Here is a 576,716-nt window from a genome sequence, read left to right as displayed (position 1 = left end):
CTATAAGTGTTGTTCTCTCTGCATGGCCCTTGCATTTTAATACAGCTACTTCAGATGGGAATTTAACAGCTTCTATCAATTCAGTCATTTCTTTGAGATGTTTAATAGGTTGTCCAGTGCTGGTTATGAATCCCTTACGCATCCAATGAGGGGCATCAATGTGTATTTCATGTGTTACATAAGCAGAATCAGAATATATATTTGCTGTTTGATCTTTAGCTAATTGCAATGCTCTGGTTAAAGCTATTACTTCTGCAAATTGTGCTGAAGCCCCTGGCATAAGTATCTCTTTAGCTTCCATGATTTCAAACTTTTGTCCAGTAGCTTTCACTATTGCATATGATGTTCTAATTTTCCCTGTGTTATCTCTATAGCTACATCCATCACAAAACAGCATTAGTTGTGGGTTCTGCAGTGGTTCTGCATACAATGTTGGTACTAGAGTCATGTCTAGTTGCACTATGTCAGCGCAGTTGTGCGGTGTCCCTGTCCCTAGATCATTTGCCATATTGATGGTTGTGCCTTCAAATGCAATATGTGGCTGATCTAGTATTTGTTTGATTTTTTCTGTGCGTCGTTCTGAGAGTGTAAAAGCTACTGATTGTAAGTAGGCTGCTACTCCATGTTGTGTATGTATGATTAGAGGATGACATTTCACTATGTGTGCTGTTTTAATTATGGCCATAGATATAGCTGCTACATGTTGCGTGCATGGTGGATGTCCTTTTTCTATATTGTCTAATTTAGCACTATGATACATCAGCACTTTACGTTGACCTGCCACACCGTCCCCCTTTTTCTGATAAAGTATTGCATTGCCAACTCCATTTTTCTCATACACATCTAGGTGAAAAGGTATGGTATAATCTGGTACAGCCAAGTCACATGAATGTGCCATTTGTTGTTTTAAGGAAATAAATGCTTCCTCTGCCTCAATATTCCAGTTTAATTGAGCAGTAAGGTTAGTTGGTCCTGCCTCAGTTATCAGTGCTCTTAATGGGGCTAGTAGTAAAGTATACTATTTCCAAACTTTTGTTTCTAATTTTGTTAACTGTGGCCATTTTGAATGTCGTTTCAAATATGTTGCATATGCATTATGTAGAAGCCCCAGTGCAACAGCTCTGATGTACAATGAAAAGAAATAGCCTAAATAATGTTATATTGGTAAATGATTATTTTCAGGAATGGAGCAAAAATGTTTCAATTAAATGAATACACTTCTAAATTTTGTAATTGGGTTAAAAACAAAATATTTGACTATGTGGATCTGAGAACAGGCTCCAGTCATGAGTGCCCAGGCAAACACAGCCCAAACGCAGCAGCAGAGACAGTTTTATGGGGCCTTTAGAGGAGCAGCAGAGCACTTGAAGGTTTTGATTCAGTTCATTCATTTGTCATGTGACCAGTAGTGGAGGCGCCCAGTCCACAGACGAGTTTCAGAGCCAGCAGGACTTTCTTTGGTTTTAGTTCAGTTCATGTTTCTCAGTGACGCAGCAGCCATGTTTAGACAGCAGAGCCAGTCCAGGTCATGTGACCTTTCAGTTCAGAGCTGGAGCGATGCACCCAGAGAGCCACTGCACTCGGACCATGCCCACCCAGACACAACAGGCCAAAGACCCATCTCAAATCCACTTCAGTCAAAACTAAAATCTATTTAAAGTCTATTCCAACTTGCATGGACAAGTTGTTCATTTTCACCTCAAAAAATGTGTGAACAGTTTGCATAAGAAATCTGTATCTATATTTACAATATCCTAAAGTTAAAGTGAGGAATTTTCAATAATTATAAAGACATGGTTTGAATTGTTTACTTAAATTTCAGCATGATCTAATTAAACAAAAAATATTCTAAAGTTTATGTGAATGCTCAAATAAATCATTACTGTCAGATGAGTTTAAAACATACTGCTCTTTCTTTTTATATGCATACTTCTGATGAGTAAACTGTTCAGGGAGTGCAGGATTCTGAGAGTATGGTGATCTCTCATGCCTGACCCATGTAGGAGGGGTCAAAAGGTCAGTTGGAACTCTATCATAACCTGTGTTTGGTAGATCACTAATATATAAACCTTTTGGCCTTGTAGATTTAGGTTTAATATCAGTTGTAAATGAAGTCTCATACAATGGTTTATCTATTTTTGTTTTTTATTTTACTAGACACCTTTTCTAGTGTAGAACTTTGAGAATGCTTACCATCACTTCCAAATTGTATTGTTTTTCTTATTGATTCAGTAGGTGTAGGAGTTCTTGAGCCTTTAGTGTTAATGCCCTTCACATTAACAAATTTCAGTGTTTTAACATCATCTGGGTCAATCAGTTGCCCTGCCATAGATGTTGCTCCTGCTGCACTGTCATCACTGATTGCTTCTGTATTTTCATCAAGCATTGTGTTTACTACTTTAATAGCTTCAATTGTGGTAGGTTCTTCTACTATGTCTACTAATCCTGCTTTAACTAATACCAATGGACATTGTAGTGTCGTGGTGTTAGAGTCATTAGTTATCAGTGGGGGTGTAACAGCCCAAGTTTGTGAATTAGTAGCTTGAGTTAGTAATTTATGGGCCTCGCTATAAGGTGAAAGGAGGAGGGAGAAATGCATCTTCCCCCTTCTTATCTAAGGTCATTTCCCTTTCAGTTTTAGATTGCACCACTTGTATTTGTGGCGTCACTGTGGTGTATGTTATGTTAAAACCTGCCCCCCTCATTAAGTGGGGGAGGTATGCATTGCAAAGAACTTTATTTTTTCTGGCTATATCCACTCTCTTTTTAAACTCCCCTATACATTTTTTGCCATTTCGCAGTGAACTCACAAGCAGCATGGACAACCGTTTGAATATTCAGCAATTGTTCTTTTCTAGGATTTGGAGATGTGTCCTGTCCTATCAAACCTCTCATTTGCAAGTCTTTTACCCATATCTCAAACTTTTCTGTCTCTTTCTTCTTTTTCCTATCCTCTGTCCCAAACAAAAGTATATCTAAGGCATTAGTACACGCTTCTTTCGTCGTAGCAGGAGTAAACTTCGTCCCTGTATCGTCCATTGTCTAGTGGTGGAAAAGGTTCTCAATTTGACCTTCAGTTGAGAGGGAAACAGGCTAATGCTGAAGGGAGATAGTGGGGGTAGGGTTGAAGAAAGGAGGGGATGTATAGCTGAGTAAGGGAGTATGATAGGCAGGAGAGATAAGACTCACCCTAAAGGAACTATTCACTTAGAATTTATTTGAGAGCAAATAGTCAGAATTCTAATTGAGTAAACCCGCAACTGCTTTTCCACCACAGTCAGTCAGTCTGTTTGTCACTAAGTCTGTTTTACACACCTGTAATTTGGTCTATTGGGAATGAAAATGTTAATAAAACCTGTTTACATAAGCCTAATGTATGGATCCAAACCTTTCACCACAGAGATCCCTTTAGATCTACCCTTATCACCCATCCTTCTACGCAGAGGCCGAAGCGTCTGTGCGGGGTGGGGGTTCTAGCAGGATATGTGATTTTAGTTTTAAAGACCCGACACTCCTACACCCCGGGCTGTTTGCCTTTATTTTCTCCACCCCCAAATGCAGCCTACGCAGTCTCTACTCCAGCCAATACTCTATGTGATAAAGGCTAAAAATGAGGAGTCAGAGACCCAAGCCACCCACAGTGACCCAAAAAGAAGAAGAAGAAGTTCTGTCCCTACCGGTTTATTCAATCGTGCTCAGCTGAGTGGGTCCCGGACCCAGGGCTCCACACCCCACTTACACGGTCCAACCGTGCCTTGGTCATAGGGCGCTCAACACCCTCAGAGTCCAACTCTGGCCAACAATAGAACCTAGTCTATTGTCAGACGACCGGGCCTAATGCCACCTGGTCCCGGACCAGGATTTTCCCCCTAACACGGTCCCAGCCGTCTTGGTTACAAGGGCTTCGTGCGTTTCTTAGCAGTGACTACGTTCAATAGACTCTCGTCAGATTCTATTCCAAGAGGTAATTTGATTAAGAATTTAACTAGTTGCCCTCAGGGTCCAGCCCTGGCTTTCCAGTAGAACCTGGTCTGCTGGCAGTCTCTCAACCGGGCCTAGCGCCACCTGGTCCCGGACCAGGATTTCTAATACCGGCTCATTGATCTGTCCCTATGTGTTAGTAAATGTGCTTCATGTAACTTTACATGTGAAAGAACAAACTGGACTAGATAGCCCACCCAATTATATTCTAAATTTGCAAGACAAAGAATTACAGATTCATGTGACAGTGACAACCCTAATAAAGAATAAACTAACCTATGCAGAAATTTTATTAAAAAGGTTTTCTGCTTACCTTATTTTGGGGCACCCTGGTTGTCACCGACTCAGTCATCAGACTTCACCTTGATATGTCCAAAGGTCCTCCAGATCACTTGACACCAATCACGTCAGGGTCACCAAATTGATAGAAATGTTCGTTTCTGATGCAAGCGTCAAAGAGGAGAAAGAGACTGAAATATAAGTCAGAAGGGTTTAATGAGTTCATCACAGGTAAAGTTAACAATGGAGCACCGGACTCTCAGGAAAGGATAGGAAGAGAGTCCTGAGATGTTTGTCTTTCCAGCTTTTATAGGCCTCCCAGTGTGTGAGGCGGGTCTTCCTCTCGGCAGCATGTGATTACACATTAAAAACCTTTTTGGCAAAATCCCTGAATGTGCGTTTTTAAGTCAATCAATCTTATTGTTTTATGACCCTCACAGGATGGGGGCACTCAGACCTTGGTGAACAGGGCCACAGATAAGAAGTGGCCCTGGTCCTAGGTGTTATCTTCTTGGCCCCAGTGCTGTAGATTGCTTTACGACCCTCTCAGGGTGGGGGTCTTTGGTGAGTAGGGCTACAGGCATCTGAGGGTAGCATTACATTGTTAAAAAAAATACCTTACAACCCATATGAACTAGCACCACTGTTGGAGCACCACATTCTGTAAATGGTTCTTGCTTTCCTGCATCACTCTTACCGATTTGCCGTTTTGTCTCGTGCAAACTGTAATTCAGATGTTGCCTCCAAACAGTTCATTTAGTAGCCTAGTATTTCTGCCAATTGCTTTTTACCCTTTCTTTCTACAACTATTTGAGTAATTTAGTTTTAATGAATTCATTTGTTGAGCTAATTCATTCTCTTCAGTTTAGCAAATATAACCTACCTCAGAATGACTGCATACAAACCTTCTGTATCCTGATCATATTTATTCCACTGTGGGACATGTGTCTGCACAGGTGTCCACAGCACTACAGGACATCAGATCAGGTGTCTGCACAGCTGTCAGCTGGGCCTACTGGAGCAAAGTACAATCTGTCAGTAGGCTATTTACAGGGAATTTAGTTAGATCATCTTTATTTGGGAAAAAAAAAAAAAAAAAAAAGGATCAACAGGCCATATTAAAAATCTGACACATTTATTAATTTCGCCTGGATATTTTAGGTTAGTGGACTTTGAACAGAGGGGCATTCAGCAAATTGTCACAGAGAGTCTGCTGTCCCGACATCGAGACGGGTTGGCCTATGATGCTGCGTCAGTAAAAAGAGCTATAGATCATATTTAACAGGCTGTGGGTTATATACACTGATGGAACATAACAGAGTAAAAGTAGTAAAGTAAAGTACTTTTAGGTATCTACTTTATTTAAGTAAAGTTTAAAGTAGATACTTTTTACTTTTATTTCACTTTATTTGAGAGCAGTATCTGTACTTTCTACTCCACTACATTTTTGAACTGGGCTGAAAAGTAAAAGTATTATTTTTATAATAATAATAATAATAATAATTATTATTATTATTATTATTATTAGAGACCTGCTGAAAAGGCTGAGGGTTTTTTTTACACTCGTTCCTAGTTTGAGCAAACAAAGATATACAAATAAAAACAGCTAGATTCAGTCGTTTCCATTAAACAAAATTCAGCACAAATCTTTATCAATCAAAATCAATACATTTGAAGCAACATTGCTTCTTACTCTAAGTACATCTTAAACAGGTACTTTCTTTGCTCCTCTATGTGGACTTTTACTTAATTAACAAAACTGAGTATTTCATCCACCCCTGGTTATAGGTTACGTCAGCGCGCACGTGCGTAGTGTAGTTGTTGTTGTTGTTGCTAAGTGCATCTTTCAAACGCCTCATTGCAAACTTTGGCTGTGCCAAAAATTGCATCTGTGAACTTCATCTGACGATTTCTTCGGAAAAGAGACAGAACTTTGGGACCCACACTTCACCCAGACTTCTACTGACCCTCCCTGACTCAGACTACGAGACTTTTGTGAGGAAAAAACGTGAGGTATGTGACTTTCCATGTTGACTTAGTCCTTATGGGGTATTACACAGAAAACAACCAATATATCAAAATTACATTTTAACAAAACCCAGATCATGTTTACAGTGAGTTTATTCAAATTATTATTTATTATTAGCTTCTCTATGCGCCCACGTGTCAGGTTGTCAGTCAGGCCGTATCTGTGTGGGATGCATATAATCCTGATCATATTTATTCCATTTTGGGGCATGTGTCTGCGCCACTGTCACCTGGGCCTACTGGAGCAAAGTGCAGTAGTGTGGAAGTGGTCAGACAGGCTAGCAGCAGTTATCATAGGATTACTGTTGCTGCTATTTACAGGTCATCTTAGTTTGATTGAAAAAAACAAAAAAGCTAAATGGCTATGATCATATTTTATAGGCTGTGGATTATAGGCCACGTAAAGACACGTGCGTGCGGCGTGCGTGCTTACGTCAGCGCGCACGTGCGTCCTGTAGTTGTTGTTGTTGCTAAGCGCATCTTTCAAACGCCTCATTGCAAACTTTGCAAACTTTGGCTGCGCCTAAAACCTGCATTTGTGAACATTATTCGACGTTTTCTTCGGAAAAGAGACATAACTTTGGGACATTTTGACCCAGACTTCTACTGACCGCTCCCTGACTCAAACAACGAGACTTTTGTGAGGAAAAAACGTGAGGTTTGTGACTTTCCATGTTGACTTAGTCCTTAAGGGGTATTATACAGAATACAACCAATATATCAAAATTACATTTTAACAAAACCCCAGATCATGTTTACAGTGAGTTTATTCAAAGAAATATACACTTTTGTGTGTTTATGATTTCCTTTTCATACTAAATGAAAATGATCAGGCTGTGTGTATAGGCCACAGAAGCTGACAGTACTCAGTAACCAAATACAGCAGACTACTGTATTTACTCTAGTAACTTTTTAAAGACATTTTTGTTATTTCACAGTGCTTTTCTACCAGCATACTTTTACTTGAGTAATCGCTTATTATTGAAGTAACAGTACTCTTACTTGAGTAAAAGTTTCTCACAGTGAGTAAGATTACAAGCTTTTGTTGGCAATGCAGTACTACATTGTTTGAACATTTGTCTTTCTTGCAATACTCCTTCAAATGTGATTTTGTTTCATTTGAAAATACCAGATTTTATGGATTCAAAATTTTGTCCTTTCAAAAAAAACTATTAACCTTCTGGACTTAACCTTAGACTCCCAGGAGACCATATGTTTTCACCTGCTGCTTTTTGCATTGTTGCCTTTCAGTGGCTGAGAATAAAGTGTTGCACAGGACACTTTTGAGGCCCACACAGTGTGTCAAATGAATGTGTATGTTGAAATAGAGATGCAATCACTAATTGGGTACCTCTGTGCATAAAAGCATTGTAACATGTGTAACATGTCTTCGCTCTACAAATATAGTTGACCTTAAAACATGACAAATTCACTTTATTAGTTCAGAGTAATACATAAGTTAGATAAATCAATCAAAATACTGTTGATCAAAACCACTGTTGATCTAGTACTGCAGACACTGTGAGGCCAAGCATATATATATATATAGTGAGGCAAATAAGTATTTGAACACCTTGTGATTTTGCAAGTTCTCCCACTTAGAAATCATGGGGGGGTCGGAATTTTTCATGTTAGGTGCATGTCCACTGTGAGAGACAATCAAAAAAAAAAAAAAAAAAAAATCTGGAAATCACATTGTATGATTTTTAAAATAATTTATTTGTATGTTACTGCTGCAAATAAGTATTTGAACACCTAAGAAAATCAATGTTAATATTTGGTACAGTAGCCTTTGTTTGCAATTAGAGGTCAAACGTTTCCTGTAGTTTTTCACCACCACACTGCAGGAGGGATTTTGGCCCACTCCTCCACACAGATCTTCTCTAGATCAGTAAAGTTTCTGGGCTGTCGCTGAGAAACGCGGAGTGTGAGCTCCCTCCAAAGATTTCCTATTGGGTTTAGGTCTGGAGACTGGCTAGGCCACTCCAGAACCTTGATATGCTTCTTACGGAGCCACTCCTTGGTTATCCTGGCTGTGTGCTTTGGGTCATTGTCATGTTGGAAGACCTAGCCACGACCCATCTTCAAAGCTCTAACTGAGGGGAGGAGGTCGTTCCACAAAATCTCGCAATACATGGCCCTGGTCATCCTCTCCTTAATACAATGCAGTCGTCCTGTCCCATGTGCAGAAAAACACCCCCAAAGCATGATGCTACCACCCCCATGCTTCACAGTAGGGATGGTGTTCTTTGGATGGTACTCATTCTTCTTCCTCCAAATACGGCGAGTGGAATTAAGACCAAAAAGTTCTATTTTGGTTTCATCTGACCACATGACTTTGACTCCTCTGGATCATCCAAATGGTCATTGGCAAACTTAAGACGGGCCTGGACATGTGCTGGTTTAAGCAGGGGAACCTTCTGTGCCATGCATGATTTTAAACCATGACGTCTTAGTGTATTACTAACAGTAACCTTGTAAACGGTGGTCCCAGCTCTTTTCAGATAATTGACCAGCTCCTCCCGTGTAGTTCTGGGTTGATTCCTCACCTTTTTTAGGATCACTGAGACCCCCCGAGGTGAAATCTTGCATGGAGCCCCAGTCCGAGGGAGATTGTTTAGCGGAGTCATGTTTAGCTTCTTCCATTTTCTAATAATTGCTCCAACAGTGGATCTTTTTTCACCAAGCTGCTTGGCAATTGCCCTGGAGCCCTTTCCAGCCTTGTGGAGGTCTACAATTTTGTCTCTTGTGCATTTTGACAATTCTTTGTCTTGACCATGTTAGTAGTTGGAGTCTTACTGATTGTATGGGGTGGACAGGTGTCTTTATGCAGCCAATGACCTCAAACAGGAGCTTCTACTTTAGGATAATAAGTGGAGTGGAGGTGGACTTTTTAACGGTGGACTAACAGGTCTTTGAGGGTCAGAATTATAGCTGATAGACAGGTGTTCAAATACTTATTTGCAGCAGTAACATACAAATACATTATTTTAAAAAATCATACAATGTGATTTCCAGATTTTTTTTGATTATGTCTCTCACAGTGGACATGCACCTAAGATGAACATTTCAGACCCCTCCATTTGCTGTATTCTTGTATGTGAGCCCTGTTTGCAGCATCAATGTCTGACACAAATGTTTCTCTCCACAGATCTGTGTGAGCCAAAACCCAGACCTCCTGCTCACGTCCAGACCTCCTGCTCAGGTCCAGACCTCCTGCACAGGTCCAGACCTCCTGTACAGGTCCAGACCTCCTGCACACGTCCAGACCTCCTGCACAGGTCCAGACCTCCTGCTCACGTCCAGACCTCCTGCACAGGTCCAGACCTCCTGCGCACGTCCAGACCTCCTGCACAGGTCCAGACCTCCTGCTCACGTCCAGACCTCCTGCACAGGTCCAGACCTCCTGCACAGGTTCAGACCTCCTGCTCACGTCCAGACCTCCTGCACAGGTCCAGACCTCCTGCACAGGTCCAGACCTCCTGCACAGGTCCATACCTCCTGCACAGGTCCTCATATCTGGAGCTAAGTCCTCACACACTCATGGACACACTCGTATACACATTTAGGCAAACATACACCTACATAAGCACACAGACATACACTCACCCACTCATGCAAACACACACACTGCCTCCTTCTTTCACTGCTCCTGCTATGCCCACCTTTGCTGCTCCTTCTGTGCCTCTCCCTCCTGCCATCCCCCTCGCTGCTCCTGCTACCCCCATCCCTGCTCCTCCTGCTAGCCCCCTCCCTGCTGCGCCCCTCCCTGCTGCTCCTTCTATGCCTCTCCCTGCTGCCCCTGCTATGCCCCTCCCTGCTCCTCCTGCTAGCCCCCTCCCTGCTGCGCCCCTCCCTGCTGCTCCTTCTATGCCTCTCCCTGCTGCTCCTGCTATTCCCCTCCCTGCTCCTTGTGCTATGCCCCTCCCTGCTACTCCTGCTATCCCCCTCCCTGCTGCTCCTGCTATGCCTCTCCCTGCTCCTCCTGCTAAGCGCCGCAATGTTCCTCTTCTTGTCCCTGCTCGTCTTGCCAAGGCCCGCCCTGTTCCCTTTGCTAAGCCCTGCGTTGCTCCTCCTGCTACTACTGCTGTGCCCCGCCCTGTTCCTCTTGCTAAGCCTCTCCCTACTGCTCCTGCTCTGCCCACCTCTGCTGCTCCTGCTATGCCACTCCTTACTTCTCATTCTCTCTCCGACCCTGCTCCTCCTGCTTTGCCCTACTCTGCTCCTCGTTGGCGGCTCAGGCTCCCTCCTGCTCCTCCAACTAGGAGACCAAAGTACCCCTCTCCTGCTCGACCTAAGCTCATCATTCCTACTCGTGTAAATTCTCTCGCTGCTCCTCTTGTTGAGTTCCTCACTCCTCCTCCTCCTCCTCCTCCTCTTAAGCCTTTCTTGGATCCTCTTCCTATGCCCCTCTTTCCCTCTATCGCTAGGCGTGCAAAGCTACCCTCTGCTCCTCCTACTGTGTCCCTCTTTGCTCCTTCTGCTAAGTCCCGCCCTGCTCCTCTTGCTAAGCCCCGCCCTGCTCCTCTTGCTAAGCCCTGCCCTGCTCCTCTTGCTAAGCCCCACCCTGTTCCTTTTGCTAAACCCCGCTTTGCTCCTCCTGCTAAGTCCCTCTTTGCTCCTTTTGCTGCTGCTATTGCCAGGGCCTTCAGACCATTCATCTCCCATGTTCTATCATTTCTGCCCTGGCACTCCACAGATCCGAACTAACTATGACACACATTATATTGTACATAGGTGTGGGGGGGAAAAAAAAAAAAAATCTGTAGTTTGTTGTAAATAGTGTGGTTCTTGAAAAAAAAAAAAATATATATATAAAAAAAAATATGACAGATGTTAAGTATAGTGTTGTGTGTTTTAGTTATCATTGTGTTATTTCTGTTGTAAATCGATTGTAAATAGTGTGATTCTTGTGTTTTAGTGTGAAACAAAAAAAACAAAAAAACTCAAAAAAAAAATATTTTTTTTAGAAATCTGCCAAAATATGACAGATGTTTAGTATAGTGTTGTGTGTTTTAGTTATCATTGTGTTATTTCTGTTGTAAATCGATTGTAAATAGTGTGATTGTTGTGTTTTAGTGTGAAACAAAAAAACAAAAAAAACACACAAAAAAACCCTTTTTTTTTTTTATCTGCCAAAATATGACAGATGTTTAGTATAGTGCTGTGTGTTTTAGTTATCATTGTGTTATTTCTGTTGTAAATAGTGTGGTTCTTGTGCTTTAGTGTTAAACAAACAAAAAAACAACATAAATAAGATGTTAAGGATCAGATATTGTGTTTTCTGCTCCTCCTCTTCTTGTGTTTGTTCTTACAGAGCTGGTGGTGACGAGGGCTCCTCCTGCAGCAGACCAGACCAAGCTCCCCCATGCAGAGATGGAGAAAGACGGATGGCCCAAAACAAAAAAACAAAAAAAAAAGAAATATCGATCAACTTACAACAAAAAATTACTTTAATAACATTGTTTTTTAATCTGTAACAGAAAATACGTAAAACGCATCAATTTCCCTAAAATTCATAAACAATATAATCCTCATTTAAACTATAGATATTTTTTAACCAACTGATTATCGATACTGAAAAAATATATATAATAAAATTAAATAAATATCAAAATAATACATTTAAATTAAATATCAAGCTAAAACATTCAAATTAAATAAATGTCAAAATATTACATTAAAATTAAATATCAAGCTAAAACATTCAAATTAAATAAATATCAAAATAATACATTTAAATTAAATATCAAGCTAAAACATTCAAATTAAATAAATATCAAAATAATACATTTAAATTAAATATCAAGCTAAAACATTCAAATTAAATAAATGTCAAAAAAATACATTAAAATCAATAAACTTTTAAATTAAATTAAATTGTTTTTGTTTTTTGTGAGTTTTGCCAAATGCCATTTGAGAGAATAAATAAAGTTACTTAAAATAAAGTTCACAGTTTTTGTCCTTTGTGTTCAATGCACTTTATTTATATTTCTTGTGAAATATATAGAAAAGTTACAAGTTTCATTAATAAATTAACTTCCATTACCTGATTTTCCTGATTTAGGGGTCACTGTTGTATCATTTGTGTACACTGCACATAGGGCCTTTATGTGTGGAGTTTGCATGTTTCTCTGTGTCTCAGTGGGTTTCAATGAGCAACACACTAAACTTTGAGGTGAAAGGAGCTGTTAACTTGAAAACTAACTAACTAAGATGGAACAGAACACTTTGAGCTTTGGAGATATAGACAGACTAATAATAAGTTACTCAAACGTGTGAGGGAAACGAAACACAACTCCAGGTATGTTTTTGAGGAGTTAACACATTATAACATGACTAAACGCATCAAAAGAGTCAAGTTTGCGTAACATAGGACCTCAGCAGAACAGGTTTAGGTCACACACAAAAGGCTACTGTCACATTATGTACTGTTGTGTATTGGTGTCTGCAGTGCACTCTAACAGCTACTCTTCCTGGGCTTGTGTGATCTTACCACAAAATACTCACAGTGTGCATCCATTCACATAAACACAATTACACCACCTACACAGAAGAGCTCAAGATTTGTGTTGAGACATACAGGACCAGAAAATGAAATGACATCATTATTTCACATGTTAATTATCGCCTTAAACCAAAGCGAGTTCACACATGCCACATTCATCACCTTCATAGATTCATACATTTGTTGGGTAATTGTTTGTTATAATAATACAATGTCTTTTCAGTAGAAGCTAATTTTTTTTTAACTATTATCATTATTCCCATTCTCTTGATTGTAATAAACTCACAAACTGTTCATCTTTTTCCTCTGAGTCTGTATCTTTGATCCCCTAGACGTTACGACACAGACTAATAATAAAGAATCACTCAAACCTGTGAACGGAAAAACAAAACACTCCAGGTATGCTTCTGAGGAGGTAAAAGCATTATGATGTGGTTTAAAGTTCACATGAGTACATTTTGCGTATTATAGAACCTTTAACACATTCATAATTTGAGCAAACAAAACTATAACACATAAACGAATTAAAACAGCTGGAATAAAAATATCGCTTCAGTTGTTTTCAGCCAAATCTTTATCAAAATCTCTACATCTGAAGCTTTATAAGAAACTCAAACTGCGTGAAATACTTAAAAATGGTTAAAACTGTACTCTATCAGCTGAGGGGGGAGAATGTGCACCTGTTCATTTAACACTGGCTAGACAAGACGTACTGGTGTTTTATTGTTATGGTTTACTGTCATATTTTCTGTTTATCTGTTTTTGTTGACTTTTGCGTGAAGAACTTTAAGCTTAAGTTGTATTTTAAATGTGCTATAGAAATAAATAAAAAAAACATTGATTTGATGTCCTTGTCCTGTCATTACCCAAACCTCTTGACCATAGGTGAGAGTAAAATGTAGATTGACCCGTAAATCAAGAGCTTTGCCTTTGGACTCAGCTCCGTCTTCACCACAACAGTCTGACACAGAGACCACATCACTACAGATTATTTTGGTTACAAGAGGAAAGACATTAAGGCCAGTGGCTGCGGGGTCAGACTCAAACCCACTGTTCCAGCCCTGATGCCGCACACAGAGAGGGGCGGAGCTGCTCTTGGTTGGAGGGCTGTGGTAATAGTGTAAGGAATTCACTCAATACTCAATACAATTACACAATGAAGATTAAAATGTTATTTTATTGGTAATAGGGTGTAAGGTTTTATACATAAATCTCCTCTGGTTTATCAGGTTGCTGTGTACAGTTTTGTATCATGTTTTTGTGTATTTATGGAGAATTGTCGTGGAGGGGCATGGGTGACGTAGGCTTGTGGGCGGAGCCTTGGTCAGAATCTTGCAGTGAACCATAAGGACAGCTCATAAGGATGTAGCAGGAGGAGCAGGGATGGTGTTGCTAAGCGCCTGTTCTGTGGGGAAAGGGGCATTATCTTCAACAGCCTCGCTCCAGATCAGCACTTTGGTTGCTATGATACTCGTAGTCAAATTTCCAAATATGTAACTCGACTCCAAATTCACCCCTATAACTGTGTGTGACATGGCACTCACTTACAGTAGTCCTCGTCTTTCTACAGTCTATGACCTGAACCTGTGACCTCCCAAACAGCTCATTCCACTCTACTGAAGGTCTAAATAAAACTGTTCTCATAGTTAGAATTTTAGACAATTGAACCACCAGAGCCGACCTGCTGAGAGACGTGTTTGTGACAATACACACTGTGTGAAAAAGAAAACACACATTTACTTGCAAACTGTTTAAAAATATAGCTAAACATACAAAGGGAATGAAAAGCATTGTTGTGAACAGAGTGCTGGCTCAGATCTGCACCTGTTCTGCCACCTGCGCTGTGGGGACTCATTATTCTTATGTTTAAAAATACCACACAGAAGGCCTTATGTGGGCCATCCTCTTTTCTACAGGGCTATCTTCTAAATGAAAGCTCCATTATTTTACCTAATACAGGCTTTTTAATACAGCTGATGTTTTCAGGTCGATACAACATTATGATAAGAAATGGAAAGTTAAATAAGACATTTTGTGCTTGTGCCTGCTCTGTAGTTCTAAACTGTGACTCGTGGATCGTTATGTTAGAATTTGGATGTTTTAAATTGCACCGTTCATCTAAAACGACTTAATAGAAGACACGTGAGCCACTGGAAACTATATTTCAAATAGTTGAATCTCACAGTTGGATTTATTGCAGTGTCTAGTCACTGAAGGTGAGGGACTATGGAGAGACTGCTCAATTGTCATTTTAAAGCCTCAGTATGTAATTTTTGCCAAAATTAGACTACAATAAAAGCATGTTTTGGTTTTTTTTTCTTCCATTATGGTTGTGTTTTTTGCACTGAAAACAGAAAAAAAACATGCATCATTACTGTGAGCGGGCTTGACTCTCCACAAACCTGACTCTTGTTTGGCCTAGAGGAGGACCTCCTCCTGCTAGTTTCCATGGAAATGCTGTTTCTTTGGCTGTAATAAAAGCTCTCCATCTCCATGGACAATGTTCCAAAGAATGATTTTAACGGTTTTTCCATGGAATCATACAGGTGACTTTCCACCACCATAAAGTTCCAACCTGAGGCTTTAACGCAGGCAAAACTCACACGCAGAAATGAAAAGTTATTTTCCAGCTGAATATTTGACCATATTTCAGACTAAAATAAATTCTAACTTATTTTATCATTTAATGTAGAACCAAAACACAATACATTTAAATGATAATAGGGCTAAGAACGCTGAGAGACAAATGTCAGGAGCCGGATGTCAGGAGCCGGATGTCAGTGCTAAGTGGCAAAGGGAAAAGTGAAAGTGAGTGGCTCTGCTAAAAGTGTCTGGGTCTTTAGTTGCTCCACCTCAATGAGGCATTAATAAGGGCTACAAAGATCATCACTATGGAAACCTATAGTCTATTTAAACCCTTTAAACATTGTATTTTCTGGCCTTGTTTTATATTATTTTTTATTCAAATTTTGCTCTTCCTCAACTCAAGATGGCTGTTGCCAGTCTGCACGAACATTTCAGGCGTAATGTAATGTCTGTGAGGTTTTTTGCCTCCAGTTGCGCTAAAGTCAATAAATCCAGATAGATCAGGCAGCGGACAGAGAGCTGACAACATGTTAAACACCTGCAAATCGAAGTACTGAAATACCTGGCAGAGCCAAACATAGACAGAAGGGCCCAATGCAGTACTGGAGAAAGCAAAACAATAAGTTTCCAAATGTATTCACACTGGCTGTCATGAACCTTTGCACTCCAGCTTCATCTGTGCCTTGTGAGAGGATTTTTTCCAAAGCAGGAGAAATCCTCATAAAAAAGCGGAACCGCCTTAGTCCTGACTCTTTAGAGAAACTACTTTTTTTGAATAAAAAACAATGAAAAATATTGGGGTTTAATTCTCTTTATTTAATTAAAAGCACTGCTATAAGTAACACAAGTGCATCACTAGTAACAAGTGAGGATTTGATAAGCCTGGATTGGCCAAATAAACCAGGCTTTGTCTTAATCTCACTTTATAGAATGCCCCCTTTGAAGTAACTGCACTTCTGATGGGTAGTGTAAGCAGACGGCTGGGTCCAGACTGGACTGGCTCACGTCTCTTCAGAGATCTGTAATCTCCAAACAGAAGTGACACTGCCACTGCTCTCATCTATTCAATTCAATTCAATTCATTTATTTTTGTAACGCCCAAAATCACAACAACAGTTGTCTCGAAGGGCGTTCATGTTTTGGTTGATGGGGGAAACCGGAGTACCCGAAGGAAACCCATCCAGACACGGGGAGAAACATGAAAAACTCCACACAGAAAGGCCTGGTGACCCGGGGATCGAACCAACCTTCTTGCTGTGAGACATGAGTGATGGCACTCAGTCAACGTGCCGCCAAGACACAAAAAACAAAACAACAGGAAGAATCAGACACAACAAGAAAAATCAGACACAACAGGAAAAATCAGACACAACAGGAAAAATCAGACACAACAGGAAAAATCAGACAACATAAGAAATCGGCCAGGAGACCAGACGAGGAGGAGGAGAGCCGGGCGAGGAGGAGGAGAGCCAGGCAAGGAGGAGGTCCAACTGTCATCGGGGCATCTGAAAGAGATACACTCCACAGGGGGAGTGGGACAGGGGACAACATGTGAATAGCATTGCTGATGAGAAAATAGGGCAAAGTAGAGGATAGTGCTCAGGTTGCCATACTTCCCCCAGCTAGTTACTCCTACTGCAGCTTATCTTATCCCGGGTTTTAATAACCCTAACTCCCTCACTAAGTAACCTGGTCATACGCTATACCGAAGAGGAAGGTTTTAAGCCTGGTCTTAAATACAGAGACTGTGGGGGCCTGTTTAACATCAGCAGGGAGTTGATTCCATAGCACAGGAGCTTGGTAACTGAATGCTCTCCCTCCCACAGTACTTTTGGACACTCTAGGAACCACAAATAGTCCTGCATTCTGAGAGCGGAGTGCTCTGTTTGGCTGGTACGGGACAATAGCATCTTGCAGATAGGATGGGGCCATACCGTTTAGGGCTTTGTATGTCAGGAGGAGGACTTTGAATTTGATTCTAAGCTCGACAGGAAGCCAGTGCAGATATTTTAGTACAGGACTGATGTGGTCTCTTCTTTTAGTTCCTGTTAGGACTCTGGCCGCTGCATTTTGGACCAACTGGAGGCTCCTTATAGTACTTTTGGGGCAGGCGGCAAGCAGGGAATTACAGTAATCAAGTCTGGAAGTAACAAATGCATGGATGAGTTTTTCAGCATCGTTTTTAGGTAAAATATTTCTAATTTTAGTTATATTTCGCAGGTGAAAGTATGCGGTTTTACAAGCTAGGTTTATATGGGCTGTGAATGAGAGATTTTGATCAAATAGGACTCCAAGATTTTTTACAGTAGGGCTAGAAGCTATATTCACATTGTCGAGTGAGATTATCTGGTCTGACAGAGAATCTCTTTGACCTTTGGGACCAACGACAATGACCTCTGTTTTTTCAGGAGGATCTGTTTGTTCTGCATCATAAAGAGTTCCCAATAACAAAATAGATCCTTAAATCCACCTGTATGCTGCACATTTCCTCTTGGATAGATGGAGCAGATGCAAAACCACTAAATCAACAGAGTCTGATCTGTCCTCTCTGCTGTGACTCACAGAAAAAGACCGAGTCCATTTACATTGACAGTAACTATACCGGCTTTAGAGTTACTGTCAAAGAGTCATCAATTAGATTACTCGTTACTAATATAAAATAACTGTTCGTGAAGGTGTTATACTTAAGCATCATTCCCTAATATTAGCTTTGGCTTCGTTCCGGTCTCTAGGGACATATGTAAAATCATTTCCGCTCTAATGTAATCTCTTTGAGGTTTTTGCAGAGTTGCACTAAATTCATTAAATACTGAAGGATCATGTAGCTCGGCAAATTAGCAGCTTTCTGGTCCAAAAAGCCCAAATCTGAGTTTGTGCTGGTGAGTTTGAAGTGTGGACACCTGTTAGGCCAATCACAATGTTCCTTATACCCCCTTCCACCCTCACTCTCTTCTTTTAGATCTCCAGGTGCTGCTCAGTTTAGCAGCTCTCTCCACTGCAGTCTAGTGGAGGGGCTGTCTCCTCTTGCGACCTCCTGTAGATCCTACGGAGTCCTCTGAGACTCTGAGATCATCACACTGAGGCTGTCTGTGAAGAAAAAGTTTCATATTGCCATTAGTCATATTACATAGTCAGCATATCTTATTGAATATACAGGGTTTGTGTGATGCAGTGTTCAGTTCCACTTTAACAACCTTTTCATCACTAAACTGTGTAGATGGGGTTTAAATATCATTATCCACTGTTCCTAGTCCTTTTGGGCAGTTTTAGTGCAAACTAGATATATTTGTACCTTTGTGGTAAATCATGTATAAAAATAGTTGTGTCCTGGCTCCAGTAGCCACTTACAGCCAGGTGTTTCTGATTACAAACACCTGGCTGTGGGGGCGGAGTTTGTGTGGATATAATTAGACCAGTCACACTGTCACATGTCCAGAACTCCAGTTTTTTTTTTTTGATGAGGAAACAAACAACAAACAGCAAAAAACAGTACATTTTATTTATTTATATATATATATATATATATATATATATATATATATATATATATATATATATATATATATATATATATATATATATATATATATATATATATATATATATATATATATATATATATATATATATATATATATATATATTTTATTTTTATTTTTTTTTTTTTTTTTTTATTATTACATTATAAGATAAGATAAGATATGCCTTTATTAGTCCCACAGTGGGGAAATTCCAGTATTGCACCACACAGTTCAAGAACAGCAGGAAAATGGTACATGCAATAAAACAAGATAATAGATAATAGCTTACAATAATTGAAAAATAAACCAAAAATAGACTCTAATGTAACACACTGTTTCTTATTATGTACAATAAGAGTAACAGTGCAGCATATAAACAGAATAAATCTGAGTAAAGTGACTTCAGTAGATTTACATGGTATTCAGTATTGCACATGGGTATAGTTGAATGACACATGTTCAGTGTTAACAGTGTTCATTGTACAGTCTGACAGCAGCAGGAAGGAAATATATATACATATATATATACAACAACAAAAGTATCAGCCTGTTGGCTCCTCAGTTAAGGTCAAACTGGTTCACACAGCTTACACAGACTGCTCCCTAGACATTCAAATATATTTATGTAGAAAACAAATGAGATGTAACGCCACCACCGGGCCGGATCAATTGGTACCGGGCCACCGGCCGTCCAAGAAATAATTAATTATTTCTGTTGTATTTATTATCTGAATCTGAACAATCGTTTATTTTGAAAAAGACATCATTGCTGTGTAAAGGCAAGTGGGCAGAATTTATCTGCTGTGTTTGGGATACAAGTTTACATTCAGTTAAGCATATTTTCTGAAGTCTTGAATGTCTTTTGCATACTTTCTAAAACTATTCATTAAAGGACTTGGACTCGAGTCAGACTTGAGTCAGAATTTTAAGTACTTTAGATAAAATGGACTTCTTCTTAAAAAAGTTTTTAGAAAATTCATTTCAGTGCAGACAGCATGAAGAAACAACTGTGATTAAATACATTTTAATCTGAATTCTTGATTATTACAGTAATGATTCTCACCAAGTACTTGTCAAGGCATTTAAAAAGGAGTAGTAGTAGTAGTAGTAAAGTAGTAGTATATTCTGTTTGCCTCTCCAGTCTCCAAAATATCGCAATACTTGAGGTTTGGATCTTGTTACATCCTTTTTTGTTACCATGACTTTTTTGAGTAGAATAGTTAATATATATATATATATATATATATATATATATATATATATATATATATATATATATATATATATATATATATATATATATATATATATATATATATATATATATATATATATATATATATATATATATATATATATATATATATATATATATATATATATATATATATATATATATATATATATATATATATATATGATATATGCAAAAACAGTTATATTTGTATGTATTTGGTACTTAAATATTAAGACTTGACTCGACTTGAACTGGCTTGTCTTTGACTTGATTTGGGACTTGACTTGAGGCCAGATACTTGAGATTTGCACAACAGAGGCTTGGTCCCACCAAATACGACATTCATACTACAAACTTAATGCTAAAAATATAAACACAATCATCAGATTTATAAAATTGTATTTCTACAAAACATCCAAAATTGATCAATCATCTTTCATAAGCAAGTTTTGCCATCAAAACATTTTGGAAATAAAACTGTAAAAAAAGTAATTCATTACAATGAAAATAAAGTTTTAATTAAAAGCTCAATGCTGAGTCCTGTGCATATGCGAGCACACGTGATGCTCAATAGAGTGAACAAGCAGGCTGCGGAGTTGCTATAATGAATTCTTGTAATCAAACATAGTACCTTTAACCTCTTCCTATATTTGGCAGCGAGTAAATGAGTCACCCCAGACAGCAGTGACATTCGTGCTGGATCCATAACTGACCTAAGGAACATTTGGATTGTTTGGGGCGCCACCAGAACAGATCCGCACCAGGACCACAAAAAATCCAATACATTTGTCCAGTTTCAGGACAGATGTACAATATGGTACATATTAAATTAAGGTAAGGTAAACTTGATTGTCCCCTAGAGGAAATTGGTCCTGGGCCCTTGACACCTGCTGCATGATATAAAATTCAACACAACCAAACACAATACACAGATACATTAAATCTAGCTCAATACAATATCCGCTGTCTTGTTACAAACTGTACAAATCTACAGTTCATAATCCCCGTCACAGCCATCAAAACTATACAATACAAAGAAGTTTAATAAGAAACAGCCATAAATATTAATCATTTTAATAAGTTTAAGTTATAAACAATTCATCATAGAGATTATATTAAAAGCTATGCCCACATGCAAGGAAACTTAAAAAGTCGATTTATTGTTCAATAGCTATCAAACAGTCAAACACTTAAGCTATAAATATGTATTTTATCATTTAGGTTACAAAGGTCTGTATGCTTAAATCTACACCAATGATCACTATGAGTGTTTGTTATACCACTGTTGGGACAAAAGTGAACCTGTAGCAGTTTGTTTTGTATTTTATGGCTCTGACTTATCTGCCTGAAGATAAGTGATCAAATTGTTGGGGAAAAAAAGTTCTGGGTTGTTGGAGATCCTCCTCACGAGCCACAGGGTACTTTCCTCAAAATTAGTTTGCAGAGATTGTTTATCATTACACCCAATAATTGTCATTGCTACATTGATGAATTTATGAAGTTTTGTTTTGTCCTTTACAGTTAATGCAGCAAACCAGGCTACCGTGACATACTTCACCAGGCTTTCCAACGGTGTATTTTAAAAAGTGATCATTCTTTTTGAGCTGACACCAAACAACCTCATCCTCCACAAGAAGTAAGGGCCAGTTTCTCACAAAGACCCTCCATTTGGACTGGTTCAAGTACAGTGGGGCAAACATTGCCAACATTGTGCAAGTTTTCCCACTTAAAAACACGAGAGAGGCCTGTAATTTTCATCGTAGGTTCACTTCAACTATGAGAGACAGAATGAGAAAAAAATCCAGAAAATCAGAGTGTCTAATTTTTTAAGAATTTATTTGCAAATTATGGTGGAAAATAAGTATTTGGTCAACAACAAAAGTTCATCTCAATAATTTGTTATATACCCTTTGTTGGCAATGACAGATGTCAAACATTTTCTGTAAGTCTCCACAAGGTTTTCACACACTGTTGCTGGTAGTTTGGCCCATTCCTCTGCAGATTTCCTCTAGAGCAGTGATGTTTTGGGGCTGTCGCTGGACAACACGGACTTTCAACTACCTCCAAAGAATTTTCTATGGGGTTGAGATCTGGAGACTGGCTAGGGATCATTATCAAGCTGAAAGACCCAGCCATGTTTTAATGAAGTTCACTGCTTCAATCTGTTTGCTGTCAGTTGAAAGAGGATCATGCTTAGTTACATTCTTAGCTTTATGATGTCTTGTTTTTTCAGGCTTTAGAAGCAGCTGATGATCCTCGTGCAAAGATTGAAATTTGCTCACCTCATCAAAGTAGACTGATCAGCTGTCTGCTGCAGATACTAGACTTAATAATTGTCTCATCTGAAAAGTTTCCAATTCGGTTGGCAATTGTTAGTGTAAAGCAGGAGTCGCACGCAGGCCGGTTTTAAAAATAGCCCACTAATGAGCTTAAAGTAAAATTGTATTTTATTCTGTTGCTATTTTTTAATCACCCTTGCATTTATATAGATTTTAAAATGACAATGTCTTAAAAATATGTTCATTGTACTTGAAGTTTAGATAAGTTATGGTGAAGTCTGACCTACTCAGTTCAAAGGTTAGTATTGTGCTTGTGACAAAACCAGCACTCGAGCTGAATGCAGTTTTATGTCTGTAAATGACACCTGCGTGTGTCTTATCTACAGGGCGACTGTGGCAGCAGCAAAGCGGCACAATGTGGAGAGACACTTCACTATGTGTCACAAAAGCCCCAGGCTAACTACCCACAGGGACGGGCAGAAAAAGCCCATGAGCTAAAGGCAGCTTTGGGCAAACAAGAGTCTTTTTTCACAAGACCGGTGAAAAAGTCACAAAAAGCAACTGAGGTTTATTTAAAAATATGTAAGTTTCTTTAACATTACATAATTGATAACTGTTTGAAACATGGTGCAACATAGTTTATGTTTTGTTAAAAAGGTTTGTTGGTGGCTGGTGAAAATGGGACAGTTACTTTAATTAACTAATAAAGGTAAAGTGCTGAATACTGGTATCTGTTTCTCACCTTGCTTATTGTTAATAATTGTGAGAAATCATTAACGTGATCAGCGTCTTCACATAAATGATTATCATTCATCTTTATTAATAATGTATAACTAAAGGCAAACTGAGCAAATCTTATTTCAGAAGAGTGTATCAAACCGTTTGCCCTTTGTATGACTCAGTGCCCATGAAGTAGTTCTCAGTTTCAAAAAGTTTCGTGACCCCTGGTGTAAAGAGAATGGCCAAGCTGTCTGCCCCTGGTGACACTCCAGTGTTACAAGATTTTGCCTTAGAAAGAATGCCATTTAGCCTGACTTGTGGTGTCTTATCTGTCAAATTGATCCCAAACCTACATCACCCTTACCTGCAAAATAATTTTTTGTGATTTTTGTGAGTTCTCTTGAAAATCTATCTTGTTAGGCTCCAGTTAAAGCATTCCCTTGTAATAGGTCCCACAAAACTGAGCAATCACAAGACAAAATAAACAGGGTGCCTCCAGGTCTTCCCAACAAGTATTATTTTATTAATATTAATAACAATCATGATTACAATATCTGTAAAAATCAAAAGTAAAATTTGTCAACTGAACAAAAAGTTGTAGAAGTGAAGACGTTCCATCCAAGCAGCTTCTTCAGTTCTGGTCAGATTACTGGTGTCCATTGCTTTATATCAGTTTGAAGGGAGGGGCTAACTACACTGAAACTGTAAACAGCTATTGTTTACAGTTTCTGGTTGTAGGCTAAAGAGAACCATAGAAATACCCAGGTTGCCAATAGGTGTGAAAAACACCCATTGGTGCTCAATAGAACTAGCCTACATACAGAAACTAAACAGTAGTTGTTTCCAGTTTCACTGTAGTTAGCTCCTCCCTTCAGACAGATATAAGGCAGTGTTCAGCAGTAAGCTGACCAGAACTGAAGAAGTGGCTTGGATGATCAGCAAAAGGTCTTCACTCCCACAACTGTTTGTCCAGATGACAGATTTTACTTTTGGCTTTTACTATGGATCAGACCAGGACGACCGAGGGATTACACAGACATTAGAACATATGATTTGACAAAAAGTACATGTCACTTGCCTATTTCTAATATTTCTATGTATGTAATTTAGGTGGAATTTTCCACTTGACATTAAAATCAGTAAGTCCCATGTTCCCAAGCTGTCCTTGGATCTGAAAAAAAAGAATAAATTGAAGAATGAATTATTGTAAATTAAGGTTGTTTTCACACCTAATAGTCCAGTAGACTCGGTTCGATTCGGGACCAAAATTGAAACATTGTTAACATTTTCAACTGGAGCGGTTTGCTTTCACACTGCTTTTTGTCAAACGAACCAAACCTTTTGAGAAGCTTGTCTAATCCTTCACATGTGGTGGCGCTGTATCAAAAACCATGGAAGGAAACGAGACAAAAAACCATGAAGAAGAAACGCCGCTCGTCTATTGGTCAATACAACGCAACTTCTTTTCCGCAGGGAAATGTAAACAAAATTACTTTTGTCCGACACTGCGCTACAGTGCGGGGGAATCCTACTGCTTTCATTTTTTCACTTATTAATTTATAAACCTCGTTGTTTTTGTGCGTGGTCACGAGTAACTGACATATATTTTCGTCAGACCATATTTCTATGAGGGCTTTTACCTCCTCTTCACTCCACGTCTGACCACGAGCCATTTCTCCGCCCCGCTAGCTTTGCACCCGTGTTTGTTTTGGTTTTATTTACCCAGAATGCTCTGCATGTAATCCGCTTCCTGTCTTTGGAGCGGCCTGTGGTCCGCTTGGCGTTTACATATGCATTCGAACCGTACCAGAGTTCACTTCAACCGGACCGAGACCTAGGTTTTTTGGCAGACCAGAATTCGCTTTTTTGGACCGTATCAGAGTTCGATTGCGCATTCATACCTGACCAAATGAACCAGACTTTGTGGCCAAAAGAACTAGAGTTTGATTAAAGCGTACTAACCGGTGCTAGTGTGAATACGACCTAAATGTCCCTGATAGTAACTGGTTTAATATGGAGATAGAAGGGTCAGAGAGATCAACAGCAGCCTGAAGCATGATCTTAACCAGTTTCCTCTCTTTAGCTGCAGACAAACAATATACACAGCTGTTATGTGTGTGTGTGTGTGGGTGGGGGTGTGGGTGTGTGTGTGTGGGGGGGGGGGTGTATATATATATATATATATATACAATAACATAATAAATATGTCGTTAGAAAATGGCTACATTCCTCAGTCCTTTAAGTATGCTGTGATTAAACCCCTTTTGAAAAAAAACTAACCTAAATCCTGATGAACTAGCCAACTATAGACCTATCTCTAATCTTCCATTCCTCTCAAAAATTCTAGAACGAGTGGTGGTGAAACAACTCTGCCGCCACCTGTAGGACAATAATATATTTGAAAAATTTCAATCTGGATTCAGAGCTCACCACAGCACAGAGACTGCACTGCTTAAAGTAACAAATGACTTACTACTAGCTGCTGATAACGGGCTGGCTTCAGTCCTGGTCCTACTGGACCTCAGTGCAGCGTTCGACACCATTGATCACAACATTCTACTGCAGAGGTTAGAATGTGACATTGGAATCAGAGGGACAGCCCTCAAATGGTTTAAATCCTATCTATCAGATAGGTACCAGTTTGTTAGTATAAACCAGAGCACCTCTCCCTGTTCTAAAGTAGCCTGTGGTGTTCCACAAGGATCTGTGCTTGGTCCAATCCTATTTACTCTGTATATGTTGCCATTGGGTAACATTATCAGAAAACATGGCATTAATTTTCACTGCTATGCTGATGACACTCAGCTGTACTTATCAATGAAACCAAATCAGACTGATCAAATAGATAAACTCAGTGCCTGTGTGAAGGACATCAAAACCTGGATGACCTTGAATTACCTGCTCTTAAATCCTGAAAAAACAGCGGTCATTGTCATTGGTCCCAAAGGTCAAAGAGATTCTCTGTCGGACCAGATAATCTCACTCGACAATGTGAGTATTGCTTCTAGCCCTACTGTAAAAAAATCTTGGAGTCCTATTTGATCAAAATCTCTCATTCACAGCCCATATAAACATAGCTTGTAAAACCGCATACTTTCACCTGCGAAATATAACTAAACTTAGAAATATTTTACCTAAAAACGATGCTGAAAAACTCATCCATGCATTTGTTATTTCCAGACTTGATTACTGTAATTCTCTGCTCGCCGCCTGCCCCAAAAGTACTATAAGGAGCCTCCAGTTGGTCTAAAATGCAGCGGCCAGAGTCCTAACAGGAACTAAAAGAAGAGACCACATCAGTGCTTTACTAAAATATCTGCACTGGCTTCCTGTCGAGCTTAGAATCAAATTCAAAGTCCTCCTCCTGACATACAAAACCCTAAACGGTATGGCCCCATCCTATCTGCAAGATGCTATTGTCCCATAACAGCCAAACAGAACACTCCGCTCTCAGAATGCAGGACTATTTGTGGTTCCTAGAGTGTCCAAAAGTACAGTGGGAGGGAGAGCATTCAGTTACCAAGCTCCTGTGCTATGGAATCAACTCCCTGCTGATGTTAAACAGGCCCCAACAGTCTCTGTATTTAAGACCAGGCTTAAAACCTTCCTCTTCGGTATAGCTTATGACCAGGTTACTTAGTGAGGGAGTTAGGGAGTGACATTAAAACCCGGGACAAGATAGGCTGCAGTAGGAGATAACTAGCTGGGGGAAGTCTGGCAACCTGAGCACTATCCTCTGCTTTGTCCTATTTTCTCATCAGCAATGCTATTCACATGTTGTCCCCTGTCCCACTCTCCCTGTGGAGTGTAACTCTTTCAGATGCCCCGATGACAGCTGGACCGTCTCCTCCTTCCCGCCTGGCCCTCCTCCACCCGCCTCCTTCTCCTTCTCGCCTGGCTCTCATCCTCCTCCCCCGGCTCTCCTTCTCCTCGCCTGGTCTTCCTCCTCCTCGCCTGGCCCTCCTCCGCCCCCCCTCCCTCCTCCTTGCCTGGCCGATTTTTCTTGTTTCATCTGATTTTTCCTGTTGTTTGATTTTCCTGTTTGTTTTTGTGTGTAGGCAGCACGGTGGCTGAGTGGCAACACTCATGCCTCACAGCAAGAAGGTTTGGTTCGATCCCCGGGTCGCCCAGGCCTTTGTGTGTGGAGTTTTGCATGTTTCTCCCTGTGTCTGGATGGGTTTCCCCCATCAACCAAAACATGAACGCCCTTCGAGACAACTGTTGTTGTGATTTTGGGCGTTACAAAAATAAAATGAAATTAAATTAATTACCCATAAACCCTTTCCATGAAGCAGGGTCATTGAAGATTCCGATCCAGGTGTCTTTGGTGTATGTACTGGGCTTCTTCAGTCTGCTCATATCCTCCATTGATGAAATAGTGGCCAGATCAGTGTAGTTCTCTCTGCAGTACTGCTGGGCATCAGACCAGCTCAGCTGTATGTTGATAAAGTAATAATCCATATAAACCTCATGGAAGCCCAACACCACCCTAAATGCTGTAGATTAAATAGTAATAAAACTTTGAATAATGTGAGAAGTGAGAGTAATGTCTAAATATATGTGGCATTTTACCATAGAGTGAGAAAAAGACAAAAGAATCCATTGGCACTTTGTCGCTATGAATGCTGAGTCTTCAGTAAAAAAACACCACAAAATGATAATCTTGTGTTCGGTCAACTGAGGAAAATTATAAATTAAATTAAACTTGCATATACTGTATGAATATAATGTCCTTATACATAATATATTGGTTTAAAGAATATCAAAAGTATTAAAAATACATACTCACAAATGTTGAATACAGCCTCTTGGTTCCTCAGTCAAACTGGTTCATGCAGCTTACACTGCTCGCTAGACATTCAAATATATTTATATACAAAACAAATGAGATGCTCCAATGCCCATCAAACATTTAAAGACATGTTGTGTATAGGTACGTGGATATAATTTTATCTGCTTGTTGGAGAATAAAAAACAAAAAAAAATGTTTTTTTTTGTTTTACTATTCACACAAAACAGGATGCTACAAATTGCTGTGACAAAGTTTATGGTTAAAATATGAACAGTCAGATTTATAAACCTACCTAACTGTCATCAAGACAATCGAGAGAATTCAGAGAAAAACTAGTTATAGTTATTCTATAGGTGTCTAACTAGAGTTAGAGCTCTACAGAAAGAGAATCACATGGTTTCTGTTGGTTTGAAGGTGTGGCATATGCTGTAGAAATTTGCAAAATCTGTCCTTTTTAACAATTTGTACATGAACTGAGTCAGACTTGGATCTTTAAGTCTCTGAGTGGCAACCTGGTTCACACAGGTTTGTAGTACAGAAGTACTTCTATGTCTGTCTAAAATATCTTCATATTGTGATTCTTGTGTTTTGTTTTGTCTTTTGTGTCTCGTGTCTTTTGTGTTTTGTGTACAGAAAAAGACACAGAGGCAAGGTCTTTTAAAAAAATAATAATAATATGATAAATAATTGCATATGTGGAGCTATGTTTTTGAGGGCCACCCATGGCAAACATAATGAGTAAACGACCAAGTCCAGTTACGTCACCAGGACTGGCATTGACAGGGCCCCACCCTGGAGCCAGGCCTGGGGTGGGTACTCGCTAGCGAGCGCCTGGTGGCCAGGTCTTTCCCCAGAGGGCCTGGCTGGCTCAGCCCAAAGAAGTGATGTGCGGTCCTCTTCGGGTCGGGGACAGTTCTCTCACTGTTGTGGCAGTCTATCAGTGCACGTAGCACCAGGACACCCTAGGTCAGAGGTCGATGATTGACTTTGATGTTGTCTCATCTGATCTCCGGCTGCGTGTCTTGGACACTCGGATGAAGAGATGGGGTCTGCTGGGAACGTTTGGTGGAGCCTTCTGTCAGGGCGGGGGGCTACAACTCACACTTCCGGAAGAGCTTCTCCCAGATACCAGGGAAGGCTGGGGAAATTGATTTCGAGTGGGCCATGTTCTCTGTCTCTATTGCCAGCATGGTCGTAACGTCTGCAGTGCGTGTCGCGGTGGCAGCCTCCGAACCCGGTGGTGGACACCGGAAGTAAAAGATGCCGTCAGGCTGAAGAAGGAGTCCTATTGAGCCTTGTTGGCTTGTGGGACTCCTGAGGCAGCTGATGAGTACCGGCGAGCCCAGCGTGCCGTGGCTCGAGCTGTCGTGGTGGCAAAACATTGGGCTTAACAGGTTGGGCCCATGTGAATGGGTCAAAAGATGAACAAGGCAAACTCTTTCAGTCAATGGCCCACATTTACAAGGGCAGCTCCTAGGAGTCATATCTAGAAATAAAAAAGGAAGCTACAGCTAATCCTAAGCTAAACTAGCAACAAAGATCTGTAGTTCCAACATACAATTTTTGTCTCACAGGAATGTGCATTGCAGGGCTTTGACAGCAGTACCACAACTACCTTGGATGAGCCATCACGTATACAAAGCACAACATGAGGCGCTAGGTCACAGGCCACATCACTAAAAAAAACAATCGTGTTAGGATCAAACTAAGTTATTAAAATGAATTAACAAACACATGGATAATACCGGAGAGCGGAGGATGTAGAGGAACTTCAGGAAGTGTATAAGTCAGAGGATGAGTGACAGAAAGGAAGCGCTATTTGTTGATTTACAGCTATCACGATTAGCCAATGGGTACAGTCTTTTAAACTGGCAAGGCTCGCATGCAGGCCACATTGCCACAATTATGTTTTAGGCATTGAAGCAAGTCAAATCAAAGTTAAGGGTTGAAGATGATATAATGCTGTACAAACATGAACTGAGTTTCCTCCCTGAGTGACAGATTTTGAAATCTGTGCAGACTGACTTTAATGTTAAAGCGAGTGAAATACATTTATTTCAACTCCTCAAACAAAATTCCAAATAGAATACTGTCAAACTTTGGTCATGTGTCCGTATATGCTCATTCATGTGACACCACAGCTCAGAATCCTTACCTGTGCAGAGAACTCCGATCAACAAACCCTTGTTCCAGTCTACAGCAGGTTATAAGATGTTCAGGGGGGTCTAGTAATTTAGCATTGGCACTAAAGCTTTACAAATATAACTGCGAATAAAAGGGCCATCATGCGTAGAACCACACTTTTGACAGAAAGAGATAATCAAGATCTCATTTATGTCTCATTTGATTTTCAGACATGCTTCAAACTGTGTTACTCACTTGAAGCTCCAGTAGGTTTTGTTTTCAATTGTAACGTAGCGGACCAAAACAATAATCACTGCTGATCTGAAATGAGTGAGTAAACGTCCAAACACATGTCTAATATTTGCTGCTTTTACCTCATGCAGTTGAATACCTCTCCTAGTTAATGCTTGATGTAAACCGGACACATCAGTTTCTCCAGATGTTTTATTGGGATCTTTGACATTTCTTTCACAACACCTCAAACGCACCTGGTTTACATGCATTTTGATAAATCGGTTTAAATTGGACTGGGCCAGTCACTGGTGTAGTCTGCCATTGGGGTCCAAACTTTTTACAAAGAGGGCCAGATTTGGTGAGGTGAAAGTGTTTGGGGGGCCGACCATTCGGTCTGATCATTCTTTGAACCATTAATATTAACTGCAAATTAATTATTTAATTTTTTTTTTTTCTTTTTATTGCAAATGGCTTTTACCTTTCAAAAACAAAATTAATGTAAAAAGTAAACATTTAAACTGTGGTTTAGATAATCACAATAAAATAAATTCACTGAGATTTTAGGATTTATTCACCTCAGAAGGAGAACAAATAACTTGCGCTAATGTGAAGGGTGAAACTGAGATCTGGAGTGTAGTAAATAAACCAGGTCTGCCTGAAAGACAGTGGCTTTGATGCGCAAAGTGTCACACAGGTGAGAGTCAGTTAGATTTGTCCTCACACAGTTCTTGTTAAAGCTCATAACCAAGAATGTCTTCTCACACAAATATAACCAAACAAACTCAGCATTTTCTTAGCAAAGGTTTGAATTTCTTTGAACTTGTCTTTATCCAGTTGGCGATAAAAATCAGCGAGCTTGAACATATGTATTTTACACTGGTCAACAGGGCTGATGGGCCACACATAATTATTTTTATTCCAGATGCTGAGGGCCAGTGAAAATTTGTACACGGGCCGCAATTGGCCCCCGGACTTTGGGTATGCCCGCTTTACACAATGAATCTGGGGCTGTGTTCTTGTCCAAAACCAGTCAATATATGCCATGTATTTATAAACAGTTTATAAAAATTGTACTAAATGTATTTTTCAGTATTTTGTCAAACACAGAAAAATGTCAGAATAGCAGATACATCAACACAAATTTTGCAATACCTGAGCTGTGTCCCAATTCATCAGCTGCATCTTTCGAGGGTTTCATTTGCAGGTCAGTTCTGTCACAATTGGCGTGACAGGGCTATCCCATTTCACACAGCCCACGAACACACTTTTACCTTTATGAAATCATCAAATCAATCACTGTTGTTTTAAAATAATGACATAGCAGCTACAAATCTCTCAAAGAAGTTTGTTTTTAACTTTGTGTGAGTCTGTGATTTGAGCTGAGAGTTTGGCTACTGATCTGAAGCTAACACTGTGAAAAGTCCACTCAAACTTTCATAACTAGATAGATTTCCATCAAACACTAATTATGATTTTACTCTTAGGGGAAGAGAATGTAATGAAGAGATGTAGATACTAGATACATGTGTCTATCTGTTTTGCCTATCACACCTAATAGTATAATAATTAAAAAAACTGTTTGAAATGTTTCATATTCATTTTACTTTCTCATCTGTAGCCTCCTGTATGAGGACAGGACACACTGCTGGGGTCACAGAAATGTGGGTGGTAAGATGCAAATGATTCTTGATTCATTTACATCATGCAAACTATTTCATGAATCATCTCATGAATCATGCAATCATGATTCATGAAGTCATCGGGAAGTCAAATGCAGATGACACTAAAGTGACCCTAACACTGTGCTGGAGGGGTGCTGACCTGCTACTTCTCCAAAGAAACAAAACTACTGCTACTAATTAAGTATGAAGCATGTTGTATTGCCCATTGAAACCTTTAGTAATAATGAGGCCTGCAAAATGAATCACAATTTAAATTGTGAAAATAAGCATACCTCTAATGTGTGGGAAATGTGTATTCATTTAGCTAATTTAGCCTATGGATCTGAATGTAATTAAGACATGCAATGTGAACCTAATTTTCAGGTCAACCTTCAATAGTTTTATAACTTTCTTAATATGTAGATAATTACAGGCATTGGCTCTCCAGGACAGGACTTTCAACCAACCAGAAATAAGGAGTTAAGTTGTGTTAAGTCAGTGTTCTGTAAGAAGATTCATAATCTTGACTTGGTGCAAGAGATGCATCATAATGAGTGGACTAAGTACATTCTGTCATGTCTCCACTGTCCCCTGAGTCGCTGGGGAGGTGGTGGTGAAGACTGCAGAGGAGCTGTGGGGCATCTATGGTTGGATCAAGCCATCCTCGTACATGTGCTGTTTGCTGCTGTCCCTAATGTGTCTGTCAGCTTTTCCCGGAGGCACACCGCAAACAAAAGTCCAGTAGGCTCAAGTAGATCCATAAACCAGGTTCTTTATTTCGGCACAGGCATCATTCAAACTGATTCAACATCATGATCTCTTCATCTCCTAATTTTACATCTCCAGAGTGGGCTCTATATACTAGTAGCACACGTCACATTCTCTTAATGATTAGCTTAGAATATACAGACATGTACATGTTATCTGGGTTCAATGAAGACAAAGTCAGCATGCTGATCTGGTCTTTCTTAAGAAACACACGTCTTGCACGTTTTGGTACAAAAATGCACATAGCACTTCCACGTCCATGTATGTTCCAAGTACATTATGACATCATCGTGCCACACTGGCACCCACAAAAACATACAGGTCAAAGTATAATATATCAAGTATAATAATATCATGTTACATGAAACATTAATCTCACAATCCCCCCTTTTGATCACATTAAAAACATGTGATCACACCAAAATTAAAAACAAAACACTACTTTCACATAATAATGCATTCAACTTAAAGTTCCCCTAATGAGTAAAATATTAGCATTAGCTTTAGTCACTGCATTATAACACATCCCAGCCCTTAGGCTAACATAACACATAAATTAACACATGACTCTCGGACAGCAAATAAGAAACAAGGAGCACTTACTAGGATTCAGAATTTGGATTTTATATCTTTTAAAACAAATGATCAATCTACATAGTTTTGACCAAACTTAGTCAATTGGTTCAGGACATGAGAATTGAGACCTTACGGAGAATAACGAAATTTGTGACGAGGGAACTTCTTCATTAGGACAGTGGCCCTGCACATGTCTTCGATCTCTACCAGCAATCTAAGACATGGCATGACACAACATCCAATTATGACTAAGATAACAAACATTTTGTAGAGCCAATTTGACCAAGTGTTTTCAGATGCGCCAGGATTTTAGCAAATTCCATGGACAAAGACTTAAGGTGGTTCAGAGCCTTTGTAATACTCCCATCAGGAGAGGTATTATTTAGTATATAAGTACAGCATTCTGCTTCAAACTTGATACATATTTATTATTCTTTGGCAAGTAACATATCTAAGGCAATCCTTTGGGTTTGGGTTTAGATTGATAAGACAACGACCTCTTAAATGCATGATTATTTCTTGAGTTAACTCTGTATGACAATTTAATTTGTTTCAAATTTAGTGAATTTGCTACACCTTATAGTGAATAGAATAATTAACATAATTGATGCACAAACACCTGACCATGTTTTTGATAGAATGGCATACAAACGTAAATTTGCACATAACCACCAAATATCTGCACAAGCAGTAGTGTGTTCAGTTAAAAGCAAATTCTCCATAATTATCAGAAGATAAAGTCTAATAACAGAAATCGTTAGTAAAACTTTCCATTTCATTTTTATCATTACTTCTTGTGTCTATATGTATAACTGCATCTTTAAGGACACAAGTAGCCATTCCCATAGTCCAAGATGGTACATCTTTTAAAGCTACTGCTGGTAATTTATTATGTAAGTGATAGCATTCAGTTTTATCAAATTATTTTTTAGTGAAGAGGTTAAGTATACAGGTCAGGTCTTTTTCATTAGAATATGGTATTGATGTAGTATATTTGAGCAGTATACTGTACCCATTTTAGCCAAGTATTTTCATTCATGACATATTTCAGTTTTGTTTGTTTCAATTTTATTTCTCTGGTTAAATCATTTTCTGGAACAGGTTTATTAGGTTCAAAATTGTTGTTTAGATGTAGCCTTCAAAATTTAACTTTATTTTTCTATTGCAGGTACAGTATCAAATTTGGAACACTGGAATCCCATGGAATATTCCAGAGTCATAAAATGTAGGATTTTTGATAGATAATATTAAAGGATTGCATCGTTGAGTAATTGATTTGCGCCCTCTACAATGTTTTAGGTTCGTTTGATAAGAAGCATAATTTTCCTATTTTTTTTTAAAGTAATTCTCTGTTGTAAGTCAGTTTCAAAATTATCTTTCTCTTTATTATATTGTCCATTGGTGCTGGTTATAACTCTGGCGATCTCTATAACTTTATCATCGTAAACATTATTTTTGTCAGACATGTGTCCTTACAGACAACTTGTACATTTATTGCATGATCTATAGCGGGTACATCTCGCACACAGTCTAGCACTTCACATACTGTAGATTGAATAGTATGTTGCAAGTTTGTCCCTTATAACAATATTTTACAAGTTTTGGTGTCCTTCTCTTTACTCTTTTCAGTGCCCATTGTCTCTTACCTGTATTATTGGTTGTCAGCTTGGTTTAATCGAGGCTTGCCATTTTGATTGTTGGCTGTCCGAGGCCATTCTCAACACTTCAATGAATAAGGGGAACGTACAACACTAGAACAACAGAAATTAGCATAATTAGCATAATCAAGAATACACATGGAAAATTTTCAAAACATTTTTCAAAAAATATGGCCTATACTCTCCTTTTCCTTCGTCTTCTTCTCTTTTCCTTCGTCTTCTTCTCCCCCTTTTCTCCTCCTTCTCTGGAGCCCTAGTGGTAGCAGGTGGTCGGGGTTGCTCCTCAGAGTCACCGTGTCCAGTGATGTCCGGATTTGGTCGACTTTCTTCATCCTTCACAAGTGTTCTCTTGACAGTGGCATTTATTCGTTCACAACTCCTTGACTTATGCCTTGTGGAATTCCAAATTGTGGAAAAACATCAGCAGTTAGGTGTTTGACTGCTTTCTTCTTTAAGTTCAGTTTGGTATTTTTGCAATTGCAACTTCACAGTAGTTAGTCCCCACTTTTTCTGTTCTTCAGTCTCCTTCTTTGTGTGTTGGTAGTAATGTTTGTTTAGGCTCCTCACTGAAGCAAGGGAGGGGCAGCTCAATCTCCAGGCAGCCAGTGCTGGCTTTCACATATCTCTGAGCCTCCTCAGACACTTGTTGCACAGTGCTGTGCACAGTCACATTGAACTGGTCGATGACGTAAATAAACATATCTACAACAGACTCAAAGACAGGGTTCAGCTGTTCCATATCCAGGGTGGACACTCGGTCTGCAATGTCCTTCACAGCAGTCACAACTCATCTGTATGCTGTGTTCACATTGGCCAAAAGACCATCCAGATAGTCAGAGTTGATGGAAAACGACAAACTCTTGAGTTTTGTCTACAACCGCTTTCAGGGTCTCGCTGATCTTGACCAGCGTAGTATCCAGGCTCTCCATGTTGTTCACGAAGTCCACATTTGGTCAGAGATGCCTTTGCCAGTTATTTCGACATTGTCGATGATTTGACTAAAAGGTCATCACATCTCCGATTGGCATGCGCAGCTCCACGGTGCTAAAAGTGTCCACAAAAGCATTGTAGTAGTACTCCATGTTGTCATAGACAACTTGGATGGTGGTGCGAAGAACAGTAGCAATGCTGGTGGTCATATCCTTCAGAACAACAGGCAGGGTGGTCATCTCCTCAGAGCCAGGAAGACGGAACTGGGTCTCCCTGAGCACCTTGATGGCAGCATCCAGAAAAGCTTGGACATTTTTCTGGAACTCAACAATGAAGTTGCGGAAAAAGATGAAGAGCTGGCTGAGCTGGACGTCGTAGTTAATGTCAGTGTTGTAGGCCTCATTGATTCTGGCCACAATAGTGTCTCTCCACTCCAGCACATTGCTTATCAGTAGGTTGTTATCAGTGAAGCTTTACAGAGAGGACAGGACAGCGGGGGACTTGAACTCAAACAGCATAGCTTTGGGGCCTCCATGTTGTAGGCCACCTGAAGAGTCATCCTATCACTGTCTTTGGGAGTGGAACACAGTACCAGGATGTCAACATCAGCATCTGTGTTGTCTTTATTCCAGCTTCATGACCTTTGCTTTTCTTTGATGTTTTACTGCTAGTTCTTTCTTCAAGAGTTGGATATATTCCCACAACAGGTTCTCTCAGAAGTTCTTCCTTTAAGATCACCCCTTCTCCTTGTAGTAGTAATCACTTCTTGATTATGTCTTGAATGATGGACTGGTTTTCTCGAGCCTTCTTTGGATTCTGTTTCTTCGTGAAGTGCCTTATTTTCCAGAGCTCTATTAATTGGTTTAATGTGATTTAATTGGGACATTGTGATATTTTAGTATTTTGTTAAATTACCTTCTCAGCTGCTGTATAACAATTTGGATATTGCTTTGATTGTATTCAAGACGTAGAGTCTATGATTTTTATAGAATGAGTCACTATTTAATAAACGGTTTACTTAGATAGCGTGCGAAATCTATCTAGGAGCCAGCATTGCCTTATTATAGTTCTTAATTGAGATTATTTATTTTATTTATTTAAGTTTTTTTTATTATTATTATTTTTTTAACAATCTTAATATTTTCTTAATTTTATTTATGCATTATTATTTATTTTATAAATTTAACAAGCTTAGTATTTTCTTAATAACAGTTTTATTTCACATTTATTAAGCATTTATCTATATCTTCTAATAACATCTAATGATATCAACTGTTTTCTAAATTCTTATTTATTTAGTCAATTTATTTATATGAATAACACTTTATAAGAACTATACCCCATCTGGCCACAACAAGATACAGTCACTAATAAATGCCATCCAATTTTATCCTAATTTAATCATTTCAACTGTCTTCTCTATTTTGTGTTTCAACATCCCAACTCGAGGTAGAGGCTGAAACAGGAGGATTTAAGGTCATGACCTTAGCGTTCCCTGCCAAACGCAAACACAACAATATAGCCATGACCAATATGGATCCTAAAGTTTAAAAGATAGCAATAAATGCAGCCAAAGTGTAAATAACACTTCCCTTCTTCTTTTAGATCTTTTAATATTTTAGTGATATTTGCTAAATTTGACGGACACTGTTTTAATTTTACAGTGGCAAGATAATTCATGTCCATTCTGGGTGTAACTCATTTGGACAGGTTCGTTTCCTTGTGATCTTATCATGTTGATAAAAATTGCTGCTAGCGTTACATATAGTTTTTTGGGTACCACATTTTTATGTAAACTTGATTAAAAGTTTTGTTTTCTTTTTAGTGTAAAGTTTAACCACTAAGTGTATTTTTTATAAAACTTGCTTTTTTTCTCTCTTCGTGTTAAGCCATAAACACGGAAATGATTAACTTTTTTCTAATCACACTTTACCTGATCAAAGTCTAAACTTGCTACTTATTATTAATTCCAGTGCTTTTTTTCTCTCTTCGTGCTAAGCCATAAACACGGAAATGATTAAATTTGTTTCTAATTACACTTTACCTAATCTAAGTGTAAACTTGCTACTTATTATTAATTCTAGTGCTTTTTTTATCTCTTCGTGCTAAGCCATAAACACGGAAATAATTACAAATTTTACATAGTATTAAAGTTATAACTTAATTAATTTCACACAACGTCCCAAAAAAAAAAACCATCACATTAATTTAGCATTAAACCAATTGACAGAAATTCTATGAAAAAAGGCCTCTGTCGTACCGTCTTTCTGGAGAGCTCGTTTTTGCGATGTCTTTCTCAGGCGTTCTGTGGAGGAGATGATTTGCCTGTGCCTCCAGGATTATCACGTCGGGGGTCACCAAACTGTCAGCTTTTCCCGGAGGCACACCGCAAACAAAAGTCCAGTAGGCTCAAGTAGATCCATAAACCAGGTTCTTTATTTCGGCACAGGCATCATTCAAACTGATTCAACATCATGATCTCTTCATCTCCTAACATGTACATGTTATCTGGGTTCAATGAAGACAAAGTCAGCATGCTGATCTGGTCTTTCTTAAGAAACACACGTCTTGCACGTTTTGGTACAAAAATGCACATAGCACTTCCACGTCCATGTATGTTCCAAGTACATTATGACATCATCGTGCCACACTGGCACCCACAAAAACATACAGGTCAAAGTATAATATATCAAGTATAATAATATCATGTTACATGAAACATTAATCTCACATGTCCTAACAGTGCTGTGTCCATAAAGTTTAACTTCTAATTTCTTGCAATAATAATCTACAGCTGTCTCAAACCTAGAATAATGGCAGGTGAAGATGCTCTGAATAGCTTTATTATTGAGGAAGTGTAATATGATAAATTTGGGCTTTATATGATTTTAACAAGTGCTTGAGACAAAACTAAAAACTTTAAAAGTCCAACATAGAATGTGCTTATACTGAGTTTGTCTTAATAATATTTTTTTCAGTTTGTACTGACATTTGATTTATGGTGAAATGTGCCAGTTATTTTATGTCTCTTTTGATTATAACTAATTACATGTACTATAAGAATGTACTGCAGTTAAGCAGTAGTAATCCACCTGACCACATTTTGCAAAAATAATGAGTTTGTTTTAGATTGTCACATGTTTCTGTAAAAAGGTAATGCAATTTTAGAGTACACTGACATACAGCTGTTTGTTATGTGAACAATATACAAATATATTACAGTATGTTCTGTTTCCCACGAGACGGTGTCATTTCTTACTCTCAGACATAATGTTACATTTTGGCCAAGGCCACATTTCTCATTTCTTCATAATAGTTTCATTGATACAGAACGAGTGACACCCACCCTGAGATGATTAAAAACACTGATGTAATCGCAAATTGTGAGACTCTGCATTTGATGTTACATGGACTTTGCATCTGATTCTGCTGTACGCTGCCTTTAACCCGGCTGTAAAATAAAAATCTACAGAACAATTCCCGAGCCTCTGCGCCTGTTCTTCTGACAACAGAACAGAAACCGACAGTTACCAACCTCATAATGTGTTTTCTGTTTGTAAACGTTTTAACTATGAACACTGCCAAAATATTTCCAGAAGTTCCTTCTGATTCTATAATTTTTTTATTTTTTTTTTTCAAAGGAGAGATCTTTTTCTATAAACTGCATTAAATGCATACCCACATTCTGCTGTGTTCTCAATATGGTGTTGCCCACCAGAGGAACCAGGATGGTCTTCAGTTGTTTCCCTACATTGTACATGATGGAGTCTGTGCTACATACCATGGGTCTGAGGGGTACTCCCTGTTTGTGGATTTTTGGGAGGCCATAGGTGCAAGTCTGTAATACAGCTGTCTATCAATGACTTACTCCTTTTCCAGCTTCTGTGAGCAGAATAAGATCTTCTTGTGCTCACTAGGGTCTTGTTTCAGCAATTCATAGGTGGCAGTGTCACTGAGGAGGCTGTTCACCTCAGCCTCGTAATCCGCTGAGTTCAGGATCACAGTGCATCTCCCTTTGTCAGCTGGCAAAATGTTGATGCTGTGGCCCTTTTCTAGAGTAGCATCTAGACTTCCTTCCTCTGATGTTATCTGAGAGGCAGGAGGATTGGAGCTGCTCAGTGCAGCTGTTACTTTCATTCTAAGGTCTCCAGCTTCTGTCTCTGTAAGTTTATTGTTTCTAATGGCTGTTTCTGCTGCTGTAATGTGGATTTTGACCCAGTATTCTCTGTTCACAGGATGGCCGAGTCCATCCCATTTCCTCCTGTCTCTCTGATTCCTTTGTTTTTAGAGTTTCATAAACTTCCTTATGGGACGTTTTTTGGTTTACTTGTGTCTTTTCAGCTGCCCTATGGCTATGAAATTGCTAATCCTTTGAGCTATTTCTTCTGGGATTAAAGTGGCTACCTTGTTTTTTTAAGATTTCTATATAAAAGGCCAAGCATTTTCCTAAGGTAACGCTGAGTTAAGATGACTGCAGTAGGTTTTTATAATTTTCTGTTTTAATGGACATTTTGTGATGATTATTTGTGATTATTTATATTTTGATTTGTGTGATTTTAATGTCTTTCTTATTCTGTAAAGCACTTTGAATTACTTTGTGTACAAATGCTATACAAATAAACTTGTCTTGCCTCTATTCCCTGGTTCAGGTGCCTTCTTCTGTGATACCTCGGGTATTAACTGATTATGTCGACATCTGAGGTTAAACTGTAAGGGATTCTTTTTTCTGCATTTCTTGGCAATATTTTCCAGCTCTCTTACCAGTTTGAAGGTGGTAGGCCTGCAGTTCTTGAGAAGATGTGTGTGATCCCTCAGTCGTCCAGGTCTGATCCATAGCAAAAATCGAAGTTTAATCTGTCAATTGGATAAATCGTTGTAGGAGTGAAGACGTTTTCTGCTCATCCAATCCGCTTCTCCGGTTCTAGTCAGATTGCGTTGCCTCATATTCCATACTTAAGTTGTCTCGGGTTGCTAGGGAAGAGGAGCGACTCCGTAGTCTAGGCCTGTCCCATTTTGGCACAGCCTTTGTGGCCCACGAAAGCTACACAGAAGTGCAATCAGACCACACCTTTACATTGGATATACATAAAGTGCCTAAGACAGGTTAGTCTACTCTTTTTACACAATTAAGATGATCATATTTAAGATTTTTACAAAAAGCATTCACACTTGTTTCCCTATTTGGCCATTTTTTTAGTTTTTACTTGCCAGTTGGAAATTGTGACGTCACACTGGGGAATTCTATAACTGTTCCCTGGCAAAACTCCTCTAATGTACACTGAAATCATCTGAAACAAATAGAAGAAAATGCCTTTATTTTGTTGAAATCATGTTTAAGGTATCAGAAAAAATGTGTTTAACTTTTGGATAGAATTCTCCCTAGTGTGATGTCATCAGTATGGTATGTGTTATAACTCTCTACTTCCTGTAAATTTAAACATCATATTTCAAACTTTTCTTTGCAAATTGCTTATTGATTGGTGTTAAACTATCATGCATATGTATAATAGCTCTAATCAAACCAAATTAAGTCAAAATTTGAAAATCATATAAATCTGTCCTGCGCACTTTAATATGGGATGTCTCTATTTTGTACAGTCTGTACCTTCTGCCTGTTTGATTCATGAGTGAAATCCTTTGTTTTTAGATTTTGGGTGCTCATAAATTGTATTTTTTTTCCTGTTATATATTGAATATCTATATTGAAAGTGACAGAGTTTAGTCCAGTGTCATGTGTGAACAGACAAACTGTAATTAGTAAATTACCAGATAAGGAAAATACATCCACCAGATGGTGACTCAACATCACTGAAAGAGCCTCATCAGGAGAGTGGATAGCCTTTCTGGAGATAAACACACTCCTAAGACACACACATCTGTGTTCTCGGGAAGTGGCAGTTTTGAGAATAATCATCATTTCATGATCATCACCGACAAAAGTAAAGAACTAATATTTAACAAAAAATTTATCAGTTAGAAATATTAAATTCAAACAAAGAACATTTTCAAAATGAAACTACAAGTTTACATACACTTTTCTCACTGTCTGACATGAAATCAGACTGAACATTTCCTGTTTTAGGTCAGTTAGGATTACCAAAATGATTTTCATTTTCTAAATGCCATCCATCTCTCATTATTCTGGAATTTAGCAAATAAAAATAATTTTGCCAATCCTAATTTACCTTAAATAGGAAAAGTTTAGTCTGATTTCATGTCAGAAAGTGTTATCTTTAGTGTGTGGCAACTTCTGGTTTTGGTAAATGGTCACATTTTTCTATAGCGCTTTTCTACCTTCAAGGCACTCAAAGCACTTTACAACAAGGAACCACTCACCCATTCACACACACACATTCACACACCAGTGTACGCAGACACTGAGGGCAAGGTGGGTTAAGTGTCTTGCCCAAGGACACAACGACAGCATTCATCTGTGTGAGTTAGAATCACACCGCCAACCTATGGATCAGTGGATCTGACTGCTCAACCAATGATGTTTATGTCGAGAGCGGGATTTGAACTGCCAACCTTTGAATCAGTGGACAAACACTCTACCACTCTACTGAGCTACTGTCACTAGCTTTACATCAAATAAGTGGCTCCAATATTCAATTCATTTTATTTTTCTAACGCCCAAAATCACAACAACATTTGTCTCGAAGGGCGTTCATGGGGGTAAGATTCTGGCAAACCGTCCGACGCCTCAGGAGGGGGAAGCAGTGCTTCACCAACACTGTTTACAGTGCGGGTGGAGAGCTGCTGACCTCGACTGGGGATGTTGTCGGGCGGTGGAAGGAATACTTTGAGGATCTCCTCAATCCCACTGTCACGTCTTCCGAGGAGGAAGCAGAAACTGGGGACCCAGAGGCGGACTCGTCCATCACCCTGGCTGAAGTCACTGAGGTGGTTGGCAAGCTCCTCGGTGGCAAGGCTCCGGGGGTGGACGAGATCCGTCCTGAGTACCTCAAGTCTCTGGATGTTGTGGGGCTGTCTTGGCTGACACGTCTCTGCAACATCGCGTGGCGGTCGGGGACAGTACCTGTGGAATGGCAGACCGGGGTGGTGGTCCCTCTGTATAAGAAGGGGGACCGGAGGGTGTGTTCCAATTACAGGGGAATCACACTCCTCAGCCTTCCCGGTAAAGTCTATTCCAGGGTACTGGAGAGGAGAATCCGACCGATAGTCGAACCTCGGATTCAGGAGGAGCAGTGTGGTTTTCGTCCTGGTCGTGGAACACTGGACCAGCTCTATACTCTTCATCGGGTCCTCGAGGGCTCATGGGAGTATGCCCAACCAGTCCACATGTGTTTTGTGGATCTGGAGAAGGCATTCGACCGTGTCCCTCGTGGTGCCCTTTGGGGGGTGCTCTGGGAGTATGGGGTCCGGGGCTCTTTGCTAAGGGCTGTCCGGTCCCTGTATGACCGGAGCAGGAGCTGTGTTCGCATTGCCGGCAGTAAGTCAGACCTGTTCCCGGTGCATGTTGGACTCCGCCAGGGCTGCCCTTTGTCACCGGTTCTGTTCATTATATTTATGGACAGAATTTCTAGGCGCAGTCAGGGGCCGGAGGGGGCCTGGTTTGGGAACCACAGGATTTCATCTCTGCTGTTTGCAGATGATGTTGTCCTGATGGCTTCTTCGAGCCAGGACCTGCAGCAGGCACTGGGGCGGTTTGCAGACGAGTGTGAAGTGGCTGGGATGAGAATCAGTTCCTCCAAATCCGAGGCCATGGTTCTCGACCGGAAAAAGGTGGTTTGCTCTCTCCGGGTGGGCGGTGAGTCTCTGCCCCAAATGGAGGAGTTCAAGTATCTCGGGGTCTTGTTCACGAGTGAGGGAAGGATGGAGCGGGAGATTGACAGGCGGATCGGTGCAGCGTCTGCAGTGATGCGGTCGCTGTATCGGTCCGTTGTGGTAAAGAAGGAGCTGAGCCGGAAGGCGAAGCTCTCGATTTATCGGTCAATCTACGTTCCTACCCTCACCTATGGTCATGAGCTCTGGGTAATGACCGAAAGGACAAGATCGCGGATACAAACGGCTGAAATGAGAGTGGCCGGGCGCACCCTTAGGGATAGGGTGAGGAGCTCGGTCACACGGGAGGAGCTCAGAGTAGAGCCGCTGCTCCTACACGTTGAGAGGAACCAGTTGAGGTGGCTCGGGCATCTGCTCAGGATGCCTCCTGGACGCCTCCCTAGGGAGGTGTTCTGGGCATGTCCCACCGGGAGGAGGCCCCGGGGAAGACCCAGGACAAGCTGGAGGGACTATGTCTCTCGGCTGGCCTGGGAACGCCTTGGGGTCCCACCGGAGGAGCTGGAGGACGTGTCCGGGGTGAGGGAAGTCTGGGAGTCCCTGCTTAGACTGCTGCCCCCGCGACCCGGCCCCGGATAAGCGGAAGAAAATGGATGGATGGATGGCGTTCATGTTTTGGTTGATGGGGGAAACCGGAGTACCCGGAGGAAACCCATCCAGACACGGGGAGAAACATGCAAAACTCCACACAGAAAGGCCTGGGTGACCTGGGGATCGAACCAAACCTTCTTGCTGTGAGGCATGAGTGATATATATATATATATATATATATAATATAAATGAATCAATGTATGTACAGTACATAGACTACTCAAAATAGCTGAAATAGTGTATAAATACATGCCATGACAATAACAGACAGGTACAAATCCTGCAGATACATATTCATTCCATAAAAATCTCACTCTACCACAGCTTACTACAAATCTCAATTAAAGTGCCCAATAATAAATCTCCAGGTCCTGATGTCTTCCCTTCCCTCTTTTTGCTGTAGCCCATTTCAGTTTTTTTTTCCTTTTAATCAACGAGTTCCATGTTCAGAGGGCGTTCTTGTATCTGAAAAGAAAGCATGAATGAAATTAGTAATGCATTACTGAGAGAACTAAGAGATGTGAGACAAGAGATGGGGGTGCATCAATGGGTCTTTCAATTCATTTTTTTTCAAGCCCTAGATGATAAACTTAGCTATTTAGTAGGACTGGATCTTATCTTCTCACAGGGCATGTGAACTAAATGTCTCTGATTGGACAGGCTAACTGTTCTTCTGTTCTACGTGGTGTAACTGTAGATGTGTGCTAGCTGTCAGTGATAACAGCCCTGGGGGAATGCAGTGAAGGACGAGCAGGGGTGAGTTTGGGTGAGGGACCAGGTGAGGGGCATACTTCAGGAGGGCTGTTCATTCTCTGCATTTGACCCATCCTTCAATGCTGCTGGGACAATCTGTCAGGAGCAGTGTGCAGTGCTCAGGACCCAACTGCAGCTCTGGAGCCAGTCTCAGTCAGGACCACCTTGCTTGAAAATGTTGTATGCATTTTATAGGTTGATTTTATAGGTCCTCCCAAAGGAAACCCACCCATATATAGAACATGCAAACTCTGCACAGAACTATCAGATTGCTTTTTTATTCCTTCGTTGTGGAAGTATTGTGTCTTATATTTGAGTATTTCAGTGTTTGTTTTTAAATGTCCTTGCATCTTTGGTATTTTCTGTTCTAACGTGCTCTAAAATAAAGTTTGATTGATTGGTTTTAAGTTAGATAGACATTTTATGGAAAACTATGGTGAATTGTTTTGTTGTTGTTGTTTTTTTTCTTATTAAAGTAGCTGTTAGTAAGAAATCACTGGAACATATTACCCCTGTTCAGTCCAAGCTCATTCAAATATGCTGTATTTGAATGGCTGTATTAGCAATTCAAAACAGTTATATTAGCAAAAGAAGTTCAAGGTTTACCGACTACACAAATCCGACAATACAAAGCTGGGTACCTAACCAAGTTTTTAATAACATCTCTTGATGTAATTTTTTCATTAGTGGGATGGTGGTTTTTCAGTCTTCAATAATTAGCAACCCACTGCATTTGTACCTCTCTTTATTGTCCCTGCTATATTGTCCTCAGATGCCTCATGGTAATGCTGAGGCAGGTTTGGGTATAAGACTGCTACACTGCACTGAATGATAATGACAGATCCCTCATGGTCCCTCGTTTATCGCAGAGGTTACATTCTAAAAAAAAACACAATAGGTGAAATCAACAAAGTAGTCAGCTTTGATTTTTACATTTATTCTATATGTTTTGCAGCTGTAAAGCCCCTCACCACACACTTTATACACTTTTCTCACATAGACATTAACATTTTCTCACATTTCTCTCTTGTTTAAACACTCTCAAAGTTCAAACCTTCGCAGGTGTCTTTGTCGGTGCAGAACATTTCATCGACATTGTGGGTTTTGTCGGGGAGAAAACTTGCAAGCATACAGCACTTCAGAGTCACACTGCGATCCAACATTTATGTAAATTTGTCTGAACATTCTGTACTGTACAGGAGACATGGCATGGAGGAGACTGATGGACAATGGTCTACAGTCCCTTAGCCAATCAGGACGCAGAACACAATGCACGTTCATATGCTGTAAAAAAGCATGCAAAATTGCACCAAAAAAAATCCACGAAACAGCGAGGCCGTGAAGGGTGAACTGCGATATAGTGAGGGACAAACTGTACAGCACTTTCACATAATTCATACGGTAAGTGAGGACTGAGTTACTTTGTCATGATTTTTAAGAAGGCATGAAAACCGTTTGTTCCCCATCTTTGCAAGATGGATACTCCATTTTTGTAGGTAACTCTAGTCTGTCTTTCATGCAGGTACCATGGAAATGCAGTGTTTTCCACCATAATTCCACCAATAGGCTACTATCCTTCAAAAACACATTGGTGTGGGCATGTTTCTTTCACTAGTATGCTTTAATTGTTTACAGTATAAGATATATTGCCTTAAAAATGTAAAAAAAAAAAAATTAATTAAAAAAATTCAACTTTTCTGATCAGCGTGTCTGCCATCTACTTGTCTTAGTGAAGATGTAATTGCTATGCCAGCAATTTTGCACAATATGGCATTAAACTGGTCTATAACCATAAAGACAAGCTGGTGAGGTCAACAGGCCAAGTTACAGGTCAGATCTGTGGACATTCTAGAAGAAGAAGAATTCCTTTTTTTTTCCTTTTCTTTTTTGAGTTATTTGTGTTAAATTGTATTTTGTTGCAATTGAAATAGCTGTCAGTTAATAAATATACGTTTAATGCCATACAATGAAACATTTCTGGCAAAGTATTAACATCTCCATGGAGACATACAGGCGGCAGAGTATGGCTACAAGCTTTATCCATCTATATCTGCATATTCCTGTGTCTCACTTGAAGAAATTAACCATTTGTACACTTACTTTTCCACAATATTAAAATTGCTGTGATCCTGTAGTTTCCATCTAAACTTCAATAGTAATATTTGTCTGTAAACCGGGTTTGACTGTGGCTTTGTGTGACAACACACAAAAATTGAATATATTCATATGTATTATGATCATAAGTTAGACCAGGGTGGGCCAAATTTCTGACACACGGGACAGAGTGGGTTCTAAAATGTGACAAAGGGGCTGGGCCAGGATATATCGATGTATTTATTACAGTAGAGATTTGGTCTGTAACATGTAGCAAAGCATGAATATACAAGGCTCATTGTACAAATTGTTTTCCAAGTTAATGAATTAAATTAATAATTAATTTATTAAATAAACACAGCAGACCCTTACCTATTATAATATAATTTGGTCACGTTCGGCAGGCCGGATTAATAAGCCCAAAGGACCATGTGTGGCCCCTGGGCCATAGTTTGCCCATGTCTGCTGTTGTTAATAATGTTGTAAGAAGGGACTCGCTCACCAGATGAGGTCAGGGTGGTTTGCAAATATTTGTCTATACAAATCACTTCGTTGAAGCTTAAGCAGAGCATCTGTTGTATCCCCCCCACAAACGCAAAATACAGAAGTACAGTAATCTGACCAGAACTGCAGAGGCTTGGATGAGCAGCAAAAGGTCTTCACTCCTACAAAGTTTTTTGTTTTTTGTTTTTTTTTTCCAGTTGACAGACTTTATGTTTTTCTTTTGCTATAGTTCTCATTACAATTGTAGCACAGGAACATATTATCCTTTCAGCCCAAGCACATTCAAATGTACTGTATTTGAATGTGCATTAGCATTTCAAACCAGTTGTCTAAGTGAAAGGAGTTCAAAGGTTATACAAACCAGACCAAGGAGTTGCCAATTAAACCAAATGTATTTCACACACATTACTATGCAAATAGCTATATTATTTCAGAAGCTATAAATAGGGGCCTCAAGTCTAAAACAGATTTTTGTGATTTGCCATCTGGTAAGGTTTAAAGGCAGTGTATTAAACTTTTATGGGGTAACACATAACACACAATTTTAATTAGTTTCAGTTTTCTTTTTCACACAGTTGCTTTGCTACATGCTGTTCTGTGAATGGACAGGTGAGAAGAGAGGGGCCATGTGGTGGGAGCGCTGCAGAAGGATTTCTGGTTACGTAGGCTTAAGGACTGAATGTTAGAAAACCACTTCAGGCATGTTTTGGTGAGGGAAGACCATTATAATATGAAAAAAGCTGCAAAAAGTTGCACTGGTATCGAATTCAAACAGTCCAAAAGCCTTGTGGATTTTAGCCTATGTCAAGACCTGGGGGTAGCTTTTCATCAAATCAACCTCAACCAGGTGAAGAGTCACAATATTTACATGCATGTCTGGAAAACTGAATGGCTGTATTTGGACTCAGATTGCTGCTGCATGGATTGACCTTATTCAAGAAGTTGCCATGTGTTCCGCCATTAATTGTACCCTCCATTTGGTTATGTAATTTTGCATAGGGTTGCTGATCTTGATAGCAAATGAGGTCTATACATGGCATCACAGTGGCTGAGTGGTTAGCACTCACACTTCATATCAAGACTCCGGGTTCAATCCCCGGGTCACGCTGGCCTTTCTCTGTGGAATGGATGTTTCTCTGTGTGCACTCTGGTTTCTCTCATCAACCCAAAACATGGACCAAAGGTCAACACTGCAACAAGTGGACACACTCTGGACCTGCTTATTACAAAAGGAGTAAATATTTCAAATGTTAATGTGGTGGATGTTGCTCTGTCTGATCATTTCTGTGTCTTCTTTGATCCGTCTGTTTTTCCTCCAGTTGTTTGAATGAGACACATGATGACACACATGACACGATGACAACACAAATGCACTGCTCATGGAAATGATACACTTTGAAAAAGCCTCAAGCCACAACTCTGCAGATGACGCTCAGATCTGTGTCTCACTGCAGCAGGTGAATATGGACCAGTGGATTCACTCTGCCACTGCATCCAAAAGATCAGTGTGTGGATGCAAAACAACTTTCTCCAGCACTTACTGTCAGAACCAGACAGAGAAACTATTGTAACGTCCTGCTCACTGGCCTCTCCAAATGAGCCTTAAGACAGTTGCATTACAGCCAGAACACTGTTGCTTGGGTCCTGACTAGAACCAGGAAGACTTCCTGAAGATGTGACACAGGCTTCTACTTGGACAATGTTTAAATCCAGGCTCCAAATGGTTCTGTTTAGCTGTGCATATGACTGAAAGGTTTTTATTCTACATTCTGTTTTAATGTTAATTTTATGATGATTATTTGTGATCTTTTGATTTGTGTGTTTTTAATGGGGGTTTTTTATTCTGCAAAGCAGAATAAAAAAATGTATGAATTGTGCTATACAAATAAACTTGCCTTGCCAAGTGCTCACTGTGCCTGAGGAGATGTTGCATTGAAGGATGGGTCAAATGCAAAGGGAAAATTTCTTTACAGGGGCAATAACGTGTACAAAACCATTTTCAATCCACCCAGAGAAAGTGTGCATTGTCAGAATCCAAGATGTTGAAATAACAAAGTACGTGTCAGTAGCTGTTAACCCAGGGCATGACAAATAGGTAAAGCTCTTTTAGCTAAGCTCACAATTGTGTATTTCAAGTATTTTTTTTATTTTTTTATTTCAAGGATTTAAAAGTTCACCTAAAGTGATTTGCGGATCTGGAGAAAGTTTTCAACTGTGAAAACTAGTGCTCTGAAGGGGGAGTGAGCAATGTGAGGGGACTTAGAGCATCAAAACTGACATGAAACTTATTCCACAACATGACAATGGCAATGATATATATATATCATATATATATATATATATATATATATATATATATATATATATATATATACATTTTCAAAGAAATTAGCTAAATAACACTTGTATTGATAAGGCCATTGTTTGGACTGGACACTGGTCAGTCCTCTAATTTGACTGTATTAATGTTTATTTGAATATGTTTGAGTGAGATAAGATAACAAGCACTCGCAGCCACAAAAACTCAGTGTCAGACTTTTCCCGTTTACTGATCATCTAAAGCTTTTAATTGGGATGTCATTTATCATGTTTTTGATTTTCCTGATCTATGGTAAGGGCCAATGCTTTTGTCAAGTTTTGTTGTCATTTAATTAATATACCTATAAATTAGGCTTAGTACACGTGTACGTCAGATGAGATGGTAATTACAGACACACTGAGTAATTCTGAAGTTAAATATTCCTAGTGAAATATAGGAATTTCTTTGTTGTGATGTGATATTATGTGATATTGGGTTTGATCCCATTTATTAGACAATTGGTTAAGTTTGCTCGGTCACACGGGAGGAGCTCGGAGTAGAGCCGCTGCTCCTACACGTTGAGAGGAACCAGCTGAGGTGGCTCGGGCATCTACTCAGGATGCCTCCTGGACGCCTCCCTAGGGAGGTGTTCTGGGCATGTCCCACCGGGAGGAGGCCCCGGGGAAGACCCAGGACACGCTGGAGGGACTATGTCTCTCGGCTGGCCTGGGAACGCCTTGGGGTCCCACCGGAGGAGCTGGAGGACGTGTCCGGGGTGAGGGAAGTCTGGGAGTCCCTGCTTAGACTGCTGCCCCCGCGACCCGGCCCCGGATAAGCGGAAGAAAATGGATGGATGGTTAAGTTTGCAAAGGGCACTTTGCTCCACAATTTAAAAAGTAATCTCATGGTAACAAAGAACTATTCAATATTTTGGAGAATTACCAATAAATTGCATTTCCATATGTAATATTCAGATGTATAACAGTTATTAAATACATGTACTTTTTCACCAGATTGAAGATTGCAATTGGTGTGCAGTTTGCCTTAATCTAAACTAATGTTTGTATTAACCAGGTTTTACTGTGGCTTCATGCTACCACACAGTGATCTACATGTATCACTTCATCGACGTGGCAATGACCTGGACTGAAGCTCAACAGTACTGCAGACAGCACTACACTGACCTGGCCACCATCCATAACACAGAGGACCTGGATAAACTAACCAGACCCAGCACATACACTGGAGATGCCTGGATCGGACTGTTCGATGACGTGGCTTCATGGAAAGGAGTCATGGGTAATGACTCCAACTCCTGGACATGGTCTGTTACTGGGACCACCAGCACCAGTCAGTACCAAAACTGGGCATCGGGTCAACCCGACTACAACAGTGCAGTTGAAAAATGCTTGTACATGAATTCTGGCCTGTGGTTTGATGGCAACTGTGCAGATCGTCTTTACGTTGTTTGTTTCACAGGTGAGATTTTTTATTTTTTTATGACTGGGTCATGTTTTAAACAGAATGTTGATGAGAAGAAATAATTGCATTAGACTTTAGTCTAAAAAATGCATGAGGTACATGGTATTTGTGTTTGTAGGTTTAACTGAACCTGGCTTTAAGAACTACACTTATGTCCCCACCCTCATGACCTGGGAGGATGCTCAGAAATACTGCAGACAGCACCACACAGACCTGGCCATGATAGAAAATCAGACTGAAAACATGGCAGTGGCCTCCATCACATTAGGAAAGGCTTGGCTTGGCCTGTACAGAAAGCCCTGGAGGTGGTCTGATGGCAGCACCAGCAATGTTACAAGCTGGGAAAACAGTCGACCCAACAACTACGGAGAAGTCCAGCATTGTGTTTTGGAAAATAGTTATCACGATTGGAATGATTTTTCATGTTCCAGCTTGTATCCATTCTTCTGTCACAGAGGTGAGGAAAATGTTGTAAATGTAAATATATGTATACTTGTACATATATTTACTCTGATGCATCTCATATTTCACTCCTGCTGCAGCTGTTAATGGGAAAAGACTACTGATGCCAATGAAACTTCAGAGTGGGGCAGACCTGTCACATCCAGATATGTGGAGTGAACTGTTAGACAAGGTAATTCAACACATTTCAGTTACAGTGGTACAGTTACAGGTACAGTTGAAGATCTACACACCTGATTCTGCTTTTAGATCGAAGAGGAACTGCTGAGGATGGGCTCATCACACCTGAAGGTTAGGTGGAAGAATACACCAAAAATGACCATTTATGGACTTTAGTAACACTGTTTAAAATGTATTGCTAAATTTGCTTATTTATCTTGTAACGTTTTGGGGTTTTTTTGTTCTGGAAAAGCTCCTTTGTGTGCCTTATTAAGTATTAGCAATGCATCAGTGACTATTGTTAAAGTAGTGAACATAGTGCATTTAACTGATTGTTTTCGCATCACAATCCTCTACTTTTAGTTATAAACACGTTGTTGAAAATATCATTCCAACTGAGATCATCTGAAATCAAGGGCAGCAAACCACTTCTCACAAGATTTTGCTATCTCCATCTATGGTTACAAAGACACTCACTCTTCTCTCTTTTCCTCCTTTAAGCACATTTAGGACACTCTTACCAAAAACTAACTCACTGCATGTGTAAAAAACAACTGTATATTAGTCCTGCCCTCAAAGGGAGGAGTTATAGCCTCAAACTGCTTTGTCTTTGTGTGACCAAAGGTACAGATGATCAAATCATAAAAACTACTGAAAATACCCAGGACACAGATAAGTTTGTAATAATGTAGAAATAAACCAATAAGGACAACCTGAGAGGGGATAGCCCCATCCAAAAACAAAATGTAAAATGCTGCCACACAGTCACAGCAATAAGGCTTAAAAACTCAAGGTGCAAACTGAATATGGGCTAAACCTCTCCCAAGGACGACCCAGGAACATAAATGTTACCTACAGTAAAGCTGAAAGCCCAGGGACAGCAACTATTAAAAACAACACATTTATTTGTGGTGCAGTAGAGCTAATAGTCAACTAAAAAGCAATAAATAACTTTACCCATTTGTTTAGTTATTTATGGGTTTCCATGTGTTCATGTGCAGTTTTGTGTGTATATGTGATGTGAGCCAGAGCTTATGTTATATTTGATGTGTTTGTTCTACGGTGTGAACAGTAATGAAGAAGTAAGACCACAGTAAACATCAGAGAAAATAACTCTCGTGTCTCTCGTGTTTGTATATGTTACGTTAGCGTAGCGTGTCTGATTAACTGTTAATATCTTACGTACACATACCAGACACATATGTGGGTTCTATATGTTACCTTAGCGTGCTGTACTGCTATTCAGCCTGTTGTTCTCTTTTTTATTGATATTATTATAACTTGCCTTTAAAGATAAAATCTCTGCTCTTGGTCTCGGATTTTGTCAAATAAATTTCACCAAAAAATGCAAGTTATAGTCCATGAATGCGAGTTATAATCTATGATTTTTTCTTCATTATTATGCTTTTTTTTACTTTTACTTCAGAATGACATATAGTCCGGAAAATGCAGTATATAAGGAGAACCTGGGACATACTAAATAGGGCAATTAGACATGGATCAACAAAAGCTAAGTATCCATCCATCCATTTTCTTCCGCTCATCCGGGGCCAGGTCGCGGGGGCAGCAGTCTAAGCAGGGACTCCCAGACTTCCCTCACCCCGGACACGTCCTCCAGCTCCTCCGGTGGGACCCCAAGGCGTTCCCAGGCCAGCCGAGAGACATAGTCCCTCCAGCGTGTCCTGGGTCTTCCCCGGGGCCTCCTCCCGGTGGGACATGCCCAGAACACCTCCCTAGGGAGGCGTCCAGGAGGCATCCTGAGCAGATGCCCGAGCCACCTCAGCTGGTTCCTCTCAACGTGTAGGAGCAGCGGCTCTACTCCGAGCTCCTCCCGTGTGACCGAGCTCCTCACCCTATCCCTAAGGGTGCGCCCGGCCACTCTGCGGAGGAAGCCCATTTCAGCCGCTTGTATCCGCGATCTTGTCCTTTCGGTCATTACCCAAAGCTCATGACCATAGGTGAGGGTAGGAACGTAGATTGACCGGTAAATCGAGAGCTTCGCCTTCCGGCTCAGCTCCTTCTTTACCACAACGGACCGATACAGCGACCGCATCACTGCAGACGCTGCACCGATCCGCCTGTCAATCTCCCGCTCCATCCTTCCCTCACTCGTGAACAAGACCCCGAGATACTTGAACTCCTCCACTTGGGGCAGAGACTCACCACCCACCCGGAGAGAGCAAACCACCTTTTTCCAGTCGAGAACCATGGCCTCGGATTTGGAGGAGCTGATTCTCATCCCAGCCGCTTCACACTCGGCTGCAAACCGCCCCAGTGCCTGCTGCAGGTCCTGGCTCGAAGAAGCCATCAGGACAACATCATCTGCAAACAGCAGAGATGAAATCCTGCGGTTCCCAAACCACGCCCCCTCCGGCCCCTGGCTGCGCCTAGAAATTCTGTCCATAAATATAATGAACAGAACCGGTGACAAAGGGCAGCCCTGGCGGAGTCCAACATGCACCGGGAACAGGTCTGACTTACTGCCGGCAATGCGAACACAGCTCCTGCTCCGGTCATACAGGGACCGGACAGCCCTTAGCAAAGAGCCCCGGACCCCATACTCCCAGAGCACCCCCCAAAGGACACCACGAGGGACACGGTCGAATGCCTTCTCCAGATCCACAAAACACATGTGGACTGGTTGGGCATACTCCCATGAGCCCTCGAGGACCCGATGGAGAGTATAGAGCTGGTCCAGTGTTCCATGACCAGGACGAAAACCACACTGCTCCTCCTGGATCCGAGGTTCGACTATCGGTCGGATTCTCCTCTCCAGTACCCTGGAATAGACCTTACCGGGAAGGCTGAGGAGTGTGATTCCCCTGTAATTGGAACACACCCTCCGGTCCCCCTTCTTATACAGAGGGACCACCACCCCGGTCTGCCATTCCACAGGTACTGTCCCCGACCGCCACGCGATGTTGCAGAGACGTGTCAGCCAAGACAGTCCCACAACATCCAGAGACTTGAGGTACTCAGGACGGATCTCGTCCACCCCCGGAGCCTTGCCACCGAGGAGCTTGCCAACCACCTCAGTGACTTCAGCCAGGGTGATGGACGAGTCCGCCTCTGGGTCCCCAGTTTCTGCTTCCTCCTCGGAAGACGTGACAGTGGGATTGAGGAGATCCTCAAAGTATTCCTTCCACCGCCCGACAACATCCCCAGTCGAAGTCAGCAGCTCTCCACCCGCACTGTAAACAGTGTTGGTGAAGCACTGCTTTCCCCTCCTGAGGCGTCGGACGGTTTGCCAGAATCTCTTTGAGGCCATCCGATAGTCCTCCTCCATGGCCTCCCCGAACTCCTCCCAACCCCGAGTTTTTGCCTCTGTGACTGCCCGAGCCGTGGCACGCTTGGCCCGCCGGTACTCATCAGCTGCCTCAGGAGTCCAACGAGCCAACAAGGCTTGATAGGACTCCTTCTTCAGCTTGACGGCATCCCTTACTTCCGGTGTCCACCACCGGGTTCGGGGATTGCCGCCGCAACAAGCACCACAGACCTTACGACCACAGCTACGAGCAGCCGCATCGACAATAGAGGTGGAGAACATGGCCCACTCGGAGTCCATGTCTCCAACCTCCCCCGGGATCAGGGAGAAGCTCTCCCGGAGGTGAGAGTTGAAGACCCCCCTGACAGAGGGCTCTGCCAGACGATCCCAGCAGACCCTCACAATGCGCTTGGGCCTGCCAGGTCTGTCCGGCTTCCTCCTCCGCCAGCGGATCCAACTCACCACCAGATGGTGATCAGTTGACAGCTCAGCCCCTCTCTTCACCCGAGTGTCCAAGACACGTGGTCGAAGGTCAGATGACACGACAATAAAGTCGATCATCGACCTCCGACCTAGAGTGTCCTGGTGCCATGTGCACCGATGGACACCCTTGTGCTCGAACATGGTGTTTGTTATGGACAAGCTGTGACTAGCACAGAAGTCCAATAACAAAACACCGCTCGGGTTCAGATCGGGGAGGCCGTTCCTCCCAATCACGCCCCTCCAAGTGTCACTGTCGTTACCCACATGGGCGTTGAAGTCCCCCAGGAGAACAACGGAGTCCCCTGTTGGTGCACTGTCTAGTACCCCTCCCAGGGACTCCAAGAAGGCCGGGTACTCTGCACTGCTGTTAGGCCCGTAGGCCGACACAACAGTGAGAGACCTGTCCCCGACCCGAAGGCGCAGGGACGCGACCCTCTTGTTCACCGGAGTGAACCCCAACACGCAGCGGCTGAGCTGTGGGGCAATGAGCAAGCCCACACCAGCTCGCCGCCGCTCCCCGCGGGCAACGCCAGAGAAATGGAGAGTCCAACCCCTCTCAAGAAGTTGGGTTCCAGAGCCCAAGCTGTGCGTGGAGGTGAGGCCGACTATATCTAGCCGGTAACGCTCAACCTCCCGCACAAGCTCAGGCTCCTTCCCCCCCAGCGAGGTGACATTCCATGTCCCCAGAGCTAGTCTCCATGTCCGGAGATCCGGTCGTCGAGGTCCCCGCCTTCGACTGCTGCCCGGATCTCTCCGCACCCGCCCCTCATGGCTCCTCCCGCAGGTGGTGGGTCCACGGGAGGACGGCCCCACGTCGTTTCTTCGGGCTGGGCCCGACCGGGCCCCGTGGGGAAAGGCCCAGCCACCAGGCGCTCGCTGCCGAGCACCCACCCCAGGCCTGGCTCCAGGGTGGGGCCCCGGTAACGCCAGTCCGGGCGACGTAACTGGCCTCGTTGTTACTCTATTCATGATGGGCTTCTGAACCGCTCTTAGTCAGACCCGTCTCCGAGGACCTGTTTGCCATGGGTGACCCTACCAGGGGCATAAAGCCCCCGACAACATAGCTCTCAGGATCATTCGGGTACTCAAACCCCTCCACCACGTTAAGGTGGCGGTTCGGGGAGGGGAAAAAAAGCTAAGTATCCCAACTATTTACATGATATAAATGGTGATAAATACAATATGAAAAATACAGTTAAACATTTTTTTGTACATATTGGCCCAGAACTGCTGAAGTCCCAGGCCAAGCTAAAACTCAATGTAGTGAAACAATAATGAGGAACCCTCACTAAATTTTTCTCTCAGCAACCAATGAACAAGAAGTCAAACATGTAGTTTAAAAATGTAAAAATAAATTTTCCACAGACTTTCATGATATTGACATGTCATTGGTTTAAAAAGTTATAGATGACATTGTAAAACCTCTAATCCATACTTCTAATGTATCTCTTCAGTCTAACTGTTTACCAAGCAAAATAAAAATTGCAAACATGATACCACTATTCAAAAATGGAAATAAACACTGTTTTACAAATTATAGACCAATCTCACTACTTCCTTAAAAAATTCTAGAAAAATAATTAATTTCTTGACTAGAAAAGTTTGTTAATAAACATCAAATAATAAATGAGCCAATACGGCTTCAGAGCAAAAAGAACGACTTCCATGGCAATAATTGAAGCAGTAGAAGAAATCACCAATGCACTGAATCAAAAAAAGCATGCTGTTTGTATCTTTATTGATCTGAAAAAAGCATTTGACACAATGAATCATTCAGTCCTGCTAAACAAACTTAAATAATATGTGCTTTTCGGTCTCTATATAAATAACATGATTTGATGTATCAAAATCATTAAAACTAATTCTCTTTGCTGATGACACATGTTTTATAGTAGTTTAGATTACAATGAGCTGATAGACACAGTACATGTGGAATTAAATAAAATAAAACAATGTATGCATACAAATAAATTGTCATTAAATCTAAACAAAACCAAAGTAATGACCTTAGAAAACCATAAAACCAACCCAGAATAACCAATAAATACTGAGGGTATATAAATTGAAAATGTATTTGAGAATAAATTCCTAGGAGGACCCAATCCTCCATCGGGTCTTATACTCTCCATTGGGTCCTTGAGGGTTCATGGGAGTGTGCCCAACCAGTCCACATGTCTTTTGTGGATCTGGAGAAGGCATTCGACCGTGTCCCTCGTGGTGTCCTTTGGGGGGTGCTCCGGGAGTATGGGGTCCCGGGCTCTTTGTTAAGGGCTGTCCAGTCCCTGTATGACTGGAGCAGGAGCTGTGTTCACATTGCCCGCAGTAAGTCAGACCTGTTCCCGGTGCATGTTGGACTTCGCCAAGGCTGCCCTTTGTCACCGGTTCTGTTCATTATATTTATGGACAGAATTTCTAGGTGCAGCCAGGGGCCAGAGGGGGTCTGGTTCGGGAACCACGGGATCTTATCTCTGCTGTTTGCAGATGCAGGGATGCCTGGACCTGCAGTAACTCTTACTCCTGGAGATGGTCTCTTACTGGGGCCACCAGAACCTGTCAGTACCTGACTGGGCATTGGGTGAACCCAGTCAGTTGAAGAATATTTTTTTCCATGCATTCTGGGCTGTAGTTAGACTGGAACTGTGCAGTTGGTCTTCCACCTGCTTCACAGGTGAGCAGTCCCGGCCCAGCCTATAAGTAGATTAAGCAGTTGCTTAGGGCCCCAAGGCCACTAGAGGGCCCCCAAGAGCCCATACATTTATATTAAAAATAATGACTGGGATTGTGTTTTTTTCTAAAAAAAACTAAATGGCACTCGGGTGTTTATACTAGTCTACATTTCTATCAATTAGATGTGTTTTATTTCCAGTAGCAAGATATGTGCTGCCTACATTTTTTGAATGGGAAGTTGGTCTGAACAGCTACATGTTTACACAGGTGTGAAGAACCCCTCACCCAGTTGAGTCCATTTATTACACTGACTGTTTTTGGTTGTGGCTCATCTTTTTGTCTCTAAACATCAGATGATGTGAGTGTAGTTAAAGCAGATCACTGCTCCTGTGTCAGATTAACAACGTTGATTATGGCAGAAACATCTGTTACATCTGCTGGACGAAAGAACGACCTGTGAACGATTCCTGAATGCTGTGAAGGTTCATAAAGGGACGCACCGATACCACTTTATGCAAAACGAGTACTTTATTTTGAGTACTCACCGATGCTGAGTAAAAATACAGTGAGGCAAATAAGTATTTGAACCCCTTGTGATTTTGCAAGTTCTCCCACTTAGAAATCATGGAGAGGTCTGAAATTTTCACCTTAGGTCAGTGGTTCTTAACCTTGTTGGAGGTACTGAACCCCACCAGTTTCATATGCACATTCACCGAACCCTTCTTTATTGAAAAATAAAATATATTTTTTTCAAATTCAAGACATATGAATGTTTTACTGGTGCACAAAATGAACCATGCATTAACATCACTGTGTTCAAAGAATAAAACCAATACAATGCATGAACTCACAAATTACATACATACCTTTTTATAAAGACATGACTTTTTTTTAATACTACCACACTGAAATTATTTTAATTTTTAACCTTATGTATTCCAATAATCAACTTATTGTATTTATGCTATTTATAATTTTTAACATTTTAACACACACCCATCAAGTAATTTCCATCAGGCTAGAATAATAATGAATATTTACTGGAAATCATTGTGACTTCTGCTGTTGCCTTTGAGAGACCAGTTCAGAAATGCATGGCTTCACCTTGGCCACCCTCATGTTATTTTCACAGCAAAGTCTGTTCCTTTTCTTCATTTTTATGTCATTTTTATGTCGTGCATTTGTCGAATTGGGACACGGCCAGCGTCTGGAGACGTTCGCAGTCCATGAATCATATGAGTCGGGTGCGTGTCTTGACCTCCACCGAACCCCTAGGGTTCGATCGAACCCAAGTTAAGAACCACTGCCTTAGGTGCATGTCCACTGTGAGGGACATAATCTAAAAAGAAAATCTGGAAATCACATTGTATGATTTTTAAAATACTTTATTTGTATGTTACTGCTGCAAATAAGTATTTGAACATCTGAGAAAATCAATGTTAATATTTGGTACAGTAGCCTTTGTTTGTAATTACAGAGAGAATAATGTCACACAGTGCAAAAATAATTGATAACATCTTTACTAATATTATGGGAAACCAAACACCTAATGGCTTGTTAATATGTGACATCACTGATCACTTACCTGGGTTTACCCTCTATGACTGAATAAAAAAAAAAAAATCTAAGAGGACAAGAAGGTGACTTATAAACATATGAGAACTGAAGAGATCATGAATGCTTTTGACAATAGTTTAAAGGAACAGGACTGGACCTCAATTTTTACAAAACAAATGTAGACCGACACTTCTTTAACACATTTGTATCTCTATATAATAATTACTGTCCAGTCAAAAAATGTGAAAACAATAAACCAACAAAGAGCCCTTAGCTTACCAAAGGAATATTAAAGATAAGTGGAAAGCGCCATGGAGGAATGATGGTCAGGGCATGAAAAAGGGAGTGCTGGAAGGCCGAGCGGGAATGGTGCAAGTCAAAGCTCCAGGTTCATTATGAGATTTAGAGAGAAAAGATCCACATGTACAACCACAGTTTATGTAGAGCAATGAGAGGTATTTTTTGGACATTACTAGACTCATGTTCCATTTGCAACAGTAACAACAGATTAACAGATTAACAAACCCTCTAGCTCCACTGCTCCACTGCAAACTCTGAGTTTGCAGAATTCTTTAATGACGAGATTCAGGGCATTAAAAATGTCATCAGTTCCACAACACAAATAACACCCCTGCAGCCAGAGCTCTCTCTCTCTCTCCCTCTCTCTCTTTCTCTCTCTCTAGGAAATATGAGCACATAAGTCCAGTTCTCAGGTCTCTGGCTCCCTCTTGCTCAGAGAATAGACTTGAAAGCAGCTCTGCTTGTGAATAATTCTCTCCATGGCCCAGCACCAAAGTACATCTCCCACATGTTAGAGCAACATGAACCATCTCTGAGGACTTCAGGGACCGGCCTCCTGCTTGTGCCCAGAGTCAGGACTAAACATGGGGAATCAGCGTTTCAGTTTTATGCAGCTAAAACCTGGAACAGTCTTTCTGAAAATGTGAGACAGGCCTCTACTTTGACAATGTTTAAATCCACACTCAAAATAGTTCTGTTTAGCTGTGCACATGAGTGAATGATTTTTATTCTGCACTCTTTTCTTTTAATGTGAATTTTATGATGATTATTTGTGATTATGTATGTTTTGATTTGTTGTATTGTGATTTTAATGTCTTTCTTATTCTGTAAATCACTTTGAATAAACATTATGCTATACAAAAAAAGCATAATAAACTTACTTTGCCTTGCCTTCACGCACACCTGAGAACTAAGACTACTATAATAACTTGGCTTGGGGGTTCTTAGGTTATTTGACTTAGAAGCTATTGAAAAAAAATCACAGATTTTCTATGAAAAAAAAATACATAAAATCCCACAAAGAGTTAATTCTGGAAACCAAAATGTTTGCGTGATTCCTGACAACAAAGATTACTATAATAACTTGGTTTGGGGTTCCTGGGCCACCTGCCTGAGAAGCCTATTGAAAAAAAACATAACTGATTTTCTATTAAAGAAATTCTTAAAAAGGACACAAAGGGTAAATGGATTTGTAAGATATGGTTTGCGCATATTTGTGTTGATTTGAATGTCTGTGAAGTGGTGCTCAGAGCAGCAAGCTTAATGTTGATGCTGTTGACTTGACATAATAGTCAATAGTATCTATGGAAGATTTATGTTGATATGACTGTGATTTTCCTGCTCAAGGGTAAGACTTTCATAGTATTATAAATTTGTAGGGTAAATCATAATTGGGGTTCCACCAGCTTGTCAGGATGGGCCAACTGAAAGTCTCTGACCAAATCAGGGTCCAGAATATGAGCCCTGGGCACACAACTAGGCTCCTTGGGACCATTTCCACCTATTCCCAGTCCACCAGGTACTGCAACCCCCTGCCCCGCCGATGAACGTCAATGAGTCGCCGGACTGAGAAAGCCGGGTGCTAATCCTTAAACAAGGAGGCGGTTCGGCTGGAGAGCACAGATCCCTGGAGTGAACAGGTTTGAGTTGTGACAGGTCAAAAGTGAGGTGGATGCGAAGGGAAGGAGGCAACTGAAGGCGAACAGCAGATGGGCTTATGACCTTGGTGATTTTGAAAGGTCCGAAAAAGTGAGGAAAGAGCTTCTGTGAGTCAGTCTTAAGTGGAATGTTTCTTGAGGATAACCAGACTGACTGACCTGGCTGATGTTGAGGAGTTGTGAGTATTACAGTGTTACCTCGAGATGGAGGGAGGCCGGTTCCGAACTGCGATGTGTGACTAAGGGAGTTTTGGAACAGGCAACGGTTGGAGCAGACCAGAGGGCAGCGAGTGGGAGGCTTTGCCCCTGGCACAAACTTGGCAGGCTAAAACATAGGCTCTAGTGCCTTTGTCGATGGTTGGCCACCAGAAGTAGCGATGGCAGGTGAATTGATGGACCCATTCCAGTACCTTAGAGCAGGCAGCATCTGGAACAGGAGTCGGCAACCTTTAACACCCAAAGAGCCATTTGGACCCGGTTTCCACGGAAAAAAAAAACACTGGGAGCTGCAAATATTTTTCGACATCTAAAATGAAGGTAACACTGTATATATTGTTTTGTTTTTTTACTTTTACGCTCTGTGTAAACAACTATAGTGTGCTTATGACAGTGGTCCCCAACCTTTTTTGCACCATGGACCAGAATAATATAAGTTTTATTTTCACAGACCAGCCTTCTACGCATGGCAGATAAATATGGCAAAAATAAGTTAAGTGCATTAAAAATACAACTCACTATACTGCTGAATCAGTGGGAGCCCTGCGCTTGTTGCTTTGCGATGAGTTGGTCCCATCTAAAAGTGATGGGAGACAATGATTCCCGCATTGTGTTTCTTATGTCCAGTCTGCTCCGCAATTTCTTTCCAAAAACTCTAAAGGCTTATCTTTTAATCCCGGGTGCTTACTCTCCATGTGCCAAAGTAGTTTTGAAGGTTTCATTGCCTCATTTGCTTTTCCCGCATATGACACAGAGCGGACTCGGCGCGTGAGACTCGGCGCGTGAGACTCGGCGCGTGAGACTCGGCGCGTGAGACTCGGCGCGTGAGACTCGGCGCGTGAGACTCACTTATAGCGACAAACCCATATTTTAAGCAGGACTCCTGGTATTGTCTGTTAAATTTATCTTTCTTTTTCTTGGAGGGCATAGTCTCCTCTTCTGGCTCCTCAGTTGGCCTTTTCCCCTCTGCAAACAACTTCTCCAAAGACTTTTGTTTTTGCTCATTTTCACTGGCTTGTGGCTCTACTTTTGTGCGACGTGTCTGATGTGTTATACATGATACGTCATTGCGGAGACAAGAGCAGATCTAGCACAGATATAATATACTCGCCATTATATTAAATGGATTCCTGTGGTGATTTCTTCTCAGGATTTTCATTATATATCTGCGGACAAGCTTATTAGTGTGTCATGAGGGATGGGAAAAAGTTACTTCGGGGAAGATCCTCCTGCTCCTGACCCTCTGCACAGCGTCTGAAAATCGGGGCTGTGTCTTTACGCAGGACTGTGAGCTGTGTCTGTGAGGCATAACGTTTTTCTGCAAGTGTCACGCTTATATTTCAAGATCACAATAATCTTCAAATTTAAACTACAATAAAAAAGAACTAACACAAATAAAATACACTTCAATTAAATACTTTTTATTTATTATCCCAAGCCACAGAGATCCGCAGTATAAGGATGAAAGAGCCGCATGCGGCTCCAAAGCCGGGTTGCCGACCCCTGATCTGGAATAAAAAGAGAAGCTCGGAGATGTGGGGCATTACCTGGGTCAGGCTGAGTGTGTTGAACCTCCCACACCAGATTTTCAATGTCCCAGCTTACAGCAGCGACCACAGAAGTAGAAGTAGGAGTGTCTTCCTGGGAGAACTGGCGTGAGAGCACATCAGGCTTTACATTATGGGACCCTGGACGATAAGTGAGGATAAAGTTAAATCTGCTGAAAAAAAAGTGACCAGCAAGCTTCCTGTGAGTTCAGATGTTTAGTGGACTGTGTATAATCCAAATTTTTATGGTCTGTCCAAACCAGGAAAGGATGCACAGCCCCCTCCAATCAGAGGTGTCATTCCTCCAGGGGGAGGTTTCAATAACAATTCTCGGTCCCCCACATTGTAATTAACCTCAGGAGGTGCAGTCATGACATCGTGAGAAAAAGGCACAAGGGTACAAATGATTGTGTTGGTCAAACCTTTGAGAGAGTATTGCCCCAACTCCCGTCTCTGAAGCATCCTTCTCCATGACAAACTAGAGAGAGGGATTGGGCTGGTGCAGGACTAGAACAGAAGTAAACATGTCTTTCAGCTGGGTGAAGGCAGACTGAGGTTCTGGGGTCTAACAAAACTGTTTAGTCACGTTATGGCATCCCTGACTAAACTTACCTCTCCTCTCTAAATCGGTAAAAGTTTGCTTATCCAATAAACTTCTGTAACTGCTTTCTGCTGCTGGGCATCGGCCAATCAGTCACCGCTTTTGCTTTCTCCGGATCAGCCTTAACCTGTCCACTCCCAACAATAAAGCCCAAAAAAGTGACCTTATTGGAGTGGAATTCGCATTTCTGTGCTTTCGCATAGAGCTTGTTCTCGAGGAGTCTCTGAAGGACCTGGTGCACATGTTCCTGGTGTTCCTGTGGGGTCTTAGAAAAAATAAGAATATCGTCCAAATACACAAAGACAAAACGATTAAGAAAATCTGGTAGCACATCACTAATAAGAGCTTGGCAAAAGGCCTGAGCGTTGGTTAAACCAAAAGGCATGACTAAGTACTCAAAGTGTCCCAGTGGAGTTTTAAAAGCTGTTTTCCATTCATCCCTTTCCCCTATGCATACCAAATGATAAGCATTTCTGAGATCCAGTTTTGTAAAGATAGTGGACCCATGGAACGGTGTGAAAGCAGAGTCAAAGAGTGGCAATGGACAGTTATATTTTTGAGGCCCCTATAGTCCATGCATGGTCTTAAGGTATTTTCATTGTTCTGGCTTACTACATCATCTCAGGTGATGCTCTTGCATCTCGTCTCTAGCTAACTCCTGCTAGCTCATGCGATGACATTGTTGTCTCACATATTCTGTGTTGGCTCTCGTGTCATGTGAGCTCATGCTGTCTCTGCACTTGTTGCTTCCTTGGCTCTTTCTCTACCACTCTAGTACAGCTCTTGCTTATCATGCTCATTTCATCTCATCACACTCATGCCATTCATGTCTCATGCCACCCTTCCTGCTCATCGCGTTAACATCCTCATTTTCAGGATTTGCTATAATTCAAAAATTCGGGATGTGCCTCCTCCAACTGCAGCACCAATACCAACTTCTTTACTCCAGTATTGGTCCCACCTCCATCAAAGGAGAAAACCCTCGACAATAGTTTCTCTGCATCACAATCTCACACACGCACAAAATGGTTTATACTTTGTGAGCCCTGAGCAGACATTGTGTAATTTTATAATTACTACATAAGACAAACCTTGTTAGGAGTAATCAAGTCAAAGTACTCCCAAACGGGAGAAAACTTTCTGTTTTTCACTGGTTCCATCTTTTATATCCAAATCATAACCAAACACCAAACACAATATGTGTGTGTCGACTCTGTTGCGTTTTGCTGTGCCTTTATATTTAAAATGACACGCAGTTCACGCGCCAAACCAGCAAACCACTTCCTGAATGGAAGTCACGTGGTGCAGTGCTTCAGGAAGATTCGAACGTCATCGCTTACATCATCAAACCACACTCCGAACCACACCTCGCCTGAATTTTTACTGATTACTCGACACACACTTCAAAGCCTCGACAGAGACAGTGACTAACTAGGAGTCTCGGAATCAAGGGTGGAGCCCAAAGGGATGCTTTCAAGGGCAGCAGGGGAAAATAGATAACCCCACTCACTACATTATCAAAAAAAAATGCTGCGGTTATTTCTGAAGAGTTTGATTTGATAGAATATTAGCTGTTAGCTCCGATGCTAGCACCACTTGAGCAGTCACTAACTCGGCCAGTCCGGCTCTGGTCCAGGCAAAGTGGTGACAGCAACAGTACAGGCTCTGCTGATTGCCACTGAGCACCACCATGCCCGTCGGTGCCTGGAAGTGAGGGAAAAGGCATAATCCAACACAGATATCCACTCCAGTTGTAGCAGACTCTCGCTGTGGTCCGCACCATGTTGCATAGTTTGACACCTGTCCATCACCAGTCCAGAGCCCACACAACACACTCACAGCCCCGCTCTGCCAGTCCTCCGGGAACTGACCACTCTGTTGCAGTTTTTAGTTTTTTGCTTATGGGTGGAGTCGGCTCTGGCACAGGTGTTTATTTGGCCTTTCAATGGTTTGCAGTGGTTCAAAGTTATTTCTCACTTGTTTTATGATGCAATGAGTCTATAAGTGCTTTTCACAACTCTCAGACACCAGTGGGGCGTTTTGTTCTCACAGTAAAGCTAAGAGCAATCAGCATGCTAACTTCCTGATTATCTGACAATAAAATGCTTTATAATTAGAGGCAGGCACCATGCAACTGATGTATTCTGACCTGAAGAGCTGCTTCTACAATATATCTGTACTGGGGTAAGACACAGTTTGCTAAAATACATGGAAAAAATGGTGTATAGGACCTTTAAGACATTATAATAACAGTAATAATCATTTTGTAAAGATTAATAAACGATGCTGGGGCAATTTCATATTATTCAAATTATATTGTTTTTTATAAAAACAGTAACTGTCATTTATAGTGGGCAAAATTTTTAAAAGTGTAATAAATAAAAACAAAAACAGGTTGATCAACTCCGATGAAATGTCCCTCCGGTTGTGTTCATGTTTTAGAATTTGTCAGATGGAGGGAAAAGGCCTATATAACTCTTTGTGAGATTAACTGAAAGAAATATCCAAATGTATGATCCACATGATGTTGAACCCTACAGATCTAAATCTATGCTAGTGCAGCCTCTGCAGCTCAGTGAGTGACTTATTCCACATTATTATCACATGAAGAATGGCCTGTTGATTTACTGAGAATGTGATTGTCATTACTGGTACTTTTTTCAACCAGTAAGAGAGCAGGCTACATACTATCCCTTTAAAAGGATTACAATTAATTCATAGTTAATTAACAGCAAAATGAAATTATACTAGTTATATTACTGGGTCATTTTCTGATGTGTGCTAAATATCTCTATTATGAACATATGTCATAGATGACTTGTCTACAGTGTTGGTTAAGCGTGTTAGTAGAATATCCCTGACAACGTCAACACTATTTGCAAGACTTTTAGTCAATGGTAAGTTGATTTGTGTTTATTTGAATATGACAAGGATCTTTTGCCTGTTGTCTTGAAAACAGCTGTGAGTATTGACAGCAGATTTATCGTACACCTACTTTGAAGTAAAGTAAAATGTGACTTGTTTGGTACTTGTACCAGGTGACTTTTTTGTTATGATTGGGATTTTTCTGTTCTACGGTAAGACCTTTGTAGTTCTTTTCATTATATTCATCCAGGAGCTTCTACATTAGTTAATGTTTTAGTTATGTTTAAAATGATTTAGCCCAAATCATCTTCTAAACATGCATTTAACGAAAATAGATGCTGTTTTACACATGATTTAAATTGCTGTGCGTCTATAGTTTGGCTTTAGCCTGACTTTAATAGTAATATTTTTCTGTAAACCAGGTTTCACTGTGGCTTCGTGCTACCACACAGTGATCTACACGTATCACTTCATTGACGTGGCAATGACCTGGACTGAAGCTCAACAGTACTGCAGACAGCACTACACTGACCTGGCCACCATCCACAACACAGAGGACCTGGACAAACTAACCAGACCCAGCACATACACTGGAGATGCCTGGATCGGACTGTTCGATGACGTGGCCTCATGGAAAGGAGTCATGGGTAATGACTCCAACTCCTGGAGATGGTCTGTTACTGGGACCACCAGCACCAGTCAGTACCAGAACTGGGCATCGGGTCAACCCGACTACAACAGTGCAGTTGAAAAATGCTTGTACATGAATTCTGGCCTGTGGTTTGATGGCAACTGTGCAGTTCATCTTTACTTTGTTTCTTTCACAGGTGAGATTTTTCTTGTATTTTTTTATGACTGGGTCATAACCTTTAGCAGCTTACGTCATGACTTATAAATAAAAGATCCATTTGTTAATTCTATTTTTGGAGCATTAATTTAAAAATAATGTTTTACATATAAAAAGTAACAGAATTATTATAATCTTCAGTAAGACTAATGGTGGGTGCATGGCAGCGGCACAGCTGGTCCAATGTATGGCTATGTTTGTAGTACTCACTACAGATGAAATATTTATTTAGAGGATAAGCCCCTTGAGACAGGCCATCTCGCACACCACTGTGTTCCCATGTATTTAGCCTACTTGACTAAAGGGCCACATTTGCACTTTTGAGAACTACTCATATTTGCTCATTGGGCTTTATGCATGAAGCATTCTTACAAACACATTTTTTACAAAGATTATTGACATTCACACACATTTTAGAATATTAATATATCAAGTTCATAATGCACCTAAAAAGCAGACAGAGGTCTTGCTGATAATAAACTGATCCAAACTGCATTGTTAGACAAACGTTTCAAACAGAAGATTTGCATTATGTATTCATACAAAAATACGTGATGCAAGAGCTTTTCTACCCAGACCGTCTGTTTTCTGTCACTTTCACATTGCATGCCATCCCCATATGGGATTTTCAAGGGCATTTGTTAACAAGTGCATATGGTTTGTTTTTTTATGGAAACAAACATGTAAATGAGTGGCGTAGTGTTTGTACTTGGCGTTGGGTTAGTGAATTAGTTGTAACTTTCAAGTACTTTGTCTGAAAACATGGACATCTTTTCTATTTTAGTATGTTCTACACTGAGGAACATTGTATTTGTGTTTGTAGGTTTAACTGAACCTGGCTTTAAGAACTACACTTTTGTCCTCACCTCAATGACCTGGGAGGATGCTCAGAAATACTGCAGACAGCACCACACAGACCTGGCCATGATAGAAAATCAGGCTGAAAACATTGCAGTGGCCTCCATCGCTTCAGGAAATGTTTGGCTTGGCCTGTACAGAAAGCCCTGGAGGTGGTCTGATGGCAGCACCAATGATTTTGCAAGCTGGGCAACCAATCGACCCAACAACTATGGAAGAGTCCAGCATTGTGCTTGGGAAAATAGTTATCACGATTGGAATGATTTTTCATGTTCCAGCTTGTATCCATTCTTCTGTCACAGAGGTGAGGAAAATGTTGTAAATGTACCGTAAATATATGTATACTTGTACATATATTTACTCTGATGCATCTCATATTTCACTCCTGCTGAAGCTGTTAATGGGAAAAGACTACTGATGCCGATGAAACTCCAGAGTGGGGCAGACCTGTCACATCCAGATATGTGGAGTGAACTGTTAGACAAGGTAATTCAACACATTTCAGTTACAGTGGTAGGCCGTTTCTAGTTGAAGATCTACACACCTGATTCTGCTTTTAGATCGAAGAGGAACTGCTGAGGATGGGCTCATCACACCTGAAGGTTAGGTGGAAGAATACACCAAAAATGACCATTTATGGACTTTAGTAACACTGTTTAAAATGTATTGCTAAATTTGCTTATTTATCTTGTAACGTTTTGGGGTTTTTTTTTTGTTCTGGAAAAGCTCCTTTGTGTGCCTTATTAAGTATTAGCAATGCATCAGTGACTATTGTTAAAGTAGTGAACATAGTGCATTTAACTGATTGTTTTCCCATCACAATCCTCTACTTTTAGTTATAAACACGTGGTTGAAAATATCATTCCAACTGAGATCATCTGAAATCAAGGGCAGCAAACCACTTCTCACAAGATTTTGCTATCTCCATCTATGGTTACAAAGACACTCACTCTTCTCTCTTTTCCTCCTTTAAGCACATTTAGGACACTCTTACCAAAAACTAACTCACTGCATGTGTAAAAAACAACTGTATATTAGTCCTGCCCTCAAAGGGAGGAGTTATAGCCTCAAACTGTTTTGTCTTTGTGTGACCAAAGGTACAGATGATAAAATCATAAAAACTGCTGAAAATACCCAGGACACAGATAAGTTTGTAAAAATGTAGAAATAAACCAACAAGGACGACCTGAGAGGGGATAGCCCCACCCAAGAACAAAACGTAAAATGCTGCCACACAGTCACAGCAATAAGGCTTAAAAACTCAAAGTGCAAACTGAATATGGGCTAAACCTCTCCCAAGGACAACCCAGGAACATAAATGTTACCTACAGTAAAGCTGAAAGCCCAGGGACAGCAACTATTAAAAACAACACATTTATTTGTGGTGCAGTAGAGCTAATAGTCAACTAAAAAGCAATAAATAACTTTACCCATTTGTTTAGTTATTTATGGGTTTCCATGTGTTCATGTGCAGTTTTGTGTGTATATGTGATGTGAGCCAGAGCTTATGTTATATTTGATGTGTTTGTTCTACGGTGTGAACAGTGATGAAGAAGTAAGACCACAGTAAACATCAGAGAAAATAACTCTCGTGTCTCTCATGTTTGTGGACAAGGCGCATATGTTACGTTAGCGTAGCATGTCTGATTAACTGTTAATATCTTACGTAAAAACAGACACGTATTAAGTTTGTTCTATATGTTACGTTTGCGTGCTGTACTGCTATTCAGCCTGTTGTTCTCTATTTTATTGTTATTATAACTTGCCTTTAAAGATAAAATCTCTGCTCTTGGTCTCGGATTTTGTCAAATAAATTTCACCAAAAAATGCAAGTTATAGTCCATGAATGTGAGTTATAGTCTATGTTTTTTTCTTCATTATTATGCATTTTTTTGACTTTTACTTCAGAATGACATATAGTCCGGAAAATGCAGTATATAAGGAGAACCTGGGACATACTAAATAGTGTAATTAGACATTGATCAACAAAAGCTATCCCAAGTATCCCAACTATTTACATGATATAAATGGTGATAAACACAATATGAAAAATACAGTTAAACATTTTTTTTGTACATATTGGCCCAGAGCTGCTGAAGTCCCAGGCGAAGCTAAAACTCAATGTAGCGAAACAATGATGAGGAACCCTCACTCAATTTTTCTCTCAGCAACCAATGAACAAGAAGTCAAACATGTAGTTCAAAAATGTAAAAAATAATTCTCCACAGACTTTCATGATATTGACGTGTCATTGTTTTAAAAATGTATAGATGACATTGTAAAACCTCTAATCCATACTTCTAATTTATCTCTTCAGTCTAACTGTTTTCCAAGCAAAATAAAAATTGCAAACATGATACCACTATTCAAAAATGTAAATAAACACTGTTTTACAAATTATAGACCAATCTCACTACTTCCTTTAAAAATTCTAGAAAAATAATTCATTTCTGGACTAGACTTCAGAGCAAAAAGAACGACTTCCATGGCAATAATTGAAGCAGTAGAAGAAATCACCAATGCACTGAATCAAAAAAAGCATGCTGTTTGTATCTTTATTGATCTGAAAAAAGCATTTGACACAATGAATCATTCAGTCCTGCTAAACAAACTTAAAAGATATGTGCTTTTCGGTCTCTATATAAATAACATATTTGATGTATCAAAATCATTAAAACTAATTCTCTTTGCTGATGACACATGTTTTATAGTAGTTTAGATTACAATGAGCTGGTAGACACAGTACATGTGGAAATAAATAAAATAAAACAATGTATGCATACAAATAAATTGTCATTAAATCTAAACAAAACCAAAGTAATGACCTTAGAAAACCATAAAACCAACCCAGAATAACCAATAAAAACAGAGGGTATATAAATTGAAAATGTATTTGAGAATAAATTCCTAGGAGGACCCAATCCTCCATTGGGTCCTATACTCTCCATTGGGTCCTTGAGGGTTCATGGGAGTGTGCCCAACCAGTCCACATGTGTTTTGTGGATCTGGAGAAGGCATTCGACCGTGTCCCTCGTGGTGTCCTTTGGGGGGTGCTCCGGGAGTATGGGGTCTCGGGCTCTTTGTTCTGGGCTTTCCAGTCCCTGTATGACCGGAGCAGGAGCTGTGTTCACATTGCCGGCAGTAAGTCAAACCTGTTCCCGGTGCATGTTGGACTCCGCCAAGGCTGCCCTTTGTCACTGGTTCTGTTCATTATATTTATGGACAGAATTTCTAGGCGCAGCCAGGGGCCGGAGGGGGTCTGGTTCGGGAACCACAGGATCTCATCTCTGCTGTTTACAGATGATGTTGTCCTGATGGCTTCGTCGAGCCAGGACCTGCAGCAGGCACTGGGGCGGTTTGCAGCCGAAAGTGAAGTGGCTGGGATGAAAATCAGCTCCTCCAAAACCGAGGCCATGGTTCTTGACTGGAAAAAGGTGGTTTGCCATCTCCAGGTGGGTGCATGTCACTGACTAAAATAATCCACTTTATACAGTGGAATGGCCTGGATGGGACTGTTCAATGGCATTGCTTCATGGAAAGGAGTCATGGGCAGTAACTCCAACTCCTGGAGATGGTCTCTTACTGGGGCCACCAGCACCTGTCAGTACCTGACTGGGCATTGGGTGAACCCAGTCAGTTGAAGAATATTTTTACATGCAATCTGGGCTGTAGTTAGACTGGAACTGTGCAGTTGGTCTTCCACCTGCTTCACAGGTGAGCAGTCCCAGCCCAGCCTATAAGTAGATTAAGCAGTTGCTTAGGGCCCCAAGGCCACTAGAGGGCCCCCAAGAGTCCATACATTTATATTGAAAATAATGACTGGGATTGTGATTTTTTCTAAAAACTAAATGGCACTCGGGTGTTTATACTAGTCTACATTTCTATCAGTTAGATGTGTTTTATTTCCAGTAGCAAGATATGTGCTGCCTACATTTTTTAAATGAGAAGTTGGTTTGAACAGCTACATGTTTACACAGGTGTGAAGAACCCCTCACCCAGTTGAGTCTGTTTATTACACTGACTGTTTTTGGTTGTGGCTCATCTTTTTGTCTCTAAACATCAGATGATGTGAGTGTAGTTAAAGCAGGTCACTGCTCCTGTGTCAGATTAACAACATTGATTATGGCAGAAACGTCTGTTACATCTGCTGGACGAAAGAACGACCTGTGAACGACTCCTGAATGCTGTGAAGGTTCATATAGGGACGCACCGATACCACTTTATGCAAAACGAGTACTTCATTTTGAGTACTCACCGATACTGAGTAAAAATACAGTCAGGCAAACAAGTATTTGAACCCCTTGTGATTTTGCAAGTTATCCCACTTAGAAATCATGGAGGGGTCTGAAATTTTCATCTTAGGTGCATGTCCACTGTGAGAGACATAATCTAAAAAGAAAATCTGGAAATCACATTGTATGATTTTTAAAATAATTTATTTGTATGTTACTGGTGCAAATAAGTATTTGAACATCTGAGAAAATCAATGTTAATATTTGGTACAGTAGCCTTTGTTTGCAATTACACAGGTCAAACGTTTCCTGTAGTTTTTCACCAGGTTTGCACACACTGCAGGGGGGATTTTGGCCCACTCCTCTACACAGATCTTTTCTAGATCAGTCAGGTTTCTGGGCTGTCGCTGAGAAACACGGAGTTTGAGCTCCCTCCAAAGATTTACTATTGGGTTTAGGCCTGGAGACTGGCTAGGCCACTCCAGAACCTTGATATGCTTCTTACAGAGCCACTCCTTGGTTATCCTGGCTGTGTGCTTCGGGTCATTGTCATGTTGGAAGACCCAGCCACAACCCATCTTCAATGCTCTAACTGAGGGAAGGAGGTTGTTCCCCAAAATCTCGCAATACATGGCCCCGGTCATCCTCTCAGTGCAATACAGTGCAATCATCCTGTCCCATGTGCAGAAAAACACCCCCAAAGCATAACGTTTCCACCCCCATGCTTCACAGTAGGGATAGTGTTCTTTGGATTGTACTGTCTATCGTCTTCCTCCAAACACGGCAAGTGGAATTAAAACCAAAAAGTTCTATTTTGGTCTCATCTGACCACATGACTTTCTCCCATGACTCCTCTGGATCATCCAAATGGTCATTGGCAAACTTAAGATGGGCCTGGACATGGGCTGGTTTATGCAGGGGAACCTTCCACATGCATGATTTTAAACCATGACGTCTTAGAGTATTACTAACAGTAACCTTGGAAACGGTGGTCCCAGCTCTTTTCAGGTCATTGACCAGCTCCTCCCATGTAGTTCTGGGTTGATTCCTCACCTTTCCAAAAACTGCAACAACTCAACATTTCCACCAGACTCATCCATCTCATCCACAACTTCCTGAGCAACAGACATCAGGTAGTACGGCTGGGCCTGACCACATCCTCTGTCCTCACCATAAACACCGGTGCACCACAGGGATGTGTGCTGAGCCCTTTTCTCTACACACTATACACAAACGACAATACAAGCCCAACCTCAAACATCACATATCTCAAATACTCTGATGACACTGCTGTCCTGGCCCTGCTCAGTGACAACACCTCTGTACTGGATTACATGGACACACTCACTCACTTCACCCAGTGGTGCGCTGATAACCATCTGCACCTCAATGTCAGTAAAACAAAGGAACTGATCCCCCCCCCCCTTTCCCTCCCCCCTCCCCAAGTACCTTGGGGTTACAATTGACAACTCACTTACATTTGAACATCACATCACGGACATTCATAAAAGAAGTCAACAAAGACTATCAGTAATAAGAAAACTCAAAGGACTCTGTTTCTCCACATCTGTTATTACTGTTGTATAAATCTATCATTCAGCCCATCCTACTGTACTGTTCCACCTGCTTCTATAACATGCTTACTGTTAAAAACCAGACCAAACTCATAAAAGTAACACACATAGCTGCTAAAATCATAGGACTCTCCACACCCAATCTCACAGATCTAAATAATCGGGCTATTGGACGCTTCGCACTCGCCATAACACAGGACGCCACTCACCCCCTCCAGGACCATCTAATCCCTCTGTCATCAGGACGGAGGTACAGGGCGATCAGGTGAAGGCCCCGCTGAGGCATAATGTCTGTTTTTGTAATGTATGTTTATGTGAGTGTGATGTTTGGTGTTTATCTGTGTATATGTCAGACGTGCTCTGTGTATGTGGAAAGGAATCTCCCCCCGGGGACAATAAAGTAAAATCTAAAGTCTAAAGTCTTTCTCCGGATCATTGAGACCCCACGAGGTGAGATCTTGCATGGAGCCCCAGTCTGAGGGAGATTGACAGTCATGTTTAGCTTCTTCCATTTTCTAATAATTGCTCCAACAGTGGATCTTTTTTCACCAAGCTGCTTAGCAATTGCCCCGTAACCCTTTCCAGCCTTACGGAGGTCTACAATTTAGTCTCTTGTGCATTTTGACATTTGTTTGGTCTTGGCCATGTTAGTAGTTGGAGTCTTACTGATTGTATGGGGTGGATAGGTGTCTTTATGCAGCTAACCACCTCAAACAGGTGCTTCTAATTTAGGATAATAAGTGGAGTGGAGGTGGACTTTTTAAAGGTGGACTAACAGGTCTTTGAGGGTCAGAATTCTCACTGATAGACAGATGTTCAAATACTTATTTGCAGCAGTAACATACAAATAAATTATTTGTGTCTACAATGTGTCTCACAGTGGACATGCACCTAAGATGAACATTTCAGACCCCTCCATGATTTCTAAGTGGAAGAACTTGCAAAATCACAGGGTGTTCAAATACTTATTTGCCTCACTGTACTTTGAAGAAAGTAATGAAAAATTGTCTAAAACATTCTTCTCTCATTATTCTGGCATGTAGCAAATTATTTTTAGATTATGGCTCTCACAGTGGATATGCACCTAAGATGAACATTTCAGACCCCTCCATGATTTCTAAGTGGGAGAACTTGCAACATCACAGGGTGTTCAAATACTTATTGGACTAACTGTACATTTCCAGACATTATTTTTACTGGTGTTTTATTATAGTGGTAAATCTAATTAATTTCATAGGATTTTATAGTATAGCCTGTTTTCAACTTAGAATTCTTATCTTATCTACTGAAATCATTGTAGTTAGAACCTGACTTGAATATTTACCACTTTGTCTTTGTAGACCGCGCTCCCCGCTAACTGCTAACAAGCTAACTGCTAATGAGCTAAGTGCTAACAAGCCACTGTTAACATAACAGTGACTGTTGTGTTATTTTTACCAGGGCCACACTTTGACGAGTATGGACATGCTATACTCTCTTTTCTCTCTTTTAAAAGCTCTGAACCTGCTCTAATCAGTTGCTAAATGTGTTTGTTAATCACAATAAGTTACATTACAGCACAAGCAAATAATCGCCAGAGCTAATTAGCAACGTTAGCATGCTACTATCATAAACACAAGCACTGAGCTGATATCCTCTGAGTCCTAAATATTTGTACATTTCATGTGACAGTCACATGTGATTACAGCTGCCCTTAATGTGCAGAACAGTGAATGTGCAGCTTTATGGCCTCTGAGCAGCACTCTGCAGAGATGAGCTGTGAGCGTCAAACAAGAGGCAGAACAGCTACAGTGGTATCGGCTCTTGGTATCGACAGTGCATTGATGAGTATGAGTACTGGTACCCGATACTGGTATCGGTATCTCTGCATTCCTACTGATTAATATGAGCATTTACGTGGAATCACAACATCCATGCCTAAAATCCTCTTATTTAATGTTCAGTCCTTCCAAATGATTTGATGATTATAAATCTGATGTTATGTCCAGTCTGTTTCTCTTATGCAGCTCTTAACCTGGAGCACTACTTTGTACTTCTTGAGAAATATGATTTTGAAGTAAGTGTACCCTTGCTTAAGTACATCCTTTGGCTACTTTATCCAATTCTGCATTTTATGACACAAAGAATTGATAAATGTAACCCCACTTTAGTCACATTTAAAATGCACCAGAAACCAATAAAAAAATGTCCATTCGCCTTCCTTAAATGTTTTTATACTGATTGTGCTAGTGGTAAAAGTCAGCTAGCATAAGACACTAGCTAATGCTAACATGTCATTTTCTGGAAAAACTTGTTAACACTCGTGTAGTCATGCCCAAACTGTGGCCTGGGGGCCAAATACAGCCCTCAGACCAATTTGTTTTGGCCCTCAACCTTCCAGGTGAATTGGCCCATATTACCTTAAACAGTACTTTTTACTATACATTTCTGAAAATCTACTTTAACAAGCCCATATGAAATATTTAATGTGTCCCATTGAAAATGTAAGCATGAATAAAGGTCTAGTGCAGAGGTGTCAAACACATTTTCACCGAGGGCCACATCAGCAAAATGGCTGCCCTGGAGTCTGTCAGGGTGAGGGGAGGCAGGGGGGCTGTGACTTTCCTGAAGTCCACGATCATCTCCACTGTATTCTGGGCGTTAAGCTCCAGGTTGTTGCTGCTGCGCCAGGACACCAGCCGGTCCACCTCCTTTCTGTAGGCAGACTCATCGGCGTCCAAGATGAGTCCAATGAGGGTGGTGTCATTCGCAAATTTAACTAGTTTGACAGAGTCATGGCTGGAGGTGCAGCAGTTAGTGTACAGAGAGAAGAGCAGGGGAGAAAGTACACAGCCCTGTGGAGATCCTGTGCTGATAGTCCGAGTGTCTGAGACATTCTTTCCCAGCCACATGCGCTGCCTCCTGTCTGTCAGGAAGTCAGTGATCCACCTGCAGGTGGAGTCAGGCACGGTGAGCTAAGCGAGCTTGTCCTGGAGCAGAGCACGGAGGATAGTGTTGAACGCAGAGCTGAAGTCCACAAACAGGATCCTGGCGTAGCAATGTGGCAATTTACCTTGGTATATAACTTATTAAAAGGTTTAGTTGTTTTCATTCCTGACTACTGTTGGACTGCTCACTAGTGGTCTTCCTCAGAGTGGTCATGTGATGTTCCTCTGACGTGTCCGGTCAGCTGTCCGGTGAAGACAGGACAATAGCTCCATCTGCAGTGTGACTTCTTCAGGACAGTATCCCAGGTGTGTGAGAATAAAAAAGCCGTTGATGGATTGCCCATAGGACTTTAAACCAGGACGAGGGGGAACTTTTTACTCTCATACACCTGGAAACACTGTCCTGAAGAAGTCACACTGCAGATGGCGTTGTCATCCTGCCTCCAGAGGTTGGAAGACATCACAGCATCATGTGACCACTCTGAGGAAGACCGCTAGTGAGCAGTTGAAATTGTCATGTATGAATACAAACTAACTTTTTTGTTACACTCCAGTAAAATTTCAGATACATGGACTTTGAGATTTGTTGTTCGAATGTAAAGTGCGTTATAAATAAAATGTATTATTATTATTATTATTAAAACAAATACATAATACATCTATGAACATAATCATAATGCACAAATAGTTCATTCATTATCTTTTAAAGTATAATAATGGGTTTGAACTTAAGGTTTTAAAGGCTAATTAAGCTGTAGTTATTGAAGTGGCACCTATCTATGTGTAGACTATATGAGATCCATGGCACTGGCAGGAGTGGGCAGTGAATGTGCAGTTGGATGCTGTCCCAAAATGTATATTATCTTTCACTGTGGTGGACACTAAAATCATAGTCTCACACACAGAATATATTTGAGTGACAGCAGTGGAGCACTTTATTGCTGGATGTTATTGCTGCAGTTTTGATTAAAGCAGAGACTTGGACACTTTTGTCATCTCTTTTTGCCAACTTCCACCATCCTGTATTTAAACCCAACCAGGCCCCTAGAATATACCAATTTATTGTATTTTTCTTAAAAATGTTGAGAGTTGAAATGTTTATTTACTCAATCTCAGACCAAACAGAAGGTCAAAGGGTGGTCTGCACATTAAAGGTTTTGTATTGTGTTTCTGGGTTTTTGGTCAATTGAACTGCCAACCTTCAGATCAGTATTAACTTTTCTTTTTAAACTGAATCTCTTCCAGCAAACTCCTCCATAGTGAATCCCCAGCTAGTGACCCTCAGCCCTGTAGCTCTGTGCACAGTACTCCTTACCTTCTAAACATATTGTATTTTATTAGGTGCAGGTCAAGCAGGTGAATTTTTTCTGACCGAAAAGCGTTGTAAAGCCATTTCCCTGTTTGGTTCAAACAGGAAGAGATGTACAGTATATACAGAGGGGAAATGTACAAAGGAAAAGTGTAGGCTGACATGATTTCAAATTTATTAATGCAATGATTTAAAAAATGCAGAATTAAAAAAGTATTTAAAAATGGCTATAAAACTTATTGTTAAATTTGAATTGTCATATTGTCTAAAAAAGTAATTTAAGTAAAATCATTGCTCAAAACGGTATAAAACTAGAAGCTTATGGTGGACAGTATCTGGACGGACAGTACCTAAGGGACGACGGATGAAAAATAGCCTTTGGCTAATTCTGGCATATTTACAAAAATGTTGATTAATATGCACTGTCCCTGAAATAAATAAATATGTCTCCACTTGTTTAGATGAGCCAAGGGTGGCGCAGAAGTTCCTCAAATGAGGGCCTGTCATTAGGGTTTTCGGCCAGGCAGGATTTAAGGAAATGCAGACATTCTGGAACACAAAAAAGGGAAAAGTTTAGAAAATAAATATAAACCTAGTTTTTCATCTCAAAACATTCAACACATGACATGTTTATGTTGTAATATGTAAATGTAATAACCTACTCTCTGACAGGCCCCACTTGATACATTGTATGTTTGTGTTACAGTCTGCTCTGTGGCTGGCAGGGGAACAGTATTTGTAACAAATGTTCATTTCTTTGAGGATTGCTTTTCTCTCATCTAGAGTCTTGGCTCTGAAACCACGACACTTGCGAAGGGAGTGTGGTTTGTTGTGGGCATTGGTTGCCTGGGTCGACCACCTTGTTGGGGAGGTCGCAACTGCTGTCTGGAGTAGTCGTGTCAGTTTTGCAGACAGACACTGCAGGTTTGAATTTTGCCTTCTTCAGTCTCCCTGGCTTAGAAACATTTGGACCACTAGTAAAGAGTAGGGAGGCAAAGCTTGAGTCATTGAGTGTTTTGGCTTTGTCACACGCAAACTTTACAAAGACTGGGAATGGAGGATAAGTAGTTTTGTATTGCTCTTTGTAGTGGGATGCTGCAGTGATCCATCTTTCTTGGAGATGATATGGGAGTTTTTGAAAAATAGGGGTAATGCCGCGGGATGTGTCAAGATAACTGAGACCAGGTAAGAACCCATCTAGGCGGGCTGTGTCAAGTTCAATGAGGAGGTCACCTAGCTCTCTTAGTTTGTGATTTTCTCTGTTTGTGATTTTAGGAAAATCCTCAAGCTTTTTCAGCAAGGCATTCTCTATTGCTTCAGGGGACCCATAGCTGTCCTCCAGTCTTTGCTACAACACTCTGACACCACCTGTGGCATCATGGATATGCACGGCCCAAATGTGTTTTGCCAGCTCTGATGATTTGGGGCCTAACCATTTACAGAAAAGGTCTCTCCTCTCTTGGTGTGAGACTTCAGACTTCAGTGTGAGTTCTTCAGTGGCATTATGGAAAGATGCGTTTCAGGCCCAGTAATTTTCAGGATTGTCTTCAAACATTAGGACTCCTGAGCTGACTAATTCTCTGTGAATTAGGTATTTGGCTGATGCAGGAGAGGAACCGGACTCACTGGCACTAAGGACAGGTGACTGCTTGGGCTGGATTTTCATGGGTGACTGTCTGTTATCGAGTGGATGGAATCTTTTGTCATAAGTAGCAGAGTCCGTATAGTGTGGTTGTGTCATGAATCTGGCATTTTCAAATGATCTTCGGGCATGGGAGTAGTCTGCTACATTGTTTGAGTTGTATTTTGGAGATTTTTCTATTGGTAACTCTTTGAACTCATATTCACTGACCTCACTGACTGGTGTGTTGTATTCTTTAGCTTCATTTTGAGCAAACTCACCACTGTCTTTTGTTTGCTGGCGTGCTGGTGGAGCTTGTGGGACATGAGCATTAGCAAGTTGGTAACCAACTGGTGGATCAGTTACCAGGTGCTGCATGGCTTCTTTGGTTGGAAAACAGATGTCACCAGTTTCATCCTCAGCAGCAGCTTCCAGTACCTCAGCTTCGGCGATGGCTGCTGCAGCTGCACCTTTTAGTCATAGTGTATGGAGGGTAGCACAGCTTCAGCTTCAATGTGCGCTTGTTCCTTAATCATCTCTGCTTCTTTTTCAGCAGATGATGCTTGTGCTCCTGCTGCTTCTGCTTTGGTGCGAGCTTTTGTTGTGAGAGCACTTGCATTGGAACTCTGGCTGGACCATGAAGCACTGGCACAATGTGATCTGGTTTCCCATCGTTCGTCCATGTTCCTTTCTTGTGTTGCAGTGTTGTCTTGCGGCGTGAAGATGGAAGTAGCATGCGTGGTCCTTTGACTTCCCGTCGTGCATGTCTTTTTACTATTCTGCCTCCACCTGTGTTTATGAACTAGTTCCACAGATAGCGAACAATTTCTCCAATAACGCCCAGGAAGCCTCTTGCTGTATTGCACATTTAATGGAGTGGATTTTTGTAAAAGACAGATATTTACACGGGGTCAAACGACAATCCTCGAACACAGTGAAGAATAATTGAACTGTTGAAGTTTGAAACAAAATGGCAGCTACAGAAGCTCTGAACGGACAAAACACATCAACTCAAAACAGAAAATATTTTATCCACTGGGGGCAGAACAGTCACTGTAACCACAAAATTCAAACAAGATTGTGTAGCAATGTTTATTGATTTGACTAAACTTAACTAACTTTTTTTTATTGAGTAAATCATAAAATCCCCTCGAAGCATCTGAAAGATATTAGATTTCTGAATTATCTTTCAAACAGAACACACTGCAGTAGTAGCCAATGGCCCAAATCAAATTTTGTTACTTTAAGCAAAGGAGTGGTCCAAGGCTCAAGTTTGGGCCCGCTACTTTTTTACCATATTTAATAATGCCATTGGTTGGAATTAAAGAGAAAGCCTCGTACATTTATATGCAGATGATGCATTTTCAAACTGCAGCAAGATTTTTATTAAATCCATTGAATGCAAAATATATGATGTTTCTAAAAAACATTCAAGTGATGTGTAAGCTACAAATCTTTATACACTAAATACATTGATTGAAAGAGTCATGTCATTGTATGTTTCAACACCAGTAATATTTTATGTATACATTTAACTAATCTGAGAAAGGAATACAACAGACAGATGAGTTTGTCTTGTGCATCATCCATCTGCCTGTTTTATTCTGCAGCTTTACTTCCTCTTCGTGTTTGAACTCCTCTCACTGTATCTCATTTTTTCATCTTGTATATTCTGTACTAAACATTCCTGGTGTTATTGTGACATTTTAGAGCAAACTTGTTTTAATATGGACTTAAGGGTCTAAAATGGCGCCTGTACCGACTCTCTGACATTTCTGTAGACAGCACATATGAATTTTGCTGTTGAAAGGTTGCATCTATCTCACACAATTTTGACCAAGACGATGTCACAGCTTTGGAGGGGAAGGACGGCCACTAGCAAACACGACTACACCTTACCTGTGGTAGTTTTGATGATCCCTCTTCAGTTCCCAGTGTGGACTCAACAGCTTTGCTAAGGGAAGACACTATATGTGCTAAAAGCTAAATGATTTCACTGACATGACTCGTTAGAGAAAGGCTATTTGATGGAAAATATATGGTAAACTGCTTCTTTGATAAAGGTTGTGTTACCGTTACTACATTGAGAGAGACATAAATCTTATTTTACCGATTGAACTGGGAAAGAAACCGTAGTGTTCGGTGCCGTCTAATGTTACACTTGATAAGGTCCGCAGAACACTTCAGCACTATTCACTATAAAGCTGCAGCCCGGAGGCTCAAACACTGCTCCTGGGACTGTGGGCTCTATCGCTCTCTGGGCTATAATGCTGTGCCATCCTCCACTGGGTTTGGGCTGGAGAAAGCGATTGCAGGACCACAAAACTTTTTTACATGGAGCTGTCATGTCCTACCAGGAGAAGCCTTGGGGAAGACGCAGGACACACTGGAGGGACTATGTCTCTCTGCTGGCCTGGGAACGCCTCAGGATCTACCCGGAAATGAAATGTGTGTGGTAAGGGAAGTCTGGGCTTCCCTGCTCAGGGAGGATAGATGTGATAAATGTTTTGTTGAATTGTCAAATCAATAAATTTATTCTTGTTTGAAGCTTGGGTTTTACAATAACTGTTTATGTGATACTAAATTATGATTTGTAGAAGTCAGGGAGTTGTTATGAAAAAAATGCTGCGGTTATTTCTGAAGAGTTTGATTTGATAGAATATTAGCTGTTAGCTCCGATGCTAGCACCACTTGAGCAGTCACTAACTCGGCCAGTCCGGCTCTGGTCCAGGCAAAGCGCTGACAGCAACAGTACAGGCTCTGCTGATTGCCACTGAGCACCACCATGCCCGTCGGTGCCTGGAAGTGAGGGAAAAGGCATAATCCAACACAGATATCCACTCCAGTTGTAGCAGACTCTCGCTGTGGTCCGCACCATGTTGCATAGTTTGACACCTGTCCATCACCAGTCCAGAGCCCACACAACACACTCACAGCCCCGCTCTGTCAGTCCTCCGGGAACTGACCACTCTGTTGCAGTTTTTAGGAATTTGCTTATGGGTGGAGTCGGCTCTGGCACAGTTGTTTTTTTTTTGGCCTTTCAACGGTTTGCAGTGGTTTAAAGTTATTTCTCACTTGTTTTATGATGCAATGAGTCTATAAGTGCTTTTCATAACTCTCAGACACCAGTGGGGCGTTTTGCCCCAAAACGCAATCAGCATGCTAATGTGTGATCCACAGACTGTTGCACCCTACAGATCTAAATCTATGCTAGTGCAGCCTCTGCAGCTCAGTGAGTGACTTATTCCACATTATTTCACATGAAGAATGGCCTGTTGATTTACTCAGAATGTGATTGTCATTACCGGTACTTTTTTCAACCAGAGAGAGAGCAGGCTACATACTATGCCTTTAAAAGGATTACATTTAATTTATAGTTAATTAACAGCAAAATGGAATTATACTAGTTATATTACTGGGTTATTTTCTGATGTGTGCTAAGTATCTGTATTATGGACATATATCATAGATTACTTGTCTACAGTGTTGGTTAAGCGTGTTAGTAGAATATCCCTGACAACGTCAACACTATTTGCAAGACTTTTAGTCAATGGTAAGTTGATTTGTGTTTATTTGAATATTACAAGGATCTTTTATGTTCTCGCAGCAGACCTACAATAGAGTATTGACAGCAGATTTATCGTACACCTACTTTGAGAAATGTGACTTGTTTGGTACTTGTAGCAGGTGACGTTTTTGTTATGATTGGGATTTTTCTGTTCTACGGTAAGACCTTTGTAGTTCTTTTCATTATATTCATCCAGCAGCTTCCACATTAGTTTATGTTTTAGTTATGTTTAATATGTATATACACTATATATAGCCTGATTTGATCGTAATATTTTTCTGTAAACCAGGTTTTACTGTGGCTTCGTGCTACCACACAGTGATCTACATGTATCACTTCATCGACGTGGCAATGACCTGGACTGAAGCTCAACAGTACTGCAGACAGCACTACACTGACCTGGCCACCATCCACAACACAGAGGACTTGGACAAACTAACCAGACCCAGCACATACACTGGAGCTGCCTGGATCGGACTGTTCGATGACGTTGCTTCATGGAAAGGAGTCATGGGTAATGACTCCAACTCCTGGAGATGGTCTGTTACTGGGACCACCAGCATGGGTCAGTTCCAAAACTGGTACGGTGGTGAACCCAACAACATCGGTGGAAATCAAGAATGTGTGTTCATGTACGCAGGACTTTGGTTAGATGCCCGCTGTTTGCTCCATTTACCATTTGTTTGCTTTACAGGTAAGACTTTTTTTTACTGTTGTTTTAATATCATAGAGAGCCATTGTATCTGAGGTAAATTATCAATAAAGTAGCACTTTATAATACACTTTAACAACGTGAACAAACACTTAATTCATAATGAACAAATAGTTTATTAAGAATAACTCAGGCTTAGTACCTACTTAAAGAGGGGGTATTATGCTAAATCAACTTTTTGGAGCATTTTACATTGTTATACCATTCTCTCATTAAGAGTATTTTTTAATCATTCATGCATGTTTCAGTGATCTTGTGGCCTCTCCTAGGCACTAACCACACAATGCCACATCACTTGTCTAGGGCTCCACCCACATATCCAGGAAGTTCTCTGCAGGACTCCTCACAGTCCCACCACACAGCCCCTCCTGCTCAGCCATCCCCTCACAAAACAGAGCGGCAGAGACAGACCGTCAAATGCTACTCTGAATTAAACTTACTATACATTGTTTTCCAACAAAAGGTATGCTGATCTAAATATGTATTAGTAGTTACTACCCCAAGAAGTGTCATACCCCCTCTGTAATTAAGGGTTATGAGTTAGGGTTGTTAATTATGAATAAAGTTTTCTGGGAACGTAGCCTTCCTGAAGTTGGCACACTGGAGAAGGCTGAAAGTAACAGCAAAACGGAAGCAACTTGATTTGCTGTTGGGTCATGTCAATGATCAGTTCCCTCCGTACTATTCTGGGGAAATTTCCATGCCAGAGTGCAGAAAGTCCAGGCAGTTAAGAAGAGAAGCATATGTGGGAGGAGAACAAGCCATCCATGACTGTGGAGCACACGACCAACAAAAGCTTTTCGGTCCAGTGATGAACATGTGGCAGAGTCAGCTGGTTTCATCCTTTTTCCAAGGGATTTTCCTTGTACTGCACTTTTTTGGATTGAGATCTGTAATGTTTGTCCTAGGGTCTGCTGTAGTCACTCCTCCAATTTAAGGGCCACTGCCCTGACTGCTCTGATGACCACAGGCCTTCACCACCATGGTTCGCCATCACCATTCTGTCAGTCTGTGTCAGGAAGTCCCACATGATCTTTGCTCAATCATTCTCCACTACCTTTGGAGGTGTTTCCCAGTCCGTACTCTGCACAGATGCTTCTGTACACTATGCCCAACACTTGGTTATGCCGCTCCATGTATGGTTTCCCTGCAGCATCTTACACCCTGCAGTTATGTGCTGGATTGTCTCAGGGGCCTCTTCGCACAGCCTACACCTTGGATCTTGTCTGGTGTGGTAGATTCAATTCAATTCATTTTCAATTCATTTATTTTTTGTAACGCCCAAAATCACAACAACAGTTGTCTCGAAGGGCGTTCATGTTTTGGTTGATGGGGGAAACCGGAGTACCCGGAGGAAACCCATCCAGACACGGGGAGAAACATGCAAAACTCCACACAGAAAGGCCTGGGCGACCCGGGGATCGAACCAAACCCTCTTGCTGTGAGGCATGAGTGTTGCCACTCAGCCACCGTGCTGCCTACACACAAAAACAAAACAACAGGAAAAATCAGACAAAAAAGAAAAGAAAAGAAAGAAAAATCAGCCAGGGGAGAAGGAAGACCAGGCGAGGAGGAGGAGAGCCGGGCGAGGAGGATGAGAGCCAGGCGAGGAGGAGGGCCAGGCGGGGAGGAGGAGAGGGTCCAGCTGTCATCGGGGCATTTGAAAGAGTTACACCTCACAGGGGGAGTGGGACAGGGGACAACATGTGAATAGCATTGCTGATGAGAAAATAGGACAAAGCAGAGGATAGTGCTCAGGTTGCCAAACTTCCCCCAGCTAGTTATCTCCTACTGCAGCCTATCTTATCCCAGGTTTTAATGTCCCTAACTCCCTCACTAAGTAACCTGGTCATAAGCTATACCAAAGAGGAAGGTTTTAAGCCTGGTCTTAAATACAGAGACTGTGGGGGCCTGTTTAACATCAGCAGGGAGTTGATTCCATAGCACAGGAGCTTGGTAACTGAATGCTCTCCCTCCCACCGTACTTTTGGACACTCTAGGAACCACTAATAGTCCTGTATTCTGAGAGCGGAGTGCTCTGTTTGGCTGGTACGGGACAATAGCATCTTGCAGATAGGATGGGGCCATACCGTTTAGGGTTTTGTATGTCAGGAGGAGGACTTTGAATGTGTGTATGTGAATGGTCTCTTCTTTTAGTTTCTGTTAGGACTCTGGCCGCTGCATTTTGGACCAACTGGAGGCTCCTTATAGTACTTTTGGGGCAGGCGGCGAGCAGAGAATTACAGTAATCAAGTCTGGAAGTAACAAATGCATGGATGAGTTTTAGATCTGGGTATCTGTCGCTCTGGTGTTCTAGGCTTACTCCTGTGCAGCCAGGATGAGCCTTTGTGCTGTCCTTCAGACAGCTCTCTCAAGTCATATGTGGGATTTCTTGATATCAGCGACTTCAGTTATGTCCCGGTGGTGGATCCCATGTAGGGGCTTGTCCTCCTATGATTGTTGGCCCATGAGATATGTTGGAAGTGTCAAAATGCCACAGATACACTGATGCATGCTTAGTGTGATATGGTTTATGGCCCTACCCTTTGGTGTCCTTGCTATGGATGAAGTTCTAGGGCTGGTTACCATGCGACAAGGTCGCCCAGACTGTGTCTGCTGGGGACAGGTCAGGTGTCATGTCTGGATAAGCTGAGTACTGGACTGGTGATATGTACCCAGGTGATTTTGTCACTGTGGAAGGAGCCAAGGACTCTCATACTCAAGATGTGGAAGGAAAGACCTACTGAGAATGCAACATATGAGAGTATTTTGGTGGGAAGGGTTAATGGTGAGAGGAAGTAATGGGCTGCATTCAAATTTGGCTTCATATGAACAAGAAAATGCTTTTAGGTTTGAAGCTGTATTATTTTTACAGGTTTAACTGAGCCTGGGTCAAAGACCTACACCCTTGTCACCACCCCCATGACCTGGGAGGATGCACAGAGCTACTGCAGACAGCACCACACAGACCTGGCCATGATTCAAGATGAGACTGAAAACACTGCAGTGGCCGCCCTCAATCCAAGCACTAACACGTGGATCGGCCTGTACAGGAGAATGTGGAGATGGTCTGATGGTAGCACCAGCAATTTTACAAACTGGATAGTCGGTCGACCAGACAACAGTCTACAAATCCAGCATTATGTTTGGGAAAATAACAATCATGAGTGGGATGATGCTTCAAGTTCAGACCTGGCTCGAGTCATCTGTCACAAAGGTGAGGGAAATGTATGCTTTCAATAATATTTTTTTTCTTGTTTTAGTTATTTGTAAAGGGACAGCACATAGTCCATATTTACATACTTAAATTTTGTAGCTAAAATGGGTAATTTCTATTTTCAGTCCCTCGACAGGTTGATGTGAAAAAGCAACAATCACACAAAAGCAAATTTAACACACCAGCACACTAGCTACACATACACCCATTTAAAGTTAGAAGTTAAACCAACAACCCCTTATGGTGATATATTTGACCCTTCAACAATCTTTGTTTTGAGCTAAATGCTGTCAGTGTTGTGAGCACCTGTGAACATTCACTGTGCTCCGTATCTGACCTACTCGATGAACCAGATTTGTCCAAAAGCACTTTTTCTGAATCTCTTGAACCTGCTTTTCTCCAATTAGAATTTCTTTTTGTAAACTTCTTTAGAGGAGATGAAAAGCTTCTTATATCAAAATGAAACTGGCATATTGGATTGTGTTGTCTTATTTAAGAAATGTGCATTTGTCAGGTATTCTGCTGTAATGATAATTGGTGGGCTTTAAATTTCACAACTAATATTTGTCCTGTTGAAGCTTATAACAGGAAGACTAGTCTGACAAACACTGAGCTCCAGACTGGGGCAGACCTGTCAAATCCAGCTATATCAAGTCAATTGGAGCAAAAGGTAATTTGACACACCTATATAATTTATAGAGTTTTGTTTGACTTTATTTTTCCATTCCATCTAATTCTGCCATTAGATGAAAGGGGAACTTCAGAAGATGGGCCTGACGGATGTGAATATTAAGTGGAGGAAGATACGGAGTAAAGTTTGACAGAAGTAACTACTGAAGCAACTATATACACATTTAGTGCAAAGAATAATAAAAGTTAAATAAACCTCATTTTTGCTGTCTTAAGAAACCATCCAAACTTATTTATCATCACACATCCTAATTATTAATCACGACAAGTTTATAAGCTCATTTCACAACTTTCAGAGCCCAGTACAATTTTGCCGTCACAGTAAAGCTGACAACAATTAGCATGCTAACAGTGCACTTCCTTGTCATGCGCAATAAAACGTCACACAGCGATCACATTTTGAAGATCTGCTTTTAGAATATAGCTGTATCTGTAAATGTTGTTCAACTAAAAATGGGTACGTCAACTGTAATGGCTATAAGAATAGGGTGACCAGATGTCCCTATTTAACCAGGACAGTCCCAGTTTGTCCCCTGTCCCAGTAGATTTATCCCAATTTTATACAAGACGTGTCCCAACTGTCCCTATTTTTGACCAGTTTGATACCCACCATCAGTAAAGAGGGGAATATATTGTCATATGTTGTTGTTTAAATACAGAAAACTGTGCTTGAAAATTGCCACAAGGCCAAAAAGTGCACTCACTGATAGTCTCTCAGATTATACTCATTGTGAAAAATCCATTTGCAAAACCTGGTGAGTTATTAAATACAAAAAGCTTTATTTTTTGTTACAACGGATAGCTCTGAGCTCTGAGTATTTATACAAGAATATACAAGAATTACAAAGTTACACACATTACAAAAGCAGGGTCACATCTATTCATGTGTTATTCCACTTCTACACTAGAAGACAGGGAGGTCTGGGTCTGACAGATGCATTTACACAAAGATATATGATAAGAATATTTTCTTCACGACATTAATACAGATACATTTCCATCACAAGTGAGTTGAGAATGGACTGAGTGCATAATAATATTCTTAATTAGGCCCTAGACTGCTTTCACAATGTTATTATTACCTTATTATTGTGTCTCAGTGTTTAGTTGTGAATATCTGGTCTCCCTATGTAAGAGTGCTTTGGTAGGCATACTGCTGGACTTGAGTACGACATGTGACACACGGGTCAGTGGTTTCAGTCAATCCTGACACAAATTAAATGCATTGTACTTTTTTATGATGTAACTTATGAGAAATTTGTTTTATGTGTGGTGTATGATGGTCAGCTATAAAGTATGTCAACTTAACAAGGCAATAAAAACAATGGTGCAATGAAACAATGCAAATAAATCGTCACGTCACCCCCTTACATGTTTATTTCAATTAAACATAAAAATTTTATTACTAAAAGGTGATATTCATTTTGTATTTTTTTAAGTGTTAGTGTTAAGTATAAAAGATGCAGCCAGTCTCCAGACAATAAGCTAAAGCTGATTTCATTATTATTCCAGATGAGCAAACATTCAAATAAACTTGAACACTTCATTTCCAATCCAAATGACTTGTCTGAATAGCAGCCTGTCTTTCAAATAGACTGGCATAAAAAGCTTAAAGTTTTTAAAATCAACTCAGGGAAACAAGTTAAACCCTGCAGATTTGACTAATTATTATTTATCATCTTACACTCACACATTACTTTGCATTCAAGAGTTTCAATTTTCTACTTTTACACCCCAATAAACACAAAAACAAAGCAAAAATGTGAGTTTAGTTAAAGTTTTATGTCATTGTCTAAGTAAAAAGACGTTCATTCAGATGGAGAAAGTTTTTGGCTAGTCATTGGTTTATATCAGAGAGGCAGCTGTGGAGAGATTCCAGGCAAGAGGAAACATTGGGGAGTAAAGGCAGGTACAGCTGGATACTGCATACAGGTGAAAGAATACACTTTGTTTTTCAGTAATCAGACTTTAAAACATTAAAAACATGAAAATCTGCAAGTTGAGTTCAGGAATGGCTCTAGGTACAAAGCCTAAAGGTAAAATGCCTGATTTAATTTAAAAAAAAAAACTCCAATTCAAACTAAAGTTTTTACTGAACCCTTTGGAGGATTCCTGTTGAAGCTAGCAAACAATTTCAAATGTGGGTGCAATAGAATGTTAAGTCCCGGGTGAGTTTTTAAGGAGTCCTGAAGGAGTCCAGGATGGCACATGTGGAAGAGCTGGTGGCTGTGGCCTGCAGGAGGAGCCACACAACCACAGTTCAGTAGAGTATTCTTATCCAGATGTTCAATTGTTTTTAGACTATTTAAATAGTTGGGTTTCAGATGATAGCCAAACAATTTATAGACCAAGAATATTTAAAGGTCCTATATTACACAAAATTAATTCTTATGAGCTTTAAACTATGTTCCAATGCTGTTGCGTCCTAAAAACAGATCTGGAATTGTGTTTTGTTTCATTCACACGTGTTTGAGTAACACTTTATTATTAGTCTGTTACTCCAAAGCTCAAAATGCTCTATTCCACCTTCAAGTTAACATTTATCTTTTACCTTTAATGTAGTAGAGATTGGCAGTTTCAAGGTTGAAATCATCCATCTGATTCCAGTGAAGCTGTATAGAGTTTAAACACTGTGGAGCACTTCCTGTATTACTACATGACATCACAAGGTGGAACAATGTGTTTTCTGTTTCAGAGAAGAAGTCTAAATCTGTTAAACATGTGTGAATGAAACAAAACACAACTCCAGTTAACAATCCAAAATGGCTCAGTATATATGCATTTAATATGTTGGTAAAAAAAAACAAAACAAATATACTAATATGCAATGTTGTTTATTAAATTTTTATTGACTAAATATTGATGCCTGCTCACCTACCCATACGCGCTCTGCCAGGAAGTTACCATGACTGTGCTAAAATCAGTCTCTCAAGTTCTATGAAAAAGTACTTTTTACTTTTCAGTTCTGCTAAAAAAAAAAATAAAAAAAGTGAAGTAGAAAGTACAGGCACCTACTCTTAAATGTAGTTAAGTTAAAGTAAAAAGTATCCACTGCACTGAAGTAAAGTACAGTATTTTTCTTAGGGTAAGGGTTAGAGGGTTAAGCGGGAGAGACTTAACATGGGGAGCAAAGGGAGAGGAGACTCAGAGCATCTAAAACTTGAAGTGAAACTTATAAAACATGTTAATACATTGTTTTCTGTGAATATAACATTTCCCAAACAATAAAAGGGAATGTGATGATCTACTTACAGGTTAGCAGTTAATACCCCATAGAAGTAAAATACCCCCTTTTTAAGTTGAGTATTTTGCTTTTTGTACTTCATTACTTTCCAGCCACTGAAAGCAATCATGTCTCTAATGTAAATACTTTGAGTCTTTCACTGTGCATTTGATTAAAATATGTTACAGATGTTTTATTGGTCGTTCTTTTCCTGAGAAGTTTAGGAGTCACAGAACTGTCCCCTGCAGCACACTCAGTGAGTGACAGGTGTTATAGAGTGACAGGTGTTATAGAGTGACTGGTGTTATAGAGTGACTAGTGTTATAGTGACAGGTGTTACAGAGTGACAGGTGTTATAGTGACAGGTGTTATAAAGTTACAGATGTTATAGAGTGACAGGTGTTATAGAGTGACTGGTGTTATAGTGACAGGTGTTATAGTGAGAGGTGTTATAGAGTGACAGGTGTTATAGTGACAGGCATTACAGAGTGACAGGTGTTATAAAGTGACAGGTCTTATAGAGTGACAGGTGTTATAGAGTGACTGGTGTTATAGAGTGACAGGTGTTATAGAGTGACTGGTGTTATAGTGACAGGTGTTACAGAGTGACTGGTGTTATAGTGACAGGTGTTATAGTGACAGGTGTTATAGAGTGACAGGTGTTATAGTGACAGGTGTTACAGAGTGACAGGTGTTATAAAGTGACAGGTCTTATAGAGTGACAGGTGTTATAGAGTGACTGGTGTTATAGTGACAGGTGTTATAGAGTGACTGGTGTTATAGTGACAGGTGTTACAGAGTGACAGGTGTTATAGTGACAGGTGTTATAAAGTGACAGGTGTTATAGAGTGACAGGTGTTATAGAGTGACAGGTGTTATAAAGTGACAGGTGTTATAGAGTGACTGGTGTTATAGTGACAGGTGTTATAGTGTGACAGGTGTTATAGAGTGACTGGTGTTATAGTGACAGGTGTTATAGTGAGAGGTGTTATAGAGTGAGAGGTGTTATAGAGTGACTGGTGTTATAGTGAGAGGTGTTATAGTGACAGGTGTTATAGAGTGACAGGTGTTATAGTGACAGGTGTTATAGAGTGACTGGTGTTATAGTGACAGGTGTTATAGAGTGACAGGTGTTATAGTGAGAGGTGTTATAGAGTGGCAGGTGTTATAGTGACAGGTGTTATAAAGTGACAGGTGTTATAAAGTGACAGGTGTTATAGAGTGACAGGTGTTATAGAGTGACTGGTGTTATAGTGAGAGGTGTTATAGAGTGACAGGTGTTATAGTGACAGGTGTTATAAAGTGACAGGTGTTATAGAGTGACTGGTGTTATAGATTGACAGGTGTTATAGAGTGACAGGTGTTATAGTGACAGGTGTTATAAAGTGACAGGTGTTATAGAGTGACTGGTGTTATAGAGTGACAGGTGTTATAGAGTGACTGGTGTTATAGAGTGACTGGTGTTATAGTGACAGGTGTTATAAAGTGACAGGTGTTATAGAGTGACTGGTGTTATAGAGTGACAGGTGTTATAGAGTGACAGGTGTTATTGAGTGACTGGTGTTATAGTGAAAGGTGTTATAGAGTGACTGGTGTTATAGTGACTGGTGTTATAGTGACAGGTGTTATAGTGACAGGTGTTATAGAGTGACTGGTGTTATAGTGACAGGTGTTATAGAGTGACTGGTGTTATAGAGTGACTGGTGTTATAGTGACAGGTGTTATAGAGTGTTCATGAGTCCAACGGCAGAGGGGAAGAATCTGTTCTTGTGGTAAGAAGTTCTGTAGCCTCCTGCCTGAGTGGAAAGGCTCAAATAGCCCATGTTCAGGGTGAGGAGGGTCAGTTGTGAGCCGACATCCTTGCCCCCAAGTCCTACAGAGATTTAAGTCTCATATTATGGCTTTAAACTCATTACTAGTTTTACATTTATTCAATAACAGGCGTCACTGTTACTCAAAAATACCTCCTAAGACTTTTGTAACTAGTCCTGGTGGCATAACCTTCATGGAGATATAGAGGTTTAATGTCATAATGTGGCTTATTCTGTACATGGTCCCCCTGGGTAGAAAGTGCAATGTCACTTTTAATTGCTTTGCAGTGACCGACAAAGACAGCCGTACCATAATCAAAGCTCCGCAGGACTGTCTCAGGGATCACTGAACTTTAATCAAAATAAAACTGAGATTGTGTTGTTTGTGAAGTAAGTGAAGTAGAAAGTACAGGCACCTACTCTTAAATGTAGTTAAGTTAAAGTAAAAAGTATTCACTGCACTGAAGTAAAGTACAGTATTTTTCTTAGGGTAAGGGTTAGAGGGTTAAGCGGGAGAGACTTAACATGGGGAGCAAAGGGAGAGGAGACTCAGAGCATCTAAAACTTGAAGTGAAACTTATAAAACATGTTAATACATTGTTTTCAGTGAATATAACATTTCCCAAACAATAAAAGGTAATGTGATGATCTACTTACAGGTTAGCAGTTAATACCCCATAGAAGTAAAATACCCCCTTTTTAAGTTGAGTATTTTGCTTTTTGAACTTCATTACTTTCCAACCACTGAAAACAATCATGTCTCTAATGTAAATACTTTGAGTCTTTCACTGTGCATTTGATTAAAATATGTTACAGATGTTTTATTGGTCGTTCTTTTCCTGAGAAGTTTAGGAGTCACAGAACTGTCCCCTGCAGCACACTCAGTGAGTGACAGGTGTTATAGAATGACAGGTGTTATAGGGTGACTGGTGTTATAGAGTGACAGGTGTTATAGAGTGACTGGTGTTATAGTGACAGGTGTTATAGTGAGAGGTGTTATAGAGTGACTGGTGTTATAGTGACAGGTATTACAGAGTGACAGGTGTTATAGTGACAGGTGTTATAAAGTGACAGGTGTTATAGAGTGACAGGTGTTATAGAGTGACTGGTGTTATAGTGACAGGTGTTATAGAGTGACTGGTGTTATAGTGACAGGTGTTATAGAGTGACTGGTGTTATAGTGACAGGTGTTATAGAGTGACAGGTGTTATAGAGTGACTGGTGTTATAGTGACAGGTGTTATAGAGTGACTGGTGTTATAGTGCCAGGTGTTATAGAGTGACAGGTGTTATAGTGAGAGGTGTTATAGAGTGACAGGTGTTATAGTGACAGGTGTTATAGAGTGACAGGTGTTATAAAGTGACAGGTGTTATAGAGTGACTGGTGTTATAGAGTGACAGGTGTTATAGAATGACAGGTGTTATAGAGTGACTGGTGTTATAGATTGACAGGTGTTATAGAGTGACAGGTGTTATAGTGACAGGTGTTATAGAGTGACTGGTGTTATAGTGACAGGTGTTATAGAGTGACAGGTGTTATAGTGAGAGGTGTTATAGAGTGGCAGGTGTTATAGTGACAGGTGTTATAAAGTGACAGGTGTTATAGAGTGACAGGTGTTATAGAGTGACTGGTGTTATAGTGAGAGGTGTTATAGAGTGACAGGTGTTATAGTGACAGGTGTTATAAAGTGACAGGTGTTATAGAGTGACTGGTGTTATAGAGTGACTGGTGTTATAGTGACAGGTGTTATAGAGTGACAGGTGTTAGAGTGAGAGGTGTTATAGAGTGACAGGTGTTATAGTGAGAGGTGTTATAGGGTGACAGGTGTTATAGTGACAGGTGTTATAAAGTGACAGGTGTTATGGAGTGACTGGTGTTATAGTGACAGGTGTTATAGTGACAGGTGTTATAGAGTGACAGGTGTTGTAGTGACAGGTGTTATAGAGTGACAGGTGTTATAAAGTGACAGGTGTTATAGAGTGACTGGTGTTATAGATTGACAGGTGTTATAGAGTGACAGGTGTTATAGTGACAGGTGTTATAAAGTGACAGGTGTTATAGAGTGACTGGTGTTATAGAGTGACAGGTGTTATAGAGTGACTGGTGTTATAGAGTGACTGGTGTTATAGTGACAGGTGTTATAGAGTGACTGGTGTTATAGAGTGACAGGTGTTATAGAGTGACAGGTGTTATTGAGTGACTGGTGTTATAGTGAAAGGTGTTATAGAGTGACTGGTGTTATAGTGACTGGTGTTATAGTGACAGGTGTTATAGTGACAGGTGTTATAGAGTGACTGGTGTTATAGTGACAGGTGTTATAGAGTGACTGGTGTTATAGAGTGACTGGTGTTATAGTGACAGGTGTTATAGAGTGTTCATGAGTCCAACGGCAGAGGGGAAGAATCTGTTCTTGTGGTAAGAAGTTCTGTAGCCTCCTGCCTGAGTGGAAAGGCTCAAATAGCCCATGTTCAGGGTGAGGAGGGTCAGTTGTGAGCCGACATCCTTGCCCCCAAGTCCTACAGAGATTTAAGTCTCATATTATGGCTTTAAACTCATTACTAGTTTTACATTTATTCAATAACAGGCGTCACTGTTACTCAAAAATACCTCCTAAGACTTTTGTAACTAGTCCTGGTGGCATAACCTTCATGGAGATATAGAGGTTTAATGTCATAATGTGGCTTATTCTGTACATGGTCCCCCTGGGTAGAAAGTGCAATGTCACTTTTAATTGCTTTGCAGTGACCGACAAAGACAGCCGTACCATAATCAAAGCTCCGCAGGACTGTCTCAGGGATCACTGAACTTTAATCAAAATAAAACTGAGATTGTGTTGTTTGTGAAGTAAGTGAAGTAGAAAGTACAGGCACCTACTCTTAAATGTAGTTAAGTTAAAGTAAAAAGTATTCACTGCACTGAAGTAAAGTACAGTATTTTTCTTAGGGTAAGGGTTAGAGGGTTAAGCGGGAGAGACTTAACATGGGGAGCAAAGGGAGAGGAGACTCAGAGCATCTAAAACTTGAAGTGAAACTTATAAAACATGTTAATACATTGTTTTCAGTGAATATAACATTTCCCAAACAATAAAAGGTAATGTGATGATCTACTTACAGGTTAGCAGTTAATACCCCATAGAAGTAAAATACCCCCTTTTTAAGTTGAGTATTTTGCTTTTTGAACTTCATTACTTTCCAACCACTGAAAACAATCATGTCTCTAATGTAAATACTTTGAGTCTTTCACTGTGCATTTGATTAAAATATGTTACAGATGTTTTATTGGTCGTTCTTTTCCTGAGAAGTTTAGGAGTCACAGAACTGTCCCCTGCAGCACACTCAGTGAGTGACAGGTGTTATAGAGTGACAGGTGTTATAGAATGACAGGTGTTATAGGGTGACTGGTGTTATAGAGTGACAGGTGTTATAGAGTGACTGGTGTTATAGTGACAGGTGTTATAGTGAGAGGTGTTATAGAGTGACTGGTGTTATAGTGACAGGTATTACAGAGTGACAGGTGTTATAGTGACAGGTGTTATAAAGTGACAGGTGTTATAGAGTGACTGGTGTTATAGTGACAGGTGTTATAGAGTGACTGGTGTTATAGTGACAGGTGTTATAGAGTGACTGGTGTTATAGTGACAGGTGTTATAGAGTGACTGGTGTTATAGTGACAGGTGTTATAGAGTGACAGGTGTTATAGAGTGACTGGTGTTATAGTGACAGGTGTTATAGAGTGACTGGTGTTATAGTGCCAGGTGTTATAGAGTGACAGGTGTTATAGTGAGAGGTGTTATAGAGTGACAGGTGTTATAGTGACAGGTGTTATAGAGTGACAGGTGTTATAAAGTGACAGGTGTTATAGAGTGACTGGTGTTATAGAGTGACAGGTGTTATAGAATGACAGGTGTTATAGAGTTACTGGTGTTATAGATTGACAGGTGTTATAGAGTGACTGGTGTTATAGAGTGACAGGTGTTATAGTGACAGGTGTTATAGAGTGACTGGTGTTATAGTGACAGGTGTTATAGAGTGACAGGTGTTATAGTGAGAGGTGTTATAGAGTGGCAGGTGTTATAGTGACAGGTGTTATAAAGTGACAGGTGTTATAGAGTGACAGGTGTTATAGAGTGACAGGTGTTATAGAGTGACTGGTGTTATAGTGAGAGGTGTTATAGAGTGACAGGTGTTATAGTGACAGGTGTTATAAAGTGACAGGTGTTATAGAGTGACTGGTGTTATAGAGTGACTGGTGTTATAGTGACAGGTGTTATAGAGTGACAGGTGTTAGAGTGAGAGGTGTTATAGAGTGACAGGTGTTATAGTGAGAGGTGTTATAGGGTGACAGGTGTTATAGTGACAGGTGTTATAAAGTGACAGGTGTTATGGAGTGACTGGTGTTATAGTGACAGGTGTTATAGTGACAGGTGTTATAGAGTGACAGGTGTTGTAGTGACAGGTGTTATAGAGTGACAGGTGTTATAAAGTGACAGGTGTTATAGAGTGACTGGTGTTATAGATTGACAGGTGTTATAGAGTGACAGGTGTTATAGTGACAGGTGTTATAAAGTGACAGGTGTTATAGAGTGACTGGTGTTATAGAGTGACAGGTGTTATAGAGTGACTGGTGTTATAGAGTGACTGGTGTTATAGTGACAGGTGTTATAAAGTGACAGGTGTTATAGAGTGACTGGTGTTATAGAGTGACAGGTGTTATAGAGTGACAGGTGTTATTGAGTGACTGGTGTTATAGTGAAAGGTGTTATAGAGTGACTGGTGTTATAGTGACTGGTGTTATAGTGACAGGTGTTATAGTGACAGGTGTTATAGAGTGACTGGTGTTATAGTGACAGGTGTTATAGAGTGACTGGTGTTATAGAGTGACTGGTGTTATAGTGACAGGTGTTATAGGGTGTTCATGAGTCCAACGGCAGAGGGGAAGAATCTGTTCTTGTGGTAAGAAGTTCTGTAGCCTCCTGCCTGAGTGGAAAGGCTCAAATAGCCCATGTTCAGGGTGAGGAGGGTCAGTTGTGAGCCGACATCCTTGCCCCCAAGTCCTACAGAGATTTAAGTCTCATATTATGGCTTTAAACTCATTACTAGTTTTACATTTATTCAATAACAGGCGTCACTGTTACTCAAAAATACCTCCTAAGACTTTTGTAACTAGTCCTGGTGGCATAACCTTCATGGAGATATAGAGGTTTAATGTCATAATGTGGCTTATTCTGTACATGGTCCCCCTGGGTAGAAAGTGCAATGTCACTTTTAATTGCTTTGCAGTGACCGACAAAGACAGCCGTACCATAATCAAAGCTCCGCAGGACTGTCTCAGGGATCACTGAACTTTAATCAAAATAAAACTGAGATTGTGTTGTTTGTGAAGTAAGTGAAGTAGAAAGTACAGGCACCTACTCTTAAATGTAGTTAAGTTAAAGTAAAAAGTATTCACTGCACTGAAGTAAAGTACAGTATTTTTCTTAGGGTAAGGGTTAGAGGGTTAAGCGGGAGAGACTTAACATGGGGAGCAAAGGGAGAGGAGACTCAGAGCATCTAAAACTTGAAGTGAAACTTATAAAACATGTTAATACATTGTTTTCAGTGAATATAACATTTCCCAAACAATAAAAGGTAATGTGATGATCTACTTACAGGTTAGCAGTTAATACCCCATAGAAGTAAAATACCCCCTTTTTAAGTTGAGTATTTTGCTTTTTGAACTTCATTACTTTCCAACCACTGAAAACAATCATGTCTCTAATGTAAATACTTTGAGTCTTTCACTGTGCATTTGATTAAAATATGTTACAGATGTTTTATTGGTCGTTCTTTTCCTGAGAAGTTTAGGAGTCACAGAACTGTCCCCTGCAGCACACTCAGTGAGTGACAGGTGTTATAGAGTGACAGGTGTTATAGAATGACAGGTGTTATAGGGTGACTGGTGTTATAGAGTGACAGGTGTTATAGAGTGACTGGTGTTATAGTGACAGGTGTTATAGTGACAGGTGTTATAGAGTGACTGGTGTTATAGTGACAGGTATTACAGAGTGACAGGTGTTATAGTGACAGGTGTTATAAAGTGACAGGTGTTATAGAGTGACAGGTGTTATAGAGTGACTGGTGTTATAGTGACAGGTGTTATAGAGTGACTGGTGTTATAGTGACAGGTGTTATAGAGTGACTGGTGTTATAGTGACAGGTGTTATAGAGTGACAGGTGTTATAGAGTGACTGGTGTTATAGTGACAGGTGTTATAGAGTGACTGGTGTTATAGTGACAGGTGTTATAGAGTGACAGGTGTTATAGTGAGAGGTGTTATAGAGTGACAGGTGTTATAGTGACAGGTGTTATAGAGTGACAGGTGTTATAAAGTGACAGGTGTTATAGAGTGACTGGTGTTATAGAGTGACAGGTGTTATAGAATGACAGGTGTTATAGAGTGACTGGTGTTATAGATTGACAGGTGTTATAGAGTGACTGGTGTTATAGAGTGACAGGTGTTATAGTGACAGGTGTTATAGAGTGACTGGTGTTATAGTGACAGGTGTTATAGAGTGACAGGTGTTATAGTGAGAGGTGTTATAGAGTGGCAGGTGTTATAGTGACAGGTGTTATAAAGTGACAGGTGTTATAGAGTGACAGGTGTTATAGAGTGACTGGTGTTATAGTGAGAGGTGTTATAGAGTGACAGGTGTTATAGTGACAGGTGTTATAAAGTGACAGGTGTTATAGAGTGACTGGTGTTATAGAGTGACTGGTGTTATAGTGACAGGTGTTATAGAGTGACAGGTGTTAGAGTGAGAGGTGTTATAGAGTGACAGGTGTTATAGTGAGAGGTGTTATAGGGTGACAGGTGTTATAGTGACAGGTGTTATAAAGTGACAGGTGTTATGGAGTGACTGGTGTTATAGTGACAGGTGTTATAGTGACAGGTGTTATAGAGTGACAGGTGTTGTAGTGACAGGTGTTATAGAGTGACAGGTGTTATAAAGTGACAGGTGTTATAGAGTGACTGGTGTTATAGATTGACAGGTGTTATAGAGTGACAGGTGTTATAGTGACAGGTGTTATAAAGTGACAGGTGTTATAGAGTGACTGGTGTTATAGAGTGACAGGTGTTATAGAGTGACTGGTGTTATAGAGTGACTGGTGTTATAGTGACAGGTGTTATAGAGTGACTGGTGTTATAGAGTGACAGGTGTTATAGAGTGACAGGTGTTATTGAGTGACTGGTGTTATAGTGAAAGGTGTTATAGAGTGACTGGTGTTATAGTGACTGGTGTTATAGTGACAGGTGTTATAGTGACAGGTGTTATAGAGTGACTGGTGTTATAGTGACAGGTGTTATAGAGTGACTGGTGTTATAGAGTGACTGGTGTTATAGTGACAGGTGTTATAGAGTGTTCATGAGTCCAACGGCAGAGGGGAAGAATCTGTTCTTGTGGTAAGAAGTTCTGTAGCCTCCTGCCTGAGTGGAAAGGCTCAAATAGCCCATGTTCAGGGTGAGGAGGGTCAGTTGTGAGCCGACATCCTTGCCCCCAAGTCCTACAGAGATTTAAGTCTCATATTATGGCTTTAAACTCATTACTAGTTTTACATTTATTCAATAACAGGCGTCACTGTTACTCAAAAATACCTCCTAAGACTTTTGTAACTAGTCCTGGTGGCATAACCTTCATGGAGATATAGAGGTTTAATGTCATAATGTGGCTTATTCTGTACATGGTCCCCCTGGGTAGAAAGTGCAATGTCACTTTTAATTGCTTTGCAGTGACCGACAAAGACAGCCGTACCATAATCAAAGCTCCGCAGGACTGTCTCAGGGATCACTGAACTTTAATCAAAATAAAACTGAGATTGTGTTGTTTGTGAAGTAAGTGAAGTAGAAAGTACAGGCACCTACTCTTAAATGTAGTTAAGTTAAAGTAAAAAGTATTCACTGCACTGAAGTAAAGTACAGTATTTTTCTTAGGGTAAGGGTTAGAGGGTTAAGCGGGAGAGACTTAACATGGGGAGCAAAGGGAGAGGAGACTCAGAGCATCTAAAACTTGAAGTGAAACTTATAAAACATGTTAATACATTGTTTTCAGTGAATATAACATTTCCCAAACAATAAAAGGTAATGTGATGATCTACTTACAGGTTAGCAGTTAATACCCCATAGAAGTAAAATACCCCCTTTTTAAGTTGAGTATTTTGCTTTTTGAACTTCATTACTTTCCAACCACTGAAAACAATCATGTCTCTAATGTAAATACTTTGAGTCTTTCACTGTGCATTTGATTAAAATATGTTACAGATGTTTTATTGGTCGTTCTTTTCCTGAGAAGTTTAGGAGTCACAGAACTGTCCCCTGCAGCACACTCAGTGAGTGACAGGTGTTATAGAGTGACAGGTGTTATAGAATGACAGGTGTTATAGGGTGACTGGTGTTATAGAGTGACAGGTGTTATAGAGTGACAGGTGTTATAGTGACAGGTGTTATAGTGAGAGGTGTTATAGAGTGACTGGTGTTATAGTGACAGGTGTTATAGAGTGACAGGTGTTATAGTGACAGGTGTTATAAAGTGACAGGTGTTATAGAGTGACAGGTGTTATAGAGTGACTGGTGTTATAGTGACAGGTGTTATAGAGTGACTGGTGTTATAGTGACAGGTGTTATAGAGTGACTGGTGTTATAGTGACAGGTGTTATAGAGTGACAGGTGTTATAGAGTGACTGGTGTTATAGTGACAGGTGTTATAGAGTGACTGGTGTTATAGTGACAGGTGTTATAGAGTGACAGGTGTTATAGTGAGAGGTGTTATAGAGTGACAGGTGTTATAGTGACAGGTGTTATAGAGTGACAGGTGTTATAAAGTGACAGGTGTTATAGAGTGACTGGTGTTATAGAGTGACAGGTGTTATAGAATGACAGGTGTTATAGAGTGACTGGTGTTATAGATTGACAGGTGTTATAGAGTGACTGGTGTTATAGAGTGACAGGTGTTATAGTGACAGGTGTTATAGAGTGACTGGTGTTATAGTGACAGGTGTTATAGAGTGACAGGTGTTATAGTGAGAGGTGTTATAGAGTGGCAGGTGTTATAGTGACAGGTGTTATAAAGTGACAGGTGTTATAGAGTGACAGGTGTTATAGAGTGACTGGTGTTATAGTGAGAGGTGTTATAGAGTGACAGGTGTTATAGTGACAGGTGTTATAAAGTGACAGGTGTTATAGAGTGACTGGTGTTATAGAGTGACTGGTGTTATAGTGACAGGTGTTATAGAGTGACAGGTGTTAGAGTGAGAGGTGTTATAGAGTGACAGGTGTTATAGTGAGAGGTGTTATAGGGTGACAGGTGTTATAGTGACAGGTGTTATAAAGTGACAGGTGTTATGGAGTGACTGGTGTTATAGTGACAGGTGTTATAGTGACAGGTGTTATAGAGTGACAGGTGTTGTAGTGACAGGTGTTATAGAGTGACAGGTGTTATAAAGTGACAGGTGTTATAGAGTGACTGGTGTTATAGATTGACAGGTGTTATAGAGTGACAGGTGTTATAGTGACAGGTGTTATAAAGTGACAGGTGTTATAGAGTGACTGGTGTTATAGAGTGACAGGTGTTATAGAGTGACTGGTGTTATAGAGTGACTGGTGTTATAGTGACAGGTGTTATAAAGTGACAGGTGTTATAGAGTGACTGGTGTTATAGAGTGACAGGTGTTATAGAGTGACAGGTGTTATTGAGTGACTGGTGTTATAGTGAAAGGTGTTATAGAGTGACTGGTGTTATAGTGACTGGTGTTATAGTGACAGGTGTTATAGTGACAGGTGTTATAGAGTGACTGGTGTTATAGTGACAGGTGTTATAGAGTGACTGGTGTTATAGAGTGACTGGTGTTATAGTGACAGGTGTTATAGAGTGTTCATGAGTCCAACGGCAGAGGGGAAGAATCTGTTCTTGTGGTAAGAAGTTCTGTAGCCTCCTGCCTGAGTGGAAAGGCTCAAATAGCCCATGTTCAGGGTGAGGAGGGTCAGTTGTGAGCCGACATCCTTGCCCCCAAGTCCTACAGAGATTTAAGTCTCATGTTATGGCTTTAAACTCATTACTAGTTTTACATTTATTCAATAACAGACGTCACTGTTACTCAAAAATACCTCCTAAGACTTTTGTAACTAGTCCTGGTGGCATAACCTTCATGGAGATATAGAGGTTTAATGTCATAATGTGGCTTATTCTGTACATGGTCCCCCTGGGTAGAAAGTGCAATGTCACTTTTAATTGCTTTGCAGTGACCGACAAAGACAGCCGTACCATAATCAAAGCTCCGCAGGACTGTCTCAGGGATCACTGAACTTTAATCAAAATAAAACTGAGATTGTGTTGTTTGTGAAGTAAGTGAAGTAGAAAGTACAGGCACCTACTCTTAAATGTAGTTAAGTTAAAGTAAAAAGTATTCACTGCACTGAAGTAAAGTACAGTATTTTTCTTAGGGTAAGGGTTAGAGGGTTAAGCGGGAGAGACTTAACATGGGGAGCAAAGGGAGAGGAGACTCAGAGCATCTAAAACTTGAAGTGAAACTTATAAAACATGTTAATACATTGTTTTCAGTGAATATAACATTTCCCAAACAATAAAAGGTAATGTGATGATCTACTTACAGGTTAGCAGTTAATACCCCATAGAAGTAAAATACCCCCTTTTTAAGTTGAGTATTTTGCTTTTTGAACTTCATTACTTTCCAACCACTGAAAACAATCATGTCTCTAATGTAAATACTTTGAGTCTTTCACTGTGCATTTGATTAAAATATGTTACAGATGTTTTATTGGTCGTTCTTTTCCTGAGAAGTTTAGGAGTCACAGAACTGTCCCCTGCAGCACACTCAGTGAGTGACAGGTGTTATAGAGTGACAGGTGTTATAGAATGACAGGTGTTATAGGGTGACTGGTGTTATAGAGTGACAGGTGTTATAGAGTGACTGGTGTTATAGTGACAGGTGTTATAGTGAGAGGTGTTATAGAGTGACTGGTGTTATAGTGACAGGTATTACAGAGTGACAGGTGTTATAGTGACAGGTGTTATAAAGTGACAGGTGTTATAGAGTGACAGGTGTTATAGAGTGACTGGTGTTATAGTGACAGGTGTTATAGAGTGACTGGTGTTATAGTGACAGGTGTTATAGAGTGACTGGTGTTATAGTGACAGGTGTTATAGAGTGACAGGTGTTATAGAGTGACTGGTGTTATAGTGACAGGTGTTATAGAGTGACTGGTGTTATAGTGCCAGGTGTTATAGAGTGACAGGTGTTATAGTGAGAGGTGTTATAGAGTGACAGGTGTTATAGTGACAGGTGTTATAGAGTGACAGGTGTTATAAAGTGACAGGTGTTATAGAGTGACTGGTGTTATAGAGTGACAGGTGTTATAGAATGACAGGTGTTATAGAGTGACTGGTGTTATAGATTGACAGGTGTTATAGAGTGACTGGTGTTATAGAGTGACAGGTGTTATAGTGACAGGTGTTATAGAGTGACAGGTGTTATAGTGACAGGTGTTATAAAGTGACAGGTGTTATAGAGTGACTGGTGTTATAGAGTGACAGGTGTTATAAGAGTGACTGGTGTTATAGTGACAGGTGTTATAGCGAGAGGTGTTATAGAGTGACTGGTGTTATAGTGACAGGTGTTATAGAGTGACAGGTGTTATAGTGACAGGTGCTATAAAGTGACAGGTGTTATAGAGTGACAGGTGTTATACAATGACAGGTGTTATAGAGTGACAGGTGTTATAGTGACAGGTGTTATAGAGTGACATGTGTTATAGTGACTGGTGTTATAGTGACAGGTGTTATAGATTGACAGGTGTTATAAAGTGACAGGTGTTATAGAGTGACAGGTGTTATAGTGACTGGTGTTATAGAGTGACAGGTGTTATATTGACAGGTGTTATTGAGTGACTGGTGTTATAGTGACTTGTGTTATAGTGACAGGTGTTATAGTGACAGGTGTTATACAGTGACTGGTGTTATAGTGACAGGTGTTATAGTGACAGGTGTTATAGAGTGACTGGTGTTATAGTGACTGGTGTTATAGTGACAGGTGTTATACAGTGACTGGTGTTATAGTGACTGGTGTTATAGTGACAGGTGTTATAGAGTGTTCATGAGTCCAACAGCAGAGGGGAAGAATCTGTTCTTGTGGTAAAAAGTTCTGTAGCCTCCTGCCTGAGTGGAAAGGCTCAAATAGCCCATGTTCAGGGTGAGGAGGGTCAGTTGTGAGCCGACATCCTTGCCCCCAAGTCCTACAGAGATTTAAGTCTCATATTATGGCTTTAAACTCATTACTAGTTTTACATTTATTCAATAACAGGCGTCACTGTTACTCAAAAATACCTCCTAAGACTTTTGTAACTAGTCCTGGTGGCATAACCTTCATGGAGATATAGAGGTTTAATGTCATAATGTAGCTTATTCTGTACATGGTCCCCCTGGGTAGAGAGCGCAATGTCACTTTTAATTGCTTTGCAGTGACCGACAAAGACAGCCATACCATAATCAAAGCTCCGCAGGACTGTCTCAGGGATCACTGAACTTTAATCAAAATAAAACTGAGATTGTGTTGGCCAAACTAACCCACTGCTTCGGTATGACTGTGTGATTGGTCGTCTGTCCTCTTATTGTCGCCCTGCAGTGAGGAATATTGGGGTGATCCTAGACTTCAAACTGGACAAGCACATTAGCTGTCTCCAGCATCTTTCAGCTGAGACTCCTTATCCTACCTTCCACATGTAGATTTTGAAAAAGCAATCCACCCAACATTGCATCTGGATTATTGTAATTCTTTATATTTGGGGCTGTACCAGAGCTCCCTGCATCACTTACACAATGTTCAGAACGCTGCAGCTCGTTTGCTGACAAAAACTAAAAGACTGTGCAAAAAGTGCTATGCAACTTGCACTGACTCCCTGTTTAATATCAGGTGCAATTCAAAATGTTACAGATTGTGTTTAAATGTGTGCACTTTATGGGTCCTCTTTATTTGAGGGAGTTACTGGAGCCCTATACTGTATACCACCCAGTGCCCTGAGGTCAGAGGTCAGCTGACCAGCTCCTGCTGCTGTGCCCAAAGCCAGACTCAAGACCAGAGGAGACAGAGCCTTTTCTGTGGCAGCGCCCAGACTATGGAATAGCGCCCTCTGCCCGTCAGATCCTCCCAGGCTTTAACACAGTTTAAGACTAGACTGAAAATCCACCTCTTCTCTCTGGCATTTAATACTTGCTAGACAGGATATCTTGGTATCTTATTGTTCTGTTCCTATGTGTTTTCTATATATTTTTCTATTTTTTATTTATTTATTTATTTTACTTTTATGTGAAGCACTTTGGTCAGTTGAATTTGTTTTAAATGTGCTATACAAATAAACTTGAATAGAACTGAACCTAATAATCTTCATACTCCTAGCAGCAAGAATGTGATAGATTTGAGGATGTGGAATAATATCCCATAAAGAAAATCTGATATCCTTAATAAGTCTGCTTTGTAAAATTAAAGAGATTGCTGAGTTTCAGGTCAAAATATTCTAGTCCAAATATAAATGATCAGGTTCAATAATTGTGTTTTTATCTTTTCGATATTTCATGGCAAAGTATAAGGTATAATGGATAGGAAAATCTGGCTTTTGCCCCTTTACTGTGCATCTCAATATCATCTCATCAGTAGTAGTAGTATGACTTTATTTCTGAATTTATAATTTTCTTTTTATACAAAATTTTGAAACAGCTCAAAGTTCTACAATCTTTAATATCTTCATCTAACCTGTTCCACACATTTACTCCAGTAGCTGAAATACAGTGCTGTTTTACATTTGTTCTAACCCTTGATTTTTTAAATACCTCATGCCCTCGAAGATTATAAACACCATCTCAATTTTTAAACAGATCTTGGATATGAAATGGTAATTGTTTATTCTTAATTTTTTGTACATAAATTGTGTGGTTCTATAATCTACAAGGTCCTTTAATTTCATTGTATTTTTGGATAAAAATGTATTAGTATGAGCCCTGTAAGGGGCTTTATTCACAATTCACATTGCTCATTTTTGGACAGTAGCAATATGAATGGTATTTGTTTGATATGTGTTGCCCTACACCTCCACGTCGTAGATCATATAAGGACATATCGACGAACTGTACAAAATGAAGTTTTTTCATTCAAGCATTCTTTCACTTTCGATATAATTGCTAAAGATTTACATAAATTTGTCTTTATAAATTGTATGTGACTTTTCCAATTTAGCTTGTTTTGGCTTATTATCCCTAAAAAATGTATTAATTTATTTGCTCTATCACTGCATGGAAATAATTACATTCCTGCTCAGATTTTTGGCGATTTGTAAATACTATGAATTTAGTTTTCTTTAGATATAAAATAAATGTATTTGAGTCAAACAGGCTTTTCAGCAATTTTTGTTATTTTTCTACCTCCTCAATTACTGTTTCTAAATCATTACCACAATGTATTATATTTGTATCATCTGCAAATAATATAAGGTGTAAAGCTTTTGGAACCAAACATATATCATTAATATAAAGAATAAAAAGGAAAGGGCTCAACACTGACCCCTGGGGGAGGCCACAGGTCACTGTTTGGAGCTCTGAATCAACTCCATTTATGTGAACATATTGTGATCTATTTTCTATATAACTTTTGATCCGAGAGAAAGTCACATCCCTGATTCCATCAAAGTAGTGTAGTTGCAAAACAGGCTGACATACCCATTTGGTTAGGAAATTTTTGGGAATATTTAAATGTCTTGGGATCACTCACGTTTTGAGGCAACAGACCGACTAGCCTATGTGCTCCTACAGCTACAACAGTGTTCCATCAGACGGGAACACTGCTCCTTCAATCCGCCTCATACTGACCTGCCACGTCCAGTGTCAAGGTTCTACCTCCAGTGTCCAGGCTCTAGTTTCTAGTCCGTCCATACTGATTTTCCGTTAGCTTTTTTGTCTAGGTTAATCCCTGTTGTGTTTGGCTCTATGTTTAGTACCAAATGTTATTAAACTTTAATCTATTTATATTTATTTGTCTTGCCACAATATAGATACAATGAAAAAGCAGCTCTTGAGGTAAAAATAAGACAGGTAGGTTCTGTTTGCATCTAATTATAAAATGTTTTATTGTCCGATAATCAAGAAGGTCACAGTAAGCATGCTAGCTGTTATTAGGTTTACCACTCTAGGGTTAGGGGTTAGTGTTAGTTTTGGGGTTAGAGTTAACTTTGGATCACTGCAAACCATTTACAATGAACAGATTTAGTTTTTCCTGTTTTAAGACCGTAAAAATCAGGTACATCGCCTGTTTTAAGACCGTAAAAATCAGGTACATCGCCTTTAACTGAAATTGTCAATGCATTTTAAGTTCCATTGCACGAGTACAGAAGACCCCTCCCCGAACCGCCACCTTAACGTGGTGGAGGGGTTTGAGCACCCGAATGATCCTGGGAGCTATGTTGTCGGGGGCTTCATGCCCCTGGTAGGGTCACCCATGGCAAACAGGTCCTCGGAGACGGGTCTGACTAAGAGCGGTTCAGAAGCCCGTCATGAATAGAGTAACAACGAGGCCAGTTACGTCGCCCGGACTGGCGTTACCGGGGCCCCACCCTGGAGCCAGGCCTGGGGTGGGTGCTCGGCAGCGAGCGCCTGGTGGCCGGGCCTTTCCCCACGGGGCCCGGTCGGGCCCAGCCCGAAGAAACGACGTGGGGCCGTCCTCCCGTGGACCCACCACCTGCGGGAGGAGCCATGAGGGGCGGGTGCGGAGAGATCCGGGCAGCAGTCGAAGGCGGGGACCTCGACGACCGGATCTCCGGACATGGAGACTAGCTCTGGGGACATGGAATGTCACCTCGCTGGGGGGGAAGGAGCCTGAGCTTGTGCGGGAGGTTGAGCGTTACCGGCTAGATATAGTCGGCCTCACCTCCACGCACAGCTTGGGCTCTGGAACCCAACTTCTTGAGAGGGGTTGGACTCTCCATTTCTCTGGCGTTGCCCGCGGGGAGCGGCGGCGAGCTGGTGTGGGCTTGCTCATTGCCCCACAGCTCAGCCGCTGCGTGTTTGGGTTCACTCCGGTGAACGAGAGGGTCGCGTCCCTGCGCCTTCGGGTCGGGGACAGGTCTCTCACTGTTGTGTCGGCCTACGGGCCAAACAGCAGTGCAGAGTACCCGGCCTTCTTGGAGTCCCTGGGAGGGGTACTAGACAGTGCACCAACCGGGGACTCCGTTGTTCTCCTGGGGGACTTCAATGCCCATGTGGGTAACGACAGTGACACTTGGAGGGGCGTGATTGGGAGGAACGGCCTCCCCGATCTGAACCCGAGCGGTGTTTTGTTATTGGACTTCTGTGCTAGTCACAGCTTGTCCATAACAAACACCATGTTCGAGCACAAGGGTGTCCATCGGTGCACATGGCACCAGGACACTCTAGGTCGGAGGTCGATGATCGACTTTGTTGTCGTGTCATCTGACCTTCGAACCACGTGTCTTGGACACTCGGGTGAAGAGAGGGGCTGAGCTGTCAACTGATCACCATCTGGTGGTGAGTTGGATCCGCTGGCGGAGGAGGAAGCCGGACAGACCTGGCAGGCCCAAGCGCATTGTGAGGGTCTGCTGGGAACGTCTGGCGGAGCCCTCTGTCAGGGGTGTCTTCAACTCCCACCTCCGGGAGAGCTTCTCCCTGATCCCGGGGGAGGTTGGAGACATGGACTCTGAGTGGGCCATGTTCTCCACCTCTATTGTCGATGCGGCTGCTCGTAGCTGTGGTCGTAAGGTCTGTGGTGCTTGTCGCAGCGGCAATCCCCGAACCCGGTGGTGGACACCGGAAGTAAGGGATGCCGTCAAGCTGAAGAAGGAGTCCTATCGAGCCTTGTTGGCTCGTGGGACTCCTGAGGCAGCTGATGAGTACCGGCGGGCCAAGCGTGCTGCGGCTCGGGCAGTCACAGAGGCAAAAACTCGGGGTTGGGAGGAGTTCGGGGAGGCCATGGAGGAGGACTATCGGACGGCCTCAAAGAGATTCTGGCAAACCGTCCGACACCTCAGGAGGGGAAAGCAGTGCTTCACCAACACTGTTTACAGTGCGGGTGGAGGGCTGCTGACTTCGACTGGGGATGTTGTCGGGCGGTGGAAGGAATACTTTGAGGATCTCCTCAATCCCACTGTCACGTCTTCCGAGGAGGAAGCAGAGACTGGGGACCCAGAGGCGGACTCGTCCATCACCCTGGCTGAAGTCACTGAGGTGGTTGGCAAGCTCCTCGGTGGCAAGGCTCCGGGGGTGGACGAGATCCGTCCTGAGTACCTCAAGTCTCTGGATGTTGTGGGACTGTCTTGGCTGACACATCTCTGCAACATCGCGTGGCGGTCGGGGACAGTACCTGTGGAATGGCAGACCGGGGTGGTGGTCCCTCTGTATAAGAAGGGGGACCGGAGGGTGTGTTCCAATTACAGGGGAATCACACTCCTCAGCCTTCCCGGTAAGGTCTATTCCAGGGTACTGGAGAGGAGAATCCGACCGATAGTCGAACCTCGGATTCAGGAGGAGCAGTGTGGTTTTCGTCCTGGTCGTGGAACACTGGACCAGCTCTATACTCTTCATCGGGTCCTCGAGGGTTCATGGGAGTTTGCCCAACCAGTCCACATGTGTTTTGTGGATCTGGAGAAGGCATTCGACCGTGTCCCTCGTGGTGTCCTTTGGGGGGTGCTCTGGGAGTATGGGGTCCGGGGCTCTTTGCTAAGGGCTGTCCGGTCCCTGTATGACCGGAGCAGGAGCTGTGTTCGCATTGCCGGCAGTAAGTCAGACCTGTTCCCGGTGCATGTTGGACTCCGCCAGGGCTGCCCTTTGTCACCGGTTCTGTTCATTATATTTATGGACAGAATTTCTAGGCGCAGCCAGGGGCCGGAGGGAGCCTGGTTTGGGAACCACAGGATTTAATCTCTGCTGTTTGCAGATGATGTTGTCCTGATGGCTTCTTCGAGCCAGGACCTGCAGCAGGCACTGGGGCGATTTGCAGCCGAGTGTGAAGCGGCTGGGATGAGAATTAGCTCCTCCAAATCCGAGGCCATGGTTCTCGACCGGAAAAAGGTGGTTTGCTCTCTCCGGGTGGGCGGTGAGTCTCTGCCCCAAGTGGAGGAGTTCAAGTATCTCGGGGTCTTGTTCACGAGTGAGGGAAGGATGGAGCGGGAGATTGACAGGCGGATCGGTGCAGCGTCTGCAGTGATGCGGTCGCTGTATCGGTCCGTTGTGGTAAAGAAGGAGCTGAGCCGGAAGGCGAAGCTCTCGATTTACCGGTCAATCTACGTTCCTACCCTCACCTATGGTCATGAGCTTTGGGTAATGACCGAAAGGACAAGATCGCGGATACAAGCGGCTGAAATGGGCTTCCTCCGCAGAGTGGCCGGGCGCACCCTTAGGGATAGGGTGAGGAGCTCGGTCACACGGGAGGAGCTCGGAGTAGAGCCGCTGCTCCTACACGTTGAGAGGAACCAGCTGAGGTGGCTCGGGCATCTGCTCAGGATGCCTCCTGGGCGCCTCCCTAGGGAGGTGTTCTGGGCATGTCCCACCGGGAGGAGGCCCCGGGGAAGACCCAGGACACGCTGGAGGGACTATGTCTCTCGGCTGGCCTGGGAACGCCTTGGGGTCCCACCGGAGGAGCTGGAGGACGTGTCCGGGGTGAGGGAAGTCTGGGAGTCCCTGCTTAGACTGCTGCCCCCGCGACCCGGTCCCGGATAAGCGGAAGAAAATGGATGGATGGATGGAGTACAGAAGAACTACACCCTTGTCACTAGTAGAATGACCTGGGAGGTTGCTCGGGCCTGTACAGAGAGCTCGATGGGAGTCAAAGCAATTTCACAAACTGGTACTCTTCCGCTCCTGATAGCAGTGGCAGGAACCAACCCTGTGCTCGGGAGTAGACAACATATTTATGGAACGACATATCCTGCTCTTATAAATTGTCATTCATCTGCCATTGAGGTGAGAGAAACTATTACAAAATTCCATCGGCACATGATTTATACTGTGTAGTTACACCTCCAACTGCATGTTTTTATTTTAAATGATTTTCAGAGATTTGGAATATGGAAAGCATGATTGTGATGAAAACTCACAACCAAATAAAAAAGCAGGTTAATATTGTTCACTTAACTTTCTTTGTAAAGGTAAATTTTTAAACCCGAGTGTGAGATTTGATGTGTTTTGATCAGGAAAAGAACTTGAGCATAGGGGAATCACTGATAAACGCCTCAAATGGAAAAGACCACTGCACATGGATATTAGTTTGCAATCCACTTGAGAAGAATATTATAGCTGGGCCATTTCACTACCTCATTGTGTTATACATTGAGAAAATTGATCACTTCTTCATTCAAAGTCATTCAAAGTTGAAACTCTGCTACAAATCACATGCTTTTACTGGCAGAGGATTGGTTGTAGATCTCTCCAGTAAAAAGACCCAAACTGATCACTGACTATTAGAAATGATTGAATGTTGATGTAAAAAAGAATTAATTGCACAGCTCTATTCTTACTGCATGATATTTGTTAACTGTCATTTTGGTCAGGTTGAACATATTTACTCATGTTGAGTCATGTCTTGGTAGTTCTCAATTCAGAACTGATTTGAATTGGAAATATTATTTGAATGTGTCTCATCAATTGCATCAGTCAAGTGAAGTTCAGAGGTGGGTGGCTGTTGAGTTTGTGGACACTAAAGAGAATAGGACTAAAACTATTATCTTACATTGTCATTTAAAAAAAAGTTGGATGGATATCATTATTTTGACTTTCCTGCTCTATGGTAAGACATTTTACACTTCTGTTGTGGACAGATGAAAATTCTGAAAAAGACGCAAAATTTAAATCAGTCAAGACTTATATATTTATATTTTCTCTTGTCTAAGGTGCCAGAGCAGCTTCATGCTTTCACACTGTTCTCTATGAGTATACCTTAATTAACATTGCATTAAACTGGACTGAAGCTCAGCAGTACTGCAGACAGCACTACACGGACCTGGCCACCTTTTGGAGCCTGGGAGATGTGCATCGGGTGGAGAGACCAAGTGGATATGGAGGGTACGCTTGGTTCGGACTGTTCGATGATCCTGCTTCATGGAAGGGAGTCATGGGTAATGACTCAAACTCCTGGAGGTGGTCTGCCACAGGGAACACCAACCCTGGAAGGTACCAGAACTGGGAATTGGGTCAGCCAGAGTATTATAAAGGGATACATCAGTGTGTAACAGTGCTGAACGGATATTGGTATGACAGTCACTGCATATCTTTGTGCCGAGTTGCTTGTTTCACAGGTAAGAGCACCGACACTTTTTTTTACTATGCAACTTATGTTTTAGCCACATTAGTAGTGGTGTATGAGTTATTAGGTGGAATAAGGCAGCACAGCGAGTTACAAGGCAATGAACAAATGAACAATGTAAAAACAACTCCGCAATGATTTTTTTAAACATGCTATAACAACTGGGGGATCAAAGATGCAGACTCGGGTTAAAAGATGAACGGACAAAAAAATGTAAAGCTTGGTGTTGGGAGCTGGTTGTAGGAAGCTGGGTTGGAGGCTGAGGTGTTCGAACCAGTCATAGTCATAGGGTGCAAGGTGAGTCCAAGAAATGGGATCTGGTGAAAAACGAGAAAAACAAACTAACTGAATAGAACTAAGAAGCAGACCTGCACCACAGAGGATACACTGAAGATACATTGACAATCTGGCCACATGTGTAGCAATCAGCAGGCTCTTTGTACTCCAGAGGTGTAGGATTGATTGCTGAGCATAGACACAGAAGGGAGGAGAGAGACAACACAAACAATCCCTGAGGGACGGCTCCCTAGGACGTCCCAAGGACCCTTAACAGACTCGGGAAGGTGCCCGGAGGAGGGAAAATAGTCCTGAAAACAGGGCCAGGGGACCTCTGAGGCAGAAGAGCGAGGCGAGGAGCGAGGCGAGGAGCGAGGCGAGGAGCGAAGTGAGGAGCGGGGCGAGGAGCGAGGCGGGGAGTGGGGTGGGACGAGAAGGTACATGGATGGAAATCTGTGTCCAGCGGAGCTGCAATCATCGAGGACAAGAGTGAACAGGTTGGGACAGGACAGGTCAGGGCAGGCTGGGAAGTTGGATTGGATTGCTGATCAGCTGCAAATGTGTAGTGGCAGAAAAGACGGGGGAAGACAGCACAGAAAACACAGGAAAAAACTTGAATCCTGACAAAACATTGTAGTTCTGTTTTGTTCAAGTAGCAACCCTATATTTATAGCCCTATTTCAGTTAGTCAGCTCCATACTAACAGTTTCTTCAGAAGTCATTACACTGTGACTCAATACTACACCAGTCCAAGTTATGGCCTCAACTTGTGCCTCACTCAGACTGCATTTGGAGTAGTTGTGATTGCTCCGTTGGAGCAGTACGTTTATTGTGGTGTGACACTCACACAAAGATCTGTTGTGCTGTTGCAGTCACTTTGAAAGCTGCACACATGAGACCATGTGTTCATATGATGTATAACCCCTTAAAATAGGAAAAAGCCAGTGGTAGACTGCACTCTCTGGTCACAATAGACCATAAGGTCTCCGTGAGGACTACCTGAACTCCCTTTGTTACTTGTAAGTATTTGGCATTCTTGTGGCCTCTGCAATGCACTTTCTTCACGTGCAGTTGGATTTAGGAGCCAGCCACTGCTTCAGAACCAAGCTAGATTTTTCATGACTCGGTTTAGTCAATTGATGTTCTTCCATCTTGTGATCTGGGTATCAAGTCCAAGTTGTGGTACAGACTCTGTTAGTTTAATCTATATTTTTGTGTCTTTTGCTTGGCTGTATGTGTAGTATTTTTTGCTCAATTTCTGTGTTTTAATTTTGTAATATGTTATTGAATTATATAATTAAGTGATCTTTACAATAAATTACAGGTTCTGCTTTACCAGGACAGAAGAACTACACCCTTGTCAATATTAGAATGACCTGGGAGGATGCACGGAGCTACTGCAGACAGCACTACACAGACCTGGCCATGATTGAAGATGAGACTGAAGACTCTGCAGTGTCCTCCCTCTATCCAGGTGCTCATGTGTGGATCGGCCTGTACAGAGAGCCCTGGAGGTGGTCTGACGGGAGTCACAGCAATTTCACAAACTGGCAATCGACCTCTCCTGATAGCTATGGCCAGAACCAACACTGTACTCGGGAGCAGACCACTTATTTATGGAATGATGTACCCTGCATTGATAAACTTCCATTCATCTGCCATCGAGGTGAGAGAAACTATTACGAAACTCCATCACCACATGATGTATACTATGCACACAGTTGAGACCAGAAGTTTATGTACACTATATAAAAAGACACATACGCTTTTTTTCCACTGTCTGACATGAAACCAGACTAAACTTTTCCTGTTTTAGGTCAGTTACGATTATCAGGATTATTTATATTGGCTAAATACCAAAAAATAATGAGAGAAGGATTTTTTTTTCTTTAAAATTTTTCATTACTTTCTTCAAAGTCAGAAGTTTACACACATTTCAACAGGAGTCCCAGAATTGACCCCTAGGGCACCACACTGGGCCATTTTTTTCTCAGACACATTTTCCAATTTCAACAAAGTACTCCCTGTTTTCTAGATTTGGCTTGAACCAGTTTAGTGCTGTACCAGAGATGCCTTCCCAGTCCTCTAGTCTCTGTAAGAGGATCCCATGATCCACAGTGTCAAAGGCAACTAACTATCTAAGGGGATCAAGACTGAGACTTTGATTGCATCAGTGTTCAGGCGAATTTCATTTGTCACCTTGATAAGAGCAGTCTCAGTGCTGTGGTGGGGTCTAAAACCTGACTGGAAAACATCAAAGGAGTTGTTCATTTAGAGAAAGTTAATAAGCTGTTGGTAAACAACCTTTTCAATTACTTTGCCTAAAAATGGCAGATTTGAGATTGGTCGGTAATTGTTCAATAAAGACACTGCTCTTCTTGAGGAGAGGCTTGATAACTGCAGTTTTCGAAGCTCTTGAGAATGTTCCAGATTGAAGTGACATATTAACTATAAGAGTGAGTGGTGACAGCAAACTGTTGAGCTCAGACTTTAGAAATTTAGCGGGTAACACATCGAGGCAGCATGTAGATGAACTCAGACTGATGACAATCTCTTGGACAGTTTAGTTACAGGTTTTAACTGAGTCAGCTCTAAGTGTCTAGGTAGTTGCTGAGGTGTTATTTGCATTGTGAAATTGATGGCATTTTCAACACCCTGAACCTTGTCATTAAATAATACTACAAACTCATTGCACTTAGATGTGGAAATTAGTTCTACTGGCAGCGGAGCGGGAGGGTTTGTTAATCCGTTTATTGTTGCAAACAGGACATGGGGATTGTTACTGCAACTTTCAATAATGTCAGAAAAATACCTCTCCCTTGTTCTACATAATCTGTGGTTGTACAAGTCTGTGTAAACCCTCAGTCGCCCAGGTCTGATCCATTGCAAAAGATGAAGTTTAAATCTGTCAACAGGTTTAGGGTTAAATCTGGACAAACCGTTGTAGGAGTGAAGATGTTTCGCTACTCATCCAAGCCGCTTCTTCAGTTCTGGTCAGAATGCTGATGGCCACTGCCTTATATCTATCTGAGGGGAGGGGCTAACTACACTGAAACTATAAACATCTATTGTCTCCAGTTTTAGCTGAAACTACCCTATTCAGCCCTTAACGACCCTGCTATTGTTCTCATTCTTTTGGGTCTGAGGATGGTGTTATAGATGGGGGAGAGATTATGTCTCAGGCCCCCATTTCTGTTTAAGGAAGGATTGTCTTTCCTAACAAAAATAGCTTCTTTAACTCTCCTCTCAAACCATTTCTTTTCTCTGGCTAAGATCTGAACTTTACTATCTTCACAGGAGTGGTTAGTGGCTTTGAGATGGAGATGTATGGCAGATTGGGGTCCAGATGAACTCTCCCGCCGGTGTTGGTACATTCTCTTATGGAGTAGCTGTTTAGTTTCTCCAGTGTAATGCTCACTACACTCTTCACTAGACTGAATGGAGTAGACCACATTTCTTTGTTTATGGCTCGGGGTTTTGTCCTTCAGGTGAACCAGTTTCTGTCTTAAAGTATTTGTGGGTTTGAAAAAGACAGGAATCCCATACTGTCTGAAACTTCTCTGAAGTTTTTTCAGACACACCTGCTGTGTAAGGAATGGTGACATCTCTCCTTCTAGGTTCAGATTCCCTGTTGTCTTGTTTTTTTTTTAGCTTTCTTAGATCTATTGAAGGCAAATTTTGGATATCCACAAGCAGAGAGGGCTTTCTCCACATGGCATTCATCATGGCATTTACATTCATGAAAAAAAAAAAAAATCCTCCTCTCATTATTCTGGCATTTTGCAAATAGAAATAATTTTGGTAATCCTAATTTACCTAAAGCAGGAAAAGTTTTGTCAGATTTTTTGTGTCTTTTTATATGGAGTATAAAAACTACTGATTTTAACTGTGTACCACCAACTGCATGTTCATTTTTATTTTAACTGATTTGCAGCCGTTAGGACTAAAGAAACCATGATTTTGATGAAATTCCTGTCTGCTGCTAACCTTACAGAGCCTGAAACTCACAACCAAATAAAACAGCAGGTAAATATTGTTCACTTAACTTTCTTTGTAAAGATAAATGTTTAAACCTGTGTTTGAGATTTGGTTTTGTTTTGGCCAGGTTGAAGAAGAACTTCAGCTTAGGGGAATCACTGACTTTTGTCTCAAATGGAAGAGTCCACTGCACAGAGTTTGATCACTGGGTCCTGCCTAAATATTAGTTTGTACCACTTGGGAAGAATATTAGAGCTTGGCCATTTCACTACTGTATTGTATGTTGAGGATGTCAGTTTGGTGCTGCTTTGTAGTAATGTGATTAAAAGGAGCTGTACCAGTTTTTTCACGTAAAGTAAAAACAGAGACCACTGTGTGCTGTCTGAATTTAATTCCATAGCATTTTTATTGTCTGGGAACCAGTAAGTAATTGCAGTTGCATTGCTACCATAGTTAGTTTTTGCTAGCATTACGGTGAAAGCAAAATGCAAGGAATGCACTAGGAAAATGATGATGAGGTTTCCAAGTGTAGAGTTAACCAATGAGAGAAATGAAACATGTTCCTTTTTCCTTTGGGACTTCCAAATCCAGTGGCATGACAAACTAAATTAATTAACAGTGACTTTACTATATGTGGTAAAGTTAATGCGGCAGCACATGCTGCCCAGCAGCACAGGCGGGCCTTTATTCATGAAAGTATCCAAATTCCTAAATCACCACTTCTTTTTAGTGATGGGCAGATGAAGCTTCATGAAGCATTGAGGTCTTTCTTCCAATTGGTTCACTCCAGCACAAAGCTTCTTGAAGCTTCATTTGCTCTAGTAGGACATCTACTGGACACAAAAATATCAGTTAGCATGAATTTGAAGTGTGTGACATTTTGTAGAAAGCCTGTGAAACTGTCAACAAAATCAAGAAGTATGTAAAACATATATATTGTAGTCATGGCAGTATACTGTGCATATATATATATTGCTGCGAAATGTTTCAAAGCTTTTTATTGACCATAGTCTTACAGTGTGTGTCATTGGCTCATGGCGTTTCAATGCATTCTGAGCCAATGACAGATTTGCGTGGTTTGGCGCCATACCGGCTATATGAGATGTATCATTATGCTTCAAAATGAGGTTGTGAGGAGATAGAGATTTGGCAAGTTTCATGGAGAGTAACACCAATAAGCGACGTTCTATAGTGTGGGATCATTTTGATCCCATACAACCAAATAAGGTATGATGCAGTTTATGGCATGCATTTTATGTTTTCATGTTTGATTTGTATTATTAATTTTTAAATGGTTCTGAAGATTACAATTGCTTGTAGGTGTGGTGTTTGCTCTGCACATAAGAGTTGTCTTACAGCAACGATACATCATCTATGCTGAGAGTTGCGTGGCAGGTATCAAGACAATCATACCCAGCAAACCAGTGACCCTGTCAATACTAGAAATCCTGACAGTAAGCTAAATATATCCTAATTATAAGTTTTAAAGTCATAATTAGGAAATTAAAACTCGTAATTAGGAGATTAAAACATGTAATTATGAGTTTCTGGGTATATAAACAGGAAGCCCATTCTAAGTATTTACAAAATGGCTTGCGAGTTGGCAGAGAAGTACTTTAGAGATGGCTTTACAGCTAATGAAATGCTGGTCTGGGTCTGTGAGCGCTTGTCTTCCCTGGTCTGAGCAGAGTGCCAGTTTGGTCACACCCCCTGCTAGTTTATTGAGGAAATTATTAAAATATCAAATTAATTTAATCAAAATTGATAAGGTTCACATTTTGTAAATGTTACATTCCCTCTTTTATCAATTATAATTTCTCAGAAGAACAATGGAGATAAAATGTTATCATGACTAATAAACAAATGAGCATTACTTAATTATTAATGTTTTTTTGAGGATCAGTTATATATTTGTTCATTGCTGTTACAACTCATCATTGATGAGCTCTTGTAAACTAATGTAAAGATCAATAGTTTGATACACATCATTTGAAAAAGACAATATGCTCAGACATCAAGTCCACACATGTATTAAACACATCTTCATCACAGGGAAAATCTTTGAAGCTGCACTCCTCAAGGCAGAGTGAGATCTTGTCCATGGTTATGGGATGTAAATAATTTTGACCACCATGTATTTGTGGAACAGCATACAATATATGGGCCTTCCATAAGTGATCTTGCATTGTTTACTGCATGGATGCGATGGTTGTTTCATGAAACAACTGGATCAAGGATTTATCCAGAAATTTGTCCAAAAAATTCTTTAAGTTTGTCAAACAGCTCCATCCAGTATTGAACACACCAACTTCGCAGGGTGAGCCACCATCATTCAATTCGCTGTTTTCCCATGCTAGGACCAAAGGTTACGAGTCCTGGGGTTGTTTCAGCTTGATTTCCAGAGTGATGCAAAAAGTGCTGAAGCTCTGCAATATGTCCATTTTCTGTTCCCAAATCAAGCCTCACTCTTGCAAGTGTGGCAGCACGGGTCACCCCCTTAAGGCCCAAGGGTCACAATCAAATTTACAGTGTAAAAGACAGATAAGATCCTGAATTAAAAGATGAGACATGACAAATGATTAAAATTATTTAAAAAGGTTTTTCTTTCAAATATTCAAAATCAAATTCAAATAAATGACTAAAACAAAATAAAGCTAAGCAGGACAACTAAATTTAGGAAAATGTATTCATTACAACATTAAGTTAAAAAGATAAAAAGTTTTAATTTTATTTCAAAGACAAACTAACAGTTAAGTTGGCATTTCAAATAGGCCTAGGAATAAAACAAACAGTTTAAAATTGCCAAAAGAACCAAAATAAGCTAGCTGGGGCCACCAGTGGTGAGCAGACTATCTTGGGTGTGCCCAGGGGTGCTACCACATACTCACCTCAATGGACACAGCAAACGGCACAACAAAATGAAAAGTGCATAAAACTAAACTCGTGATCCCAGTGCACTAAATCACATGCAAAGGTGGGGGAACCTCACCAATGTGGCTAGCCCAACCACCAGAGGGCACCCAGCGTCGCTGAAACAAAATAAGATAATTAGACTCCAGTTGGGATGCAAGACAATGTACAAAACTGAGTGCAAAAACAGTTTGCAAAACTCCTTACAAAACAGCAGCAGGTTTAGCCTGAAAAACAACAAAATGTTAAAAAGTCTCACCTGTATTACAATCTTCTGCCTTACAACCAACTTACCACCCTTCAAAGCCCAGCAGGAATTAAACCAACCCTGTCGCAGATCTACCATGGTATGACGCCCCCAGACCAACAGTGCAGAGCAGGACTAATGAGAATAAATTAGATTAACTTACAATTTAAACCATATATCAAGAGCTAGTGATGGACGAAATGAAACGGTGCTTCGACACACGCCTCGAGTTTTTCCGGATCCTGGTTCACAAAGCGCGTATCGGAGCGTGTGTTGTTTTCAGCATGTGACGTCATCAGTGGTTCATGAAGCACTAGATGCGAGAGGGGTGTTTGGGTGGTTCAGAAAGTGGTTCGTTTTGGCAGCGCTGTGTTAAACGCAAAGGATCATGATGCACAAGTAGCATTTTGAACTCCATAGTTTATAAAGGCAAGTCTAAGGGTACATTAGAAAAAAATAAGCGTATATTTCAAATTATAGGCCTAGACTTACTTCAACCAATATATTTATTATGTGTGTTTTAATCAAATCGTCGAGCAAATTCAAATAACACAAAAACAACTGAAGTAGGAAAATTAATCACATGACACAACATTCTATAGGCCAATTTAATACATGAAGAGCAACTAAAATTAGTATTGTTTAAATGTATCATTACTTAGTAGTACTAATATTATTGTAATATAGTAATACAACACATTATTGTGTCTAGTCAGTAATAGAAAATTCACCAGATTGTACATTTGTAAAATTACCTTTTACAATAGCTTTTATGCATTCGCTCTCTTTGATTTTCAACCTTTTACAGACCATCTGTTATTATCAGTGGTGGAAGGTAACTCCCCTCCCCGAACCGCCACCTTAACGTGGTGGAGGGGTTTGAGCACCCGAATGATCCTGGGAGCTATGTTGTCGGGGGCTCCATGCCCCTGGTAGGGTCACCCATGGCAAACAGGTTCTTGGAGACGGGTCTGACTAAGAGCGGTTCAGAAGCCCCCATGAAGAGTAAAACAACAAGGCCAGTTACGTCGCCCGGACTAGCGTTACCGGGGCCCCACCCTGGAGCCAGGCCTGGGGTGGGTGCTCGGCAGCGAGCGCCTGGTGGCCAGGCCTTTCCCCACGGGGCCCGGCCGGGCCCAGCCCGAAGGAACGACGTGGGGCCGTCCTCCCATGGACCCACCACCTGCGAGAGGAGCCATGAGGGGCGGGTGCTGAGAGATCTGGGCGGCAGTCGAAGGCGGGGACCTCGACGACCGGATCTGCGGACATGGAGACTAGCTCTGGGGACATGGAATGTCACCTCGCTGGGGGGGAAGGAGCCTGAGCTTGTGCGGGAGGTTGAGCGTTACCGGCTAGATATAGTCGGCCTCATCTCCACGCACAGCTTGGGCTCTGGAATCCAACTCCTTGAGAGGGGTTGGACTCTCCATTTCTCTGGCGTTGCCCGCGGGGAGTGGTGGCGAGCTGGTGTGGGCTTGCTCATTGCCCCACAGCTCAGCCGCCACGTGTTGGAGTTCACTCCGGTGAACGAGAGGGTCGCGTCCCTGCCCCTTCGGGTCGGGGACAGGTCTGTCACTGTTGTGTTGGCCTACGGGCCAAACAGCAGTGCGGAGTACCCGGCCTTCTTGGAGTCCCTGGGAGGGGTACTAGACAGTGCACCAACCGGGGACTCCGTTGTTCTCCTGGGGGACTTCAATGCCCATGTGGGTAATGACAGTGACACCTGACCTGGGGCATGATTGGGAGGAATGGCCTCAACGATCTGAACCCGAGTGGTGTTTTGTTATTGGACTTCTGTGCTAGTCACAGTTTGTCCATAACAAACACCATGTTCAAGCACAAGGGTGTCCATCGGTGCACGTGGCACCAGGACACTCTAGGTCGGAGGTCGATGATCGACTTTGTTGTCGTATCATCTGATCTCCGACCGCGTGTCGTGGACACTCGGGTGAAGAGAGGGGCTGAGCTATCAACTGATCACCACCTGGTGGTGAGTTGGATCCGCTGGCGGAGGAGGAAGCCGGACAGACCTGGCAGGCCCAAGCGCATCGTGAGGGTCTGCTGGGAACGTCTGGACGTCTGCTGGGAACGTCTGGACGTCTGGAGTCCATGTCTCCAACCTCCCCCGGGATCAGGGAGAAGCTCTCCCGGAGGTGGGAGTTGAAGACCCCGAGTGGGCCATGTTCTCCACCTCTATTGCTCGTAGTTGTGGTCGTAAGGTTTGCGGTGCTTGTCGCGGCGGCAATCCCCGAACCCGGTGGTGGACTCCGGAAGTAAGGGATGCTGTCAAGCTGAAGATTTATGGCTGATTTTTATTCAGAAATATCTTTTCCACCGTTTTAGGATTCAGACGGTTTCGTTTTTTACTAACAATTTCCCCAGCCTTTGAAAAAACACGTTCACAAGGAACAGACGAAGCTGGGATACACAAATATTTGAGTGCCAACTCATACAGATGTGGGTGCAGATCCTTGTTTTGTCCCCAGTACAGCAGAGGGTCTTCTGAGCGGGCCACATTTGTTTCGCTCATATATCTTTGCACCTCCACTGTTGCATTGGCTGTGGCACTCCTTACTTTTTTTGAATCCGACACCTGTTGATCCAGTAGATCCCAAAGTCCAGGCCCTGAAACAGAGGCATTACAGTTAATTACATTATTTGTCAAATATAGCGTCCATAATACAATACTACTTAACATACCAGAGGCTGGAGGCAAAGGCGTTGTAGGCACAGATGTAGTTGGCAAAGGTGTTCTGGGGGTAGACAGCACAGATGTACTTTGCACAGGGATTCTAGGAGCAGATGGCACAGGTGTTGTGGGCACTGGTGGTGGGACATGGCTCTTAATTTTTGCTGCACATTCAGCTGTGAGTTTCTTTATAGCATTCTGTGCATTGGTGGGATTGCAGAACCCGATTGTTTTGAATCTTGGATCCAGGAGTGTGGCTAGAGATGTTTGAGTAGCTACCTCATAGAAGCTGAGCTTCTCGGTCATTAAATCAAGCAAGCATCTGCAGAGATGTGCTGCCTTGTCATCTTTCACTGTAACACTTGCCAGATTATGCCTGAGCATGCGAAAAAGGGGGATGATTTTGGATTCACTCAGTTCTTTCTGCAGACAACTCCTCAGTAGCTGCCTTTATGGGTGACAAGACAATCAGGCACTCCTGAATTGTGTTGTAGTCAGCAGAGGAAAGGGGCAATAAATTGGTGTGGAGTGTGGCCAGTGACGCACCAACTGGTTCCCGCTGTTCATATAGCCTTGCCATCATGTCATAGAAGCTGTTCCATCGTGTTTCAACCTCTTGGATTAGCTTGTGCTGAGGCTTTGACATCATGGTCTGACAGGTGGTAAGCTGTTCTTTAGCCAGGGTACTGCTTCGAAAGTAGCCAACAATCTCTCTGGCTTTTTCTCGAATTACTGCCAGCCCTTCTGTTTGGTCAATGGCTTTCTTTACTACCAGGTTGAGACCATGTGCAATACAAATGGTGTGCCGCATCTGCAATTCCCTACCACATGCAATCATATTTTGTGCACCATCCGTGACAAGGCAATTCACTTTTTCTTTAATGCCCCAGTCCATGAGGGAGGTCTTCATGGCAGCGATGTTAACTGCAGTATGTGACTGCGGAAAATGACCCACTCCCAACAGAACTGTTGATAGGGACCCAACAGAATTAACAAAATGGTATGCCACTGCTAAATAGGCATCCATGTGCAAAGAGGTCCACATGTCTGATGTAAGGCAGACTGCTGTGTCCTCTCTCACATCAACCCTGGCTTTACTAATAATGTATAATGTGGACTATTCAATGAAGGCCTATGTAGGACATGGATGCATGTGGGTCCAGTACACAAATCTTTACGGTATAAAGCCTAAATCTGACTGAGGCAATATTCACCCATTAATGCTGCCCTCAATCAACATGTATATAGTGAATAGATCATGCAATAAGAGGAAAGACAAAGGCCCATGTTTAAAAGAAAGTAATCTCAAACCGTGAATCTACAGTTACATAACAACTTTGCAGAAACAGTGCAGCGTCCAAGTCTTTAGATTAAAGCACGAATTGTGAAAATGGTAGGCTACCGTTGCTGCTGGCTTGGTCAGTGCAGTGCTTTGCACGATAGTGCCTCTGCATTGAGGATGTTGCATTATAAGCCAGTTCAGCTGAGCAAATCAAGCATTTAACCTGAGAAGAATAAGACATATGAGATGCAAAATACACTAAAATACTGTACTAGAAGCATGGCTAAAAGTTACCACAACAAACTGTACTACATACATTTATTAAAATGTTTCCCCACTATATCCGCAGAATGTAGTCTAGGGTAGATACTGGTTCTGGCTTACTTATAAATACAAATATAATATATCATGTCAATATTAACCTTTGTGTCAGATATCATGTCAAAGTACTGCCACATCTCTGAATGGCTTGCGCTTGCCACCACGCTCCATTATATTATTGGCCTGTGCCTGTAATTGCCACTGAAAATTGTCTCAGTCCTCAATAAGCTCTGTGCTTTCCGCTACGGCTACAACCCACGAGGAGGTGGGCGCTTTGCCTCTCATTTGAAGCTTCGGACGCGCGCTTGAATCAGTGACGTATGTGTTGTGTAACATGAAGCGCTGGACGTCACCTGTCACATGACTTGTCATGAATGAATTTGAGTAGTGAACCGTTTTCAATACAGTTTTGATCCCAAGCGTCATTGCTTCACAACGCTTCATTTTCCCATCACTATCAAGAGCCTCTTTCCTACCTCGCAGTCAACCCAAGCCAAGGTACAGCAGCGGACAGAGTGGCAGCAGCAAAAAGTGCCATATTGGGAACAGGTGGCTTAAATAGTTCCTAACTAGGAGGGCGGGATCAAGGGTGGAGCCCACAGTAGTACTTTCAAGGACAGAAAGGGAAAGCAGACAATCCCACTACACAGGGCAGCCATTTGCAGTGATTACAGTATCCATAAAATACCCAGCAATAACTTTTGGATCATTGTTTGTTTTATAGGCTTCAAGCCAAATGATCATTCTGGAGAAACCATCTATACACCCGCTGATCGCTATTCCAAATGGCTTGAGTTTGTCATAGCCATCTATATACCAGACAAAATTTGAGTCCCAACTGTGGTTTTATTCGTCTTTGTAGTCTGTTTCTTGACCGCAGATCAGCACCTTCACTGTTCAGTAAACACAGTAAAATACAGACAGTTTCTCTGTCACAATATTGTTTACCCAGCATTTGACCATGGTAACCATGGTACTGACGATGACTCCAGTTGTTGTTTAATAAAAGCTGCCACTTCAGCACATTTGTTTTATTTTTTCTGTGATATAGACCCCTCTTGCTTAAAATGCATTCAGGTGTGTGTTTGCTCACTGGTCATGTGAATGTTCAAGTAAACGTAGTAATTCGTTAGTTGTAAAGCCGTCTCTAAAGGACTTCTCTGCTATCTTGCAAGCCATTTTGTAAATATTTAGAATGGGCCTAATTCTGAGTTTAAAACTTGTTATTAGGAGTTTTAATCTAAGTTTTAAGATTCCAAATCCTATCCTATTCCTATCTCAAATTGTTAGCCCCTGGATTGCCACATATACACTTTCCAATGTGGTGTAAATTTGTGTGTCTGAACATAAACAGTACTATAAAGCACTATCATGGAAATATAGTAAGATCTAGAAGATGGTCACAATGTAGAGGCAGCCACGATGTAGGGACAGCCACGATGTAGGGGTGGTTGTGATGCAGGAGGTCGTGAACTAGAGGTGGTCCCAATCTTGGGGTAATCGCGATGCACGGGATTGTGAAGTAGGGGCGGTCACGATGCAGGCGGTCGTGAAGTGAAGATGGTCACGGTGTAGAGGCAGTCACAATGCAGGCGTTTGTGAAGTAGATGTAGTCACAATGTAGGGGAAGCCACGATGCAGGCGGTCGTGAAGTAAAGGCAGTCACGATGTAGAGGTGGTCGTGATGCAGGTGGTCATGAAGTTAAGGTGGTCACGATGTAGAGGTGGTTACGATGTAGGGGTGGTTGTGACGTAGAGATGGTCACGATGTAGGGGTGGTCGCGATGTAGGAGTGGTTGCAAAGCAGGTGGTTGTGAAGTAAAGGTGGTCATGATCTTGGGATAGTTGCAATTATCAAGGTGACAAATGACATCCGCTTGAACACTGATACAGGCAAAGTCTCAGTCTTAATCCTGTTAGATCTGAGTGCTGCTTTTGTGACTGTGGATCATGGGATCCTCTTACAGAGACAAGAGGAATGGGAGGGCATCTCTGGTACGGCACTAAACTGGTTCAAGTCCAATCTAGAAAACAGGGAGTACTTGGTTGAAATTGGAAAATGTGTCTCAGATAAAATGTCCCTGACCTGTTGGGTGCCCCAGGGGTCAGTCCTGAGACCCCTGTTCAATCTCTATATGCTGCCATTAGGCCAGTTAATACACAGCAATAATGTGTCTTACCACAACTCTGCAGATGACACTCAGATCTATATCTCACTGGCAACATGTGAATATGGACCAGTGGATTCACTCTACCACTGCATCCAACAGATCAGTGTGTGGATGCAAAACAACTTTCTCCAGCTAAATTCAGACAACACTGAAGTCATCATCTTTGGCCACAGAAACATAGAGAAAGTGTTAGCAGTTACCTCCAGTCTCTCTCTCTGAAACCATCAAATCAGGCTACAAATCTACGGGTAATAATGGACTCAGACTTGAACTTTAACAGCCACATCAAATCAGTAACATCTGCAGCTTTTTACCATCTAAAAAACTGCAAAAATCAAAGGTTTATTGTCAAAGCCAGACTTAGAGAGACAGAGACTGTCTCCATTAGGTTAGACTACTGTAACGGCATGCTTACTGGCCTCTCCAAACGAGCCTTAAGACAGCTGCAGTACATCCAGAACACTGCTGCTCGTGTCCTGACTAGAACCAGGAAGTACGAGCACATAAGTCCTGTGCTCAGGTCTCTGCACTGGCTTCCTGTAGCTCAAAGAATAGACTTTAAAGCAGCTCTGCTTGTGTAAGTCTCTCCATGGCCTAGCACCAAAGTACATCTCCGAAATGTTAGAGCCATGTGAACCATTTCACAATTTGAGGACTTCAGGGACCGGCCTCCTGCTGGTGCCCAGAGTCAGGACTAAACATGGGGAATCAGCGTTTCAGTTTTATGCAACTAAAACTTTGAACAGTCTTCCTGAAGATGTGAGACAGGCCTCCACTTTGACAATGTTTAAATCCAGGCTCAAAACAGTTCTGTTTAGCTGTGCATTTTATTCTGCACTCTTGTGTTTTAATGTTAATTTTATGATTATGTGTGATTATTTATGTTCTGATTTGTGTGATTTTAATGTCCTTCTTATTCTGTAAAGCACTTTGAATTACTTTGTGTATGAATTGTGCTATACAAATAAACTTGCCTTGCCTAATAAAGACAGCGCTGCTAAGCACGTGCTTTTTGTTTTCATAACTTAACAATTTCACTCTGTGGTTTCTTGAAGGAGGAGGATTTTGGATATTGAATGTGGATCTTATTAAACACAACACTTTGACTGTGAGACACTATAAAAGTCCCACACTGGAGAATTTCTTCAACTCGTTTTGGCGACAGAAATATGACCTAATATCCACTGATTTTTCACCATGTTTGGACATTACTGAGATATGTGACAGGTTTTACACAAAGCAAAAAAAAAAAACTGAATTTCTGCATGATACTTACACCGAGGCTATATTGGCATTAGCTAAATAAATGCCGGACACATTTTCACCGATTTTGTGTCTCTTTGGCACGAAAAATCACAGCAAATGTACGGCCCTGACCCCCGCGTGCACATAGCCGGAGCAACGGTCTAACCCTCTGTGTAACAACTGGGAGGGGTGGATCAGTTTTGCATTTTCATACACACTTAATGACAGTGAACTGTGTGGATACTGTATACATTCTAATAAATAGGTTTTACCATAATTTTCAATTTTTTATGAAGCGTTAATATAATGGGATAGGGGGACAGTAAGAGGAGAGCGCGAGGACACTAGTCAGCAAAGAGGGGGGTCCGCCTTTAACAGGGATATTAGATACAATGTTAAGCACAAGATTGGACGGTTTTGAGCATGTAGCTGTTATTTTTATGAAATGGAGATATATGCGACTCTAAAGTGATGTAAGGGTTTAAATATTGGTGTAAATAAGTCATAACTAACTGAAAATGTGTAGAATCGTATTTCAAGACAACTAAAGCTGCTTGCAAATTTATATCAAATGTGTAAATTCAAAATCAACACTAGTCCAAATACTTGTTTATTTTAACACATTTTAAAGTTACAATACAAACATTTGCCCAAAATATGAAAGAATATAGAATAAAAAGAGGACAGGTTATGAATAAGGCCATTGCAGAAGAGCTGTGTACACTTGACACTGAACACATTTTACTGTTAAAAGTTTGTTATTTTTTATTTTAATATAGAAATTTTCAAAAAGTTCAAAGGCAGTATACAGCTGAGAATGAGATATCAGTTTTGACATCAATAGGTTTTAACAAGGCAAAAATCACAGTGTACCACAGAGCTATGTCCATTAGCGCATATTAAGGACCACTGGTGTAGACAGTGCAAATGCCTTAAAAAGATCACCCACCTTAGGCAAAAGCTTCTCAATATATTTCTTTTCAATTAATTGACAGAAATCAGGCCTCATGAATGTATGCAGCCAAAACTAGAACTATTATGTGGTGATTCAAACTTGCAACAAGTAACTTTTCTGTTAACTGTTCATCTCCATGGAGATGTAATTTCTTTGGAATGTTCCACAGTATGGCATTAAACAAATTCACCATGCATTTATTCAATAACAGGGGTTTATTGCTAAAACCACCATCTTGCAAAACATGCATTCTTACTATGAGCAAACTTGCCTCTCCACAGTCCCAACGTCACCTAGACAAGATTAATGCCATACTGTGAAATATTCTAGGCAAAATGGTCGCAGGTCCTACTTCTGTCAGAAAAGTTAGAACACCTTTAAACCAGGCAAGAGGAAGAAATCAAATACCGAGGTACTATTTATGCATCCTAAAGGTCTTTTGCCATAAGGAAATGTGTAAAAGCATAAACACAACTTGGATTTGGATGAAACAAAACATGGAGATTGAACAGTTGCCAAGTCATAAATAATTAAAAGCAAACCCAATTGACTACTAGTAAAAAAAAAAAAATGCTAACCAAATTTCATTGCTGTAATATTAGCGAAGAAACGTTAAGTGCAAATGGCGAATGCGACGTCAGCAGTTGCAGCATATGACCTTGTGTTGGGAAATTATGAATTCATTTTTTTTTTCTTGGGACAAATCCAGCCACTCATACATACACATACAGAGAGATAAACACATTATCACACTGGAGTCCATCTTCAAAACTAGAAAGACCCCGCCCACCCTGTTTGCGATGGGGAAAAAAAACAGACTTGTATTGTATGATTGTTATGAAGGATGCAACTTCAAATAATAGGCAGAAGAATGGACTCTGGCAGGAGGACATTTTGAGGACCACTTGTCAGGAGAGGATTTCTGAATTGTGTTAGGACAGGCTTTATGTGAGAAGAGATCTTGAGGTGAGAGTAAAAAACAGGAATACCGAAGTAAGTTGTTCAGAATTAAAACTCCTCTTGCTCTTCCTGCTCATCAGCTCCCGGTATGACAAAGCCCTCCTGCATAAGGGAGGATCAGATAAACATTAATGTGGTTATAATATGCAAATAGGGGAAAATCCAGTTCAGTACCCTTTTTGCACCTATTTATTTGACCAAACTTTGTCTCACCCCAGTATGGATATAGTGCTACTGTCTGCATTTCTATTTTTTATTGTTTTATATGTGTGTTTTATTGATGTTAGGCTTTACGGAAAAAAAAAATCAAGTAGCACGGCTGCAAGTTATGGTGGACAGATTCAGCATTACTTTTAATTACTGGCATTGGCAGATAGCAGTCTGTCCTATGTTTTGGCCTGATTGAAGCCACTTGCAGAGAAGGTCAAACAGTACTTACAAGACAATGCTCAATTTAAATCAAAATGACACATAAAATGAGTGCAATAGGTTGGGTTAAAGTGATGCATTATAAACTGCCCTTATTTTGAAATTGAGCTGGAGGATGAAATTCTACAGTTGAACTATAGACAATATAGATTTGCCCATGAATGAGAAATGTTGTCTATAGTTGGTCAGTGCCTTAAGTCCTGAACTTACATCTGTGGCATAGAGGATGTCGATGATCTTCCTCAGTGTGGGGTCGTCCTCTCCTTGCTCCTGACACAGCATCTCAATCCTCCTGAGCTTGTCAAAGTAAAAGTCTCTCTCCTTCTCCATGTCTATGACGGTCGCTTTAAGTTCTTGAACCTAAAAACAATCAGGGAGTCAAATCCATAGACTATATAAATTGGACCAAGGGATAGCATTTGGCTCCAGTGAAATGAAGCTCATTGATGCTGCAAATTTGAACGAAGAGGACACAGAGAAAAGGCAATGGCAATCAAGGCTACTTTCCAGAGCAAATTTTACCTTGAGAAGGCATGGAAACACCTGAAATATCAATAAGCAATACTCAGACATTTAAATGTGTAGTGAGGAAATAAAAACTACACTAAAATAAATATTATAACATGGATCAGAAAATAGCCTTGTATTGATATGTTATATCACAAACAGACCTGGAGTTGTATGTTTAACACACAAATCCTGCATATTTAGATTCTTCTCTGAAACAGAAAACACCCTTGTGATGTCATGTGGTAATACTGTGTTTTTAAATGCAATACATCTTCACGAGAATCATTTGGGTAATTTCAGCCCTGGAATTGTCAATCTCTAGTGAACTAAAGGTAAAAGCAGCAATTAACTTAAACTACAGCTTCATGACATCACAAGGTGGAAACAGCATAAACAGCATTTTGAGCTTCAAAGAAGCAAACAAAAAAGAACAATAGGGTAAGCCAGTAGGGCCATTAAAGGTTGAATGGAGGCCATTAAGACTGAAAGTAGAGACAATAGCCATTTACAGTTTCAGGGTAGTTATCCCCTCCCTTCAGATAGATATAAGGCAGTGTCCACCAGTAATTTAACCAGAACTGAAGATAAGCAGCTAAACATCTTGTGTTTTGTTTCATTCATTGGCAAATGTTTGTTAATAAAGCATTACTCTGTCCTTCACCCATACCTACAGTCATATTGCACATGAACACAATTCCAGCTATACCTTTGTAAACCCTGAGTCGTCCAGGTCTGATCCATTGCAAAAGACGAAGCTAAAATCTCTCAACTGGACAAACTGTTGTAGGAGTGAAGATGTTTCGCTGCTCATCCAAGCCGCTTCTTCAGTTCTGGTCAGATTACTGGTGACCACTGCCTTATATATATCTATTTGAAAGGACGGGCTAACTACAGTGAAACAGTAAACATCTATTGTCTCCAGTTTCAGCTGGAACTACCCTATTCAGCCCATAACGACCCTGCTATTTTTCTCATTTTTCTGGGTTTGAGGATGGAGTTGTAGATGGGGGAAAGATTATGTCTCAGGCCCCCATTTCTGTTTAAGGAAGGATTGTCTTTCCTAACAAACATTGCTTCTGTAACTCCCCTCTCAAACCATTTCTTTTCTCTGGCTAAGATCTGAACTTCTCCATCTCAAAGCCACCAACCACTCCTTTGAAGATAGTGATGTACAGCAGACTGGGGTCCAGAGGAACTCTCACGCCGGTGTTGGTACATACTCATATGGAGTAGCTTTCTCCAGTGTAATGCTCACTACACTCTTCACTACACTGAATGGAGTAGAATACATTACTTTGTTTATGGCTCGGGGTTTTGTCCTTTGGGTGAACTAGTTTTTATCTTAAAGTGTTTGTGGGTTTGAAAAAGACAGGAATCTCATACTGTCTGACAATTCTCTCAAGTTTTTAGACATACCCACTGTGTAAGGAATGGTGACACCTTTCCTTCTGGGTTCAGATTCGCTGTTGCCCTGTTTTTTAGCTCTTAGATCTATTGAAGGACCATTTTGGATCTCCACAAGCAGAGAGGGCTTTCTCCACATGTTGTTCCTCCACTTTTCCCTCTGTGTTGTAGAGTACGGATAACTCCAAGTTTGTGCTACAGTGATTGGTGTGAATCAAGCAGCAGGTATTGGTCAGTGTGTGTGGGTTTCCTGGAGACACAGGTCCTCTCCTATTGTTAAAGCACAATCTAAGAAGGCCAGTTTGTTCTCCTTGGCCTTTTCCCCTGTGAATGTGATGTTTGGATCCACAGCATTAATATGTGCAGTAAAGGGCTTCAGATCTGGAATTTAGATTTTGGTCCACATATTGATACCAATGTGTGAGTGGAGCACCTGGAAATGAGGCCGAAGCCTCCTGTTCAAATTGTTCCATGTATAAATTAGCCATAACAGGAGAGACCAGTGAGCCCATGGCACAGCCGTGGATTTGCCTGTAGAAGTTTCCTCTAAACTGGAAATATGTGGTATTAATACAGCAGTTTGCAGATTTGGTCCAGTGTCAGTTTAGTTCTCTCTTTTAGCTTAGTATCCTGCAGTAGCCTCCTCTTTGCTGCCTCCACCGCTACTGATGTGGGGATACACGTGAAATGAGAGGTCACATCAAATGAAACCATGGTCTCATCTGAATCAAATTGGAGAGGGTTTATTTTTGCTAACAAATTCTGCTGTGTTCTCAATATGGTGCTCCGTGTTGCCCACCAGAGGAGCCAGGATGGTCTTCAGACGTTTCCCCACATTGTATGTGATGGAATCAACACAACACACAATGGGTCTGAGGGGTACTTCTTTGTGGATCTTTGGGAGGCCATAAATACAAGGAATGGAATCGCCAGGACAGAGTCTGTAATATAGCTGTCTATCAATGACTTCCTCCTTCTCCAGCTTCTGTAAGCAGTCTAGATTCAGCTGCAAAATGAGCTGTGTATTTGAGAGCTGGTCTCTTTAGACTCTTAAATCTTGACTAGAAGTACTGTCCCATGAATAATCTGAGAAGCATAAATGTAAAATGTTTGATCCCTGTGTGATGCTGCGTCTTGGCCGAGTTGTTCATGAATTCAGAAGCATTAACATTTGAGACTGAAATGAACAGATAAAATACAAGAATCTATTCGGAATGTTTGTAGAAGTCTAAACAACAACATATTTTCTATACGAAAACAGTGTATTTTGTTGGGGATATAGACTTGGGCTGCATGATTAAAAAAAAATACATAAAAGGCGATTTTTCTAATTGCATGTACCGGTAGATTTGCAATACAATTTTGATCTCCCAATATCCATGCACTGACCTGCAGCAGTAATTCCTGCTGTTCTTGTGCTTCTGCCCCCGTCTTTCTGGAACCAGGGGATACCATTTTGGGGGCTACTTTGGCAACAGGTGGCCTCTGAGGACCTAAGACATGAAATCGACATTAACCTTCCAAATGGTGAAATCCCAGAATCCCAAACAATTAAACAGAAAAGCAAAATGCCGTACCTTGACTGACGGCCTTTTTGACGGGCTTGCTCTGTGCTACTGCAGGGGTAGTGGAGGAGACGGGGTCCTGGCCTTGTCGCGCAGCCACTGGATCATAGTGACCTCCGTCATAGTTGGCATCGAAGAACTTCTTGAACCACTGCACAAACTCAAAGTTGTCCTGGAACTTGCCCTTCACCAGTTTGTCGACCGGGATGTTCTGAGGGAAGAGAGACAAAGACACACGAGAGACAAGACAGAATCATTTAAGTACACTGATGGCCGCATAGTAAAAAGTTACAAAAATTACACATCAGGATATACAAGTAACAAGTATTAACAACAAGTTTAATTGTAAATGCAGGGCTGCACCAATATGGATTTTTTAGTTCAATACCGATATTATGCTGGCATTTTTAATCTTATATATATATATATATATATATATAAATATACACACACACACACTCGCACACATACACACAGTATACTGAAATACACTACAGTATACATATACAGGAAAATGTTACATCTCGGCTCAATTTGATCTGAATTTAGAAGTAAACATGGAGGTGTGAAGAGAATCCATTTTAGATGTGAAAAAATGCAGTACTTGCATTTGTCCACAAACAGTGCTGTGCTTCTACACATTGCACCACACCACAGAAGTAATGTTAGCACTTGCTAGCTCCAACTTTACAATAACTTTTATACCATGTGCTTTTCTAAGGTAATGCCGGTTGACTTAAAGGGAAGGGAATTTAGATCATCATGTTACCCTGTGCTCCCCCTGCTTACCTTATCGACGCCAGACTTTTTAAAGGCAACTTGCAAAAGCTTGAAGTTCTGAATGTACTCATGTTCCAGCTTGGCAGCAAATTTGACTTTTTTCAAAGGCAGACAGTTATCGAACAGCATGTCCATGAATTGGCAATAGGCAGCACCTAGGATTAGAGGACAAGACAAGTTGGCAGAGGTCTGAAAATACATAAAATATACCATGATTAGAAGTGTGGAAATTGAAAATATTGAAATGGATGGTTGTTCAAAATTTGAAATGAAAAATTATTGAAATGTAATCTTTTAAATAAGTAAACAACATTATTACCGCACTTTTGTGTTTAATTTTACAGTCCAGGCACTCCATATTGTGTGGCATTTGAACCTCAACCAAGTCATTTACAGGCATGTAGCACATTTCTTATGGATTGCAAAATTATGGCACATTCCCCGTCCTGTTCACCCAAATCGCATCATTGGTTTTGTATAGATCACAATGAATATCACACAGCCATGCAGCATTTCTCATAAGCTTAGTTCATTTTGCCAAGCAGAGCGGAACATACCACAGACATCCTTTTCTAGGGATGGTCCCAAATTACATTTTTGAGCTGATACCATTACCAATATCCAATATTCATATTGCTTATCAGCTATAGCAGCAAGATTTGCCTATATCAATTAGAACGCAGCATTTCAGCTTTTTCAGTTCTGATATGTTCTGATATTAACTATCTGCCAATATCCGATATCATCCGATACCAGTGCAGAGACTGAAATTTGCATCAGCTGTTATTTTTGGTTAAAGGAAATAAATGAAGACAAAACTAATACATATGTTATGTTATTTATTCCAGAAGTAACTGAAGCCACATCCATCACTGCAGCATTTTATCTAAATATAATATTTTAAGTTGGGAGAATCTGATAAGATTCACAGATGCCTGCTTTGTTTATAAAATCCTACATGGACTCGCCCCTCCACCACTCAATGACTTTGTTAGCCTAAGATCAAGCTCAACCCGCATCACTAGAGGAGCCGCAAGAGGAGACTGTCTGATCCCATTCAGAAAGACATCATTTGGTCAATCAGCCTATTCTGTTAGAGCTTCTAAAGGGTGGACCAGCATCCCTACAACTATCAGGGAGAGCTCCACATACAACTCTTTTAAGTCCCAATTTAAACGTTGGCTTTTAACAAATCAGACCTGTCAACACCAAACTCCTGCTGCTGCCATCTAGTGTTTGTCCCTTTGCATGTGCGTCTCTGTAATTCTGCTTCAACAAATCTTTTTATTGGCCCTTTGTTTATTTTCTTGTGCTTTTTTAACATAATCTTTTACTGTTATTAATTGCATGCTGTTTTTAATAACCTGTCTGTTTTAATTATTTCGTTTGTCTTCGCTATGATTCACTTCGCTTGTCTTTGCTATGATTCACTGCTCAAGACTTAATGCTTTTCTACCTTTTTACCACACCTGTAAATGCACATTTATTTTTATTTTATTCTATGTGTCCTCTGTAAATTATTTAAATTTGCAAGGAGCCATCTGTACATCATGGCAACGGACAACAGATGAAAACTAGCCTCTTGGCTAATTCTGGCATGTTAAACAGTTACTGTTGGTCAACATGCACTGTCCGCTATATATATATATATATATATATATATATATATATATATATATAAATAAAACAGCTGGAAGGTTTGGTGTAAATAAAAGTTCAAACATAATTTTTCGGCCAACTACAAATAGACTTATAACATCAAATTACAAGTTTTCCATATTGCAAATATCTGGGAAAGCCTCCAATATCACCAATATTGAAACAGATGTAATCACACATCCCTTGCCTTTTTAGCCCCTTCAGTAGAGTCTCCCTCTGAAGTAGGGCTTCACGACTTGGGGAAAACGATTCAATTACACATTTTTCAGAAAAGCATTGATAATATACTTTATGTTTTAATAATAAGATTCTGTTCAAAGTTCACATTATAAAAGCCTCTTGAAGAATTGATAAAAAGATTAAACTATGAACTGATGAATACAAGTTTGTACAAGAGTAAAACAGGAGATTTTGTGATTTGTGAAGGAAATCATGGCACTTCAAAAAGTAGCATTTGAGATTTGCCAATTGCAGCTATTGAAGGAGTATTAACTGCTACCACTTAACATTTAGATCACCATGAAAATAACATATGAAAATAACATATTGACATGATTTACAAGTTTCAGTTTTGAGCTCTTCAGGCATGCTTTTGATGAGGGAATGTGATAACATGGTAGAAAGCTACAAAAATATAAAAATGATATATTACATAGAAAATAGTGTACCTACCTGTGCACAGCTGTTCTATCTTGGTTAAGTTCATTTGCAGAGCCGTGTTGATCCACTCCAGCATGTCATGACGGCTCAGGTTCTCACTCGTCACGGAGGTGGCATACACATTCACAGCCATTTTCGGTCACCTGTAAATACAAAGGAGAAAGCAGTTTAACATGGACACCTGACTAAAAGTAAATACATTAAGTTTTGCTTGAGCAGAAAATCAATCAAAGGAGCGCGCTGCATTACATCTCTGCAAAGACAAGTGGGTCTGCAACTGTATCCTGCCTCCCTGATTTCAGAGGGTGTGATTGACAGGCAGATTAACAAATCAGAGAAACAAATGGTACTTTCGCATCTAAACAAAGATGACAGCTTACATTTAAAAATGAGAAACAGAAGAGAATCATCAATCAAAGCTCCAAACTCTTATTTATCTCAGGTAAATGACGTTATACACTTTGTTTTGAATGATATGAGAATTTGAGAGAATACCCCGAAATATAGAACAGATGGGCTGGTCTGGCAAGGAAAATTGTGGATGTAGTGGAGACACAAAAAAACGTTGCTATGTATTAGATTTGTCAAATAAACAAAAATACCCAGATCCTTCTTGATAATAAGATACTCAGCAAATATTGCATTTTCTGACTATCCACTGTCAAGACTTACCATCTAAAAAAGGGTCTATAAAAGCTTGTAATATAAATATAAATTTCTCATTTATATGTCACTGCATCATAACAGAGGTGAAATCAGGGTCTGTCTGTCTGTCCTTAAGGGAGTAACAACTGGAAACAACCTCATGATTGAACCCTAACTCTAACCCTGTAGATAAAAGAGTCTTTGTTATAGTCTAGTTTGGACAATAAAAAAGAAGCTTTGAAGTCCATTACTGATTCATTGGAAGTCATGATAGAACTTGGTTTGTCAATGGTTGAAATTATAAAAGCTAAGGAAGGTGTATTAATGTACGAGCATTATGGATACTTTGCAACTCAACAGTGTTATGTCTTGCACTGCCATGTCTGAATCTCTGTTACTTAAATTAGACTTTAATGTGAGTCTCAATCTGACCATAAGGGATCGACTTAGCTGGTACTACAGCAGGTGAGCTGATTTGTGCTAAACAAGTAGTCATTTCTTTCGTTGATCTTCATACATGGTTGTGGAAATATGGTGACAGTGGGGCATATTGCTGGACTTCAAATGACATCACAAGACCAATAATATTTAGTGGAGATGGAGGACAGCTACAATTAATAGTGTATATGGAAATTTGTGTAGCAAATTAGGGATTTTACAGATCCAATCAGTCACATATGTTTAACACACAAATCCTGCATATTCAGTCTGAGTCCTTCTCTCAAACAAAAAACTTGAAATTGTACTTGAAAAAAACCAAACGTTTCAATCCCCTCACATGGCCATTATCCTTCAGGAGCCAAACAAGCTGTGATGTCACACTTAACAGTCCCACAGGGAAACATAGTCTTGCCCCTATCTAAGTGTATGACACAATCACATTCTAGTTGAATCAGAGAGTTATTGTTAAGCAGAGCAGTTAAGAGTAGCAGGGGGGAAAAGTAAGAAATACCATTACAAAATAATTAGGTTACTGCAAGAGTATTTTTGAGTAATTCTATAGGATATTTTTAATAAACCCAAGTCCTAATTGTCCTAAATGTGTTAAGTAACTAGCTGGATAGAATGGATGGATTTTCATGTGTACTTTTTACTTAGTACACATTTGGCAGCATAAGTACTTGTAACTTGAGTACATTACTTTTACTACAGAGCTCATTTTCAGTACTTTTTCCACCACTGGTATAGTAGTCAGGACAAAATCCTAATCTATTAACAATCATTTATTGTTATAAGCAAATTAAGACTTAGAAACTACCTTAAAATAACACGTATTCGCATAAAAACATATCTGTTTAAGGAAGTACGGTTTTGTCTTGTCAATTCCTGATTTTATTGCAAAACACGCACCCACAACAATAAACCATAAGGCCCGACACAATCACTATTTAGGCCTTTTAAAACGTCTTCAAACAGATCATATTTCATTCATATATGGTCGAAATCCCAAATGAGTCACTCCCGCAGTCCTCTTTGTAATCCGTTAGTCTCACGGGGAATGTGTGCTCTCCCCGCCCTGAACTCCAAACACTAGCCTTCGCTAGCTCAAGTTAGCACATTAGCTTCTGTAGCCTCAAACTTTTAAAACCACGTTAAATTAAGATAAATAGGGGTTTATTCGGTTCAAACGATACTTTTAGTCAAGATGCCCATCTAGAGCCCCTGTTTTATTCATGATCGACGTAGTTATTAACGATACACTACTTTTAAGTGTGCTGAAACGAGCAGCTAACATGACCGAGCTAGCTACCGCCACTTGCCATGCCGGTACAGAACTAGGTTACAGCTTTTAAACTTACCTGAATGTGATAGATCACGCGATTTGCGGTTTTCCTCGGTGTCTTATTTTATAGGATTTTATAGTATTGTACAAAATGCCACTAGACGCTGTCGGTGCCTTTGTAACTTCTGCTTTTTTGCGTCTGCTCTTGTTGGCACTTCACGATCAGTCACCGGCAGCGGAAGAAGTGACGCGCTGACGTCATAGATAAAGGAGTTGCGTACCGACGTAAAGTCAGTCAGTCACAGTCAAGATATATATATATATTTTGGTAATCCTAACTGACCTCAAACAGGAAAGGTTTAGTCAGACAGTGGGAAAAAAGTGCATGTGTCTTTTTATATAGTGTATGTATACTTCTGTTTTTAATTGTATGTTAAAATGCTTACATAGCCCCACTTCTAGGCACAGATGAAATGTTATTTAGTAAGGTAGTTCTGGTGTAATTTTGGTTTAGTCTTGGTTTGGTCCTGGTTTCCTTTAAGACGTCAACCAAAATCGTCAGCACTTGTACAACTGGAACTACAAACAACATTTTCGTATTCCCAACTTTGATATTTGACCAATAATATCTCCTGTTTTTTCTTAACATTCCCCAATCTTAATATCTCCTTCTTTAAGTTGTCATTTCTTTGCATAGGCCAATTTTTGTACTTTTTTATCATCTTCAAATTGACTTTTAGCGAGCTAGGCTTTGATATACTGATGTAGTTTATGAAGTCTTCTATGCAAGCTGAAGTTCTCCCTTTTATGTAATATGTAAATCTATGTATCACTCCCTCAGACTCTCTAAGCTTGAGCAATTTGTGGCAAATGTGATCTTGTTTCTTAAACAATTCCTTGTTTTAAGTTTTCTTTATCCCTAATTCCTTATCAGTTCAGCTTTATGAGTATCAGATATCATGCTGCTTGGAATTTTGCTCTGCTGTTTGTCAGTGTCTTGCTGGATTTTGTAATTAACGTTCTTCAGACGCTGTATCTCCTGAACTATTTGGGTGTAACTTTTTCATTGTCATTCAACTGCTCATTTAAGACACTGTCCGTCATCTCTAAGTCCACACATCTTTTTTGTCAGACAATTTCTGAGTCATCCCCGATGTTTTTGTGTAAACATTCGATATCTTCTAAGGTGCGATTTTTCTCAGTTTCTAACTCAAAAGGGCGCTGTTCCCACTCTCCATCTTGAGGCAGTTTTGATTCAAAACTTTCAAACTCTTCTTGCAAACTAGCTCTCATTGCATTATCTGAAATCATCACCTCTTCTTTGCTGCAACTTCCTCTGCGTGTTCATTTTGTAATTCTTCATTATCTTCTTGCAAATTTAAATTTTTACCTTCAACCATTAAGGGTTCCTGCACATGTTTAACCTTAATTAATCTCGAAACCTCCCTCGTTACAAGGTCATTTCTTTGCATCAGCTTCTTTTTCTCATTTGTTTGTGTATTTGAATGAACTTTTAGATCGCTAGCTCTTTTGTAATCTTCAAATTGACTTTTATCAAGATAGCCTCTTCAATATCCTGATGTGGTTTCTGAAGTTCTCTATGCAAATTGAAGTTCTCAACTTGAAATGTCTTCTCTGTCATCTGTGTATCGTTCCCTCAGACTGCTCATTTTTAACCTTCACTAGGCTCGAAACCTCCCTCGTTACAGACATTTCTTTCCATTAGCAACTTTTTAGAGCTTTCAAATGAACTTTTACCCAGCTAGCATCTTTAATCTTCAGATTCAATGCGTGGATTTCATGACCCAAGTTAGTATTCTCCATCTTCAAGTTATTTGAGTCATCCGTAATTTCCACAATCTCTCAATCTCGGCAATCTTCACCAGTTTGTGAAGAAGTTTCTATTGTTTCTCGGTCAATTTCTAATTTTTAGCATCAGTCGTTGCTACGTCCTTGTCAATGTGGTTCCAACAATCGGATAAGGCTTTCAGGTTTATAATTTGGTTCTGCATATCTCCAATATCCTGCAGAATAATAGCATTAGCACGTTGAAGATCGATTAACTGCAGGTGTCTTTGCTTGTATTCAAACTGTTATCTTGTCAGCCTGATATTATTTTATTTTTCAAAGACGTTTTGTTAACCTCTTTTTTAGACACCTTCCAGCATCGCCATCACTTCTCTTTTCTTTTATAAAATCTTATCTGCACCCAATTTCTGGGTCATGCTTGATATTTTGTCAAGTATGTTTGGCATCATCAAAATGATGATGATTATCAGTTACTAACTCAAGGTGGTACTGTTTCCAGTCTTCTCTTTAAGATAATTTAGATTTCAAGATCTCAAACTCCTTTCACAAACCATCTCTCTGGCTTTTTAACATATCCATCTTGTCTTTCAGTTGTTTGCATTCTTTCTTAAATCTCAAGATCTCAGATCAATTGTATCGCTTAAGTTCGTAACCTCCTGAATTGCCTCGTTTGTTGCTCGGATTTGATTTTGTGAGGTTGAGTTTCCACATCAACCTCACTGCGGTGCTCTTTCAAAACAGCTACAGCAGCCCTATGGTTCAGAAAATAAACAACAAGGTTTACAGTGGTCAAATAAAAATGCTTTCTTCAGAGCCTCAAAACCAAACCATAAAAAACTTTACATCCAATAACATCTGTATGTCCCATAAAAAAAAAAAAAAAAATCTGGTTGACTAAAACTGTTAAGAATTCAGTTGGCTAAATTAGAGTGACATTTTCATTAACTAAAACTAACAAAATACTTTAGTCTTAAAACTAAAACTAGAATAAGATGCAAACTATCGGAGATCTACAATGAGCACCAGGGCACATGCAGAATAGATTTTTATTTGTTTCACATTTAGTTCTGACATACTTATATATTTATATGTATAGTGTGTGTGTGTGTGTGTGTGTGTGTTATATATATATATATATATATATATACACATATATACACATATATACACACACACACACAATTAGAACTTGATCAAAATGCTGGCTCATGTGCAAGAATGGCATTACTTAGTATCAGCACTGAATACAGTATACATTGAAAACAAACCTATACAAAGCACATTAAATGAAACGAGAGGTAATAAAACATTTGTTTTCAGTTACAAATTGTAGCACCATTTTTAAAAACAAAATTAAAAAATATACAATTACTGCACATTATCATTTCCTTTGGCACCTACCTAAACAGTTTTGGTCTTGAGCTTTTCAAAGTTAAAGTTACAACACTTATTTGCAAACCAATAAAAGTTCTATTACCTGAATAAAAAATGTGACTGATGCAACCCTTTTATGTTTGCCGGAAAAAAAATCCATATGGTGAGAAATTCATATTACACCTCAAACTAGAGTTACATTACACTGTATAATGGACATGATTCAAATTTACGTCTTGTTAGTGATGTTTAAAGATCCTATGCCTTATTCAGATTTTTAAATAATAAAAAAAAGGTATTTCATATAATTTTCATAAAATGTATCAGTGAAAAAAACAACCCTAGTCAAACTTATTTGTGACCCTATTTTTATGAGCCCCAAGCCTAACATTTATCATAATACAAGACCTTAAACACTTCTTAAAGTAAAATCAAAACTCATATTAATGTACATGCAAATAAATAGTATAGTTTAGTTATGTATGACCTGATCTGGCACATATTGATAGGTGACTGGTAGCAGCATGTAAAAAACTATACAAAGAATGCAGTCTTTTCCACAGACAATACAAAGTGTTAGTGGCTCCACTGAAGGGGGTTGGAGTGGAGCATAAGTTGCTTGGGCCATGACAGCATAGGAGACAAAGTGTCCAGTGTCAAGCAGCTTGTCTGTCCACTCCTTGCTAACAGACTAGACATTCTTGCAGTAAACTCTTATGGATGGGATATGAATGTATAATAGGCTCTGTGCTCATTAGTGCTCTGGCTAGCTAAAAGGTAATGCTCACTTTTATACTTACTTTTTTTTTAGATGTAAAGTAAAGACTAACCAAATGTTTTCATATGTAAATGACTTCAGTTTGCAGCATTTTAATATTTTTTAGCACTGAGTCACAAAATTCTACCTTTATAAACAATTAAGTTTCTTTCAGTGAAGTTTTCACCTCATCTGTAAAGTTTTTAACATGTTGTCAATGACATCCACCCTCAAGTCTTTGTCTACAGCATGATCTGTCAGTATTTATTAATTGTAGTGCAACTCAGCAAAAACTCCATAGAGATATCATTGGAAACTAAGTAGTTACCAGTGAGCTAGCCAGGTTCTGTTGTACACAGATCTTATTATTACATGCTGAAATTAATGAGGAATATATAAATGTACCTTTGTGGGCTGTATAAATCCTTCTAACCTTGTTGTTTAGACCTCAACAAGTGAGATTATACAGTAAATCGACCATTTTTGCTATCCGAATACATGGTTAGTATTTGTGAATACTAACATTGTCTATTGTTCATATTTCAATTATAGAGCAAGTTAATCTGAGAATGAAGTGGTTTAAAACAGACTAAAACTGTAAACAAAATAAAAAAATACAGTATATTGCATATGCTAACCCAATAATTGCCAAAAAAATGCATAGGTTTAAATCTAAATTCAGCCCTGTTATAATTAATAATAAAAGTGTCATCATCTAAGCTGGAGGATCTCTGGCTCTGACAGCGAGCAGGGGGAGGAGCTAGAGGTAGGAGCACCAGATGTGGCCCCTGGGGGGAGTTCTTCACAGGCAAAGTAGTCTTTGAGCGGGGCGAAGAGGTGGCGGATGACAGGCACGCTCCAAGCCTTGCCCAGGACCTTTTGCCTCTGCTGACGGTTCATGTTCCTCACGTCGGTGTAATGTTTGGGGAAGCCAAAGATCCTGGCGACAAACAGGAAGGAGATGTTTCATGTTCAGCATTGAACTGTAACGTTAAAGCAAAACTATATAACATTTTTACCTTAGTAAAAATGTTATGTACCTGTTATATAAATGTTATATAGTAAAGGTAAAAACCTTACCTTTACTAAGGTTTTTACCTTAGTAAAGGTAAAAATGTTATTTACCACTTACTTCTCTATCTCTGTTATCCACAGTATGTCCCCTGTGCCGTTCTGGAGAACTGGGAGCAGGGACACATCTTTACCCTGCTTCAGAGAGTTGGGATTGGTGGTGATGGTTCTTACTTTAGTCACCTGCGGAAGAAAATATTATAATTTACATTTAAATTCACAATTTAAAAAAATCCTCAGTACTTCCAAATAAGTTCTAAAATCATGTGATCAGCCGAGGGACTGCCGAGGGACATGCAGTTACTTGCATAAGTAACTGCATGTAAATGTGTGAGGTTTCTACTGAAATTCCATCCAATGAAATTAATCAATATTGTAAAAAGTAACGGCTCAAAATTGAGCCTTGGGGCACTCCATCAGCTACTACTGCCTAGGTTCTGTTTGAGCCACTAAATCAAAAGATTTAATCAAATCAATTAACAGTCCTACAAAATCTTGTTTGTCATCAAGGGCAGTGCAAATTAAAACATCTGGGGTTGCAGTAACAGTACTATGCCGGTTTTGAAACCCAACTGATAAGACCTTAAAGGCAAGGTAATTGGCCGGAAAAGATTTACATTTTTAGCTGTCCCACCTTCATGGAAAGACAAAACATATGCTGTTTTACATAATTTTGATATAACTACCATTTAAATTGATAAATCAAAAATATGCAAAAGAGATTGAATTAAATATGTGGCAACTAGTGGTAGTAGTAGTTTTGGATCAAGGTCATCAGCTCCCGGTTGTTTCTTTGGGTCTATGGAGCGGAGAACATTTAAGACCTCCATGTAAGTGAAAGGTCTTAAAGAGAAAATCTGACAGCTATGTTCCAGAAGTTCAGATTCAACATAATCACCGTCAGAAGGACCACCATTATTATCCAAAACATCACATGCAGAGAGTTAGTAGTACAGAGTTAGTGATGTATAAATACTAGGCGATTTCTGTGTTGAACTGGATTGTTACAGTTTTTCATTCATTTTCTCTTTTAGGTGCATGTTGATCTGAAATTTCATTATAGCTATTATTTATATTTTAGAAAAAAATGAAGGTCATATCAGGGTCAGGGAATGCTGACGTTAACTCAATAACTGTTAACTCACTGTTATACAGGTCAGGGATGAAGGATTAAAATGTTTATATGATCTTCTCAGTTTTACACAAGGATGTGTCTTTTTAGCCTTTGTATTTCAAATACATTCAACTGGACAGTGGCCAAAATCCAATGGGAAAGCACCTTTTGCCTTTATGGAGTTTGTTAAGATTATATCAACGGGTGAGCCTTTACTTAATTTTCTAGGGTCAGGTCTAGGCAGAACAGAAATGAGTTGTGTGAGATTCAGGCCGTAGCACAGGTCTTTCAAAGTTTCTGACTCTTTCCTCAGCCATTTCATATTTCTACCGCCCATTATTAGGGCCTCATTTTCCAATTTAGAAAGTATCATGAATAGATCATTAGGAGCATTTCTGGGTGCTGAAGGCCCACGATAAATACCAGCAATAGCAAATGTTTGATCGCGACCATTTATATAGCCAACAGACAGAAACAGGTATTCAAATCATTTAGGCTTTGAGCAGGAGAATAGAAAGTCCCCAGAGAGGTAATCTTTAACATAAATGACAACACTACCTCCTTTAGCTATGAAAAATGTTCTTATTTTCAATACTAATTTTCTTATTAGTTATTTTATTTGATAGGTATGTTTCAGAAAATGTAAATATAACTGGATGTTTGATTTGCCCAGACTTTAATGTAATCTAATTTAGATGTGAAACAATGTACATTCATATGTATAATTCCCAGTCCCGTCCTTGTCTTGGTGTTTTGCAAAACAAATAGGCTTAACTCTTTAGAGATAATAGGCCTATCTGAGATTGACCAAGATTGAGTTGATGCCTGGTAATTAGGTTTGTTAGCAATATTGATATCAACCACGTTACACTGTGGAATCTAAGCCAGTGGGCACTTATTTTATCAAAGAGTCACATGAGACGCTATTTATCCTATGCGTAAGGAGTCACTCAGTATTAGGTGGAGACTCCACTTTGATAGTCACTCAACAGTTTTTTTCCCAGCCCTATTTAAATGAATACCATATGAATCACGCAAATAGATGATTCCTCTTACAGACTCCACAAAACTTATCCACAAAAGGAATTCCTAGAGCATTGCAATAAACCTTCAGTCTTTATGTCACCAAAACTGGGAGATGGAATTGGACCAGATACTATGCTTTGTTTTCCTGATTTCCGTGTCTATAAACGATTTGAAGTCACTCTGCGACTCCTCAGACTGTTGTAGTTTAATGACACTGGAGTCGATGTGCACTATCACAGTGGATATGTCCACATGATTGGACAGTGTGTCAGTGAGCATGGTATTTATGTGTGATACCTGAGCTCCAGGGTTTCAACCTGTGGGATAGCTACATGATGTACCATAAAGGAACCAATGAGCTGGGGACCAGTCTTATCCAGCAAAGGACGCCATTTCCTTACCAATTGAGGCCCAGCTCACTGATGATTAATCACACGTCGCGACAGAGACGTTTTGCCTTCTTTTCCAAGTTTTGTGTTATCTTTATGGACATGGAAATTACTCTTCGTGACTTGATAGACATGGAAACTCGTTCAGGTCAAGAATATTAAATTTACTTAACAGCTCCAATGGCTGCCTCTGATTAGAACTTGCATGATGATGTGAGTGCTTTCTCTTTAGTTTACCATTTGTAACGAAGGACTAGTGGTTCAAGCGAGTAGAAGAAGTTGGACCCTTTGGTTTAGCTACCCCATGACAACTAGGGATGGGACGATATTAACTTTTAGACTCACAATTATCATGGCCAAAATAATCGCGATTAACGATATTATCACGATAATTATTAACCTGTTAACGTTCCGATGGCCCGGGCCTACTTTACAACTTTACAGCAATGTACATACACTTCTGCATCACCCACACAAACAATCTACACATCAAATGAAAGCTGCGGTGCTTGTCTTTCTGGACATTTTCAACTGCAATCACCACAGTGCTGACAGGAAAGACGTTTTTACAGAAAAGTCACAAAGTCTGAATCTGGACTTCACTTACCATTGAGCGCTCTGATTCTGTTGTGCTCACACTGTTGTCTCATTTGTTCCGTAAAGGTCCAGAGAATATAATCCAGTCAAGAAATTATGTCCACAAAATAAGATCCATGTCCAATCTGCTGCAGGAAAGTACTCCAAATATGACTTTGCCTTTCTTTTGTCGATTTCAGGCATAATAAACTTCTGACAGAAATGTGTGCATAATGGCGCATTTTACGCACTGTTGTTTTGCGTTTTAAACATGACAAAACGGACAAGCCAAAGGGAGTATGTGATCGAGGACACTGTGGATGTTTGTACAAGTTAAACTAGAGGCATCATGGACCTGGAGCGGTTCATGGCAAAGAGTAAAGATCCCACAGTGGACTCAGGAGTAAAGGACCTTATTTTTTGATGGATTGGATGCTGTTCTCGATCGGTAAGCGTGGTTTATTCTGCTATTGACTTAATTGTAGGTAAAATATACCGTGTATAATCGTTAGCATTGCTTCTGCGCACATAGTGCGCATTTGGACCATGTGCTCTGGCACAATTGTGTTCAGCTGTATGAATTAGACTTAATTTGTCTATTGTTTAAAAGGTGTTGTTTTATTCTGCAGTTTGCATTATTGTAGGTAAAAATCTAAGATGTGCACACATTAGCATCTCATCTGTGCGCACGGGTGAGGTGCGCACTGGTACGTTCCTGTGGAGAGTTACGGATCAGACTTTGAACTATATTCTGTCAGATATAAACAATAAACAGACAGAGATAAGCACAGAAGCTACAAGTGTCATTGCTATGTCAGAGTGGGCAAACACCAGAACTAACATCTAAACGTTAGATTGGAAATGGAAACATGAGGCAGTGTAGTGCCGTACGGGCGATTATAATCGTGCGCGATGATCGAGATTATAAAAAAATGCCACGAACGATTAATTGCGGACCTTTTTTATCGCGATTAACGATATTATCGTATATCGTCCCATCCCTAATGACAACCCCCTGTATAATGCCAAACACATGTAGAGGTTGGCTGACTGCATCCCGCACCAGCAGGAGTGGAATTTACACTGGTTACAGGGTGTCTGTGTAGACCCTCAGTCGTCCAGGTCTGAGCGTCCAGGTCTAGCAAACAATGAAGTTAAATCTGTCAACTGGACAAATCTTGTAGGAGTGAAGACGTTTCGCTGCTCATCCAAGCCGCTTCTTCAGTTCTGGTCAGAATACTGGTGGCCACTGCCTTTAAATCTAACTGGGGGGAGGGGCCAACTACACTGAAACTGTAAACAGCTATTGTCTCCAGTTTCAGCTGAAACTACCCTATTCAGCCCAACGACCCTGCTATTGTTCTCATTGTTCTGGGTCTGAGGATGGAGTTGTAGATGGGGGAGAGATTATGTCTCAGGCCCCCATTTCTGTTTAAGGAAGGATTCTCTTTCCTAACAAAAATAGCTTCTTTAACTCCTCTCTCAAACCATTTCTTTTCTCTGGCTAAGATCTGAACTTCACTATCTTCAAAGGAGTGGTTAGTGGCTTTAAGATGGAGATGCATGGTGGACTGGGGTCCAGAGTAACTCTCCCGCCGGTGTTGGTACATCCTCTTATGGAGCAGCTGTTTAGTTTCTCCAATGTAATGCTCACTGCACTCTTCACTACACTGAATGGAGTAGACTACATTACTTAGTTTATGGCTCAGAGTTTTGTCCTTAGGGTGAACCAATTTTTGCCTTAAAGTGTTTGTGGGTTTGAAAAAGACAGGAATCTCATACTGTCTGAAGATTCTCTGAAGTTTTTCAGACACACCCGCAGTGTAAGGGATGGTAACATCTCTCCTAGGTTCAGATTCCCTGTTTTCCTGTTTTTTTAGCTCTCTTAGATCTATTGAAGGCCCATTTTGGAGCTAACTTCCAATCAGATCCCCACAGTGGACTACATTACAGCAGCAGAAACAGCCATTAGAAACAATAAGCTTACAGAGGCAGAAGCTGGTGACCTGAGACTGAAAGTAACAGCCGCCCTGAGCAGCGCCAAACCTCCTCCCTCCAACATAACATCAGAGGAAAGGAAGGCCCTCACTGCTCTAGAAAAGGACCACAGCATCAACATTTTGCCAGCTGACAAAGGTAGATGCACCGTGATCCTGAACTGCCACCTATGAACTGCTGAAACGAGACCCTACCAGTGGGTACAAGAAGAAAATCAGAGACTGCTTGCAGAAGCTGGAGAAGGAGGAAGCCATTGATAGACAGCTGTATTACAGACTCTATCCTGGTGATTCCATTCCTTGTATTTATGGCCTCCCTAAGATCCACAAAGAAGGAGTACCTCTCAGACCCATTGTATGTAGTGTTGATTCCATCACATACAATGTGGCCAAACATCTGAAGACCATCCTGACTCCTCTGGTGGGCAACACAGAGCACCATATTGAGAACACAGCTGAATTTGTGAGCAAAATCAAGCATCTTCAATTTGATTCAGATGAGACCATGGTTTCATTTGATGTGACCTCTCTTTTCACTTGTATCCCCACATCAGTAGTGGTGGAGGCAGCAAAGAGGAGGTTACTGCAGGATACTAAGCTAAAAGAGAGCACTAAACTCACACCGGACCAAATCTGCAAACTGCTGGAAATTTGTCTCAATACCACATATTTCCAGTTTAGAGGAAACTTCTACAGGCAAACCCATGGCTGTGCCATGGGCTCACCTGTCTCTCCTATCATGGCTATTTATACATGGAACAATTTGAACAGAAGGCTTTGGCCTCATTTCTAGGTGCGCCACCCACACATTGATTTCGATATGTGGATGACAACTGGACCAAAATCAAAATTCAGGATCTGGAGCCTTTTACTGCACATATTAATGCTGTGGATCCTAACATCAAGTCCAAGGAGAACAAACTGGCCTTTTTAGACTGTGCAGTAACAATAGGAGAGGACAGGCGACTCCAGGTAGAAGTTTACAGGAAGCCTACACATACGGACCAATACCTGCTGTTTGACTCACACCATCCACTGCAGCAAAAACTTGGAGTGATCCGGACACTACACTACAGAAACACAGAGGGAAAAGTGAAGGAGGAGCAACATGTGGAGAAAGCCCTCTCTGCTTGTGGATATCCAAAATGGGCCTTCAATAGATCTAAGAGAGCTAAAAAAAACAGGACAACAGGGAATCTGAACCTAGAAGGAGAGGTGTTACCATCCCGTAAACTGCGGGTGTGTCTGAAAAACTTCAGAGAACCTTCAGACAGTATGAGATTCCAGTCTTTTTCAAACCCACAAACACTTTAAGGCAAAAATTGGTTCACCCTAAGGACAAAACTCCAAGCCATAAACAAACTAATGTAGTCTACTCCATTCAGTGTAGTGAAGAGTGCAGTGAGCGTTACATTGGAGAAACTAAACAGCTGCTCCATAAGAGGATGTACCAACACCGGCGGGAGAGTTCCTCTGGACCCCAGTCCGCCGTGCATCTCCATCTTAAAGCCACTAACCACTCCTTTGAAGATAGTAAAGTTCCGATCTTAGCCAGAGAAAAGAAATGGTTTGAGAGAGGAGTTATGGAAGCTATTTTTGTTAGGAAAGAGAATCCTTCCTTAAACAGAAATGGGGGCCTGAGACATAATCTCTCCCCCATCTACAACTCCATCCTCAGACGCAGAACAATGAGAACAATAGCAGGGTCGTTAAGGGCTGAATAGGGTAGTTTCAGCTGAAACTGGAGACAATAGCTGTTTACAGTTTCAGTGTAGTTGGCCCCTCCCCCCAGTTAGATTTAAAGGCAGTGGCCACCAGCATTCAGACCAGAACTGAAGAAGCGGCTTGGATGAGCAGCGAAACGTCTTCACTCCTACAAGATTTGTCCAGTTGACAGACAAAACTTCGTTGTTTGCTACTGGTTACAGGGCCTTTAATAATATTATTCTTCAGCAAAAAAAATGTCACTAACCCTTGCAATTCGTCCAATCTCCAAACAATCCTGTAGATTTACTTTGTCCATCTGAGAGGCTGTAATAGGCCTGAATAAAGACAACAAATAATATTACCAAAATATAAAAGTACAAATACATATCTCAGGTGAACAAGAAGAAATAGATTAGAAAGCCAAAAATCCTTACAAGTGACCACTTTATCCAATACCGCTGATCCTCTACAATGTCAAAGTTTGTTCTTTTTGTGGTCTATTACCTGCTCATTCCAGGGATGTTGCCCCAGAAGTAACGCGCTCTGTTGGCTGGGCTGACTTTGACTGCATCCACCAGCACTGGGTTACACTGCAACATTAAAAAACATAAAAGATTAGTCTGATTGGTATAAAAAAATATATATATGAGAAAATTACAATTTTACAATGTTTTCACTATTTTTAAAATCACGATGACAAAGCAAAATTCAAGATATGACCTAAGCCTAGACATATGAAGCAAGAGTAAGGAGTGGTCTAAAGCTACATATCTGATATATGGACTAAGACTAGGATTTGGAAAAAAAAAATTTCTAATTGTAATTTTTATGACAAGCACCAGGAGGATTCTGTTCAGAGAGCAAACTGTAAACAACTCCTGGAGAATTCACATTTAAGAGAAGACTGAAATGTGAACTGATGTAATACAAGAATTACATGTATTCCAGAACATTTTTGCAGAGGACATTCTGTTATCTCCATAATTGCAAGGTTTGGATTTTTGTATTCGTGCCAATTCAAACTGCAATTTCAATCTGACTGCGACAGCAAACAAACTGAACAAAAAATAAATATGCTGGCAAGTGGCAATTAGATTTTTCTCCAAATTGTTTGGCCTATGTACAAATAAACAATAGTTAAGATGGTGGTACAAACCTCAAGGAACCTGCAGATGTTGAGTCGATCGTGGATGTTCATGAAGACCACGTTCTCAAAGAGCCAGAAGAATGGCCTGGAGTCCTCCTCTTTGGGCTTCAGTAACTGCAGGATTCGGTAATACTCAAAGAACAGCCTCCCAGTGCCCTCTGCAGGACAAAACCAGACATTACAGCAACCAGATAGGTTATACAGGGTGTTCATAAAGTGTTTTTACAATTAAAACATTTAATTACAAAGGAAATTGATAAGATACATTATTTAGATTTCTTACATTGCACTCAGTGGTTTTAAAAGTTTCAATTTACATTGTATTTTTCGTGACTTCAAACATTTCCAGACTGTTGGATTGAAAGGGATAGGCCAATTCCGTGGCCACCACATTCACCAGATATCACACCTCTGTATCTCTTTGTATGGTTCTATCTTAAAGATATTACGTATTGAACAAAGATACGAGACATTACTAAACTAAAATAAAGCAAAAGATAACAGATGCAATTGCAACGATTGATAAGGCTACGACACAGCAAACAACGCAAAAAATGGAGTACCGTCTTAATGTACGGTAATGCAACTAATGGTGCCCATATAGAGGTTATTAAACTCTGTACAACAGAACAAAGCTGATTAAGATATCTTATCAACTGCCTTTGTAATACATCTTAAAAATTTTAAAAAGACTTTAGAGAGACACCCTGTATTAGCATGTTGGTGCATATATAGGTGCTTATGAAATTTCTTAGATCTATTATATCATATTGTTCTTATATTATTTATCTATGTCTCATGTTATTTCTAAATTGGTTTGGTTTGTTGAAAATAAGGATGGATGATATATCAGGTTATTCACTTATCAGTATCGGTCTGATACTGATATTTGGCACCAGGACGTCGATACTGGCTGGAAAAATATCAAAACATCCCTAATTGAGACTGGTGTTCATTTTGACCACTAAGATGACAAACCAGGCTCATGCCATATTGATATGTGTAGAACTCGATTCCTGTGAGATCAAATATCACAAGAATTCATCTTGATGCTCAGGGTTACAAGATATTATGACATCAGACTAAATGTTTTAATTTCAATTTAACAAAGAAAAATGCCCTTATAAGAAGTTCAAATTGGAATGCTAAAGCCACACAATTGAAAGAGGACTTCTATGTTCACATGTTAGAATGGTGATACTTACCATACAAGCCTTTTCTCAGTGGATTGACAATGGACAAGTCATTGCATGGACTTCCACCAATCAGAAGGTCGAAAGGACCCCAACGATCCAGCTGCAGAGGCGAAAAGAAAACAAGCAACCGGAAAACTAAATCATCTCAGTCAAAAAATAAACACTTTTTGATGTGAAATATTATATTTAAATTTCCAGAGAAGGTAATTCGAAATCAAGCCTATTGTGTGTTTTAGGTTGATGACAGGCCCTCCAGGTTTTGTCCAATTTGTGTACCCATATCAAATGTGGGTTGAAAGAGTGCATAGTACAGTAGCCAAAGCTGCAGCTCATCCTAAACACAAGGTAGTGTGTGAAATCAGGGACAGAACAGGCTGCTCCACTCCTCCGCTGCTCTCTTATTTAGAGATTCATTCAGAAATTAGAGATTAACCCTGTGTTGGTTCTATATAGTTTTGTAGTCAAGATTGCTCTAATCAAGACCCAAGACCTGTCCAAGTCCCGATACCAAGACAAGAGCTAGTGCTATTTTAATTAGTGCCTATTAAGGAGGCAGCCTGTGCATTTTACACAGGGAAGAGAGAAAGAGAGGAGAAAAAGCGAGGAGCAGTATGCTGATGTGAGGCACACACAAGTACGATGCTTAAAATGACAGGCTGCAGTGGACATGCCACCACGCAGTGTCCACTAGCTCTAGCAGATGGCATTGAGAAGCACCGCTCGGTCCCGGTGGAAGTTTATTGCCGACAGTGGCAGCCACAATGTAACAATATAAGGTGTACAATAACTGCAAGTCGGGTTCGACACATACTTTTGACTGAGTTACTTGCAGACCGGGCTACGATGTGTTATACCAACTACATTGTGCCACGGTGTATATTTGACTAAGGCAGCGTGGTTTCACTTGATAACATGTGTAATGATCTGAAAACTGCTCCAGACAGCTGCGATGTACAGGGAAAAAACACAAAGTTTAGAGGTCAATATAACAGGGCGCTCTGATTTTGACTTTGTAAGTCTTGCTGCACTCGCAGTCAGTGTACACCCAGCGTAATGTGATCTCACTCATCGAGATGCCACACTTCGAGTCCATGACAAGACACAAATACAGTACAAATGTGTTACAGTCCAAAACAAGACCAAGACCTAGGGCTGGGCAATTAATCGAAAGATTGCCTAATCATGCCTAATCATCAATTATATGGTTGAGGTTTTTAGGTCTACAGCTAATCCTCTGTCATTAAAACCTGTAGTTTAGAACAAAGTTCAGACTTTGGAGGAACAAATTTGATCATTTTTTCTGTTAGCGTTTTGTGTTAATTGGCACAGATTAATAGCCTGTACTGTTTAATGAAATCAGCAATAAGCGCCATTTAAAGTTAGTTTTTCAAATAAAAAATCAAGATCAATCAATATGAGGAAAGAAATCGTGATACATTTTTTTCTCGTAAACGCCCAGTCATACCAAGACTGAGCTCAAGTATTACCACACTGGAGCTGGGCCAGCATTGTATTTCTACTTACATGTTCCTGAGTGATAAACCTGGCATCTCCCACATGGATGATTTTGCCGTCATGGTTCACAGTGGACACGGCTATGGAGTCATCACAGACCTCTGATGCCACGTATTTCTCCACTTTGAAGCCCAGATCTTTGAGCACCAAGTAGCCTGAAGGTATGCAAGACGCAACATTGATACTGCAAATGCAAGTCAAACTCACAAGCAAAACAAGGTGGAAAATCTAGGGCAAATAAAAAAATGGATGTCCATGAATGACTTACACCAACAGCATGCACGTATATAAACTATAACATTATGACCAGGTGAATCTTAAAAGGTTAAGTATTTGTATTTTTAGAAGATTCACATTTTGCCGTTTATCTATATGAGACCAATATAAGTAAATATACAGGTAGTTTACCTATACTAATTAAGGTTAAGGTACACTTTATTGTCCTCTTAGAAAAATTTGTTTACATTTGGCCCATTCTTGAAATGCTGCTGGGGCATCTCATCAGGAGCAGCCATACTTGTCTTATATACCGGTAGATAAAAAAAAAAAAATACACAGAATTTTAAGGTAAAGAATTTCTGGAATATGTATGTACAATTACAGTGGTCCATTGCTATACTGCGGTTCACCTTTCGTGGTCTCGCTGTTTTTTTTATGCAAAAAAAACAGCGATTGCAATTTTGCATGCTTTTTTACAGCGTATGAATGTGCATTGTGTTCTGGGTCCTGATTGGCTAAGGGACTGTAGACCATGGTCAATCAATCTCCTCCGTGCCGTGTCTCCTGTACAGTACAGAATGTGTTCAGTACGGTCAGAGGAACTGTGAAATACACATGAGTCACTGGTAGTACTCGCGAAGCTGACTACTTCACATATTTCACCTACTGTACATTAAGACATGACATAAGATTTTCTTATTTCGCTGTTAGTGTATACAGGTGTAGTGTACATAAAAGTAGTTAGTAACTTGTCAAACACAATTAGTCAAATCAAGAAGTAACTACCACACAGCACTCTAAATAGAATTATAATGTATGGAAAAAACAAAAAAAAACATAGATCAATGGTTGTCAAAGCGTGGTGCATATTCTTTTGCAAAAAATTATTTTGATTATTATGCCAATCAGCCGAATAGTTAAATAATTATTTCTATTGTTAATTTAGAGTTTGAAATGCATTTTTGGCCAGGCAAAGGTAAAGAGCACTAGCGGACGCATAGAGTTTACTCAAAAGGTGCAATATGTAACTTTTCTAATGGAGCGCATGTCACCTGCTTGTCTCCATGGAGACGGTATTGCTTAGCCTGAAATGATCCATAAAATTAAATGAATATAATCCATCTTTTATCTTCCAAGGAGAAAAGCAGGTGATGGACCCTCCAGAGAGAACATTCTATCCATATCTTTGAGCTTCTTTGTCTATTTCTTAGTTAGAAGGAGTAGGTGCCGTTTGAGGTTCAGGTTAGATCAAGAATAGTCTTTCCGAGCACCACCAGCCCTAGACCAGAGAGAAAGCAAAATCTTTTTTTTTTTTCATTTGGTTGTACTTGACACGAAAGTCATGTGTTTGTGTTAGTTCATGAGACTTTGATTTGGACATGCAGTTAGACAGTACAATGAGCACACCTGTTGCTATCCCGTCAAACAGGGACAGTACTCGGATGGGCCGGCGCAGGCTGGCTGGGATGGACGGGTAGACTCGGTGAGGCTCCTGGTAGACACAGATGTGTAAAGTAGCACATGTTGTCAACACATTTATTAACCATTTTGAACATAATATTTGTAACAAGACAAGTGCAGAAATAAGGGCAAATACATTCAAAATTGGATTTAAAATGGAACACTGCAACTATTTTGATGTTTGAAATGCACAGACTCTGTTTGAGCATTGACTCAAAGTTATCTCAAGCTCAAAGCTCAACAATTGTTCTAATAATAAATACTCAGTTTAATGCCTTACAAATTCCATGGCACTGTTGTTGGCAAAGAGCTCCTGCACACGGACACTCCAGTCAGGTCGGGGGGTCAGGGCTCCGTGGGTCTCGTGGGGCTGGCACATGTAGCAGATCCAAGGGTCCAAGTCCTTCAGGATGTCAAAGGTGCCCTCTCTCACCAGGATGTTCAGGCAGTCTGCACAGAAGGACCTGCACCCCACAATAAAGGATTGCACATTTATTATGGAAGGTAATGCAGGTACATTCAAACACTGGTACACTGTCACTATATTATCATTATATTATTATTCATTTTAATTTAACAAAGGCCAGTCACCCCACTTCGAAGCCTGCTGTAGTTCCAGAAGTAACTTTCCCCTTCATTTTTCCCATAGACTTAAAAAAACTAAAATAAAATAAGAGTAAGGCTAACCAGCTTTGTAACAACTGCTGACAATTGCTTCCAAAAAACACACTTGCCACAAGTAAGCTTTCAAACTTTTTATATTACTTTTTGTCCGGGAGGAATACATTGAATATTATTTTGTGTTGAATGGTATTTATAAAAAGTCTGCCTCGTTTGTGAGATTAATTTATTTGGCGTTTCATCTAGCCATTTCCCATAGTTATATGCCTATGCCTATTAAGGCCCCAAGATTTCAACAGATATACTCCACAGTATCAACTATCATCAATATCAGAATCAGAAGACTTTTATTGCCATAGTCTGTGAACACAGTTCACAAACTAGGAACTTGCTTCGGTGAAAAAGTGCAACATAAACACACTGAATAAATACAAATACAAATAAGGGCATGCACAAAGTTAAAAAGATATGCTTAAAAAATCAAATGAAATACTTAAAGGGAGAAAATATATACAACAGCAGCATCAGAACAACAGTGCAAACATGGCTTATTAAAGTGACCGGTATCACTTTCTATGTGAATAGGTTATATACATAAATGCATATACATGGTTATATATTCTGAACATTAAACAAACCTGCAGCAGCTATCATTGCCACACAAAATGACCTCCATCCCATAGCAGCAAATGGTGCAGTAGGACTGGTATCCATCCTCATCGTACCGGTACAAAGTTTCTGTGAAGTTGTTCTGAAATCACAGTAAAGGCCATTTCAAAACTTACTCTTGAAATGCATGACAGGTTTTCATCTTTTTCTGATTATGATTAGGCTTGATGGGATAGTATCTGTGGTAAATATGTAGCACAGTTTTACATCAGTTAAGTAGCAGTGTGTGGGGAAAAAAAGTTCAAAAATACAGGGCGCAATAGAGGGATTATAAAATGTAATACCTCTGTCAATGTCATCAACATGGAAAAAATTACCTAAAGTGCAGGGACAATTTACGCACAAGGAACACATTTTTTTTCTGACAGTTGAAATTCATTTAACAAAATAGATGTGTGGTCAATTATTTTGATTTGTTAAATCGTAATTATTGTGCAATTTAGACATGTTTTGGCCTGTTGTTAACATTATGGCTGCTAAGTAACAGTTTACAGTGGAATTTCCTATACGTATGTAACATGTAGGTTTATAAAAGTTTATCTTATATGCTGCCTGTGCCCAAACAGGTAGTAAAATTATAAACTTAACTTTTGCAAGACTTTTTGTAAAATCTTAAATCTACTTAACTAGGTTTTAGTCAAATGAGTAGTCTGTCACATGTACTTTAAACTGGATTTCTACACTCACTTACCTTACACTCAAAGCACAGACTGCCTTTGAACAGAGGGTGGAATATCACTACATCCTCTGTGCCACAACATACACAAAAGTCTACGAAAAACAAAGTGACATAAGAAAAATTCTAATTTGCAACAAAGAATAGCAGGTAAGCAGTCACTGTACTCACTGTCAATGTCCAAGTCAAACTTCACAATTTTGCGTATAATTCTCTCTGAAACAAAATATTGACAATTTGGATCATAAGTTAAATGTATGCAGCAAACAGGCAACCTCCAAAATACAAAACTGTAATTTCTCCAAATTACACAAATTTGGAGAAAGTGTTCGACTATACATGTATCATCTATTATGTCTCTTTTCTGACTCATTTATATGCAAAACGTACAGGATAAAAACAACAATTCAACAGCAATATTTGTAAATTGAAATATTAACTGCAAAAGAATCATGTGTTTAAGATAATTTTTAAGAGATTTATACATAAGACATAGTTATAAGATATTTTATTTTATGCAGAGGTGCACCCTACATCTGTGCTGTACATAAACATTTCAGACTATTGAGCGCACCTGAATATAGGCCACACCAGCTACATTTTTAAAAGAAAATTTATTTTGTACATATATAGGTCGCACTCGATTATAAGCCGCACAGAAAGGCGATACACAGAGTTTTGTTGTTTTTTTTTAATTTAAGACACACTTTTTCAAACGGTGCCTGAAAATCGGCAGTACGGCACCAACACGATGGGATGACGATTTAGAAAATAAAATAGAACCAACACGGGCCATCTGCTTTTATTTCCTCTGAAAGCTTTTGTTGTCTTTTTTCATCAAGTTCTCCTCCTCCAACGTCACACCATCAATTCATTGATGGTCAAACTTACATGCAGTAGCTCCATTTCCTTCTTCAATGGACAGATCCACTGCCTTTAACTTAAAAGCTGCATCATATGCATTTCTTCTTGTGTTTTCCATGATGAGGATGTGTGCATGATGCTCAAAATGACAGTTCAAAATCAAAACTAGTGTATTCTTCAGCGCATAATCTTTCCCCACGTTTGTCTCTGCTAGAAAGTGCCCCCCCCGTGGCCAGTAAAAACTATAAATTAGCCACACCGTTGTATAGGCTGCAGGGTTCAAAATGTGGGGAAAAAATATTGGCTTATAGTTCAAAACTTATGGTATATATAAAGAGGAGGATTGAGGGACTGTTTGGCTCCAGGCAAATGAAGTCAACTGAAGCTAGCAGTTATAGCGGTTAATTTAGAGTCAATGCTCACTTCCTTTTTAGAATACAGCAGCTAATGGACTATATGGGTCCATTTATACATACAGTTTGTGGAACAGAGTGCCACTGTTATTATTGGCATTCTATGCAAACCAATCTCTAGCAAAAGTCAGAAATGTGACACAGTGCACCTTAAATATTACTGATTACTACAGGTATACATTTGATATTTGAATATTGTTACCTCTCTCTTTCTGGTCAGGTTGTTTGTACACATTCTGCGAGGTGTCCTTGGATGACTGGTCTACTTTGGTGTAGGGCCTCTTCTTGTAGGGCACAAAGTCAGGAGACATGTCGGTGTCTCTGAACATGTCTCCAAATAATGCACTTTTCTTCTTGGGGCCCTTCCCCTTCCACACAGACTTAGTCTTTTTCTTCACACTAATCTCAGCTGAATCGGCCCCCATGGTTTTCTTGAGCATCTCCACTGGTAGTTTGTACAGAGACACAGACACCTTGGGCAGGTATTCTGGGGTTACACTTTTGGCTTTGGATGGGTTTGATGCCTGACCAGTGGAATGGCCTCCCTCTGGTTAGAAAAAAATAGCACAATCAAAGATGATTTGGCAGTAGCTTTCACAAAGTCAGGTTTGAGCTGTGATTCTTGAGTGAAATAAATATTTCCACTTGATATTGCCACACAACCCATCTTATATATATATATATATATATATATATATATATATATATATATATATATATATATATATATATATATATATATATATATATATATATATATATATATATATAAATATCATACCCAATACAGCAGGAGCAAATCCTTTGGGTCCCATTGGTCTGAACCCTCCAAAAGCCCAGTCCAGCATCTCCACCAGAATCTCTTCTTTGTTGTCAAACGAGGCTGAAAACTGCTTCTGACAACGGGCACTCGCCTCCTAAACAAAGAGAGAGATTTTAATGTACAACTAACAAAACACATGTTTTATAAAATGGAAAAACTAACCCTCAGAGCCAAGAACACAGCATCTTTGTAAGTGGCTACAGTAGCAAAGGTGTTTTGGGAGAAGAATCTAGAGAAGTCAGCAAATGGTCGCAGATATTCTATGCAGACCTAAAACAGAACAGGTTTGGTAACATTAATAACAAGCAGGAAGTTCAACAAGTATTAGACCTAACCGCTGATGTTTATTCATGATCTGTTATAGTCAGCTAGACAATAAAAAAAAAAAATTCCCAAATCAAATCTGCAATCAATTTTTGTCAAACATGTGACTCCAAGTAAATAAGCGCACTGTCAAAGTAACAGAACAGCTACGCTGTGAACAGGACCATCTCTCCCCAATTCCCTTTCATTTGCTCACTTTTACAAACGTGAAAACACCACTAGCGAGACTTGTGCAATGACATGCTATACGTGCGATGGTGCACATGACCAGTCATGGTCAAGACCAGCGTACACGTGTGCTGCCATACCAATTAAATTCTTCATGTCATGTAGTGGAGCATCCAACAATCTTATAAGATGAAAAAAAAAATCGTGCAGTGGACACCAGGCCGGGATAATTAACATGCCATTTACCACTTAGCGCAATTAAAACATGGTCGCTAAACTTTACTTTTTCTCAAATATGTGACTGGAGTCAGAAGTCACCTCGGAGATCATGCTGTGTCCATACCACACCACCTTCTTCATGTCCGGCTCCTGGTTGTCCTCTAAACTGGGCACTGTAACGGCAGGCCAGCACAGGGAGTCCTCCAGGCTGATCAGGACCAGCTCGCCCTGCTGCTTCTGCACCACAAAAAACTCAGTAACCATCTTATCAAATTAAAATTGGAATATTAGATTCTAGGGCTGCAACTAACAATATTTTTAGTAGTCATGATTACAGATAGCCCCTAAAGCGCAGTACATTTCTAAAGTGTATATGCGAATCGTGCCTGTGCCCATGTTTCGGACCTTGGCCCAATTGATGGAGATGGGCCAAAGAACGGCACGGTTGCTCATTATGTTTGTGAGCCGCGTCTAAGAGGAAAAAGTGAATGAACTCTGCTCCAAAACTCCCATGAAACTCACTGCGAATCCACTCTTGCCTTCAATAAGTGAACAGAGAAAGAAGTTTTGAATTTTTGCCTCCTGTTGACCTCACTGCTCCAAGCTGTTGTTTAATCTATAATCTCACGGAGGAGCATATCACAGTATCTGCGTCACTATTTAAGAGACATTTGATGATGCTGGTCTTATTTTCTCCGTTAAACCGATAGCACTGCTGCACAACATGTAAACAAACAGTGCTGTGTGATGATGTCACCGGGCCGCTGCTCGATTCAGCTGTGCAGGTGTGAGTGCGGGCCATAGAACCCTGGTAGTACTCGGAGAGCCGGATCTTTTTTTTGGTGGTACTTGGTGTGAAACGTTTTAGAGCCATGGTTTTAGAGTCTACATCGTTCAGATAACAATATAATTACATAAAACACATACAAAAAATGACTACGAAATTTTTTTTGGACTAGTTACAATTACTCAATTAATCGTTGCAGCCTTATCTGATTCTAGTGCAAACAAAATAATCAAGTGGCGATTCAAATAATTAGTTTAGATTTAAAGAAAGATAAACAACATACTTGTTCGGGCTTTGCGTTGGCCGTTTTGACTTTGGGCAGTTTGCGTTTGCTCTTGCCCTTTTCATCCTCCAACACATAGACGGACTCACTGATGGGTGTCTCAGCTTGTGATGCAGTGCCATTTGGAACTATTTGTGCAAATGCAATGTAGTTAAAGCATAAATTACAGTATTAATATGGAATATGACTAATCTACGTACCCTCATTTGTATGTGCGTCATGTGCAAGTGCACCCTGTGCTTTATATGTTAGTTTGCAGTCTTCAGTCACATCAACTACATCTGAAATAGGGTAATAGGGAGAGATATATATAATCTTTTTTTTTTGCAGGAGTAAAGCTAACAATTTGATTTAATTTTACTCCATGATAAAATCGTGGCCCTTAATATAATGAATGAGTAAATAATAGGGCTGTCAATTTTATCGTGCTACTATCATGTTAATGTAAAGTAATTTTGACAATGACAACAACAATGACATTTTTTTATGCTAATTAATCATATTAAATTCACCTCATCGCGTATCACTTATAGCCTTCTTTGTTGCACAAAAGGCTGTTATTGGCTTTAATGACGTAAGACTGTATTACCTTCTTGGTCAGTTCTTTGATTTGTTGGATATCAGAGCACATCTAGCACAAATTAGTGTTCTGTGTCTGAATGAATGAACCCTGCACTGTGTCAATGCCTGTGCATAGAAAGCAGTTCAATTTTAAACCACCAGATGGCTCTATAAAATGCAACATTGTCAACACCATGTCAATGATGTTTCGATTTATTGCAAAGATAAATAAATGAAGTAATGAAATGAATGAATAAATGAAATACTAATGAAGTGGTCTGTGTGTCTCCATGGAGATTGCCAAGTTTAGTTTTATGTCATTTTGTGGAACCTAACAGGCAAAATAAAAATATCCCACATAGTGCCCCTTTAAAGGGACTGTATGTACCCTGCACTCTTACTGGGCTGGGTTGCCAGTGCCTAAACCTGCAGATGGAGGACACATACAAGTTTTCTCACTCTCAGTTTATGGACAGGCCTCATGTGAAAGTGCACTAGCACTGAGTAATGATTGGCTGCAGTTGCTGGGGTTTAGGTAGAGACTATTCAGATCAGAGTCCTTTTAGGTTTAAACCAACTGGATTTAGACACTGAAATTGCCAACCCAAATGAGAGACTCATGAGACGCTCATTCTCCTCTCTGATCCAAATTACAAAATAAACAACATGATCATTGTCCAATATTTTATAATTAAGAATAAATAAGCATTAGAATTGTTATCAGTGAAAGCTATATTTTGTTTGAACATGTTCACCTTGTATCTGGGAGCATACAGTTCCTTTACTAAACAAATGCACATGAAACACATTTAGAATGACCTGATGAGTTGTCGGTGTAGTCTGAGTCCTCTGAGTCCCTTTGCTGCTGTGGAGCTAGTTTGAGTGCAGGGGGTCTGGGTGGGTCTTCATCAGAGGAGGAGTCCTGGTCTCTCTCTGGTCTGTGCGAATGACGATACCTCCTCTTCACGCCTTTTCTGTGCTCCTGGGTTTGGGGGCAAAAGTTTCTGCCTGTGGACTGAAAACACACACACTAGCAATCAAAAGTTTGGACACCTTCTCCTTCAATGTTTTTTCTTTATGTTAAATACTGTCTACATTTTTGATACATATGGAAGACAAATGTAAGAAGCAAGATGTATCGAACTGTATAACAAAGGAAAAAAGTCAAAATATGGCTGTGTTTGTGAGGCAATTGTGCACCTAGTTTGGGTGCCCCTCTCTCTCTGGCCATTACCACAGAGAGTAGATGAGGAGTGATTGAATAATGGAATAATGTACTATTCTTACACTGAGAAGCTTTCATCTATGTATCCATCTATTTATTTATTACATAGGAAATAGATCTGAAGAGCCAACTAAACAGCTGATCACACTTAAATCTAAAGCTAATCACAGCTTAATCAAACATCTATTTCAGGGTGCATTAACACTTTCCTGGATTTGATCCCGATTTGAGGCCAGTGTAGTTCTGAAGTAGACTTTCTGAAGTAGTATAAGTTGTATTCCTGACTTTGCTTACAGCATTTTCACTATCACCATTTTGTTAACATGCATACATCTGTGGCAATTGCACACTATTGATAATACCACACTGGAGTTGTACATTTACAATCTGTGGTGGGAAGTGTCAAACTCACCTGAAAAATGTGCTTCAGTTGTAGAGACCGTGGAAAAGCCAGAAGCGTGAGGAGCAGCTTAAACAAAACAGGAAAAGGTCTTAAGCTGTCCAACACCTGCAGACCACAAACCCGACATTTAATAACCTTATTATTACAGTCAACTAATTGAAATTGAGATTCAATCATTTTTAATACTTAATAATCATCTTGGGTCTTTTAAATCTTCTGTCTATAAAAACATGTGGTTTGGACTGGCCTGTTTTTGTATTTTTATGAGTTGCTTATATTAAAAGTCTGTCTTGTTTATATTCATGAAATCAATACTTCAAGCTTCTGTCGCCAATTAGATTGGCCAACCCACCCCTGTTGTATTCTCACGTAACACCATTGGATGGTATGTACATTACTGCTGCCTGACAGAAAAAGGACAGAGAGTGCAGGTGAGCCTGAACAAAGGCCAGGGCAGGGGAGGAGGAGAGAACAGGTTTCACATCTGCCATCTACTGATAAAAAAAAAAATCAAATAAACTTACAGATGGTAGGTTTAAAGAACAAAAAAAGAATATAGAGGTCAAACAATATGAGAAAAATGGTGATTCATTTTTTTACTAGCCATTCATCATAGTGTGTTTCACCTTGAGCCATCTGAGGCCTGCCGACCTGGCCTCAAACCCACGGTAGTGCTTGGCCTTCAGGATGTAGTTGACGTATTCAGATGCCAGCTGAGAGGTGGAGGAGTTATTTTCACATACACCCAACTGAGAACCCAACTCTGCCAACTGCACATGGGAGACCTCTTGACACTGAAAGAAACATTAATCATGAAGATAAAATTGCAATGTCATAATCCTCCTCAAGAAAATGTTCATAGTGCATTTAATGGGGCAACAGTGGCTCAGTGGTTAGAGTGTTGGTCCACCAACCCAAAGGTCGGAGGATCGAGTCCAGCTTGGACCAAGTTCACATTGCTTCCCACTTCACCCACATTGCCTTGTATGAAAGTGGTGTGTGTGCGAATGATAGGTTGTGGTCGGAGGGGTGATGGCGCAGATTGGCAGCCTCGCTTCCGTCAGTCTGCCCCAGGGCAGCTGTGGCTACAGTAGTAGCTTACCACCAAGTGTGGAAATGAATGAATAATGACTATAGTGTAGCTTTGAAAAAGTGCATTACAAGTGTAAGCCATTATTATTAAGTTTTGATTAAAAAGTGTGATTTTATCAAGCTACTTACACACTAGATAAAATATTGGATTTATTGGTTTTATATGTTTCTTCAATTAATCCATTTGTGATTAAAACTTGACATTGTAAAATTGTACCCTGGTATAATTTTTAAACCACTTACCTTAAGACTTGTTGGATGCTTCAGCAGAGTCCCGATATTCCTCATGGACAGGGGGCTAAGCTGTCCGGGGAGACTTTCAACCAAAATTTTGAGCGTTGTTTGATAGAAGCGTTGCGCCTTTCGTAAGAAGTCACTCCTTTCTTCCTCCCCCAATACGACAATGGACAGGGACCTCCTGGCTCTCAAACCGACATTTATACTCGCCAATGGGAGCAGATCCTTCTCGCTCTGCAGCATTTCCAGATCCCTCTTCCTGACGAACTCATCTCTGGCTGTTGGTGTAAAAATACTTGAAGCACAGACATTGACCAACAGAGCCGTCATCTGCAGCTCCAACACCATATCACGCTCCGTGTTTTGCTGCAAATCTTGAAAACTTCGGAAGGTTCCCAAAGCTTGAGCAAGGAAAATAAAATCCAACCTTACTTTTGGTTTTTCCATTTGATCACGAATCCTCTGCAACCGACTTAAACCAACGTCTAACCTCAGCTCTTTGAAATATTTTTCCACTTTGAGCCAGTTGGAGGACATGTTTTGTATAACCATGATGATCTCCGTGTATTGGATTGTAATCGGTAGCATGACGTTGTAGTTGGTGTTGTCTAAGCACTCGGGTAACTCAAAGAAGTGGATGTCATTGATGAGCTCAACCACGTGGCTATAGTATTCCAAAAGTCCCATCTGGCAAGCACCCCCGACCATGCACGCAAGCCCACCCACAGACACCAAATGTGGGTTGAGCTCCTTTAGCTTCGCCACAATCATCCTGTTGACTTCTGGATCGGGGAGATTGCAATAAAACACCTTAAGATTGTCCAACGGTAGCGCAGCAGTCTTGAGCAAGTCTATCAAGAGATCAGCTGCAGAATTAGCAGTGTGTTTCGTGATAATTGGCTTAGTTTTAGCTTCACTGCTAGGCTGATTGATGCGCAGCGTATTTAGCCTTCTCACTACGCTAACTCCGGTGCGGTAATCAAAGTAGCCGATGAGAACAGCGCAGGTGGTGTTGTCCAACTCTAATCCCATGTCCGCATAAAGACAATATGGCGTTTGGGAACACACTTCTTTCAGAGTTCTCGGATATACTTCAGTTGTTGCTGGTGTTGTTGGTCTGCTTGTATTTGTAGTTCCAGTTGGATGCCCATTTTCGGTGCTTGCATTAGCCCCCTGTGGCTTATCTTCAGGATCCGAAATCAAAATGATGTCCCTCCCATTCATAGCGGACATCTCGACTTGAGGCGGTTGCAGTACTGGGAAGGTTTCAAAGTAATAAATTGGTTGGGGACTGCTGGAGGTACAATTATCAGAGGGGATAGGGAAAATGTCACTGGCAATGGCACCGCATTCTGAAGTTGATTCGTGATTTTCGAGTAATCACAAAGTTTTAAGCAGGTCTTGATCTAGATTTGTTTTGGGGGGGTTTTCATAGCCTCCTGGGTCTCATCTTCATTGATTAAAACTTCATTTGTCCTAGGCTTCTTTTTGTGAACTTCTGGCTCCACTGGACTGGGCTGAGCATTCTTAGTAGTGTTATCTATAATCAAAAATAGACATGTGGTAATTGATACATGTAACACTCTTATGAATACACACACTCTTGTTGATCAAATAACTATTTCTTGTTTCTTGTCAGACTATCTGAAACAATCATTTATGTATGGTCAAAAGTTAACCTTCAGAGGAAGATAGACACATATTATGATACACTAGTAAATGTTATAACTATGAACATGATTTTAAAGAAAACGTAGATTAGCCACGCAACTTCGCCGTTACTACTAAAACTAGCATTGAAACTAAATAAATAATTTGAGCAGGCATCGATACACAAAAAAGATCACATAAAAAAAAACTTTTAATTAAAATGTTGTTTTGTTGCTAAAACTATTTGTCTAAAAAAAATGTTTTTGTTTAATCAATCAAAATTTCACACGTTTTCCTCAGTGTCAAAATTGAGTTTCACTATTATTATCGTAGTGAATTAGAGTGTTTTTTTAATTAATTAATTTAGTTGTCTACAGTTTTTAAAAACTATATTTTTAGACGATTACATGTTATTTTGTTGCTAAAACTGTCTTTTAGTGTGTGTTTTTTTCTGTATCAATGCCTGCTCAAATTAGTATCTCGTTAGATTTTTTTAATTAGTCAACTAGTTCCCTCCTTAAACTGCCACCTTAACATGGTGAAGGGGTTTAAGCACCCGAATAATCCTGGGAGCTATGTTGTTGGGGGCTTCATGCCCCTGGTAGGGTCATATGCTAGTCAGTTTGTCCATAACAAACACCATGTTCAAGCACAAGGGTGTCCATCGGTGCCACCAGGACACTGTAGGTCGGAGGTCAATGATTGACTTTGTCATCTGTCATCTGACCTTCGGCTGCATGTCTTGGACATTCGGGTGAATGGAGAGCGGTCAACCGATCACCACCTAGTGGTGAGTTGGATCCACTGGCAGGGGAGGAAGCCGGACAGGCCTTGTTGGCTTGTGGGACTCCTGAGGCAGTTGACAGGTACCAGCAGGCCAAGTGTGCTGTAGCTTGTGCAGTCACAGAGGCAAAAACTCTGGGTTGTGAGGAGTTCAGCGAGGTCAAGGAAGAGGACTATGGGTCGGCCTCCGAGAAATTCTGGCAAGCCGTCCAACGTCTCAGGAAGAGTAAACAGTGCATCACCAATACTGTTTACAGTGCTGTTAGAGAGCTGCTGACCTCGACTGGGGATGATGATGTTGGACGGTGGAAGGAATACTTTGAGGATCTCCCCAATTCAATGGTCATATCTTCCAAGTAGGAAGCAGAGATTGAGGACTAGGCTGCGGACTTGTCTATCACCCTGGCTGAAGTCACTGAGGTGGTTGACAAGCTCCTCGGTGGCAAGGCTCCAGGAGTGGATGAAACCTGCCCTGAATATCTTAAGTGTATGGATATTGTGGGGCTTGGCTGACACGTCTCTGTAACATCGCAAGCAGGTCGGGGACAGTACCTCTAGATTGTCAGACCAGGTGGTGGTCCCACTTTTTTAAAAAGAGAGACCAGGGGGTGTGTTCCAACTACAGGGGAATCACACCCCTCAGCCTCCCTGGTAAGGTCTATTCCAGGGTACTGCAGAAGAAAATCTGACTGATAGTCAAACTTCAGATTCAGGAGGACCAGTGTGGTTTTCGTCCCAATTGTGGAACAGTGGACCAACTCTATGCCTACTATAGCCACCCTACCCCTTGGGTGCTCGAGTGTTCATGGGAGTTTGCCCAACCAGTTCATATGTTCTTTGTGGATCTGGAGTGGGCATTCATCCATGTCCCTTTTGGTGTCCTTTTGTATGACTGGAGCAGGAGCTGTGTTTGCATTGCTGGCAGTAAGTCAGAATTGTTCCCAGTGCATGCTGGACTCTGCCAGGGATGCCCTTTGTCACCGGTTCTATTCAGTGTTAATATCAACATCATTTCTAGGTGCAGTCAGGAGCTGGGGGGGAAGAGTCCAGTTCAGGGACCACAGGATCTCATCTCTGCTCTTTGCAGGTGATATTGTTGTAGATTATTCACAATTATTCCAATTAATTGCTGTAGCCTAAAGTGCTTTCTAACCAATTCATTAAAATGAACAGTTGTAAATGCACTTACAAACAACAGTTGAGGTATTCAGTGGCTGTGCACCAGAACGAATATAAAAACATCTTCTCCTGTGGCTTTTATCATAAAAGGCTCGAAACCATTGCAGAAACTTCAAGAGCTCAGGTTGCTTCTTCTAGATTTCATCAACAGGGATAAACTAGAGGAAAATGGACAGTTTACATACTATGGTATGAGAGATAGCACCATGTCACTCCAATACCCTTATCAACACAACCAAATAATTATTTGCTTACTCTAAGAACCCCAACTTAACCAAAAGCATTCTGCAGCGAGCTGTAGTTGTGCCTCCAGTCTTTGTCTTTTCCAACATCAAGTTTGACTCCCGACAGACCCATAATTGAAGGAAACAAGATGTGCATTAAATGGCAGAAGGCTGCAACTGAAAAAATGCACATGCTCATACTGAGGCTATAGTAGCACAGGCAGTTTACTGAATATATTTGGAGGGGGGGGGGACTGACCCTCTCTATTAGAGACTAGACCTTTAAACTCACTGTATTACAACAAAAAACTGCTCTTTTAACAATATTAATTTTAACAATATTAAAAAAATTTTATATTGTGAGGTCATCGGAAAGCCAGCAATATATTTATGAAAATACAGCAAGCAAAGTATATTTTAATACCAATTTATTGCTCATCTTCTTTTAGACAACAGAATAGTCTCCTCTATTAATTGGAAACACACAAGGCTTTTTAAAGAAACACAACTTATACAATAAAACAAACTGCAGAATACTAAATTGATAAGAGTGTTTGTTTCTTATCCAGCATTATGACAATAAATATGCATAAAAGGGTTTCTTTAATATTAAATAGACATTAATGGTCATTTTACTCAAACAACTTTGAAGGTACAGAATGTAGCTTTCTGGAGGTGGCACTGCATACTTTGGAACATTCTCCATGGAAATAGATAATAAAATAACATTTCCATAGGAACAAGCAAAAGGAGACCTAGATGATGCAAGAGTCAGGTCAGTGGAGATGCAACCCCGCTCAGTTTTCTCAATGCAATAAAAACAACTAAAATGGGGGAAAAAAAAAAAAAAAAAAAAAAGCTTTGTTTTATTTTTACTTCTTTTGCTAAAAATGTACTGTGGCTTTAAATTGTCTACCAACATTCAAGAGGATGGAAATATGGTGTGTGGGTTATAATAGCTGGTTATTTACCGGTTGCCAGTTGCTCTGTGTGCGTAAAACCACTGCGTAAACATGCGTTCATCCAGCGCAGCACTCTAATCATACGGAACGATTTCATGCCCGGAAACAGTCACGGTGCCACGGGAATGTCCATCTTCACTAATGGTCGGTCCATCCCTGACTTTGGCTGGCGTTTTGTCCATTTATCAAGGAAAACTTTTGATGTAACGTGTCATCATGCATCCTATCCAACAACGATCTAACAACTCTCAGCAGCGCATCCCCGCTGCTGCCTGCACTTTCCGGAGCATTTTCATCTAAAGTTCGTAACACGACAACCAACTGCATTTATAACTGATCAGAAATGAAATCACACCACAACCATTAGTCCCTTTAGCATCTAGCACCTACTTAGCACACTGTTGTTTTTTTATTTACAGCCTCCCGCGCCAGCTTGGTGGTGCATTCAAGTCTGTGGAAGAGCCACCCAATAAGATGTTTAAATGTATTACTTCGCTACTAAAATGTGATTTTAAGACGCCAAATTAATGAGCTATACGTTAACAACTAATTCTGAAGAATAAATATGACAAATGACAAGTTTAAAAAGTCCAAATAAAATAATACGTTTTTGTTTTGCAGGTAAAATTCAAACGCATCTTCCGCGTGACATAATGACGTTGTAACACATGAACCAATCAGGTTCCAGCAGCTGAAAGCGCAAACCAATCAGAAACAAACAATACAAGAGCGCACACAAGTTTTAACAACAGGTTGAATTAGTACATTAAAATAATTAATTAGTAGTAACAGACATAAAACACAGAGTTATCATGACATTTGAATGTCGCTGTTTGCTAAAATCTGCGTGTAAGCAAAGCCGGGTTACGCCAGCGCTACCAAAACAAAAACTTTGGAAAGAAAGACAAAAGATCGAAAAACAAAGAAAGATCGCCATTTACAAACGCTGCACGGCTTGGCAGCCCTGACTAAATACAACAGCAATCGAAAGCGTGTGATCATTGAAAGGACCAACATCGACACAGCAAATGCTCAGAAATCAACGATAAAACGATACAAACAGGACGTGTTAGTAAACTGCAAGACACGGGAGTTTTGTGGTTCTGTTTCTCGCAAACAAGTTGTAGCAACAAATAAAGAAACATGATAAACATTTTACAGCCCTGATCACCAAGATCGGCTTATTTTGGGAGGCCAAAGATGGCGGAGTTTACGAAAACCGAGATGAATGAATGCGTGTGAACTCGTACAAGTTTGCGTTGTGCGTCTATTCACAGCACTGGTTTGATTATTACACTTAAATATAACAAACAAAGCCTGATATACATTAGGAGTGTTTTGTACTTTGTCCACTCCATGTCCCAACTTTAGCTTGGCTGCTGCAACAGTCGAAGTCGGCAAACAGCGTTGATCGCGTTAATAAACAGTGTTATAACGCGCTAACTGTCGCACTGCCCTGTTGCTCGCGATAATAACACATCTGAAATCATCAGGCACTCGAGTTATAACACCAAATGGTCATTAAATCCAGACATCGCTGCTTACCCGTGTGTTCCGTGGTGTTCACACTCCTCCAGCCCTCTCACGTGCGGCGCGCTCTGAGCACGCTCACTAGCGCGCGCCCCTCCCCCCGCTCGCCGCGCCTCACTCCGCGGGACCACGCGCCATTTTGCTCACAGCGCGTTTTTATGTTTACAATCTTATTCACTGTTGCTTTTTAATGATTTTGTGGTTTATTGTTGGATTATCCAGACTCCAATCGTCAATTTAAGCCAAAGAACACGCAATGGCCAAATGTAGAATGTCTAGCATCAGCTATCCAGCCTTGCTCTTGTAGCTACGCTTGCTAGAAAACGTACAATCTGTATATATACATGTTTATATATATATATATATATATATATATATATATATATATATATATATATATATATATATATATATATATATATATATATATATATATATACATGTTTATATATATATGTATATCTGTATATCTGTATATATACATGTTTGTATATATATATGTTTATATTTATATATATATATATATATATATATATATATATATATATATATATATATATATATATATATATATATATATATATATATATAAAATAAGGATCTCAGTACTTGAAACATTAATGTTACTAGTTGGTAGTTACATCAAATTGGCGATTATAGAAGTCCAGTAATAGCCTATTACCATGTTAACTGTAGAATTTATCTACATTATCTGAGTTCAAATGGGATTTACTGTAGTGCTAAGTATTAATGTATAAACCTAAAACGATGTTTCTTTTAGCTTTAGCTTAGCTGACTTTACACTTTGAGACATTGGGTGGGGTAACAGGACTGCAGGAGCGTACCTGTTCCCACAGCTCTGTTTTCTCACATTTAAAAGATGTTTTAAAGTAGATTCATAAGTTCTACTCTCACCCTGGTTCTACCTTTAACCAGAATCTCAAAGCAAGACCTTAACTTTAACCCTGCAACCCAACAAGAATGGGAACATGGGACTAAATGCCTTTACTCCAAAGATCCATTTTGTTTTGTTTTTGTTTTTTGTTTTGTTTTTTGGTAACCAAAAAGCCACCCTTTCTCTTACAAAAAAATAACACATGAAGTTAATGATGATAGCAGCTTATATATAAAATAATTGCCAGCTGTAAGTCAGAATTGTTCCCAGTGCTTGTTGGACTACGCCAGGGAGTCTTTGTGATCAAAAGCTTGGGTGACCTGGACAAATTACAGTAACAGCTCAAGTGGATGGAAAATTGTTTTGTTTTAATTGTTCAAGCATTGAACAGTTTACTGAATGATTGGAGCAAGCTTTTAACAATAGCAACAATAAAACCTTATTCATCTGTAGTGATTATTTGCCTAATCATACTAAATATAAATCACAATTTTACAATTTTATGATTAAATTAATTAGCTTAATAAATATGGGGATAATTATGATATATCTAGTGTTGTCAATGAGTTTAAAATTTAGCTAAAGAGGGACCTGATCTTGCAAGAATAATTCCTGATTCGCTTATAGAAGATACACATGAAACAATAGAGAAAAATATTAAATAATGAATCAATATAGCTTCAAGACTCAAAGCTCCAGTTCCCTGGTACTTAGACACAAATTACTAATGCTGTAGACCAAAAATGTGTAGCTAGTATTTTCATCGACTTGAAGAATGCGTTTGGTACCTTAAATCACTGTATACTGCTTAAAAACATATTTTTATATGGTATAAAAGCAGTGGCATTAAATTGAATAAAAAGTTATTTGTATAAAAGACGCAATTTGTAAAAATGGAACAATCAACATTTCTTGTGGTGTTCCCCAGGGGCCAGTATTGGGGCCTAAACTGTTTAATTTGTACAACAATAACCTATACACATCTGATCTTTTAAAAATATATACTATTTGTGATGATACATATTTAACTCCAGTGACAATTATGACCACATTATTAATGTTATTAACAATGAACTGGCTAAATTAAAATTATGGATGGACAGAAACTAATTATCTGTAAATTTTGGTAAAACAAAAGTAATGGTTTTGGCACCTGTAAAAATCAATCAGAATAAAAAAATCTGCATCAATAATACAGAAATTGAAAATGTTATAGGGATTATATTTCTTGTAACTGTAGATGACAAACTCAGTTGGAAACAACACATTTGATACAAAAGATCACAGCTAAGAGCATTTCAATGATAAACAAACCCAAGCAGTGTTTGGAGACTAATTCACTCCGTACACTTTATTGTGCCCGAATATAACCATCTTACATATTGAAATATGGAGCAATCTTCAAAACTGCATTAAATCCCTGTCAGTGCTTCAGAAACTAGCAATAAGGGTCATTCACAAAGTTGAATATTTAGAGCACACCAGTCTCTGTTCGTCTGAATTAACTGCCTTATTTAATGATCTTGTCCAATTCTCACAGCCCAACTCATGTATAGGGCAAACAATAGAGCACTGCCTGGCAATTTACAGAAATTATTCTGAGGGAGGATAAATGTGAGAGGAATGGACAAAAGTACAAACTACAAGGAAAATATTCTGTGTCTCTGTGTGTGGGGTCAAAAAGGGGGACAGTCTTAGGGAAGCACACAAGCAATCTGTAAGTATTCACAAATTTAAAAAAATGCATAAAACATATTTTCACAGTATAGAAGTGAGCTATAAGGCACTTTACGCCTTTTTTTTAGTTATTGTCATCAACCAGTGCTGTAACTGCTTTGCCTTGGATATGTATCTTTGTGAATATTAATGAGATTTGTGTGACTTTATAATGTATGCACAGGAAGTATTCTAGAAAAACATTTTACATGCACAACATTAGGGTGGGAATAAATAAGTACTACTTCATCCCAGTCCCTTTCAAGCAAAGACACTTTAGTCTAAAGACATTTTGTAAATGTGATACATTTAAAGTGTATTCAAGCATTTTTTTTTCCCTCTTGGACAAGTCTGAATTTATCCTAGATGCTCAAAATAAACATATCAAATCATCAAACGGCTGTCAGTCTGATTCACCATTCTTCCCTCGCTCATGAACAAGTGAAGTGAGAGAAAGGAAATAAGTGATTGTGTGATTGTATAATAATTAGTCTTAGAACAAGTATCAGGTCTTCTCACGTCACAGGGTTCAAGTCCAAGTTCCAAATCACTGGCAGGATGGGCTGTGCAAAAAAACTGACATTTAAATTAAACATTAACATTAAAATTGACAATACAGATTCCCTGTGAGGAGGGCTTTAGCATCCACGGTGTGAGAGTTTATTGTAAATTGGCTGTCATTTGTACAAACCTCTTCTTCTGGCTATATGTGGGGACTTGAAATAATTAAACTAATTATCAGAAAATTCCAGAATATGAGACATAAAACAAACCAAATTTTCAATGTTTTATTTGCTACAAATTATAGTTTGCTATATAAAAAAGGTACAAAAACTGACGTATAAAAATAGCACATCTGCTCTCCTGAAATGTTTTTTTGCTAAATTTTACATAGCTCTCTTTTAATAACACAACTACAAATGCTATCCAAATGGTCCATTCAAAGACACATTCAAATGCTATAGATTAAAATGTTCTATGTTTTAGCAACGTCAGTGTTAATATTTAACATTTCACACACAACATTTAGTAACTTAAAACAGTGAAGTATGTAAACAATCATTTTTTGGTATAGCAAGACATGATGCTAAAACAGTCAAGTGAATGAAAGATTTTTAACAATGTAAAGATACATTTAAAAAGTCCTTGATTAAAATCTGTAAATATGCTGAATGTACAGTACAACAGACAATGCAAAACAGATCCAGTGATTAAAAAAAACACATGTGCTATTTACAAAAGCCATGGTCTGAGGTAATGCCCTTGTATTGATTTGGTGACAGCCAACAGTAAAATGGTCTTTCAGTTAAGATTAAACAAGAAATATGCAAATAGCTAAATGCTATGTTGCAAGTTATGTGCACTTCCATTTTTGTGTTTTAACATACTGGGGAAAAAAAGACTAACAGATTAAAATGTTTTGTCCATGCTTTGATTGTTCCACTTCTTTTGGTCTTTATGAGTACTGAATACAATTGGTTACAAATGCAAAGTAACCAAAGAAAGGCAATGTGGGTTTGAAAAATAATTAGAGCTGGGTAGCGATTAAAATTTGTAATCACTATTAAGCGCATACTTGTGATTAATAGCTGTTTATTTTACCATTTAGGCCTAAATATACTGTAGTAATCACCCAGTGTTGTGCTGTTTTGACTTGGATGGGTTTTTTTTCTATGTATCTGGGGCCATATTTAAAAATGAAATCAAAATAATATCAAAAGGCTCAGTATTCACCCATTGTATTATTTTGCTAATGTCTACATTCAAATATAGCATTGTAATGTGATTTGACCTTTTGAAGCTGAAACTATTTTTTCAAATCCAAAGTCTCATCAATCATGTGGTTGTCCTGTGTGGTCTGCTGCTCTTTTCTGTTCACTATGAGCCTCATCAGTGACCGCTCACTCAGGTTCCAGAAGTAAATTTTCCATACATTTTTCTCGTTTTGAAAAATTAAAATATTAAGAGTTCAAAGGCAAACCAGCAATGTGGGGCAAGTAATATCCACAACGTGGTTGTTTATGTGCAAACAGGTAATTCAAAATGCAAGATTCTGCTAAATGTTTTAATAACTTCATGTTTTGTAAAGTTTTAGGAACAGATTTTAAATAAAATGATAGGTCTTGTGGTCATTAGTTACCACATAGCTGATTGTCCTTGACCAAGCTCTCAAACATATAAATTTTTTTTAATAAGTCTATGAGAAAAATCAATGGTAAATTTAGTTCCAGAATCACAGAGTGGTCGGCCCCTGTTGAGCTTCATTGAAGGCTGATAGAGACTTGGCTTAGTCTTGCTTCAGTTGCTTCAGGTCTGGTAAAGGTCAGTCCTCCTATTTTGTCCTTTTTAGTCCAGGTTCAAACCCTCTCTCTGCTTATTAAACATGAATATTATTCACGCAGCCTTAAAAATTATTTTCAAAAACTTCACTCAATTTACGATTAATTCAAGGCTAGCTGCCAAATGTCTGAACACCGACATGTCAAATCTTAACAGTAGGATCCACATAGTGTTTTGCAGCTCTATTAATGGAAAAAAATATTTTTGCATGTTTTTTGTTCAAGTATCATATATATAAATATATATATATATATATATATATATATATATATATATATATATATATATATAAAAACTCTTGGAATATTTATACTATAAAGTCACCTCTGTCTATAAAAGCTTTATAAAGTCTGTTAAAAGCAGTTCACCTTTGTGAAATCGAAATTTTAAAATATATCTAAAACTTAAAATGACAACGTCTGTTCTGGGTAAATTTGTCCAGTTTGAACAATTTAAAAAAAAAAACAACTCTTGTATACAAATATTTTGACAGTTTCAAGTAATGAGTAAAACTAAGAAAAATAAAAAGGTTGCACCATAGATATACAACCAAGGCCACAAACAATACAACTTTAAAACCTAGCATGTTAGCAAAGTAAAACAAGTGTCCACAGCCTACATGATAAAAGCTCTATAGTTAAAACACTTCGGGTAGTGACAGTGTACATGAGTGGTACTGGTCCAGTGTCTATTCACAGGCGAAGTAGTCTTTGAGGGGGGCAAACAGGTGCCTGATGACGGGCACACTCCAGGACCGGCCCAGGAGCTTCTGCCGAGCACCGCGCCCCATGTTGGACACGTCTGTGTAGTGCACCGGGAAGCCAAAGATCCTACCAAACACAAGGGAAATTGTGCTTTACAAGACTGGTAAGCCAATTTCATAACATAGATTTTTAATTCCCCAAAAACCCTAATAGTTCTCAGAGCAGCACTTGATTTGTAAATCAGACATTGATCTTGATCATTGATTGCCTATTGAAGGTTCCCTATACACACACAGTTAGTGATGCTTAACCAAAACAATATAAAGCATGTTTTGTCAGAATGCAGATGTGTCTGCAGCACTGGGATATTCATTCATTCTGCCCTGCCTGCTGCTGAAGCCGATCCATGTGCCAACACGATGCCCTACCTATGCCATCACAGCCCTCCTCTCCTGCACCTGCTCCTTATCGGTTCAGCACACTGCAGTTTGTTTACAGTGATTAAAAAAAGTTTGTGATTTCCTATCTGGACTGAAATTCTTATGCTTAGATGTCAAATCTGCCCCATCTGTCCACTCCATTGCACATTATAAGTTCTGTGATATTTATGATCTACAGTGAACACAGAAATTATTTTGCAAAGCCAAAAATGTACACTGATATTACCTCTCGAGCTCAGTGCACCACAGAATGTCCTCTTTTCCATTCATGAGGACAGGGAAGTGCTGGTCTTTGCCCTGTTTGATGGAGTTGGAGCGAGTGGTGATCGTGCGCACTTTTCCAAACTGTCCATAAAAGAAAAACAGAAACACATTAGACAAGGTGCAACAAAACAAAAGAAAAAATATGTTTTGAGCAGTGTTGGGAATAACGGCGTTAAACTATAACGGTGTTACTAACTGCGTTACTTTTTCAGTAACGGAGTAATGTAATTACTTTTCCTAGCGTCCTAACGCCGTTACCGTTACTAACAATAAAATGTAGCGCGTTACTTTTTATTGAGTTCACTCTGCTCTTCAGAGTCTCTCAGCCGAGGAGCTGCTGTTGTGTTTCTGTGGTGAAAGAGGAGGCTGGGGTGAGATAAAAGGCTTGTTTGAGATGAGGCGGGCACAGATACGACGCCGTCGATCGTTGCGCGGTGCATGCCGGTTAGTTTTGTATCCAAGATGCCACCGACTTGCTCGGTGGCATCTTGGAAACATCTGTTGTGTTTTTATTGTTTTAACATAATAAATAACATGGAGTAAAGTAATGCGGAGAAGTTACTTTGCCTAGTAACTAGTTACTTCTCCCAAAAAGTAACTGAGTTAGTAACTCAGTTACTTTTTGGGAGAAGTAACTTGTAACTATAACTAATTACACTTTTGAAGTAAGATGCCCAACACTGGTTTTGAGGAATGGTAATAATGACAAAATACAAGAGCAATGGTCAAAAACTGTTCAAATCTTAATACTAGGCCAATTAAAGGTGTAACTGTAAAAATGGTAGAGAGTTCGCCACCCTGTCCCCATGAAAGAACACTTTGCCCAGGATGCTCCATAATATGGCATTTGAAGTAATCCATTCTGCATTTATTAAGCATTTAAGACATTTTATTGCCAATTGTAAGGTCATAATCATCACGATCATAAAATTCCATCTTTATTCAAAATGTTTGCTTCTGAAAGTATAGAAGTATATTTTCTATTGGCAAGATTTTTGTTGAATATAATCCCATTATGATTAGTTAAATTTTGATAATGATTATGATATGATTAGTCAGTGTTGTGACTGTCGGAGTACAAGTGTGTAATTTCCTATGTTTTTTTTATACTCTAACCTTAACAAAAAGAACATACCATATTGGCTGTTTACATAATATAAAGGTTAAGTTGGGCAGGGTGTTATACCACTCAAAAAAAAAGTTTTGGCATATCTTTTTTTTTTGTCACCTTGGCGACCCTTCCATGCTCCAGACAGTCCTGCAGCTCTAGTTTGTCCATGCCAGAGGCGCACAGGGGCCGGTTCATGCCAGGTAGGTTACCCCAGAAGTAGCGTGCTCGGTGGGCAGCGGAGACCTCAATAGCATCGATCATCACTGGGTTACACTGCAAATAACGAACAATATACATTTTCCATTTTGATTTGAGAAAAAAAAACACATTACAGGACAACATTTATATAACATAAAAGGCACCATGTTAAGATGGTAGGATTCAGTTTTTAAACATGCACAAGACTGAAATCTGAACGGATAAACTAATATAAAAATCTCATGCCAAAAACCTGTTAACCCTGTAGTTTAGACCTCTACTGAAATGCATACGACAGGATAGTTTGTCCTTTGCAAAAAAAACCCCCAAAACATTTAGTCTAAAAATGGCTTCTACAGAGGGATGCTGAATCTGTGGCATTATAAAATAAGAGACATTGCATTTAAGAAAGAGGGTAAATTAGTCTAAGTGAAATGACAATGTCCCAGAGTTGACAGTAACTCACCTCTAAGAAGCGCGAGATGTCCCGCTTGTCATTGACGCCCATGGCCACCACATTTTCAAACATCCAGAAAAAGGGGCGGTCTTCTCCTTCTTTGGGTTTGGCCTCACTGAGCAGACGATAGAACTCGAAGAAAAGCCTCCCTGTGCCTTCTGAACAAACAAAAAAAAAATTCATAAATATAAAAAGGTTTCCTCTTAGGTCTCAGTAACACTACACTTTTTCCTTAAAGTAACACTGTGCAACTTGAGAGGTCGCAAATCACCTATATGTTGTAAATGATACTTTCTTGCAATACCCTTCGGTCGAAACATTATAATAAAATTTAATAACATTTCTTTGAGCATATTTGTGCAAAGCTGTGCCCATTTATTTTTACTAGTAATGTAAACTCTATTAATTTTATATAGAGATATATCCATCTATGGTGCTGTTACAGGAACCACAAGATAGTAAATTAATTTTGAAATGTTTTTATGTGACATGCGTATTGTTTTACAGTGTCCAGTTTTATTTCCAAATATAAAACAGACCCAGCCTTTAATCGTTTTGTACTCACCATATAGGCCCTTTCTTGCCGGGTTGACTATAGACAAGTCGTTGCAGGGACTTCCTCCAATCACCAAGTCGAAGGGACCCCATTCCAGGATCTGAAACACAACAGCGCCCTCTACTGTTATCTTAGCATACCTTCTGGTACTTTTCTCATTTGGTATAAAATATACTCAGTAGAACAGAATTATTTTAACACAAAGATTTATTTATTTTTTTATCTTTAATCTTAATAGGATAATGTACAGACAAAACTACAAGCCACTTACAAGCCACAATTATTGTACAATAGATTTGTTTAAGTAATAGTTTCTCAGAGGAGCACCACGACGGCAACATTATGCATACTTTGAATATTAATAACTTACATTTTTCCTGGTGATTTCACGGACATCATGGACGTACTGGATCTTTCCTTCATGTCGGACCACTCCCACTGAGATGGAGTCTTCACACACCTCTGAGGCTATGTACTGGTCCACTTTGAAACCCAAGTCTCGAAGCACCAAGTACCCTGAAAGAAAACACACATACTCTACTCTAAAAACTTGAAGAACTGACGCAGTTCATTTGAAACTGTTTGCAGTGGGCCAAGGTTATCTCTCTTGCCTTATAAACTCATCACAGTGAATAACTGGGATGTTCAGGCCGGTTTTTACAATACATCTGTACAGGACCTTTGAATTAAAAGGTTTAATCAATTTTCATGTATATTAATTACCTTTTCTTTCTTTTTCTTTTTTTTTTTTTTTTTTTACTTAAATGCATCTTGATCAGGAATAACAAGACAATACCTATGGGATTATGAAAAATATATGGACCAAACAAGAACTATACAGATCAATACAGACCTATGACCAACCCTAGGTCCAGGGTATAGGTTCACTGAAGTAGCTAAGGTGAACACGTATTATTTAATTGTCATTTTGGGGCTCATGACTCATTCATTGTAGAAATATTGGAAACTATTCCAGCGAGCTTCTTCTGCAACCAAAATGACAATACAATAAGAAACCTATCCACATGACCCTGACTTATAGATTTAGTTTATAGTTTGAACCAAGACTAAGAAAAAAAACTTTACCTTATCTTTTTATTTAGCTAGTTACTCTGTGTCTTGCTATTGATTGGTCTGACACGGATTTAACATTTTTAGGACCACTCTTGTACAAACCTGTTGCAATGCCATCGAACAGGGACAGGACTCGAATGGGCCTCCTCTGCTCTGCTGGAACTGCAGGATAGATCTTTGGCTTCTCCTGCAACAAATTCGGTAATTTGAGCTCTCAAAAATGACAACTCTTAGGCCAGGGATATACTGCACACATATTTCACACACACCTTTTGAATACATTTTTAATCCAACCCATTTTGGACATGAGCGTGGGGTGCACATCCCATTCAAAATACATTGAGAACATACATTTGTTGTCATGTTAATGCAATTACCACCCACACAGTGTATTCCTGGGCCAATTGCACATCATTAGAAGGAGCCTCGGTTCAGAAACACTGTCAATTTGTGTCAGCCTGCAAACCTATTCAGCTAATTATTTTCACTTTAAACCTGTTACGGGCTAAACACTCCCTATTGCTGCATGCATGAAAGGACGCTTCACTTATGACAGACATTTGTAAGTGAATGTCTGTGTAATCCCTCAGTTGCCCATGAGCGGGGAAATGTTTATCTACTGGCCAAAAAGTTTGAGTGAATTTTTCCTTTTGCTACAGAAGTGAATACTATAACATTGTAATGAATAAGCATTTCTACATTATAGTGTGGTATGTAGAAGATATACACCAGATGCTAACAGATGATTGTCTGGCACATCCAGAATGGTATCTTTCTTTTATACAGTGGCCCCCATGCCCTCTGTCTGCCAGGCTCAAGCATGACCGTCCTATCAGATCTGTTTCACTGACACATGTGAAACGAAGGAGCTCATTGGTCACTTATCATTTCACTTATCACCTTTCTTTTTTCCTCATAAGCAGCCATATTTGTTTTGATACAGACAGACCATGCATGTCCCTGCTTGGCTAATCCACTTTTTAATCACGCCCAAATGTACTCGGGGAGATGGTGACCAGACTCACATCTTGATACAGTATTAAAGAAGTGTGCATTCTGGATCTCAAGCAAAATAGATAATACAACCAGGATTGAAAGCAAAAGACAAAGTTTAAATATGTTTATATGTAGATTTAAACTTCGTCTTTTGCTATGGATCAGACCTGGATGACTGAGGGTTCACACAGACATCAACCAGTATCGAAACAAGTATGTCTAGTATATGAAAAATACTGACAAATAGCAAAAATATTCCTGAATAGTTAATAATAGATAGAATTTGATCTAATGTAAATCAGAATAAGGCCGCATGGTGATATTAATGATACAACTATTTTACGTTGAAAAATAACATTGCAGTGAAAAAATAGTATCAAACTTGGTAGGTGAACATTTTAACTTACAAATTCCTGTCCGTTGTCATTGGCGAAGAACTCCTGCAGCTTGAGACTCCAGTCATGCCTGCGCTTGAGGACTCCGTAGGGCTGAGGGGGCTGGCACATGTAGCACATCCAGGGGTCCAGGTGCCGTGCGCTGTTAGAAGCACCAGGGTCCACCATTATGTCCAGGCAGTCCACACAGAAACACCTGCAAGAACAATGCAAGAAAAATAGGATAGGATAGGATTTTTTTTACACAAGTACAAGCACATGTTTAAAAATGTGATAAATAATTAGTGCAAATACTGCTGCCAGATGTGTACGTCTATGCATAAAAATACCATTTTAGAAGCATTGTAGAGCAGTTCTGTATTAAAAAAAATAATTAAAAAGGTCTTGTACCCAATTTTACCCATGTGTTTGAGCAGAATGGGTCTTGAATCAGTACAAATGTATTGTATAAGCAGCACCTGAGGTCAAAATAAGTCAGCTGCATGCTGTGTGCAGCTAATTAGAAAGCATTTTGTTGTCAGTTAATCACAAAGCATTAGCATGCTAGTTGTTGTAGCTTTACCATTACAGCAAAACTCCGCTCTGGCCTCAGGATAGGGAAAAGTGGCAAGGCAGGTTTATTTGTATAGCACAGTTTGTACACAAAGTAATTCAAAGTGCTTTACAGAATAAGAAAGACAAAAAATCAAAACAAACAATCATCAAAAAATGAACATTAAAGGAGAAGAGTGCAGAATAAAAACCTTTTAGTCATATGCACAACAGAACCATAAACAGAACCATTTTGAGTCTGGATTTAAAACAAAGTAGAGGCCCATTTCAGATCTTCAGGAAGATTGTTCCAGGTTCTGCATAAAACTGAAATGCTGATTTTCCATGACTCTGACTCTGAGGGCATTAGGGACCAGCCTCCTGCTGGTGCCCAGAGTACAAGATGGTTGATCTGGCACTAACATGTGGGAGATGTACTTTGATGCTAGGTCACGGAGACACTTGTTCACAAGCGGAGCTGCTTTAAAGTCTATTCTCTGAGCCACAGGAGCCAGTGCAGAGACCTGAGCACAGGACTTATGTGCTCATAGTTCCTGATTCTAGTTAGAACCCGAGCATCAGTGTTCTGGATGTACTGCAGCTGTGTTAATGCTCATTTGGAGAGGCCAGTGAGCAGGCCATTACAGTAGTTTAACCTACTGGAGACAAATGCATGGATAAGTCTGGTGTAAACAGTATGAGATGATACTGATTTGATGTGGCTGTTAAAGTTCAACTTTGAGTCCATCATTACCTCTAGATTTCTAGCCTGATTTGAAGGTTTTAGAGAGAGAGACTGGAGGTAACTGCTAACACTTTCTCTATGTTTCTGTGGGCCAAAGACTATACTTCAGTCTTGTCTGAGTTTAGCTGGAGAAAGTTGTTTTGCATCCACACACTGATCTGTTGGATGCAGTGGCAGAGTAAATCCACTGGTCCATATTCACCTGCTGCAGTGAGACATAGATCTGAGTGTCATCTGTATAGTTGTGATAGGACACATTATTGCTGAGTATTAACTAACCTCACAGCAGCATGTAGAAATTGAACAACAGGGGTCCCAGGATTGACCCCTGGGGCAAACCACAAGTTAGGGCCATTTTATCTGAGATACATTTTCCAATTTCAACAAAGTACTTCCCTGTCTTCTAGATAGGACTTGAACCAGTATCCTGGTCTGGTCTAGTCTAGCCTCTGTAAGAGGATCCCATGATCGACAGCGTCAAAGGCAGCACTCAGATCTAACAGGATCAAGACTGAGACTTTGCCTGCATCAATGTTCAGGGAAATGTTATTTTTCAAAGAACAGTCTCAGTGCTGTGCTTGGGTCTAAAACCTGACTAGAAAAAATCAAAAGTTGTTGTTCATTTGGACGAAGTTAACACGCTATTGGTAAATAACTTTTTCAAAGGACTTCTGGGAATGTTCCAGATTAAAGTGGTAATAGCAAACTGTTGAGAACAGCCTTAAAAAATTTTGTGGGTAACACATCGAGGCAACATGTTGATGAACTCAGAGGACCTTAGGGACAGGCCTCCTGCTGGATCTCTTGGAAGGTTTTGTCAGTTACAGGTGCAAAGTGACTCAGCTCTAACTGTCTAGGTGGTGTTATTTGCGTTGTGGAATTAATGGCATTTTTTACCTTGTGATTAAAGAACACTGCAAACTCACTGCACTTAGATGTGGAAATTGGTTGTAACGGCAGTGGAGCTGGAGGGTTTGTTAATCTGTTTACTGTTATAAACAGGACACAAGAGTTGTTATTGAAACTTCCAATAATATCTGAAAAATAACTTTCCCTGTTCTACATAAACTGTGGTTGTACATGTGCATCTTTTCTCTTTAAATCTCATAATAAACCTGGAGCTTTGACTTCCTCCTTTCCCGCTCAGCCCTCTGGCACTCCCTTTTCTGTGCCCTGAGCGAGTCATCATTCCTCAATGGCACTTTCTGCTTCATCGGGGCGGTGGTGTCCAGAACATTCAAAACACTCAAAGTCAGAGTTCAACAAATCATCAACATTAGAACATGAGGCATTTGCAAGTGCTTATAAACTCATCACTGTGAATAATTAGGATGTTTAGAATGCATAGGGCAAGAAGAATAACTTTGGTTTTATCTGTAAATATGAAACTAGTTATTTATTTTTTTTCAGTCATCCAGTCAATAACGGGAGCTGAAAGTAAGAGATAAGAAAATACATAAATAATAGCCTTGTGACCTGCAGCAGTTGGCGTTCCCACAGAGGAACACCTCTCTGCCCCCACAGCACACTGTGCAGTACGACTGGTATCCATCATCATCATACATGTACGACATCTCCAGGTAGTTATCCTAACACACACAAACATAACAGAATAAAGAATTACTGTTCATTTATTATTATGGTGAAAGCACACATCTTTTTTGGCTATTTAGTAGCCAAAATAGTATTATGTAGATCAATATCACAGTTTACCATGAACACAGTGTTAATTCATGATTTAAAAATACTTGGAACTGGGTCAGTTAACTTCCAGTTTAAAACAATTTCTGCTAAATTTTTAATTTATAGAATTTTATTGTTGAAAACAGCCATGTGACTCATTTGAAAAATTCCAACTTCAGGGCATACATGTAGGGTTCAACAATCTCAAGATATGGAGTGTACAAATGCACAGAAAATTAGTATTTACACATTTACTGACATGGGTATGAAAAAGCCCCAAACAAAACAACAAATATATTGTTTAATAATAATAAATATACTGAACTATGGGGGAACACTGGCTAAAACCTCGAACAAAAAAAAAAAAAAAAAAAAAAAAAAAAAATGGATTTCACATATGTTGTCTTTAATGTACATGACATGACTTTGTAAACTCCTTTCTATCAAACATGTTTTGATCTGTTTCCAAACCTGACTTAAAGCCAACTGTGCCTACTGTTCCTTGGCACTTTGTACATTTCACAAGTACTCTACCATTATTTACTTTAGATCAAAATGCATTTTCAGGAATGTAGCAGATTGTTTAGCCAAGTGACAGTTGATGATTTACAGTGTTTAAAGATCTGTTGAAAGATGAGAGATATCATATAGAATGGTCCTTTTCTTCAAAATGTATTATTTACATTGAAGTTATTAAGCAAAATTAGACCTTTACGCTCCTTTAACCAAGTTATAATAGTGCTCTATCATGAGGTTACTCAGAGCTGCATTTTGAATGATTCATGCATGTTTGACTAATCCTTTATTGCACTGAATTTGAAATTAATTTGAAATGAATTAATATTAATAATTTGAAAATTTAGACACTGGGTCATACATGAAGGGTTAAAAATGTCACGTAGCCATTTTTTCCTAAATAATACCATAGAAATGAAAATCACACTGCTTGCTGCAGTAGAATGCTACTTTGAAGGAGGCCCATCACGATAATTACTCTATTTAAGCCTTATTGTTCAATATATGAAAGCTGGAAGAATATATTTAGGGGCTTAATATTTATCGCATGTACAATTTCTTTGCAATAGTGGGGAGATTTTTATGAGGTTTTGATAAGATAAGATTTGAGCTGTAGAGGGTAGAGTAAATAACTTATTGAATTATTAGTTCATTCTGATATTTATGTGTTGCAGCTCAGGCCTTTATTGATACTGTATATTTAAACATTGGTTTGGTCATTCTGCTTTGCGTCAGTGGCATAAAGTAGTTTTATATTATTGGCTATTGCATTTTTTTCCTGGAGCAACATATCACGCTTCAAAAAAGGTTATTGTGACAGGCCTACTTTAAAGAGGCAGGGCCAACAGCAGAACCACTTCTATTGGAAATTTAAAATGATGATTTTAAAAGTTTGGTTACATTTCCATGAAATCATGTTACGTACCACCCCCAAAAATCTCTACCTTTAACTAAATGTACAATAACGATATGTATGTGAAAGTTAGCAAACAGCAAACTATATTAGGCTATATACGTATTTGAATGTATATTTTCTGTTAAATGCTAAACTGATTAAAGTGCCCATATTACACCATTATCTGATTTGTTCTAATGTTGTTTCCTCATCACAAACAGACCTGGCGTTGTGTTTAATTTCATTCACGCATGTTTAACACACAAACCCTGCATTATTAGGCAGAGTTCTTCACTCACACAGAAAACACTCTGTTTCACCTCGTGATGTCAAGTGGTAATACAGGAAGTGCTCCACTGTGTTTTTAAACTCCATACACATTCACTAGAATATAATTTCAGTGCTGGAAATGCCAGTCTCTAGAAAACAAAAGGTAAAAGGTAACCATTAAATCTAACACTACAGGGATCACCAAGTGGAATAATGCATTTTTGGAGATGTAGACAGACTAATAGTAAAGGGTTATTCAAACGTGTGAAAGAAACAAAACAACTCCAGGTATATTTTTGAGGAAGTAACATTACAACATTATAGCATGACTTAAAGCTCAGAAGAATCCGTTTTGTGTAATATAGGACCTAAGATTTGCCTAATTTGATTTGCCATCATCAAATAACTGCAAATAACCAAGCCAATATCTGATCCAGGTTTCAAACCAATCTTCCCACCTTGCATGTTTGGCACAGGCCTCCTTCAAAGAGCGGGTGGAAGGTCGCTGCCCTCATCTTTCCACAGGAGAGACAGAACTCTGCCAAAACAAAGACACGCACAGAACATCACTCTGCAGCCCAATGACAAGCTATAGCAGGCAGTGTATGTGAAGCAAGGTCTACCTTCAATACTGCGTTTGTTCTTCAGGACTTCATTCACCATTTGTTCTGCAATCAAAACTTTGCTTTAGACGAAAGTTCTAATTAATCTAATTATTAGATTTAAGCAGACCTATTATGCAAAATCAACTTTTCAGCTTTTTAACCATGTTATAGTCGTTTCCTCTTCTCATTTACTTATTTATATCTGGAGTAATTCGTACATGTTTGAGCTATCTTTAATGGCTTGTTTTCAAGATGTCATATTGTCAGTCAGCATCATTTTCACCACCACTGGCATACACCCATTGCTCTGTGCTCGTTTCATTTTCCAAATTTATTTTCTTAATCAGTGATATGTGAGCGCAGAGAAGACATTGAATTTTATACAAATTTTTGTTCCATGTGAACAGGCCCAGTAATTAGAGATATTTGACCATAAATCAGGTCAACAAACCTGCGAACTGAGAGTGAGTATCGGCATTGGTCATGAAAAATATCGGTCAATCTCCGATTGTGTTCTTTAGCAGGTCAACCAAAACAAAATATGGGCCGATACACTAAAAAGTACAAACATCAGCTCGATATGTCGGTTGGCCGATATATCGCCCTATATCTACTGACAGTTAAACAACAAATTCTACCATATAATTCTGACCTGTTCTCCAGCTCAGTGTTAAAGTACAGGGAGGTGGAAATGGAGTACCTCGACTGTAGGACTCCTCTGGGACTGCTTTGGTCTTATATGAGCCCATTTTGGGGCGTTTGGCGCTGGGGAGGTACTCCGGGAGAGACACATCCAGGACATGGTGGTGGAGGGCATTGCTTTCTGTAAAAAAACACAAAAAACAGAAGTGTCTGGTTTTATATGGCTTAGTTAAAGCATAACCATAGCAGAAAAATGTTAGATGAGTTAAAGGAGAGTTAATTTCTAATCTGTTAAGAGACGTACGCAAACTGGACCTGGAGGGTGATGCCAAAAGAAGAAAAAAAAAATTCTACCATGTCCCGCTTCCGGTGGCACGGCACGGCTGCGACACGGGCTCAGGGGTACCTCATGCCTTTAAGTCTTTGGCACCTTAGGCAGAAAGGCCCCAGGGAATGTGCAATACTCATATTTACACTTTTAGGCCCCAGGGAATGTGCAATAATCACCTTTACACCTTTAGGCCCCAGGGAATGTGCAATACTTAGGCCCCAGGGAATGTGCAAAATATGATAATTATGGGAAGGCGGTGCAATATTATCAAATGTTGAATGGTCGTTTTTTCTGATGAACTGCATTAATTGATGTGCCCATTGTGTGTGTACTGTATGTTATAATGTTTTGTTTTTTTATATGTGGCATTCCCTTGTCCCAAGATAAATTTCTCCTAAGGGAGACAATAAAGGCTAATCTAATCTAATCTAATCTACTGTTTTCAATGTTGTTCCCTCATGACTTAGGTTTTAGGTGTCATCAAGGCATGTCTGAGTAATCAAGCAATCTCTAACAGGCTCCATTTGAACTCTCCTTACGCTCTAAGCTTCAGTGCAATGCAACCCTAAAGAACCCATGCTTCCGCATGACAATTCTCCATAAATATACGAAAAACGTGACACAGTAACTTGACAAACCTGATACTTTCATTAGCTGGATCCATGCTGATTGTAATGTGATAGAGCTTTAAAGAGGGAGTGACGTTTATGCATGGGACGAAGGGAGGGGAGACTCATAATATGGTCAGTTTTGTTTTTGACGCTATCATTTCATTTTTTGACATTTATCATTTCCACTTAGTCTCTGCTGCTGGTGTCATCTCTTGAAAGCATTTGGAAATCGCTTTAGAGCAATATTGTGGTTTACAATGAATAAGTTTAAGATTATTTTATTTATATAGCAGATTTCATGGACCCAGCATAGACTCAATGAGCTTCAGAGGTTTGTTATAGCTCATCACAAAATATCAGGGAACAAAAACATAACATGCCTTTTTTAAACTAAGATTTAAAACTGAATCCTACAATATATATTCACAGTTTTGGTCAGTATTTGTATTTTTAATTACATTATTAGTTTTTGCAATTTACTTCTTCAAATGTAGCTACAGTTATTTTTCCAGAAAATTCAGTAACATTTGTTATTCAGTCAATGGAGCTCAACAGAGACCGCCTGTGCCTGGTTCTGAAAGTAAATTTCCCATTATTTTTTTCCCATAGACAGAACAAAAAAAAAAAACCACATTTGAAAGCTTTCGCACGGGTGATGAGCTATGTGGTAACTAATGACCAAAGAACCTATTATTTTATTTACAAACCGCTTATGTATTAAACAATTTCGCAGAATCTTTCCTTTTAAATGTGCTTTTTGGACTACCACATAGCTCGTTAGCCACCACGATTCCTTCAAACTCTTGCCATTTGAATTTTTGGAAAAGTCCATGGGAAAAATTAATGAAACATTTACTTCCTGAGCCAGTGGGGACTTCAAAGTGTGTGTGGGGGGGACTATTGAGCAGCTAGTCCAGTCTGTTATGTAGCCCATTCAGCTGAAAGTGAACATGCATATTACTGCACCATACAGAAATTTGTTTTGCCTTTGACCTCTCCCTTTTAATGTAATGTTTCTCCAGGTTTTAAGCTGGGGTCATATTTTATCTTCATTTTATACCTTGTGTGCATACCTGCGTTGTGTGGGGGTTTGAGTCCCTCTTCTCCTTTGGGCAAGAAGCCACCATTGGCCCAGTCCAGCATAGGCTTGATCTGCTCCTCAGGACTGTCCGACTCACAGGGAGGGAAGCTCTTCTCTGCTCGCACACTGGCCATCTGTCAGGGGAAACAGTGAAACCAAATCTCATAAATGCATAAATTATAACCTCAAAGTGACCTTGGCCTTGTATCTATGGCTGTCCCAATATCATATTTTTGTGTTATGATTCACCAATAAATCAAAATTTCTCGAGTGTGACTAGCTTTATGAAATCAAACTTTCTGGATGATAAAGTGAATGTGACAGACTGATAAAGCACTTTGCATTTAGATTTCCTTTTTGAGAGTGGATTGAATGGAGATGACTCTTTTCCTTGCAATTATTTTAGTTCTTGCAATTTTACTGTGCATAAAAATAATCTCAATTATCCAACAACATTAATCTTGACATCCAAAGTTGCATCTACATCTCTGATATTGTTGTAGTATAAATTGTAGTAGCCCACAAATTTAAGAGAAGAGGCATGACTCCGGAGTTCTAACGCAGGAGAAGTTTGTTTATCATCAGTCACTAGCACCAGACATGAACGCTCAAGACACTGTGATAATCACATTTCTCCATCAATAACTATGAGTGCACCATAGATGTATGGATTTTAAAAATAGCAATAATTTCTTGAACTGTGACAATGGGGAAAAACAATAGAGACAAGGAAAGTTAGCAAGGTTTGGATCGCCAAAATGTCTTCAGATTATGATTGCTGTGAATATACAAAAAAAAATAGTAATCAAATATTTTTCCTTATTCTGCAGCTTCTTCTGTGCATCTCATGTACTAAAAATGCTACTAGTCAATTTGAAAACCCCTCTTGCGAAATATTTAGATAAAGCACGGAAATACTATAGCCATTGCACGATATGATTAAGATAAAGATGAAAGATAAATGTCAAAGTAGTTAAACCAACAATTTCAAAGGGATGCCGGTGGGTTTTCCGGTGTCATTTTGTGGAGGTGTTAAAACCTGCAGGGCTATGCTAGGAGCCAGAACAGCATGGTTCACGTGGAGTGCACTGGAGCATGTTTACACAACAATCTCAGTCTGTCGATCTGGATCTGAAACTGTGGATTCTTCTGCCCTGCAAATACCTTGTGATGTCAATGCATCATGTCAGGACAATGTGGAAAATGAGAACTTAACAAGAACATAATCATATGAAGATAAGACTCTGACTCTGTGGTGGCATCAGCCATCCTGTATGGTGTGGTCTGCTGGAGCAGCAGCATCACAGAGAGGGAGAGGAAGAAGCTGGACAAGGTCTTCAAGACGTCCAGCTCCGTCCTGGGCTGTCCTCTGGACTCAGTGCAAGAGGTGGGGGACAGGAGGGTCCTGGCTAAGGTCATTTCTATCCTGGGCCATGAGTCTCACCCCCTGCAGGACGCTCTGTCTGCCCTGGAGAGCAGCTTCAGTGACAGACTGATTCACCCTCGCTGTGTGAAGGAGAGGTTTCCCAGGTCTTTCCTTCCTGCTGCTATCAGACTGTACAATGAACACTGTTAACACTGAACATGTGCAATACTTAAGTCACTTTACGAAGATGTTATATTAGAGTCTATTTTTAGTTTATTTTTAAGTCTATTTTTTTTATTATTTTAAACTATTTATCTATTATCTTGTTTTATTGCATGTACCATTTTCCTTCTCTTCTTTAACTGTGTGGTGCAATACTGAAATTTCCCCACTGTGGGACTAATAAAGGCATATCTTATCTTAGGAGTCATTCGGCATGTTCACCTAAACTTGAAAATATTTGTGATGGGAAATGTTGACTATAAACAAGTCTGACCCATGTGTATGTTGCATTGATTCTCTCGAATTTTATGATAAAATGTATTTGCACCTAGATTTTAGTGAGGTGTCATAATATGGATTATGACAATACTCAGATTATCCATCAAATAAATATATTTTAATATGTGTCAATATTGTGCACCCCTAGCACACTTTAAAGAAATAAACAGATTTTTGTGTGAAATAAAGGTTTACATGAACTAGTTTAACCTTACACTATTTCAAGTCCCTGTCATCAAGCTTGTACAATAGAGCACTAAAGGTGGGAGGATTATCAAATTATTACTCAACAAATATTAATTAAAATTAAAACTGCAAGCAGTGATAAAGGCCCTCGCCACCCCTTGCGACCGCGGGGTACACGCCACCGCGGAGATCCTGCCTTTCGTACCCGCTTAAGTCGCCCCTCCCCCCAAAATCAGCGACTGAGTAATACTACTCCATTAATTCCAATGAGACCATTTATGACATTGTCACGCCTGTACGGTTGGAAATAGAGGTATGTCTTCATTGGCTTTTTTGTTCATTATGATGAGAGGAATATGTGTACCAAATTTCAATAGTCTATGACACAGTAAATATTTTTCATCCTTCTAGACCAAAACCTATGTATTTCAATGAGAAATGTCAGACGTTGCCATGGCAACACCTTTAAAAATAGAGGTATGGTGTTATTGACTTATTTGTTCAGTATCAGAATAGGGTTGTCCATGCCAAATTTCAAATGTTTGTGACAAAGTAATTTTTTACGTGCCATTTAAAAATTTCAAGGGGGCGCTGTGGAGCAATGTAATATTTGATATGTGTAAATTGCAAATCTATGCACTCAGATGAAGATTTTGAACAAAATGTATATTAATGCCGGAAAATAGGAAACTGCATGTTTGAGCTACGGGACATTTAAAACTTCAAAAAACGTCTTTTTTCTTTGCAGGCTGGCCACACCCACATTTTATAATTTAGAAAATTCCAAAAGAGTTCCCTATAATCCCACATGGGTCTAGTAAATTGTGACCATTTTGCAATTTTCTTGAATTAAAATCCACGGCATAAAAAATCCAAATGTTAGAGTTAAAATTTTGGAAAAATGGGGTTCCGCCCACAATGGCCGACTTCCTGTAGGGTTTAGGGTGGGGTCATAATATAATTTTTTGCTTGTCTTGACATGTTCTATGTTTGTACCAAATTTCATTTGTCTACGATGAAAAAGGTCTCTCATTGCCGTAATGTATTTCAAATTTTGAGGTGGCGCTATTGAGTCATTTTGATACGTTAATTTTTTTCCACATGAAAATACAACTTGTTTTGCCAATCTTGAATTTAGGCCATAGTTTGATGAGTGTAGCGCATCTATTTAGTCTACAACAAAGTGCAGTACTCTGAACCCCATTCATTTCAATGACACATTTATTATGTTACCACGGTAACATAGTTGCAGACAGAGGTATGTTCTCTTTGGCTTTTTTGTTCAGTTTGCCAAGCCAAATGTCCATGCCCAATTTCAAATGTTTATGTCAAAGTAATTTTTTTGGTCCAATTCAAAAGTTCAAGGGGGCGCTGTGGAGCAAAAAAAAATCTGACATATGTAAATTGTATATCTTTTCATGTAGATCAAGATTTTAAACAAAATGTATATTAATTCCGGGAAATAGGACACTGCATGTGTGAGTGATGCACATTTTAACACTTCAAAATATTGCTTTTTTTCTTTGCAGGCTGGCCACATCCACAATTTATGATGTAGAAAAATACAAGACAGTTCCCTATAATCCCACATGGGACAAGTTCATTTTGACCAATTTGCAAGTTTCTTGAATGAAAATCCAAGGCGCAAAAAATCCAAATGTGAGAGGTAAAATTTTGAAAAAATGGGGTTCCGTCCACAATGGCCGACTTCCTGTAGGGTTTAGGGTGGGGTCATAATATAATTTTTTACTTGTCTTGACATGTTCTATGTTTGTCCCAAATTTTATTTGTCTATGATGAAAAAGGTCTCTCATTGCCGTAATGTATTTGAACATTTGAGGTGGCACTATTGAGTCATTTTGAAACATTAATTTTTTGCACATGAAAATACAACATTTTTTGCCAATCTTGAATTTAAGGCCATAGTTTGATGAGTGTAGAGCATCTATTTAGTCTACAACAAAGTCCAGTACTCTGAACCCCATTCATTTCAATGACACATTTATTATGTTACCACGGTAACATAGTTGAAAATAGAGGTATGTTCTCATTGGCTTTTTTGTTCCGTATGATGAGAGGAAAATGTGTACCAAATTTCAATGGTCTATGACAAAGTAATAATTTTTCATCCCAGTTATCCAAAACCCATGTATTTCAATGAGAAATGTCAGACGTTGCCATGGCAACACCTTTTAAAAATAGAGGTATGGTGTCATTGACTTTTTTGTTCAGTATAGCAATAGGGATGTCCATGCCAAATTTCAAATGTTTATGTCAAAGTAATTTTTTTGGTCCAATTCAAAAGTTCAAGGGGGCGCTGTGGAGCAATTTATTGTCTGACCTGTGTAAATTGTATATCTATATGTTCAGAACAACAGTTTGAATAAAAAAGTATATTCCTGCCGGGACATAGGACACTAACTGTGTGAGTTACACGCATTTAAAACCTTAAAAAAACATCTTTTTCTTTGCAGGTTGGCCACACCCACATTTTATAACTTAGAAAATTCCAAAAGAGTTGCTTATAATCCCACATGGGTGTAGTTCATTTTGACCAATTTTCATGTTTCTGGAATGAAAATTCGAGGCGTAAAAAATTCAAATGTGAGAGGTGAAATTTTGGAAAAATGGGGTTCCGCCCACAATGGCCGACTTCCTGTAGGGTTTAGGGTGGGGTCATAATATAATTTTTTACTTGTCTTGACATGTTCTATGTTTGTACCAAATTTCATTTGTCTACGATGAAAAAGATCTCTCATTGCCGTAATGTATTTCAAATTTTGAGGTGGCGCTATTGAGTCATTTTGATACGTTATTTTTTTTCCACATGAAAATACAACATGTTTTTTTGCCAATCTTGAATTTTAGCCCATAGTTTGATGAGTGTAGAGCATCTATTTAGTCTACAACAAAGTCCAGTACTCTGAACCCCATTCATTTCAATGACACATTTATTATGTTACCACGGTAACATAGTTGCAGATGGAGGTATGATCTCATTGACTTTTTTGATCAGTATGTCAAGGAGGATGTATGTGCAAAATTTCAAATGTTTATGTCAAACTTTGCAAAAAAAAATGCATTGGAGTTTTTGGGGGCGCTACCGAGACATTTTTCAAAATTTTTATAAACGCAGGTAAAAATAATACATTTTTCACCAGTCTTGAATTTTGGGTGCAATAAAATTGACTTTTCGTTAATGTTCAGGGGGTCAAAAGTGGATTCAAAGTCGCGACCAAAATAAGAAGAATAATAATGGAAACACATTTTCCACCTATTATTTTTCTCCTAAACCATAACAGATACAGTCATGTGACTTTCTCACATTGTGCCCCATCACAAATAAGGCCCCTGTGAATTTTTTCACACGTCCACGACAAATCGATTGTCTTCTACGAATTTTTGAAAATGAAATTTGAAGAGGGCGCTAGAGAGCCATTTTGTGAGAGAGTGCCTTGATTTGCATATCATTGCGTTCAGCTCACAAATGTGCATAAACGCTGTATTAGCGTTTTCCCAACAAAAAATGTGTGAAAGATAAATATTTTATTGAAATATTGCAAAAATTGCGATTTTGTTGAAAATTCACCCTGACCACACCCAAAGTCATAATCAAAATGTAATTGTTAATCTTTAATCACACATGGGTTTAGAGGGATTTGACCAAATTTGACGTGTTTCTGATGAAAACTGTGCGAGAAAATGTCCTGAATGCGAGGCTGTGCACTTTTGTCGTTCCCAGGTTTGATCCAATATGGCCGGTGTCCTGTACATTTTAGGGCGGGGCCATAATATCATTTTTGTCATGTCCCGACATGTACTATTTTTTGATGTGAGTTTCGGATTTTTACGTCGACTTTTTTCCGAGTCGGGCTCCCATTGGCCCCATGAAAATCAAAGTTTGAGGTGGCGCTACTGAGTCGTCTTTCGTTATTTTTTCTCGGGGTCTTTTGTGACAATTAGAGCTCGTCGAGTTCTAATTTTTGACACCACTCACTGCCATGTCGGGGCGTGTTTACTACTTGATTTTTGCCATTTTCCGGGCTTCAGACGCGGTTTTAATGAGTCCCTCGCCGGGACGGAGTCCCAGGCTCGGGCCTAATAATGGGAACGCATTTTCCACCCATTATTTTTCTCCTAAACCATAACAGATACAGTCATGTGACTTTCTCACATTGTGCCCCATCACAAATGAGGCCCCTGTGAATTTTTCCACCAGTCCACAACAAAGCGATTGTCTTCGACGAATTTTTGAATATAAAATTTGAAGAGGGCGCTAGAGAGCCATTTTCTGAGAGAGTGTCTTGATTTGCATATCATTGCGTTCAGCTTACAAATGGGCATAAACGCTGTATTAGCGTTTTCCCAACAAAAAATGTGTGAACGAGAAATATTTTTTTTAAATATTCATAAATTTGCGATTTTGTTGAAAATTCACTCTGACCACACCCAAAGTCATAATCAAAATGTAATTGATAATCTTTACTCACACATGGGTTTAGTGGGATTTGGCCAAATTTGAAGTGTTTCTGATGAAAACTGTGCGAGAAAATGTCCTGAATGCGAGGGTGCGCACTTTTGTCGTTCCCGGGTTTGATCCAATATGGCCGACTTCTTGTACATTTTAGGGCGGGGCCATAATATAATTTTTGTCATGTCCCGACATGTACTATTTTTTGATGTGAGTTTCAGATTTTTAAGTTGACTTTTTTTCCGAGTCGGGCTCCCATTGGCCCCATGAAAATCAAAGTTTGAGGGGGCGCTGTGGAGCAATATAAAGTCTGGCCTGTGTAAATTGTATATCTATGTGTTCAGATCAACATTTTGAATAAAAAAGTATATTCATGCCGGGACGTAGGACATTAACTGTGTGAGTTACATGCAATTAAAAACTTTTAAAAATGGCTTTTTTCTTTGCAGGCTGGCCACACCCACATTTTATTACTTAGAAAATTCCAAAAGAGTTGCTTATAATCCCACATGGGTCTAGTTCATTTTGACCAATTTGCACATTTTTTGAATGAAAATCTGAGGCGCAAAAAATTCAAATGTGAGAGGTAAAATTTTGAAAAAATGGGGTTCCGCCCACAATGGCCGACTTCCTGTAGGGTTTAGGGTGGGGTCATAATATAATTTTTTACTTGTCTTGACGTGTCCTACGTTTGTACCAAATTTCATTTGTCTACGATGAAAAAGGTCTCTCATTGCCGCAATGTATTTCAAATTTTGAGGTGGCGCTATTGAGTCATTTTCGTACATGAATTTTTTTGAACATTAAAATACAAAATTTTTCACCAATCTTGAATCTTCAATCTTTCAGACGCGGTTTTAATGAGTCCCTCGCCGGGACGGAGTCCCAGGCTCGGGCCTAATTAACTGTGAATGTCAATTTGAAAATATTGATTTAAAAAAAAAAAAAAATTATTTGGTTTACTTGACAGGGACAGTGTACGTTAATCAACATTTCTGTAAATGCTAAATATCGTGCAGTGCTAATGTAGCAGCAAAAGAGGTGACAAATGAAAAAAAAAAAAAAAAAAGGTATTTCTACACTTTAGTTGTTTTTTAACAGTTATTTCACACTTGTGTGATACTTATACCTCAACTAATATATTTAAAAGGCACATATTTACACAATATTGTCATTCATTTTTGTCAATATTGTCAACCATAACCAATTTTATTTTCCATAGCAATCTTTCAAACAACGTGTAGAAAGTTTTTTGTTTTTTTTTAATAAGATGTAGAGATGAACAACAAACCATGGCAAGACAGCTGCACCTGCTACTACAAAGCTTTTTCTTTCTGGCTTAGTCTGGGTTTGGTGGTGTTTGGACCTGGTTTAGCAGTTGTAAATTTTTTCACATCTTTCAAGTCCTATATTACACAAAATTGACTATTGTGCACTTTAATCTAGGTTAGAAAGTTATCTTATCAGAAACATACCTGGGGTTTGTTTCATTCACACATGTTTCAGTAACCCTTTATCATAGTCTGTTACATCTCTAAACCTTAAAATGCTGTTTCTCCTCGCGATGTCATGAAGATGTAGTTTTTAAAGTTACAGCTACAGCTCCTTTTACCTTTTGTTTAGTTGAGATTGGCAATTCCAGGGCTGAAATATTCAAAATAATTCTAGTCAAGGTGTAAAGTGGAGCATTTCCTGTATCACCACATGACATCACAAGGTGAAACAGTATTTTCAGTTTGAGAGAACTCACTAAATATGCAGGGTTTGTGTGTTAAAATTGTGTGAATCAAAAAAACACAGCTCTGGATATGTTTGTGATGAGGAAACAACATTAGAACATAGATCAGAAAATAGTGTAACATGGACCCTTTAAATTTATACAATTTTGGCTTATCAGCATGATTTACATATAACTGTTCTTCAGGAATTAAATATATCTCAGCCACCCAAGACCTGGCCCAGGTCAGAGGGCATGCTCCAATAATGTTTTGGCAAACTTGATGCCAGTTTAATGTGAGTTTACTGTGTATAATATAGGTGCTGGATAAGAGTTATTTCACTGTGCAATGTATCGCTGGCTTTTTTTGTAAGCATTTAGGTCTTGATTACCATTTGATGACTTGAAGTATGACCTGCACGCTTGCTTTAATAGTCGTAACCTTTTACATTCAGATGTAATGAAAGGTAATTATGGTAATAAACTCTGTCTCTAAGATATTAAGCAAGTCGACGGGTTTGGGCATATTTCACATTAATCGAATCCGCAAATTGAATGGGAGCAATTAGCAAATCGCAAAGGCTGCAATTTTTGAAGCACCATAATTTCCTACACAAACTACAAAATATCGTGTCTTATTCTGCATAAAACTACTAACCTTGCAGTTTAGATCTGTACAAACATGCTCTGAATGGGATTCTTGTATTAGTTTGTCAGTTCATCACCATGTTATCCCTTATTCTTCAGAAAATGTTAATATGTTGGTTTCTGCGAATATAGCATGTTTTACAAGTTTCACTTTGGTTTTTGAGTCTCCCCTCTCTTTGCTCCCTGCGTGAAGTCACTCTTCCTGCCAACCAACATCACAACACAATGCGCGTGCATCCCAGTAATGAAACTACTGCACATTGCATCATGTGTGTGAAGTTGTTGTGCAGTTTTGTGTGATGCTTTTGTATATTTATGGAAAATGGTCCTGCATGGGTGACGTAGGCTTGTTGCCGTAGCCTTGGACAGAGTCGTACTGCTAAACGTAAGGTGGGTTTGAATGGGGCTTCAGAGAGATTGAATGAATGAATGAATATAAACCCACTTGAGGCATGTTTTTGATGAGGGAAAAATATTATAACATGCAAAGACTATTCCTTTTTTTTTGCTAACATAATATATTTAAATATTACCCCTTTTAAATTTTAGTCCATTTAATATTTGGCATTTGATTCAATCCCAAAATTTTCTCCATGTTGTTTTGGGGTGAAATCTTTTAAAATCACAACACCTTTATTTTGTGTCCCCTGAAGGCAGCACAGATTACAGATTACACAAGTAAAAACAAGTCCCTCTTCCTCTGACATGGACACACAGCTACAAGCTACTTTCCTTCACCTAAAGCGGTTTTAACTTGAGCCTGGAGTTCACAGCAATTTTCAGACAATTGACATCATTTTAGCCTTTTTTTTCCTTTTTGTTTCCCCCCCCCAGTCCCATGACACAATGCCATTAAAGAGGGGGTATTTTACTTCTATGTGGTATTAACTGTGGACACATATTTCGATCACCATGTTACCTTTTATTGTTTTGAAAAAGCTGTATTTGCCAAAAACAACATATTAACATATTTTATGTTTGAAGTTTCACTTTTTCTGACGCTCTGAGTCTCCCCTATCACGCCAAATCACTCCCCTTTCAGAGCTTTATCACAAAACAATCAGCTGCATCCCCCTAATGAAACTTCTGCACATCACATCAGGTTTGTCAAGTTGCTGTGTAAGTTTGTATATTTATGGAGAATTGTCGTGTGGAAGCATAGATGATGTAAACTTGTGGGCGGAGCATTGCACAGAATCTTACAGCTGACTGTAAGGAAGGTTTGAATAGAGGAGAGAAATAGGGAGAAAGCACAAAATTACTGAAACATGCATGGACATATAAAACCTATTCAGCCATGTTTTTAATGAGGGAACAACTTTACATCATGGTGGAATGAACATTATTGTGTTTGTAGTTCAATAATTTTCAATCAAAAATATATTCATATTAATGATAAAAATGTATTTTCTGGACAGTCTTTCTTACCTCCAGTGCCTGAAAGATAGCCCTTCGATAGGAGGCCAGCTTTGTGTAGGAGGCCTGGTTGAAAAACTTGGGAAAAGCAGTGATGGAGTCCAATTTATCAGCGGAAACCTGAAAAAAACAAAAAACATTTGAACCATATGGCATGAACAGATTGTCTCGATTTTATGTCACAGACACAATAACGGTAAAAAAGGCTTCTCTGAGTTAATTAGTATCAATTAATCAATGAATCAACCACCTACAGCTCAAATCTTATTATAATACTGTACAGACAGATTTCCACTAGTTCAAAGAAAAAATACCCACAACATTGAGCCACAAAAATATATTGTTCCATCTATGATTAATTATTCACAGTCATCATCTGTAATTAGACTGGCCAATCCACCCCTGTTGTATTCTCACATTTCACCACTAGATGCCATCTAAATTAGTGGCGTCTGATAGTGTGCCAGCTTTGGCCTGATGTAAAACCAGAGGTGAGCAAATAATTATATTTCTACATTATGTTTCTGAGAAAAAATTATGTAAATCAAATGTCCTCATATGTGGACATTTTACTCATTTTGATAAAACATTTGAATAATGATTTGCAAAAACTATTAAGACCCAGAACACAGCAGCATTTGTCCTGAGTAAAAATACAATGAGAAACAACAATTGGGCCTCTTGGAACAATGTGTCTCGTGTGAAGAGCTGCTGACAGGAGCAAGAAGAAAAATTTAAAAAAATTAAAATAAAATATTCTAAACATTCTAAACTGTTAAAAATGAATATATATATAATATATTTACATTGTTGCTGTTCTTGTGCTGTTATTCTTCATCTAATAATTTGCATTGTGGCCTAGACAAGCCAAAAACGTGTTGTGAGGATGCCAGGTCTCAGGAGGTTAAGTCTATAGAGTAATTATTTTGACATACCCATGGGTCCAAATGATGACAAATTAGGACTGTTGCCATTGCGGTAAGCATTTTAAAACTAAAATGGGAAAAAGTCCTCGAAATATTGCATTTAAGAAGCTACCACTCCACTCCAGCGTTCTCCTTACCTCTGAGAACTTTCCATCTCCGAACCACTGCAGCCACCTCATCCCGTGGCTGGCGTGGCGTTTCCCGGTCACTCTCCACGTCACCACGATCCCAGGCCACCATGAAAAGCCTTTGATCTTTCCCCAGACCAGCTCCCCAATGCCAAAACCTTTGTTGTCCTGGAAATGGAACGGAAGAATTTAAGTTGCAATTTCCGCTGGCAACAGTTTTATGTGCATATACAATAGGGATGAACTGATTTTACCCATTTACTTACACATTGTTTTAAAAGGTGAACTATGTAACTTTTCCCTATGCTTGTCTCCATGGAGATGTCCCGCAGAATGGTATGACATTATTTCATTTATTTCATTATGGGTTTTTTATGCTAAAAAATGGCGTGTAAAAACATTTTTACAGTAAAAAGTTGACCTGGTGGTGCTTGATTTTCCACAGATTAAAAAAAAAGTCATTCTAACAGCTGTAAAGCACCTTAAGCAAACGTGCTTAGCACTTAGCACCAGTGCACTTTTTATGGCATATTTGCATAGTACATTTTATACATTTATTGTATAATAATTTATCCAGTTTTGCCAAGATCCGGTTAGCAGACCTGACCAAGAAACCTAAACCTAACCCTGATCCTAACGCTAATCATAACCTGATTGTAAAAAAAAAAAAAAAAAAAAATCTACAACATCAGCCTAACCATTAATGTGAAGTTTGACAGAACTGGGGGAAAAAAAAACTGTGCCACCCAGATGCATCAACAGAAAGGAAAAGAAAAGCTGGACGGGTTTTTGGTAGAATTTGAGGTCCAAAATAAACTTTCCCTTGTCAAAAGTCTATTTTCTAGACCTGGTAGGTCAGGTCAATAGGAAAATGCTGCTTAAAATTGAGTTGCCATGGCTGCAACAGAATGTTAAGTCCCACTAATGGACAAAATGCAGAGCTTTTAGAGCAGGGGTCACCAACCTTTTTTAACCTGAGAGCTACTTTATGGGCACTGAGTCATACGAAGGGCTACCAGTTGGAGACGCTCTTCTGAAATAACAAATTTTCTCAGTTTGCCTTTAGTTATACATTATTAATAATGATAAATGATAATCATCTATGTGAACACACTGATCATGTTGCAAGATACTGATCACATTAATGATTTCTCAAAATAATTATCAACAATGAGCAAGGAGGGAAACAGATATCAGTATTCAGCACTTTAACTTTACTAATCTTAGTAATTGTTAAATTTCCAGATGACACTTACATCTCTACATTTCATAGGAAAAGTGTCCCATTTTCACTATCCATTGACAAACCTTTTTAACAAAATATAAATAATTTCACCATGTTACATAAAGTTATAAATTATGTAATGTTAAAGAAAAATAAGCTTACATATTTTTAAATAAATCTCCATTGCGTTGTGTGACTTTTTCACCGGTGTCATGAAAAAAGCCTGTTGTTTACCCAAAGCTGCGTTTAGCTCTGGACTTGTTCTGTCCATAGTGTGCATCCCCATGGGGAGTGCGCGTCCCCGTGGGGAGTGCGCGTCCCCGTGGGGAGTGCGCGTCCCCGTGGGTAGTTAGTGTGGAGCTTTGTGAGACGTAGTGACGTGTCACCTCCACATTGTGCCGCTTTGCCGTCACCACAGTCGCTCCGCAGATGAGATACGCACAGGTTTCTTTTACAGTCTTAAATTGTTGTGAAAGTGATCTCTTTATTTTCTACCATGTTTTGGAGTAAGAAACTGCATTCAGTGCATCCTCACAGCGCTCGCGAGCGGAGCACTGGTTTTGTCACGCTCACAACACTGACCTTTGAAGTGAGTAGGTCAAAGTTCACCTTAACTTATCTAAACTTCACGTATAATGAACATATGTTTAAGATATTGTCATTTTTAAATCTATATAAACGCAAGGGTGATAAAAAAAAAAAATAGCAACAGAATTAAATTAAATTTTAGATGCAGCTCATTAGTGAGTTGTGCCATTTTTAGAACCGGTCTGCGGGCGACTCATCTGGGGCTTGGGGGCGACATGGCACCCGCGGGCATAGGGTTGGTGACCCCTGTTTTAGAGAGTCCCTGAAATGTTTCCATCTAGAGCACATGTGTCAAACTCAAGGCCCGCGGGCCAAATGTGGCCCTCCACATCATGTTATGTGGCCCTCGACAGGGTAAATTAAAAAGGTATAATGGCCTTGAAATGTACACAGTTACACAGCCATATTTTTACATCTAGGCAAATACATATGCAATATTTGTAACTTGAATAAGTAATAAATACAGAAATAGTTAATTAACAAGTTAAAAAAGTAGTTAGATTTATTTTACATCTGGCCCTTTGAGAGCAGCTATTTTGCCGATGTGGCCCTTGGTGGAAATGTGTTTGACACCCCTGATCTAGAGCAATGACATCTCCTTTAAGAAGAAGAGAAAACAATAAGGTGCTAGAGATCTTATTTCTCTGGATTGAATGTTTCACAAAACAGGATTAAGCCCATCTATGCTTGTTACATTACGAACTGTTTTTTTAGATTTGCTGTAAGCATGCTCGCCTTTCCACAAAAAAAAAAAAAAAAAAAAAAAAAAAAAAAAAAAAAAGTTGCAGGACTAAGAGGTTGGGAGCTTCTTATTCTGACAGCTGTAAAGCAGCTTAATGGCACTTGGCAGTAGCCCCTCCACCAGAATTTAATAATACAAGTTACAGGCCACCTCTGTGGAGAGGAGACGACCCTGCACACACGAAGAATGCATATTTTAGCAATCAAAACACCTGCAACATATTAATGGACAAGTCTAATGCCATAATGTGTGACATTCCAGGCAAATCAATAACATCTCCATGACAACACTCCTGCTAACCAGAAAACAGACATACACAGTGTTGGTTTGAAAGGGGGAGTCTTTTAAAATTAAGTCAAGCATGAATAAATTGGTTGAAGATAAACTAATACTGCCTGATCTCTTCTTGTAGGGGCTTGTGTCAGGACATACCAGCATCCCTCTGAAGTGAATTAAAGCACTGGTAAAAGCCAACAGCCCTGCTCTGTGTGAGAGTGAGGCCAGCTGCACACACAAGGCCAGGTGCTGGAGGACCACCACCAAAACCACTTCCTCTTTTTCAGAATAAATATTCAGTCTGAACAAAACTTCAAGATATGTGACAAAAATACTAAATACTAATACTTAAATTTGTGAAACCTTTTTTAAAAGCTTTGAAAATTCAGGTATAGTTAAATAATAATCATCCATGTTAAAAATAGAAATAACTATGCAACATATATATATATATATAAAAAAAAAAATCTTCTCACCCTCCTCGGGTGGTCTCTCATCCCCTCTTTTCCTCGCTCAGGTCCTCTACCGGAGGCCTGAGAGCTTGAGAGTTCTGCGCAGTATCTTTGCTGTTCCTAGTACTGCACTTTTCTGGACTGAGATGTGTGATGTTTTTCCTGGGATCTGCTGTAGCCACTCCTCCCGTTTGGGGGTCACTGCCCCGAGTGCTCCGATGACCACGGGCACCACTAAACATTATATATATATATATATATATATATATATATATATATATATATATATATATATATATATATATATATATATATATATATATATATATATATATATATATATATATATAAATATATAAAACATTTCATGGTGCTAGACCTCCAACTGTCTTACTACTACTTTCATCTTGTCCCAGTGGAATATAGATGCTGTGTGGCCCATACATGTAGCAGAGAATTAAAATAAGTATGAGTAAATATACATATTAATGTGGGAGCTCATGTGGAACCAGTTTGTAGTGAGCACCACATGAAGGGCAGTGCTGTAGCTCGCCTTCATGAAGCCAGAACCAAATCACTGCTGTGTTGTCTTCACAGACACAGCCGACAATCCTCTTGTTACTGATAGAAGGAACAAGATGAGGGTCAGCCTTAGAGCCGGCATATTCCTTTGGCTTCATCATGTTGTAAGGAACTTTTCCTTTTTCCATGACCTTCATATGAAAACCTTCTCAAGACCAGTGGCCTGCTCCTCGTCATGGGGAATTCCTCCAGCGGCCATAGTGCGGCTCATAACCACACTACCATAGGTACCATAGGCAGCACGGTGGCTGAGTGGCAACACTCATGCCTCACAGCAAGAAGGTTTGGTTCCATCCCCCGGTCGCCCAGGCCTTTCTGTGTGGAGTTTTGCATGTTTCTCCCCGTGTCTGGATGGGTTTCCTCCGGGTACTTTTGTTTACTCTTTGGCCAAAAGAGTGAGGCGCCGAAGACGAGGAAAGTGGGCAGGGGCCTTGGTGCGCCTCCGGAGACGCGGCGCTCGCACGCCCCTACCTGGAATTTTCCTGTCTAACGTTCGCTCACTCAGCAACAAGACGGACGAACTGGCGCTGCTGATGAGGAGAAACAAAGACTTCTCTTCCTCTTGCGTCTTATGCTTTACGGAGACATGGCTCAACGAGCGTATCCCGGACTGTGCGCTTCAACTGGAGGGATTCCAACTCCTCCGTGCGGACAGACAACGGGGACTCTCCGGGGGAAAGACGAAAAGGTGGAGGTGTCTGTTTCTACATCAACAACGCCTGGTGTACGGATGTAACTGATCTCCCAACACTGCTCTCCCGCCGTGGAATATCTTTTCATTAACTGTAGGCCTTTCTACTCTCCACGTGAGTTCACTTCATTCATTCTGGCCACTGTTTACATCCCTCCGTGCGCGGACACGCACGAGGCCCAGTGCGTGCTCGCGGAGCAGATTCTGGATGTGGAGCGAACCTTCCCGGACTCTTTACTGATCATCCTGGGGGATTTTAATAAGGGAAATCTGAGCCAGGAACTGCCCAAATATAAACAGTTTATTAATTGCCCGACGAGAGAGCAGAAGACGCTGGATCACTGTTACACAACAGTCAGTGGAGCCTACAGAGCCGTGCCCCGCGCTGCTCTAGGGTTCTCTGATCACGTCATGGTTCACCTCATCCCTGCTTACAAACAACGGCTGAAACTCTCCAAACCTGCTGTGAGGACTTCTAAGAAGTGGACCAGTGAGGCTGTGGAGGAGCTTCGCACGTGTTTGGACACTACAGACTGGGATATGTTCAAGGCTGCCACAGACAGTTTGGATGAGTACACAGACACTGTGACGTCATACATTCAGTTCTGTGAGGACAGCATCATTCCATCATGCACCAGGGTGACTTTTAACAACGACAAACCCTGGTTCACACCCAGACTTAGACATTTGAGGAGGGAAAAGGAGATGGCTTTCAGGGCAGAGGATCGTGAAGGCTACAGGCGTTGCAAGTATGCGTTTAGCAAAGAGGTGGAAAAGGCTAAAGCAAAATACAATACACATCTGGAGCAGCAATTCTCCACCAACGACTCTGCTTCTGTCTGGAGAGGGCATAGGCAAATCACCAACTACAGGCCCAAAGCCCCTCCCACCATGGACAACAAACAACTAGCAGAAAAGTTAAACGGCTTTTATGCAAGGTTTGAAGTTTCACACCCCTCCCCCTCCTCCCCCACCATCATGGACATTACCTCCAAACCCACCTCGGACCCCCCCTCCTCCCCCACTGCCCTCACAGTTGTGGAGCAGGACGTGACTAAGCTTTTCAGGAAGCAGAATCCCCGTAAGGCAACGGGCCCAGACGGTGTCTCTCCTTCCACCCTTAGACACTGTGCTGAGGAACTGGCTCCTGTCTTCACGGACATTTTTAACACCTCCCTGGAGTCATGTCATGTCCCAGCCTGCTTCAAGCTGTCCACCATTGTCCCCGTCCCCAAGAAGCCCAGGATCACTGGACTTAATGACTACAGACCTGTGGCGCTGACGTCTGTAGTCATGAAGTCATTTGAGCGCCTGGTCCTGCACCACCTCAAGTCCTTCACCTCCCCCCTCCTGGACCCTCTGCAGTTTGCCTACAGAGCCAATCGGTCTGTGGACGACGCCATTAACCTGGCCCTTCACTTCATCCTCCAGCATCTGGACTCCCCAGGAACCTACGCCAGGATCCTGTTTGTGGACTTCAGCTCTGCATTCAACACCATCCTCCCTGCTCTGCTCCAGGACAAGCTCGCTCAGCTCAACGTGCCTGACTCCACCTGCAGGTGGATCACTGACTTCCTGACAGACAGGAGACAGCGCGTGCGGCTGGGGAAGAATGTCTCGGACACTCGGACTATCAGCACAGGATCTCAACAGGGCTGTGTACTTTCTCCCCTGCTCTTCTCCCTGTACACCAACTGCTGCACCTCCAGCCACGACTCCGTCAAACTGGTTAAGTTTGCGGATGACACCACCCTCATCGGACTCATCTCGGACAGCGATGAGTCTGCCTACAGGAGGGAGGTGGACCGGCTGGTGTCCTGGTGCAGCAGCAACAACCTGGAGCTCAACGCCCAGAAGACAGTGGAGATGATTGTGGACTTCAGGAAAGTCACAGCCCCCCTACCTCCCCTCACCCTGACGGACTCCCCCATCACCACTGTGGACTCTTTCCCCTTCCTGGGCACCTGCATCACCCAGGATCTCAAGTGGGAGCCGACCATCAGCTCCCTCATCAAGAAAGCCCAGCAGAGGATGTTCCACCTGCGGCAGCTGAGGAAACTCAAGCTGCCGGTCCAGATGATGGTGCAGTTTTACACTTCCATCATTGAGTCCATCCTCACCTCCTCCATCACTGTGTGGTTCACTGGGGCCACTGCCAGGGACAGACAGAGACTGCAGCGCATTGTGCACTCTGCTGAGAAGGTGATTGGCTGCAGCCTTCCATCTATACAGGACCTGTACGTCTCCAGGACTCGGGGGCGAGCAGGCCGTATAGCAGCTGACACTTCTCACCCTGGACATGGACTATTTGAGCCACTTCCCTCTGGCAGGAGGCTACGGTCCATTGGGACCAGAACCTCTCGCCATAAGAACAGTTTCTTCCCCTCTGCTGTTTGTCTCATGAACACTTTATAATATCTGCACTAAACTGGACACTTAATAACACCGGTCACTTTAATAAGCCACTTTGCACTGTTGTTCTGATGCTGCTGTTGTACATATTTTCTCCCTTTAAGTATTTCATTTGATTTTTTTAAGCATATCTTTTTAACTTTGTGCATGCCCTTATTTGTATTTGTATTTATTCAGTGTGTTTATGTTGCACTTTTTCACCGAATCAAGTTCCTAGTTTGTGAACTGTGTTCACAGACTATGGCAATAAAAGTCTTCTGATTTTGATATATATATATATATATATATATATACACACACACACACAAATACACATACATACACACACACACCTACACACCTTTGGATTATGACAGAATCAAAGGCATTTTAAAAGGAAAAAGCAGCACATTCACAGTTGTGTGAATCAAAGCTCTGCTCTGCAGCCATTATTATTGTGGTTAAAGAAGCTCCAGGGTAATGCACAGCGGAGGGTTTGACAAACTGAGTCAGGTTTTCTTTTGCTCAGAAGATAAGACCACCAATAACGAGGCTGTGAAGGACAAACTGTTAACAGGTAATTCTACTCTATCCCTGCACATGCATCAATAGAATCATTCAGTGCCTTTAGCACCTTGAAATACCTTGAAAAGCATTCACTTACTGTCAGCAAGCTCACCTCTCCACAGATCTGACCTGTAACTTGCCCTGGTGGCATCCCCTGCTTTCATCCATGGAAATGGATAACTTTCCTGGCATACTGTGAGAAACATTCTAGGAAAACATCTCCATGGAGACAAACAGGTGATTGTCTCTACACCAGAAAAGTTTCATAATGCACCTTAATTCTCTACTACTTGGTTACAGTTATTAATGGTGTGATACAGTTTTCCCATATAGATGTTTTACTAGTCCAAATTAGTTAAAAATCAAACCTACATTATATTCGGGCTGTGCCTCTGAGCTGGAGGTGCTGCTGCTTTGGGCTGAGTCCTTAGAGTCCTGCTCCATCAGCTCCAGACTGGGGGCTTCAGGCACTGCACTGGGCAGAACTGGGGTCTCTCTGGCTCCACACTGAAGCACAGACAGAGAAGATGAGATTAGCAAGTAACATTTTTCTATTGGGAACATCTCCGGCCAACAGGTACATTAATGCTTTTCCATAAGTATTTTTTCATGTGATAGTTTTATAGAATGCAAGTAAAAGTGGGTAGTTCCACAAATTAAGAAGTTGTATTTACCCGTCAATTTGAGTGATAAATTAACCCCACATCAGACACTGTGAAGCAGTGGACCTATGTTTAAATGTACTATATTACACAAAATTGACTCGTGTGAGTTTTAAGCCATGTTAGAATAAGGTTACCTCCTCAAAAACAGACCTGGAGTTGAGTTTTGTTTCATTCACATATGTTTGAGTAACACTATTATCTGTCCACATCTCAAAATGCTCTGTTGCACTTTGTGATGTCATGAAGCAGTAGTTTTATTAACTATTAACTACTATTAACTATTTGCACAAGCGCTTGGAATGTTAGGAATAGATCATTTAATAGTTTTGTTAATCGGCTTTCATAGTACAGGGGTTACTTTAGGTGCATTTCATTTTTAAATTTGGATTGATGTACTGTACCTTTTCAAATACGTAAATACATACAGTAGAGGTTCCATTAGGATATCTGTGTAATCCCTCGGTCGTCCCAGTAGGTCCCATTGTTAAAGAAAAATTACAGAACTGAAGAAGCAGCTGACGATGAGCTTGGATGAGTAGAAAAAAATTCACCTTCTACAAAAAACTTTTTATCCAGTTGACAGAATTTCTCTTTTACTATGTCCCATTAGGATATATTAGAAACAACAACCACAGATTTAAATGTCATCTCTACGCAGCATGAGAAGTAATTTATGTATTTTATTTTTATTTTTTATTCATGTCAAAATGTTTTATCACTCAGTAAGTAGTCCATAACCACAACATTTAACAAGGCAACATGATTTTACGGTGAGCTCACCTGCCGCACCCCCCTGTGTCCTGTTTAGTGTAGGCTCACCTGTAGCGCTCCGTAATACCTCATTTGCACTCACTTGCGTTGTGTATGTGACTAGGGCAAAGCGGTTTCACATGGGTAACACAAGTACTCATCTGATTGATCTTGGAACAACTAATTTCTATTAGTATGCAATTGTGTTCGGCTTAATCTGATGCATTTTGTAAACCTTGAAAGATTGGTGATGACTGAATGGTCAAAGTCGATTAAAGTGGATTATACATAGCACATTTTCAGGTTATTTTAATCCCTTTGGAATACTTGGCCTCACGTCGGCCTGGGAGATATGGTGATAAAATCAAGTTGTGATGCCATTCATGTGCCATTCTGCTATTTTGGTAAAAACAACATATTGAAATTCATTTGTTGTCTGAGCATATACCTGCATTCAAGAGAAAAACACTTTTTCCCACCCACTCCTCCTACTGGTCAGTCTAAAAAATGCACTCTGAGTGTCAAATGAATTTAATCAATTACAATGAAATATGAACTTTCAGAAGAAGCAGTCGACTTTAGTTACCTCTTCAAGGCAATATAAATATACTAAGTCTATAAGAAATGTGATAAAATCAAAATCATGATCTGGCTCCAAAAAACTCATCATATAAATTGTTTGGTACATCACCCTTCCCTTGGACTCATGTGGGTTCTGAACCGCATCCAGCTCACATTTGGTGTAAACCCTGCATGATGTGACCTCACCTGTGGCGCTGCCGTGTCCTGTTTGCGGTTCTGTCTTCGGGGTTTACTGTTGTTGGGCGTCTGTCCAGCCTGAAAGATGGTCCTGGGGCGAGGGGTCTGTCGCAAACTCAACTGGGACTTCCCAGACGACTTCTACAAACAACAACATTTCTTAAAGTTTGTAAAAGTTTGTAAAAGTTTCTTATGTTAAAAATCTGAAGTGCGAAGTCAGCCATACTGGATCAAACCCAGGAATGACAAAAGGCACACACCGTTGTGCTTATGACACAATTTTAATTGCAAACACTTCAAATCTGCCCCAAAAGCACTAAACTTGGGTGCTATTAAAGGTCATCAATTAAAGCCACAGTTTATTAAAGTTTAACTTTAATAAGCTTTAACTTTAATAAACTTTAAGTATATTAAAAGGTAAAGTTTATTAAAAGGTAAAGTTTATTAAAAGGTAAAGTCTGTTTGTGGGGAAAAAAGTACAAGTTAAAGTCCAAGTCATTTAAAGGTCTTGTCTGTTTGTTTGCCTGATATTTAAACTGGTATTTCAGAATATTTGTTGCGTGTTACAGTGGCTCTGTACCTGGCTGTATGCATCCCACTTGGCTTCCGCTTCCACACACCTCTTCCTCGCTCTCTTCCTGCCCTCACTCGAGTTTCCATCTGAACAAAAAACACAGACAGATGGTTCACTCACTCAACACTAGTTCTGTAGTCGACCAATAGTAGTGGCAAAACAAAACAAAAAACCCTAAATGATTGTGTATCTCCTATCTCCACTCCTATTGCACTCACAAGACCACACCTGCACGGGAGTTCAAAAAAAAAAAAAAGTACTAGGAAGCAATACATATAAGGACAAGGTTAAACTCATGATTCACAAATATGAATACCAAAAAATACCAAATCTTCAGCTAATCCACTCATTAACTTCTCCTTTCTCCTGTTGTCCCATATAAATCTTTAAAATCTACATAAAATAATTTGTCGACTCAATTTTGATAAACTAAGAATCGATTGACAGATTAATCCATTAAATGACTGAAAGACTGCAGTCCTGCTCAATATTCTACAAAAATATCACCAGGTTAACAAGTGGAACTCATTGCAATAATGTTAACCCCTTAGCATTCCGGGTCATTTTGGTGAAATTGCCTTGACACAGGTGTCAGAATCACTGTAGGTTTGTCTGCTGAGCATTTATACACTTTGGAACACACATAAAAAATTGTTTTTCTCATCCTCACCTAAATTTTTTGTGTGAAAATTAAGGTGTAGAAAGCTGCAGTAGGTAGCTAGGGACAAAAATACACTATATCTCAACTGACAAGATTGTTGACCACTTACCTTTCAAATTTGAGGTCAATACCTATAAAAATGAGAGTTTTACAATCATTTTATCATGGGTAAGTCCAGGTCTCTCCAAACCTATCCGAATGAAGACATTTGTAGAACGTTTGGAAAAAGTGCAATAACTTTTGAATGTTTCAACCCACAGACATCAGTGAGGGCTCTACTGAAAGCTCACACTGAGAGGAATCTGTATCTGCACACCCAGCTGCTCTATTACTGTACATTTATATATCATATCAAAACACAATATAAAATGTATATTTGTATATAAAATATAGTCAAAACAAGTGGTATGGGTCAAAAATAAATACATATTTACAAACCACACTGCAAACAGTGAACAAACACACACTGGAAACTAAGAACACATTGTACATGATTGTAGTCAGTCATTATGCAACAGTGGCTCAGTGGTTAGAGCTTTGGTCCCGCAACCCTAAGGTTGGAGGATCGAGTCCCACTCGGACGATGTCCGAGATGATTGGTGGTGGTCGGGGGGTATTAGCATTAGCTAATGCTAATGATTACATATGATACACATTTGACCCACAATTAAGTCAATAGCAGAATAAACCACGCTTGCCGCTCAGGAACAGCATCCAGTCCATCAAAACATAAGGTCTCTCTACTCCTGAGTCCACCATGAGATCTTCACTCGGTTCCACGAACCGCTCCGGGTCCGAGATGCCTCTAGTTTAACTTGTACAAACATCCACAGTGTCCTCGGTCGCGCACTTTTTGTTTTGTCCATTTTGTCATGTTTAAAACGCAAAACTGCTGCGTAAAATTACGCAACATGTGTCCGTAATTTTACGTGCGCAGCAAACTCCGTCTGTTTACAGTAAACCACTGCATGTCATGCATCAGTGTGTTCCGCAGTTCATGGGCTTTAAGAGGAAAACATCACTAAATGTGTGTAATGTAACAGCTTGATTCTACAAGGGGGAGAGTGGGGCATACTCTTTCAGTCATCTGTAGCTCTCATTCACTGTCCGCGGCTCCAGTCACCCACAGCCCCCACCTTATTGGCCAACTTTGGTGTCAATCACAAGCTAACAAGTTTGTTTTGTGCTGAGGAATAAAGTTGGCGCTGTCAGAAGTTTATTATGCCTAAAACTGACAAAAGAAATGCAGAGAAGTGATGGAACAGATTTCACTTTCCTGCAGCAGATTGGACATAGAGGCTCTAACTTCCTTTGTGGACATAATTTCTTGACTGGATTATATTCTCTGGACCTTTACGGAACGAATGAGACCAACTTTGTGTGAATATGTTGATGTTTGACAGAACCAGAGCACTCAAAGGTAAGTGAAGTCCAAATCCACATTTCTGACTTCTCTGTAAAAACGGCTTTCCTATCAGCACTGTGGTGATTAGAGGTGTAAATGGTTTACATATTCAGAAAGATGAATGCCGTAGCTTTCATTTGATGTGTAGATTGTTTGTGTGGGTGATGCAGAAATACACGTACATTGCTGTAAATTTGTAACAAAGGCGACGGCCCGCCCGCTAAGTGGTTCAATTAATTTTATGTTAAACAGTTCATAAAAACACATCATATATTACTTACTAAGATTTAAATCGGATCACCACCACTATGTTTTTATTGTTCGAAAAAGGCTACATAATATTTTTTAAACCCTACATGTATTTTATGGAGGCCTAATTTTTTGAGTAATTACAACCATGTACAGAGCTGTGGGATGAGATAGGAGAAATTTGGAAATGCAGGATAACTTAATGCATAAATCAATAAGTGATGAGGGAACACTGTTATACCTTGGTTAAAAGCTCATGAAGGTTGATAAACATAATATGTCTCCTTTAAAAAACATCTTGATCGTTGCAAAAAAAGCTGTCATTTCCTTCAGTGGCTTGCAGCTTTTGAGTTGTTCATTTGCGGAGTACCTTGAGGTGAGGAGGCTCCCCCGGTGAGTTTGGGGCAGAAGGGGGAGGGAGGTTCTGCAGCGGTCAGAGGGCTGTTCTCATTGGTCAGCTCCACTCCACTGTCGTTCTCTGAGAGAGCCTCAGCTGGAGACTTGTCCCCGTTCACTGCAGCCTGGAGACAAGAGCAAATTTATTAGATTTAGATACAGGCATTAGAAGTCCCGTATCTCAATCAAATAGCAAAAGAAAATTTTACTGGGAAAATTTTGCCTAGATAATAGCATCATATTTACTTTTGATCTGGACCCTAATGGACAACTGAGGGATTACACAGACAACACTCAATGAAATGTTATTACCTCATTAAAAAGGTTTGTAATTGAAAAAAACAAACAAAAACAAAAACACAGTTGTAGGTGAGTTTGAAGTTCATTAAATTTACATCATTTGAAGAAAATATGCAAAATCTGCCCAAAAGATTTATCAGCAAAGTTTATTGGCCATTGGCTTATCTCGTGTCTAAACAATCGTATCAGTCATGTAAAACACACATCTGCTTTGTACAATCAATCATTCATTTTAAGGATATATTTCTTTTTGCTTTAAGCTTTTGGGTTGGGTTAAAAGTTGTTGTTTTTTGCCTTATTGCCTTTTGCATTATCTGTGTCCCTGTGTGCTCTCCCCCTCCCCTACCTGCCTGAATCTGGAGCTGGGCGGAGTTCCTATGCCTCCTGTGCACACCTGGAGTGCATCAGCATAATTATCACCACCTGCTGCCGAGTATATGAGGGCTTGGCAGAAGACACTCGGTGGTCTCACTCGTTCCTGCTCCTGACTCTGCGCTCCAGCTCCGGTACAGTCCACCCCTTGTCTTCGCTTCCTGTCCTGTCTTGGTCTCCGGCTTGCTTCCCGTCTCCTGCCCTGGCTCCCGCTCTTTGGATTACCCTTGCTCGGTCCTCCCTGGTCTCGTTCCCGGACCTGTCTTGCTCCGGTCTTGGCTGTCTCCGTTCCCGCTCTGGACTACCCCTGCTCGGCTCGTCCTGGTCTCATTCCCAATCCAGTCCTTATTCCGGTCCTGGCTTTCCCCGTTCCCGCTCTACACAACGCCTGCCTGGTTTGCCTCCTGCTCCTCGCTCCCGGCGTGTGCTAAATTAACTATTGAAAACAGTTTTTTGCACAAACTGTAAATAAACACTGTAAATCTGCCCCGAGTCTGCACTCCTTGGTCCGCACCTGACGTTACGACATAAACATATTATAGGGTACTAAATCATTCTTAACCCTTGATAATACTGTAAGTGATGTAGAAAAAAAAACTCGATATGAAATTGTGTGCTGACCCAATTGCAAAAAAAAAAAAAAAAGCCAGACAACCACTATAATTATAAATGCATCTCTACATCCCTGCCATCTCTGCCGCTCATGTCTGAATAATTGCTGTCAGGGCAGGGCAGCATTTACGTGTATAAACATAATAAATCTGTAATACTAACAAGTGTCTGTTTATCTGTCTAAAACCTTTTCACCATCTTTCAGGATGCTAGTGCCAAACATTTGATATATGACAACTTGTCAGATGGCTGCTCAAGCTTAGACATGTTGGAAAATCCCTCTACAGGTAATAATAGTTTATTCCTGATTTTTAAAAAAAACAAAAAGAACCAAAAAAAACAGTACAGATATATTGTATAAGCAGCTCTTGAGGCTCAAAATAAATCCACTGTCTGCATCTAATTAGAAAGGTTTTTATTATCTGATAATCAGGAATAGCGCGTTAGCATTGTAGTTGTTGCTAGTTTTACCGTGATGGCAAAACTCCAATCTGTTCTCTAAAAGTTGTGAAAAGTCTGGTGAACTAATTAGGATGCTCTGAATGCATAAGGGAAAGAAGAATAAGTCTGAACCACTGCAAACCATTAAAAATGAACTAGTTCTGTTTGTCATGTTTGTCACAGTACAAACCAGTCACAGCGCCTTTAAGGTCTGGGGAAAGTAATAATTTAGTTTTAACCATCTACACTTTTTTTTAACCCAGCTATTCTCGAGCTCTGTACTTTAATATTACACTATGCAAGTTGCCTGTTGGGGGAGTCTGACATCTGCTCATTTCCATGGAGATGATAGCGTTTTGCCCTCAATGTCCCAGTTTGGCACTTATATTCAATTAAGATGCATCATGCCTCTCCACAGATCTGATCTGTAATTTATTGTCTAGTTCCTTAGTCCAGATTAGAACAGTTCATTTTATCAAAACCAGTACGGCTGCTTACGAGAATCAAGTGGACCATGTGTGCCCCTGATTAATTGTTGCAGCCCTTTTTTTTTACAATACAAAATACCATTCATTCATTGTTCCAGTAGTTAAAACAGATGTGAGACAGATGTGTGAACAAGAAGTTTTATGCCATTTTAGGAGCCAAATGGCACCAGATTTGGGGCTGTTTGCAATCCAGCGATGTTGTAAAACAAGTATGGCAGCCCCTGTGTAACATGAACCTCCTGAACCTGAAATCTCAAAAAGGGGAACTGCGAAAACAAAAGGTCAGGGAGTTCATTTTAAACACAATTTTCTTAAAGCCATACACTGATGGATGGATTATGGTGCAGGGATATCTGGAGGTGAAAGGGTTAATGAAAATTGTTTGGATTAGAATGGGATGGGCAAAACAAGATAAATGAAGACAAAATTTAAAATATTTTGTATAGTGATGACAATCTATACAGTCTGATTTAGGCTACTAAAAGGTGTCTGTAAATGTCTTGGGTGAGGTTCAAATATTGCAATATAAAATCCGAGTTCAAGAATATTTACCGAAAATACTGCAGAAAACTGCAGAAAACCCCCTCCCTGAACCGCCACCTTAACGTTGTGGAGGGGTTTGAGTGCCCGAATGATCCTGGGAGCTATGTTGTCGGGGGCTTCATGCCCCTGGTAGGGTCACCCATGGCAAACAGGTCCAGGGGGACGGGTTAGACGAAGAGCGGTTCAGAAGCCCCTTATGAAGAGTGTAAAAACAAGTCAAGGTACGTCGCCCGGACCGGCGTTACAGGGGCCCCACCCTGGAGCCAGGCCTGGGGTGGGTGCTCGACAGCGAGCGCCTGGTGGCCGGGCCCACGGGGACAGGACACTGTTGTGTTGGATTACGGGCCAAACAGCAGTGCAGAGTACCCGGTCTTCTTGGAGTCCCTGGGAGGGGTACTAGACAGTGCACCAACTGGGGACTCCGTTGTTCTCCTGGGGGACTTCAACGCCCATGTGGGTAACGACAGTGACACCTGGAGGGGCATGATTGGGAAGAACGGCCTCCCTGATCTGAACCCAAGTGGTGTTTTGTTATTGGACTTCTGTGCTAGTCACAGTTTGTCCATAACGAACACCATGTTCGAGCACAAGGGTGTCCATCGGTGCACGTGGCACCAGGACACTCTAGGTCGGAGGTCGATGATCAACTTTGTTGTCGTGTCATCTGATCTCCGACCGCGTGTCTTGGACACTCGGGTGAAGAGAGGGGCTGAGCTGTCAACCGATCACCACCTGGTGGTGAGTTGGATCCGCTGGCGGAGGAGGAAGCCGGACAGACCTGGCAGACCCAAGCATATTGTAAGGGTCTGTTGGGAACGCCTGGCAGAGCCTTCTGTCAGAGGGGTCTTCAACTCACACCTCCGGGAGAACTTCTCCCTGATCCCGGGGGAGGCTGGAGACATGGACTCCGACTGGGCCATGTTCTCCACCTCTATTGTCGATGCGGCCGCTCGTAGCTGTGGTCATAAGGTCTGCGGTGCTTGTCACGGCGGCAATCCCCGAACCCGGTGGTGGACACCGGAAGTAAGGGATGCCGTCAAGCTGAAGAAGGAGTCCTATCGAAACATGTTGGCTCGTGGGACTCCTGAGGCAGCCGATGAGTACAGGCGGGCCAAGCGTGCCACGGCTCGTGCAGTTGCAGAGGCAAAAACTTGGGGTTGGGAGGAGTTCAGGGAGGCCATGGAGGAGGACTATTACTACTATCATTCACATATATATTCACACAAAAACTGTTACTATTGTTATTCCATTAATTTAGAGCCATGCTCTGAATCTCGGTCCTGGGATAACTGAACATTAAAATGTTGCACATGAGTGAGATGGAGATGTACAGTGGGTCCAGAGGAACTTTCGTTCAAAGACACTAACCACACCTAGTAGCGAGGTTCAGATCTGAGACAGAAAAGAAATGGTATGAGAGGAGTTAAAGACAATCCTTTCTTAAACAGGAATGGAGGCCTGAGACAATCTCTCACCAATCTACAACTCTATCCTCAGACCCAAAACAAAGGAAACAAAGCACAATAGAGCTAGCCAGGATGCCAAGGTGTGAAAGCAGCCATTAAGAGCCGAATGATTATGTTAAGTATGACTCGGGCACAGTTCACACTTAATGTAGCTCAATAGACCTAGCCTACATATAGAAACTGTATACAATATCTGTTAACAGTTTCAGTGTAGTTAGCTCCTCCCTAGTGTTCACCAGTAATCTGACCAGAAGTGAAGAAGCAGCTTGGATGATCGAACGAAACGGCTTCACTCCTACAAGTTTTTGTCCAGATGACAGATTTAACTTCGGCTTTTACTATGGACACATTACACTGTTCACATATTACAAAAGTAACATAATACAAAAAATAAACTTCTACAGTATATTAAACATTCAACAGTCAAAACTGACATTGTGTCAAGTGCCAATTTCAGTGTTAGACACTTTTTGGTAACTCATTGAAATCCATCATATTGAATTCATATTTAAGCAGGGATCCGCCATAACCAACTTCTTTCATTCAGTAACCCACTTAAAGTATAGAAATCCATTATTAATTATCTCATGACCTTATTCCTTCCTCATCACTACTTTCCTTCAAGTCCTGTATGCCTACATCGCATCCTTCGTCAGCTAAAGCATCCTCATAAAAAATGCTCTGACACCACTGCATTACTAACCCCAAGTTCACCTAGCAGTTTGAGGACATCAGCTTTTTTGTCAGCAGTCCCTCCAATGGTCATTTGTGTGAAAGCTGACTTGAAAGTATCAAACCTTTTCCCACGCTTCAAAAAACAGGTAACAGAAGTCACCACTGTACAGCTGCTTACAGCCCACATTGTCACCAATGACTCCCAACACTTTGGGGCATCAGGGTCAGGGGCCATGAAACTATGGCATGGTACAGGGAATGTGTACTGAATTCTTAAATCTTTATCTTTGGCTTTCTCAAGGCAAAAGGTATAGCCAGTAAACCATTATACAATATTTTTGTTACCTCCATAGCAGGAAGCGAAGAAAAGTCTAAGCTTTTTTTGCTGAGAGAGTTCATAGGAAGCAACACTACCCAAATAATGTTGTAAAGCAGATGCCACCATCTTGTTCTCATTTTCTAACCATGGGTAAAGATGGATGTCTTGTTTTCTGACTCACACCACGACCATGATGCCAACACCAAACACATACTGATACAGCTGTCTTGAACAGCAAGTCTGCCCAATGGGAGACTTGGTCAGCACTAGATTTTGCATCATGTCAAATGAGACTGTAAGATTCAATCACAGTATTTAAAACCTCAAAGAACCTATGTGCTTTGCACTTGTGTAACATAAACAGGTCTCCCTGTGCTTTTTTTCATCTGGAATTTCAAGGTCTTTGAGTCACAGCCTAAACTTGATGCATGTTCAGGTGCTCCTTGGCGAGCATAATGGCTCTGCAGGTCAATATCGTTATGTGGTCTCTGATGGCTTCTCTCTTCACTGCCCTTTTTTGGGCCCTCTATGCTCCTCCCGAGCACTCCAGTATTGTCCTCGCATTTTAATCAACTCCTCTGAAGGCGCTTCACCTGCAGGGCTGAAATTCACTGTACATCATCTAGACAAGTGGGGCATCAAAACTTATCCAATTTATGATGATCCCTATAGTGGTTTCCGTGCGGCGAAGCCGCAAAATTCCATCGGAATTTTTGCAATTTTCAAAAGTCAAAATTTGCTCCCGTTTGCGCATGGAAAGTCCGATTTGGCTCAAATTCGAATCAGTTGTAAAACTTTTGGGCCTAAAGCTACTCATTATGACAGAAACTAAATTGGCGCGATAGCGCCCCCTACAGAACATCTAATAAATTTGTATGGAAGGCCGAAAATTTAGTTTTCCCAAATGTTACCAAATTTGACAGAAAATTCCATTGGGTCATCCCAATCAATAAAGTCAATCACACCCATGTGTTTTTTTTGCACCGTGTTGCCATGGCGATGCGCCAAACTGCCAATGTTATCCTAATGGGAAAACTCCCAATTTTTCCCATTCATGGGAAAAATATTAGTTTCATGGAATAATGTGAAATTTGGCACCATGACTCCTCATGTCATCCTGATTAAAAAAGTCAATCAGACCCAAGTCATATTTTTCACTGGGTTGCCATGGTGATGCGCGAAAGCGCCCATGTTATCCTAATGGGAAAATTTCCACATTTTCGTACATTTCAAAGTCTAATAACGACTTATTATCGTCAAAGACGAACACAAAATTTGGCACGGTGATTCTTCAGGTCGTCCCCGTCAAAAAAGTCCGACGGGCCAAGTTTGTCTTTTGCACGGTGTTGCCATGGCGATGCCTGGAAAACCCATGTTTTTGCATTTTGTGCATCAGCACTTCTGATGTCTTTTCACTTGTTTGGTGCCAAACGGAGTCCAAAGCTGCAATAAAACAGAGGCAAGTGGAGCGTCAGCGCCACCCACAGGGAGTGCCGGGTCGGCCGAGTGCGAAGCACGGCCCGTGAGGGCCGTTCGATGCCGCTTGCGGCTTTAATTTTTGTTTGTTTTTTTAAACAGAGTCCATATTAATGGATGGTGTTTTGTTATTTTTAAGAACAGTTTATTTGTGCATGGGAGAGACAATGGGAGAGAACTACAGAGAAACGGGGATATGAAGTTCAAATGAGGACTAATACAAGGTTCTATTTTGTATAACTAACTGTATACTATCTAAACAGAACCGTGTGTTCTATTAAAAATAGGTGACAGTAAATACTCACAAAACAAATTTGTGAGTGGGGATTTACAGACTGGGATCCCCTCCTGAGCCCTGGTCAGGAGGAGTACTTCAGTGACATCTTTAGTCTTTTGTTGTGATTTTCCTCTTTTAAAATATGTGAATCAATACAGTTAAACGTAGATGATCCAAAGCATCACATCTTGTTTAACTTTGTCAGTGATTACATGTAAAAGTGATTTCTGTAGGCGATCTCCTCTGGGGACAGCGTTACCGCCTGACACACATTAGCCATGTTGTCCACACAAGCTACACCGGACATCCCTCCACTATGCCGAGCTTTTCTGGCCAAGTCACAGTCGTGTTCCTCCAGTTTCTTCTTCCTTTTACTTCCCCACGGTGACAGAACAATAGCCTCCTCTGTTTTTTTAATACAACCATCTCTATGTATAAAATACATAGTTTTTTTGTGTCAAATAGTCTGCTCATATCAGTCTGTAAAAGCCAGCTTTGTGTGTCTCGTGATTAAAATGCCCTTCACTGAGTTGCTGAATGGATTATGTCAGCTTCCATTGACAGACTGATGTGGCGCCTTTTGCCACAAAATAGCAACTTTGACACAATTTTAAACAGATATTTTGGGTGTTGCACAAAATATCATTTAAGATTTTAAAACTTTTCTATTTAAAGAGAGTAAATTAAGTGTCAGCTAAATTTTTTCCAAAACGGCGTAAATAGTTTTTTGCCTTTTATTTATTTATTTATTTTTATTCACTTTTCTTTTGTTTGTCGTTTTTTACTCTGGACCAGGAGTCTGCAATGAAGATATCCATCTATAATAAAAAAGGGTCTATTTTATGATAATCTGAATTTTGAGCATTTAATCATGATGTCGATTTGAGTAATAAAACCAACCTCCTTTTCAAGAAGGTGCTTTGTTTGCATATAAATTAGTAATGATTAGTATCTGATATTCAGTACTTTTGACAACCCTAAAACTTGAGCAAGTATTGTTAAAAGTCCCATTCACAGGACAGAAATAAACCTCCTTTAGAACGGTCTTGAGCTGTATCCGACCAACTGTAAGATCACATAGACTAGTATATGTCCATGGACCACGACGGAACCTATCTGCACCCACACAAACATAATGCCACAATTTAATGTTGAAATCGACATTCTACTGTCTAAATAAAGAGTGTTTTTGATTATCATCATGGTATCAGAACTGGTATTGAGTATCAAGTCCATCCCTGCATCAAGCCTATTGAAAAAAAACACATAAATATACAAGTTGAATTACTTCAACCCATTTTCCATACTTTTGAAAAAGGTGCACCATGTAACAAGGGAATGTGTCATCTACACAGATCTGACCCGTAACTTGACCTGGCATTATCCGCTTGTCTCTATGATAGTCCATAGAGACAAGCGGCTAATGCCATACTGTAGAACATTCCAGGCAAAGCAGTGAGGTAGCTCCATGGAGACAAGCAGCTGGCAGACAAGTTACATAGTGCACCTTTACATTGCACAGATGCTGGCAGTATTCACAAACAAGACATTGGTGAAAATGTAGAATGCCAACAACACCTCAAAAAAGTTCTATATTACACCAAATGGACTGTGAGCTCTAAGCCGTGTTATAATAACCTCCTCAAAAACACACCTGGAGTTGTGTTTTGTTTCATTCACACAGGTTTGAATAAACCCATACACAGTGTTTCCCTGAGGTTTACTTGTTTAGTAAGGGTTTTTTGTCTGCGTACATGCACATGCATGATCACATGCAACGTGGAGCACTTCCTGTATTCTCTGTTTGGGACAAGAACAGCTTAAATACGCAGGGTTTGTATGTTAAACATTTATGACTAAAAACAAAACACAACTACAGGTATGTTTATGATGAGGAAACAACATAACAGCTCAGATCAGTTACACAAGACAACAGCACAGATGATCTGATCTGTTACCTCACTGCACATTCCTCTGTACTCCAGTAGTCTGTCCTGGGGCACTCTGACACCACTGTCAAAACAACTGACACCAAACATCAGCACTGCTACTACAACTACTGCAAAATACTACTACTGCTATGGCTGTCACTACTACAAACACTATGACTACTAGCACTGCTATGGCTGCTACCAGTACAAATACTACTACTGCTGCTGCTATGGCTGATGGTACTACAAATACTACTACTGCTATGCGTTGGTGGAATAAGCGCTCAGTTTTGCTCTGGTATCTGTACTTTAACTTGAGTATTTCTTTAAGTTAAAGTATTGCTTAAAAAAAAAATATTTGACTAAAAGTATTAAAGTACTTTTTTAAAAATGTATGTAAAGAGTAAAAAGTTAAAGTATTTTGCTCAGATTTTGAAATCTTTTAAAACTTCAAATGTACTGGCAAAGATCAGTACTAAATTTTGTGCAATAGAATTTTTTTTTAGCTGTTTTACTGTTCACATTTTTGTTTGTTCACACTACAATTGTGATGAAAATAAACTCTCAGCCTTTTCAGCAGGTCTTAGTCAATAATAAAACTTTTACTTTTCAGTCCTGTTCAAAACGTAGTGTAGTGAGTACAGACACCTGCTCTCCTCTCAAATGTAAAATCTACTAAAAAATAAATTTGAGGTATCTGTACTTTACCAATTTTACTTTGTAGTAGCAGCCACAGCAGCAGTAAAATATAACACATACTATTACTGCAATGGCTGCTCTTACTTCTAATACTGTGCTTCTGTTTGTGATAAACTATAATACTGAAGCTACTACACAATAATAAAGCAAGATAATCCTACAAAAACTGAATATGCAGGATCTTTAAAAGGCACAAATATCAGAATGAACCAATGATTAGCCTTAGATGTTACATATGCAAAACTTTACAATAGTGGGGAGACTTCAGAAATTCAGTACATTTTAAGCTGTGAAGAAATGTACACATGATAAATACTGGGTCCCAAATATATTGTTTCAGATTTCATTTATTGAACGATGGCTCAATACAGTAATTACCATGACAGGATTAACTGCTACCTGGATACAAGATTTTAAAGTAATAATTTTGAATGAATGAAAACTGAAAAAGCTAAACTGTAACATTTAGCATTGAGCATTTCTCTGGGACTCAAAAAAATATACTTAAGATGGGCATTTCTCCCTTAGTGAAACTGCTAGTAGCTTTCTGGTAATCCTCCTTGAAGAGTTCCTAGTGTAAACCAACATCATGGTATTGGCTTTCTGACCCAAGGCTATTGAAACTAAGGTGTTCGTGTGAACTCAAGTACATCTCTGAGTCTTAAACCAACTCTGAGGGCAGACACTTTTCCACGGTTGTAAACAAGTGAAGGTTGAATGAGTGAATTTTGTGTTTTCCCCAAAAGAGTATGTTCTAAAAGCAGCACTTAATGACAAAATGTAATAATTAAGTACTTACTCGTAAAATAAAAAGCAGCCAATTGGCTCTGATTGTCTGCGCTTGTGATTCCATGTGTCTGCTCGTTCATGTAACCGTGGTAATTGTAAGTGAAAGTAAACCATTTTAAAATGCCACTTTCAATCTTACATTTTGTCTTAATCTATGTCAAAGTTTCCCTTTATTACAAGTTTCCCTTTAGACATGCACAGGTGTGGGCAATTAAAAAGAAATCAGATTACTCATCAGATTTTACCATTACACTACATTTGAATGACACTCCTCAAATTAGATAATGATCAGAATTTGATTGTGCTCGTAACAGAAGCCACTTAAAAACATGCACAACCTATAAAACTGTTTTAAATTATGATAGTTGTACTGTAAGGTTGGTTAATATTTATCAAGGATTCATTATGTACTAGTGGGAAGTATTTGGTCATTTTTTTTGTACTGTGGTGAGATTTGAGCTGTAGAAGGTTGGGTTCTATAAACCCAAAACTAACTACTTAAATGTTGCATTGTTGTTATTTATTGCAGTTCATATTTTTACAATCTTGTACATTTAGAATAGTTTTTTGTGTATAATTTTGCTTTATAGTTTAGTTTCAATATTATCGTCTATATTTACTTCAGCAATATATCACATTGCCTCATGTTAAAGCACAAAACACGTTTTTACCGTCCCTGGTGTATGTCCACTGTACATTGTTCTCCAATTTTATTTTCTTAATCGTTAATACGCGCAGGATCAGGCAATGTCACGTAGTCATTTTGGTCTAGTGTCATGTGCAGCTTTCCATCGGAGGGACAAAGTCTGATGACAGTGACGTCTGCTCCCATTGTGCACTGTGGTTTTCTAACATGGAAGTCAGAGACCCATTTCTTTTATTAAATCATTTTAGATCAATATCGTGATTTAAAATGTCCAAATTATAAATAATGATCCACGAGTGTCCCATATAACAGACACAAGAACAAAATGGGGCTTTTTAATTGATAATTGGACACAATCAGATCAAACTTTGATTAATTGTACAGCCGCAAATCCGGCAGGAGTTCAGTGGTGAAATCCCCATTAGTAAAGTAAAAGTCAGTTGTGGTTTCAGTATCACTCTTGCCAAGGCCTGTGAACCAGTGTGTTATATGGGCCTAATGGAGCATGCATGACCCAACTAAGTACGATATACTGCATAAGAAAATATAGACTATAAATGATAATATTGAATGCATTATTCCACTGACACGATGACTCTAAAGCAGGATCCCCCCCCCCCAAAAAAAAATGTCTAGCTGCAATAAATAAAAAACTGTTAAGATATGAGCTCTAGAGTAAATGACTATGACTTCTTATCAAAGAACAATACCTGATGGATGTGGGGAACTTTTTATTTCTTTGAACAATTTTAATGCAATTTTGTGAGCCGAGCACATGTATATTTGGCTGTATATCTATAATTGTGATTATTCAGGTCACAATATAGTCTTTTAATCTTCCTTAAATAAATACAATTTGTGAGAATTTTGTTTATCTGGCTATTTACATCAGATTAAATTTATCATTCAGAAAGTTTGGTTTTATAAAGTGGGTCAAATACGAGAGGAATGGCAATATATTGTGTCAATAATTGTGAATAATCCCACAATCAGGTGGTTCTCCTCACAATAATGGCAACACCAACTTGAGTGCTCTGTCTAGTGCAGTCACAGTATATGGTTGGTGTTTTCTGGAATAATGTGGTCAAAGTGGATTGCTCCGTGACACAAATGCAGTATGAGTGAGGTTTGAATTGGCTACCCTCTGGTTTGTGGGAGGACAAGAAATTCACCATTACAGTTTCTAAAAAAAATTAATTAATTAATTTTTAAAGACAATTAAAATAAAAAAAAAGTACAGTACCTTATTTATTTATGTTTTTCATATTTTTAACTGTTTGCAGTGGTCCAAAGTTATTCCTCACTTACTTTATGAATTACAAACATTCTAATTAATCACTGTGATAAGTTTATAAGTGCTTTTTACAACTTTCAGAAGCCAGAATGGTGTTTGCCACGATGGTAATGCTAACAGCAACTAGCATGCTAACCGCTCACTTCCTTATTATTGAAAAATAAAGCACTTACTAATTAGATGCAGACAGTACACATCGGACTTATTTTGACCTCAAGAGCTGCTTGTACAATAGACTGTACTGGGGCAAGACACATTTGCTTAAATATATGGGAAAACAAAATTGGGTACAGTGCTTTTAACACCAAGCACGATACTTTAAAAAAAAAAAAAATTATTGCAAAAACAACCTTCAGGAATGCCATTTAATAAGATATTTCAAAATTTCACATTTTCATTTAAACATTTCCCTATATGCACAGCCTGTTGTTGACTAAATATGTCCGTTACTCCTGCTTCCTCTTTTTCATTTATCATTTATGAGACACTTCCTTCCCCCACCATCTGTTTGTGTAACTTTTCTTACCATTTCCTTTAGAATCATACATGACTTCTTACAACTTCTTAAAGTGGACCCATTATACAAATCAACTTACGTTAATCGTTTCTTCTTGATGTTGTATTTAGAGTGATTCATCTGGGTAATCTCGTCTGGTTTATAATTCTCTATTCAAGGCGTCATTATTCTGATCAACCCCTTTTTCACCGCCACGGTACACACCCAATGTTACATACTTTCTTCTCAGATTTTATTTTCTAAATCAGTGATACATGGAGGATTCAGCAGAGTTGTGCACTGGAGTTGTATTTTGTTTCATTCACACATGTTTGAGTAATCATTTATTATCAGTCTGTCTACATGTCCAAAACTCAAAATGCTCTGTTCCACCTTATGATGTTAAGTGGTGGTAGAAGTGGTAGCTTTCAAGTTAGCGTCTACCTTTTATCTTTTGTTCAGTAGAGATTGACAATTCTAGGGCTGAAATGAGCAAAATGATTCTGAGGGTGTATGGAGTTTAAAAACACAGTGGAGTAGACCCTGCGCGTCCACATGAGACCACAAGGTGGAGCAGAGTTGTTCGTTTGAGTGAAAAACTCAGCCTAAATATGCAGGGTTTATGTGATAAATAAAGACGTAAAAATGTGTGAATGAAACAAAACAACTCTGGATATGTTTGTGATGAGGAAACAAAAAAACAAAACAAAAATACTGAAATGGCCTGTATTACACCATTTTCTTATCCATGCTAAAGATTAATATTGGATTTTAAAAATCCAAAATATAACAATAATCATCGGATGTGACAGATTTAAAATTACACAGCAGACAGAAGCACAGTATGTTTTCTTAAATCTAGATTAGAATTTTTTAAATGCATCCAATAGTTTCAGACTGAAATAAGTATAATTTGTTAAATGTTAATCTTTTTGTAACTAGTAGAAATATTTTAAAACATAATTTGAGGGTGTTTAATTACTCTGCCATTTCTATACATTTTTCCATGTAGACAAGCAAGTTTAATGCCATACTGTGGAATATTCCTGTTCTTGTCGCGGATCTTCTACAAGAAAAATTACACAGTGCACCATTAAACGAGACAATTATATACTTACTCTGATTTACTCTGTCACTTTTCTAAGGCCAAAAAATGTCATAGTTTAACTCACTGCGGCCATGTCGTTTCCCTCCTCCATCAGATCGTCTGAAAACTTCTTGGAAGGCATCGCAGAGAGAGTCGACAGATCCAGTGCTTTTTCTGACTCCTTTTCAAACCTGGAAGACAACACAATGCCATTATGTTAACTTTCAAATATGTATAAATGCATATATATTTATTATAATAATTATTATAATTGCTGCAATTATTATAATATTACTATTATGTATAATCACAGAGCAAAAAACACACTTTTTGAACCTTCACACCATGTCACATCACTCACAAGTAGGTTTGGGCAATAACAGTTCAACATGTAGTAGCAAGTACTATTAAGTAGTATTAATTGTTTAACTGATGATGTTGATTCAAACCTTGTTCGGGTCATATACCAGAGTTGCAAGTCTGCTTCTTTATAGCAACTTTAGGCTTCCATATTTAGAAAGTCGCTTGCATTAAAACATGATTTTGATCCTTTTCAGCTCAGTTACACGTTAATAGACGCAATAATGACGACATACAGTCTATAGAAATGACTATATGTCATTATTGACCGGGCAGGTACGAGGAGAACAAGCAAACTCCACACAGGAAGAACTGAGCCTAGGACCTTCTTGCTGTGAGGAGTGAGCGCTTACAACTGCGCCCCAGTGCCAATGACTAGCAGCATCAATAATACTGGTTGGGACAATATCCATGCATCTGGTCTACTGCACGTGTTGGGTTGATCATAGTAGACACAGAGTGAACATAAAACACAAAACAGAAGCTAGCCATGCTGCTAGTCGAGCAAGTCGAGATGTGACAACTAACAATGCCACAAGAATGGTACCCCACAAACACTGACAAAGAGCAGTGGGTTGACGTTTCTTAGCACCATGGACTGTGGGGCACGCCTGCACATAACCTGCAGTATAGATACATCACCACTGATCTCCACTAAGAAAGCATAAAACAATGTAATGGACCCAAGTTCAGAATTTTACTATGGCTCGCTTCATCTATTTTGAGTGCGTTTAGGGGTGGGTGTGTGTGTGCACTTGCCTATAGGATTACAGGGAGGTGACAGGTCAAGAGCTTTGTCAAACAAGTTCAAACAAGAGTTCTTGGACTAGTTTTAAATATAACGAGCACAGTATAAAGCATGGAGAGTTCTATAAAAGTAAGTAAGTGGTACTAAAACAAGAATTCCAGCTGGCAGACACAAAGGGGACCGTATTTATGGCAACTCTGTCATAAAGGGTCTAATGATAATATACATGGAGTGTTTGAAGGCTTACATTATATCTAAATTTAATAGGATAACATTTTATAAATGAAGAACACATTATGCAAAATTGACTTAACCATGTTATGGTTAAAAGCTCAGAATTGTATTTTGTTTCATTCAAGTTTGTTTCATTAATCCATTAATGTTTAAAAAGTTAAAAAAAAGGCAACAGTGTTCCTCACGTGTGTGTTTACATCCACACACTGAGGATCAGGATGAAGCTGCTGCAGATTAGCAATAGTGAATCTACTTGTAGCAGTTCAGAAAAATTCTAGGCTAGTGATAAATGACAAAACACATTTCACAAATAATGAGACAGTTGACTTGCATCTAAACTAGATATGCAATGCTCTAATCTTTTGAACACTTAAGAATAAAATGACTCACTCACTGAATCTAGAGAGGAAAGGGCTGGCTTGAGGTGAGCTCACAACTTTGAGTTTGTGGTGCACGTTCTCTTTGCTGCCATATCCCGCTACAGTTTTTGTACTTTAAGATTTAAAATCTTATCAGATTCTTGTTGTGTCTGGTCTGCACATTTCAATTTTTTTTAAGACTAAAAAGGAGGAGAATTAAAAACTACAAGAATGCATGACATGTGTTGACTAAATACCACACTTCTAATTTAAACTGGTTTAATACCGTTCCAGACTTTCCTCCTTTACGTCATTTTGCATGCGTTAACAATGCTTGATGATGGGGTCAACCTCATTTTGACCTGGTTTAGTTCTTCCTTGGGCCAGATCTAGTTCTGGTTTTGAAAGAAATTTGGACTGGGTTTAGTTGAGACGATAAAGATAAACAAGCGTTTTCAAATCTTTTATTTGAATGAAACTAACTGCCTTCAATGAAATGCTATGGTCATTTCCATTCTATTTAAAAGTACTGTATACAACATTTATTCAGACTTTTACTTTAGGCCACGTGACAATGACAAGTAGTTTTAAGTGCATCCACCATGTCCTCTTAGCTCAAGTATGAGGAAGACGAGTGTGTGGAGAATCCCAGTGTGCATTCTTGGCAGACACTTCTCACTGATAACGGACATCCAACTCTCCATTTATAAACAACAACCAAGGACAAGGAAAGAACAAGAACACAATATTAATATCGGATTTCGGGAATCGCCTGAAACAAATGTGTATTGGTAAAATTTCAAAAACCTTTATATCCCCGGATACAAGGTAGACATGTCAAGGCAAATACATCCCTTACTGATAAACAATTGTGATGCTGATCTATTTTTAATTACAAAAATATTGAAAATTATGTCTCAATGTTATAATTTCACGACGATTAGCAGAATGAGCCTCACTTGAGTCTCTCATTTGGATTGCCAAAATCAATGCTGTCCTGCAGACAATCATTAGTCAGTGCTAGTGCAGCCTCTGCAACTCAGTGAGTGAATTCTGGAAGTTCAGAGCTTTCACATGAGGCATGGCCTTTCTATACACTGAGATAAAGGTTAGGGCACTGGCAACGCACGTTCAGTTATGATTGGAGTAGAGTAGTGTATACAATTCCTTTAACACACACACAACAACTACTATACAATTTTACACAATGCAAAAAGGAAAGTGTTGTTTAATGCAGTTTTCCGGTCGTCCATCACCTGTCTCATCTTATGGGCCCCTAAACAGTAACTCTCCTAATCTTTACCACAGGGGCCTCTAAGACAATGGCTCCTTGAGCGTGACCTGCAGGTGCATCCTGGCTCAAAGGCAAAGGAAACCCGGCTTTGCACCTTCACCCGCGGGCGACAGGAAGGCAGGCCAAAAGTGGGGGCGCAAAATGAGAGAAATGTACACAAAATGCAGAGAGGGAGACATAACACATTTTGTGTGATCATCATTAAATAAGCCACATTGACAGAATTAATGTTATTGCAAAATTGTTTTAAAAAGTTAAAGTTGTTTTAAAAACTTGAAAGACTAAAACAGACAAGGCAAAAATCAGGACTAAAATTCTTTTTTTTTTTTTAAAAAGGTTTGTTAAAAATATGAGTTTTTTTATTTATGTTTTTATTGCACATCAATTTTTTTTAAATGTCATTTACTGTTAGGACGCATCTCCACAAACCTGACTCATACTTGGTCTGGAGGAGGGCCTCCGCCTGCTTGTTTCCATGGAAATATTGTTCCTTTGATAATAATATTCCACAGAATGGAATAAAACATTTATCTCAATGGACAATGCTCCAAAATATGATTTTATCTTTCCATTTCCACTGACTCATGCTTCCAGTTTCATTGTGTTGCTTTAATATATTTGTTTGGCAAATGTATGTAATTTATGTTTTAATATAGAAAAAGTTAATTGATTGTAAAAAAATAAATAAATAAATAAATAAACCAGGATGATGAAATTTATCAAAGTGGATGTACCCTTCTATTAACCCCTGACCTTTGACCTCCTCTTGTGGCGAATGGGCTTAAATGCCTGGCTGTCAGAGATTCCTCTGGATAACTATGTACATCTGTCAACAGCTTAGGGCCAAGTTCAAGGCTGCTTCTGGCTGGGTTAGAGTCAAACAGTAGTTCTTTTAGAACATCTAATTGAAAAATCTAAATGTCAGTGCACTTGAGCTTACAAAGCAAACACAAATGAAATATTAATATTATACAACTGTCTATAAGTTGTCATGCACAGCTTCATATCATGCTTTTGTATATTTATACAGAATTGTGAGGGAGCATAGGTGATGTAGGCCTGTGGGCTGAGCGTTGCACAGAATCTTACAACTAACCATAAAGGAGGGTTTGAATATGGCCTGGGAGAGTCAATTTTGCGTAGTACCATCTCTTTATTATTTAAGAGAAGACTAAAATATAAACTGATAAACTAATACAATAATGCCATGCATTTTAAAACATTTTTAGAAGTCTTAAAAAAAAATTAAATTTTTTTTTTTTTAAAAGAGAAGAGAAGATGATAGATTGTTCTCTGCAAAGAACCAAATTAAATTACAATTTGATCATTGTGATTTCGGTTCCATTGTGATATATTATGCAGCCCAATTTCATGAAAAAGTAAAAAAATAAATAAAATTACTGCAGTGTTCAGAAAGAGTGAGTGAATTAAATGGCAGGAAAAGAGGATGGGGTGTAGATCCAGAGGGGCCGTCTGCAGGGGACAGTGAGGACAGAAGCTACCGCGGGTTTGGGGGGCTCTCTCACTTCAAAGCAGGGTTGCCAGATTTTTAAACAGCCACAAGCAATTTAAACCTTTGAGAAAAGAAGATGTACATAATGTAATAGCATATATCCTATGAACAACTCTTGAGGTCAAATTAAGCCTGCTGTATGCTGGCTGACATTTAATTAGAAAGTGTTTTATTGTCTGATAATAAGGAAGTGCAGGTAGTTGGCATGCTACCAAAACTCCACACTAGTGTTCAAAATTTGTGGAAAGTGCTTATAAACTCATCATGGTAAGTATTTAGAATGCTCAGAATGTATAAGGTAAGTGAGGAATAACTTTGGACCACTGCTAACTCAAAATGATCTAACTCTGTTTTTCCAAGTTTTTAAGACTGTAAAAATCAGGTAAAGTGCTTTGAATGATATCAAAGCATCACTTAGGAGCAAGCCCAAAAAAAATGCAACCCAACGCAACGCAAAAATTTGCAAGTGACTTTGCAAAAGAAGAAGCCTGAAGTCGCTATAAAGAAACAGACTTGGCAACTCTGCTTTAAAGTTGAGTCTGGGAGCTGGAGATTAGGTGCAAGAGGGGGATTTTTCACTCCCCTCTCCCCCACGATGAGTGAGTGTGTGTGGGGAGGGGTCAGGTCATGGTGGGGCGGAGGGGGGCGTGCATTCCTCTTCTGTCATGTTGCACTTGGTGGCCTCTTCAGCTCAGATGGGACCTTTACAGTTAAATACATTGTGCACATTTTAGGCCCATTGTAAAGAATGGACTCTGAGGGAATGTCTAGCACAGTATATCACCCACTTCAAGAGTCTACAATGGAGCAATTCTGCAATGATTTGGGAAACCAGATTAGGGGGTTCTATACTATGCATTAATTAAAACGTATGGAAAACAAATAAAAGCAGCAGTTAAAAATCAGGCTAAAAACAACAGCCGTAGGCAACAATGGTTTCAGTATAAAGGCAATTTGAGAGGTGAAATTAGCATTTGTCTGAGCATTTGTTCATTTAGACCAGCCAGCTGGCTAAAGAGTAGGGTAAATCATCATCATCATTAATAAAAAAAAAAAAAAAAAGATGTGCATGCAGAGCTCATCAGCCATCATTTTCTCTGCATTCTAAACAGTTGCATCGGTCATGAAAAAACCCATATTGGTCCATCTATAGTTTTTATACTGCCAGCAAGTTACTATATGCTTTGTAACCAGTGCTTTCAAAATATAATCACTATTAATAGTTAACAATAAACATCTATATTCTTTTTTCAAATAGATTAATATGGCTTTTATTCTTTTCAACGATTAAAATCACGAAAGGCCAATGGATGAAATTACTAAATTTGATCCAAACAGGAGCTGCTTGAGGCCATCCTGAAGTTGGATACACCTTTTGTAAATGTCTGATCTCATCAGACCTCAGAAGCTGAGCATGGTTGGGCCTGGTTAGTACTTGGATAAGACACCACTGGGAATACCAGGTGCCACATGCCACAGAGCACCAGTGGCAAAGTAATTGCTGTGTCCTTTCACCCACATTGCCTAATGTGACTGCAGTGTGCATGAGTGTTGCCGTGTTCGGTCAGTCCACCCCAGGGCAACTATGGCTAAAATAGTGCCTTACCACTGCCAAGTGTGGAGTGAATGAGTAATGCACTGTAGAGAGTCTTTCAGCGTCCAAAAAAAAAATATATAAGTCAAAATGCATTATTACATTCACAGACAAAACTGATGTCATCATTTCCACTTGCCATTCCGTTGCCCGAGGCCTAAACCATGGCATGTTTTAGACTTTGTGAATAGTCCATAGCTATTAGTTGGTAGTTAAATAGTTTGATTAGTTGTGATTACGTGTTTCAGCTCTAGTAATAATGGCTGCAAACAAACAAAAACTTTCCATAAAGAGTCCCAAGGTGATCACTGATAATTTGAAACATTTTGACACACTTTACATTAAACATGATTCATTATACAGTCCTAGTACAATGCAAATGATTGATTTCTCCTACAAATCTCCAACAGGCATGTTTCACATAAAGACACTGGCACCAAACCAAAAACTGAGAGAGCCATCCCTATAAAACAGCACAGCATGACGCACCAGTGTTCCAGTGTTATGCCAGGGAACAATTAAGTGCTACTTTGATAGTACTTAATACTAAGTATTAGGATTAGATTTAACAGAGCATAGACCTCTGCATTTCAAACTCAAAGAAGTCATTGGAACCTGAAGGCTGAAGAGTGCACAATATAAAGTCTGTTGTCAAATGAATGAATACATATAGAATGTGCAAATGATTTGACTGTAAAATGTATCAGACGATAAAACAAACTCATAAACCTGCTAATACCTAACAAATGCTTCAAATTCAACTCCTCAAACTGCATAACCAGCAACTGTCACAGGATGCCTTCCTTGATTCCAGCTTTATTCCACCATTATCAAACTAAAATAAACAGTTAATAGTGCCGAGACTGAAAACTGAATTTATTTAGTTATGAAGACATAACTTTAGACCAGATAGATTCAAACTATTGTGCAATGCAACCCTTGTTTATCCTACAGGTAACTATTGAGGCTCCTAGTGCTGCCAATGACAGAAGCCAAAGGTAAAGCACCAAAACAATCCAAAACAAACATGATGACAGTGATGGACATACTATTTTAAAGAAAATAAAAATTTACAGAGTCGTACAGAATGAAGTACTTTGTGCATTGGTGAATAGTCAAGCTTTTGATAAATCCAGTTGGGAACAGCACAGATTTCTACCATTGTGACACCTGGACCAATCAGCCTTAAGTATTCATTAGTCTGGAAGAGCCATTCCAGATGATGAATATAGAGGACTCAGACTGCAACATAATTTAGCATAAGCCATGTTACTAAATTGGAGCCAGTATTCAAAACCAGTAAAGTATCAGTGCATCCTAAATCATGATAAACATTATTTGTGTATTACAATGATCAACTGGCCAACAAGTTTCAAAGCTTGCATGAATTTCTCAAGATGATGAATATGACTGTAACTACTGTGTTACAACAACTCCTACTAGGACTGGGCCATAAAAACGTGTAAAACTTGACATAAAACAGGGTACCTAATGCTAGATCTACCTAAAACCTACATTTTCTGCACCAACTGCTTATTCCATGTAGGTCCACTGAAACCATGTCGACTGTGCATTCACACTTTCTCGCCTCCCAAAGCTAGCACATAAAACTCCTCCTCCTCCTCCCCCTCCCTCTCCATTTTCTCCCTGTGTGGTAGTTGCCCATTACGCGCACGCCTCCTCTGCTCTCTACACTTTCCAAAGGTTGAATGGCTTTGATTTGTCTGCGCGCACGTGTCCCTTCTTGCACCGCTCCAAACTGCAACAAAGTTATCAAAGACAAGTGTAAAAGCAGACACCTATTAATCATTCAATACACAATTTACATGCATGTCAGACATCCGAGCCCATAAAAGGAACAACGAGGCATGTTCTTGTCTGTAAAGCTTGAAATGTCTCGAAACATGAACACTGGTGCATCAATCTTAAAAGTGCACTATGTAACTTTTCTGTTGGAGGGTATGTCACCTGCTTGTTTTAATAGAGATGTTATTGCTTTGCCTGGCGACCATTACAGGACGATATTGCGTTAAGAAGACCCGCTCACAGTAAGAATGCCTGTTTTTCCAGGTATTTTTCTGAAATAAAAACAGTTGAAAGTGTAGAAATGCAAAATAGACACGTTCCTACACCGTTAAAAAAAATGGAACTTTAACAGTCAGTGTCTTGATAATATAGACAGTAGGTACAATAACAAAGTAAATGGCCAAATCACAATATGCAACACCAAAACGAAAAAAAGAAAAAGAAAAAAACAATAGAGAACAACCGTGAACTTAACCAAGCATCATCAACTAATAATATATAAAGTCGACAAGTGTTCTTGGTGCAAATAGATAAGTCCAGATTCGTATAGAAACGTTAAATGTCCAAAACACGTGTTAGTTTGTCAAAACTTTAACGAATTCGATATTGGTAACTTTCCATAGCAGGTTGCACATCTGTACACGGCTCCCTTTAACCTGACCGTGCACATGGCAGACTCCTCGCCTAATCCCATCCACAAATGCATTAAAAAGTTATCAAAAATTTCGCAACTTTTCAAACACGATCAACTTTTAAGCAAAATGTCGTTCGTCTTTTACGCACGGGTTCAGTCGTGCGTAAAAGACAACGACAATCGCGACAAATAAACGACAGCAGTGCAAAAACTGTTGATTATTTCTGCGTTAAAATTAACTTACATAACCATCCACGCGTGTTGCCTCTAATCCAGGAAAACTGCGAAGGAAGTAGTTGTGGTAGCGCGCAAAGCCAGGGATCAAAGAGGGAAAAGTGCAGCGGGAAGTGGAGCGAGGAAGCCAGGCGTGAACTGAACTCGTCCGCTGCAGAAATACTTGTTTCAGTCCACACCGTGTGCAGTCTCAGCCTCTCTCTCCCTCTCTCTTTCTCTCCCCAAATGTGCCCGCTGAATGCCGCTGTTGTGTGGGCCCCTCGCAGAGTTTAACTAAGCGCTGAAGCGTGCGCGGTGGTTTGACATGGGGAGGTAGCAGCAGATTCGTGGAAGCCCGGGAGAGTGTAGAAAAAGCGTTCCCAGGTAAGTAGTTCCGCCTACCTATCAGAGTGAACAAGTAAAACACGTGAATAATGTGATCCGCTCCCTCAACCACGCGCCCTCCACGAACCGAATCATCTCAGTAAATTACGGAGTGGTGGAAAATGTTGGATTAAAAAGACATTTATAAAGGAAATGTATTTATTTTGTTTAAACTGTTCAGATTGGGTTTACCGCAGTTTCAAGTTGGAGAAGGAACTTTGGGAAGTGGTTCTTATCGGCGGTAATACAAGTAAAAGTTTAAAAAGAGCTATTTTATAAGGAACTGCAAAATAGTAGAATGTAACATCACATTTAGGCTAGGTTAAAGTACTTAGGCGGAAAAAGAAAATGCAATTTCTTGTCCCAACGCTTACCACGATTACCATAGTTTTCTTTTATTATTCTACATTGCACAAATAAAGTAAAAGAAAATTATCCAAACGTAAAGTAGCATACAACTTACAATAGCATACAATCTTGGACTATTGTATTAACAGCTTTTATCACTCAAAACATCCTTTAAGTGAACAACTCGCCCACCTATGTTTTAGTTCCATATAAATCTACTCAATAAAAGATAAAGTGTGACAAAAGTACTATCTGACTACTTACCAAACCAGTTTGTACTAAATATACCGAAATAACTATTAAAAAATACTTTCAAATCTTTGTAATTCAAACTGTGCCAAACTGTGCGCTCTACATAGGGCAGCGTGACGGCAGCGTGACGTAGAAGGAGCGCATGCGCACTGAGGCACCAGGAAGTAAGCTGCAGAGGCTATCAGCTGCAGCTGTTTATCTTGTGATTTTTTTTTGGTCAAATTTTCAAATAAAACCATGCAGCTCCATTTTACTAAAGATGTATTACCCGACACGGTCACCAACGACTTTCAGAACCTCAACAAACTCAACGAGGAGGTAAGTATGACCCGGATAGGAAATGTTTAGATTATTAACGAGCTAAAAGGGGAATGTTGTGTTGTGTGTTGTCATCTGCATCTGTGGTATTATAGAGGGAGGGTTCAACTTTCAAACGGTAATTAGATTGTAAAGTTTGGGGAGATAATTGATAATGTTAGTAAAGGTTAAACGGTTCTGTTTTTTGCATTTGGTGTTTTAGTGTAGAACTTTTACTTGATCATTGAAGTCATGTGACAAGTGTAGTGACTGAAACTGTATTCATAGTAATCAGTTTTCAAGGCTTATTGTGAAAAAATGTTAATGGACTTAAGGGTCTTTTTCAGTCCTGATATCAATACCAACAGGCTACTTTGGTTTTGAGTACTGTCTGCATATTCATGGGTGTCACCATTTAAAAAATTAGATCCATTTCCATAGCAATTAGCAATTTTAAGCATTTGAATGATAGAATGCCCTCAAAATGGTGCATGTAAGGGAAAGCAGAAACCCTTGAATAGACAACATTTTGAGGACTTTTTTCCCATTCAAGTGATATAATATTTCCGTTTTAGTTGTTTATCACTATGGCAACAGTCATTTTTTAATCATTCAAAAATCCATGAATATCTGTTGCAGTGCCTTTGCTGAACATATCCTCAGACTAATCGAAAGTGGCTAAGGAGAGACGCTTTTCTTACACTAACTCCTCAACAGCATTGTATTAACTCCAGTGCAAATATTATAAGCCAGCATAGTCTGTGTAATGCATCACTTGAATGGCCTCCCCCTGATTACATATAGAACAATACCCGATACCAATAGAAGTCCATAGAATTATAAGCTGTATTAGATTATTTTAAATATTATAGACCATGTACAGTACTTGATTAATGATTACTAGGGCTGAGACATTTACTCAGAATGATTGTGACTAGTCAGCTATTAAAAAAAAATAAAATAAAATAAATCAATGATGTTTTGATCAGCAGACTATACAGATTCATCAAAACTCACCAAACACCAAAAGACCCTTATAACAAAAAATATTAAATCAAAATGGAAAAGAAAATTTAAAAAGCAATTTCTTATTTTCATCAATGATACAAATTACTTGTAAATATTCTTTATCTAGAAGCCTTCAGTCACCATATTTCTCTGTTTTAGTTAACAGTACAATTAGAGATAATTGTATGAATAGTTTTTTTTTCACTGTTTTAAAGTTTTCTTTGACCCAACTTAAAATGTGTTTTTTCTTCATCACTTTGCAGCAATTTGTGCATCTGATTCAAATTCTATTCCAGTTCCTCCTGGAGCCCAAAGAGGTGTGTATCTGTGGCGTTTGGTGATCGGCCTTGATAACTGTCCATCCATCCATCCATTTTCTTCCGCTTATCCGGGGCCGGGTCGCGGGGGCAGCAGTCTAAGCAGGGACTCCCAGACTTCCCTCACCCCGGACACGTCCTCCAGCTCCTCCGGTGGGACCCCAAGGCGTTCCCAGGCCAGCCGAGAGACATAGTCCCTCCAGCGTGTCCTGGGTCTTCCCCGGGGCCTCCTCCCGGTGGGACATGCCCAGAACACCTCCCTAGGGAGGCGTCCAGGAGGCATCCTGAGCAGATGCCCGAGCCACCTCAGCTGGTTCCTCTCAACGTGTAGGAGCAGCGGCTCTACTCCGAGCTCCTCCCGTGTGACCGAGCTCCTCACCCTATCCCTAAGGGTGCGCCCGGCCACTCTGCGGAGGAAGCCCATTTCAGCCGCTTGTATCCGCGATCTTGTCCTTTCGGTCATTACCCAAAGCTCATGACCATAGGTGAGGGTAGGAACGTAGATTGACCGGTAAATCGAGAGCTTCGCCTTCCGGCTCAGCTCCTTCTTTACCACAACGGACCGATACAGCGACCGCATCACTGCAGACGCTGCACCGATCCGCCTGTCAATCTCACGCTCCATCCTTCCTTCACTCGTGAACAAGACCCCGAGATACTTGAACTCCTCCACTTGGGGCAGAGACTCACCACCCACCCGGAGAGAGCAAACCACCTTTTTCCGGTCGAGAACCATGGCCTCGGATTTGGAGGAGCTGATTCTCATCCCAGCCGCTTCACACTCGGCTGCAAACCGCCCCAGTGCCTGCTGCAGGTCCTGGCTCGAAGAAGCCATCAGGACAACATCATCTGCAAACAGCAGAGATGAAATCCTGTGGTTCCCAAACCAGGCCCCCTCCGGCCCCTGACTGCGCCTAGAAATTCTGTCCATAAATATAATGAACAGAACCGGTGACAAAGGGCAGCCCTGGCGGAGTCCAACATGCACTGGGAACAGGTCTGACTTACTGCCGGCAATGCGAACACAGCTCCTGCTCCGGTCATACAGGGACCGGACAGCCCTTAGCAAAGAGCCCCGGACCCCATACTCCCAGAGCACCCCCCAAAGGACACCACGAGGGACACGGTCGAATGCCTTCTCCAGATCCACAAAACACATGTGGACTGGTTGGGCATACTCCCATGAGCCCTCGAGGACCCGATGGAGAGTATAGAGCTGGTCCAGTGTTCCACGACCAGGACGAAAACCACACTGCTCTTCCTGAATCCGAGGTTCGACTATCGGTCGGATTCTCCTCTCCAGCACCCTGGAATAGACCTTACCGGGAAGGCTGAGGAGTGTGATTCCCCTGTAATTGGAACACACCCTCCGGTCCCCCTTTTTTATACAGAGGGACCACCACCCCGGTCTGCCATTCCACAGGTACTGTCCCCGACCGCCACGCGATGTTGCAGAGACGTGTCAGCCAAGACAGTCCCACAACATCCAGAGACTTGAGGTACTCAGGACGGATCTCATCCACCCCCGGAGCCTTGCCACCGAGGAGCTTGCCAACCACCTCAGTGACTTCAGCCAGGGTGATGGACGAGTCCGCCTCTGGGTCCCCAGTTTCTGCTTCCTCCTCGGAAGACGTGACAGTGGGATTGAGGAGATCCTCAAAGTATTCCTTCCACCGCCCGACAACATCCCCAGTCGAGGTCAGCAGCTCTCCACCCGCACTGTAAACAGTGTTGGTGAAGCACTGCTTTCCCCTCCTGAGGCGTCGGACGGTTTGCCAGAATCTCTTTGAGGCCGTCCGATAGTCCTCCTCCATGGCCTCCCCGAACTCCTCCCAACCCCGAGTTTTTGCCTCTGTGACTGCCCGAGCCGCGGCACGCTTGGCCTGCCGGTACTCATCAGCTGCCTCAGGAGTCCCACGAGCCAACAAGGCTCGATAGGACTCCTTCTTCAGCTTGACGGCATCCCTTACTTCTGGTGTCCACCACCGGGTTCGGGGATTGCCGCCGCGACAAGCACCACAGACCTTACGACCACAGCTACGAGCAGCCGCATCAACAATAGAGGTGGAGAACATGGCCCACTCGGAGTCCATGTCTCCAACCTCCCCCGGGATCAGGGAGAAGCTCTCCCGGAGGCGGGAGTTGAAGACCCCCCTGACAGAGGGCTCCGCCAGACGTTCCCAGCAGACCCTCACAATACGCTTGGGCCTGCCAGGTCTGTCCGGCTTCCTCCTCCGCCAGCGGATCCAACTCACCACCAGGTGGTGATCAGTTGACAGCTCAACCCCTCTCTTCACCCGAGTGTCCAAGACACGCGGTCGGAGGTCAGATGACACGACAACAAAGTCGATCATCGACCTCCGACCTAGAGTGTCCTGGTGCCACGTGCACCGATGGACACCCTTGTGCTCGAACATGGTGTTTGTTATGGACAAGCTGTGACTAGCACAGAAGTCCAATAACAAAACACCGCTCGGGTTCAGATCGGGGAGGCCGTTCCTCCCAATCACGCCCCTCCAAGTGTCACTGTCGTTACCCACATGGGCGTTGAAGTCCCCCAGGAGAACAACGGAGTCCCCGGTTGGTGCACTGTCTAGTACCCCTCCCAGGGACTCCAAGAAGGCCGGGTACTCTGCACTGCTGTTTGGCCCGTAGGCCGACACAACAGTGAGAGACCTGTCCCCGACCCGAAGGCGCAGGGACGCGACCCTCTCGTTCACCGCCTTGATAACTGAAGCGAGACTAAATGTGGACGGGGTCTTTGTGTCTATGTGCAAATGAATTCATGCATTTCTCCATCTCTGCTTGTTCCCCTGTTCCCCTGTATATGTGGATGTGTAGACAGAGAGATTCATGCAGCAGCTGGCTGAGTTTGCAGGGGAGCATGGGATGAGCGCTGGACCCCTCAAGAACCTTATGAAGAGTGTACTACTGGTGCCACAAGGTACAAACCAAAGAACAACTACAGTATAGAAACTCGGCATTCTCACACAGTTCTCATATAAATAAATAAAGACTATTTTATTTGTGAAAAATGTGTCAAGGGTAAGTGTTTTGTGCATTTGTGGACAGGGAAGATACACACATGGACAGAATTGTTGGTACCCTTCAGTTAATGAAAGAAAAACTCATAATGGTCACAGAAATAATTTGCATCTGACAAAAGTAATAATAAAATTCTATGAAATTTAACCAATGAAAGTCAGATATTGTTTTTCAACCACACTTCAACAGAATTATTTAAAAAAATAAACTTATGAAACAGGCCTGGACAAAAATGATGGTACTCCTAGAAAAGACTGAAAATAATGTGACTAAAGGGACATGCTAATCCAAGGTTTGTCCACTAATAAGCATAACAGGTGTCTACAATCTTATAATAAGTCAGTGGGCCTGTATATAGAGCTACAGGTCATCATTGTGCTGTTTGGTGACCGTGTGTACCACACTCAACATGGACCAGAGGAAGCAAAGGAAAGAGTTGTCTCAGGAGATTAGAAAGAAAATTGTAGACAAGCATGTTAAAAGTAAAGGCTATAAGACCATCTCCAAGCAGCTTGATGTTCCTGTGACTACAGTTGCACATATTATTCAGAAATTTAAGATCCATGGAACTGTAGCCAACCTCCCTGGACATGGCCACAGGAGAAAAATTGATGACAAATCAAAGAGACGGATAATACGAATGATAACAAAAGAGCCCTGAAAAACTTCTAAAGAGATTAAAGGTGAACTTCAAGCTCAAGGAACATCAGTGTCAGATCACACCATCCGTCACTGTTTGAGCCAAAGTGGACTTGATGGGAGATGACCAAGGAGGACACCATTGTTGAAAACAAATCATAAAAAAGCCAGATTGGAAGTTGCCAAACTACATGTTGACAAGCCACAAAGCTCCTGGGAGAATGTCCTATGGACAGATGAGACAAAAATGGAACTGAGCCAAGGCACATCAGCTCTATGTTCACAGACGGAAAAATGAAGCATATCAAGAAAAGAACACTGTCCCTACTGTGAAACATGGAGGAGGCTCTGTTATGTTCTGGGGCTGCTTTGCTGCATCTGGCACAGGGTGTCTTGAATCTGTGCAGGGTACAATGAAATATCAAGATTGTCAAGGGATTCTAGAGAGAAATGTGCTGCCAGTGTCAGAAAGCTTGGTCTCAGTCACAGGTCATGGGTCTTGCAACAGGACAATGAGCCAAAACACGCAGCTAAAAACACCCAAGAATGGCTAAGAGGAAAACATTTGACTATTCTAAAGTGGCCTTCTGTGAGCCCTGACCTAAATCCTATTGAGCATCTTTGGAAGGAGCTAAAACATGCCGTCTGGAAAAGGCAACCTTCAAACCTGAGACAACTGGAGCAGTTTGCTCATGAGGAGTGGGTGAAAATACCTGCTGAGAGGTGCAGAAGTCTCATTGATGGTTTTAGGAATCGTTTGATTGCAGTGATTGTCTCAGAAGGTTGCATAACAAAATATTAAGTTAAGGGTACCATCATTTTTGTCCAGGCCTGTTTCATGAGTTTATTTTTTTAAATAAAAAATTTCAGAGATTTTTTTATTTACTATTACTTTTGTCAGATTCAAGTTATTTCTGTGACCATTGTGAGTTTTTCTTTCATTAACCGACAGTTACCAACAATTTTTTCCACGTGTGTATCTGTGCTTTTCTCTCAAATGGATTCTCTGGAGGAAAAGGTTTCATTTTTGCCCACTCCACTCTAGTGGTGCTTGGACTAATCAGCTTTGAATAATGTTCTTCCTTTTCCTTATTGCTTTCAGCACGAGCCATTCCAGACTGATAATATTTAGAACTTTCTATAGTACTGTCTCAGGACCCATTACCAAGAGATCTCAGTGCAGTACACTTCCAGCCCCTCAACTCACCTGGAGGGGGCGTACCTGAGCGCACAAAATTTCATTTTCATGTATCTGTATTTATACAGAGAGAGTCCAGACTCTTTTTTTTTTTTTTTTTTTTAATGAGAGCCCAGTTAAAATACACAAACACGATACAAACAAAACAAATATACAGTGCTGTTCTCTTCTGAAAAATCAAAGAGAATAGATTAAAACAAACTGAAGACTTGTATGAGAAATAGCATAAAAACACAAACATGCCAAAGTTTGTTACCTATGAGCTTAATCAATTTCTACGGAATCCTTTTTGTATTCAAAGTCACTGCTTCAAACTTCAGATTTCACTACACATTTATACAAATCTGCTGTAATTTCTTCTTGTTTCTATCTAACACAACAACACACTACTCATTTTTCTTTCAGGTGCGATGAAGAAGAATCTGTCAGCTGAACAGATCCGAGAGGACCTGGTAACTTTAGGTGAACATTTCAATGTGGATATAAAAGTGTTTCCTCCTGGAGACGTGTCTGACGATAATTCATTTGTATCATTTCAGGGTTAAATGAAGAAAAGGCTGTTCAGTTTTCACAACAGGTCAGTTTAGTTTAGTTTATATTACTTTATTTATATATTACGTTTATATTACGTTATTTATATTACGGTTTAGTTTATATTACTCCAAAAACAATTACACATATTTAGAATGTATTAAAGTATGATATTGTAATATCTTGTCCTTCTCAGTGGGGGGAGCACTCAGCTGCTCTGTCCAGGTTGGCAGTGAGACAGACTCTGATGGTGAACCAGCTGGTGGACATGGAGTGGAAGTTTGGAGGTAAACGAATGCAAATCAATACACTGGTCACAACATTCTATAATCCCTATAGTTTAAACTGAGCTGGAGGACAGGTCAAAATTCTATGGTGGAATTTGCCATTTAAAGACATATTGTGCTGAACTCTACTGTATAGTTAAAATCTATGACATCCGTGGATCATTATGTTAATAATAATTTGCACATTTTAAATTGCAATATTCATATAAAACGAAACAAGTTTGCTGACTTCCATGTTCGGTGGGACAGTGGAATCTGATAACATGAGCCATGCAGCAGTCAATACCTCTGATGGATAGCTTTGTACCAAAATGATTACATGTTGCGAAATCCTACCTGTATCACCTATTAAGAAAATAAAATTGGAGAATGAAGTAAGTACAGAGCAGCGTGCGTGTGGCGGTGAAGGATTAACTGTCAGACTGTAGATCTGTTTACTGTAACTGTAACTGTTTTATAGTTAATCTCTCTGTAATTGCTGGGCCTACTGCATGAAACAAAAACTGGAGCAAAGTTCAATGTCTTCGCTGTCAGTATAAACGAACAAAAGTGTTGTTGTTGTTTTTTTGTCCAATAGGAAGTATTCTTTATTTATTCCATGTGTCCACTATCTGATAAAGGAGAACTGTGGAGCTCATGTGAAACAAAGGGAAAGCTGGAACTCACTTATTTTCAGTCAAATCAACCATGGAAAGAAATAAGCCTAAAATTCACAAATATTTAATAAGCCTTTTTTATGAATTCAGCCTAGACTTATTTGCTTTATACATTTTACTCTCACATCTGCACAACCTTTTACCCATCAGTGATTGAAAAATAACCCTAACCCTATATCAGCTCAACCCAAAATGTAAATAATAGTGTGGCACGTCTCTCGGCTCTATACATTCACTAGGCCATTTAATTTAAAAGTTGTTCACTACTTGCACTCTGTAGTCTAAATACAACCTAATTTTGATGAAATATGCAACCACTGCCTCACAGAACCTCATACTTTCTCACGTACACTACTTGTCAAGTTTGTACACACTGTCATTTATGTTTCTTCTTTATTTCCATGATTATGTACATTGTAGATTCTCACTGAAGGCATCAAAACTATGAATGGACACATATAGAATGTAGTAAATAAAAAATACAGTTTTCATCATGAAGCTCACTGAGAGAAGGCCAAGGGTTTGCAGCGCTGTTGACAAACCAGAGGGTGGCTAGTTTGAGGAATCTAAATACAGTATAAAATATATTTAGTTGAGTTTTTTAATATTTTTTTCATTGCCACACAGTTCTATTTATCTTGCATGATATATTTGATGTATTCTGTCTGTATATAAAATGTAGAAAGTATTAAACAAAGAAAAGACAAACATTCAGTGAGGGTGTGTCCAGACTTTTGATTGGCATATGTTTTGGAGATGTCCTCAGTTGACAGTATTTTGGAAGTCAGGCTTTACATTATTGCAAACGTGTAATGAGCCATCTTTAATGATTGTAGTTTTTGGTATAAGATCACAAGGGCTAGGCTTAAAGCAGCCGGTATGGTAATGATAGTCTATGAAACTTTGTTGGCTAGGCGGCTTGTTCTCATGAAATACTAAGTGTTTTATTAATGACTTGATGCATCACTTGTCATTAAAACACATTTGTTGTTCTGTTCAGGGCAACAGTCAAAACCTGGCAACCTGTTCTCCAGATGGGATTGAGATGCTGACCTGCTAATACCAGATTGTTTTTGAATGGTCACAAATAGCAAATTACAAAAATACTGCAGTTATCTCAGTAACACAATTCCCTCTCTGATTCTATATAAAACCAGAGGGGGTAGTACTGTTATATTTACTTTAACTACTTTAAGAAATTGTACTTTTCTAGCCGCATACTTCTATTTGAGTAACATTTTTATTGAAGTAACAGTCCTCTTGAGTAAAAGTTTTGGTTACTATTCCTACTGTGAGTAAGTCTACAAGAGAAAACCTTTATGCTTGCACCCCTCATTCAGATATGAAAAGGGACTACTTCACCCCTCCACAGCTCAAATCTTACCGTGCTACAATAAAAATACCCCAAATCTCCCCACTTTTGCAAAGAAAAAGTACTCATGATAAATATTGAGGCCCAAAATATATTGTTCCAGCTGTAATATACTAAATGATAAGTCAATATAGTAATTATTGTGACAGGCTGGTCATTGGTGTAGTTCTAAGAGACTCCCTTAGAGATACAGTGAGGACCTCAGGAACACAGGAGGAGCTCAGCATAGATCCGCTGCTCCTCCATGTCATAGTACTACTATGTTGAAAAATTGCATTTGATTGTTTAAATATAGAGTTTTTTATTATGATCATGGTATTGAGTCTATTCCTTAGTATCGATATTGAGTTTGAAATTTTATTATCAGAAAAGGGTCCATTTTGTCCTATTTATATCATGTCTTTCAGTATCGATACTTCAGATGAGCAACTGGTTTCGATACTTTATTTGTATATCTGGGTGTGGATTTTTGACAACCCTAGAGCAGTTTGAAAAGAGCTGGAGTTTTTAAGAGGCTTGTCAGAAATAATGAATCCAGGCTATGTGGAGTCTACTTATTCCTTTTAAGGAATTGTTAATGTATAAACCTGCATGGTGTTTTGCCCAAGCAAGTTCCCTCACCATAACACGTTTAACCGGGCTCCTCTCTCTCGCAGTGACAGTTGGGACCAGTGAAATGCACAAAGTCGGGAACATTTTTCTGCAGGTAAACCACAAACACGGAAATATGTATGAATTAAATAGACCCTTTAAAATGCTACGTCATTGGAATATTAAAAATTCCTGAATGGAGTCAACTGAAGGCAAAATTTAATTGACCCATCAGATCAAAATGCTTAAGGTTTTAAGTTTTTACAACAAAAAAAATAAGCTAACCAGGGTAGAAATATCAGTTAGTGTCCTTTTCTATTTCAAAAGATAGAAAAATATACTATTTTGTAACTTCAAAATTGTATTCACACCTCACAAATAGCATCATATGTGGAAAGGTTGTAATATATCTGTAGCATAGACTGTATATATAAATGGACATAGCTAACCTGCTAGCCGTCATGTTCCAAATAGGAAGTGATCATTGGGCGCACTTCCGACTCCATTGACTCCAATTCACTTCAAATTAGATTCGTCGCCCCCTCTCTCTGTAACTGCTGCTATCAGTTGTCATTTTGGGTGTAAAATGTTGATTTCAATCTCCTCTACATGATCCTGGTGTTTTTATTTTGCTATTGTGTCCATAAATCAAGATATGAACATTAATAACAGACAAATCAGGCGCTTCTTTCCCAGAGGTTGCTCCCACTAGCATTGCTAAGCACCCGCTCCCTTGCTAAAGCAGTGGTGCGAGGGGGAAGGGCCATTACCTTCAACATCCTCGCTCCAGATTGGCTCTTTGGTTGCTATGATACTCACGGTCAGAATTCCAAATGTGGAACTCTGCTCCAAATTGGCCACTATAACTGCTAGCCTCGATGAGCTTCATTTGACTGGAGCTGAACTCTGTGGGTGACGTCACACTCACTTGGTCCTCATCTTTATACAGTCTATGATCTGTAGATAAAATGAAAAAGTATTCTGAGGTGAACATTTTAAGTATTTGTCCAGTAAAACTTAATAATTTCTGGTGAAGACAATCCTGATTTTTATTGTTTGTAATAATCTCCTATTAAATAAACAAATAATGTAAAAAACTATTTTAAATGTCCTTAAACCAGGCTCTGATATCACTCACATGTATCTGAGTGGTTATAATTCTTCTTACCCAATTTTATATTTTGTGACATTCCTAGACTAGTTAAAGTTTCTTATGTTCCACTTCATTTTTGCCTCCATTTGCATCCGTTCGTACATTAGAATGATTTAGTTTCATTTGTAAAGGATTTATATTCTTCTTTTGCAGTTGAAGTTGGTGATTCGAAAAGGAAACTCTACAGAAAATGTTTATATGGGTGAGTACGCGACTCAAATCTGACACAAATCTTTATAAAGTTTAAAGCCACAATACTTCACTTTCCTGATGAGGGGTCTGTCACCTGCTTGTCTCTATGGAAATGTTATTGCTTTACCTGGAATATTCCACAGTATGGCATTAAGCTTAAACTGTCTAGCATTGTGTTTGTGTCAAAGGAATACCTTGTGATCATGTATTCTTACAGTGAGATCTCTCCACAGATCTGAGCTGTAACTAGACCTGGTTGCATTCCCTCCTTATTTACCTGGAGATATATATATATATATTTTATGCCATACAGTCTTTAATCTAGAATGTTTCCAGATAAAACAATAACAACTTCAAGACAGATGGGTGGAGGGTAGAGCATGAATTTAACAAAATTAAGTTATTGTCATTATTATAACACGTTTTGTTTACCCCGTGTTAACATGATGGTTGCTAGGTAACAGTTATGGAAGTGCCTCTACATATGTCACATCGGCTGCCAGTGTCTACGAAAAAATAACATTTTTTCGTGAAATTTTAAATATAATTGTGTTAACTGAGCTTGAGTGAAATTAGTAGCCTTCCTGAAATCTTTTGCAAAATTGTCTATTTCAGTATTGTTAACAAAAACACAATATAAACTCTCCATCCTAATCTTTTCAAATATGATCAAACATTACATCTTAACATTTCTGGAGAATAAATAGCATTTCTTCAATACTTTACTGCTTTACTGCTATCATAATAAATATCTTCCCTATATTCTCAAATCCCAATTGTGAAGTGTAAAACGTGTTGAAAAGTCGTCTTTTTAACTGTGTCCTGTTTTGTCTCTTTCAGAGCTTACACTTCCTCAGTTTTATAACTTCCTCCATGAGCTGGAGAGAGCCAAGACCAGCATGGACTGCTTTACATGAACCCCACGACAGAACAACTACGCTATATGAGGATTTTTTGTAATTTTATGTGTACATTTTAGAGACTGAGCCAGCTTTTTCAATTCCATTACCAGTTACCGAAGTATCTGCCCTGATAACGGTTGATATCGGGTATTGGCAAAGACTGAAAATAGCATGTAATTCCTTTAAACAAAAAAAAAAATGAGATAAAGATGAGGTGAAAAAGTAGTGTTCCATTACTTATACTGGTCATATTCATTTTCCCAATAGACTTTCTGACAAATTCAAATATTACAAGTTGAAAGGCACAACGACCAGATATGTTGTAACAAATGTCAGTAACGCAGTTGTCCTCAATATCCTTGTGGTCATTTGTTACCACTGATTAGTCATGAGAAAGCTTTCAAACTTTTTTCTTTGGAAAGTCTTTGGGAAATATACTTCCAGAACCAAGCGGCGGGTGGTCACGGTTGAGTTCTATTGGAATTACGCAAATTTTTCAGGTGAATTCAGGCAAATACTCAAACCAACTCAGCAGTTAGACATCACACTGCATTTTTCTAAAGAAGGGTGTAGCTGAGAGCCACAGATGTTTACTGCTGAGAAAGAGATATCTGTGTTACATCTTAATAATGCTTTGGTTTAGCCTTTGGAGTGAAAGCAAAACTTTGGCCAACTTAACTCCAGAGGCAGCCTGACATCACCGTTAACAAGGACTTTGTGTATTCTGAATTATTTGTTTACTAGCCATGTTTTCATAATTATGTTGGAATGTATTTTATGTCATGCAGATTAAATTCATTCATGTCTGTATAGATTTGAGATAGATTTCAGTGCGTTTTCATAAAGTTTGCATGTACTATTTACTCTGTTTACTGTAAATTGTAAACAAAATCACATTCAGCACATTCAGCTGGTTCCAACATTCCATTGTGTTTCTTAATAGAATTCTGCAGCTGGTGTAAGCCCATAGACACTTATTTTTCCCCAGTGTTGCACCCGGTATTTTCACAACCATTTTGTTTTATCAATTTATCATTTTGTACAGGCTATTTTACTGTCAATAAAGAACATATATATATAAGAACATATGTAGATCACTGTGTTACCTTTATTCTTTTCTAAATGCTATACTTACCGAAAACAACATATTAACATGTTTTATAAGTTTCACTTTCGTTTTTGATGCTGTAAGGCCCCCCTCTTTGCTCCCGGCTAAAGTCACATAAGGTTTATCAAGTTGCTGTGAACAGTTATGCATCATGTTTTTCTATATTTATGGAGAATTGTTATGTGGGAGCGTGGGTGATTTAAATTTGTGGGCCGAGCATTGTACAGAATCTTACAGTTAACCAGTCCGAACAGGGCCTGAGAGATATCGGTAATTACTCAAACATGCATGGATGGCAAGGCAAGTTTATTTGTATAGCACAATTTGTACACAAAGAAATTCAAAGTGCGTTCACATACTTCTGTTAAAACAATTACAACGATCTGAAAAGATGACAGATATAATGTGTTTAAATTACACTGTTTAGTTTGGGTTGTTTATTAGAGTGCTCCATAAATGAGGGGCAAAGACTCTAAAACCAGTTTTCTCTTGCTCTGTGTAGATTTGTGGTAGTGCTAAGGTCAATCCCTCCTGAGACCTGATATGGTAATGATGAGAATTGAACTGAATCAGGGAGGTGAGAGACTGTGGGAGTTTTGTCTGTGTAGCTTTTGTAAATGGAGATGTGACTGTGTATGAGTCTGCAGTGTGCCGTCTAAAACCGCTTCAGACATGTTTCTGATGAGGGAACAATATTATGACATGTTAAAAAGCTCTAAAATCTATTCTGCATAATACCTCCTCTTTAAGGACTGCAGATTCCTAAACTAGAATCTGATGTGAGCGTCTCTGGCCTTGGACATCATGTGACTGTATATTGTCCTGTTAAATATCGAAAATAAATGAAAGTGTTTTATCTGTTACTCCCACAGTGCTGCAAAGTTGCCACATTGCCTCAAATGCAGAGGATAGCAGCAGGGCCAGCGCTAGCTTTCAGGGGGCTCTAAGCTGAATTTGTCTCTGTGGCTCCTGACAGCGGATGGCTCAGCTATTGGTGATTCACATTTGACATATTCTGACTCTGCTCTCATCACTTTCACCAGTTGTATTTGTGTTTATCTGACCGACATCAGACTGAAAACATCCAGAATGTCACAACTTCCACAGTCACAAGAACAGAACACAAACATATAAGGGGGGGGCAGGATTTTTTAAATTCTACCATATATTAAATAAATAAACCATCTTATGATATGCTAATTCATTTTTGTAGGCCTATAAAGATCTGCAGATGTGAGACTGTGAAAATGATTTGTTATTTTATAGATTACTTTTACTTTCTGGTTAATGATCCCTATTTTTGAGGGGTGGAATGTAACAAATTACAAATATTCATGTTACTGTATTTGAGTAGATTTTTGGGGTAATTGTACTGAGTAGATTTATAACTGTAGCCATATAAGTTAGTTACATTTTAAATGATAGAAGTTACTGAGTACTGTCTCTACTCCTCTTTATACCCATAAACACATCTCAGAGAATATGCAGATCCAGAGTAATTTTTCATGCATAATTTTTACTTAAGTACAATTTTGGCAGCAGTTTTTGTAATTGTAATTGAGAACATTGTTAGCCTGTACTTTTACTTGTGTACACATTTTTTGCACTCCTTCCACCACTGATATTTTAGGACATGTAACTATTTTAGCAAACATTTTTAGAATCAAATTTCATAATTCCAAATGATCACTTATCATTAGCAGCACTGAACCACAGCCTCATGCAAAACTGCAGTACAGTGTCAAGAAACTGCTTTGGGGTAAATCTCTGTCATCTGCTGACTACATGTCTCTGCTGTATATGTCTATGAGTCTGTGTAATTAGCCGTCAGCATGATGTTAGTGTGACGTGAGCATGATGTTAACATGACATTAACATGACTCTGCTTGTCTCTTTGGATGACTGTGAGGTTTGTAATGTTTCGATTCACCACCACTTTTTTTGGGAAAGTGATTTTGGCTCAACTTGTAAGATCCTAAAATCATGGAGGTCTGTTATCTGGTCTGTTTGGACACACCAGTAAAACTGGATTTTTGGAGATTGTTACTCCAGTTTCTTGCTTTGTATGCTCCATTTAGAGTACTTGTGATCAGGCTTGCCTTTCCACAGATCTGGCCTTCATGGAGACAAGCAGGTGGAGGACACAAGTTTTCTCTTTCTCAGTTTATAGACAGGCCTCATGTGAAACCTCCAGAATTCCCTTACTGAGCTGCAGATTGTGTGCAGGTGCTGGGGTTTAGGCAGTGACCATTATTATCAGTGACGATTTTTTAGTTTTAAACCAACTGGATTTCAGCATTGAAACTGGAACGGGAACTACTTTTATGTAACACAATAAAAGTTAGTATACCCCAACGTTTGTGAAAAGTGCTTAATAAACTGCGGTGAATAATTATGAATACTAGCAATGTGAAGGGTAAATGATTTTTGACCGTAGAAAATAATTTAGAATAAATTGGTTCTGTTTTTTATGTTTTTAAAAAATCTGGTATAGCTTTATTTATTTTATCTTTAAGTCACTGCTGCAAAATAATATCTGCAGATACATATTTTTGTATTTAATTTTATTATTATTATTATTATTATTATTATTATTATTATTATTATTATTATTATTATTATTATTATTATTATTATTATTATTATTATTATTAAGCCAAACATAACCCCTCTCTGTCACACTCTATGGTTAACATGTGCATGAGTTCCAGTAACCTTTGCTATTTGAACTGACTTTTCCCTCTCAGGGAAGTACCTGGATTTATTTAACAGGTGGATTTTCCAGACAAACGACGTTTTCCAAGGAACCATAAATCCTAACAGCTATTTTTGTCATGATGCCAATGCAGTTAAATCATTAGCATCCATTATTGTATCCTCACCACTAATAAGACACTGACATCATAGATTAGAACATTCCACAGCATGGCATTAAAGACTATTCATTTCTCTAAAACATAGTTAACGTCATCATATGTACGACCTAATTATTATTATTATAATTATTATCAGGCACGAATCACTCCAAATGCAACTTCAAGAGAGTAAATAAGAAGGGAAAACTACTAAAACATGGCTAAAAGCTCGGAAAAGTAAATTTTGCATAAGATTTAGCTAAAATTCTTGCCTAGTTTTTTACCTAGTTTTACAATTCAAGTGAAGTTCATAATTTTACTGACATAAAACAAAAACTGACATGAATGACCTATTAAATAAACAATAAACAGTCAAAATGGCACCTATAACATTATGAATATATAAAAAAAATGCCTCTCCACAAGCCTCTCCCGAAATTCTAATAACAAATATGAAAAGAAATCCGTAGGGCATCTGAGTGTCCTTATTTGCCTGGGACACTTATAACTTATCGCATTCTTTCCAGTGTTCCCAAATGATTCTTTCCCATGTCCTGAACGGGAGACACGGGTGGTTATCTCCCCAAGAATCACAAACAAGTCAAACATCTATAAGGGTTTCTCATTTATGGCCAAAATCACAACCACAATATTGCATCACTGTGGTATATTTTGGATATATAAAGCAAAAAGAAGTAGGGTAGAAATAAAGTAGTAGTGTAGTAATAGGGCCATAGGTTCATAGGTTCATCCCACATAAATCCCAGTAAATTTTTGTTGGATGACTGGTCAGTGTCTTCCCTGTATAAATAAGCAAAGTGAAAAAAAAAAATTTTCACAGTAGCTTCAGAAAGTGGTGCCATTATTATTAATATAGACGTGATTGTTGTTTTTGTATCCCTAACAAATAATGAGAAGGTTTAACAATTGTGGCTCATATGTTTTGAAATGACCTCAGGAGTAAAGAGGTATTCTGTGAGAGGTTTGATGTGTGATACATTAGATTTATACAACAACTTTCAAGACACCCAAAGTGTTTACAGTGCATTGTTTATTCAGTCCAGACTTGGTGGTGGTAAACTGCTTTTATAGCCATAACTGTCCTGGGGCAGACTGATGGAAACAATGGTGCCATATTCATACTAGGCAATGTGGGTGAAGTGTTTTGCCCAAGGACACAACACAACAGTGTCCACTAGAGTCACTGCTGCTAGATAGAATGAATGTAAAGTGACATTTTTGAAAGTTCTTAAATTATGCAAACATTCCACAAAACGGTAGGACAATTTTCACTGTTCGAATTTATAAATTTGTGTTAATGGAATGATAGTAACAAAAGAGGATAATGCACAAATTCTACAAATTATAAAAGGAAAGGAGTCGCTAAGATTCAGCTTTTGCTACTTTTGCTACTTTGAAGTAAGCGAGTAAATAAAACTGAGTGAGATGTATTAGTAGTGTATAAGTAGTCCCCACATGGACTGTGTCTGTGATGTCAGCCCCCTCTGCTGGACAATACAAGCTTTACAGAATATCGGCACACAAGTGCCACACACACGAGATATCTGACTTGGTTTGACACAGACAGACACAAGTATAGCCTGATGTATCTGTGTATGTTGCTACTGATGGTATATAAACTTGTCAGGGCATTTTTGAAGAATGGCATTTCTAAAATATTGTTAAACTGCCCACAGCATGATAACAAATTATGTGAATGATGATATTTCAGTCCATTGTGATTCTCACTATAAACATTACGTTTATTTGATTATGGCTGACCATACCATCTTGTGACCTCGTCAAATCTCATAAGCCAAGCAACTATTGTGTCCTTAGGCAAGACACTTCACATACATTGCTCACCATAAATGTGGTGTGTGTTGGTGGTGGTCAGCGGAGTCAGTGTGCAGATTGGCAGCCTCATTTCTGTCAGTCTGCCCCAGCACAGCTGTGGCTACAATAGCACTTTAGCACCACTGTGTGGAGTCAATGAATAATGTAATATAAAGTCATATAAAGTGCTCTGGGTCTGGAAATGCTCTATATAAATCCAGTGTATTGCACTATTACTGCACTATAACTTCAGTATTAAACTGCCAAAATTTTTACCTATTTCTGCTTTGTGTGTGTCGTTATTTTGCATAACCTATTACCCAGTATACCTTGCACCTCTTGCTCCCTCTCTCTCCTCTGAATATGTGTGGGTGTATGTCTGTGTGTGTGTGTGTGTGTGTGTGTGTGTGTGTGTGTGTGTGTGTGTGTGTCCCTGTCGTGGTGACATGGTGATAACATCAGCTGTGAAGTGTCAGACAAACACTGTGGATAATCAGTGTGTGAGTAATGACTAAATGACTGCAGGATTTTACACTCTCACTGCAGGAGGCAAAAACTATTTGGAGATTAAAAATGGTAATACATTTTGAATTTTAGAAGTTTATATTCAGAGCTGAAATTATAAATCTGCAGTTTGTAGGCGACAAATGCTCCTTACCACCTCTGAGTTTAATGCCACACAGTGGAATATTCTAGGAGACGAGCATGTGGCAGACCAGAAAGGTTACATAGTGCACTAGTAAGGTCAAAGCTAAAACGGTCAAAACTCCTTCAATTAAAGCCACAATAGGTAACTTTTTATCAAAAAATAAAAAAAAATAAAAAATAAAGCGGGCATGCATGTCCACAAACCTGACTTTTATTTGGATATTTGGGAGGAGGGTTTCCTCCTGCTTGTTTCCATGGAAATATTTCACACTATGGCATAATAATTATCTGTCTCCATGGAGAATGTTCTGTAGTATGGTTTTAACTTTATTTCCATGGAATCATGCAGGTAACGCCTCCAGAAAATTACATTCTGTACCTTTAAATTTTAAATTGTCAGTTCAAGTCAGTGTCTTAGATGGATTATGTATCAACCAAGTCCATTATCTTCACCTCTAGATGGTGCTGTTGACCAATTTATAGACTAGGACAAAAAACAAGCTAATAAAAGCCTGGTTTAACTGAAGAAGGCTCTTAAACTTATTGCTATTAACAGTGTAATTATGAAGAGGTGAATCATTTGAACCTAAATCTTATCAGTGAGTATCACTTTATTTGAAGCTCAATCCAAAGGCTCAGCAGCTCAACAGGAGAACTGGTCAGGTAGGGTCATCAAATCCAATATCAGGCCAGTGTGAGGTGACTAGTAGCCCTCAGCACAAAAGTGTCCGTCTTCCTTGTCCTCTGTGCCCTGCAGCATCACAGCAACCTCCAGGTCACCAGGTGAGCTCTGAGGACACTTAGGAAGTGCTCCTTTTACCAAGCCAAACCAAATCAAACTCATTCTGATCATTTCAACACTTCAGTTTTCAGTATGCAGCTAATACACTTACAGACAGTGGTGTTACACATGTACAGAAATCAAGAATCAAACAACCAAGAGTTATTTCTAACATATGTATTTTATACACACATTCGACACATAGTATACGTTATTCTATCTAAAGTACACAATGGAAAATACCAAGCCTAAGGTGTCCAAGACAAGAGGTGGATACTTAGTTACATTTACTCAAGTACATTTGTAACATTCAGTAACTGTTGAATATAATTGTACTTCTGAGAGTTGGACAGGTACTCTCACTTAAGAAAAATGTTTGGTTCATCTTTCCACTGTGAGTAAGTCTACAAGAGACAAACACTTTACGTTGACTTCAGATATGATTTTTTTTTCAGTTGTTTTTTTATGATCTTTTTAAAATGTTGTTCTTATAGGCCTAATTACATCATTTCAAATAATAAATCTGGTCCTGACACTTCATCTTTCAATCAGATGTAGTTTCCCCAAATACTTTCAACTCTTTTGTGAGTAATTTCTTCTTCCACTTGAGTAATATTATTTGAACTGACTCTGTTCTTAGTTGAGCAGACTTTTGCCAATTACTCACCTCTGCTTCAACCCTCAAAAATAAACACTACAGCATACCTTTTTAATAACCTGACAAATCTCATTTCATTTGCATAACGTGTGTACAAATACAAGTTATCACAGTTTTTTTTCTGTAATTGTGCTCATTACTGCAGTGTGTGTGGGAGGACTGGCCAGTATTCTAATGTACCCGGGCTAAACTGGCTCTGATGGCGCTCAGGGGCTAGCGGCGGAGTGTTGCTAGCTTAAGCGCATGTTGTTAGCTTAAATGTGTGCTGTTAGCTTAAATGTGTCTTTGTGTTGGGATCAAACCTGCGGTGGTGGGCAGACAGCAGCATAAATGTGTGTGTTTTGCATATAAGAGCTCATTAGCAGAGCCTGTCAGGGGCTAAACAAAGGCACTACACAAAATAGAAGGTTGACTTTTTTTTTTTTTTTTTTTTAAGGAGTACTTAGTTTACATGCACAATGGTGACTTTATTTAACTGCCTTAGGTATTTTTAAATTTTATGTTAAAGCCATAGTATGTAACTTTTTGGCCCAAGATAAAAGCAGGTTTTTTGGGGTTTTTTTTATTTTTATTTTGACCCAGAAGAGGCTGTTCCAAAGTGTGGTTTGAATTTTTGACAAATTTTACAACATATCTGCGTTTACAATTTCTTCTAAAATACTAAATATTTCATAATTTACTGTGTTTTCGGAGTATAAGTCGCACTGGAGTATAAGTCGCACCAGCCAAAAAATGCATAAAAATAAAGAAAAAACATATTTCACATATAAATCTCATTTGAGTATAAGTCACAACCCCGGCCAAACTATGAAAAAAAGCGTGACTCATAGTCTGTAAAATAAAGTACTTAGTTTTATTCATTTGCGAGGCCACATCTACTCAAGTAATGAAATGCTGACTTTAAAATATATATATTTATTATCCTTTTCTATTTAAATATTTCATTAATGAAGCAGTTTACATTTAACTGTAGCTTCTAGCTTCAGTGTTATTAGCAAGCAACGGTTTGTAGTGAACACAATTTCTGGAGTTATTATTATTTTGTATAATCAACCAAAATGAGTGAGTTAAGCTCTGGACCTTTACAGTGTCTGAATCTTACTGTCCAACTTGTAGGAATAGTAGAAATAGTAGTGACGGTAGAATGAACACTACATTCATAGTATTCATATCCTGTGATGGTGTTGTACTCCTAGATGGGGGCAAATGCTGCATTTCCATAAGAAATATTCAAAAGGTAAATATACAAATGTTGATTTTTTATTTTTTTTTAAACCTGATGATCTCACTATTTGTAATTTATAAAATGTTGTGCTCTCACTTGAAACCCAGCAATTGAGAAAGGAAAAATGCTGAAGGTTAACTAAACATTAATTATATTTTGAGTGGGTTTGAAATGTAAAAACACATTTACAAAAAGTCACAGGCAGTATAATGGCACAATGTACCAACAATGGTCAAACTGGGACATCAAAATGCCTCTCAAAATGCATAAGCAATAACATGAATTTATTTATTTATTTATTTATTTAAACATATCCTTTTATGCTACAGGGCTCTCTATATCTGTACAAACATTCATGATACATTTGAATTCTACATAGGTGTCTTTATGTTTAAAGGATTAATTAGCATGAGCAGGTTTGCGCTAGTGGAAAATTAATTTAAAATGTTTTGTCTCATATTATCCCCAAGCTCAACCCATCCTAAGTCATTAACAGTAGAGAAATGAAATACTAAAATTAGACCTAATTACAGCAGCTTAAGTGCAGATTCAATGATGTATTTTGGGTTTATCAAATACACATTCACATTTAAGAGCACAGAATCTAATCTTTACTTTTCAGTCAGATACACTGGCTTCTTAGAGGTTCTATGCAGAAATGGCTGTCCTGCACCCGGTGGCATCTTGAGCACAGACGTAGATTGTATTGTATTGTATTGTAAGTAAAACCTCACCAATCTAGACTTATATTTATGTACAGGTGTTTTACTACTAAAAACAAACCAAAAATAAAAGACTTGGAAAACATGCATTCTTACTGTGAGAGGTATTACCCCTCCACAGATCTGACCAGTAACTTGGCCTACATGGAGATAGATACTTTTAATGCCATACTGTGTAATATTTCAGACAAAGCAATAAGATCTCCATTATTAAAGGTTACATAGTGCACCCTTATCTAATTTTTGCTGTCTTAAAACATGAAAACAGCTATTGTTCACTCTAAATGGTGTTACAGTGTTATTTCTGACTTTCTTCATGCATTACTAGCATCCTAATGATCTGCCTCGTTGCTACGTGCCTGCCCCCTGCCAAACCAACAGTTCAGGCAGGAAGGAGCAAATATTGGAGCTGAACGCTATGGGAGATGTCCCACTCCATCAGTCCACTTCTATGCACAAGCTATTGTCACACCATGATTAACAACAGCTAGCATGCTAACAGTGATCCACACACTTACTTCCTGATTCTATTCATCTTATTCCAGAAGTTGCTGTGGGGCTTCCTTTGCTATTCAGGTTATGTTATTTGCATGAGGCAGCCAATAAATTCTATACAAACTACAGAGCTGTTTAAAAGCCTCCCAGAGAACCAGTGCAGTGTCGAGCTGTTGGTGCACATGAGAATTGAACATTCTACACAAATCAACTTACTTTATATCAGTGCAGTTTAGGTGTATTTATGGCAAACATGGGTGGAATAAAGTCTATAGATGGAAAAAAAACACTCTGCTTTACAATATACACTGCCTGGCCAAAAAAAAAAAGTCGCCACCTGGATTTACCAACTGCAGCAACCCTAAGGGGACTCATCAATGGATTTTTTCTTCTCTGATGGCACGGGCATATTCCAAGATGAAAATGCCAGGATTCATTGGGCTCAAATTGTGAAAGAATGATCCAGGAGCATGAGACATCATTTTCACACATGGACTGTCCACCACAGAGTCCAGACCTTAACCCCATTGAGAATCTTTGGGATGTGCTGGAGAAGGCTTTGTGCAGCGGTCAGACTCTACCATCATCAATGCAACATCTTGGTGAAAATTAATGCAATGAATGGAAATAAATCACAGTGAATGCGTTTCGTAATTAAACCTAAAGGTGGAACAACTAAATATTATAGTGTGTGATCTTTTTTTGGTGGCGACTTTTTTTTGGCCAGGCAATGTATATGTACAGCGACATGACAAATTTGACAGTATGATATGAAAAAATGTGTAAAACCCCTTTAAGTAAACTTTTCTTGAAGTATTTTTCCTGTTTACAGACCTATGCCATTCTAATTCTCATAGCAGCTGTAGTGCAAAGACGTTCTGTTGTCTCTGTCTTATCTCCTTTACTCTGTGGAATAAAAGAAACTAGTCCTTTGTGGAGTCAGAATAAGCCTTCACCGCTACAGGAACTGAAAGTCCCAGGGGCCCCTCAGCCTTTCAGCAGAAGCCAATGGGGACTACACCATAAAGAGGTATCATCAAGGACTTTTAAATGCTATTACACAAGTTCATCAAAGATTTAAGGCCGGCAATGCTTGTGACAAGATATTTTATATACCATTTGGCCAATAAAAATACACCCATTTTTGAATTGATGATAGATAGATAATTGCCACTAAAATATGTTAACGCTACAACTGTTAATAAAAGGATTTCTTAAAGTGGGAAGTGATTAGTCCTACTTTATGGAATCGCTTTATTCCCCTGCACCTGATTACAGCAGGTGCAGGGGACTGAAGCATCTGTGCACCTGGCTGTAATCAGGGTAGTCTTATGTGTTGTTACGTAGCACTTGAAATTGCGGCAGCCACTGACTCGGAACAATATATACCATATACACAGTTTAGCAGCAAAGAAAGTTGATTTAATGTGTAGTTCCACTTTAAAGTCTGTATTTTTGTATTTTTAATATAAGCCTATCAAAGCGTGAAACATTTTAACTACTACCCTTAGGTATGCCACCGCAACAGCAGAACAATCAGGCTCCTCAGTCTCTCCATCCTCCTCCTCTTCACCATAAACCCAACATCCTCTATCACTTTCTGTATGATATCTGTACCTGCCAGGGTCCAAGCACCAAACTCTACTCATTCAATAAACTATTCATGTGTCTCTACCCCCACTTTTCACACTGTTTAAGTCGGACCGTCCTGAGCTGTCCTGGGTTGACTTCCTGTTCTGGTTTTACTTCCTCTTTCTGTAGAATTTGAGATAGGGCCTCTGAAAATGTCGAAATGTCCCCTGCACCAACAAGGAACTGTCCCAAAACTAGATTAGAGTCTGCACAATGACTCAATATAGTACAACAGAGAAGACAAAATGTACTGCTGAATGCTGAAATCCAGCTGATTTAAACCTAAAAAAAACTTTCTCTGATCTGGATGGTCACTACCTAAACCCCAAACCTGCAGACAATCATCAGTGCTAGTGCAGCCTCTGCAGCTCAGTGAGTAAATTCTGGAGGTTCTTTCACATGAGACCTGTCCATAAACTGAGGATAAGACACATTTGTCTCCTCTATTGGTATGTTTAGGCACTGGCACTAGTGACTGTGATACTTTTTAAAGAGCACAGGATCAGTGGTGGAATGTAACAAAGTAAAAGTAGGAAAGTACTGTACTTGAGTACAAATTTTAGGTATCTGTACTTGAGTACATTTTAAAGTGGATACTTTTTTCTTTCAGCATTATCAATTCAGTTGTTTCTGTTGATCAAAATTCAGCACAAATCTTCATCAAAATCAATGCATTTGAAACTTTATAAAACCTCAAAATCTGTGCAAAATACTTTTACTTTTTACTCTTTAAGTACATTTTTAAACATGTACTTTAATACTTTTAACTAAGTAGATTTTTTGCATCTGATACTTTTACTTTTACTTGAGGATTTTTTGCTCTGGTATCTGTACTTTTACTTAAGTAACAAAATTGAGTACTTCTTCCACCGCTGCATACCAGATGCCAGAACCTTTAGAAATCTCAATCTTAGTCAGCTTTTAGCTCAGGTATCGTGCAGTTTTATATGCTAATTGTTATGCTGCGGATCGGGAGTTTACATTTTTTAAACATGGAACCAAACACTAAATCAGCTAAACTGAGCACATAGTGTTTTAATAGCTTTATTTACTGTTCCTAGTCACTTTTTGGGCAATTTTAGATTTTTCTAGAGTTTTCTAATTACACCTGGCTGCAGGGGTAGAGTTTGAAGTGTGGATACCTGTTAGACCTATCACATTTATATACACTGAATATAATATTTCTCTTTTAACAAATGCTCAACGGCTGATGTACCACTTTTAGGATATATTTTGAACCATGAGCCAGAAACAACAACAACGCAAGCAGCTGATGCACCAGTGGAAAGAGTCGTTTTCTCTGGGAGGTGTGTGAGGAGGAGGAGGAGGAAACCAGCCAACCACAGAGCACCTGGCTCCTCTCAGGCTCATCTCAGGGGGAGCTGTGAAGCACATGTGGGACAGGGGGGCTCAACTGTCTGCTCTGGGACTGTACCAGAGGGGGTGGTGGGTTTCCTGTCAGTAACACCTGAACTGTAAACTCAACAAGGACAAATTCACTTCACAAATCTTATTTACTTACAAGCTCCAGATGTAAATTTCTGAAAGTGGCATGTCACCTGCATGATTCTTTGAAAACAGAAAGTTAAAAATGTTGCACTTTATCACCAAAATAAGTTCCTAGTTTGTGAACTGTGTTCACAAACGATGGCAATAAAAGGATTCTGATTCTGATTCTGATTAAAACCATACTTCTCCATGGACAATGGAGTTTAATGTCATACTGTGCAAGACTATAATCAAAGGAACAATAGCAGGAGGAGGCTCTCTAGTTTTTCAGTGTAATAAAAACATCCAAAATGAAAAAAAAAACACAAAAAAAACTCAAAACAAACAAACACGTAAAAACATGTTTTTATTTTAGTCTGTTTTAGCTAAAAAGATACATACTGTGGCTAATATCAATTTCCACAGTATGACATTAATAATTTATCTCTAAATGACCAGTTATTGCTAAAGAAAACATTATTTGAGAAACATGCATTTTGATTGTGGGCTCATCTGTCCACAGATCTGACCTACCTGGTGGAGTCATCTGCTTGTTTCCATAGAGCTAGATGGGTTGAATGTCATACTGTGAAACTGTCAAAGCAAATTATTCCTAGGGTTACCTGCACATTTCTGTCCAAAGCTCAGCCCACAGGCCTACATCAGCCATGCTCAGTCATGACCGTTTTCCATAAATATACAAAAGCAGGATACAAAACAATACACTACAACTTGACAAACCTGATCTTATGTGCAGTTTCATTCATGAAATACACACTGATTGTGTTGGGATAGGGAGCAAAGGGATGAAATTGAACCTTATTAATAAGTTATTTTTGTTAAAAATGCATTTTCAAAATAATAAAGGTAACAAGGTAATCGAGATGTTATGTGTTACCAATTACCTCTTTAAGAAAACCCATGACGCACCAATTTTCATGCATGAACAACATCAAACAAAACTTTAAGAAACTTGGGTAGCCTTCCACAAGCTTCTCACAATAGTTGGCAGGAATTTTGTCCCATTCCTCCTAACAGAACTGGTGTAACTGAGCCAAGTTTGTAGGCTGTCTTACTCACACATTCCTTTTCAGGTCTGCCCATGCATTTTCAATAGGATTGAGATCAGGGCTTTGTGATGGCCACTCCAAAACATTGACTTTGTTATCCTTAAGCCACTTTGTTACCAGTTTGGCAGTATGCTTCACCCATGTGTGTCCAAGCTTTAACTTCCTGGCTGATGTCTTGAGATGTTGCTTCAGTATTTCCACATAATGTTCTTTCCTCATGATGTCATCTGTTTTGTGAAGTGCACCAGTCCCTCCTGCAGCAAAACAACCCCACAACATGATGCTGTCACCCCCGTATTTCACAGTTGGGATGATGTTCTCAGGTTTGCAAGCTTTGCCCTTTTTCCTCCAAACGTAGCGATGCTCATGACCAAACAGTTCAATTTTATTTTTGTCAGACCACAGGACATGTCTCCAAAAATGAAGGTCTTTGTCCCTGTGTGCATTTGCAAACTGTAATATGTCTTTTTTTATGTTTCTTTTGGAGTAGTGTCTTCTTCCTGCAGAGTGGCCTTTCAGCCAATGTCAGTACAGTCCTCGTTTCTATGTGGATAATGACACACTCTTAGCAGCTTCAGCAGCATCTTCACAAGGTCGTTTGCTTTTGTTCTTGGGTTGATATGCACATTTCGGACCAAAACACATTCATCTCTGCGACATAGAACCCGTCTCATTTAGTTTGACCAGATGAACGTCAGAAGCTTCCAAAGATATGACATCATCATCTGGGTTTTCCCAAATTATTTAAAGTCATAGTCTTTACTGTATGTAAACTTTTGACTTTAAAGAAAGTGACAAAATTGTCCAAAAAATGCTTCTCTCATTATTCTTGCATTTACCAAACTGAAATCATTTTGGTAATCGTAACTGATCTAAAATAGGAAAAGTTTTTCAATACAAAGTAAATTTTAGTCACTGAAGCTGGAAGTGCACCCATGCTCACTTCCTATTTGGAACGTAGCGGCTATCAGGTTAGCTATGTCCATTTTTATTTACGGTCTATGGTCATACCATGCCAATATTGTGTACTCTAATGTAATCATTTGGTCATAACATTTTATTTGTACCTGTGGAATAATATTATTTTAACCAAACATTTACTAGAGTACAACGTGGCCTAAAGATAGATAGACTTTTGTTCATGTATTTCACTCTTATGGATGCCCACCGTAACAAAATTTTATAATTTGTGTTTTCTGTGCCTTAGTTGCCTGTTTTGTTGTTTTTATGTTGTCTTCTTTAGAAATACCAGAGCAACTCATAATTAGATCAGACAGTTTCTCCCTACCTTTGCTCACAGTATCAGTTCATGGTTTTGGTAATGAAAGCATTTGTGTCCCCTCTACTCTACACTAAAAAAACACCAGTGGAGCTGTTTATGACAAAAAGCATGTTACTGGGACTTTCTGTTTAATCAAAGTAATAATGCAGTAGTCTTATCTGGTGCTTTTCCAGACACTCTAAGTTGCTGCATAATTCTGTGCATTATTCATTCATTCCATATTTGTTCCCCTGGGGCAGAGTGCCTGAAGCAAGGTTGCTAATCTGCACCATCGCCTCTGACCACCACCAACACTCACACTCATCATGTGGGTGACGAGTGTTGCCCAAAAACACAATGGCAAAAAGCTCTACACTGCTGCCCCACTGTGCTGGTCTCCCATCCAGGTACTAACCAGGCCCAACCCTGCTTAGCTTCAGAGACCCGGTGATTGTGGGCATTCACAATGTGGTGTGGCCAGATACTGGTTGATTAGAGCAGATGATCAATATGTTAAATAAAATATATGTAGATTAAATTTTAATATTTGGAAGTAAATGATCCTGACTGTACCTTTAGCCTTCCTCCCTGCTCTAACCTGATTTTGTGATGTTTAATAGGTTGTTGTGTTTATTAGCACAATTTCAAGAGCTTGATAAGCATTTAAAAATATATATTTTGTCGAGAATCCCTGCAGGGCCTACATCAAAGTTTCTGAAATAAAAAAAAACACCATTGTTCTCTCAATCTTTTCAAACCATGTGCCACCAAGAAAAGATTTCCACCAGATCTAAAAGAGTACCACCAGATCTAAATCAAGTATATAACAGGACTATTGCAGGTCTAATATAAGGCTAACCTAGGTCTAAAAGTGGACTACATCATTTCTACTGTAATTCTAAACAAGAAACAGAAAAGTGGATAAAATCAGCTTGAAATAGACTGTAGTAAGACATACCCTTATTGCCATCGTTGAGTTTATTATTAGGATCCCCATTAGCTGAGCTTAACAGCAGCTACTCTTCCTGGGGTCCTCCTTTAAAATGCAAAGTATATTTGTGTGACAGGAACAAAAGATATACATCAAAACATTATTTTCAATGTGCACAAAAGGCTACATAAAAATACATTTATATAATTTCAAAATATAAATGCCATGTTATAGTTTATAATTTTCATTGATACATACATACATTCACTTAGAGGTAACTTCTCCCTAAAATGCTTCAGCTGGATTGATTTTTTTTATTTATTTATTTTTGGTACAGAAACACTGATCTAAATTTACACACAATGAACAGGTCATCGAAATGTTTTTTAGCCTTTGTACTAAGACTTATGCAGCAAGAAGTTACCCTGCATCTTAAACAACATCCCCCTTAAATTCAAACAACCATATCCTTGATGATGATGATGATAATAGGCTGCATGTAGGCTCTATGATTAACCTTAGATATGCATACTTGTGACTTGGCTCTCCCCCCTGACCCGGTAGGACGGGGGCTGCTTCTGCCCAGGACACTTCCTCATTGGGACGCTGTTGCACGGGTCTGACTGAACTGAAGCGTCCCGTTGACTGAAGCCGAGAGAAGGGGAACTAAAACCTGCTTGGACTGCCTGCTGCTGCAACAATAGGACGAGTGCACATACGAACAGGACCATTCAGCCTTTATTTGAGCATTTTGGATAGATTTAAGGTGGCGTAACGGGGCGATTTAAGGTGGAATCGCGCGGAGGGGGATTCAAACAGGTGTCCGTTGCCTCTCATCATCATCATCAGCAGCAGCAGCAGCGTCTGTCCGGGCCAAGGAAAGAAGGTAGGCAGGAAGACAGGAAGGCATAATCCGGGACAAGAAGTGCACACATTGCGTCATTTTCTGCGCAATTTGCTTATTTTGCATGCTACACCGTGCGTTTTTTTCAGGAATAACGGAATCCCTAATAATTTCACAACCTATTTAAACATAATTAGCCTTATTGGAGCTAGCTGCACCCCTCCTCTTGATTCGCCATCTCGTGAAAGGGGCGGGAGGTGACAGACCGACCGACACAACCCCCCCCCGGGACAGGCCGAGCTGGAGCGACCCACGCGGCTAACAGGTGTGTCAGAGCCCGGGCACAGTGCTGGAGCTCGTCCCGCCGGTACGCCCCCTTTCCTCTCTCCCGACTCTACTCGACTGCCAACCCCCCCTCCGAGTCCTCCCCTCCTGGCTTCTCCCGTCCCTCTCTTACCTCTCCTCTCCGTGTGGCATTGTTCCCGACGAAATTACAACCAAAAGGGAGCTTTTATTCATCTAAATGTGTGTGTGTGTGTGTGTGTGTGTGTGTTTTTTTCCCCCGCTCGTGTAATCGTGGTGGTGCAAACGTTCATTGAAGAAGAAAGAGAAGCTGGAAATCAATTCTATAAACGGTTATTTTAAAAAGACAAGCGATAAACTTAATTTATTTTCAATTATGGGATTATTACAAATATTTCTGCTTTGTTAGTTTATATTTTTTTGATTTTTCTTTTGCGGTTGGGGTAATTTTTAGTTTGTATTTTTGAATATTTTGGACTACTAACGTCTTACTTGGGAGCTCAACCGCAGTTACGGACAATTTGACAAAGAAACGGTTCGCAAAGTACATGTTTTGCTAGTTTTGTTTGTGTGTTTTATCATGTCAGCTCGTACAGTCAACGGAGACGTTGTGGCGGACATCCCCCGTCACACACCGGGGAACCTCCAGCACATGACGAGCCCCGACAGCCGGAGTCCCAGCAGCAGCGGAGGCAGCGGCGGCAGCGGCGGCAACGGGCACACGGGGCCGGACGCGGCGGGAGGTGGAGCGGGAGGAGCGGGAGACATGTACGGGGAGTTTCAACACTGGTGCCTGCGGACATACGGGGATTCCGGGAAGACCAAGACCGTAACCAGGCGTAAATACAACAAAATCCTCCAGACTCTACTCCAGGGAGATGAGGAGAACAACAACAGCTCGGTGTTCCTGCAGGAGAAAGCCAGCAACAGTCACATCAACGCCAAATTCAAATTCTGGGTCAAGTCCAAGGGGTTCCAGGTCGGGACGGAGCCGGCCGGGAGGAGCGCAGGGGCGGACGGGCTGGTGCTCTACGTCCCCATCAAGACAGCGGTTAGTGGATCTTCCTCTTTTTGGCTTCTCTTTACCCTCTCAGCCCGGGGGAGTGGGCGGATATTTATCAGAGGTGGTAGAGTAGACACAGTTTGAGTCACAACTAAGAGTAACGTTACTTCAAAAATAATATTACTAGTAGAAGTAGAAGTACAAAGTAGTGATCTAAGGAAATATTCAAGTAAGTGTGAAAAGGGAAAAGTTGGCTACTACTTAAAAAATAGTGACTTAAAGAGAAAGTCTCACTGTCTGGACTTAACATCTGATTTAAGTTAAAATTAATGTAATTGGAATGAGCCTAAATAATGCACAAAATCTGGTATTTTCAAAGGATGGACACAAAAATCATGAGGCAAAGCAAGCTTATTTGTACAGTATAACACAATTTGTACACAAGGTAATTCAAAGTGCTTTACAGAATAAGAAAGACATTAAAATCACACAAATCAAAATATAAATAATCATAAATAATCATCATAAAATAAACATTAAAACAGAAGAGTGCAGAATAAAAAATACTACATTATATCTGAAGGAACACTGCAAGAAACACAAATGCTCATATAATTTCATATTGTCAACATACAGCTTTTGTCACTTGTAGACTTACTTACAGCGGGATGAGTAATCAAATCTTTTACTCAAGTAGGAATACGGTTACTTCAGTAAAAGTATTACTCAAAAAAGTTTGTTTAAAAAGTTACTCAGAGAAATGTGACTGTGTATTACCCACCTCTCATATTTATCACATTGCGTTGAGTAAAATCTGTTGACACACTTACGTCATGGGAACCTGCCTCCCTTATTGCTTGTTTTCTGATGACGTCACAACATTTTATAGGACAATATTATTTAATACCGTACAGATGGGGGGCAGCTAATATTAAAGTGCCTATGACAGGTTAGAGTACATTTTCACTAAAACATAGTTAACATCATTATAAGATTTAGGATTTTACTAAATATTTTACCTAATTTTTTAATTAAAAAAAAAAATTCTAGTTAAGTTTATTACATGACGTCGTGGTTTGGCGCAGCAGAAGCAACATAGGCCTATATAGAGTTAATTCCATAACTGTTACCTAGCAGCCATAATGTTAGCAAGGGCCAAAACCTAAATCTAAATTACACAATAGTTATAATTAGACTAATAAAAATAAATGACAAACTATTTTGTTAAATCAACATTTATTCTGCTAGAAAAATGCCTTCCTTGCTCATAAATTGTCCCTGCATTTTCGCTGGATTTTTCTGTTTTGATGACATAGGTGCAGGTACTCTGTTTAGAACTTCTTTCTGCACTACTTCCTGTTGTTTTGTCCTTTTTTTCTTAACTTTTCTCCCACTTGATGTAAAACTATGATAAATATTTACCACAGATTATCCCACCAAACCAACTCATAACAAGAGAAACATGAAAACCTGTCATATGCACTCTAATATTGTTCAAATGCAGACTTTTGTTGTAATATAAGTTCTTGGGTCTAGTCACTAATGATCAGATTCAATATTTATGCATTTACTTTTTGACAATTTCTTGGTAAAATACAATGTAATCAAAAGGGAAATGTGTCTCCTGTGTCTCCTATCTGAGAGGTGATCACATTCTGGCCACTACATATTTTAAGTTCAGATATGGGTTAAAATAAATCAAAGGTGCAGTGCGTAACTTTTCTCGTGGAGGGTCGTCTGCTACCTGCTTGTCTCTATGGAGATGTTATTGCTTTAGCTGGAATGTTCCTCAAGACAAAATTGATTATGTTATTCTCCATAGAGATGAGAAGGTGGCACCACCAGGCTATGTTACAAGTCAGATTTGTGGAGAGGTGAGATTGCAAGGTATATTTGGCGCCAAAAACACCTGTATTGAATAAATGCGAGATGGATAAGTTGAATCTCATATTGTGGAACATTGCAGGCAAAGCAATAATATCTCCATGTAGAAAAGAATAGTTACACAGTGTGCCTTTATGGTTAGGGTTTAGGTTAAGTTTAGGCAAGTAATGACTTTGTTAAGGTTAATCTCAGTCTCAAGGAAATTAATGTAAGCCAATGGACCAGTGAGTAAGTGAGCAGGAGAGTCCTATTTTTATGATCTGTGTTTATTGTACAGATATAATGCTGATGGAGACTTTGTTTGGTTTGAAAACTTTGCTGAAATATGTTTGAAGGCATTCATTGATCAGTGTATAGACAAAAGGCAATAGGAAATGTTTTTGTTCTTTATATTGATTCTCATTAGTTTCATCATAAACCACACCAATTTCAGTTGGAAACATATATATATTTGAACATAAATTATGGCTTAAAGGACCTGTATATAAAATATTGATGTTAAATTTCATAAACCTATCTGTGTTCCCAGGTATGAGGTGAACAGCTTTTACTGAAAATAATTGAAATCAAGATGTATTCTTAATTACAAAAATATTTGACATAATAATAACAACAACAACAACAACAATAATAATAAATAATATCTCTCTCTTGATGAATAATAATCCATTTGTGAAGCCTGGTAAGTTATGAAATACAAATATGTTTATTCTTTGTCACAACAGATAGGACAGAGTTAAGCAAGCCTCTCCTCAGTTTCTCTTTTAGTCTCTTCCCAGAACATCTGAGCTCTGAGTATTTCTACCAGAATTACAAAGTTGCATACATAGCAAAGCAGAGTGACTTTTGTTTCACACCCGAGAGTTAATCAGCTTTTACATTTAGACAAGTAAAACGACATAAAGCATCCTGTGGGATGTCAGAGCACTGACACATCTTAATGTCTCACACATATCAAATGCATTTACACACAGACATATGATAAGGATATTTTATTTACAACATGAATATAGCTACATTTCCAGCACACTCAGTGCCTTTTGATTATTGATTAATCATACTTCATAAATAATCATCGTCACAACCAGAACATGCAGAAAACGTTCATTATTGTGGTAGATGTTCATGTTGATGAAATCAGTTCCATTAGTTTGTTAATTGAGATGGAGTCAAATTCAACAGTTCTTTGGTCAAATTCAATTCTGAAAGAAACATTTTGTGAATCCAAAACTATTATTGGTTAGTTGTTAGAGTTGTTAGTGTGTGATTATTTCAAAGGAGTATGTAAAGAAAAAGAAGAGAAATTATGCAGAATCCGCACCTTCTATAATAAAAAAGTTATTTCAGGAATCACAGACCCATAGTCATCAAGGAGTCAAATCAGTTTGGATTTGTGATCACTAACAGCTTTGGTAAGGTCTTCATTTTGTTTTTATGAGAGCTCATAGAAATTTTGGAACTTCACGGAAGAATTGTGTTTCTCCTTTTCAATTACAATTGAGCAGGGTTTTCTGTACCATCTGGACTTTTCTTAGGACATGCATGTCATTAAACTCAAGGCAAAAACACAAAACAAAAATACATAAAAAATGAAATGTAAAGAAATCTAAAACATGAGTGGATCAGTTTTAATGGCACCCAGTCATTTTCTTGTTGACAATGTTTATAAAGGCTCACATGTTAAACACATTTTCTGATTATACATCTTACATCATACAGTGTGACTGATCAGGTCCAAGGAATCACAAACGTACAGTTGACTTCTGGTGTCACACTCTGTGCTTGAACACAATTTTCTGCATTTCTGCTTTATTGTTTTGTTTTTTCCTGTTTTTTTTCTTTTACATGTTGCCACAGTAATTCAAAGTCAAATGCTGGTAAAGTGATACATTTCAATGCCATCATAGTGTTGACATGAGGCAGTACACATTAGAGCTCTGTGGACTCAATTAATGAAACAGAGTTGAGTAGGATTAGAATTGGTTGATAACTCAATAGTTGTAAATTTACATTTTCCTTCATCCATTTTTACACATACATAATATCTCCATTCTTAGACCTGATGGAGGTGCACTGCTCTTTTGAATTTCCTCTCTCTCATGAGAAAGTTCAGCCTGTCTTTACACTTAACTACACAAGCACTCTCATCCTTTTGCCTTTAATAGTCAATAACCCTAGATTGGAGTTTCATCTAGTGACTGTTCAGTGACTGTGTGGTAGTTAGACATAATGACTCTTAAACTTTACTCAGAACTAAACCCATGTTCACAGTGTCTCACAGTTAGCTTTTTCCAGTACATGCATCTCAGAGTTGATGGGTGGCAGAGGTGATGTTTCCCTCACAATATCTCTGCTGGATTATCAAATAGTTTTCATGTCAAAACACAAGGACACGTAAACCTGGAAAAAAAATCTGACTTTAGGCAACTTCAGAATAAAGGTTTTGAATGTGTGGACTAGTCATCACAGTGCTATGGACTGGACCTGGATGAGGGGCAGGGCTAGTGACTGGAGCACAGTCAGCTGTTGAACTCTGCGAGTGGGGCCGTTTCAGTTCACACATTTCAGTTGCATCTTCAAAGAGAACGGGCTGTGTGTACTTAGTTTTCTGATTTAACTTCAGCTTGACTTTCCACATTTTTAAACATTCCTATAATTTTCAACGTTTTCATTTTTTTTTCATCAGAAATGTTACTTTTTCAATATATGAACTTTTTTTTTAAACTGAATGCACCAGATCCTGAAGACTTCTTACAAAATCAACAATGGGCTCTCCTGGAGGTCAGTGCTCCCCATTTTAGATGTTTTAGCAATCATAACTTCCAATAGGTTAGTTTCAGTGACTTAAAAGGATGAGCGATCTATCAGCTGTGTCTCAAAGGTGAGGAAACCAGGAGTGGGGGAGGGCCATTGTTGCTGGGATTGTATTAGCAGCACAGTATCAGAGCAGCATGGTGGTGCGCACATGAGATTTTGGAGCCAAAAATTTTTGAAAAAGGCCAATCAACTAATTCAAATATAGGGCTTTTGTGAATGAATCCAAAATGGTAAAGGATCAGAACTAAGGCTGTTTGGCACGTTTAGAGAACTCCATTTAGGCATTTTGCATTTCCAAAATATATTGTCCTTTTCAAATGAGCTCAAATAAAATAAAAGTCTGTATTGCAAAAGCTGACAGACTGACACAAATCAAATGCATTTACACAAAGATATGTTAAGAACATTTTCCTCACAACATGAATGTAGATATATATGCATCAGAATAGCCACGTTTTTATGTTATAATGTGGTGTTTTGGTTCTCAAGACAATTATCTAATCAGAAAGCAGAATGAGCCTCACCTGAGTCTCTCATTTGAGTTACCAGTTTCAAGGCTGATGACTCTTTCTGTTCTGAATAGTCACTACCTAAACCGCAGCACCTGCAGCCAGTCAGCATTATAATAATGCACTAGTCTTATATAGCTCTTTTCCAGACGTTTAATGCATACAATTGTAATGCAACTTTAAACCTTAGTCATTCACTCCATCGTCAACACTCACACCACATTCTAAGCAAGGTGGGTGAAGTGTCTTGACTAATTAAGATCATCAATAATTATTACAATAATCAATAAATTACAATTAATCTAATTAGTTGTTGTAGCCCATCTTCAGACATCTACAAACATGTTATGAAAGCCATAGAATTCTTATAGAAATTATTTGTGTCATTTGCACGTTGTCATATAGACTGAGTATTGGTGTGCAGACCTCTTAGTCCCTGTTTCTTAACTCTTAGTTCAATTATATCTTATCCATTTGACCTCAGGATCCAGTACACTGTGCTCTGTTGTCCACTGTGATGCATATTAGACAAACTGCTTATCCTCTGTCCCAAGAAGTGTTTTGGCCTTGTGCTCCTTTAACGGGTTTCCTGGTTCATGTAATTCTTATCTGTGTGGTATAAATATGCTGTATGTGCTGACACTGACACAGCTGAAGACAGGATGACGCTTTGTCAGGGACAGGCAGCTCTTTTTTTAATAGTGGCACAATTCTTTCAATAAATCAGACTCTTTGATTCAAGACAACTTATCTTGTTGCTGCTGTAACTGCTAACCCTGTAGTTTAGATCTGTACAAACATCGCAAATCTAATCGCAATGTTTGCATATATGTGCCAAAAAATATTATAAATTGATAGAGTAAAGATATCTTCCCAGATCATTCAATCCTAACACTTGCTAATACTATTACAAAGGGCTGCAGTCAATTTAAGAAATTCTTGGTCAATTAGTTGGCTACAAGTTGAGAAAAGCTCTCAAAACTATTATTTTTCTCTATGTATCTGACCCAAACTGCACTTACAAGACCACACCTGTACGGGAGTTCATGCAAAAACAACTATTTATGCAGAAAAAAGTACTAAAGAATCCATTTATATAAAGACAGATTAAACTTGTGAACCAGGAGTTTAATCAGATTTTTTACATATAAATACCAAAACTACCCAATCTTCAACTCACTCTCTCACTACTCCTTTCTGCTGTTGTCTCATATAAATCATTATAATTTAAAAGAAATGATTCATCAACTTGTACAAATTTTGGTCAACTAAGACTCCATCGACCAATTAATTGACTAAAGGCCCACAGTCCTAATAATACCACTCCTACTGCTATAGTACTAGTACTAGTACTACTACTAATTGTCAGGCTTTTCTAAATAACAGGATTCCCCACTCCTCAATCTGAATATGAAATGATACGGGACAGGGTGAAATTAGCCGCGATGTAACCATGCCAACCAGCGTCCCCAGAGCACAGCGCTTTGTTACAGTTACCTGTGTAACTCCTCACTGCACTGAACCAAATGCCTGCACAGAGGAATCAGTCGGATCTATTCTAGCAGTTATTAATACATTACAAGCGTTCATAAGTTTATTCTAGTAATGGTTACCTATTAGTGCATTGGGTTATGGTGGAAGACCATAAAAATAAAAAAAAAGAAGTATGTCCCCAGTAGGTTGTTATGCATCAGTATTTGTTATGCTTATGTGTAATACCTGCCTTCTTGTTGAATTGAGACTAGAACACATGGTAATTAAAGAAACTATACACTCAGTCTCCCCTCTGCGCTAAGTCACTCCCCCCGCAGGAGCTAGCACAACACAATCAGTGTGCATCCCGCTAATGAAACTACTGCACATCGCAACAGGTTTGTCACGTTGTTGTGTACAGTTTTGTTTTGTATCATGTTTTTGTATATTTTTAGAGAATTGTCAAATGGGAGCATGGGTGGTATGGGCTTGTGGGCGGAGCATTGCACAGAATCTGACAGCTAACCATAAAGAGTGTTGGAATAGGACACGGGAGAGATCGCTAAATTACTCAAACATGCATGGATGACATCTAAAACCTCTTCAGGTGAGTTTTTGTTGAGGGAACAACATAACATGGTAGAAAGCTCCAAAAAATTTTTTATTGATTTTTAATGATTGACTGCAGGTGTTTGGCAGTGGCAATTCAGAGACTCCATTGAGAAACTTATGTGAGGCTCATGCCGCTTTCTGATTGCATAATTGGCTTGAGAACCAAAACACCAAATTTTAACATCACAGACACACAGAGAAGAGGAGAGAGGAGGAGAGACGACAGAGCAAAGAGGAGAAAGAGAGAGGAGAGAGGGAGTAGACACACAGAGAAGAAGAGGAGAGAGGGGGAGAGACAACAGAGCAAAGAGGAGAAAGAGAGAGGGAGTAGACACACAGAGAAGAAGAGGAGAGAGGGGGAGAGACAGAGCAAAGAGGAGAAAGAGAGAGGGAGTAGACAAAGAGAAGAAGAGGAGAGATGAGGAGAGAGGACAGAGTAAAGAGGAGAAAGAGGGGGGAGAGAGGGAGTAGACATAGAGAGAAGAGGAGAGAGGGGGAGAGGGGGACAGAGTAAAGAGGAGAAAGAGAGAGGGAGTAGACAAACAAGAGGAGAGAGAGGGAGAGATGATAGAGTAAAAAGAGAGAGGGAGTAGACAAACAGAAGAGGAGAGGGAGGGAGAGGAAAGAGGAGAAAGAGAGAGGGAGTAGACAAGCAGAAGAGGAGAGAGGGGCAGGGAGTGAGAGAGGTGACAAAGGGAGGTAGGGAGAAAAAGAAATGTGATGGGAGGAAGCCAGAGGGAGAAAGAGAGAAAGGGTGGAGAGAGTGGGGAAGAGGGCCATGAGAGGGAGAGAGGGTGAGAGATGGGGAAGGGTGAGAGATGGGGAGAGAGACAGAAAAGGTGAGAGGTAAGGAGAGAGCGAGAAATGGGACGAGAGGGCAAGAGAGAACAAGAGATTGGGGAGGAAGAGGCAAAAGGGGAGAGGGGGAAGCAGAGGATGAGGGATGGGGAGAGAGACAGAAGGGGAGAGAGTGACAGACAGACAGGGAGAGAAGGAAAGGGTGAAAGATGAGGAGAGAGACAGTATAGAAGAGAGTGAGAGATAAGTGGAGAGAGGGAAGGAAAAACAGATGTGGGGGGAGGGAAGGAGAGAGTGAGAAATGGGAAAAGAGAAAGAGAATGAGAGATTGGGGAGGAAGAGGCAGAAGGGGAGAGGGGGAAGCAGAGGATGAGGGATGGGGAGAGAGTGAGAGACAGATGGGGAGAGAGACTGTATAGGAGAGAGGGAGAGATAAGGGGAGAGAGGGAAGGAGAAACAGATGTGGAAAGAGGGAAGGAGAGACAGAGATGTGGAGAGAGGGAACTAGAAAGTGAGAGATGGGGAAAGAGGGAAGGAGAGAGTGAGAGGTGGGGGAGAGAGGTAAGGAGAGACAGAGATGTGGAGAGAGGGAAGGAGAGAGTGAGAGACGGGTAGAGGGAAGGAGAGAGAGAGGTGTGGAGAGAGGGAAGGAGAGAGTGAGAGGTATGGAGAGAGGGAAGGAGAGAGTGAGAGATGGGGAGAGAGAGAGCGCGAAGGCGAGTTCAGGGCCATAACACAGGAACAGTATCTGCTGATGTAAAGTCTTTGTACTGTGAGGGCTTGAAAAGTTACAGTTTGTGTGGAAGGATTCACTATAGACTGTCAAACAGATGAAAAAAAGAAGCACGAATCAATTTGATGCATTTCACCATTTCACTTTTTGAACAAAAATAATACAAACATGATTTTGAAGGCACTGTTGTGTTTTTCACCTTTTTTAAGTTGATAAAAATCCTGCACTAGTTAATTTTAAACGGTTTGCAGTGGTCCAAAGTTATTCCTCACTTACCTTATACATTCAGAACATCCTAATTATTCACCATGATGAGTTTTGGATTGGTAGTAAAGCTAATATCTATTATGCTAACAGTACACTTCCTAATTATTGGACATTAAAACGCACAGCTGACTTATTTTGACCAAGAGATGCTTTTACAATATATATGTACTGGGGAAAGACTAATTTGGCTCAAACATGTGGGGAAAAAATTGTACAAGGGCTTTAAAGTGGGGAACTGCACACCATCATTAATACACACAATACGGCTCATGTGTGAAGTCTTACCAACGTTACAATACAAAAACCTAAGGACTTATTTGAATCATCGTGGATGCAAGCCAAGTTATTCAAACATCTATAGCTCAAATCTTGTCGTAGAACAGAAAAAACGTCCGTACTAGTACACAGAAAAAGTACCCACAATAAATACTGACCAAAGTATTAGGTACATCTATAGGTAATCAGCATGGACTTTTGAAGTTGTTGTTTTGAAAATGTGCTGCACTTGAATGATTAGATACATGGATCATTGTTTTAGATTTTGGTAACTGAAAATGGCAAAATTGTCAAAATCGGCTCGGTAATAAAAGTGGGACACTGACTTGCTCGCAAAAATGTTCAGAATTGATAAGCCCCCGCCTCGTCATGGTTGCATTTCACCCTGGACAGCACAACATTATTTTACTTTTTATTTTACAAGTATTTTTATTAATCCAAGTACAGGGAAGGATTACTCATAAAAGTTGATTTTGCATAATATGTCCCTTTTATGAAAACTGCCAAAAAGCTCCAGAAGCAGTTAAGCCTGTCACGGTAACACATTTTGAAGTGCAATATATTACTGAAGTAAATATAAACGATAATACTCAAACCAAACCATAAAGCGAAAATATCCCCCAAAAAGTAGTCCAGTAATTCGTTTGTAATTTTAGTTCATAATTCAACCTTCTTCAGCTTAAATCTTATAATACTGCAGAAAAAATAACACAAAAATTTCCCACTAGGTCAAAGAAAAGGTACACCCGATAAATATTGACCCCAAAAATGATTGTTCCATCCATCATATATTGAAGTCGATATAGTGATTATGGTGGCAGGCCTAGAAGCAGTCTGCGGAGTTTGTCAGACAAGGTTAAAAGGTGAAATTCCTACACTTTTGTGGTTAATTTGACATCCATTTACATCTGCGTTATGCTTATACTTCAGTTCATTTTAGCTGTGTTCTCTAAGCAAAGAATTGTTCAAACAATCTTTATCTGTTTATGATCTGTCTGCTGTTTGCTTTTGTTTGTATACTGTATTTTTTACATTCACCTTTTCAGAAGTGTCACGGTGTCTCTGATGTTCTTGGGGTCATGCAGAAGGGCAGTCAGTGTAAACTGTGGGGCAGACGTTGTCCAGGAAGGAAGTGCAGCAGTTTGGTGAGGCTAAGAATAGCAGCTATCAGACTGTGTCAACTGCATGTGATCACTGCTGTAGTGCTGAGCTCGGAGAGGCCTGGGGACTATACAGGGCAATACTCTGAGTACTTGCTCAAATAAGTATCGATTAGTATCTGATTTTCAATACTTGTCACTAACTTGACAACCCTAATCCACTGTAGGTGAAAGTGAGTGGATTTGTTGCAGGTTTTGAGAAGCAGTTTATTTTGCAATTTATTGGAGCAATAATGTAAATCATGATTAAAATTGTAATGCTTTGTGTGAAATGAACCTTTTAGAATGATCTTGAGCTGTATCAGAACAAGTATAAAACACATAGACTAGTATACACTCATGGAACACTATGGAACCTACCAGATATAAGACTACATGGGAATATAAAATAAAGTACTATATTTAATGTTGAAAATCACATTCTATTGTCTAAATAAAGAGTGTTTTTAATTATTATTATGGTATCAGAATCAGTATTGAATCTATTCCTTGGTATTGAAATTGTATTTTCGTGTCCAGAGTAGTAGACATTTTGGTCATTATTGTAGCCATTCAAGATATGTTTTCTTTTTCATGTTAAATTTTTCTACCCTCAGTGGTTGTCCAAACAAGCCAGTTTTATGATGATTTGCCCAGATTTTATGCTGGATGCCAATTTCTGTTGAATATAGCATGATGGATTCCAAGACTTTTCTCAATAAAAGTTAGGTGCAGGAGTGTAAAATGAAATGTACTCCAGACTTAATGACAAGCTCAACTCAAACACATGACCTTTACCTTTCGTCCATCCACTGTAAAAGGTCATACAACTCATATCATCCGAGTAAAATTAACTCAATTATTGGGGTTACTATTTTAGTTCAAATCCAAGAAGCATAGAGTCAAAATATATCATTAAAAAGTCTACATCCCCACTCAACTGTAAAGGACACAGTGGCAGAGTTGTTAGCCCTTCCACCTCAACCAAGAATATTGAGTTCGGTCCTCTGGAGAGTACTAGTGACCTATGATTTTTAATTTTTTTTTACCAACCCCTATAGCTGGCCAGTAAACGCCAACAGTCTGTAAGTGGCCTCCCTCTGACCAGAAGCTAGCTGGAGTTTTGCCCACTCCAGTGAAATTTGGTTGTTTAGGGCTGAAAGGGCATCTGGCATAGAAAAATAGCACCTTTTGTCTTACTTGTTGTTGAACAAATTGATTAAAAGAGAGAGATACTGATGCGTTACTAAATCATGCTGAAGATTTTCATTTTTAACCTAGCTTTCTTTGATATGAGTATAGCGAGCCCATTACGATTACTCTTACTTCAGAAGTATTTTTCCCCCAAATGCATCTTTACTCGTACTTTTTTCGTACTTTGCACTTCTATTTGAACTTTTCGGCTACACGCCCCCTTGTTATCAGTGTGTCGGAACAGTTGGTGATGTGAAGGTAAACACGTACATGAATAAGGCCCTTGTGTTTCCACGGCAGCAGAGACAAACTGTCCCGTGCCAGGATCCTACATCTGGCCCCGGACACAGAGAGCGCACCGGCCCCTTACACAGATCATTATTCACTCATTAAAAAGACCCAAATTGACAGAGATTGCTTGTAGCCTCTGTGTGACCCAGCACAGGCCTGCTTATGCTAGTATATATATGTGTGTGTGTGTCTGTGTGTGTGAGAGGAGACTGTCTCATCGGGGTGATGTCAGGGCTATGTCTTGGGTGAACCAGAGGACACAGTTGTCAAAAGTATCGAAAATCAGCGCCTAGTCCATACTAAAACTTGTACTGAAACTACACTACCTGGCCAAAAAAAAAGTCACAAACTCTAATATTTGGTTGTTCCGCCTTTAGCTTTGATTACGGTGCGAATTTGCTGTGGCATTGTTTCGATAATCTTCTGCAATGTCACAAGATTTATTTCCATCCAGTGTTGCATTAATTTTTCAAGAGTCACATGGCACAGGGCAGAAATGAGCCTTTCCTTTCCTGAATAGCTTTAGAATGATCTTGAGCTGTATCAGAGTAAGTGTAAGACTACACAGACTAGTATACACCAGACAAGTGACGTGGTATCGTAACTGAAAGGAGGATCTGAACAGTGCCTGTGAGAGACCGCAAGAGCATTCGAGCATGCACAAATTATTTATATGAGACAACAAAAGAAAGGAGAACTTAGTGAGTGAGTTAACTGAATATTTGGTATTTTTGGTATTTATATGTAAAAACTCAGATAAAATTTACAGTTCACAAATTTAATCTGTCTTTATATAAATACATTGTTTTCTTGTACTTTTTCCTGCATAAATAGTTGTTTTTGCATGAACTCTCATGCAGGTGTGGTCTTGTGAGGGCAGTTTGGGTCAGACTCATAGAGATTTGTAATAGTTTTGAGAGCTTCTGCCACACCTCCTTTGTATTTGACTAATCGATCATCAACAATCAATAATGTTATTAGTCGATTACAGCCCTAATTCAGAAAACCTCTTGAGGCATGTTTTTCATAAAGAAGCAACATTATAACATGGTAGAAGGCTCCAAAAAGTTTTTTTTAGCATAATACACACCTCTTAAATTGAACAAGCATAAATGAATACAACTCCAGTATGTTTTTGATGAGGGAATAGGGTTGTCAAAATTATCGAAAATCAATTTTGCATATGTCCTTCAATAAAAGATACAGGCACTGTTTCTTTTTTCTACCATTAGATTAACCCTAACCTTCATTGTTATTGGACACCTCCTACTGCCCCCTCTGTATCTATAGTTTAAACGTGACAATAATGTCTTCTCTTTACCTTTTTTTTTTTTTTTTTTTTTTTTTTTATTATTTTTTATTTTATTTTGAAGAACACCCAGTGACATAGAAACACATACAATATTTACAGCTTACTATTTACAGAGAAAGTTGTGTTGATGTGTAAAAGTGTTGGGGGGGGGGGAGTACAGTACGGTACCTGCATTATTCTGTCTTGGTTGGTTTTCTTTGTAAGTATGCGTGTGTGTGTGTGTGTGTGTGGGGGGGGGGGGGGGGTGAGTGTATGAGTGTGTGTGCGGAGATAAAGAAGTAATACTAATAATATTAATAATAAAAGTAAAGATAACAATAACAGGTTTTATTATTGCTGTCATACTCAGTGTTGGTCAATATTGCTCTATGTTAGTTTTGTGGTCCTAATGGTGGTATTGGTTATTTAGATTTAAATGTAAAATGTGTGTGCATGCGTGTCCTGTACAATGCATTAAAAGAGGCAAGGTTTTGGTGAGCCCGCACTCAAGGGGCAGTACCCCCTAGCAACGCGCCCATTCCTTGCTAACCCTAATCTTTTTATGTATTTGTTGTCAATTATTATTATTATTGATTAATAATTAATTTATTATGATTAATAATTGTTATTATTGTGTATATATATATATATATATATATTATATATATGTGTGTATATTTAAATTATTATTTAATAATTCATGTTCTTTATTTTAATATTTAATATGTGTGTTTATATTCATCCATTTATTTATCTCCATCAGAACCACAAATTAATTCAATAAATAAATTAGTTAATGAATAAGGCAATAATAATGACAATAATAGTAGTGACAGCAACAATAGAAACGTGTACATACAATGAAAACAATAACACAACAATAATAGTGATATACAGCAATAGTGGTGGTATGATTGCAATTATTGTAATAAAGTTTACATAATGTCGTGTGTGTGTGTGTATGTGTGTGTGTGTGTGTGTCTTTGTAGGAATGGGGGGGTGTATAGGAGTGTGCGTGGCATTCTCATAATTACTATGTTAATGGTGTTATAATAGTCTATTGGTGGAGTTTATGTTGTTGATATTGATGACTGATTGAAAACAATATTGAAGTGGTTTATGAATGGTGTCCAGGTTTCCATGAAAGACGGTATGTCATCCTCAAAGTATGCTGTCATTTGAGAGGTTGAAATGTGATGGATGAGCGAGTTAGACCAGTGTTTGATGTTTATTGACTGTTTTGATTTCCAGTTTTGTAGAATTATTTTCTTGGCGATAGTTAGAGATGTCAACAAACTGTTTTTATATTTAGGTGGTATGGTGAAAGTTGTAATAATGCCAAGTAAACATAGGGATGGGGAGGGAGGAATTCTGCAGCTCAGGATGTCTGTGAGTTTGTGTGTAACTGTGTTCCAAAAACCCTGAACTGGTGAACATTCCCAGAGTACATGTAAATAAGTGTCTGTGACTCCCATGGTGCATTGTGAACAGGTGTCTGTGTCTGTTAGTCCCATTTTGAATTTCTTGTATTGGGTGATGTGTGTCCTGTGGATAACTTTGTATTGGATAAGTTGTAGATTAGTGTTGGATGTCATTGAGAATGTATTTTTGCAAATTTCTGTCCAGAGTTCGTATGTAGGTGGTGTATCTATATCTGTGTTCCATTTGAGTTGTGGTGCATGTATTATATTGTCTGAATGGATAAGTTTGTATAGTTTGGAAATGAGTTTCTTTGGTTTCTTGATATTCTTTATGTTTTCTAATAGTTGAAGGGGATCCAGGGTATTATTAGTTATATTAATCTTGCTTTGGATAATGGATTTGATTTGTAAGTATTGAAAGCGATTATTGTTGTTGATTTCGAACTGTTCCATAAGTTGTCTAAATGTTATGAATTTATTGTTGTGGAATAAGTGGTGAAGGTGAGTGATGCCTTTTTGTTCCCATGTGCGATAGTGAAGTGGGGTACTATTCATGTGAAAGTCAGGGTTGTGCCAGATGGGGGTGTATTTACAAGGTGCCGTGGAAGAATTAGTTAATTTTAAGGCTTTCCACCAGGCTGTCAGAGTTGTTGAAATGACTGTGTTCTTGAAGCAGTTATGTTTTTTGAGAGTAGTATTCATTGAGGGTATGTCTGCCAAAGAAAGATTTTTGAAATATGACTGTTCCAAAGAAATCCATGTGTTATTATTGTATGTTTGTCCTGTCCACTTAACTAGATATTGTAGTTGATTTGCCAAGTGATAGTGGATGAAATTTGGTGCTTCGAGGCCGCCTTGTGCTTTGTTTTTTTGTAATGTTGAGAGTTTGATTTTTGCTTTTTTGTTCTTCCAATAAAAGTGTATCATTAATGAGTCTAGTGTCTGAAACCATTTGTCCGGAGGTGTAGCTGGGATGTTTGCAAATAGGTAATTCAGTTTGGGGAGGATTTTCATTTTTACTGATGCTATTCGTCCTATTAGTGAAAGTGGTAAGTTTGTCCATCGTTCAAGGTCGTTTTCTATTGTTTTAAGCAGAGGGTTATGATTAAGTGAGAACAACTCTGACAGCCTGGGGGAAATGTTAATGCCTAAATACTTAATGTTACCTGTGTGCATACCAGGGAATGAATCCTGAGCTGCAGAACTTCCTCCTTCATCTGAGAGAGGGAGTATTGTTGATTTGTTCCAGTTGATAGTGTAGTCTGATATGGATGAGAATGTATTTATAATTTTGAAAGTTTCGTGTAATGATTGCTGTGGTTTTTGTAGGTACAGTAGAATATCATCTGCATATAGGCTGATTTTATGATGTGTGTCCGAGACGTATATTCCTTGTATGCTGTTATTTTGGCGTATTGCTACTGCAAGCGGTTCAATGAATAAGGCGAACAGCGAGGGAGAGAGCGGGCATCCTTGTCTAGTGCCCCTGTGCAGTGTGAACGAAGGTGAGGTGATACCATTAGTTGTGACTGTGGCTCTAGGTGAGGTATAGAGTGTCTTAATCCAGTGGATAAATGACTCCCCGAAGCCAAATTGATGGAGTGTGTGGAAAAGAAATGTCCAGTTTACCTTATCAAAAGCTTTTTCTGCATCTAATGAGGTTATGATTGTCCTGATATTTGATTGTTGAGCGATATTGATGAGGTTGAATAATCTACGAAGGTTGTCTGAAGAGTTTCTATTTTTGATAAATCCTGTTTGGTCGGGGTGAATTAATAGTGGTGTAACTTTTTCTAGCCGGAGGGCAAGTGCTTTTGTAATGATTTTTAAATCTGTATTAAGTAATGAAAGAGGTCTATAGCTGGTGGGTTGGGTTGGGTCTTTGTCTGGTTTAAGTAATATTGTTATGGCTGCTGTATTCATATGAAGAGGGATTTGAGATGTATTTTTTATTTCAGTCACTGTCCGGTTGAAAAGTGGTGATAGTAAATTCCAAAAGTGCTTATAAAATTCAGGGGGGTATCCGTTGGGACCGGGGGCTTTGTTGTTGGGCATCTGAAGGAGGGCTTTATGGAGATCTTGCAGTGATAATGGTGCATCTAAGAATTCAGCCATATCGGAGGGTAATTGTGGTAGGTTTATGTTTTGGAAAAATGATTGAATTGCTGTTGGATTGGATTCTTTTTCTGATGAATATAAGTTCTTGTCTTTACCTTAACGTCAATGTGACAATGTGGCTTGCGTTTACAACCACTAACTAGGCAAAAGTACCGGAGCTACTTTTAAAGGTACTGGCTTGTCACATGTAATTGCTTGGAGGAGAAAAAAAATCATACAAACGTGACATATCATGCTCAAACTCTTAATTGGAGAGGCTGAATTTAGACGGTTGCCGTTTTCGCAGATGCGCTTTACACCATTTCAAACTTTCATAATGATCTCACTGCCGCAGTCATGCACCAAACTAATTAAAAGCAATAATCTTTGACATCTCCACGCAAACAAGTTTCATTTTAACTTTTAAACGACGCTGATGCTGTGTATCCAAAGAGTCCAGATTAAAAATATTACAGAATTCGAAGGGGCAGCAATAGCTACTGAGCATTTAAGTATGGTAAAAAAAAGTTTTTGTAAATTCCTTGCTTGAGAACAGTTAATTTTCCTATTAAAATGGGGTTATAAATAATATTTACTTTTGCCTCCAATTCATATATCAAATAATAAAGTGCCTGTATTTATTTTGAATGGAAGAATATGTTGGCTTCCTGTGACATCACAGCATTCAAGACGGTCAGTTGATGGTTTTCAGATTCTGTGAAGACGTCATACTCCCAGATGGGGACAAGAACCAGATTTTCTACTGTTAATATTGAACTTTAACATGAAATATCCAAAAGATAAATTCACAAACGTTGAACCTGATGATTTATATTAGTGACTAGACCCAAGAACTCACTGTAACACTGCATTTTTAACACTATTAATTTTATCTGCCCCTGATCTGTATTAGATATCACTGGTCTAGAGAATGTTGTGATCGGAAACCCAACAATAGTTTACATTGAGCTGGAGGACAGGTCAGAATTCTGTGGCAGATTTTGCTGTTTAACTGTCCGATTGCAGATGTTTTGACCTGGTTTATGGTTAGTATCTCTATAATTACTGGGCCTATCCACATGAAACAAAAACTGGTATTAAGTTCAACGTCATCTCTGTCTGCAAATAAACAAAAGAGTATTTTTTTCACAATAGCTTCAAAAAGTAGTCATGATATGTTGTCAGCTGAAAGAAGTGCGTGTGATAGGTTTTGATGAGTCTCTCTTAATTTGGTGGGATAGTTTTATACTGATCAAGAAGCAATTTGCCAAGAAGAATTCCATATAGATGACATCACACTAGGGAGAAGTTGTGCCAAAGGTTTGGCACAATTTACACGCAAGAAGTTTTTTTTCTGTCACTTTAAACATTATTTCAACAAAACTAAGGTGTTTTCGTACTATTTTATTTGTCAAATAATAATTTCTGTGTACATTAGCCCAGTGTATGACATGGTTGCTAGGTGACAGTTATGGAATTCCCTAGTGTGATGTCATGATTTCCAACCAGGAAGTAAAATTTGAAACCTAAAAAAATCTCCAAACCAGGAAAAAAGTGCAACAAATAGCAAAATCTGAAATATAATCTCTTCCGTGTGTTTTAGTAAAGTGAGTAGTCCAACCTGTCATAGGTTCCTTAAACCCTATTATGCAAAAACAACTTTTGAAATCTTTAAATATGCTATAATTGTTTTCCCATCTCGTGTATCCTCTCAAAGTTGAGTGATTCAGGCATGTTTGTGTAGTCTATATACTCCTGTATAAAGTGATACACATAGGGTATGGCAGCACTATGTATTCCTCTGTGCACATCTAATCAAAAATATTTGGAGTAGATGCCATTCTTGTCACAACTAGCTCCATCTAATGTTTGGAGTGTAAGCAATGTGCAAGTGTCTTAGAATGTCATTTGATTCTTTTATATTCTTAAATCCTGCAAAGTATATTATTGCGTTGCTATAATTATTAATAAAAACACCTATCATACATATAACTACACTTTTGGCAGACATAGATAAACCTCATTTATGTTGCAGATTCCGACACTCTAAAAACTGTGTTACTCAGAAGATATTTGTTTTCTGCAGCACAAATATTGAGGCTCTGGTAATTTTTACTTTCATTTTAATATAGCGCACTAAAACTAGTTTGTCATTTCTGCTGTTTCTTACTTCGTGCAGTTGAATGCCTCTCCTTGTCCGCTCCTAGTGTGATCAGACTGCATTGAAACATGCATGTTTATGGAATCTTGGAGATCTGAACCTCAACACCTCAATTGTAGTTGCTGGGTTTACATGGATTGTGAAAATTCAGTTTAACTTGGACTAAGCCAGTTTTCTGCTTTTCCTGGAGTGCATGTAAATGTAGTGAGTGTCACTAATTTCTCCATGCTAACTGTTAACTGGTGCTATTCGTAGCAGAAACACATAGCTATTGAAACAGAGGTGTCCCTGCGTGCTACCTTGAATTTAACCCAGAACGCCGCTGGTATTTTTGCTCTCTCCTCTTCCTCCTCCCCCATCGCTCCTCTCCTGTTTCCATGGTGAACTGCTCCTCAGTCGTCGCGGCGATGGTGAAAAGAAATTAACACCAGTCTTAATTGGAACGCCGGGCTTCAATTTCCATTCCAGTTCTGGCGGCCTTTCTCTCCTCCGCACCATGCTCTTTTCCCTGTGCTCCCTCTCTCCATTCACCTGAAAAGTAGAGGCTACACCAGGAACAATGATAGGTTTATGATGGAGGGACGAATTCTATTGACTCTTTATGGTAAATTTTTAGGGCTGTGGTCCTTTAGTTGTTTAGTCCAGTATTACTCAAACTGTGATGTGTGGGCTCCTTCAGGTGGTACTTGGACAGCTCTTCAGTTTGTGGCTTTGCCTAGTTTAAAGTTAATTTTATCCACTTTTCTGTCCTCCTTTAGATCATTTCTTGTTTAGAACTCCAGTGGATATGATGTAGTCCACATTTAGACCTGGTTTAGCCCTAGATTAGAGCTGGAATAGTTTTAAGTTCAACATCTGCTGTCTGCAAATGAACAAAAGAGAAATACTTTTTTCACAAGAGCTTCAAAAAGTGGTGCTACAATTTACACGCCAGATTTTTTTTTTGTTACTGTAAACATTATTTCAACAAAAAATATGTTTTCTTATTGCTATATGCTGGTTGTTAGCTTTACCATGACGACAAAACTCCAGTCTGGTCTGTGCTGTGAAAAGCGCTTATAAATAGGTCCATCATGATAAGTACTATATCGACTTATCATTCAACAGATGGAACTATAATTTTTGGGGGTCAATATTTATTGTGGGTACTTTTTCTTTGTAATAATGGGAAATATTTGGATATTTTAATGTACTACAATGAGATTTGAATTATGAACTTTTATGGGTCATTTTAGATACAGACTAACTACTTAAGTGCATTCAGTTATTTATCTATTGCAGTTTTTACAGTTTTGTACATTTAGAATTCTTTTTTATTGTCTATATTTACCTATGCGAAATATCTCACTTCAGAATTAATTTTTCGTGACAGGCGTACTTATAAACTCATAGTGGTGAATAATTTGGATGCTCTGAAGTGAGGAATAACTTTGTCCAAAGTTCACATTTTAAATGCATCCATGCGAACTGGCAAACATAAAAATATGAACTGACAAACTAATACAAGACTCACATTTCAGAACATGTTTGTACAGATCTAAACTACAGGGTTAGCAGCTGGTTATGCAGAGTAATAAGAGTAAGGGTAAGTGTACGTTTGTGGAGGAAATTATGGTACTTCAAAAAAAAGTCAGCTTTTTCATTTTGGATTTGATTGCAATCAATCTTGCAGCCGTAGTAATGGGTGACTGTGTTTGTCTCCTGTTCGTTACAGACAGCGCAGGATTACATTTTTGACTGGGAGCAGCTCTATGGTGAGGGGTGTGGAGGGGGGCTCTGACACCTGCTCTTATGGGACAGGGACTTCTCATTACCAGACTACCCCCCAACCCCCAAGCCATCTCCCCATTTCCCACAATCCCCTTGGTCTGATGTTAGCGACCAGCAATAATTAGCTCCCGCTCCACTGTGCGCACATTCATTATCGACACGTCACTGCAATCACCATTAGCACTAGCAATAATGTGACAATAGTAATAATGGCAATCAGTCAGACAGGGCTGGTTTAAGAGTGAACCCAAGGCTTTGTCAACAACTTCTGAAGTCTAGCTACATAATGTCCTCCTTATGATTTATGATGTGAGGTTTACCTCTTATGAAATGTCATAAATTATTCCAGGATCTCGGGATTGTTTCTTTCACTGTGTATCTTTTCTGGTGTAACTTTTTACTTTGCTTGGAATGTACTACAACATCTAACTACCCCCACGGAGACGAGCTGGGAACACCACCAGGCAAAGTTACAGGTCAGATCTTTGGCAAAAAGACCTTGCTCAGATATCAAATGCATGTTTTTCAGTGTATTCTAAGGCAAAGAAATGGGCTTGTCACAATAACCCCCAAAAACACTTGCATAATGGCTAAACATATACATTTAAAGACATACTGTGAAACATTCCAGGCAAAGCAATAATATCTCCAAGGAGACGAGCAGGCAGCGAACCCACCACAAGAAGGATAACACAATATCAGATTTTGAAGCACTTAAAATTTTAAGTTTTAGTGTTTTAAGTCTCGTCTTAAGACCAACTTTAATTTTCTGGCTTGTATGGTCCTCTGTGTCTTTTATTGTTTGGTTTTATTTATTTTAATTATTTATGTACGTCTCATTGTTTTACCCATTTTGTTTTTATTCCGTTTTATTATTTGTATTCTACTGTATGGTTTTATTTATTGAACAGGTGGTATTATGCAAAATCGACTTTTAGGTGCTTTCTACCATGTTATAAGGTTGTTCCCTCATCAAAAACATGCCTGAACAGATTTTAGATGTCATCCATGCATGTGTGACTAATTTAGCGTTATCTCCCAGGTTCTATCCAAACTCTTCGTACCGTTAGCTGTAAGATTTGTCCAGTGCTCCGGCACAAGCCTATATCATTTTTTTGTAAAATGTGCTATGGAAATAAAGTGAATTGGAGTTGCATTAGATTGATCAACAATTTGTTTTTGCCTCAATAATATTCAGTGGTTGGAACCTTAATTTTACTTGGCCGTGTGTTACATGTAAATGCTATGTAGGCTACAATTTTTCTTAAAGAGTGGGTGTTATGAAAAATCTATGTATTGGAGCTTTCTCCCACGTTATAACATTGTTCCCTCATCAAAAACATGTCCGTAGAGATCTCTTTCATTGTGATTTATTCCAGTGCAGAACATACTTCAAAAAACATCAAAAATTCAAACTGTTTTAGAATGGCACGGATAATTCCAATCAGTTTATAGAAGCCAGGAAATTGCAGTGCCATCTCGAGACTAACATTCCAATATAGACAAAAAAAGATTGTTCCTCATAAATGTTTGGTGAAAATTGGCATTCCATTACTCCATCTCCTGACAGTCCACACAACAGGTGCCGAGGCAAAGAAAAGTGCACTTATAAAACATCTCTAATCAGGTTAATAGGCCGGCCAATAGAAAGAACCAGGCTCTACACTCTGACCTGGATTTCATCTCAAGTGGCTGCTCTTTCCTTTTATCACAGGTCATTTTGTGCTGACCGCTGAATGGAGAGAACCAATGGAAGAGGAGTAGAAGGAGCGGGAGATGAGAGAGAAGTCATACATAAGTCATATTGGCAAAATCTTGACAGCAGTGTGTCAAGTGCTTTGTGTTCACGTGACATCGCAACACTGCAGAATCCCTATAGTTTAAACTGAGCTGGAGGACAGGTCAGAAATCTACGTGGAATTGGCTGTTTAGCTGTAGTAAATGCGTCAATTTGGTTTGTGGTTAGAATCTCTTGGGCCTATCCAAATGAAACAAAAATATACTGAAGCCATATCTCATAATAGCTTCTGAAAGTGACCATTATTTAACCCTAAGGACGTGGTCACCGTCAGCTGAAAGAACTTTAAACCAAAAGATTATGGCAAGTTGCCTGTTTAGCTTTGCTCCAGGTTTTGTCAGCCTGGTGAGCCAACTACTTATACTTTCTAGTCGAATGCAGGAGAATCTGGGACTTTTTCTTTTACTTTTTCTTTCTTTTTTACTTTATAATCACAACCATTATATGTAGAGCTGGTCTCAAAACACATTGTGATATGCACCATGTATTGAACCTTCTTGTTGTGAGGTGAGAGTGCTCATCACTCAGCCATCGTACTGCCTGTCAACTGTCCTTATCATTCAGAAGAGAACCTGGTTAATGGCTTTTTTCTGATGACATCCTTTTTTATAATTGGTTGGAGCAATGATTGTAATTTGATTAATTGGACAATTCTAGTTAATTCGTACACCATTTTACTCATCACGTTTTCCTCTCTTAGTCATTGGAAGTAGCTGTTTCCCAGTCCTTTACATTCAGTTGACATCACAACATTCTATAGTCCTACATTTCTATATTTAACAAAGACATACTGTGCTTGTGTCTGTTATACAGTTATAATCTAGGACACCCGTGGATCATCATTTTATATTTTGGACATTTTAAGTTGAAATATTTAACTTAAACTGGGTTTCCACTGAACGATTTTGGTTGTCTGCATTGAAAGATTTGTGATCGTGGGGAAAATCTTGAGTCATAGTTAAAAGTTGTGGGTTGTAGGTCTAGAGTGAGACTGAGACAAAAATCAAACTTAGAACCATCCCATGACCAAAGACCAAAGTGTGACTGATATCGAGCGTGTCTGATATTTTCGATGTTTGGTGCAGAGTGACCCCTCCTCCCAAGAACTCACTCTACAAAAAAAATCTGTTGTACACTTCCACTGCCATCATCTGTAGTAAAGTATGGACCTGTAGAATTTTGTGATGCCTGTACAGCCATGTGGTTGCGTACTCTCTGGTGCGGTGGTGGTTAATTAGCCCTCACACTGCGCCTGTTGTTTGTGATGAAGCACAGTAGCTTGTCAGGAGCCGTACACAACCTGCTTCCCGCGAGAGAGGTGACATTTTCTCTGTGTCTTTACTAAAATAAATATCATCGTTGCTACGCTAAAAACAGCCTGTTTATGCTACTGTGACAAGCTTCAGGTTAAACGGAGGAGGAGAGGGTGGAGGAGAGAAGGGAGGAGAGGAGGGAGATTCAACAAGTGATGTACTACTCCGAGTTTTAAAATACCCATAGACAAGTTTAATAACGGTAACACATTGGGTGTCATCCAAGTAAATAAATCCAAAGTGTTTTGTGTTGCATTATTCATTCACTGTACACACTGGTAAGATAACAGGAGTGTTAATGTTTAGTAGTCTTAATGGAGCAATGGATTCTTAGTCAAACAAAATATGTACTAGTCCACCAATAGGTTTGTTTAGATTATAAGGATTTAATTGGGACAGCAGCAGAAAGTGAGTGAGTTTGCTGAAGGTTGAAGGTATGGTAACTGTTTGTATGTAAAAGGTAGAGATCGATATTTGGATTTTTTAGCATATTGGCTATAGGTCTTAAATCTCGATCATAGGCCGATATTTTTGTTTTGCCTAAAAAAACGCACACAAAGCTTAATATTAACACTTTAATATTAAGAGTTAGCTGCACAAATGTGATTACACAGCTGTCTTATAGGTTTGTGGTAAAAAAGGGCTTGGGGTTACTCTGTGTTCTAAAAAACCTGCATCGGCCATGAAAAAAAAAAGACTTACAAGTTTAAAAATACATTGTTTCATAGTACATATTTTGGCAAAACTTGTTGTTTTTGCATAAACTCCCGTGTAGCTGCAGTCTTGTGAGTGCAGTTTGGACCAGATACATAGAGATGCGTAATAGTTTTGGAAGCTTTTGCCACACCCCATTTTTAGTCAACTAATCGATCGGCAGAACATACCTTTGTCGACTAAGAATTTGTAGAATAATATAAGATGTATGTACTGTTGTAGCCACAGCTGCCCTGTGGTAGACTGACGGTATCAAGGCTGCCAATCTGCACCATCACCTCCTCCAACCACCAACATTCAAGGTGAGTGAAGTGCCCACTGTGGCTCCTGGTATTCCCAGCAACCTCTCATCTAAGTACTCACTAGGCCCGGCCTTGCTTAGCCTCTGAGATCTCATAAGATCAGACATAGATAAACAGGTATTTCATAAACGTATACAAAAGTGAGCCGCTTCAGAAACATTTATTTGTGGGAAAGTAACTTGTTTATGAAAATATTGCCATTGATTCATGTAAATGTGTCACAATTTGAAGATTTACAAAGATGAAGATTACTGATACCACCTTCAGAATGCTTAACGTCGTCTGATCTTGGAAATTAAGCAGGGTTGGTCCTCGTTAGTACTTGGATGGGAGACCACTGGGAATAGCAATAGCAGTGGCTCTAGTACATATGGTCATTGTGTCCCTGGGCAAGTCACAGCGACCCCAAAGCAGCCGCGGCTTGCTATTGTATGTGGAAGTTATACAATTGAACTGCACAATTTTGGTACATTTTCACTACCAGTACCATTTAGTTTTGTCACGATACTAAAATTTCGATTCTCGATTTTGATACTAAGGAATAGACTCACTACTCAATACCGATTCTGATACCATGATGATGGTAAACATTTTTTTCCAATATTAAATCATAGTACTATTTTTATATTACTTTGCGGTTTAATGTTTGTGTAATCCCTCAGTGGTCCAGGTAGGTTCCATAGTGGTCCATAGGCATGTACTAGTCTGTCTGGTCTTTTACAGAACAAGATCATCCTATACTAGTTTTAGTATCGATTAGTATATGATTTTCCATACTTCTGACAACCCTATTACTAATGGTGTATTTCTACGTCTTTTTCACTAGGGCTTCCAGTATGGTTTGACCAGGGCTATGCTCAAACAGAAGTACTCATCTTGCTAGTGTCCCAGTATAGCAGAGGGTGAGGGGTGGAGAGGGGGGACGCTATAGGACCAGTTAGCACTCCCATGTGTTTCCTAGCAACAGGCATGTTTGGAGACGGGATGGAGAGAGGAGCAGAGGGAACGAGCCCACAAAAAGAGATGAGAAATGAGAGAGAGAGAAGCTGCTAATTATGTGTTTGGACGGAAGCAGAGGAGGGGTTGGAGCAGAGATGGAGGGTCAACCAGCCAGGCCAGAGGGAGACTGCAGAACTAAATTATATGCATATGCACCAAGGGTTACAGGCAAAACTATAGAAAAACACACTGGAATATGGGAGTGTGTATAAAGGGAAGAGGATTCTGTAATGCATACACTTATACAAGGGGTGGTATGAACATCGCATGAATGATTTGGGTGGGGAATTATATTAACTTGTAATTTTCTAAGTAAAATTTGTTCATGCTGCACATTCTAAACATTGACCAAGATTATTAAAATATATTGTGCTCGTGTCTGCTATATATTGGGTACTTCAAATCGCAGTATTGAGCTAAAACTACTTAATAAAAGAAAGTAGTCCACAGACTTCCACATCTGAAAACCCCGGTGCCCAATGGGAGCTGATGTCGCCATAAACATCATCACAACAAAGTGCTGCGTAGTTGTTGACACCTCCTTTGGATAGCTGCACATCCTGCAAGGGAACATCAGATTTTTTTTCACATGCAGCAAAATGACTATGGGATGCTGCAAAATCCTACGCATATATCACCACTTACCCACGTGAAGTTGCATTTAGTGTTTATCCTCGTCGTTCAAGGTGCCATTGCTCTGAAAATTCTCCTCTTCCCCCCCTTCACCAGCACTGCTCTGTACTTACTTTTTGTTCTCCTTTTTTTTTCCTTTTTTCCTTTTTTTTGATGGTGATTGATGTAGAGGTACATATTTGACAAAAAAGTGGTCACGGCTGTGAACTGCAGTTATCCACAGCGCTGTGTTGTGATGATGTTTACAATGGCAGGCATAAATTTTGAACTGGACATCAGTACAAACTTGTTTTTTATTAAATTGTTTTAGATCAATATTGTGACTGAATTGTCCAAAGTCTAACATAATGATCAATAGCTTATTGATGTCTTCTTTAAAGGGCCTGATCTTTAAAGAAGACATCAATAAAAACATCAATGTGTTTTTTTATTGTTTCCTCATAAAAAAGACATCTGGAGTTGTGTTTTGTTCTATTCAAACATGTTTATCATACAAATTTAGGCTGAGTTGTTCTCTCATACAGAAAACACTCCACCTTGTCATGTGGTAATAAAGGAGGTGCTCCACTGTGTTTTTAAACTCCATACAACTTCTCATTTGGATAATTTCAGCCCTGGAATTGCTCATCTCTACAAAAGTTGATTTTGCATAATACAGAACCTTGAGTGAGTACACCAGAGCCCTACTGGTAAAGTAAAAATAACATGTGGCATTATAGATTATATAGTTTGGATTTGGTTTACTTTTGTATTTAAACTACAAACAGGCAGCACCTAGACCAGAATGTCTCCCAATAGTTTCTGGTTGATACAAGTGACACATTTTATTAAAAAAGCAGTATTACACTTCTATGGGGTGTTAACATGCTTACTTAGATCACCATGTTACATTTTATTATTTTGAAAATGCTATATTTGTCAAAAACAACATATTAACATGTTAAATAAGTGTCACTTTCATTTTTGTTGCTCTGAGTCTCCCCTTCCGCCCCCTTTCAGTGTGACTTCGCAGCACAATCAGTGTGCATTTTGCTAATCAAACTGCGCATGGCATCAGGTTTGTGAAGTTGCAGTGTGTTGTTTTGTATCCTGCTTTTGAACATTTATAAAAAATGGCCGGGAGCATGGGTGATGTAGGCTTTTGGGCTGAGCTTTGGACAGAATCGTACTGCTAACCATAACGAAGATTTGAATAGTGACTGGGAGAGATCGCTAGATTATTTAAACATGCATGGACAACACATAAAACCAGACACGTTTTTGATGAGGGAACAATGTTATAACATGGTATAAAGCTCCAAAAATTTGAATTTACATAATACCCAATATTTGTACAGCTAAATGTTCACAATGAGACTGCAGAAATGTTTGCAGCTTGTCACATGTGACAAAGCTGTGTCTAACCATCTTGTCTCAGACCTGTCTCTGCCAGTTCTGTAGCACTTTCTCAAACACTGCTCATGTTGGACCCCTACCTCCTCCAGCTCAGTCTGGTCACGCTTGTGTCTCTCTGGTGCTACAAACAGCTGATAGCAATAGCCCCTAGAAGCATTAGTAGGCCTGTCACAGTAACACATTTTGAAGCACGATATATTACTAAAGAAAATATATAAGATAAGCGATAATATTGAAACTTATTTATGCTACTGACACAATAACACAACAAATAAAGCAGAATTATCCCCCCAAAAACAATTCTATGTTATGTTTTGTACAACAGTTGTACAATTCCCCTTACTCCGGAAGTTGCTGTGGGTGTCTCCATCGTCATTTGGGTTGCATCATGTTGTACGGGGCTGCCGATCTCACAATAAATAAATTCTATAGGGACCACAAAGCCGTTTTAAAGCCTCCCAGAGTGTTGGTGCAGTGTGACTTGTTGCTGCATATGAATAATGAACATGTTATACAAATCAACCTATTTTAAATCATATTTTAGAGGTGAAACCTTTCTCAAATTCTCAGTTGAAAGGTTACCGCTTAACCGGAAGTGCCACAAAGAAAGCACTGTTTAATAGCATTTAGAGGCAAAAGTGGGCAGCGCGGAATAAGATGAATACAACTTCATTTCTGTAACAGATAAAAGTGATACGTTTACTGCTTATCCTGTGTTGCTGGAGTTGCAGAGGCAGTTACCAGTTTACTCATATCAAAATAGACTTTTAATGACCAGCAAAAGAGTAGCAGCCCCAACTTGGACCTAATTGATACATCACAGTGACATCAGGCTGAGAGTGTTCTACATGCATCTCTATGGGCAGAATATTCAGCAGTTACCATGGTGACACAATGCATGCATCAGCAAACACAACCAAATAAAACTCAGATTAAGTCTTAGTTGAGTAACAGGGCTTCTAACAGAGTAGTGCTTTCAGTTACACACCCATGGAATGTTGATGACATCAGCTGCAAAGTATCAATAGTGTACATTATTATATTTTATTCACATGCAGTTTCTCTGTCCAGCTGTTGATGGGTCAGATGTGCACAGCCATGGCCAGTGAAGTGTCCCATTGGCCAAGGGGAAGGGGGTAGTGCTGGTCCAGTTCTGACCAGTCCGCTGTGCCTTAAGGTTTCCCCCGAACCACACAACCATCCACCCCTCTCTCCCTGCACCGCATGCTGTCACAGAGCCACAGTCCCGGGCCGCTGATGTGCCCTACGGAGCAGCGGGGGAGGGGGCAGGATGCGGGGGGCTGTCCAGTGTCATGTGCAATTGAATCTCTGTGTGAATTTGGAGGTTATATTAGCCTGGGAAAGGGACATTTTTTTTAATACGTGCAGATATGGAGTAGGGTATATATACACAAAAAATAGACATTTCTGTCTCTTTTTGAGATAATTATTAATTGTTTTAATTTAATTGTTTAATTATTATTATTATTGTTATTATTATTATTGTTATTGTTATATATTTTTTTTATAAATTGTATTTATTAATTTTTTTTTGTTATATCTCCTACCTCTATGTGCAGTAAAGGAGACCTGTTCTTCTAAATCTACATTGTGCAGCACACCACTGCTTTTTATTTAATTCACGTGGTAACTTTTCTGGTGAAGGGTATACAGCTTGCTTGTCTCCATGGAGTCAATCAATCCAGTTACATTTATTCAGTTACTGGTGATTTATTTGTCAAAATACATTGATCTTGCCGGTAACTTGGCCATGTATAAGAGAGATGAGTTTAATGTTATACTGTGGAACATTCCAGGTAAAGCAGTAACATCACAATCAGGTGACAGGTCCTCTCCAGACCAGGTGCACCTTTTCATTAGGTTTGAAGCACTTTGCGAAGGCTATCTTCTGGAGTGTACATTTGTTGATTCAGATGAGAGATGGTTAACCTTTTCCTGTAATTATTTCATTTGCTTTAAAAGAACTATTGCTTTTACTTTTACTGCTTCACTCCTCAATGTTGCCCAGCAGAGGGCATCAGACAACCACTCCAAGTGTTTATATGACTTTATTGTTTTTCTTTCTTTCTTTATTTATTCCATCTAGTGCTATTTCAGTTTTTCACCTACTATTACTACTATTACTTATACTATTTCACATCAGTCTTTGTCTTCTCTTTGTTTATAATCTTGAGTTAACAAAAAAGGCTTTGCAGTGCAAATGCTAACTGCTGTAGGGTTCTCTGTCTAATTTAGCGATTTATGAAATAAACACTGGTCTACATTTTTTCCGTAACTGTAACAGTCTCATCTGACCCAACACTATCACCATACAAGCTCCAGAGCAGACAGGGGACAGCCGGCATGACCGTTTGTCCTGGAGCACTCTAGCTGTGTTGTTTATGCCATTGGTCGAGATGAAGTACAGAGGCAAAGGGCACTGCTGGGCTGACATCTGCAAACCACTGACTCTAACACATTTGTGCAAAGCCTGTCTCAGCATTGCCGTATTCTGGAGGACACATATTATCCAAAATTTAACTTTAAACCATGTTACAACATCATCCTCTCATCAAAAACATACCTGGAGTTGTATTTGGCTACATTCATGCTGGTTTCAATGATAAATGTAAAAAGTTCTCTGAGCCTTATAGAATATGCGGTTTGAATTTTCCCAGTATTGCTGCGTCACAGGTAGAAACCTTGCACCATTTCTATATTTATAAAGCATCGCCAGACTTGTGTTTCTGTCATCAAATAGCATTTACAACTGCACCAGTACAGGACCCAGCACTATCCATTGTAGAGAGTATTATATTTCTGATGACGTAGTAGACTATGATAACAAGGACTGAGCTGACAGTTCGCACCCTTCTCAGATATAATGTTTTTTTTTACTTTTTGTGATGATTGTGGAAACATACAACTACCTCTTTAGCTTCACTGCTCTTCTATTCCCATTAGAAACAGAGACAATTGGTTAACAAAATATTAAGTACAAATGTAATAAATGTACAAATATAGCAGTGATCCTGATACTGGCACAGGGAGACTGTCACTCCTGCACTCATCCTCAGACACCCTCTTGTCTGTGGCAGCACATGATTGTCTGTCACAATTACCTGGTGATTGTCAAAGCCATCTGATTGAGTCTTGTTCATATTTGAAAAGAAGGGCAGGCTGCATACATTCGCATTGGCGTCTTGTATTATTATCTATTATGGCAAAACAAAGGGCAGATTATAGCTATAGGAGGTACTGAAGCTGACTGACCTCCTCTCAAACTCAAGAGCTTCAATGAAATGCTTTAAACACCCATTATGATGTTAATGGTATAGATTAATACCTGATTTGACCTTGTAGTAACATTCATAGCTTTGTACTGTTGGCCAAGTGTATATTTTGTATTTTATGGCTTACAGAGCACTTATGTTATACATTCTTGTAAGAATGTATAACGTAAGAGAATTCTTTCACATTTTCTTACTTCAACTAAAGTCTACATTTAAAAACAGACTTTATAAGCATCACAACTCCATCCGTCCATCCATCCATTTTCTTCCGCTTATCCGGGGCCGGGTCGCGGGGGCAGCAGTCTAAGCAGGGACTCCCAGACTTCCCTCACCCCGGACACGTCCTCCAGCTCCTCCGGTGGGACCCCAAGGCGTTCCCAGACCAGCCGAGAGACATAGTCCCTCCAGCGTGTCCTGGGTCTTCCCCGGGGCCTCCTCCCGGTGGGACATGCCCAGAACACCTCCCTAGGGAGGCGTCCAGGAGGCATCCTGAGCAGATGCCTGAGCCACCTCAGCTGGTTCCTCTCAACGTGTAGGAGCAGCGGCTCTACTCTGAGCTCCTCCCGTGTGACCAAGCTCCTCACCCTATCCCTAAGGGTGCGCCCGGCCACTCTGCAGAGGAAGCCCATTTCAGCTGCTTGTATCCGCGATCTTGTCCTTTCGGTCATTACCCAGAGCTCATGACCATAGGTGAGGGTAGGAACGTAGATTGACCTTCTTTACCACAACGGACTGATACAGCGACCGCATCACTGCAGACGCTGCACCGATCCGCCTGTCAATCTCCCGCTCCATCCTTCCCTCACTCGTGAACAAGACCCCGAGATACTTGAACTCCTCCACTTGGGGCAGAGACTCACCACCCACCCGGAGAGAGCAAACCACCTTTTTCCGGTCGAGAACCATGGCCTCGGATTTGGAGGAGCTGATTCTCATCCCAGCCGCTTCACACTCGGCTGCAAACCGCCCCAGTGCCTGCTGCAGGTCCTGGCTCGAAGAAGCCATCAGGACAACATCATCTTCAAACAGCAGAGATGAAATCCTGTGGTTCCCAAACCAGGCCCCCTCTGGCCCCTGGCTGCGCCTAGAAATTCTGTCCATAAATATAATGAACAGAACCGGTGACAAAGGGCAGCCCTGGCGGAGTCCAACATGCACCGGGAACAGGTCTGACTTACTGCCGGCAATGCGAACACAGCTCCTGCTCCGGTCATACAGGGACCGGACAGCCCTTAGCAAAGAGCCCCGGACCCCATACTCCCAGAGCACCCCCCAAAGGACACCACGGGGGACACGGTCGAATGCCTTCTCCAGATCCACAAAACACATGTGGACTGGTTGGGCATACTCCCATGAGCCCTCAAGGACCCGATGGAGAGTATAGGGCTGGTCCAGTGTTCCACGACCAGGACGAAAACCACACTGCTCCTCCTGAATCCGAGGTTCGACTATCGGTCGGATTCTCCTCTCCAGTACCCTGGAATAGACCTTACCGGGAAGGCTGAGGAGTGTGATTCCCCTGTAATTGGAACACACCCTCCGGTCCCCCTTCTTATACAGAGGGACCACCACCCCGGTCTGCCATTCCACAGGTACTGTCCCCGACCGCCACGCGATGTTGCAGAGACGTGTCAGTCAAGACAGCCCCACAACATCCAGAGACTTGAGGTACTCAGGATGGATCTCGTCCACCCCCAGAGCCTTGCCACCGAGGAGCTTGCCAACCACCTCAGTGACTTCAGCCAGGGTGATGGATGAGTCCGCCTCTGGGTCCCCAGTTTCTGCTTCCTCCTCGGAAGACGTGACAGTGGGATTGAGGAGATCCTCAAAGTATTCCTTCCACCGCCCGACAACATCCCCAGTCGAGGTCAGCAGCTCTCCACCCGCACTGTAAACAGTGTTGGTGAAGCACTGCTTCCCCCTCCTGAGGCGTCGGACGGTTTGCCAGAATCTCTTTGAGGCCGTCCGATAGTCCTCCTCCATGGCCTCCCTGAACTCCTCCCAACCCCGAGTTTTTGCCTCTGTGACTGCCCGAGCCGCGGCACGCTTGGCCCGCCGGTACTCATCAGCTGCCTCAGGAGTCCCACGAGCCAACAAGGCTCGATAGGACTCCTTCTTCAGCTTGACGGCATCCCTTACTTCCGGTGTCCACCACTGGGTTAGATACCGGTAGATTGTGCTCTACAAATAACCTGCTATATATATTAGTTTTACCTAGGGACGTCTATAAAAATTAAATTACTCTGAGACGTCTGTGTTTTTTGTGGGTTCACAACAGGAATAAGCAATGTCAGCAATGTGCACTAGTGTGCCTTAACTGCACATAACCCCAAAGACTGTAAAGAACAGTTTAGATGAGAGATGTAGATGTAGACCATAACAATGTTCTACACCACTGAGGCTTTTAGCCAGTTTTTACCTTTTGACAATCCGTCTCATATTAGCAATGAGCAAAACAGCAGATGCCATAATATGTCTATAGATTCAATAGCACTAGTATGCCGCTGTGATGCCCAGCACATTTCTTGGAAAAGATTTGCCGAATTTTCATAAAAGAAATTGAAAAAACTTTTAAGACCGGTGTGAGGCTACAGCTCATAGACAGTGACTGCGCCCTGTGCACTAGAGCAGGGGCAGAGCCAGGGAGGGACGCAGAGCACTGGGGCTCCACTGATATAGGAGTCTGACACAAGTGATCAGGATTTCTAAAATGGAAATTAATGACAAGTATGGCATAAAAGGAGGCCGGTCTATTCCATTGTTCTGTATCAGACTGCCAAAAAATAGGATTTCTTCACCTAAAACACCCCAGATTACAGGAAATTACTTTCATTTTATTTTATTTTAAAAATTTCCTTGGGAAGGACCCCAACCCCTTCACCTGAACATTTTTTGCTCTGTCACTGTCATTTTTGTAATAATCTTTTTGGTCCCTCAGGTCACACCTATATGAACGAAGCTTTGCTAAAGTTCATATAGGTGCCATTTTTTCTTCTTTGAGCACCTGCCCCTCAAAATGTCTGTGCACGTAACTGCTCCTTTCCTCCTATTTGGTGGCCAAAGAGAAGCATCCACACAGCTCTGGATATGGTTAGCACAGTAATGGACAAGAAATCAGCAGACCGGTGCAAAATGTATACCAGCAGTACTACATAGAGGAATATGCATGATTCTTCAGACCATCTTGAAGAGAAACTTATTTTTGGACCATAACTAGCGGATCACTTCTCTCCCTGGCTCAATGAAAGCACTGATGTGGCTGACTGTGCCATAGTACTCATTTATATGAGGTATGTGGGGAAAAATGACTTTGTGAAGGACTTTTTATGTTGCCTTGACATTCCCAGTGGAACCACCGGGGAACAAATATTCACTGTGTTGGATAATTACATCACAAAGTGTAGACTTGATTGGCCCAAATCCAGTGGAATCACAACAGACAGGACTGCTAACATGACAGGCAAAAATAAAAGATGCAGCTGGAGAGGACATTGCTTTGAATTACTGTTTTATCCACAGACAGACGTTGGGATGTAAAGCTATGCCCGTCGAGAACATAATGCCTGACATAATACACATTGTTAATCATATCAAAAGCACAATGCACTCAACAATCGGCTTCTTCAAGAGCTGTGCGTAGACATGGGGCAGAGCACATCCACCTGCTTTTCCGTACTTAAGTTCGGGGGCTTTTAAAAGGAAAGGTACTTACCAGAGTGTATGAACTGATACATGAGATTCATTCCTTTCTCCTTAAGAAAAACTTGCCATTGCCTGATTTATTCACAGATGGTTGGACCCTAATGTTAATGTATTTGACAGATGTCTTTTTATTATTTAATGATCTCAATCTAAAACAACTGGAGACACGTTTATGCCTTCCAAAAGTCGCAATTCCAAGTTATGACATGTGTCCCACCATATTAAAGCATAGTGAAAAGCACAATGTTGCCTAAAGAGAGGTGGTGCAGCTTAATAAACTCATTCAAGTGCACCACGAGGCTCTTACTGATAACTTTGAGAAGTATTATCCTCAGGAGAGACAAGACATGTTAAATAGAAAACAATGGATTTAAAATCCATTTAACTTTAAAAGCCCAGAGTTGCTGTTGGAACTGGGGCTCGTCTCTAATGAAGAGGCTGACCTGCTGCAGGTGACCTGTGACCAAACACTCAAACAGTGACATGCACATCTGCATCTTCTTCCTGGATAAAAACCTTGTCTGAGTTCCCATTACTAAGTAAAACGTCTTCTGTCTGTCTGTAATCAATGGAGGCGATTGGCTCTGCGGCGGCGTGTTTGGGCCCATAACATAATTCAGAGGCATTCCGAGTTTGGAGAGTTTCATCACTTGGTCCAGTAGCTCCGCCTGCATGACCACAGCTTCCAGCGGTACTTTCGTCTGTCCCAGGCCCAGTTCGATGACCTGCTGTCCCGCATTGGTGCGCAGATAACATCCCAGGACACCAACTATAGGCTCTCTACCCGCTCTCTCTAATCTGCCAACGTCACATTATAAAGTAGTGGGCGCTGGCAAATGGCAATCACAAGTCTGTCCTCCATTCTCCGTGTGTGTGGCTCCCCGGTCTTCCAGATAAGGACGTTGCTTTGTCACGGGAGCGTAGTCTCTGATTGGTTGATGCTGCGCGTTGAACACCAAAAAGTTCAGCTTTTTTAACTTTTGGACGTGCGTCTTGAGCGTCGGACACCTAGATGCTTGGGACGAGCCGCGTTAACGCCGGATTCGGGTCGCTCTGGACGCTCAAGACGCACCGCAAAAACGCAGGACACCCAAGATGCTCGTCTACCATAGACTTTGAATGTAAACTGCGACGCCCCTGACGCCCCGGTGTGAACGCACCATAATACATACAAATCCAAACTAACACATTCTGTAGTTTATTTCACATGGTTTGTTATTTATGATGGAAATTTTCGGCTCAAGTTTGTCAAACAATGCAGGATGGTTGTCTAGTAAATGCGCACGTGTGTTTGCCCTTGGAGCCACGCAGGCTCTGCAGATTGGTGGCTCATCTTGTTGGTCTTGTATTTGAAAACCATAATAATTCTACACATCAGACTTCACCTTCTTGAGTGGAGGATATGTCATTGGGCTCCAGATCCACTGCCTGCCCACTACTAGTCGTGACGGGGGACTGATGGTGATGAACCATTCCCAATTTTCATTTTCATTGCTATGACAGAGGCCCCCCTTGTGGGCAAACACCAGAACTAAAATCTAAATACTGTATTGAAACCAGAAACATGAGGTCTGGTGCCATAAAGGTGATTATAATCGTGTGCAATTATCACGATTATTAAAAAGTCCATGTACAATTAATTGCAGACCTTTTTTTTATCACGATTAGCAATATTATCGTATATCGCCCCATAATTAGACCCAGAGCCTTCTGCATTTAAACAGTAGGAATGACAGGTTTTCCAGGCTAAGCCACAGGAGCTTTACATAGTTGACTGTTATACACTGCATGTCACAAGTAGAGCTGCAAGTTTAACCACAATCAAATCAAAAGAGAGCTAGAACTAAAACAGGATGGTATGAAGACTGAAAGCAGTGTTAAATTGGGAAAAAAATATATAAGAAGTAATTTTTTTTATTTTTATTAATAGATTGTCTCATATACTAGAACTGTAGAGCACCCCAAGTACCACCAGAAGCAGCCTGCACGTACACGTTTTTTTTTTTTTTAAATATGTAATTCTCAGTGCTAATGCTTCCCACATCACAAATCAAATTGCAAAACCACAGAAAAAAAATCCTGGTATCAAATCAAAATCACTATATTTGTCCCTGAGGGGCAATTTAAACCCATAGAGCTATAAAATACAATTGAAATTGAATTGAAACTGAACTGCAGCTCAACAGGTGAGGTCAGTAGATCCGGTGTCAGGGCGGTTTGAGGGGAAGAACAGCCCTCAGGACAAATGTAACAGATTATCAATGTCTATCTTTTTTTAAAATCAAAATTGTTCATCCCTAATCACATGTTCATGCTTCTGCATTTTATGGTAACCTGGGTTAAGCTTTAAATAACTGTAAGCCAGTCTTTTGATTCAAACCCTTAACAAGTCTCTCTCTCTCTCTGTGTCTCGCTCTCCTTCCCCTCCTTATTCTTTCCTGTCCATGGTCATTTTCTCTGTTCTGCTCTCCTGTCCATTACCAGCCTATACAGCAGCTGGCTACGCTTTTAACACTTATTCTCTGTCGCTGTCTTTCACATACACCCCCTCCTCCTATTCCCACTTTCTGAGCCCAGCAGTTGTAATGGCACTGGTCTATAAACATCCCCCTTTCTGCAGTAAGCTTTGGTTGGTTTCCGTAGCAACTATTATTACCTGATGTAGAGAGTGTTGGGGGTGAAACGGTGGGTCAAAAGGGATGGTTGTCGGTGCACGAGCTGCCAGGCTATAGTTCATTGACTGTTCATTATGAGCTGTACGTTTGGCAGAGGTCATGCACTTGTAGTCTTATAGCAGTACTGAGTGCCCTGCTCCCCATCCACACCGTCTGAACCTGATTTACTCTACACTAGCACTACACATACAGGAAAATATGAGTAAATAGGGCTGAATGATTTGAGAAAAATATCCAATTGAGAGTTTTTTGATGAGCATTGCGCTTGCGATTATATTTGCGATTTCCATCCATCAATTTTCTTCTGCTTAACCGGGGTCAGGTTGTGGATGCAGCAGTCTAAGCAAGGACTCCCAGACTTCCCCCACCCCTGACACTTCCTCCAGCTCCTCTGGTAGGGCCATAAAGTGTTCCCAGGCCAGTTGAGAGACATAGTCCCTCCAGCATGTCCTGGGTCTTCCCTGGTGCCTGAGCCCCCTCATCTGGCTCTTCTCGATTTGATTGCGATTAATCTTAGCCCTAGTCCTGCTGCTCTTACTTCCAGATTGATGAGAGATACAATCCTCTATTATTAGCTGCAGAGTGGGTCTCAGTGGTGCTAAAGTGCTAAAGGGTAGGAGAGTTGTGAACAAGGATGTACCAATATCAGTACTGAAAATATACTTCCATAAGCTGATATCCTGGTTGGACCTTTAATTGAATGTAATAAGACTATTTACAGGCATAATAATAATGATTGAACTTTTATTCATACAAAGCTGTTATGTAGTTATTTGAAGGATAAATAACAGTTGAATAACACAATTGGATCTCTTGTGTAATAGGTTAACTGTGAGGAAATAATGCCATTTTCCATCCTTATATTGGTATCGGTTAATATCGGGTATTGGATTTTTATAGTCTAAGTATCAATATCAGTATTGAAAATGAAAAAGCTGGATCAGTGCATCCCTGGTAGTGAACCTAATACAAGTTTGTTTAGCTGAACAGAACACTGCATAACATTAATACACAGTTCTCAACAAGCATTAATTCTCCAAGCAGCCTGTGAACCATAAGACCAGAGAACAGAGCAGCCAGCTGTGGTCAGTACGGACACAGTCTGAGTAGAGTAGTTAATGATAAAAAGAAAAAAAATACATAGGCCTACAAGTACATCATTGACAAAGTTGGTGTATGTAGATGGTAATTGAATTGGAGATGTTTGGGTCTTTGAAACTGAATTTTGTTTGTTTTGATCGTGCTGTGAATATCCAACTTAAATCTTGTTTTACACACTCCCCTGTCAGCACCAGAGCCTCAGCACCTCTTCCTATCTCAGTCTAACAAAGTCATTCTCCCTGCTTCACAAAACGACTGCAAAGTGCAAAAAAGGTGCAACATTCTCACTTTTAACAAGACACACGACTACAGCAATCCTCACCTCCAGATCCCACATTTACTTGTGCACACCTAATTTTAACTCCATGGCTCTGGACCTGGCCTCACCTTTAATCGCAGAGTTGACCTGTAAACCAAAGAGCTGCTTATTGAGGAAATCCACACCTGCCCCACGAGGTCAGGGCGTGTGTGGTTTCCATGGTAACGGCACTAGCTAGAGTGGGGAGCAGATGGACCTGGCACCACCTGTTGTATCGCACACGGACGCAGGCAGTGAGTAGGTAGGCTACAGCCGTGTACTGGTTTATTCACAATCTACAATGGAACAAAAAGTGTAGGTTTGTCAAGATACTAAAATATCAAACTCGATTTAGACAATAGATGTGGTTTTCAACATCAAATGGTAATACTTTCTTTTATATTCCACTGTAGAGGTTCCATAGTGGTCCATGGGTGTGTACTAGTCTATGTGTCTTATACTTGTTCTGATACAGCTCAAGATCATTCTAAAGATATTCAGGAAAGGTTCATTTCCGTCCTGTGAATGCGACTTTTTTAGTACCAATACTTGTGCAAATGAGTATCTAGTTTTGACAACCTTATGCATAATATAATAAGGGTGCATGATTGCAGTTTTTCAGACAAGCATTGTGATTACGATTCAAATTTAAATTTATGTTTTAATAACAGGATTAATTTTAACAAAGACTGAAATATGAACTGACAAAGTAATACAAGAATCACATTTCAGAACATATTTGTACAGACCCAAACTACACGGCTAGCAGTTTTTATAGACAGAAGATTTTGTTGTTGGTGGAGGAAATGATGGTACTTCAAAAACTGCAGCAATTTGCTAACCGCATCCATTCAAATTGCCATTTCGCTTCAATCGTGATAAATCTCGCAGCCCTGCAATGTAGTTCCACATAGCGAATCGAAATCACATTTGAGTCGATGCAAAAACTGAATCGCAAATGTCGCAGTTATTTCAATTAGACTGTCTGCTTGTAAATCTTGTACCTGTTTGTACTGCTGCAAACATGTTCTGAAATGCATGGGATTCTTGTATTAGTACAACAGTGCATAACACAGTCTCTCAAATGTTAATGCTCCTGGAGTTTTTTACAATTTGCACTCTTAAACCTACCTTTTCACACATATCGCATATAACATACACTAAAAAACAAAAGGCAAAACAATTAGACTTTTATGCAAAAATTGTATCAGGGACCAGTGCAGTACAGATATGTTGTAAAAGCAGCTCTTGATATGAAAATGAGACTACTGTTTGCTGTGTGCGTCGAATTATGAAGCGTTTTATTGTCCAAAAATCTAATTAATCTCAATTTAATTAAAATCACAGTATGAGACTAAAGACTACCTTTCTAAAGTGCCACAATTTCAAAATCTCCTTTGTATAAAAACTTCTAATTCGGTAGTTTAGGTATGGTATATACAAACATGTTCTGAAATGTGATTCTTTTATAAGTTTGTCAGTTCATTTTCAGTCTTTTGTCAATTGTTGTGGACGTGTTTAAAATGTGAACTTGTACCGAATCCCATTATTATAACATAAATCGCAAATCTAATCGCAATGTAGCTAATCAAAAAGATCGCAATTAGAAATTTTTTCCCAAATTGTTCAGCCTTAGTGCTGTTTGCATGGTGATGTTTTCTCTTATTAACTCGTGATATAATTCGGATGCTTGGAATGAATTAGGAGAGTAAGAATAACTTTGGAACATAGCAAACTGTTTAAAATGAACTAGGTCTGATTAATAATAATTGCTGAGAGTTTTGTTTATTGTTTTGTGGTCTGTAAGTGGACATGAGTTCCAGTCGCAGGTTGGCCAAGAAGAGTAATTAAACAGGGAGAAGTGAAGTGAAATCATGAAGTGTGTAGCTCCAGTCTCATGATTTAACATCTACAAACACAGGCATGTTTATCTTTGTTTACACGCAGGATATTATGGCGGGAAAATTCTCAACTGTGTCCAATATGATTACTCGGCCGGTGGTGTTACGCAAACAGCCATTGGAATTCTCACTGAGGATGGTATTTTTATTTGGTATTTTATAATGTTATACAGTTGAATCTATTACTATTACTAAATCTAATTATTCAATACATTATATTTTTGGGGGTCAATATTTATCATGGGCACTTTTCTTTGTACATTTTTTTTTGTTATCTTTTTGTATTATGATAAGATTTGAGCTGTAGAGGGTTGGATAAATAACTTCTATGACTCAGTATGGATACAAACTACTGTGTATCTTTTTTAAATGTTTATATTTTTGTAAATGTATATTGTTTGAGGATAATACTGGATTATTGTGTCAGTATCATAAAGTGTTTTCAGTATTATCGCTTATCATCTATACTACACACTTCAAAATTTGTTATCCGTGTCCTTGAGCAAGACACTATTTCCACTCAACTGGTCCTTTGAATAATGATGACTGTAATAACTTTTAAACATTTGTGTGTTTCCAGAGTGTGGATAGAGTTTCGGGCGCAGACCTCTCTCTGAAGCGAGTGGCTGTGGTGGAGGACTTCTTTGACATCATCTATGCCATGCACGTGGAGATGAGCCCCGACCCCAGCAAAGCCCCCAAGCACGCTGGGCAGAAGAAGACCTACAAGGCGGTGAGTAGACCCCTCCTCTACGACATGCCTTTTTATCCAAAGTAAACCATTTTAAAGCAAAGCAAATCCAATGATGAGCCTTTAACGCTTTACCAACATCATGAATGATACCAAATCCAGTCTTCCATTTTGTGTTGGGTTATAGTTACTGTGATATTGCTGAGCTTTAAAGAACCCAGCGATTCAATGTCGAATGAATGGTCCTGTTTTTATGTAGCGCTTTTTTATCTTCAAGGCACTTAAAGCACTTTACATGAAGCAGCCACTCAACCAATCACACACACATTCATACATCAGTGTATGCAGACACTGGGGGCCAGGGAGGTTAAGTGTTTTGCCCAAGGACACAACAGCAGCATTCATTTGTGGAAGATGGAATCGCACTGCCAACAACCTGTGTTGGCTCAACCAGTGATGTTTATGTTGAGAGCAGGATTCAAACTGCCATTTGGATCAGTGGAGAAACATCAAGTGAGCTACTGTCGCTAAATGATTTTCAAAAAAGAGAAAGAATATATTTCAATTACATATTTACAAAATTGACTTTTAACCATGTTATAACATTGTTCCCTCATTGAAAAATACCTGGAGTTAAATTTTGCTTCATTCGCGCTGATTTTATGAATCTTGTGCAGTAAGTTCGCTTCCCCTGAGCTGTCACAAAACACTGTTTGCATTTTCCCAGGATTTTTGTGTCATAGATAGAAGCCCTACGCAGTTCTTATTTACATAAATCATTGCCCGACTTGTTTTAAGCATTTCTGTGGTCAAATCATATTACTACTATATATATATGTATGTGTATATATATATATATATATATATATATATATATATATATATATATATATATATATATATAGTCTTGGCATGTTCCCTGATTGGCAAACATGTTACCCTTAATATTCATCTGTAGTAAATGTTAACTTACAGCTTTTTAGAGAAACATATTTAAACAATATCGAACTATGTAATTGGCTTGGTTGAGTGTCATATATTGCACAAAACCATAGCAGTGAAATAGAGTACAAATTTGAACACAGCTATTTTGGTTTGTTTTTTAATTTTAATCAGCATCTTGCATCCTGCATTTGTTTTTTTTAATTCACTGAAAATGAAATATATCCTCCTTTTTAGGGATGTGCAATTTATCCAATTTCAAATCATGATTCAGTTATTGCTGTTTAATTATAAGTTTGTAATCAAAAGAAACAATTAACCTCTAATCTACATAAGCTTTAAAACACAACATTTTCACAAAACATTACTTATGAATTATATTTGGTCTATACTTTGGCTATGTAAATTTTGACAGTAAGTAATTGCTTGAAATAATGATATATATGATATTTACCATAATCGAGGAGCCTTATGTTCTCTATATGTTTTGTCAATTGTAAATATAGAGATACACATTTTACCTTTGTTCATTAGTTTGATGCGTGGAGCTAGTTGTGCTCTAAACTGCATCTTGTCTCTGTTGCTGACACTGCCCTCTTCTGGCTAAACATCAGCAGTGCTCTTCTGAGAGATACATTCCATGATTTGAGTCACTTTGTGAATTTTTCCACATTGTTAGTAACCAAACATAGAATCTCAAATTATACTTTTATTGCTATTTTACACCATACAATAACCTTAAAAATAGGAAAACCTACAAATTTGAACTTGCAGGTCATCATTAAAAGTTATTCATGAATTGTGGTACTTTCCTAGTGGAGGGTACGCGATATTCAAATAACATCTCCATAGAAATGAGTAAGTTGTGTGCCCTCTACCAGAAATGTTACACAGTGCCACTTTAAAACAGAAAGAATTCCAAGACATTACCAGAGGGAGTAAACTAGGACTAGAGGTGTCTCCTACCATGTTTACAGAGTCTGTATGTTGCCTGAACACTGTTTTAAAAAAGGTATTACACTCATAGAACTGAACCTGGGTTGCCAGTGGGTATGGGACAATATCGAAAAGTTATGATTATCATGGCCAAAATAATTGCGATTAACGCAATAATTATTTAAATTGCTCACAGTTTTTAAAACTGTAGTAAATATTAATAATTATAATTTTAACATTATAATTATATTATTAAGCTTGATGTTTAAAAACAACAATTTTTGAATTGTCCTTTGTTATAAGTAAATACAACAATGATCTAATGATTCTAAAGTAGCTTCTGTCTGCACAGCTTTTACAATAGAAATTATTTTTGGTTTTGGCGACTATCACTATACAAAATGACCCATGAATTATTGTCTGCACTTTTTATTGTGATGGGCAATATTATTGTTTATTGTCCCATCCATTGTTTCCAGTGCTTTAACCTGCAGATAGAGGACATGTAGATGTTTTTCTCATCCTCATTTTATGGACAGGCCTCATGTGAACACTTACACGTCCAGAATTCACTCACTGAGCTGCAGAGGCTGCACTAGCACTGATTCATGATAGTCTGCAGGTTTGGGGTGTAGGTAGTGACCATTCAGATCAGAGACAGTCCTTTTAGGTTTAAATCAACTGGATTTATGCTGCTGCTAAGACTGTTTCTGTTTATTCCACCTGTACTGCACTCATGCATGTTGTGCTCATGTTTACACTGAGGTTGTTTATGAGGTTATGGCATGGGCTCTTGCACATTTTGTATTGCATTTTACATCAAAACTATGCAGTGCATGTTCTAAATGTAATTTCTTTGTTTTCGATGACAATGACAATAGAAATCTTGATTTTGAAACCCAGATGAGAGACTCATTCTGCTTTCTGTTTGGATAATCATCTTAGGAACCAAAACACCAAATTTTAACATAAACAACTTGCCCATCATGTCCAATGTCTTTGTAATTAAGAATAAATCAGCATTATCATAGCTATCAGTAAAAACTATATTTAATTTGAACATGTTCACCTCATAACCTGGAACAGAGCTAGGCCACGCTTATGGAGTTTAAAATCTGAATCTTACATACAGTCTAAGCTGCCATATGCACTAGGCCAGGAATGAACCAGGGACTAGCTTCACATTACTCCACATTCAATGCTACCATAGGCTTTGAATGACATTTGCCTTTCATTCCTCCTACCCTTTAAACACACACACACACACACAGGCACATACACACTATAGTACTCTAATTTATACACATACACTGCACGGCAACCCCCGCCCGCCCACACCAGCAGCCCCCTCTTCTCCTACACCCCCCCCCCCACTCCCACCCTCTCTCTCCATTTGTACCTCTATACAAGAACAAATGTTGGACACAGTTTTCAGATCACATACGTGCCATGTGCCACTGCAGATACTATAATTATTGTTTTTATTTTTTATTTATTTGACAACGTTTGTGTCCCTGGATGAGTTCTTGGCAAGCAGCGTTATGTGAAAGTTTAGTGGGAGGAAACAATACAATGTTTGTGATAATCAAAAGAAAACTGTATATTGTATAGGTCATAGCACTAACAAAGAGCGGTACCAGTGACTTCAGTGTAGCAGGATCAGTAATGGCTTTCAAACTAACACCAGCAACTAATTGTGTCGTAATAGCAGTGTAGAGTTATAGAGTTATGATAAGCATAGGCCCTAAATTAAGCTATATTATAGGTTTTTCTAATTATAACTTGGTTTGATGGGATAATAGTCGTACATATCATAGTTTTACATCAGTTAAGTGACATTTGTGGGGAAAAATGTTGAGAAGAAAAGTACAAAAACACAGTAGCACTGACATAGACCGATATCATTAACACACAAATTCATTCAAAATGCAGGAACAATTTAAACCCTATCTTTGAAGAATGTTCCAAAGTGGTTTTAACTAGGCCTACCATGATAAATTCTATATCGACTTATCATTCAGTCAATCATTTTTGGGGGTCAGTATGTATCGTGGTACTTTTTCTGTGTACTAGTGGGGTCTTTTTGTATTTTCTTTTTGCACCACAATGGGATTTGAGCTGTAGATGGTTAAACAAGTAACTATGACTCATTACGGATACAAACTAATTACTGAAGTGTCTCGTTCTGTTATTTATTTTCTGCAGTTCATATTGTACATTTAGAGTTCTTTTTAGGGGATAATTCAACTTTAGGGTCATTGTGTCAGTGGGATAGATTAGTTTCACTATCATCGTTTATCGTCTATATCTTCTATAGCAATATATGCACCACCTCCAGAAAGTTACATAGTGTTGCTTTAAAACAAGTAAAGAAAAATGATACCACAACGTTTATTTAGAATAATTAATATGGCTGACTGTAGAGTTAGAGGAATGATGAGCATTGCTGTTTTTTGCATATATTGCCCTTTGTATTTGGCAACGAGACGATAAATCTCAATGTATTAAGACCACCAGAGTTACAGTTATTCAACAAAACAATTTATATCAATGTAATACTGCTACTACATAACATGTGTATACAGTTCTATATGATATGATACAAAACACTCTTTATACAATAGAATGTGATTTTCAGTATTAAATGGTAGTACTCTGTTCTTTTCCCATATGTCCTTATATGTGTAATATAGTGGTCCAGGCAGGTTCCATAATGGTCCATGGGTGTCTTTGTGTCTTATCCTTGTTCTGATACAGCTCAAGATTATTCTAAAGGGAAAGGTTCATTTCTGTCCATGTTTCCTTTTCACTATTGATACCTGCTCAAATGAATATCTAGTTTTGATACTAGTTTTAGTATCACATTTTTTTCTACTCTATTGATCAGCCTCTGCGATGCCCTGAATGAAAGCTGGGTATAAAAAGGCTGTATTTTGCAAAATCTTTTTAGCTTCTACCATTTTCTAATGTTGTTGCCTCATCATCAATGCATGTTTGTCTTCCGGTCCCTGTTCGAACCCTCTTTACGGTTAGCTATAAGATGTCACCCATGCTCCCATATAGCAATTCTTCATAAATATTCGGAAAAACATTCGGATGCCATGTGCAGTAGTTTGTGGTAGCGCTCTGAAAGGGAAGGGGCGAGAGTGAAACACGAAAGTTCTAAAATATTTTAATATGTTGTTTTATGTAGCATTTTCAGAACAGTAAAAGGTAACATGGTGATCTAAATATGTTATGTATTAGCAGTTAAATACCCTATAGAAATAAAATACCTCCTCTTTTAACCAATCACAATGACATGAGAACTTTCAGAAGAGGCAGATGACTTTAGTTACCGCATCAGGCCAATATAAAGACAGTAACGTTTTAAATTGTGATATTAGGTTTTTGACATCTTGCTCATCCCTTATATGTTGTGCTAATATTTGTGTTCCAGATCGCAGAGACATATGCGTTCTTACCGCGCGAGGCAGTCACGCGCTTCCTCATGAGCTGTGCAGAGTGTCAGAAGAGGATGCACGTCAGTACCGGACAGGAACTCAAAGGTAAAACTTGCAATCAGCAATTACAGCAATTACAGTTTTATTTTACAGATTATAGTCACAAATGGCACCCCAGAATCCTCCCATGAGTGTAGAAATTGTCTTGACATTATACCTGGTACAGTTACATAAGTAGACTTTGCGGGGTCTTAGAAGCAGCGTCAAATGTTATGGGAAAAATCCATCATGTTGTTGTGCTGCAGGGAGCAACGCTTTATTAGCAACCTGTCCCAGAATGCATTGTGGTCATGTGGTTTGAAGACACTTTTCCAATATCTAGAGCACCTTTGTATGTATTGACCGTATTGACAGTTCCTTCATCGCTGCCGGAAACAAACTGAAAAATCCAAAGTATGTGGAGAAAACCAACCCAGACACAGTGAGAACTTAGTGGTGTCTATAATTTTAGAGGCTCTTATAGTCAGATTTGCATTTTTGTGTCATACCATCACATGTTTCAGCCCCACTCTGCTGCCTTCCTCAGAAGTGTCACGTGATGTGGTTATGACATGTCTGCCCAGCTGCTTCTTTAAAAAGATTTAGACTCTGTCTTCCTTCTTGGAGGAGTAGGTCCACAGCGCCATCTGCTGTCCATATTCTTCAGCACTGTATCCCAGATGTGAGAGTTGGTACGCCCCTCATCCCGGGTTATTGGTGCACTAGTAACTATTCTAGTTGGCCATCCACTACCTGCTAGCCTGGTAATGTTAAGTTTTGCCTGGAATGTTCCACTGTATGACATCTTATCTACATAACATATATTTCATTACAGGTGCTTGAATATTGAACACTGAAAAACATGCATCTTTATTATGTGAGTGGGCTCGCCTCTCCACAGATCGGACCTATAATGTGAGAGATGGAGATAGATATGTTTATTGCCAAACTGTGGAACTTTCCAGGCAAACAAATTGCATCTCCACTAGAAAGGTTACACAGTGCTCCTTTAATGTCTGGTGGGACAAGACCCAATTCCCAAGACAACGAGAATGAGACAAGACGAGATTGAAGTATGAAGATTATCAAACGTGCATGAATCACTCTATATACAACTTTGAGAGGGTAAAAGATGAGGAAAACAATTCAAACATGGCTCAAAACTCTAAAAAGTACATTTTTCAGAATCAGAATCAGAAGACTTTTATTGCCATAGTCTGTGAACACAGTTCACAAACTAGGAACTTGCTTCGGTGAAAAAGTGCAACATAAACACACTGAATAAATAAAAATACAAATAAGGGCATGCACAAAGGTAAAAAGATATGCTTAAAAAATCAAATGAAATACTTAAAGGGAGAAAATATATACAACAGCAGCATCAGAACAACAGTGCAAACATGACTTATTAAAGTGACCGGTATTATAAAGTGTCCAGTTTAGTGCAGATATTATAAAGTGTTCATGAGACAAACAGCAGAGGGGAAAAAACTGTTCTTATGGCGAGAGGTTCTGGTCCCAATGGACCGTAGCCTCCTGCCAGAGGGAAGTGGCTCAAATAGTCCATGTCCAGGGTGAGAAGTGTCAGCTGCTATACGGCCTGCTCGCCCCCGAGTCCTGGAGATGTACAGGTCCTGTATAGATGGAAGGCTGCAGCCAATCACCTTCTCAGCAGAGCACACAATGCATATGTCTCCTTTAAATATTTTTCAGAAGAAGTAGATCTGAGGCTGCTAAGCTTTTAATCCAATCCATTTTTGATTTTCATATAAAAATTATCTTATTAAATCTCTCAATTAACTTACCCCACGGTCCCTTAATGAACGAATTATCTCCAGAATTATCTATTAGCTCCAATCTAAATCACCTTTGTAACATTTCCATTAGAACTAACTGGTGCTGGCTTTAATGAATGCAGATCTCACCATTTTCAATGACCTAACGGCTTTACACAAAGAGTAGACACGCATGGCCTTGTACAAAGATTAGCATTCTGTCAGAGCAAAATATAAACATCCATGTACCAGAAAGTTGTGGGCTCAATCCCAGCTCTGATGACAGCCTCATTTAACGACTCTACATTGTCAATCAGAAACTTCACAGGTGATTTCTAGCTTTGTTTTTGTTTCTTATCCTCTGGGGGCTACTATCGGCCCCAGTAGTGGTTGGAGAGTGCACTGGTGCCACTTTGTCGTCCATAATATGAATTTGAGGACTTTTTATACTACTATCAATCTATTTTTGCTAATGATTTTTGTTCAATTAGTTAGTAGGTCACAGAATTATACAAAATTATACCTTAAATTGCATAGAAATGTATACTTTATATTTCTTTCTATCTATCTATATATCTATCTATTTGTCGACAGTGCTGCAAACCCTTGGCCTTCTCTCAATGAGCTTCATGATGAATTCACATGAGATGGTTTTCACTTCACAGGTTTCACAGGTGTACATTTGTCACAGTTCATTAGTGGAATGCCATGTGTGCAAAGCAGTGATCAAAGCATAGGGTAAAGTCTATTTTGAAAAATATAAAACATGTTTTTAGTTATTTAACACTTTTGAGAATCCACAATGTAAACAGAAAAAAATACTTCTCTGGTTCAGAGGATTTACAGCAGTTCACAATTATCTCCATTAAACCAGGTTCAAACCTTATTCAAAGTCTATTCACCCTCCCTCCCTCTCTCTCTCTCACACACACACACACACACACCCACACACCCCCCCCCCCCCCACACACACACGCACCCCCCCCCCCACACACACACACTCCTTTCTCACTCACTCTCCCTCCTCTCTTCTCACTCTCTCTCTGTTACCCCTCCCTCTCCTCTCTCCTCTTCTCTGCCTCTTTGCACGCTCGCCTCTTTTCCTCTGCCATGTCTTTCAATTAGGCTCCCTCGCTGTTTTCATCCCTCAGTTCAGCTCCTGCAAAATAAGGCCAACACATTTTAAACTTCTGAAAATACTGCACTGAAATCACATATTGAGCAGCCACGGGGGTCGTACAGAGGTCATGTGACACCTTTGAATAGAATGAATAGAAGTTAGTTACCACAAGCTAGCAGCCTCAATGCAAACATTTTAGCTTTGAAGCATGCAAGCTAACAACTATTCCATATACTCTAAGATGACGACTGCGAAATGTAAAATATATTGGGTTGCCATTGGGGCTGTCAAAAGTATTGAAAATCTGATTCTAGTCAATACTAAAAAGACTACCAAAACTAGGCACTTAAGCAAGTACTGATACTAAAAAAGGACAGAAATGAACCTTTCCTGAATAACTTTGAGCTGATTCAGAACAAGTATAAGACGATTTAGACTAGTATACGTTAATATATAGTGTAATTAAACACTGAGCTGACCAATCAAATGTTTACTTCACTTTTAATGTGAGGCAATAGGTAATGAGAATACATTTTCCACATGCAAGTGTACTTGATTTTTACTGTCTTAAATACATGAAAAACAGAGCTAGTTCATTTTAAATGGTTTGCAGTGCCCCAGAGTTTTTCCTCACTCACGGCTAGCATGCTAACAATGCACTTCTTGATTCTCCAACAATACAAATGCTTTATAAATACATTTGGACGTCAGAGCTGCTTATAGAATATATCTGTACTGGGGCAAGACAAATTTTGCTCAAATACATGGGGAAAATTGGGCACTTAGACACTTAAGGTACAGTTTGTGGTAATCGATTACACAAAAAGTAGCTTAAATTTTGCTTGTTGACTATTGTTGTGGGCTTTATTCCTTAATTTAAAATATCCAGCCTCTAACTTGTAGCAGCTAATATGCTCATTGCATTACTAAAAGCTAATTGGTATGTTCAATTTAAAACTGAAATTGCTGCAAACAGTTAAAGCAAATATTACAACTTTATTTGGTGTACTGTAAAAAAGTTAACATTGTGAATTAGATTTTTGAAATAGCAGGTCAAATTGAACACTAAATTAACTTGTTTTGCTAATAAACTGTGTGTATGGTGTTTTAATACTGTTGTCTACTGTTTCCTAGTCCTTTTTGGGAATTGTAGTGCAAACTAGGTGTATTTGCTATGGAAGCCCGTTTCCGCCATGAAAAAAAAAATAAAAGCCCCACAGAAAGTCGAAATTACGAGTTTAAAACTCGTAATTATGAGTTTAAAACTCGTAATTATGAGTTTAAAACTCGTAATTATGAGTTTAAAACTCGTAATTATGAGTTTAAAACTCGTAATTACGAGTTTAAAACTCGTAATTAGGACTTTTAAAACTACTAATTATGAGTTTAAAACTCGTAATTATGAGTTTTAAAACTACTAATTATGAGTTTAAAACTCGTAATTAGAACTTTTAAAGTCTTAATTGAGCTTGTAGCACACTGCAACTGAGTGTACAGAGCAGAGGAGACAGGAGGAGGACTGTTATGTTTATCACCTACATACTTTTAAAAAATGAATAAATTAAGCTCCAGTAAAGTTTCTGGCGTCTTGAACAAATCAGTGGGCCCTGAGTGCTGTTCTGACCACTCATGAGCTGTGCTCTGTGTCTGTGAGCGCTCGTTTTCCTGGTCTGAGCAGAGTGCCAGCTGGTCACAACCCCGCTGGTTTATTGAGGAAATTATTAAAATACCAAATTCATTTAATCAAAATTGATAAGGTTCACTTTTTGTAAATGTTACATTCCCAAAATTACGAGTTATAAACTCATAATTCATACTTTTAAAAGTCCTAATTACGAGTTTTAAACTCATAATTAGTAGTTTTAAAAGTCCTAATTACGAGTTTTAAACTCGTAATTACGAGTTTTAAACTCATAATTAGTAGTTTTAAAAGTCCTAATTACGAGTTTTAAACTCGTAATTACGAGTTTTAAACTCATAATTACGAGTTTTAAACTCATAATTACGAGTTTTAAACTCATAATTACGAGTTTTAAACTCATAATTACGAGTTTAAAACTCGTAATTTCGACTTTCTGTGGGGCTTTTATTTTTTTTTTCATGGCGGAAACGGGCTTCCATAATTTGCAGTTTTCTGGTTGAAAAAAAAAACATTCAGAAAGTGAGAGTGTGCTGAATCCAGTGGCCACTGCAATTTCAAGTACTATGTGGTATTACACAGGAGAACATTGATTATAGCCGGGTGTTTCTGATCACAAACACCTGGCTGCAGAGGCGGAGTTTGAAGTGTGAACACCTGTTAGACCAATCACACTGTTCCTCATATGTCCAGACCCCACCCCGCCTCCCTCATCTCCCTCCCCTTTAGTCCTCCAGGTATTGCCCAGTTTAGCAGCTCTGTGTGAAATGTGGTTGTGGGAGGACTTTGGGTATTTAGTCCCACTTATATAAATATTCACATTTGAAATTGCGTGCTTTTTCTCTGACTCTGTACCCAAATGGAGAGGACATCAACGCAATGACTGATTGCATCACGGACTACATAAACTTCTGTTTTGAAAACATCGTTCCCTCCCAGATGGTGCGGTGTTTTCCAAACAGCAAGCCGTGGATTAACCCTGACATAAAAGCTCTGCTGAAGGAGAAGAAGAGAGTTTTTAGGTCAGGGACAAAGGAGGAGCTGAAGGCTGTACAGAAGAAGCTGAGGAGGAAAATCAGGACAAGCCAAGCCAGCCATAAGAGAAGGATGGAGCAACAGCTACAGGAGAAGAACATCCAGGGGGTGTGGAGAAGTCTAAAGACTATCTTAGGCTTCAAAGCACCTCCTGCCCAGACGGAGGGGTGAACGACCTCAATTCTCAATTCCTGAGATTTGATCAATCACCCACCCCTCCCCCCACCCAGCTGCCTGCTCTCCCCTCCCCGGCTGGACAATGGGGAACTCCTGCACCTCTTCACACCTCTGCCTCTGGAGGACGCCGTCATCTACCTGCTGCACCGCTCACTGTCTCACCTGGAGAACCCCGGCAGCACTGTGAGGATTCTCTTCTTTGACTTCTCCAGTGCTTTCAACACCATCCAGCCACTGCTCCTGAGGGACAAGCTGGAGACCGCCGGGGTGGACTGTGACCTGGCAGACTGGATCCTGGACTATCTCACAAACCGGCCCCAGTTTGTGAGAGCCAAGAACTGCATGTCTGATCTCATGACCTGTAGTGTGAGGGCGCCCCAGGGCACTGTCCTCGTGCCCTTTCTTTTCATCCTTTACACTGCAGACTTCAGACACAACACGGACAGGTGCATCCTGCAGAAGTTCTCTGATGACTCTGCCATCATTGGCCTCATCAATGATGATGACGATGTGGAGTACAGAGGACTAACACAGGACTTTGTGGACTGGTGTCAGCAGAACCACCTCATCATCAATGCAGAGGAGACCAAGGAGATGGTGGTGGACTTCCGCAGACGCCACTCTACTGTCCCCTCAGTGAACATTCAGGGAAGGGACATTGAGAGAGTGGACTCATACAAGTACCTGGGTGTTCATCTGAACAACAAACTGGACTGGACTCACAACACAGACGCACTGTACAGGAAGGGCCAAAGCAGGCTCTATCTCCTGAGGAGACTCAGGTCTTTTGGAGTGAGAGGGCCACTCCTGAAGACCTTCTATGACTCTGTGGTGGCATCAGCCATCCTGTACGGTGTGGTCTGCTGGAGCAGCAGCATCACAGAGAGGGAGAGGAAGAAGCTGGACAAGGTCATCAAGAAGTCCAGCTCCGTCCTGGGCTGTCCTCTGGACTCAGTGCAGGAGGTGGAGGACAGGAGGGTCCTGGCTAAGGTAATTTCTATGCTGGGCCATGAGTCTCACCCCCTGCAGGACGCTCTGTCTGCCCTGGAGAGCAGCTTCAGTGACAGACTGATTCACCCTCGAGAGGTTTCCCAGGTCTTTCCTTCCTGCTGCTGTCATACAATGAACACTGTTAACTCTGAACATGTGTCATTCATCCATACCTATGTGCAATACTTAAGTCACTTTACGAAGATGTTATATTAGAGTCTATTTTTAGTTTATTTTTAAGTATATTTTTTTAATTATTTAAAACTATTTATCTATTATCTTGTTTTATTGCATGTACCATTTTCTTTCTGTTCTTTAACTGTGCGGTGCAATACTGGAATTTCCCCACTGTGGGACTAATAAAGGCATATCTTATCTTATGTATAAAGTGTATAAAGTATATCATTTCAATCACTGCTATTATAGCCTGTAAAAAATATTTCCATCTACCAACAACAGGTTTTCCTTAAAGATATTCTTTAATAAAACGCTCAAAACATAATATGAAAATACTGGTTCCCACCCTCATCTGATTACATTTTAGTCTTTAAAAACTACTGCATAGAACCAAATGTGGTTGGAGCCAGTCCAGGCCGAGAGCCTTTTCCTCTTAAATGAAACCATAGCCTGCACTGCCTGTGCCCGTGCTGTATCAACGCCTTTTCCCCTCTCTCCTCACATATTAATTTGCCAAGTGTGCACACGCGAGCATGTTAGAATACTTTTCTCTACACATTCTAGCTCTTACCTGTTCAATGATGCTGCCTCTCTCCTCCAATGCTGTGCGATTTAGACCAAACTGAGCCTCTATTTCCTGTTAGTTGAAATAGGCACTGATCATGTGATACGCATTATGTAAGCAGGTTTTTACACAATATTAAAGCCCTTATTTTTGATAGTTTATTCTACATTATTACTGTTTGATAACATGAGTTTATTGTGAAATTGTTTATTCCAAAAATTATTTATATGTGATGATGATGATGATGACGTTGTCTGCACTAAAGTGGTTTGCAGCTGAGTGTGAAGCGGCTGGGATGAGAATCAGCTCCTCCAAATCTGAGGCCATGGTTCTTGACTGGAAAAAGGTGGCTTGCCCTCTCCGGGTGGGTGGTGAGTCCTTTCCTCAAGTGGAGGAGTTCAAGTATCTTGGGGTCTTGTTCATGAGTGAGGGAAGGATGGAGCTTGAGATTGACAGTCGGATCGGTGCAGCGTCTGCAGTGATGCGGTCGCTATATTGGTCCGTTGTGGCGAAGAAGGACCTGAGTCAAAAGTCAGTCTACGTTCCTACCCTCACCTATGGTCATGAGCTCTGGGTAATGACCGAAAGGACAAGATTGTGGATACAAGCAGCCGAAAAGGGTTTCCTGTGCAGGGTGGCTGGGCACACCCTTAGAGATAGAGTGTGGAGCTCAGTCACATGGGAGGAGCTCAGCTGCTGCTCCTGCACAGTGAGAGGAGCAGCTGAGGTGGCTCAGGCATCTGCCCAGGATGCCTCCTGGAAGCCTCCCTAAGGAGGTGTTCTGGGATTGTCCCACCGGGAGGAGGCCCTGGGGAAGACCCAGGACACGCTGGAGGGACTATGTCTCTCGGCTGGCCTGGGAACACCTTGGAATCCCACCGGAGGAGCTGGAGGACGTGTCTGGGGTTAGGGAAGTCTGGGAGTCCCTGCTTAGACTTCTGCGCCTGCGACCTAGCCCCGGATAACGGGAAGAAAATGAATGGATGATTTATATATATATATATATATATATATATACTGCTTAAAGGGAGGACCAAGTGGGGTGTAAGGGGGACTCGTTTCTGGCTGTCAGTCTGGCACCCGGTACAGAGCAGGTAATGTGGGTGCGCTGTGTGTGACCTAAGCTGAATTTAAAGGGGGACCTTCAAGGGGACCTGAGTTGAAGTTGAGCTCAACCCATTTTCTTTTGCTGTAATTACATCTTGAACATTTTGTTCTCTGTAACTATGTTTACACTGTTTAGGATTTTTGGCACAATAAATCCACCTGCACTTGGAAAACAGATCTTGCCTGAGTTTTAATAGAGCCCCTCTACAGTGTCTGTAAGATCTATTTGTAGCGGAGGGGCATGGAGCACACCCCCAAACATGTCCAACAAAATAGGCAAACAAGTGAAAGCACACCATACCTGTAACAGGGCTAATACAAAATGTATAGTAAACAGTGGCCTTAGCTGAGTTATTTAACTTATGTCTTTGCTACACAATTCCATATATCTTGCTTCATATATATTTGATGTCTTAAGTTTGTACCTACAATGTGCAAAGTAGTAAATCCCCAGCTTTCAGTGGCATAGTAAATTGAGAATTAGCAAATCTCAGATTAAATTGTTTCCTTGGGCAAGACATTTCAACCATCAATCAATGGCTGGTTGTGACAGGGAGGGCATCCGGTTTAAAAAGTTGCTTAATCCCACTGTAACTGCTTTGCTTGAGGTTACCATGTCCTATCCTATGACCAGGGGCCCGTTGTTGTGCCAGTCCTTTATTAAACGTAGGAGTCATTGGAGTGTCCTGGCTCTGTCCTCTATTAACGTACGATGAACGAGTTTTAACCAAGAAAATGGCCCCAGAAACGAGCTCATCTGCAGAGAGCTGGAGGGTGTGGAAGTGCAGAGGAGAGCCTACAACTGACACAACTTTGGTTTAAGACTTATATGACCTTTCTTAGAATCTGTCCAAACTGTTCAAGACCAGGGTAAAATATGTACTGCACTGTGTAACCTGGTGCAATGTCCACAACCTGCTTGTCTCCTGGAAAGTTCCCGATTATGGCGTTTATTTGCAGTTATTCAGTTACAGGTGTTTTATTTATGTAGTGTGTACATTTTTTGTTATTTGTAATACCAAGGTTTGATTTGTAGACGGTTAAATAAGTAACCTCTTTGGCTTATTATAGATACAAAATGAGTACTTTGTGTTTCACTCCATTTATGTATTGTCTTCCACAAATGTATCTTAAGTTGAAATAAAGAAGAATTTCTCTTTTGTAAACATAATGACTAAATGTATTTAGCTGTGATATAACATATTATTATTATATATACATATAACTAATTAAGTTTGTGTAAACATACAGCCATATAGCTCTCTATTTCGATTTTCAGTCATGAGTCTGTTCAAAAAGACAAATCTCATGCACTAGAACAGCACTGAAACAAAATAGGTATTAATAAAGAAAAAGGTTGATAACAGCCAATATCGAGTGATACCGATACTATAACCAATACTATAACCAATATATCACCCATCCTTAATCTCCATGGAAACAAGCATCAGGCCCTCCTCCTCATTTTGTTTTTGTTTTTCAGTGCAATAAACACAACCAAAAAAAACATGGCTTTTATTTTTGTCTATTTCTGGGCTAAAAAGTTACATACTGTGGCTTTAAACCTCATCTAAAAGACTTTAAAGCAAGAGTATGTCACTTTTTAATCCAAAAATAAAAGCATGTTTTTTTCATTTAGGTTGTTTTTATTACATAGAAAAAGACACAAAAACATGCATCCTTACTGTGAGCGGGCTTGCATCTCAAACCTGACTCTAATCTGGCCTGGAGGAGAACCGCAACCTACTTGTTTCCTTTGGTTGTAATCTTCCATATTCAGTATGGGTTCAACTTTCATTTTTCATGGAAACAAACGGATGACGTGCCACTTCCAAAAAGTTACTGTACCTTTAAAGACATGTTTTTGCACATCTCTGTTCGACTGCCAAAATATCTTCCAAATATTGTTATCGCAATCCATTAAAATAAAAAAAAAAGTAAAATTTTTTGTCAGTGCCCTAAACCTCCCCTTTAATAATGCAATAAATAGCCTTACCTAAGAGGGAAAATGAGAAGGGAAATCAACTATAACATTATGAAAACCCCTGCAAAGTCAATTTTGCACAATAGGCCCGCTTTAACCACTATAAAATGCTGTATTAGTTATACCTTGTCCTTGTTCCAACACATCAATACTGCTTTGTGAAGGAGCAGCGCCCCCTGGCTAACGACACTACATAAAAAGATCATGCAGATGTAACATAACAAAACATCTAACCCGGTAATCAAAACCGACTCACAACACCAAGCCCCCTCCTCACATCCAAGCACCTTTTGTCTGTCTGCCCCGTACCCATCGCCGGTCCCACTCCGAGACGTGCTGCTAATTGCCTTCCTGCTCTGTGGGGGAGGGCGGTCTCGCTTCTCCTCCATGAGCACACACACACATTTATCCACACACACACTGAAGTGGGGTGGGGGGGCTCTAAAGTTCATCCGTGAATTATTAAACGCGGTTAATCAGCGAGCACGGCGGCCATCTTTAATTGGCGCGTGCAGCAGGGGCCCTGTCTGTGTGTCACTCACGCTGGGGCAGGAGAGGGGGAGGAGGAGGGGTGGGGGTATCGATGTTAAAGGAGATGGATTAAAGGTCATGTATTATGCAAAATTGTACTTTCCAGAGCTTTTGACTCAGGCGGGGTAATCCGGTGATAAAAATCGAATCGTGATCTCATCCCTGTGACGAGCTGCGATGTTTCACCAATTCTCTGTGTCTGCTCTATTCTCTGCTCAAGCACATAGACACTTTTTCTCATCTCTATTATCTATGTCTCCTATTGGTCAATGTCTCTAATGCTCTGAGTGAGTGACAGCTGGATTTAACAAATCACAGAGCAGTGTGAACTCTCAGAAGAGGAAGATGACTTTACTTACCTCTTAAAAACAATGGAGAAACACAAAATCTACATGAATCAAGATCAAATCAAAACTGTGATCCTCCTCCAGGAAAATCATTAAATTAATTTTGTTGTAATGTCGTGCCCCTACTTTTAACAATGGCCCATCAAAATCAGATACCCAGTAATAAGATCCGATTTTTGGTGTTTGTTTAGAGCACAAAATGAATCTGATCATCAAAAACACCTGGTGACTCTTTCTGTCTTAATCATTTTCTCTTTTATTTTGGTGTTTTGACACAGATTGGGGTGAACAGTACACCTCACATCAGATGTAACTGTTTACAGGACATTTCAAGAAAATCAGAAATCAGATATTGATCAGATTGTTTGTGTGCATGTAAACATAGCCCATGTTATAAAGTTCCCACATCAAGAATGTACCTAAAGTGGTATTTTGCTTCATTCTTCTTTCATTATTCCCAGTTACGAGGCTGCCTTACTCTGAGCCCCCGAAATCATTTGGATTTGATATTCCATTGATTGTGCCTCAGAGGTAGAAATCCTGTGCATTTTTGAAGTGCATAAATTATTGCCAGACCTGTTCTGAGCATTTATACGGAGCCCCACAAGGGAGAATCCTGAGAAACTATCCCGTGATCCCGAGAAATTATCACATGATCTCGTGAAATTACCACATGATCCTGTAAAAAGTATCTTGTGATCCTGTGAAACTTTCTTACATTAAATGAATGAAAAGGTAGACAGGGAAGGAGAGAGCTTTGTAACCGCACCTCTGCCACATTCCCGTGTTCCATGCAGTGTTCCATGTAGTCATGAAGTCATTTGAGCACCTGGTCCTGCACCACCTCAAGTCCTTCACCTCCCCCCTCCTGGACCCTCTGCAGTTTGCCTACAGAGCCAATCGGTCTGTGGACGACGCCATTAACCTGGCCCTTCACTTCATCCTCCAGCATCTGGACTCCCCGGGAACCTACGCCAGGATCCTGTTTGTGGACTTCAGCTCTGCATTCAACACCATCCTCCCTGCTCTACTCCAGGACAAGCTCGCTCAGCTCAACGTGCCTGACTCCACCTGCAGGTGGATCACTGACTTCCTGACAGACAGGAGACAGCGCGTGCGGCTGGGGAAGAATGTCTCGGACACTCGGACTATCAGCACAGGATCTCCACAGGGCTGTGTACTTTCTCCCCTGCTCTTCTCCCTGTACACCAACTGCTGCACCTCCAGCCACGACTCCGTCAAACTGGTTAAGTTTGCGGATGACACCACCCTCATCGGACTCATCTCGGACAGCGATGAGTCTGCCTACAGGAGGGAGGTGGACCGGCTGGTGTCCTGGTGCAGCAGCAACAACCTGGAGCTCAACGCCCAGAAGACAGTGGAGATGATCGTGGACTTCAGGAAAGTCACAGCCCCCCTGCCTCCCCTCACCCTGACGGACTCCCCCATCACCACTGTGGACTCTTTCCGCTTCCTGGGCACCTGCATCACCCAGGATCTCAAGTGGGAGCCGACCATCAGCTCCCTCATCAAGAAAGCCCAGCAGAGGATGTTCCACCTGCGGCAGCTGAGGAAACGCAAGCTGCCAGTCCAGATGATGGTGCAGTTTTACACGGCCATCATTGAGTCCATCCTCACCTCCTCCATCACTGTGTGGTTCGCTGGGGCCACTGCCAGGGACAGACAGAGACTGCAGCGCATTGTGCGCTCTGCTGAGAAGGTGATTGGCTGCAGCCTTCCATCTATACAGGACCTGTACGTCTCCAGGACTCGGGGGCGAGCAGGCCGTATAGCAGCTGACACCTCTCACCCTGGACATGGACTATTTGAGCCACTTCCCTCTGGCAGGAGGCTACGGTCCATTGGGACCAGAACCTCTCGCCATAAGAACAGTTTCTTCCCCTCTGCTGTTTGTCTCATGAACACTCTATAATATCTGCACTAAACTGGACACTTAATAACACCGGTCACTTTAATAAGCCACTTTGCACTGTTGTTCTGATGCTGCTATTGTACATATTTTTTCCCTTTAAGTATTTCATTTGATTTTTTAAGCATATCTTTTTAACTTTGTGCATGCTCTTATTTGTATTTGTATTTATTCAGTGTGTTTATGTTGCACTTTTTCACCGTATCAAGTTCCTAGTTTGTGAACTGTGTTCACAGACTATGGCAATAAAAGTCTTCTGATTCTGATTCTGATTCTGATTCTGAGAAGAGACAGTGGGTCTGTGTGTGCACAATTCAGTTGATGCCCGCTTTCCTTGTTCTCTCGGTACTGGCGCTAGTGCTGAGTACCGGTCGATCGGCTGTTTGTCCAGAGGAAGAGCGATTCCGTGTGTGGCTGCGTTCCACAGTCTGACCTCCCCATGTGTGCTCATGAGGCTGTGATGAGAGCGGAAGTGGAAGCTCCCGCTACTGTTGCTGCGGAGGTGAACATCCAACATCCAACGTGAAATCACCGCGGTTCCTTAGCCTTTGTAATTTGTTCTCTTGAATGCATGAATGCAGTAATAATAGAGTAAATAGGCTAAAATAAGCCCTGAATGAATACAGGTGACTAGATTAAAAAAAGGAATGACAGCGTCATCACTGAATAGACAGAGATGATTTTTAATCAAGTGAAGGAAATATTCTTTTATAAAAAATATCTGGGTTCATGTAACCATGCTATACATTGCAGCATAATTTAACCTGTTCTGAGCATGCAGTACACCAGTCTACAGCCGGGGGCACCAGATGTCACATTCACGGTTTTATTAATACTTTGGCATCATTCTTACTGTGGCCTGAAGGCATCACCTGTTTGGAGAGGAATAGATTTAATGCCATACTGTGGAAAATTCTTCAAAGCAATAAATGGGGACAGGCATGTGGCAGACCCTCCACCAGTAAAGTTACATGGTGCACCTTTAATTTATATAAATATGATTATGATATGAATAATATGAATATGATTAAATATGATTTACTGTCCTGATTTCTGAGCATGAAAATGACTGTTACCAGAGAACTATTTGTTGTCACTGTGGAGAGTGAGGAAGTACAAACAGACTAAAAACAATGCTGTGGCCTCACAGCTGTGGCCTTCAGAGTTCAGATGCATCTTAAATAGTCATTTGAACAGATGTTTCTTCAGAGTGTGGTAAAGATGAATGCACTTTAAAAAACACTAAGTGGTAACAGGGGTGAAAGTAGGAAGTATCTCCACAAACTGCTAAATATCCTGCCTTATTTTGCATGAAAAAATGCTACCCCTGTAGTTTCGATCTGTGCAAACCACAGACTCTATAAAGAAGCAGACTAAGGGAGTGTGACGTCACCCACAGCGTTCAAACCCCTCCAGTCAAATGAAGGTCGCCGAGGCTAGAGCAGTTACGGGTTGAACTTGAGTTCCATATTTCTAATTCTGACCGCAAGTATCATAGCAACCAAAGAGCCAATTTAAAGCATGGTTTTTGAAGGTAATGCCCCTTCCTGTCTGCGCCGCTGGTTTAGCAGGGAGAGGGCGCCTAGCAACCCTGCCAATCAAACCTGTTGTTAAAGCTAACAGGAGTGACCTCAGAGAAATAGGACGACTGATTTGTCTGTTATTAATGTTCATATCTTGATTTACAGACACAATAGCGAAATAAAAACATCAGGATCATGTAGAGCGGGTTAATACGAACATTTAAGACCAAAATGACAAGTCTGACAGCAGCAGTTATAGAGAGAGGGGGCATAGTTATGTAAAGTGAATTGGAGCCAAAAGCATGTCAATGCGCGGTGGACAGCGGTGGCTAGCATGTTAGCTATGTCCATTTATATATACAGTGTATGTTACATACAACGTGTTCTGAAATCCGATTTTTATATTAGTTTGTCAGATTCTTCTGGATGCACTTAAATTATGAACATGAACATGAACAGAATCTTATTATTAAAACATAAATCACAAATTTAATCGTAATCACATTGCTTGTCCCAAAAATCATCACAACTTTTCCCTATGTCATGTCTTATATAACTCAATTCATCTAACCGTCCTCATAACTCTTCACCTCTGTCTAAACTCTTAATCAAACCAGAGTTAAGAAAGCCAAACTTACTCTAAATAGGTTGTATCTCCACATGTGGTTCACATGTGAAGAGGAAATATCTCACATCAGCACTGTCACTGTCTGAGGCACCAGGGGTCTAAGCCTCATGAACCCCCCCATGACCCCTCTCACTGTCTTATACACCGCCATCCCTCCAGCTTGTGACCTGTTTTATCAGCTGTAACTTTCCAAATGAAGAACAGTAACGAGTTAACGTGCACAATCTTTTATATAACACCTGTTTCAATTAATTCCACTCAAGCTTTATCTTAATTGAAGAACAGTTATTATGCCAAATTTACTTTTTGAGATTTTAACCATGTTAGAATATTATTTCCTTGTTAAAAACATAGCTGGAGGTGTATTTTGTTTCATTCATGCTTGTTTCATTGATCCACTAATCCAACTAAAAAAATGCTCACTTTGTATTTTTCACAGATTGTTATGTCACAAGTAAAAATCCAGGCTTGCACCGTTTTTAAGGGCCCCATATAACACTATTTTATGATCTATGTTATAATGTTGTTTCCTTCTCTAAAACATATCTGGAGTTGTATTTTGCTTTATTCACACATGTTTAACGCATAAACCCTGCATATTTAGAGTTCTTCTCTGAAAATGAAAACACTTTGTTCCACCTTTTGATGTCATGTGGTAATACAGAATTAATGAAAATATGTTTATTTTGTTTGCATAAAAATAACAACAAAACAAAAAACAAAATCAACCGAAAGCGTGTAGGCTGAAGTTACAGCCTACACTCTTTACAGTGGCATATCTAAACACTAAAGCTTTTAAAATGATACTTACATTTTATCAGTATTTTTCAGATTCACAACTTAAACTTCATTCTTATATTTGTTACATATCATTGTTTGAACATTTAAAACACATGTGTCAAACTCAAGGCCCGGGGGCCAAATGTGGCCCGCCACGTCATTTTATGTGGCCCATGACAAGATAAAATAAAATGTATGACTGTCTTAAAATGTCAGTTTATCAGGAGATATGCAGTTACACAGTCATATTTTTTTACATCTATGCAAATTTGAGGGCAACCATTTTGCTGATGTAGCCCTTGGTGAAATTGAGTTTGACACCCCTGATTTAAAACAACTGAGCAGCTCTTAAGTTCATCCATAGCGTGCCCTCAGTACAGCGGGCCCTCAGTACAGCGGGCCCTCAGTACGGTGTACCCTCAGTACAGCGGGCCCTCAGTACAGCGTACCCTCAGTACAGCGTACCCTCAGTAGAGCATACCCTCAGTACGGCGTACCCTCAGTAGAGCATACCCTCAGTACAGCGTACCCTCAGTACGGCATACCCTCAGTACAGCATCCCCTCAGTAGAGCGTACCCTCAGTAGAGCATATCCTCAGTAGAGCGTACCCTCAGTACAGGTGCCTTCAATACAGCATGCCCTCAGTAGAGCGTACCCTCAGTAGAGCATACCCTCAGTATGGCGTGCCCTCAGAACAGCGTGGACTCAGTACAGCGTACCCTCAGTAGAGCATACCCTCAGTACAGCGTGCCCTCAGTAGAGTGTACCCTCAGTACGGCATACCCTCAGTAGAGCATACCCTTAGTACAGCGTGTCCTCAGTAGAGCCTACCCTCAGTACGGCGTACCCTCAGTAAAGCATACCCTCAGTACAGCTTGCCCTCAATAGAGCATACCCTCAGTACAGCGTGCCCTCAATAGAGCATACCCTCAGTACAGCGTGCCCTCAGTACAGCATGTCCTCAGTAGAGCATACCCTCAGTACACCGTAACCTCAGTACAGCTTACCCTCAGTACGGTGTGCCCTCAGTAGAACATATCTGGAATTGCTAATCTTTACTGAACTAAAGGTAAAAGGAGCTGTTAATTTGAAAACTACCTCTTCATGACATCACAAGGTGGAACAGAGCATTTTGACACCTGGGAATGCAGACAGCCTAATATTTCAATATTATTCAAACAGGTGTGAATGAAACAAAACACAACTTTGGGTATGTTTTTGATGAGGTAACAACATTTATAACATTTATAGCTCACAAGAATCCATTTTGTGTAATGCAGGACCTGTAAGCCCACAAACCATCACTGGACTTTTTCTGTGGTCAAACTGTGTTCACGACAAACAGAGGGGTCTATTAGCACAGCATCCATGGAGGATTAGGACTTTGTTTGTTTGTTTATTTATTTCTGATTGTTCATTCCTGTTACTTACAGCAGAGGGAACTCCAGCGCCTAACTGCCTCACTGCCTCACTGAAAACGGGTGTGGAAGTTTATAAAGAACATTTTCCAAATGTAGAGTTAAGTTAAAAAGTGTGAAATAATCCCAAGGTGACCAAAAGAATGTATAATATGTGTTCTTTAAGGTCATTTTATATCTCATGTGGCAAGTGTATTCTCATTTACTACATGTTTAATTACTCTGCACCTTTTAATAGTCTGTTATAATGTAATTACCACTAATCACCGTAAATCCTTATTTTTTTCTTTTCTTTGTCTCTCTCTATCCCCCCTCTATTTCTCACTCTTCTCACTGTCTCTCTCCATACCTCCCTTCTCTCTTTCTTCTTTCTCTCTCTCTCTCTTTGCTCCCCCTCCCTCTCTTCTCTCTCTCTTTCTCTCTCTCTGTCTCTCTCTTCCTCTCTACTCCCCTCCTCTCTCTTCTCTCTGACTCTCCCTGTCTCCCTTTTCTTCCCCTCCCTCTCTTCTCTCTCTTTCCTCTCTCTCTCTCTTCCTCTCTACCCCCTCCTCTCTCTTCTGTCTGTCTCTCTCTCTCTCTCTTTGCCCCCCTTCTGTCTGTCTCTTCCTCTCTCTCTTTGCTTCCCCCCCTCTCTGTCTCTCTCTTCCTCTCTACTCCCCTCCTCTCTCTTCTCTCTGACTCTCTTTGTCTCTCTTTGCTTCCCCCCTTTCTTCTGTTTCTCTCTCGCTGTCTCTCCCTTCCTCTCTACCCCCCTCCTCTCTCCATCTCTCCCTCTCTCTTTCAGAAAACGGCGGTGTAACTCCGCTGGTTGCCGAGGAGACCATAGACTTCAACATGCCCCTGACCACCACCTACATGAAGCGCATGAGACTGCACTATATGAACCACAACAAGGTAATGTCCCTGAATGTATCTGGTCGGGTTCACATGTCACCAGAACACTGTAAAATCCCTGTAGATTAACCTGATCTGAGGGACAGGTTAGGATTCCACTGTGGAATCAGCTGTTTAATTGTGAGATTGCAGATTTGTTCACTTGGTTTATGGTTAATGTGTCAGTTTTTGTTTCATGTGGTTAGGCCCAGTTACAAAGTTCAGTGTCTTCTCTGTTCTCATAAATGAAGGTAACTGTCATAAATACTCACATCCCAAATGTGTAACCCACGGCTGTCTCTGCTCCTTTATGTACCAACAAACAGCACTGCATCATCTGCTCTGATTGGCCTGAGCTCAGAGAATATGCAGAGTACGGTTTAAAAATGGCTGTATTTAGTTCGACTAGATTCATGTTAACCAAGCATGATCTAAAATGTTTCTAAAATTGCGTAAACAGTAACTAGTACTCTGTTGATGCATATGTAAGTACAGTTTTAGCAGCAGTATTTGTACTTGTAATTGAGCACGTTATTAGCCACGTGAGTGTACTTTCACTTGAACACAAATATTGACTACTCTTTCTACAAATATTGAGTACTCTTTCCACCACTGGTTGTTACTTAAAAGGACTTTCAAGCTCCACTGTGTAACTTTTTGTTTTAGGAGGGACGCCATTTGCTTGTCTGTCTAAAGGTTAGACACATTTTGCTCAGATACACAGAAAAAAATAAAAATAACCACTTAAATATGGAACATTTATGGAATTTAACATATTTTTAAATAATGTTGAAAATGTATTTATAATGTTCAGGATTTATTGATTTTCTGTTGGCCTATTCCTTTCAAAAACAATTTAAAGGGTCTATATTGCACTATTTTTAAACCTATGATATATTGTTGTTTCCTCATCCCAAACATACCTGAAGTTGTGTTTTGTTTCATTCACACATGTTTAACTTATGGATCCTGCATATTTAGGCTGTGTTCTTCTCCAAAACTGAAAACACTTGGTTCCACCTTGTGATGTCATGTGGTAATACAGGAATAATCCACTGTGCTTTTAAACTCTAACACCTTCACTACCAGGTCTCAAACTCAAATTATCTGGGGGCCGCAGGAGGCAGAGTCTGGGTAAAGCTGGGCCATATCAGGTATTCCACAAAAAAAGCTTTGTTAAAATCTTCTCAAACGTCATCGCTGTTTCAACATACATGAGGAAATATGGCAATTCTTGTGGATTTTATGGATATACATTGTTATTTGTTGAATCTTTTGTGACGGGAGAACACAGCACGAGTGACACGTGTTTGGGGTTTACCGATTTGGCGGAACTTTCTACACGCAACATGGTAATGCCACACTAGCATTAAACTTTCATATTGTCCTGTGGGCCACAAAATATCCTCTCGCGGGCCACAATTGGCCCCCGGGATGCGAGTTTGAGTAGATCTGTTAAATTGAGGCTAAAATAGCTGTTAATCTTAAAACTACCACTAAATGACATCGTACAGAGCATTTTGAGCTTTGGAGATGAAGACATACTAATTATCCAGGATTACTCAAACATGTGTGACTGAAACAAAACACAACTCCAGGTCTGATTTTGCTGAGCTAACAGCATTATAACGTGGCTAATATCTCATAAGAGTCATTTTTGTGTAATACAGGAGGGTTAATCTCCCATAGAGTTCTAAAGGCTCCTTCCCTGCATTTGAAATTATAACATCAAATTCTAAAAACTGCACAAACACATTTATTTTATTTTTTTAACCCAATAAGAAAGCGGATCACCACACGGATGTGTGCGTCCACAGCAGCAGGTGTGTGATGGTAACAGGCGCGTGGGTGGAACGACAGAGCTCAGGTGAAATAAAAAAGAAAGAGAGAAAAACACCCACGCACAAGCCTCGCCAAACAATTAAAGCTCTATAATGAGCAGGTTAAAAAAGTAAGTCAGGTATGTGAGGTATTAGATGTAAACTGTCTGTGTAGAGAAAGTGGTGTGATTAGAGTCTAACGAGGACAGAGTCAGTGTGAGGGTAGTCATGGACAGGTCAACGCCACCGACAAAAAGGCTTTGAGTTGTCAGAATTATTAAATGATGACAATTTTAGAGTCATTATTTAGACTAATCATTTAATTGTGTGGTTAGTAAGATCTAAAATGTTTCTAAAATTGCGTTAAAAATTAACCAGTACCCTGTTTTTGATGCATAATCAAGTACAGTTTTAGCAGCAGTATTTGTACTTGTAATTGAGCCATATGACTGTACTTTTACTTGAATACAAATATTGAGTACTCTTTCCACCACTGGTTGTTAAAGGATTTTAAAGGTGCATCGTGTAACTTTTATTGGTGTTTATTGGGTCCGCCACTTGCTTGTAGAGATGTTATTAATGTGCCTTGAATGAACTTATCTATCTTGCATTTATTCAGTTAAGGTTTGAAAAATTTGTTTTAAAAAATATGCATTTTCACTGTGAGTGGGCTCACATCTCCACAGATCAGACCAGTCACCTGCTTGTTTCCTTGAAGATAGAAAAGTTAAATGCCATACTGTGGAACATTGTAGTAGCTAGTGAACAGCAAAGACTTTTGATTAGACAAAATATTCAACTTTTGTGATAAATTGGAAACATTTGTAGAAGCTGAGAAAAAAACAATTATGTAACGTGTTTGTATTTAACATGATTCATGCATGTTTACTCCAATCGACCCCCATTATCACGCCACCCGTACACACCCACTGCTCTGTACTTACTTTGTTCTCCAGTCATATTATTGTGATTACTTTTATGGTGACGTCAGCTCCCACTGGGCACCGCAGTTTTCTAACATAGAAGTCAGCAGTCCTTCATGAAGTCGTTTTAATATTGGGATTTAAAATGTCCAAATTAAAACACAATGATCCACATATTATATATATTTATCCCTGAACTATGTAAGGACAAATTATAGTTTTCTTATCTAACATGTTTTTTTTTTTTTTTTGCGAGATGTTTTGAGGCATATCGCTACCATCTGTTTATTAGATTTTTATTTTTTTTTTTACCAGTAACCCTGGCCTAATGAGATGGTTAAAAGAAGTAAATCAAATATGTGAAGCATTAGATGTAGACTGGCAGTGTGGAGAATGTGATGTGATTATAGTCTAACGAGTATGCAGTATCAGAGGGTGATAGGCCAGATCAAGGATGCAGTAAAATAAAGAACAGAAAAGTTACAATTATGAATATGAAAAAATAGATGATTTTGAATCCATAGAGTGAAGGGCTGTTGTCACAAAAGTCGTTGTGTCTTTAGGCAAGACACTTCACTCACTTTGCTTAGCATGAATGTTCTGTGTGCGTGGCGGTTGGTGGTGGTCAGAAGGGCTGGGGACACAGATTAGCAGCCACACCTTTGTCAGTGTACCCCAGGGCAGCTGTGACTGCAATAGTTTCTCAGCATTGCCGAGTGTGGTTTGAATGAATAATGCATGATACTGTAAAGCAACTTTGAACATCTGAAAAAGCACTTTATAAGACTAACAATGATTTAAATAGGACAACAGCAGAAAGGAGAAGTGAGAGTTAGCTGAAGATTTGATATTGTTTGGTATTTATAAGTTAAACTCATGAATCATAAGTTGAATCTGTCTTTATATAAATACATTGTTTCCTACTATTTGTTTCTGCATTAATATGTGTTTTTCATGAGCTTGTAGTGCATACCAGACTTCTAAAATTTTGCTGGCCTATGTTTAGATTTGGCCCCTAAAAAATTCAGCCGGACGCACAGTTTGACTCCGTCCTGAATCAGTACTAGAATGGCAACAAAAATATGAAATAAAGCAAATCCAAAATCGTGAGTTTAAAATTGAAACCAAAAACTCACACAACTTATGTTTTATGAATTATGTGCAAAATCTCGTCTCATTCTCGTGTATCCAATGTGGAATATAAAGTAAAGTAAAAGTTGTAAAGTACTATACTTCAGTACACATTTTAGGTATTTCTTCTTTACTTTTGCCTCACTACATTTGAGAGCAGAAGCCGTACTTTCTACTCTACAGCTTCACTACATTTTTAGCAGGACTGAAAAGTAAAAGTATTTTTTATTATTGTTTGAGACCTGCTGAAAAGACTTAGACCTTTATTTTTAACACATTACACGTAACAAATATTCAGTTGTTTCTGTTGAACAAAATTCAGCAGAAATCTTTATCAAAATCACTACATTTAAAGCCTTATAAGACTTCAAAATCTGCATAAAATACTTTCTTTTTACTCTTTAAGTACATTTTTAAACAGATACTTCAGTACTTTTAAGTAGATTTTATTTCATGTGATTCTCTTACTTGACAATTTTTTCCCCTTTGTTTGTACTTCTTTTTAGTAAACGCTCAACTACTTCAGAACCAAAACAAACAGCTCATAATGTTTTCAAAATCCCAGTGCATATTTTTTCCCCTTTTAATCCCACTCTGAATAGGCCTCTACCGTCGACTCTACCCTGCTCTCCCTCCTCTCCCTGCCCTCCCTGCTCCGGTTTGCCACCACAATTTTGTTAGTGCCTGGGTGATTAGTTTTATTCCATACCACCGCACCCAGTCTCCCCTCCTATCAGCACCCCACCACCCACCACCCCGACCTGATAACGCGAGAGGGACGAGGACAGACAAATACGCTCCAATTAAAGCCAGCTTCAGAGCACCTAGTTGATTAGCTGAAGAGAGAGGGGGAGACATGGAGGAGTGCCAATTTGCACCGGAATGCCAATATGTCCGCCTGTATGAGTCAAGCAAGGTTGCACGGTTCATTTTACTTACAATTCCAACAAGGTTATGGAATATTTGTTATAGGAATGTTGGAATTGCAGTGTTTTATGGTATGATTGTTAAGAACTGTGATATAAATATTGCGATATTTGAATATACTTTTTGACTCAATAAGTTCAGTTATAAAAAAAAAAAAAAAAGAGCTTTAATTCACTAATAAAACTCTTTCAAAACAAAAACAAACTCAGGACTAAATCAAGGTTAATTTTAGATTTAAAGAAGACCTATTGTGCTTGTGTTTGCTGTGTAGTTATAATCTATGACACCCGTAGATCATCATGTCATAATTTGGACATTTGAAATCACAATATCCATCTAAAATGACTTAATAAAAGATAGAAGTTATGCGGTGCCTAGTGGGAGCTGACGTTGGCGTGAATGTCATCACAACAAAGAGCCGTGTAGCTGCACCTCCTATGTATAGCTGCAGATCAAGCTGGTGAGCAGCAGTTTTTTGTACCAAAAGGACTACACAACGCTGCCAAATCCTACGTGGATCATGATTAAGAAAATAAAACTGGACAATGAAAGTAATGAAAGTACAGAGCAGTCGGCGTGTGCCAATTCAAGATGATTATCCAAGAAAGGAGAATGAGCCTCATATGAGTCTCTCATTTGGGTTGCCAGTTTCAGTGCTGAAATCCAGTTGGTTTAAACCTAAAAGAACTGTCTCTGATCTGAATGGTCACTACCTAAACCCCAGGACCTGCATCCAATCATGACTCAGTGCTAGTGCAGCCTCTGCAGCTCAGTGAGTGAATATTGGAGGATACTGAAAATGAGAAAAACTTGTATGTGTCCTCTATCTGCAGGTTAAGTCTCTGCCAACCCAGGTTCAAGGCAAAGCAAGGCAAGTTTATTTGCATAGCATAATTCGTACACAAAGTAATTCAAAGTGCTTTACAGAAAAAGAAGGACATTAAAATCACACAAATCAAAACATAAATAATCATCATAAAATTAACATTAAAACAGAAGAGTACAGAATAAAAGTTCAGTTTCTATTCTATCTATTCTATTTTATTTTATTTTTTTATTTTACTGAGAGCTCAGGCTACTAAGGCTGTGTATTGCAAAGTACCACACGATCAATACGTATCCCAATACATGGACCTTGATACAATACCTGTTCTGATACATGAACATCCCCAAAAAACAGTGTTCACATTTGACCTATATGATGTTTTGATTATGTTTGACTATGTCGGTGTGTCCAGTGGTGGAGTTCCTCAGTTGTCCAGATATTACCCACAGTAAAAGAAAAATTCAAATCTGTCAACTGGACAAAACGTTTTGTCCAACTTTCTGGAAGTGGCATGTCACCTGCATGATTCCATGGAAACAGAAAGTTAAAATTACACTGTGGAACATTCTCCATACAGATAGATATGCCATAATGTGGAAGATTATAGCCATAGGAACAACATTTCCATGGAAACAAGCAGGAATAAGAGTCAAGTCTGTGGTGATGCAAGCCCATTCACAATGGGACCGCTTGTTTTTCTATGTATTTCAGTGCAGTGAATGCTGGTGTTTTATTCTAATATTGTGATTTACAATGAAGAATATGTAAAATAGTTTTATAAGTCATTGGAAACTGTAAAGCAAATTGTGAAAGAGCCTCTGTCAGTTCAGCATCACCTTGAAAAACTCCAACAAGAATATCATATTCACGAGTATTTTACATCTGTCAAGGCTCTCATATCGACCGGCTGTGAAACTTCAGAAACCGCCCTGGAGATATGACCAAAACCCTGCTCTCCATCTCTCCTCGCGCAGGCTCCGTCTCCCTGAGTCATCTGTGAAAACGATCGATACCAAGCTTAGAAGCTGTTGAATTAATACTCAACTCCTAATCCCATAATTAAGTAGTTACTAAGCCTGAACCATTCTTATTACACTATTTATCATTAAGAATTAAATAATTGTTCATGCTTTATTAAGCGCATGTGACAGGTTAGACAACTTATGTCACTGAAACATAGTTACGATAACAGTTTACAATTAATGTCTTGGTTATAGGTGGCAGATATGACATACACAGAGGTAAGTCCTTAACTGTTTCCTAACAACTATAATGTTAACAAGGGCCAAAACTGGCCTAATTTGCACCATTTGATTAGACTAATAAAAGTACATGACAAAAGTTTTATTCATAATTTAGGTTTAAACTGTATATAAATGTCTATATAAATGCCGCCTTTGTGTATTTTAGATGGAATTTTCTGTGTTGACAGCATAGGTAGAAGTAGGCCTGTTTTGTACTCCATACTTTCTTTATTTTTGTCGTTTTCTTCTCAACTTTTTCCCCCACAAACTGACGCTTGACTGATGTAAACCTATGATACATATTTACCACAGGTAATATCCTACCAAATGAAGAATGTCATATACACCTTGACATGTAACTAGCTGCTAATGTGCATGTGCTGTTAGTACAATGTTAAAGGAATATTAAGAAAAATGTACTTTTTACCGTATATAACGTTCTGTCATCAAAACCATATCTGAAGATTTTTTATATGTCATCCATGCATGTTTGAGGGATCTAGCGATCTCTCCTGGGCTCTATTGGAATCCTTGTGACTGTTAGCAGTACAAGCTAGTACAAGCCTACATCCCATGCTCCAATTTTTCATAAATATATAAAAAGAATACAATGCACTACAACTTCACAAACCTGATGCGATGTGCAGTAGTTTCATTGGTGAAATGTGGAAGGGGGAGGCATTTAGCACAGGAAAAAAAAGAAACTGAAACAAAAACTGAAACTAATTACACATTTGAATACATTGTTTTCCTCAGATTTTCAAAACAATAAAAGGTAACATGATAAATATGTTGTGTTTTAACAGTTAATACCACATAGAAATGTAAGTAATTTTGTAATTAATACCCTCTTTTTAATGAGTGAACTTGAAGACTATAACCTCCAAAGCTCTCCATCTCTCCCATCTCTCTCCAAGTGATCTGTGAACACGATCGATGGCAAGCCTCCAAAGCCGATGTCCGCGCCCATAATGAGCCTCTTTCAGCTTACAGCAGGTCAAACTGTCCTCATGTTCTAGGCTCAGCGCGCGGTCCCGTGGCATTTACACTCAAACTGTTAATTGAGTTACACTTTTAAACAAATGACATTTCACCGGTGTAATAGACTGAGCAGAATGGGTTTAGATTGATCATGACTGTGGGGAGCGTGTGGTTAAAAAGGATTCTGCAATGCTGTGAATCGAGTGAAGTATGTTGAAATGTGGAAATACAGGAGATAAAATGATACATAGTTCTGTTAGATACTGGGGTTGATGCTCCTTTTAGCATCTAAAATGATTTAAATGAGTCAACATTTGTTTAAAGAAGACTTATTATGTTTATGTCTACTGTATAGTTATAATCTATGTCAGCTGTAGATCATTATGTTAAGAAATAAGAAATAAGTCTGCGTTTGAAAACTGCAGTGCCCTATGGGAGCTGATGCCACCATAAACGTCATCACAACAAAGCGCCATGGAGCCGTTGGCCTCGTATGGAGAGCAGCAGATATTTTTTCATTTGTACCAAAATGACTATGCAACGCTGCCAAATCCTGTGTGTATAATCGATCAGGAAAATAATGAAGTAAATACAGAGCAGAGGGTGTGTGCTGGTGGCAATCGGCAATGTGGCGCCTTGAAAATAGGTGATTAAAGATTGCTCAAACATGCAGGAATCACTGCAAATACAATTTCAAGAGGATAAATGAGCTAGTCAATGGGAAACAAATATAGTATGATTAAAAGTTCTGAAAAGTTGATTTTGCATAATAAGTCTGCTTTAAGTAAGTGAGTATTTATCAAAAGACACACTGAAGACTCAACTAAATCGATTTTATATTTTAGATTCCGCATGATGAAGTCCAACTGAAATGGTTTTCACTTCACAGGTGCGTGTTGTCAGGGTTCTCTAGTGGAATGCCAAGAGTGCAAAGCAGTGATCAAAGCAAAGGGTAAAGGCTATTTTTTTGTTTTTGTTTGAGTCAAGTTTTGCGTCATTGTGAAGTTTTTTGTTTACTACATGACATATATGTTTCAGTTTTGAATCTACAATATAAATAGTACTGAAAACAAAGGAAAAAAAAAGTCTTCACCTTTGACTGGTAGTGTATATATGCAACTTGTTTAAGACTTTAACAGCTGCCGTATTTAAACTTTTTTTAAACCAACATGAAACAGCTTCAACAGTCCACCATGTTCTGTGTAGAAGAGAGGAAAAACAGAACTAGTTAATCTTAAACCGTTTGCACTAGTCCATAGTTATTCCTCTCTTACTTTATATATTCCAAACATCCTAATTACTCACTGCGATGAGTTCATAAGCACAGAGCAGAGTTTGGCCTTCACGCTAATGCTAACAACAACTAAAATGCTAACAACACACTTCCTGAATGTGACAATAAAAAGCTTTTTGAGCTAGGAATGAACAAGAATTTAACTAGAACTAAACCAAGACTGAGCTAGAACTAAACCAGGATTGAGCAAGGGTGTAACTAAAGCAGGGCTGAACCAGGACTAAGCTAGAAGTAAACCAGGAGTAAACCAGGACTGAACTAGAGCTAAACTAGGACTTAACTAGGACTTGATTAGAACTAAACCAGGACTTAATGAGTACTGAGCTAGGACTTAACTAGAACTAAAACAGGACTGAACTAAGACTGAACCAGTATCTAACAATGACTGAACTAGAACTAAACCAGGACTTAACTAGGACTTAACTAGAACTAAATCAGGTCTGAGCTAGGACTTGACTATCAGATCTTAAATGTGCATGAATAATTTAAATAATGAGAAAACCAAGTAAACATCATCATTTTCTACCACTGCTTTGCTTTTACCAACATAGCAACATAATTCTCATAATTTGCTTCACCCCTCCTTCCACACACTACACCCAAACACTTATTTCACAGCTATTTTTCCGTCCCCCCACCCCGCCCCACCCTCTTCCTCCAACCCCGTAGCCTGGAGACCGGAGACATTATTGCGAGTCCATAAATGTGTGTATGCATGGATGAGACAGTACACTGGAGAGAGATTAGAGCCCAGTACCCAGAGGAGCGGAGTGCAGACAGGAGCAGTGAGTCACCTATAGAACAACAGCCTCTCCGGGTCCCCAGGTTCGGCCGGTGGAGCGGAGGAGCGCGCTGGTTCAATAGCATGGTGCGCAGAAGAAGGCCAGTGTCTTTTGTCTGAGCTGTGTTATATGAATGTGCAGGAGAAGAAGAGGCACGTACTGTATGGAGAATGAACTAGAAGTACAGCAGTGGTTTTCGAGATGCGGTGCGAGGACAATCAGGGGGCTTTGAATGGGAAATATTATACCGAATCAACTTTTATGAGCATTAGTGTTGTTACGATACTAAAATTTCAAACTCGACTTCAATACTAAGGAATATACCCGATTCTCAATGCTGATTCCAATGCCATGATGATAATTAAAAACACTCTTTATTTTTTCTTTCCCATGTGTCTTATATGTGTGTAATCCCTCAGTGGTCCAGGCAGGTTCCATAGTGGTCCATGTGTCTTATACTTCTTCTCACACAGCTCAGGATAATTCTAAAACTATTCAGAAAAGGCCCATTTCTGTTCTGTTAATGTAACTTTTTTAGTCTTGATACTAGTTTTAGTATCGATTAGCATTAGTAATAGTTTTGATAACCCTAATGCGTCTTTAATCATGTTATAAAGGTACTCGCTCACCATAAGCTTGTTGTAAGTTTTATTTTGACTGATACATGTATGTTTGAGGAATCTCTCTCAAACTTAAATAATGTCTTAAAATAATGTCTTTATTTAGAAAACAGACTTTATAAACTATACCTCTGTTGCCAGTGAGGTATTTGGGTGTCGTGAATACAATTTGACCACAGAACAAGTCCAGATTTGTACCTATGACACAACAATCTTGACAAAATGCGAACAGAGTATGTTTGAATGCTCAGAGAAGAACATTCAAACATATCCTGCAAAAAGACTTGCGTGTTCTGAAAAAGTCTGTTTTCACCTCCCCACTATCTACACCTACTTCTACTACTAACAATACAAATGTCTGGTACAGGGCCTATAAATTATAACCTGGATTTAGTTCATTGTAAACCTAAATATCTAACTAAAATGGTTTTAACAGAAATGGGCCCACTGACTTCCTGGTCAAAACGGCATAACCCTACCTCTTCCTAGTGGCAATTCACTTAAACAAACGGCACATTTTCATTGACATGTTTTTATTGTCGACAAATAGCTATTTGGCACTTTTTTCTGAGAGATTTTCTGAGCACCCAAGCCCTCAACTGCAGAACAATACAGGATTACTCAAACATGCGTGAACCATTCGAAATACAACTTTGACTAAGCTCATGATCAGGGTACCACATTATAACAGGATTAAAATCTAATAAAAGTCAGTTTTACATAATATTTCCCCTTTTCACATTTTACAGCACAGTTCATAATACAAAATGGCCTTGCATGACCAATTTCTGAAAGATAACTGTCTTGTACGTAATCCTGGCCTTGATGGTCACTGGTTTCTTTCTTGTTTGATTTTCTGGTGAACATGCTTTTGGTCACCTTGTGATAACTATTTCACATTCTCCAACTTAAAATAATGTTGGTGAATATGATATTGTGTTCACAACGCCCAAATACCTGTTTCCAGTTAGGTATTTTGGCACTGTGAACACAATTTGACCACAGAACAAGTCCAGTTTTTACCTATGACACAACAATCAGGGCAAAATGCGAACAGAGCATGTTTGAGTGCTCAGTGAAGATGACTTTGGATAAATGGATTAATGGAACAAGCTTAAATACACCAAGTATGTTTTTAATGAGGGGATAACAATATAATATGGTTAAAAGCTATCGCTATGGCAACCGTCCTAACCATCCTAATGTTTCATCTTTCTGAAACCCACGGATACAGATGGAGAGGTTTGGACCCACTGGCCTTTCCACATATTTGAGAGTTCGCCGCCATTAGCACTCAAACCAGCCTCTTTATCTTTTCAGCTCCATCCGCCCCCCGTCCGAATTCAATAAGAGGAGGAAATTACCCAAGATGCTTCCTGGCAGGGAGGAGAGGAGAAAGAAGGGAGGAGGAGAGGAGGGAAGAGGGGTGCTGCTGCTGCAAATAATGTGGAACTGGGTGAGGAGAGGAGGATGGCAGGGCGGAGGCTAGAGCAGTCACCACAATCAAATACAGTTGTAGCTGATGAAAACCTCCACAATGAAACAACATTTGCTGTGTTTTTGTCATTCTGAAAGTGCACCTCTTGTATACAAACATTTCCATTACATGTACTTACGGTAATTATATCATGCAGAAAACAGCTGTCTGAGCGAAGATGTAGAGGGAGAGAGTGTTCTGCGTTCCAAAAGTGGCCTGTTGAATCCCGTTCTTTCCAGTACATGTAGTCATTGTGTCTTTAGGCAGGACACTTCACTCACCTTGCCTAGTATGGTTTCTTTGATTACTTTCTTGTTGTAATTGACAAACAATCTGTGCGGAGTTTGCATGTTCTCCCCCAGATCTGGGTGGGTTTCCCTCGGTCATTCCAGTTTCCTCCATCAACCCAAAACATGCACCATAGGTAGAATCCTCCAGCTTAGGTAGTCCTGACTAGGGATGGGACAATGAACAATATTATCGCTTATTGTGATAAAAAGGGTTGATAATAATCATTTGTGGGACATTTTATATAATCGTGATAATAGCCAACAAAGATAAACACCGTTATATCACCAGAATGTGCAGAAAAAATGGCTTATCCACAGGGGAGTCACCAGGGGGGTACAAAGGGGCCCATAATTGGAGCCTCTTCATATTAATTTGCATTAGAGGGGGGTCCATGTGAGGCTTATTGTCCCGGGCCCAAATTTCAGTAGTAATAATATTCTATATATAATAATGATAACAACATGCAGTACTGCCATGATGGCCATGATAATTGTCACGCAAAATTTCAATACCATCCCATGTCTAGGCCTGACCAAGACTAACTCAAGATCTGGAGATGGGTCACCAGGCGTGTCATTGTCGTGGCCATTGCTCCTGACAGGAAGCACTGGGGAATGGGTCAAATGCAATGGACAAATTTCACTACGGGGAGAATAAATTGTACCTTAACCTTTAAAACACTTGTCCTGTTCACGTGTTACAAGCAATAACACAAGCAATATCGTCTCCACTGAGAAAAGCGGGGACATAGTGCGCTTTTAAGAAGCCTTTAAAGTGCAATAAATGTGGACACGCAAAAGTCCTTGAAACTCAAAATAGACTGGATATTGCAGACTGGAGAAAGAAACACAACAAACACATTTATGAAGACTTTGAATTCCATTTCTCCATTTCCACTGGCATCTCAAGCCTGTTAGAAACCCCACACATTCTGGACTCCTCTGATTCTACCATTCTTTCAACAATTCCCACCAATATCGCCTCTCGTTCCGGTCCGCGGCGCCTGATTTCACAGCGTTTATCAGACCTCCAACAAACATACCAAGAACTCCCATAACCTCCTCCTTTATTTTTACCATTTTTGTATTCCCAAAGACTCCCAACTTCCAATCTCTCCCTCGGGGTCCGCACCAAGCCGTTAAACAAGTGCATTATTTCCTGTGATTAGGTGGAGGAGGGATAGAAGGGGGGGTGAAAAGTGGAAAATCAAAATGAGAAAACGGAGAGGTGACGTTACGCTAAGGGAGGGGCACGGCCAGGATGGACAGATTACAAAAAAAGAGAGAGGAGGGGGGCTGGGGTAAGAATTTAAATGGCGCGTTTGTTCATTATGGTTTTACGGTGGGCTGCCATTATTTCGTCCGCTCCAGAGGGAAGACGTTTCATTATTTTGGGAGGAGGGGTGAATGGGGAGAGGGGTGGGAAGAAGAGATAGGTTGGGGGTTGGTAGTTCTAATTACGAAAAAAAAAAAAAAAAGAATGAAGAGAGGACAGCATGAGAATGATAATTTGGGAGAAGCTATTGTGGCTTTTGTTCTCCGTAGGTTGCGTTCAAGTGTGTTTGAGATATGAACATGGTGAAGAGGCGAAACATTTATGTGAAGGATTTTGTCTACAAATATGGTTTAATGCACCACTAGGTCTCAAACTTATGGATTTGAGCAACTTTCTACTTTGTTTACTGTTGATGTAATTAACCAGGATTGAACCAGGGCTAAAGCAGGAGTCAGGAAACACTTACTAAAACAGGGCTATTTTACTACTACTACTACTACTACTACTACTACTACTACTACTACTACTACTACTACTACTACTACTACTACTACTACTACTACTACTACTACTACTACTACTACTACTACTACTACTACTACTACTACTACTACTACTACTACTACTACTACTACTACTACTACTACTACTACTACTACTACTACTACTACTACTACTACTACTACTACTACTACTACTACTCTTTCCACTCTTTTTAGCCTGACCTGCTAAAAATGTGTGAAATTTTGCAAAGCTATCCTTTTCTTCATATGGTTTTGGAAAGCTTCCAATATCAGCTTACTGCAACTACTACTGTTACTACCACGGCTATTACAACTACAATAATAATACAAATCAGTATTAAGAGTTGTATGTAAGGTTGAGCCATGATATGTTCATTTATCTTTATTTATACATGGAGAGGCCCAGTGGGAGTACCACACTCTTTTTCATGAGTGTCCTGTTAAAATATAATACTGTACACAGTAACTTGAAAAACCTCATGCAATGTGCAATAATTTTCTTTAGTGGGATGCACAACCATTGTGTTGTGATAGTGCTCTGAAGGAGGAGTGACTTAATGCAGGTAACAAAGGGAGGAGAGACTCAGAGCATCAAAACCAAAAGTGAAACTTATAAAATACCCCCTCTTTAATAAGCTGTTATAGAGCAATATTGATATTTCTGATACATTAGGATGTTGGAGGAATGTTGAGATGCACAAAATAAAACAAAATGAAAAAATACTACTCAAAGTTAAAAGTTAAAAAGTAATGTTTTGCAGATATGGCATTTGGGAGGAGAGCTGCAGTATTAATTGGAATCAAAATGGTAATTTAGGTGGATACAATTAGTAAATCACAAAGGCTCCAATTCTGGAAGTACCATCATTTCCTCCACAAACAAAACATCCTGTCTTATTGTGCATAAAAGCTGCTAACCCTGTAGTTTAGATCTGTACAAACATGATCTGAAATGTTCTTCTTGTCAGTTTGTCAGTTCATATTTCAGTCTTTTTGTCAATTCATCTGGACACGTTTAAAATCAGAACTTTGAACAGAATCCTTTTATTAAAACATAAATTGCAAATCGAATCACAATCACAAATTCATGTCAGAAAAAAACATAACACAATTGGATATTTTCCCCAAATCGCTCAGCCCTATTCAGGAGTTATCATATTTTTTATTTATTGTTATGTAAAAACACCCATGGTCAGTGGCTTTACTGTCTCCTTTCCTCTCTTGAATGCTTAGTGACTTTGGAGGGTTAAATCTCTCATCCAAAGTGCAGCCCGCTCTCCTGGATTTGCGCCCGGGAACGTGACCTTTGACCTGTCTTCTTGCCATCTGCCCCTTTCCTATAGCGCATACTGACCAATAAAGACAAGTAAGCAACGCCATGGAAACGAAACCCACAGAAAAATCCCCATGATGCAACATAAGTGCTCCACATAGATTTAAATATACAGTAAGTGGTGTGGTCCTTTTATAACTCCAATCAGGCAGGAGGTGGGTCCAACCGTATAGTTAACTGCCCGGGAGCAAGCTAGCATCGAGCGCAGCTGTTAGCTCCTTTACATCGGTAGTTCATGTCTTATAACTTGTGTACTATGTAGAATGGTGAAAAAAAAATAAATCGAAAATCAGATACTAGTCGAGATTAAAACTAGATCTCAAAACGAGATCCTCATTATTACTGTACTTTGCTTGGAACGATCCGCTGTATGGCATTAAGCGCATCGACCTTGCATTTATTCAATTACGGGTATTTTTATTGATCAAAAACACCTTGAAAAACATGCGGAGCGGTGTCGCCTCTTCACAGATCTGACCTGTAACTTGCTCTGGTAGCATGACATGTTCTCTGTGGTGATACGTCAGTTTAATGCGATACTGTGGAACATTCGAGACAAAGCAATACCATCTGTGTGACTTTTCTGTTGGAGCGTTTGCTTGACTTCATGGAGACTGCTTTGCCTGGAATTTTCCATATTGTTGCATTTAGCATTTAGCGTTAGCATTTAATAACAGGTGTTAAATCTCCTTAAAGGGGGGCTATTATACTTGTATGGGGGTAATAACATATACACCTAACATATGTTGAAAATACTATGTTTGCAGAAAACAGTGTATTAAAGTGTGTAATTAGTTTCATTTTCCTTTTTGACACCGAGTCCCTCCTCCCTTTGCTCCCTGTACTAAGTCACTCCCCCGTCAGAGAGCTGCCACAACACAATTGCCATCATCTTACTAATGAAACTCTTCACATCGCATCAGGTTTGTGAAGTTGTAGTGTATTGTTTTGTGTTATGCTTTTGTATATTTATGTAGAATTATCCCGCGGGACCTTGGGTGACTTAGGCTTGTGGGCGGAGTCCTGTACATGCTTGTACTGCTAACCATAAGGAGGATTTGAATAGTCCCCAGGAGAGATCGCTAAATTACTCAAACATGCAGGATGATATATAACACCATTTCAGGCATTTTGTTGCTGTTATAACTTGATAGAAAGCTCAAAAAACAAAAAAAACAGCATTAAAGAAATGTGTCAGACCCTTCAAGATAATTACAACAGTGCAACTTTAAAATACAACAATAAGGAAAATGGAGACTTGGGACATTGTGACACTGGTATCAGACACAATTTTTTTTAATGCACTTTAAAGTCCAAGAGTTCTTCTGGAAAATCATTATAGATATATTTGAAACTGGCATCACTGGATGAATAATATCGAGTCAGTTCTACCTCTGATTATGTCTTAAATGTAATCATGGACTCCGCACTTATTGTCTGAATTTCCCTTTTACAAAACACTTAAGCCGTCTTTGTTCTTATACAGAAGAAACAATCGACCATGTTAGAAAATGTAATGTCAAAGCTACAATGTTTTATGCATTTTCTGTTTTTTAATCCACTTTTAAAGAATTTAGCCTTGGAATTGATGTAACTTAAATGAAGTAAGATGAGCTAACTGCCCTGAGATATGAGGTACACGTTCAAATCAAATATACAGTAGCTCTCGACTGTTGTATTGCTGGTTTATTTTTCTCATTCAGTTTACTGGAAAAACATTCTATTCAGAAACATTTGGCATGATAATTGCATTTGGTGTTTTGGTTGTCAAGATGATTATCCAATCAGAAAGCAGAATGTACCACACATTTAGGTTGCCAGTTTTAATGCTGAAATCCAGTCTGATCTGAATCCACACATATGTAGACTAGGTAATTCCAAGTGTTACCTAGCAACCATAATGTTAACAAGAGCCAAAACTTGTCTAGTTGCAGTTTATTTACATTGCAATAGTTATGATTAAACGGATAAAAATAAATGACAGTAGTGTTATTTTATTAAATGAATGTTTGATCTGTCAGAAAAAAAGAAGTCAAGCTATGTCATGTATTTTGTGCTAAACGTTTCCCCACAAACTGGCACTTAACTGATGTACAACTATCAGTTAAGTGGAAGTCCCCTCCACAGCCTACAGGGGGCAGGTTTGTCATGAGAATCTCTGAGGGCACCTGCTCCTCTTTGTATAATAACTGTTAAAATACCTGTGCAGTGTGAAATCAAATGAAAACCAAAGAGCAGTGAATGTGTCAAGTTATTATTGAGGTGAAAGGATGTGGTGCTTTAACTTTAATTAAAACGTATATTAATAATGTGAAAAAAGGTAATAGGAGTGATGTAGGAAAATTATGAGTTGTTTGAATTGGATTATCAGAAAGGTGTTATATGGTACAATTTTCATTTTATTTCTTTTAATAATCCACTGCATTTTACCCACTTGAGTGTTAGTGGGGTTAAACCTGTCAGGAGGGGTGGGAGATCCAGATGACTACACTATATGCATCTAAACCAAATATTGTAGTTTTTGTAGCTGTAATATTGTACAGGGAAATCTATTTATTTATTAAATCTGTGTATTTATTTAAAGAGAGAAAGAGAGAGAATGTGAGGCAATAGCACTAAGTCAAATCCTTTATTCAGTAAGGGACATAATCAATGCGTTTTGACCTTTATGTGGTCTTCATCAGTATGTATGTATGTATGTATGTATGTATGTGTGTATGTGTGTATGTATGTATGTATGTATGTGTATCATTTTTGTAATATTGCCCAGCTTTACAATTCCACTAAGTAACTTTTTTTTGCTGAAGATCTGCTTTTGCGCATGGAGATTTTGACCCATCTTTCAATGCCGTTGGGGTAACCTGTCAGGACCCAGTTAGGACCCAGCCTCCAGATCCTCTTGAGCTAGTCTTGGTCTGGACTATCATAGCTGGAATATTTTACTTATGGCATGTTTTATGGTGATGGGGAAAACAAAGAGCGGAGGAAACCCACTGAAACACAGGGAGAACATGCAAACTCCACACAGAAAGGCACACAGCCACCTGCCATGGAAAAGTTGAATGTTATACTGTGAACCATTCCAGGCAAAGCAATAACATCGTCATGGAGACAACCAGAACCTCTACTTTGAACCATCTCTATCCCAGATACGTGGGCTTATACGCGCTTGGCTGGACGGGGCCCAAGGTGCATATCCCCACCACTCCACCCCTCCGCCTCATCACCCCTCCTTTGCGCCTGACGTCACCGCGTAGCGCCGCCCCCTCGCCTCCCCCGGTCGCCACAGATCCGTCTTGGAGCGAGGGGTCGGTCCCGCTGCTGATGCTGTAGCGCTACGCTCGTCACTCCCACCACCCCATTCACTCGGATCTATATACGAGCTATCAAAAAGAATCCAAAAAGCGACATTAAGTGACCGCCCCGAGCGCACACGCGTCCAGACGAGTGACCGACACAGCGACACGGCTCCCGGACAACTATATTCACGCTTGCATTCTCCCAGAAGTAAAGGTAAGGTTGCGGATTTTGTGCATGCGACTCGCGAATGACTTTTATTTCTCAGTTCAGGAGTGATTTGAATTCCGTTTTGACGCATGTGCATGATTGTCTCGAGACGCACACGGCTGTTTTGTTGTTGTAACGGCGTGGGGACTCCTGAGCAGCACACTGACAAGCGCATTGATCAATTAGTGACGAATTGATACGCGTAAATGGATGTTAGCCGAACAGGAGCGCGGTTTTGGGCACTTTTGGATGGAGACGGGCGCTGCGTAAAAGCTTCCCCGAGATTGGCATTGTTGTCAGCTTTACCCTGTCTGTCACTGTTTGTGTCGGGTCCGGCGGAGGTCAGCGGCGCACACACACGCACACACACATACAGAGGAGAGGGGGCTTGGCTTAGGCTATAGCGAGCCGCCCTCCTCGCTCTCCCTCCTCGCTTCGCTGCGTCAACTCCCCGGACTTGTCGCTGGTTATCCGCGGTGATGTTACACGGTGTTAAAGCAGAGTGCACTAGGCCACCACCGCCACCGTTTTCCCCCCTCTCCCTCTCTCCTCCTGACAGACGCACATTGTTCCTCTGCCTGCGTGCGCGTGATTGTGTGAGGGGAGAGAGTGGGCGCGTGCGTGTGTGTTGTCGTGTGGTGTATCGGGATGGGTGGGCGGGTGGGCGCCTATGCGGAATGACCAAGCAGCACCCAGTGCGCTCTGCACACGGCCGGGGAACAATATCGGTGACGCGTGCCAAGCATCGAAACACTGAGTCTTCTGTTGGGCCGTGTGTGCCCGAGGAGGAGGGGCTGTGGCGCACGAGGAGCTGGGATGGGCTCCGGTCTGGACACAGTTGATCAGGAAATGTTTGTATTCAGGCATTTTTGGATAGAAGTAATAAGAGAATCGCGTTTTAATGGTTATCAGAACTTTTATATTATGAAGAGTCAGCCTTGGATTTTTGTTGTCTGATATCAGAAGTTAGGGAAGTTTATTACGACTAAACCAATTTAAAAAGTGTGAACGAGGACTTTCCCAGATCTAAACTAGGTTCAACTAGGACTAGTACAAAAATAAAACTATATCATCCTATAAAGAAAGATTCCTCTAATAAGTTGTGTGTCCATTTTTATGGTCCACTAACCAGGACTCAACCGGACCGAAACAAGATTAAAATTAAGACCAGTCTGGACTGTACAACTAGTACAAAATGAATGAAACCAGGACTAAACTAGGACTAAATCAAGACCAAACTAGTACCAAACCAGAACAAAACTATGACCAAACCAGGACTAAATCCGGACCAAACCAGGACTGAACCACGATTAATCTGAGACTAAACCAGTACCTAACTGGGACCAAACCAGAAGTAAACTGAGACCAAACCAGAACCTCACGAGGACCAAACTCGCATTAAACCAAGGCCTAACCAGGACCAAAGCCAGACTGTATGGCTCTGTAAAGAACTGAAACATTAAAAACAGTTCTCATAGTTCTAAATAAAGTATCAGAGAAAACCAGAGAAATTATCATTTTTCAAATGCTTAGGAATCATGTGCTAAAAAAAAAAAAAAAAATAAAAAAAAAAATGCAAATCTCAAATCTATAAAAATACTGGTATGGACTGAGATCTTAAGCCATCTTTATCTGTAACTTTACTTTGCCTCTGACTGTTCCCAAAGTTATACCGCAACAACACAGCTTTTCATATGTCTGTGGACTCTTGTATAGCACAAACAGACCATTGTTGAGCCCATTAAAATGATATGGAGGGGGTAAATGAAAAAGTATTCTGGGAAATCCCTGAGAATGATGATGTGCCGTACAGTGTCACAAGGCAGGCTCATGTTTAAGCAGCACAAAGGGCCAAGCGTGCAATCATACTTTCAATCTGAAATTAAAGATGTCACCCTTTTATGGTATTGTAATGTTCCACAGAGCTAGTGTGTTTAAATGACATGATGTCAGGGTGTTTACTTGAGATGGTGGGCAGGTGTCAAATTTAATAAAGTGTAGAATTTGGAGATTAATGGATTTTGCCTTTAAGGTGCTTGGAATGTTCTTAAGTATTAAACACATCATTTTAATTAGGTGTCTTTTTTGCTATGAAGTACCTTGAATAACTGATATTCTTACTGTGAGTGGGCTTTCCTGTCCACAGATCTGAGCTGTAACTTGATCAGGTAGCAAATGTTATTATGTTGTTATATGTGCCCCATACCATCTGGGAAGCTCAGCAGGGTTGGGCTTGGGGCAGTAGTTGCAGTAGTATCTTACCATGATTGAATAATTCAAACATAAACATCAGCCAACCTACAGATCGATCTGTCCTGTGTCAAGTCCTACGTTACAGGAAGTAATGACCCTAACCCTTACTACTGTGTATTTTAATCTTATTACATTGTTCTATCTAACCAGCCCAAAGGTCAGAGGACCAGTAGATACTGTTGTTGCGTCCATAGGCAAAACAATTCTCCTACATTGCCTAATTTGAATGTGGTATGTGAGTGTTAGAGGTGGTGGGAGGTAGAGGTAGACCTATATATCAGTTGGCCGCTATCTGCGCTTTTTAGTGCATTGGCTATTGGTCTTAAATTTCCAGCACAGGACCATATATATATTTTTTTTTGCTTACCTGCTGCCTAAAGAATATACCTAAAGTTTTATTTGAACAGGTCAAAGTGTTAACTGCAGAAAATGTGACTACACAGCTCTCTTATAGTTTTGCGGTAGAAAATGATAATTTTAGTTTACATAAGTTTGGAAAAATAATAAAAAATCTGGCCTAAATATTGACCCAAAAATATCAGCTTTGATATTGTAATATTCAGCTTGGCCAATTTTCATGGCCGATTCTCACAGTCGACTTTGGCCATGAAAAAAAAAGAACATATTGCTCAACCTCTAGTTGGAGGGGGGGAGATGGTGTAGTTTGGCAGCCTCAGCCTCCATCAGACTACCCCAGGGCAGCTGTGGCTAGGAGTGGAGTGAACTAATGTTGCAGTATAAAGCATCTTTTAGTGTAAATTGAATACATGTACAATAATTACTATTTCATGGACGTAGAAGTTATTTCCATTCAGTATTTATGCCAGATTCAACATTCTTTTCCGTCCTTGTTTTCCCTGAGTTGGAGTTGTGCCATAGTTCGATGAATGAGGTGTGATAATTGTAAGTATGTCGCAGTGCAGAATCGGTGCCTGGCTCAAGAGCACTCCAGCGCAGAGGGTGGAGACAGCTCGTGTGAATGGAGAACTGCTCTGAGTGCCGCTGCAATCTGCCTACCCACCACTGTACCAGAAGTGTGTGTGTACATGTTTCCATGGCAATGTCTCCCGGGAAACTGTCCAAAGTTAGTGCGCCGCTCGATCAGAGAACTCATCTGGACTGATGCATGTCAATATGAAAGGAGTCTTAATATTTATACTCCTGGTTTTATAAAAAAAGTGCATTATAATGTTCAGATTTTCTTTTTATTTAATCAGACATGAAACAAGTAATAGTTATATTTTTTATAGAAAATATATCTACTAAATTGTAGATACATTATTTCAGTATTTTAAGCCAGAATAGTTGTTTCTTCCGATATGGTTAGTTTGCCTCATTTTTGTGGTCTTTGTGCTCTATTTGTGGACATACCTGCTTGTCATCGCCTGATCTCAGTTCAGATCTCAGAAGCTTTGCAGGGGCAGACCTGCTCAGTGCTTGATGGGAGATCACAGGAAGCACCAGGGTCTACAGTCGGGCAGCAGTGGCTCTAGTGGACTCTGTTGTTGTGTCCTTAGGCAAAACACTTCACTCTCCTTGCCTAGCGTGAATGTGGTGTGTGTGGGTGTTGGTGGGCAGAGGGACCGGTGGCACAGATTGGCAGCCTTGCTTCTGTCAGTCTGCCCCAGGGCAGGTGTGACTACAATAGCAGTTTACCACTTCTAAGTGTGGAGTGAATGAATAATGCACTGTAAAGTGCTTTGGGTGTCAGGAAAGGCGTTATATACAGTCAATGCATTAATAATTTTACCCTTTGAAAATGTCAATTTTTGTGCATTATCTAATGTTCTGTTCTTCCAATTCCATTAACCTCATATTGTAAGTTCAATATTATGCCCAGACAGTTATTCTGACAGTTACTCTTACTTGAGTTGTAGTTTCTCAAATCCTTTTTTTTTACTCTTACCTGATTTCTTGGACCACTGCTTTGTATTGAAATAATATTATTTTCTTTTCAGCCAGTTGCAATTGTTTTTTAGCTTGCTTCTGTATTTTGTCCCCTCTCCCCTCCTGCAGCCCCTGCTCAGGACTCTCCAGGACAAGTGTCGACCCCTCTTAGCTCCTGGTCCTGCTCCTAAACCTAGTGGTATATGGAAGGAGGGCAGCACCAGGCTAATCTCCTCCTCTTCATCCTCTGTTCCTAACTATTCCTGGACTCCTGTCTCTAAACTCTCACATGCTCCTTCTGACCTCTGCGTGTGGGTCTTTTGGTTGTCCAACATGTGAAAATTATTTTTGCACTGCATACTAATTAATACTTTGAAGCTGATGGGTGGGGGTGGGTTACTCAAGTTAGACTTTAATCTGAGCTTCAGTTTACCACACCATGTCCATAAAAATCTAAATAAGCTGGAACTACAACAGGCTGAGGTGATTTGTTCTGTTAAACAAGTCCCTAATATTATGTTACAGTCATAAGATAGCTAGCATTAGCCAAGATTTTTCAGTTAATTTCTACCACAACTTAGTAGTTTTCAGACAATCTAACTAAGGCTTCAAAAATATTCAAAAATCAGGCTGTGTGTGGATTTGCATGTCATAATTTCAGATGGAGGGCAGGGGCTCTGTGGAGACTTACTGTTTTTGAAAGAACTTTAGAGTCACAAATGTTAAAACTTATTTGTTTGGAATTGGCTTCATTAATCTAATGCTTAAAATGAATGGCTCCTTTCAACTGATAACAATAACATCTTTGGGGGTTGAATAATAGCACAACTTTCTGAAGCTATTGAAAAAAATAAAACACTTATGTTTATTTACGTTGACAAAGAAGACATTGAACCTTGTGCTAGTTTTTGTTTCACCTGAGTAGGTAATTACAGAGACATCAACTAATCAACCAACGTAGTGTTATCAAATTGGCTAATTGTCCTCTACTACTTGGCACACACAAATGAGGGCCCTGAAGTTGGGTTTGAATGAACATGAAACATGCCCCATTGTGTTTCATTGTGTGAGTGTATGTTACAGCACAAGCATGAAATGGCTTTTCTGCTTTTCTGAATCACACATTTACACAGCAGCACAAATCCTGTAGTGTGTGACCCACTCCATCCCTCTCTCTGAAGCTCTCACTACCCCCCTCTCTCTCCCTCTAATTGTACCCACTCTCCCCGCTCTTGCTCTTTCTCTCTTCCTTTTTTCCGCTCTTGTCTCACTCACCTCTCTCCCGCCCTTCTTCTCTCTCACTCCTTCATTTTATCTACTGCTCTCTTCTACCCTTTCTTAACATGTCTTTGGGATTTCTCTTTCTTTCTCTCTCCAAATCTCTTTTCACGTGCCCTCCCTCTCACCCTTTTGCTGTGCCTGCTCTGAAAGTACTTTACTCTGCCTTTCTGAATGGCTCTTACTTGTATTGTACAATACTGTAGAGTTTTGACAACATTTTAGAGATAAATAATGCTAGTCCTTGCTAAACTTTGTACTTTTAAGCTGTTAGTTGGCATTGTGGAGCAGGCGTGGCGGTTTGGTAGCTTTTTATGCTGGATGCCCTTCCGTATGCACATATTAACTGTGACTAGAGTGGGTAATGTGAGTAAATGGTATGTGCTAGCGCAAGGTTTGAACCGGTAACCCTTGGTAATCTTCTGTGACACTGTTGTCCCATATGTCTGACTGACAGCGGTATACAGTGACGCTCTTAGTTCTTCCTCCCTTTGCTCCCTGCACTAAATCACTCCCCTTTCAGAGCACTATCACAACACAATCAGTGTGCATCCCACTAATGAAACTACTGCACATTACGTCATGCGTTTGTATATTTATGGAGAATTGTTGTGTGGGAGCATGGGTGACGTAGGCTTGTGGGCTGAACATTTGACAGAATCTTACAGTTAACCATAAGGAGAGTTCACATGGGGCCTGGGAGAGATCACTAAATTACTCAAACATTCATGGATGACATAAAACCTCTGTAATGCTGATTTATTCTTACTTACAAAAACATTGGACATGACGGCCATGTTGTTTATGTTACAGTTTCATTTGGTTTGGCATGTCCATAAACTGTATATTCTGTACTATATATTTTGTTGTTAATGATAGGAGAATATTTAAAAGGAGCTGTCTTCGGTACAACAGCATTTTTTTGTTTCATAATTGTTGGAAATCGCAGGTTTAATGTTTGTCAGATGAAACACAAGGCAGACTTCTGTATCTATATATTTCTCCAAACCTATCCCTGTGTTACCAAAGTGTAAAAGAAAAACTAATGTGTTAATTACTTTCGACAAATAAGGTCATTATCAACCAATGTGACAGAAAGTCCTCTTACCAAAATACAAGTTTTCAAAATAAAATGAGTGCATTAACATTAGGAGAGAAATAAAGAATGTTTCCTCTACTGGATTACATGCTACTGTGTTTGTATACTTCATACACCTTCACTATAATCATTTTCATAATGTTAACCCTGGAATTGGCAATCTCTACTGAACAAACAATGAAAGGTAGCTGTTAACTGAAAACTATCACTTTGTGACATCAGAAAGTGAAACAGCATTTTAAACTTTGGAGATGTTGACAGCCTAATAATGCAGGGTGAATCAAACATGTGTGAATGAAACAAAACTCAACTCCAGGTATGTTCTTGAGCAGGAAATAGCATTATAGCATGGTTTAAAGCTCACAAGAGTCAATTTTATGTAACAGACGACCTTTAAAATATCTTCTGTAGTAGTAGTAGTAGTAGTAGAGATGCTAAAATTCTTTTATATTTGTTTTTACATGTCCAGAGAAAATCAGATAACTAGATTAATCAGATCAGAATCAGATGATCCTTGTTAATAATCAGAAATAAATAACATTGCTCACATCAGAAAAAAAAAACACACTTGTAAAGGTGGACTTTACATTTTTAAGTGGAGGGTCCATTACAGATAGAAAGGTTTATTGTATTGTATTGTATAGACAGTGGGGCTGTAGTCGTTTAGTCGATTAATCACTTGATAGTAATCATTTTATTTTGATTTTATGAATTTATTTATGGGACATATGGGAGAGTGAGTTAGCTGAAAATGTAACTCATTGATTAGTGTGTCTTTATATTAATGCATTATTTCACTGTACTTTTTTCTTCACGTTGTTTTTACCCGAACTCGCATGCAGGTATAGTCTTGTGCGCGCAATTTAGATCAGATACATAGAAAGACGTAATAGTAGTTTTTGCCCGGCCCCCTTTTTATTTGAATAATTAGTAGGACATGTCTTTAGTCGACCAAGAATGTCTTTAGTCGACTCCAGCCCAAATGGACAATTGCTTGATTTTCAACCCATCCAAAGGATAGACTGTCTTTAGAATTTAACGTGACAGCTGAAAATAATCCGGTAAATGTGGAGTATTCACTAGGTTGTAGAATAGCTTTCAAAATCTGTACTTATACTTAAGTTAAATCAGATCTGAACCCTCCACCTGGTCCAACTGCCCCTCTCTGCACACGTCTCCTCCTCCTCTCTCTCGAGCAGAGGACCTTTGGATGTGTGGGCGTGTGGGTGTGTGTAGTCTGTAGAGCCAGGTTTGAAAATTGTCTCCAGGTTCAACTCTTTAACAGCCACAGAAGGAAGGGCAGTCTGTGTGGTACATCCAGTGAACAGGCTCTGCATTCACTTAGAATTACTCAAATGTGAAGAAGTAATACTGTGCAGGTTTGGGACTACTGTTAACACTGTTAAATGTATGGATTGAGACTTAAAGCTGTATTGGATAGGTGATTGTTTTTACTATTTACTACTAGTGCACTCAATACACTTTTCAAACAAGTTAACAAGAAACCATTCACACATGCATTAATACACAAGTGTGTGCAGATGCAAAGAGTCTTGTCCAAAGATGTGACACATTCTTTAAGAGAAGGTCTAGAACCATCAACCTTCTGATTATTTTACTAACTTTTAATATCCTGCAGATTAATTTAAGAATTATGTTTTTGTTGTTTGTGTGTGTTTTTTTTTTTTTTTTTTTTTTACTTTATTTTAAATAATTATTAGGCAGCCAACCTTTGGTTTTCTTGTGAACATTGTGCTAACATAGGGCTGTAGAATTAATTGTTATCAAATTGAAATTGCAATTTGAGTTGCTGCAATTGTCAAATTGCAAAGGCAATTATAATAAAATGAAAAGACCTTTGCAAAATAAAAAAATATCCTGTCTTTATTGAAAACTCTTGTTCTACCTGTAGTTTAGACCAGACATGAAGAAACTGCGGCCCAGGGGCGACACATGGCCCTTTGGGCTTATTAACCTGGCCCACCAAACGTGACCAAATTATATTAAAATAGGTAAGGGTAAACCTTGTTCAAAGTTTTTCTGCTGTATTTATTTAACTGAAATTTAATATATTTATTATTAATTTAATGAATGCATTTGGAAAGCAATTTGCAGTGTCCATACCAGCCTCTGAAGTCCTAAAGGTTATGAAATACTCAGCCCTGTGTTCCCTTTGGGTTCTTTGGTCCTCCCTGTCAGTAACAGCTCTACAGAGACAGTCTGTCTTGTAATTACTGTGCAGTGTGCAGAGGAGCCAGGGACCATGCTGTTGTTTAGCCCTGGCCCCTGCAGAGACCAGGCCTATACAAGACCTCCTCGTCCCAATCGTCCCTCTCTCCTCCTCTCCTCATCTGCCTCCTCTCCTCCTCTTCCTCCTCTCCTCATCTGCCTCCTCTGCTCCTCTGGGCACTCAGACCAGACTTCCTGTATATAGTGTCTGGTGCAGAGCTCTGGGGGCAGGCTGCTGTATTAAAGACAGCTCTATCTAATGGAATGGATATTTTTATGTAACAAGATTTTCAACAAGATTTTCAATCAAGTACTTTAATTATGACTACTACTGTAACAATGGCGTGACTACTGCAATGACTACTACTACTAGGACTACTCCTACGACTACTACTATGATGATGGCACAACTACAGCTACTACTACGACCTAACTGTTACTATAACCTTGACTAAAATTGCTACTCCTACAATAATGACGCAGCTACTACTGCAACTGTGATTACACCTACGACTTACTACTACAGTGATGATGTGACTACTACAAGTACTACTGCTACTACTGTGATGGCACGACTACTACTCCAACTACTATTACTACGCCTACTACGATAACAATTATGCCTACAAGACTGCTACCACTACTACTGCTACAATGACTTGACTATGACAACAACAACTACTACTACGACTACACCTATGAGTACGACTCCTACGATGATGATGCAACTATATCTAAGACTATGATTGTGACTACACCTACGACTACAGCCACAACTACTACTAGGACTACTACTAATATTTTTACTTTCACAGTGTTTCTGAGTGCTCTGCGTCCTCTGGGCCCTCAGACCAGATTGCTATTGTACATAGTGTCTGGTGCAGAGCTCTGGGGGCAGTGTATTAGACACTACTCAGTCTGCAGTTCCTGGTCCGCAGAGATGATAGACCATTAAGACTAAATAAAGACCATAAAAGCACCATAATGAGTTTGTACTACTACAGCAACTACTACAACTACACTAATGACTACTGCGACTATGATGTCGATAACAACGACCGCTATGATTATGATTAGTACTATTACTACTACTACAACAACTTCTACTACAACTACACCAATGACTACTACAACTGTGATGTCGACAACAACGACCACTATGACTATGATTAGTACTACTACTACTACAACTACTACTACTACAACTACACCAATGACTACTATGACTATGACGTTGACAACAATAATGACCAATATGACTAAGACTAGAACTAATATGACAACATAACTACTACAGCTATGATGATGCCATGGCTACTACTACGCCAACGACTATTTCTACTATGGTGATGACACCAACGACTACTACTGCAGTCTCTGGTCCACAGAGACGTCAGACCATCAAGACTAAGTAAAGACCCTAAAAGCACCAGAATAAGTTTGTACTACTACAACAATTATTGCAACTACACCTAGGATTGCGTGTGCTTTGATGATCATAACTACTACTACAACTAAGGTCATTTTCACACATATGTTAGTTCGCTTTGTGGATCGACCCCAGTGGACACTAGTTCACACATCAATCACCCCAAACATGCACCAAGAGCCACATGAAAGTCCATCAGCTGATTTCTGAACGTATTTCTATGACAACACGCTTTAAGGGACAGAGCCCCATGAATATGCAGCACAGGCTTGGTTTCCCTATACTCTGTGGTCTTTTCTTTCACCTGTAACTAAATACAGCATGAGGACTGTATGCGCTGGTGACAGGAAGACACACCCATTCTCACCTTTGCAGACAGACCCAGGCTCGCCTACGCACACAGACCCAGGCTCAGGCACGCAGACAGACCCAGACTCGCGCACGCAGATAGATGCTGTGGGAGGAATGTTGCTGATATTTAGTTGATCCAAATTGCCACGTTAGATGAAGTCTTTGTAATCTCTCAGTCGTCCAGGTCTGATCCATCATAAAAGCCAAAGTTAAATCTGTCAACTGGACAAAAGTTGTAGGAGTGAAGACGTTTTGCTGGTCATCCAAGCCGCTTCTTCATTAGACGAACATGTCAAACAACAGCTCTGTGGTGTCCATTCATATAAATATATGAGCACTTTTTTTGCCCAATTCCAAGCACGTTTACTGCCACAGCACTCTCAGACCGGACGTTTACTGTGGTCCAGAATGCGAATGTTGGGTTCACGCTGGCTCATGCACTGCTCTTGGAGCTAGTGCTCTTTTACGACGACCTAACTAGTGGCAGTGTGACAGCAGCCTAAGACTAGTACTACTACTATGATGATGACTACTACAACAACTACGACGATAATGTGACTACTACTACAATTACAATTACACCTACTATGACTACTAATACTAATACAACTTTTTTTTTATTGTGTTTCTGAGTGCTCTGCGTCCTCTGGGCCCTCAGACCAGACTGCTTCTGTACATAGTGTCTGGTGCAGAGCTCTGGGGGTAGGCTGCTGTATTAGACACTACTCAGTCTGCAGTCCCCGGTCCACAGAGACGTCAGACCATTATGACTAAATAAAGACCGTAAAAGCACCAGGATAAGTTTGTTTATCAGGCGCAGCTGGGCAGGCTTTTTAAACCAGACGGCTTGAAGGTTAGAGCCAGGCCTGGAGGAGGGCGGGGCGGTGAGGGAGTTATTTTGTGTCTTGTGAAATTTGTAAAGAAAAAAAATTGCTTCCTTGCACGCATTGTGATTACGATTTGATTTACGGTTTATGTTTTGACAGTAGGATTCCATTCAAAGTTTTAAACCCATCCAGGAGCAAGAATTCCATGCATTTCATAACATGTTTGTAGCGGTCAAAACTACAGGGTTAGAAGCTCTTTTGCATAATGGTGATTTGAGAATAATTTGTTATTTGCATCTTGTCTAAATAACTTCAGCCCTTTCGTTTTGCTAACTGGGACTATTCAAATGTACAGTCAAAGCAACCAGATGGGAATTTTACTGTTCCAAGAAGAAATATTGCAATTAAATGTGACTCCAAGAAATTATGATGATGGTGGTGGTGGTGATGATGATGATTATTATTATTATCATTATTATTATTATTATTATTAGTAGTAGTAGTAGTAGTTTTTTTGTTTTTTTATTTTATTGTATGATTTTTTTTTTTAAATCATAAACTGACCTTTTTTGCATTTATAAAGTAGGTGTTCTGTTACCACAAGATACACTGAAAAACATTCCATTGCATTCTTCCTCTGAGCGAGCTTGCTTCTCTACAGATCTGGCCGGGAACTGGTCCCGGAAGCATCACCTGCATAATCGGTCTTCATGGAGATAGGAGAGATATGGAAATGGTGGTAATGGCATACTGCAGAACATTCCAGGCATAGGGATAACACCTCCATGGACAGCACCTTTAATGTATTTGTGTATAGTCCATTTTAAAATGAATTGACAAGATGCAAGCAAGAATGTCTCAATGTCAAATATTCCAGTGTAATTTTACAGTTGCCTATTATTATCAATGACACTCAGAACCAAAAAAAGGAACCTAGCGAAATTTTTCACACTTCATTCACACCATCTATAGGAATGATCGCATATATTTAAAACCTGCCTCATTAATTCAAACTTTCATCTTTCAAACCCTTTATAACAAAAAAAACCACTTAATTGTGTGCATCCCATTTCCGTCAGATATCGTTGCTCCTACAGTTTTTAAAGGTATGCTATGTAACTTTTCCGGTGGGAGGACGGGTCACCTGCTTGTCCCCATAGAGATTTTCTCGTTTTCCATCCTGCGTTTTTATCAGCTTGACAAACGTGCATTCTATTTTGAGTCAGGTCGCTTCTGTAACTTGGCCCAGTGGCATTGCTGCTTGTTTCTACAGAGATAGGTTTAATGCTGTATTGTGTAACATTCTAAGCAAACCAATAATATCTCCATGGAAACCAGCAAGTATCAGACCCTTAAGGTGTTTAACATGTCCTGTTCCTAGTCCCTTTGGAGCAATTTTAGCGCAACCTACGACAATTTGTAGCTTTCTGTGCTGCCTCCAGTTGCCGGTGTAATCAGGGTAGTCTTGTGTGATGTCATGTAGTACTTGGAATGGCGCAGAGGTGTTTCTGATTACAAGCATTTGGCTACGGGGCGGAGTTTGAAGTGTGGATAGCTGTTAGACCAATCATAGTGACAGTAAAATTACAAAATGACTGTTATTTTCACTTTGGGATGTACTTTTATGGCATATTGAACAGTTTAGTCGTCCAAATATTTCTGGACACATTGTACCAGAGCAGCCAAACCCTTTCCCTGTCCATTCTTCTAAACATAAGTGTTGGATAGCAGCACTGGGTGAACTTTGTCTCTTCTGCTGCTGCTGGTATCGATCCTGGACCACTCATGAATTATGAATCACACTTTGGTCTTCACACAGAGGCACTACGTCACCGTAAAGCACTGGGAGATGGAAGGGAATAAGACTGAGTGATAAGACCAACGTTTTAGAATGAAACATACGTATTTTTTGCCGAATAAATATGTTAGTACAGTAATGATTATGAAATACTATGTAGAAGCTTTCCTAAGAACCCCTGCCCTCTGAGAATCTGTGTTGACCCAAATTTGGACCCCATTCCCCAGGTAGGAAGTGACACGATTGGACTGAATCATGAATTAATTTCTCTAAGTTAGCTTTGTAAGGAAGTACCTCAAGATCTCGCTAGATAAAATTGCTGCTTGAAATTGGAGTTGTTTTTTTGTTTTTTTAATCTTAATTTTTTTCTAGTTGGACATGTTTCATTATGTCATACAATTGTTTTTGTTTCCAATTCAGTAAGATAAGTCTTCTATCCAATAATGTTACAAATTTGACAAATGATTTTTGTTCATTCTGAAGATTTGCAGTAACTGAGGATCAGTGTTGGGCATCTTACTTCAAAAATGTAATTAGTTATAGTCACAAGTTACTTCTCCCAAAAAGTAACTGAGTTAGTAACTCAGTTACTTTTTGGGAGAAGTCACTAGTTACTAGGCAAAGTAACTATGCTGTTACTTAGTAGTATTAAAACAATAAAAACACAACAGATGTGAACCTTTAACATTTATTTCACTTTGACAGATTGCCACTATATTGTATTTGTTTACAAGTAAATTATAGAATGTATCAAAAATAAAAAATATATAAAAAATGTTATTTGTAGTGCAAACAAATCAACATGTCACGCAATTTCAGACAACTGTACTTCAAATATTTTCTTCATTATAATACTGAAAAAAATCATTGCAAAACTAAGGCATTCAAATGTAAACCATGTAAAATAAGACAAAACCTTTAAGCTTTTCTGGCCACACACTGTAATTCCCTGCCCAGTATTCAAATATTAATCACTCTCATTTCAACATAAAATGAACTTTATCCAACTGTTTAACATTCATTAAAAGATTCACACAATCCCTCTAACACGTATCTATTCCTTTATTTATCTATCTATCCATCCAATCAGCTGTCGATGCACATGTGGACAGGACGTCATTTCCCATCATACATTAAGCGTTTGTAGTCCATGCAGGCGGCCGCTGGCGGTGGAGAGCTGCTGCGCTCGCCTTGCTCAAAAACTTCCCGTTACCGGCGCACAGGTTATGTCAGCGCAAGTCGGTGGCATCTTGGACACAAAACTAACCAGCATGCACCGTGCACCGATCGACGGCGATAGTATCTGCGCCCACCTCATCTCAAACAAGCCTTTTATCTCACCCCGAGCTGCGTTGCAGCTCCTCGGCTGAGAGACTGATGAAGAGAAGAGTGAACTGAATTAAAAGTAACGCACCACATTTTGAGAGACTGATGAAGAGAAGAGTGAACTGAATTAAAAGTAACGCACCACATTTTATAGTCAGTAACGGTAACGGCGTTAGGACGCTGGGAAAAGTAATTAGTTAGATTACTCCGTTAGTGAAAAAGTAACGCAGTTAGTAACGTCGTTATAATGTAACTCCGTTATTCCCAACACTGCTGAGGATACACCAGGATCAGGATCAAACTGTAATTGACAAACATCTCACAGCATATGAAATATTTTTGTCCAGTGGGGGATATTTTTGGACAACTCCAGAAGGTACGAGCGAGTGAGTCTTGGTCCTGCCCACGGCAGTCACAGGCTGTGTCCACTCCAGAGAACATTTTGCATTTTGGAGAGTTGCACCTCTACCAGATGCAGTCTATGTAAAATTCTAAATTGCAGTAGACCATGATGGGTGCAAATTGAAGAAGAGTGGACATTGTCTTGCGCTTTAGTCAATTGAATGTCAGTTATATTCACTCCAATGTCCTGTTGCCAAGCTTCCTGTAGATGGTCCAGTGAAGCATATTTTCCAAGTCCAACAGGCCATTGCAGATTTTAGAGATCAAGCCTTTCTTCAGTGGGTCCTTCAAAAGCACAGTATCAAGTTCATGCTCAGAGTTGATCAAAATTGGCAAACATTCTATGGATAAACAGACCTCGCAGGGAATTTATTCCCATGGTTGCCCATTGAAATTTAGAGTTTTGATTGAGGTTTTTTTATATGCATGTACATTTTCCTTGCTTTGCTTCGAGTTATGTCTCTTTTGTGTCTCTAGTGTCACAATGACAGCAAAAATATTAAGATATTACTGTAATAAAATAAAAAATTGTGGTTCAAAACTGTGAACTGGATGGCACAATTACTTATAAATTATGTCAAAATCTGGTCTTATTCACTCTCATCTTGTGGAAGTCATGTCTCCTCCCCTACTGAGCTGTGCATTGTGCCAGCAGAAATGCAACACAATTTCAGTTACTTTACACTCCCAGACGAGCTTTATAATTATTTTGTATTATCTAAGATCCAATAAAGTATAGATCACTCTTAATTACAACTCTCCCTCTTCTATTGTGATCTGACTTGGCTCTGCGCATTCACACTAATCAGTTAATACCCTCTGTAATTACCCCCCGCCTGTACGCCCGTGTCCCTGCTTCTCCGTGTACCAGTACAGCACGCCAGCGGTCGCTTACGGTGATGTGTGGAACGCCCGGTGAGCGCTGACCTCTGGCTGGCCTAATCCCCGGCGTTTGGCCCCGGTGCCGCTCCTCTTGGCGGGGGGAGAGAGAGAGGGGTTAATCATGGTCAGATGGGAGGATGACTGGATTAGGACGGCCTCACCATGTTGGACACAGTGTTAATCTGAACTCTCCAAGGCCCCACTAGAGCTCAAGGAAGCAACATCGCCAAATGGAACTGGGGACCATGCTGGAAGATTATGTACCTGGGTTTTACTGTCTTACATAAACACAAAGATGGAACTAATTCAGTTTAAACAGTTTGTAGAGGGCCAAAGTTATTCCTCATTTATCTTATGCGTTGTTTGATATAAAGTTTCATTTGTTTGTTCATGACTTTGAGCGAAGAAAAACTCGTTCAGATTCCTGCTCTCACTTTTAGACTACAGAGTGTCAAACCCAGCGGAGCAGTGTGTGGTGTGAACACAGCTCCACTATGATGCCTTCACTGCCACTCGGAAATACGGAACTCAGAATCTGTGAAAATAGCAAGTGCTGTGAATGTTTGAGCGTACAGGCTTCAAACTGAGATCCAAATTGTCAAAAAAAACCCTTATTTTTAAATAATCCTAATTGTTTTGTTTTTCCTCCTTTGGGTTTATCTTTTTAATAGTAATAGACTGGAGTAGACAATATATTTCAGTGTATAATCCAGAGACACAGCAGTATGTGCTTGGTGCAGGATTTGAACCGGTGAGTGTGTAGTTGATGGGTAGATGCGCAGCCCACTACACCACGTCTGCAGTATAAATTTATACTGCAGTAAATACTGCAGTATTTGTTAGTAACAAATAGATTTACTAACAAGTACATTTCTTCCTAGAACCTCAACTGCGACTACAACTCACTAATAGCACTTTTCAATTAAATATTTACATTTTTGTGCATTTTATATATTTTGGAATTTAAATATTGAAATGGGGGCGCGTAAAAAAAAACAAAAAAAAACAAAACAAAAAAAAACGAAATTTTTTGATGAAAAGTATTTTAGATGATTTTTTTTATTTATTATTTTTTTTTTTTAAACACTTATGTATATAAATTTACATTAGATACATTTAAGGTGCTAAATCCACTCTCATTTTTGTTTTTATGATCAATCGTGCAAACTAGTCAAGTTAAATGTAATAAATTAATAATAGTAAAAATAATATATACAAAAAATACAAATTCAAAATTGTTTAATTCAAAAACAAAAAAACTAAATAATTATTAAAAACAACAACAACAAAAAAAGCCTACTTTCATCATGGTTTACCTCATGTCACATATAAGACCTCTGTAGTCCACCACTCCCACACTCCTTAAGAAGTACCTTTGCTTTGACTCCCACTCCCTCTGAGTCAATCATTAGCAGAAACACAGTGTCCTTTTCATCATATCCTTACTATTGTGTTGAACCTGTGCTTTCTGTTATCCACTTTTATGGGCCGGGTCTATACGCACACGGCTCCTCTCCTCTGTACAGAACACTACCCCTCTGAGACTGGACAGTTTGTGAAATAGGTCTATAATAACGTAGAGAGGTGACTTGCGGTTCAGAAGAGAGGAGAAGGTAAACATGTGTCCCTAGAGTTTAAAAGAGCAATATAAGTTAGAATTTGTGTGGTCAGTGTTCACTTTTATGGCAGTAAGTGGTACAATGTTAGAAATGCTAAAGTGCATTAACCTGCAGATGAACGACACACACATTCTCAGTGTAAGGACGGCTCATGTGAAAGATCAGAAACTTCACATTTCACTCACTGAGCTGCGGAGGCTGCACTAGCACTGATTCACGACTGTCTGCAAGTGCTGGGGTTTAGATAGTGATGATTCAGTTCAGAGAGAGTTGTAGGTTTAAACCAACTGGATTTCACCATTGAAACTGGCAACCCAAATGTAAGCCTCATTCTGCTTTCTGAAGTTTTTTTATTTTTTATTTTAGATGTTTTTATTGGACTGAAAAACACAGAAAAACATGAGTGGGCTTGCATTTATTGCAAAGTAGGGCATAAAACATATATGTCCATGGAGAATGTTCCAAAATATGGTTTTAACCTCCAGGAAGTTGCTTTTACAATGAGAAAACTACTTTGAATTATTTCTCTAGAGGGAGAGAGATACTTACAACAGGGCTATCTCAACACAGTTCATAACCATTGTTACTATGTACTGCAACAATACGTTTGCTTTGCATGTTTTGCCTGGTATTGTGATTACATTTGCAGTAGCTGTTTGAAAAAGTAGGATTCGGTTCAGTGCATATTGTAAACAACATTCATTTTCTGAGCCCACCTCTGGACAGCAGATTAATGTGCAAACTTGTGAGATAGTGAGTTTATATATTGTGCATATGTGTTTTATACAGACAGCTCGGGCTCAGACTGAGGCAGTGCTGCTGGGTTTAACAGATGGGTGAGAAAGGTCAGCACCAGCCTGACCTCTTTACTAGACTTATGTACACACACACACACACACACACACACACCCCCCCACACACACACACCCCCCACACACACACACCCCCACACACACACACCATACTTACGCAGACAAATCCATACTGTGTGTGTGTGTGCCTATGTATGTAAAGATGAAATCATAGGTTAAATGCGTTCATATAAGCTATTGTTAGAAATAAGAGTTGTATTAATTTGGTTTTACATTGAGCTACATACCCCCCTTTATTCTTTCACTTTCCACATGATGATTATGCAATAGCTGGCATTTTGTGCTAGGCAAGGTTGTCCAAGTGTCTTGCCTTAGGACAGCGATGGGGACTGCATATTTGCTGCTCTTCAACTCTCAACTTTCCAGTTACAAGGCTCTACCACCAGAGCTGTTGTTGCATATTCACATACATTTTTACATAGTCTAAAATTGATTTTCCCTGAATGTTGTTTACATGCAGCAATACAACAGTTTACATGCAGCAAAATCTCATTGTTATCTGATTTCTGGACCTTTAAGATGATTTAAATGACATCCAAACCACAAAATCTCATGTGAAAACTCGGAGGGACCATGATGGCAGAGAAACCAGATGATTTTGCTGTTTACCTCTCATCTTATAACTAAAATGTGTAGACTTAAACTTTATTGATCCACAAGAGAAATAACTTGGACACAGTGGCTTTAGAAATACAAGTATAGAAACAATTAAAAAAAAAAAAAAATGAAGGCCAAGTAGAAGTCGTTTCTTTGTGACGTGACAGTTTTGTGGTTTATAGTGGTCAATAGTAATATAGAAGTAAAATAAATAAAACAATATCAAGAGCCATGTATCACGTATCCCTGTGATTTTCAGTCCTATGTGAAAACTCCTATTACCCCATAATACAGGGCCTTTACTCAATAAGTACAATTATTTCTTAACAGTTTGAACGCATCACTGGTCGAAATTCAATCTACCGTCTCACCAATCGTCCTTTTTCTTTCCTCTTCCATATCCATATCCCCCTCCTATGCCATCCCATAATAGTTCATGGAAAGGCCAGTCCACGTGTATCTGATCAAATGAGCTCTGTGGAGGATCGGCCTGCCCATAGCCCCGAGCTAGTGGACTCTAACGCCGCACTGCCCAATGTATGCTAGCTCCTCTGCAGCCACAGGCAAGGCGGCATACAGTATGTGTGTGTGTGTGTGGTGGTGGGGGGGGGGTGTCGATATTCTCTGAGCGTTCATAGCTAAGATACTATTCAGGTTTTGTCCATGGGAGTCATGAATAGATTAGCTAGCAAGTGAAGATCTTTGCCTGGCACCAAAGATGTTCGTCCAGTCAGATTTCTTCATTTCAGTGGCGCTTGAAATGAGGAGTTTATTGGTCATTCATCATTTCTAATAAAATGGCATTTCTATCACTTTAACAGTTTAGTACTTCGCTGTTTTTCAAGCCCTTGTGATATTTCGTAAGAAGCCATATTTGTTTTCGCTTATCCACCTGTCAATCATGCCCATCCGTAAAGCATTGAAGAAGTGTACTTTCTTGATCCAAGGAAGATATATATTAAAGAGGAAATATATGTACTCAATAGTTTTTTGGGGTTTGACAGCTCAAAAGCGTGTACATGTTCAAGGCACAGTACAGTACCTGATTTTTGCTGTCATAAAAAAGTGAAAAACACATCTAGCAGTCCCAAAGTCATTATCAATTCCTACAATCTTAATTATTCACAGTGATGTGTTTATAGTCAGAAGAGAAATAAATGTCTATCAGCAGTTAGAAAGGCAAAAACATCGTACTTCATGTCTGCATTGGTAGAGAGCCACGGAAATCCAACTAAGTTCTGGAGGACAATCAGATCCCTCTCTGAACCTAACAATTATACCTTACCAACTGATATTTTATTAGATTCCGGTATTATAAATTCTAAAGAGGAAATATGTGATGCTTTCAATAGACATTTTATCTCTGCATGTGATATGTTGAACAATGATGGTCCTTCTGATGTTGATTATGTTGAATCTGAACCTCGGACAGATAACCACATTTTTTCTTTAAGACCTTTCAGTTACATGGCGGTCTTAAATGCTCTCCGCTCCATAGACCCAAAGAAGTCCACGGGAGCTGACGATCTCGATCCAAAACTTCTTTTATTAGCTGCCCCATATTTAATTCAACCTCTTTTACATATTTTTAATTTGTCAATTCAAATGGCAATTATACCGGAATTATGGAAAACAGCACGTTTTGCCTTTACATAAAGGTGGGACAACTAAAAATGTAAATAATTTCCGGCCAATATCTAAATTACCTTGTCTTGCAAAAGTTTTAGAAAAGATAGTTTCAAATCAAGTTACAGGTTATTTAAATAATTTCTCCATTTTGAAGACTTATCAGTCGGGTTTCAGAAAAGGGCATAGTACTGTCACAGCAACCACAAACGTTTTAACTGACATTTTCTCAGCCCTTGATGATAAACAAGATTGTGTAGCTCTGTTTATTGATTTAACTAAAGCTTTCGATTCAGTGGATCATGGAGTCCTCCTGAAGCAGATTGGATTTGACAATTCTACATGTAACTGGTTCCAAAATTATCTTTCAAACAGAATCCAGGCAGTAGTAGCTGATGGTTTAAAATCTGATTTTTTAACTTTAAGTAAAGGAGTGCCCAAAGGCTCAATTTTGGGCCCCCTACTTTTTACTATTTTTATTAATTCTATTGGTCACAATTTAAAAGAAAGCCACATACATTTATATGCAGATGATGCTGTTTTGTATGCAACTGCTCCTTCTGCTGATCAGGCACTTTTAAAACTGCAGCAAGATTTTAATGAAATCCAAAACTCCCTCATAAATCTTAAGCTGTTTTTGAATGCAAGTAAAACTAAGTATATGATTTTTTCTAAAAAACATTTCAGTAACATGCAAGCTACAAACCTTTACACGCTAAATGGTACATCCATTGAAAGAGTTGATACTTATAAATATCTTGGGTTTTGGCTTGATGAAAACTTGTTCTTTAAAAAACATATCTCAGAATTATGTAATAGTTTAAAATCTAAATTATCATTTTATTACAGAAACAAATATTGTATCCCAATGAGTTACAGAAAAGAAATAGTGCAAACAACCTTCCTATCCATATTGGATTATGGGGATGTGGTGTAAATGCAGACTTCAGCCTCTGCTTTGAAACCGTTGGATCCCCTATTTCACTCTGCCCTTCGCTTTGTTACAGGTGATGGATTTGTAACTCATCACTGTACGCTCTATGAAAAAGTGGGTTGGCCATCACTGTCTGTTAGAAGAGAACAGCACTGCATTAAGTTTATATATAAGGGATTACTTCAAAAACTGCCAGAATACCTCACCTGCTTGTTAATTATTGATACCGGAACATTTAACACCAGATCACATGACTGCATAAGGCTAAGGACGAGCCACACCAGAACTGAGATGGGAAAGAGGCTTTTAGCTGTTTTGCTTCACAAAAATGAAATATGCTCCAAGGAAAAGCAAAACTGGACACATTGGTGACACAATTGCAATTTAATAATCTGATAACAAACTTTTATACACACACCTGCACTTGTTATTGATGTTTTTTATGGACTTATTTGTTTTGATTGTTTTTTTCAGTTTGTGTTGTTTTTTAAACAGGGCACCCATAAAAAAGAGAGCCCAAGTGCTCTCATTGGGTCCCCCTGAAAAAATAAAGATAAATAAAAATACATAAAATAAATATAAGTGCGTTTCACAACTTTCAGAGTCCAGAGGGGAGACAACTAGCAAGCTAACTGTGTAATATCACTTCCTGTTTTGTGGGCGATAAAACACTTTATAATCAGATGTAGATGGCACAAAGCAGACTCATTTTCATCCTGAGCTACTTATATAATATGTATCTGTAAAAATATCTGAAAAACATGGGTACATCCCCTTTAATCTACTTTCATTTAAACGGATAACTCTCCCTTTCTTCTTTTATTACTTTTTGTATTAAAATGGAATAAAAGCTGTCTTTAGTTCATACACCTTCACCGGAAGAAGACACCATCATCTCATATCACATGTGTTGGTTTGTATTTAGTCGTTTTACAGTCACACAGTAATGTCTGAAGCTGACCTCACATTTTGGGCCATAGTTGGGTACACAGAAGTAGAAGTATTGAGAGATCCGGAGGTGGATCTCCTCACATAAAGAGGAGTAAAATTAGATTTGGGCCGAGCTGCTGAGATTTGGTTTCACAGACATTAGAGCGAGAGGAAGGAACAGTGAGATACATGGACAGAATTCAAGGGCAGAATGCAGGCTTTCTCTTTTAATGCAACTACTTTATATTCACTGAAACTTCACTGAAGACAATCCTGCTAAACAGCAGGGATGATAAAAGTAAAACAACAAAAACACTTTCATAGGACAACTGATATAAATAAAAAAAAAAAAAAAGTTTTTTGTTTATAGGCCACAGACATTAATTCATTTGAGGTACACTTTACACCTACCTCAGCTGGACGATTGCACCTATTGTGCTTGTTTTGAGTTCAGGGAGGAAACTGGACTGCTCCACCAATTAAAAGATAGTAATGTCTATATTTTTTTGGCAATTTTTCTACCATAAAATATTTAAGAAACATAAAAAAAACATAGCTTAAGCTTATATGTTAATTTGAGCCATTGCCACCTCTTGAATATTAATTTGCTATGTCTGGTGGCTAATGCTAACTCCCTGGGGTGTTGCTAGCCAATAGGAAAGGCAGGCAAATGCCTGGGGCCCCTGACCACTCGGGATCTCAATACAATAGTTAGGTTTTCATTGACTGATTTCATAGTTGACCGTCTAGACTGCAGTTTCACTTTTTCACCACAGCAGAATCGTGGCATAGTGAGACGATAGCAGTCGAAATCGCAATGTGAGTTGTTGCAATTATCAAATTCTAAAAGCTGCTATTATTTAGGTAATAGAATATTAACCTACTGCTGCAAACCCTTGAGCTTGTACAACTCTACCGACATGTTCTAAAATGCATAGGATGCTTGTATTAGATGAGACTGAGGTTTCAGTCCACTCTCAGATGTTAATGCTCCATGTTTGAAACGTGTACTTTGAATAGAATTCTACTTTTTAAATGTTAAATTGCAAATCTAATTATGTTACGTGAAGATACATAAGTTCACATAGTTTTGGGTGGCATGGTGGTGCAGCGGTTATGTTCAGCCTCACAGCAAGAAGAATTCCTAATCTCAGTGGGGTTTTCCTGGTTAAAATGGGACTAAACACCTAAACTCCTCCCACAACACCTTTCAAATAGAGCTGTTAAACTGGGCAGTACCTGGAGGACTAAAGGAGAGAGTGAGAGGGGAGGAGGGGTGGGGTCTGCATGTATAAGGAACAGTGCGATTGGTCTAACAGGTATGCAAACTGCAGCCAGCCCAGACACCTGGCTGTAATCAGAGAAGTCCTACGTGATGTCACATAGTACTCAAAGGAGTGCTATTAAAGTGGACCTACTATGCAAAATTGACTTTTCAGAGCTTTTAACTGTGGTATAGTTGATTCCCCTTATATTCAAAAGCCATATGACTGATCAATCCCCTTTTCATCCCCACAGTACACGTGCACCTGTACTTTTACATACTTACTTTGAGTTTATTGGCAAAAAAGTTGATTTACTGTTTAGTTCCACTTTAAATAGGCCATACTGTGGAGCATTCTAAGCAAATCACATCTCCATGGAGACAAACGCTGACATAGGCTATTGTCCCAGTCACAATCCACATATAGAAAACCACATCAGATGACATTCTACAGCACAATATTCTTGATCATCCTCCGTCTGTACTTTTTTCTTTTGTCCATTCTTCGTTCATTTTATATAGACACAAATGATCATGTCTCTGTCCTCCGCTTTTCCGAGCTCCGTATTGTGTCCAAGGGCAAGAGAGACTCCGTGTTTGTTATCGAGCACATCTCCTCTGATGCGATGCACAAGACAAGGTCAAGAGGAGACACTGTAGAGGCGCACAACAGGAATCCATCTACCAACCTGTGCCCACATGTGTGTGTTTGAGAGTGAGAGAAGGATGAAGTGACACTGGTCTGATCTGTGGAGGAGTTTGGCCATGAACATGGTGATAGACTGGACTCTTTAAAGGTACACTATGTGACTTTTCTGGTGAGGGGTGCACAACCTACATATATGTATTGATGCCATTGCATACCTGGAATATTGCGAGGTATGGCATTAAACTGATCTACATTACATTAATTCAATTACATGTGTTTTTATTGAAAAAAACAAACTAAAAACAGATATGACATCATCTTCATCATTTGTCTGGAGCTAGACATGTTTAAAGGCAATTGTTCAGTAACCCTCTATCAGAAAAGTTACATAGTGTATCTTTAAAAGGCTATGTTTAATGTTTGAATTCTTTTTCTGTTTTTTTTCTTTATGGTGTAAAATAGGCTTGCAAGATTTTTTTGGGGGAAAAAATCTAATGGAGAGGTGATTTTTCTAACGAGCATTGTGTTTAGATTTGCCATGTATGTAAGACTTTGCTTTAAGTTTACATTTTAAATCTGTCGTGCATTAACATTAAAACATCTGGAAAATTAAAACTATTGAATTTAACTCAGATTTAACAAGCTTCTAGTGCCTGTGCCTAATTTTGTGATGCCGGAAGGGCATCACAAATGCCTGATTTGTAATCAGAAACAATTGGGTTTTTTTGTCAGATTTTTCCTGTTGTTTTGTTTTTGTGTGTTGGCGGCACGGTGGCTGAGTGGCAACACTCATGCCTCACAGCAAGAGGGTTTGGTTCGATCCCCGGGTCGCCCAGGCCTTTCTGTGTGGAGTTTTGCATGTTTCTCCCTGTGTCTGGATGGGTTTCCTCCGGGTTCTCCGGTTTCCCCCATTAACCAAAACATGAACGCCCTTCGAGACAACTGTTGTTGTGATTTTGGGAATTACAAAAATAAATGAATTGAATTGAAATTGAAAAATTGAATTGGTTTAGTCAGGGCGGCCCTACGTGATGTCACATAGTACTTGAAATCACAGTCGCTACTGGAGGCAGCACACACAAAGCTGCAAATTTACCTAGTTTGTACTAAAATTACCTAAAAACTATTAAAACAGCATATACACAGTTTAGTAGAAAAGAACGTTTAACGTTGGATCAGTAGCTACAAAAAGGTCAGAGGTTTGAATCCCAAAATCTTCCAGACTGTTTTTCCTATTAGATCACAATGATTAAAAGTACGAAATTAATAATATACGTGCATTTTAATTTGTTTATTTTTAGTTTCACAAAGCCCTAGTTATAGCGCTAATCAAGAACGGTCCTTTACACCAATGATCTCTGGCAAATGAACAAATCCAAGTCCTCACTTTTTATTGTCAGAACCTGAAACCATCCTCTCTGTATAAATGTGTGTGTGTGTGGTGCCTCTCAGTCTATTGTCTTCTCCGATCCCTCCTCCTCCTCCTCCTCCTCCTCCTCTTCCTCATCAGACACAGCAGCTTGTCTGTGGTTTAGACTGTAGCTTTATTTTACCTTAGCACATTAATAATTGACTTTGATTAAATGCAGATTGCGCCGTTTCTCTGGAGAGTTTTTACGGCTCTTGTACCTGACTGCGGCTTTGGACACTACAAGATGTTGTTACAAAACACTGAAAGGCGAAAGGACTGCGCCGAGTCCTTTTAGAGATCGGGTTTGATTGGGTTTTGCGGGGTGCCGGTGGTTTAAGCAGTAAGTAAGTAAGTAAGTAAACTTTATTTATATAGCACCTTTCACAGATAAAATCACAAAGTGCTTTACAGAGTGCAAATAAAAATAGATAAAAAATAGATAAACAACAACAATAAATGTTCAACAGATAAAATAAGACAAAGAGTAGTAAATTAACTAAAAGCTTGTCTGAATAACAGTGTCTTCAGCTGCTTTTTAAAGGAGTCAACAGAGTCAGCCACACGAAGAGACAGGGGCAGGGCATTCCACAGTTTAGGGGCTACTGCTTGAAAGGACAGGTCTCCTCGAGATTTAAACTGGGTCTTAGGGACCTTCAAAAGATTTTGGCCCGAAGACCGGAGGGAGCGGCCAGAGGTGTAAGGAACCAGCATTTCCGAGATATATTCAGGGGCCTGTCCATTAAAAGCTCTAAAAGTCAAGACTAAAATTTTAAAATCAATTCTAAATTTGACAGGTAACCAGTGTAAAGAGGATAAAACCGGAGTGATGTGTGCCCTTCTGTTGGTTCCTGTTAAAAGCCTTGCTGCAGCGTTCTGGACCAACTGGAGACGAGTGACTGCAGATTTGTTAAAACAAGTAAAAAGAGAATTACAATAATCTAAACGAGAAGAAATAAAAGCATGAATAATCAATTCCAGATCAGATTTAGATAATATTGCCCTCAGTTTGGAGATAGATCTCAGATGGAAGAAGCAGTTTTTAACCAACTGTCTAGAATGGCTGTCCAGGGACATTGACTGGTCAAATAGAACACCAAGGTTTCTGAGGCGAGGCTGGGAAGAGGAGCCCAGAGAACCCAGACCACGTTGTGTACTGTGGTTGTGTCCTTGCGCTAAACACTTACTTCATCTATGTACAAGTGAGAGTGTTGGTGGGGTTCCATGTCTGTGTCGGGGTTTTTTTTTAAAGACAAAACAACATATTTTCTTCATTAATTACAACCAAAAAAAGGTTCTGACCAACACATAACTCCACAAAACAGTAACACAACAACATTTATTTACTTAAATCAATATCTTAAACGCACATGTCTTGACTCATATAACCTACGAGGAATTTAGACAGAGTTTTAATGAACTTAAATTCATCATTGAGATCATTCTAAAGTCTTATTCCTCAAACAGACACATCTTTGGCTCACATTAGTTTAGGGACTGAGGCTTTCGGGAATATCCTTGTTCATAACACAAAACAGAATTGTCAAAAATTTTAACTTAACTATGTCTGTAAATTTTAATATATTCGATTTTTATAAAAGTTCATTAGTAGGATCACGGAATCCTGCTTTATTAATTATTCTCATAGACCTTTTATGTAGTTTAATTATAGGATCTACATATGTTTTACAGCATTTCCCCAAATTTCCGAGCAGTAAAATAAATAGGGAAGTACAAGTAATGAATATAATATATGCAGTATTTCTGATTCAGTACAGATTTGGTGAGTAAAGTGTATATGATATGACGTTTTTTTAATAATTCTCCAATTTTGACCAAATTTAGTGTGATTATACCAATTGTAAATAGAAATAGTGATAGTTTTAAACCTATCAAGTAACAATTTGCAAAGAAAAGTGAACAGTTATGTTGAAAATTACAGGAAGTAGAGCGTTCTAAAACACAATGACGTCACACTAGAGAGAATCTGTTAAAAAATTAGGCACAATTTACAAGTAAGAAACACTTATTTTTGCTATACTTTAAACGTCATTTCAACAAAATAAAGGTGTTTTCTGATATTTATGTTTGTCAGATAATAAGATGATAAGTCTCAGGTGAGGCTCATTCTGCTTTCTGATTGGATAAACGTCTTGTGAACCAAAACACCTAATTCTAACATAAAGAACTTGAGCATCGTGTCCAGTGTTTTTGTAATTAAGAATAAATCAGCATTCAGCAATCATTTGTCAACATGTGAATCTTTTGTTCTTCTTTGTAATGACAACTACCCATAAATATCTCATTCAGACCTTTTCCCTTCTTTGACCTGCTGTAGACTGGGATAAGAGGGGGCACGTTTGGGGCAAAGATGAGTTAAATTGGCCTGTTTAGCGCCAATTTTCTCAGACTTCTCATAAACACAGTAACTGACAGATATTTCTCTCATCCATTTCTCTTGTACAGTTTATGAAGATGTCATAGCTTCCCCTCTGTCTCTCTCCTTCCTTCTCTTCCTCTCTTTCCCTCTCCCCCTTTTCGTCTCCCTCTCTCCCCATACCCACTCTCTTCCTCATCACTTTCTCTCCTCTTTTTCTCACTCTCTCCCCTTCATCTAACCCCCTCCTCTCCTCCTCTTTGCCCCTTCTCTCTCCCTCTCTCTTCCCCCCACTCCTCCCTTTGCTCTGGATGAAGGTCAGTGTTCCTGTATTGATCGTGTCTCTCATAGCCTCAGTGCTGTAGGTCTTTTTATAACACATGGACAGACAGACACTAGCCCGGCTCACTGTCTGAAACATGTCTTTGAATACACACCACGCTGCTCTCACTATAGAAAAATATAATGTAGAGAATGTATATGTATGTGTATGTATGTAAGTTTGGAGACGTGCCACATACTTGAGCTGCTGTACTGTTCTGCCATAGAAACTTGAAGGGACAGATATATCGTTCTGTAGTTTATATAATGTCTAATTGTTGTTTTTTGCAGTATATAATAAAAACAAATCTGCTAGTTGTTGCTGAAGAACAAAAATATATATTTACATTCACTTTTGACACGTACAGGCACGTTTTAGCACATATGTGATTGCAAAAATACGATCCAAATATCATTATTGAGATACCGCATAGTGGGTTTTTTTTGCCTGTATTGCTCAAAAATCAAAGTCCATATTGTAGGACACTTGTTCCAGGAAATTCTGACCCCCCCTGACCTCCCTTCAATTCAATTAGTAGATGAAGCTACCACGTCGACTGCGAAAGTACATAAACGCACTGTAAACACTCTGCATATGCTCGTGATAATGCAATTTACCACTTACAACACAGAATATCTGCTTAAAGAAAAGCAAAAAACACTTAAGGGTTTTACTTCCTCCGATTCCCCGTGTTCTCGTGTTAATGCTAATTTCTTATGCCTAAAACAAAGTGGTCAGATTGCAAGCCGTTAGTGAGTGAGTTTTATTCATGATTAATATAAAAGCCTTACTTGACAAGAGAAAACATTAATAAACCTCTTTCTTTTTGTAGTGATAGAACAGAGAGGGATCAGGAGGATAAGCATTTCCCAGAACACACTTAAACACTATTGGGTTTCAGCATAAGGATGATGAAGGATTTGGCTAGTCAGCAGCGTTGTTATAGCAATACTGCAGTTCAAATATTCTATCTTTTAAATGGGGAAACGTCCTTACAAAATCCTTCACATCAGGAAGGCTGAAATCCATGAATACTGCTCATGACTAATACTGTTCAATACATGTTCATGAGTACTTTAACAACAAATCTGGTTTAACTTGCTGCTTCTAAAGATGTCATGATATACATTTTTTAAAGTTTTTGAGGAAAAATACTGCAATTTCATGATTATTCACAATTATTCATAAAAAGCAGAAACATTTGCATCTCTCTCTCCTCCCTCCATAGCCTGTTCTTTAATCAATAGCATGCAGCCCCTCTCTTCTTAGACCTGCCTTCTGTGACTCCTCATCCTCTTTCTCTCTCTCTCCCTCTCTCTTCCTCATCGATATCTCCTCCTCTCCTCGGCTCTTCCCCTCCGGCCTCATCGATCCTGGTGAGGGATGGGAGCGATCAGGAGGCCGACGTGGCTGTAGTATGGAGCTCATCGCTGGGCACTCAGAGCTGGGACGGGTGGGTGGATGCTCCCTCTCCTGGCTTCTACCTTTGCCCCACGGTGAGGTCTGTGCCGTCAAAGTGTTAGGCTGGGGTGATATGACCAAAAAATATTGGGATCTTTTTGTTGTTTAGTTGATTATTTGGTTGATGGAGTCTTAGTCAACCAAAGTTTGTACTACTCAGCTCTTCACTTTATTTAGATGAAAAGGATTTATATGGGACAACAGCAGAAATAGGACAAGTGAGTGAGTTAGCTGAAGATTTGGTATTTTTGGTATTTATATGTACAAATATGTCATTTGTACTCAAGTTTAATAAGTCTTTATATAAATCCATTGTTTCCTTGTACTTTCTCTGAATAAATAGTTGTTTTTGCATAAACGCCTGTCCAGGTGTAGTCTTGGATCCATGGCTCCTTTTTTTTCTCTTATTAAAAAAAAATACAATTGATTTCCATTAATAATTTCCAGAACATAAACAGTACAGACTTTTAATCATCATCATTTAACACAAAGAAGTCACATTTTCAAAGTCTTCCTTCTGCTCTGAAGATTGGCTGTAGTCCAGGTGTCACAAACCTTTTTGAAACTGAGAGCTACTTCATGGGCACTGAGTCATATGAAGGGCGACCAGTTTGATACACTCTTCTGAAATAACATTTGCTCAGTTTGCCTTAGTTATACATTATTAATAAAGATTAATTATAATCATCTACGTGAAGACACTGAAGGCAATGTGGGAAACAGATATCAATATTCAGCACTTTAACTTTATTAATCTCAGTAATTGTTAAATTTTCAGATGACATTTACATCACTACATCTCATAGGAAAAATGTCCCATTTTCACCAGCCACTGACAAAACTTTTTAACAAAACATTAACTATGTTGCACCATTTTAAAAAAAGTTATCAATTATGTTAAAGAAAAATCAACTTATATATTTTTAAATAAATCTCATTTGCTTTTTGTGACTATTTCGCCGGTGTTGTGAAAAAAGACGTTGTTTACCCAAAGTTGCCTTTAGCTCAGGGATTTTTCTGCCCGTAGAGCTCCTCCTGGTGGGTAGTTAGCGTGGAGTTTTTGTCACACGTGGTGAAGTGTCCCTCCACATTGTGCCGCTTTGTCGTTGCCCCAGTCGCTTCGAAGATGACAAATGCAGGTTTCTTTTACAGTCGTAAAATTTGTTCACCTTAACTTATCTAAATTTCACATACAATGAACATATTTTTAAGATAGTCATTTTTAAATCTATATAAATGCAAGGGGGATTAAAAAAGTAGCAACAGAATAAAATAAAATTTTCGATTCAGCTCACTAGATCTGTGGGAGACTCATGTAGTCCTTGGGGGCAACCTGGTGCCCGTGGGCAACGTGTTGGTGACCCCTGCTGTAGACATTCCCATTAAAAAACCCAAGCTGATCACTGACCATAAGAAGTGATGGAATCACTTAACATTTGACCAATTGTCTAAATGTCTTCTCCTTTCTTCTGTGGTCCATACAAATGCTTATTATCCTACTAAAATAATTTGCCAATTAAAAAATTTGGTTGAAAAAAATGTAGTAGATTAAGACACCATACAGTTTTATGGACTAAAAGACTATAGCCTGAATGGAAAAGGCTGGGTGTAAAGTTTGGTAAAAGTATCAGTAGAATACTCATGTACATGTGGTCATTGATGTGTGTTGTGCGTTGGGTACCAAAACTTGCTTCCTCTTTGGTACGCTCTATTTTTGGTGCATTACTGTTCAGCACAAAGTAAAATTTAAGAAATGTTTGTCACTTCACTACGTCAATAAACTACGCTGCTACACTGTAATGTTTCCCACCGAGGCTGCATGTAGATGCCAGTCACCAAAACAGCCCTGGTTTTTCATGATGTTTGGAGGCTAACACTAACACTGCCATTGAGAATGCACTGGAGCGACTGAATGAAACAGTATCTGGCCTTCAAATGCAAACCCTGTATCTCATGTTCTGAAATGCATGGGATTTTTGTATTAGTTTGTCAGGTCAGATTTCCGTCTTTTGTCAAACGTCAATGCTCCTGGGTTTAAAATTTGCTTTGTGAACTGAATCGGGATTTGAAAACACAAATCTAATAGCAATTGTAAAAAAAAAATATTTTTTTATTTATTTATTTAAAAAAGGGGACAATGCACATTAATAAACATTATAAAAAAATAATGTAAATGTGCCCGAGTTAGCTGACTAGAGCTAATTTTCATCGGTTGTCCCCAGGCCAGATGTATCAAGGCAACCTACAATTAAGAGAACATTTCAACATTCAAAGATAAGAATTAAACATAATGAAATGGGTCCATATGTTTTTTTTCTTTAAAAAAAAACCAAAACCTTTAAAATCACTAAACATATAACCAAACTATAACATTTGTCCATTGTCCTGCTTTGTCGATGAAACTCCCAAATTCCTCTGTATCGACTGCACCGATCGCCTGCCTCCCCATCTGTTTCCATGGCAACCTCCAAACAGGTCCTCCTATAAGCACGTGTGCTTTTATGTAGAATAATGGGGGAGAGGATGAGGAGGAGAGGGACGGAGCAATGAAGGAGAGGAGGAGGAGGGGGAGGAGAAGTTTTAGGGGGCTGGGTCGAAGGATGGGTCCACGCTGACAGGGTGGTGCTTGATGGGTGGATGAGGGTGGAGGGGGTGGCCTTGGCAGAGAGGAGAGGGAGGGGGGAGGGTGGGATACAAAGAGATAAATGAGGAGGTGGTCCGCTGTGGAGGAGAGGGAGGGTGGGGGGGGAGGGAAGATGTGCCAATTTGACAGCAGCTCTCGCAACCAACACCCACCCCTATATATGTCCACACCAACACCAAGAGCTTATACGGGCAAAAGAAAATGTGTGTTTTATAATTATTGTTTAATATTTGGATTCAGTTCATATTTGAAATGCATCCAGCAGCATTAAAGAGGCGGTACCCGAATATTTTCATGGAATAGATTCAAGATATATTGTATACAAAGGTCATGTGATCAAAATGAGACCGCGGTATGCCGTCTGCCGCTGCCTGTTTCAAATTATAAAGAGCTTTTATCATCTGAGACCCAGGAAGTAAAGCTGCTGCGCTGTTAGCTAGCTAGTTAATGTTAGCATTACTTTGACTGCAAAGCTAAAACAAAAAAAAGAATGTGTTACCCAAGCACATATATATTGTATAAGCAGCTCTAAATGGAGAAAAGAGACCACTGTATTGCATTTAATTATAAAGCGTTTTTATCCTCTGAGAATCAGGAAATGCAGAGTTAGCATGCTAGTTGTTGTTAGCATTACTGTGACTGCAAAACAAAAACAACAAAAAAAACAACGTTTTATCCATCCATCCATCCATTTTCTTCCGCTTATCCGGGGCCGGGTCGCGGGGGCAGCAGTCTAAACAGGGACTCCCAGACTTCCCTCACCCCGGACACGTCCTCCAGCTCCTCCGGTGGGACCCCAAGGCGTTCCCAGGCCAGCCGAGAGACATAGTCCCTCCAGCGTGTCCTGGGTCTTCCCCGGGGCCTCCTCCCGGTGGGACATGCCCAGAACACCTCCCTAAGGAGGCGTCCAGGAGGCATCCTGAGCAGATGCCCGAGCCACCTCAACTGGTTCCTCTCAACGTGTAGGAGCAGAGAGATCTGGGCGGCAGTCGAAGGCGGGGGCCTCGACGACCAGATCTCCGGACATGGAGACTAGCTCTGGGGACATGGAACAACGTTTTACCCAGCTCTTAATGTAGAAAAGCAATTACTGTATTGCATTTAAGTATATAGCGTTTTTATTGTGTGAGAATCAAGAAGTGTAGAGTTAGCATGCTAGTTTTTGTAAGCATTAGCGCGAAAACAAAATTCTACTCTGGTCTCGGGACTGTAGACCATTGTCAATCAGTCTCCTCCGTGCCGTGTCTCCAAATTTACATAAATGTTGGATTGCAGTGTGACTCTGAAGTGATGTATGTTTGCAAGTTTTCTCTCCGACAAAACCCACAATGTCGACACATTTCAGAAACGCTTTAGACTTAAAAGTGTTTCTCTGCACGGAGAGGCGCCTCTGTGGATATCGCTGGAGCAGAGGCACATGAACAACACTTTTAAAGCAATCATCGAGGAAGGGGGATATAGTATACGAAGGTTTGAACTTTGAGAGAGTTTAAAAAAGAGAGAAATGTGAGAAAATGTTAATGCCTGTGTGAGAAAAGTGTATAAAGTGTGTGGTGAGGGGTTAATTGTAAAAAATAAAGCTGACTACTTTGTGGATTTCTCCTATTGGGGGTTGTTTTTAGAACGTAACCCCCACGATAAACGAGGGTCCACTGTACAGCGACTTGAACAATTGCGAATACTGAAATATGAACTGCTAAACTAATACAAGAATCCCCTGCATTTCAGCATACGTTTGTCAATCTCAAAGTAAAATTAAAAAAACCTCAAAAATAAATCATAAAAACGATATGGGAATGTATGGGACACCAGCCAATCTGACAGACACCAACCACCACCAAACCCCCCACCGTCACACTATCACCACAACCACACCCGGCCTGCGCAAAACAAAGAGAACAAAGAGGCACAACCACCAGCCCCCCTAACCCAACCACCGCCGCACCCGCTTCACCCCCATCTCAACTGCCCCACCTCCACCCCACTCCCCCGCGCCCAGGGAACGGCATCCAGCTTAATTGATTTTCTTAATGAAATTCATTTAGCCAGCGTCACCGGGGGGAACTGTACAGGCGTGATTTCAAACATGTGCTCTCATAATATGGAAGGACATAACATGTGTAGTTTTCAATTTAAAGCAATGGACAAAAGGTCTCAAAGGTGGATGGCATAAAAAAGTTGTGGAATTAATTGGAAGTTGTATAATTCTATGTGCTTGGTGTGATTTAAAGCGATGGCTTATCTGCGGAGACATATGTATTTAGCACGATTTAACCACCCATAATGAAATGAGTGACTTTATTTTAGTGTATTTTTTTTATAATTTTATCATATTTTTCAAAATCATATTAGTAAATTGTTTTGGACGTGTTTTCATTTGCATTTTATACATTATTTTTACCAGGTCAGGTAGCAGTGGTGTAGTAAGTCGAGTGTTTGCCCACTAACATGAGAAGATTTGTGGTAATTGTTTATTGTTTATATTTTCCTCATGCAACAGCAGTTAGTGGCTTAGTGGCTACGCTCCCACTAACGGGAACGTAGCCAGTTCAAATGTCAGCCAAGGACTTGTGACTTGTTGACATATGTGTCAGAGAATAATTCTGTATTTGCGCTGGTGAACATGTAATATTTTGGCGCTGTTTTTCCCAGATGGGGTGACATAGTTGGTCGCAGTCGAGTGTTTGCTCACCAACTGGAGGGTAACTGGTTCAAACATCAAGGCAGTGTAGCGGCTTTATCCCTTTAACAACTTTCAGAGGCCAGGGTGGAGTTTTGCTATCACGTTAATGCAAACAACAAATAGCATGCTAACTGATTGGCACTTCCAGATTCTCGAACAATAAAATGCTTTCCAATTAGATGCAAACAGTACACAGCTGTCTTTATTTTTATTTATTTTTTATTTTTTAACCTCAAAAGCTGCTTATACAATATGTCTGTACTGGGGCAGGATTCAAATATAAGTAAAAAAAATCAGGTACAGAGCCTTTAATCACATAAACTTTAAATTGTAAATCTTGAGTACACATTTTGGCCACTCTACCCACCTCTGCATATTTCTCTCTTGCTCATTATTTACTAGCCACCAGCAAATATTGATTAAAACTGTCTTAGCACCAGTTCCATTTTCTATATCAAACCATTCATCAAACTATTCATTTTAGCTGGAAGACAGTGAATTTGAATCACACTTCACTTGGCCTCGTATGGATTACACACTCGCTCACGCTCCTATTGTTGTGTGTTGGCATGTATTGATGAGGCTAGAGTCCAGTTGCATTGTGGGACAGAGCCAGAGGCAGAGGAGATGTAAAGGAGAGAGGAGGGAGAAGAGTTTGAATGACGGACAGCCTTCCTGCCCTCTGTCCGGTGGCTAACGCGATTAGCTTAGCCGTGGCGTCGCTCCAGATCCGCTAGAGCAATGTTCTCTGGAAGTGCACAATTGGCACATGCTAACAAATGGAAATACATGGAAGTTTATGGCAGGTTTTCTTCATGAGAGGTACATTTAAAGTCACACTAGGGAACATTTCTGGTTATGGACACTTGCAATCTATAGAGATAGAAAGTTGGAGTCATACATTGTATAGATATGTTTAATGCCATACTGTGACACATTCCAGGCAGCACAATAACATTTCTCTAGAGACAAGTGGGTGGCATGTTCACCACCAGATCAATTTTGGGATTAGGTCTGTGGAGAGGCGAGCCCGCTCACAGTGAGGATGCATGTTTGTGTTTAGGTTTTTAAGTGTACTAAAAGCATTCATTTAATTATGGATGTTTCTATTTTTTTGGCTTAAATGTTACATAATGGCTTAAATGTTACAAATTTAATTTATTCATATTTTGTAAATTAAATGGAATTTCTTATTTAAAATGAATACATCTGTGTAATGCTTCAGTCTTCAAGGTCTGATCCATAGCAAAAGACGAAATTAAATCTGTCAACTGGACAAATCGTTGCGGCGTGAGAGCTTTTCTGGACCCCGGTCTGCTGTACATGGACGCTAATCACTCCTTTGAAGATAGTGAAGTACAGATCTTAGCCAGAGAAAAGAAATGGTTTGAAAGGGGAGTTAAAGAAGCTATTTTTGTTAGGAAAGACAATCCTTCATTAAACAGGAATGGGGGTCTGAGACTTAATCGCTCTCCGATCTACAACTCTATCCTCAAACCCAAAACGAACAGGAAACAAAGAGAACAATAGGGGGCATTACAGGTTGAATAGGGTCGTTAAGGCTGAAACTGGAGACAATAGCTATTTACAGTTTCAGTGTAGTTAGCTTCTCCCTTCAGACAGATATAAGGCAGTGTCCACCAGTAATCTGACCAGAACTGAAGAAGCGGCTTGGATGAGCAGCGAAACAGCTTCACTCCTACAAAAATTTGTTTAATTTCGTTTTTTGGCTATAAAATGAATATAGCATTTTCAAAACAATCAAATATAACATGGTGATATAAATATTTTAAGTGTTAGTAATCAATACCCCACAGAAGTATAATACCCCCTTTTTAAGAGACAAATAAACCAGTTAAAAATGTCATTACATGTCGTCTTATATAGATCTAATACTGACAGTGAGGGTACATTTTGCTCATGGATTGGCAGACTTTCTTTATTAAGTGAAAAGTGCCCCCTTGGCCTGTTCTGACACATCTGTCTGCCAAGTTAATATCTCACATTCACACATTTTTCAAAGGTTGGTTTAATGATTAATACTGAGAAACATGACTTTAATTTGACATAGTCCTTTGTATAGACAGCCACACACTGTCATGTATTCACCTTGGGCAGTTTTCACTTTTAAAGGTGTATTATGTAACTTTTCTGGTAAGAGGCCCACCACCTGCTATTACTGCTGTGTCTGGAATGTTCCACTGTCACTGGCATTAAACACCTATACCGTTTGTTCAATTACATGTGCTTTTATTACTCAAAAATTCCATGTAAAATACGCATTCTTACTGTGAGCGGGTCAGCTCTCCGCAGATCTGACCTGTAAGTCAACCTGGTTTTTTTTTTTTTTCTATGGTGATAGGTAAATATAATGCCTTACTATGAAGAATTCCAGTCATCTCCATTCTCCAGCGTATTAGACACTCCAAAGATTCTTGTCTTCTCATAGCACAAGGGTGGAAAACAGCGCGGCAGTTTTCAAAAACAGTTGAGCTTTTTTGTTTTTTGGGATATAAAAATCCACCATACGAAATAATGATCCACATGTATCATAAGTTATTACTATATAGCAGACAATAGCACAATTTGTCTCCTTTAAAAGTCCTATATTCCAAAAATTGACTCTTGTGCTATTTAAGTCATGTTATAATGCTCTTACCTCCTGTGTTTTGTTTCATTCACACATGTTTGAGTAACACTTTATTATTAGTCTGTCTACATCTCTAAAGCTTAATGCTAATGCTGTGTTCCATCTTGTGATGAAATGAAATGGTTGTTTTCTAAGTTAACAACTCCTTTTACTTTTAGTTCAGTAGAGGCTGGCAAATCCTGAAATGATCCAAATGATTCTAGTGAAGGTGTATGGAGTTCAAAAACACAGGGGAGCACTTCCTGTATTACCACATGATGACATCACAATGTGGATTTTCAGTTTAAGAGAAGAACTCAGCCTAAATATGCTGGGTTTGTCCTGTAAACATGTGTGAATGAAACAAAACACAACTCCAGGTCTGTTTTTGAGGAAGTAACAACATTATAACATAGATCAGAAAACAGACCCTTTAATTTTACTGTCCATTCATTTTTGTCCAATATTGAGCCCTTAACCCAGTTTACAGGAATAATTCCATTAGGATTATAAAATACTGAAGAAATACATTTATCAATTGTAAAAAAAACAAAAAAAAATCAGTTTAGTCCCACACAGCTTGTCTCCCCCACACCTCTGTCCACGGCGCTGTCCTCCTCGCCTCTGTCCACGGCGCTGTCCCCCCTCGCCTCTGTCCATGGTGCTGTCCCCCTCACCTCTGTGCACAGTGCTGTCTCCCCTCGCCTCTGTGTCCACGGTGCTGTCTCCCCTCACCTCTCTGCATGGTGCTGTCCCCCCTCGCCTCTGTCCACGGCGCTGTCTCCCCTCACCTCTGTCCACGGCGTTGTCCCCGCTCGCCTCTGTGTCCACGGCGCTGTCCACGGCGCTGTCTCCCCTCACCTCTGTCCACAGCGCTGTCCTCCCTCGCCTCTGTGTCCACGCCGCTGTCCCCCTTGCCTCTGTCCACGGCGCTGTCCCCCCTCACCTCTGTGTCCATGGCACTGTCCCCCCTCGCCTCTGTCCCCCCTCGCCCCTGCCCAGGGCGCTGTCCCCCCTCGCCTCTGTCCATGGTGCTGAAATGGCCTCACTGGTTGTGCGTGCATTGGAGCTGTGTTGTTATAATGGGATTTGTTATGAGCTGTTCCGATGTGCATACAAATGAACTCAGCCTGATGGAGGGATGGGTCATTAACACTGCTCAATATCACACACTGTCCACACAGAGTCCCGTTGTGTGTGTGTGTGTGTGTGCGTGGGCAGGTTCCTCAGTAGAGCTTTACAATGTGCACGGCTTTTCATTCTCTGCAGTTTGAGGACAGGGCACTTAGTAGAGTTTAACCAAGGACTCTGCTTGTACTAACATGAAATGAAATCAAAATTAACTGTGTAAACTGATTTACATTTTGATTTTGCAGTTGTCACCTATTGCAACAGCAGGAGCGTGCCAGGATGTATTCTCAAGAGTTTCATAAATATTGCGAGAATCCACTTGCTGTGGTTATGTGCAGGTTTCACATTTTTCAGTCACTGCAATTTGAAAACAAGGTACTTTGTGGAATGTAAACAACCTGTATTAAATACTACTTTAAAAGTGAAAATAAATTCAAACTTATTATATTGTGCTCTGGGCACTAGGTGACTTTTTCTGCTTGCTTGGACTACTCCTACTACTGCTACTACTACTACTTCTACTACTGCTACTAGTTCTACTACTATTCCTACAACCATTACTACACCACTACCCCTATTACTAGTACCACCACTACCACTACTATGACTATGACAAGTACCACCACCACCACCACGACTACTATTACTACTATTACTATCATCGCTACTACTACTAGCATTACTACCGCCATCACTACTACCATCAGTACTACTACTAATACTACTTCTACTACTATTACTACAACCACTACTACCACCACTACCACTACTACTATGACTATGACTACTACTACCACTACTACTACCACTACTACTACTACTACTACTACTACTACTACTACTACTACTACTACTGCCAGCACTACTACTACTAGTGCTACTACTACTACTACTACCACCACCACTTCTATAGATAGATATATTAATCTTGAAAAAATCCAGTTTTTCAGCTGCAGTAGGGATACAGTGCTTCAGTCATACCAACAGACATGCCACTGCACTTCTACTACAACTACTACTCTTACTACTACCACTAGTACCAATACTAGTACTTATGATAGTGTGTTTGAGATGTATAATAATCATGATGATTCTTCCTTCACTGTAAACCAAAGAGGAAAGTCTGTCCGACATCACAAAATCTGCACAATGCACTCTCACTTTGGACAAATATGGACAAATGTGTGTTTTCTTTCTCTCTTGCTGGTGCACACAATCAAACCACAGACTCGACTGAACCAAAATTTAAGCTGCCAGAAATTGGGGAAAAAAGAGTGAAAAAATGCTTTTGGTTGAAGTGGAAAATTGTTTAAAATTACAGCTTGTGAAGAGAGAAAGATAGAGAGGGGGAGAGGCAGAGGGGGAGAGGGGGGAAGAGGGGGAGGGGGATTGGCAATTATGGATTAGAAGAGGGAAAAAACATGGCTGACAAGTAAAATATAAGGTTAAAAGGACTGATTGGTCAAAAAGGTATGATTTGTTTGTGAGTGTTTTTAAGGCGTTTTTGTCAGGGCAGATGTGACAGCAAAATGAGAGAAACTATATTTTTGAGTTTGTGTAAAAACAAAACATATCAAGACTATATTAAAACAGGCATTTTACTTAATGGAACTATCTATGGTTCCATGTAAGAATTTGGTGTTTTGATTCTCAAGACGGTTATCCAAAAGCAGAATGAACTTCACAAAAATCTCTCATTTGTGTTGCCAGTTTCAATGCTAAAATCCAGTTGCTTTAAACCTAAAATGCCTCTCTGAGTGGTCACTACCTAAACCCCAGCACAGTAATATATATATTAACATTAGAGATTTGGCCTGTAACTTGTCGCAAAGCATGAATATGCATGGCTCATTGTACAAATTGTTTTCCAAATACATTAATTAAATTAATCATTAATATATTAAATAAACACAGCAGAAAAACTGTAGGTAAAGGTAAACAAGGGCTGTGTGAGACCCCCAGGCCGTAGTTTGCCCATGTCTGCCCTAGCACCTGCAGACTATCATAAATCAGTGCTAGTGCAGCCTCTGCAGCTCAGTGAGTGAATTCTGGAGGTCCTTAGCTTTAACATGAGGCCTGTTCATAAACTGAGAATGAGAAAAACATCTATGTGTATCTTCAGGTTTAAGAGGGGTAACAACTGCTAGCATATAACATATTTAGATCACCATTTTACCTTTTATTGTTTTGAAAATGTATATTCACAAAAAACAAAGTATTACCATGTTTTATAAGTTTCACTTTCATTTTTGATGCTCCTCTAAGTCACTCCCCCTTCAGAGCACTATCACAACACAATCAGCGTGAATCCCACTAATGAAACTACAGTGGTCCCTCGTTTATCGTGGGGGTTTGGTCCTAAAAATAAGTAGTCAGCTTTATTTTTTACAATTATTAGATAAGTTTTATATATATAATATAAAAAAAAAACCTCACCACACACTTTATACACTTTTCTCAGACATGCATTAAGATTTTCTCACATTTCTGTCTTGTTTAATTAATTAATTGTGACTCACGTGTATTTCACAGTTCCTCTGACCGTGTCTCTTGACGCCTCATCCTGGTGTCGCTCCGCTGTAGCGTTGATCCAACATTTATGTAAATTTGTCTGAACACATTCTGTACTGTACAGGAGACACGGCACGGAGGAGACTGATGGACAATGGTCTACAGTCCCTTAGCCAATCAGGACGCAGAACACAATGCACGTTCATACACTGTAAAAAAGCATGCAAAATTGTGCACACAAAAAAAATCTGTGAAACTGCAAAAGGTGGATCGTGTTATAGTGAGGGACCACTGTACTGTACATCACATCAGGTTTGTCAAGTTGCTGTGTACAGTTTTGTATCATGCTTTTTTTTGTATTTATGGAGAATTGTCATGTGGGAGCATCGGTGATGTCGACTTATGGGCTGAGCATTGCACAGAATCTTACAGCTAACCGTAAAGAGGGTTCGAATAAAGCCCAGGAGGGATTGCTAAAATACTCAAACACGCATTGATGACATCTAAAACCTCTTCAGACATGTTTTTGAAGAGAGAACAATGTTAGAGCATGTAATACTCTTTAAAGCACTGGCAACACAGGTTCAGTGGTGATGCCTCATACCTGGAGACAGAGCTCATGTTTATGTTATTTAAAATCTATATCTTACATACATTTCCTTCCTAAAACTACTATAAAAATACCACGTAGTACAATTACACATTAAAATCACTTTGTGTAAATGTAAAATCTTTGTGTAAATGAACCCAGTGTCTAGCCGTTTCCATGTCCTTTGCGTAAATCAATGCCTTAATCAATCCCCCCTTCACATATTCCAACATAGTCCACTTAGCGCCGCGTAACCATATCCGCGTCACACTTTTGTTTCTACGGGCGCCGCTCATTAGCCCGCCGCATTCGCCCCCAACTCCACTGCAGCGCGGAGAGGTCAAAGGTCACCCGGACACACGGCTCATTACGACTCCCACTCACCTGGAACACAGAAGGGGCACACATGGTTTAGTCTGGTAGTTAAAACTCCACTCCAAGCTGTCTTAGAACACAATGGTTAGATTTGCGATTTAACAAGCAGCAGAAGCCTGCCCTGGTCCATGTCAACTACGAGTCAGGTTTATGGAGACGCAAGCCTACTCATACAGTGGGACTTTAAAACAAACACTGAAATAAAACTCAAATAAATATAGGACTAAAATTATGACTAAATGACTTTTGTATTTTAATAAGAATTGTAAATCTTAATAACAATGTTAATAGTCTCTAATGTTTTCACAATAAAAAAATAAACTTGATTTATAATATTCATTTTCTACACATACCTGTCATTTGTAGTCTTCTGTGAGAGATCAAACCTTTCTGACGCTGTCTAGGGAAAGGCAGTTTTGTTTTTGAAACTTTTGTTCCAAATGTATCATTGTGCCCATTTTTTCCATGTAGTGCCATTGAGAGTCATTGAACTGTTGCGCTTTGAATCCCCTGAGTCAGTAAGAGGTGCTTAAAGCCTCTATTATAGCACATATTATATTCTTTTTGACCCTTTGAGCTATACACTATTGTGAAATATCCTTTTTATTCACACAGTTCCAGATTTCTGTCGACACTGCTCTTTCTCTGTCCCACCAACGTGACACAGAAGCCTCATCCTACTCAATTTTATAGGTGCCAAGTCTTGGTAGGAGAACATATACATTATGGACAATCTCCTAAAGTGGGTAAAGTAGCCAAAAACTGTACTGAAGCATTAGTATTGTTACTTCAGAATAGTACACTGCCCGGCCAAAAAAAAAAGTGGCCACCTGGATTTAAATAAGCAAATATTTTGGGGTTGCTGCAGTTGGGCAGATCTAGGTTTAGCAACAGTCTGTGCTCAAAGAATGAGTTCAGTTGACACCTGAATATACTGAATAACCAGGTTATTCCATCAATGGATTTTTTCTTCCCTGATGGCATGGGCATATTCCAAGATGACAATGCCAGGATTCATCGGGCTCAAATTGTGAAAGAGTGGTTCAGGGAGACACATGGATTGTCCACCACAGAGTCCAGACCTTAACCCCATTGAGAATTAAATATTAGATTGTGGGAGCTTTTATTTTTGGTGGCGACTATTTTTAGCCAGGCAATGTATTACTCAAGTTTGTATGCGTAATGTTTACAAACCCGCTTCATTTTGATGGTTGGTGGCAACACTCATGCCTCACAGCAAGAAGGTTTGGTTCGATCCCCGGGTCGCCTAGGCCTTTCTGTGTGGAGTTTTGCATGTTTCTCCCCGTGTCTGGATGGGTTTCCTCTGGGTTTTCCCCATCAACCAAAACATGAACACCCTTCGAGACAACTGTTGTTCTGATTTTGGGCGTTACAAAAATAAAATGAATTGAATTTTACATTCAGATGCATTTTAGTATTTTTTAGTATCAGTACTTCTTCAAATGATCTAGTTTTGATACTAGTTTTCATATAGATTCACATCAGATTTTTGACACTTTTCAGTCAAATTTCTCAAGTAGGAGTAAAAGCGTGCTGTCCTAAAACCACTGGAGTAAATGTAACTAAGTACTACCCACCCCTCCTCCTCCACGCTTCAGAGCCAAACCCAAGCCTGATCGCAGCATTCCGATGATATGCTAATTGAAAACGAGCTAACGCGCTGCTGATGATAGTAATTGAAAAGGAATTAAGGCGAGATTAAAATACGTCACGTTTTGATCATTGTTGCCGTGGCAGAGTGAAATTAGCCAGAGCAGAATCGGCCCAGAGCTGATTAACTCACTGCTGCTGTCGGAAAATGGAGGAGCTGAGAGCATTTTTTTTTACAGTGTATTTTGGACTTAGATTAAATTCCAAATCGTAATCGTCAGACTAATTGGATCGCATGGTAAAACTGGGTAATTGAGTTTGTGTCTGATTGGTTGCAGTTGTGAGTTTGAATTGTTATATAATTTACTTTAATGGTTCAATATTATTCATTATTACGAAATCTTTAACTACTTTTGAACATCTTCGCTTGGGTATTTACAAATGAAAGATGCAGCATGTCACCTTTCAGGTTTACGGCCACCTGTTTTTATGGAGATGTTATTGTGTTTCGTGAATTGTTTTACAGTATGGCATTTAAGAGGGGATATTACCCTATTGGTTTTTAATTGTTAACACATATTTAGATAATGTTTTCAAATGTTTACATTTAATTTCCTATCACACAGTCAGCCTGCATCCTGCCAATGAATAAGGCTGGGAAAAATACACATTTTTTAGATGCATTGTCAAATCTAATCAAACAATTCTGAATCGATGCAAACACACCGATAATCGGAATTTTAATTTTAACTGAAGCCATTCCTCTGCCTGTTTATTTTCCCCGTGTCTCTCCTCGTGTCTCTCATCCTCTGCTCACTCACAGCAGCTCTCTAGCAGACTGCTGCTGTCCTGTCATCAGACGTGACCTCTCCACCGTCACACACTGACCCACAGGAATATCTCTCTGTTCTGTCTGTGGATTTATTTCATTTACATTTGAGTTTTCCCTGTACGACCGGAGCAGGAGCTGTGTTTGCATTGCCGGCAGTAAGTCAGACCCGTTCCTGGTGCATGTTGATATGATGAAGAAGGAGCTCAGCCGGAAGGCGAAGCTCTCGATTTACTGGTCAATCTACGTTCCTACACTCACCTATGGTCATGAACTCTGGGTAATGACCGAAATCGTGGATACAAGCGGCTGAAATGGGTTTCCTCCGCAAGGTGGCTGGCCACACCCTTAGAGATAGGGTGAGGAGCTCAGTCACACGGGAGGAGCTCGGAGTAGAGCCGCTGCTCCTACACGTCGAGAGGAGCCAGCTGAGATGGCTCGGGTATCTGTTCAGGATGTCTCCTGGACGCCTCCCTAGGGAGGTGTTCTGGGCATATCCCACTGGGAGGAGGTCTCGGGGAAGACCCAGGACACGCTGGAGGGACTATGTCTCTCAGCTGCCCTGGGAACGCATTGGGGTCTCACCGGAGGAGCTGGGGGACGTGTCTGGGGTGAGGGAAGTCTGGGAGTTCCTGCTTAGACTGCTGCCCCGCGACCCGGCCCGGATAAGCGGAAGAAAATGGATGGATGGACATTTGAGTTTTCAGGAAAAGACGCTCACATGCGACACCGCGAGCTGTGGTGCACCATTAGCTTGTAGCGTTTTTGTTTTCCTGACTCTGAGATGTAGATGGCGTCAAGTTACACACTTTAAAAGCAGCTTTAATGCAAAACTATTCTGTACTCCACACTGTCCCTACAGAGCACAGAGGCTTGTGGGCTGTAGTTTCTCTTATAAAAAGTCTGCAGGGAAGCTAACAGATTGAATGAAGCACTGCTAACAGCTACTCTGTAGTACACATGCTGTTGCCAATATTTTATCTCACCTTGAGCTAAACTACTCCCTGTCACAGAAAAAACAATGCACATAGACATGTAAATAAAGCAGTTGTGTTAAATAAAAGTCACTGCTTCAGCCTACAGCTCTGCACATTTTAAAAAGTAATATCAATAAAAAGTCAATAATTTAATATAAATGGTAAAATTCATAGTAAAACATAAAGATGCATCGATAATCATTTGAGGCCCGTGAGCCTCAGAGTCGTAATTGAATTGAATCATAAGATGGCCATAGATTCCCACCCCTACTAATAAAACTACTGCACATTGCGTCAGGTTTGTGAAGTTGTAGTGTGTGTATTTATATAGAAAATTGTCATCCAGAACATCGAACAGAATCATACAGCTAACTGTAAGGAGGGATTGAATAGGGCCCGAGATCACTAAATTACTCAAACATGCATGGGTGACGTCTAAAACCTCTTTAGGCACGTTTTTGATGAGGGCAGAACATTATAACATGGTACAAAGCTCCAAATAGTCAATTTTGAATTGACCTTCTCTTTAAAAATAATATTAGTCAATGATAAATGATACGCTTAGATGTACAATTATCATCAGTTTGGTTATACTGTGTAGTAAAGGCAGTGTGAGTGGTGATCAGATTCAGTCTAGTGAAGTTATAGAGGTACTTCCTGGTTTCCTGGTTATGATATCATGAACCACTTATGACATCATGCACTGGGACCAAGTGTTTTGAGGTTTGGAGAAGGAGACGGTCCATATGCAGGATTACACTTGTGAATGAAACAAAACACAATTTCAGGTATGAATTTTGATGAGAAAACATAAAAATTTGAAATAAAGAAAGCAATTTCATTGTAATACAGGCCCTTTAACATAAATGTATTAACTTTAAACAATAAATTCTCTTTGCATTGGTGAGATGGAGGTCAAGGCACAGTTTAAATATTAATCAGAACATAGTCACTGTCATTACAGTTCTGCAGACTTGTAACAAGGTCTGTCTTTTTTTTTATCAGTGAATACATTTGAACACAATTTGAACTAAAATTATATAAATTGTTATATATTAGGAGTATAATCATGTAGTCTAAATTGATTTGAAAATTGAAATAACCTGTGCATCACAGTACAGTAAATGAGACTCTTTTGGATAAATATGCACTTTTTAGCTGCTGTAACTGTCATAGTATAAAATGTCTTTAAAATAGTACAAGCATAGAAAGGATTATTGATGAATTGTGAAGTACTGTCAGTTAGTCAGTGGTAGAGTGCCAAATTGCCCTAAACCCAGAGGTTGGAGGTTCAATTCCTGCTGTGTCTGTGAGGAAGTGTTCAGTCAGCATGTGTGCAGAGGCATTGACTGATGATTAACTGTAAATCGAGTTAAAGCAATTACATCTCCATGGTTACAAGCAGGTGGCTCATCCCCCAACAGAAAAGTTACATAGTGCCTGCGCTTCTTTGATTGTGGATAAATTTAGTTCAAAGAATGGTGTTGTCTTTGGAATTGAGAAAGCCTTTGGCACGAGAGGCAAACATCTGTAACTAAACCTAAACCAGTTTCTATATGGTATTAATTCGGTTTCGATAAAGGGCTAGCATTAACATACTCAAACATGCATGGATGACATCTAAAACTTCTTCAGACATGATTTTTGATAAGGGAAAAACGTTCCAAAAAGCTCAAAAAAGTCGATTTAGTATTATACCCCCTCTTTTAAATATACGTTATGTTGAAGTCCATTATTAACAGAATGGTAAACTAAACTTATTTGAACCACACTTACAATAATATCCATTACTCTAAGTGTTAAACCATGTTATGAGTACATGGTGAATGACCAAGGCCTTTGCTCCGCCTTACCCTGTCTCAGTACACCCTTCTGGGCAGCTCTGGAGGCTAGCTGCTCACACAGGACGCTAATGCGCTGTGACGAGCCCCCACAAACTACTGCTCTAATGGACAGATATGGGTCAGCGCTGCCGGATCCGCGCCGCCAGATCTGCACCGCCTGGGCTAATGCTAGTGCTAGTTTTTTTGTTCTTAAAATGGAAACAGAGGAGTGGCCTGCAGGGTTTCACCTTTTAAACTCTGCTTTGGGGGGGTCTAAGCGGAGAGCCCGGTTACAGTAGGGCTAATGAGGAGCGTTGTCAGTGCTGTGATGGTAAATTTATAATGAGCAGAAAAAGCCAGAACATAAGTAGTAAAGGTGAACCACACATTAATCTATTTTTATCAATACTACAAAATATGTAAACATGGAGATATAGAGTAGGATTCATTTTCACATTGTTTGTTTTGAAGATATGTGTTTTTTAATGTTTTAATTCAGAAAGTTTTTGGCTTATTTTGCACTCTTTGTCAAAATGTTTTTTAGAGGCAAAATATTTGGATTTCCTTGGACCGGTTTTATTATATTTTTGAGATGGCGTTACATGTATAGCTAATATGTAAACTTATCTCAAAATATGAAACAATGCAGACAAGAAAAATACATTAAATGATCTGAAAATCACTTTTTTACAAGGTTATAAAAATAAAAATTAAATAAACAAAAATTTTGATTTGATTTGTAAATAACAAAAAAAATATATTTAAAAATGTATTAAAATGAAGACTAACCTTAAAATTCTGATTCAAGTCATTTTAATTTAGCTTTTTTTGTTTAATGCAGTTATAATTATATCTACATTACATTTTTTTTTCTTTTCGTAATTCTAATTCTATCAAGTCTTTTTCTACCTGCATTTTTTCATGATCAGCACTTTCTCATTTGGTCTTTTTGACAGTAATCGATGTAAAAATGTCAGTCTGTCTGTTGGGATCTGCACACATACTCTCACCGCGCAGGGTTGAACAAACACTTAGCTTCACGGTGATAATAAAAGGCCTTTAAAGCCTGTCTGTGCATACGTGTTTGTGTGTGTGTGTGTGTGCATGTGTGTGCGGGCCCCTGGAGGACTCGGAGAAGCCAAGCGTTTCATGTTTACACTGTACAGATGCCACAGACAAACAGCACCGCGACACAACTGCATGACGCCTTTATTCTGAACTTAAAAGGAAATGAATGAAAAACACATGAAATTATATTCACCGGACACTTTGGAACAGCCTTTTGTTGAGATTTGGATTTTTTTTGTTTGTTTTTTGTGCGTGCTAATTTTCAATATGTCCTTTCTTTCAGATTGAAGGCAGTAATGTCACATCAGCTGGTATTTTCAGTTGTATGTGTAAAAATTTCCAATAGTTCAGTTTGTAGAGTGTTCGTCCACTGACTCACAGGTTGGCAGTGTGATTCCAGCTTCCTCATACTGTAGTTGTGTTCTTGGGCAAGACACTTAACCCACCTCGCCCCAAGTGTCTACAAAGGTGGGAAAGTGCTCTGTAAAGATATGAGCTGACTTGTACATAGGGAAAAAACACTAAACAGTACTGAGAAATAGTGTGGATTTCTGCAGAATTAACAATCAAAGCTCTTACCTCGGGTAAAATAAGTTACATTACATTTCGTTCTGAATGATTTGAGAGTTTTGGAGAGGAAATGTGTTCTGTATTTCACAAAAACGTGGGACAAATTAGCGGCTGTGTTTAGACCGTCCCAAATATCGCTGTTTGTCACACTTTCAGGCCTTTCTGCTTTCGAACAGGAAGTATAAAGTAGCGCTGCATTTATTTGATTGTGATTTGATTAATCGCAATCAAATCAAAATCACAAGTTGAATGGATACAAATCGCACAGGCTGCAAGTTCCACAGGTTCCTCAACAAACGACAACATCTCCGGTCTTTTTCTGCGTAAAACTGCTAACCCTGTAGTTTAAGTTTCTGCAAACATGTTCTGAGATGTGATTCTTGTATTACTTCATCAGTTCATATTTCAGTCTTTTAGTGAATTCAGCTGGACACGCTTAAAATCTGAACTTTGAATCTATTATTCAAACACAAATGCAAACTCAAATCTAAACGCGACGTCTTCATAAGGTCTGTAAACCAAACCCGTATGTCTATATCCAAATGGCATTGACTGGTGTGGACAAAGGAAGAGGAGGGTCGAGCGTCTATTCATGTATTTAAATATTTAAATATGTGTTGGGAAAATACTAGAGAAATACTTGAAACTCTCATTGACATGTGGGTATAGTGAAGGACTACTGCGTATGTCAAGTGTTCTTGTGCATGAACGTCCCTTATGTAGAGAGCTGTTTTTTGTTGTCGTTTGCATTCTTTGGATCAAAGCTCAGGTGTTGATATGTCAGATATAGATAGTGTTACAATTGTGGAATGGATCAAGCAGTCAACATCACTCTGTCTCTTTCTCTGTCTATGTATCTGTGTCTCTGTCTGTCTCTTTCTCTCTCTCTTGCTGTGTGTCTGCCTGTCTCTTGTCTTTCTCTGTATCTGTCTCTTTCTCTCTCTTGCTGTCTGTCTGTCTCTCTCTCTGTATCTGTCTCTCTCTCTGTCCATCTCTCTCTCTCTCTCTGTATCTGTCTCTCTGTCTTTCTCTCTCTCTCTTGCTGTGTGTCTGTCTCTCTCTCTGTCTGTCTCTCTCTCTCTGTATCTGTCTCTGTCTCTGTCTCTTTCTCTTTCTCTTGCTGTGTGTCTATCTTTCTCTCTGTCTGTCTCTCTCTCTCTGGATCTGTCTCTCTGTATATTTCTCTTGCTGTGTGTCTGTCTCTTCCGTCTGTGTCTCTTTGTCTCTCTCTCTGTTTCTATTTCTCCTTTGCAACTATTTCTGTATCCCTCTCTCCCTGTGTTGTCCCTCTCTTTATGCGTCGGTGTGTATCTCTGTCCCTCTCTCTATATATAAATATTTATCTCTCTTGTGTGTTTCTCTCTCTACTTTGTTCTCCCTCTCTCTGCCCACAGTTTCCCCCCCCTTCCCTCTCTCTCTCTCTCTCTCTCTGTCCATTTACTCTTGTGTCTCCGTTTCCCCCTCGCCCTGTGTTGTCCCTCTCTTGTGTCTCTCTGTTTCTGTATCTCTTTTTGTATGTCTTGTTGCCCCTCTCCCTGCCCCCCTCTCTCTTTCTCTGTCTGTCTGTATGTGCCTTTCTCTGTCTCTCTCTCCTACTCTCTCTGTCTCTTTCTCTCTTTCTGTCTCTCTCTTTTCCCCTTTTTGCTTTTCTCTCTTTTGTGTCTCTGTCTCTGTATCTCTCTCTTTCTCTGTGAGTTGTTGTCTCTCTCGCTACCTCCTCTCTGTTTCGCTGTGTCTTTCTCTCTTTCTCCCACTCCCTGTCTCTCCTGTCCCCCTTTCTTTTTTCCTTCTTCGTCGCTCTGTCTTTTGTCTCCCTTTCTCCCTGTAACTCTCTTCACTCACCTTCTTTCTGTTGCTACACACCAATCTCTCCCTGTCTTTCCTCCTTATCCTCTCTCCCTTTCGCTCTCTCCTCCCTCCCACTCCTCCTTCGCCTTCTCTCTATTTTTTTCTCTCTCCTTGCTCTCTTCCCTCCTTCGTCTTCTATCCCTCTCCTCTTCCCCCTCTCCTCTCTATCCCTCCGCCTGTCTCTTGTTGTACATTTCTGCAGTAACACTTTGACTCACTGTGTTGTCTGTGGGCAGGTAGCGTTTGATTCGCTCGCCCTCTCCTCTCCGCTTGTCTCCTCCCGTCTCCACTCCTCTTGTTTCTTGTCATGTTTGGGTTCTATGGGCAGCGCAGTCATTGTGCCTGCTGCCCTGTGACCAAGAGATAAGCAGACGGATTGAAGTGGTGTGGTAAACTAAGCTATTTAGGAAGAATTGGACTTGTTCACGCTCACGCTCACTTAAAATATTACAGGTATTCATCTCACTGCTCAAGGTAACCCCAGAGCTGTGACTACAAAAGTACTTCATTACCACAGTAAGAGTGGTGTGGAGTGAATTAAAAATGCATGGAAGCACTTTGACACTTTATGGTTGTAGTATAGTTGAAGTACCAATAGCAGTAGCAGTACACATATGTTGGATCCGGCCTTGTCTGTAAATTTGTATTCCACTGTTGTACTGCCAGTATTGCTGTGTACTGCTAATACTGCTAGTACTGCACATGTGTTCTTTGCTGTACCAGGCTCAAGGTGTGTGCACTGATGTCAGATGTTTTTGTGGCATTATTTCACTTTTTAAATGTGTAAATAAAAATACCTGTGTGTCTCTGAGCAGTGAATTTCATGTACTTTCCAGTAGTATGTGGTAAAAAGAAGGGCATCCAATACGTATTTACTTACGTATGGAACATTATATCCCAAAATAATTGTTATCCCAATACATCACTCATATTGCAATAACATGAAAATACTTCTCTTATAGCGCTGACGTTTTCTTTTCTGTCTGTGTGCGTAGGATGACAGTTCAGTGAGCAGCGAGGAGGAGGCCGACATGAGCGAGCCCACATGGCTAACAGCGGACAGGGGCCCCTCGTCCGACCTGAGCCCAGGCAGCCGCGCGGGGGACCGGAGGAGACACAGCAAGGACGACGACGGTAGGAGCTAACACCTGGCTAATGCTAATGCGTGCGATATATTGTGAGGCTAAAGTGCATGTCGTGTTTTGTTTATTGTAAAGCGTGGCGTCTCTCTTGGATACATTTGGGGATCTTTTGTGAAGGTATTTGCCTATTTGCACCTTTGTAGCCTGTGTGAAATCAATTTTTTTGGCTTTGTGTTCTTCTGGTACTTAACTAGTAGACATGTTTTGGATTGGTGATCTAGATTTGAACTTGTGAGCCTGCGGGAAGACTGATTTTTATTCTCTTAAAAACTTGAAAAACGGAGCTAGTTCATTTTAAGTGGTTTGCAGTGGTCCAAATTTATTTCCCACTTTCCTAACACATTTCTAGCATCCTAATTATTCACCATGATAAATTTATAAGCACTTTTCACAACTTTCAGAGGCTTGAGCTTTGCCACTGCAGTGCCAGTAATCGAGGGTGCTTATAGTGCATCGGCCTTACTTTGACCCTGCTACTTTTACAATATATCTATCTGTGCTGGGGCAAGACTAACTGTACTTTTTAATTTTACTAATTTTACATGAAAAAAATCGTGTACAACCCCTTTAAGTTTGTTTGACCCACGGCAACTATGGCTACACCATCAAGTGTGAATGAAATAATGCATTAAGCCAAAGTTTTAGTTCCTACAAAAGTCCTTTTTAGCAATGAAATCCATTTCAATGTCACTTAGAAATGTCTTATTAAAGGTGGGTTTCTGAGAGAATTTGAATTTGATTTGATTTGAGATGTTATTGCATTATACACAGGGCAGATCTGTGGAGAGGTGAGCTCACTCACAGTAAGAATGCATGTATTTCAAGATTCTAAATGTAAGATATTTTAATGCAGTAACATCTCAAAGGAGACATGCAAGTACAGACTCCTACCAGGAAAGTCATACCTTTAGTGGAAAGTGCAAGTTGTATAGTGTCTGGCCCAAGAACACACAAACTATTGTTTGTACCCTAACCCTAACCCTTACTTCCAGCCAATCATTTACTGAGCAAAACGTTTTCATCTATTGTTTTATTTTGCTTTTGAGCCTTTTATATCACACTGTTGCCATAACGACACATCATAACCCTTTACTTGGTCTCCTCTGATCCTTTCAGAGAGCTCAGGGGTGCTTTTTGTTGAAATTTCCTGCATTTCCGCTGTCAGTTTCGCTGCAGGAGCCTTTAGAAACCTCTCCACTGTGTTTTTGAGTGTCGGCGCGGCGTACACCTTTTATTTGTCCTGTCCTTCAAACTTGTTCATAACCTTTTTATTATTATTTTTTCTTCCATTTAGTTTCAAACGGGGCTGTCATTTTAGCGCCTTTCCGCCTGTTACCTGTCACTCTCCTGTCTGCTCTCTTTTCTCTCCCTCTCTTTGTCCATCTCCTACTCCTGTGTGCGTTTCTCTCTCTTCCTCTCGCTCTTTCTCTGTGCCCGTCCTGGCAGCTGTCATGGCATTTTCTCCATCTCTCCGCCTCACCCCCCTCTCTTTCTCTTTAACCAGGAGGTATTATGCAAAATCGACTTTTTGGACCTTTCTCCCATGTTAGAATTTTGTTCCCTCATCAGAAACGTACATGAAGAGGTTGTAGATGACATCCATGTATGTTTCAGTATTTCAGTGATGTCTCCTAGGTCCTATTTGAACCCTCATTACAGTCAGATGCATGATTCTTCTGTCCAAGGCTCCGCCCACAAGCCTATATCCACGCTCCCACACGACAATTCTCCATCATTATACAAAAGCATCATACAAAACTGTACACAACAACTTAACAAACCTGATGCGATGTGCAGTAGTTTCATTAGCGGTGTGCACGCTGATTGGTCAGGACTACGTTAGCTGGATATGAACATAATTAAGAATTGTGTTGTGGTATTGGAACTGTATTGAAAGATCTGAAATTGATACCTGAACTATTAAATTATTCAATAACAGCACCAATATCAATAGTAACATAACACCCCCCCCCACCCCACCCCCCCACCCTCCTTTCTCTGCCTCCTTCAACCTCTCCCCCTCTCTCTTTATCTTTCGTTTCCCCCGTCAATCTCTTTCTCTGCTCCTTTCTAGTTCTCTTCTGGTTTGCCTCTCCATATCCCCCCCTTTCTTTTTCAAAGTCTCTGTCACCCCATTTCCCCCTCTCTTTCCCCTCATCTCTTATCATCTTAAGCATTCCTGTAGCGAGCGGAGTCTACCTTTGAAGGCGTCCGTATTGTTTGCTAACTTGGTGGGATAATGCCAATTACCCGCACAGTAACAAGTGTCAGTGTGTCCGACTACTCTGGGCATACCTCGGGGGGGGGGGGGGGGGGGGGGGGGTCTGTCTGTGGCCTTATATGTGTGTAATCCTTCAGTCGTCCTGGTAGGCTCCATGGTAGGCAAGTTTATGGTTAAGTATAGCTGTCAAAAGCATCGAAAATCCAATACTAATTGATACTAATATAACTATTATCTTATCAAAACTAACATTTAACATCTATACTGACCTTGTTTAGTGTTCTGTGCATATCATATATATCTATAAAACAGATTTTTTTTAAACAAAAAGAAAATGTCTTTCTTTAATCATGTCAATAAAGATAAAATAAAAAATAATAATGAGGGCATGCAGGTCGATAATAAAGTTGTTTTGCTTCATTCACATGTTTAACACACAAATCCTACATATTTAGTTTGCAGAGTTTAGAGTTTTTCTCTATAACAAAAACACACTGTTCCACCTTGTGATGTCACGCGCTAATACAGGAAGTGCTCCACTCCATACACCTTCACTAGAATCATTTAGATAATTTCAGACCTAGAATTACCCATTTCTCCTCAACTAAAGGTAGGTGTTAACTTGAAAACTACCACTTCATGACATCACAAGGTGAAACAGAGCATTTTGAGCTTTGCAGATGTAGACAGACTAATACACCAGGATTACTCAACCATATGCAAATAAAACAAAACACAACTCCGGGTATGTTTTTGAGGCGGTAACAACATTATAACATGGCTTAAAGCTCACAAGGGTAAATTTTGTGTAATATGGGACATTTAATGTTAGGATCAGTCTCCAGGAAATGAATGGAAGTCAATGTAATGTCCCCAAGAAGCATGAAAACCCAACACGTGCGTGTGCGTGTGTGTGTTAATGTGGAGCCACAGTACTGCATAATGGAAGTGGCGTATATCCGATCATTAACAGCAGTAGTAATAGTCCTTTTATATTTACTGGCATTGTAGAATTGTACTAATTTGTCTTTACAGTCATATTATTGTAGATGTTCATATATTAGTGTAGTGGCATAGCGGCTTTATGTTCATGCGTGCTGTTATGGTTAAAAGAAAGTCAGTACATGTGAATGAATTAAATAAAGCCAACACCATCTAACAACACACTCAAATAGATAAGGTGGAAAAAGTGTCTTGCCCAAGGTGGCGTTTGAGCTGGGATCGGACCACCAGTCTTTCCTACCATTTGAGCAGCTTTAGTGTCCGTGCTGAATACAGTGGTCCCTCGTTTATCGTGGGGGTCACGTTCTAAAAATAACCCGCAATAGGCGAAATCCGCAAAGTATCAGCTTTATTTTTTACAATTTTTCTATATGTTTTGCAGCTGGAAAAACCCTCACCACACACTTTGAAGTGAACCCCAATATAGCGAGGGACAACTGTAGATGTTATTGTCAATTAGTATGTGTTGAAAAGGTCTCTAAGGTAGTCTTCGGGCAATGTAATTGAAATTGAGACGTTTCAGCTATTACTCCTGAAAGCCATAATGGGCCCTCAATCTGCTAATACTGCAGCAGCATGTTCAGGGGACGAATAAGCCATTTTGCTTTATAATTGTGCCAAGATGTTCCACGGATGCTTTCAAGGTTCACAGGTACAACGTATAGACTGTATATAGAAGTGGTCAAAGGGACGCCGTGAAGGTAAAGCAAGGCTAGCAGTTATAGAGGCTAATTTGGAGTGAGCGTTTCATGCCAACCAAAGAGCCGTCAGGAACACTGCTGGTCTGGTAGGCGCTTAGCAACAAAGCGCTGTCAATCAAACCTGTTGCCAACGCAAGCTTAAACTGACCTCTGGGTTATTAATGTTCATATCTTGATTTGCAGGTTAAAACGGCAAAATAAAAACACCGGGATGATATAGAGCGGGTCAATATTAATAACATTTTAAGTTCGGAATGACGAATCAGACAGTAGCAGTTACAGAGAGAGGGGACACCATTTTTCAATAAAAAGTGAATTGGAGCCGCATCTTGATAAAGCCAATTCTCGTCTATGCTCACTTTCTATTTTGAACCCGGCTAGCAGGTTAGCTAAGTCTCTAAGCCTTAACACAGCTGCAGTACATCCAGAACGCTGCTGCTCGGGTCCTGACTAGAACAAGAAGTATGAGCACATAAATCCTGTGCTCAGGTCTCTGCACTGGCTTCCTGTAGCTCAAAGAATAGACAGCTCTTCTTGTGTATAAGTCTCTCCATGGCCTAGGTCCAAAGTATATCCCCGACACGTTAGTGCCATATGAACCATCTCGCAATTTGAGGACTTCAGGGACCGGCCTCCTGCTGGTGCCAAGAGTCAGGACTAAACATGGGGAATCAGCGTTTAAGTTTTATGCAGCTAAAACTTGGAACAGTCTTCCTGAAGATGTGAGACAGGCCTCTACTTTGACAATATTTAAATCCAGGCTCAAAACGGTTCTGTTTAGCTGTGCATACGACTGAAAGGTTTTCATTCTGCACTCTTCTCTTTTAATGTTAATTTTATGATGATTATTTGTGATTATTTATGTTTTGATTTGTGTGATTTTAATGTCTTTCTTATTCTGTAAAGGACTTTGAATTACCTTGTGTACGAATTGTGCTATACAAATAAACTTGCCTTGCCTAAGTCCTCTTCTATGTATGGTCTATGGATGCGACATACTACTCCCTTTCCCTCGTTTGAAGTACACAGGTGTGAGTAATGGGACAGGACGTTCATCTTTTAGTAGTCATGGTTCACAGGTACTTCCACACGCTTAACTCTGTCGCTAAGATGATATGTGTGTGTATATATGTGTGTGTGTGTGTGAGATTATCTGTTGTTTGTCGATTGATGTATCGATGTCTTGTTTTATAACTAGTATAAAAAAATCCTATTGTATACTGTTACATTTTATTATTTGGGTTGGTTTTAGGCCAACACGGGACTACAGATGCTCTGAAGGAGGAGTGACTTAACACGGAGAGCAACGGAAAGGCAAATGTCAAAAACGAAAGTGAAACTCATAAAACATGTTAATATGTTATTTTGGTGAATATAGCATTTTCAAAACAATAAAAGCTAACATGCTGATCTAAATATGTTACGTGTTAGCAGTTAATTCCCCGTAGAATAAAACAAAAACTCTTTAATTAAAATTTAAATTATGAATGTAGCTCCGATCCCGCACCGTAATTTGATCCAGGTGTAAGGTGACACGAGCCGACCGGACAGCCCCGTACTACTGAGGAGGAGGAGGAGGAGGAGCAGCTGAAGTCCATCTTCATCATGCTCCCCGTGTCTGTAGGCCAGTCCTGTCCATGTCTGTAGGTCTGTCCTGGGGTCTATCTCCAGATGTAGCTCAGAGGAGAGAGCGAGCGGAGAGGTGAAATGAAAGGATAAGAGAGGAGATGAGGGGAGAGCACTATACACCTCGCTCCCTGGAGTGTGTAGGGCTGTTGTTGTAGTGCACTTTAATGAGGGTGACACGGTGTAGGGCACTTAGCTGGCTCTTATAGGCTGGTACAGTATTAAAGTCAGTATAACCAAGGGAGGCTTTAAAAGGTACAGGTGAATTAGTGAAGTGAGATGGATAGTGTAATGAATAGATAAAACAGAGCCGTTAATAGGGGCCCAGTACAAAGAACTGCTGAGGGCCTCTATTGAGAACACTTCAATACAGGGAATAATATACACTTATCCCTCACTATATCGTGGTTCACCTTTCACGGTCTCACTGTTTCGCTGATTTATTTAGTGCAATTTTACAACATATGAACGTGCATTGTGTTCTGCATCCTGATTGGCTAAGGGACTGTAGACCATTGTCAATCAGTCTCCTCCATGCCGTGTCTCCTGTACAGTACAGAACTGACATAAATGTTGGATCGACACTACAGTGGAGCGGTGCCAGGACGAAGAGGCGCGGTCAGAGGAACTGTGAAATACACCTGAGTCACTGTTAATTAGTTAAACAAGAGAGAAATGTGAGAAAATGTTAATGCCTGTCTGAGAAAAGTGTATAAAGTGTGTGGTAAGGGGTTTTACAGCTTTAAAATATATAGAATAACTGTAAAAGATAAAGCTGACTACTTCTCGTGTTTCACATGTTGCGAGTTATTTTTAGAACGTAATCCCCGCAACAAACCAGGGATCTCTGTATATCAATACTGTATATCAACTTCAGGAGTTGTAGTTATTTCATTTTTAAGTTAAAGATGCTGTACTTTATTTTTACTGTCTTGAAAATGTGAAAACTATTTTATTTTAAAGAGGGGGTATTTTACTTGGGATACAAATGACCAACACATAACATATTTAGATCACCATTTAACTTTTATTGTTTTGCCTGCCAAAAACAACATATATTAACATGTTTTATAAGTTTCACTTTCATTTTTGATGCTGAGTCTCCTCTCCCTTTGCTCTCCGCCTTAAGTCACTCCGCCTTCAGAGCACTATCACAACATGGTCAGCGTGCATCCTGCTAATGATACTACTGCACATTGCATCAGGGTTGTCAAGTTGTTTTTGCAATAATGTAATGCTAATAAACACTTGCATGCTAACAGCGCACTTCCTGTTTCTTCAAAGTCAAAGTGGAAATTAAAATTATTAGATTGTAATTAAATTTATATTAGCGCTATGGACGACGGAGTAATAAGTACTTTTAAAACCTTTTATAGGCCTGAGTGGACTTTTGCCATCACACCACTGCTAACAACTAGCATGCTAACAGTGCACCAGTGGTACTTCCTGGTTAGCAGTAGATAAAAACACTTAAGTCTCATTTTGACCCTAAGAGCTGCTTTTACAATATATCTGTACTGGGGCGAGACCATTTTTAATCAACTATATAGGAAAAAAAATCAGGTACAGCCACAAAACTGTTAACATTTTAAATCAAAGCCTGGATACAAATAATAAAAAAGACACCTAAAATTAAAGCTGACATAGAAAACTTGTTCACAGCTTAAAAAAATAACTTTAAGGGCATCTAGTAATTGCTGGCTGTTAATTGGTTGAGGGTCAAAAGCAGCAGGCTGTGATTGGCTGACAGCAGGAACAAGAAGGAAATAGATGGTTCCTGGTGCTGTTGCCTTAAGAACAAAGCCTGCATTACTAAAGAGCCATTGTTTATGTTCGCTATAGCGCTGCATGCTAATCATATACTGTCTATGTGTTTGTTATTCCCACTCACCGCCCAGGCACACGTCCTACATCTATATATTACACTATAGAGAATCAACTAATGCTTGTTAATGCAATGGCTATTCACTGAATGGGAAATAGTGATATGATGCAAATAAACTTTAACCACGGTTTTGTCCAAAGAGGGTCGTAGGTCTTAGAGTAAGACCCGAACAAAGATCAAACTTAAAACCGTTGTAGGACCAAAGACGAGCTGCGACTGATGATATGAGTGAGATATTTTGGAGTGTTTGTCTCAGAGTGATCAATCTGTGACCAGCAGCAAATACAATATCTCCTCAGCACGAGCAGAAGAGCTCCACCACTTTCATTTATGCACTTTTTGCAGTGGACACCAGGCTTTAAAATAGTTCATTCTAGGTATTGACTCAAAGTACCTTGGCATAAACTGTGGGAAGTGTCCAGGGACAAGAGAAGTCTGTTGTGTCCAAATATCCCTTGATAATAGAAGTGCAGTATTTGGTTACATTCGTAAGAGAAATTGTACTTTCAGGTCGTTTTCACACCTAATAGTCCAGTAGACTTGGTTTGATTCGGGACCAAAATTTAAACATTGTTAACATTTTCAACTGGAGCGGTTTGCTTTCACACTGCTTTTTGTCAAACGAACCAAACCTTTTGAGAAGCTTGTCTAATCCTTCACATGTGGTGGCGCTGTACCAAAAACCATGGAAGGAAACGAGACAAAAAACCATGAAGAAGAAACGCCGCTCGTCTATTGGTCAATACAACGTAACTTCTTTTCCGCAGGGAAATGTAAACAAAATTACTTTTGTCTGACACTGCGCTACAGTGCGGGGGAATCCTACTGCTTTCATTTTTTCACTTATTAATTTATAAACCTCGTTGTTTTTGTGCGTGGTCACGTGTAACTGACATATATTTTCGTCAGACCATATTTCTATGAGGGCTTTTATCTCCTCTTCACTCCACGTCTGACCACGAGCCATTTCTCCGCTCCGCTAGCTTTGCACCCGTGTTTGTTTTGGTTTTATTTACCCAGAATGCTCTGCATGTAATCCGCTTCCTGTCTTTGGAGCGGCCTGTGGTCCGCTTGGCGTTCACATATGTATTCGAACCGTACCAGAGTTCACTTCAACCGGACCGAGACCTAGGTTTTTTGGCGGACCAGAGTTCGCTTTTTTGGACCGCAGTTCGATTGCGCATTCACACCTGACCAAACGAACCGGACTTTGTGACCAAAAGAACTAGAGTTCGATTAAAGCGTACTAACCAGTGCTAGTGTGAATACGACCTCAGAGTAAGTTTCAGAATTCACACTTTTTACACCTCCTGCAGCAGTACTCTTTCTGGCCCTGTGCCACAGCATGGGTGTGTGTTGTGGTATAGCCCATAATAACATGCATAAATTGGGGTTTACTTGTGAAATTGCGATATACAACAGGCCAGGCATGAGTGACATAAAAAAGCATGTTCTGTTCACAAAATGTAGTTTTAGAGATGACGCTGTCATGAAATAAACTCTTGCACTAGGTTTTAACTTAAACACCAACACGAGACAGCTTTTCTTAGAAGGACAGAGGCTCATTTTAGTGTCACTACTGTTCTCAAGATCATTCTAAAGGAAAGCTTAATTTCTCCCCTATGAATGTAACTTTTTTTTTAGTAGTCAATAATCATCAAATTAGTAGTGATGGGACGATATATGATAATATCGCGATAAAAAAGATCCACAATTAATTGTTCGTGGCATTTTTTAATAATTGTGATAATCGCACATGATTATAATCGCCTTTACGGCACCAGACTGACTCATGTTTCCGGTTTCAATACAATGTTTAGATATTAGTTCTGGTGTTTGCCCACAAGGGGGGCCTCTGTAATAGCAATGAAACTTTTTTTCTTCTGTGCCTATGGCTCATGGCTCGTGGGCAGTGGATCTGCATCTGGATGACGCCACACATTTTTCCACCTCCACTCAAGAAGGTGAAGTCTGATGTGTGAAATTATTATGGCTCTGAAAAACAAGACCAACAAGGTGATGAGCTAACAATCTGCAGAGCCTGCTGAAAAAAAAGTTGCGGCTCCAAGGACAAACATAAGCAAGTTTTGTTACATTTGCGAGACAACCATCCTGAGTTGTTTGACAAACTTGAGCCAAAAATATCCATCATAAATAACACACCATGTGAAATAAACTATTTCAGTTTTAGTGACTTAAAAAAAATAAAATGTAAATCTTGGTTTAATAATTATCGTGATAATATTGTTAATCGTGAGTCTAAATGAGTCTAAATTTTAATATCACCCCATTCCTGCAAATTAGTCTAGTTTTGATACTAGTTTTAGCATTGATTAGTATCTGATTTTCCTTTGACAACCCTACACCAGCCTGTAACAAATAACAGTAAGATTCAATAATTCAAGTTTATATTATAATATATTTATAATATTTCAAACTTTGCTATGTAAAGTTTGATACTTCTAATTCTCAGTATCACTTGAACAAGAACACAACTATTTGAACAAAGAGAAACAACTGGAGAGTTCAGCATTCAGTCTTTTTTTTTTTTTTTCCATATAGTGAAAAGGGTAAGCGTGCTAAAATAACCTGTATATTTTAATAGTTGGAACAGTGAGATTGCTCGGTGTGTAGTGGGCGGAGCGTGTATAGGCCCTGTCAGTGAAAGGTCAGACTGCTCTACACTTCATATAGAACCAGGGGGTGTCCAAATGCCACAGCACTCACATGGAGCAGAGAGACCAGGCTCCTATCTGACCACCTAGTACTTTAACTTGCACTGCATATGATGACAGATGCTTATGTTGTTCTAATTATGACTTGGTTTGGTGGGATAGTTGCTGTGGTAAATATGCACCTTAGTTTTTGAAGTGTCAATTTGTGGAAAAAGGTTGAGAAGAAAAGTACAAAAATACATGAAGAAGTAAGGAGTTGTAAAACTGAGTACGCACAAGAAAGGCATTGATTTAAGAGAATAGTTTTGGCCCTTGGTAATGTGAGGTGACTGTTATAAAATTATCTCTACTTATGTCACATCTGCTGCCCGTGTCCAACCAGACAGTAAGATGGTAAACTTTGAACGTTGTGATCCCTTGATTTCCTATTAATGAAAATACTACTATCATGAAAAAATGCAAATTTGGCACAGTGACTCTTCATGTTATCCTAATAAAAAAAAAGACAGTGGGACCCATGCCATAGTTTGTGTTGTGTTACCATATATCATTGAAGTGCGTCACTGCTTCCAATGTTTGTTGACTTTGTCTGATTAGTGACAAGTGCACCCCAAAGCCATAATAATACTAAGACTGTGGGAGTTGCAAGGTGGTGAAGTATGAGGACCAGTTGATGCCGCTTGCAGATTTAATTGCACTTTTCTTCTTAATTTTTTTCCACAAATTGCCTCTGAACTGATGTAAAACTATAAAAAATAATATTTACCACCTGTCTTATGCACTTTAACTTTATTTATTTATTTATTTATTTGATAGGGACAGCGCATATTAATGAACATCTGTAAACACAGTGTAAATATGCCAGATTATAGCAAAAAATACTAATTTCCATCTGTTGTCCCTAGGCAGGTACACAGACAACAAATACAACATAGACATTACAAAAATACAATAAAAGCAGCTAAAAGTGCTCACAGACCTGGTTTTCCTTCAGCCACAGTTTAAGGTGCCGTTTGAATGTGGACAGAGATGAACATTCTCTTATTGTCAGAGGAAGACTATTCCAAATATGAGTCCCTTTAACAGAGAGCACGGTTTGTCCAAATTTTGTGCGTCTGTGTGGTACATCACAATCTCCTCGAGATGTGGCCCTGGTTCCCATCCCAGTCACAGTCTTTAATTTGATAAAGTCTTTCAGCGGAGGAGGAGCAAGTCCGTGTAGAACTTTAAATATAAAACAAGCATTTTTAAACTGTATAAAATTATCAAAATTCAACCAGTTATATTTTTCTAAAACAATACAATGGTGAAAGGAGCTAGGTTTTTTGTCAAAGATTTGTATGACTTTTTTAAAGAGGGATTCGATTGTTTTTTGTGTTGTGCCGGCAGCAAGTGACCAGGTGGTTATGCAATATTCAAAATGAGAAAAAATCATTGAATGTAAAAAAAAGTTTAGCTGAGTGCTGTGTCAACTTTGTGTTCATGCTGCATTAAGGTTATTAAAAGTAGTTGTTATTAAAAGTCTGACCAAAGCACTTTACAGCAAGCATCCTCACACAAAAGGTGGCACATTACCTTACATGTCATTTAAATGACACTTTTATACCATTTGTGAATAGCTTTTGAATGTTTCTAATTGTTTCATTTCTTTATCACATTAAACTTAGTGCACTTTACACCACAGGCTTCCATTATGGCAGTGAGGGCTTTCTGCTGGTCTGTCAGCGTACAGCAGAGTGCAGAGGGGAGGGGCTATGGAGAGTGACTGACAGGCACTTTAGCTTCATGTTGTCCTTTAGAAGTTTAATGTTCACAGGGAAACAATACAGTAATCCTATGTATTTCAGGGTGTGTTCATAGACTTCCAAGTCACAGTTTTAGCAGTTTTTAGACAGAATAAGATCTCACGAAAGGATACAAAAGGATATAAGCTTCATCACAACAAACGTCGCTCTGTCGGACCTCGCTGATGGCTCTGGCTAGCTGCACATCATGATAGAGACCCATGGATTTCCTTATCATTTGTGCCAAAATGGTTATGATATTATTATCATGGTATCCAAATCAGTATCTAGTATCAAGCTTCCCTTTTGTATCAAAAGCAAGTACTATGGATGAATAAGAAGGGGAAACAATTCTAACAATATGCCTCTTGTCCCATTAACTGCTAACACATAACAACCTCTTTAAGGACCTTAAAGGTGGAAAAGTGCTACATAAAAATGTGACCATTTACCATAATTATATGACCTGTGAATGAAACCAATGAAACGACTACACATCGCATCAGGTTTGTCATGTTTCTGTGTACTGTTTTGTGTCATTCTTTTGTATATTTATGGTGAATTGTCAAGTGGGAGCACATACACACACACAAACACCTTTAACCAACAATTCCTCTGTCATATGTAGTTTTGTAAAATACACCAAAATGTCCTCCATTCAGCAGCATACTGACAATATATTTCCTAATCACTATTAAAATGTGCTTTTCTAACTCATTCAGAGTGTGTTCTCTACCTGTTTTTCACTTATTATTCTCCCATTAGAAATCCTGCCTTTACCTTCCAAATGACCCCCTCTCCCCTCAGCGCCCTCAGTGCTCGCAGTACATCTGCTCCTCCTCTGGACCAGCACTAACACAGGACACCTCTGGGGCTGCAAGTTTATGGGCTTTGAGCAGCCAGGCAGCACTAGAGTGAGGTCAGCTCAAGTCAAACTAAATGTATAGCACAAGTCTACTATGGAGACAAAGCTATAAGACAAAAGCCATATATTCAACACAAGTCTTTTGCTATTTTTGTTACTTGTATATGTATGAGACACTGCACCAAGTAATTTCCATTGTGAATACATAAAGTTTGTCTAAGTCAGGATACAAAAGCCATTCAACTCGACTTTTTCTTAAGTATTAATCTTTTTATGGCCTTAAAAGGGAACTTTATAACTTTTCTGTTCATGTCCACGGAGGTGTTATTGAGTGTTCCACAGTATAGCCTTGTATATACCTTGAGTGTTCCACAGTATAGCATTAAACTTCTCTGTAGAGAAGTCAGATCTGTGGAGAGGCCTGCACCCTCAGTAAAAGGCCATGTAGATATTTTTGATCAATAGAAACACCTTTATGTTTGTGGTTATTCGATACAAGTGACATAGTGTACCTTTAATTGACCATGTTTGCAAATTAGTCTCATAGTTTCATACACCTAATAATCCTATACTGTGGAACATTTCAGGCAAAATGACCCCACCATTACGTTTCAAGTGAATTCGGTCAAATATATTGTTTTAATTTAGTCCATGAAAAATAAACTTGAAAGAAAAATACAAAAATGTTATAGGCTCTGTGGATAACGGCACATGGTACTTCAGGTCGACATTAACACTTCCGCTCGAATGTAATCCCTGTGAGGTTTTTGCCCAGTTGCGGTAAAAATCAATAAATGCATATGAAACACTTGCTTTATGAAAGACACAGCTTTGTGTCTCATGCTAATGCTAACTTTTATTTGTAGAAGACGTGATTATTTATAGGTAGGCTTGTCACGATAACACATTTTGAAGTTGAATATATCGCTGAAGTAAATATAGATGATAAACGATAATATTGGAACTCATTTATGGCTCTGACACTACAACCCAAGAACAGATTTAAACCACAAAAACTATTCTAAATCTACAATATTGTTAAAAAATCATGAGCTGTAATAAATAAATACCAGAACAACACACTTAGTACTTAATTTGCATCTGTAATGGGTCATAGAAGTTAATAATTCAACTTTTCTACAGCTCAAATCTTATCGTAGAACCAACAACAACAATGCACAAAAATGCACAAACAATAAATACTGACCCCAGGTTCATATATTGAATTATAAGTCGATACAGTGTTTATTGTGACATTATTTCAGTTTGTGGTTTCACATGTTTATTAGGGTCAAAAATTTGCATTAGCATTAGCACTTATTAGCACTCCTCTGTGTCCACTGCCCTGTCTGTCAGGATTTACTGCTTTTAGCGCGACTCGGCAAAAAAAACACACAAAAAAACCCATTACATTACAACTAATCATGTACTAAATGACAGCAATCCTACTTTCTATGTACACTATATTCATTCTACAGTTTTTCAGTGACAGGCCTGGGGTTGACATTTCCCTGTCGTTAATTTTTTCTCTAACATCCTTGGCAGCTCCACTATAGCAGAAACCTTTTCTTTATACTTTCCTCCATACCCCATTCAAAGAACTCTGTGTAAATCTTAGTTCTTATTAGTGCTGCCTTTCTTCTCAATCACATATTCCATTTCCCGGCTCCGTCCTCTGCGCAAAGCTAGCGGCGATCCTAGTGCAGCGTGGCCAGGCTAACCTTGACTCTCGCGCTGTCACTGTGAATTAATTCTATAGGCTCCAACCTTGGACCGGGCTCCGCGGGGCCAGGAGGAGAGCCGGGTTAGCGCCGTATGTGCCTGCACTTTCGATGGACTCATTTCAAGACGCCATATGTGCGTGAATACAGCCCTCCGCGTCTAAGGGGGGGGGTGGCTCGGCTCAAGTAGCCCATCCACAGGCTCTTAATCCTGGGCACTGAGCTACCTCTCATCCCCCTAAAGCTCCATAGATCCACACTAGAAGGCCCTCCACCGCTACCACTGCTCTTCCACCGCTACTACCCCACTTTGCAGCTGTCTTTGAGGCAACTAACAACTCTGCCGCAGCCTGTAGCCGTAGTGTAGAAGGAAAGTAGGATATATAAGAATGTGATCTAAACTGGAGTGATGGACAAGAGGACAAGAGACTACCGGGAGTGCAATGGAACAGTGCCACAAAGATGACATGTCTAAGTACAAAAAACATGAGCACTTGATTCATTTTAAAATGTTTGCAGTGGTCCTAAGTTACCGGTACTCCCCACTTTTATTAAAAAAAAAGAAAAAAAAAAAAAAAAAAAATAAAAAAATAATGCTGTTAAATATGATTTAAAAAAGACTGTTAAGTGTGAGTGATATATTTTAAAAACTTGTCATAACTGCCAACACAGGTTATTGCAAATGTGCCACCAGAAAGAAACTAACTTTTCTAGTGCATTGTTGTACAGTTCTGTGATGTGTGTGGAACTTATTAATAATAACTTTAAAATGAGAAATAATTCTGTCAGCAATTTAAATAATTATTGTGATATTATCATTAATCACAATTATTTGGGTTTTTACATTGTCCCATGTGTATCTATAAGCAACTACAAACAACAACTAGCATGCTAGGTGTACACTAGCATTACGTCATGGTTCTTGGACGATAAAAACATCATATTTATATGAAGGACAGGATCATTTTGACCCTAGAGCTGCTTATACAGTATATAATACAGTATATTACACAGTATATCTACAGCAGCAGTTCACAGTAGACACACAAAATGGCGGATCACGGGCATACATCGGACATATTGATCACCTCAATCTTGACATTGACCAAGGCGACTGATGTAAGATTTGTGTTAAACTGTCACTCTGTCTAATGGGTCCAGGGCACTGAGGGACCAGATAGCACCCATAGGACCATGTGTTGAGGTATCCCACATATCCCAGCATGCATCTCTGTCTCCTGTGTGCTCCTCTGTCGCCACTCATCCATCCAGGAAACAGGGACATTCTCAGCACCTGTCCATGTGATGTACACACCAACAACTGCCAGTTCTGCTGGGCTTATTTATCTTGCATTTTAAAAGTTGCAAAATTGGCTAAGATTGAAAAATATTGTTTCTCCCTTACTGAAATACTTACCAGTTATTTTTATTTATTTTATTCTAGGAAGCTGTTTATAACAGTAACTATTCAATATTGAATATAATATTGAATATAATACATTCAGCCAAGAATATGAGTGTGAACAAATGTGTCCTCTGTCAGTACATAATAAAAGATGTTTGTGTTAAACTCTGTGTTCTGAACAGACTGTTATCCTCCTTCTGTCTGATGTGTATGATTATCTCAGCTCATTCATAGAAAATGCTTTATTATTTTCCATAGTTACGTGAATCACATTACAATTACACAAAGCTGGATTATATGTGGTATAAAACGTGGATCTGACTATACGCACATTACCCTTCAGCATCACATAATGTGGGCAAAGATGTGTATCAGAGCTGCTTCTGCAGTGCCTCTATAAACTATATTACTTACATATTCATTGATGATCTCCTTAGAGATGTCATTCCATTGCCTGAATTGTTCCACAGTATGGCATTAAACTTAAATATCATGCATGCATTCAATTATAGGTGTTATCACTGCACAAAAAATGCTTGAAAAGCATCTATTCTTACTGTGAGCGGGGTCTCCTCTCCACAGATCTGACATGTAACTTGGCCTGGTTTTGTCACCTACTTGTCCTCATGGAAACATACAGGTTTTATGCAGTGTCCAAATAGATGGGTTTAATGTACATATGAGCAGGTGGCTGACTCTCCACCACAAAGGTTAGTGCACCTTTAATTACCTTCACTTTGTCACATTTATCTGCATAAACCTGATCACATACCCACAGTTATTGTAATATAACCACTACTGCCACAAAAACGATAATTAGTGATTACAGAGTCGAGATGTGGAAACGCTTTTAAACCATGAGGCTCCCTGCAGTCAGCCATTTACATAAAAGGTGTAGTATTTGCATTCTAATTAAGACAATAATATTACATACATTTACTTCTATCGTGTAGCTTGACGTCAATGCATAGGAGACATTTGGAACCGCTAATTAAAACATACGCAATTTAATTTTGTTGTGTTTTGACCCATTTGTTTTCATTTAGAATATATTGACTTAATAAACATAGAGAAAATCATGATACCTCTCCTCATTCCTGATCAGTTATTGGTGTCATTTTGTTCAACAGGTGAAATGTATTGATCTGTTTACTCAGTGGTGCAGACGTGAGCAAACAGACAGAGTGCTATCAGCCTTAAATCTTGACAGATATTTTGTTTAGGTTGACAACAGCTTAAATGATAGACAAAGCTATATTTTAACGATGTTTTTAAAGTGGAACTAAACATTAAGTCAACTTTTTTGCTTCTAAGCTCTGAATATCATGTTTTAATGGTAATGTCTATTGTTTCTAGTCCCTTTTTTGGGGGCAATTTTAGTACTAACTAGATAAAATTCCCAGCTTTCTGGTCATAAACAGTCAGAAACAAAGTCCGTGCGGTCTCCAGTGTCTGCTGCTATTTCAAGCACTACATGACATCACACAGAACTATCCAGATGTTTCTTATTACAAACACCTGGCTGTAGGGGCGGAGCTTGGAATGTGGATACCTGTTAGACTCATGTCACTGTTTTTAAACCTCCAGAGCCCACCCTGGTCAGGATTAATTTTGGACCGCTGCAAATTGGTTCAAATATAGTTTTGTTTTTCTTGTTTTAATTTGATAAAAATCTGGCACAGCGGCTTTAAGAAAACGCACACACACATTTATTTCATTGCATAATATTCTAAACTAATCCAAAGGTTATATCTGTATAAGTCTACCCCTCCCTACACACACACACACACTGACGTCTCTGTATGGGAGCGCACACGGGATGTCACATGTCCAGTCCCCGCATGCTCTTCATATGTGCGCTGTAGGGAAAGTAGGCCAATGGTGAACCAACGGGACCATGGGTTAGATCCCCTCCTCCTGCTCTGGTCCTGCCCCTCCCCCCTCCACACACATATGCACACACATACGCACACACACTTATATATGCACACACAGGAGCATCAGCAGGGGGGACAGGGACTTGCTGGAGAGCAAGGTTTGGGTGCTGGAGATGGATGCTGGAGATTGAAATAAATATATACGGTATTTTCTGGACTATACATCGCTCTGGAATATAAGTCGCTTCAGCCAAAATATGCATGATAAAGAAAAAAACATAAGTCACACTGGACTATAAGTTGTATTTTTGGGGGAAATTTATTTTTAAAAATCCAAGACCAAGAACAGACATGTTATCTTTAAACGCAAGTTATAATAATAATAATAATAATAAAATGTGGAACAACAGGCTGAATATCAGTACAGCACGCTAACATAACACACTTATATTTATTCAGCTACATGAAGTATAGACAGAACTGAACATGTGTCTGGTGTGACTCAGACTCAGCAGAATATGATTTTCTTTTAGGGGCATTTTTGTTCAGTCTTTGTCAGACGTCTTTTAAATTACCGTATTGTTAAAATTTTAAAATTTCAGTGGTACAAGAGTAGTACATACAATAATAATACAGACAATAACGAAGATATGAAATTATATATTTTACTAATTTAATATATAGGTCTATTCTGAATATAAGTCGCACCCCTGGACAAACTATGAAAACAAAGGATATATATATATTTTACACACACACCCACACACACACACACACACACACACATATATATATAGATTGATATCAGTCTGGTCCCCAAGTCCTCTGTTGCGTGTCAAGGCCGGTCAAATGTGATCGTCCAATCATTTTTTTTCATTGTCACATGAAAACACGTGAAACAAAGGAGCTCATTGGTCACCTATGATTTACACTTAAAATCAAATTTGTCTCATCTCAAATCAATATGAGCTTAGTGCTTTATTCATCCACAGTGCTTTTCAGTCCCCTTTGATATTTCCTTTATTTTTTCCGATACAGACGGACCATGCATGTCCCTGATTGACTAATCCACCTGTCAATCATTTGAAAATGGGTAGATTCACTGGTGACCAGACTCACATCTTCATAAGAACTGTGTGTTCTGGATCTCAGGAGATTGACAATTCCAGGGCTGAAATTGTCCAAACGATTCTAGTTAAGGTGAATGGAGTTTAAAAACACAGTGGAGCACTTCCTGTAGTACCACGTGACATCACAAGATGGAACAGACCATTTTGTTTGAGAGAAGAACTCAGTGTCAATGAATGTTTGTGATGAGGAAACAACATTATAGCGTAGATCCGAGCATAATAATAATAGCATAATATGGGCTCTTTAAAAAAACAAACCTTTTTCTATTGACATGAAACTAGGGGTTAATTTAATATATCTCTTAAAGTCAGTCGCGAAATTGTCCATATTTTTGATACATCTTTGATCTCCGCAGCCTTGCAATTACAGCCTATTCTATTTTTCCAGGTCTTCTATAATGCGGTGCTAGGCTATTTGGAAAGGCTTAGCGCTGATGAGAACTCTGTGGCCCCGGTAATTGCTCCAATCGCTTTGTAATTTGGTTAACTCATTCATTTTCCCCATTCACACCGAGTTATTACCAGCTTCTTATAAGGGGCAAAATCACATGTAATATTCTATACCCTTAACAGTAGGGCTGAATACAGTGACGACCGCATCCTTTTGTTATAATTTTACGTCACTGAGGTCTCTCCACTTTTCAGTGTCAAGAACGCCGTGAAATCATACATCTTTTTTCATAAATACATTGTTTCTTTCAAATGGTCCCACATTTTGACCTGTCAAGCTCCAGGGCATTTTAGCATAAACTCTAAACAAAACATGAATTGTGCTTAAAGATGTGTTTACAGCTGATTTTGACATTCAGAGATAAGATGGATAAGTATTTCTATGTCTTCTTTGTCTGTTGTCTGCTAGTTTACCATGACCGCTAATTGTTTAATGCCCTAATTGTTTAATACCATCGATACTCTTCCAACTGAGCTCCTGTCGCCCCTAAAAAAAAGAAAATGTGGGTGTTTGGTTCGGTGGTGTATGGACATTTTAATATCTCAAACTGTAGCTGTTTTTGTAAATGTTAGCCTACAAGTTTTTGACCAGCGCAAATTAAATAGCTGTGTAACTCACCATTAGCTTGTATGCTCATTGTGGGGCTAATTGCAACATTAGATTAGCCCCTAAATTTTGCCACTCTGTAATATTTCTTTACGAGGCTCGCTCACATTTGATGAAGTGCTTGTCCGCTTGCCAAAAAAATTAGTGGCTAATGCTAATTCCTCCATTAACAGTGACGTTAGCATATCTATAGAAACACAGAAGCTATATTTTGGTATTTCTTTTGACAAAATATTACAGTTTTAGTCTATTATACCCAAATATTTTAGTTTTAAAAAGCATCTCTGCCACCAAGCCAAGATCTGAGTCAGTTCTGTGGAGTAGCTAGCACTCACCCCAAAGTTTTTCAAGAATGTTTTTAACAATACCAACACCCACAGTTAAACAAATAATTTTCTTCTTGTCTGTTTTCTCATATCCAATCACTTAATACGTACATTCATTCGTACATTCTCCTAGGTTTTTCACAGGGCAGTATATGTCCTACTTGTACTTGGGATAAAAACACTTGAACTTTGCCGTGCTCCGATGGTACTCGTTGTGAGTACTTCTCATGTAAAAGGTGAGCTTCTTTAGCCCCTTTTCACTCGGGTCAGGTCAGGAGAATCTTAATGGAAAACACATTAAACATGCACACGACATTAGCATATGACATTTGCATTGTACAACGGGCAGGCGGCTAGCATATGGCTGGCTAGCATAGGCGTCTGAGTGCTAGAGACTTGCTAAGAGTAGACGGGGGCTGGTTTGGTGGTCTTTAGACAGTATGGTGGTCTTATATAAAAGATGGTACAAGCTTCCCTTTAAAGGTGCAATGTGTAACTCTTGTTATTGCTTTGACTGGAATGTTCCACGGCGTTGACTGGAATGTTCCACGGCATTTGTCAATCTTAAAACATGCATTGTTGTTGACTTACACAATTTTAACTGTCATGTTTAGGTGTTGTACCAGTTCCAATATTCTATTTCTTCACCATATTGAATTTATATAAGCACTTTTTAGACTTGCGCCACACCACTACTAACAACAACTAGCATGCTAACAGCTCAACAGTATTACTCCCTGGTTCGCGGCAGATAAAACCACTATATAATTCAATGCAGAGAGCACACAGCGGACTTATTTTGACCCTAAGAGCTGGTTTTACAATATATATTTTAATGCTATGCTAGTTGTCATTAGCATTACTGTTGAAAACGCTTTTAATGTAAATAATTAGGATTCTAGGAGTGCATTAGAAAAGTGAGGAATAACTTTGGACCACTGCAAAACATTTAAAATTGATTTCTGTTCTATTTCCCTTTTGTTTTTACAGGTTAAATGCCTTTAACTACATGAAAAAAACCCAAAAACGTTACTGTCCCCTTAACCAGCCGAAAAAACGTATCTAACCACACCTGTCAATTTCATGTAATTCTACCATCTTTTTTCGTATTCTTTCTACCTGGCATGTTTATCCCTACATTGACCTCAATTGTACACGCATTATAACAAGATATTTCTCCTAGTGTGCATGTGATGGGAGGAGGTATACTGTAACTACCCACAAAGTGCTCTCTCTCCTTCATTATTCACAACCCCCCTACGAGAATCGCTGTGAGGACCTGGCAACAATTAATATTACCGGCCCTATTTCCTGCGGAGGCACTATTTGTTTTGTTTACAGTATTTGACACCCTGCTGTGGTAGAGAGGAGCCTGCTGGCATCTTTACATCGACAGGCCCGGGGAGAGCGTGGGGCATGGGCTAAAGGCGTCATTAGCTAACCGCGTAGCTAGCGAAGCATGTTTGAGCGCTCAGATCTGTGTAAACACGACAGTGGTGATGGGTATGTAGTGGTAGAGGTGAAGAGACCGGGTTTGTTTGTGTTCATAACGACAAGAATGCGATGAATAGTGTTGTTACGTTGTGGGAATAAGCATCAGAGGTGGATCCTGTAGCAAATGATGATGTATAGTGCTGAATGTTAGTTTTGAAGAGGTAAAGATCTCAAAATTGCAGTACCTCCGTCCAATCTTGCTTTTCAGTGAACAGAATCTCTATCTTCTCCTTGCCCGTTTGTCAGGGTCACACCACTTCATATATCCTTCCACCTCGCCCTCTTCATATCCTTCCACCTTACCCCCTCCCTCCTTCCTTCCCAGAGTTCAAGGGGACAGGACATTTTCGCATGCTCTTTAACTGCACTGCTTAAACCTCGGGGAGTGCCTCTTATTGTTTTATGGTGGTGAAAAGACCAAGGATGTTCAAAGGTGCGCTCGTAAAGCATGTCCTATCTCAAACTGGCCCCCTTGGTTATCGGCTGGCCCCCACATAAGGGAGCATAAAGCGGTACTGTGCCTGTACAAATATGTAACACCCACGCGGAGAGAGGGACCTTCAGACACAACCATAAACCAGACATGGTGATTTGAGAGTTTGAACCAGGGTCAAGAGGAGCGTTATGAGACCACAAAAATGTACTAGTTTGCTTTTCAGATTCAGACTTAAAGGAACTGTACGTAGCCAGCGCTCTTACAGTTAAAACGAGGTATTACACTTCTGACCATGTTTCCTTTTATACGTTTCAGTTTTGTTTTTGACCCCTCCCTCCCTTCACTTCCTCTTCAGAGTGTTATCTCAATAAGCGTGTATTCCGCGAATGGAGTCCTTCTCAAATAGTAGGGCCCACCAACCTGGGCGGGCGTGGTATGATGCCGGGGGGGGGGGGGGGCGCGTATGACCCCGGGGAACATGCTTTTCTTTTGCTGTACTAGAATAAAGTGTAATTGCACTTCCACTACAGTAGGTGGCAGTTGTGCTCCTATTGTCAGAGTGTGCAGGTAGTATTAGCTCTATGATGTAGGATTTGTTCGCGTACACAGCAAAGAGCAGGAGATAGTGGACAGATCGTGAACACAGAGCAGTGAACAAACCCCTCAAGAGACACGATGGAAAAATATTTAACAGGGGTGAAAAGAAAGGCAGCGGTAGACTGAGGTAATGAGATAAACGAAAGTCACTCCAAAGTTAAGACGAGGAAGTATGACGAAACATATGTAGCACTAGTGCCTAAAAATGTTCAGTGATCAATGAATTTATTATTATTTATTGATTTTATTTAATTTTAATGTTTAATCCGATTTTTTATTTTATTCTAATGTATTATTTTGATATTTATTTCATTTAAATGTATTAATTTGATATTTATTTAATGTAATTATATTTTATTTTTTCAGTATCAAATGGATCAATTAGTTGGTTAAAAAATGTGTATAGTTTAAATAAGAATTCATTTTTTAATGAATTTCAGGGAAATGTATGCATTTTACATATTTTCTGTTACAGATTAAAAACAAAGTAATTTGTTGTTGTAAGTTGATCTATATTTCTTTTTTTGTTGTTGTATTGTTGTTATGTAGTACTTATAACAACAACAAACTTTATTTATAAAGCGCTTTTCATACAAGAAAAATGTAACACAAAGTGCTTTACAGTGCATTAAAATCAGTCCCACCCACCAAACCCACCCAACCACCCCAACCACAGCCCAACAACCCAACTCCAACACATCAATAAACACAACCAGACAACCCCCCACCCCAACGCACACTCCCACCCCCCACCCCAACACATGTTAAAATACCTTTGGTTTCATTAAAATATGTTTAATGCAATAGGCTGGATAAAGATGAACCAGATGAGAGAGCGCCACCAGAGGAACCATCTGCACCAGGAGCAGGGTCACCCGCAGCCACAGGACACCAGCCCAGGGCCCAGAGAAGAGATGAGGTCAAGACCAAACCTCCAGGGCCCACGAGCCAGGGCCCACGAGCCAGGGCCCAGGAGCCACAGCCAGCCACAGCTCCCGGTGCAGAGGGCTCCTCAGAGGAAACACTGGCAAATAAAAAAATATTGAAAATAATAAAATAAGTCAAAGGGGGGGGGGGGGCACTAATGAAACTGCTGCACTTCACTACAGGTTTGTGAAGTTGTAGTGTATAGTTTAGTATCATGCTTTTATATTCCTATACCGTATAATGATTTTAATAATTATTCAAATTGTAGATGGTCCGCAAAGAATAAACCAATTGTCCAACTGTTCAAATTACATATAGTCCATAAAAAATAAAGAATCAAACTAAAAGCTGTAAACACATTAACACACATGCATTTAAAAACACATAAAACTAACACAATAAATGGCTGTGCTTCATTTTCTCTTATAAAGTCTACCCAGGTCAAACTCCTAAGGGTTATGTCACCATTCATCTTCAGCCCGTCTCCTCGCCACGCCTGTGTTATCACATCTAAAGGCTTGTTGGTAAATAGATGCGTCTGAAATAGAAATACAGGTCAGGGAACACAAAGCGAGCGTGCTGAACCCTGAGAGCTCGGGTTAACGGTAACCACTAACTGCTCCGAACTCCCCCGCCCTCTGCTTCTCTTCGCCCCCCAGCTGCCCCCCAGCTGCCCCCCAGTGCAAATCAGGCAGGACTGCAGATGCGTATGGAGCAATGAACCGATGTTTTGTCCGATCCAGATGTTTTCCATACCCCCCCCCCCCCCCCCCCCCCCCTATCCTCTTCATTTAAACTTCCATTTATATTCTCGACATAAGCCCGCCCACGCTAGCTAAAGCTAAAGACCTCAAAGTAATCACCAGTGTTTCTAATGCCCCCTCCCCTCTTCTCTCGGCTCTCACAATCACCGTATACATCAGTTGATCATATGGAACGCGGATTTGGTGCTTATCCGTCAAACTTTAGCACACAAACTGGGAGATTTTCCGAAGGATTACGACACGACGCGATACTTTGGAAAGAGTGCTGCGAACGCCTCCCACACAGTTAGCATCTGTCGGACCGTGTAGCTTATCCGATGTCATATTGGCTGGATGTTTCACAAGTTTGTTTTTCAGATTGCAACATGTTTAAGACGGTATATTTGTATAATGGAGCGTGTTTAATCACTGAGTAATCTTTAGTCTGTTGCCCTCGTGGGTTGCTAGTTAGCTTTCTGTTTCCATGCCAACAATATATATGAAAACAATACTCTGGGAGCAGTCACTTAGAATGTTTTTGTCACAATATGTTTTAAGATCCAAGCTAATACCATAAGAACTATTAAAATCATACTTTTTGAAAGGTCCTACATTTTTCAAATTTAGTTTTTGTTTTTAATCATGTCTTTGTATCATGTTTCGGTATTTTTGTCCATCTGTATGAACCATTTAATTATGTCACCAGGTGGAACAGAGCATTTTTGGTAAAGAAAGTATATATGCACGCGTTCTCACACAAGTGCTAATGAAACGTAACATAACTCAAGGTACTTTTTGACAATGAAGTACATTTATGGTATGGTTTAAAAATACCATGATACAGAACCTTTAAGTTTCATTCTTAGTTCTGTTTATAGTTTATTTAATGTGTTAAACATTGATGGTTAAATTAAACAAAATATAACTGCAGGTATGTTTTTGACAATGTACTAATTTTATAATATGGTTCAATTTAACTTTCTTTCTCAGCCTTTTACCATAGTTTACTTGATACACTAAATACTGCTAACCGTTGCAAAAGACAAAGTTTAAATCTGTCAACTGGACAAATCGTTGTAGGAGTGAAGACGTTTTGCTGCTCATCCAAGCCGCTTCGTCAGTTGACAGATTTAAACTTCATCTTTTGCCATGGACCTGGATGACTGAGGGATTACACACTGCTAACTGTAGACTGCTGACTGAGGTGGTTTTCACACATGTGAGTGGCTCTGTGGAGCGACCCCAGTGCACACTAGGTTTAGTTCTGTTTACTTTACTTTTGGGTCAGTCTTGTTCACACACACTGCACATCATTCACCCCAAACACAACCCAAGAGTCCATCAACTGATCAACAAACTTATTTCTATGACAACGTGGTTACCCTGGGTCTTGGGGTAAGTTGAAGCACCAGTTTAAAGCCTGACCTGTGGGTCAAATGATCAAAAACTTGCATTTATAATTTTCAAATTGTCCTAAGTGAGGTTTTATGCAGAAAAATAAATACAATATTTATTATTTTTATAACTAGGCACCCTCAGAGAACTGTTTGAAATTTGACCTAAAAGATACACATAAAATTCTTCTGAATAAATCATTTGAAATTGACTTCTATCTACCACACTCATACACTTGAAGTTAACCTGCAAAAAACATAAAAAGTCTTTTTTTATCCTCAAAAATCATTTTCCATCATTTTCTTGCTATAGTTTCTTATAGGAGCAGAGGTGGATCAGCTTACCCCGTAGCGCCCGGTTCAACTCTCACCATTGTGACTTTTTTCAATAAACAAGTCATAATCAATTGTGAGGAAAGAAATGTACCTAAACTGTAATATGTTTTATAGCTTGCAAAATTACCTACCAACATGAAAAAACAAAATGGGTCTAAATCATTTTTGTTTTTTGCTATATTCATTTTATAAAAACTGTTTTCCCCCCAGAAAATCATATGCACTTTAAATCATTTCAACCACACCATACAAATTCCTCTCTCATTCATTTTATTAAACCCAACCACATGTCCTGTAATCTTCCAAAGCCTGGTTCGATTTTCCCGTCGTGCCCTCATCATTCCCGGGCTTGAAGTGACCTTTTCCAAGGCCGCTATCCCGGGAAAATCCTGGCCTGAGGGCTGGACACATCTCCTCTGGACACTTGGAATGTCAGCTGTCAATCAAAGCCTGAAAATCAGTGCTGCTCAGAGATAGGAATATCAATCACCTCTGACCCTGTACATAGGGAACGCCGCGTCAGTACAGCTTTTAAGTGCATCTGATAGGTTAGACTACTCATTTCACTAAAACAGAGTCAACACCATTAGATTTTAGATTTTACAAAAAAATCTTGCCTTTTTTTCTGGTTGAACACGGTCAGCAGTGTAAGTGTTACCTAGCAACCAAAGTGAATAATAAAAATAGATGACAACTTTTTTTTTATTAAATGAAGGTTTAAACTGCCAGAAAAATGCCTTCCTTGTGCGTAAATTGTGTCTGCATTTTGGATGGAGTTTTTCATGTTGATGGTAGAAGGATTCTGTAAGAAGTCAGTGAGACTTTCTGTAGTTTTGTACTTTTCTTTTTTCTCTTAACTTATTCCAAAACTGACACTGAACTGATGTAAAACTATGATAAATATTTAACACAGGTATTATCCCACCAAACCAAGTCAGAATTATAAAAACATGAAAACCTGTCATATGTACTTTAAACACAGAAGTACTCGATATCTAATGGAGTACAAATACTTCAGAAAGGTTACCTCAGTACACAACTACCATCACCCATATCCATTATTAGTACATGTTGCTGCTACAGCCTGTAAAACTACTTCAGCCACAATTAGAGCTGTGACCTAATATCTTTGCTGTTATCACCATGGAGCCATCACTTTTTCCATCATAAAAAGCACAGACAATAAAAGGTGTCTCAGTAAAACCATGTTTTTTGAGTTTTTTGGGTTTTGGTTTGTTTTTTTCAATGTTTTTGATCGCACTTGCATCATGCGTCCTTCCTCTATGCGGGCTGCATCTTGACTCTTACTTGGCCTGGAGCAGGGCCTCGTCCTGCTTGTTTCCATGGAAATGTTGTTCCTTTGGCTACAGTCTTCCACAGTATGGAATAAAATGTATCTCCATGGGGCAAGGTTTTAACTTTTTTCCTATGGAAATATGCAAATGATGTGTCTCCTCCAGAAACCTCCACAGTGTTGCTTTAATGTATTTTTTGGCTTATAATTTTTTTAAAATGAATGTAATAATTACTTTGTATGGATGAAGGTTACGTTAAGGTTAAGTGCACCTCTTTATTTGACCCGTCCTTCAAAGCTACTGTCCTGACCAGGTTAGTCTTGGCCAGGACTATGCTGGAGGATTTTACCTGTGGTGCATGTTCTGGATTGATGGGGAAATGTAGGACACTCTGGGAGAAACATTGAAACTCAGCCCAGCCGACATAGGATTCAAACCCGAGACCTTTTTGCTGTGAAGCGTGAGTTCTAGCCACCTTCTTGTGTAGCTTCTGCCTCCAGATTTTTCAGAAGTTTACATGAACAACTTATTTTTAATCCTAGGAGAGAATGATCCTAAAACTGGCTAAACATTGTTAGCCATAAGGAAAGTAATTTCTCTTACAATCATTTTTTCTCCTCAAATGTAATAAACACATGATGACTTTATAATGAGGCGTCTTGAAGCCACAATTAAATTAGAGCTGGAAAATAAACTTTTTTTCTCAGTCCTTTGTTTATTTCTGTTGGTTCTCCGCCTCGGCATCTTCTGGACACTTCACATCTTAATAACAACTATAGAACACAGTTGTTGAAATCACATTATTTTAACACAAAAGACATTATGAAACACATATATTCACTTTTATCGTTGCTTTGTCTGTTAAACAGTGGGTAAATGGTCAGTGTTATTGGAAAGAATACTTGTATGTATGGTTTACCTGCAGTAAATGTACTTTGTAACAGATGCTGGTGGTTTTCAGGCTCTAGAGTATGAGGATGTCTCAGTTTTCTATATTGATTGCATTGTGCTTTGACAGGAAATATCCAAAAGGTAAATGCACAAATGTTGAACCTGATCATTTCTGTTGATGACGAGACCCAAGAACTCACTGTATTACAACAAAAATCTGTATTTAAACTATATTCATTTTAGCCCCCATCAATATTAAATATTTTTGGCCAATACAATGTTGTGATGTCATTAGAAACCCAGCAATTCCGCCTGATCAGAATACTGTATTCTGTATTATTTCACATTGAGTAAAATGGGTTAAACAGCTTTTTTCACTAATTTTGCACAGTAAGCAGTCTAAAATGTGTGATCTTTTGAGTGATTTTTTTGTATTTTTGTATTTTTTACTTTAGTAAATTAAGTGTATTCTGCAAACCACCAAATGTAAGAGTAACTGTACTGGAATACAGGTACTCAAAATGTAGAATTGTGAATGCATATTTGTAGTCCCTGTATTTAGTTATGGTCATATTTACAATAGTGTTTTCTACTATGCAGAGTGGACCTTGGTGAACAATTTTCTAGATCCTTTAAAGTAAATACATACCAAACATGCTGAATTATTTATCAGCAATGAAAATATTCACATCTTTTGAATTCATTTTTGAAGCTTTAGAAATGATCAACATGTTTGTCTTTGCCCACTGCACTCTGAACATTCTGCACAGGGACCTGCATAGAAATGTTAGAAAATGATTTGCCTGAAATTTTCCACTGTATGGTAATCTATCTCCATGGAGACAAGCATTTGACATCATCAGGCCAAGGTGCATGTCACATCTGTGGAGAGGCAAGTCCACTCACAGTAGAATGCAAGGTGTTTAATGAATATCAGGTCGCCACAATTTCAGAGGGCGTGTTTGACAGGCAGATTAACCAATCACAGTGAATTCAAACTCTATTACATGTTTTTAATTTGTTAGTTGAAATGGCAGTTATAACAGACTTATGGAAAACGGCACATGCTTTGACTTTACATAAAGGTGGGACAACTAAAGATATAAATAATTTCTGGTCAATATCTAAATGATCTTGTCTTGCTAAAGCTTTAGAAAAGTTAGTTGGGTTCCAGAGAAGGGCATAGTACTGTCACTGCAACCACTAAAGTTTTAAATGACATTTGATTGTGTAGACATGATTGTGTAGCTGTGTTGTGGATCATGGAGTCCTCTTAAAGCACCTGAACCAGATTGGATTTGACAATACTACATGTGATTGGTTCCAACATTATCTTTTCAAACGGAACCGAGGCAGTAGTAGCTGATGGGTTTAAATTAGTATTATTATTTTTTTTACTTTAAGCAAAGGACTGCCTCAGGGCTCAGTTTTAGGCCCTACAAATCTTGGAATTGATGGAAAGAGTACCTATAAATATATCCTGGGTTTTAGCTTGACAAAAACTTATCCTTTAAAATACATACATTAGGATTATGTAACAGTTTAAAATCAAAATTATTATTTTATTATAGAAACAAATCTTGTATCCCATTGAATTACAGAAATGAAATTGTTCAAGCAACTTTTCTTTCTGTACAAGATTATGGAGATAGAACACACATGTAGACTTCCAAAACCTTTAGATCTACTCTGTCACTCAGCCCTTCATTTTATAATCAGTGTACGCTAGCAGGTTGGCCATCGCTGTCTGTCAGAAGAGAACGACACTGTATAGAATGTATTATTTAGAAGGGACTACGACGATAGATTGCCTCAGTGTCTCACTTATTTGTTGATCTTTGATACAGGAACTTTTAACACAAGATCTCATGATGGTGATGATGAAAAACTGGCGGCACTAGAACTGAAACGGGAAAAAAGCTTTCAGTTGTTTTTGCTTTTGGTCATTTCAAGGACATACAAAACTGGATACACCGGTCCCACAAATGCGCTTAGAAAATCTGGTGATACACATTAATAATCACACCTGTTGCTGTTTTTATTTTATTTTTAATGGAGCTGTCAAGCAATTTGTTTTGTTTGTTGTTGTCATGAAAAAGAGGGTCTGATTGGGCTCTCCCTGTATACATGAATATAAATGAAATGAATACAAGGAAGATACGTTTAACGGGTAACACTTTATAATAACTATGGTTTAATTAGCCTTACTAAGCCTGAATCATCCATCCATCCATCCATTTTCTTCTGCTTATCCGGGGCCGGGTCGCGGGGGCAGCAGTCTAAGCAGGGACTCCCAGACTTCCCTCACCCCGGACACGTCCTCCAGCTCCTCCGGTGGGACCCCAAGGCGTTCCCAGGCCAGCCGAGAGACATAGTCCCTCCAGCGTGTCCTGGGTCTTCCCCGGGGCCTCCTCCCGGTGGGACATGCCCAGAACACCTCCCTAGGGAGGCGTCCAGGAGGCATCCTGAGCAGATGCCCGAGCCACCTCAACTTGTTCCTCTCAACGTGTAGGAGCAGTGGCTCTACTCCGAGCTCCTCTCGTGTGACCGAGCTCCTCACCCTATCCCTAAGGGTGCGCCCGGCCACTCTGCGGAGGAAGCCCATTTCGGCCGCTTGTATCCGCGACCTTGTCCTTTCGGTCATTACCCAGAGCTCATGACCATAGGTGAGGGTAGGAACGTAGATTGACCGGTAAATCGAGAGCTTTGCCTTTGGGCTCAGCTCCTTCTTCACCACAACGGACCGATACAGCGACCACATCACTGCAGACGCTGCACCGATCCGACCTGTCAATCTCCCGCTCCATCCTTCCCTCACTCGTGAACAAGACCCCGAGATACTTGAACTCCTCCACTTGGGGCAGAGACTCACCACCCACCCGGAGAGGGCAAACCACCTTTTTCCGGTCGAGAACCATGGACTCAGATTTGGAGGAGCTGATTCTCATCCCGGCTGCAAACCGCCCCAGTGCCTGTTGCAGGTCCTGGCTCGAAGAAGCCATCAGGACAACATCATCTGCAAACAGCAGAGATGAAATCCTGTGGTTCCCAAACCAGACCCCCTCCGGCCCCTGGCTGCGCCTAGAAATTCTGTCCATAAATATAATGAACAGAACCGGTGACAAAGGGCAGCCCTGGCGGAGTCCAACATGCACCGGGAACAGGTCTGACTTACTGCCGGCAATGCGAACACAGCTCCTGCTCCGGTCATACAGGGACCGGATAGCCCTTAGCAAAGAGCCCCGGACCCCATACTCCCAGAGCACCCCCCAAAGGACACCACGAGGGACACGGTCGAGTGCCTTCTCCAGATCCACAAAACACATGTGGACTGGTTGGGCATACTCCCATGAGCCCTCGAGGACCCGATGGAGAGTATAGAGCTGGTCCAGTGTTCCACGACCGGGACGAAAACCACACTGCTCCTCCTGAATCCGAGGTTCGACTATCGGTCGGATTCTCCTCTCCAGTACCCTGGAATAGACCTTACCGGGAAGGCTGAGAAGTGTGATTCCCCTATAATTGGAACACACCCTCCGGTCCCCCTTCTTATACAGAGGGACCACCACCCCAGTCTACCATTCCACAGGTACTGTCCTCGACCGCCACGCGATGTTGCAGAGACGTGTCAGCCAAGACAGCCCCACAACATCCAGAGACTTGAGGTACTCAGGACGGATCTCGTCCACCCCCGGAGCCTTGCCACCGAGGAGCTTGCCAACCACCTCAGTGACTTCAGCCAGGGTGATGGACGAGTCCGCCTCCGGGTCCCCAGTTTCTGCTTCCTCCTCGGAAGACGTGACAGTGGGATTGAGGAGATCCTCAAAGTATTCCTTCCACCGCCCGACAACATCCCCAGTCGAGGTCAGCAGCTCTCCACCCGCACTGTAAACAGTGTTGGTGAAGCACTGCTTCCCCCTCCTGAGGTGTTGGACGGTTTGCCAGAATCTCTTTGAGGCCGTCCGATAGTCCTCCTCCATGGCCTCCCCGAACTCCTCCCAACCCCGAGTTTTTGCCTCTGTGACTGCCCGAGCCACGGCACGCTTGGCCCGCCGGTACTCATCAGCTGCCTCAGGAGTCCCATGAGCCAACAAGGCTCGATAGGACTCCTTCTTCAGCTTGATGGCATCCCTTCCTTCTGGTGTCCACCACCGGGTTCGGGGATTGCCGCCGCGACAAGCACCACAGACCTTGCGACCACAGCTACGAGCAGCCGCATCGACAATAGAGGTGGAGAACATGGCCCACTCGGAGTCCCTGTCTCCGACCTCCCCCGGGATCAGGGAGAAGCTCTCCCGGAGGTGGGAGTTGGAGACCCCCCTGACAGAGGGCTCCGCCAGACGTTCCCAGCAGACCCTCACAAAACGCTTGGGCCTGCCAGGTCTGTCCGGCTTCCTCCTCCGCCAGCGGATCCAACTCACCACCAGGTGGTGATCAGTTGACAGCTCAGCCCCTCTCTTCACCCGAGTGTCCAAGACACGCGGTCGGAGGTCAGATGACACGACAACAAAGTCGATCATCGACCTCCGACCTAGAGTGTCCTGGTGCCACGTGCACCGATGGACACCCTTGTGCTTGAACATGGTGTTTGTTATGGACAAACTGTGACTAGCACAGAAGTCCAATAACAAAACACCGCTCGGGTTCAGATCGGGGAGGCCGTTCCTCCCAATCACGCCCCTCCAGGTGTCACTGTCGTTACCCACATGGGCGTTGAAGTCCCCCAGGAGAACACCGGAGTCCCCGGTTGGTGCACTGTCTAGTACCCCTCCCAGGGACTCCAAGAAGGCCGGGTACTCCGCACTGCTGTTCGGCCCGTAGGCCGACACAACAGTGAGAGACCTGTCCCCGACCCGAAGGTGCAGGGACGTGACCCTCTCGTTCACCGGAGTGAACCCCAACACGCAGCGGCTGAGCTGTGGGGCAATGAGCCCACACCAGCTCGCCGCCGCTCCCCACGGGCAACGCCAGAGAAATGGAGAGTCCAACCCCTCTCAAGAAGTTGGGTTCCAGAGCCCAAGCTGTGCGTGGAGGTGAGGCCGACTATATCTAGCCGGTAACGCTCAACCTCCCGCACAAGCTCAGGCTCCTTCCCCCCCCAGCGAGGTGACATTCCATGTCCCCAGAGCTAGTCTCCATGTCCGGAGATCCGGTCGTCGAGGTCCCCACCTTCGACTGCCGCCCGGATCAAGCCTGAATCATTCTTAATAAACTAATAATTTCTTCATGAATAAAGTCTTCAGGCAAATTAAGACCAGTACTGTTTAATGCCAGACTGTGGAGTATTTCAGGTAAGTGTCGACTGGAAAGTAAACATAGTAAACCGTTAAATGTACACACCCAAGGCAGCACGTTAATAAAATTGTTGAGAAGTTGTAATCGCGAGGCCTCTTCTTCCAGTCTTTATACAATTCTTTTCATGGCCATATGAAAATTATTCACAACTTTGAAGTATTTCTTTTAGAGGTATCACCATTATCATCAGAGAATCTTCATCTTTTACTTTCAACTGGATGAAACTGTGTAGAGTACACTCAAAGTATGACCTTTTTGATTGAAATTATGAAAGTAGCTGCGATCTTTCAGAGCAGATTTCTTTATGGATAAACAAGAAGTTAATAAGGAAAGTTTGAAAAGTTTGAAAAATAGTAGTAAAAGATGTCGTATAGATGTGTGTGGCTAGGCAGTTTTTAAAAAATAAATCTACGTGGAAGCAAATAAAAGTAATTGTATCGTAAATTAACTCACTCTCTGCTGATGCACTGAGGAATGAAGCAGCATCAGTGAGGCTAAAAAACAATGCTGCTAGCTAACACCTGATGATGTCACAAAGTGGGGGAGCCAGTGTTTTGAGCCTTGGGGAGGGTGACATCTGAAATGTATAGAATTACTCAAATATTAGAGAATTAATCAAAAATGTGTTCTGGGAATGAGCTGTAATTTTTTTAATGTGTACCCATATTACCAGGATTGTTGTCAAATTTTGCAGTTGAAATGAGTTAATTTTAAAGATGTACACCATAACTTTCTCCAGATGGCATTAAACACATATGTCAAACTCAAGGCCCGGGGGCCAAATGTGGCCCTCCACATCATTTCATGTGGCCCTCGACAGGGTAAACTAAAAGGTATGATGGTCTTGAAATGTAATTTTATCAGGAGATAAGCAGTTACACAGCCACATTTTTACATCTAGTCTAATGCATATGCAATATTTTTAACTTGAACATGTACAAGATAATACAGAAGCAGTTAATTAACAAGTTAAAAAAGTAGTTAGATTTATTTTACATCCGGCCCTTCGAAGGCAGCTATTTTGCTAATGTGGCCCCCGGTGAAAATATGTTTGACACCCCTGGCATTAAACATATATCATGGAGAAGTTTTTCATTTAAAATGACACTTAATTAAATGCACGCTTGACATATAAAAGTTTAACTCTATTTTCTTATCTCTGTTATAATGTTGTTTCCTCATCGAAAACATTTTCGGAGTTGTGTTTTGTTTCATTCACACATGTTTAACACACAAATCCTGCATAATTAGGCTGAGTTCTCTCAAACAGAAAACACTCTGTTCCACCTTGTGATGTCATCATGTGGTAATACAGGAAGTGCTCCACAACTCCATACAACTCACTAGAATCATATGGATAAATTCGGCCCTGGAACTGCCAAACTCTACTGAACAAAGGATAAAAGGAGCTGTTAACTTGAAAACTACCACTTCATGACATCACAAGGTGGAACAGAGCATTTTGAACTTTGACGATCTAGACAGACTAATCATAAAGTGTTGAATGAAACAAAACACAACTCCAGGTTTGTTTTGATGAGGGAACAACATTTATAACAAGCCTTAAATAAGCTCACAGGAGTCAGTTTTGTGCATTATAGGACCTTTAATGCCATACGGTGCAATATTCCAGGTAAAGACATAGTATCTCCATGGAGACAAGCAGGTATTTAGTCATTTTGCAGTGCACATTACATCTGTACATTTAAATGGTGAAAACCAACTGAGTCTATAAACAGTTAAGAAGCGAGTTGGGGAAGGTCACAAAGTTAGTCAAAAGCAACGGAAGACGCAGATGGAGAAATGAGAGAAGGAGAGAGGGATGAGGGAAGAGGAGGTATGGATGTGTAGGAGGATGTAAATGTACAGAATCCAAATGTGCCTATAGAGTCTCGACACGGTGAACCACTGTCTGGCTAAGTGAAAACAGCTGCAACTCTGTCTCATTGTATACACGCAAATTCAAAATGGAGGATGTTTAAAGCGCATATAACAAGGTTTTATGTTCTTCTAATTATGAGTTGGTCCGGCGGGATAGTACCAGTGGTAAATACTTAGCATAGTTTTGCATCAGTGAAGTGGTCGTTTGTGAAGAAAAGTTGAAAAAAAACAAAAACAGGAAGTAGCAGTAAGTCTTAAACAGAATCTCTCAATGTCATCAACTGTCATCTGATTTACACACGATTTACGTAAAAGGAAGACATTTTTCCGACATTTATTTATTATTTTATTAGTCTAATCATAACTATTGTGTTTTAACACTTAATGACATGATGGTTGCTAAGTGACAGTTATGAAATTACAGTTGTCTCACTTTTACATTTCAGGTGAAGAATTATTTCACTCTATTGTACAATGCAAATACAGTGTTTGATTACACTGTGTTTTTCCTGTGAGCTCCCCGCTTCTTGTAAATAGTTTTTGTTTTGTTTTTTTCGCTGAAACGTTCTGCACCGACAAAGGCATCTACGAAGGTTTGAACTTTGAGAGTGTTTAAACAAGAGAGAAATGTGAGAAAATGTTAATACCTGTGTGAGAAAAGTGTATAAAGTGTGTGGTGAGGGGTTTGAGGGGTTTTACAGCTGCAAAACATATAGAATAATTGTAAAAATAAAGCTGATACTCCGCAGATTTTGCCTATTTTGCCTATAAAAAATGTAATAATAATAATGTTTTTTTTAGTTGTGTACATTGCACTGAAAAGGTAGAAAAACATGCATCCTTACTGTGAGTGAGCTTGCATTTCCACAAACCTAACTCCTTCTGCATGCCTGTTTCCATGGAGTTGTTGTTCCTTTGGCCATAATATTCCACAGCTCAGCATAAAACATACCTCCATGGACAATGTTTCAAAGTATGTTTTTTTTTTACTTTCTCTTTCCATGGAATCATGCAGTGTACCCTCTCCAGAAAGTTCCATACTGTACATTTAAAGATGCACAATGGAGCTTTTCTGGCGGGCGGAGGGTACGTTTTATGCTTTTATCAGTGGATTGTTACTGAGTGAGTCTACGCTCCAAAGATCTGACCTGTAACTTGTCCTGATGGCGTCAATGGCTTGTCTTCAATTATATTTCCGTGGAGACAAGCAGGTGGCAAACCCTCTATCAGAAAAGTTGCACAGCGCATCTTTAATCAATAACATTAATATGTGACAAGTTTATGGAGGTTTAACATTTTTTAATCCTGAGTTTAAGTTTGGATATTTCTTTCAAAAACTGTGAATCTTCCATAGAGTTGTATCGACCTCATCCCTCCGTCTGAAATTATGACATAATCAAATTCAACTACATGAACACAACGTATTATATAATTTATAAGTTGAAAATTGAATATTTGCCCTTGGATAAGTCACTCCATAATTCTGAAAAGCTTGCCTGATTACCTCTCTATAGATCCAGCCCTGAACACCGTGTCCACAGATGTACATTGTGTGTGTATATTAGATGTATGTATTTTTGTATAGGAGCGCGAGTCTGGTGCATTGTGGAACGTTGGCGTGTGGGAGGGCTGCAGCGAGCGAGGTCGTCCCCAGGAGCAGCTCACAGTCTGGGCTTTTGTCGGAAGCCGGCGCGGGGGTGGAAGAACCAGGGAGGGACCGCATTGTCTCTCACCTCCCAAGGCCACAGACATAGAGACAGAGACACACACACAGACGCACACAGACGCACACAGTTGCACACGGACACACACGCTTACATGTACTGCAGCGAGGGGGGAGTGAAGGGGGGCTCGTGTCATCAGGTTAGGAAAAAAGCATGTTTTATGATTGTTGAGAGTGTTATATACAGATATCAGCGCACTGCTAGTTTTTTATGTTGTGTCATTATTGAGTGTTTGGGAAAAGGCAAAAAAAATCATGACACATATTTCAGTCAGAATAGCAAAATCCTGACCAGATACATGGTTTGATACCTATACAGTTGTCCCTCACTATAAGTTTTCTCCCCCGAAAAGTGTATAAAGTGTGTGATGAGGGGTTTTACAGCTGCAAAACATATAGAATAATTGTGAAAAATAAAGCTGACTACTTCGCGGATTTCACCTATTGCGAGTTATTTTTAGAACATAACCCCCGCGATAAATGAGGGACCACTATAATCTTCTGGAGTTTGCATGTTCTCCCTGTGTCCTCCTCAGTTTCCCCTACCGCTAAAACATGAACAGCAGGCTCCTCCCTCTGGACCCAGCAGGACTCTCTTGATTCTGATTCTCAATGGGACTATCCTGCTTAAATAAAAGATTAGAAACTTGTTGTCTTTGGTACACATCGGTGCTGAGATGAAAGGAGATGAAGGGCTAAGACACTAACAGTGAAGAGGAGGACATGGGGAGGCTGATGGCTCTGTTGCAGTGGCGGACGGTTGTTGGAGCAAGTTATGTTATTTCATGTATACGCAATATTTTGAAATGTGTGTTGTTGTCACTAAATCCATCTTTATTCTCTGTCTCCGTGTGCGTGTTAGAGCTAGCATGTACCATGTTCAGTGCCTGTAGGAGCGTACACTAGCTGCATGCTAACGCTCACATGGACACAGTGGTGTGCTATCTGCGCTCTCACATCAGGAAGGCTCTGTAGACAGGAGCTGCAGACTCTACCTGATCTGTGCTGAGTCATGGGGAGCGTGAGGAGTATGCTTCGCTGGGACGCTCCTACCGCACAATAGATTACATTATATATGTTGTTCAGTCTTTCAAAAGTCATGTGTTGTATTGTGTAAATCATAGTAAGAAGCAGGTTTTCACTTTGATCCAGTAGATTTTACTTTACTTAGACCAGTTGCAATTAAACAAAACAGCAAAATATGTAAAAAGTGCTTTTATTTCTCAGTAGATTACTTAAATGTCAGTTCCTTTTGTAATCATAGTACTCCAACATTTCCACCACATTTGTGACATAAAAATATCAAAGGCTACTTCCAAAAAATAACGCTTCTATTAGGAGATCTTGGAACAATAACATTTTAATTAGGGGTGAATTTTGCCGTCAGATGCAAGAATAAGAATAAAATGTGGTATTTTTCCCCTTGAAACACTATTAAACTATGACAACATATCTACTCAAGACCAGCGGCTAAAAGCTTCTCCACTGCCAAACGTGTCCTAAGCAGTGCATTTGAGTGTAAACGGTAAAATTAAGTTTGATTTTAACACATAGCCTACATCATTTATTATACATTAAGAAACAAATACTCAATATGTAATAATGCATTATTATATAGTCTTCTTGGTGCTTATAAACATCAAATCCCAAAACATTGTCATGGATTTAGTGTGCCTCCAATCACTTTAAAATACATTATTCTTCCTCTCCACACTTGGTCATGGAAAGGCGTTTTTATAGTCACAGCTGCCCCGATGTAGACTGAATGAGGGTGAGCTCCCATAGTCCCATACAAAATGTTCTTACAGGGTGAGGAGGGGCGGCTGAAGTGTCTTGCTGAAGGACATGATGACAGAAGTGAATCTTGGGGTTGGTGAGCAAACATGCTGACCACTGCTGTATATTTATGTATCTATACGTGACTTTGTAAAGAAACAGATTCTGTAACAGACATCAGGCAGGTTTTGCCATCCAGAAATTCCAATTCTAGACTTTAGAAATATTTTTAGTTTGATTTTTACAAAACAAGAGCTTTTACAGTAGCCTGTCCTGTAAAGTGTGTGTCCTGTAATTTGACAGTAAACTCCTGTGTCTTCTGCCCGTGTTCTCCTGCAGGCGGTGGGGACAGCCGTCTTTATTTTGGTAGTCTTCAGTGAGCCGTGCCAAATGTTCCACTGTGAAAGCACTCACCCGTGTGTCGCTACGGTAACGCTGGTTTACAGTGCACTGCCTTTATATATAACCAGAGGAATGGAGTTATTCATTAAAAATTATATATATATATATATATATATATATATATATATATATATATATATATATATATAATATATATATATATATATATATATATATATATATATATATATATATATATATATATATATATATATATACTATTTTCATTTGTATCCCTCAAAACATTTGTACCACTCAGATTTTTACTTTTGAAGCAGTTAAGGGGTTACATTTTCAGTATAAAATATTTGATATGTATGTAAAGGACTGGAGTTAAAGGAACTGTGTGTAAGATTTTGATTAAAAATGTCATAATTATGATCTATCTTTGTCCCCAGATATGAGGTAAACGTGTTCAAATAAAAAATTCTGGAGGTTCTGAGTTTTCACATGAGGCCTGTCCATACACTGAGGGTGAGAAAAGCCTGTATGTGTCCTCTCTGTGCAGGTTAAGGAACTGGCAACCCAGATTCAGTTGTGATTGTAGTACATTTATTAAAACAGTAAGAAAGCAGGACACACACAGTTCCTTTAATAAAGATATATTACATCTCTATAATCTGATGACTATAAATCAGATAAAGATCAGATTTTGGTGTAAACATTGACACTGCTCAATTATGACTAAATACTAGATTACAGCACAACATATCTTCTTTAACAATTACAAAGTTACAAAATTTGGTTCTAAACTCTTAACAGTAGAAAGTAATAAGACTATTGGTATATTCACTCTAACACGCACTGCAGCACTTGTACCAGGTCCTTGCCAATTATTTAAAACGCACAGCTCCTTCTCCCTGTAGCTCGCTTCTTACAGTGAGCATTATATTGATATGGATAACACAAGGCCATTCATTATTCCGTATTAGCTTAGCATAGCTAGCACATGGCAGTATGATTTCAGACAGCAAAGCACCATGGGAATAGCACACAGTGGATGTACATAGGCTCTTATATAAGAGAGTAAAGTGCATAAGTGATGCATGTACCAAGTACAAGAAAACTGTCTCTCTCTCTTTTTATTTCTTTTTCTGCCTCTGTCTCTCTATCTGTTCCCCCTCTCTGTCTCTTTCTCTTTGCTTCTCTGTTTCTCTCTCACTTCCCCTCACCCCCTTTCTCTCTCTCTCTCTCCCTGTCTTTTTATCTCTCTCTCTCTGTCTATCTCTCTACGCCTGGTCCCTTGTTGTTTTCATCAAGCACAGTGAAAGTGTAGCCTCTAATTTCTCCATCTCCTTCGTTCTGTCTCTCTCTCCATCACGGCATCTATTCTCTCTATTGCTTTCTTTGTGCTTCTGTTCCTCTTTCTCTCAACCCCCCTCCCATTTCCTTTCTCTCTTTCTCTCTCTCCTTCTGTCTTTTAATTGCTCTCTCTCTATCTCATTCTCTCCCCTACCCTTTCTCTCTTCCTCTCTCTCACCCCCCCTTTCCCTTTCTCTCTCCCCTTCTATATATACGCTGTGTTTTGAACCACAAACTCTTAATCAGTCACTCTCTTTCCTTCCTCTCTGTCTTTCTTTCATCTCTCTCTTTTTCTCTGTTTATTTCTCTCTTTCAGTCCTCTGTCTCTATGTTCATCACTCTCCCTCTTCCCTATTCACTTTATCTTACTGTCATTTTCTCATCTCTCTCTTCCCTTTCTCTCCTTTCTCTTGCCTTCAGTCCCTCTCTCACTCTCTCTTATTCATTCTCTCCCTTCCTGCCTCTCTCTCTTTACTTAATTTCTCTTCTCTATCCCCCTCCCTCCTTTTTATCTTACGCTCTATCCCTCTCTCACTCTCTCTTATTCATTCTCTCCCTTCCTACCACTCTCTTTTCTCCATCTTTCTTTACTCTATCTCTCTCCCTCCTCTTTATCTTTCGCTCCACCCTTCTCCCACCTGTCTCTCTTTTTCCCCCTTTTCCTCCCCATCTCTCTTATCCATTCTCTCCTTTCCTGCCTCTCTCTCTTTACATCATTTCTCTGCTCTATCTCCCTCCCTCTTTATCTTTCACCCCAGCCCTCTCCCACCTCCCTCTCTCTTTCCCTCTTCCTCCCCCTCTCTTTACTCTCTCACTGCTCTATCTCCCTCCTCTTTATCTGTCACTCCAGCCCTCTCCCACCTCCCTCTCTCTCTTTCCCTCTTCCTTCCCCTCTCTCTTTACTCTATCGCTCTGCTCTATCTCTCTCCCTCCTCTTTATCTTTCGCTCCATCCTTCTCTCATTCTCTCTCTTATCCATTCTCTCCCATCCTGCATCTCTCTCTTTACTCCATCTTTCTTTACTCTATCTCTCTCCCTCCTCTTTTTCTTTCGCTCCATCCGTCTTCCACCTCTCTTTCTTTACCTTTTCCTCCCCATCTCTTTTTTATTCGTTCTCTCCTTTCTTGCCTTTCTCTCTTTTCTCCATCTCTCTGCCTCCCTCCTCTTTATCTTATGCTCCACCCCTCTCTCATTCTCTCTCTTATCCATCCTCTCCCTTCCTGCATCTCTCTCTTTTCTCCATCTTTCTTTACTCTATCTCTCTCCCTCTTCTTTATCTTTCGCTCCATCCCTCTCCCACCTTTCTCTCGTTCCCTCTTCCTCTTTCCATCTTCTTCCCTGTCCTCTCTCCCCCTCTCTCCCCCTCTCTCCCACTGGCCTACATACAGAGTTCATCCTTCCGTTAAATGTTTTATGCACAAGCCCAAAAATATGGAGCGGGTGCAATTTAGCGTGAGTTAGCTTAGCCTCCGCGGGAAGAGCGAGCAGCGGTGGAGTCACTGGATCGTTTCATAAACAAATGCAAAAAGAAGTGTGGAATGAAAAAAAATTGAATCTAGTCTGAATTCTGAAAAAAAAAAAAAAAAAAAAAAAAACATTGGTCGAATTATAAATTTAAAAAAAAACATGGATGCATTTAAAGATGATATTTTAGCTAGTTTTGGTTATCTTTAGCCTTGATATTCTTGGTAGAATTTCAATATACATATATGGAAAACAAGTAAAAGCTCACCATTCTGATTTAAAAATATACATGAAGTGCATCTGTTGCTAGCAGAGAAAGCTAAAACTCCACCTGCTAGCATACTGAGCATTGACACAGTTTAAATGAGGCTAAAAACAATGAGATTTTGGACGTGATCAGAATTAAAACGATGTGAAGTGTATGGAACTTAGAAACACAGATGAACCCTTCCTGGTTTACCCACTGATGATGTCACAAGGTGGAACAGCGTGTTTAAAGTCTCTGTATATGAAGAAGTACGACTTGAGAAAATGAAACCAAACACAACTTGAGGAGGATATGTTTGTAACGTTGAAATGTCAGGGCAGGTTTTGCTCCATAGAGGACCTTTAAATAGCCACATCATATTACACACGTTGTAAGCAGAAATCACTTTATCTCATGTTTACTTAAAGCACTAGATGAGCTGCTCTGCCACAGTCTGTCACACCAGACTGGAGAAGACACAAGATGGTGAAATATTCATGCAGACGCCTTTCTTTACTCAAACATCGGACAGGAGTATAATGGGCTGTTGTGTTTTAAACAAAATCTCCAAAATCTCAGATCATAGTAAGTGACTGACAACTCCACAGCAGTGTTCACTTTGACAAGAAGTCTTAGTCTTTTGACCAAAATGATTTTGTGAGTGAGTTTTAGTCGACACTTTTTGAAAATGTCACGCTAATTTAGTTAGTTATTCTCTATGTTTTGCAGCTGTAAAACCCCTCACCACACACTTTATACACTTTTCTCGTCAGAACTCGGAAGCTAAGCAGGGTTGGGCCTGGTCAGTACTTGAATGTGAATACCTGATACCTGATGATGAGTGTTGGTGGTGGTCAGAGGGGCGGATGGCGCAGATTGGTAGCCATGCTTCCGTCAGTCTGTCCCAGGGCAGCTGTGGCTTCAATAGTATCTTACCACCGCCGATTGTGGAGTGGATGAATAATGCACTGTAAAGTGCTTTGGGTGTTTTGAAAGTCTATATAATTCCAGTGCATTATAATTATTACTTTTATTCATGGTTTTAGTCAACAAAAATGTATGGAATTTCAGTTGTAGTTTCAGTGATGAGGATTACTTTTGACCATATGCGTCAAACTCAAGGCCGCCGAGCTAAAATGTGGCCTCGACAGGGTAAATTAAAAGGTACGATGGTCTTCAAATGTGATTTCATCAGGAGATACGCAGTCATTTTTTTTTACATCCAGGCAAATCCATATGCAATATTTGTAACTTGAATAAGTCATAAATACAGAAACAGTTAATTAACATGTTAAAAAAGCTTTTGACAGTCAGACATAACACGATATTGACAAAAACTCTGTCCAAAATATTATGATCAACAACTCTGACACTGCTCCACAAATAAATCTCTAATTTATTTATTTTATTTATTTTTATTTATTTATTTAACCTTTATTTTACCAGGTAGGTCGGTTGAGAACCAATTCTCATTTTCAACGACGACCTGGCCAAGAAGCAGAAATTTCAACATACAACAGAATAACATCCATACAGGCAAAGACAAGACAAAACAACAACACTAAGACAATTACTATTTTCCACTATTTACATATATACACATAGGTGAGCAGAGTTTAAAAACAGAGTTAAAAACAAGTACATTGGTCACGTACTATAGATTTTATTGAGTTGATGAGTGAAGCCGTTGTTGAGTGCAGCGAACTGAAATGATGATTGACCAAAGGATGTACGGATTCCTGGTGTGATCATGGTGATAATGTTACTGGAACGTATGTTATGTGTGTTATTATAAATATTGATGAGTGAGCGAAGATAATGAGGGGTTTTACCAATTAATGTTTTATAGATGAATTTGTACCAATTTATTAATCTGCTGGAGTGAAGTGATGGCCAGTCAACCTGTGAGTACAGATGACAGTGATGGGTAGTGAAAGGGGCACCTGTGACAAAACGGATTGCTGAGTGATAAATGACATCAAGTTTATGGAGGAGAGTTTTTGATGCTGACCTGTAGATGATGTCACCGTAATCGAAGATAGGGAGAATTGTCATTTTGATAAGGGTGTGTTTTGCGGAATGGGTAAATGAGGATTTATTGCGATATAGAAAGCTGATTCTTTGATTCTTGACAGTGTCACCAACCAGTACATATTCTGAATACTAATGTTGAGTAACTGTATTCAGGTACAGCTACTTTTTTATTTGGTGTTATTTAGAATACAGTTACTCTCTTATGTCAGAGGAGTACATTGTGGTATTTGATTGTACTTTTAGGCTTCATAATCAGTGAGAAAAATCAAAAACGTTGTTGTGGTGAGTGCATGTGTCACTTTTCCTTCTCCAATTAGTGATAAATAAATGCATAACAAACAGTGAAACAAGCATAAAGCTGATTTTAAACCTATGTTGCGTTTTTACTCTATAATTCAAATGTGACGTGATGTAAAAGTAATCTAAGCACTCTGATTGGACCATGCAACAGAATACATCACAAAATACATTTTAATGCAGATATTCAGTATTCTGTAACTCTTTTCCAGACATTTCTCACACATTTTTTGACGTCTGCTAGTTTTGGTGTTTTGTTTTGATACGGCACAATCCGGGCTGATGTGGACGTCGGGGGCAGATGGTCGGCTCGCTGTCCCCCGTGAGCGAGGGGGTCTCTTGGGGTGGAAAGTGGGTCAAAGGGGCAGTGGTGACCATTAGCTCCAGGCTGTGGACAAGCAGCTTAGCCGTGGGCCTATAAATAGAAGCAGGAGGGAGCACAAGTTAGCGTAGCATACATGTAGGCTACGCATGACCCTCACACAGACTATACTGTACACTGTATACGCCTAATGTCACATGGACGTGGACATGGTAATCATATTTATTTAGGGATCTGTTAAGCGTTATTGAGACTAATAATCTTATAAATACATACGCTGGCAAGCTTTCATTTTGTTTACCAAACTAGCTATGATTATTTAAAGCTCCAACCAAAAAATAAAAAAATAAAAAATGAAAGCATGTTGGGTTTGTTTTTTTTTGTGTTTTTTGCGTTTTCATTTTTAGTGTTTGTATTGCACTGACTTACTGTGAGTGGGCTCGCATCTCCACAAACTTGACTCTTATTTAGCCTGGCTTAGTTTCCGTGGAAATGTTGTTCATTTGGCTATAACAGTATGATATAAAATCTATCTCTTGTTGTATTATTTACTTAAGCTTTAGCTGTATGAGCAGCCTAAACACTGATCCAGTTTAATTAATTTTCTTTCTAATATTAATGTAGTATCAATGCACAGTTCCTGAAGCTCAGTGAATTGTATTTCCACGTTTTAAGATAGAAAAGGTTTAATTTGGACATTTGTTTTTTAAAATCAAGAACAGTTTCCAGATGACTGCAGGTAGAAACTAGCTATTAGCCATAATCTGTTGTGGAACATCTTTGTTGTTATGAGTTTGATGTGTTTGTAGATTGTCCCTTCAAATAAAGATTAAACTAAACAAAACCTCCTTTTCTATCTTGGATCATTCCTGGATGATTTCAGAATCACAGACTCTTTCCATGTTTTGTGTTAGGTTGAGTTTTACTGAAGAGACAATTTCTGTTGCGACTTGGCTTGTGATTTCAAACTGCCATGTGCGTGAATACGGGGTGTTCATTCAAGCTCATAAGTTGGATTCAAGTTATTTGTTGTTGTAAGTTATTGTGTGAAAGCCGGATTGGAAAACACATTTTAGATTTTTTAATTTTTTTGAAAGGTGCACAAAACCTCACCACCCCCCTGCGCTCCTCCCTCCTCTCCATCTATAATCCATTTTCTTCAAGGTTGCTGCAGCGCCAACACAACACAGGCACTACGACGGCTGCATGAAGAATACACTTAAAAAAAGAGGAGTAAAAAAGAAAAATGTGATTATGGACATGGAGAGGTGGCAGAGGGGAATGGAAAGGCAAAAGGTAGAGGACAACAATTGATGGGCAGCTACAATGGAGGGAGGTTTTTCAGATTTTTATTTATATATTTTTTATTTTATTTTTGTATTTATGTATTATTATTATTATTTTCATATTTATTTCATTTTTATTTTATTTTTGAAAGATTGAAATGTATTGCATTTATATTATTATTTTAATTTTCTTTATTTATTTGATGTGTAGAGCCCCATTTTTAATCTGGAAAATCCCCAATCACATACATTTGTCTAACATTATATTCAGAATAATATAGAACAGTAAAGGTAATTCCATTATGGAGAGCTCCACAGATACACAGAAGTAACCCAGTGCTCCTCTGCGTTTTTAAAGTCCATTCAGCTTCACTGTAGTGATCATTTCAGAGCTCAAATCGGTGGCATTTGTGATATTGCAATACCACAATATTATAATGGACATTTACTCAATACCAAATGACATGCTTACATACAAATATTACAGCCATTTTTTTTTTATTCATTAAATTAACTCGCCTAACTTTCTTCTTGTTCTTTTATCACAAAACCTTTCACTCAAGGAATACTACAGATACACTCTAAGGGAAATCTTCTAATTGTCTCACCTTTTGTTTTAGACACAATAACATCTACAACACGTGTCGATTCTTCACACGTAAACAGCTGAGTGAAAATGTCAATGAGGTTTTGTGTAGTGCAGGAGTCAGTTAGCCTGTGGGAGGAATACAGTTTGGTCCTAACGAGCTGCCGTACTTGAATATACAGGTCTGTATCAATGTAGGCTGCTCCAAAATAACAGCATTTGTGTGAGAGAATATAGCACTGTAGAGAAATGAACATATCGGAAGTGTGTTCTCAAATGTCTGTGTATGTGATGATTTTAAGGGACATGTATTATGCAAAATTCACTTTTTTTGAGGTTTTAATGCTGTTATAATGTATACAATATACCTGATACCATCTGCTGACCCATGTCTCTTCCTCACGCCTTTCTTTCTTTCGCTCTCTCTTGTAGGACATCTACATCTCTCCACTCCTCTCCTTGCTCTGTTCATCACCAGTATCAGCAAATGTATTTCATGCCTCCTCCTCTTTATTTACCTTTTAAAGCTTTTGTCTTGAAAGAAGGTAGAAATCAGATCCACAGTTTTGAACCGAAAGTCAATGAAAGGTCAGTATTTTTCTTTAAAATTAATAAAATGTAAAATAACAGTCTACATCGATTACAGATCATAACTATCATAACAACTACCATTTGATTACAGCCCTGGGAATGGTCTATTTCCTGGGCAGAAACTTTCATAATAGGCGTAGTAATCCCGTTTGCACCTTGGTCTTATCGTGTCAGCCCTGCCTCTAACAGCCCTGCTTCTCTCTCTCTGCACTGGCTCCTGCTTCAATTGGAATCGCCCAGATACCAACCTTTCCATTTTTGACGAGGAACAGAGCAGAGCTGAGACAATTTATCCAGTGCTTTTATTTCCAACACCAAAATTTAAAACCAGCGTGGCAGTAACAGCCTGCACACACAGCACCTCCCTGAGCAGACTGAGGTTGGCTCCTTTTATACAAACCTTCCTTTAATTAGTTACTCCCACACTGCAGCACAGGTAAGTTCCAGCAAACCCAATGGCATTATTAAAAATTATCTTTAGCAAAACAGTGTTACTCTTTATTCAGTCAAACCTGTTAGCAAAAATAGAGCTCTATATTAATTTATCAGTGTTAACTGTAGAAAACAAACATACAGATACATACATAGATACAAAAAGCTCAAATATTTGTACACCCCTCCTCTTCAGCACACAGTTGTCTGCCCCGGAACCTTCTTAAGATGACAAACAACATATGTATATATAAATTAAAACAATTTCTTCCTCCTCCTCCTCTTCCTCCCTTCTCCTCCTCATGTTCCTCCCTCCTCCTCTCCTTGTTTCCTCTCCCGCTGTTCCCATGATGCAATATTTATCGAGCGCAATCAGGGAAGGAAAAAGTGTAGAAGAAGTGCTCATGTCAGTCTATCTCTTTCTCTAGAGACACGGGCCAGTATCAAGGACTGCAAGAGATACACTATAGATCTTTGGTGCAGAAGTGTGTTAGCATAAAACACACCGATCTTACGTTGTTGTTGTTTTTTAAACTTATGTCTACACGTGGGAGTTCTTGACTGCAAACTACATATTTTTATTTACTGTTTACTTTTCTATGACACTTTTCAAGTTGGGGGTACTCCACCTGCTTGTCTACATGGAGATGTCATTGCTTGGCTTGGGATGTTTCACAGTGTGGCATTAAACTAAACTCCATGGAGAAAAACAGGTGATGCCAATAGGTCAGATCTGTGAGGAGTGCCTGTTTTTCAAGATGCTTTTTAATTGAATAAATGTAAGAAATTGAATGCCATACAGACAAATCAATAACATCTCATGCAAATAAACACTACTCTTTGTGGGGACATTACACCGACATAACCAAACCGTAGTCACTAATTGTTTAACCATACCTTAAACTCTACCCTTAACCGTTTTTAACCCATATCTGAACTTTAAACCATGATGTTGATCTAATGATAAATGATTTTTGGCCTCAATCATGTAGTGTCATAGCACTTGAGACTGGTCTTTGTCTCAAAAGGAGCCTCGAAACCATTTTTTTTATTGTCTTATCTCGTACTCGAGTGCATTTGGATTTGGTCTTGGTCTCGACTAATGCGATCGCAGGTTATTACGGTCGCTGCTGTTGGCAATAAACACTACACACACAAATCCGCGGGACTTAGATTTTGCAGCTGTTAGGGTCAAAATGAGACTGCTGTGTTCTGTCTGCATCTAATTATAACAGTTTTATCCTCAGAGAAGCAGAAAGTGTGCAGTTAACATGCTGGTTGTTGTTAGCAAAACTCCACTGTGGGCTCTGAAAGTTGTAAAAAGTGCTTATAAACTCTTTGTAGTGAGTAATTAGAGCGTTAGGATGTTTTTCATTCAGGTACAGCGCCTTTACAAAGACCCCGAGTTTGGATGGCATGGCAAAAAAACAACACACATGTATATATGAGGAGGCAGGTGGTTCTGCTGCTGTGGTGGAGATATTGGGTCGAGCTTTGTAGCAAAAAACAGTAAGATGATAGAAAATGGCGTGTGTATATATATGACAGGCTGCCTTTATCTGGTTGGAGCCGGCATACAACCACTGACCTTCCAGTTTGTGGGTGCTCTACCACTGTGCCACTAACGCCCCAGTGCATAAGGCTTGTGCAAATGACCATAGAGCTGTATTTGAATAACAAATGAAAGAGCACTAATCGTTAGCATAATTAGTGAGTATAAAGCCCGTTAATGTGTATAATTACAGCAGACGCACTGCGGTGTTTACATTTGTGTTTAGGCCAAAGCAGTCGGGGATTTCAGCTCAAATCAAACTAGTAAACAAATCATGCATGTTCTGTCCAGTTTATAAGATGAGAAACATCACATTGCTGCGCTTTTGGATTAGATTAAAGGTGCAGTGTGGAACTTTTCTGGTGGCATCATTGCTTTGCCTGTAATGTTATGTAAAATGGTATTAAATGTATCAAACGCACAGTAACAATGCATGTTTTTCTAAGGTATTATTAGTAATCACCTGTACTTAAAGAAATAAATGCAAGCTTAATTTAATGCTATGCTGTGGAACATTCGAGGCAAAGCGGTAAAGTTTCCATGAAGACAAGTAGGTGATGACCCACCCACTGGAAAAGTTGCATAGTGCACATTTAAGTGTAGTACGTTTTTGGCCTGGTTTTACTTCTGTTTTGGTGTATTGATATATAAAAGTATTGATTCTCATGCAAAAAAAATATCAATGCTTCAATTTCTCCAAAAAGTTCTGTTAAAATAAAATTGAATTACATTGGTCCTTGGTTTTATCGCGGGGGGTTACATTCTAAAAATAACCCACAATAGACAAAATCTGCGAAGTATCAGCTTTTTTATTCTATATAATTCTATATGTTTTTGGCTGTAAAACCCCTCACCACACATTTTATACACTTTTCTCAGACAGGCATTAACATTTTCTCACAAAATTCAAACTAAATTTTTGTAAAACTGTTTTTTTAAGATGAGATTAGTTGTCTGGTGCCCTCTTCTGGCAACAGTGAAGATTGAAGCACATTAAAAAGGCAAATTAGCAGCATGGCTACTGTCAAAACATGTGGGGTTATCCTTCTGTACTTTCATTTCATTCTTTTGTACAGATTTTTCCTATTAAAACAGCACCAAAACTACTTTCTAATTTCTAGACCAGACTTTTCAAATTCGCTCTTTGTGTTTGGTAATTAGCCTTTACAACAGTATCTATTCAAAAACGAATATGCGCAGTTTTTAATTCACCTTATCAACCTTGTTTTTTTAAATCTTTTTTCACATTTCCACGGTCATTACCCTATTAGGGTTCCTCTTTTGTGCACTGTGACGAGGAAGAGGTGAAATGAGATTAGGCTAAAATAGAAGTGACCACCACAATGCCTCACTGCGGAACGACCCATGTCTGGCCTTTAACACCACCCTCATTCAGAGTAATACACTATTTTATAAAATGGAGGTGCAATGAGGTTCTTTGGAGAAGAGGTCGTTAATCCTCTGCTGAAGAAAAATAAGTGCCTCAGCGTCTCATGTTCTTAAACCTCAGTCGTCCAGGTCTGATCCATAGCAAAAGAGGAAATTTAAATCTGTCAACTGGACAAAATGTTGCAGGAGTGAAGACGTTTCACTGCTCATTCAAGCCGCTTCTCAAGTTCTGGTCAGATTACTGCTGGACACTGTCTTATATCTGTCTGAAGAGAGGGGCTAACTACACTGAAACTGTAAACAGCTATTGTCTCCAGTTTCAGCCTTAACAACCCTATTTAACCTGTAATGGCCACCTATTGTTCTCTTTGTTCCTTTTTGTTTTGGGTCTAAGGATGGAGTTGCACATCGGTGAGAGATGATGTCTTAGGCAGGAATGGGGGCTATTTTTCCTAATAAAAATAGCTTCTTTAACTTCTTTTTCCTTGCAAAAGTGTGGTTATTTTGAGCCTAGTGTGTTATTAGAATTAACAGTTACACATTTTTAGGTCTAAACATGAGTTACTAGACACGTATAGGCTGTGTTTTAGCAGTATAATGGGACATCAAGTCTACTGTAACCTGTCCAATGCTGTTAGCTCGCTCTACGTTGACTGACTGCTCGGCTTCACTGTGGATTATAAAACGACAGATATGATCTAAAGTCCTTATCCTCCGCTGGTCAGAGTGCGTGTCAACCAGAACTCACTTTAAGTACATATGACTACTCATTTACTAAAACATTGACAACATGATTATTTTTGAAGTTTTCACAACAGATTTAGCCTCGTTTTTCCTTGTTTAACTGATGTTTATCATTTTATGTCTTTGTTGGACATGGGCAGCAGGTATGACATACATAGAGGTAATTCCATACGTCTTAGCTAGCTCATCTAATCCACAATACTTATTATCTGACACATTTAAAATACATCACAACAGCTTTATTTTATCTTAGATAAAGTATCAGAAAACAGGTTCTTGTGCTGACATTGTCCCTGCACTTTGAATGAAACTTTTGAGTGTGGCCATTGCAATTTCAAGTGCTATGTGACATCACACAGCACTGCCCCGATTACATCCAGGTGTTCCTCATTCCAAACACCTGGCTGAAGGGGTGGTGTTTGAAGTGTGGATGCCTATTGGGCCAATCACACTGTAGTATATACCTCCAGATCCCGCCCCTCACTCTCGCTTTTCATCCTCCAAACCTCACCCCTCCTCCCTCTCACTCCTTGGCCCACCTCTTTCTCACTCCTCGCCCCTCCTTCTTCTCACTCCTCGCCCCTCCTCCTTCTCACTCCTCACCCCTTCTCCTTCTCACTCCTCACCCCTCCTCCTTCTCACTCCTCACCCCTCCTCCTTCTCACTCCTCGCCCCTCCTCACTCCTTCTTTAGTCCTCAAGGTACTGCAAAGTTTAGCAACTCTATTGAAATGTGGTTGTGGGTTTCAGTTAAGAATAAGTAAGAGATGAAGAAGCTGAGGAGGCTGGTGTTTTTTGCTGCGAAGGAGATTGGATGTTGACTGTTTATTACTAGAACAGCTGAATTAAAGAGAGGAGACCGGGCACTGTAATTGGTTGAGGGGCAAAACTAACCAGCCATGATTGGATAGATAACAACTTTGAACTTCATTCTGAAAAGAGGATATAATTTCTCTCTCTTCTGACTGTGGCAGCTTATTAGGTAATGCATTTCTTGAAATCTCAGAATAAAGTGCATCCGACTTCACTGATAATTGCATTTTCTCTTCTGTTTGCTCTGTTTGACACAAGCATTGATCCATTAGCATCTATTCAAGGCAATACTGTGGTTACCGACGGTAAGTTGCTGTGAAAAATAAAGACTAGAAAGAAAAAATAAGGAAGATGCATGAAAAAGCCATAGAGTAATTAGTTGCCATATAAAGTTTTCTGTGTTTTTTTTTTGTTAAGTTTGTTTAGTTTGTTAGTTAGTTAGTTTCTTAGTTTGTTTTTTTACCCTTTAGTCCTAGAATTATAATTAATTTAGTTCTGGTTTAGTCCAAGTTTACAGCTCTGAGTATGGACTATTGGTACATTTAAAGGTGCATTATGTAGCTTGGAGATGTTACCGCTTTACCTGCAATGTTCCACAGTATGGCATCAAACTCTGTCTTGCATGTATTGAATATAAGTGTTGGCCTATTGTGCTTGTGTGTGCTGTTAAGTTATAATCTATGACATCTGTGGATCATTATGTTATATTTTAGACATTTTAAATCGCAATATTTATCTAAAACGTCTCATGGTATTTTCCGGAGTATAAGTCGGACCAGCCAAAAAAATGCATAATAATGAAGAAAAAAACATATATGTGTGTCTTATAGTCTCAAAAAGACGATAATAAAAGAAACAAATTCGCTAATTTCTGTATTATAAAACTGCAGTGCCCAATAGGAGCTGGCGTCGCAGTAAACATCATAACAGCTGCAGATCACACTAGCGAGCTGCAGATTTTTATTTTTTTTTTAGACAGTGGAGACACTTGTGGCCTGTACCAATCCGCTCCAAACCGAAACAGCAGAAACGAGGCTTTAGCTTTGTAGTGTCTTCAGCTTGTCTCAACAGAAATAAAGTCATACTCGGGGACATTTCAGACGAAGCGGTAACATCATCATGGAAACAAACAAGTGGCAGACACAGACAAGTTCCGTGGTGTACCTTTAAAGTCGGTAGAAGAAATGTTACCCAGTTGTGTATTCACTGCTCTTGTGCGTCTGTAGACAAGGCCCGGCTCTGTGATGGTTAGACTGACAGCTGCTCGTACCAGACTGTGACAGGCGGCTCTGTGCCCCCCTCTCTGCGCCCCATCCCCCCTCTCTGCGCCTCCCTCTCTCCCCCCCCGTCTCTCTGCACCCCCCTCTCTGTACCATCCTCACCCTCATCCATTAGTTTGTATTCACTCCAAGACCATAGCTAATAATGTCCGATATTCTTCTTCAACGTTACTTTTTCACGTCATCATGTTGTTTTGAGATGTGGAGTGTTTCAGGATTACACTTAAACAGCTGATGTTTGTTGTGTGTGCAAACTCAACTCAGCGACAGGATTCAGGAGATTCTGTGACTGAAAAAGAGCTTTGCATGCCTGTACTCACAGAGCAGCTGAAGTTGATAAAATGTGTTTGTGGCTGAAGCACTCGTCCAAAACATCAGTGCAAATCGGTGACATTTTGGGATTTGTCTTGCAAGACTCAAAAATGTTCCTTTTTAACTGGCAAACCTTGGTCTGGTGGTGTCATGCATTAAGTTTAAAGTAGACTTATGCAAAAACAGTTGTAGTCGTTTCCCCTCAGCATTTAGTCACCACGAAGTTGTCTTTGGAGTGATCTGTGCAAGTTTGAGCTTATTTGAAGATGCCATATTGTCAATCAACTTTTGTTTTCCTCATCACAGACGTACGCCCACTGCTCTCTACTTACATCGTTCTCCAATTTAATTTGCTTAATTGGTGATAACAACAACAACAACAAACTTTATTTATAAAGCGCTTTTCATACAAGAAAAATGTTACACAAAGTGCTTTACAGTGCATTAAAATCAGTCCCACCCACCAAACCCACCCAACCACCCCACAGCCAAACAACCCAACCCCAATACATCAATAAACACAACCAGACAACCCCCCACCCCAACGCACACTCCCACCCCCCACCCCAACACATGTTAAAATACCTTTGGTTTCATTAAAATATGTTTAAGTGCCATAGGCTGGATAAAGATGAACCAGATGAGAGAGCGCCACCAGAGGAACCATCTGCACCAGGAGCAGGGTCACCTGCAGCCACAGGACAACAGCCCAGGGCCCAGAGAAGAGATGTGGTGCCTGATACTGTTCCCATCAGGCACCACAGTTTCTAAACGAGGAAGTCAGTGGGCTTTGTTTTTATTAGTGTGATTTAAACTGTGCAAATTCTAACATAATGATCCATAGGTGTCATAGATTATAACGATAGAGCGACACAAGCACAACATGTCTGATTTAAGTTACTCGGTTAGTGCCTGGTGCCATCGGAAACTGGCTCCTAACGGGAGAGATAAAAAAGAGGAAGAGAGAGAAAGAGAAAGATGGGAAGAGAGGGAGGCGGGGGGCAGAGGAGAGAAGAGAGACTGAAGGAGAGGAGAGAGATACAAAGGGAGAGAGAAGGCTAGAGATAGGATGAGAAAGAGGGGAAAGGAGACAGGGAGAGAGAGAGACAGAGAAGAAGAAGAAGAAGAGCGATAGAATGAGAAAGAGGGGGAAGGAGAGAGGGAGAGAGATAGAGAAGAAGATAGATATAATGAGAAAGAGGGGGAAGGAGAGAGGAGAGAGACAGAGAAGAAGAGAGATATGATAAGAAAGAGGGGGAAGGAGAGAGGGAGGGAGAAAAGAAGAGAGATAGGATGAGAAAGAGGGGGAGGGAGAAGAGACAGAGAAGAAGAAGAGAGATAGGATGAAAAAGGGGGCAAAGGAGTGAGAGAGAGACAGACTGTGAGGGAGAAGGAAAGAGCAATGGAGAGAGAATGGGGGGTAGAAAAAGACTTGGGGAGCGAGAGAGGCAGAGAGAGATGGAAAGAGAATGATATGTGGAAGAAGGAGAGAGAGAGTTAGAAAGAGAGACAGAGACTGATTGCAAGAGAGCTAGAGAGAGAGAGAGAGAAGGAGAGAGAGAGTGAAAGATGCTGAAAGAGGGGGAGTGAGGGGTGTGGAGACATCCATTCACCTTCTGCTCGTCCTTCACTCCAGTCAGAAGTCATGTCATCCATCAGTGGTCATGAGCCGTTTAAAAGAGCCCAGTGACAGGCCTCGTCTCTGGGGGAAAGTACATCTGCGACTGCTACATTTGTGACTTTGGGTTTTTCCATAATACCTTACAATCTAGAATTTGAATATAGGCAGGGGTTCTATTTAACTCTAGATTCAGAGTTAATAAAATAAATATCATAATTTAAAGAAGACCTATAATGCAAAATTGACTTTTCAGAGTTTGTAACCATGTTATAGTTGTTTCCTTTCTCATTTACCTTCTTGAAGTTGCATTTGGAGTGATTCATGCATGTTTGAGCAATCTTTAATCGCTTATTTTCAAGACGCCATATAGTGATCAACCCCCGTTTTCACCTCCACCTGCACACACCCACTCCTCTGTGCTTACTTCTCCAGTTTTATTTTTTTAATTGGTGATACATGTAAAATTATATAGTGTCGTGAAGTCAGCTTGACGTTCTCTTAAATCAGGAGGGGTAGAAGGTGAAGGGGGGTTGAACTTGGAGGGTCATTGCTATGACGATGCACCAAACCACACATCACACCATCACACCAGACCATCAGTTAAACTCATCTTTTCCATGTCTGCGTTACACAGGTGTACAGTGTTTTCAGATGAAAGGGCCTCTCTGGTCGACCGTGAACAGCTGCAGGGATGTCGCTAAGTAGTGCACAGCTCCACAGACGTGATGCGACACGAAAACCTCTGTGATCTCTTCCTTTCTCTGTCCTCTTCCTTCTCTTTCTCTGTCCTCTTTCCCCTCTCTTTCTTCTTCCTTTTCTCTCTTCTTTCCTCTTCTTCCCTCTTTCCTTCTCTGTCCTCTTGTCTCTCCCTCCTCTTCCCTCTCTTTCTGTGTCCTTTTTCCCCTCTTCTTCCCTCTTCCTCTTCCCTCTTTATTTCTCCTTCCTCTTCTCTCTCTCTCCTTCTCTGCCCCTTCCCTGTCTCCCTCCCCTTGTCTCTCTCTTTCTCTGTCCTCTTCCCCCTCTCCCTCTTCTTCACTCTCTCTCTCTCTTCCTCTTCTTCCCTCTTTCCTTCTCCATCCTCTTATCTCTCTCTAATCTTCTTCTCTCTACTTCACCTTCCTCATCTCTCTCTCCACCCTCTTCTCTGTCTCTCTCCCTCCTCTTCTCTCTCTTTCTCTTTCCTCTTCCCCATCTCCCTCACTCTTCCTCTTCTTCCCTCTTTACTTCTCCTTCATCTTCTCTCTCTCTCCTTCTCTACCCCTTCCCTGTCTCCCTCCTCTTCTCTCTCTCTTTCTCTGTCCTCTTACCCCTCTCCCTCTTCTTCACTCTCTCTCTCTTCCTCTTCTTCCCTCTTTCCGTCTCAGTCCTCTTCTCTCTCTCTATTCTTCTTCTCTCTACTTCACCTTCCTCATCTCTCTCTCTGTCCCCTTCTCTGTCTCTCTCCCTCTTCTTCTCTCTCTCTTTCTCTTTCCTCTTCCTGCTCTCCCTCTTCTTCCCTCTCTCTCTTCCTCTTCTTCCCACTTTCCTTCTCTGTCCTCTTCGCTCTCTGTCCCTTCTCTTCCCTCTCTCCTTCTCCATCTCCTTCCCTGTCACTCTCCCTCTTCTTCCCTCTCTCTCTATTCATCTTCTTCCCTCTTGGCATCTCCCTCTTCTTCTCTCTCTCTCCCTCTACTTCCCTCTTTCCTTCTCCCTCTTCTTCTCTCTCCCTCCCTCCTCTTCCCTCTCTCCGCTGCTTACCTCATCCATCTCAAACTCATAGCACTCCCGATGGTGACCTAATAGCGTTTAGCATAGCATTTAGCATAGCGTTTAGCATAGTGTTTAGCATAGCTCCAGCACGTGTGTTCAAACCTGCTTCATATAGCTTGCACTCTCATGATTAACGGCAGATTTAGCGGCCCTTCCTCCTCCTTATAAAGGTGTGGGGGCGGGGCTTGTGGGTAATGAGGAAGTCCAGATGGCACGTTGCAGGTGGACAGTCCAGGTGTCATGGTGGGCATTTATTGGAGATGGCAGCGTGAAGACACCAGAGGACAAATTAGCATCACGACAGTAATTCAAGCTAGCTATAGTCAGGATTTAAAGGGCCCGTATTACACTGTTTTCTCATCTATGTCATAATGTTTCCCCATTCACACATGTTTAACATATAAATCCTGCATATTTAGGTTCTTCTCTCTAACAGAAAACACTCTGTTCCACCTTGTGATGTCATGTTGTAATACAGGAAGTGCTCCACTGTGATTTTTAAGCTCTATACACCTTCACTAGAATCATTTGGATCATTTCAGCCCTGGGTTTGCGAATCTCAGGCGGAACAAAAGGTAAATGGAGCTGTTAACTTGAAAACTGCCACTTCATGACATCACAAGTTGGAACAGAGCAATTTGAGCTCTGGAGATGTAGACAGACTAATAATAAAATGTTACTCAAACATGTGTGAATGAAACAAAACACAACTCCAACATACATTAAAACTCACAAGAGTCAATTTTGCGTAATATAGGACCGCACAATAGTTCCATTATTTTTTATCGTTTGATTTTATAGGTTGCGTAAAGTGTTTTTTTTACGAATACAGTTAAGGCGCAGACTCATTTTTCTTTCAGGATCATCTGAACCACACTGTATTTCTTTGACTGTATTGTCGTGTCATGTTGTGTACTTCTCTTAAAGTCCTTGACCCCAGTCTAGAGTAAACCTTATATTTGAGGTGCTGATTGTTCGTTGAGGCCATCTGCTGCTGTCAGACGAGCGGGCGACTTTCTCTGGGAGACACGTGTGCAGGTCTTTAGTACATTGTGGGGACTCAAATCTGTACATACACTCACATTGTTTTATTTATTATATTTAGTTATACAGGAGAACCAGGGGAATCTTTATTTAAACAGGTTCTTTAGGTTGTTTGATTCTTGCGATGCCCTGCCTTGACACAAACAGACCCAGTAAATGGTGTTAGCGCTTGCCTCCTTCTCGGGCGGCGCTTGGACTTGGCGTTTCGGTCCCCTTTCCTCCTCTAACCAGACCCCTGGTAGCAGATCCTTAGGACATAGCAGCCGACAGTAATCCATGTCAGAATCGACAGGGCTTTGCTCTTCAATGCTCTAATACATATGGAAAACACAAACATTATGTTGTAAATATATATATACTGTATATATATATAGTATATATATATATATATATATATATATATATATATATATATATATATATATATATATATATATATATATATATTACTGTCAACAGACGCTCGCCTGCTATAACACGGATACACACTCTGACACTGCTTTATGGATTGGTCTAGTTCTACCTTTTAAATATTTAGCTGCAAATTACATACTACATATTGTTTCTGTGTATAATTGTGACTATTGTGACTTACTGGTGGGGAGTCTGACATGTTTAAGTTTTCTATGGGAAGGTGATCTTGAAGAATGGTTTAGGTTGTGGCTACAAATATCATACCTGATGTTTGGTGGGCATGTACGGATGTGCATTTAAAAAGAAAAATCACAAGAAAATCCTCTATGCCACCTTTAAAGTTCAGCAAGTAGTGAGGTTAAGGTTAGACTCAATCTCTATAGAATTAACATAAGTGAATGTAATGTCTCCAAGAAGCATGGGAAACCAATGTGTGTGTGTGCGTGTGTCTGTGCGTGTGTATGCATGTGTGTGTGTGCATGTGTCTGTGCGTGTGTGGGGGTGCGTGTGTGCGTGTCTGTGTGTGTGGGGGTGTGTGTGTGGGGGTGTGTGTGTCTGTGCATGTGGGGGGGTGTCTGTGCGTGTGAGTGTGCGTGTCTGTGTGTGTCTGTGCATGTGTGTGTGTGCGTGTGTATGTATGTGTCTGTGCGTGTGTGTGTCTGTGCGTGTGGGGGTGCGTGTGAGTGTGTGTCTGTGCATGTGTGTGTAGGGGTGTGGGGGTGTGTGTGTGTGTGTGTGTTAGGGGTAGAGCGTCCCAGGTGGAGGGGGTTGAACTTGGAGGGTCGTTTCTATGGCGATTACAGCTGGGGTCGTGGGGTGCATGTGACAGGGAGAGGGTTGAAAGTTGAATTCATTAAGATCTTTGCATAACAGCAAGAGAACTGAATCGTGTTGTAAATTTAATTATATGAAATTTAAATTTTGTTTCTACTCCTAAAAACATTCATTGGAATAATTTGAACGATGATCACAATAATCACAAATCTCAATATAATGGAGAGTTGCTGTAAGCCTTCTGCGATTAATTCGAGGGTTACTGGTTCAAACCCTGTCTAAGTTCACACTGCTGTTGTGTCCACGAGCAAGACACTTTACCACATTGCCCATTCCAGTCACAGGAAGTGCACCTGGTATAAAGGTCAACCAGCCAGGCAACCAGCATAATAAATACATAAAATATATTGTGTCTCTTTTTTCAATTAACATTTTTTATGTTGTTCCAAATCAAAAATATTTGATTTCAAGTTGCTATATTTAAAATGTGTTTTCTCATAGTGTCGTTTATATAAATAGAGTCAGTATTTCATTTATTGAGTAAATGCTACGCAAATGATTTCCTTTTTTTAACGGTTCTAGTTAAGCAGACATTCCTCCTCATTAGACTTCAATGTGATGGAGTGTTGCATTGTGGCTCAGCAGTCAACCGGGAGGTCGCTGGTTTAAATCCACCCTAAGGATCTGCTGCTGGTGTGTCCACTTTACCACATCACTTTACCATTCCAGTCACAATAAGATGGTTAGTTTTGATTGGAAGGGCATCCACCATTACCATGCAGCGACTTTTGCATGGTGATGGTGTAATTATTATTTAACCCACCACTGTTCCACCTTGTGATGTCATCATGTGGTAATGCAAGAAATGCTTTACTGTGTTTATGCAACTTCAATAGAATCATTTGGAGGATTTTAGACCTTGAATTGCCGATCTCTACTGAACTAAAGGTAAAAGGAGCTGTTAACTTGAAAACTACCACTTGATGACATCACAAGGTGGAACAGAGCATGTGTGAATGAAATAAAACCACAACTTCAGGTCTGTTTTTGATGAGGTAACAGCATTTTAACGTGTCCTAAAGCTCCCAAGAGTCAGTTTTGTGTGATATAGGATCTTTGAAATCCCTTTTTATTATTTTGTTTTATTTTTGTCCCCTCACATTTTTCTTTTACAGTACATTTCCTGCTGTGTTTTTACAGTACCGGCCCGTGCCACGTTTTAGCATTGTAATCCCACGCGGGGGAGTCTTCAAATCTGCCCCCTTGCCCCTCCCCCTTCCTCTCTGTGGGGGGAGGAGGGGGGTGAGTAAAGGAATGATCATCTGTTACCACGGCGCCCAGGTTAGGGGAGGGGTGGGGCGGGAGAGGGGCCCCGAGCTGTCAGCGCCAAACCAGGCCTCAAATGAGAGACGACAAAGAAGGAGACATTAGGGATGCACTTCTTCTCCCTCCTCTCTCTCTCTCCTTTTCCTCTCTTTCTCCTCCTTCTCCTCTTATTGCTCCTTCTCTCTATTCATTTTCTTTTTAACTTCTCACTCCCTTCCTCTCTCTCCTCTCTTCTCCAGCCTCCTCTTCCTCTCCTCTTATCTCACCTCTCCTCCACTTCTCTGTCTTCCTCATTCTCTTCTTCTCCCTACTCTCTCTCCTCTTACCTCCCCTCTCTGTTTTCTCCTCTCTTCCTTTTCTTTTCATCTTCTCTTCTTCCCTCCCTTCCCTCTATGTTCACCTCTCTGCTTTCCTCTTTTATTCTCTTTCCTACTCTTCCCTCGCTCTCTCCTCTTGTCTCCCCTCTTTTTCTATCTTCATACTCCCTCTGCTTTCTCTCCCTCGCCTCACCTCTCCTTTTCCTCCTTCCCTCCAACTCTCTCCCACTCTCTCTCTCTTTCTCCCCCTCCCCCTCTCCTTTCTCTCCTCTCCTATTTTCTCACTCTCTCCTCTTGTCACCCCTCTCCTCCTATTTTATCTTCTCACCTTTCCTCATCTCTCTTTTCCTCCCATCCCTCCTCTCTCCCTTTCCCATCTCTCCTCTCTCTCTTCTTCCTATCCTCTCTCTTTCTCGTCTTCCTATCTTCTGCTCCTCTCTTCCTATCTCCTCTTTCTCTTTTCGTCCTATCTCCCCTCTCTCTTCTTACCATCTCCTCTCTCTCTCTTCTTCCTATCTCCCCCCTCTCTTCATCCTATCTCCTCTCTTTTCTTCCTATCTCCTCTCTCTCTCTTGCTTCTTTCTATCTTCTCTATTTCTCATCTTCTGTTCCTCTCTTCCTATTTTGTCTTTCTTTTCTTCCTATCTCCCCTCTATCTCTTTTTCCCATCTCCCCTCTCTCTCTTCTTCCTATCTTCTCTCTCTCTCCTTCCTATCTCCTCTCTCTCTCCTTCCTATCCCCCCTCTCCCCTTCCTATCTCTCTCTCCTCAGATCATCCTTGGCACGTCCTCTTAACCCTTCCATCCGCACACCTTTCATCTTTTCTCTGTCGATCGATTAACTCTCCTTTTCCTATCCCCCTCTCCCCTTGTCTCTCACTTCTCTTCCTATCCCCCTCTCCTCTTATCTCTCTCCTCTCTTCCTATCCCTCTCTCCTCTCATCTCTTTCTCCTCTCGTCTCTCTCTCCTCTTCCTATCCCCTTCTCCTCTAGTCTCTCACGTCGCTTCTTATCCCCCTCTCCTCTTATCTCTCTCCTCTTCCTACCCCCTCTCCTCTCGTCTCTCTCTCCTCTTCCTACCCCCCTCTCCTCTCATCTCTCTACTCATCCTATCTCCCTCTCATCTCACTCTCCTCATCCTATCCCCTTCTCCTCTCCTCTCGCCTCTCTCCTCTTCCTATCCCCCTCTCCTCTAGTCTCTCTCTCCTCTTCCTATCCCCCTCTCCTCTCATCTCTCTCCTCATCCTATCTCCCTCTCATCTCTCTCTCCTCTTCCTATCCTCCTCTCCTCTCGTCTCTCTCTCTCCTCTTCCTACCCCCCTCCTCTCATCTTTCTCTCCTCTTCCTATCCCCCTCTCCTCTAGTCTCTCTCCTCTTCCTATCCCCCTCTCCTCTCATCTCTCTCTGTGCCACAGAGCTTGTGCTAGCGTATCATTCATGCTTGTTAACATTTAAATGCTAAGTGAATAATTCGTTTTTGGATATCACTTTATGACACTCTTGTCTCAAACTGAAAACACTCCAATCCACCTTGTGATGTCATCATGTGGCAATACAGGAAGTGCTCCACTGTGTTTTTAAACTCCACACACCTTCACTAAAATCATTTGAATCATTTAAGCTCTGGAATTGCCAATCTACTACTGAACTAAAGGTAAAAGGAGCTGTTAACTTGAAAACTACCGCTTCATGACATCACAAGGTGGAACAGAGCATTTTGAGGTAACAACATTATAATTTGGGTTAAAGCTCACAAGAGACATAATATGTCCCATAATATGGGACATTTATAAACTATTTGTTCATTGCTTAATTAAGACTATGATTTATTCAATCGCACTCAAAAATGTTGTTCGCATTTTGCCAGTTTTGTTGCGTCACAGGTAAAATTCCAGACTCCTCCTGTGCAGTTTCTAAGTCCATAAACCATCACCGGACTCATTCTGCGGTCACATTGTGTTCAGAACAAACATATGGCTCTGTTAGCTTAGCATTCACAGTGGAAGTTGACTTGTTTATTTTCCCATTGTTTATTCACGTTGCTGACAGCAGAGGGGGCATCAGCGGCTGAAGCCTCATCGGAAACAGAGGTGTAGTTTAAGTGTGTTTTCCAAATGCAGACATTATTTTATGTTAGTAAATGTGCAGTACTGATCCCGAGGTGACCAAAAGCATGTTTAAAATGAGAGTTAAAGCCACAAGAATGGATTAGTAGTTTTCTTTCTTTATTGTTTATTTGTCAGGGACCATGTGCAAATTCATTAATCTAATAAAAGATGAGATGATTTGTACCAGATTTAGACTTTCCATGTTTGGTCCCTGGGCAGTGAACACACATTAAAATACACATTTCATTACAATTACATCACAAAACATAATTGACATCAGCAGAAAAATACAATAAAATGTCCCCATGTCCAGTACAGTGTGTTTCCACAGTCCAAACCAATTTAAAATATCAATCATGTGCAGGTTTTTACAGTGAAACAGAACAGAACAATTGATCATCTAAAATGTACTTTTTCAAATTTGTAGTAAAATTATTCAAATCTACAGACAGTTTCAGAGTCTGGAGCTGATTCTCTGTCAGATGGTTTGAAATGAAGGGGCGACTGAGCAAAGGCTGAGGATCTTTTTGGACCTGTGCAGTTTGGTTTCATAGAGACTGAGTGAATCTGGAGTTTGTTTGGAAGAAAGTTTAATACATTTTATTCATTTTTTATTAATTTCTTATATTTGAATACAAAATGAAATAACTGAACATTTTGTATTTAATTAGGATATTACGGTGGTGATAATGAAGAGTTTTTTTTCTCGAGTGCATTTACTGCCTGATTGTAGATGGATCTGAGAGGTTAGAGACCAGCAGGACACACGGTGGGTCATGTGTGGGATAATAATGGCACTGAAATATATGAGAGCTGTTCCTCATGTGTCTTAGCAAAGAAATGTTGTATCGGATTGAGTTGCAGATTCAAGAATGTAATGATGTCATTACGAGCCACATTTTCCTACTGATATCCAAAACATACATCTACAAACATTGACCCTGTTCATTTTTATTAGTGACTCGGCCCAAGACCTCACAAAAGTCAGCATTTAAACAATATTCCTTTTAGCCCACACCTGTGTTTTGGTCTATACAATGTTGTGGTGTCATCTGAAACGCGGTAACATGCATGTGTTTTTGAAATGTGCGTTCAGAAACACATAAATAATATTGTTGCTCTTTGTTCTTCTTGTTTTCTGTGCGGTTTCACTGTACGAGTCCAGTCCTCCGCTGTCCCCCCGTAGTGCACTTTCTGTTAATGACACCAGATCGATCCTGAGTCTAATAGGCCTTAGACGAAAGGAGAAAGAACACAGCTCTTTGCTTTGGACAGGGACGCAGCCCACGGCGGAGCTCTGAGTGTGGGGGCGGGTATTTAGCACAGTGTGGGGACTCACATCTGTTCACATCACGGGGACCTGCCGTCTTTATGTGACAAAAATCAGGTTCTTGTTTCGTAATTCCTTTATTATTATTACATCCTTTGTTATTAGATTTGCATACTTAGGCCTGTCATGATAACACATTTTGAAGTACAATATATTGCTGAAGAAAGTATAGACGATAATAACGATAATATTGTCTGGCATTATTCTACTGACATGAAAACTTTGAAGCAGGATTTACCCCCCAAAAAACTATTCTAGTATTGTATTTACAGTATTGTATTCAACCCTCTACAGCTCAAATCTTCAGAAAAGCACAAAAATGGCAAAAGTAGTGTAGTACTATAAAGTATACTGCTACAGTATAAAGACAAAGTACCCACGGTAAATATTGACCCCCAAAAATGATTGTTCCATCTCTCATACAGTGCCTTCTGCTAAACTAGTATTATTATTTCTAATCTTAGCGCTGTTATAGTTACCTTGCGAGTCCAGAATGAGCTCTGTATTTTTAGACAGAGGAATATCAGAAACAAGTTTTTCTTTTCAAAGTTCATCGCTGTCCACTTTCAGACTGCACCTTCAACTGTGGATCAAGGAAAATCAAGTCTGTGGACACTGAATCTGGCCTTTTACTGTTCTGTCATATGTCTTTTTTAATTACAGGTGTTCATTTATATGACTTTAGTGCTTCATTGCTTGTAAGTAGTCATATTTGTTTTGATAGAGTCCATGTCCCTGATTGGCTAATCCACCTGTCGACCACACCCACAGGAAGATTCACCTGTGAGCAGACTCATATGCTCGCAGAAAAGTGTGTATTCTGGGTCCTATTGCAACTATTATAGCTTGTTGTATAATGTTTGTAATACTCATTTGGCAATATATTTTGCAGATTACATGTTTCTTTAGCTTGTTGCTGTTTACCAGTCTTTACACACCTCTCCTCGCACTCTCACAGCCCAGCACACGTGAGGGTGTGCCGTGGACAGGAAGGCCATTCGATACCCTCTCCTCTGGTTCTCCGGGGCCTCGAAGGTCAGGCATACATAGCGTCTCTGTGCGGGGCCGATAGCCGTCGACGTGACGCACAAAAGGGCAAAGGCAGACACCAAACATGAACATCCTCATACAGGAGAGGAGAGAGGGGGAGGGGGAAGCGGGGGTGTGTGGGGGGGTCAGAGTCATGTGATGCAGCCGGACAAACGCGCTCATTCACGCACACACACTCGCGCACTGACACAAGGTCTTGGCACGTGTCGTAGAGGCTAACCGGCATGACATTTGCAATAATAAATCTTAATGAAGCTGGAGAGAGAAGAGGGAGCAGTGTATGAAACAGAACGCCACTTCAGACCTTGAGTTCATCTCTCGTGATGAACTCTTTTCAGCGTTTGTTAAAGGAGGCCTTATGCAAAACTAACTTGTTATTAGTGAGAAGTTGTTTTGGATCAATATTGCTACACTGCAGGTGAATAGGAAAAAATCTTAAGTTAACAGTTTAATACTACTTCTATAGTTTACTCACTCAAATGTAAGAAACAAATACATTACAAGCTTCCAAATCAATCTAAATTGAGGCATTTTATGTGTAAAAACTGACAAAGTCGACCATTTTAGGGACATTCAAACAGAAACATGAAAAGAGCCATAGTTAAATGTCTTGCTTAATTTTGTTGTCTTATAGATACTACAAATATACAGAGGGGATTTTGAATATCTCATTTAGTATTTGAGTTAACTAGATTAGGCTGAAAATGTGCCTAAAAATTCCAATTTTACCTATTTTTTACAGTTAAAATTTCATTGAATCAGGCTTCACATTAGATACCAGAAATTTGTATGTATCATCCAAATCGTCTCAAATACAAGGTTTTAAAGTTTGGTGTGTGCAGGCGCTACTTTAAGGGACGATTCTTTTGTTGCTATGGAAGAAAAATGCATTTGTCTTCATTGAGATAGATAAGTTTAATGCCATACTGTGGAACATTTCAAGCAAAACAATATCATCCAACCTGCTCAGGAGGAACATGAGAGCCCATCTGACCCGGCTCCCGTTGTTGTTGTAGTAGTAGTAGTAGTAGTAGTAGTAGTAGTAGTAGTAGTAGTAGTAATAGTAGTAATAATAATAATAATAATAATAATAATAATAATAATAATAATAATAATAATAATAATAATAATAATAATAATAATAATATATTATTATTATTATTATTATTATTATTATTATTATTATTATTATTATTATTATTACTTTATTTATTTGTTGCTGATTTATTTATTTTTTATTTTATTTTTATTTATTTATTTATTTATTTATTTTTTTTTGGGGGGGGGGGGGGGTAAATTTGTAAATGTAATGATCAACTGTGTTTTAGTAAAATGAGTAGTCCAACCTGCTGGTTTTCTTAGTATAGTAACATTTCCAAAAGCCAAACATTTTACTGTTATCAAATATAATTCCACCCCTTCTTGATAAAATCCATTATACATTATCGTCAGTGCTAATATCTTTTCGGCAATTTTTCAAAAGCGAGATCTCATTTTTTTTATGTTGGATTCTTCATATAGTCCAGATTTACGATGTCACATCCACATTATGAATTCTTATTGACTGGAGAATGTAGCGTCAGGTGATACATGTGTGCCATTTCATTAAAGGAGGCTGGTGGCAGGTTCACAGGGATTTAGCGGTAATCTGGTGTCTAATTAGATGTGACTGAACTCTAGTCTCCACGGCCTGTATTAATATTACTCTTATGATTATTAACTGTGGGGTATTATTATTATTAAAGGTGTGTTTCATTGTAGCGGCTCTAGTGAGAATTGACCCATTAGCATTTACTGGCATGTACACTATCGCAAATGAGGATTTTATTTATTATAATTTTTTAAATATTAATTATTGCATGAACTTTTTGTATGATTGAACTTTGAGAGTGTTTAAACAAGAGAGAAATGTGAGAAAATGTTAATGCCTGTGTGAGAAAAGTGTATAAAGTGTGTGGTGAGGGGTTTTACAGCTGCAAAACAGAATAATTGTAAAAAATAAAGCTGATACTTTCCGGATTTCACTTATTGCAGGTTATTATTAGAGGTCAAAAGCCGATACACTAAAAAGTCCAAATATCGGCCTGATGTATTGGTGTTTTTCTAAGAGAGATACGTTTTAAACCAGCCAAATGAATAACATTTTTATGGAAACAAGCAGTAGGAAAGTCAGGTTTGTGGAGATGCAAGCCCACTCACAATAAAGACGCTTTTTTTTTTTTTTTTTTGTATCAGTACCTGCTCAAATGAGTATCTAGTTTCGGTACTAGTTTTAGTATCGAATAGTATCTGATTTTCGATACCTTTGACAACCCTAATTTGTAATGTGCACAGCTGATAGTCTATATTATTGTTTTATTTCCAGCTTTGCCTGGCTAAAGGAAATGAATGTCCAATAACAGGAGAGTGGTGGGATGTGTCCTTGTTGATTCCACATGAGGAGCAGACATTGTACTGGACGGCCTCATAACCAGATTTTCTGCATTTGTGTCCGACATAATTCCATTTGAATTCTTCTGATGGAGTTTTCAATAATACATGCCGATCTTTTATACTCTCTGGAATCCAGCTCTCTCCTTCCACACTTATTAAAACAGCTGCATTTTTTATCAGGGCTGTCAATGAAGACTGAGTTTGTGTTAGTCATTCATTTAGCAGAATTATGTGGGGAAAAAAGTTATTCAAATAGTACTTTTGTGTATTCATGTATTTATGTCTCTGCTGTGCCCTCCAGTATAAAAGCCACATTTATTTTTATACATTTCTGTTAAAGTTTTGGAGACTTCTTCATCTCAGTATATTTTTTTAAAAAGATTTTTTCTTTATTGTTATTTCTTTTAATAAAATGTATTTTTATGTCATTTATTTTTATTAAATAAAATAAATCAAGTTTATTTATAGAGCAAATTTAAAAACATCCTCTGCTGCTCAAAGTGCTTCATATAAAAAGTCAACAAAAAAACAAATATAATGAAGATAACATGATACATGGGAAAAGAACAATAAAACATCAATATATCCTGTCAAGTTAGTGTTAAATACCAAGGAGAAGAGGTCGGTTAACGTTAAATACCAGGGAGAAGAGGTGGGTTTAGTTTTAAATACCAGGGAGAACAGGTGGGTTTACTGTTAAATAGTGGGTTTAGTGTTAAATACCAGGGAGAAGAGGTGGGTTTAGTATTACATACCAGGGATAAGAGGTGGGTTGAGTTTTAAATACCAGGGAGAAGAGGTGGGTTTAGTGTTAAATACCAGGGAGAAGAGGTGGGTTTAGTGTTAAATACCAGGGAGAAGAGGTGGATTTACTGTTAAATACCAGGGAGAAGAGGTGGGTTTACTGTTAAATACCAGGGAAGAAGAGGTGGGTTTACTGTTAAATAGTGGGTTTAGTGTTAAATACCAGGGAGAAGAGGTGGGTTTAGTTTTAAATACCAGGGAGAAGAGGTGGGTTTAGTGTTAAATACCAGGGAGAAGAGGTGGGTTTAGTTTTAAATACCAGGGAGAAGAGGTTGGTTTAGTGTTAAATATCAGGGAGAAGAGGTGGGTTTAGTGTTAAATACCAGGGAGAAGAGGTGGGTTTACTGTTAAATACCAGGGAGAAGAGGTGGGTTTACTGTTAAATAGTGGGTTTAGTGTTAAAAACCAGGGAGAAGAGGAGGGTTTAGTGTTAAATACCAGGGAGAAGAGGTGGGTTTAGTTTTAAATACCAGGGAGAAGATGTGGGTTTAATATTAAATACCAGGGAGAAGAGGTGGGTTTAGTGTTAAATACCAGGGAGAAGAGGTGGGTTTAGTATTAAATACCAGGGAGAAGAGGTGGGTTTAGTATTAAATACCAGGGAGAAGAAGTGGGTTTAGTTTTAAATACCAGGGAGAAGAGGTGGGTTTAGTGTTAAATACCTGGAAGAAGAGGTGGGTTTAGTGTTAAATACCTGGAAGAAGAGGTGGGTTTATTTTTAAATACCAGGGAGAAGAGGTGGGTTTAGTATTAAATACCAGGGAGAAGAGGTGGGTTTAGTTTGAAATACCAGGGAGAAGAGGTGGGTTTAGTGTTAAATACCAGGGAGAAGAGGTGGGTTTAGTGTTAAATACCAGGGAGAAGAGGTGAGTTTAGTGTTAAATACCAGGGAGAAGAGGTTGGTTTAGTATTAAATACCTGGAAGAAGAGGTGGGTTTAGTATTAAATACTTGGAAGAAGAGGTGGGTTTAGTGTTAAATACCAGGGAGAAGAGGTGGGTTTAGTGTTAAATACCAGGGAGAAGAGGTAGGTTTCAGTTTCTCAAATATAATATAATATGTTGCATCCTCTGTCTTTTCTGCGCTGATATGGGACAAAAACGTAACTTTTTTTTTTTTTTTGTATAATAAATCACGGTGTATGTTCCAGTTTGCCCAACTGTTGGTGTGGTGATGGATGAAACAAGCGCACCAAGGTCAAGAGGTGGACAAATCAAGCACTCCCTTGAGATTCACATTAGACCCTGTCACCGGGCAACAAATAATTCTGTGAAAGGAAGGCATTTTTCTTTATAATTACAGTCATCAAATCAATTGAACGTCGTATACCCAGAACTCCATCCACAAAAATACATTTAATAATTGTACTAGGTGCACTATGTACTTTTCTGATGTATGTAGCGTCTTGTATTGCCTGGAATATTACACAGTATGACATTAAACATATCTAGCATTTAATCAGATTCATATGTTTTTATTGCTATACTATGTTCCTTGAACATGCTTTATCCAAGTGAGTATTTTACATCCCAAAAAGCAGAAGTAAAATTAATTCAATCGTTAATCGAGTAGCTACTCCATCTCCATCCATATGAATTCCTTGGTGTTTTCCATACGAGCTGCCCTCTCTCACCTGGTTACACAGTCTCGTCACATGTCCGGGCTGAGATGCGGGTTGCCAGGTCTGCTGACGTTGCCCTCCCCTCTCCCCTTTTAGAAGACAGTGAGTGCAGAATGATTGACAGTCCATATAACTCCACCTGTCCCGCCTCTAGGGGTCATTGGGCTCTTAGCTTCTACCATCTACCGTCCCGGGACTATCCGCGATGAGCGTGGGTGTCCTTCACAGAGAGACACTTGCCCCCTTTAAACACGCGGGGAGGTTACCTGTGCTCCACTGGCTCCCTGGGGTCCTGCCGAAATACTAAACGCAGCCATACATCAATGTTACTGCTCTGGAAATGGGAGAACATAAGGCAGCTCGCTCCTCCCATCCTCCATCACGGTCAGGGATGCTTTTATATTTGTTTTTGGGTTGATTTTTTTTTTTTTTTCTCACAATAGTGACATTTCACATCCATTTGTGGACATTACATTTAAATTTTCTGGTCCTGGTTTGAACCCACTTAAGTCCTGATGTAGACCCAGTTTGGTCCTGTTCTAGTCCTGGTTGTTATTCTTTGTTTGCTTTTGTAGTGGGTAGAACTCAGTGTAAAAATGTGAGTTTCTGCTACTCTTTTTGTGAAGAAGCGTTACAATGTTCCCTGCTATTTCAGATTAGTCTTGGTCTTGGTCTTGGTTTAGTCCTGGTTAAATTCCAGGTTTAATCCAAGTTTTGATGATGCCAATGTGTGAAAGTCATTTTTTGTCACATTTACTTTACACTATACAAAAATTGTATTAACAAACATTTTACTGACAAAAATTTTAATGACAAACACTTTACTGACAAAAAATTTCTTAACAAAATATTTATTGAGAACAATTTTATTAACAAAAATTGTATTAACATTTTACTGACAAAATTTTCCTAAAAAAAAATTCATTGACAAAAAATATATTGACAAAATTGTATTAACATTATACTGAAAAATTTTCTTAACAAAAAATGTATTGACAAAAATTTTATTGACAAACATTTTCTTAACAAAAACTGTATTGACAACTTTTATTGACAGAAAACTTTCTTGGTGAAAATTGCTCTGACAAAAACGAAACTGACAAACATTATATTGACACAAATTTAATTCTTAAGTTGGTAAATACGATTTTGCTTAAAAAAAAGAAAGAAATCTAGTTAAAAACCTCGTTGCTTGTCGTGTCTTGATTTAAACACTTGAACTGTAATGCTGCTTAACCACACATTACCATGATGTGTCTAGTTCTGTCCACAGTGATGATATTGAATGAGTTCTTTGTGAGCCTGTACACACATGTGCGTCATGGCATTAGCATAGTGGTGTCAGGCCTGTCCTTACACTGATGGGACGTGTGATAGGCCTCTGTTTGATGAACAACTGACTGACTTTTAAAGGGTCCAACTCAGAACGGAGCATGTTTCACAGAGAGCTGAAGTCTGCGCTCCAGTCAGCAGCAGGAACATGCACACTCTAACGTTTGGACACACTTTTTAATTTAATTAGCTTAATGACCTTTTACATTGTAGATTCTCACTGAAAGCATCAAAACTATGAACTATGGACACCTATGGAATGTAGTGTTGATATGATACTAACATTTCAAACTTGTTTTCGACACTAAGGAATAGACTCGATACTCAATACTGATTCTGATAGCATGATGATAATAACAAAAAACTCTTTCTTTAAACAGTAGAAACAGACTTTGAGGAATCGTAATTCTGCAGAGTTCTATACATTGTGTTTCATTTGTTTGATGTGTTCACTGTGTTTCTGATGTACAGACTAGAAATGGCCAGTAATGATGAGTGTAGCCATTTAAATAAGGCAACAAAAAAAAAAAAAAGCAGGTAGCTTCAATGTGGCTGTGCACTTTAGTGAACTGTGCTGAAATATGTGTAAAACATCCAGTGAAGGTGTCACCTAATGACATCACAATGTGCAACAGGATGTTTTAATCTCTGAAAATCAATAAATAAAACAAAACACAGCTCTAGGTATATTTTTTTTGCCAAAACATGACCTGATGTGGGACTTTTAAAACACACAGAGCCTTTTATATCTAAGTAAACATCATTAGATTATTTGCTCATGGCCTTGTGAACCCTCGAGTCTTATTGCACAAAGGCTTCCACATATCCACGTGTGTCAAGACATATATTATTTTGAACTAGATTATTTCTCATTTTTAGAACATTTTTAGGTGTGCAGAAATGGGTCCAGATTACGATTACAGAGATATCTTTATAAAATGTGATGTTTTTTGTTTAGTTTTTTTCAATAATAATCATGTCCATTCAAATTTTAATTCATCTTTCTACCCCAGTTTGAAAAAAAAAAAATGGAAATTGCTATTCCTTGTATTTATATTTGATTTTATTGGACTACTGGTAATCCCTTCCTCCACGTTTCATCATCTCTCCGTACACTTCTCCTCCTCCACCAATCTGGAGCGCCAAGCACCCCCGTGTACCCTCACCCCCATGTACCTCTTCCTCCTCCTTCCCCACCTTTGCTCCTGCCAGGCTCCACCCAACCAACCCCCATGCCCTCCTGTCACACACATGCTACGGGATGGTTTTCAAGGCCACGTTTTTTCCCCCATGTTTAATATCTGTATTGGAGCAAAATGTGTCTTGTACCATCGTGTGGGTTATGTTCTAAAAATAACCCGTAATAGGCGAAATCTGCAAAGTCGTCAGCTTTATTTTTTACATTTATTCTATGTTTTTTTGCTGTAAAACCCCTCTCCATGCACTTTTTACACTTTTCTCACATAGGCATTAACATTTTCTCACATTTCTCTCTCAAAGTTCAAACCTTTGTTGGCGCCTTTGTCGGTGCAGAAGGTTTCATTGACATTGTGGGTTTTGTTGGGGAGAAAACTTGCAAACATACAGCACTTCAGAGTCACACTGCAATCCAACATTTATGTAAATTTGTCTGAACACATTCTGTACTGTACAGGAGACACAGCACGGAGGAGACTGATGGACAATGGTCTACAGTCTGTTAGCCAATCAGCACACAGAACACAAAAAAGCATGCAAAATTGTAAAAAAACAACAACAGCAAAACATCGGGCTGCAAAAGGTGAACCGCGATATAGTGAGGAACGACTGTATTGTATAAGCAGCTCTTGAGGTCAAAATAAGTCCGCTGTATCCTGTCTGTATTTAATTATGAATAATTTATGCTCTGATCATCAGGAAGTGCACACTAGTGATCTCTGAAATTTGTGAAAAGCACTTATAAACTCATCACTGTGAATAATTAGGATGCTCAGGTAAATGAGGAACAACTTCTGACCACTACAAACTGTTTAAAATGAACTAGTTCTGTAAAAATCAGGTACAGCGTCTTTAATCTTGAGGTATATGTTCACAGGAGAGAGATTGTAACATTATACTAATGCCAGATGGGTCATATTTCAGAATTTCAGCTGATAAAAATTTGTGGCATTTTTAAATTTTCTTTTCAACAGCAAGTCAGAGTTTGTTGGAATATTTTTTAATATTTTGCAAAAATCAAGTGTATATTTAATGAACCTTTAATAATTTTATAGCAGTTTCTATCATTATTTGCAAAAAAAAAAAAATTATTTCATTTGCGTCATCCATGTTTGAAATCCTGTATTGTCCTGGGTTTGAGGCTTGAAACCTGTTTTCACCTACCCCCTATGTCCACCCACTGCTCTGTTCTCGCTCAGTTGCACTTGCACTGTGTGTTTATGCTTACTCAAGACAACATTTATATTTGATGTGTTTTCTGCATCACATCTAGTGTAAGTATTTAGCAGAAAAAGGTCTAGTTTTTAAAATGTTGCTCCTGTTCCTCCATTTTCTACATTTTATTAGCAAAATTATAATAACTAAAAGAGACATCACAGGCTAAGATCTGCCCTGGGACAGAATGACAGAAGAATGGCTGCCTACCTTTCCTCTATATCCCTTCTTAGCACCACCCATCCCTCTCTCCATCCTGCCATTCAAAATTGATAGGCAGATAGATACTTTATTGATCCTGAGGGAAATTCAAATTTAGCTGCGGCAGTGTACTCTTTCTGATCCCCTGACAGCAAACTCGAGGGGTGGGGGCCGTCCGATGAACATGTGAGGATGACAAGGGGGTCACGGGGGTCATGTGATGAAGCCTGAGGTCATGTGATCTGGTGGGGGAGGAGGGAGGGGACTACAGACTGGAAAGCTTTCATCACATCTCTGCTCCCACTCGGTGTAACTATAGCCTCTCTCTCTTTCGGTTTATCACTCTCTCGCTCTGTATTTCTCTCTCTCGTTCTGTTTTTTCTTTCTGTCCCTCTCCTCCTGTCTTGTCTTTCTCTCTAAGTTTGTCCTCCCGCTCCTAAAACTCATAAATCAGGGGTGACAAACATATTTTCACCGGAAGCCACATTAGCAAAATAGCTGCCTTCAAAGGGCTGGATGTAGAATATATCTAACTACTTTTTTTACTTGTTAATTAACTGTTTCTGTATTTATTACTTGTTCAAGTTACAAATATTACATATGCATTAGCCTAGATGTAAAAATGTGGCAGTGTAACTGCGTATCTCCTGATAAAATTACATTTTAAGACCATCGTACCTTTGAGTTTACCCCGTTGAGGGCCACATGAAATGATGTTGAGGGCCGCATTTGGCCCCCGGGCCTTGAGTTTGACATATGTGTCATAAATGATTCTTTACCAAGTTCTGTGTCTCTCTTCATCCACCTATCTCTCTCATTCTCTCTTTTTCTCTCTGCTCCACTCTCAGTATCTCTCTCTCTTCCTGTTTTTCTTTCTGTCCATCTCTTCCCCTCTGTCTCTCTCTTATCTCTACCTCTCTGAAAGTTTGTCTTCTCTCTCCTAAATGCCTCTAAACACATTGCACCAGTTTTTTTTCTTTCTTCATCCGCTCATTTAGCTACCTATACATCTGTCTTCTCTCATGTATTTTCTGTTTTTGTCTCTTTTTTCTCTACTCCTTTCTCTTCCATACCCTCTTTCTTCTTCCTCTCTGTTTTTGTCTCTGCTCCTCTCTCTTTTTACCTCTGCTCCCCTTTCTCTTTTTTCTTTTTCTCTCTGCTCCCCTCTCTCTTTTTTTCTCTTTCTTCTCTTTAACTTTGTCTATCTTGTCTATCTGCTTTCCCCTCTTTTTCCTCTTTGCTCCCCTCTCTCTCTTTTCTTTTTAACCAACTTTCTGTCTCTTTTTCTCTCTCACGCTCTTTCTGCTCCACTTTCTCTTCCCTCTTTCTCTCTTCTTCTCTCTCTGTCTCTGTCCTTCTTTATCTCTCTCCCTTGATGTTTTTCTCTCTCCATTCATTCAACTCTATTTCTTTCGCTCCCTTTTTCCTTTTTGTGTCTTTTGCGCTCTCTCTCTTTCTCTCATTCTCTTTCTTGCGCTCTCTCAATTTTCCATAAATATACAAAAGCACAGTACAGAACAATATGCTACATTTTTAGTGAGATACACGCTGAGTCGTGATAGCGCTCTGAAGGGGCAGTGACTTAGCGCGGAGAGCTAAAGGACGGTAGACTTGAAGCATCAAAAATGAAACTTAAACTTCTGTTTATACATTGTTCTCAAATATAACATTTCCAAAACAATAAAAGGTACCATGGTCTAAATATGTTCCATGTTAATCTTTAATAGACAACCCCATAGAAGTACAATCTCTATAAGTATTTTTCGTTATTGTTCCTTTCTGATACTAATACTATGAAAATACCATTAATCTGTGTATCTTTATCATCCCTTTTACTACTCCTTTATCTTCCATGTAGTCTGACTGAGCCTGGGTTTAACAGATTAAATCAGGCTTTGAAATTACCATGATTTTACATGATAAGATGAGCAGTCATTAAAGTCCTCCCACCTGCACACCGTCAGCCATTTTCAACTCAAGAGGAATTTATTTATTTCAATATGTATTATTTTGTGTAATATTATATAAATTTTCCTTTTATTGTTTATAACCTGAGCTGCAAAATGAATGATCTTTTGGGGATACATAAAAGTGTCTTAAAGATGCACTATGTAACTTTTTGAGTGTGTGTGTGTGTGTGTGTGTGTGTGTGGGGGGGGGGGGGGGGTGTTTGTATCTACAATATAATCACATAATACTGTGAGCTTGATTGCTACTCCACAGTTGTAACTTGTAACTTGGTCTTATGGTGTCACCTGTTTGTCTCAGATCAGTTTAATGCCATACTGTGGAACATTTCAGGCAAAATGATAACATCACCATGGAGACAAAAGTTAGTCACAAGGACTTGTAACTTTGAATAGTATCATAGAGGGTTTTGTCATGAATTAATGGTGCCATCTATTGGGAAGTATAGGTACAGCAAGGTTTTGATTTACAATCATCTCTTAGACTAAAGCCATTATTTTTATTTTATTTTATTTTTTACAATTTTTTACAATTTTATTCATAAATATTTGTCTTCTCTCTCTGTGTGTAGAAAGTGTGTAAGAAAAATAGAACTAGATTTATTTAACAACAGCTATATTTATTGATCAAAAATACATGTGTCCTTATTGTGAAAGAGCTCACCTCTCCATAAGTCTGACCTGTAACAACCTAGTGGTGCCACCTGCCTGTCTTCATGGAGATAGATGAGCTTAGTGCCATAGTGTGGAACATTCCAGACAAAGCAATAACATCTCCATGGCAACAAGCAGGCTCTGAACTGTTTACATTGAAATTTACATTATGCACCTTTAATCAGTGAAAGAAAACGAAAGTGCCAACTCCATGTGCTAACCACTCTGCTGCTCTGTCTCTGCAGATGATTCGTCGTCCGAGAGCGGCAGTGGGAACGGCCTGCCCACCCTAACCCCTCCCACATCCATCGTCAGGGAAACGGAGGTCATCAACAGTAACGGAGTCCCTGCCCCTTTAGACTTCAGCACGCCCACTTCCTCCTCATCATCCTGTGAGGAGCAACAGCCTGTGGCCCCTCCCCCCTCCGGTCAGCGCCTGGCCCTTAGCTCCGCCCACTTACCAGTGACCGTCTCTGCTGCCGCGGCTGCCCTTTTGGGGGCGCTGCATCCTGCTGCACCGGAGGAACTGCGCAGGAAGTACCCGCTGTCCTCCAAACCTCCACTCGCCTCGCACCCCGCCCTGCCACTCCCACTGCCCCACAACGCACACACCCCCGCTGCCCTGAGCCAATCACACGCCTCTGAGCTCAGGCTGGAGCGGGATGCAAGGGATTATGGGAGCAAGGTGAGACAGACAAGAGGATGTGTTATGAAAAATTGACCTTTTGGAGCTTTCTACCATCTTGTAACGTTGTTCCCTCATCACAAACATGCCTGAAGAGGTTTTAGACGTCATCCATGCATGTTTGAGTAATCTAGTGATCTATCCCAAACCCTGTTCAAACCCTTGTTACAGTTAGCAGTACAACTCTGTCCAACACTCAGCTCACACGCCTACTTCACCCATGCTCCCACATGACAATTTGACATAAATATACAAAAGCATGATGCAAAACAATACACTACAACTTTACAAACCTGATACAATGTGCAGTAGTTTCATTAGCAGGATGCACGTTGATTGTGTTGTGACATTGATCCGAAGGGGGAGTGACATAGTGCAGGGAGCAAAGGGAGAGGATATTCAGAGTATCACTAAAAGAAACGTATTAAATATTATAATATGTTGTTTTCAGCGATTCAGCATTTTCAAAACAATAAGAGGTAACATGGTGATCTAAATATGTTATATATTAACAGTTAGTACTCCATAGAAGTGTAATAGCCTTTAAGATAACAACCACACTATTTATGGTCATCTTAGCCATGATATTTCACCTTTACAGCTCAAAACAAACACAGACCCACTTCCTGGATCACCTCCTTATGATGTCACAAGGTGGAAGTGAAAGATCAGGTTCAGCAATGGTATATTTCCTATTTGGATGTTTCTTCCAAAAGTAATGCTCAGAATTGAGAACCAGGGTCTATACGAATATATAGACAAGACAATATTGTACTGTGCAGAGATGTGAGCAGACAGAAGACTTAACTGTGTATCTGCTGGTCTTTGTTACAGGATGAATAACCCTACAAACAACAGCTTTCAGATAGTGCATTAAACCTAACATTTTCCTCCTCTCCTCCTCCTCCATCAGACCCCTTCAGGCTTTAACAATACTTCTTTGTATCTTTGGCGTTTTGCGTGTCCTCCACTCTCCTTTTATCCAGCCTTATACATCCCCATATTGAATGTTTGCTTTTGTCAATGCATGAAGTTTAGTTCAAGCTCAAGTGAAAAGTTTCTGCTTATTGTGAAAGTATCAACAGTGGAGGTATAGGATCTCAACTAATATGCATTTAAGGGACAAACATTAAAGGTGCAATGTGGGATGTTATTTATTTGCTTATGTCCCAAAGAGTGGCATTAAACTTCTATCTCCATGGACACAAGCCACTCACAGCAAGAGTGCAAGTTTTTCAAGTGTTTTTATAGAAATAAACTTACATGTAATTGAATAGTACAAGATAGGCAAGTTTAATACCAGACTGTGGAGCAGTCTGCCATGCAATTACACCTTCATGGAGACAAGCAGCCAGACCCCCACCACTAAAGTTACACAATGTGCCTTTAACCTAACCACTTGCCACTGACTATATTTTTCCTAACCTGTTATAATGTTTTTTTTCTTTCATGTATGTTTTACTACTTGTAATTGTGAAGGAAGCGATCCCAGACCAGGTAGAGAGTTGAAAGAAGTTTATCTGATATCAAAGGAGTGTAGGTACAAACAGCAGGCACGTGTGTGTGAGTGAGTTATGTTACTTATACCCCAAGAAAGGTACTATCTATAAAAGGCTGGTCCCATTAGCTGTTTACAGTAAGGTAAAATACGTCACTAAAAATATACTTGCAGTCACTGAAAAGATGTATTATGAGGACTCTTGTCAACCTAAAATAAAGAGCTATATCATGTGACTGAAGTAGCAGGTTCCAGTGTAGACATCTTAAAAGAAGCACGTGTCACATTATTACTGAGAAACAAGTTCAATGTTTAAGACACACAATATTCAACACAAGGATTAAGAGTTGAGTAATAAAACAAAAATCTTGCTTTCACTACTCTTACGTATATATTCTGTCTCCTTCTCTATAACTCAAAACTCAGTTTCAGGTTGTGACATCATTAGGTGATAATCGAGAAGTTGCTCTTGTCATTAAGTTCCTACACCTTCTCCAAACTCAGTTCTGATGATTTCTAGAGTCTTATTTCCTTATATCCTTGGGGCAGCATCTTGCTCTCGACATAAACAATATTGGTAGAGCGGTCAGATCTGCTGACCCACAGGTTTGCATACGCTGGTGTGCAAATGCGAGTGGTTGCTTGATGTAAAAGTGCTTTGAGTGCCTTGATGGTAGAAAAGTGCTACATAAATGTGACTATTTACTGTAGAGGATGATTCTCAACTTTGAAGCTAACAGTTGTTGTTTGTAGTCTCTTTTGAATAGCAACATTTCCTAGTGTACTAGCAGAGGTCTCTTTAAGCATGTCTATTTTTAAGGCATTGTACCAGATTTTTACTGCCTTAAAACCGTAAAAAAAACACAATTTGTTAATTTTAAACTGTTTGTAGTGGTCTAGTTATTCCTCACATTATGCAATCAGAACATCCTAGTTATTCACTGTGATGAGTTTATAAGCACTTTTCACTTTTCAGAGAACAGTGTGGAGTTTTGCTGTGATGGTAAAGCTAACAACAATTAGCATGCTAACTGGCTTCTTGATTACCGGACATTAAAATGCTTTCAAGTCACAATGAAGGGGACATATTTTGACGTCAAGAGCTGCTTTTACAATATGTCTGTACTGTGGCAAGACAGACTTTGCTCAAATATATGGGGGAAAAAATCAGGTACAGGGCCTTTAAACTTTAAAACATGAAATACTAAGGCAAAGATAGAAGCTAAAACAAAAACATGAATATTACTGTTAATGCTTGTTCAAATCACAAGTTAAATCCTGTTATATCATACAGCTCACATACATATTTTCTCTTTAAAATTTACCAATACACTCCACACCTGGGACTGTATTCTATTCTTGACCCAGTGACATAACTCTTCCTTATAAGTGTGTGGGTCATTTGATATTGAACAGCGCTCCAACCTAATGAGCCTCTCAATTAGATTTGTATTAGACCAGTGCTTCTTATAACAAAGGCCTATTCAGTCTGTAAATGGTGAGTTACAAAGAAAGACATATGCTCAGGCAGCAGAGACCATCTATATTAGGAGAGAGCGTGAATGTGTGCTTAAAGAACACATGGAACATAGACTTTCTTTGAGCTTTAACCATGTCATACTGTTGTACCCTCATCAAAAAACACCTTGTATTTTGATTCATCCACACTTATTTTATTAATCCTTTTATCCAAAGTCATCTCTCACTGAGCACTCAAAAATGTTTCAACTGCATTTTTCCTGGATTGTTGCATCATATGTAAAACTGTCTTCTTCTCCTACACAATTTTAACCCTTTAAGGACTGAGCACACTATGGGCCAGTATAGCTCACCTAGACTTTTATTCTTTTTTTAGCCATACAAAATCATCTTAAATGAAGTATCAGAATTTACTGCATTTTTTCACACAACTACTTCTATTTTACACATCCATCCGTATGTTTTCTTTTACGCATCGAATAAATGACTGGGAAAATCCCCGCAGCACCCGCGCTCTCATTCGTCACCTTCGAGGGACAACAGAGGCAGATTACCGTAATGATGGTAAAATATTTAGATAGCCCCGTGCCTCCGCTTTGAGACGCAGTTTGAATTTACATGAGAGCAGGACTGGTTGCGGAGTTACGCTGCTGGAAAGTCCGCAACCGCGCTCTATCGGTGACGACAGCCTTCGACGCTATAGGGTTTTAAAGTCCATGCACTTAGAACATAGATAATGTGAAATACTTAATATCCCAAGGTGACCATAGACATGTTCAAAAGGAAATTAAAAACACAAGAATGTATAAAATGTGTTCTTTAACATCTGGATTTGCTTCCAAAACTCCAAACACACCTGTAATACATATTGTATTTGTCTGTGTGCAGTCTCCTCAGTACAGCTCCGGTGGCAGTTATGAGAGTGTAAACAGTGTGAGCAGTGTGAAGATGGACCTATCGGCCGAGGACCTGACCATGGGTCGTCATGGCAACCAGGCCACCCCTGACGACGACGATGATGACCATGATGACCACGACGACACGGACAAGATGAACGATGCCGAGGGAGTGGACCCCGAGAGACTCAAGGCCTTCAATGTGAGTGTGTGCCCACTCCAGTACACTCCTGTACACTTGTGTACACTCATGTACAGTTGTGGTGTAGTTGGTTTGATACGAGAACTTTGGGTTTTCATGTCAGTGGTGGGGCCAGACCAAACTAACTAAGATTGCTTTCAAGTTTTAAAAGGGTGCAAAGACAATGCAATACTACCAATAAGACTTGTTTAAAGAGTGAGGAGGGAGGAGGGGCAGGCTCCGAAGGTTTAAGGAACAGTGTGATTGGTCTAACAGGTATCCACACTTCAAACTCCATCCATGCAGCCAGCTGCTTGTGATCAGAAGCACCTGGCTTTAATCATGGAAGGGTCCTGTGTGATGTTACATAGTACTTACATAGCACACAATCAGCTTTTGAACACAAAGCTGCAACTCTATTTAGTCTGCACTAAAATGACCAAAAAAGGACTAGGAACAGACCGATACTATTACAAGACCATATAGTTTAGTAGCAAAAAAAAGTTGTAGTGTTTAGTGTGACTTTAATCTGTCTCAAATCAGGGTTTTAAAAATGTGAAAAACATAATATTTTAAGATGTTTGCACAGGTAGAACTTATTCTTCATTTTCTAACACATTTCTAACATCCTAATTATTCACCTTGATGAGTTTATAAGCACTTTTTCACAACTCTCAGAAACCAGAGCAGATTCTGCTGTTACAGTAATGCTAATGAAAACTAGCTTGCTAACAGCGCAGCAGCATTACTTCCTAGTTTGTGGGCAATAAAGACACTTGATAATTAGATGCCGCCAGTACACAGTAGTCTGATTTTGACCCTTAGAGCTGCCTTGACAACATATCTGTAAAGCAATATGTTACTTTTTTTTTTTTTTTTAATGATACAGCTGTCATCAAGATGTTCATGATTTACATTGATTTATGTTTATGCGGAGGAGGATTATAGATTAGAAGGTTCAAAACCAAAATAATAATACAAAATACAATAATACAATCCCAAAAACAAATGAGCCTTTTGATGCATTTTGCCTTTTTAATGACAAAATCAAAGTTCTTAACAAAAAATCCAGGACAAAAAAACTGATCTAAAACTAGTCTAGTCTTACCTGTCCAGCCAAAACCACAGGCGTTTGGCAAATCTTTACAAAGACGAGTGGGTCTGGAACCGTATCCTGTCTCCTCGATTAAAGAGGGTGTGATTGACAGGCGGATGAATTAATCAGAGAGACCCATTCCAGTAAAAACAAACATGATTTAAATAGAATATAGAAGGGACTAGCGGGTCAGGCACGGTCTACCCCAGAGTAAAAATTATACAGCAGCAATTCTCCGTGACTATGAAAACTTTTGTAGAAAATAGAGCTATAACATACAGTATGCAAAGAGTGAATGAACTGTCTAGCCTGATGAGTCACGTGACCTCCCATGGGACAATCTGATCATACCCATAAAGCAGAAGTATCGGAAAAGTGACCAGTCTCCTCAGCACCTGTCACTAGCATTGATCCGCAGCCCATTCACCAAGAGGAAAGTGAGCTAACTGTGGCATTATTCACCCAAACGACACGCCAAAACGGACCAGAGGGGGCAGTGTGTCTCTGTGCTGGGATGGCAACATGCTAATGCTAATGCTAATTCGACTAAACCCAAAACTAAACCTGGACTAAATGAGGACTGAACCAGGATTAAACCAGAAGTGAACCAAGTCCAAAATAGGATCAACCTAGAGGAAATAACAACCAGATCAAGGAAACAAGGACTAGGACTAAACAAGGACTAAATCAAAACTAAACCAAGACTAAACCAGGACTAAACCAAGACTAAGCCAATAGGGACTGGAATAGGGATTCTAGACATATAATTAGTAGACACAGCGTTCTATGCTCATGCTATGATCCACTCAGGAACTCCACTAGTCCACTAGTCCCCTGCATTTTTTCCCATAGCCGTTAGCATTAGCTCAAAAAATAATCAAGAGGATGTGGGCTGGTACCAACCCATCGACCTCCATCATAACCTCATTAAAAGTCATTGTTGAGTGTGTAAACAAGTTGGTGTTTTATTTTGGATCATAATTAGTGTTTAAAAGTGGCATCTGAGCTAAAAGCTAACAAACTTTCAGTTTAGATTTCTAAATTTGTGTCTGGTTTTGGTAAACATCTCGTGACAACTAAATATCTTCTTACATGTTACTGGTGAGGAGACCAGATAAATGATGTAAATATCATGAAATGAACATTTTATTTATTTAGGGATTGGCTTCACGAATCATTTGTTTGTGAGGGAACATTCAGTTTGACATCACTCCTGTTAGCCAAGTGATCGAGCTGTAGCAATGGGCAGAGATAAAGAATTTTTCATCTATGAATATCTATAGTTTCAGGCATAAGGATTCCTTCCTGATTAACACAATTCAAATAAAATATATCTGATGAATGATGAAAGGTCCTCACAAAACCTGTCAAATCATTTGCCTGAAACCCATGATTAGGAATCCTAGAGTGTTTTGAGACCACATGAAGATGAATTCCACCAATACCACACAAGTCCATTCCCAAAGCAATGTGACTTATGAAAATGAATATGGATCAATAGCTCATTTAGAATACTGTACGTGTGCAGAGTGTACAAAGACAGGTTATTATTTCAAGGTTAGAAGCTGCACAAAGTAGAATTGCTCTACCAACAAGAGGGTTGTGGTTTCCCTGGGCAAGACATGTCCCACACTGGCCATGCCTGGGATCCAGAATACACATCTCTTTAATACTTTACAAAGATGTGAGGCTGGTCACCAGTGAATCTCCGTGTTTTGAGAGGGGCGTGAGGTGAATGAAACAATCAGAGATACTCATGGTCTGTATCAAAACAAATATAACTGCTTATGAGGAAAAGAAAAGAAGAAGAATAAAAGTATATCACAAGTGACTGAAAAACATGGCACATTTCTACAGAATCATTGAGCAAAAGGTGAGAAATAATTTTTATTCAAAATGATGAGTGATGAGCTCCTTGATACCAGAAATATCACTGTGGACTTGCCCTGCAACCATAAAGCCACAAATTCAGCTTATATTTAATTATGTTTTAACCACAATGACTGTAAATATTATTAAGACACAAAATAGAATTTTTATAAAAAAACAAAACAAAAAAAACATCGTTAACGCCTGTACAAACATGTCCTGAAATGCACAGAATGATTGTGTTAGTTTATCAGTTCAGGTTTTAATCTTTAGTCTCTTGGATGTGTTTGAAATGTGAACTTTGAACTCCTCAGTCCTTAAACCTTCTAACACCAAAAAGCCTGTCTAAAACCTGTCCAGCTCTAGCCCTGTGTGTGCTGTCCCCCTCAGATGTTCGTGCGCCTCTTTGTGGATGAGAACCTGGATCGCATGGTGCCCATCTCCAAACAGCCCAAGGAGAAGATCCAGGCCATCATCGAGTCGTGCTCCCGGCAGTTCCCCGAGTTCCAAGAGAGGGCGCGCAAACGCATCCGCACCTACCTCAAGTCCTGTCGCCGCATGAAGAAGAACGGCATGGAGGTATACGCATCTTCACTATGAGAGACATTCACTACCTGATATGTCTGTGGGAGAAAGGCTCAAGAATAGCACACATCGTTAGGTAGATAGTGTTATAACGCAGTAAATAAGTCATTGATATAATAATAATAATAATAATTAAAACTGCAAGCAGTGATAAAGGCCCTCGCCACCCCTTGCGACCGCGGGGTACACGCCACCGCGGAGATCCTGCGTTTCGTTCCCGCTTACATCGCTCCTCTCCCCAAAATCAGCAACTGAGTAATACTACTCCATTCATTCCAATGGGAGCATTTATCACATTGTCACGCCTGCACGGTTGGAAATAGAGGTATGGCTTCATTGGCTTTTTTGTTCAGTTTGACAAGCCAAATGTCCATGCTTAATTTTAGATGTTTATGTCAAAGTAATTTTTTTGGTCCAATTCAAAATTTCAAGGGGGCGCTGTGGAGCAATATCATGTCTGACCGATGTAAATTGTATATGTATGTGTTCAGATCCACATTTTGAAAAAAATGTATATTAATTCCAGGAAATAGGACACTGCATGTGTGAGTTATGTGCAATTTAATACTTCAAAATTTTGCTTTTTTATTTGCAGGCTGGCCACACCCACATTTTATGATATAGAAAAATCCAAGACAGTTCCCTATAATCCCATATGGGTCTAGTTCATTTTGACCAATTTGCAAGTTTTTTGAATGAAAATCCAAGGCGCAAAAAATCCAAATGTGAGAGGTAAAATTTTGAAAAAATGGGGTTCCGCCCACAATGGCCGTCTTCCTGTAGGGTTTAGGGTGGGGTCATTATATAATTTTTTACTTGTATTGACATGTTCTATGTTTGTACCAAATTTTATTTGTCTACGATGAAAAAGGTCTCTCATTGCCATAATGTATTTCAAATTTTGAGGTGGCGCTATTGAGTCATTTTGATATGGTAATTTTTTTGAACATCAAAATACAACTTTTTTTGCCAATCTTGAATTTTAGGCCATAGTTTGATGAGTGTAGAACATCTATTTAGTCTACAACAAAGTGCAGTACTCTGAACCCCATTCATTTCAATGGCACATTTATTATGTTACCACGGCAACATAGTTGAAAATAGAGGTATGTTCTCATAGGCTTTTTTGTTCCGTATGATGAGAGGAATATGTGTACCAAATTTCAATGGTCTACGACAAAGTAATAATTTTTCATCCCAGTTATCCAAAACCCATGTATTTCAATGAGAAATGGCAGACGTTGCCATGGCAACACCTTTCAAAATAGAGGTATGGTGTCTGACTTTTTAGTTCAGTATAGCAATAGGGATGTCCATGCCAAATTTCAAATGTTTATGTCAAAGTAATTTTTTTGGTCCAATTCAAAAGTTCAAGGGGGCGCTGTGGAGCCAAAAAAAATTTGACACATGTAAATTGTATATCATTTGGTGCTGATCAATATTGTAAACAAAATGTATATTAATGCCGGGAAATAGGAAACTGCATGTGTGAGTTACGCGCAATTTAATAGTTCAAAATATTGCTTATTTTTTTGCAGGCTGGCCACACCTACATTTTATCATGTAGAAAAATCCAAGACAGTTCGCTATAATCCCACATGGGTCTGGTTCATTGTGACCATTTGGCAAGTTTTTTGAATGAAAAGCCGAGGCGCAAAAAATCCAAATGTGAGAGGTAAAATTTTGAAAAAATGGGGTTCCGCCCAAAATGGCCGACTTCCTGTAGGGTTTAGGGTGGGGTCATAATATAATTTTTTACTTGTCTTGACATGTTCTATCTTTGTACCAAATTTCATTTGTCTACGATGAAAAAGGTCTCTCATTGCCGCAGTGTATTTCAAATTTTGAGGTGGCGCTATTGAGTCATTTTCATACGTTAATTTTTTTGAACATCAAAATAATTAATTTTTCACCAATCTTGAATTTTGGGTCCAATAAAATTGACTTTTCGTTAACGTTCAGGGGGTCAAAAGTGGATTCAAAGTCGCGACCAAAATAAGAAGAAGAAGAAGAAGAAGAATGGAAACGCATTTTCCACCCATTATTTTTCTCCTAAACCATAACAGCTACAGTCATGTGACTTTTTCACATTGTGCCCCATCACAAATAAGGCCCCTGTGAATTTTTTCACACGTCCACGACAAATCGCTTGTCTTCTACGAATTTTTGAAAATGAAATTTGAAGAGGGCGCTAGAGAGCCATTTTGTGAGAGAGTGCCTTGATTTGCATACCATTGCGTTCAGCTCACAAATGTGCATAAACGCTGTATTAGCGTTTTCCCAACAAAAAATGTGTGAAAGAGAAATATTTTATTGAAATATTGCAAAAATTGCGATTTTGTTGAAAATTCACCCTGACCACACCCAAAGTCATAATCAAAATGTAATTGTTAATCTTTAATCACACATGGGTTTAGAGGGATTTGGCCAAATTTTGCCGTGTTTGTGATGAAAACTGGGCGAGAAAATGTCCTGAATGCGAGGGTGTGCACTTTTGTCGTTCTCGGGTTTGATCCAATATGGCCGACGTCCTGTACATTTTAGGGCGGGGCCATAATATCATTTTTGTCATGTCCCGACATGTACTATTTTTTGATGTGAGTTTCGGATTTTTACGTCGACTTTTTTCCGAGTCGGGCTCCCATTGGCCCCATGAAAATCAAAGTTTGAGGTGGCGCTACCGAGTCGTCTTTCGTTATTTTTTCTCGGGGTCTTTTGTGACAATTAGAGCTCATCGAGTTCTAATTTTTGACACCACTCACTGCCATGTCGGGGCGTGTTTACTACTTGATTTTTGCCATTTTCCGGGTTTCGGACGCGGTTTTAATGAGTCCCTCGCCGGGACGGAGTCCCAGGCTCGGGCCTAATAATAATAATAATAATAATAATAATAATAATAATAATAATAATAATAATAATAATAATAATATGTTGTTGTTGTTGTTGTTTTTTTCTTGTGCAGATAGTGGAAGGTTGAAGGTTTAGTTGTTAAAGGTTACACAAAACTGACTCTTAGCCATGTTCTAATGCTGTTACCTCAGCAAAACATGCATCGAGTTGTGTTTTGTTTCACTCACACATGTTTAAATAATACTGGATTATTGGGTTGTCTACATCTCCAAAGTTCAAAATGCTCTGTTCCACCTTGTGATGTCATCAAGTGGTAGGTTAACAGCTATTCTAGCCTAGATTTATCCTTCTATACTCTAGAATAGATATACTCTAGAATATCCTTCAGTTGTTGCTTTTATATATGAATATGTTTGTTTGTTTTGGTGCACAGAGGAGTGAAGCAGCTTCAATGGGGCTAAAACAAAAGCTATAACTTCAAAGTTTATACAGATACACGGTTGATCCAAATGATTCTAGTGAAGATGTATGTTTAGTAGTTTAAAATACAGTGGAGCATTATGTGTATTACCACTTTATGACATCACAAGGAGCAGTGTTGGCAGTTTGAGGTGAGGACATACACGATTTGAGTGTTAAACATGTGTGAGTGAAATAAAACACAACTCCAGGTATATTTTTGACCACAAAACAATATTAGACTTTTTAATATTTTAGCAGCTATTTTAAAGCTCAGTGAAAAATAACATAGTGTTGTGATCATAGATAGATAGATAGATAGATAGATAGATAGATAGATAGATAGATAGATGGATAGATGGATAGATGGATAGATGGATAGATGGATAGATGGATAGATAGATAGATAGATAGATGGGTGGGTGACAACAGTGGCACAGTGGGTACAGTGTTAGCCCACAAACCAGGAGGTAACTTGTCGAAAACCTCCTCTGTGCACATTACTCCCATTGTAGTCCAGTGTAGCTGATCAAGAAAAATAATAATTCCCCCTTAAACCAAATTTCTAGGCAAGATGTTACATAAAAACAAGTTTGATAAATTAGATTTTGATAAATAATTTTTGATAAATTCATATTTTTTGCAATTGATAAAAAGTCATGAACACAGTCAAAATGTAAAAAAAAAAGGTTAAACTAGCTTACTCAATTCACAATAATTCAAGTCTCCATAGAGATTTTCTTGCAGTTGACAACCAGCCCGCACGCAGTAATAATGTATGTTTTTATTGTAGCTATTTTTTGAGCAATGATAATAATGGCATACAGTGGAACATTCCTGGCAAAACAGTACTTCCTGGTGGATTCTCGTCTCCATGGAGATAAGTTATGGAGTGTTTTTTTTTAACTTTAGATATTTATTTTTTGCAACGTTAACAGCTTAAATCTTGTTTTTTAAGTGATTTGGGGAAAAAAACACCTTTTCTACCGTCACACTCTTCCATCTGCTAAACTGCGAATAACGATGTACACGAATAGCAGCGAACACTTAACATGTTTTTGTAAATAAATGTGTCGTAACCACGGCGACGGCACGCTTCAGTCATTTCAGTTTGGTCTAGCGAGGCGGACTGGAACAGCAGCATTTAATATAAGCACTAATGAAGCCGGCGTACAGGCATTCACTATTCCATCAATACAACCTATCAATATGGCAAGTATCATGTACATTTGCTACTGCGATATGGCAGGAAACTGGAAAATATAATGAGATTTTTTTTACCGAAGGAAGAAGGAGGTTATTAGTTTTTGTAAAATTTTCTATATTTTTCTGTATTGCTTTTTCCACTGGAATATTTGCTGGGAAAAAATGAATGTAGTATGGGGGAAAAAAACATGACTAAATCTTCAAATATGTGGACAATTAATACAAACAAATTTAAATGTAGACATAATCATTCCAAGCTTGTGTGTCTTTTAGCTTTTATGAACAAAAATTGAGCTTGGCTAAATGTGTAATTGTCGTTCAATATAATATATAATAAAATAAAATAATAATAAAATAAAAACTGTGTAGAAAGTTTTTGACTGAAAATTTTCAAAGAATTGATTTGTGCATAAAAACAACATTGAGTTCATTTATGCCACATCTGGACTGACTGAGACTGCAAGGCTTTTCTCTGCTTTTGAATGGCTTTGCTGCCCTCTAGAGGTGAAATATAATACTGCACAGTGCTATTTTGTGTTATTTTACTTCAATACATCTTTGGTACAAAATACAACATTTCCTCATCAGAAACATGCCTGAATTTGTGTTTTGTTTCATTCACACATTTTTAACACAAAAACCCTGCATATTTATCCAGGGTTCTTCTCTCAGACTGAAAACACTCTGTTCCACCTTGTGATGTCACATGGTAATAAGGGCCTTTACTCTGTTTATAACTCTACACACCTTCATTATTTTATTTATTTATTTATTTTTATTTTTGTAATGCCCAAAATCACAACAACAGTTGTCTCGAAGGGCGTTCATGTTTTGGTTGATGGGGGAAACCAGAGTACCTGGAGGAAACCCATCCAGACACGGGGAGAAACATGCATAACTCCACACAGAAAGGCCTGGGCGACCCGGGATCAAACCAAACCTTCTTGCTGTGACGCATGAGTGTTGCCACTCAGCCACCGTGCTGCCTACACACAAAACTAGAATCACTTAGATAGTTTCAGCCCTGGAATGGCCAGTCTCCACTGAATTAAAAGTAAAAGATTAACTTAAAACTACACCTTCATGACATCACATTGTGGAACAGAACATTTTGAGGTTTGGAGATGTAGACTGACTCATAATGAAGTCACAGGTCAGGGTCATGTTTGTTTGAGCTTCAACAAAAAAGGTGAGAGTAACTGACTGAAAAACTGTTGCTAATGCTAGCTAGCTTGTGAGAGACTTGTTTAACAGCACAAATCATCTCACCTCTTGTAGTTCTAAGTCAGCTCTTTCTGGTCAGATTGTGTTAAAAGAAAGCTCAGATTAAGGTGTAAATTGAGTGACAGAGCTGCAGTAGTACCTCTAGCTAGCATCACAACCCCAGGGAATGTTGATGACATCAGCTGCAAAGTATCAATACTTTGCTGCACATCTGGTTGAGAGCCACCTGTCTGTATCGCTGTGTAACTGTTGTGTTTTCTTACGTTGTGCCAGACACGGCCCACCCCTCCTCACTTGACCTCGGCCATGGCAGAGAACATCCTGGCAGCCGCGTGTGAGAGCGAGTCCCGCAACGCGGCCAAGAGGATGCGCCTGGAAACATATCATGTACGTCACATCTACAAAAACGATTCTATAGCACAATGAAAAATGAAATTCTGTCAACTGGACAACAGTGAGGTACAGCTCTTTGCCAGAAATGTTTCAGAAAGGAGTTATTACTTTTATTATTTAACTTTTTATATTATTATTATTATTATTATTAGTATTAGTATTAGTAGTAGTAGTAGTATTATTATCACATTGTATTATTTCTATATACATATTTTTATTTATTTACTTATTTTTGTGTTTATTGTGTATGTATTATTTATTTTTATTTTTTTCTGTGTATATGCCCATCGGGGGAAGGGGGCGGGTGGGAGGTTTGAAAAGGGGGAGAAAAAAAGTAATCGGACTGTAACCTGTATAGCTGCAGATGACATCAATACTTGAATAAAAAATATGATCACCAAAAAAAAGAGAGGCGCATTTAAGAGGCAGTTTTTATTAGGAAAGACAATTCATCTTTGAACAGGAATGAGGACCTTACACATCATTTATCTCCTTTTTATTACTCCATCCTCAGACATAAAAGAAAATAATAAGGACAGCTTGTATGCAAATATGTGTGAGAGCAGCCATTAGGGGCCTGAATGATTATGCCAGTTCACACACAGTGTAGCTCCTTAGACTGAGCTAACTGTAAACAATTATGTGTGTTAGTTTCAGTGAGGTTAGCTCCTCCCTTTAGACAGATATATCATATTGTCCACCAGTAATCTGACCAGAACTGAAGAAGCGGCTTGGATGAGCAGCCAAACGTTTTCATCTAAAACGTTTGTCCAGTTACAGAATTTAATTTTTTGTTTGTTATGGATCATACCTGGACGACAAGGGGTTACAGAGACAATAACTAATTCTATTTTCTTCACTAACCGCCAAACTCCTTATGAAGTTCCCTGAGCTTTCCAAAAAATCAATAGTTACTTTATGTAACTTTTTGGGTGGAGGGTCTGCCACCTGTTTGTTTGTACAGGATGGTTTTGGGTTGCCTGGAATATTCCACGTGTAAGATTAACCACAGTGTTTGTAGTATCATATTTTCCTTCACAAACAACTAAAAAGCTATAGTGTTGATCTGTACAAACATTCTGAATCTTCTGGACATATTTAAAATGTGAATATTGAACAGAATCCTATTATTAAAACATAAATCACAAATCACAGGCAAAAATCGCAATTAGATATTTTTCCCACATTGTACAGCTCTAATTCCGCAGTATGGCATTAAATATATTTCAGATCAGCGACACCTTTAAGAACAGATTATAAAAATGTGTCTTTTTTATGGCATTTTTGTTTTTGAATAGGCACTGTCTGGCATGTTAATAAGAACTCAGTATACTCAATTTGAAGGATTGTAAAATTGCAAATACTATAATTGTTTTTGTCTTGTATATGTATAACACCTGCTGCTAACAGTCACCTTTTTCAGATATGTTTCCAAGTATGTCCTTGTGTTAGTTTCATCTGTTCATTTTATAGTCACCTGTTGGATTTCTATGGTTTTTGGTCATGTTTTAAAATTGCATATTACTGTATTTTGTGATCTGTGTTCTAATGTTGTTTCCTCATCACAAACATGCCTGGAGTTATGTTTTGTTTCAGTCACACAAGTTTAACATAGTTCTTCTCTCAAACAGAAAACACTCTGTTCCACCTTGTGATGTCATCATGTGGTAATACAGGAAGTGCTCCAATGTGTTTAAACTCAATACACCTTCACTAGAATCATTTAGATCATTTTAGCCCTGAAATTTCCACTCTCCATTGAACTAAAGTTAAAAGGTTGCAATTAACTTGAAAACTACCACCACAATTAACTTCCTGCTTCTGAAGAGTGCAGACGCAAACCTTGCTTGCTCCTGCTGCTTCCTCCTTACTTTGCTTTTTAAATCATTTTACCTCTTCCATTGCTGGGAGATTTGTTTAGTTATGATTTTCTCTTAAGTAGACCAAGATTTTTAAACCATTTTCACTTTTTTTTTTTTTTTAACAAAATTTTTGACGAGCCAGCAACATGTCCGCGGGAAGAAACAAAAGGAATTCTTTCTGCGAACGCTGTCGGAACTATCAACAACAAATTATTGAGCTACAAGCACGGATATTCGTTTTAGAATCTGAAAAAGGACTTCACCAAACGCTTCCTGTGACCTCCAGTGGTAAGCAACCCACAGTTACTTTCAGAGAAGAGAGTGAAAAATCTGCTACTTTCAACTTAAACCTGAGTGATACGGTGTCTTTTCCAAAACTTTGTAAAGACAAGAATTTCAAGTAAGAGTGTTGACGGATAACCTCCTCCACGCTCTGAGAAACCGGCCTGGACAGGGTCCTGGGCCAGTGAGAGAAAAGAGGAATGAGAGAAGCATTCCTGCTGCACCAACCACAGACTGAGCCAATGTGTCAGCACCACCAGCAGCACCACAACTACAACCACCACCTCCCCCAGCGAAGGAGTCACCACCAGCAGCAAAACCATCTCCCCCAGCGAAGGATTCAGCTGCACCACCACCTCCCCAAGAGAACAAATCACCCCTGCCCACAGACCAACCCTGGGTCCCCTTTGCTACATCCACTCCCTCTAGGGACTCCTCACTCTCCTTTTCCTCCCCACCTTCACCTATGGCCCTTCCCGACCATCTAGAAAGTCTCATCAGATCAGGAATTAAGATGGCTCCTCTCACACCTAATATAGAGCGATCAAGAGTTCTGGCATCAACTATGCTGAACTCTTCCCCGTACCCACCTATCCCCCCTCGTCTTTCACGCAAACTCCCCCCTGCTCCGCCTCCTCGGCCCTCACCTGGTCCCTCACCCAAACTCCCCCCTGCTCATTCACCCGGTCCCTCACCCAAACTCCCCCCTCCTCGCCCTTCCCTGCCTTCCCCCAGAGCTGTTATCAACAAGAGCTAGGACACACAGGGCCTCTGCTGTCTCAGGACATACAGTCATGATAAAGATAATATCATGCTGAGGCCCTGTGATGGAGCTATATCTACAGTTACACCGCGTAGACTGATTAACAGAAGGACAGTTAGACTGTCCAATCAGAGACATTTAGTTCACATTCCCTGGAAGAAGATAACATCCAGTCCTACTGAAACTAATCTGAAACTTGCTGTGCTCAATGTCAGATCTTTATGTAACAAGTCCTTTTTAATTAATGATTTTATTTCTTCTTTTAGTCTTGACTTTATGTTTTTAACTGAAACATGGCTCGACAAAAACACAGGTAATGCAATTCTAGTGGAATCAACTCCACCCAACTTCAAATTTGAATCTGAAACACGAGTAAACAAAAAAGGTGGAGGTGTGTGCGCATTTTTTAGAGATAGTTTAGTTACTCACAGATTGTCATTTGGAGTGTTTTCATCTTTTGAGTATGTTTCATTCAAAATGGAGCTAAAACAATCCCCCTCCATACTCTACTTAGTCATATACAAACCTCCCCAGCACTGTCTGAGTTTTATTGATGATTTTACTGAGATGCTTTCAGTCATATGCACAGACTTTGATGGTTTAGTCATTACAGGTGATTTTAATGTACATGTGGATAATGTGTTTGACAGGAACGCTAAAGAGCTCAGTTCTGTCCTTGAAACTTTTGGTCTGACTCAGCATGTCAGCGAGCCCACCCACAACAGAGGACACACCTTGGACCTGCTCATTACAAAAGGAGTAAATATTTCAAATGTCAATGTGGTGGATGTTGCTCTGTCTGATCATTTCTGTGTCTTCTTTGACCTGTCTGTTATTCCCAAACCAGCGGCTGGTCCTGCAGTTGTTCGAAGGAGACACATAAATGATAACACAGGTGCACTGTTCATGGAAATGATACACTTTGAAAATGCCTCATGTTCTGATGTTGATGATTTGTTGAACTCTGTAACTTCGAGTGTTTTGAATGTTCTGGACACCATTGCCCCGATGAAGGTTAAAATGGTTAAAGATAAGCAGAAAGCGCCATGGAGGAATGATGACTCGGTCAGGGCACAGAAAAGGGAGTGCCGGAGGGCCGAGCGGGAATGGCGCAAGTCAAAGCTCCAGGTTCATTATGAAATGTACAGAGAAAAGATGCACATGTACAACCACAGTTTATGTAGAACAAGGCAAAGGTATTTTTCTGACATTATTGGAAGTTGTAGTAACAACTCTCGTATCCTGTTTGCAATGGTAAACAGATTAACAAACCCCCCAGCTCCACTGCCGTTAGAACTAATTTCCACATCTAAGTGCAATGAGTTTGCAGTATTCTTTAATGACAAGGTTCAGGGTATTAAAAATGCCATAAATTCCACAACACAAATAACAACCCAGCACCCACCTAGACACTTAGAGCTGACTCACTTTACACCTGTAACTGATAAAACTGTCCAAGAGATTGTCACCAGTCTGAGTTCATCTACATGCTGCCTCGATGTGCTACCCACTAAATTTTTAAAGTCTGTGCTCAACAGTTTGCTGTCACCACTCACTCACATAGTTAATATGTCACTTCAATCTGGAACATTCCCAAGCGCTTTGAAAACTGCGGTTATCAAGCCTCTCCTAAAGAAGAGCAGTCTTGATGCCACAATATTGAACAATTATCGACCAATCTCAAATCTGCCATTTTTAGGCAAAGTCCTTGAAAAAGTTGTTTACCAACAGCTTATTAACTTCCTTGAAATGAACAACTCCTTTGATGTTTTCCAATCAGGTTTTAGACCCCACCACAGCACTGAGACTGCTCTTATCAAGGTGACAAATGACATCCGCCTGAACACTGATGCAGGCAAAGTCTCAGTCTTGATCCTGTTAGATCTGAGTGCTGCTTTTGACACTGTTGATCATGGGATCCTCTTACAGAGACTGGAGGACTGGGTGGGCATCTCTGGTACGGCACTAAACTGGTTCAAGTCCTATTTAGAAAACAGGGAGTACTTTGTTGAAATTGGAAAATGTATATCAGATAAAATGTCCCTGACCTGTGGGGTGCCCCAGGGTTCAATCCTGGGACCCCTGCTGTTCAATCTCTACATGCTGCCATTAGGCCAGTTAATACGCAGCAATAATGTGTCTTACCACAACTATGCAGATGACACTCAAATCTATGTCTCACTAGCAGCAGGTGAATATGGACCAGTGGATTCACTCTGCCACTGCATCCAACAGATCAGTGTGTGGATGCAAAACAACTTTCTTCTGCTAAACTCAGACAAGACTGAAGTTATCATCTTTGGCCCACAGAAACATAGAGAAAGTGTCAGCAGTCACCTCCAGTCTCTCTCTCTAAAACCTTCAAATCAGGCTAGAAATCTAGGGGTAATAATGGACTCAGACTTGAACTTTAACAGCCACATCAAATCAATAACATCTGCAGCTTTTTACCACCTAAAGAACATTGCAAAAATCAAAGGTATACTGTCAAAGCCAGACTTAGAGAGACTTATCCATGCATTTGTCTCCAGTAGGTTAGACTACTGTAACGGCCTGCTCACTGGCCTCTCCAAACGAGCCTTAACACAGCTGCAGTACATCCAGAATGCTGCTGCTCGGGTCCTGACTAGAACCAGGAAGTATGAGCACATAAGTCCTGTGCTCAGGTCTCTGCACTGGCTTCCTGTAGCTCAAAGAATAGACTTTAAAGCAGCTCTGCTTGTGTATAAGTCTCTCCATGGCCTAAGTCCAAAGTATATCTCCGACATGTTAGTGCCATATGAACCATCTCGCAATTTGAGGACTTCAGGGATCGGCCTCCTGCTGGTGCCCAGAGTCAGGACTAAACATGGGGAATCAGCGTTTAAATTTTATGCAGCTAAAACTTGGAACAGTCTTCCTGAAGATGTGAGACAGGCCTCTACTTTGACAATGTTTAAATCCAGACTCAAAACAGTTCTGTTTAGCTGTGCATATGACTGACAGGTTTTTATTCTGCACTCTTCTCTTTTAATGTTGATTTTATGATGATTATTTGTGATTATTTATGTTTGATTTGTGTGATTTTAATGTCTTTCTTATTCTGTAAAGCACTTTGAATTACCTTGTGTACGAATTGTGCTATACAAATAAACTTGCCTTGCCTTGCCTTGCCTTACCACTTCATGACATCACAAGGTGGAACAGAGTATTTTGAGCTTTGGAGATGTAGACAAACACTTATATTAAAGGGTTACTCAGCCATGTGTGAATGAAACAAAACAGAGGAGTCCATTTAGTATTTACATATGCTCATAATGTGTTCTTTGTGATGGTTGTCCCGTTACAGGAGGACCTCTCTCTGGAGAAGCCCTCTGCGGTGGGCCTAAGGGAGCCCGCGTCCCTGGCTCACTCGGCCTACTCTCTGGCCGCCTCTGCCTTCTCGTCCCAGGACAGCCAGCTCTACATCAACGGGGCGGGGCTAAGCTATGGGTACCGCACCTACCCCACTATGGGCGCCATGACACACCCGGTCTCACTCACCACTACTCAGACCAATGGTGAGGGGCTGCTGCTATAGAAGGGGTTTTTATAATTATGACCCAGTTTGATGGAATAATACTTGTAAATATTAATCATAGTTTTGTGACAGTTGAGTGGCTGCTTGTGAATAAAAGTTGAAAATAATGATGATCAAAACAGGAAGTAGTGCTGAGTTTTGAAACATATTGATGACATAGATTTCATTCAAACAGAACAGAATCCCATCAATAAAAGTCACATGACATCTAGTCGGCATAAGGAGTTCATTTTTTGTACATTCTTTTAACAAAATGTTGGAAAATAACAAACTAAACTTGTGTAAATTAGATAAGCTTCGGCCGTTGTGTACTTTGGAAAAGTGATGGAGTTGCCAGCTGCAGCCCATCATATACACTTTAAGTCAAAGTGTATCACATAGTAAGGCTTGAGATTCAGTATTACACAAATATGGAAGAATAGTTTGAAGCCACACTTTAAATGTGCGGTATATATTGCATACTTTTTTTTTTTACAGCGTATGAACGTCTCGTGTACAGTACAGAATGCATTCAGCCAAATCTACAGTGTTCCATCACTATCATTTTTATTTACAGTATAGGAAAACATTTATATTTTTATTTTTCAAACAAATGTTTGGTCCTGAAAACAGGGCTTAATCTTTGTCTTTTTTTTTTCTTTTTCTTTTTTTATCTACAAAGGTTTTTTTTACAGCTGCAAAAGATAGAATAATTGTAAAAAATAAAGCTGACTACTTTGAGGATTTTGCCTGTTGTGGGTTATTTTTAGAACGTAACCCTCGTGATAAATGAGGGAACACTGTACTTTTTTGTGCAGTTTTAGTCAATACATTTCAATACAGTCTTTCCCTTGACCTCGCTTCTGTTCCCCCTAATAATAATGCATATCTGTATGTAGAGTATACACATATAGACAACCAAAAGACAATACTAGATTCTCAGCTCAAAGTCAGTACTAATAGTGACAGTGTAACAATAATACTCTATTAAAGTTTTACTGTTTTTTCTCTGCTACATAAAACCTTGATCATAACGACGTCTTCTTCCTCTGTTTCCTTAGGACCCACAGACCTCAGCATGAAGTCCCTGTCCTCCACTCTGACCAACTCCCACAACGCCAACAGCCTCGGGGGGCGGAGCAACAGTGGTGCGGCGGGAGGGGGCGGAGCTTCCACTCAGCTCAGCCAACCGGAGATCACGGCTGTGCGTCAGCTCATCGCCGGGTACCGGGAGTCCGCCGCGTTCCTGCTCCGCTCCGCTGACGAGCTGGAGAATCTCATCCTCCAACAAAACTGAAGAATTTGGACCGGATTTATGGGGAATTTTGTGTTTGTCTTTTTCCTCCTTACGACTGATTGAACGCCATTTTGATCGGGACCAAGAAGGAGCAAATCATTTCTAATCAACAAAAAAAAATATTCCATGATTGAACTTTAGCGTCTCCTCTCGCCTCACAATCAAAACTGCATTCATTTCGCAGAGTGCAGAGAGGCGTCGGGAAGGAGACTGCAATTTGAAAATGTCTAAAAAACTTAATCAAAAACTTTTCAAAGTCACTGTGGAGGGCCTTGATTGACGGATGCCCTGACCAATGCCGTCCTGTGATTCTTTCAATTTAAAAAAGAAGAAAAAAAAATCAAAATTATTCCCAATGCATTTTGAGTGATTTAATTTGGGAGTTTTTTCGGTTAGTTTTTTTTGTTTTGTTTTTTTATGTCTTTTTCCCTAGTGACTGAAGAAATGCAAAGACTTCTTATAAAACAAACGGGATTAAGAAATGTTGTTTTTTTGAAGGTATAAAAGGACATTTGGTTGTGCTCGCTTGTATATAAGCTGTGTGTCCAATAGCACTTTTCCTATCACCAACTCACCCCTCCCTCCTAAGGCTAACCCAGGGAGCTACTAATTATTACTTAAAGGTCCCGTATTGTGCTAAACTGGCTTTTTATTAACATTAATCAACATTCAATCTCATTTCAAATCGTCAAACACTTACTCAAAGACGCTGTACCTGATTTTTACTGATTTAAAAATGTGTAAAACAGAATTATCGTATTTTCTGGACTACAAGTCGCACTTTTTTCTTTTAATAGTTTGGCTGAGGGTGCGACTTGTGCTCAGATGTTGAGTATAAGTCGTGACGTGTGTGGAATATAACTCGCATTTGAGTATAATTTCACATCTTTGTTACGGTCAAACTAACAACCGTGGTTTTTTTTCTTCATTATTATGCGTTTTTTGACTAATATTCCGGAGTGATTTATAATCTGGAAAATACGGTGGATCATTTGAAATTGTTTGGTTCAAAGTTATTCCTCACCTTAAGCATTTTAAACATCCTGGTTATTCACCATGATGAGTTTATAAACCCTTTTCATAACTTTCAGAGAGTAGAGCGGAGTTTTGTCGTCACAGTAAAGCTAACGACAACTAGCATACGAACTTGCACTTCCTGACATTAAAATTCTTTGTGATTAGATGCAGACAGTACACAGCAGACTTATTTCCTGTGTGCTGCGGCTGAAAATGATCAGTTTGCCCAACATGCTAACAATCGTTTCTCAGTCCATACTGTCTCAGCAAACTAATTGAATTGCTACAAATGACTAACATAGATGCTAGCAGCTATTGTTGTTAGCCTCACTTTGAAACCACTCCACTATGTTGTCAGCAGAGGGCGCAGGAAGTAGTCAAGCTGTTTTCTATGCACTGGAATCAGGGTTTGATTTTTTCTAGATTTTCTTTCCATACATATTATTTAAAGTTATAAAATGTGAAATAACTATATTAATATATCCAAACTTTATTTTTTAACAGCCAGATTAAAGCACAATACGGGAACTTTATACCTTGCTTACTTATGCATCAAAAACTACCAGGAAATACCTCAGATGAAACCTGCCAATTTCATTTTCAGTGATTTTTCAAAAAGGCTAGTTTTTTAAAACCTTTGAGGTTTTTTGCAGGAGAGGGGGGAGGGGACGAATCAAAAGTTTGCGCAATTTTTTTTTTTTTTTTTGCGTGTTTCTTGTATATATTTAATTTGTGGGTGTCGATTGGAAAATTTCTCAGTGACGAAAACTTACCTCCCGCTTGGAATTTTTCAGCCAACAAAACCTCAGCTCCGCCTCTTCTACCATTGGACCTATACTTTACGTGGACCTAAAGCCCTGCCCCCAAAAACGGGGAAGGGCCTCTGCTCTCAAGTCTTAACTGTGTTTGTCTGTTGAACTTTAAAAAAAAATGGCCATTATTTGTTGTTCTTAATGCTATCTTCTGATTATAATGTTTGAACTTTTCATGCTGCTGCTGCTATTTTTGAAAACGTTTTTGGAAACTCCTGGACCTTTTTCTGCCATACACAACGTCAACCTCAAACGGGGCGGTGGAAATGTCGTTCCACGTCAGACATAGCCAAATCGACCAATCTCCTGCTTCAGCTAAAGCCACCCAGGATTAGTTTAGCCTAGCTTGTTTCTTAGCTCATTTGGCTTCATAGGGCTCAATCTACATGTTGTGGATTACTTTTTTTTTGTTCTTGTTTTTTTTTTTGAGGTTTTGCAGAAAGAAAAAAATTGTATCATTTACCACTAAAAATAGATGATATGATGCAAAAAATTATTTCTACGCAAGTTAATATAGCTTGAATTCAGAATCTTGGTTTGAGTAGTTTTGACCTGTTTAAACTGACTTTCCTATTAAAGGCATGCTACGTAACTTTTTAGCCAAAAAATAGACTAAAAGTAAAGCACTCTTTTCATTCTGATTGTTTTTTTGCACAGAAATTTTTTGACCGTGAGCGGGCTTGCATCTCCACAAACCTGACTCTTAATTGGCCTGAAAGAGTGCCTCTTGCAGCTTGTTTTTGGCTATTTTGGCTACAGTCTTTGTTTGGTGATGGATTGCAATAAATCAGGAACATAAGTCATATTATCTAGACCACATGTGTTAAACTCAAGGCCCGTGGGCCAAATATGGCCCTCTACATCATTTTATGTGGCCCTCGACGGTGAATTAAAGGTGTGATGGTCTTAAAATGTCATTTTATCAGGAGATACGCAGATACACAGCCATATTTTTTACATCTAGGCAAATGCCTATGAAATATTTGTAACTTGAATAGTAAGTAAAGTAAAAGTAATAAATACAGAAACAGTAAATTAACAAGTTAAAGAAGTAGTTAGATTTATTTTACATCTGGCCCTTTGAGGGCAGCAAATTTCCTGATGTGGCCCTCAGTGAAAATGTGTTTGACACCCCTGATCTAGACCATCCTCGTAAATTCATATTATTACATTTATTTTTTAGTTTAAACTACTCAAACCATGATTATTATGGTGTTTTTTTTTTAGTCAAGTAATTTTAGCTAACGTGGACATTTTTGTGATTTGTTTGTGAAATTACAAGGTTGCCAAGGAAAGCCAAACACTTAGACGACTAGACGGTATTCAGTTGGTGAAATGTGTCATAAATGTGTTTCAGAATTTCAAAAAAGGAAAAAAAATTCCAGTTTAGTTTTTTCTGCTTGCACTGCATTGAATGGAAGTGGGTGTATGCATGTACCTCTGGAGGGACCCCAGGCCATAATGTGCACTGCTTTTGTCTGAAATATTGTCAAAAATATGACAAGAGTGGGAAACAAATTTTGTATTTTGTTGAACTCTTATTTTTACAATGCAGATGATAATCAAAAGCATTGGAGTGCTTCTTTGTGTTGTAACTCTTGAGTTAGGGATGCACCGATCCAGCTTTTTCAGCTTTTTCGATACCGATACCAAACAGCTTTGTAAAAATACAAGTTTAATATTATGAGAGTTTGGGCCAGCCAACACGGTCTAGTAAATTGTCTTATTACACCAGTTTATAAACCAAATGGACACATTGGCTGAACTTTATCTTGGAAGCTGATATCTGATCCACAAAAACTCTCAATAGCATAGTAATAGTATCATATTGGTGCATCCCAAACTTCAATCTACCAGATGGCGCCCTCGAACTTCTGACTGAACTCTTAACGACCAATCACCAACCCCCGATTAAAAAAATGTGTAAACTATTTAATTTATATAAAACTAATTAGACGTATTTTTGAATGTTTTTTGTTGTAATTGTTTTTGTAAAAAACTGAAAGCTCTGTTTTAAAAAAAAAAAAAAGTTAATCAGTAGTGACACGAAAAATATGCAAAAAACTTAAATTTGGCGGAGAGAAGGAGGAGACTGTGGTGTCAGAGTATTCTTATTGAAATGTTAGTTAGTGGCCAAATCCCTTTGTCCTGAAATGATTCATGATTATTTTAAATCAAGTGTATTAATTTATTGCTATGTGAAACCAATGGGTGTACAATCATATTTTATTTTATTTATTTATATTTTGTTGCTGTTTACACCAAAATGGCGTCCTCCTGCTCTCCACTCTGGACTTCACTGTGCTCCTCCCACTGCCATGTCCTGCCCCCCATCCCGGGATGCTTGGCTGTCTTTTTTTTATTACATTATCAAATACTACTGTTCTCAAATCTGCACTGAACTTGGTCCTGCTGTTGTTTTGTCAATGAGACTTAATTATTTATTCATTTGAATATTTTTGTTTTGATTAAAACAGATTGTTTGTGTTTGATTAAATTGAGATTTTGGTGTTTATGGACTCGGAGTGTTTGAGTTGTGTTTTGAAGACAGGAAAAACAAGTTAATACAGTACCACCATCTCAAAACATGTAGTGATCAGACGGATGTCCTGTTCAGACCTAGACGCAGAAAAATGTTATATTTTTACACTGTTAATACATGCATACATACACATACACACACACATATGCACATACGTGCATACACACAGTCACACATACATATACACATACATACACACAGTCACACATACATATACACATACATACACACATACATACATACATACACACACACACACACACACACACACATACATACACACATACATACAGTCACTCAGACATCTTTAAAAAATGAAGTATTAATGTATACTTACACATACATAAATACACATTTTTATTACAGTGTTGAATAAGCATTTTTTAATTTTTTTTAATAGTTTACATACATAAATGTTTTATTTATTTTAGGTTGTGTTGTTTTTTTAATCCCAGCTCTGATCAGTTATTCCTCCTTGGGTAAGACATTTCTTTCCATCTCTACCTTAAAGAATAAAAAAGCCACACTCGTGTACTTCTGCCCCAGGGCCGCTGTGGCTACATCAGTCGTGCAGTTTTGAGTGTGGAGGCTGCAGTGCACTGGTCACTCCTGAAGTCACAGCTGCCCTGGGGTCAACTAAACAATGAGTGGCCTCCAGTCTCTGCCTACAGCTTAGTCACTCACTTATACCACATTCTTACATTTTTAAGGTCAGTGGTCAGTCTTGCCCAAGGACACAGGGGAAGTTGGACCACTAATCCACTGCTGCCCCAATTTTACCTATGGACTTGGATGTTATGACACAACCTTTTCAGATCAAGGTTGACTTCAGAGAAAGTTCAGAACGTTCATTCCTGCTGCTTATGTGTTAGGGAGTATTTTACCAACTCCTCCTTTTGACGTCAATCCCTCAGTGTTTTTGTTTTTATTATTTTTATTTTCTATCCTGGGGCAGTTTATCATAAATCGCTGCACCTCTGAAAAATACTGTAACATTGAATAACAGCAAATGACAATCTTTAGCCAGATCTTTTGCCAACTGTTGTGTCCCGTTGGTTGTGTGGACAGTGTCAGAGCTCGTACTCTTCTTAGCAGAAACATACCATATATCTCAAAATGGCCATCTCATTTTCTGTTTTGTTATTAATCGCAATGTCTGGTTCCTCTTGGTGTTCTTTTCTAGATATATTTTGTAGTGTGGGTCTAGTGATCTTTTTAAGAAGAGATTTTGTACAATAACTCATCCTCTGTATTGTGATGTACATGCCTCATACACAGATGTCAAAATGCAACGATACAACTGGCATCAGTCTGAGTCAGTACTATTAGTCAAACCTCCCTATTAGAGGATTTTAAAGTACACTGTGGAACTTTTCTGGTACTTTTCTGCAGAGTTTTATTGTTATGTCTCAAATGTCCCACAGTATGACATTAAACCAATCCTTGCATCTGTGCCATTACAGGGGATTTTATGAAGCAAAAACACATTCACAAAAGACACAAATTCTGTTAACTGGACAAAAATCTTTTAAAAATGCCTTGAGAAACCTGCATGTCCCCTCTGCACAGATCTGACCTGTAGCTTGGCCTAACCATGAAGCTAAATAAGTTTAATGCAATACTGCAAAGCAGTAATATCTTCATGGAAACAAGACCTTCCAGCTTTAGGTAACCCAAATTTCAGGTTGACTTTATTGTCCTCATGGGTAAATTTGTCCTCTGCATTTGACCCATTCTTCAGTCCTGCTGAGGCTGTCAGGAGCAGTGCATTTGGCCCATTCTTCAGTCCTGCTGAGGCTGTCAGGAGCAGTGCATTTGACCCATTCTTCAGTCCTGCTGAGGCTGTCAGGAGCAGTGCATTTGATCCATTCTTCAGTCCTGCTGAGGCTGTCAGGAGCAGTGCATTTGACCCATTCTTCAGTCTAGCTGAGGCTTTCAGGAGCAGTGCATTTGACCCATTCTTCAGTCCTGCTGAGGCTGTCAGGAGCAGTGCATTTGACCCTCCTCCAGACCCAGCCTCCAGAGAGAGGCAGAGGACCTTAACCCAGAACATTCATACTTCATAGGAATTGATCCTGAAACCTTCTGGTTTTATGGATAGTCATGTTAAAAACTGCTTTAAGAAAAGTGAGAAAAAGTGAGTCCCTGAAAGTGTTTTGTTTTTTGTTTTTTTTAAGTAGAAGGTTGAATAGAGAAGTGTAATTTGACCAGGAGTTAAAATGACTTGAATTCTTGATTTGATTGGAGTTTAGATATATTTACATGCACTAGACCTATTTTTTATATTGTCTCCCTGTAATGTCCCTGTACTGTCTCTGTACTGTCCCTGTACTGTCCCTGTACTGTCTCTGTACTGTCTCTGTTCTCTCTCAGGTCACTGTCAGGGCTGGAGAGTCGTACTTTATTGTTAAATATGTGCATTTCTTTGTTGACTCCCAAGTGTCTCCATGACCTTAAGTACAAAGACTGAACACTGGGGATGACTTTTGTCCACCATATATTCATTGAAAGACGGTTGTTGCTTAAGACGACTTTTGAAGAATCCACACTCCCAAAGCCAAAAGTTTACAGGTTCAATAAAAAAATTGTGACAGTCAATGCCACACTTTTTTGTCTCAGTGTGATTGCAAGTAATAATCTGCCAAGTATTATGACATTGATCTGACACTAATAAAAACAAGTTTGTTTGTTTTTTAATGAAAATGTATTGAAACTTGCTGTATATTATCTTCGCTCCTCCCCGGCTTGAACTACATTCGAAGATAAACTAAAATATACAAATGTGTTTCAAAAATGGATTAGAATAAGCTTTTTATAGCTGTTTATAGGTAATATCTTGAGGGCTTTTTCCTATTTAAATATATAATATTTTGTGTTGAATTGCCCCAGTAGCACTGACAGAATGGGTCACATGCAGAGGACAGATTTCCATATGAAACGTAACTTTAACCTTTAACCTTTTTTCCCAAATATTAATCCTGTTATGTTTATGTTGTACTGCAGATGAAACCTGATGCTGGTTGTATCCTCACCCTCTCGTCTCTTGTACAGCTCTCATAGACACAAATGGTTCAGGAGCCTTTTTATTTTTGTATTGGCTGTACAAAAAACACTTTGAAGTATTTGATAATGATTTTGATTTTGCTCGTTCTTTTCTCCATTCTGACGTGTTCTAGTCTGGATTCTTGATTGTCTTGAACCAGGAACAGCCCAATGTGAACGGGACCTCCTCATGATTTACTCAGTGGAAGTGTGATGTTTACATGTACAGAAATTTTACGATTCTGTTATTTTGTTTTGCATAATTTATCTGTTTTTATCCAAAACCTCTTTATACTGAAAGGAAATGGGAGTGCATATAAAACTAGGCCCACACCACATACTTACAACCAAATCTACAGAAACTGTCTATAAACTAGCAAAATTTAAGTGAATTCATTCCAAAATTATTTACTTTTGAGATTTGACAGATTAATTAAATCCCATACAATATTTCAAGATTAAAGTTAAATTTTAAGCTAAAAATGAACAGTTTGTCTTGGAAGAAAAAGAAAATTGTATTTGATTTGTCTGTGTAATCCCTCAGTCGTCCAGGTATGAGCCACGGCAAAAGAAAAATTAATTTCTGTAACTGGACAAAAGTTTTAGAGTGAAGACGTTTTGCTGCTCATCCAAGAAGCTTCTTCAGTTCTGGTCAGATTACTGCTGGACACTGCCTTATGTCTGTCTGAAGGAGGAGCTAACTACACTGAAACTACAACACCTGTTTGTTTCTGTTTATAGGCTAGGTCTGTTGAGTTTTACTAAGTGTGCACTGTGTCTGAGTCATATTTTGCATAATCATTCAGGCCCCTAATGGGCGCTCTCACACCTATTAGCATACTGGCTATCACTATTGTTTTCCTTGTTTTGATTTAGGTCTGAAGATGGAGTTATAAATAGGAGATAGATTATGTCTAAGGCCCCATTTCTGTTCAAAGATGGATTGCCTTTCTTAACAAAAATATCTTCTTTACCTCCCGTCTCAGTGTAGTGAAAACTGCAGTGAGTGTTACATTGGAGGAACTAAACAGCCACTCCATAAGAGAATGTACCAACACCGGCGTAAGAGCTACTCAGGACCCTAGTCTGCTGTCTATCTGCATCTCAAAGACACTAACCACTCCTTTGAAGATAGTGAGGTACAAATCTGAGCCAGAGAAAAGAAATGGTTTGAGAGTGGAGTTAAAGAAGATATTTTTGTTAGGAAAGAAAATCCATCTTTGAACAGAAATGGGGCCTTATACATCATCTATCTCCTATTTATAACTCCATCTTCAGACCTACATCAAAACAAGGAAAACAATAGTGATAGCCAGTATGCTAATAGGTGTAGTAGTAGCTAGTAGACCAAGCTAACAGAAATTGTACACAAACAGGTGTGCTAGCTTCAGTGTAGTTGGACCAGAACTGAAGAAGAAGCGACTTGGAAGAGCAGCGAAATGTCTTCACTCTAAAACCTTTGCCCATTTGACAGAATTTTTATTTATTTTTTTGCTATGTAGTTAGTCCTTACTCCCCTGGTGAAGAAAAGTGGTTTGATTTAGACTCGTTAAAAGTACTTGAACCTGGAAAATTATCTCATTAGCAGAAAAGTCTAGGTACAAGACAAGCGTGTTCTGTTGCAAACTTTAAGTTTATAAAGTGAGCCCATTTCAAACAAAACTCATCTGCTACCAAAACTTTCAGCTTCTAAAATGGGGTCACGCTGTATTTCTTTGACCCTTGTGTTGTGGGAAAAACGGATCCAATCCTTAGTGAACAAAAAGCCATCACTAACCAACCTGTGCACTAACCTCAGGAAAAACTCAGCTAAGGCCCATTTCCCTTTATTTTGTATATATTTACGGCAAGAAACAATGTGTCTGTTAGCTAAAAGTTTGAGTAGTTTTGATTCAATTAATTTATTATGAATTAATTTATCCATAATTTGTGTTTATACTGAAAAATTTGAAACTGCAAAATTGGATGCAAAAGGGATGTGAGAGCAGACAATGAGTTTTTATTTGAATAGTACAAAAATATCGTCACCAGAAACCAGGCTTAACTTCAAACTATGATCAGGGTAAATAAATCTGTTAAAACTACTCCATTTTAAAAAGCATTTTCCAAAATCAAATATCTTTTCACTAATGACAATTCTTGCAGTGAAAATGTTAAAACTTTTCTACGATCTGTGGCAAAAAAATGTATCTTTTAGATTTGAATTACTATATTTCAATTTAAAAATACATAGATTTGTTTTGTTTGTTTGTTTTTTTTTGGGTTTTTTTTTGTTTTGTTTTGAGCAGGATGGTGGTAAAAGCCTGAAACATATCACTTTGGTCCATGACAATGAAACGGAGCTTTCTTTGTGAAGTCATTACTGCTGAAACCATTCATGTTTTTATTGACCTGTTGATTAATGAATTTTTTAATTTTTTTGTTTTCTCCCGAGCTGTACGTCACAAAGCTAAATATACTAATAAAACTGTGTGCTATCTATCTAACTCTGTGTGACTGTGTCGTCATTTTAGCTTTGAATTCTTCTCATTTTGGTCTCACATTCAGACAGATAAATCCACAAATATTTTTCAAAATGCATTTTTTTTTTTTCATTCATGTTAGAAATTTCTTTAGACCTCCTCTTGAGCAGGAGGAAATTATGAAATGAAATCAATTATAGAAGCAATATGACTATTCTTCTGTTTTATTTTCTGTGAATTAAACTATTGAAGGTAATTGTCAGGATAATCACTGTTAATCAACTGTTAAGCAACAAAATCAGATTTCATGTATTCTCCACAAATAAAAAACAATCTAATATATGTTTATGTGATGCAGTGATGATGGTTATAATTAATAATATAATAAACCAGTTTTCACCTAATCACACAAAGATTAAAGATGAATTAAATAATGCACAAAATCTGCATAGAAATAGACATGAGACAAGCTAAATCATGTCTGAAGGAGCTGCAGGAAACTCAAATGTTCAAATCATTTCATATTGTTACATAAACCTTTTGTCACTTATAGACTCGCATTGCAAGAGTGACCACAACTTTTACTCATGTAAGAGTACTTAAGTGTTACTTCAATAAAAAATATTACTCAAGTAGGAGTACTAGTATACCGGTATACCGTATTTTCTGGACTATACTTGGCTCTGGAGCATAAGTCGCACCAGCAAAAAAAATTTGTAATAATGAAGAAAAAAACATATATAAGTTGCACTGGACTATAAGTTGCATTTTTTGGGGGGAAATTTATTTTATAAAATCTGAGACCAAGAACAGACATTTTATCGAACAGACATTTTATCTTTAAAGGCAAATTATAATAAAAACAATAAAATGTGGAACAACGTAACACATTTATATTTATTCAGCTACATGAAGCACAGACAGAACTGAACACGTGTCTGGTTTGTTAATGTAAGATATTAACAGTTAATCAGATAACTAAAGCAGAAAAAACAAGCAACACGTTTACTCTGGATCTCACTCCAAATCACTAAATCCATTGAGTTCTTCATCCTCGATGTTGCTTCTGAACAACTCCACCAACTCCAGAGGAAGATGCGCTCTCCTCTTCCTCTTCTGTGTGGCGTCATCAGACTCAGCAGAATATGATTTTCTGTCTTTCTGTCTTTGATTTTCAGTCTTTCTCAGATGTCTTTTAAATGACCATAATGTTGTCCATCCAGCCATCCATTTTCTTCCGCTTATCTGGAGCCGGGTCGCGGGGGCAGCAGTCTAAGCAGGGACTCCCAGACTTCCCTCACCCCAGACACGTCCTCCAGCTCCTCCGGTGGGATCACAAGGTGTTCCCAGGCCAGCCGAGAGACATAGTCCCTCCAGTGTGTCCTGGGTCTTCCCTGGGGCCTCCTCCCAGTGGGACATGCCCAGAACACCTCCCTAGGGAGGCGTCCAGGAGGCATCCTGAGCAGATGCCCGAGCCACCTCAGCTGGCTCCTCTCAACGTGTAGGAGCAGCAGCTCTACTCCGAGCTCCTCCCGTGTGACTGAGCTCCCACTCTATCCCTAAGGGTGCGCCCGGCCACTCTGCGGAGGAAACCCATTTCGGCCGCTTGTATCCGCGATCTTGTCCTTTCGGTCATTACCCAGAGCTCATGACCACAGGTGAGGGTAGGAACGTAGATTGACCGGTAAATCGAGAGCTTCGCCTTTCGGCTCAGCTCCTTCTTCATCACAACCATAATGTTGTAATTTAAAATTACACCAAATTTAAAATTACAACATAATGTTGTAATTTTAAATTTTCAGTGGTACAGGAAGAGTCGATATTAGTACAAGTCTAGAGTGCCCTCATGCGGTCGTCAGTGTGACAATAACGCAGATATTAAACTATATATTTTAATAATTTCACATTTAAGTGTAAGTCACACCCCCGGACAAACTATGAAAGACGACTTAAGGCCTTTAGTTAAAACCTCATAGTCTCAGTAACACCATCGAGTGATACAGTGGCAGTGTTTCTTCTAACAACAATCACAAGTATGAAATCAGATGTAGTCGTTGAAATAATAATAGATTGTGTGTGTGATAATGTCACATAGAAACCCGACCTGATCAGTTCATTATTGTCTTGGCAACAGTACATTTTCCTCCCTGAATGGAAACAAACCCTACGGTTCATTTAAGTTGTTGCATTGTTATTTTTCATGGCATTAAAAGAGTCAGGGTTTAATTTGATGTAATAATAAAAAATAAAAAATAAAACGTGTTTGATTTATGCAGGGTTTTTGGACACTTTTCACTGGGTTCTTCATTCTTTCCATACTCAGTGATCTATTAATAATAATCGATTGCATCCACAGCTGCTCTGGAGAAGACCAGTCTGCCAGAACCACACGCTCTGACAAAACTTTACAGAGACAAGTGGATCTGGAGCCTTATCCTGTCTCCCAGATAGAAGAAGAGCGGATTAACCAATCAGAGACACATGGTCAGTTTGTCTCAAAAACAAACATTAAAATGAATGTTATGAGAATTTTTGAGAGGAGACATCATCTGCATTTGAAAAACACGTGATACAAATTAGCAGCTGAAGCTCATCGAGGCTAAAGCAGTTATAGGGGTGAATTTGGAGCTGTGTTCTGTATTTGGATAGTGTCATAGCAACCAAAGAGCCAATCAGGAGCAAGGCTGACATCTCTTCCCCGCTTATTATCACTGCCCATCAAACCTGTTGCTAAAGCTAGCACAATAGCGAAATAAAAACCAGGATCATGTAGAGCGGGTTAATGCAGACCTTTTAAGACCAAAATGAGGAGCATGACAGCAGCAGTTACACAGAGAGGAGTGACAGTTTCCTAATGTAAAGTGAACTGGAGCCAGAGTTGATGGAGCGTCCTGTTTGGAAGCGTCTAGCAGCGGCTAGTAGCAGGTTAGCTATGTCCATTTATGTAAAGAGTCTATGGTTAGGATGGATGGGTAGACAACCAATCTGCACAATCTGCACTATTGACCACCACACACGCACACACACACACCCATATGCACATATACACACACACATACACACCCCTACACACCCCTATACATACACACACACACACACACACACACACACACACACCCCCTCTCTCACACACACACAGTCACACCCCCCCCACACACACCCACACACACACACCCACCCCTACTCACACACACCCCCACCCCCACCCACATACATACCCCCACCCCTACTCACACACACCCCCACCCCCACCCACATACATACCCCCCCCCCCCCTCACACACACACACACCCACATACTAGGCAATGTGGGTGAAGTGTCACTACTAGAGCCTGTGCTGCCCCCCTGTGGCACCTTGTATTCCCAGTGGTCTCACGTCCACACACTGACCAGGTCCAACTATGCTCATCTTTAGAGATGAGATGAGACATTCACGACACATCTGGATTTGAACAAAATGCATAATAACCCTGCTTTTGGATAATAGGTTGTGTTAATGTTCTAGATTTAATATTCTCAATTTCACACAGGCCCAACCATGGGTCATTTACTTTTTCAATCCAATTCACTTTATGTAGACTTGGCACATTTCATAAACAAAAGTGTGTGAGTGCTGCACAGTACAGATATAAGTGGAAGCTCTATTTAACTCGCCCTCATGAAGGAAATGAAACTGGTCAAATCAAATGAGCGCAAAAATATCAATAAATTAAAGGTTGAGATTATAAAAATAAATAAGACACTAAAAGACACAGAGGACAACTCATGGGGTAAAAGCCAGAGAATAAAAGTGAGTCTAAGACACAAGAAATATCCAAACTTCTGATCCACAAATCCTGAACCTTATTATTGGATGTTCTGATGTCAGGCCCTGGTCGTGGAAGGACAGACAGATTAACCTCATGATCTGTCCTGTTAATACATTGTTTCTTTGTACTTTTTTCCTGCATAAATAGTGGTTTTGTATGAACTCTCATGCAGGTTTAGTCTTGTAAGTGCAGTTTGGGTCAGATACATAGTGCCGGGCCGGCCCAGCCTATAAGCAAACTAAGCAGCTGCTTAGGGCCCCAAAGCCACAAGAGGGCCCCCAATCTGGTAACCCACCATAATATACATTGCATTTAGTGCATGTGCAGTACACGCTACAGACACGTCTCTGCTATAGTGCAGTAAGTGCACTCTATAATGCACACAGGATGTATTTGTATTGATAATCTGGCAACCAACTGAATGACACTGCACCTGATCTTGCGACGATTGGCCAACTTCATTGTAGGAGCATGAGCTCTGTGGAATAAATAAATGCATAATGTAACAGTACTTTGCTCATCTTCATCTCCTTATGTTACTGTCATTTTAATTCAAAATGTCGTCACCATGCCCACCGCTATCTAGTAAGTCAACATGCTATTAGCACTTAGCATAGCATCGCAGCGGCAGGTGTAGCAGCAGGCGGTGGAGCCCAGGCACAGCACAGGGCACTGTTGCTGTGACCGAATGTGCAGCCTTCTTCCCAGTAGTGAAAGTCATGTGTCATTATGAAACATAACATTTTCATGATCATGTTTCCTGCCCATAAATTATGTGTGTGTGTGTGTGTAGTATATTGTTGTTAGCCAGTTAGTGGGAAATCTGCTGTTCTGCATCTCTTAACATTGACTCCAGGCTAAGGTCCACATTGCTCTCAGTCTTGCTGTCGCTGCGGGGTTTGGTGCTACATTGCTCGGCTGAATTATCGAGAGAGTCTGAGGCATTGATGGAGCTAACGGGAGGTCGGTCTTTCACATTTGTAGAAGAGCTGAGCAGCTCCAGCATAATAAAGCTATGTTTAGTAACAGTCTTATTCAATGCCATTTATAAACTTTATATAATTATTATATATCCTCCTGACTACCAGTAGTTCAAATTTGTCCTCTCTGGACGACATATGTAAACCTGAAAATCTCCAACCCAGTGCATACTACTCAAATAACTCCTTTTGGCGTCTACAGAGGACATTTAGGGCTTTTCAATGATGCCAAATGTGAAGGGGTGGAGCTTTGGTACCTTTCTTTTTTTCATCAAGGAAAATGGTGTCCGTCGCTGCAAGCACATTTTATGGGAAGAGGAAAAGTAAATGCATTTTACTTTTTATTGAGCAAATTTTGGCTTGAAATGTTGGTGGCATATTTGATGTAAGTCTTTTAACAACACATTTAAACATTGTCTAATTAATTTTAACAGTTTTTAGCGTAGTATTTAAGTGTTTAAAAATGTCCTCTGTAGTGGACATTTCTAGTTATTTCCTCCATTTTGTTCTATTTTTTCAAATGACAAGAAAGAGATTCATTCTCAGAAGTAGAGAGAATTTTACTGCGAATTGTTGATGGAAACTCAGATATTGAGTTGTCTGAAGAAGAAGATCAAGATGCAATGATTGAGGCAGATGCAGAGGAAGCTGATTCAGAGAGTTCTGAAGAAGAATTCAGGCAGGGCGAGCAGATGCAAAGGAGTCAGATCAAGCAGAACAGTTCACATCTGAGTCCAGTCGACGTCCATTGTGGAGCAAGAATCCAAAGAACATCTTGAGTTGGTTTTATAAAAAATAACTTATTTTCTCTTAGAGTTGAGATTTATTTTAATTGTGTTTTTCTCCCTTTTTTACTTTTGATTCAAATTCCAACTTGATGATCCTCCCATTATTCAGAGTAATGATGCCAAGACACACCAAAACTGGACCCCAATGGATTATTTTAAGTACATTGATGAGTCTGTGTTTGAAGGAATGGCCCTGTGTACAAATCAGCGTGAAGTCCTTGTGTCTGGGGCAACACTAAATACCACTCCTGAAGAACTTAAGACATTCTTTGGAAATTCTATTTACATGTGTTGTCTAGGATATCCAAACATTCAAATGTGTTGGGCCTCAAATAATAGAGTTCAAACTGTGGCAGAGTATGAGAAAAGAAGTGATCTCTTGTGGAGAGTCAGGCCCCTCTTGACCAAAGTAAGGCAAGGATGTCTAAATCTGCCTAGAACGGGAAAATTTGCATTGACGAGCAAATGGTCCCATTTACTGGTCGCTGCCCAGTGCGCCAATGTGTATACCGGGTAAAGGGTTTGTCCAGGTGTCAAGGCCACTGGCAATCGCTGAGTACAACACCAACATGGGTGGCATGGACTTAGTTGACCGAATGTTGAGTTTCTACAGGATGGCCTCTCACACTCAGAAATGAACAGTGTGTGTAGTATTCCACTTTTTTGACCTGGCAATCACCAACTCATGGCTTCAGCATAAGAGTGAATGCCAGTTTCTGGGGAAAAACACTGACGTTTCTTGGCTTCAAACTGCTCTTTGGTGAAGAGTTGATTATCCGGGCTCAAGCAGGAGTCACAAGTGGCAGCGAAGATGAACATACTCCCCCACATCAAAAGTGGAAACAGAAGCAAATGCAGCTCTGAGACACTATGGCGCCATCCATCTTCCAGAGATGGTGAATGAAACACATGCATCAAGGTGTTGGAGATCTGGCTGTAAGAGCAAAACATATGTGATGTGCACAAAGTGCAAAGTATTCTTTTGTGTTTCCAAAAAGGGGAATTGCTTCATAGCAAATAAGCACAACAAAGCAAAATAAAACAAACAAAAGTTATAATTGACAGTTATGTGGATGATAAACACATTCTTATGTTAAGGTTAAGGTTCAGTTCCACATGTATGGCATTCTGATGTCCACTGTAGTGGACACATGATATCTGGAAAATCAAAAACCTGTTTTGGAAAAAAAAATAAAAATAAAGAATGTTTTCAGTATTCTAATTAGCCTACAAAGATTAGAGAATTTTAAAATAAATGTGATTGGACAATATATTTTTTTTTTTTGAACAATTGACAAAACTGAGATAGAGCTTCTACAGGATAAACAAAATAGATGGAAACCGGTACTTATTCACTTAGTGGCAATTATTCAATCCTTAGCAGAGTGAAATCTTGGTTTAAAGGGCTCTGTGGATAAACTGAATACCCCAAGCAATGGGACTTTTTTGAAAGAGGTCGAACTTCTTGCATCGTTTGAGGAACACGTTAGGTGCATTTCCTCTGGTGAAAGACACACAACACACTGTATCTGGGGAAAGGAGTTTCTCAAAGATGAAATTAATCAAAACATACCTGAGGTCAACTATGGCACAAGAGCGTCTTTCAGGACTCGCAAATAGAAGTATTAACCAGGTAGGGAAGGAAATTAGTTACAGTGATGTCATAAATGACTTTGCATCTGAGAAGGCAAGGAGGATAAAACTCTAATGAAGCTCTATAATCAATCATTGTACCCACTTTATAGGTATTCATTGAGTTAGTTTTGCAGTGTTACTTATATTTACTTGAATTTGTGTTGTTATATTGAGTGTGACGACATTTTGCACTGCATAATTAGAGGAAACTCTTGTCTGATTCATAGCAAACCTGGACAACTGAGGGTTCACACAGACATTTTATCTGATTGTTATTTATTTTGCACTATAACAAGGCATAAGATATTACATTTGTATTTTATTTATGTGTATTTTATTAGTATTTTTATTGTCTGAAGTGTTTTAAGTTTATTATGAGTGTAATCTTTTATTTAATACTTAACTTTACAGCACTGTCATGTTTAGTCAGTTTGGACTGAAGTACTTTCTTATTCTACCTGTTTGACTTTTAATTATGTTTTTGGTTATGATGAGTGCATCTTGTTGCATAAAATACTAAATAGAATATGATAAATAGAATATGTGTCTGTGTTTATTCTTTTGTCACAGTTTAGTGGTTTGGCATCATATCAATTGCATTAAGTCACAATCAATTACAATCAGTACACTAATAGATGATTTTATTGACAGAAACACATTACTTGCAATTAATAGAAACAAATGCAATGTGATAGTCAACACATAGCCTAATGTTTTTTGTGATATCGACACAATTTGACTCAATGTTATAGCAATATTGTATTTAATTATGTACTGTATACTAGTGAACTGACTGACTTCAGTCACTTGCTCTAGGCAGTGTTTGTCATATGAAACACATAAATATATATATATATATATATATATATATATATATATATATATATATATATATATATATATATATATATATATATATATATATATATATATATATATATATATAAATATAAATATATATATATATATATATATATATATATTTATATTTATATTTATATTTATATTTATATTTATGTTTCATATGATAAACACTGCCAAGAGCAAGTAAGTAAGCAAGTAAATTTAGTGAATCTTATGTTAAAACTGATTTAGTCAAAAGAGCTGTTTTTCGTAGAAATATCTATCACAAATCATTTCATAGCTTTTACAACCCCAGGACAAATCTTTAGTCAACCAAGAATTTCCTTAGTCGGCTACAGCACTATGAAAGACTTGGTTTACTTCTGGTTTAAGTTAGTTTAGTTCTGGTTGATCTCTTGTAGATTACACAGCTCCAGATGGAACATTAAAAAATTGCAGTTACCATGGAAATCTCGCCTGTTTAAAAAGCAAACAAAAGCGAGGTGAAACAACCCGACGAACTGCTGGGTCACTACTGGAAAATCCATCTATTACACTTTCAAAAAACTTTTAAATGAACAGCAAGTTAAGTATTTAGCCTCTTAAAATCTCCAGTAGTTTCACATTTGGCTCGCTGAATATTCTATGATGTGATGTCACGATCCTAAACTCTGTGGACCTTTAACGTGCAAGGACATCAGCATGTTTCAGTGTGGAACCGCTTCTTCCTTCATCTTTTCTCATGTGCTTTGTCTGTGGATTTCTGAGCCTGTTTTTCCGTGGGCTCTTTGTAGCTCTCCAGGTGCATCGACCATATTCATATCCTCTTTTGTTCTCATGAGTTTCGCAGAAAGGAGCACCTGGCTCCCACGGGCAACTCAAGACACACACACTACCCAGAATTTGTCATTGTAAAACTGTTATTGTAATTGTATTGTAAAGATGCAGCTTCCTAATGCTATTCTTGGGTTCCTAAATATTTATTTTACATTTCAAAGAACCAATGTGTCATATGTAATCAAAATATATAGATCAGTGCTGGGATAGAAGAAGTAAAAGTCTACAGGAAACCATGGAAACTGCTTAAAATGAACCAGAATGTGCCCTCCTGTAGGCCAAGTAAGAGTAAGGTTTATGGGAATGCAAGCCAATTCATAGTAAGGATGGACGTTCTACACCACATATGCCCTTTAAGGAGCACATTGAGGTCCCTTTTTAAAAGAAGATATATTGTTCTTGTGTCTGTTATATAATTATAATCTACAATATTTGTTAATTATTATGTTATTATTTGGACATTTTAAATCAAAATATTGATCTAAAATGATTAGAAAGAAACACTCCCCTGAATCCTGCTGACTTGATTCTACAGAAATGTTTTTTCAGCTGTGATTTTGACCATAGATGCCCCTGATTGGCTAATCCACCTGTCAATCACGGTGATTTGATAATAGGGAGATTCAGTGGTGACCAGACTCACATCTTTGTAAAGTATTATAGTGTGTATTCTGGATCCCAGGCAAACACTATCACAATCCCCAATTAAAAATATTTCCCAAAACTTGTGTTCAGACTCAGATTTAAAGAGTTTAACCACACACACACTTAGGAGTCTATCAGCACAAACATTATTGCTCCTCCAAGTTCACTTCAGTAGTTTGCTGTTTTATAGCCTACTCTTGTTTTATTTGTCTCTGTGTAATTCCAGTTGTTTTAATGGGGTTATGTCCTGTAGCTCTTGTGTTTTAATGAGGCGACAAATGCATCCAGCAAATAGTCTGCCGATAATGAGTCTGATCTAAAAATACAAGAGGAGACGTGGAGACATAGAATGTAAATGAGCACTGAGCACTGTAGAGTCACTATAGGAACTATGCACTGACATCATGTTATAGAAACATGCTCCTCAACATTCTGACGCACAGCTATGGGCAGCACAACAGACAAAATGTGTTTCTTTTTTTCTGCCTCATCTTTGTCCATGGAGTTATTATTTTTGCCCCACAAAAATGATTTCCTCAAAACACGCACTTAGAAACATCTTATTTAAAGAGGTTCAGCTTCAGTTCAACTGTGTCTGTTCCCACAGATTGTATCAGTGATAAATGTGACTGTCTCCATTGTTTAGTGTTCACTGGTTTTCTATGACTGTTTACTTGATTTTCTTCTTTTCGATGTCAGAGCATAGACTGTGTAAAGAAGTGGACTAAGGGACTGTGACATCACTTATAGCGTTCAGCTCCGCCCAAATGAAGCTCATCGAGGTTAACAGTTACAGGAGCAAATTAGCAGCTGAGTTCCATATTTGAAACCACGACCGTGTAGTATCATCGCAACCAAAGAGCCAATCCGGAGCGAGGCTGTTGAAGGTAATGCCTTTCCCCCCTGCATCGCTGGTTTATCAGGGAGCAGGTGCTTAGCAATGCTACCAATCAAGCCTGTTGCTAACACTAGCAAGAGTGAAGGTGCCTATTTTGTCTGTTATTAATGTTCATGTCTTGATTTATGGACTAAATAACTAAATAAAAACACCAGGATCATGTAGAGTGCGTTAATACGAACATTTAAGACCAAAATGATGAGTCTGACAGTAGCAGTTACAGAGAGAGGGGACACAATTTTTCAATGTAAAGTGAATTGGAGCCAGAGTCGATGTAGTCGTAAGTGCTCACTTATTTGGAAAGCGGCAGAAACAAAAGTTGTAGACTTTTGCATTTTTGAATAAATGGTAGTAGCTCTTTGACATTTTCGATGTTTTGAACTCTTACAGGTGAAAAAATAATCTCACAATTGATCTTTGCTACTCACTAATAAAATTCCAAAGGATGTGATGTCGTTTCCATAACATCTGCAGTTTAAAGTGCGCAGCTCAGAAATCAATGGTGGAATTTGCTGTTTAATTGTCTGCAGATGGGTGGACCTGGTTTATGGTCAATATCTCTGTAAATACTGGGCCTATCCACATGAAACAAAAACTGGCACAAAGTTGGATGTCTTATAGTAATTTTTTTCCACAATAGTTTCAGAAAGTACAGCCATTATTCAGCCCAAACACATGATCATTGTCAGTTAAAATGACTTAAAGTCATAAGATTAATATGACAAGTTCCCAATCCCAAACAAACTGTGATAAGGTTCGACATTTGTGGATCTCAAGTTTGGACATTTCTTTCAAAAACTGTACATCTCATGTTTAGGCCTCTGTCCTCCCAAACAGTAACATTTTTATGAGACGAGCAGGTGACTTTTCCAGCAGAAAAGTGACACAATGCACCATAATAATGACTGTGTAAATGAGATAAACATCGACCCTTGTTTACAGGATGGTTGCTTAGTAACACATATGGAATTAGCTCTATTGCTACTTTGCAGTGACATCACACTGGGGGTGTTCTACATGTAGCTGTATGGTGGAATGTTCAGCAGTTACCATGATGACAAAATACACACAGTAGTAAACACAGTCAGAACGTTTAAGGTTGTCTGAAAACTCAGGGCACAAATGAAAAAATGGATTCAAACAGCACATTTTCAGGGGGTCTGTGGTCAAAGTGTTCATGATCCTGTTTTTTCAACAAAAAGATGAAAGTGACTAACTGAAAAAATACTGGATAATGCTAGCTAGTTTATTTCAATTAAATTAGTTTGTTCTGTTTAGATTATGTTAGATTAAAACTCAGATTAAAGCCTAACAAACCCTCAGACAGATCAGAGCCTACAGTTAGCATCACACCCCGAGAGAATGTTGAGGCATCAGCTGCAAAGTATCAGTCTGTCAGATCTACTGCCCATGTCCAAAAAGGAAGTACATTTATAAATTTCACAAAACTGGAAAAAACTACGCAAGATTTTAAAGCTCCCATATGTAAATTAACAATGGATGGCAGATGTGCAACCTGTCCACTCACCTGGCCTTTGTCCAGACTCACCTGTGGTCACTGGACCTTTACGAATCCCTTTTCTTACCTATTTCTCCTAACTCCTCACTCCTTCCCAGCTGAGCAGAGGTGCATCAGAGCAGTCGAGTGTCGGCTTTGGATGCACCCCTCAGCACCGCCCACAACTGACACAAAGATTAAATGTTCTGTATTTTGATATATAATACTAACTTTTATAAGTCTCAGTGGAGAAATGCACTTGTAATGGCAGCTTTTAATACTCAGAAAGTGCAGATAAAAGTTTTGATGCAGCAATGATAAAAACTGAGGTATGAATAATAGTATAGCCTACAAGAAATGTTAACATATTTGTAAAACTTAAAGCACTGAGAACATGTAGGCAGCTTCTCAGCAGATGATGATGATTATTGTAAGAAAAAACGCCACAATTTAACGATTATTCATGATTACTGACCTCATGACCAGGCAACAGTGACAGTCTACATTTTATTTCATTTTTGTTATCTCGCATGTAACAGTCTGTGTCCTGGTTTATGACAGCAAACTATCTGCATGATAAAGTAAAGTGGAAGCAGATAAGGAGTACAGTATAGACTGAATGGTCAGGATTATTATTAACCTTCATAATCTTGACATCTCTATTGTGAGATCAATAAAATACTTTTCTGTTCTACCTTTTGTCCAATCACTGCTGCATGTAAGTCAGTGAAATGAATGGGTGTGTGAGCAACAGAATGACCATTGTCCACTAGTAGTAGCCCCCTAAGGCCCAAAGCAGCTGGAATGCAGTCCATTGGCTCGGACTACATAAGTGAGACTATGTGGTAACAGTAATTAACTTGTATGTATTTGCATGGTGGGAGGAGGGAAAGAATAGAAAACATACAATAGCGTTCTGGTGTAAGGAAACATGACAAATTTCTTTTGGTTGTTTATTTTCTGGACACAAGGACTAATGTGTTCAGACTGTAACGCGCGCAAAAACAAGAGCAAAACAACAGCAATCTCAACAATACAACCTCACATCAACTTATCAGAAAAGCAACCAAATGACACAGACAAAAGGAGTTACATTAACAACACATAAACAGATACAAGAAGAAGCAAAAGGTGTCAGCTCTGAACTAAACACAAAATGTCAAATCATTACACTGGTTCCCACTGCAAAACGGAGTCCTCTAGAGTGAACATTGGAGTTCCTCTTTTGTCACACTCCTGCACTTACAAGCTGGTTCCTGCCAAACTAAAGGGCAGTCATTCCTGAAGTTTTTGGGCATACTCAGGTCCAGGGGGAACAGCTGTAGCGTCTGGTGGTCTCCCTATCATCATCTCAGTCCGAATCTCCCTCCCAAGCATGAGGAGAGCAGGGAACAGGCAGCGTCCTGAGCAGCAGCAGTACACCATGAGGACAAATGGCAGATGTGTGTCCCAGTCTCGCTGGTGTTTGGCTGTTACAGCAAGCTGTTGGGCCAAGGTGCGGTTGAATCTTTCGACGAGCCCATCACTTTGTGGGTTTAAAGGGGTTGTACTGGGGCTTTTCACATAAAGCTGCAAACATGTGTGACTCAAAGTTTCACCATTGGCCCATGTATATTGCTTCTGGGACCCCAAACTTACTGGACATGCCGTCCACTAAGGCATTCACCATGTCTCTGCTGCCTGACCTGGAAGGCTGTAAGCTGTAAGTGGTTACCCTTCTCTGTCCAGAGGAAGTACCAAATACATCAATCCCTTCCCTTTCCATGAAGCAGCTGTAAACTGTTAGGTCAGTTGTGGGATGTGGATGGTGGGTTACATTTAGGCGACTTGAGTAACTTGAATAAGCTCCAGGCTGCTTCATGTACGCAGTACATCTGACTGTTGCTTAAAGGTGCACTATGTAACATTTCTGGTAGGTGGTGGGGGATCTGACACATGCTAGTCTCTATGGTGATATTACAACTTTGCCTGGAATGTTCCACAGTATGACATTTAACATATGAATGCTCAGAAGCAGAGGCTGCACTAGCACTGATTCATGATTGTCTGCAGGTTTGGGGTTTAGGTATAGTGACTGTTCAGGTAAGAGAAGGTCCTTTTAGGTTTAAACCAACTGGCATAGAAACTGGAAACTCAAATGAGATAATCATTGTGACTGGATAATTGTCTTATGAACCAAAACACCAAATTATAACGAAATAACACGGCCTTAATGCTTTTTTTTTTTTTTTTTTTTTTTTTAAATTTAGAATAAATCATCATTACAGCTGTTATCAGTAAAAGCTGCATTTCACCTCTTATCTGGGGACACAGATAGGCCGAGTTCAAGTTTATGACATTTTAAAACAACAGCTCACATACATTTCCTTTAACTTGACAGGTTGACCCTCTGGCACTGAATGGGTCAAATGCAGGCAAATATTTCCATGAGGACAATAAAATTGGCTGTACTCTCAACTCTAGACCAGACATGGGAAAACTAAGGCTCAGGGGCCACACGGCCCTTTGGGCTTATTCATCTGGCCCGCCGAACATGAATAGGTAAGTGTTGTTCAAAGTTCTTCTGCTGTGTTTATTTAACTGAAATTTAATAAATTAATTATTAATTTAATTAATGCATTTAATTAATGCGAAAACAATTTGTACAATGAGCCTTGCATATTCATGCTTTGCTACAAGTTTTACAGGCTAAATCTCTAATGTAATATATATGTATGTATGTATATATATATATATATATATATATATATATATATATATATATATATATATATATATATATATATATATATATACATACACATACATACATACATACATATGTGTACCCATTGTGGCCCATGTGTCAAAAAGTAAATTGCACAATCACACATTTGACTCAATACATAGGCCCTATACGTATGTATGTGTATGTATATATATGTACGCATATATATATATATATATATATATATATATATATATATATATATATATATATACACAGTTACATTGGGAAACAGCGTGTGTCCTCTTCACTTTTTACTTGAGTAGTAGTTTAGTAGTTAGTCGTCCTTCCTGAGTAGTGACCTACATTTTTGCCCGGGGAAAAAACTGAATTGGATCTTAAAACACCAAAAAGTCAACTCAAGTGAATGAAGTTTCCTCCTCCACCACAGCCTCATTACGCAGCCCCGCCTCTCCGGAGCAGGTGCCCCCTCCTCCTCCTCCTCCCTCTCCTCCATCCTCGTTCCCTCTGCTCTACTCTGCTCCGAGTAACCCCAGATTAACTCGGGATTAACATTTTCTGGAGAAAGTCCCATACCCCAGTCTCCCCTCTCTGTGCCAAAGCGCACCCCGGCTCTCACGCAGCGCCGCGCCGTGCTCCATGCGCCTGTTTCCGTGTTGCTCCTGCTGGCGTTCGCCTTGGTGGAGGAGCGGGCGAACCGGTCGGGCTGGTAGTCTTTCTCGGGATAGCGTCATGTTTCGGTGTACTTGGCCGGCCCATAGCGCGCTACCGGAGCCAAACCGATCCCGATGACGATGGAGGGCTGCTGCCGCTCGTGCATGCCATGTTGCCGCCGACTCTGGGACTGGATATGGCCCGAATTCCGCTACCCCAACGTGCCCAACAACAACAGCAACGGCGCTACGGTCCTCGAGAATCCCGGCGCGGCGGAGATACGCACCATCTCCGGGGACCTGCGCGTGCCTGCCCCGGTGCCCATTCCGTCCCCGCAGAAGAAGCCCGCGCAGCTGTATCAGGCGCTGTACGACTTCGAGGCGCGGAGCAACGACGAGCTCTCCGTGCGCGGCGGGGACAAGCTGTCGGTGATTGAGAAGCGCGGGGAGTACGTGCTGGCCAAGAAGCTGACGGGGAGCCTGGAGTCCGGACTCATCCCCGCGAACTATGTGGCTCTGCTGCAGGACGAGTTCGCCAAGCACAAGTGAGTGTCCCGAGTGGCCAGAGTGTACACACACACAGAGGGGCCAGAGTGTACACACACAGAGGGGCCAGAGTGTACACACACAGAGGGGCCAGAGTGTACACACACAGAGGGGCCAGAGTGTACACACACAGAGGGGCCAGAGTGTACACACACAGAGGGGTCAGAGTGTACACACAGAGGGGCACGTGGTTGAATGTGGTGGGACACTGAGGAGAACTTGGAAAGCATTGATAGTAATTGTAATAACGCCTATGTTTTATTTGTGTCAGATTTGATAACAAGAGGTGTGGACCTCAGACTTCAGGTCAGATTGGAATCACTATGTTGACTTGAGTATATAAAATGGACTTGACTTGGGACTTGACTTGTACTTGAATGGCAAAGACTTGGGTCTTGACCTGGACTTGTCTCGGACCCCTGGGACTTGACTTGGATTTGGAGCCCTGCGATTTTGGATATTGGACTTGTTGTAGACTTGAGCGCCAGTGACTTGGGACTTGACTTGGGACCTTAATACCAGTGACTTGGGCCTTGACTTGGACTTGAATCCCAATGACTTGTGACTTGAGTTGGACTTGAATACCTGTGAATCAGGACTTGACTGCCCGTGACTTGTGACTTGACTTGGAGCCCTGTGACTTGGGATGACTTGATGCTTTTCTCTGTATTGATGGAATACTTTCAGTGCTTCATTTTGAAGGAGGGATATTTTACTATGGGGTATTAACTGCTAATATATAACTTATTACATTAAAACACTTTGTAATTAGATGCAGACAACTGGCAGCAGACTTATTTTGACCTCAAGAGCTGCTCACACAATATACTGTCCTGGGGCAAGACATTCTGTTCAGATACATGGGGAAAAGGATATAGGTCCATAGATGAATCCTGCTGTAGTTCTGCTTTTGGTTTGTCGTTCATTAGTCCTGGTCTGGTTTATCCTAGATTGCCATGTTACATTTAATTTAGACCTGGTTTAGTCATAGTTATGCCCTGTTGTAGTAGACTTGGTTTTATAGTAGGCCCGTGTCGCCGAATGCACCACAATGTTTCTGGACAATAGAACAGCCACTGAATAAATAAAATACAAGGAAATGGTTATCTGGGGCGGGCATGGCATTCAGTTTACTTTGAACAAGGTTTAATACAAGGTAGTCCTGAGTATACAGTACAGAGGAGGAAATATGTGGTACAGAGGAGGGATAAGTAGGACAGACTGACTGCAAATATATTTAGTCAATGAGTTAAACTTTTATAGCCCCCTGTAACACGTGTAGTGTAGTAAACCTCTCATTTCTTCTGTAACAGCAGATATACTTTTAGGCCATTAATTTTCCACTACTGTGTCTGGGAACACTCCTTTGCCTTGAGGTATTTCCATGTGTAGGATGTGGTTTTTATTATTAAATTTGATTTGGTATAATTTTAATAGGTGGTGTTTTGTAACCTTGCTTACACCAGATTGAAGTTCTACACATCAGTCTGGGAAGAGATCAAAAAATGCAGAATGTCATGATGATTATTTGAATCTGATTAGTTGAAGCATCACAACAGGGGAACAAGCTAAAAAATTGAACTTTTGTTACATCCAGTTTTAACAAAAGCACAGACAACTTCCTTGTCCACAAATGCACAAAGCACTTATGTTCTGCTGTATTTTTTACAAAAGAAATAGCCTGTATTGAGGCCAAAATATGTTGAAGTGGATCTGTCTGTGTCTCCATGTTTGTTTTGGTTCACTTGGGCACTTTACCTTTGCCTCCACACAAACCTGAATGCTGCTCTGTGATTGGTCAGCCCGATCAACCTTACAGCACATGTCTCTCATGATGGATTCTCATGAGTTTGTGAACTCACAAATATCATGAGAAAGTATCCCGCTGTGCAAGGTTAGGTGTGCTGCAAAAACCTTTCAACCAAAAAAATGTGTCATGACATGAATGAAAAAAGGTAGAAAAACACTGATTAAATGATGGGTTGTGAGAAGGGCTGAGCAATACCTAAACACCCAAGTGCTTAGGCAGTCGTACTCCAGCGTAGACAAACAGGGTAATGAGAGGCACTTCAACAGCCCAAGAATCACACACAACCATTACCTGTTCTTTCTCTAAAAAGAAGACAACCATCACTGGCACTGAAGCATGGATTCACTTCACAGCACAATAATGGGATGGAAGTAGCAGCTACTATTTCATTTTTATTACATTGTTGAAAAAAGAGAAGTGTGACCCCATCTCCTCTATAACTGGATGAAAACTGAAAAAAAGAAAAACTTGAAAGTTACCTGGTATTTAGCATTATTAGCGTTGCTCTGTTATTGCATAAGTCATGGAGACTTTTACTGACATCACAGTGAAGTACATGTGCGTTCTTTTGAAGAACATAGATGAACTTCCTCAAATAAAAAAAATAAAACATAATCGACAAGTAAGAGTCAGAAAAAGTCATAAATTTCAAGTATGTTTCTTCCTTTAGAAAAGCCCATATGAAAACTCAGCGTGACAGAAGCCACATATACGTGATATACATGTGTGCGGTGAAGAGTCTAAGTGTAAGTGCGTGTTGAAGTATGTGTTGAAGGGCTTCCTCTGCAGTATGGATTATTTCATTATTCATTGACTCTGTGGGGAGCCGTCATCATCACATTTCACTCACTGTTCTCCGACTGTGCTCGGGTCACATATGCAACTTATCCTGAATAAGTTTAGGATAATTACCCGGATAAACTAATCCAGACATGAGGGCCCAGGTTGGGCTTCAGGGTATATCAAATTCAAATCAAACTCGCAAGTGGAGTAGGTGCAGTTATGAAAGAAAGACCCATAAAGACTGCAGTTATTTAAGTAATAGCATGTCCACTGTAAATAGTAAAATATTGTTTGTTTATTATTAAAAAAATTGCAAACCATTTCGTTTTTTAGACCTTTGCAAAATGTTCTGAAATGCATGGCATTATTGTATTGGTTTATGTTCAGACTTTGGAGTTAGTTTACAGTGTGCACTCTGAAAAGAATCTTACTTAAAGCTCAAATCTAATCATAATCATAGTACTTCAGAAAAATTCCAATTCAGTTTTTGTGTAGCTTTGACAGGGTGCTCCAACGTCACTGAAAGATGGGTCAAATGAGGACACATTTTCCTACAGGGACAATAAAGTGTAAAGTTCATTTAAATATCATTGATAAACCAGACTGAAGCACACATGCACTGGAGTCATGAATAATATTTCAAACAGCATCAGCATTTGAGTTTATTATCTATTATCACATCACAAAGGTGTTTATTTATTATGGACAGTAGAACGGCCTCTGAAGGACATGTCATTTTATCACAGAAAGTTGTACCTGTAGTTTAGACCTCCACAAACATGTTCTGAAATACACATGATTTTTAGTTTATCCATTCATCTTTCAGTCTTCTCTCAAATGGTAATGCTCCTGGAGGTGTTTACAATCTGATTTTACAAAATTGTGCAGTCCAGATGGTCTCTCTGTATTTTTATAAAGAAGAATATCAGTGTGGTCTTTGGACACCCATCATTTTGAACAAAACATAATTTCTCTCACCTCAGCACAGTTTAGTGCTTCTCATTGATTTCTTTATTTTTTCCTTGTAAACTACCATATTTGCTTTGATACAAAAAGTCCATATTTTGTTTACATGTCTTTCATGGTTCAGACGCCATGTATTTAAAGTGATATACTGTCAGTAAATGTGAGCATATTCCATCTAGGCACCTGCAGAAGTTAAATCTTGATTCCTTTATATAAAATCCAAACATTCAAAGACTCCACTCTCGGTGCTGCCCTCTCTGCTCACCGGCCGCCTCCTTCCACCTTTTAAAACGCCATATAACCATCCCATAATACTTATCCTCCCTTGGCCTACATTACTGCCCTGTATGATCCAGTATGTAAATGGATGAACATGTCTGCATATTTAAAGACATAGTACTATATATCTATGCAATATTGATCCAGTCTGAATATGAAAATGAAGGAATGAACCAAGAAGATCAATATTTAACAGTAACTGAAATGGGCTTAAATCATGCATGCAACTAGGACTAAACCACAACTACAAGTGGACTAAAACTAGAACCCTAAACCCTAAACCCTAAACGTAAGATGATTTATAATTAGAAGGTAAAGGTCGTGTGTGAGTAGAATGTGCTTTGCCCCAGTACACATATACTATATCAGCAGCTTTTGAGGTCAAAATAAGTCCACTGTGTGCTGTCTGTGTCTTATTCTAAAGCATTTTATTTTCCAAGAATCAGGAAGTACGTGTTAGCATGCTAGTTGTTAGAATTAGCATGAGGGCAAACTGCACTCTGGTCACTGAGAGTTGTGCAAAGTGCTTATAAACTCATCGTGGTGAAGGATTAGGCCACTGTGAACCGCTAAAATGAACTAGTTATTTTCAAAGGATAAACCACAAAAACAAGGAAACTGAAACCATATCTGAAGAAACACAAATGTTTAAATAAATTCATATTGTCATCATACAGCTTTTGTCACTTTAGACTTAGTCACAGAGGGAAGAGTGACCAAAACTAAAACCAAAACCAAGTACTGTTACATTGTCAAATATATTTCTCTGTCTGAAAACTAGTCTGAGAAGTACAATGTTGTTTAAAGAGTTACTCAAATAAATGTAAGTGCAGTACTACCCACCGCAGTGCTGCGTGTAAGCATATATTTTTTCGATTGTGGTCTCGTCCGACTGCAGCCCATAAAGTAATTCGAAACACTGCTCTTGCCATTTTTCCATACACCATATTTGAATTTATAAGAACTGGAATTCAATACAAAGAGACCCAAAAGTTTACAATCTATCAGTGTCGTCACAATACAGAAATTTTGAATTTGATCCTGAGGAATAGACTTGATTCTCAATACTGATTCTCGACACCACAATGATAATAAAAAACACTCTTTCTATCCATTCATTCATTTTCTTCTGCTTATCCAGGGCGGGGTCACGGGGCAGCAGTCTAAGCAGGGACTCCCAGACTTTATTTAATTTAAACTATAGAATGTGATTTTAAACATTAAATGGTAGAACTTTTGGATTTGTGCTTTAAATATCAGCTTCTGTTTGTATGGGGCATGGTTTTGCATATTTTGCATATTCTGATAAAAACACAATTTGAGCAGTAAATTTCTGATTGTATGATGAACCTTACAATCCACAGTCCAGCATTCTTTGTCCTGTGTCTGCTCTTCCTCGTTCCCACAGTGCCATGTTTGCACTGGAGGCGTGTTTGAGTTATCTCCTCTTCATCACATATTTACATTACAGCACGTGGGCCATGAACCATGAAACGGTTCAAGCAAGGGCGAAATCAGTTTTATAGGTTTTGGCTGGGCAATTAATCTCATTTTAATCAAGCTCCAGATTCAGTCATTTCTAATGGTCAATGATGTCTGTGTTTTTTTATGGAGAGCTCCTCAGCCTGTCCATGAGGCTTGGAGCAGGTGCAAGACTTTGGAGTTTGATATTTGACTTACATTTTGTGTTAAATAGCAATGATTAAAAGTCTGTCTTGATTGTGTTCATCTAATCAGTACTAAAAATCATATATAATTGGTTTTTGGATAGAAAACAATTGGGATGCACCGATACTTGTACAAATATCAGCGCCAATACTGAAAAAAATGCTGGATGAGGTATCGGTTCCATGATATCGATTCAGCTGATGCCCTGGTTGAGACTTTAATGATGTAAAACAACTATTTACAGGCAGATTTTGTCCCAAAATGTCTCATGATGTTTGGACTTTGATTTATACAAAGTTGTAGTAAAGTCATTATTTGAAGGAGGAATAACAGTTGCGTAACCTTGTGTGTAATGAGTTAACTATGTTGTAAAGAAATAAGTGTCATTTTCTGTCCCTACACTGGAATCGGTAAGTATCGATATCGGTATTTGAACTGAGAAAATATTGAGATAAATTCACTTCATGTTGAATTCATGTGTTTCAGGCATAAGGATTCGGTCCTGATGTGGCATAACAGCAGCCCTCTGTCGTTATAGCAATAATGCAGTTAAAATACATATAAAACTCGATTGAGCGGGGAAAGTTTTTGCCTGAAACCCCACAATATGAGTAAACAAAATGTGTTTTTTTTTTCTGTCATATCACCCAGACTGATTTTCAGGTTTAAGTTATGTGTTTCTGTTATGAAATCTAAAATATTTTTGTGATTTGGACTTTTTATTTGAATCTTCTCTCCTTCACATGAGTCATGCCCTATAGATGCTGTTTCAGCTTCAGAATGCACCTTACAAAAATAATACCTGAAAACTGGGTTCTGGCATCTCTCTGTTATTCTTATTATACAATTTTTACACAAATATTCTCCCTCCTTCTGCTCTGCCTTTTGTCTTCCACTCAGATCAGCCTCAGTAATCTGCATATAAACAATGTGACTCAATTTATGTATTAATTTTTTCTTTGAATATACTAACTGTAACTAGACCTAGAAATGGCCCACATTGTCATTTATAGTTTGTGTTGGTTCAAAATTGGTTTTAAATTAACTGAACATGGTGATGATTAAAGGTACAGTATCCAGCCTGTGCTCTTACAGTTTAAAAAAGGTAGAATCACACCAGAACCTGGGTTTTCCGAGCCTTCACTTGCAGAGAGAGGACACATACACGTTTTTCTGATTCTCAGTGTATGGACAGGCCTCATGTGAAAGTTCAGAACCTCCAGAATTCACTTGCTGAGCTGCAGAGGCTGCACTAGAACTGATGCATCACTGGCTGTGGGTGCTGGAGTTTAGGTAGTGATCATTCAGATCAGAGAGCGGCTGGTCTGTTGTCTGAGCTCAGTGTGAGTGCAGGGCGGGTCAGCTCAGGCCACTGTCTGCACCATTACATCATCTGTCACACTGGAAGTCTCAGGTCTCAGAAATAACTGCTCCAAATGCTCCCTACTGGCTGAAACAGACTGTGAACTAGTGAACTAGGAAAAGCAGGACATTTTAAAACATAGCTGGGGATATAACTTAATTTAAACTTGATTGTCCACTATAGTTGAAGTTTGTCATTGGTTCAGCATCACACGGACACAACAATCACTCCATCACAGCTTTAGGTTGTTTTCACACTGCCACTAATTAAGTCGACGAAAAAGAACATTGTCTGTGATAGCGGTGCGCTTGTGTCCATGTGAACTCAACAGTCTCATTCTGAACCACATTAAAAACCTGCTCCAAGCGCTGCTCAAAACAGGAAGTGTCGTTCTGGCTCCACTCATAGAATAGAAATAGAAATAAGTCCTTTGATCAGCTGCTGGACTCTCACGTGGCTTATGGTGTGTGTTTGGGGTGAATGATGCACAATGTGTGTGAACAAGACCGATCCAATTAAAGTAAACAGAACTAAATCTATTGCACACTGGGGTGGGATGACCTAAGTCAATAAAAAATGTGCTACATTTAAAAAGTGTGCTGCACATACATGATATGTGATGATTTACAAAGTAAATCTTCAAATCCAGTATAGGTTTTTCTGATGCCAATTTTATTTATTCTTAATAACAAAAACATTGGACAAGCCATTTATCCTTTCTGATTATACGATCAGAAAGCAGAATGAGCCTCACATGAGTCTCTTATTTCAGTTGCCAGTTTCAGTGCTGAAATCCAGATGGTTTAAACCTAAAAGGACCCTCTCTGATCTGAATGGTCACTGCCTAAACCCCAGGACCTGCAGATAATCATGTATCAGTGCTAGTGCAGCCTCTGCAGCTCAGTGAGCGAATTCTGCAGGTTCTGAGCATTCACATGAGACACGGTCGGTCTATATACTGAGAATGACAGAATCCTGTATGTGTTCTATCTGCAGGTTAAGGCACTGGACACAGGTTGTTGTGGCTGTAGTAGAGTGCAGATTACATAGTCTGTAGTTCCTTTAATGTAGCTTTATGCTCAAACACAGATACTTCTCCACATCCACTCCTCCTGTTGACTAGTGGGTCAATCACAGTGAAATATGAGCTCCCAGATGTTCTCTTTTTCAAAGAAAAATTTTGACAGATCAGGATCAGTGTGAATTTTAAAAGAAGCATATGCATGACTGTGTGTGACAGGTGTCATTGTGCGTACACATATAATTGTATTACATCATGTACATATCTTCAGTCCTCCCTTTGCCAAACGTCTTACTGTGCACAATGTGATGAGTTGTTTGTTGAAAGTATCAGTGAAACTGGAGAGTCACCGTCACCGCCCAAATCCTCTGCATTGAGAGTAAATACAGGTCAATACTCATGCATGTGGAACAACAGGCTAACCACACAGGCTAACTACTGTCACCATGGTCACAATGTAGTAGGATAAAACGCTGATTTATTGTATATATTTAAATGAATTCTAATAATATAGCCTACATCTTTTTAGTTTTTTATTTATGTTATATAATTAACATACTGGTAGTGCACCAGGTATTTTGTAGTATGTTAGTAAGTTGCTGGGTCTAACATATGTTTCAGCAATTTAAAAAATCCACTACACAGACCATGATTCTTTGTTCCAGTTTGTTCTGAATGTATCTGTCCTATTATTATTTCACAACATGACATTTATTTATTTATTTATTTGAAACAAGGACAGTGAACAGAATACATTGATCTCAAAGAGGAAAGATACACTGCACCAGATTTAGCTACAATCTACTTTCTGTCTGTAGTCCTTGAGCAGTTACAGAAGACATTAAAGAGCCTATTTACATAAAAGCTCCTCTGACATTTGCTCTTGATGAACATTTCATCAAGAGCAATGTCTCCCTAAAATAACCACAATTCAATGCATAATTACATTCACATTTAAAACAGTCAAAATCCATTAAGACAATTCCCATAAATACAAAGTTTCTTCATTATCATTCATCATTATCTTCTTAAAGTACTCAAAATCCAATATCCTCCAAAATGTACAGTTATCACATTCATCAGTATTATTATTATTATCCTCTAAAATACAGATCATCAGCAACGTTACCATGAAAACAAATGTCATTAGTCAAACACAATACATGTACAGAATACATGTACGGGACAATCAGAATGTTTAAATGCTCGACGAAACCTCATGATGACACGTCTGCCTGCTCAAAAGACATAGTTTTAGCCCATGAGATAAAGTGTGGGAGTAAAGGCTGATTTTAAGGTCAGCTGGAAGTGTGCTCCAGTTTTTTGCTGCTGTGAGTGACAAAGCTGATTGTCCCATCAGAGTGCGTTGAAAGGGGATAGTTAGATCAGAATTTACAGATGAGTGAGATGTTTGTCTGATTTTAGCTGAAAGAAGCCTCTTAAAGCAGGGGGAGGAGCATCGTGAAGAATTCTATGAAGCAGCCGCATTTCAGAATAAAAAAACACTGTCAAAATTTAACAGGTTGTATCTGGTCAATATGTTACGATAATATGTTACTTTGAATTCTTGCTTGAAAAGTGTCCCAGTTGACTTTTTGAGGTCTTCCCTGCCTGTGACCAAAAGGTTAAGCAATAATGTCGCTCATGGCATGAAGAAAATGTTTTGAGTGTTTCGAATACGTCTGAAGTTTTCAATATAAATAATATAAAATTTCATGACTTTACTTGGATGTTTCATTTGTTTATCAAAGTACAGAGGATATTTAACTTCTAGTACATTATTATTAATTTTGTCCTTGAACATGAAGTTGTGGAGCACATGTTTGGTATTTAAAGTGAGGCATGAAGCTTCTAGCCATTGCTCTATATCAGGGGTGCAAAATGCTTATAGGTCTGTAGCTGTTGACCTCTTTCTGGTTTTATGGATTGGTATTACTATGGCTGTTTTAAAGGCTGCAGGGAATATACTGTCTTTAAATGACTGATTGATAATGGAAGTGATAGATAAATAAGATAGTTTTATATTGTTTTAGCATGGCATTATTAAATCCCTAATTATCTTTTGCCTTAGTGTTAGAGAGGGATGAAATAACTATGTACTTTCGTCTTGTTGACACAGCTAAGTTTAAGGCAAGGGATTAAGTGATTCCCACAACACAACATTTGGGTTGTCTTTTGGAGTTCCAAGCATGAATCAATAAAATATCTTTTCAAACAATTTGCCATCTCTAAGCTGTCTTGTTTGAATTCCCTATGTACTGTAGTATAAGATCTTTTCCTCTTCACTCACACTTCACTTGTTCTGTATCTTATCCCACATCTTATCAGGAGAGTTTAGTCAAATTTTGCGAGTACCTTTAGTTTATGAGAATGTCACTACTGACTTTATTTAACACTGTTTTCACCCTGGTGCATTTGTTAAGTGTGACTTTGTGATGAGGTCATGTGACTAGGTGCTAATAGAAATCCGGCATTAACTCGAGCTGACTGGACTGACTGGTTACACTGTTGACAAGTTTTTCCACATGGATTATACACAAAGCAATAATATCTGATTTAAAAGTAGGCTAATAAACTACAAAATCCTAACTGTGTAAAAACTCAGCTGAACATGTTCATGGAGAATAGGTTGTCAACATTCTCCACTAGAAACGTTACATAGTGCACCTTTAACAGCTGAATTATATAAAGTTTTGGATTTTTCATGTATCTAAATTAGAGTTGCACAATATAGCCCAGGAATATCATTGTCGCAATATTGGCTAATGCAATAATCAGTACTGAAAGAATATAAATGTTGGTACTTTGCAGCTGATGTCATCAACATTCACTTTTTATAGGGGGTTTGTTTTAACAGGATCTGACCAGAAAGAGCTGTTTTAGTTGGAACTACAACACGTGTGTCATTGAACAAGTTACACTCAAATAACATTACAGTCACAAGCATCAGTCAACACTTTTTAGTTAGTCTCTGGATTTAAACAACACATTTTCATGATCCTGTTCAGGTATTTGACAGTTTGTATTTTTTCCTTATTAGGTCAGATGTTAGACTTGGGTTGATCTTGAATTGGATTTTGTCTTTAACTTTTTATTTTAACACAGTTTTACTAGTACATGAAGCATGTGCATTTCTTGATTTAATGTAACTGAACTAATAGAGCCAGAAGTATATGAAATATCACAATATCACAGTACAAACATGGGCAACAATAGGTCAGTTGGTAGTGTCAGATCCACCTCTGTACACTGATGTATGACGTGTGTGAATGTGTGAGTGGCTCCTTGATGTAAGGGCACTTTGAGCCTTGAAGGTGGAAGGTGCTACATAAAAATGTGATGATTTATCAACATAGTTTGTCTTCTAGATTCCATGTGTTTTTGATAGAAACACCATAATACATTCACATGTGGTTTGAAGTTTTAATGGTAACTGAAAGATACTGGTTGTTGCAGATGGCAATAATACAGTTCATTTTATCTCTGCTATTTCTGGAAACATTCCATTACACCATTTTCCATGTGGTCATTTTAAACAAAGCCTCTGATGTAAATTGTTTAATGACATGTTTCCCTTTGTCTGCCCTGTCCAGGTGGTACTATGGGAACATAAACAGAGTGAAAGCTGAGAAGCTGCTCCTGGCATCCCAAAACAAAGATGGCTCCTTTCTGGTGCGCATCAGTGAGAGCCACAGCAATGAGTACACGATATCAGGTGAGTTTGAGTACTGGAGCTCTCATAATATGGCAAAAAAAAAAAAAATGAGATATAGAAAAGCTCAATTATGACTTTATAATATGGCTGCGCATTATAACCTGACTTATGCCAGACTGATGAATGTGTGTTACTCTGAACTGTGCTACACATTCGTCAGTCTGGAACAGCTCTTGCTGAACGTGATGGAAAAAGGTGAAACGTCACAACAAATATTTGAATCTGATTGGTCGAAGTGTCACAGCAGAACAAGCTGAAAATCTAACTTTTGTTACATCCATTTGAGAGAAAAGCACAGACATCTTCCCTGTCCACAAATGCACAAAGCACTTCCCTCTGCACACAAACAAAATGGCCCCATATACCTCTGTTAAAGGCACACTATGTAACTTTTCTGGTGGAAGACCTGCCACCTGCTTAACTATATGGAGATTTTATTTCTTTGCCTGGAATGTTCCATAGTATGGCATTAAACTTTTCTGCCTTGATTGACACAAGCAGGAGACGACACTAGGCAAGTTACAGGTCAGGTCTGTGGAGAGGTGACCCTGCTCACTGTGTATGTTTTTAAAGGTGTTTTTGAGTAATAAAAACACCCGCATTTGAATAGAAGCATGTTTGTTAAGTTTGTTACCATACACTCCACTGGAGAAGTTACACAGTGTACTTTTAAAGTACTGCGATATCAGTATTATCGCATGTGTTCATGCCTCATTGTACATTTTCTTATACTACAGTCAGACACAAATAAATGTAAACATAGACAAAACCATGATTAAATCAAGGCAAATTGAGGAAGATGTAAAGAAAATCATAATTAAAACTGCCCTTTTTATTTAAAACATCCATCCATCCATTTTCTTCCGCTTATCTGGGGCCGGGTCGCGGGGGCAGCAGTCTAAGCAGGGACTCCCAGACTTCCCTCACCCCGGACACGTCCTCCAGCTCCTCCGGTGGGACCCCAAGGCGTTCCCAGGCCAGCCGAGAGACATAGTCCCTCCAGCGTGTCCTGGGTCTTCCCCGGGGCCTCCTCCCGGTGGGACATGCCCAGAACACCTCCCTAGGGAGGCGTCCAGGAGGCATCCTGAGCAGATGCCCGAGCCACCTCAACTGGTTCCTCTCAACGTGTAGGAGCAGCGGCTCTACTCCGAGCTCCTCCCGTGTGATGGAGCTCCTCACCCTATCCCTAAGGGTGCGCCCGGCCACTCTGCGGAGGAAGCCAATTTCAGCCGCTTGTATCCGCAACCTTGTCCTTTCGGTCATTACCCAGAGCTCATGACCATAGGTGAGGGTAGGAACGTAGATTGACCGGTAAATCGAGAGCTTCGCCTTTGGGCTCAGCTCCTTCTTCACCACAACGGACCGATACAGCGACCGCATCACTGCAGACGCTGCACCGATCCGCCTGTCAATCTCCCGCTCCATCCTTCCCTCACTCGTGAACAAGACCCCGAGATACTTGAACTCCTCCACTTGGGGCAAAGACTCACCACCCACCCAGAACCCAACTTCTCTATTTAAAACATGAACATTTTTATTAAAAAAAATGCTAAGTTCTGTCACATACTCAAAAAACACATTAAAAACATTACATTAAATACCTTTAGTTTTAGAATTAGGATTCAAAATTTTTAACAGGAGTAAAAATATTGAATCCTAATTCTAAAACTAAAGGTTCATCAGTGATCATCTTCCTCATCACTGATCATCTTCCTCATCAGTGATCATCTTCCTAGTATAAGCAGCATTTGTACAAACAGTGAGTACCAAACCATCACAACAGATCATTAACTGAAGGTGAGGCAGCTCTGCACCAGGCCATGTCCATGGGGATATTAAACATGAATACAGTTGACTCAGTTATTCTTTCATCCATTAATCAATTTTTATTTGACCCAATGTCACAGGGGTTAAACCTGTCGAGAGAGCGGCATGTTGGGACCCATCTCTAGGCCAGGAGTAGCTAGCTGGAGGAGTACCTAGCAGGAGGATGACATTGATTACACTGGTCAACACTAAATTTATTGTCTAAGATTTTTTTGCTAATTTAGGATAATTTTGATGTGCTGAATCCAAAAATCACATTGGTTTTGCTCAAACAGGTCAACGTTCTGAGCTAAGCTACATATTTGTTTTTGGACGATTTTGTTTACATTGAACACTGAAGATTGCATGTGCCAACTTATGACTAATTGTTTTTTTTTTTATATTACAAGTGAATGAAATGGCTTCGACTAGAAGATCTTGCAAAAATAAGCCTGACATATTCTGCTACATCTGCGGTGAATACACCAATGTTCCTAACAGGAATCAAGTCACAAGTTTCATAAAGCGTGCTTACCATGCTTATTTTGGTATTAAACTTGGTGACCAAGATGAAGCTTGGGCGCCACACATGGCATGCCAGTCATGCACCGAGTATCTGCGTCAGTGGACTAAAGGCAAGAAGAGTTGTCTGAAGTTTGGAATTCCCATGGTTTGGAGGGAGCCGACATCAATAGCTACTTCTGGGCTATTGATGTGACTGGGATCAACAGAAAGAACCGAAGCAGCCTCAAGTATACTGACCGTGAATCAGCACGTTGTCCTGCAGCTCACTGTGATGAAATTCCAGTACCTGTCTTTGTAGAAGTTCCTGACATCAGTGACAAAAATTCCTCCAGTGTGGTTTTAATGATGATGCTCCACATCCTTTTTCCCAAAAGGAGCTAAATGTTCAGATTTCCTGAGAATCTGGGATCACTGAGTGATGAGCAGGTGGAGAGATTCCATCAGGACATAAAAGAGATGGAGACCACGTATCAGGGACGCTGGGATGCAGTCATGATGGCTGATTACTGTTGGACTCTGAAGAGAGACATCCCTGCTGCTGAGCATTCAAGGGGTTCATAAAAACAGAAGTTCTTGTCCTGAATTTTGCACAATGATAACGTAACGTTCCAATTTACATGTACTTACCTTTATCAATTAACATAACGTAACATTTAATTAATACATTCTGTTAGAAAACTATTTTTTATCTCCTAAAACATTTTTTGGATGAGAAATATTAAAGAAAACTCAACTGATAATGTCACAAAATTGTTATCAATTTAGTCAGAAGATCGGATTTTTCAAAATCAAATTAGCATAAAAACCTGACCTGACTGAGAAAAATGGATATCATTTTTGGATTCAGCGGTGCTAAATGGTCCTAATTCAGTAAAAAAAACCCACAAACAACTTTCAAAAATGTTTTTTTTTGTAACCCAGTGTTATGTTTCTAGAATTGTGTTCTGGTGTTTAGAAACTCCGGCAGAAGAGAGAGACAGCTGTGAGTGTTGAGTTTGTTGGATTTGTCAGTGTGGATGATAAAATATTTACGGAGAAGCACACTGTTCCGACTCAGAACAGGTGAACAAGTGAGGCAGGTCGACAAGTCAACTCTGGGTTACATCAGACATCCTGGAAGGAGCAAATGTAGAGTGTTAAAGTAACTTAGGGCCAAGAATCACAAATGAACCTGTCTGTCTAGAGCCTTAACCTGCAGATAGAGGACATATACAAGTTTTTCTCGTTCTCAGTGTATTTGATTTAACCTTTATAAACTTAACTTCATATTGAAATTCAATATCAAAATCTTCCATTCAGTTCCTTTCAGAGATAAGATCAATATGACTTTGTGGAGCTGATCTCAAACAACTAATGATAAGATTTGTGAACATTTGTGGATCATAAGCTTAAAGAGGGGGTATGCATTATTGACCTTTTTCGAGCTCAAAAATGTGCCTAAAGAGGTTTTATGTCATCCATGCATGTTTAAGTAGCGACCTTTCCCAGCACTTTCAAACTCTCTTTACGATTAGCTGAGAGATTCTGTCCAAAACTCAGTCAACAACCTACATCACCCATGTTCCCTCACAACAATCCCTCATAAATACACAAAAACAAAACAATGGACTAGACTAGACAATAGACTTGACAAACCTGATGCGATGTGCTGTAGTTTCATTAGCAGGATGCACACTGATTGTGTTGTGATAGTGCACTGAAGGGAGAGTGACTTAGTGCAGAGAGAGAAGGGAGGAAAATTACAATGTATTAACAATAAAAGGTAACACAGGTAACACATAAAAGGTAACAATATTATGTGTTGGCAATGAATACCCCACAGAACTGTTGTACCTCCACTTTAAAGTTTTCTTATATTTCTCTGGGACATTCTTTAACTCTCGTTCTTTAACAGTTTGAGACAAATTAAGTTCATGACCTCTGAAAAGCAGCCAAACCGCTCACAGCCTGCGCTCCAGCTGCACAACTGATGTTATCCGAATAGACTCACAAAGCGCCCTGCAACCTCACTGTTAGCGTTACTACTTTCTGTGCAATTCTGTCTCTATGGCTCTTTGCTAAGTCATGTTAAAATGATAAATATTTAAAGATAAAGCAGTGGATAATGAGTTGTTCATGGATATCACTGACAACATGTTACAGACTAAGTAAATGAGATGAATACTTCACTGGAGGACGCTTCGGTGTTTACAAAGGAGCATGTTTGCGTCTCAATGCTAATTTTGAAGCATAATAAATATTATAAAAACAGGGTAATCTGGTAGTATGCACTTTAATGAATTTTGATAGATTGTTAACTTTGAATAAAAGTTAGCATTAGCTTTGAGACAGTCACTATGTTCACACGCCAGGAAAACGAGAACGGATTTTTCAAAATGCACATGGGAACTACAGTTAAGGTGTTGTGAATCGAATCTCACAGATCCCAACGACACATCCGGAGAAGTTGACACATACTCGTAATAACTGACAAACTATGACAAACTACGGCCTCTCCATCGAACACGCTGTGAGCTCATGTTGTTTTGTTTTAGTCCTCTCGCTACGTTAAAGTGAAAATAAAACTCAAACGTATTTGCCCTCCACACCGCAAATATACACTGAGTAACACAGTTGGGAGCATGTCTGAAAACCACATGCTCAACACAAATAAGATGTTGCTCAACTATTTCTGTGTGTTGGTACATGATAAATTTTTTTATTTTTTTATTTGTAGTTATAGCTGCAGAGGTTTAGTGGGAGTGATAATTTACTAGACGCCCCTGAACATCTCATAACCTCTGTGCACACCTGTACTTGGTTGTTTTGGCGTGACTTATCGTACAATATATGAAAGTTGGAACAATATTTTTTGGGGTCAGTATTTATCGTGTGTACATTTTCTTTGCACTACTGAGAAATCTTTTTGTTATTTTTTTTGGCTGGATGATGAGATTTAAGTCGTAAAAGGTTGAATTAATAACTTCTGACTCGTTACACATGCAAACTAATACAAAAGTGTTTAATTCTACCGTTTATTTATTGCAGCTCATGATTTTTTAACAATATTGTAGGTTTAAATCTGTTCTTGGGTTGTTGTGTCAATGCCTCCCTCTGAAATCTCCATCTGAAATGAAGACATTATCAAAGCTGAGAATGTGAATGCAACATACTCAAAATATCTACATTTTGCACCTTCCAAATTCTTTTCCTGCTTTAGTTTAATATTTTCTTCCCAATGTATTATTTAAATGTTACACGGCAATGAAAAAGAATCTCACCACTGCCATACATTTATTAATGAAGAAACCGTCAATATTCCAGAGATGTCACAGAGTCTATCAATAAAACAGTTCTATCCTTTGCCTCCTGACTGCAGAATGTGTTTGTGATCATATGCCTCATCCTTTACTGTACACATCATCCAGAAATGAGCAGGAGAGACTTTAACAGACACAAAGGAATGAGGTTAATATTGTATTGAATTGGTCAGCTGACATTGTTGGTAGTGAAGAGGTTGAGGAGGCTGGTGATTCTGCTGCTGTGGTGGATGTGGCAGGAGAGATTTGTGTCTAATAAAGGCCTGTGTTTGATTGGGAGAGTAAAGGACTGATACTGGTGATTTGGGAATGAATTGTGATTTTATTTCTCTGATGATCTAGTCGTGTCACTGCAGGTGGAGTCAAATCAGAAATGTGTTTGGCTTATGTGCCATTTTGCTGAAGCCATGCCTTTAATCGACGCACAGGGCGAGTCATGAGTCGACCAAGAATTTATTTAGTTGACTACAGCCCCTGCCCAGTCTCTGAGGCTAAGCAGGATTAATCGGGTAAATTGAGTAATTCAATTCATAAAAAGCTTTGATTCTCAATTAATTCCTTGATGATTCGTTTAATTATTAGAATTTGTTAAAACCATGTGAAACTGAAGCGTATGGAGAGCACAGAACCTTTGCGGCCCTTGTGTCCCCACAGATCCTGCACAGGGCCGACTGCACAACAGTGAAGAGCATGTGGAGTTTTAAATCCACAAGTGAGTTTAGAGAGCGGAAATGATGAAAACAAACCAGTTCAATAAAAGGCTGCTAAAGTGAACGGCACATGGAGCTAATGTTGCAAAATGACTCCACCTCAGTGCTGCAGAGCTCAAAGCACAACACGACAGGACAAACACATGCCACCGCGCTGCCTACACACATTGTGTGTAGGCAGCGCGGTGGCTGAGTGGCATCACTCATGCCTCACAGCAAGAAGGTTTGGTTCGATCCCCGGGTCGCCCAGGCCTTTCTGTGTGGAGTTTTTCATGTTTCTCCCCATGTCTGGATGGGTTTCCTCCGGGTACTCCGGTTTCCCCCATCAACCAAAACATGAACGCCCTTCGAGACAACTGTTGTTGTGATTTTGGGCGTTACAAAAATAAATGAATTGAATTGAATTGAATTGAATTGACATGTTTAACTCTTATCTTAACTGAAGTGATGGGACATAAAACTTTATTTTCTGGATTCATTGACACTGTAACTGTAGCTTACATTTAATGTGACCTGTTTACAATACAGTCTGTTTACATGTGAACTGGTAATAAATAGATATATTCTAGAGACATTTTGATCTGGTCTGTATCTGTCAAATAAGCTAAATGTTTCTGTTGTTCATATCGATGTTAAGAATAAAGTGTTATTTCAAGCAGAAAAAAACATGTTTGTTTTAACTATGAACCATAACATAACAACAGATAATATGCTTTTAAGGATATTTTGTGGAATGTAAATAATTAATAGATTACTCGATTAATCGAAGTAAATAATCAATAGATTTCTTGATTACTAAAATAATGTCTATTTGCAGCTCTTGCCTGGTTAGTACTTTGATGGGAGGCGATGGGGACACCAGGTGTCAGTGTTTGAAGCTCATCACCAGTACAAAAGTCTGCACATATTTATCAGCTCGAACTAGTGGCATTGTGTCCTTGGGCATGACACTTCATCCGCATTGCCCAGTATGAATGTGGTTTGAGTGAGGGATTGGTGGTGGTCAGAGGGCAGCCTCACATCACTCAGTCTCAGTCTTGTAGCTACAATAGTACCTTACCACCACTGAGTGTGGTGGTAAGGTACTACTGTAGCCATCTCTTTCTGCCCTCTCTCCCTCTGTCTCCCCCTCTCCTTCACTCCCCCCCCCCCGGTCCGTGGTTAAAGTGCTGCAGTAGCGTTTCTCTCCTGTCCGCGCTGTGCATGGGGCTGGTGAAAGTGCCGCCTCAGGACTCTGCACACACATGCTCCAGTCTGTGTGCTGTCCTCTTTATGTGAAACGATGAAATCATTTTAAACTGCTCTAATGCCAGTGCTACATCCAATTTATCCACAGAATAAAACAACTCATGCAGTACTGTGGTTGGTCAATGTCAAAACATTTACAATTAACAATTGTATTTTTCCAGAGGCACAGTAAGAAGGAAAAGGAACTACATAGACCATAATGCTTTGCTTTGTTTCAGTGCAGCTAACATAAAGAAACTATTGTAGTCCTAATCTTTTGAAATATGATGAATAATTGAGCATATCTCATCTGAGATATAACAACTATGTTGAATATTGGCAATGACAATTTTATTTTATTTACTTTATATTTAAAATAAAGTGAAATATATCAAAATCTAAATGAATCCAGGACCGTAATGTATATTTGTATTAAAATAGGATAACCAGGATTAAAGCAGAACTCTAAAAATATAAAATCACATGGTCTCATTTTTAAATGTTCCATTATGTACCTTTCTTTTCTGGTAGAATGAGACCACTGTGTGCTGTCTCCATGGAGATGTTATTACTTTGTATGGTATGTTCCACAGTATGGCTTCAAATGTATACATTTCATTGGGGACAAGCAGGCCTCCAGACCAAGTTACAGGACAATGTTATATGCAAAGATTTTTCATGTATGTTTAGTTTTAAGTTGTGAATCACTATGGCAAAGGTCCTAATCCTTCATCATTCTGAAGCCCATGATCATGTTGTGCGGCTGTAGCGTTGATGCCTTCTTCTTCTTCTCGTTGCTTTAGTGCGCAGTGAGGGGAAGGTGTTTCACTTCCGGATCCAGCGCTCGGTGATCGGGGCTTACCTGGTCTCAGAGAAGATCTCCTTTGCCACTCTGGGAGAGCTCATCTCGTACTACCAGAAGAACCCGCGGAGCCTGGGCGTACTGCTGCAGGATCCCTGTGTCCAGCAGGTGAATACGGGGGATACGGGAGGAGGGATGGGGGGTTTAGGGCAGGGTGCTATGGCAAAATAGGCATATTGTTTTCTTACAGTCTACATTACAGTTTCAGTTAGTAGCCTCAGATTACCTATAAGAGGTAACCAAAGATATCTGCTTTACAAAGTACCCACTTCACTGTGATTGGTTAAATCCACCTGTCACTCATTTCTGTGACAGAAGTTGACCAGTAATGTTTGTTGTGTTTGTGTTTGACCAAAGAGCTGGATGAAATAAAAGCACTGAATCTCCCTACACAGAAGGAGATCTGTGTGGTCACCAGTCCCTGTGTTGCTTCCCTGGCCCAGCTCAGAAACGGGCGTCCAATCAGATTTGTTTATTTCAGTGATGCTCATTTCTCTCACCTCAGATTGATAGTTTAGTTCTTTGCTCATGGATTCTGCAGAAATCTGTGATGTTTTTGGCTAATCTACCTGTCTGTCACACCCACCTGAACTCGGGGAGATGGGGAAGTGTGGAGATGTGTGTATTCTGGATCATGGGCAGCTGTATAACTGTAATCTCTACACATCACAAGTCAAGAGATCACAAAACTGTCAATTATTTGGCCATTGTTGTAGAATAAATTGTAGCGGCCCGAAGAGAAGAGACATGACACTACAGTCAGTACAGGTATCAAGTATCAAAAATCAGATAGTAATCGATAACAAAACTAGTATCAAAACTAGACATTTGAAGAAGTATCGATACTACAGAATATTAGAGAACAACCTGTCTTAGTCTTAGTAGAGCTTAATCAAACCTACTATAAGACCACATGGTAATTATTATTTTGTGTTGATGATTACATTCTATTGTCTAAAAATGTGTCTTTTTATTATCATTGTGGTATCCAAATCAGTAGTGAGTGTCAAATCTATTCTTTAATATTGAGATTGAGTTTGCTTCCATTGTAGGGAGTATTATACCTCTGATGACATAGGTCGAGATGGCAGTGAGAGCCCTCAGTTACAGCACTGTGTAATTTCTGTAAGAGCCATGATGCATTGGTCGATACATTGCAGCACTTTGATTGTAAATGTTACATGAAGTCTGTTCAGTGAGACAAAACCAAAGTGAGTGTGAGGTAATTGCGTCTCATTCATTTGCAGAGCGCGTGGCACAGAGAATTATGGCTTAGTTATAAAAGTGTCAGCTCTGATAGATTAACCAACTGCACATAAAGTCTATACAAGTCTGAAAGTAATCTCTCTACTCCAGACAGAGAACGCTTCCATCTTGTTTTGGTTCTTGTGGTGCACAATGTTTCAGGAAGCAATTTGTATTTTTTTCAGCTTTCTTTTTGCTTTCACTTTCTTTTCGCTGCCATAGCAAAAAACAACAACAAAAAACTAAAATCTGTCAACTGGACAAAATGTTGTAGGAGTGAAGACGTTTCGCTGCTCATCTGAGCCGCTTCTTCAGTTCTGGTCAGATTATAAAAGTATTCATCCCCCTGGAACTTTTTCACATATTTTCACGTCACAACCACTAATTTAAATACATTTTCTTGTGAATGAGCAACACAAAATGGCACACAAGTGTGAAGTGGAGGGAAATATTTTACAAGATTTCTAATTTTTTTTTAAATAAAAAACGTCAGTGTGTTAAGTTCAGTGTGCATTCAGTGTGTATTCATTCCCCTTTTTCTTGAATGCAATTAATTGCTTTTAGAAGTTGCCTGATGATTTTGAAAAGATTGAATGTTGACCTAATGACTAAAAAGAGTCCAGCTGTGTGTAATCTTGTCTCAGTATAAATGCAGGTGTGCTGGGAAGGCCACAGAAGTTTGTTAAGAGAGTGCTGGGGAGCAAACCACAAAATGAAGTCAAAGGAGCACACCAGACAGGTCAGAGAAAAAGTTGTGGTGAAGTTTAAAGCGGGGCTTGGGTCTAAAAGATTTCCCAAGTATTGAACATCTCAAGGAGCACTGTTCAATCCATCATCTGGAAATGGAAAGAGTATGGCACAACTGCAAACCTCCCCAGACATGTCCATCCACCAAAACTTACAGAACGAACAAGAAGAGCACTCATCAGAGATGCAGCCAGGAGGCCCATGGTGACTCTGGAAGAGCTGCAGAGATCCACAGCTCAGGTGGGGAATCTGTTCACAGGACAAATATTAGTTGTCCGCTACACAAATTTGGTCTTTATTTATTTATTTATTTACAGTGCATGTTGACCAACAGTAACTGTTTAACATGCCAGAATTAGCCAAGAGGCTAGTTTTCATTTTCATATGGAAGAGTGGCAAGAAGAAAGCCATTGTTGATAACCATCCATAAGAAGTCTCATCTACAGTTCACTAGAAGTCATTTGGAGGACACAGCAAACATGTGGCAGGAGGTGTTCTGGGCTGATGAGACCAAAATCAAACTTTTTGGCCTCCACGCTACGTGTGGAGGAAAACTAACACTGCGCATCACTCTGAACACACCATCCCCACAGTCAAACACGGTGATGGCAGCATCATGCTGTGGAGGTGCTTTTCTTCAGCTGGAACAGAGAAGCTGGTCACAGTTGATGTGAAGATGGATGGAGTTAAATACAGGGAAAATCTGTTGGAGTCTGCAAAAGACTTGAGACTGGGGTGGAGGTTCACCTTCCAGCAGGACAACCATCCTAAACATAAAGCCAAAGCAACAATGGAATGGTTTATAGTAAAACATATTCATGTGTTAGAATGGCCCAGTCAAAGTCTGGACCTAAATCCAATTGAGAATCTGTGACACGATCTGAATACTTTGCACACTGCACTTTTCAGTTTTGTATTTTTTTTAATCTGGAAATGGTTTATAGTAAAACATATTAATGTGTTAGAATGGCCCAGTCAAAGTCTGGACCTAAATCCAATTGAGAATCTGTGACAAGATCTGAATACTTTGCACACTGCACTTTTCAGTTTTGTATTTTTTTTAATCTGGGAATGATGTATAATTTTCTTTCTACTTCACACTTACGTACCATTTTGTGTTACTTATACACATAAAATGTAAATTAAAAAAATATTTAAATTTGTGGTTGTGACTTGACAAAATTTGTTTCTGTTTGTAGGCTAGATCTATTGCGCTACCCTGAGCTACATCTGACCCTCTCCTCTGCTCCTCTGACCCTCTTCTCTGCTTCACTGACCCTCTCCTCTGCATCCTCTGCTCCTCTGACCCTCTCCTTTGCTCCTCTGACCCTCTCCTCTGCATCCTCTGCTCCTCTGACCCTCTGCTCAGCTCCTCTGACCCTCTCTTCTGCTCCTCTGACCCTCTCGTCTGCTCCTCTGACCCTCTCCTTTGCTCCTCTGACCCTCTCCTCTGCTCCTCTGACCCTCTCCTCTGCATCCTCTGCTCCTCTGACCCTCTCTTCTGCTCCTCTGACTCTCTCTTCTGCTCCTCTGAGCCTCTCTTCTGCTCCTCTGACCCTCTCCTCTGCATCCTCTGCTCCTCTGATCCTCTCCTCTGCATCCTCTGCTCCTCTGACCCTCTCCTCTGCATCCTCTACTCCTCTGACCCTCTCCTCCGCTCCCCTGACCCTCTCTTCTGCTCCTCTGACCCTCTCTTCTGCTCCTCTGACCCTCTCCTCTGCATCCTCTGCTCCTCTGCTCCTCTCCTCTGCATCCTCTGCCCCTCTCCTCTGCTCCTCTGACCCTCTCTTCTGCTCCTCTGACCCTCTCCTCTGCATCCTCTGCTCCTCTCCTCTGCATCCTCTGCTCCTCTGACCCTCTCCTCTGCATCCTCTGCTCCTCTGACCCTCTCCTCTACTCCTCTGACCCTCTCCTCTGCGTCCTTTTTAAGATGTTCAAATGAAAGTTAATGGTTGCTTGTTGCATTTTGTGTTTTTCCAGAAGAGTCGGTGAGGCAGAGGAGGGAGCCGCAGCGGCGCACTCTGGCATTCATTAGAAACATTTCAAAACGTGATTGTGCATAAAACAGAATTTTTTACATATTTTATTCAACTAGAACATTATTACATCAGCACATGTTCATATGTGTGGCATTAGGGACTGCAAAATGACCAAAGGTTATAGTGTTGAGAAGAGAAACATTTCATTCCAGTAAAGGTGCATTATGTAACTTTTCTGGTGCAGGGTATGCTACTTGCTTGTCTTTATTTAATTGTCATAGCTTTGCCTGGAATATGCCACAGCAAGAAATTAAATGCCATAAAGTGAAGTTACAAAGTGAAGGTCATATCTGTGGAGAGGCGCCCCACTCCACAAAGTAGAATTGCATATTTGGCTATAAAAACAGCTTGTATAAATAAAAGATAGATATATTTAATGCCATGTTGTGAAACATTTCAGGCAACACAATACAATTTCCATGGAAACAACTCCAATAATGGTTCATTTTGTGTTTGATAATTTCACTCACTCAAATTCTCATTCATACTTGGACTGCACTGGAATGCACTGACTCAAGCAGGTTTCGAACTGCTAACCTGCCCACTTTAGGGTGACTCCCCAGGGTGTTTCTGGGAGTCACCCCAAATAACCATAGTCAAATGAACAGCTGTGCTTAATATTATTGATAATATTGCACCAAATTATAATAAAAAAGAGAGATAAATATTTATAAATCTTATAATTTTTTTATTCAGCTTTTTTTTTCTTATATGCAAGTTAAATTCTCAAAATGATCTCGTTAAAGCGCCTGCACCTAATTACAAACCATGAGTCAGCAACATGTTCAGGAACACTTTCAGCCCCGCCCACTAAGTCCTTCCTACCACTGTGACGATGCACCATGACACAAAAACTGTCTGGGACAGAGTCACACAGTTGGTTTCCCATCCCTAGTAACAATGTGACTGATTAGATGAAAAAAGATCCAAAAATCCAATGGCACTCAATAGTAACCACCTATCCCCCAGTTCTGGAGGTACATTTCTCATTTCTCCCATAAACTTTCTGAAAAGAGTTACTGTTAAAAGTTTGAAAGCTTGTTCAGGGCTTATCAGCTGTGTGGGAATATGACCACAATAATGACCTAATGACCACAATACCTTCAATTTTATTTAACATCAGTTTCTGAAACTGTATAAACTGCTAAGTTATTGAAACATTTTGCCATATCTTGCATTTGACTCTCCATATCTCCATTTGACTTTCTATTGAAAAAAAGTGATCCCTCTCTCCCTAAGTGCTGCTGTCAAACCTGTCATTTTGGTCTTAAATGTTCGTATTAACCCGCTCTACATGATCCTGGTGTTTTTATTTTGCTTTTTTATCCGTAAAGCAAGATATGAACATTAATAACATTCAAATCAGGCATCTTCTTTCCCCGGGGTCACTCCTGTTAGCATTAGCAACATGTTTGATTGACAGAGTTACTAAGTGCCCGCCCCCTGTTAAACCAGTGGTGTGGGCGAGAAGGGGTGTGTACTTTCAACAGCATACTCGGAGTCAGAAATCCAAACATGGAACTCGGCTCTAAAAATCAAGTATAGATCCTTTTAAAACCTGGGATGCCATCTTTGGGTCATCCAGGTGAAAAAAGGTCTTATATGATAAGTACTTTTTATTTGTATTTGTATGCATTTTATACATTTCAAACAATTTAAAGCACCTATAATGCACTATTTTCTGATCTGTTCTAATGTTGTTTCCTCATCACAAACAGACCTGGAGTTGTGTTTTGTTTCATTCATACATGTTTAACACAAATCCTGTATATTTAGGCTGAGTTCTTCTCTCAAACTGAAAACACTCTGTTCCACCTTGTGATGTCATCATGTGGTGATACAGGAAGTGCTTCACTGTGTTTTTAGATTCCACACAACTTCACTAGAATCATTTAGATGATTCCCGCCTTGGATTTGTCACTGAACTAAAGGTAAAAGGAGCTGTGAAACTGAAAATTACTATTTCATGACATCACAAGGTGGAACAGAGCATTTTGAGCTTTGGAGATGTAAACAGACTAATAATAAAGTGTTACTCAAATATGTGTGAATGAAACAAAACAACTCCAGGGATGTTTCTGATCAAGTAATAACTTTAATCTCTGAAAATCGATAATTAAGCCTGTATACAGAAACTCCATGTTGTACTTTTATATATTGTACTAACATCTAAAGTCTCATATTAATCCTCAGACCACTGTGTCATTTGCATATCAGCATTACTTTGTCCTAATTTCTCTCTCGACCCAAATCTGTCGCTCTTTGATCAGCACTTTTCAGTTTCACACAGAGAGATTTAAAAACAACAAGACTTCAATGGACCGTGAACAATGAACAAGAGAGCCACACACAAGTTACAGTATGTTGTTTTACAGTTTTAATGCTGCTCAGTGTCTCAAAATGGAGATTATATATACAGTAAAACACAATGTGGAAGGTTTAAGGAACTGTATGCAAGATTTAGATTTTAAATGATATAAACATAACTGCAGATATGAGGTAAACATGTTCAAATCAAGTATAGCTTTTACTGATAAATACAATGCTGATTTCAAACACTGGACATGGCCAAGTTGTTTGTTATAATTTGATGTTTTGGTTCTCAGGGTGATTACCCAATCAGAAAGCAGAATGAGCCTCACATTTGAGTTGCCAATTTTCTAGTTTCAATGCTGAAATCCATTTGGTTTAAACCTAAAAGGACTGTCTGATCTGAATGGTCACTGCCTAAACCCCAGCACCTGCAGATAATCATGACTCAGCGCTAGTGCAGCCTCTGCAGCTCAGGGAGTGAATTCTGGAGGTTCTGAGCTTTCATGAGACATGGCCTGTCCATATAGACCTTATTAGGCCCCGCCCACTTTTCCAGTAAACTAAAACTTCCCTATCTTTGTGGTGGCACTTTAGGTTAAGCAGGAATCCCATGTATTTCAATTGAGAATTTGGGAAAAGTTTCACTGCTAAAATCTGATATAAAGTAGGCTGATTTGTGTCAAATGTTCAATGTTTATGTGCAACAACACGTCAACAATGCACCAGTTCTCTGGGAGGCTTTAAAATAGCTTTGTAGTTCATATAGAACTTATTTGGTGTCACAATCGGCAGCTTTATGCAAAATAATGCAGCCTGAATAGTGATCGTAGCAGCTTCCAGAATAAGGTGAATTCAGAGAATGAGAAAAACTCTGTGTGCTCTCTCTGCAGGCTAAGGCTCCGGCAACACACATTCAGTTGTGATTGTTGTATCTTTTTTAAACCTGTCAGAGAGAAAAGGCATGCAGGAAAATTCGGGTGAAATTGAATTTTTCCCAATTTAGTCCCAAAATGTGCCAAGAAGATTCCCTATGCAGTATAGACACCCACTTTTTTTGAAATGCTGCTGATACAGAAGTGTTTAGTCCTGGTTTAGTCCTGGTTTAGTCCTGGTTTAGTCCTGGTTTAGTCCTGGTTTAGTCCTTATTCTCTCTTGTATGTATATATATATATATATATATATATATATATATATATATATATATATATATATATATATATATATACAATTATCCCCATCTATTTTCACTTATTTATGGTAAAAACAGTCAATACAGTGATAAAGAAAATAACGAATGAAGTGACTTTTTACTCAACTTTTCAACATTTACGTATTTTTTAAATTTTTATTATGATTTAAAGGTGCATTATGTTACTTTTCTCCTGGGGGGTCCGCTGCGTTCATATCTCCATGGCAATGGTGCTCTGAAGGAGGAGTGACTTGACACTGAGAGCAAAGCAAGGGGTGTTAAGTCACTCCCCCTGTTTTTGATGAATATAGCATCAAAACAGTTAAAGGTAACGTGGTGGTCTAAATATGTGATGTGTTAGCAGATGATACCCCATAGAAGTGAAATACCCCCTCTTTAAGTTTTTTTTTTTTCCTTTTCTGTCTAGATGACTGTAACTGATGCAGATCCTCTTTAAAAACTCAACTAGACTTACACTTTAAATTGTGCCTTATATTATCCACCATATCATAGACTCACGTTTTCTTTGCGCTGAATGTTTGAGTACATTTTATTATAATATTTATTTAATTTATAATAACTTAAGTTGATTTAATGTTTTTTGTTGTGTTTTTCTGTTTGATGTTTTTTTTATTTAAATGTCCAATCTTTTTACTGATAAAGCCAGTGTGTTGATTCATACTGAGCATGTTTTAAATTATAATTTTTCTTTATTTTCTGTACTATTTTAATCACAATAAATGACTGAACTTTAATCATTTTGTGGTGGTGTTTTATTTCACACACAAAAATGCAAATAAAATGTCAAAATTCTATAAAAAATAAAGTACTTGCAGTCATCTTAACCAAAAAAAAAAAAAAAGAATATTTAAACCATTTACACATGTTATAAATACTGTACTTTAAGCAAAATGAATTCTATAGCATTTTTCAGTATTTTCCCACAGAGTGTATCAAGTTCCTTTATTTTGACTATAAACACGCTGAATTAGCCATTTCTCCTGTATGTGACGTTTAAAGGGGAGGTCTCATGATATTTTTTTGTCTTTTTAAACCAATCATAATTACTTTGAGAACAGCATGCCACATTAACAACCTTTAAATAACTTTATGGGATAGTTTAATGTGTAATTTTAACACCTCCACTGGTTCTACTTAAAATGATCTGAATGACCAACAGAGGGCAGCAAAGTCCGTTTTTGTTGCAATCTGAGAAAAAAAACCAAAAACTAAAATTACTAAAATTTTGGGGTAAATAAATAGTGCTTGACTGGATATAGAGGGATTCAAGATTGGTCAGTGCTTAATGGAGTAGGCGGGGATAGTGAGAGTGGGCGGAGCTTATAGTAACCACACAACAGATGTTAAAAGATAACCTGGTCAAATGAAACAAAACATAATTAGGACAACTATGGATGGAGGTTAAAAGAGTGATTTTGCATTATATCCTGATCATTTCAAGTTGCATGTGTTTAATTTAAATTGTTTTGTTTTGTGTTGTCAGAGAGAGCTGTTCGACATGGAGCCCTGGGAGCGGCCCCGGGAAGAGTTTAAGCTGTATAAGAAGCTGGGGGAGGGGCACTTCGGACAGGTGTGGGAGGCTCTGTGGACCACACACAACAACAAGAAGGTGGCCATCAAGACTCTCAAACAAGGTACGGAACGTGGTCCTGGTTTAGCCCTAGTTCAGTCCTGGGTTGGTTCTGGTTTAGTCCCTTTTTAGTCCTAGTTTAGTCATGGCTTATTCTTGTTTCAATCTTTGTTTTATCTTTGTTCAGTCCTGGTTTAATCCTTTTCTACTTCTGATTCAGGTCTGGTCCAGTCTTAGTATAGTTCTGGGTCAGTTCTGGTTCACTGTTTTAGTCCTGGTTCATTTCTGGTCCATTCCAGGTTTAGTCCTAGTTTAGTCCAGGTGTAGTCCAGGTGTAGTCCTGGTTTAGTCCTAGTTGAGTTCTGGTTTAATCCTGGTTCCGTCCTGGATTTGAAGCCTTTTTTTGCAGAGTTTACATATTCAGGCTGCGTCTGCGTGATTCAGTGTCCCTCATGAACTGAAAACATGCAGGATGTTTCATATCATTTCATATGTCTTTACTGACAGACGGGTGCAAGAGCCCTTTATGCAGAGCCCTGTTGCTCACAGTAGTGGGAGTGACCTCGAGGAAAGTTGGGACCAGATTGGTCTGTTATTAATGTTCATATCTTGATTTATGGTCAAAATAGTGAAATAATAACAGGATCACGTAGAGCGACCAAAGTGACGGGGCTCACAGCAGCGGTTACAGAGGAGCCAGGTTTTTTCAATAGAAAGTGAATAGCTACCAGAGCTCAAAGGAACCACTTTGCACCCATGCTCACTTCCTATTTGGAACGTGGCGGTTAGCGTGTTAGTTATGTCCATTTATTTATGCAGTCTATGATCTGTGCTAAAGCTAAATGCTAGTGTCTTCCTCCAGTCAGACGCCCAAAGTCTGGAGCAGACGGGGTTTTACCCGGGTGAACGGGCTTTACCCACTACTGGAGGAGTGGCAGACTTAAATGCAAATCCACTCATAGAGCAGCTCTAAAACCACATGAAGTTTAGCTTAGCAGTTGATAACCTGCACTCCGCCGACATGAGCATGTGCAGGACAGTGTTTTAACAACATAATTATATCTACTCATAACTCGTCTGTAAAACTACATTCAGTGAACAGAAGTGGCTGCTTCTTTTTCAACCCCAAACCAAAGTGCATGTATTGTTATGGGTCTATGTGCTGTACCACACGCACAGCACAGCGTGCTGCTGAGGCACGTAAAGTACCTTTATAGTCACTAATATAGTCCCCCCCCACTAGAAAAGTTACATAGAGCAGCTTCAAATAATATAAATTTAATGTTGATTCTCCACATGTTGTCCCTCTCCTCTGTGTTGTTCTCCAGAGGACACAAAACAGGATGAGTTTGTGAAGGAGGTGACGGCGCTGAAGAACCTGCACCACCCCAAACTGATCCAGCTGTTAGCCATGTGCTCCAGAGGAGAGCCTGTTTACATCGTCACCGAACTCATGAGCAAGGGCAGCCTCAAGTCCTACCTCGACTGTAAGACAACACACTCTTCATACTACTGCCCCCCGTCACCTACAGCGATGCACAGGTCACAAACGTCCTTTGTGGATCATTAAAACAACTGTATGTAGCCTGCACTCTTAAGGCCCATGCAGCAGACAGAACCAAAACACCATACACTTATTTCAATTTATCTGTAAATACTAACTATAACTGTGAATGAGGGTCACATGAGCCTCTCATTTGTGTTACCAGTTTCAATGCTGAATTCCAGTTGGTTTAAACCTAAAATGCCTCCCTCTGATCTGTCACTACCTAAACCCCAGCACCTGCAGCCAATCATGAATCAGTGCTAGTGTGTTCAGTAGAAAACCACCATGAAGGCTTATTAAGGTAATGACAAACTAGATAGAATTTTGATTGTAGTTCATTTCATAAACCATTTTTTCCTACCCACTTAAAAATTGTGTAATAATTCTTAAAATATAAAAAAAAAATTGTAATTTTTAAATGGATCACTTGATTTGTTTTAGTACAATTTTCTGCTAATTAGCCAACTGTTGCATTTTATTTTCACCCAGAAGGGCCAAACTTTGCTGTGTTTTGTTGAATATTTTTGCATATGGAATGAACAATCTTGTGGAAAGACTTCATCAGGACTGGGTCCACACACTGGCCGTGTCTCAATTCGCCAAATGCACCTTTTAAAGGGACCCTTCGAGGTACTCCTCAAAGTGTGGTTTCAAGCTTCCGGTCGAGAGTGTGTCCTCCTCAGTGTAGCCGCCATCTTGCTGAAGTGGGACAGGTCTAAACCAGGGACTGCACTTCCACCGCTGTCTTTGAACGTACGATACGTACGTTATTTTTAATGATTTATTATTTAATTGAAGAAAAGTCAAGATGTCATCGTCATAGCCGTTTCTTTTTGTTTATATTGAATATCAATAGGAAAATATAAGTTTCAAGGTGATTTTTTTCTCAATTGTAGCTACTTCATAACTTTAACAAAATATACCTTGTGAAAACGTAATAACAGGGACAGAGGTAACAATATAATTTTTACATTCATAGTCTATAAACCAGAGAACACTGATTAGTTGTACATATAGTGGGATATTGCAGTTTAACATTCGGTATTTTGGCCAGTTGCTACACCACTTTAATAACAGTAGAGGGCACTGTTTCCCTTCTATGCCGTGTCAGTTCTTTTCATATTATTATTGTAAAGTATTTTCTAGCAGTGCAGTACTACATCAAACTAGTATCTTGACTTACTAAGGTAAATGACACGTGCCCACGAGGGGTGCAGACGTATGGAATGTACTGACACACATGAAGATTTTGTGCACGTCTCAGGACGCTCTTCTGTCCTTTCTGGAGAGTCCGTTGCTTCATTGTTCACATTACCTGTGTGGAACTCATTAAACCTTCTGACTTTATGTTTCAGTCTCTTGGTCTTTGACGCTTACAATAGAAATGAACATTTTTACATTATTCTTATTGCAATAATAATTTCTCATGATAATAATGTCTTCTTATTGTCTAGCAAAAACTGCACATTCCTTTATTCCATGTAACTCCCCTCCTTTTTAATCATCAAACACACAGCCTGTACTTATCTTTATTCAGATTTAACAGTTTCATGTCACGCATTCAGTAGGGTGGGTTGAAATGGGACAGCCCTTGTCACGCCGGAAATTACGTAACTGCCTTCGATGCACACTTCCAATCGTGATCCTAAGGCCAGTTTGGCGAATTGGGACATGGCCACTATCTGAACTGTTGATGTCTATTGCCATCTGTTGGCACAGCGTGTAATTGCCTGCATAGAGCGGCATATTAACAAACACTAATATGTTCCTCCAATAGTCTCAGTATTTTTCTGCATATCATAGCCATTCTAAACTACACAGAACTGGTCCAACTTTGTACCTATTTGATCATTTTCATGTTGTTCAAATGTGCATCAAGTTTCAATACTAGTTTTTGTGTCAATTAGTAGTAATCTTTTTGATAACCTTGCAATCAAAACCAAGACCCAACCAACCAATAAACACAACTGTACTCTGAAATCAAAAATAAAACAGATACATAAAATAAGAGTGTAGATCTAGTTAAGGCTATTAAATTTATTTGTACAGCACAATTTGTACCCAAGGTAATTCAAAGTTCTTTAGACAATAAGAAAGACATTAAAATCACAACACAACAAATCAAAATATAAATAATCATCATAAAATTAACATTCAAGGAGAAACGTGCATAATAAAAACCTTTCTCTAAACACCACTCTAAACGCCTGTTTGTTGTTGGGCAGCTCCGGAGGGCCAGGTGCTCACCTCAGCCCACCTCATCTACATGGGCAGTCAGGTGGCAGAGGGCATGGCGTACCTGGAGGACCGCAGCATCGTGCACAGAGACCTGGCCGCTCGTAACATCCTGGTGGGGGAGGATCTGGTCTGCAAGGTGGCCGACTTTGGACTGGCTCGCATCATTAAGGTTAGTGATAAGTTGCCTTATTCATGGTCTAGAAATTGGTGATGTTTTGATTTCAGATGGAGGTTCGGAGTCTGTATAAGTCTATGGGAGATTTACTGTTTTTGAAAGGAATAAGCAAAGGCCCTGTACCCATTTTTCCCATGTATACTCCTACTTAAGTAATATTGTTATTGAAGTAACAGTACTCTTGCTTGAGTAAACATTTCCTTTAACTGCTGTGAGTAAGTCTAGTGACAAAAGCTTTATGTTGACAATATGAAATGATTTGCACCGCTCCTTCAGATTTTGTGTTTTCTCATTTTGTGTCTGTCCTTTGAAAATACCAGACTGTGCAATTATTTAATGTTTTGTCTTTCAGATTACATTAACTTGAATAAATCCGATGTTACGTCCTGACTGTGACTCTTTAAGTTTCTCTCACTTGAGTAGTACTTTTCTCAAATACTGTATTTTATTTTTTTCGAAGTAACATGAATCAAATTTTTAGCAACACTCCCCACCGCTGGTTAGTACAGATATATTGTATAAGCAGCTCTTGATACATAATGTAAGTGAGGAATAACATTGGACCACTGCAAACCATTTAAAATGAGGTAGTTCTGTTTTTCACAGGGACATTGCCTTTTATTTTTTTTGCTTTTTTTACTTTTACTGATAGAGATGACATTGAACTTTGTGCCAGTTTTCATTTCATATGGACAGGTCCAGTAATCACAGAGATATTAACCATAAACTAGGTCAGAACATCTACATTGTAACAGTTAAACAGCAGATCCCACCATAGAGTTCTGACCTGTTTCCAGCTCAGTTTAAACTATCGGGGTGTCTTTAAAAGTGCAGTATGTATCTCCAGGGAGGGGGACTCATAGCACCAAAATGATAATGAAACTTATTGAATCTGTAATAATACATACATATTAATAAGTTGTTTTCAGTGAATAAGACATTTTCAAAACAATAAAAGGTGATACGGTGATCTAAATGAATGTATTATATGTATCTATATTGGATTTATTCTGTTACAGATGCTCAAAAGATCTTGAAAATCGCGCATTCGTACTTTTTTTGGGCTGGCACTTACATGTTCGTGTCTCCCGCAGGACAGTGTGTATACAGCTAGTCGTAGCACTAAGATCCCGGTGCGCTGGACCGCTCCTGAGGCCGCGCTGCATCAGAGGTTTTCAGTTAAGTCCGACGTTTGGTCCTTCGGGGTCCTGCTCTATGAGATGATGTCCCGAGGAAAGACGCCATATGAAGGTACACACAAGATTACTATAGTTTTATACATTTGACAGCTGGATTGGGGTAAGTTTTAGTTATTCAACTGAGAAACTACACACCGTTTGGCTCTGCATGAATACTCTCTCTCGCTTGGTGCTTTGCACTATTTTATCAAGGTGCGACTGTCACGTTCAGCATGTGCCTTTGCCCCGCTGGTCTGATGGCGTCAGTAACGTGCCATCTGGGCCTATTAATGATGAGAGATTTCCAGAGCTGGATCACAGCCCTACACTTGTGCCTCAGATGACACCTTCATTGCAAAGTGAAGGTGGATTGATGCTGTGTTATGGCGTTCCACGTGTGCCTTTGTGGCTGGGATCTCACTAGGCACGTTGTCAGTAAGGGTGACCCTGACAATGGACGCCTTCTTGTCAGGGTGGGGGGCCACTGTATCCGGTAGCATAGTAAACAGAACCTGGAGCCCACATTTGGCCCAATGTGCATCAGTGTGCTGGAACTTTGAGATGTGTTTCTTGCCCTGAAACACTTCCTACATTTTCTTCAGGGTCAGCATTTACTGATGAAAACAAAATCACCAGGGGGCACCCGGTCACTGTGGCTGCACAGATTGGCGAAGATGATAATTATGTGGAGCAGCTCTATGCTCTATGCATTTACTCCAATCAATCCAATATCCTGTACTCAGCGCTGGTGTGGGAGCAGAGGCTCTTAGTCGCCTTGATCACCCCACAATGGTTGTCCATACATTGGATGGTGGAGATCATGCAGCTGTCTGGGGAGAGCCTTGGCCTCTCCCAGTGAGGAGAGACCTCTTATCTCAGGCGGGTGACGAAATTTACCATCCCCACCTGGACTTACTGACCCGTGAGGGGTGGAATTTGAACGCCATCGATCTCCCTGCATGTTATTGTTTCTATTCTGTGTGCTATGCTACTTTCACTCACTCTTTATACAACTGCAAGTGGTGTGTGTTTGAAGAGTGCTGTGAGACCAGACAGATAATTTCTTTCCAATGTTCTTTATCTGAAGCCCTATGCTTTCTACAACATTTGGTGGAAGACTTTTTCTACAATCAAGGTCCATTTGGCCACCATTTCAGGAGGCTGTTCCCTTGAAATATGCTGCTTTAAAGACAGTTTTCTTGTTTTGACGCATGCATGTTGGTGAACTGCAATCCTTGTAGGTTAGCCCAATGTTTGCAGTTTGCTTCTGGATTATCCAAGGTGTGCCTGCTTTGTGCCAAAGGTGGACACGGCCTGTAGCTGTTCTACTTAAAAACTTTTCACCAAACGTTCTCCTCCTCCGAGGGGTGTTGTCCCTCCCAGTGCCCTGTACGTGCTTTGTGAGCAGCAGAGTTCACGGGGGGACAAAGGGGTCTGTTGTCCCTAGGCCCTAGGGTTATAGGGGACCAGAATTGGGCCTTCATCATGAATTTATACTAAAGAGGGGCCCATGTGAGGCTTCTTACCCCAGGCCCCAAAATCTGTGGACCTGGTTGTGAGACATGTTGACAGAGCAGCTGGCCTTAGAAAAACAGATTGGTTGTTTGTGTCTTGGGCATCTCACCATGTGGCCAAGCCAGTGTCCAGTCAGAGGCTTTCTCACTGGATTGTTGAAGCCTTCTCCTTGGCTTACATCTGCAGGGCTATACTTCATGGGCCCTGTTCAGAGGTGTATCTGGCCAGGTTATATGCGATGTGGCCATTGGGCATCACCACATACCTTTGTACAGTTCTATAGACTAGATGTCTGTGGCCCTTCTTTGGCACAGGTGGTCCCAGAACCGAGGGAGTCTGGCCTCATTTAAGGTCACTGTCACTGCTTTAGGAGCTTTATTTGTGATCCGGTAATGGGCCAAACTGGAAGACGTTAGAAAAGAACTCAAGGTTACTTAATGCAACCCCAGTTCTTTAATAACTAACTCTGGTGTTTCACCTTCATTACCCTCCTTGCAAAGCAGTAAGAATGCTATAAAATTATTACAGCAGAAGCGACTGACTGTATCATGAGAGGAGGCGGAGCCTGAGATACAGTCAACCTGTCTGTCAGAGACAGACTCGGTGCCACTGGAGCTTCTGTGGATGGTCACACTCTGGGTGATTCCTAGAGAGAAACCCCTCACTCTATTATCAAAGAACCGGAGTTACGTTTAGTAACCTTGAGTTTCTGGAGAGCTAAAGAGGAGAGAGGGATGTGAGGAGTGGGTTTAATTTCACCTCTGTCCATACTATCGTTACTGTCTTTACTTCAGTATAAATGTATTATATTGATTGATATTGATTTATGTATTATATTTGATTATTAATTTTAACTTACAGTAACCCTGACATCACAATATTCCTGTTACCATAATAGTAATGGTTATTAGTTAATAGTACGGTTAAGGAAAATCACACCTTTTGACCTGTCCTGACCCAGTGAGAGACTGGTGGAGTGGGTGCTTCTCCCGATCCTGAGTCAGGCTCATGGTCCGGAGGACTCAGCTGAAGGATTAGCCCATTGTGTGCAGTGAATACAAGAAAAACAAAAGCATAGGGTGTGAAGCTGCACCCTCCTCAGACATGCTCTTTGTGTAGAGATATATACGACTGTCATTCTCTGGAATATAGGAATGTGGCACAAAAGAACGAGGGTATTTGTAGGTCTCACAGCTGCACTATAAACTACGTGAAACAAAATAACTTGACTTAATATAATCTTGTTTACAGTAGTTTTTGCTTCTTGACTGGTTTAAAACCATTTTATCTTTACATAATAAAGTTTTGTAATATGATTTGAAAATGTTTAAATGGGCCTATAGAATGTTTATATTCTGGTAGATTAAGTTATTTCTGTTTCATATAAGAAAATAATTTGCATTTTTGTAAATTAATAATAAGAATAAATAGAAAACGAAACAGTCAAGCCATTTTCTTTCAAATTAGACAGAATTGCCAATTCATCAAATTAACTTTGCCCAGAATGTTCCACTGTTAACTTTAACTCATAATGTTGCCATATCCTATTATTTCTATCTATCTCCTCTCTCCTCAAGGTAAGAGTAACAAGGAGGTCCTGGACATGCTAAGTTCCGGATACCGCCTCTCTTGCCCCACCCGCTGCCCCCCAAACATCTACCGCATCATGCTGGACTGCTGGGCCTTCGAACCCTCCAAGAGACCCTCCTTCCACGCCCTGCACAGCCAGCTCGACAGCATCTACGCCAAAATCTACTTCAAAACCATCGAAGTATAGCATCAGGAGACCCACAGCGGACTAGCAAGGAGCTCCTGTGCTTCTTATGCCAAAGGAGGAGAGAAAACAGACGTCCACTGCAAACCACTAAGCTGTGATCATAGCATAGCGCTGAAGTGGGGGGAATGCCCGGTATGTAATGGCATTTCGTACAGAGATTAGGATGCAGAGATGTTCAAGCCCCTTTCAAACTTTACTTTAAAATCTTTAGATACTAAGGGTTGTTGGGTAGCAGATTTCAACTGCTGGTATTTATAAACCTGCTTATAATTTCAGGAAAAAATATAGCATTTTTCTGACAACAGTTCCATTTTCAGTTAGATGTGCTCTAAATGAGTTTATTTGCAAAAACAGATAATTGCCTTACGGGAAAAAAAAGACTTACAATTTATACATTTTGTTTAGCAGTGGTTTCAAAAGCCAAGTCTGTTTTTATTGAATTTCAAATATTATTCCATTCCCATTTTTTTCAAATTGAGATATCTAACTCCTTAAAACAACATACATTTGAACATTGAACTATACATCACATGTTATAAACAGGACAGTTTCAAAGTGCTGCACAGACAGATAAAGACCATGAAAGACAGCAAATAGTAAATAAAACAATACATAAAAGCACTAAAATGTGTAAAGCTAAAAAATAATAAAAGACACAGAGGACCACAGGGGTGTCACTGTCACATGTCATTCAAAATATGAATTTATATTCCAGGTCACCTGGAGATATATATATATATATATATATATATATATATATATATATATATATATATATAGATGAGGCAAATAAATATTTACTGCAGCTGGGATTTTAAACATTTGAAATACCTTGGAAAAACTTGAATAATCCAGAAATGAGGTACATCTACACAGGTGATGCATGGGCGCCCACTGGTGGTTCTCCAGGTGTACTGCAGTTTTACAGTTTCAGTTACAGTTGAGGCTTGCTCAGGGTTAGAACAGGTTTAGACCCAGGTTAGTCATAGATTATGTCACATTTGAGTCCTGTTTTAGATCCGGTTTAGTCCTTGTACACAGTAATACCCAAATCTTCTGACATAATTTGATCTTGGGTAGATTAGGGATGTAGGATTTGGCAAAAAAAAAGAAAAAAAGTAATTTAAATTTTTCTGACAAGCATTGTGATTAGATTTGAGACTTATGTTTTAATAATAGGATTCTGTGTAAAAGTCACATTTCAAATGCATCCAAGTGAACTGTCAAACTAATACACAAATCTCATTTTAGAACATGTTTGTACAGGTTTAAACTGCAGCATTAGCAGTTTTTATGCAGAATAAAACAGCATATTTTGTTTTTTATGGAAGAAATGATGGTACTTCAAAACTGCAGCCTTTGACAGTTGCAGATTGTGTCCATTCAAATTACGATTTTGATTCGATTGCAGCCCTAATGTAGATGTAACTTTTTGGTAATTCTCTAAAATGTCGTTATTTTTCTTTCTTTTTTTTCATTTAAACACATTATTTAGGACATCCTGTATCATATTCAGATTGTAAAGCAGGTTTGAAGGGGGCCAAAACCACTCGTACCTACAACTTGAGCACAGTGGCAGCACCTGCAGCTGTTACTTTTCTACCGTTTGTGTTTTTATAATATTGTTCTGAATTATGAATGAGACTCTATGTGCCATTATACGGGTCAGGAGAGGCCAGTGCAAAGCAAAGAGTGCAATAACGTGCAATAATAATGACTAATATGTACAGTGTTTCATGGGTTAAAAGCCAAAACTTTGGATAAAATATGACCTTATTAAGTTATTATATCATTCTAAAAATGTTCCTCACATGCATTCATAAAAAGATTGAAATTTCCCCACTTTTTAGTTACTTGTTTAATGTTTTACAATATGGTATTATGCAAAATCAGGTTTTGAGAGCTTTCTACCATGTTATAACATTGTTCCCTCATCAAAAAAAGCCTCAAGAGGTTTTCTATGCCATCCATGCATGTTTGAGTAATCTAGAGATCTCTCCTGGGCACTGTTCAAACCCTCTTTATGGTTAGCTGCGAGATTCTGTTCAATGCTCTACCCATAAGCCTACGTCACCCCTGCTCCCACACAACAATATCCATAAAAATACAAAAGCATGATACAAAACAATACACTACAACTTCACAAACCTGACGCGATGTGCAGTAGTTTTGTTTTTGTTAAGGGGATGCATGGCCTTGTATGGTGATAGTGCTCTGAAGGGAGAGCGTAAAGGAAGAGGAGACTCAGAGCATCAAAAATGAAAGTAATCCTTATAAAACATATTAAAAAAGAAATAACATCTCCGTGGAGACAAGAAGGTGGTGGTCCTCTACCAGAAAAGTTGCTTGGTGCCACTTTAAACAAACTTGAAAGGAGATAGTTTAAAATGGAGGAACCTATTGTAAATCTATAAAATCTGAGAGTGAGAAGAACCATTTTAGCTCATTCAGGAGAAATATTTGCCCACTAGCCAAGAGGTTTGTGGTTCTATCGCCCCTAACTAGCACTGCACTGTTGTTGTGCGCTTGGGCAAGACGATATATATGTACAAATCAGTTTCATCATCGAACTTGAAACTACTCTGATACATTAAAATATCTTTAAAGTGCATACGACAGGTTTTCAGGTTTTTTTGGCCTGGTTTGATAAATAAGTTTAAAGGAAAAGTTCAAAAATACAGGAAGTGGCGCAGAAAACAGAATCTTAAAACAAAATGGAGAGACAGTTTACAGACAAGGACTTTATTTTTTCTCACAGTTTAAAACACATTACAAAATGAAGGTGATGTCATCTGTTTTAATAAGTCTTATAATAACTATTGTCATGTTTTGGCTGTTATGGTTGCCAGGTAACAGTTATGGAATGATGACCAGGAAGTAAAATGACAAACCTCACCAAAACCTGCCCTATGCACTTTAAACATTAACAGTCCTTATAATAAACGAACAAACAATCTCCCACGAGTTTAATGACAAATGATTCAAGATTATTATTACTTTAAATATATCTTTGTTATTTATTTTTCAGTTTGATGCAGAGGTGCGCAGGTTACTGTTAATGTTGTGAATGTTCTGAAGATATGCAACATTTGAATATTGCGTATGTTGTTTATAGTTAAAACTGCTGCAAAAAATATGATTAAAAATTGAAATGGAAAAAGCTTGTTGTAAACTTTAAAATATGAGCGTGGAAGTGGTATTTCTGCACTTTTGTGGGTATTTCATATTGATCAGATACTTAAACCGCAGCCAATACTTTTAAAAACATGTTTAACACAATATTAATGATACTTTTTTGTCAATATCGCCCACCTCTTGTGTCATAATGCTCTGTCTGGCACGAGTTTTCCTGTTCATTAATACAACTGGTGGTGCATTGCAGGGCTTGCTTAAAAGTTGGGAAATTATAATATTTTGGGATGTTTTCTGATTCCCAAATGTGGTCATGCTTTTATATGGTAATTTCATCTAAATATATCTGAAATTTTAAATTATGATAAAACAGAAACAGATCAGTTAATTGGTTAAAATGGTAAACCCGTTAATGCATTTTTATTATTATTATTTTAATTTTTTTGCATTATTTTAGCAACAGATTTTATCCATGAGTTTCAGAGTGATGGTAATTAACATAAATTAAAGTTAAATATATAAAGTTCTTGGTTAGATCCCAACTCTGACCAGTGATGCCCAATGACACTGTTGTTGTTGTGTCATTGGGCAAGACGCATCACTCACTTTGCTTGTGGAGATGTGAGGTGGTGTGTGAGGGATCAGAGTCACCTCTGATCCCTCTGCAGATATGGCAGACTTTTGTTGCGTCAGACGGCCCCACGGCATCTGTGGCTCCAGAAGTACTGCCAGCACTAAGTATAAGTGTTGCAAAATCAAAACATCAAATAACTGGAATTCATCAACTGTTTCCAAGATCGTTTAGATTAAAATAAGACATGAAATCTGCCGAGAGTCAGCAAATTCATCTTTATTTAATAGCATTGGCAGAGGTGAGTAGTACTCAGTTACACTTAATTGTACTTTTCCAGTAGCAAACTTTTACTCCTACTTCAGTAATATATTTCAAATTGCGATCAATACCATTTTCGATTTTGTGCACTATTTATCCTTTCAATTCCACTAACTTTAAATCATAAATCATGTTATGCACTTTTCCCACATACTTTTTTTTTCTTACTTGCATCATTTCTTGGACCACTACTTTGTACTCCTGCTCTAATATTATTTAAAGTAACGTTCCTTTTACTTGAGTACAGTTTTTGGCTACTCTACCCACCTCTGACCATTGGTAAATAAGTACACGTTTATTAAACATCCAGTGTCGTCCAGTTTATCCATCCCAGTCTAAGTGGCAAGTCACATTTTGTAACTATTGCCATATATTGTGTAACTTTCTTTTACCAATGATGTTTCTGTTAACATAATTATACGACTGATTGTTTATGTTTATAGTATTTAACATACAAACGTGGTATGCAAGAACTCAAACCATGTATTGTGTGTTTTCAACTACTGGTGCAATATTCAAAAGCAGGCATGTAGCTCAACCTGAACATCAGGATGACCCATTGTACCTGAATGGGGCTCGATGATAACTGTACTGAGGCATTTGAAGTGTAATGAGACATGTGTTTGACATGTGAGACGTGTTTTTATAATTATGACTTGGTTTGTTGAGATAGTACCTGTAGTTATTATTTATCATAGTTTTACATCTGTTAAGTGGCGGTTTGCCAGTGGCGGATTCGCCTCTAGTAATTAGAGTCGCCACCATGAAATCAGCTCTGCACATGTCACATTTACAGCTCCTGTCCAAGCAAATCCAAGTCCAAGTAAAATGATCAACTTATATCAAAATAAAAACATGGTTAACATCATTATATATCAGATTTAACAAAAAATCTTGCCTATTTTTTCTACTTTTGTCATTTTGGGGACATTTATAGTTGGACTACATGTGACATAAGTAGTGATAATTTCATAACTGTGACTTAGTAACCCCAATGCTAACAAGGGCCAAACCTTCTCAAAATTACACAATAGTTATTATTTGGCAAATACAAATAAATTACAACAGCTTCATTTTATTAAATCAATGTTAAACTCTCAGAAAAACGCCTGAACTGTCTGTGCATTTTGGATACAATGTTCACAGTTTATGACGCAGTTCGAGGGATTCTGTTTAAGAACTCAGCTCTACTTCCTGTATTTTACAACTTTTGGTTTTCTACTTTTCTTCACAACTGCCACTCAACTGATGTAAAACTCTGATGAATATTTACCTGAGGTACTTTCCCACCAAACCAAGGAATAATTAGAGAAACATGATTCTGTCAAATGCACTTTAAGCCTTATTAGGTGCAGTTATTTTAAAGTGTACCACCACTGCACCCGAGCGGTGTAGTTTTTATGCATGTTCTTTACAAAGCCACCCTCATGCAGGAACTGTGAGCCATGTCAATGATTTTAATAAAGTATTTTCACTATTGTTCTTCATGTGTGCTTCCTTTGCCTCTCTTTGTTCACAGAAAAACAAGGAACTTCCACAGCTGTTATTGGACTAA

General features: G+C 39.7%; 6 protein-coding genes and 1 pseudogene across 6 annotated transcripts; 3 read left to right on the top strand and 4 right to left on the bottom strand.

Annotated features, from left to right (window-relative positions):
- Positions 1-34,358: 34,358 nt before the first annotated feature.
- On the bottom strand, positions 34,359-40,019 carry LOC117373877 (uncharacterized; annotated as a pseudogene).
- An 89,819-nt stretch (positions 40,020-129,838) lies between these two features.
- LOC117373600 (microtubule-associated protein RP/EB family member 1-like) lies at positions 129,839-140,774 on the bottom strand. Its single transcript, XM_033969662.2, has 7 exons — positions 140,608-140,774; positions 138,176-138,306; positions 135,854-135,999; positions 135,077-135,275; positions 134,889-134,992; positions 131,796-131,945; positions 129,839-131,258 (listed from the first exon to the last, which is right to left on the bottom strand). The coding sequence occupies exons 2-7, from the start codon at positions 138,294-138,296 to the stop codon at positions 131,205-131,207; spliced, it is 774 nt and encodes a 257-aa protein (XP_033825553.1). The 5' UTR covers positions 138,297-138,306; positions 140,608-140,774; the 3' UTR covers positions 129,839-131,204.
- A 4,408-nt stretch (positions 140,775-145,182) lies between these two features.
- Positions 145,183-168,487, bottom strand: dnmt3bb.3 (DNA (cytosine-5-)-methyltransferase beta, duplicate b.3). Its single transcript, XM_033969990.1, has 21 exons — positions 167,261-168,487; positions 166,552-166,719; positions 165,935-165,991; positions 165,117-165,312; positions 163,737-163,864; positions 162,766-162,903; positions 162,118-162,225; positions 161,914-162,049; positions 161,335-161,679; positions 160,027-160,071; positions 159,871-159,950; positions 159,149-159,261; positions 158,170-158,353; positions 157,836-157,920; positions 156,219-156,364; positions 154,704-154,794; positions 153,508-153,656; positions 152,856-152,941; positions 152,617-152,686; positions 145,604-145,725; positions 145,183-145,411 (listed from the first exon to the last, which is right to left on the bottom strand). Exons 1-21 carry the CDS (start codon positions 168,485-168,487, stop codon positions 145,183-145,185), a joined length of 3,903 nt encoding a protein of 1,300 aa, XP_033825881.1.
- Positions 168,488-178,995: 10,508 nt separating this feature from the next.
- On the bottom strand, positions 178,996-239,980 carry dnmt3bb.1 (DNA (cytosine-5-)-methyltransferase 3 beta, duplicate b.1). The gene is made up of 21 exons (XM_055222989.1): positions 239,668-239,980; positions 230,967-231,072; positions 216,945-217,095; positions 214,266-214,345; positions 213,695-213,826; positions 211,884-212,018; positions 204,007-204,165; positions 202,956-203,063; positions 192,631-192,772; positions 190,674-190,796; positions 189,992-190,036; positions 189,827-189,906; positions 187,481-187,593; positions 184,741-184,924; positions 183,440-183,524; positions 182,634-182,779; positions 182,273-182,363; positions 181,717-181,865; positions 181,170-181,325; positions 179,904-180,022; positions 178,996-179,363 (listed from the first exon to the last, which is right to left on the bottom strand). Exons 1-21 carry the CDS (start codon positions 239,673-239,675, stop codon positions 179,222-179,224), a joined length of 2,454 nt encoding a protein of 817 aa, XP_055078964.1. The 5' UTR covers positions 239,676-239,980; the 3' UTR covers positions 178,996-179,221.
- A 793-nt stretch (positions 239,981-240,773) lies between these two features.
- commd7 (COMM domain containing 7) lies at positions 240,774-253,895 on the top strand. The gene is made up of 9 exons (XM_033969618.2): positions 240,774-240,938; positions 242,189-242,242; positions 245,084-245,186; positions 247,530-247,586; positions 247,664-247,701; positions 247,852-247,942; positions 250,627-250,676; positions 251,868-251,916; positions 252,747-253,895. Exons 1-9 carry the CDS (start codon positions 240,858-240,860, stop codon positions 252,821-252,823), a joined length of 600 nt encoding a protein of 199 aa, XP_033825509.1. The 5' UTR covers positions 240,774-240,857; the 3' UTR covers positions 252,824-253,895.
- Positions 253,896-271,245: 17,350 nt separating this feature from the next.
- Positions 271,246-508,108, top strand: LOC117374107 (nucleolar protein 4-like). Its single transcript, XM_055223197.1, has 11 exons — positions 271,246-271,716; positions 313,106-313,258; positions 318,534-318,642; positions 337,088-337,197; positions 408,235-408,373; positions 485,897-486,336; positions 490,202-490,411; positions 493,746-493,934; positions 499,953-500,066; positions 506,308-506,518; positions 507,579-508,108. Exons 1-11 carry the CDS (start codon positions 271,246-271,248, stop codon positions 507,812-507,814), a joined length of 2,382 nt encoding a protein of 793 aa, XP_055079172.1. The 3' UTR covers positions 507,815-508,108.
- Positions 508,109-532,929: 24,821 nt separating this feature from the next.
- srms (src-related kinase lacking C-terminal regulatory tyrosine and N-terminal myristylation sites) lies at positions 532,930-571,792 on the top strand. The gene is made up of 8 exons (XM_033969768.2): positions 532,930-533,549; positions 545,034-545,155; positions 553,526-553,692; positions 562,622-562,772; positions 564,037-564,195; positions 566,480-566,661; positions 567,762-567,918; positions 570,938-571,792. Exons 1-8 carry the CDS (start codon positions 533,140-533,142, stop codon positions 571,135-571,137), a joined length of 1,548 nt encoding a protein of 515 aa, XP_033825659.1. The 5' UTR covers positions 532,930-533,139; the 3' UTR covers positions 571,138-571,792.
- The last annotated feature ends 4,924 nt before the right edge of the window (positions 571,793-576,716 follow it).

Source organism: Periophthalmus magnuspinnatus, chromosome 7 (assembly GCF_009829125.3).
Source record: "Periophthalmus magnuspinnatus isolate fPerMag1 chromosome 7, fPerMag1.2.pri, whole genome shotgun sequence".
NCBI lineage: Eukaryota > Metazoa > Chordata > Actinopteri > Gobiiformes > Gobiidae > Periophthalmus > Periophthalmus magnuspinnatus.
The sequence above is the reverse complement of the archived record's forward strand: the minus strand, read 5'-3'. Positions and strand labels throughout refer to the sequence as shown.

What these genes read in the sequence shown, in the direction of transcription:
- LOC117373600 (XM_033969662.2), bottom strand. Translation starts at nt 138,296, where the DNA reads ATGGCTGTGAATGTGTATGCCACCTCCGTGACGAGTGAGAACCTGAGC. An exon ending in CAAAAAGGCCGTCAGTCAAG is followed by an intron (nt 134,993 to 135,076) that starts GTACGGCATTTT and finishes TTCATGTCTTAG; the next exon opens with GTCCTCAGAGGCCACCTGTT. An exon ending in ACATCCTCTATGCCACAGAT is followed by an intron (nt 131,259 to 131,795) that starts GTAAGTTCAGGA and finishes TCCCTTATGCAG; the next exon opens with GAGGGCTTTGTCATACCGGG.
- dnmt3bb.3 (XM_033969990.1), bottom strand. Translation starts at nt 168,487, where the DNA reads ATGTCCGCTATGAATGGGAGGGACATCATTTTGATTTCGGATCCTGAA. An exon ending in CAGGCCTCAGATGGCTCAAG is followed by an intron (nt 165,992 to 166,551) that starts GTGAAACACACT and finishes GTTTTGTTTAAG; the next exon opens with CTGCTCCTCACGCTTCTGGC. An exon ending in GTCTGTGCTTTGAGTGTAAG is followed by an intron (nt 159,262 to 159,870) that starts GTAAGTGAGTGT and finishes CTGTGATTTCAG; the next exon opens with AACAACTTCACAGAAACTTT.
- dnmt3bb.1 (XM_055222989.1), bottom strand. An exon ending in GGGAGCCTCCTCACCTCAAG is followed by an intron (nt 214,346 to 216,944) that starts GTACTCCGCAAA and finishes TTTTTTGTTCAG; the next exon opens with ATGGAAACTCGAGTGAGGGC. An exon ending in AGGACACGGCAGCGCCACAG is followed by an intron (nt 212,019 to 213,694) that starts GTGAGGTCACAT and finishes TCTGTGCTTCAG; the next exon opens with TGTGGAGCCAGAGAGACCCC.
- commd7 (XM_033969618.2), top strand. Translation starts at nt 240,858, where the DNA reads ATGCAGCTCCATTTTACTAAAGATGTATTACCCGACACGGTCACCAAC. An exon ending in TCAACAAACTCAACGAGGAG is followed by an intron (nt 240,939 to 242,188) that starts GTAAGTATGACC and finishes ATCACTTTGCAG; the next exon opens with CAATTTGTGCATCTGATTCA. An exon ending in TGTACTACTGGTGCCACAAG is followed by an intron (nt 245,187 to 247,529) that starts GTACAAACCAAA and finishes TTTTTCTTTCAG; the next exon opens with GTGCGATGAAGAAGAATCTG.
- LOC117374107 (XM_055223197.1), top strand. Translation starts at nt 271,246, where the DNA reads ATGTCAGCTCGTACAGTCAACGGAGACGTTGTGGCGGACATCCCCCGT. An exon ending in ACGTCCCCATCAAGACAGCG is followed by an intron (nt 271,717 to 313,105) that starts GTTAGTGGATCT and finishes GTGTGTTTCCAG; the next exon opens with AGTGTGGATAGAGTTTCGGG. An exon ending in AGAAGAAGACCTACAAGGCG is followed by an intron (nt 313,259 to 318,533) that starts GTGAGTAGACCC and finishes TTTGTGTTCCAG; the next exon opens with ATCGCAGAGACATATGCGTT.
- srms (XM_033969768.2), top strand. Translation starts at nt 533,140, where the DNA reads ATGACGATGGAGGGCTGCTGCCGCTCGTGCATGCCATGTTGCCGCCGA. An exon ending in AGGATCCCTGTGTCCAGCAG is followed by an intron (nt 553,693 to 562,621) that starts GTGAATACGGGG and finishes TTGTGTTGTCAG; the next exon opens with AGAGAGCTGTTCGACATGGA. An exon ending in CATCAAGACTCTCAAACAAG is followed by an intron (nt 562,773 to 564,036) that starts GTACGGAACGTG and finishes GTTGTTCTCCAG; the next exon opens with AGGACACAAAACAGGATGAG.